Source organism: Bombus pyrosoma, linkage group LG7 (assembly GCF_014825855.1).
Source record: "Bombus pyrosoma isolate SC7728 linkage group LG7, ASM1482585v1, whole genome shotgun sequence".
NCBI classification, from domain to species: Eukaryota; Metazoa; Arthropoda; class Insecta; order Hymenoptera; family Apidae; genus Bombus; species Bombus pyrosoma.
Window position 1 is genome coordinate 11,255,844 of NC_057776.1, and position 481,517 is coordinate 11,737,360.

The following is a 481,517-nucleotide window of genomic DNA, read 5'->3' on the forward strand; positions in this document are numbered from 1 at the left end:
GCTAGGCGCTATTCTGTCGTTTGCCAGGCACGCGCGGCGCACGCGTTAAATCATCGCAATACGTCGCTGGGTTTCCCTTCTGGAAGGCGCGTGCATATTCATCGGGAGGAAACGAAACGAGGCAAGGCGTATCCGGTCGCGTCGGGGACGGTTAACCGCTGTGGTGCGCACGTTACGAAAGGTTTCCGCGCACCCGCGGAGCCTCGCGACACGTTCAACAGCCGGCTGCGAGATCTCATATTTCTTCGCGGATAATATAAGGGCCATCGCGTCGCGGCCTCTTCTTGTAAACCACGCTGCATCTGCCTTGGCGCGCGAACCGTCCTCTGCATAGACGGCGCCACCGCTCCGCAACGCGGAACGCCCGATCAGACGGATTACGACTTTATAGCCAAGCGGATCCTTTGTCTTAACGAATTGTCACGGCTGTAGAGGTCCCTTTGTTGTCCAATTTACGGTTCTTAGGATTTTAGTACGCGGCTATACAGGCCTACGCATTCTTGCCTCGCGTTGGAGCCGTGAAAGGAAATCATTTTTATTGCGCACTCTGGCAAATCTTCTTTGTTTTCGATCGAAAGACGTTTGAGAAGGTGGGAAGAGCGTGTAGCAGTCGAGCAGGGTAGATGTTTTATAGGGTAGGGCTGGTGTTAATCGTATTTTTCAGAGTACATTCCCTCTATTTTGACTGATCAAAGGCTTCCTCGTTTCAACGAATACCAATATACATTGGTATATTTTGATTTGGAATCAAGTTATCGCAGTAACAGCATGCAAATTGAAAAGTGCTGGAAAATTTGTAAGCTGGGCGAATGCTAATAACGTCGTCCCAATATCAGAAACGAAGCTACACGTGTTTCGTACAAATTTGTCTGTTCGACAACTAGTAGAACAGTCAATCGATAGTCCTGGATCCGCCATTCCTACCTGAATAATCCCATCGTCGAAGGAAGAAGACAGAAGGCGACGCTGGCACGACGTTCCAACGATTTCGTACACGGTGCGGCGTATAAATCTAACTAACAAAGTAGACAATTGCGCGTTTTTGCGGGGTGGAAAGAGTCGTGCTCGTAGCGGAGCTTTCTCCGAACGACGCGCGACAAGCGGCGGGCTGATTTATGCGTCACGAACCGGCGAACCTTGAATCTTCGTGGGAAGTTTTCAAGCATAAATCCGACCTGTAAATAACACCGTGGGCGATCGAAGCGAGCGGGAGAGCGCGAAACGATCGTAAAAATCACACGGAACACCGTGTAAACCGCCCCATCGTCCGTTTCCACCTGACGCGCGATATAAAGCCAAGCGAAATTAGTTTATAATGAATTTGCAAAACCGATAATTGCCGGTCGTTTAACCGCCGGTTGGCCCACCGATACCCATCGATTCTCCTAATTATGCCAGCTTGATGTCCGTGTTAACCGCTAATATCCTTATACGCGTTCTTCTCGTTTTATTGGGCAAATTTGAAAATTAATAAATTACGGAACCGGTGTATGGAAATTGGAAATTTGATATTCGATTCACGCGTGTATGTAGATACGTTGTTAAAGGCAGTTGTCGCTTTAATCGTCGGGTAGATGCTCCTTTTTAAATTGAATATTAAAACGATATGTGTCGCGGTATGTAGGGCGATTACGTATTATGATTGTTCGAAATAAAGTGGAAGTAACGGTATTAATAATGCTTCATCCCTGACGCTCCGACTATTAATGAAGAGATACGTTTGTTTGAAGAAGAGACGATGTAATATATCGTTTCGTGCTGTACACTTGGAACTCCGCCTACTCGAATGTGCCAATTAAATCCACCGTGTAACGTCGGAGTAAACGTTAAATGAATCTTACTAAATCATGCAAAACTGCTCGACCGTTCTAAAATAATCGTCGTCGTAATCTTTCATGATTTCGTCAAATGGATAATAACGTAATTGTATCGCACGTTTGAAATACTCTATAAAACGACGGTATTAGATTGTTGATCAAACCGTTAATTTTTCGCCGATGAAGGGGAGGGAAGATAATTTGGGACGACCAAGGTCAGAAGAAAAAAGAAGAAAGTAACGAAAATAAAAGGTGTAAATGTACAACATAATAGTCTCCTTTTTAATATAATGAATTCATAATGGTAATAGACAATAATAATAATATAATAATATAATAATATGATGTTACCAATAATAATAATAAAATTAATATAATAATAATAATAATAATAATAATAATAATAATAGATATATTCTGTCTATATTCACATTCAGAACTATGTACAGTTTAATTAATTTACAATTGAATTCGTAAGAACAACCAAATAGAACCTATTAATCGTAATATATATATATATATATTTATATATTTATATTTATATATATCTCTATATACTTAATACCTGTATATATATTCACACAGATATTCTTTCATTTTCTCTTTTTCTTCTGTGTCGAAGGATCACTCTGTGATCGTGTACAAGAAACACGTAAAATTCTTTGTCTCATTCTTCCCCTAATCTTACGATTCTTCTTTTATTTTTTATTTTTTGTTTTCTTTTTTCTTTTTTTTATCTTTCGCCTGTATTCACAGATGATACAAGCGATACGCTTGACCCTCGATGTTATCACCTAGCTACACGCTGCGATGATTATTTACAAAACCATGATCAAGTCTCTATTAATTACCCTATTACGATATACGTGTCAACGAATGCACGAGCACCGACCATCTTCGTCGAAGTACACTAGCACCGTAGTGTTCCTCCTTGATCCGTTTCTTCTTCTTTCCTTTAATCAAGTACGTAATATATTTCACTCTTCCTTTCATTCTCCAACCGTTTCTCTCTCGCTTGCAACTCTTTTTTCTCTCTCGTTAATTCTCTTCAACCTCGCCCATTATCACAGATATAAATAAATGTATTCTTTACAAAACAATGTACAATTTCTCCCATCGACCTGCTTCTCAGTTTCTGACACTCTCCAAAATTTCTTTTCCTCTCTCTTCCTTGCACAACACAAAACTTCGACGATAACACGCACGCACACTCGCTCACACATGCCAAAGTACAAAATGATAGTCCATTTCTATAATTAAGTTTCTTTTTGCCTTTACTCCGTTCATTTCGCTGCGTCCATACACACGCACACGCACACGCACACACACACACCTACACATACACACACACATACACATACACACACACACACACACTCTCTCTCTCTTTCTTTCTCTCTCTCTCTCTCTCTCTCTCTCTGTGTACTTCACGCTCATTCACGAATCGGTCCTCTCTGCTCGTTTTCCACCACAGTAGGAGCCTCGAGAAACGTTTGCGAGTCGACGCGTAATGCCTAGATTCCACCACTGTCGATGATCAGACTTTTCGAAAGGAGGATTGATTTATGCGATATACATATAATATAAAAAAATACCAACAATCTCGAGCACCGCGCATCTCGCTCTCCATCCGTTTGTTATAGATCAATTTCGCTTCTCTTGCTCGTCCCGGACCAATGCGACTCGAGCGAAGTCGAGCGAAATCATCGTGGCGATACTTCGTTCGCGCGAGATCACGAAGATCTACGAAATTAAGGGGGCCGAAGAATAAACGGATCGCGATCGATCTTGCTACACATATAAACACACACGCGCCAACTTTCGCATCGAGCGAGAAACTTCCACTTTGGCTAGGCTCGCGAGAACACGATCACGAGACATTTAAGCGATCAACGGGCATACGATCTAAATCAACATATTGCACAGAGAGACGGTTGAAAGTAACGAGGACGAAGTACGATGCTAATTAAAAGTAGACACGTTATCGCATCGTCGAATTCTCGTGGTGAGCGCGCCGCGGCCGCAGGAAACCGGAAGTCCTTCATGGATCACGAGTGCACGGTGCCCGCACGGAAAAAGGACGAATTTTTACTCTTAATTAGTTTACCGCTGCTGTTACCGTTCTTTCCTCTTCAAATCTCACCGTAATATCCATCCTTCGTGGATAGCGTGGCGTCCATCGACGACGGTATCACCCGGAGACTACACATGCGGCCGCGTTCTCCACTTTTAAAGTTACTTTCGCTGTACGTCGATTTTTCAACCGCGCCAACATGTGTACCGATATACGGTGGATTCGACGAATTTTTCAAAGATCCAGATTTAAGCCAAATCTGTGCTCCGCTAGTAGCGTTCTGTCCATTTGAACGGCGCGGCGGCGTATTCGTGTACACGAGAATATCCCATCGGGAGTTTAATCAAAGAGTTACTGGTAGATTAAGGATAGAGTAGCGCCTGTACGATCCGGCTTCATCTTCTCCTTTCGCCTCTTCTCTGCGGACATCCCCAACGAAGGGTGCCATTACGCGAGTCATGTTATGTCGAAGGTACGGAGAACCGACTTTATGCAAGGGTTGCTCGTTTTTCGATCGCTCGTGATTCCAACGATTTCTCATTGATCGAACGTTGAAAAATCTCAACGAGTTCAACTACGAATGGATCGATCTATGCTCGCACCAGGACTTTCCCAAGCGAGTTTTCGCGCGAACTATATGGATTAACCTGAAATGGCTGCTACTTTGCACGTTGCCCGTGTGGTTTGCGGGTTCTTTTGACTCCTGGAATCGACAAGATCCGCCGATGAACAGATGCGGATGGACGAGGAACGAGAAATATCCTGAACTGATCAGCTTGTTCCTCCATCCGCGATTTATATACAAAACAAACGATATTCGACGCGTTACCGGTTTATTTATGTTTTAAACGAATCTTGCGTACGAGTGTACGACGACCTCTTTATTTACAGAATCGGAGACCAGTTAAACACGCGGAACGATCGACGATGAACAATTGGTTGACTAAGGAATCGTCGAACGCGTGAAACGAGGTAACTTGGACGATGTTTCGCGCATCGAACTCTTTTCGACCGCTGCTCGACGAAGGACGAATACCATCCTGTTTCGTCCAAAGAGATGGCGTTTCTCGCCAAACTTCCACCGAATGTCACAGACGTGCGATTCAGTGCGCATCTTCCCTTCGCGACTATCTGTTCTCTCGCGATGACATCTTCTTGCTTTACGTAATAGTGCGTAAGCAGGCACTTTGACGTAATTCTCGTGGTTTCTAAATCTTCTCCAAGCCGAAACGATTGGCTCGTGCACGCGCGCCACAGCCAAGTCCATTCGTTTTTCGCAGTCGCACTTTGCACGCCACAAGCACGATGTATGTATCTCAAGGACGAACCTCTGTGCTCCATTTCTTCCTTTCAAAAGATATCTCTTTTATCGCTCCTTTTTCGTATCCAACGGCTTTCCGCTCCCTCTGCTTCCTCTCGCGTGCTTCTTTGTCTATTTCTTTCTAGTTCCACCATCTTTCCTCTTGGAAATCACGCTGGTAAATCCCAGAACCTCTCAGCGGCGCGTATTTACAGTCCAGTGTCGCGGGCCCTTGCGTTCTTCGTTTAATCCTGCAACAGAGAGACGAGGATGGTCTTAGGTGCAAGTCGCCGTGTTCTTTCGTTTTGGGTGTTCGCTATTGATTAGGATCTTTTCGCAGGATTAGAAATATCGAGAACTGTTGAAATACATTTTATACAACGTATCTATGATCGTACAACGACAAATGACCGATTGAGATTGAGTGACACGTGTAATCATGTACGACGTGTGATGCATTTATTTCCCATCTTTTTGTAGACTTGCCGGCGATAAGAAACAAACGGCGTCCAACGTAAGGAAGAATATTTTTAAATTTTCAATATTCCAAACCCGTTATAATAAAAGCTCTTTCGCACGATGCTTCGTAAACCTATCATTTGTATCAAAAAGCGTGTTCAAAGCTCCAGGTAATTTGTGAAATAGTTATCAGGATTCACGAAAACTCAACGAACACCGCCGCAGCACGGTAAAATTCGCCTTTGCTAAAGGGAACACCGCCAGAGTTGAACGGCGGTTGGTTGTCTATTCGCGATTAGGGTTCAGCCTCTAAAATCATTCTTAGATCTGAACGAGTAGGCGAGCTCGATAACAACGATAATCGCGACTCTCGCAATTAGACGATCGTGTACGACTACACAGGTTAACCAGTCTGTGGTCGCTACCGGTATAAGATTTACGAAAATATCGTTTTGCATGCTCGTAACCGGACTATCACGGCAGAGGTTATACTGCCATCGAGTTGCGTCCACTCTGCGCGGTTATTATTACGCCATAATCCTGCGTCCACGAATCCTATCATGAATTTTCCATTAGTATAGCTGCCGATTGTGTGGCTTCCGCCGTTCGTATCATTCGATAGAAAAATTGGAATTTTAGATAGCAAATCGCCCCCTCTCCTTCCTAATCTCTGTGGAAACATACAACTTGACGCAATATCGATTAAACTCCACGATTAACTGTTGCACATAATTTATGATAATATTAGTAAATCGAACTTTGAGATGCTCGTTGTTACATTTAATTCGATGAATGGACGTAACTTCACCCCTTCACGATCGGTTGGAAGGCGAAGTCCGTAGGTTTTCGCAACCGCGGCCAGATGAGCTGGACGTAAACTGCTTGTAAGATCATAGTTAACTATTAGCGAGCTGCAATACACGTCGGCGTTGCGGTAGATCGGAGCAATGTACGTCGTGGCTGGCTATCGATACGCGATTACCATGCGTCTCACCTGGTAGACAAGCGATGCTCTCGCACACAACGATCGCCAAGACCGATATCGAGCCGCTTCTCTACCTTCTTCCCGTTTCGCGACACGCTGCTGCAAATGGAACGTCGCTAACGTGGCTCGTCACACGGCGTACCGGTTCCGTGTGTGGCGCTTCTGCCTGCTGTTATCGTCGCAGTCTGATTAACGGGATTACCACCGAGAGTATCTGACCTCACGCGTCAGAGGCGTTTCATCACAGCGGCTAAATGGCATCTACGTTCAAAAATATCTGGACATCGAAGGCGGTTTATGCGGGAAAAAGTGGCAGATTTAATGGTAAAGAAATGGTTGTTCGCGAGAGCTAAACATAGATTCCATTTATTGAGTTTAATGGCGATACGGAGAGGGTAAATTCGTTTCTTAATTCATAGATGGCAAGTGTTTTACGCTGAAACTATCTGTCTTCTTTTTGTCGTTACAAGCGTTGCGACCAACGTGTATGTGCTTTTAACAAGATTAACGTTGACTTTTATTAAGATCGAAATTTCATTAGGGATAATTTGATCGGATATCTGTTTTATTTTTATCGTATCAATTTTTAATACAATTATCTATTTACGTCTAAATTCGACATTCGTTGTATCGGCGTTAATAGATGTTCATAATGTTGTTCCGTGTACTTGATAATCGATTTACGAGTGGTAGATTCGAAGATAACTTCCTTCTAAATCTTCGACGATCAAAAGTCGTATAGAAAATTAATTAAACGAAGACGTAGAAAACGCTATATAAAACGTAGTAATTCAAGTCCTATGTCTTCCCTCGTCGTTACGTAAGAATTCCTCGAACGGACGTCTATCCTCTACCCCGTTTCGACGAATTTGCATACGTAACGACAGCTCCCAAGTACATTCCGACCGTGGTTCCACGCTCGAATGCCGAAAATCGCTGGCATTCGATTATCAGGCGAAATCACAGCCGCGCTATTCCAGACGTTTCGGCATCCAAGAATCACCTCGTTCGATCTGTCAACGACCGACTCTCGCAAGATTCGCGAAACCTTCGCAATTATATCGCCTTGACTGTTTGATCTATATCTGTAGTTTGCATCTCTCTGTTGATGCGTTGATACGATACGCGATACAGGATCGCCGCAGGAGTTTCGCAAACGATTCGAAAAAATGTCTCATTTACCTCCGATGGTGTATGGCACAGGTTAACCTGTTAACCGTGTCGTTCTTTAATTAGGGACTTCTATAATTAGAAAATTAACGTTAACGCGGCCTTTTTCTTGCCATTTTTTCCCATCAATTTGTATTATCGCATTCTGTTTTTTAACATCGTGGCTACGACAGAGAATTCCAAGGATTCGCTTGATACATCTTCTCGTCGTTTCTTTCGCTTGTTCTACGAAACTCAGAGAAATTAATTAAACTGGTTGTTATTTAACGGAATAAACGTCTCTTATACGGTCTTTTTGCGATAGACTTTCGATCATTCAACGAAAATGAGAGCAATATACGATAATGGCAACAAACATCGAAGGAATATATGGATGTACCACTGTACCACGTTCTTCGCTAGAAGGATGCGAAAATAAGCATCGCGATGGAAACGAGGGGAACGTGAATGCGGTGGAAAAACGTCTGGAATATATCAGGGCCGTTAACGGAGCGTTACGTATGCCAGCGTCGCTACGAATCGACGTTTTACACAGCATGGGACTATCGATACGCGATTACAGTGTCTCACCTAGCGAACAACTTCGTGTACGTGCGCTGCCGCGATCACCGTGGCCGATAGAGGCCTCCGCCTCCAAGCGTGGAGAATCTCTGCACGCTTCGGATGGAATGCCGTCGCTTCTCGGTTATGGATACTTGAAACGGGGGCGATATACGCTACAGCATTTTTTCCATCGACGTGAAAAACTTTACTACCATTTCTGTGGACTTTCGAATTCCATTAACTTTACGCGAAACTTCAACTAAATTAATTCTTCGCCTTGCAATATCTAGTTACGCTCGTCACGCGAATTACCATTTTCTTTAATAGAATTTCACATTCCACGGACCGCCATAAATTAATATTACTATTATATAACGCTTCAGCGTTTTACATTTGATACGGTACATCGTTAGATAATGAACAGTTGGCGCGCAAGCGCGTACTTAACGAGTAATTAAACGAGCAGTTAAACGAGTAGCCAACGCTTACGATCGATTATACGTAGCTACCGAAATGATCATAAAGCAAGAGGCTAATAATTCGTTTAGTCGCGTCTACCCATCGATGTTAAGTTAAAGGTGACCACAAAATTGCAAAGTAGACAGGTAGCGTGGTAGAAGTATCGCATCTCAACGACCTCGAGCAACCCGAGCAATCCGATCTGATTTGCAACACGATGTACAAAACGAGAAGTACGATCGCACGACGGATCGTCGAAGCGTTTCCTCGATTAAAACAATTAGCGGAACCCGGTGTACGTACGTATGGCGTCGCGGGAATTTTTCACGATCGATTAAACGAGACGCTGTGTAGCCATTTGTTGAACGTTTCCAAGGTGTGACAGTGGCCGATGGCGTCCGACGAATATTTCAAAGCGCCACGGGCTATCTGTCGCGCCGGCCGCGTCTCTCTTTATTCCGTTGCTCGTTCTCCGGTTCATCGCCGAGCGCGTAAACCGAAATGACGCGAAACCGGATGACAAATGCCGCGCGATTACGCGACAAGTCGTTCGAGGAGATCCGACCACGTTTAAACGCGCTTTCTCGCGTGTATCCAACCTCCATGGGACTTTTTACATGGAACTCCCTCGGCCATCCGTCCATCACGGCGACTCGTTGTGTGGTTCTCTTGGAAATTCGCTGGGCAACGCGTGGAAGGCCGCCCAGGAACGACGAAGCAAGTAATTGCGGGGTGATTAGTGCGAGGTCTGTTAGACTACGTATTTGTCTCTTTCTGAGATTATTACTCCGCGCTATCTGTCGGATACGAGTCCGGTATTCGTGTACTCTGAAGCGTGGAAGAGAATTAGTTCAGTTTGATGGCAGGCATAGTTAGGTATATGGAACCAACTATTTATCAACGCGCAGCTTCTCAAATATATTTCTGAAGTAGCATTATCTATTATTCGCAATACGATTAACATTAGCGTAAGTAATATGTCGTAACGTTCCTATCAATGTACGAGCGCTACTCTTGTACAAGGCTACGCCTTTCTTCCATATATTTACTTCTATATATTCGAAACCGAGCTTTTCCCCTCTTGCACTTCTTGTTTCACTTTGTTCGTTCAATAAAGACACGCGCTGCCACGTTGTTCCTTCGCTCAAAGGGACCCAGCGGTGCATGTATTTTTCATCTATATGAAATTCATCGGACACGATGTAGAGTCTGCAAGTTTGGTTCGTTTATTCAAACGACAGAGTGTCCAGGATCGAGTCGGGGAATATTCATGAACACGGTTTGCCGGTGAATCGACGCGACAAGCAGCTTACGTACGCGTGCACCTCGGCGATGCTCGGTGTGGAAGAAGCGCCATGAAAATCCGGCTTTCGCGCGAGCTCGCCTTTCTAAAAGCGGAATCTCACCTGCACGAAATCGATACCCAAGCCTCCAAAACGGAACAGTCATTTCTGCTATCGGCTTCTCGTAATTGCGAACCTTTTAATACGACTCCCCCACTGCCAGTACCTTCCAGCGCAAGAAACCTGTTTATCCGTTCTCCATTATCTTCGACACGAAAAACGACGTTACGAAACGCGGTTCGCGGTTAACCTCTACCCGGCCGAACCTCACAGACGTATTCCCCATTTCTTCGACACCCGAATTTCACACTGTCAACGAGCGAGTTAAAATCGTTTAATCTGTCGGAGATTTTTCTTCGCCGAAGGTAGCCGCGAAGCAAACGTTGCACAATCCATCTACCGAGCAGCTGGATTTAGAGAAAGCCGTGCTAACGAGATGAATCCGCTATCGAGCTGAGAATCTCTCGACATTGAGAACGAAACTCTCGGTTTTATACTATTGCGCTAATTAATGGGATAGATTTTTCGGTTAACACGATGTATACGAGATGTTGCTGGACGTTATGTGTTTTTCTATTTCGTCGAACATGGAAGATGGAAATTACGTCGAAAAATCTAATTTCAAGCAACTACCTTGATGTACAGTGTAAATATGTACATATTTTCTGTTTCTATTACGTTTAATGCTGAGAATTGGATCGATTAAGCAAGTATACCTATACGAATGAAAAACAGGACGGAGCAGCGACTGACCGTATCGATTTATGGAATTGTACACCAACAAATATCCTTCAACATCTACGACGTCCACCGTTTTAATACGAAAAGATTCAGCAAAGAAGAGCGTGACACGCATCGTTTGCGAATTTTGTCCATTTTCACGTTGGGGCATCCTCTTTCATTCCCGATAGCGGAGCAAGATCCCGGGATAAGCCGGATTAAGATCTCACAGAGAGACACGGAGAGAGAACGTTCCTCTCGGGCTGGCGCGGAGGCTCCGTGACGGTAATTTACGCGTAATCGCGACGATGATCTCCAGCCTCCGAGACAACGCTCAACGCGACGTCGTAATTTCACGCGAACGGGGAAGGTCACGGCGAACATCTCGTGAAATCGACACGTGCGCCAACCACGAAGACGAGAAACCGACATGAAAATCAGATGAGAGCGATCCGCTGAGACGATAACGGCTGAACTTCGAACGGACGTCGCGCTTTAACATAATCAACGCTTTGGGAAGGAGGAAAGGAGGGCTGAATTCGATGGAAAAGCAGGATTAATTACAGCGTCACCGCGTTATCTGCCGTACGAGTCGGTGTTGTTTGCATGCCGCGACGGGAACGAGCGTGAAATTACGATGATTATAAAATTGATCCTCGTACGATCGCGCATTAGACCCGTCGAAATTACCGGACGCGACGACGACGTGTTTTCCGCGAGATCGTGCCGACGTATCGTTGATAATACGTTCTGGGTCTAGGATCTGAGCGGACACAACGTTGTTGTTGCTCCTTGTTTAATTGTATAATTACAACACTCGACTGCGCCGAACGACTGTATCAACGACCGGTGGCAGGCCCATTTTCCGGGGAGATCGTACGCGATTAATTGGCGGCGGAGCGAGGTAATTAGAAATTATACCGATAAGCTAGGAGGAAAAACAACGCAGCCAGTTTTCTTCGACGGAATCTCGACCACGCTGTTCCATCACGGGTAACGTGTCCTTTTAGGAGAGCGGAAAACGAACGCTCCATCTTGATACTCGGAGGACGTTCGACGTGAAACGTGCGACGTGAGAGTTCGTTCGATCAAACGCGTTTACTTAGCGATAACTCGTTGCCCGTGGCGAGCACGAATTTGCAAATGTCCAGAACGATTCTGGTGGAAGAGGAACGACCAGGTTGGGGAGGTTTTAGCAGGTTCTCCGGTTACTCAGGTAGCAAGGTGGACCCGAGGCCCGAGGTCGAGACGTAAATCCGGGCTACCGTTTCGACCCTGAGGATCTCACGATCTACGTTGCGGTGTAATAAAGCCGAGAGCCGCGATCGCGCGTCCATCGGCGGATCCAGGGTAAAAATGGGGGTCGAGGACAAAGAAGGACGCGGTCTCGCAGGCGACCAGGCGGTGAAACGCCTGCCGGGAATTCCAGAAACGCGGCGATGGCCTCTCATCGAGACGAAGAGGAAAGAAGAAGGAGGGAAGAAGAAACTGTACGGTGGCGGTTTCTCGCGAGGGTCGTGGACAACACGGACAAGGGGCGGAGGAATCGCGACGACGCGACGTCCCGGTAGGATTTATCGAGGAGACACCTGAATCCTACCGGAATCTCGTAGCTGTTAGAAAGATCGGCTATCCTGCCGCGTTCGCGGAGGCAACGTAGACAACGACGTGGACGGTACGCCTGGTGGTCGCGAATTTTATGCAGATCCGGCGCGATCGTGTAAATATCGCGGTCGGTGTTGCCCGGTTGAGGTCAGGAAGAGGGATCGCCGGACCCAGATCGGGAGTTCACCACCCAGCCTAATGGCAATTAAATATCTCCGGGCTAATTGGCAATTATAGGCCACGGGTGTCGAAGGTGTTTCTCGTCTCCGTTCCACGCGGCGCCATTTAAGCTCCGATCTCTCTTTTCCTCCTTCGTTTTCCGTCGCTGCGCTGGTTCGTCGAGAGGAACAGCAGAACCGAAAAAAAGAAACACAGGTCCGCCAGGTAGGTGCAACAAGGGGCGCTCTCTCGTACGATCTGGAGCTTGTACGTATACCTGGCTGCCTGTAGCCGTAGCTCGCAGGTTGAGCACAGGTTCGAGAAGAGCTGGGAAGGAGGAGAGAGGGTCCAGGAGGGAGAGTTCGGTGTTTTGGACGCGAGAGAGGAGAGTTATAAGCGTCCAGACGCCACGAGGCCCCAAATGTTCCCTGGTCCATACACAGGCCCGGAGGAGAGGAAATGAGGAGAGAGGACCGAGGTGACGACAGCGAAAACTAGTTTATTTGGGACGCGGCTATAAATTAGGATCAGATCGCCACGCGATAAGAGTACCGGCTAACACCCGGTTCCTTTCGAAGGTAGCGTCTCTTTCTCTCTGATTCTCCGTTCCTCCGTGTTCCGTTAACCTTCCTTCTCTTTCTTCCTCCACTTCTTTCGGTTGGTCGACCTACGAAGAGAAGACGAAGAAGAGAAGACGAGATCGTCCTCCTCGTTGCACCTTCGCCTAGCCGTGTCTCAAGTTGATCCTCGTTCGGCGTTTCGTCGTCGTTGTAGCCGTCTCTAGCCCGGTGAATAATGCGGGAAAGTTGCTCGTTTCCAGCCAAACGAACGACGCGACGCTAATTGATATGCCTGCTGTTTGCAAACGACTCTTGATTCTTCACGATGCCAGAATTATTAAAGTGTCGACGAACAACAGGCATTTTCATCGAACGTTATTTGATTGTTTCTTTCGAACCGTGATTCGGATCTCTAATGGCTTGTCTTGTCCTTCCTTGTTTCTTCTTCGTTGCTCTTTGCTTCTTGTTTGAAAAAACTGGTCCCGATGTGTTTACAACATCGACGAATCAGATAACCTTGAAACCAACGATGCCTTCGAAATACGCGACGAAAGAAGCCAGAAAAAAAATCGGAGTAGGAAAGAGACTTGGCGACGAATCTCGTTCTCCTTCTTTTTTTACATTGTCGCGAGTGGTATGAAGCCGCGATATCTCGGAGCCGATTAACTACTTGGTCGACTACTTTTCTATCTCTTCTTTCTATTAACGGGTCGTTGAAAGATACCGATAGCGAAGGTAGATAGAGAGGTATATCTGCCTAATTTCAGCGTTTCTTATTTATCTACGATGCGCGGACGAAGAAAGCGATGGATCACAGCAGAAGACGAGAGATAAGTGACTTGATCGTTCCAGGACTGGTTTCGTTAGAAACCGCTACGTAGTTTCGAATTCATTGAAAGATCAACAAACCTATCTTTTTCGTTGCCACCGAAGACCTAATGGTGTCATTGCGATCCAATATTATTCGATTAAATACGTTTTCGTACCATCTTTCTAAATAAAACGAACTGCCAATCAACGATAAGGACAAACGAATTTGCATATCGACTGGGACTATCCTCCCAAGAATTCATCAAGAAGAGGAAACCGCACCGCTTTCCCAAAGCCATTCCCGAAAGCCAGAGATCCATCAACAGAGTATCATCGTGACCTCGCCACGTTCCACGTTCTCGAAATGCTGCGCGTCTTATTCCAGCGAATTCGAGTGCGGCGCGTTCCACTCTGTGAGAGGATACATAGTACGCGAGAGGACCGTGCGGTCGGTCGTTCAGTCAGCAACGCGACAGGTTGAGGTGTGCCCGGTAGAGAGTGCGGTGTGTTCTACGGCACACAAACGTACACACGCTACTTCACACACAGGCAAACAAGCTCGGAAGAGCGTGGCCATAACGCGGTGGGTTGCGCGCGCGAGAAAGACGCGGCCAGCCAGTGGTGATTCCATTCACTGATTGAAATCTCCGTCCATTTGTCACTGTCAAGGAGGTGGCGATAGCCTCTCTCCTCTCTCCGTTTTCTTTCTCTGCTTCCCGCTCGTACTCTCCCGACCCGTTCACTAACCGAGCCCGGCTCGATACTCGACGCTCATTATTATTTAAACAATCGAAAGGCCAACCCTAACGACCCATTGGCAGCATCCAATATTAATTTCTTATCGATTTTTACGGCCACGTACCGCGAAAAGCTCTCGCGACGAGATACTCCATTCCGTCGATTTGCAAATCTATTACGCGCCCGTGTACCGTGACAGCCATCCTCTCTGCCGTGCATCCACGCGTTTGCCGTTTCACGTTCGCGAAATGAATTATTGCGATCGCGGCTCGTGGTGGTACACGCGGCACGCGATTAGCGTCGTCGATGTGCTTATGATTTGTCATCGAGTCCCCCTCTGTAGACATCGGTGTACGAGGTGTTTTCTCACTCCGACCGTACAGTGATTCTTTCGTGATATTTTGTCGACGCGAAGACACGTATATCAGGAATTCTATCCGACGACGCGACGTTGCCCTAAGGCGATCCAGGCATACGGCGTAGGTTCGAGAGAGATCGGAAGATCTGGTTCGTTAAGTGGCAAAAAATCGAGGCTCTAGCCGGGCGACAAAGAGAGCGGAGAGGTTCCACTCACCTGGAGGATCGCGACGGTGATCCGGAATCGACCCAAGGTGCCTTAGACCGGCGATACGAACCCGCTACCCATGGACTGCGAGCTGTAACAGTTGATTTCAAACGTTAACCCTGTTCCTATTTCTATACCACCGTGGTTTATACACGCGGTTTCTGCGCGGATCGAGCTATCAAGGTTGGAAACGAGGTTGGTCCACCTACCCCTTGTAGAACGGTTTAAACGCAGTGGTGGCCTCCGTGGGCGGTAAGCTGGCAGTGGTCTGATGCTGGTGCAGAATGGAGTTCTGTCCCGCCGCCGAGAAGTCCTTATGAGGCGACGCCTGTAATCTGGAGCTGAAGGAGGAACCGCTGCTGGCCGAACCGGAACTGGTCGACAAATAGCCGCCGGCAGCCGGATGACTCGGCCCGTACGGATTCGGATTACCGTTGGTCGTTGCGTTGCTGTTGCCACCAGTGCAGTAACCGCCCGGTGGTGCCTGGATCACTCCATTCGGTGTAGCCACCTTCATGTTGGGCGGTGTTTGGGGTGGAGTGTCCGTACCAACCTCGGGAAACCCCGCCGCCGCCGAGGAGGACGCGCTCGAGCTCGATCCGGACGAGGAATTGGGGTTGTAATGGAGCTGCCCGCCGGACGAGGACGAGAGAAAACCGCCGTATCTCGTCGCCGCGCTCGAGTACGGCGCGGTCGCGGCTGCGGAGGGACTCATCGACGCCGACGAGGGTAACGCGAACGAGCTCAGGTTTCCACCTCCACCCCCGGCGCCGCCTCCACCGCTACCACCGGAACCACCTAGCCAAGGCTGCTGCGAATGATGGTGATGAGCCTGATTGGACAGGTGGTGCTGCTGCTGTCCGTAGTGTTGTTGGTGATGAAGATGATGATACTGTTGATGGTGAGGATGCGTGAGAGGCGGAGGAGTCTTGCTCGCTGCTGTGTCCGCCAGCGACCAGATTTTCGGCTTGGTCGCCGGTATTGGTACACCGGCAGCGCTGCAGTCCGACTTGATACCCTCGTCCTTGAGATGGTCCTCTCCGGCGTATCCTTGATGATGATGGTGATGGTGCTGCATCGCATGGTGAAAGGGATGCTCTCCTCGTCGGGGGTCCTCCTCGAGATCGAGGTCGTCCTCCTCGTCCAGGTCCTTGTCGTGCTGCAAGTGCTCCGCTTTCACGTGCCTCATCGGCTCTGCAAACAGACCGGCGCGCGTCAATTTAGTAAATTGGCCGTTGAGCTTCGATGGTCGACGCTGGGCCGTGCATCGTCTCGTGATCAAGGAAAAAGTTCCCTACCGGTCATAAACGCGAATACCTCGAGTGGTAAGTATATAACGAATAAAAGCCAACTTAATAGCTCGTAAAATTCCCCCCTCTTCTCCTTCTCCTTCTCTTTGTCCGCGATATAATACACGGGATAGAGAGGAAAGGCAAGGAAATGGAGTAAGATGGAAAACATTTTCCACGGAACTGATAGAAAATTTAGTAGGGTTAACGGTATCGCATTACGAGCTCGCCCCTTCCTCTCGTTATTTGGCCTGCACGCAATGTCAGAATTAATGGTTTATAATCCCTGGTGTGAAAGTGAGATCTACGCGAGTCGGACGGTATATACATATATCGGGTTCCCCGGGTAGCGGAGGGTCGACGACGCCGGGGGAAACGTATCGAAGCCTCCCTTGAACCCCTTATACGGTTAAGCTGTAAGGGATGCTGTGAAAAAAAGGGAGCGAAGCCTTCAACCACTTTGAGGCGCGAGAGATTTTAGTTCCCCCTCGAGGCAGGGAGAACACCGGGAGAGAAAATAGGGAAGCTGTATCCTTTTTCCCTTTCCCTCTGCCTCTCCTTCGTATCTTCCTCTCTTTTACTCTCGCGAGTCTCTCTCAGGGCACTCTAGGATCGTCCCAAGCGTCTGCCAGCTAGCTAGCCAGCCAGCCAGCCATCCAGCCAGCCAGCCATCCAGCCAGCCATCCAGCCAACCATCGAGCCAAGCCAGCCAGTCAGTCAGGGGTGAGAATTTCATTAAGAGGTTCGAATGAGTCGGCAGAGGGTTTACTTGATGGGTCGTCAAGCGATAATTCCCAAGCTGGAAGGGGCCGCAACCCCCGCGCCAGGGAAACAGAAATGGACGGATAGATGGCTGGCACAGCAAGACAGAGAGGAACGGAGATACGGAGAAACAGAGAGTTTAGGTTTAGGGTGCGTACGCGCCCCCTTATAAAGGGAACCTTATGGACCAACTAAATAGATACCACCGTCGAGTCCACAAGTGGCTCTTTAACTTTTGACCCCCTTTTATCAGTCCTTAATCTCGTAATCTTCGCGCTGTCCGACACTGTACCTCGGACAGGACGAACCACGTCATCGATTCTATTTTATAATTTCTACATTCCCGACATCGGAAATCGTAACTGTAACTTCGACAGACGACAGTATCGACATTTACCGACAATGATAGGGATAGCCTGTTGCTGTTGACGTACTTGAAAAAAAAAAAAAAATCGAGTGGACCACTCGTGGAGAGTATCTTACAACAAGGCCAGACTGTGGCAGCCCTCGCGCTCGTGCTCTCGAGTGACCTTTTCCCTTCGACGTTTGGCATGGAAATTCATGAGGGCTCTCTTGAATTTAGCAAACTTCCTGGCAAACCTTGCGGCTGTCTCGTTCGACCCGGTACACGCCATATCCTCCGCCGTATTCAAGGGCCGGCGATACGGAAACCGCATTCGACATTCATAGGCGTGGAACGGGCAAGCTATAACGCACGACCGAATACGTTCCACGTTTCCAACGTTTCATCCGGCGACTCCTTCGCTGTCAATATTCCCGAGAAGCAAAACGGTGGAAAGGTCGGATATATTCATACGCGAACACAAATCACCGTGGACTGGAAGGAGCGAGCTGGTAATAGAAAACAAATCGCTTTCGTACGGACTTCGTTCTTTCTCGGCAGATTTTCGGTGGGCTTGTTTCCTGCGTGGTCCTTTAAAATTACGAGGTATCACGGGACGCGCGTGACGCGGCTCGACAACGCAACGCCTAAATGTCCCGAATCGAATAGAGCTGGGCCGAGAGCCAGTGAGAACTGGAGAGAACGAGCGCGAGAGGGACAAAGTAAAGGGCGGCAGACAGAGGACAAGCGACGAGGCAGAGAGGATGAGGACGCGAGCAACAGAGAGGACCGATATTGGCCAATGTGCGGTGGGGTAATGGTGGCCATAGGAGGGTCCGTACCATTCGTCTCGCCGCGGGCGCCGATACATCACCGTGCCTCAAACCACCACTCTCCGTGTATCTATATACACTCTGTATATACATGGACCCTGTGGCACAGAGTGTATATGGTCCTACGGATGGCTACTCAGCCCGGGCGCACCCTCCGCCTCTCACTCACAGAGCCACGCTTAGGGAGACGAACGTGTGCGCGAGCGCGCGCGCGCGCCAGATCGAGCGCCAACCTGTACGTACCTACACGTACAGGTACGTATTCCGTACATGACGCTGTGCACGGTGAAAGTGTACGTGTATACGTGTGTTTGTATGCTCGTGTATGTCAAGCGTATACGCGCGCGATCGTACCAATACCGACGAACCCGGCCGCCGGTCCACCAGGGGACCAAACCGAAGGCCATTAATCTCTTTGCGCGGCAACCCGCAACCCGTCACTGTGTTTACCCACATGTGAACCATTATGTCCGCCTCCGCGATATAGAGCCCGACACACGGCCGGTTTCGCAGCGAATTTCTAACTCGCCGTTTCCGGCCGTTGGGCAAAATGCCTGAATAAGTAGCCTATCGAGGCGAGCGACGGCCGAACGACGCCAAGGGGCGAATAGAAACGACTGGATCTCGCTCGCTCGTCCGACGATTTCAGCGACGCTGAGAAACTCCAGTTTGGTAATTGAATTTACAGGCTGTCCGGGACAAACGACTCGTGCTACGCGACTTTGAAACTCGACCGACTCGAAACGACCTGCTTCTTGCATCGACGTTACGTGGCTTGAAAGCGTGGTATTGGGATTTGCACGATCCGATAGGGAGATGGTGTAGGAGGAATTTTAAAGAGGGACGTGTAGACTGGAAAACAGGAGAGAAGTCCAAGATTCTAGGCAATGTCTGTCGATATTTTCTAGAAATCTACGGACGGCGTAAAGATAGAAATCATTGACATCCATGTATAGGACGATATTTACGAATACGTGGGTGTAAAAGAAGGCATATCGATAATTAATCGGAAAAATGCTCAGTGTACGTATAATATGTAAAAATATGTAAAGCCTATTTGAACGCGTAATATTCAAGGAAATATAAACACTTCTGGAGATACGTGTAAATATTATAGCGTCAGCGATGCCATAAAATCGCATAGTTTCTGCGCGGCGGGCCTCTCCAAAACAGCGTACAATTTCCAAACAAGAACGAAGAGTACTCGAACAAGAAGGAACTCGTACGCTTCTCGAATCCAATAGAGAGAAGTGGCATTTATCGTAAATCGTAGCGGGACTCGAGAGGATCAGAGAGGCTCCGTTCTCCCTAGAAACGTTCGCCGTCCGCAAGGATCTCGTCGCCGATCTCCGTGAATGGCGCGCGATCCATGCAGGGTGAGGTCGCGTACGGTTATTGTGCGCGGAATGGATGCTTGCGCAATATCAGAAACGGCGACCGATGGCCACTCGATATCGGGGAAACTAGTCACGCGAGCGCTACACGCTACCGACATTCCTCGAAGAGATCGGTACGCTTCGCGGCCTGGTTCACCCTCGACCGCGCAACCGCGCAGCCAACTCCGACCTATTGTGTACACCGTACATCGGAACATCGATAATTGGCCCCTAATGGCGGTGCTTCTTCCGAGATTCGAGACACGGGTTGTTCTTCGAACATTCTTGCGGCAAATGCATGCACGACTGCATGGATTATTGCGTTTCGTGCTGTTACACGCGTGCAAGCTTATCGACTAAACTTGCCGGCACGTAGGTACGGTGAAACGAGGCTTCGACCTCAACTTTTTACGGGCAGTATGTATTTTTATCTTCGGCATGCTGTTTCGAATAATTGGGAATATAACAAGGTAGGGTTGTTCGAGTCACCCGAGCTTCGATATTTTAAAATTCAATCGTGAACCGTTCGCATGGAACGATCAAACTCGTTGCATATTATTAGACGCTGCTGCTAGTTTCTAACGTAGAAACGAAAGAATTATCCGAATAAACGTCTGTTGCTCGGATCTACATCGTTCGCTCGTTGTTTCGTCGTTGTGTGCGAGAGAAAGCTGGAAAAAAGTCACTCACCGTTTTCCTCGAGGCCTCTCCTTGCCTCCTCTCCGACTCTGTCGCCTTGAGTGTCGCTCGCGAGATCGTCCTTTTCCTTGTTGTCCTCCGAGTCCGTGAGAACCGCGTCATCGTCGTCGTCGGTCTTGTTTTTCGGTTCCCAAGTCATTTTGTTCTCCTTTTTGAGGCGCCGCCGCGCGTTCGCGAACCAAGTGGACACCTGCGTCAGTGTCATCTTCGTGATGATCGCCAGCATGATCTTCTCACCCTTGGTCGGGTAAGGGTTCTTCTTGTGTTCGTTCAGCCAGGCTTTCAGCGTTGCCGTGGACTCCCTCGTCGCGTTCTTCCGCCGTGCCGCCAGGTCGTATCCGGCGCCGTATCTGCAAAGATAGTATCGTACCTTGTAAATCGACGTCGCTATAACGTCAGGGAAAACTTAACTTCTAAGCCTCGGCTAGATTTCCTTGATCTACTCTGTAATCGTTTCTTTTTACATATAAAAGTGCTCTATATCGTGGAATAATTGACCCTTAAATCAACTCGATTTAATTCGACTGCCATAAATCACTGCTACGACCGTAACGCTGCCTCGAATCGCTGTTTAACGCCTCGGGCAAACGCACTAGGGCCAATCATATTTCAATCAAAGACGTTCCACGTGATTCTATCCTAAAACCAACAATTCATCCTCCGCAACGATAGTAAAAACGTAACCATTGTTCAACATTTGTCGAGTCGAGCCACTCCACTCGAAAAGTGGCATCTTGTCGAGGGTGCGAATTCCCCGTAGATTTTGGCAAGACCAAAGTGCTGGGCGGCAGAGGGCGGGGGGAAGAGAGAGAGAGAAAGAGAGGAAGAGAGAGAGAGAGAAACGGCCTTCCTAGATTCATTCCCCTGGCCGCGGGCTGCGCGCCGGAGCATCGAACCCTCCGGGATAGGGGGCGACATCCTACTGGGTCGAGGGTGATACTCCGGCAAATATATACGGAGAATAAACCCCTAGCGGCGGCGTGATTCCATCGAGCAACCCCGGCACTCACTCGCTGTAATGGCGATTCGATCGATCCCCTCTCCCTTTTCCGTCGGTTGCCTCGCTCTAGACCTGCTGTTCTTCGTTCTCCCTCTCGCTCCCACCCCGTGTCCTCCCCACTGGGGAGCACCACGCGAGCCTGTTATAGGTATGTACTATTATATACTGTAGCCTAAAATACCTATCGACGATCCATCGGACGTGGAAGGGTGGCGGCGAGGACGATGGTGGTGGTACCACTGTTCGAGGCAGTGGTTACCAGCGACATTGTAGCCGAAGCGTGACGTAGCTTGACGGGGTACGAGAATCGGATTCGGGGAGGACACGCGAGAACAGTGAATAGTCCGACGATTAATGGAAACCTTTGCACGATTCCTGATATCGCGATAGATCTCGCCGAGAATCGGGAAATAGACGAAGGTGAATGAATTTAGGCTACTATCGCTTTAAGTTGACGATAAATCTTGGAAGGCTGGTTAAGCTCGATATACGCAATAATACGATAAAGCCACGTAGAAGCAAAATTCATCGATCGTTGCATTGAAAAAATAAATTGTCTAACTTGTGCCAACGCAACTCGTACTAACGTGATCAAATTGGTAGAAACGACTATCAGATTCTCTGTTTCTAATACGATTACTAAAGACGTTTTCAAAAAATACAGCTGATCGGTTTGATGCTCGAGTGACTCGATTTAGAGCCTCTGAAAGCTCTACGTACGAAACACGAAAAGTGGAAGCTTACATACGAAAACAGTGTTTTATCGCGACTCGTAAATTGATAAAGCACGAATCGTAATTCGGCGTTTCGCAAGGAAAATAAATAAGCGCGCGTAGGGCGATGTTTTGCGGGGTCGAAAAGTTTACGGCCGGCACTGCTTTTCGAAAGGGAATCTATCGCGTTTTACGTCCTCGCCCGACGAGATCATCAAAAGATCCTTTTTACGCGAACGCCAGAGTTTATTCAAATGGAGACGTTTCCCGAGACTAAATCGCGTTTTACGATCGCGCGCCTATCCGGCCGATTCTGTTCCGATGGAGCGCGACAAATGGCCCGATGAGATCTTCTGTCCAGGCTTACGAGTTTAGACGTGATCTAATCTCGGGTTTCGTCGGCGGAACGACCGACGAGTCTCCTAAAATATTGGTCGCGTTACGTCGATCGAAATTCGTACCGAGACGCGACATTCTCTGTGTAGTTCTACGTTGTATATCGAACATATGCTGACTATTTAAGAATTTTTCAACTATACAGTACACGCGCGTTATATCAAAATGCAAAGGAAATGTCTTTGAAGGTGAATAAACTGGCGAGATTAGAGTCGAGGAAGCAAAATTGTCACCGAGGAAGGAAAATAGAGTCAAACGGAACGAAAAAGCAACCGATTAGGATCGTGTGCTGTCACTCGAGAAGCAGAGCAGAAGATTACGTAATTCCCCTTTCGAAATTCAACCGTTCCTTCCCGTCGTTACTGCAATCCACATCCGAGATTGGCGATGACCGCGTCGATGGGGATGAAGGAGGTAGCGATCCGAAGGAAGCGGACTCGTGCAAGTTCGAGGACGTTTCACCCTCTATTAAACTCCCTCGGACAAGGGAAAGGCGGCCGCCGTAGATCTCGTAGCTCGTCTATAAAATCAGCCGCTTTTTTGTTCGTACCTTTCCCTCTACCTTTCACCTCCCGTTCTCCCATCCACGGTATCTTTTTCCCCTTGCTTTTCGTTCGAAAACGTCCGATCGATCGAGATTGTTCCAGATTATCCGAGTACGACGAAAAGAAAACGGACCACGAGGAAAAGTCGGTCCCTTTCTGGATTTATCTTCCAGGATTGACGTTGAAGATGAACAAGGTAGAATCAGGTACGAGGAATCGACTACCGAATTTTTCTTGGATTTTCCATTAATTGTTCACGAGTCGACTAATTCTCGATGGTAAGAGACACGCTAAAGGTAGGAGCTTGAGGATAGTTTTTATCACAGATCGAAAAAATATCCTTGTGTTTGACATTAACGCGCTTGAACTGCGTCGATACATTTCAGCGCTGCAACAACTTTTAATCGTTATTATCACTCTGGCAACTATTTCGACTATGACCCGTTCCATCCACGGCTATCCATAGATCAACGCCAAAGAGAGTTCTCCTCTCTGACGGAACAAAAGTTTCCATCGAAACTATCCTCGTATCAATACAGCGACGAAATCGCCTACGAAATGGCGAGGCTTCTTTGTCCGCGAGAGCCGCGGCCGGATCGACGAAACAGTTCATATAAAGTTGCGGGAGCACCGGTGGAAACGTAACAACTCGTTCTGCGAATAGCCGGGGCGGGAAGTTAGAAATTGACAGCGGCCGCCGCCTCTAGATTTAATCGACGCCCGAGCCCCCCTCATTGATATGCGCAATTTCGACTGCCTCCCACACGCGCGCGGGGGCCAGCCCGCTGCCGCCGCGCAATTATCCACACGTATTCGAACGCTTGGCCGTGTGTAGGGGCCGCGATTTACATACTAAGTGTGGCGTTGCGTGCCAGCGGAGAATCGCTCGGATGTATCGACGCGATCGTTCTGCGCCCCGATGCAATGCAGATGCGACAACCAGCGAAGCTCGCGTCTTATACGAGGAAGGTTAGATCGAGTCACGGTCTTGCGCGTAAAAGTTTGCGACACGGCCGTGCGAATCTTTAGAGGCAAAGAGGGAAAAAGGACTCGGGCAGAATCGTCAGGAATCTGAACTGCGTGGGCTCCTCCACGATCGATCGCCGAAATCGAGTTCCAGATACGAACGCTTGGAATTTCGTGCCGTATATTGAACGTTGGTAATAGAGTAGAATTCCGAGTCGAAACGACACGCTTTATACCTGAATCCTCCAATTTTAATAATCGTGTAAACAGAGTTTGATGGAGATGAAAATATCGCAAGCTGTATATGCGCAGTAACGATCATCGTACAGTGTCGGCGTGTACGATTATTACGACAGCGTACAACGTCGCTATCAACGATCAGCGAAAATTTAATCGAATTCTCCTCGCACAGGAATCAAACTACCCTTTCGTATTTCATCCACGCTCCTCGTTACATCTCGAGCTTAGATTCCAACGAATCGGTCAGCAAATATTCATCGTCGGACGATCGTGACGCGTTCTCGTCGCATATTATCGCAGTGGGAACGAAAACGTACGCAAATTTAGAAAGACAAAACACGGCTCGAGGTGGATGGAGCGAACGAGGTTGCGCGAGAGAAACGAAGAAGGGTGCAACGCGGAGATACGTGGCGAGTGGTGAACGCGCGAGGGTGGGAAATAGTGGAAAAGAGAGGATATCGTCGAATAGCTCCGGTAGGTAATAACGATGCGAAAGGGGGGCAGAGATGAGCGCGTAATACTAGACACCAGGGCCACTCGAGCGACTCATTAGGGGCTTTGCATATGGTGGCGTCAACCTCGAAAGGTTAACCAATATTGGCAGAACGCGCGTAATTACGTCCTCCGGCCTCGTATAGAGCCGTGTATATAGCCTCGATAGTTACGCCCGGTCCCGGATGTGCAAACGTTTCCTACCTACCTACCTACCAACCAACCTACCAACCAACCAACCAACCAGCCAGCCAACCAACCTACCTACCTACCTACCTTGTGCTTGCACCACGCAACCTACCTACCGCCGCGTCTGCTCCGCGCGCGCTGCATCCAACTGACCCGCCTCCCCTCTCTCTCTCTCTCTCTTTCTCTCTCTGTGAAACTGCAACTGCTGCACTCGGCGACGACAACTTCGCCACCTCTTATCTAATCCGAAGCGTCGCGTCGTCGCTGATCCTTTTCACCCGACTCGTGTTTGAAACGATTTTACTCTTGCGCGAGAACGACGGTTTAATGGTTGTCCGCTGCTACTTGCAACACTCGCGACATCTATTATATCTGGGTAGGTGGATGTCGACTTTGGAAGCATTTTAGATCCTAGAGCAGAAATTGCCGAGCGATGTCGTACGAGTTTCGGAACGCTTTCGACTGCGTTAATTTCGAACAAACGTCGAACAATTGTTAAGAGATTCCAAAGTATATACAATTTGATTGTTAACGATTAACTCGTGGATCGATATTTTTGCAGTCTACACGATGCTACAAGGAGGTATTAGTAGGAAAATCATGAGAATCTTTCAGCTCAACTGCTGGATAGAATCCAACGAATAATTTGTAGAGTAACGTTTTCAAAAGCTTCGTGATCAAAGTAGTAGTCCTGCTACAAAGTCTAGGAAAAGTCTCTCGTGCCGCTGTTATAAGCATGTTAAAACAATCAGGATATTGAGAACATAAACGAGATAAACAAGATATCAAGGTCACTCTGTATAGAGCTCCTACAGAAAGCGGACCACGAATTATAATTTTAATTCCGATAAAACGATTTACACGAGAGTGAAGTTAACGAAGGTTCTTTTTACCGGCGAAACGATAAAAATTCCACACCTCCGGATTAGCATAAAAATTTCACGATCGTTACATGGTAGGGGTCGATTATAGAGTTGGCAAACACGCGAGAAATTTTTCTTGCAAAGTTGGAGATACCGATCGATCTACGCGACGACGAGAGCAAAGAAAAATCGTGCTCGCAACCGGTCGCGGCTCCATCGCGGGAAAAAGCTCTCCCTCGCGCGAGACCGCTTCTCCATAGTAGACGTCTGTATCTAACGATCGAATAAAAAGCGGTATCTCCGCATCGAGCCAGAATTGAGTTAGCTCGAGCAACAGCGTTCGAGAGCACTGCGGCGCGATTTCATAGTTCGGAACGACCGTCGGCGAAGTCGAGGAAAACGGTTCGGTTGCGACCGATTTTCTCCGGTTTTGACGAGTGAAAAGACTGGCGGTCGTCTTCGAGGCAATTAACAGGAGCCAAAGAGAACATTTGGAGAAAAGAGAGCGACGGACCGATGGAACCGTATAATGGTTCTTGAGAGTTTCGTCGGCGAGTTTCTCAAGGAAGACCGACGCCGTTTCACTGTGATTTTTTATTCAACAGTGAAATAGCGGGGTATCGCGAGAGGACTTGGAGAGTTAAAACGGGAAGGAAGAGAGGAACAGAAGGGCGAGGGTGTCGCGGGATCTACGTGAAAAATGGCGCTCGCGAATGGGAAAGCTCCGGAGAAGATCCGTACGTGGCCAGCATCTGCGCCACTTTTACTCGTCCTCGTGAAGATTATTCGAGGGAGTGGATCGAAAAGGAGTGTCGATGTATAAGACGAGAGAAAAACATTGATCGCCCGGTCTTCGTTAGCTGGCGCTATAAACTGTTTCAGGAAATTAATGTTCTCCGACAGAATTAAATGAACTGTATTGATTACCACGTGGGAAACTTGTCGTGGAACGAGCCATTCGGCAAACTGGATAAATACTAGCCGCGATATTTTTCACACTATTATTACACGCCATTAGTAAACAGTCAGTTATTCCGTAATTTCAATATTCTTCCCATGTTCCCCTCATACTCGGCGTTTAAAATATTTAATTCAGCAAAGTAGCGATTAGAGGGAATGGAAATTCTCTAAAAGGAGAAAACAGAAACAGACGGCACGAGGGTTTTGAATTCAGCGTCACGGAAGACAGGCTGCGAGGCACATGGATGTTGGCGACAGTTCCCAAAGGATCCTAACGACGTATTTCTCATTTCCTGTAATCAGAGCGTCCTCATCCGTCCGTCTCAATCGAGTCGCTTCAGCCTGTTAGCGGACAGTTCTCCAATTCAAGCGTTCGAAACGCGGCACCGAGCGGAGAGCCGGCGAGCGCGCCGCTGATGAAACAATAGCGGCCCGTCGCCAACGACGAAAGTGACGACACAGAGAGAGAAAGAGAGAGGAGAGAGAGAGAGAGAGAGAGAGAGAGAGAAAGAAGCAAAAGCGACGAGGAGCACAGCACAGACACAGAGCGGAGGAGACAAATAGAGCGAACGAGGGAGGACAACGAGGAAAGAGGGCGAGTGAGGGCCGTCGTATTATTAAGCAAGTAAATTAATAGAGGCTCGGCGAGCAATGGAGAGCGCCGCCCGAGCGAAGAGGGTGAATATTCCACGATAAACAATGCCTACAGTTCGGAGTTTTGCACGGGGCGAGCGCGCACACACGCTTCGCGGCGACGTATACGCGCGTTCGTTGGAAGCGAGGATTCTCTAGGAGGAGAAAGAGGTAGAAGAGAAGGAGGAAGAGACGGCGAGGGACAGAGAGTACCGGCGGATACAGGAGAGAGAATCAAAACTGCGACGTGTGGTGCGTGAACGAGCGAGCAAGCCGAGCAGAGGAGGTGTACACGCGCGTGAACTGTGCAGAGAGCCTAGCGTGTTTGTGTGTGGACACGAGGGTTGCTAAGCAAAGTAAGTAAAGCACCTGTGGGAGCTGGCTCGCTGCTTTGGAGGGTGGAAGGAGGTAGCTACGTTAGAGGTGGAAGAAGACGAGGTGGGAGAGGAGAAACGTAGCAGAGACCGAGGAACGAGGAGCTTGATAGCGAAAGAGAGTGGCGGCAAGGGGGGAGAGCGAGGAGGGAGGGAAAGGGAGCGCGAGCGAAAGAGAGAATAGAGACTAGAGAGGCTTGGCGAACAGGCGAGCCAACCCCGGGAGGAAGCCAATCAATAAACTCACTCACTCGCTCTCCTACGGAGAGAGACCTACTGCTCTCCCTACACTCGCAATGCGACTATATATGTATACAGGCAACCTGGAAGCCTCCATTACGTACGCCCACTCGGCTGCCTACAGCCATTTTGTAACCGTTCGCCGTGCACGGTTTCTCTCGAATCTCTGTGTCTTCTCATCCCCCTGAGCAAACGAGAGAGACAGAGAGAGAGAGAGGGGGGAGAGAGAAAGAGAGAAAGAAGGAGAGAAAGAAACGAAGGCCGAGGAATCGAAAGACGACCCGACCTGACCACGTCGCGTCCAACGATGACGAGAAAGCGCCGTTCGGCGAGATCAAAGGAATTCAAACGGCTGTCGATCGAGATCTAGCTCGATATCGAGTTCTTCCTCGCGAATCTTATCATCGCCGATGATCTTTTCCCTTCTAATTATCCATCGAAATTTCCTCTCGTGAAACGAGAAACGTGTCCCCATGGAGAAACGTGTTTTGAAATAATGTGGAGAAGAAAAGAAGAGCGAGAAGGAAACGAGAATTTAGATTTACGAGCCACGAGGAAAAATCGAGAGCTGCAGGGGAACCAAGTGTTTCCAATTACGCCTAGCGTCGAAATCTATGTCGATGTCTCGTTTTGTCAACGGCACGCGACACATGGTTTTCGAAAATAACCCTGTTCGTTCCCACGAAAGCTGCTCGGAAGCTACCAAGACCCGTAGCCAGCCAGCGCGCCACCTTCGAGCCGGGTTATTACATGCAGGTTACCAGGGCGGAGCTTCTCTTTCGTCTTTTTTTCTCATAAAACGCTCTCACGAAGAAAGTAACGCGACCTGGTTTATTTTCCTCCGCGTTCCCCGCTCCACGCTCCACCAACAACGAAATTGCCACTCGCCAAAGGTGACCATGTCCCTTTACCTTCTTTTTATTTTTGCACGTCGTGTTTCGAGTAAACGCGCCACCTGCGAATGTTGGTGTCGCCGCGGCAAAAGAGCGACTTTTTCCCCATAATTTTAATTCTGCCCCGATAAATAATCGTTCTACCGTTCTGACAGATTTTGATATATCGCCGATGTATCGCGATACAGCGGCGCGCGTCGAGCGTGCTACGCGAGAGAGCGAAATAAATTTCCGTCGTAAATTCACCCGTCACTTTTTCGTCCGTGCTGCCATTATTAATCAAAACACGGATCCGTAACGAAAATACAGATCCCGTGGGCCGGCCTCTATCCGCCCGCTGAAAATACACACCGCCACCGACGAAATCACTTACTCCGATACAATGTTTGCGGCCACGGATCGACGGTGTCGTCCCCAATGCGCGACAACCACCTCTTTCTCGCCATCGATATTCCGCAGCTTCCCTACAAGATGAAGTACAGGGGTCCTCGTGTTGACAGCACCCTCGTAACTCTTATCCACGAGCGGCAAGAACGAGCATCCGGTTTGCTCGTCACCCTTCTTACGGATTAATTGTCGCTTACCTTCGTTTGGGCGTGTGTTGTTTTGTAAATACAACAGTCTCGAAACTCGATGGGGAGAAATTTGATGGAAACGGCACGTGGAATAAAGGACGGCTCTTGAAACGAGCGAAGATAGAAAGAATTCGACGATTTATCCCGTTGCTTTCAGACGATTTTTTACAATCGTCTCGTAAAGCCTCCTTGGATAAAGTAAAAAGAATCGGAAGTCGCGACATCGAGATTCGAATCGAGTATCTTTAAACGCGAACACGAAGCAGGAAAGGCAGTTGTTGTCCGTTTGGTATAAACATCAACGGGCCGCTTAAAATTGTGTACCACTCCGGTTATATCGGGGCGAAGATATTACGAATTCGCGATAACGATAACCATTGCTGCCGAGGATATGTGTAACGAGTACGAGAGATCGTGACTCCTGTTTTAATGGCGGCACCGAGAGCGGTTCTCGAGCCACGCGAAGGGACGAGAGAGAGTGGAACGCGGCTGGTGGTTTAATCTAATGGAGCCGAGAGACCATGAAACCTGGTGATAAACTTACCCGTAGGCGGCCAGGGTTGGATCGTAGGGATAGTAACCCGTGGCGGCAGGTTGGAGGGCGGCCGTGCCCCATGCAGCACCCATATCCGCCGTCATCCCCATTCCCGTCGTGTCCTTCAATCCGTACGGATTTCCCTGCAATCGAATCGCATAATTAATTACCTTAGTAGAGATTGCGGCAACTCGAACGTGTAGAAATTAGAAATTCAAAGTACCCTTCAAAGTTACGGTTGGAAATTAAAAAAAAAAAGAAAAAAAAAAAAGGAAAAAAGAAAGAGTAAATAAAGATTCTGTTCTCGCATGGAGGAATTTGATTTTAGATGGCGCAAATTAGCATTATTAATTGGCAATTATTTGTAACATCAAAGAGAAGAAACGAAAACGAACAACACGATCCATCTTCCACCTTCTTATCTATCTGCGTATTAAGGTCAGCCGTGCGAGAACGCTTAAGACCGCGATGTTACAACTAGCTTTATTGTAAACATTGGATACCATATGACAACGCTACACCAACTTTTAAAACGATGATCGATTAGGTACAAGCGACGATGGTTACCAAGGATGAATACATTGTCTCGGCAACTTGCACACCTTCCGGCGAAGCTAAAATAAATACACGGTATAAAACTCAACAACGTGTATCATTTATCCGTACGATTACGCGTACCGTTCGAGATATCGCATTCGTATGTTAACAAGAACGGCACAAGCGGCAGAATCGCGACCATGAAGAATGATATACAAAAGCGACGGTTATTTTTACCACCGCCTCGTGACTAATTTCGTCTGCAAGCTCGAATATTCCCTGTCCCGAACGGAGCAGCCCACTCGCGGCAATTTATGCAAACGGTCCATCCGAATTAAAATCGATCGATCCATCATCTTAAGCGGCAATCTCGCCGCGGCGCAGGTTCGTTCCAACGAGGTCACGCGGATCAGTCAATCCATCGACGAGTGACTGACGATCCGTTAATCGAGCTACACCCACGAGAAACGCTCGTATTATCCACCAGCGAATTCGTTCGCCAGTAATAAAACGATTCCAGGGACGATTATCGCCGCGAACAATCGTGTACTTCGCCTGGTTCTTCGAAAGGAAAAACGAAACAAACGTTGGAGAAAGAGAGACACGAACGAGGCTAGGGAGCGAAAATTTCGAGTTTTAAACCGGTCAACGCAGACGTTGCTACTCCGTCTCGGCCGGATATATCTGCTGGCGCATCGACTCGCGGGAATTGGATGTTTCGAAGTGCCGGTACAAAGCGCGTCATAAAGACGCCCCTTGCTTGGAGGCAGAGACAGAGAATCGTGGAGAGATCCGAAGAAAAAAAGGAGAGAATAGGCAGTGACGTTTGGGGGTGGAGAAGCACGAGAAACGGTGGCGGCGCGTTTGCTGGCTAATGGTAGCACAATGGGATATTATTAGAACGAAGTCTTAAAGCCGTTTGGCGCCAGGAAGTTTCGCGTTACACAGATCGGCGGCGACTCGTTCGCCTTGCTTCCCTGACTCTTAATTCTCGCCGGGTTCATCCCTTCGTTTCGAATCCGCTCCGGTAGCCGTGGCTACCTTTGTGGACCACCGTTCTCTCCCTTATACCCTTCTTTTTCCCCTTCTTCCTTCCAATATGTAAAAAAGAAACGGAGAAGAGGAAAGAAAGAAAGGGCACACGTATTTGTCCCCTGTTGCCGGACTTCCATGCCTTCTCTTTCCACGGAGGCAATTTTAATGGAGAACCGCGGGTGGTCCACCGTTGACGCCTCCAACTATTGTTACGAGTGCGGAACGCCGCTCGGTCACCAGCCGATTATACGACCCACCGTGCATTATTAAGGTAGCAATAAACATGCGCCAGTCGAATTTTCTGAACGCATTAGGACAGATTTGACTTGACTAGGCCAGACTTGATCCTTATATCTGGTCTTCGAAACTACAAGCGACCGATATTACGGTTAAAATCATAGTCAATTAATATTTCTGTAGTAACGAACCATTGCACCTTCGAATATGAAACCTACACGTTTCTTTCTCTTCCAATAAACGCTCGTAGAAATTACAGAGACAGTATCTTTCACCGTTTGATCAGCGTGCGTCACGACACAGCCGCGTCTCTGGGCGAAAAACGATGTCGCGGCCGATTATTATCAGAGAGCACGTGCACGAGCGGATATCGGTGGATCGGCTGCGATGAAGCGATTTGCGACTGGCGTGCGTTTGAGTGTACGTGACGAGCCCAGAAATTATTAAACAGCAAGTGGAAGCGTATAAATTCGATTAACGTTAGATTCGAGTTTTCGTTGTTCGTGGTTCCGATACTCGAAAGGTGAACGCAAGGGCGAACGCAAGTTTTTTCTTGCATGTTCCTGTACCAAGGGGGCTACGATTTAAAAAATTTCCAAGTTCTCGTCGATTTGTCCTTGATCGCGTATGGAGAAGGAAAACGAGAGAACGGCATCTACTTTATTCGCTTAGAGTTCTTTTTACGACGATGTTGCATGATACGTACTGTTCGCCGGAACTCCAACCTTTCCTTCGATACAGAAAGCTTGGAACCTGTAACCGTTAAACCGATGCAACTTGGCGAAAAAAAAAAAAAAAGGAGAAGTTCCAACCCTTTTTAATTCCGTGTAACACAAAACAAAGCTAAAACAAACCTTACCACGTTACTCTAAAACTTAATCCAAACGCTTCTTCCACACCCTCGGGAAGCCGTGATTCGCCGCGCCCGCGCGCGCACACACATACACACACATACACTTACATGCATGCACACACGGCCAATTAGCACACGCGGCCGTACTCCCCGAAAGTTTGACGGGCGAGTACAATGCCAAGTTGGACGGCGCCGTTTCGCGGAGTTCGATCCTGAGGTCAGCGACAAAAGACAACCGGCGGAAAAGTTGGCCGAATATAAAGAGGGGACGACGTGACACGAGGCCCTCGAAGTTTAAAGTTGGAGGCTCGGCCAGCAGTTCGGCTCGACGATAATTTAATTAACGGTCGACAGGGTGGGTCGAAGGGATCGGACGGAGTTTAGTATCGATGCGTAACGATAATGAAGCCGTAGTGAGTTTTCGCGTGGGACAGCAGCCTTCAGAACATTCTAAGCTACGAGGCGATCGGTTCGCCAGATTTCGTTGAACGTTCCTTCGTTCGCGAGAGATGAGAGATCGTACATGCTCTCTATTCGGAAGACTATTTATTCTGCGGAGAGCTTGCGTCGAACGAGGACCACCGTGGTCGGTTAAAAGAGGCCGCTTTTTATTAGTTCCTTTATCGCTCTTCGCTCTCGCGCCACCCACTTCATTCAATGCTAATCCGATTCTTATTATATTATAATGCTCGTCGAAACGACGGCGCGCCGGTCGAATCGTCGGAAGCACATGCTTCCTGCTTAACGATCCCCACTTTTTCTGCCTTTCTCTCTTTTTTCCTCCTTCGTCTTTCGAAGAGACAAAGGGTCACGGGTGAGGTGAAACGAGGAAGGAAAGATCGAAGGAACACGAGAAGGAGCAACGGCAACGTAGAGGAACAGGTTGAAACGAGGAAATTCGCGCCGCCATTGGTTTGCGCGACGACAGCATCGTCGTTGCTGCATGTGCCGCCTGTCGATGACCTTATTTGAATCACCTCATTATGTAAGAATTTCGTGTACGCGTTCGAGCTGGCGCGCGCGCGCGCGCTCCGCTTAGGTAACAGAACGCGTGTTCGCGAGTCAAGTACCGAGCTGAAATCAAAGACTTTTATTCGACTTCCTTCTTCTGTAGTCTTACGGGTTTCTTCTTTCCATGTACGCGAACGATCATCACGACGTGGATATTTGCAAAGGTCCGTCGCACCAGAAAGGCGTTATTGCCTAGTAAAGACATTCAGGGAGCCATACCGCAAGAGGAATACCCGATCCGATGCGAGTTAGCCGGCGGAAAATGGGGAAAATAAAGCGAACGGTTTCAGCGTGTTCGCGACTCAAATGGCAGAACATCTGCGAAGATAAAAGTTGCTCGAAACAAAACCGTTGCTTATCAAACTCGACTACATTTTATTTCATTTCGTAGTCAATATATATATCTGAGAATCGATAAGATTACCTACATTATATTCGATATACGTTACTAATAACTTCACCCTTTCAGATAAGATTAGTTGGCGAGCAACAACTATTTTCACACGATAACGCACCTTTATTACCAATTCGGGTACTGGCGGATCGTATTTTCACGCGTGTGCCACCCACCGTTTTATCGTTCGTACGATACATCCAAGTAAGTGTTATTTTCGTAGAAACGTTTATCAGCCTGATTACTAGGCAAAGTACCATGAAAATTCCCTAGATGCTGGCAACCTACGCGTTACACTTTTTAAATCTTTCCACCTTCTGGCGAGATTAAACGACGTTGCACGAACGTCAAAAGGGCATCGATATCGCGAGCGGAGGGTGATCGCGGGCTCGTCAAAATTCTCAAAATTCCCGCTGGTCGTCCATTTATGACATTCCAGGCTCGGTTGTCGCACGACCGCGGGAGGCTGAACGATCTCGTCGCGTGCACGAAATTGCACGACGCCGCTGAAATTCCACGAAGGGCTGACCAGGGCGGGCAGGCCGCGGGCTAGCTGCAATTTATTGCGATAAAGGTGCAAAGCTATGACGTTCGACGCATCGTCTCACGACAAATGGCATTCCTCGAGCGTCGATCGGTCAAGCCCGACTAATAACGCCAACTACCGTCCGGATAGGGGAGCCGCGTTGAATTTTTCGTCTGACGTCTGACACGGGGGACTACGGTAGGTTCGACTTCTCCTCCAGCTACGTATCGCGGAGACTACGCATTGTAGTAAATAAATTCAATTCGTCGCGTCAGGTCGTTCATAAGCGATCTGTTCGGCGTATCGTTTGCTTCTCAATCTAAAGCGGGTTACACAAATTTGCACGTCCATGTATTCTGCATATTAAGCTATGTTCAGATAGCGCGAGGTTGACCCGTGAGGCTTGCTCGCCCGATACCTGCCTCGCTCGTGTTGCCTCGTGCGGTCATGTCGAGTACGCGAAGCAAGCAAACGAGGCAGGATGAGCCACCGTTACGCTTTCCACAAAGTCATTCAATACGCGTCCAAACGAAACGAGTAAGAAGCTGCTGGGCATCTTTGATGTTGCCAAAAAATCGGTACTCGTCGACTCGCCTCGAGACAGCCTCGCGCTGTCTGTGCATATCTTTATCTGCGCTTAATCCTGCTATTGTCTTCTAGTTCATATTTTCAGAGATACAAACGCGGAGAAGAAGCGAGAAAAAACAACACGGTTAAAAACAATGGAGTTAATTAGTAGTCGGGTAGTAGAGTAAACGTTCTAACGTTCTACCGATCAAAGTGACAGAAACGTAATAGCGCAAGAGCAAAGTCGTAAGAAGAGAATACCTGGAATCGACTTTGACCAACGATATTTACCAGCACTTGGCGCTCCGATCTCGCTACGCTTCCCCCTCCATTACACATAGATGTAAGAAACAGTAGCGGGGGGAATTGTGTGTAACGCTGGCGTTGAGAGAAGCAGCCTTCGGCAAATAATTTCGAGCCTCCTGTATCTACCGTGTATAAACGCGATGAACTCTGGTATTCTGAATCGACTCGAACGTTTCCAACTTAGAACGCGTCTACGTTACAGGATGTTACACAAGCGACGTGTGCAACGAGCATTATCAAGTTTCAGCCGGACACCATAACGATGCCGGGGAATAAAGATCGGTGGGCAACGCTTGTGTATTTACCGGCGACGCGTTTACATACATTAGTGGTGCGAGCGTAGCGCGAAACACGCGTTACACCAAGCCAAGAACCGTGTAGGCACATTGTATCGCATGCGAGCCGCGCGTAACTGCCAATTATAAGAGCGTAAACGGTCCGCGATTAAGAGTGCTACGTGTGTTACGCTTATCAATGAGCCGTAAAGTAACGCATTTCGCGATATCGCGGATCGGAATGCTCCAACGGCTCTTTCATTGCGCCGGAGACATGCGACCGCGCGGATTCGAGCGGACGAGCCCGCTCTGCGAAGAGACAGGAAACGTCCGCTATTTCCATTTATTCGAACAATCGCGTGGGATCACGCCAACATGTGTTTCCAGATAAAACGCAAGAAATTTCAATCTTTTTCTAAGTCGTTGCGACGTAAATCTCTCTATCCTTTTGTAGTCGAAAAGTGGAATAATATACGGCCTTGAGCAATTAACCAAACGCGTGAGAACCGTTTTGAATACGACACGAACTAGACCGAGGGGGACAATTATACGAGTGAAACGAACGGTTGGAACGATACCTTGAAATCTACCGAAGCGGTGTCTACAACGGAGGATCGCTAACAAGACCGTTGAACGTAGGTTGAACTTGTTCATCGCAGGATCGTAGCTGCGATTCGATCTCGAAGGACACAAACGACTAAAATTTACGTTGGATCCCTTCAAGTCTGAGTTTCGTATATCGCACGATAGGTACGAAACCTTGTTTCTCTATGTACTTTTAAAGAAAACCAACTTAATTCGCAATTCCATTTAATTAACAGAACGGCGACAACCTCGACGACACCAAACGCAGCTGAACCAGTATCGACTCCATAAGTAGGTTCGTTGCAGCGCTACTTCTGCTTCCCGCCTTTCCTTCGCTTCCTCTTTCCTCGACCCGTTGCGAGGAGCATCGGGAACGAGACACGGCCGCGTTTAAGAATCGCGCGGAACACAATTTTTCACCGAAGCGTCGAAGTTCTACTCGATAACGTTACGCGCCTAATCGAGCGACAATTTATGAATGGCACTGTCGAGAAACGGTGTCGTAATTGGCGTACAACGTGTCGGGAAATGTCCCAGAATCGATTAACATCCGCTTCAAAACGCCACGCACTCGTGAAACGAACTGTGAAATAACAGAAATCACACCCCGTGCGTTTCAATCCGCATTCCTTGCGTTCGCCAGCCACCCGCACCCTATTGCCGATAAAACGCCAATCTAAATTAATTCGTCGACCCGATATCGCGCGTTCGTCGATCGCTGGCACATTCATAATGCTGATTGTCATGGAATCACGTGAACCGTTAAGGTCGACGATTACGAGTTTACAGGGGAAAGGGAATCGAGCGATTGGATATGTTTGAATCGGTACTACCGATTCTATTTAACCCATTAAGAACTGGCAGCGCCACGGCATTGCGTAACATTTTATTCGCAATTTGTTTTCAGTCGATTCGTATCATCGAATTTTACTTTTTAATATCGTGGCTGGAAAAGGGGATTGCGAGAATTTCATAGATTTTTGATATGTTGAAAATAACAGAACGTAAGCTACGACGGTATTTTTGTTTCTCAACCTCTACTGTGTATGCTGTGTACGTACTGTGCCGGGTCTTTAATGGCTTGATTGTGCTGTATAACACAATTTAACGAATATTAATAGCGAAATCTTACAGGTTACAAATTACTTATGCTAATAAATTCTTCTGCGTGACAGTAGCAATTTTGCAATAAAAACAGGTATAATTTAGTTTTACAAATTACAAGTCAGCTAAGTGTATAATTTACAACATGTTACTTGTCAATTCATTAATATTAATTAGTGCATTATTGTGCAAGAGAATTCTATTCTATGAACTGAACTAACTATTACGTTACATGACTGTTATAGATTCAATCCTATGAAACGGGGGAAAACATTGACAGTGTTCGCTGTATAGTACTGTCGTTAGAAAAAGTACTCGCACATACTCTTATTTTCAATGAAAGGCCGTTTCAATTTCCTTATCGGATTCTACGTTTTCATTACGTTCCTGTCTCGTTCCATTCCTCGTACTACTATAATGCTATTAATCGGCGTAATTAGCGTTCGTAATTGGTTACTATCATCGAATATGGTCACGACTGGCGAGAAAGCAACCCTCTTCAAAGAATCGCGCACAAAATCCAAGTCATTCTTACGTTTCAGCTTGACCATTCGAGATAAGCAGACGAGCGATGGTATCTCTCGTTATCAGTTCCGACTGGGACTGATTGCGCGGTGAAGATCAAAAAGCCGCGGTTAGCATTTGCGGTGGTGAAGATAAACGCTTCGAAAGAACCAAACCGTGTAACGACACGCGCGCATTATCGGCCGCTAGATGGAGTGACGACGATAACTTTCCAACTTGAGAATCGGTGTCGTGCGATCGATACGCGGGGCACGGGAAATATTCCGAGGAAATTTGAATGTCATGGAACGATACGCGGCTCGCGACAGTCGAAATCGCTCGTTATCTGCGATTTCGTCCGATTCGTTCCATTTGGCGATGTAAAAAGCGACCGTATAATTTCACCCAATGAAAGATATCCGGTCGTTATCGAATGACACGCGTTGCTGATTGGCTGTGTGCACGGTTCGAGGTAGAAATTCATCATAAACGTGGATATCACGGACATTCGTATCTCGATCGGTTAAATACTCGGTTACACTCTGTCTACCTCGCATCGTCACCTTGTCCTATTTTAAGGCGGCTGTCCCGTTAATTAAATCGCGCTCAGAGAGAAGCTGTTAAGATAAGAAAACCGGCACTTTTGTCACGGAAATATCTATTCCCGAACCAGTGGAATTTTGCTTCCGTGTCGATGTTGAAACAGCGTTAAACGAATTCCAGTTTCAATTTGATTTCGATTACGTCTTTGTACGTGAGATTTAAATGGCTTGTAGCGTTTAAGTGGTAGAATGACGAGTCACTCCGGACGGTGCCATAGAGGGATAAGTCTGTACCTGGAACTCGTTGCCTGCCTTTATCCAATCAGTCTCGACCGGTTGGCAGAGGGGCGCAAGATTGATTGTTCCATGATTTCGTCCAAAACAACCAATTAGTATAATTATGCCGATAAATTCAAATTTAATTGGGCGCGCTTCCTCTCTCCACCCCGGAGAACTTTCTCGCACACCGAAAGCCAAATAACGATAATAACGCGCCAGTTATTATCTTCGAGGCAACGTATTTTGGAACAAAGTTCGGATCTAATTGCACGAACGATCCGTCGTATGAGAAAGGAAAGCAAACGCGTACACGGTGCCCGATGCACGCCACAGGAAACGCGTGTTTCGTACGATAAAAATTCACCGACACGATATTCTAACGTATGATACGGCGTGTCTCGAATTGACCTTTCACTCTGGCAAAGGATTAATGTACTTATCGTTCGCAACGTACTACGAGAGAGAACTGCGGCGGCAAAAAGGAGAACGTCGCGTCGCCGGCAATAAATGCAGAATTTAATTATCAGCTCTCTCTGTCTATCCCTTTCTTGGTTCGAAGCTCGCCGGTCGAAGTCGCTTCAAATGGGCTTGCAACATCTGGCGGACCGAGCGTGTTTTCCACGCCAATCTTTTTATCGTTTCTACCTCCCGGTGGTGAGTATCCACGCTCGAGTGCAGATATAAATTGGCCGAAACCCCGATACGATCGCGCGTCTATTTCTATACGTCTACGTCAACCGCGTTTTATCAGGCTATCGTCGATATGCTCGCGATTAAACGCAAACAGTTTTGTTTCTACACGCGTGATCTCGCTCCAATCACCCGTCTAGAGTTCATTTTTGTCGTGTTCAAAACACTTCATCCGCCTACGTAAAATCGTCCGATGCCTCTCTTCCACACGTCACATTACGTATCTAGTACCAGTTAATAACATCTCTTAATAATTCAACGCCCTATAGAGAATGACCGATGGTCTGCATATTCTCCGCTTTACGCGTATAAAGTCGTCGCAGTCTTCTCAACTAAATGCACGTACATCGAACAGAACTGTGACCGTGTCGCGTCTTGTCGATCCCAGGCTCCTTTCGCTTCGAACAAGTTTTACAACGAACTTGAATGTTTCTCGCTCCGCCTACCTATTTCTTCGTGTCCCGCACGCGATACCGATTCGATGTAATTTCAATGTCCGCGCTGACTTAATTACCCACGCCGACACTTTTCTACGATGGCACGCGAGCCGCGATCTTCGCGATGTCATTTTCGTCTCGGGTAAAAGCGTTTCTCCTAACGCAACCACGACGAGACTTATTCTTAGCCGTGTTTTTTCCGCGCGATGAAAACGGCCGAGAGGAAACGCGTGTGTTTGCACGAGAAACGCGTGTTTCACAAGATTCCCGGGCGGCCTTTGGCGAGCGAGATTCGCCCCTGAAATATAACCGTGAATTCATCACGGAGTCCTCGTTAGACGTAGCTAGACGACGCGAGACGCGTCTTCCGCGAACCGAAACTTAAACGAGATTATCGCTCTGCTCGCGACAGCCGCGCGTGAATAATTCGACACAGCCGGCGACGGAGGCGGCTAGAAAACGCGATCGAGTCGGACGCATGGATTTCTCGGTGATTCTAGCGGGCGCGAGAGACACTCGTCTCCGCGCTTCCATCAACCGGGATTCCAAGCTAATTCGTGACAGGACCAACCGCTAATCCGTCTCGAGTTTGGCCAGTGAGAGTAATAATCGTCCGACACGCCTAGCACGACGGTCCGATCAGTCTGCGACCACGACGGTCTCGCGTATTTCACGCGTGAAACGTTACAAAGCGTATTGCAAAAGCACCGAGCAGGCGGACGTCTGCTTTCCTCTTTCGAAACGCAGCTAATAAACCGTTTAACGATCGCGTTTATAAATACGAGGCGCTCGTAAGTCTTTCGATTAGCGCTACAATACGCCACTCGTGTAATTTATCGTTTCCAAGTAACGAAAGTTATTTCGTCGAGCTGCGTAAAGAGTGACACGAAATTCTTTAGTTAGAAGAGCATACAGGGTGCTTCGAACAAAAATAATTCGTCATATGCAATGGCCATAAGGATATTCTGTAATCTCGAAAGGATATTCGAAAAAAAAAACCGGAATCTTACTATTTAAATCTCGCAACACTCGCTAACCGCTGTACACGATATTCAAATCCCACCCACCCTACAAAACATTCCCGTACGCAACAGCTTCGTTGAATAATCACCTATGAATAATTCATTTGTCGTTGCGTAAATATCGCTAATTAGCTTCTCGCAATTAACCTGCGACCTTCTTTCTTGCAGAGAAAGGAAAAAAAGAAAAGGAAAAGAAACGGAACGAAAGAAAAAAAACGAGAACAGCGTAGAAAGAAACAAGACGAGTGATACTCACCAGAGGAGGATAGAACGCGGAGCTGTCCATACCGATGCTAGGATATGGTCCTTGATCGGTGGTGGAGGGTGTCGGCGTAGGGTAAGACGAGTAGGAGGTTGCGGTGGGTGCTAGCCTTGGGTACGCGCCCAGTGCCAACCTGGCCGCGCTGTCGTATTGACAGCTGCAGACTGTTTGTCCGGTCACGGGGTCCGTCATCATGGGCCTGCCGTTTTCGCAGCAACCAGGTCCCGTAGTGCCGGCCACAGGGGTGCTCGCTCCTCCGGAGGCGGGTGCGGCCGCGGCGCCGGTCGTCGTCGCCGTCGACGAAGGCGAGAGCGCACCAGGGCTGAGTGCGCCACCCGACGACATCGCCGGCGACGTCGCCGTCGTTGGCTGTCCGCCGCTCACCAGCAGCTAAAATGATTTTAACGGGACGTATTAGCAACACGCTCGCTTGCTTCGGCCAGCTGATCATGGGTGTGTATAGGGTGTGGTTCGAAGGTGTTCCTTATGGGTTTGGGCGGGGTTAAGAATTTTGATGTCCGTGAAAGAATTATTTTGTCGCGTTCTACAGGAAAAACGGAAGACAATTTGCGGATTTTAACGTAGGTACGGTATATATGTATGCAAATATACGCGTAAGAATAAACGATTGGAGGTATTTTCAGCGTTTGAATGGAACGGTAGGCGATCTTTCCTGATTTCTCCTGATTTTTGAAACAAACGGAGAATGGAAAATCTTTGGCCGTATGGGTTACGATCTTCGTGAACTTGTGGATAGATATCGTGGAACGGGTCGATGTTCCGATAAAAAACTGATTAACAGCGCTTTTGACGAAAGCGGAGATAAGAGGAGATCTTGTCAATGAAATTTGAAGTGGTGGCAACACCGAATAATAAGATAATCAGCTAGATAGGAAATTTAATTGAATTAACATTAAGAAGGACGAGTTTAGGAACGATATCTGATACATCGAACGAATTACGTTTAGATAATCGCGCTCGAGTATCGAAACAAGGTAGAAAATCTGTACGTAAACAAATTATATGGCAATAACGTGGTACGATATAAAATCCCTGCGCCTTTCCTCGACCCTTTGTCCGTGACTCATGTTACCGCTGATTCATATTACCCGTTTCGTTGTCGTTTCCGTCAACAGCTCTTAGTTAACACCGTGTACCGATGTACGTAGGTGAAAAAAGAAAAAAAAGGGAAGAAAAGAAAAAACGTTCGCAGGTCGAATAAAACAAGTAGATACATGGAAATAAATTGCGGGTTAACCAGGCGATATCGGTTTTAAAAATAATTCTAGAGTAAAGGGTTAATAGCGGTAATGACGGTAATTTCAAAAGCAGGTGATACACGCTTATCGCCGCGGATCCGATTATAAATGCGTGCTCGATAACTCGATAGCAATTCCGTGTTACTTTAATGGACGATAATCGAGGATGGAGTAGCGGTATCTGTCGTTATTAAACAACAGATGACACACGACAATTAACTCCTTAAAAGGATCGTCAACGCGAGAAGGGGATCGAGAGGTGGAACAAATAATAATAAAAAATGCCAACTATAATTCACTTCGGAAATCTTTGATCGAAGTTTCAAACGAAGTACGTGCTATGTTTCCCGTGGCTGGAATTACGTAGTGCGACATCAATGTTCGCTCGCGATCAGGGTCCTCCGATAGCAATAATTGTCACGTAATTTCGTATAATGACAGCCGAGTATATTTACCGTAAATGTCACTCGAAGCTTTCCAGACCGAATAAATTAAATGGAAATTTATCTTGGAGCAAGTCAAATTGTTGGCCAGCCTTCGTACATCAACGATCCTTGTTTACGCTTTTGCAAACGACCAAAATATCGCATGAAAATTACGCTCGTCGCATGTTAATGCGGAAAGAAACGCACCCGACCGCTTTTTTTTTCTTTTTCGTCGAAAGTACTTCAATTTTGTTTGGCTGCTATCGCCGCGTCGAGTACCAGAACCAAACCAACGATAGCAAATATCTTGATGCGTATGTCGTTCTCCACAGCCTAATTGTTGTACGCGTTCGACCAAAAATATTCCACGTTTTATGTAACAAAGGATTATTTTATATTACGCTATAAGGATATCGGCCGAGTGAAAATACAGATGCTACGTGCAAACACGGAACAAATTTCGGAACGGCAAAAATTGCAAGTATGTTTTACACGAGACATACGCGCTTGATATTCAAAAGAACGGACGATACTTCCAAAAAAAATGCAAACGATCGGTTGATGGATGGACCTAGGTCGGAAAGGACGAGCATCGCAAAACTATCGATAATTAATGTGGTTGGCGTAATCGATCAGCTTCGAAATTTGCATTATAGTACTTTGGCTTAAAAAAAAAAAAAAAGAACAAGATTGATATCACGCAAGGAGAACAAGACATTACCACCACGATAACTGCTTAATTAATGTTAATCATTCCTACGATATGCAAGAGCTACACGAAGATAAAAAATCGTTTGTCTCGTTGGTCATAATGCACGTCATACCTGTTGCACGCCTTGTTAAAAAATGAAATATAAACAAACGCAACATCGAAATCGAATCGATTGTAGCGATAATAAACATACCGATAGGTTTTAATCGCGGGGAGTGCTTTACATAATAATCTTGCGTTAATAACTTCTCGTTAAGGCGTCTCTGAATCATGCTTCCCTGCAACTTTTATCGTCAGTGGACACCTCTAGCTACCTTGCGCTTACGTGCACTGGCGCTTCCATTACGTTTGAATAATCGTACGACCGCTCAATGTCTGAACCTATTATTTTTGCTTAGAATACCGAATGTTATTCGTCGACGCAGTATCGACGGATATAATTCACGAAGTCCTGGTTATTTAGATAATCGCGCGTATACTCCTAACATTTACAAATTATCTACACGGACAAACAGAGTTAACGACGAAATGGAAAAGCGAACGAGCCAGACAAATTATTTCTAGATCGACTTTCTTGCACTCGTTTTACCATCGCTAGCGATAAAGTAGCAAACGCATCGCGTGTTGCTAGATAAATATTATTTCTATATGGAAATATATCTGTCACGCATCGAACGACTCCTCCGTTCGAACAGGGCGGAATTTAATCACGCGCGGATTCCAAAAATACTCGTCCCGTGTATATTAATTCCCCCCGTTTGTTGCCTCTGATTCCGCGAACCATGTTCCAGCGTTCTAGGCAGGCAACGGTGGCGCGATCCCGCGATTAATCGCTTCCCAAAGGCAGCGTGCGTCGTCGATCTCTCGCGCGGAGTACTCACGAGGGAAGGTCTGCGTACATATATATCGCGTAGGCTTCTCCGCGCGGTAAATTAGCTCGCGGTAAATGAGGATGAAATGAATCCTGGTAATTAATACGGCAAGGGCGTGGAGTTATTTCGAGAGAACGAGCTCCGCAGAGCTGAAAGGGTGGAAGGGCAGAGAGAGGATCTCCGTGGATCGTCGCGTTGATAAAGAGAGTCTTCGTCTCGCGTATTCCGCTCGCTGTAGAGAAGCAGGGAGGAAAAGGAGACGAAGTCGATGGAGGAGAAGAAGACGAGTCGGAGGAAAACTGTTCGCTCACGTAGCACCTTTCTATTCGTAGAGCGCGTGTCGAAATCGGAGGCCAGGCGACAGGACGCCCACGGGAAACGTGATAAATAGGATCATCGGAAACATTATTTTCACACGCACGATTTTCCCTTCGCCCCTTTGTTTTCTCGTTGCTCTCCTACAGAAAAGAAATCTCGTCGAACAAGAGGCGGAGAAGAAAAAAGAAGCAGGGAAAGAATGGAGAAGAGGGAGGAAGGAGACGTCGCCACCGTTTTTTATAACGCGTCCATATTTTTCGCGGCGTGGACGTGTTTACGAAAAGCGGGATTCCACGTCGCGCTAAATAGTCGTAAGATATTTCGACGCCCCGTGGCTGCCGGCTACAAATTTCGTCCGATAATTTATCGCTAGCGATACTTAAATAGCGTTCCACCGTGAAATTGGACGACGCGCCGATCATCCACGAGATCATCCTGTCGACCTCCGATTCGCCGCAATTCCTATGCGACTTAATTTATTTTCATCAACATTGACGTAACTGTCGTGGTGAACGAGCTGTCGCGACCACTTTCGCTCGCTCCATCTCCACGCACGATTTTGTCTCTATCGAAAATGTGCCTCCTTTCGGTATGCAAACCTGAGAGACGTGCGCAAAGTCCCGCGATATCGCCACAGCGAGATCTTCGATTAAAACGACACGCGTTCGCCATAATCGTTTAGGAGTACCGGCGTTTCTCTATTTCCACGAGCGAAACGGTCTTCTCTGGTCGTTGGAGGCTCGTTCGCGCGCTCGGAAAGAAGCTGGCGCAAAAATAGACGAGAAAAAAGGCAGACACCCGGACAGACCCGGTCTCGGAAGGGAACGAGGTAAACCGAACTTTCGTGAACAAAGAGCCGAGAAGAGGAGGAGGAGGAGGAGGAGTAGGTGGTGGTGGAGGAGGAGCAGGAGGAGGAGGAGGTGGTGGAACACCTCGAGGCCGTGACACATGCGTGCCTGTGTGCACGCGTGTGTCCCCGTGCACGCACAATCCTCTTTCTCTGTATGCGTTCTATACTGGTGTCTCTTTCCTTTTCCCGTGACTCTGCCTCGTTCCTTCCTCGTCTCGCCCCGTCATTCTCGCTCTCGCCAATTCGTCTCTCACGGAACGTTTCGGCTCCTCCAGCGCGTCTGGAGCCATTCACGCCCTGCTGGGTTTCCCATCGGAACCTTTTAAAAGCCCGCTTTCACCCCCGCGGCAGCAACCACCGCCGCGAAAACCCTACGGATCCTGGGCCTGGCAGAAACGATCCTGACACGTTCGTCCGTCCTTTCCTCTACCGTTCTACCTTTCACCACGGTTCTCTTCCGTAGCCCTGACAAACCCACCACCGGTCTCTCTTTTACTCGTCGACGACTCGGTGACAGTTGCGTTCGCGAATCAACCCCTCTCCAAGGGTGAAACGAACTCTGCGACGGGTTCTCCACGCGAGAGGCTTCGTCCGCGCGTCGCCGTATTCGTGCGCCACAGGCGGAAAGAGAAACGCGAGTGATTGAGAAATAAAATTCAAATCCAGCCACGAGAAACGTTCGATCATGATTGCCGGGTAATTATAGCGTATGTTTTAATTGGAAGACGCTCGGAGCGGTTCGGTCTCGAGTGTACGCGCGAGCCAGTCGAGGAGCGAATGGTTCGTGGAAAACGTTAAGTATGGTTTATCGATGATCCGATGCACGAATAAGCGGTGCGTGACGCAGGTGTAAAGAGAATGCAGCCTCTCTGGACGTCGATGATGAGGAATAATTTACCGGTACGAACGTGTAATTTCGACGTAAGTGCGGCAACCCCTTATTCTCGATGCCCGCGAATTTACAATGTATCGATATCGTGTTCGATACCTGCGCTGAATAAACTCGCGCGCGATCGATGAAATCGTCGCCTCTGTCGATGACTGCGCGATCTGGCATGGCTCGATCGCGTCGTCATTTTATTAACGATTGTTTCGCAAGTAAATAACGTTAATTTCGAACATGAAGGAAATGTCGCAACCGTGGATCTCCCGCCGATCGTCCGATCGGTTAGCACAATCACGAGCCGAAGGACCGGAAGTGCGTCCGTCCAACCTATAATTTCGTGCCGCGGACTATCGCGGTAATCGATCGGCCGATAGACATCGTGCTCCAATATCAGCGACGATAAAAGGCCCTCGGGCTAGCTCTTCAATTTTTTCTTGAAAGTCGTCCGTCTGATTAATTTAGACTCGGAAGGTAATCGTTTCCAAGAATTTCGATAGGCATCCGTCGACCACGACACGTCACGTTGACGCGTTGGATCGACACGTTTTGCGAACGCAAAGACCCAAATTCGAAAAGCTGACTTTCCTTTATCGTTCTTTTACCCTCACGAAACACTAATCTATGCATGCACGCGTGTCAGGAACGAAGACACGCGGAAGAAGAGGCCAGAGCGTGAAGACCGAGTAAGTTGTCGGAGAACAGGACTCGCACCGGTAAGTAAAGGGTTCTTCATAAACAGGATTACACGTGTCGAAGTTGAGCTAAGTAGCGGTTTGATCGCGAGTTATCGCCGCTCGTGCAAAGTAATCGGAGAAACTTGACAATGTGCCGCTCTTAGTCACCAGTGGCACACGCGACAACGAAACAACCGACGTGATAATCGTCTAACAACCGATTTCACGGAATCACGCGAGACAATTTCGAACGTAATTCTGCGCGGACAGTCACCGGGGGCTGAACGATTCGATTCGCTCTGAGAGGGCAAAATTCCGTTAAAGCGAAAGAGTCCCCCCGTTGGAGAAGTATAAACGCGGTCAGAGACCGATAGGAACGCAATACGCGCGCGCAATTCGCACGAAAAAGATGGCGGACCCGGGGATACGAATGGACAGAGTCTCTAGACCGATTCTCCCCTTCCGTCCCTGGCCCGTTTCCTTTGCCAAGGCAGCTCCTTCCACCTTCCTCGGCCGCGTGTCTTTTTCTCGTCGCTGAATTCTCGAGTACGTAAGGAGGGCGCAGGAGCCTTCTTCAGACCTCCTTGCGACCCCACCTCCTCCTCTTCGCGCGAGATCTTGTACGACAACGGCATTTACGGCCCCGGACCCCGACACCACTTCTTTCTCGCGACAAATTAACCGTTGCGGTGATCCTTTCTCTCTTTTATTCTCTTTCAGTTGCCGGTGAAACGTAACTCAAATGTAACGCGTCGCGTGATTGCAATTTGTCCGTATCGCTCGTGGATAGAAGTTAATCGGATTTCCAGCTATGTTATCTGTTGTCTCCGCGCCGCGTAGAATATCGTTTCCAACTTAAAGGTCTGGCGCCTCGATAAACTCGTTCGTACTGCGTTAACGAACGAGTCTCGATCCCTTTTTATTTATTTATTTCGGAACGTAATCGTATCTCGCGTCGAACTACGATGCGAGGCATTACGGTTAGTTAGCGGCGGTGTTGTCAACTTCAAAGTAAGAATGGAAAATAAAAATCTACGAAGCATTTGACGACGTATGGCTTCTTTGTTCGTCGTTCGGTGAAAGTTCTCAAAGGAAGCACCGATTTTTCTAAAGTTCCTATTTATAGCGAATGAATCGTTGATCCACGCGCTCGATGGCCACATAAACAGAGCCGTAACAATGGAAACGAGGAGAAGGAGGTAAACGTAAGAAATCGTGATTTTCGGTGCGTGGAGTCGGGAACAACGACAGACGCCAGATGCCAATGAAATATATCGTACAATAATGACGGCAACGATTTAACGTTAATTACCTCCGGGGGCTAAAGGGCGCCACGGAATGCCGAGAGCGGTTTCGTGGAGCGTCGCGGCTTTAAAAACGTCTAGATGGAAAAGGATGCGCGTCAGGGGCCGGCAAGAGATCTATTTGAAGCCCTAAAGACTCCGTTAAAGTGGCTGTAACTCGACGTTAAGAAGGCGTGAACGTTAACCGTACGAGTGACGGGGACCGTTGGTATTTTTACGCGGCTTGCCGAAACACGTTTCTTTACCGACCGACTAAATTTTTACGACGAGTCCCGCGTCGGAGAAAATTTGTGAAAAATCCTCGCTCCAGCCGTTTCATTTTATACCATTCGCCGAAAGACAAACGAGAAGCGATTCTTTCTTCTCCTTTCTGCGCGCGCTCTCTCGTTCGACGCTAAACGTTGATGTTAAAAAGGTCGGAGTACGAAAAAGAGAAAAGAACGAAGGAGAAAAAGAAATAGCACGTCGCCGGGCGTTCGCGTACGCGCTGCAAAATAAAATTCGTCCGAGACAGGACGCTCTCTGTCCCGAGTGAAATTCAATCTACACGATATACATATCGATCGTTTTTCTCAGAAACGACATTCCTGCCGGATCGACCGGGTATATACGGTCTGCTGCGGCCGAAAGAGACCCAGGTCCCCGAGAAATCGTGAAAAGGAGAAGCCCGGCCGAATTCGCAGCGGTGCGAGGCCGTTCCCGTGCGAATGAGACACGTGCACCTTTAAAGAGAAACAACCGGTTTCCGCGACGTGCGTGTAAGGTCGGTGCAGCAGGACGGTGCGGTGCCCGGTAGGTAAGTACGTGCGAGAATCCGTGCCGTAATTGCCGATTCCGTCAATCATCGAGCAGCCTAGCTTCATGCTTCTACCGAATCTCCGCCGATCCCGGATAAACACCACGGGTAATAACAAAGTACAACCGGATAACGATGCTATAATAACGCGATTTAACGAAGTGAACGAACCTCGAAATTCCCTGGTCGGTCATGCGATACACGGCTGTAGGTACGCGACAGACGTATGTATAGAACGCGAAGCTGATATCTCGACGGGCATTATTGTAACCGATCGCACACCGTCGACAAAGTAATAATTTCGCCAAGTTAATCGGCTAACGACCGGCGGATTTCTCTGTGTATCGTTACAAATTGCTACGCGTATCGAAAGGATACGAGGGGAGTGTATCTTTGCTCGGGTCGGTGGTATCTACGATCGACGATACGCGTCAAATAAACCGCAATTAAATTTTTCAGGGTTTAATACGAGGGAATATCGCGGTAACGATTCGCGTCGTCTCGATCGGCTCTTTGTTACGCTTTCTACGCTATCGGTACGGCAGGCTACGAAACGCGTAAATACCAGGTGCAGCATTCGGACGAATGTTGCGAGACGCAACCTGAAATTGCGACGATCAAACGGCATTTAATCTCATTTACCTTGCAATCACCGATTACAGGAAAGGTACAGCCTCGGTAATAAGCATGGCGCGAGGTCGCAATTTTTAGCCGCTCGGGAGAAAAACGCGGCGGCTGTCCGCGGTGGTTGAGAAAATCACAGCGAAACGTAAATCGGAGGGTCCGTTTCGGCCCTTCCGATCGAAAGTTCGCCGACGACACTGTGCTCGTGAACATGGTAAACGAAAAGTGAGTGGATGAAGGACAGGAAAGAAGGGGGAGAAAGAGGGAAAGGGAGACGCGAGAAGAGCGTAGGCCACGATCATGAAAACTGATATTACGCAGATATCGAGCGCTTCCGTGTTCAGGGCCGTAATTATACGACGAACCGATGTATCCATTGCGCCGTGCGCGTTATTGCCATTACGCTCTCGCGGACGTAACTTTGCAAACAGATGCTCGACCGTTGATATCGAAATCGCGCGATGCGCTCCGTTGCAAAAGGCGGGGACGTTACGACAGCGAGGATGGAGGGGCTCTCTCTGCTCGACTCGACTCGACTCGGCTCGCGAGTCCAACGCGATCGTAAATTCAGCGGTGCGCGGAACCGATCGACGTCGCTCATTAGACGCAAGAGACCAGGGTATCCACGTTCTCGTTGTACGAGCATGATTTCTCGGATAGAATTCTTATACCTAGACGATAGATTTCGTTACTCTCGGCCAAGGGTATACTGTATTTCGTTTACTCGATAAGCGCGAAACGAGCGAACGAGCGAATTTTCACTGCTTTCCGTCCCTCGTGGCATGCACGTACACGTACGTGGACACGCGGATGATTGGTCGTTCGGTAAGAAAAACATTTCATGGAAATCGTCGTTTTGTCGAACTTAATCATCGACTTGCAGGTCGATCTATGCGTGTAATATATACTTGTATACGCGCTTGCATATTACGAAAGAAAATACGATTTTCGCTATGGTAGAACGTCGTTCCGTTTTCGTCGAGCGGTTTAATTAATGCATACTCATCGGTGTCTTGTTAACAAGCAGCACTGTAAGAACAGTGGTACTAATAACTTTGTTACTAATTATTCGCCGAACGAAAAAGTAATTACCGTCGTTACGCGGCCGCGCATAATCGGCGAACAGATGTTCCCGCGTAGAAAGTCGACCTGTCCGACATGTTTTACAGCCGCTGACAAATAACGGAAGAATCGCGATCGATGCGTTGTTGGCCAACTTAACGAGCCACGGCCAATTGCCGTTTCTCATTACGCGTTAACAAACGAATTCTTAAACCGTGCCTGCGAACCGTGCGCCCTCAACCTTTCTCCCCACCGCTGTTCCAACCGTTTCTCTCTCTCTCTCTCTCTATCTGCCTCCTTCATTCTCTCGTTCCTACATGATTATTCAATTTTTCCACTAAATACACATTGCGTTGCATTCTTGATTTCTGAACAACTTTCGCAACACCGCATCGACTACCAACGCCGAGTCGTTTCATAACAAGTATCGTTACTTCTTTGACGGTGAATTAATTAATATCATTAGGCTGTTAACCCGTGACCCCAGTCAAAGACGTAACCAACGTAGATGTAACGCTTAAGAGACGCGTACCACAAGTGCACGCCGGTATATCATTAACGTTACATTAGGTGGACTCGTGTTAGCACCTTGCCCTACGCTACGCAACGCAGTCGTACAAGAGATTATGAAAAATGTTTTTTTTTCCCGAATACTCGCTTTAGTTTCTGTTTATCCGTCTTTGTGCAGAACGTAATTCGTTTTTTTTCTCTACTAACAACCGCGACTATTCGTCGAGTTTACTTTCTCGCTGGAAGCGAAATTCTATACCTATAACTGGATAAACACCGACGATAACTGCGAAATTAGAGGATCAACTCGTAAGATAATCGCGGACTACGAAAAAATTAGAAACAGAATGTTTCAAGTGTAAATACTTTTACAAACGTATGCTGTACCAGCGGACCGCGAAGTTTTCGTGCATAAACTTGGACATAACTTTCCCGTTAATTACACGGCCATCCATAAAACGAATCGAACGCATTCCGCGGCGAGAATTTCATTAGCATGTAACGCTGAAAATGCTGGAAAATTGAATGGGGACCGTGTAGCGTGCAGGCTAAATGGCCGCGCGGGAACCGCACCGAGATTAATCACTGCCGTTCAACGCCACGTTCGAATTTTTTACGTTAAACGGCATACGAAAACATACGCGAGCGAATCAGATAGATAGACAGAGACAGAGACAGACAGAGAGAGAGCGTGTGAGAGAGAAAGGGAGATAGGAGATAGACGGGGACTTCATAAAACAGTACATAACGCGCTCGTGGCAATATCCATCTGGTTCGCTTAATTAAAGGTGCCATTATAAGGCGTTCTTTCAATCGACCAACGATAAACGTAACCTTTCTCTCGTTCGTCTCGCTCGACACTCTTCGCCAAAGAAAAATGAAACGCCTTTGTCGTTTAACGCGAAGTAACGTCGATCCGAAGAAAGGAACGACGAGGAGGAAAGCAGGAGGGAAAGGGGAAGATGAGGGCAAAGAGAAAACGGTGGGAACAGGCGATATCACCAGTGGATTCTCTGGTCGTAGTAAATATATTAACTACCTAATCTGTAATCGCAAATTTTACGATTGCGCCTGGCGTAGCCGCGACCAGCCTCTATTATAAATTCACGTAAGTACGCTATAAACTGCAATTATCGTTACTCGCGTTTCCGTGGAAATGATCCGCGTAAAATATTTATTATCCCGGACAACAGGAATCGCCGATGCGATCGTAAAGCATCCGAGGGATCTTGTAATCGTTTATATAAACGCAGCGAGGAGACGTACGCCGTTTCGACTATTCCACCGGTAGCAATTAAACCCGTCGGTTTTTTTCATTTTCGTTACACCGCTGGCTGGGCTCGAAGCTGTGCCTCGTTGCAGCCTGCGCGCATGTAAACGCCCGGTAATTCGTCGATCGCCAATACGTTCAGATAGGGAACACGCGCAGTTACCAGAGAAGATAACCGACCAATTATTATCGTCGTTCCGTATCACGGCACGTATCGGAATTCGAGAGCACCGATGACGCACTTGCGCCACTCTCTCGGATACCAAATTAAAAAGTCCCCCGATCGTTCGATCGTTAAAACGACGAAGGTGTACGTACGGAAGGTGGAAAATTATCTAACGCGAGTTACAATCCAGGAAGAAGAAACTCCAAGTTGCAGCAAGTGGCTGGTTAGCAAGCAGTTATTCGTGAATTTCCCACCTCTCTAAATACAGCAGCGTAATTAGCTGATTTACCGAGGACATGCTTCAAAAATCTACGCTAATTGCAGACTTCCATGGGCCGAACAAATTAATCTTCCCGCACATACAAAATAAAACATACGTATACATGCGTGAACGTACGGGAAATAAACGACGAAGGAAAGCGATGTTTCACCGCCACGAGTACAATTCCAATAATACTGTAACAGTACGACAAACAAGATCGACGGCTGGCTCACGGCGAAATGACGATTTCAATGCGCCTTTAATGGCGTTCGCTTCGGGTAAAGTTGGCGCGCACCGGTTCAACCGTTGGTTCAGCCGAGGAACAAAAGGGGCCGCGTCCCCTTTATCATCGAGTTAATCAAAACGAAGGAAAGCCCGAGCTTTAAAGCGTGGCAACTCGCGGGCCGCGGTTGAAAGGAACAATGCGAGAGTCGATTCTACGCTGTCTGTTCGGCCGATGCAACTCGCACCTTTTTCGCGAGCCCATGCGGGTAACACGGGGCTACCCGTATTATTATCTAGCCTCGACGCTGCACCTGCGCGTAAGCGCGTCGTTTTCGTCCGATGTTATTTCGTTTGAGAGCTGCTGCCTTTTTTCGGCTACAGGAAGATCACCACGCGCCTGCGCGGATCTCAACGCCACCCCGTTCCACGCACCGCCGCGTCGCACCGCCGATCATCGTCCGCCGATCCCGTAAATCAGAATTCAATTTTCCACCCTTGTCTCGATACGTCCATCGAATTGATTAACAGGTTAGGAAATCGGAACAGTAGGAAATTATTAGGCTGAAGGTGTGAATGGTGCGTTTCGTTTATCACGGGTCACCCATAAATTTCAAAACAAACGTACAAAGTAAGACATCGTTTTGCTGGTCGATTGTATCGAAAATTGTTTGCGCACGAGTCTCTTTTATGGCCGTTGAGGCGTTGTTACGGGGCGTATAATTGGATTTGCAGATTCTACAGTTATTTACGGGCTAAATGTGACAACGCGACAAACATAGAGTCGCAAGTTAATTCGCCAGAATATACAATATTTGTACTTCACCAAGGATACTATAATATCGTCGCTAATCGTGTTTCAAAATCCTATGTACCGACGATCAGCTTAGAACAGACGGTATATACCTGCTCACCGACAAGTGCACAGAGATTACAATCGTACCGTGATTTATTTTGACCCTTCTTTTCAGGCCTTTTTCTTTTTCCTTTCTTTTTTCTCTCCTTTTCAAATTACCTTTCCCGAGCATTGTTACTTTACGAATAGATATAAATACTAATAAGATGGAAGATAATCTTCCGTCGACGTGTAAATAGGCAAAAGCGAGGGTTCTATTTGTTCAGAATTTTTTCAGAACAACCGATCCTTGTTATTTATCGATTACGTATATCTAAGGACTACGACGGGACTACGGGGTGCTTCGGCAATCTATCACGTATCTTTCGAGCTAATCTGCGAATACGAAAGCAAAGTTCAGCTATAACGATTTAGAATTTGATAATTCTTTGGACGATATTAGATTCGTATTACGAAACTTCTATAAATCGGTTATTAATTGTGTATCGCTCATACGTATCGAATACCTACACTTACGGAGAGGTCCAACGAGCATCGTAACTCGTGAGCGACGGCCGTCGCGTCGGTACACATTTGTAAGGGACAGGTGTACTTATAGAACACGAAGGACATTGCGTTTCACGGAACTTTACTCTCTGTTTGCTAGTATCGATTGGAAACAATTTTTTTTTTTCTGTTGCGACTACCTGGCGCGCCTTTCGAGCGTTAAAGGTTAAACGCTGTATCCGTTGAATGAAAATCGTTTAGGCGTTAATTAGGTGAAATTCGGCGAGGAAAATATACGAGTTCGCCAGAAAGCGAACGTCGAGTAAATTAATCGTAACACGTGCGTGATGCCGGAAAACAACTTTGTTACACTCGACGCATAACGAGTGTATACGTGGACGGAGAAAAATTAAAATCTCGGCGTAAACGAGATCTGGAAAAGCAGCCTAACAAGGGAGTAACGTTTAATTACCGGCTGTCGGTCTCACAATGCGTTCGCTTTCACGAAAAAAACAAGAACAGAAACGATCGTTCGCCGTGATTAGCAACGATTCTGAAATTGCTACCTGATAAAGGACCATCATTAGACGAATAATTGAGCTACGATTTTGCAGACAATGGAACGAACCCGTTACCCATACTACCGCCTCTGCATCGCCAACGATAATTATCTGCTATTCGCCGTGGATTTTTCTCGAAAACGCGGCCTGCTACGTGCGAAAAGTGCGCGACGATATTCGGTGCGATGTCATCTTGCGTCAAGATCGCGAACGACAACTTTCTATTCTCGGAAACTATTAGCCAACGAGACACCACTGAACACGACGCCTACAGTCGGACCGATACGAGTAAGAAACAGGCAGCAATCGCAGGAAAAATCTGAGAGCATCGAAGCAAAGTGTATTGGATCGTAGTTTACGACTCACCTGGGACGCCGACGGATACGAGTATCCGAACTGCGCGTATACTGACATCTCGATTCGTTTCGACGATCAGTTCTCTCTATACGTGCTCTTCTCTTTTTTCTCTCGATGTCTCTCTGGTCGACTAACGGAGAGAATTAGGTCACAACCGCACCTGCACGCACTACTACACTCTCTCACTAAGTCAGTACTACTTTCGGCGACGCCGTGAACGCCACGAATATAGCAACGAACGGGGCAGCGATGGTGAACGATCGCGATATCTCGCGAACGGTGATTGCCATCAGGGTGTTTTTCGGTCGTGATCGAGGAATCCGACTGGCGACCACATGTCGAAACTGGCGTTCCCCGTGGTTTGGTCAGGAAGACAACGTGCCAGCTCGAACCGCCGACGGACGCTCGAAGATCCAACAGTTCCGAAAGTGTCCACAGGTGAATCCAGCGATAGCAGGTCGCGAGCGAAGAACGAGGTTATCGCGGCACGATTCGACGTGGTGAAATCCGCACTAGCGAACGCGGGGATGCTGACTCTCGGGGAACGTTCGTTCCTCGCGGGTCGAACGCCGCGCGACACGTCACAACTGCACGGGTCACGTTACCGCGAGAAGGAGATAACAGGAGTAGAAGAACGTTGTCGTATCGGCGCGTCGGGCGATGGGACGGACATTCGGACAGACGACGAAGCGTCACGAGCGATTAGTTATAGAGTTCGTTCGTTCGTTCGGTCCGTCCCCTGCTCTCACAGGGCACTCCAGTCTGCGACTGACTCGCGACTACTCACACCACTTCAGCGCCTTCCACTCCGCTCCGTCCCAGTTCCCCCTCTGGCGAGGAAAACCGAAAGCAACGGCTACCCCCACTCCCGTTACGTGGGACGTAGTCCTTACGGAACCGTCCAATCGCGTAGCTTCGTACAACCCTGCGGGCGTGTCACGTGGGATGATACGAGGCTCGCGGTTGGCCGAGCGTTTCGCGCGCGGGCGTCCTTTCGAACCGAACGTGCCCACGAGCGCGACGACGCCTTTTGCCCCACCCGCGAGAAACTACCGTGAAACGATCCCGCCGCCGACGTCGCCGTCGCCTCTGCCACCACCGCCGCCGCCGCCGCCGCCGCCGCCGTTCCCCCGCTAAGGCTCGACGAACGGCCACGGCGGAACAAGGAGAAACGAGTATGTTTACGCGAGTCTACTCTTGTCAACCCGACGGCGAGGGACTTAAATAAATCTGCTGGCCTCTCTCGCACGTTCTCTCTCTCTCTCTCTCTCTCTCTCTCTCTCTCCGACCAACCCTCTCTACTACCCAACTCCGTCATCCAACCTATCCACCCGCTCTGTCTTTCCTTATCCTCCGACTAGCCACCTTCTTCCGGCTTATATCGCGCCATTGTCCGGTTCGTGAAATCGCCGAGTACTACGATGCGTCGTGCAGCCTGTTTCCACGCTTCTCGAGCTCGGAAACTTTGTTACGGCTACGTGACACGAACGGCCAAACGTTCGGGTTACAAGGACACCCTCCGAGAGTTTTGCGCGTCGCATTCGCGACAATCGGCCGCGCGAGTACGTTTCGCCGAGAGTCGGAGCAACGTCCGTGACGAACAGCCCCGACGTGGAGGAACGATTCCAAGAATTCGGTTGGATCGACGCCGTCTCCAAGCACCTATGGTTTATAAATAAAAAGTGGTGGTGGTGGTCGCGTCGAAGGCTCGAAGGCGACGAGTATCGCAGCTGCATGCTTAATGAACTTCGTTAAATTTTTTCGATCGTTCCGTTCCGATCGCAACGACGAGGTGGAAGAAGCGCCGCGAGAAATACGAGACTCGAATGTCTCCAAGATCATCGATCGGAAACATGGTTTGTAGAAACGTAGATAGAACATCTCGGAGAACGCGTATGAATGAAACAATAAAACAATGGAAGGTGTACGGAACCGCATTCATTAGATCCCTATCGTCGCTTTCGACCATACTATTACATTTAGGAAACGAGTTTCTTGATTTCGCGTGGATTATTTACTAAACAGCTAGTTTTTTTTCTTTTTTTCTTTTCTTTTTTCCAATTTACCGTTGAAATCTCGTTCATTAAATCTTTCCAGCAAAGATTAATGGGCTCGCGCGTTATTATGGGTTACTTTCACGGGAGATACCTAGCATCTCCTCCTCGAAATAACCGTAACGTTGGTTATCTCTGTTCAATTTCTAGAAATTATTCCTCCCGAAATGCCAGCTATATAATTTCTAAGTTTCTAATAAATCTCTATTATTACGATCTAGCGCGATTTGAATCGCGTTGCTCGAGTCGTCGAGAGGTTTTCTTTCGTAACACGAGCCACTTAAAGGAATCGGGACGTTTTCTCGAACGACAAAGTTGCCCGATCCCGGCAATTATTTCGGGCAGCGCATAAATCTCTCCGCTCTGAATCGAGCCGAATATTCCGAGCGAAACGCGACGTTCGCTCGGCGGAGAGATTTCACGGACTCGGCCCGTCGTCGAAAGGATTAGCCAGGGGGATCGTTCGGTTACTCTGGCATTTGGAATAATTTCACGGGTTATTAGACAGTAGCTACAGAGGCTGTTACCTGCGAAGAAGTATTTGCTCGGCAAATTACAGTGTCTTAGACTATCCACCAATATCGAGAGACTCGCCTTTAAAATGGCGCGCGATAATAACTTTGGAACGGGTGGTGGTTTCGCGCGGTCGTGCAAATGGTCGCGTTTTCCTCGCTATCATGCTTGGTCGGCCATGTGTCTTATTCGTGTCAATGCAAGCCACGCGGCGGACGATTTTCCGCGACGTTGCCTCGAGCAATTTGCTAGCCGGCGTGCCACGTACACATTCTGCACGGGGACGCGTGAAGCGTTCCGACAGCCTTCTTCTTGCACGCCAGAAATCCTATCGGCGGTTTATCGCGCGAGAAACGCTCCGTGCACTCGGAGGATACGCGGCGATTTACAGGCGAACGAAAAAAAGATGGAAGCGTTCTGTGGAACGTGGAATATTGGAAGAGGAAATACGGAAACGGGAGGGGAAAACGCGATACAGCCGAGCGAAGAGAAGGAAAAATAGCGGTGGCTATTGGGAACGCAAGATTCAATGCCGCTAATAGGATTAACTGACAGGTCGACGAGGTTCTTAGGAGATAAGGATCCTTCCAAGGATCTTCCAGTACCTGAGTACCTGTTGGGACTGTTCAAGAGAAAAAACCACGAGAGGGGGGGCCATGGGCCTCTCGAATGATTTATTGCGCTGCGTAAACCTGGTGACCTGCCGATCACGCCCCCTCGACCAACAGCCGCCAGCACAATGTGCTCTTTTTTGGAAAACCTTGTCCCGGTCTGCGACTCGTCTCGTGCCACGACTTTCCCTTATTGTGACAGAGTCATTGTGGGACCCGTCAAAACCACAATAATAACCCGTTTAATCCTGTTTCACCTTCGTTGGAACGTACGCTTTTGTTTACCGTTTCGCCGGTAAACGAAGCCTCGCCCGGTTCTTGTCTTCTTGTTTGCACGGCAAATATTTTGCCGTCTTCGTCGGGACGCGAGCAAGCTTCGAAGCTTCTACCGACGATCGTCGGAGAATACGAGGCTTTCGTATAACGAAACTTCGTCGAAATGAAGTTGTCGCGATTTCTAAGTAGAAATCGTAGGGAGCGCGTGAAAGACGAACAAAGCGATCCGCGTGAAACACCGATAGTTACTTTACGTAGGAATCGGTACTTAGGTTGAAATAAGCTTCGCTGCTAACCATTAATCTTTGCCGTTTAATTGCACGAAATTTTATCACCGATCGATCGTACCTTATACGCGTAGCAGCGATCGCGATGGTGGCCACCGGAACGAGAAGGCATCGATATTTTATAGCAACTCGAACACCGGCGTTCGCGATCGTACATCGGCGAGTGCTTCTGTTAAGTAACGCTTAAATATCCCGCTGCGTAGTTAACGCCGCTTAAAGACGCATTGTAAATCTCGACGCGGGGAGTATACGGGGGCCAGTTGCAGCGTCGTTTCATGTTTACAGCCGTCAAGTTTTTCAAACGTGATAAGGCTTTTCAGTGGAAGGTAGGCGAGGGTAACGTGGCGAGTCCTATCTCCCTGGCCAGTGTGTCCACTACTTGTTTGCAGGTCGAGTAAAAGTTAAACGGCCGTGTCGGGGCAGGCTGTCTCTAGCGATAAGACCGCTTAATAAGGCAGCAAACCATCCACCTTCTTTACTACTCGTTCATCTCACCCGTCCGTCCCTTCTTCGCCTCTTTCTTTGTTTCACCATCGACCCAGTTAGCTAAGGCCTTCTCCTCTCTCTCTTATCGTTCTTTCTATTGCCAGGTTTCTTGTGATTCGTTACTCTCCCTTGCGAGAACGTTCGTTCGGGCCCCGGCCTTAACGAGGGAAAGATTTCAACTATCTAATTCAAGGTGAAACGCAAGGGAAATCGAGAAACACGGGAACCCGTGTAGCCCGTAAACTGTCCTGCTAACCAAGGAATTATACGCAGCTCTCGCAGCAAGCTCGTGCTTCCTCGTCAAACTCGTTCGAACGGCCAACCAAGATTTCTTCTCGATTCGGTAGAATTTCAAAGCAGCGAACGGTACACCGTCTCGAGCGTCTGTCCGTCTTTGATCGCTACAACCGATTCAAGAACAAGAATTCCCAAAGATTTCAAAGACCGAGGTTTATGAAATGTGTTGGTTCGACCCATGTATCGTCGGCTAGGCTTCTCTAGCCTGGTGCCGCAATCACAAAGGTGGGTCCGATCCGAACGCCGTAAAACGGTGCGATATTCACACCGTAGGATAAAACAAAAGGCTGCTGCGGGTATCCGAAGGTGGACGGTAAAAATCGAAAGAGGGGAGCTAATAAGGGAGGTCCAGACTGCCGTGGCGCCTTTGGTGCACCTTCGAGGGGCACTGCAGTTTTATTGGCCGGTGTGTCCTTGTTCCTCGTCGTCGTCCTCCTCCTCCTCCTTTTCTTCTTCTTCTTCTTCTTCTTCTTCTTCTTCCTCCTCCTCCTCTCTTTCCTCTCTCTGTACTGCTCCTCCGAGGCGACTTCGTCTTCCTCCACGGCACTCGGTATGGCCGACCAGTATGTTGCCGTAAAAAAGCCGGTCTCCCCTTGTCCGTCCTCCTCCTCTCACCTTCCCCGTCCTCCTGTACAGTGGAACGACGAACGAACGAACGACCAACGAAATGTCAACCGTAAACCTCGCGAGGCAACACTAATTAACCCGACCGAAATAAACTGCGCCGTTCAGCGGCGCTCTCTTGCCTTCTCGTTCACCCTGGCCCTTTTCTCTCCTTCTTTCCTTCCTCTGCCCTGGCCGGGCTTTATACCGCGCGCGCCTAGCGCAACCTCAAAAAGAATCCCGAACCGTTCGCCACCGAACGTCGCGTCGCTTAGGATTCGAACGGAAGAATTTTCGCCGACCCTGTTTTTCACCCTGTGCTGGTGCACCGTTGAAAACATTCGAGGGGTAGAATAGCCAGCGATCCTCCCGTACATTCTACAAGACGGACATTAAGGACGTAACGATCGATTCTTTCGAGTTACAAGGCGTGTTACGGTCGAAGGCGACGTAGATTTCGAAGAGCGCGACTAGCGCACGATTCGAACTTCCTCGATGTATTCTCGACGGACGAAGAGAAACGGGGCGAGAGGAGAAGAGAAACGAGCGTTCGGTTCGGAGGAAATAAATCGAGGCTTTTTCTCTCGGCGTACGACCAGGAACTGGCGTTTTCGGCCAAAATGCTTCTCCCTTCTTCTCTTTTTCTCTCCGCTGGCTTCTCTCCGTAGATGTTGGCCGAAACAGTCGAAACCGCGGGGTTTCGCCTATACCGCCCGCTGCCACGCATTTCCATTTTACCCCCCAGACGAGGGGCGTCGTGATACCTCCTTATACTTTATGCGGAGACACCTACATCGACGCCCACATCTCCGAACTTTATTTATAAACAAAGAGGACAGTCGATACCTCCGGAGATTGCGGAGACATCTCCCTCCGGTGTCTTCTCTAGCTGGTAGGAAACGATTTCCTAGAAGCAGCTTCTCGAGCAGCACGGTCGTCGCTCGAAAAATAGTCAACTCAGCCATTCAGCTTCATCTCCTCGGCTTGACGAAGGATCGATCGACCCACCAGCCGGCGACAATTTTTCTTTCTGCTAATTAGTCGTATACGCGACAGTATTTCAGTCGAGTGGAAACGTCTCGAGCGTCACGAATGTTGCGTAGTTTTGGTATATAAGCCGTTCGCAAGTTACACCGATTGTCTCTGTAATAAATTGGAAGAGTGGGCAAGCAACGGTCGTATAAATATTATTTGTCAAAATTTCCCTCGAAATACACGATTATTTATGTAACGCTTCTTCGCGACCAGCGACCTTATGGACGTGAATAATTCGTGTTCCGAGGCTGATCGAATAATTCAATTGAGAGTCCATGGAAAGCGAAATTGATCAGTGTGGTTTCTACGAGACTCAAACGGCCAACAAGGAGAGGCTACGTTTTTCAGGAAACCAGCCAAGAAACCAACCAGTACGGACACAGTTCGATGTCGTACAATCAGAAAAATCACGCCGAATAAGCGTCTCTCACGCTTCGAAGGAACTTTCTTTCGCGTGGATGTTGCACAAACGGCGAAGATATATATTACGATGTTTTTAATACGAAACACGGAATAACAAAAAGTTGGAAATGCTCTATTCGAGTTGTCGATCGATAAACCGACGTGCAAGCAATTAACTGATTTTGCAACGTGCTGGCTTTGCTATCCGTCGTTTCATCGGGGCTGCGCTCCGTTTCAATTCCGTTGGAAGAACAAACGCGTCGATGTTTTCGTAACAAAAGCGGCGCGATTCCGTTGGTTGGTCTGACGCAACGCGAAAATATTGTCCGACTGTGTCGACTAATTGCCAGGTTGCTTTCATAACTGCACGTTTTACAAATATGCGTGCACACACGGCCCTCCTTCCTCCGTTCGCGATCCCGTCTCGTGTTCATTGTGCCACGAGACTCGCGATACGCACGCTACCGTTCTTCGAACACTCGCGTGAAACGACTGCAACGATTCTAGCGTGCGCAGAAAACGCGAGAACGGGAAACAGAGACAGCGAGGAACAGGCGAGGAGGATGATCGTAAAAAATAAAGGTCAACGCTAACGAAGCATATGTTTCAACGATATCGCGATCGCCCTCGTCACTGTCCTATTATAAATTATTTGTAACGATTAGCGACACCGTGACTCCGACGCTGTTGTATTATACGACCATTGGACGATCGATATCGGGGAAAGTGTCGGGAAAAGCCGAAGAGTGTTGTTATTGCGGTCGATGTGTTTGATTATTCTTCGTCGAGGACCGAGAGAACGTATAAGGGTGACGCGACGTTCGTTGTTCATTATCGAAGATCGGATACAACAGATTTTCGATATCCTGCCCTTTATACGAATAAGACGACGGCGCGTCAATGTGATTTTTGTAAGTTATCCTTTTTACGCTTGGACAGGACTCGGTGCGCGGATCCTGTCGCTTGTCGAAGGTGCGCGATTTATCCCTCGGTAACGGAAAAACTATACGTACATGGTATACACGATATACAAGGGTCAGAAACTTCGCACCACAGTTTCAAAGATTTTTCCACTTCGGATAGCTGCGCTTCGTTTCCTCCGAGTCTAGGTCGTTTCGAGATCGCCAGAGCTGAAATTCTACAGGGTACATGCGGAGAACCGCATCCTGGAGTTGGAGTACGGGCAATCGACGACAGGTTACGCGAAGCACGACACGAATAGCAGTTTCTCTGTTGGCCGTCAGCGAACGGTCGTTCTCTATCTACGATCAGGTGCAAAGCGTCGCATGAGCAGCGAGCACCACGATGTTACGTGCCCATAGAAAATGAATAGGTAATTATAACGCATCCATAATGCAGAGAGACAAGGTCGTGCGGTTGGACTGGAGAGACTCGGTTCTCGGAAAGGGCGCTCGCGAGTCGGCAACCTACGCGAGACCGGAGAGTCAAATCGCGGCCCTCGTTGAAATTCATTCGCGGCTCTCGTCTTTTTGCCTGGCAAGCCTCCTTATCTCTGCCTCTTGTTTCACAGCCACTTCGCCCCAGGCTCGTATCTCAACGGAGAAACTCGAAGATCGCACCGGGCTTTTATAATTGGACTTTATTAGCCGTTCCGCTGATTAGAATCGCTGAACGTGTTCTTCAAACCGTCGAACGATAATTCGTTCTTTTTCAAGGTGTCGAATCTACACGAACATCCGTGTAGTTAATTAATCATTCGTTAGCGGATTCGTAATTACTTATTATATCAATAAGGCATTTTTTTTTTTTTTTTTATTCCCGGATAGATGGTTTCTGTCTCGCAGCGAGCGAAAACTCCAAGGAAGAATTCCAACATCTTAATCATCGTTCAACGTTTGTAGGTAGTCCGACTATTATAAAAACCGACAAGCTTTTTCTACTCCGCGGAACGCTACAAGTAAGTATACACGAGCCAGGGTTATCGGAATTCTATCGCCGCTAATGCAACACGAGGAGTGGCGCTAAAGTTTGCCGCACAAACACGAAATCGTTAGGTCGAGCCACGGATTTTTCCTCGCGGTACTTTAATACCGCGCGAGCATATTTTTCATGCAGCCAGCCATCCAACATTCAGCCTCGTGATTCACGTTGATAGGCGAACAGAGCCTAGAATTTTCCCTTTCCTTGATACCGAAGTTCTTTATCGGCTGGATAAGTGGTGCTAATTATAGTTATTACAATTAAGACCGGTGTTCGTGGCCGTAGCGAGGTTCTTATAACGGTGACCCGCGTCTCGCTCGTTGTAAACAGGCTGAGGTACGTGGACAGGGGTGCGGGGTAATGCGTGCAGATAAAACGACCCGATATCCCGCCCTGTGAGAAAATATCTGGCGGCCATCAACAGGTAATTTCGAAATGAACGAATCCCACCGACAATCGTACCGCGTCATGCGATCCACCGACATTTTCGTTCTCTGGTCTGTTTGCGCCACGATTCCCATCGGTCTTTTCGCCAGACAACTCTTATCGAATTACGCCAATTGCGCGTTGCTTTCGTCCATCGTGATATGCTCTCTCGATTTCACCTTTCGAGATGGACGACGCGATTACTTTTACCGTGGACGTCTGTTCGTGTATCGTCGGACCATATTCTGCGTTTTAATAGACAGCGATGCACAGCGACGACAATTATAGCGTACAGCGTGTATGCGAATGGACGATACGATATGAAAATACGCAACGAATGAATCGCAGTTTTACGTTGATTTTCTATCTTTAGGCCGCGAATGCTTCCCTTATTCTGGTAGGTTAGGGTATAACGATTTTCCATGGATCGCACGAAGGGTTCGCGTGGTTCGCAACGAGCATGTGCTACGATGTAGAAGCGAGCGTACAGAAACGCGGCCTGGCCGCGTCGCCGCGAGGATAATGATCGACGGAAGTTTTCGTGCTAAAATATGCAGATCCAGCTGAAATTACCGGACGAGTAGCGCCTACTCGAGCGACCGCTGGCCAATACCGGCAATGTGCATCGTGTGCGTTTCGTTACACGAAACGACACGCGTACCTGTGCGTGTCGACGCGAACTCGAAATGAGAAAGCGACGGCGCGGCGGTACGCTTCGCGATGTTCCTGGTCGACTGTTATCTTCGTGATTATTACTGTGTATCGACGGCCGTGTTAATCCTACTTGCTCTACTGCCTTACAATTACGTGTTAGAAAAATGCGACGAATTGCAAAGAACGAGGAGCGATTACCGGCACCGCTCTACGGTGGAACTGCGCCGAAGCCTCGAACACGGACGTGTATTCGTTTAAACTGAAATCAAAGTGATCCTGTTCAATGTAAATATTACATGGAAACGATCTTAAAGAATTCGAGGAAACAAATGGAAAATTTCGTTCCGACGAAACGAACGCTTCCGTTACCATAACAGAAGGTGCATAATTGAAACGTACGCTACTTATTCGTCTTGTTATTTGTACGTCTGTGAATAGCCGGTATGCCGGTTCGTAAGTGAAAATCGTCGGAGAGGAACAGCATCGAAGTCGAGGTAACGTAACGTTCGGGTCGCAGGAACTAATTAACTTCTTTACAAGGAACGACCATTACGTTCAACTGCGTTGAAACGATCTCGTCGAATGGCGAAGGAAATCGCGGGGATGTCACCGATGTAACAATCTGAATCGTTAAACCGGTACTCAAGAATATCCTCGTCGACCGACGGAAGACCGGAAGTGACGTCATTATGGAAAATTCAACGAATCACGGTAATAGGAGCCGCGAGTCGGCCGCGATCGAATGCGAGGGATTTTTCTCGCGCCGCGTTTCACTTACTTATTCAGGTGCACGCAGCAATATTTCACCGGTCCCCGATCCGCGTAACCTCCGCGGTTATTAATCGTGGCAACATTAATAATCAGCTGCGCGGCGATAACTTAGGTTAAGCAGGGAGTTACGGTCTCCTGCTACCAGCCAGGCCTCCGTTTCCGCGTACATATCCGCCGATCGTTCGCGGACCGATATCATATATAATACGGATAGATGACATTTCTTCCACCGATATATCATGCGTACCGATTTTTCGAAACTCTTCCCCACTTTCCTCTTCCTTCTCGAGGTCGCCGGGGTTAAGACTCGCGTGCAACAACCGGAAACCGTTTCGCGATTCTTTCTCTGCTGTTCGCATCGTGATTAATGGCGTACGTCGGGATGAAAAGGTAAAAATCATTTTTATCGAGGAGTACACTTTGCCACTTTGTGCAGTGTGATTTATGTTTCGGCAACAACGAATCGACGGTAACAGTTCAATTGTTCGAAGTAAGTAGTATCGGTTATGCTCGAGTATTAAGTACTCGTGTGGTAGAAGGAAACACGTGGCGTTCGTATTTTGACACGCGTAATACGAATATCCATCGGTGCGTCAAAATCATGTCCGAAGCTCGACGTTTCGCCGTTACATTCAGGATACATCGTCTAATAACTCTGGTCGCAGAAAGTTAAAGCACAATAATAGACGAAAAAGCTCGTGTCTGGCAACGAGAACGCTAAAAACCACCGAATGAAATCTCGTTTCAAACCAGCCCTCGAAACTAGTTTGGCAGAGAGCGCACTGAAATACATATCTGCTGCATATTCATGGCAGTTGTACTCGTGTCAGGAAGATTTTTCGAGAACAAAAAAATCCAGACCGATCGAACCATTTTTATTTTAATATACAACTATATCTGCCATAGTGGTGATACGCTATTGTTATGTAACAAATGAATTGAAATATTCAACCAAGGAAACAAGGGATGAAAGGTGGGCACGGTCGATGCTCGAGGACGAAAGAAGCGATTGAAAGAGGAGCACGGTGGTGCCGGCCATAACCGAGCACGTTTTATGCGCGTATAAACGTACGTGTAACGACGGAACGAGAGTACACACGCGCCGCCTACTCTAACCTGTTAACAAATATCCAAGGCGGGCGGTTAACATGCGTTTACGATAATTTATCGCGGCGACGTAGCCGGGGCAGGCATTATGTTCGGTACCGGGTACACGCGTACGCGCGTTCATACCGGGTCACCGTGAAGAATCGGAAAGAAGTGCACCGGTTTCGTTTCTCTTGTTCGATCGACCGTGCGGGCCCTTCGGATCGAGAACCTCGCGATTTTACCGTTTACTTTACGAGCGTTATTAATCTCGCCATGCATACTGGCACGTATGCGTAATACGTCTAGTCTTTCTTTGATCGAAGATCTCGAAGATACGTTAAATATCGTGAAATGTTATCGAGTACCTATATGAAATTCTTTCATAAATAATTAACTTCGATATTTAATAGTCGCACGAGGGTAGATTACTTTTTTTTTCAGAAAGATAAGAAGAAATTACTTTCCGTTCTGACTTTAATAAATTCACCTTGAGGGGATTAATCTGCCGTAATAATTTTACAGTGATACAAATTCAATCCAAGTTTACCCTGTTTCCTTTTAAACATTGACCGCGCGCATATATCTACGCGATTAACTCAGGACCCGGATCTCATTTGTCCTCGCATAGTTGTCATTATTCGTTCTTACATTATACGAAGTATAAAACCATCTTTCCTCCTCGATGCATGATCGAACCACTTTCAGCTCGTGTCAACGGAATATATTATCGAACCGTTATCGGTTAACGTAGCGAGGCGAAGCATCGCCGACAGCAGGCATTAAGCAATATTAATTTATCAGCGAGAGCAATAATTACTGCTGGCTGGCGGTGGATTTAGGGGCGATGGCAACTACGGCGACAACGATGGCGACGACAAAGACGAAGACGACGACCACTCGATGGAGGAAAGCGATACAAATTATCCAGCGGCGAGAGAGAACTCGCCGGTCTGGGTACCCTTTCCTTTCCTGTCTTTTTTGGTATGGTCGCGCGATCGAACTTCGCGACGAGCCGAGAATCATGATGGATCGGGCCAGCAGCTTTTATCAATCGTTTAAGCGCGATCGTGCCTCGATTGTCGAGGAGCGCCGCTCGATTTCGCAACGCGGCCGTCGATATTCTTTGTCAATGGGATAGCTTGAAACGTTCCCAGAGTTGGTTCGCGACGATCATCGATCACTAGAAGCGGGCTCGACGTAGTGCGTGATCGAAATCGCTACGACGCGCTTATGCGCGCTCGAGGACGCTAGCCGGCAGCTTTGTCCGATGGATCCTTTTTCCACTTGGATCGTTGACCAAAAAGAAAAGCTACGTCGCCAGAGAGAGGAAAAAAGTGGAAAAAGAGGAACGCGCTATCCAGTGGAAATCACCTCTATTTATAGGAGAATCCACGGTGGACGCTCGTGGCGTCCAGATGCTCGCGTCCAGATAAGCTCCCTTATGCGAACCTTATGAATTCACGCCCTGAGAGATAACGCGTGGGATATAATTAACCTGCGATAAAAGCAAGCAATAACCGCCGGCGTATTTCATTGACACGCGCTTATTTCACGGCGAAATCATCGAGCGCGCTGTGCCGCGTCCCGTCTATATATTCCCGACGAGAAATCGCCTGTACCGCAAAGCGAACGGAGAAACCAGGGAAAGAGCGAGTAAGAGGGTGAGAGGGGAGGCCACGTACTCGAATATCGGAACACCCTGTACACATTAAGCGAGCGAGATACGGGGGCCTTTAGCAGGCGAACGGGAATAATAATTTCAAGTGCTCCTCGCGGAGATAGATACGAGCAGGAGAATCAAGAGGAAGAGAGAGAGAGAGAGAGAGAAAGAGAGAGAGGAGGCAGCGATGCCGTGGCAGAAGCGAAGCGACCAAAGCAGTACGGGGAAACAGCGAGAAGGTTTAAGTGAGAGAGATGGAGAGAGAGAGAGAGAGAGAGAGAGAGAGAGAGAGACAAGTCGAGATATACGTTACAGGTGAGAGCGCGAGTATCGCGTGCTGCAAACGAGCCGGCAGCTGCCCGCTTCTGGCTACATGGTCCCAGCTATTAATATGCGACTGACCGAGTGGGACCGATGCTTTCGTTGTTAGACCGAACCATCCTATTACGTCACGTCAATCGAGCACACAGCTACGCGGACACCCTTTGATTTTCAAGCACCCTTTGTAATCGGCCGTTCTAACGCTCTATGCTAGTTACCGCTGCTGGCGACTTTCCCTCGTCGTGCTACATACCGTGCTACGCTGCTTATCGAACCGGTAGCGTGGCAAAAATCTGCGCATATCGTCCGACCAAGCGTCTCTACTTATCGCCATTACCCGTTCCGTCCAAGAAAGATCGTTCCCCGATTCTAAGCTACCATCTTCACCGAAGAAAACGTCTTTTGAAAGTTCTTATTATCGAGGTGGTCGCGTGATTCCTCGCGCAGGTGCGACCCTCCTGAAGAGATACTCCTTTGATTGACGGATGGACGTGTTCTTGGGGTCAGGACACGTATTTCGCAGTTCATTATACAACTATATTGCTCCGAGACATCGAATCGATATGCATATACGGGAGATCCGAGGAACCTCGGCAAACCGTAAATCCAAAGAAACCCGGAAGGAAAGAATCGATTGACGAGCTGTCCGCTCGTCAATCGTGGCAATTTCGAGAGGGCGAACAAGAGATTCTGCGCGTCCTTACGAGCGTCGCGGCTGATACTTGCGCGTGTAAAAGGCTGGCCCGCCTCCGGGCGAATATGTGTTTGATTTACACCGCGTCGCAAAGCTGCCGATACACTTCGTCGAGGCGAGGGCATTAAGGGGGCCCGGTGTTCGATCTCGTCATTACGGTTTCTTAAGAAAGGGTGCTTTTTCATTGGACAGGCTCGACCGCCGGCAGAGAACAAGGCCCGCTCGTCTCACGACACCGCGATACACCCTCATTCCATGCCAAGAAGGCGTTTTAACACGAGCTTCGTTCGAGTTTTTAATGGAATTGACAGCGGCTCGCGGCGGTCTTGCTTTTTCCCCTCGAAATAATGCCTGGTTTGCAAGGTCGGCCCATTTTGCACGTCGTCCATTGGTACACGCGTGTTCTCCGCAAAGTTCTTTTAGGATACTCAAGATGTACGAAACAGTGGTATACGATTCGAGCACAATTCACTTTCCGAACGATGCCTCGTTGTTCGACGCAGAAGTCGCGGAGCTGGTAATCACAGGCCGTCGATACGTCGATAGTAGTATAAGGCCGTGCAAGACGGACGCGCACGGTCGAGAACTCGACGGAATGGAAGACGCTGTAATTACCAACACCGTTCACAGAAAACGAGAATGGTAATAACGACTCGTTACTGGTTTCGCAATTACCTTCGCCTGAAATTTCCAAAACCGTTCATCATACGAAGAGAGATAACGTTTAACAAAGAAGTACCGTGCTCCGCTCGTTCCAGTTCACGTTCCATCAATGAACCGAGGGGCCCGACGATATGCATAAAAATTACGTTAAGTAGATGCGGCTCGATAAGGGTCGGCATGTAAACGTAAGCGTAAGAAGCTCCTTTATCGGGTGAAAAGGATCCGGACAGGTGGTGGTTCCGTCGAGGGTGCGGGCACCGAGGGAAAAAGAAACGAGTAAGCCGAATTAAAGGAACGACTTGTTGGTTAGTCGACTCTATCCTCTCGGTTTTTCTCTCACGAACAGGCAGGAGGCGGGGAGGCGAGACGAGGCGAAAAGAGGTTGAAAGGAGGGTGGCGGAGGCGACGGTGGCTGAATTCCGGGCAATCTGTTTTCAGCGCGGGATAACTTCGCGTCCCTTCTTCGTTTCAACCCCGTGCCGTCTCTCCTCCGCTTTTGCTCGTTCCCCTTTTCGGTTAGCTAGACTGCAACCGCGGCACGGTAACCACCCACCGACGCTATCGCCGTCGCTGTCGGGCGTAAAAAGCACATCCGAATTGAATCATTGCTGAATAAGCGGGAAAGTGGCTTGCTGGGAGGAAGGAAGGAAACCGAGGAGCGACTAACCCCCACGAACGAGGGTCGTTTTCCATCCGGCTCATTGGTACACCTCCTCTGTCATGTCGATCGTTCTGTCCTGCTCCCTCTACGCCCTTGCTTTTTCTCCGGCCGGATTCTCTGTTCCTCGAAGTCGATAAAGTTAGGGCGCTTCGATCCGGAAGCCTTTAGAAATCATAAAGAGCTTTAGAGATTTGGAATACGGCTTTAAGTTCGAGTCGTATAGAAACGAGTACGCACGAAACGGCCAGCTAGTTCCAGTATTTTCGTTATTTACGAAAAACACTCTACAACGTTGTCTAATTTGACCGAAGAGTTGTCTAGAAACATCGATGGAAAGTGACATCGCGATTTCCCCGATGGTTTAAAGGACTTTTACACGCGGTCGTTAACAGGACGCTGTAATCTCGCGCGAGAGCGATACTACACCCTCGAGTGACGTTTTGTGGAAGATTCAGGGCGCAGGAAAATTGGCTGGCACCGACGTACGTTCGTTCCGTCGAAGGCGAAACCGAAGGGGGCTGGACCGCAAACTGTTGCGTGAAAATAGCAAAGGGCCGCACGTCGCGTCTGTCGCTTAATAAAGCGGCGACGAAGCGAAGCGGTGGCGGCGAGACCGTGTACACCGCCAGGCTGGAATAAAGGCGGAGTTGCTGCTCTCTTGTATCCCGTACGCTATACTCCCACTTTGGATCTAGGCCCGCGTCGACGCGCGTCAAGATAAACTCACCCTCGTGACGGAGCGTGCGGCAGCGGGCTACCGAGGGTCGTTCAATTAGAACGGAAGCCCCTTTTCGCCGAGAGGCGGCTCGCCGTTTACGGCGAGGGTCGAAAACTTTTCAAGGAACGGGACACGACGAGGCAGGAAAAGAGGAAGGGGTGAGAGCGGCGGCGGTGGTGCTCTTCTCTCTGGGAACGCCAGAAGTCAAAGGGAAAGAGCGTAGAGGAGAGAAAAAGAAAAAAGGAAGCGAAGACACGAAGGGGAGAAAGCGCGCTTGTCGGAAAATGGAGAGGCTGCCTCGGGACTCGCTGTGCGTGATACACGACCGGCCGCAACGACACAGAAAAGATTTTTACTGCTCGCCGGAGAGATTGAACGACGCTCGTCGCTGTTGCGTGTCACGGCTCGTAGACGGTATTCTCGCGCCTGCTGCTTTTTGTCTATGACGCTTAAACGAAGCACCACGATCGTCCCCCGATCCTCCGATCGAGCGTTTTACATTGGTCTCTATGAGTACAAAGACACGGCGTTTTCCATCCTGAAGATCCCATTCGCGATGGCTCGCGAAGCGTTCAGCGTTTCCCGGATGCAATCTTTTTTAGCAACAAGTGGTCGATGTACTTCTTTAACCTGTACGTACGAAAGCTCCGATCGACCATTTGCCGCGGTGAAACTCGCTCTTAATGGCACGGAACCGAAGATCGTAGTTCCGACAGGGTCGGTGTTATTGCAGCGACGAGCTGGATGCGCTCGAACGCTACTAGCGAGAACGTCGGCGTAGAAGCGTAACCACGGGGTTCCGGCGATCGTGGAACCGGTGAACGCGTTGCACGTGTCCACTCGATACGGGATGCACGTGTCGCGTGTTTTCACTCGAAGAAAGCCTTCATTCAGCGGCTCGATGGTAGGAAGGCGGATCGTAGTCGAACGAAGAGGGTGAGCCGAGGGCCGGGAAGCAGGAAGGGCGACAAGTGGCAGAACGACAAGTGCGTATCGTGCGTGCGTCGAGAAGCACGCGGAATATCGGGGTATTACAGGGTGCACGCCGTGTGAACCTCGCAACGAGCGTTCGGTTCGGGAAAAGGAGATATCATCGAGCGGAACGCTCGATGGAGCGTCCCGTCTAGCGACATCTTTCCCCTCTTCCGAGCGCCATGGGAGCTCTCTGCGTGGGACGTTTAGATTGTGGGAAGATGGTATCGCGCCTGTACGAAATTTAGTGGCGGTAGAGGGAGAGAGAGGCGATGTATCGTATCGTTTCGTGCATCTCTCGCGATGCCCGATAATTCCAGCCCGATTTGGAGAAGATTGATGCCGAAGGTGTGTACCGTGTAATGTTTTCCCCTTTTTCCTTTTTTCCGTCGAAGAGAAACGCGCTCGAATAAAAGCGGTTGATTAACTGCGCTCATATTTCATCGGCGTCGTTGTAATTATGCGCATTCGTGCGGGCCACTTTCTTCGGAAGAGGGACGGGGTCGCGGCCTCGCGCGGTAGATTTTTCTATCCACGAAAGCGATATAAAGGGATTTATGTCCGTTTTCGCGAAAATACCGAACATCGCTGCGAAACGATTCTTTCCGACCGCCGATTCGCGCGCCTCGGTTTTAACCGCGACAGTAAATTCGGCTGTAAACGGCTAAATCTGGTACGGACGCGTTGTAAAGCAGACCGCAAGCCACAGCAACCACTTACCGCGCGAATATTAAATCTCTAAATCGTAAAGCGCACCATTACGCTGTCGTCCATTCAGCAGTTCGAACAGACAATAGAGCAGGCTGAGACATTACGCTGTAAGGAATCCCCGAAATAGGTCAGTTAGCGAGACAGCTGGTATTAAACGAGACAGGCATATTATCTGTCCGCTTGCAACGACCTTCGAAATTGGCAAATGACGGGCAGGTTCTACCTTTGGAGATTCGCGTGCTTGGTCGTGGCGTTGTAGCTGATACGCCTTTATAGAACACGTACGATCCTCGGGGACTGGTAGCTCGAATATAATCCACGGATGGTAATTAATCGGATTGAAAGTATCACGAAATAATTTACAGCGACGTTAGCGAGGAATAAAGATCGGAATGTCGAGAAAAGCAGTCGTCTCTGCGGAGGTCCTTCGTCGTCGGCTGTTAATCAAGCCTAATTAATACGGACGCGATCGGATCTGGACCCGAAGGAATTAAAAGGCATCGTTGCAGCTGGCGAGGATTAAAGTGGTAAAGGTGTTACGTATCCTATGGACTACGTTGAAACGTCAAGATTATTCGAGGATAACGAACCCGCTTTCTTGGCTGCTATTCGAAAGTAGTGAGAGGATGGGAGCACTGATATCAAAACGGGCAAGGGGTTCCGAGTCGGCCGGAAGTATAAGTCGGGGGCTATAAAGAGACTCTTCGGTGTGATCAGCCCCGAGACAAGTCCGAACGTGGTAAAGCACAGGTGTACCGCGCCATAATTTACAGCTAGCTAATAAATTTCACTCGGGGAATCTTGTTCGTCGGTTTACGCTCGAATCTGGAATCGTATCGTGGAGTGGTTGCGCGCCAAGTTCTAACGCGAGGACATAAAGCGAGCTCGGAGATATTTAGAGGCGGCATTAAGGGAAAAATAATTGTCAGCAGGGAGAGGCCGCCATTGATAAGAACGAAATGCGCGCGATGGTGCCGGCCGTTTCGACGGTAGGATGACCGTCGAACACGATTCGAAACGATCATTGAAATTTATCGTACGTCACCGATAAACGCTTCGAAACGCTCGATTAACGTTTCTCATTTCCTCGACAATGTTCGGTGGACGGATTGGCGCGCGTCGCATTCCGATTCCCCGCCGACAGAATACTTAGCCTCGTCGACGCGTAGCCGATTGGTCTTTACTATGTGAAGCAGTTTGCATTGAGGATCAGAAGTGCGATCTGTCTTGGAAATCGCGTGGAATTCCGTGGACGTGACGCGCGAGTCCCATGCTCGACAGCCTCGTTCCACTTCTCATTTCAGTTTCAAGACGATGCCCGGCCGGTGTCCAAGCGAAAGCAGCAATTCGGAAGCAGCTCGTACACCGTCGTTATCGTACGAATCGGCCGAGTTCTCTCACGAAGCGCGTACGTGCCTCGAGCGGCGAGCCACGTTGTATTTTTCTAACAGAATCCGTGGTTTTCGGTGTGAACGGAACTTAAGAGCTTGAAAGAATGTCGCGTGCAACGAGAACGCGCGCACCCTCTTCGACTTACCCCTCGCGTTACCCCGGGTATACCGTTACCGTGCTGCACCGAATCGCTACGAAAGCACGAGGAGAATACGAGAAACGACGAAACACGGATAGGAATGTACGATGACGTCACGTTTAAAAAAAAAAAAAAAACAGAGAAAAAATCTCTGAAGAAACAGGGGGAACGGAAAAATTGGTAGAGGTAATGAAGAAATTTATGGCGGGGGAAGAAACGAGCGATCCAGGAGGCACGAGGGAGGAAGAAAAAAGCGGGACAAGGCGAAAAAGGAGAGAGGCGAGGAGAAAACGCACACGAGGAAGGAATACGAAAATCGGTGGTCGATCAAGGATCGAACGTGTGTTACCTATGCGCGAGTAATAAGCCTCGATATTCCCACACGGGCCCATCCTGGCCCGCCGTGGGAAACTCATACGTGAGCGGTGCGCGCGAGTTAATCGAGAGAGACGTGTGGCGGCCTTACGAGCCGAACTATTTCGACTCGCAGGTGCGGATTTTTTGATACGGGAACACGTCGCGTCGCGTTGCGTCGTACTCGCAGCGTTTCAACGCGTCCACATATTTTATCGCGCAGCTGGAACGCCACCGTGTTACGTATTTCTTTCACGGTTAAAAATTGAAGAAATACGAGCCGACGCTTTTAATCGATCTCTCTTATTTGTCCAGATAACGATCCCGTCGATCGCCGATCAGAACCTTTACTTTAAAGGAACTGGACTGTGCGGCGTTCCGTTCGCAATTTTCATCGTAATAACGCGGTTGTGCAACGTGTTGACGTCGCCGATCGGTAATTTTTAGACGGGGGTAAATCGCGTCTCCGCTGCTGGGAAGAAGCTTTTAATGTTTTAATCTTGCGAAGCGTATTAAAATCGCTGCGAGGAAGCTTAACTGCGTTCCGGTACGGCCGGTATCGTCGCGGACCACGCTCGATCGGTTGTTTATAATTCTTCGCGTGCACTAAGGAAGCAATTTAATAATAATAACGGCAGCGGCACACGGATTCTACACGGCCGAGTGTACGCAATCATCGTATATCTATATACATACGCGTATATAATCGTTTATCATAATAATGCACACGCGAGTGTGCGTGCCGCTTAATGTACACACCCATACAAATGGACAGCTGATTGCAACTTATGTTGCCGCAGTTATTATCGTCGTCCGTCGAGAGGGAAGAAGAATTAACCGAGCCCGATAGTTCGTGTCCCAGAATTTTGTCCGTGTACACACGCACACGTAGTCGGGGGTCGATCGGGGCCAGGGGAGAGAAAAGATGCCAAGAACGGAATACATAGAAGGTGAATCTGGGCCTTGATCGGGTCTTACATCGCAGCTGCAGGTGCCTTTAGAAATTGGCGGCATAGCAGACTCGAGGTAGGGTTGACGAGAGAAGTTCTCGAAGGGGGACCGAGGGCATCGGGCCGTCGATGCTGCACGCGCCTCTGACACACCGATGCCACCGATATCTTCTTAAACTTTCCTATCCGCTCATTCATGCCCGTCTAAATGCCTATAATTTCCGGGATGATTACAGGGCACCGTAACCAACGCCCTATAGACCCATGCTGTTCCACCGCGAGAGCTCGTTACACGAGACCCCCGAAATTGAAACGGAACGAGCTCCCTCGCCTTCCCTTCTCTCTCTTTCGCCTTTTCTCGTGCTTTTCCTCTAACTTCGACTTACCCGAGCCACCCTAGCGACCATAACGATATCTAAATTTTTCGTTCTGCTCTCATCGACCCATTCATAAACTCGTTCGCAGGATCATTGCAGGTTGCTCCAGTTAAATAAACAGAGAAATTGAATGGCGAAAAGGCAGGGAACAGCTGGCTCCCTTTTTTTCGATTTTGGAGCTTCACTTAGCCAAGTTTTTACACTCGTGTCACGTTCCGCTTCGAAACACGATGCTTTCAGAGTGGCAACGAATTAATAACGAAGCACGAAACGGCCAACACGCCCCGTGTTTTAGCAGAGTCGAGATCCGAAATCGAAAATCACTTGAAAAATTAGCGATGAAAGATACGTTCGGGCCAACTTTCGAATTCGCGTGAACTGTAAGGACGATTTAATCGCGTTACCCGGTACATATATCGAATAGTTAATTCGATAAAACTGATCCGACGTCGTTGGCGGAATCGTTCCGGAGAAAAGTGCATCGTGTCGATGGCATCGTGCCCGCGACAAAGCTAGCCCCCGATGATCGCGTGCACGAGAACATGCTTTTAATTGTAATGCGTCAATTAAGAGGGTAACACAGATTTGATTCCACATCTATAATCGGAATTGGTTAACGGAGTTTAAATTATATCGTCATATAGAACGTATCTATTTTTTGCCAGAATAGAGTCGTTCGAACTCTTTTTACCGATCCTATTCGAGCATACGAAGTATCGATCTCACCGGTATACCCTGCGGAGTATTCGCGGAGGTTAAATTGGCTCACGCTGTCGTTGTTATCAATTTTCACGACAATTTTTTGAAACGTCGTACAATTTTCCATATTCGTTTCATGGAACGCGCTATGGCGAATGTTTCAATGCTCCAGCGGAACTAAACCAGTACACTATGTTATTATGATAACGCGTGACAGTGCAATCCACCTGTGCTCGGTGTAAATTATTTAAAATACAGCTTCACCTAATATACGAGTCTTCTAATTAGTTTAAACGCTATACTGTCGGGGAAAAAGTTACGCAAAAATGCAAATGGTCGCCTATTACACGATAATAACGCGTTAGCACGGAAAAAAAATGTAATAAATCAGTAACGTAAATCATCCGTACCGGTTCCTATCGATCTTAACGCACACGTGATTTCTCTTTCGATTCGAAGCGAAAGGATACCGGTGTTTGCAAAAACTGTAACGGTTCGATCCCGATCTCCCACGCTTTTTTCGTTCGACCGCGGACCGAATCGATCGAATATCCCGATCACGAGAGTATCGTAGCAGCGGGGGAAAAAGAAATCAACTGCTCACCTCCTGTTGCTGAATTAGGAAGTCGGGAGCGGGTGGTGGCGGGGGTGGTTCCGTGGCGGAAACCTCTTGAAGCAGTCCCACGTGCTCCCAGCAATCTTCCGATATGTCCATGATCGTCCCTCCTCTTCCTCCTTCTTCCTGTTCAAATGTCTTCGGGGCGAACGAGACACAAAATCCGCGCGGCGGGACGTCGCGACTCGGATCAATCTGTTTCTCCTGGTCGGTTGTCTGGTTCCCAGATCTCTCTCTCTCTCTCTCCCTCTCTCTCTCTTTCTCTCTCTCTCCCTCTCTCCTTCTCTGATTTTCTCCCTTAACAGCTGGTTTCGTGGAAAAACCGGAAACTATATCTAGACACGCTTGGTCACTCTATCTTTTCTTTTCTTTTCTATTACCAAGTGTCTCCCTTCTTTCTCCCTCTCACGATGGCTGTCTCCGCAGCCGGAACTCTGTCACTCGTGAACCGGGATACGTATAGCAGTTCGAGGTAGTCGTAGACGAACGACGCGCGAAAAAACCGAACGGAGAACGCACGAACACACGGTAACCGTCGACACGGCGTGTCGCGTGACCCGCGTTCTATGACGACGACGACGGCGTCGAGGACGACGACGGCCGTCGGTGGTGGTCAGTCGGCGTGGAATGAAGTTGGCCCGCGGGTTAGGTTGGGTTAGCCGAGCCGGAGTTGCAGCATCAGCGGAGAGGGACGAGAGGGCAGAGCGCGCGAGCGAGCGAGCAAGCCGCCGAAAGAGGGGAGAGAGAGGAGAGAAGAGCAGAGAACAGAACGGAACAGACCGGAGTAAGCGAGCGTTCGAGCGAGCGAGAGGTGTCGAGGGACGAACCAACGAGGTAGAACGAGATACGAATAGTCAGAGAGCTGGAGAAAGGGGAAAAGAGAGAGGGAGAGAGAGAGGCGTAAGGCGTAAGTCTGCCCTAGTCGCTCGCTTAACCGTGCAGGAGGTGGCGCCAATATAACCCGTACTCCACCTCCGTCCGACAAAGAGCTTGCGTATACCTGTATGCGCCTGTTGGTAGGCCATACCGCCTACTGACTACCGTATTGCAGGATTTGCGTCCGTGCCGCCTGTAATTATTCCGATTTCACTTATATTCCGTCATACCCGATGTTTTTACGTCCTTCGTTTAACCGCTGCTCCCCTCGATGTACCTTTTCCCGCGCGTCTACGCCGCTCGGAGAACGTGACTTTGTACTTCTGCTTCCAGCCTCTGTGTGGGTTAAGCGAACAAGCTTCACGATTCCGTCTACGTTTCCGCGATGACATCTTAGGAAATGTAAATGACGACGCCCTCGCGTTACGGAAATCGTCCTCTCCGACGTCAGTCCGATCGGTCAACCGAACACACAGGCTATCGATGCGCGCTGTAAATCTCCTGACCGGCGGTTAACACCTTCCTCCACCGCCGAGACGTTCTTCCCGACTAACGTATGTATATTACGTTACTTATCGCAATTACCGCAATTCTCCATTTCCTCGAATCGATCTGTCGACACAGGGACAGAGAACGATAGCTGGCTGGCGCCGATAAACGATCGTTATCCATGATCGAACTGCCCTTACCTTTCACGTATACCTCCCGGTAATCGGCGACGACGTGGGCGGCGTAGCGGTCTCTCTGAGACAACGCGAACCTCTTGCGTGAACTTGCAAAGGGTGCCCTGTGATCGTGAACGAACGTCCTCTCAAAGAGCCGGATGTTCCCTCTTCCATGTCTCGATCAACCATCGCGAGTGCGTGCCATTTGCATTGACATGTTCTTGTCTTTAACCAGCTCGTTCGTACCTGTAAATTTACATTAAACTTAGATTTATATTTTTCAATTCAAACAGGATGCAGTGAAAAAATCCGCACATCCTATCCGCATTTACGCGAAGCATATATTTTACGCGAGTGCATTGCGCGCATAAACATCAGTCTATGATACTTTGTCTTCGAGAACGTTCTCCGCTTCCTCGTTGCATCGAGGTAAGATTTTTCACGGGAACTCTTCGTGACCGGTTTCCTAATAAGCTCGCAGGTGGGTTGAAAAAAGTTAATTGTGCCTGTCGTTATCGTGCGTCATCCACTGTTTACTATGCATTCATATTGTACAGAAGTCGTGGAACGCGAGAAATACTTTATGAGAGTAGATTAGCGGTTTAGCAGGCGCGTTATTACACGCTGTCACCGGCGCGTTGCCTGCAACTTTTTCCAGCGTTTCTTGCGACGTTCGTTACTATGCACGACAAATTGTAATATAGCCGGGAAGAGTGATTCGCGCGATAGGTGCACACTCGTTTCGGAAACGCGTGCTACACCTCGAGCGTAATGACAGTTCACGTGCGTCAACGGAACCCTATAGTTAGAGTTTCACACTTTTTACCAGCGATACTCGCCGGTCGCATCAGCACGAGCAAGACGTTGGACAGATTTTTCGCGAGCTTACAACTTGACACATATTTAACGCGTTGTCCGGCAGTGTACTCTTTGATAGCCACGAATACTTTTCCGCTGTTCGCGCAAGCTACACGGCAGTGCGCGACTTAACACGAGTGAGCGCGCGAGTAACGAGACGCGTACAAAAGAAAAGAAGAAAGAACGAGCGCGAGTACATCGAGCAGCAGGCTGCAGTCGAACGGAGGGTTGGAATGCGATATGAATGCGTTAATGCGTCGTTACTGACAGCGACACGAATCGTTGATAGTATTTTTGGCCCTTCTTCGTATCCGGTGTACCCACCACTGGTACGTCGACGTTCATACAGTCAGCCATTGCTTCACTTTTTAATTTCTTTTTTGTTTGTTTTGCAAAATCCCTCTCCTCCCCCCCCCCCGCATTGGCGGGACGCGTTTTAATTTGACTGCTACCGTTCGCGTCGACTGGCGTACCTGGCTTAAAATTCTACTAATAGTCGCCACTTGGCAGTCGCTATTATCGCTCGGACACACTCTGAAATAGCACGGGTTGTCACATCGGTGTCAAAGATTGATCGCAACAGACTGTGACATTCTCATGGAACGTCGGGGCATCGATAAACGCAATTGCTGCCACATTGAAAACTCTCCGAATGACTGCTCCAATCGTTAGTCATTTTGAAAAATTCTCGACGATATTTATATTTCGGATAGTTCTATCGGGATGCCGCGTCGTTTAATAAAAAGTAAATAAATAAAATAAACCGTCGACTGTGCTTTTCCTCTGAAATAGGACATGTATTTATACGAGATATTGATCTATGATCGCGTGTTAAATGTTTCGCGTGAAACGTACGGGCAAACAGTCGGTCAATTTCCGTGGTATATGTATTGCCGAATAAAAAATGCGGAGCTATTAGCCGCGCCAAGGTATACTTTGCTCTTTTCATGGACCTCTAACCACCAACGACAACGCGACCCCGTAGAGTGTTGATCGAGCCCTCGACTTTGTATGCACGGAAAGCCGCTTTACGACGTCAACGAAGGGGACACGCGCGCTTCGGTTGGATACCAGCCATGATAATATGTAATGCCTGTATAGAGCCAAGTGCTCGATTGCGAATCTTTGAAGTCCGAACTGGCTTTTCGCCGACAAACCGGAGCCGCTACGATCAAGTACTAAAAATCATCCGGTAAAACTATGAGAAAGCCAAACATACAGCTCTCGGTGGTCATACTCGCGGGCATCGGCTGCTTCACAGTCCTTATATTCGTTCTTTTTTTGGTACGTGGAACGAGCGTATATACGGGCGAGCACCTGTGGCCACTTTAAACGATGCCGTGGTAAACGGTAGTCAGGATAGATTGAACGGTCCGATAGGGTTTTAGCTCTCTTCTTTTGCAGCGAGGATCGGGACTCGCGCTTTAACCCCTCGACTCATTAGAGCCCATAACTCTGTTCAGCGAAACGTTTTACGTTGGCTGCCGTGCGGTATACGTAGCCACCGAAAGGAAGCCCCGATGCATTATACCGTATCTTAGCTTGCGACGCGTATCTCTCATGTTTCGAACGAAATTTATTCCTCGAACGTAGAGTTACGGACTCGTTAGCTGTGTACATTAATCGCGATAACTGTTTCAGAACTGAATGATCGGACCTTAATGTATAATGCAGCGTATAATACCGTAATAATTGTACGGAATCGACCTCGACGGACGTGACGTTCGACCACTGGCTTCACTTTTTTTCACTCGTCTCCTCGAAACACAGTTTTTAGGGGATCGAGACGACGAGTTCGACTAGATACGCGCTGGCTTTGTTGTCTGTTATTGCCGTTTTTCCCGCGGACCTCCCACTGTCCTTCTAACGAGACCACCAAAGGTACGGCGAGTAAAAACCGTGCAAGAAACTTGCCAAAGTACGCTCTTTATACGGGATGTTTTATATCGTAGCCAATTCGAGTGAGTGCAGTCGCTCCAATTATGGACGAATATATAAGTCGCTCCTGTTGGATACGCGCTACCATTGCGACCCTTTATATGGCAAAAACGATAGAGAGCGCGAAGTCCGTCATCGGGTTCAGGTCGAATTTACTGTTACACGTCGGCGTTGCTTGCCATCCGTGGAGAGGACAGCACGATCTAGAAGCTGTTTTTTGCCAGCCACGCGAGCGCATTTGCACCTCCACCGCGCGTTTCTTAGTTCGTGCGTGCATACACGCGAGTAACTCACGACGTCCCTGCGAAACGTTCCTCTGGAATCTTTGACAAAAACCGAGCTGGCGTTAGTTCCCTCGTTCCGCCCCGTTCTCCTCGCCGCGAGATACATACGTTCCGGTAAACCACAACAGGAAAAGGATTTCATTTGAAAAAAAAAAAAGCTAAAAACGGAAAACGTAGACCCTTTATCGCGGTTGTTCTTTCGCGAATAGAGTCGATTATGCGAATAGCTCGATCGAGTAACAACCGTGCTACATCGATGTATCTGCTTCGCGGTTTGGTTTTGTTGCATGAAAACCAATGGTATAGTATACCATATCCAATACTTTCATGTATGGGGTGAGGTTATACGAAATACAACAGTCCGTTTTCAAACTATACTTCTATTCGAAAACGAGTAGCTTTTGTTGCGGAACAGAGCCTACCGAAATTTTGACATTACCTGTTTGCGTTTTACGTAGTCGCTGTTAGAATTTTTAAAATGGAAAAAAAAGATGGGGACGCGAGTTGAAAGTAGAGTTAAACGTGTCTCGTCTGAATAAACTTGTTGTCGAAAACGCTTGACATTAATAAAGGCACACCTTGTATGCGAGCAGGATTCACGGTTACAAAGGAGCAAGTGTGCGTTGAAGTAACGTTTCACGTTGGTCGAAAGTAAAAGAAGTTGGCGGAAACCATACATTACATAATGAATTCTTGTACACGGTCGGATAAACGTGTACAGTAAAAAAGCATTCCCCTGTTGCATTGTCCAAGAATTAATTAAAATGGCGCGAGAACAAACGGGTTGGGAGAATTATAGGGAGGGTGGGGAAGGGGAAAGAAAAGAAGCTTGCGGTTCTCGTCGGAATCCCAGCGGCGACATATCACTGGGCGGTAGATCACACGAACTCTTTTGCAGTTTGCACCAGACGGATAAAGCGCTGCAGCGGCTGCAGGCTCGCGCATCTTTTACGTATGCACGAGCATAAGCATAACGCAAGGGAACATGGGTAGATGATATCGTGGATGCACCTACGGGGCCACGGGGCGTCGACGCGATTCCTTTGTCCTCGTTCTTGGCCGCTCGTTCTTCTTGTTGCAACCGCTTCGCCCCCGGACGACCTCTTGGTGCACACATTTTGTTCACGGAAATACCACGGCCAATCTCGTGCATCAATCCTGCCGGGTTTAGAATTGTATCAAAGAACACGCTGCATGTCGGCTACCGCGGTCAAAAGATTACCATCTGATCTCCACGAGATCCCTGATATTGTTATTTGGCGTGGTAAACCATTTTTCCCTTTTCTCCGCAGAGACACAAATCCGTATCCTCGCGGTTGTAATTATTTTAATCGAGCCGATCTCTGATCGTGATGATCCTTGTAAAGTGGTGTTACAGAATACGCTTAACGCGCGTTCATGGCCGTGTTTAACAGCATTGTCATTTCGGCGAAACGATAGCAACCATTAACGATACTTGAAAAATTACGTATTTAACTCGTGAATCGTTTGACCGTTGCAGAGTCTTACGCGGATCGAGCTCAATCATTAGTCGTCATTTCATTAGAATATCGCCGATAAAAGGGGTTTAATTATAAAGGCACCACGACGCTTCCTGTCCGTGGACACGCATATGCGTGCCGCACGTATACTCCGTCCCTTCTAGTATTCTCCCTTCGTCTTTTGTAGCTTGTATATATTTTTACACACGGTAGGTGATTAGTAAGGCCATTTTCTTCATTACAAAACATTGCTGCGAAGAACTGTTCTCATTATAACTCCGTGATTATCTGGATAATCTTGTTCAAGACTATACGTATTATGCAAATCATAGACTTTCTTCTTTGTCTGTCGTATCCAGGCATCGTGACGATTATATCAACACCATTAAAAGGCTTGACTATCCGATCTTGTTATAAATTAAGTAACTTTCGCGCAAGATTTTATCGTCGCCTATCTTTTTTAATATCTCGTCACAACAAAACGTCAGGGTGCGTGTTCCTTTTAATGTCGAATAATAGATGTGCAATCGAGAACGTATAATTTTAACTTACACGTACGATAACCTTGGGTCCCAAGGTACTGATCTTAATGGCACCCTTGGGTAGTTAATAGTGCCTCTCATTTCAAATATACGTACAGCAGCATTTATTGTATCATCTAGTTAACGTGAATTATGGCACCAGTTTTAATTTTAAGTCATACGTTTCGTGTAGTATGTAATTAAAAAATTAATAGTGGTCCGCTTGATTCGAACTTGTAAATGTATCAGATAACGTAACAAAAGTCAATTACTTCATCGACCATCGTCGATGCGTATAGCAGCACTTAAATCGCAGTGTTTAAAGTTTAAAGCTCTATCTGGCCGTGCACGGTTATTCACATTAGTTTGTGCGACGAGTTCGTCAGCCGGATGTTTGCATCGATGGAATATAACGCGTCGGGCTGCTAAAAGGTTTTACGAATCGTCTATTTGCGCGGGCAGAATCAAATATCTAGTTCCATCGACGGTTAATACGTTCGGCTCCGAAGTGAAAAATCGGTTTTCGCGTGGCCGCTGGTTTTTATGTACGTGTATCGCGACATGGGATGCGAGCTAGCAGCTGGATCGCGCGTTACATATTCCATCGCGTCCTACACGATTATAATACAATTAAATTGACTGCTATTATGTGTTATGCATGAGGAGTAACGATTGCACTCGTTACTAATGATGTTAACAATTTTTTTGCGGTGCAATATGATTACAGTTCGTTAGTACATTATTAAAGGAAGAAATTACACGTTGCGTTCATGTATGCATTTTCACGCATACATAATTTTTATTTGCATTTTTAAGTAGCAATTAGACATCGCTCACTTGCTCCAATGACGTATAATGCGACGGAAGGTTTTCACGATACCACCATCTACAGTATATTAATACGTACTAGACGTATATATTCCAGTTAGTTATATTGGATTTAGAGAAATTACGTATATATCAGTTGCCTTCGATTAACAGAATCGGAGACCAGTTGTAACGCGTTCTGAATTCATTGCGTGTATCGTGCGACACAGAGGTCGTTTTTATCGACAGCACAGCGAGGCAGTGAAGATAGTGGCGCTGCTGTGCCGACCAGTAGTGACAAGATGGCGACGCCCAGTGAACTGTCTATCGAAGAGATTCGCGAATATTTATTGGAAAATGGGGGCACTGCTCGTAATCACGATCTGGTGAAGCACTTCAAGAAGTTCCTAACGGATCCGGAAACACAAGGTATGTTGAAAATCTGATATACGACGTAGTCGGATCACTGTCTCACTTTCGCAAGGTGTGACCCTGATGTTACACGGTGTGCTGTGTGTAAACACGGGCAGGTCTTAATACTCGTCACACCGGGAGTCAAATCTAACGATACTTAGTGAATATTGCGCAAATTTACATTGCAGTCGAGGCACGAAATCGGTTCAAGGAGTATGTAAACACCCTGGCTACTATAAAGAACGAAGAGGTGCGTCATCGAGTAGCAATTTCCTTCCGCCTTGACAGCAGCGACTTGTTGCACGTTTTGCGACGTTGCCAGTTTTTCCAATATGTACTTCGCGCAATTGTTGGAAAATGAGGTTATCTAGGAAGCTTTTTTTGTCCAAGATTTTCTTACTGTTTCTTATCGAGCACTGCGTACTATATATATCGTCGTAAAGCGTACTAGGTATTCTTTTTATTTAGACAAATAGAGGTGTAAGAAAGCTAATGTTGATATATAACATTTAAATATTCGAATGGTAAATTCGCAAAACGTAATACTTACGTTCGTTCATACTGCAAAGTCGAGTCTATCCATGCATCATAAAGAAATTGCTCGTGCAGGGTGAAAGATATTTGGTTCTGAAGAAGAAGTATCGTCTAAATTCTCTGCAACTGGCGCCTCCGGATCAAAACGGATCAGCTATTTCCACTGCCGATATATCTACCCCGGTTTCTCCGTTACGAGTCCCGCCACCCTACCGGTCCCCACCTCCCGCACCCCTCAGTCCGCCGGCGAATAATAATACGAACGCACATCGCGAGGAGTCGTGCTCGAATTTCTCCCGCGAAGAAGTCGCTATCAGTGCGCAGAAAAATGGCGTTGATCATCAAGTCGAGACCGGATTTTCAACATCGTCACCTCCCGTACCGCCACGCCGTAAAAGTCAAGATAAGATCAAGATCGAGAATAAGGAGAACGTGGACAAGAATAAGGGAGGATCGGAGGCTGTTATCAAGGTCAGTATTTGCCTTATACAAGTAAATGCAATAAAAAGAAACGTGAAATTTTATTCGGATTATGTAAGGGAAGGGGAGGTGCGGTATCATTTGGTCAAGTTTAATTAACTAGATAATTAAATGGATATCAATTTTTTCATATTCCGTCTGAGATTCGTTTATAATACCGGCAATCATAACTCGTCAAGGTGTACGAGTGTTTGATAAAAGTTCACGTTTCTCGTACACACGCAAGCCACGTAGTATATGTTCTGCCTATAGTGTCCTGGTTGTGGCCGTATATGTAAATAAGTGTGCAAACGATAAAATGGTTGAACACGTTTTCGCTTTATCGGGTAATTACCGAGGCCAGATAATTTTGGTATTATTGCGCAATAGTGTTGCGTGTACATGGTTTGGTTATGTAGAAAGGTGTTCATGGTTACAGTAAATGTCACTTACGCGGTATGATAGCGTACGCAGCACACTCGACACTGGTGTTCCTCATCCTCTATCGAAAGCTTAACGCCCTTGCATAACGACACTGGTATCCTCGTCATAAATAATCGAAAATCTTATTTTCACAGCTGTCATTGTTCTCGCAGTTATTTAGCATGCTTAGATACCACCGAGTATTGATGTGTCGCTTTAATTAGTATTGTAGCATGATAGTATGACATAGATAAGCACCTCTATCTAGCGTGTACTAGTCTCGTCGACTATTTATATGTCAGCACATGGTTTTTTGTCACCCTTTCTGTGTTACTCTGTCGCTGTTTCGTTGTTGGCTCCGCCTTTTATCAGTAGCTGGACGTAGCGTTACGTGTTACTATTCTCTGAGTCTTGACAATCCGAGATATTAAACATGCAGGAAGATGAGGCCGTCGCGACGAATCCGGGCTCAACCGAGCAATTAAGCTTCCGCGAACGGATGCAACGTTTCAACCGGATGGCTAGCGAAACCGATCTCCAAGGCAGGCCTAACGGCACTATCACACCTACTAAAAAGCGATCTGACAAGGTAACCGATAATCTAATAATTTTTTGCCTTTCTCCCTCTTAAGACGGTCAGCGATGCTCGCCGGAGTATTTTTCTTTCACCGTCATAACACTAGAGTCGAGGCAATTATTTTGCCGTTCTTTCATAAGATCATACCCCGTGGCCATTCGGTTCTATGACTAACAAATTTGCCGCTTCACGATACATTCCGCGCTATAAGGTGCGCCTTGATAACTTCCTAATCGCGATTGGTAATCGAGGATATGAAATAACGGAGCAGAGCGATTGCAAAACTTGAACGAGTCGTACGAGTGTAGAAACTAGCACGTGGCAAGGTGAAAAAATATTCAAAAGGGAAGAACAGAGAGACGAAGCGTAGTAATTCCGGTAATAATGGATATTGATGTCTATTATTAATATCATACGATATATTCGTTTGCACGATGTTAATTATTCGAAAGTGCGTGTATATTCGTGTATACACGAGGTACGTTTTAAAACAGTTATTAAACATACGAACGGCGTAATCATGTGGCTAATTCTCTGACGTATCCCTCGCTTCGTATAAGATATCGACAAATTACTTTGCTCTAACAGAAAGCTTATATTATCTGACTATGATCTTCACGCGGATGTAATTCATGTGAGAACACGTATCAAGCAGCTCCTCAGTTATAAATAAGTATCTTTTATTTCCTCGAGATAAGATCGGTTAATAACACAAGGTGTTCTTAAACGTTTTGCTTTCAAATCATAACTACCCATCTGCTGCCGTTTCACGTTTGACACTGAGTTATCGGAGAAAAAGCGAACGATTCGAGGCGACCATGGTGGACAGCCGGCTCTCGATATATCGAATAATCCACACGCAAGGATATACCTCCTTTTTTTTTTTATTTGGCGAAGAAGGGATGCGGTGCGTACAGGTCTGACCGCTCATCTTGCATACCGAATAGACTACTAAGAATCCTTTTCTCGTATCCTTTACACGCGCGCCTCCCGCCAGTCAGCTCCTTTGCATCTTTCTCTATCTGCTCTCCCGTCGTTCCGCCCTCTCGCTTTCTCTTTCTTTCTGTTTCTCATCTCGTCTGTCGCTGTTCGTGCGCCGTTTATCGCGGCGAGCAATATTCATCGCATTTGAATATCCTGCGGGCGGTATCTCGCGTACCGATCAGGATGTTGCGTCGATGTTGCCGTAAATCATAATTAGCCGCGCCTGAAAATTAAAAGTGGAGGAGGCAGACGCGGCGGGAACGAGAGGATCCTTTCCGCCGCGGCCGCAAAGCTTGCACGATCACCACCGCTCGTCCTTTACGCGCTCGATCCTCCATCATAATTTCGATATGTTTATCGTGCCGAACGATTAAAAGGATCGGCCACGTGGAACCCTTCGCGGCAATCGGAAGAAGTTCGGATCGTGCTCGCGATCCTCCAACGTTGCACAACTCGCCGACGAAAACATACCGTAAGGACCTCGACACATATACATATCCCCAAGAATTTTCATATTCATTGTATGTATGTATATTGTGGAGGATCGTGGAACAATAGAATATTGTCTGGGTCGCCTACAATTCCGGTATTTAGATTGTTTATTCTCCGAAAGAAACGCTAAAAATCTGTCCGTTTTATGAGAGAGATTATCCGATATCTCTAACGTGTAAGCGATGTAAAGTCAACCGGAAATACGAATCGTTTGGAACGCAGTGATCGTTTATGCTTTGCTCGCCGCAAAAGAGCTCGCGGGTGGCGCGTGGGCCCAACGATAATTATTTATTATTCAGCTGTCATCATCTATTTGTGGCGGTCCGTCTTTCATGTACGAATCCAACCGGCCGGTTGTTAATTTTTATTAGTCGTGAGCGTGGATAGGGTTTCGGGACATGCCGAGAGAATCCTCTCGCCTCCGGACATCCTGTAATCTCTTGGGAGCTCTCTCGAGGAGCAAGGCGTCCGCCGGGTCGGAGCTTTCTTTGCTGTAATTATCATGCAGCATGGCCATGGTATTCCGCCCTCCGCATCCTTAATGAGCCCTTCGTCTAGCGTTGTGTCGCGTGCCGCGTCGTTTGCCAGCCGGTCGTCGCATCAACACGTTTCACGTAATTTTCCGTCGTGCTTTCTTCGAAAGCCTCGTTATAGGTCATTGAATGCAGCCGTGGCTACGTGTCGACGAATGATTATAGCACCGTGACGTCGACGATTAGGGTGAGCCATGGGAATCGTGACCGAGAGGGCTCTCACATGTTTGGAAATACATTTGTCTTTAAAGCGACGATAATTTTTATTTGCACGAATATTTTCTTGGTGTGGGTCTTGCTGATTTATTTCTTATATGTATATATTAGAAACGTTTTTGTGCCATTTATTTGTTTGTTTACTTTAGCCTGTGTGGATAGTGGATTTATAGAAACAAGTCAGATTTGAAGCAGAACAATTTACTTTCGAGTTACCGAAGTGTTTCGTAACTCATCGTTCGCGCCAAAGAAAGGAAATATTAAAACGATGCCATCAAGTTAATGCGGTTATTCGTAGTCATCGGGCTTCGGGGCTACAGAGCCCTGGCTCGTTTTTATGTAAATTCGCTGAAAATGTGGGTGGTAAAGAATACTATTAAGAGTTGTATCTCCGTGAGAATTTTCGTAATCGTATGTATATTCCTTGCTCTTTTCACAGAATACAATATCCACTGTAACAGGGTGGTATTCCGACGGCGTTAACGCCACGTTGAAACTTTATGCGTCCACGTCGGTCTGGTCATCCAACGGGAAGAAACGTCGTTTGTTTTTCGATGATGCCGCGCTTTCTTCCGCAACTTACGCTCTTGAATGCTCGCGGGCGGAGTGGCACGCGGAACGAAGCAACAAGAAAGCTGCTTTTACTTCGACACTTGGAGGAGGACGCGTTCTAATTAGGATCACGCGTGTTCGCCTCCTCTACGGCGTAGTCTTGTCGGTAGTTCGTCCTTTACTGGAGTCGGGAGAAAGAGCGAGACCGTGCTAGATACTCATCGTAAAGGTACCTAACACGGGCATGCCGAACTTGGAATTTCTCTCGTATAGTTCCGCATACATTAGGGACCTTCTAGGTGAAACTTGCAGGATAGTTTGCCTCCTGGCAAAAGGAGCGAGCTCTCGTCGAGGGCTGCGAGGCGTTCGGCGTACTGAAGGACGAGCAGCAGCTACGCCGTGGCTGGGTCGAGGGTGTAAACCGCACAAAGTAATCTTACAGAATGTATATGCAAAGAGGTTCACCGACGTAGAACGGGCGAGGCTCGAGGGGTGGGGAGAGCACAGCTTGCATGATCCCATCCGCGACAACATCGACAAGACACCCCCAGAGGCAAACTTACCTCATAGTTCGAAGACTCTTCGACCTTTGCACGCTATCATCGTCTTTTGCGATGCTTTTTATCCCAGTTACGAGACCGTACTTTCCTCCCGGAATTTAATCAATAAGCGCCACGCGAAACGGATACGATATTACCTGGGCGATGATATCGACGTCGAATTAGGGAAAGTATTACGTACACCGGTGAAATATTTTCGTCGTTCTTTGGTTGCTACAAGTTTGGGAGACGTTATTAATGGTTCATTGGTTCTTGACACGCCACAGATAGACTGATATCGTTGAACCTTGGTAAAAGTAAATTGGCTTATGTCCTGTTCTCTTAATTAAACGAATCGAGTCGAACTCCAGTGACAAATGATCGCGTTTCGTAAATAGGAAACTTGCTTCTCTCTATTAGGTCTCTCTTTCTTCTTATAATCAAATTTAACGTGATATTATAGATATTTAATTCGCCAGGAAATATTCTCTGATAGATTGTCGATTCTACGATAGTTAGACATCGATAAAATTTAATAACCGGTCCAGATAATTACAAGTCGCGTCGAAGGATGGTGGGGTGGTTCGACTGGGTAATAATTTATCGGCAAACAAGAATATCGAGATCGGCGGACGCGATGATGCGCGACCCAATTTCCTTGACGCCATCGAGCACAGGACAAATTCACCCGTACCTTCCGAGATACACGGCGCACCAATATAAACAAGCTTGTCTACAGAAGTAGTTAGCACCTACTGTTCCCCGTGTAACAGTGCTAGATACGCCTAACAGGTCTGCCGACATTTATTCCAGCCTATTACGAGTTAATCTTGGAAGCATACATAGCGCGCATTATCATTTAAATTGGTGCCGTTCTACACGCGCATTAAATTTGTTTGCTTAACGGTCGCCTCGTGCCGTACGCCCTCGCGCTTCTGCAGGAATTTTTAATGTCTTCATGCGAAGGTGACTGTATACTGATGGAGAGGTGACGAAAAATAGCTGTAACCCTGTTATTTTTCATTCCGTGTGTATCTCTGAATAAAGATACCCATTAAAGGTGTATCTCATTCGTTTGATTCGCCTTTCCAAACATCGCAATGAAGATTTTATTCGTCTTCTGTTCGATCAGAAAACGTTAATAGTCGTCCATAACGAGGTCCGCTAGGACGATCGAAATTCGATAAGCTATTAAAAAATGCGAAGGACATTTGTAGTAACAGAAACAACTGTACCTAGTCGAATCGCTTGATTTCTTCGTTTCGTACGCGCCATTCACCGGAGACTAAGTACCTTCGTCGGCGGGTGTCCGTCTCCCGTTGTGACAGTCAGAGAATGCGTCGAAAACTGATTGTGACTGTCACGATAGCGAACGAGTCTCCACCCTTCCGGGTCACGTCGTTCTTGGTGGTCCGGTTATGGGACAGGGATTTCTTTTTTACCGCCTAAGCGTAGGTCCGCTGGATGACCTTCCATTGACAAATTGAACGAATCTGTGTTCGGTCGACGTGGAAGCTATCGAACGTATTACGGAAAACGAAGATTCTCACGTAGAAGAGAAGCAGGAGAGGAAAGAGATCACAGCGTTTCGTTTCGTGACTGTGCGTATTGTAATTCATCGTCTTTATAACAATTCGTCCTTTATTTTTACCAAAGACAAGGTAGACATACATTGTAAATTCATTAGAAAGTTTTGAGTCAGGCCGCGTCTCGTGGTCAAGAGTGTCTGAACAAATGGTTGTCAGTAGATCGAAGGAGGCGTAGTTCTTACACGACATTAGCCGCAGATAAAGGCAGATACTGTCTCCAATCCTGAAACGCACGGCAGGAGCGTAGGTATCTTCTTACTGATCGACCGGATGAAACCGGGGAATGACCGATCGAGCGATGGCATTCCTTTCTGCTTGGAAGGCAGAACATGGATGAAGACGCGTAATTTGTTATCGGCACTGTAAAATGCATTCCACAGTCGCAGGAAAGAAGGGTGCGGACCGTTGCGAATTCCGATTACACTTTTCCGTACGTACGTTATATCGAAATATTCAGATTAACTTCTGGAAATTGTCGTATTAACAGACGTTCATTCGGATGAAGAATGTAAGAATTAAGAAACGTTTCTTTCTATCGAATGCGTATTCTAGCCTGAAGATACTTTAGGATTATTTTCCATTGTGCTTCCGTTACGTTCTACAATTTCTCCTAGAAATATAACCCAAACTTAGGTATGTTCTGTCAGCTGAACGACCGTTATTTTATCTTCGAATATATCGACGATCGGGTTCTCGCTTAAACGCCTTGTTCCTTGGAAGAAGCATATCTGTTGGGAGTTAATAATGTCTCTTTCACCGTCCGTGTAGAGAAACCGATACGGTTGGTCCGCCCTCGGTTCGATCTCTCAGCGAGTCTCGCGAGGTCGTCTGCATGACATTCCCGAGTCCTTTCTTTCAACCGATACAAGGACGATATCGTCCGATGCGAATCTTTCTTCGCCGCGAGGATAATCTTCCGTTAAACGGTGGTGCCTCGGTGGCCGCGAGGACCTAAGCTCGTACTTTATGCTAGTCCGTGGTACCGGTAAGCCAGGAGTGTACCTTATCAGGAATCTGAGTCGCGCAGTGAGCGGCTATTTGTATTCATAAGTCCGCGGGAGGCCGGCGCTCGCTTCTTGGGCCCTGAGTCCCGGGGCCCGTCCTAGCTTCCATTGGGTCCACGCCGTTCCCCAGGGATATCCGACCGTAGCCTTGCATCGCTCGGTCGTGCTCGAAGAAAATGGGAGAACGATGGAGAAGCAGAACGGCAGAGGGCCACGTCATTCAACCGAGGCGCCCTTCTCGCGGACATCTTCGAACGGCCAAAGTTCCACAGTGTGCGTGTACGTGTGCACGTTCTTCTTGGTTGCTGTGTATGCCGCGTGTCGGAGAATGTGACCAGTCATCGGGTTATTTAATTTTTCGAGGCACCCCTGTTGCGCATGTTTGCTCAGCCCCGCTGTGAGCACAAATTACCTCGCGACCGAATCACCTCCAGCGAAATATTCGGTCCTCGTCCTCGTCTACTCCTCCCCACGTGGCCGCTGCCAATGGCAAACTGCCATTCATGTCGGTCACACTTCGTGCCAGTATACTCTATTCCCTCCTCCTTTGCATTAGAGACCGTCTTCGTGGAAACAATACGCTCGACCGTATCTCGATCGTTTTTGGCATCTCGTTCTTCGGTACGTACAAACTCTCAAGTTGATTCTTCGAAGGAAAGGATCATGAGAGATTGTCGACGGAGTGTTTCTTTCGACTGGTGGTTTCCCAGCGATGCATCAAGCAGAGACACGGTAAAGGAAATGGTTCATTAGACGCGACGATTGATCTACTGTTCTGATAATTAGTTCTGGACGGGTGTTCGATGTACAAGAGGCGCTCGGGGTTCATCCGCTGCAATTGCGGGGGTGTTGCAGCGTAGCACCAGCTGACCCCCTTACGTACAGAGGACACGAGACCAAAACGGACATGGCTACGTCCTGCGACGTAGTCTAGGCGCGTATATATACGGTCAGCCCACCTCGCTATCTATATGCTAATCCATTGAGATGGTACCCGCAGATTACACCTCGGAATTAGCCCAGAGACTGGGGTATCAGGGCCGCACAGACAGGCCGACCTGTACCTATACGTACCTTTATCCCACCTTATACACGTAACCTGTCCCGTCGAGCGCCTGCTCTCGCCCTGCACTTACAAGCCCGTGTGTATAGACTTCCATACGTACACAGGTAGACACGGGCACACGTACAGGTGTGTACGCGTACCTGGTGGAACCGTGGCTCCGCGTTTGGCGGAGGACCTCGGTGACTCGGCACTTCCAGTTCGTTAGCCCGTGTTAATAACGTTAAAGAGGATGCGATAAACTCGTTAGGAGACGAAACTACGCTCGAGGATGGTTAAGCCTGATCGTCGTGAGCTTACGTCGTTTCTTTCATTAGCGTATTTGCTTATAACCGAAAGGAAATTCATGAATGAACGTAGTGTATTTTTAAACGTTAGGAATAAGATAAGGACGGAGAGAAATAATTTCGAATAATCTTGGAATAATCCGGTGGTCGGGTGACAACCATAATGGCTCGCAGAATCATCTCGTCGGAGTAGAATCGCGTCGATTAGCATTGTAGAAGGTCCTTGAAACAGTGACACTGCCGGCAGGACAATCGACCGACGACATTCGTACGATAGTTGTGCGCTCGAGCACCATGGTAAATTTATTAGTCGACGAGAATATGATCGCGCGACGCGTATTGCGGGACCGAGCTACACCGAGGAACACGATAGGTACCTACGAATATAATCCTGTCAACGGAGGCCGGTCGGAGGATGGGAGGTGCGGAGCAGCGTCGATGCTGCATGTTCTCTATCCGGACCAAATTCGACGTGCCGCTTCGCGAAAATACGAGCTACCGGTTATGAATTACTCCCAATGCCACCATAGCGCCGGCTCAGCTAATAATCGTCTCTATGCCGAATTTCTCTGGCGTCGTGTAATCGTTCGATGCTTGCCTTGTCCAGCGTGTTCGGCGCCCAGTCTCTTCGTACTTCGATATAAAAAATTGCTCTGGTCCAAGGAACAACAATTCCATTGTTGATTCTTTCGAATTTCGTAATTATCCTTGTGATTCGGATTAAACGTTTCGCGTTGCGAAACTTGCGTGTCTTTCGAGTTTCATAGCCCACGTGTTAAAAGAAATATCCTATTTGTGATCCTGTTTATACTTTACAACTAAAGTGGTTGTCCGCACGCTTGGTCGATGCGATAGAAAGCTTCCAATTATTCTGACCAGTGCGTTCGAATTAGATAAAACGCTTACTGTATACTGTAGGTTTTTTGTCTCGAAACCAAACAACAAAGTAGAAAAGGGAAGAATATCCTAGTGCTTTACAAGATACTTAACCTTCGTTGTCTCTATACAAGTATCTTTTCAACTATCCGACGTAAAATTTGTTAATTTCTGATCCAAAGAATTTTTACCACATCCACCATCCGTCCCTTTGCAATCGAATACCGAGAGCAGGCGAAGAGAATCCCGGACGAACAAAGCAGACCTGTATCTCCGATTCAGGGAGACGCGGTGTCGCGCGATTCACCCATTCCGCGTGTCCAATTCAAACAGCGGTCTGCACTTCGGCGCGATTTCGTCCGACTCCGGACTAAACCTTGGATTATGATCCCGGACGATAGCAGCCGATGGAAATGGCGTTAGGTAGGTGGGCACCGGGCTAGGTGTAGGCATTATGGTGGTCGTTGGGAGGCGTCGCCGAACGGAACGCTGAATCACCCAGCGAGAGTTTTCCTGTCAGCGGCAGTACGGTCGCCACCATCCGACGAAGCCCCGTGGAATTGCCTCGTACGGCCACGAAATGAATGCGCGAACGCCCATTAGGGGAATAAATCAGGCCAACGTTATCCGCAGCGTTGCATAATCGATCTCGCGCGCACCACTAATCCGGGCCTAATCGTTCGTCCACTGTCAGCGCGTCAGAAAAGTTCCTCCTAACGATGCTCGTTAGAGAGGACCGAGCTTCTACCTTTCACGGTACAGAACTTTCGGTATCGGGGATGATCTGGGGAACTCTGGTGGAAGTTCTGCAGCTCTGACGTAAATCGAATACAGGAAAAGTGATCGTGAAGATGCAGTAAATAGGCAGATATCGCACTTGGGTAATTGAACACGAGTCGGGGTTTTATTCGGTCAGTTATCGATAGTTTATATCTCTAATTCCTCTTTGATTCAAAGAATTGCTGGCGATGGAGATGCCCGATAAACGAATCAAAATCCTAAACAATTACAGAGACGAAAGATACACGTTTCTCGAGTAATCGATTGGATAATTTAATAAATAGAGAGAGGCTTCCGCGATCGGACAAAACGAGCGGATAAACGTTCCAATATAAATGGGACGAAATAATCCATAAACTCAATAATTACGTAAATCGTGAGTAGTATATAATCTTTTAAGTGGTACCCGCAAACAGGCAGATTATTAATAGTCGGCGGTGGTCGAACGTTAACGGGCACATTAAATAGATATCCAGCTTTAATTCGTGAAATCGATCCTCCTTCCTCCCTGCTGCCCCATCTCTCAGGTCCGGTGGCTTTACGTCCGTCGTGTAGCAGGGATAAATTCGAGGGTGCGGCGAGTCGCGAAAATGTTTGGTTAGCATTCGGCTTATTGGCCGGCGAATGTTCGTGCTCTGTTAGGCATGTATGGATGGCCCCCAGGTTATAATAAAGCTAATTCTGCGGTGCTCTTGAGGCAGCTCGTGCCGCAACATGTTTTGCCTCCGCCATCCCGCACCAGCCCGCCACCGCCACCGCCCTTCCCCTTCTGACTCCTTTTGCCGTTTCACCGATATCCAACCCTCCCGACTCTTCACCTCCTGACTCTGGTACTCTCTGTTTCTCTCCTCTCCACTGCCTTCTTCCACGCGCTCGAACAACCGAATATATTTATACGCCCCCTCGGAGGGGTAGCACACGTCCGTTTATTAAAACGTTTCCACCCCGAAGAACAACCGCACGCGCTCACACCGCCTTCGCTTTTATTTCTCTTCTTCTCTCTCTCTCTCTCTCTCTTTCTCTCTCTCTCTTTCTCTCTTTTTCTCTAGTTTTCTGTTTCACTCGGTCTTTGCGTTCTTTTCATTGTCCCGAAAAGAGAAAAGCACCGGCGAACGTGAGCCAACACGTGCACCGCTGTTCGAGTATCTGCGCGCGCTTCTCTATGGCTACATTCTCGAAATTAACCGGAGAGGCGTATTTAATTTAATTAGAACAGGGAGAGAATGTTTTGGAATCAACGTCGACGCGGCGCACACTTGCGTTAACAGCGAGATGGTCATGGAAATTCCTGCCTTTGTGTTCGTTTCTAGAGCCGTTACGCTCGTTGTTTCTCCCAGCGATCCAGTATTAACGCGGCACTTCGCTATTTCTTTTCCTCCCGTCCGCTTTCGAGGGGGTAAGATAATAGAGTTTGAGCAAATCGTGGAGCCGTGAAGCGAGTCGACAATATTTGACACCGTATCTCGGAAGTTGTCGAAAAAGTTGGCAGCGAGAAAAAGTTTGAAGCGCGTGTCTGGATCCTCCAGAAGTTTGCCACCCCTCGAAACACGTTCGTATATGTACGTATCTCTGATCGAAGAGTCAAATCGTTCCGCGTACTTGCCGTGTACGAAAGCCGTATAGATACGTACCGTATGCTCGCGTATTTAGCGAATTAAAAAGTTCCATGGCGGAATTTAAATTACTCCTGTTATGGGGCTCGCGTAATCGTAACGGTTATATAAATAACGACGAGTAAAAAATTAGTCCCGAGATAATATCTAAGGGGCGTCTACGCGCAGCGTGAAGTCGTGATAGTCGACGAAATTCATGGAACGAGCTGTACAGCTCTGACAGGCGCCGTGTTACGATCGATTAAATGAACAGTCCAGACGGAGGGTATAACGACGCCGTTGCATTAATTAATTCTCGGTGATCTCAATTAAAATATTAATTACGGTGAAACAATGACTCGCTGACGGGTCCAGGCGCCGATGAGGATAGATCTGTCTTTTCTCTTTTCTCTTTTCCCTCCCTTCCTATACCTGCGACTCGTTCCGTTCTCGATCTCGCTGGCAACGATGAATCAGAGAAGCCATCGTAGCGATGTTATTACGATTACCGTCCGTCTATAAGCTTATCTGATAACCACCCCATTATAGTGGCGACTCTCGCGGGATCGGCACCGTTGACTCGTCCGTCTGTCCAATCGTTCGCGTTCGTTGTTGCGCCAACACGGGACAAGACCATTTGCATATTTCTGGACCAAGATATCGGAGGAAACAAGTGTCTCCTCCCGGCCATTCACGTCGAGCGTCCGATCGTTGGAAAATCAACCAAACCCGCCGGTGACAAGAATCTTAACGTCCTGACTTTTTAACCGGTATATCGGCGATGTTCCACTTATCAGAAACCGAGAAAGCGAACAAGTTCCCGGACAAGTTGTCGTTCGTTGTTCGACGTTGTTTGCAATCTATGAAATCTCTCCGATGTTACATCGTTTCTTTTCGCCCCTCGAGTGCCGACTGGCTGTCAGAAGCCAACCGAATTCGTTGTTGACCCGTTGGTTCGCGTGGTTATTGTTAAACAGGCCGGACAATAACAACCGCTTATTGAAAATACGATTGTCGAATCACTGATGGAGGATAACGCTCTGGGCACGTCCATAATAAAGACTATCCCCCGTCCGTGTGTACCGATGCATTTGCACGAGGCACGGACAACTCTGCCGGGAGAGTGGCCGTAGCACATGAAAGCTGGGAACGTAGCTCGCTGCACCACCTGACGCGACGGGGGGTCAGTGGTTCTCACTCGTCCTTTGATTGGTAGGAAAGAGAGGGGCGGGGGATATATCGCGATGACACACGCCACGAGGAGATCATCGGACTCGAACGATCGAGCGAATTTGCATACCACAAGAGGAACGTTAAGCGTTAGGGATTACCCTGCGAAATTAAATTAAGCGCGGAATGCGCGAGCTGTGCGAGGCAGGCTTCTTAAGCTGGCAGCGCTGATCGCCCTCTCGAATCACGATTTCACTTAAAGACACGCGAGGTGGTGTCGATCGATAGAGATATATCGGGCCCGGCTAATGATGACTCGACCGAATTCAACTTCTACCCCTCCCGTTCCTTCGTTGAAAGTAATTTACGAGGAGTCACGATTGATTCGGATACGAGTGTCGATGTGAGCACCTCGAACGGACGATGCAGCCGTGACGAGTGAAAATACAAACAGTTTAACAGGGATGAGTAGTCGTTTAGCGTTCTTGGGATCAGCCGCTCCTCACTGCCTCCTCTTCCTTCTTCTCCGACTTCTTCTTTTTCCTCTTCTTCTTCCTTCTCTTTTTTCGAATGCCTCGTGGACGTACATAGGTGTGGTCGTGTGTTGCGAAAAGTGTCGCAGAAATCGAGAGGGTTGTGTTTTACGTTTGTTGAGTGCACCTTGATTCGAAGAGTTAGTTGCTATTACTTTCACTCATAAATAAATGAAATGTTGTAAATTCTACCAATCACGATATCAATTAATATCGATCGCGAATTCTCGAAACGATTACGAGAATGATATATCCGTCCCTCCTTTAAACGATCGAGTCAAGAAGTAAAAGTGGACAGATCGTTCGATGTAAAAGGTATCGGTTCCAAACTTCTACGAGACCATTAGCAGCGTTCCGCGATCCTGATAGAGACCCACTTTATCCGGCAAACAGCGCCGAGACAAAGTTCGCCGCAGGCTGGTTAAAACGCTTGCCCTCGACCCGGTGGTGGCCGACAGGGGTTGCGTAAGTTGGTCCAACCTCCTGCGGTCTTGCGTCAGAGAATCAATTATTGGATCCGTATATCAATCTGATGACCGAAGCACGTTCATGGTGCGCGGCTCCCCGCTGCTTTTACGCATTTTCTTCTCCCCGAGCTCTCCGTGGCCCTTGTGGCGTCCGTAACCGCGAGGGCACGTTGTTCGCCGTAGGAAAGACGAGGATAGAATTAAAGCGGGAGAAAGAGGGAACGTGGTTCTCCGTATGGCTCCGCAGGACCATATAGAGCGATCGCGCGCCAACGACCGGTTCCCTCATGGTGTTTCACGGCGATTCACCGTTCGCCCCGTCGCGCGTGACGTAGCACGTAATGTTGATTTCTCGAGCGACTGACTGATTTTCTTCTTTTCCCCGCAGGGCGCCGACGAAGATGACAGCGCTTCCGTTGCCTCGGTAAGTTCATCGTGCGGGTCTTCCGTGGATCTTGATTATCGTACGCGAGCCAGCCCGCGAACGCTTAGACCGTGTATGTAAGAAGAGAGACGATAGATTCGGTTCGAACGGATTGCGCGTCTTGGCATGATTAACGCACGCTGCCTCTGCACGGAGATCTTAATTAAAATTTTCCCCTTCTAATCGAACCATGGATCTCTCTTGGACGCGATCCTGTTCGTGTTGGTCGTTATCGTTCGCTGGCTCGATATCGCGAGTAACCCCTGTTAATTGAGGCAATTATCGCTTTGGGAAGTAGCAACTGGACGGGAAGTCACGGGAGTGGTTGGTCAGAGCGGCGCAAGGGGATTATCAGGCATTGGCGAAATTGGCCACGGAAGAACCTCGCCTCACCCGACTCAAGGTATGTCAACTTTTTATGATCGCCATTTAATTCGAGCATGTTTTCTCGTTTGCTTTTTACTTTGTCGAAATGCCAGCAACGTCGAGTAAGATATAGGCGTTTTATATAAGTGTGACGCGTTATCTCGAACGACCCGAATAAAGACGGCAGACGTCTCTCGTAAATTTCTTTCGATTTATCTAAAGCGGTCTCTCTCTCTCTCTCTCTCCCCCTTCCTCCCTTCGTCTCGGTTGCGTGTACGATCGGTTAAAAAATTGTAGATTCGCGAGCGATTTGTCGTCCCGTGTGTTTAACGTGTTCACGTAGAGAAAGGGGCGCGCTGGTCCGCGCAATGGATCTCATTGAATTACGGCCACGCCGCCTCGGGTGATAATGACAAAGGTGGCGGGCCAGAGGTTCGGAAATATAATTACGGTGTGGCTTACCGTAGGCCTGGGATCAGGCCGTTATTACACGCACGGCAGAACTTAACACCTGCGGCGTTGTAAATTCGCCGTTTTCGCGCGCCACCATTGACAGGTCAATAAATCTAAGAGCCCCCGTGGCAATCAGGCAGCCGGTGTATACCAAACCGCCAATATGTGGAGCGGATCACCAGTGTCCGATAGGGAACGAGTTAAGGATTACTCACACTATCGATTTCACTTATAATCCGTACACTGAGAATCAAAGACAAGGAAGAAGATTTACCATGGAGGGTGGTAAATAGCTGTGGCTCGATCGCACCTCGAAAGGAACTTTCTACTTTCCCCTCCTTAGAACTAGAAAATTCACCTTGTGCAATCGAGGATCGAGAAAAATGCCGCGACTACACGTATCGTAGAAACCGTGTCAATCGTATTCTACACGTTGCTTTCTTCGAAACGGTTAATTAAGCTAAAACGACTATCGTGTACAAAGCGTCGTCCGATGATCATAGCGGCACTAGACCCAGCGATAAAAACTATTCACCGCGACGTGGTCGTTCCTGTTAACACGCGTCGTTTTCTGGCCTGAATAGTTTGAACCGGCCTTAACGGCCGTTCACGGTCGGTGTCGATGGAAAAGGCGGAGAGGAAGGAACAAGGGGATGAAACGGCTGGAAAGTGGGGATGTAGCACGAGGTAGTCTGTGGAGGTGGTGGTCTGCGAAAGGGGTGGAGGCGGCTGAACCGCACAGGGGCTGCGTGCTGAATTCATTCCGCTGGACAAGGTAGCCCCACACCCCGGTTCAGGCCACGTCCGCCTCATCCCTTGGGATAAATTGGTCGAACCCGCGTGTTTGCGGATAACATCGCCGCGATATACGCTCGCCTATGGCCGCCGTACGAACGTAACCATACACTGCTCCCTTTTTGCGACGAGTCTCGCGCTCGCGGAAATTGGCAACGAACTCCGGTCTCTCTGTTGTCTTTTTCGCGTCTCTGCTCTCTCCCTGCAGCATCGTACACGCGCCGTCTATCACGCGGCCGTGCTACCGCTTTTGCATGGCTCTCGCATCTACTATCCGAATAAAACGCGGAAAATGTTTTTCCTGTTGGAAATCGTACTTTCATTTCGCTGCCGCGTTTCCTCTTTCTCTTTTACGTCGTAACTTACATTTTCTTGCAAAAGGAAGATAGTTTATACGCATATTTCCGAGTAATTGATTTCTTTCTGTTCGTTCTCGTCAATGCGACATTTGTTTTCCGAAGCGGTCGATCGGTATATATGGTAGTAGTATTCTAATCTTTGATTAATATAAAAATTTATTCTCTACGGAGTACTCGAGTGACCACTACCATCTCGTTCACCGAGGCTTCGACACATGGATATGTATATATATATATATTAATCCATCGATGAATATGCAACGGTCAGGCGAGGAGAGAATGCCAGAGCGATGGGATGTGGGAGACAAAGTGAAGCAAACGACATGGGGGTGTCGTTTGTGGGTGGGAAGGGGAACGTCGGTAGGCATTCCAATTACTCCCCCTTCGGTAATTAAATCAACACGGAAGCTAATCAACGTTGGTACCATGCTCGACGTTTCTCTCCCCTTTGCCGAATTTTTGCTTGGATAAATAAATCCGACGATTAGCCGATAACCAATCGGAAAATCGTGTTTCACGGTTGATCGCGGTACGAAGATGTCGATGAATAATTGAGAGGGATCGAATGGCCCGTTAAAATTAACTCGTATCCTTCGGACGAGACGTTGTACAAATTTCAACAAGATCGATAACGGGTTTCGACTATGGCCGATAAAAAATTCAGCACAAAAGCTCGATCGATCTGTTTTCTTTTCTTCCTTTTTTTTTTTTTTTTTTTTCTCATTGAGTCACCTCGCATCGATTAGCCATCGGGCGTCGATCGGTTGTATCGGTATCCGCGCGCTTTTGTGCGATTGTTCACGAGCCACCGTCAACAGTCACACCGCGTAGCTTTCTTTTCTCGCGGATGGTTTACGAGCCCGTATTAAAGAGTCGTTCGCACACACGTGGCCTACGTGATCGGTGGCCGAACGTCGTAGACGGCCATTGTATTCGCTGGGTCAGGTGTACGTCGTCGTCCGGGTACCGTGTGCCCATTATACTTTATTAACGGACGCGTCTGGCATCGCGATAGATTCGCCCGTTCGATTTCTGCGTCCCCCTACAATGCAGGACGGCTGCATCGGTCTGACACGACGTTTGACTCTGCTCCATTATACTTGATTCAGTGGGATCGTTAGCAATCCGTTTTTGTCGCTTTCGACAGGTGCGATGTGCTAACCCTTTTCATTCGCATCTCCTCAAATACGGCATATCTCGTTTCGGTTTCGAGTTTGACCTTGCACCGTGGCATAGAAAAATCTTGGAAACGTGAAAGAAAGGACAAAGGTATCTAGAGGGTCTGAAACGAGGTTCACGAAGACGCGCAAGAAGGAAGATACCAAGCGAACGAAAGATCAGAACGAAAAGCTGTTAAGAACGATCACAACGTTATATATTGGCGGATGAGCGAAGCGCGGGTTTAGCATCCGTCCGTGTATTTATCAGCTGGTATCGGTTGGTTTAATAACGCCAGGCAATCAGAAGGTGTTCCCTCCTACCTACTTGTGCATTCGCTGCCCCCACGTCTCTGCCGGTCGATAAATAATAACCATTTGTATCGGATTCTAATTACTCGCTCTAAGCAAACAAATAAACGGCAGGTCGGGAAGACGCAGCACCGTGAGAGGCAGGCTTAATGTTATGGTGGCTGCAGGCTGATTTAAGGAGTGTGGGACCGCCCACCTCGAAGATGCATCTACAGCCCGACCATCGGTCCACCTGTTATGAGTGTTTCAACGCCACTGTGCGTTCCTTTTTTTCTCCGGAGCTCGCCCCGATACCTGTTGCCGATACCGAGCCGAGAAAAATATCGGAAATACCGTGGCGTAATTAAATTGCCAGAAACCGTGATCATCGAATACGTTGATTCTCATCAATGGAGAATGAAAAAGCTAAGATAAATAAGAAGAGAGGGGCGGGAAGAATAATCATTGGACAAACGAAACCATTTAGTCCCGTCTTGGTAAAATTGTCCAGCGTCGCGACGTGTTATAAGCGAACGTCCTGCGGCTGAACGGTGACCGATACTCGCGCATGCGCGCGCGAGAACCCACGGTATATCATCGGAAGAGGAGAGAAGCACGCGGGTAAGGAATTCGTTTCCAGAGGCAAGAGCGATCCTTTTTCGCAACGACTCGACCAGGATGATCGATAAGAGGCCGGGCGAGAGGAGAGACGCGTTCGTTTTCGCTTAAAAGGTCGTCGAAAAATGCCGACGGTAGTTCGTTACCGGTGGGCTATTAGCGGGCGTAACGCACGTCCTGGCAGCGTCACAGGACTAAGTAAACCCTGGCTAACAAGGAGGCGTATCCAACGGCCACGAATGATCTACCGATCCAGAGTTGGCATTATTTCGTTCTCCGTTTATCCCTCCTCGATCCGTGGTGTTCTCTTTTCCCCTTGACGTATCTTTCTTACCCTTCACGACCCTTTTCTCGCTACGACGAACGCGTACGAGCGTTCCTATAGACAGAAAGCGTATATACATCTACCTGCACCACCTACCTACGCCCCCGAATATTAACACTTTGATTTATGCGCGTAATTATCTCTAGTTATTTTCTCAGGAAGGCACGGTGCGTTCTTTCGTAGCCTGTCTTCGTAGCTGCCGGTGCTGCTGCCGCTGATACACAACAAATTAACCGTTTCTTCTTCCGCCTCCTCTTATCCCGCTTGCACGTCCGTGCGCGCCTTCTCGCGTCTGCAACGTATCCTCCATCTTTCTGTTTCCAGCCGACCGTTTTCCAACTGGAGAGGAGACTCTATTTATAGGTGTCTCGTTTCGCTTGGTAATTGCATTCTTATTATATTGGTGGACGGTTTGCGAGAAGACGAAGGGAAACGCGCTCGTAGACGGTAGCGCGAACAGGGAGAAAGAGGCCGTCGTCCAGGTCGAATTCAGCTCGCGGTGATCATTTATCCTCCGGCGGAGACTCGCCAAACGACCTGTCGCCCCTTTGTGCGCCCTGCCCTTTGAAGCTTCATGGCAAAATATATTTTCAGCCGCGCTCGATGCGCCCGACGATTATTACGTACGGCCGGTCTGTCAGTAATTAGCACGGAATCGTTTGGCAGCCCTCCGAATTAGTCTTGCCGCGTTATCGTTCGAAACACCTATTAGTCAGATTGAACGTCCTTACCGGTCCTTTAAATCTTCCTCTCTTTTCCGTCTCGTTGCTGAACCGCCGAACGTCGTAGATTAAGTAGGAGAAAGTCGATCGTTGTCCAGGCCATGACAGTCGTCGAGGTCGAACAGGAAGTCGACTGGGACCGATAACGGATCAGCGAGGGAGAGATTTTGTGGAGCAGGCCAGGGTGTCGCAAATCGAGGCGCCGTCGAGGCGTCATCTTTCCGTGGCATCGTCCCATGGACGCATGTTCTTCGTTACTTTTCGGCGCCCCACCTTTCTCCTCTCCTCGCTCTAGTAGACTTCTAGAATTTCACGTTTCGTTTCCCTCTGGCGTTCTCTGGCTGGCGTTCCACGATTCCGCTACTCACGCTCGAATTAGTCAACATTTCTCGTACGAAACTTGCGCGCACGGTCGTCTTAATCGGCTACCCCTTGACGTTTCGAGCAAAGAGAAGGAAAAGAACACCGTGCAACGTCGAAAAGACAATAGCCGACCGTGACGCTGGCCGTGAAACTCGAGAGGAGAATTGGTTTAGCCATTTTGTAAGAGTTCGGTTCGCTTCGAGGACTCGAACCGACGTCGAGCAACGGGCCGTGAACACGAGTTAACCTCGTTGGCGGAATCGTCCTTTGAACGTTACTCCTTTCTGGACGCGAATATTCCTATTTTGTTTCGTCCTCTTCTTTCCCTGTCACGAAAGCGTCTCAATGTTCTCATTGAAATCGTTTATCTCCTCGAATTCCTATTTGATTCCCGTGTTCTGTAAAACTCGTAGTTTCGGTTCTTATATCTGGCGATTTAAGATCTAGGAATGAAAATCGCAGATTCCGTAACGCGCCATTAGTCTTCGAAACGACTAGCCGTCAACCGTTAATCCACTCGAATCAGTTTAGAAAATAATATCAAGAATTACCGCGCTAGCTATGAAACATCAGCACGGAAGCATTTCGTTTCTCGAAGAAATTCTGCGAATTTCTCTCTCATACGCCAATGACAGATCCGCTTCGTTCCTCTTGATTAATGTCACGCGTACAGACGCGCGCCTGGTACACGTGGCAAAGGGACGTGTACACGGGCGGGCCAGCACGCACGTCTCGAAGTCAGTCGATCCTCGTTTATACGTAATTTCACCGCGCCTTGAGCGAGGTTCGCAGAAATTATGCGAGTAATAACGAGGAACGACGAAACGTCGTCCTGGTATCTGGCCGCGAAATCGTTCGTGACGGCCGGTCGTAGATCGTCTCGTGGCCGGTGCGCTCGAGGAGCGTACTCTCCGAGTAGGTACGATGACGATCGAGAGACCGAGTCGAAGAGTAAATGTAGGAAGCACGAGGTGGAAGGAAAAAAAAATTGTAGAAGGGCGTTCACCGTTGTATGGAATACACGCGTTTACGTGTATATCGTGGGCCGATGGAGTCGGTGACTGCTTGTTCGCACTGTGCACCGCTAATTAGGTTCAAGATCGATGGCTATCTGTCCGGCCACATGTCCCTAAAGTGGCGAGCTGAAACATCCGGTACGCCCTTTCCGTTCGGAAACTCGGTCGGTTTCTCGAGGACGGTAATACGAAGGAATCCATAGCCACTTAAGCGTCCAACCCTTGGTCTCGTTTCTACCCCTCTTCGTTACGTTGTATCAGTTAGGCGACGCGATGTCAAACAAACGACCTGCAAATGCGAGAAGCATCGAGGAGAACCTCTGGCCGGGACCCTCTGATCCCTTGTATCGATGCGTGACAACAGCTGTGCACTTTTAAAATTCATAAAATACGTGTGTAACCCGTATTCCGATAATTATGCTTGCATGTAACATCGGATTATCGAGTGTGTTGTCCCTTTCCTGCTCCCCTTTCGCTGCCCCTTTGCTACCCTGGTCACGCATAGCTTTGGACTTTGCGATTGACGCGACTCAAACGCGTTCGCACGGAAACTTTTCAACTCGTTGTTCGTCTGGATATACCTACTTTACGCATTGATCCGTCGTGGCTGCCGGTATTCCACGCTTGATCCGATATTTTCTTCCGCAACGGCTAACGGAAACTCGTGGTAACACGCGAAATTACACGGACGGTGCATGAGAAAATGGGGCGCAATTAACGGGCGGAGCTTATTATGGTGATTCAGTCGCGCAAGTAAATACGTAATACTGGTCCCAGCCTGTGTCTCTCCGTCTCGTTGAATTCGTAAAGAAGCGACACAGTCAGCCAACCCGCATACACAGTGACAGCCACCTAGCAGAGAGAAAAGACTCTTGGCTGTTGGTTCGTTTTATAAACTACGTACGTAAACGTGGGATCCACACAGGCGGGCTGCGTGCACACGAGAACGCTTGGCGAGTGTGTTAGAGTAAGAAACGCCGGTGCGCCCTAAGCGGCGGCCGGATCGCGTGTCGATCTACGCCGAGATATTTGTTACTTTACAGTTGTATCACGTTTTTCGCGTGGAAACAAAGCCATTGTTTGTAGTTCGTACACGCTACGCCCGTCTGAGCCAACCGCGCTCCGCTTCGCTGTTCGACGCGATCGAGGATGCGAAGCGCTCCGTCCAAAACGACCTCTCTTCCTCCTGACCTCTCCTCTCGTCGAATCTGCCATTTTGATGACCATCGTCAAGATGGTTCCTCGCGATTTCATTCCCCTCTCTGCTTTTCTCGGATTTTCGGGACACGACCATCACGCGAATTTCTTTCCTTTCTGGAATTTCTGATCTTGAGAATAACTCGTGATTCTTTCTCGATATTTTTAACATTATCGTCGGCGAAACTATAAGCTTTCTACCGTAATACTTTTCTAGACATAGATTGTTTCTTGTAGAAGTGTACTATTAATGATAGCCACTCGTAACCAATATATGTCACGATCGAGACGATCGAACAAAAGCGGAATTTTCCACGAGTCACGGTCTGTGACCGAGGTAAACGTTCTAAGTGCACGCGTGTTAGCCCCATTCTCGAATTCCGCGGTCGGTTCTCTCGCGTTTCAAGCGACTCGTGCACACGTGGCAGCGTCGCTCGCGAAGCCGAGGGCGGCACACGGCCAGATGAATTCGTGAGCCGCCGTTGATATTTCAGTGTCAGCGCCGGCAGTTTTTGTCATTTGTACCGGCGGCCTTAGGACCGCATCGCCGACGTGTACACCGGTCGCTGGGCTAAATCGAGTTTAGACTCTAATTACGCGCTCGCGCCATTTTCGAACCGCTTGTACATCGTACAGGCTGTACAGAATAATTAAGAACTCCTGGGTTCTACAACTGAACTAAAATTTTTGAACTCGCACGTTCGAAGTACAGTAGAGTTTTGTGCGATTTATTCGAGCTCGTCGAAGGACAAATATACATTTCTATTCACGAGAATTGAAACAATTACTAACTTCGTATGAAATTTGATTGTTATTAACCTAAACTATCAAACAGTCGATTAACCGTTCGTTAAATCTATTCGATCTTTTGATAAAGGCGTAACGTAAAAACATTTGACAGACAGCGCTTTAATGGCTGACTCATGAGCGACGTAAGATTTCGGGGATATTTACGGGGACAAAGATTAAAGTAGGTAAACTTGGAGCGTTACATCGGGTTAAGAGGTGATCATTGCGTGTTCGTTGCTCTTCAACTCGTGATTTTTATCAGCTTCTAAATGGGGCGATTGTTCGGCGTAATGGCTAGTTGACAACAGAGTCTAACAAGAACTTTTCCAAGAACGATCCTCCTTAAAGCGACTACTTAACTCAATTTTATTCTCAGACGGTGTATTATAACGTTGAAATAATGAAGCCATAAGCAGCACTCGTCACGATAGTTCACGGCGTGTTCTCGAAGCGCCAACTTGCGGAAAGGTCGAATTCAGTGGTAATTACAACCACGAATTAACCAAGCCACAAGCGTGTCAAGCGATTAATCATGCAGTTTTTTTTTAGCGGAGCCGTGGTAACGTAATTAACTAGCGTTACGGCGAATAATTACCAGTCGACGTCCGTACCGACGGTAAAACGGTTTTATTCTCACGTTAGATTCGAGGAGGCACGTTGAACGAATCGAAGAAACCGAATTACCCAGTACGACGTATCCTGGTAGCGTCTAATTGTCCCGATGTATGCGCCTCTCTTCGAATGCCAAGACGGATGATCTGCTCACGAAGCGTCTGCCAGAGACGCAGAAAAACAGCCTAGGCTTTGGCTTGCTCGGTGAAGATTAGTCGATCGCTATCGGTCCCGGTTGTCTTACGTTAACGAGCCGCTCTATACTCGAGGGGACCATAACCTGTCCCGAACCGATCTCTTCGGCTCACTCAGAGCTCACTTCCGCTTCGTTCACAGGTTACAGCAAGGGACGATCGCGCAGGTAAAGAAAACCTCGAGCGGTTTCACGGACCGCATAACAGTTAATGCGAGTAACAAACGCGACCATCTTGCTTTTTCGAGATCGTAAGTACTCTGCAGACCCGTAAAGAAGTTCCTAAGGTGTTAGGTAAGCTCTGTTCTCTCATTTACCGATATGTGGCTCCACACGGTCTTCTTTGTAAATGTAAACTTTTGTTCGCCACGTGTTCTTGTTGATTTTTTAACATGCTGCTTAACAAATAGCTAGCGTAGTCGGTAGACGCTCACAATTTGCAAATGGCGCTAATGTACCGAGCTAATCGAGAAGTAAGCATTGTAAATCGAGGATTATCGACGCTTGATTGCATCTAACCACGGACCAACGTCCGCATAATTTATCCCTTAATTGGTCCTTTTAAAGAATGGATTAACAGCAATTAGCCGATATGGCCGGCTCGTTAATATCCTGCACGTTTGTTCACGCGTGATGGAGACGGTGTAATCTACGCACGACCAATCTTGTACCGGTAGAATAGAAATAGGTTAGTATAGAAATAGAAATTTCTACGATCCAAATTTCAAATATCCAATAAATTTCTACGATTACGATGCATTCTTTCGCTATAATAAATTTAACGTAGGCTAATGTAACGCAAGAGCAGAAACATAAACGCTCAGAAAGGAGAACGCGTTTGGCTGCGCGAACTATTCAAACGCGAGACTTGAGTGGAAAGCGAAAAACGACTGTGGAAAATTTACTGCTAATATTTTTTCGTTGCGGACATAGTGGGCTTAAAACAGTCGGAATATATGGCACAATAGACTTTGGAAAATTTATTAGCGTCCTTCTGGCTTCGTGTTACACCAACCACATTGCAGCAAGATACAGAGGCCTGGCGCCACTACGACCGTCGTTAAACGATCGTTCGAAAGAGATCGTATCGGTTTTTGGGTCTTCCTGCCTCCTAACCCAGGGGCTCGATTTCACGAATTTTCCCAACGATTCACGCGAACTACCGAACGAGAAGCTTAGTCCTGCGTCTGCGAAAGCTTACTTGAAAGCGATACCTTCACGGTAATGGTTTAGCTTTGCCTGTGGACAAAGTGTCGCATTCTCTGTCAAAAAAACGTTCCAGTATCTAATCTTTGAATGGTTACGATTTTAGTCGTCGGACCGATATCCGTTAAGAAAGTTTGAAATGCCTCTCGAGAGGTAAATAAATACGGATTAATTAATGGAGTTAGCGGACAAAATCCACGGGTGCCGTGGTCACCAGGGAGAGAAGGGCCATTTCGATGTGGAACGTTGTTGTCGTCCGTAACGAATTGTTCATTTAATTTCGCTGAACATTTTCGGACGTTGCGGTGGGGCTCGGCCTACGGCCCTCGACACCGTGTTCCGATAAATCGAGAACAAAAGGGGGCGAGAGAAGTTGGGCTAACGAAAAAAATGCGGCCGTCTTCCGCGAGGGAAACATTAGTCGAGAGCTGGACACGGAAAAAGAAACGCCGCCAACAGTTTGGATCGGGTTAGCGAGGCAAACATTTCTTTCGAGATATTATCTGGTTTACGAGCTTTTACGACGGTCCTTATTTATTGCGCCGCGTAACCGAAAGAAGAGCAGCGCCTTTATTGCGCCTACTCTTCCTAGATGGTAGAAACTCGTTGAATTCTATGTTGCGTGTTAAACGGTTGAAACTTTTACAATCTTAAGAACTTACGATAGAGGAAGACTTCGATTCTCTTACATATCTAGGAATTATGGAATTATAAATGGGAATTTTGCGGATGGACGATGAATATTATCGCGAAGAAACTTTGACCGATGCGGTGGGTTTGCTTTTGAATCGGCCTGTATCCTGCAGCGTTCCGCAATATTTTCTATCGGAAATATTTTAACGAGAGCAATGTCGAGCCTCGGATTATATCTGTTCGCTGGAGCGTTCCTGTATTGGATTCCGGGGGAATTACGAAAAATATCAATTAAACATAAAAGCCTGGGTCCGTGTCATCCGATAATGGCGAGATCGAACGGCCCGGGGCGTCGAATAATTGGGATGCAGGCAAAAGGGAAAAAGGGACGGCCCGGAGAAAACAATAGTGCAAATAACACAAAGCAAATTACAGGTACAACTTATTGTATACGCTGGCCGAGTATAATTGAACCTCGCGTTCGACCAGCAACGTTACGTGTTTTCGGTATTTCGAACAATGCGCCTATCCTTTCACGCAAATCTTTTCTCCGATCGAGACCGTTGTTACGATCCTTGTCGATATCCTCTAAATCGAGCTACCGATCGTTTCATAGAGCTTTCGATCAAACACGAGAGCGTTTTCTCGAAACGTTTTTCGTGCCTCTCTTCTGAAATAACAACATATTATGACCGCACGCGATCTCATATTCTCGCGTCTGGAAACAATCATTTTCTACGGTCGAGCGCGTACCAACTTTCTCGCGTAAACGTTCGTAATATCCGTTCCATTTGTTGACCTCGAAGACGATGCCGGCGGCGAGCTTCGAAACAGCGAACTTTTCCTCTGGTAAAGCTGTTCGATCATTTCGGTCGAGCGAGTAAAGAGGAGGAAGGATAAAGAGAACGGCAACCATCTCTCCCCATTCATTTGTTTGCTCGTTGATTCGTTTGCCCTCCGGGGTTTCGTGGATTCAAAGACGGACGCGCACACCCGTAGAATGGCGCTCTGGTGGGGTTGTACGGGGACGCTGGAACGCCGAAGCGAACAGAAACGGTTCCCCAGCCCGCGATTCCAGCAGGTTCATTAGCGCTGCTGTCCTTTGATTAATGGCCGCCGGAGGATACCACTCGCCACCGGTTTTCTTACAGATCATTTCACCGTCGCCTATCTAGATGGTCGTTAAGGTGATCCTCCTACGAGCTTTACGGCTGAGACAAGCTGCGAATGAAATCGCGTCGGTTACGACGCTTCCTATTACGATCTTACGCGGGTTATCACCTGCTACGTCGCCACAGGTATCGCGATTCGAGTCTAATCGATCAATCGTCTTCGCGATCAGACGCCTCTTACATTTGTTAAACAAACGGTAGTTTCTGCCTTTACACCGACCGTACGATCGATCTATGCATTCCATTTGTACGATTTATTCAGAGTATATCTCCCGTCCACTTTGGTATATTCGCAAAAGTGAAATACGTATAATATAAACGTTCGAGGAGGAAGTTGCTCACGGGATACGAAAAGTTTGTCAGTCAAAGTGAAGAAAAGAGATTCAGCAATTCAATGGTCGCGCGAGTATTAAAAAGTTTCTTTTGTTTCCTCGCGGAGCGTTGTGGGAAACGTCGGTTCCTGACACAGGCTGACGCGTTTCTTCACAAACTTATCGATTATTCGTTCTGGCCTTTGGAATTATTCATAAGCTTTCTCTCTGCAGCTTTGAAGGATACCGCGTGTTCCTTCCTGAAGAGAAGGGGGAGGAAGTTCGATATGAAAAGTAGACGGTCGGACTCTTTCGTGACAATGCTCGTGCCAAACTGAAACATTCTCTTTTCTCTGTCTCCGTGAATCCATCGTCTGGCCGGATGAATGAGGTTAATTCATTCATCCGCTGAGACAATGGCGGATCGGTTACACGCTGACTCGGCCGTTTATTAATGGCCCCTTGAAAATCTTCCTGCATTTCTAATGGCCCGTTTGAACTTCATCGTTCAGGGCCGGTCCTCGTCATTGAACCTTGCCAAGCAAAAAGTCTTGCGATCGTGTGCTTTTTTAACGTTGTTAATTGAAGAATTTTCGCTGTCGGTGAAAAATTGCAACGTCCGCCGATTTACAAGATACAGAACCAACGGTCCATTAAATATATTGTACCGAGTCAAAAGCGCGATATACGGAAGAAACAATACGAAAAACAAGTTGCAGAACTCGGGAACGTGCGAAAGGCGAGATCTCTTGTTGGCCGTTTCCGGTGTGGTTTATTGCTCGGAAAAGAAAAGGACGCTTCGCGTTGGGCGCCATTTTCGAAATGGCCGGCCCTGGTAGTCCTCGGCGTGGACAGAACCGCTGTGACGTTCACGACTTATGCCGACCCGGAAAGGGATGTAAGAGGAGGGTAAAGAGGTATAAGGAGGAAAGAATGGCGCCCACGCGTTATGCTAACACTAACGCTGCCGACACGGGCTGGGTGGTCCTATTCCGCTCCACCTACTCACCCTTCAGCCCTTTACGTGGTCCACACCTTCGTCGTTCAACGAGGATACAAATACGGCTAATTTTATCGATCGAAGAGTCCGAATGATCTTAATACCTGATAATGGGACATCTTCGAATATAAGGGTTTCGCGAGCGTCACCGAATACGTTGCCATTCGATAGAATGTCACCGCTGTTTGTTTTTATTGCAACGCGTACCATAAACTTCTCGCTTTAAGAATTTCACAAGAAAAGAACCTTCCTGTTGTATTAAGAAGAAGATCCCCTACGGGGTTTCATCGAAATTGTGACATTGAGCATCAACATCGGTGACAAAATTCTTGACGGTGTGTTTCGGTGATGAGAGCACCGAAGAGGAAACGAGAGAGAGGCGGAGGTGTGAATGAGGCCGGCTTGTAGCAGCGACGCCTCCAGCCGCGGTGTTCCCCTTGTGTCAACACCTTTGACGAAACTTCACGCCACCACCCCACGGTTAGCCGTTCGCCGCATCCCCGAGCGCTTCCTCCTGTCTCGCCTTCATCCCACTCCATCCCGCGCTTCTACGCTCCTGAATTCATTCGAACGATAAACATCTTGGCCGCTCCTCGCATAATTCGTCGCGCGAAAGCGCCCATTCACGCGTTCTCTGCGCGTTCTCAATGAGCCGGGGCTGTATGAATGGTGACGGCTAGACGAGACGCAAAGTCGAGTGCGGAATTCTCTTTGCCGATAGATTTATTTGTTTTACTTATCTCTTATTATAAAGATATAACAAGTTGGTAAGATGAAAATTTTTACGTCTGGTATCTTAATTACGATATCGAGAAATAATCCGTTCGATGAAACTTTTTTACACGCAAGTCAAAGATTTTCCTAGACACGTAGCAAAAGATATATCTTTGAAAATCGCGATTTCAACGAAAAATAGTAAAGCTCCAGGTTAAATAACTCTTATCTAACCCTTCTCTTAAATCTGTTCGCGAATCACCAGTCGGTAGGCAAGCGGACGTATTTATCGCGAACAGATAGTCCGGACGCGGGCAGCAATTTTTTTGACCGCCATAAATCGTTGAAAGGCTCGAAGAACGGCGGCGTATAGGCTTATCCAGGGGAGCACGGCAAATGGCCGTCTTGTACCGATTCGGGACCGATGTAACCGTTTAAACAGCTCCGTACATAGGCCAAGGAAAGTTGCAGCATCCCTCCTGGGAGAGAGAGGATGTTGTTTGGTGAACGCGGCACGTTTCAAAAAAATTTCGTTGTTCCGCGGCGAAATATATCTGGGACATCCGAGTCGGTGACGGGTCCTCGGGCGGGTTCCCCAGGAATCGTCGAGGCTCGAATGTCGCGCGGAGGCACTAAGTGGAAATTGTTGTCAAAAACGGCGGGTCCAGGCCGCGTATACCGGTTCGACGGTACCAACGTGGCCGCTGGCTCATATATTTCGGAGACCGCGGTACCAGAAAGCCGACGTGGGCGTGAGGGAGGAAAGACACCCATACACGCGGGCCCGATGCGTACGCGTTTCACCTTCACCCGATAGCTATTAGTCTTTCCAAGACCATCAGTGGGCAACGCGTGATTCACGGATAAAATATCAAGAAGCTCTAGCCACTCGATCCTTTCCGTTTTATCCCGATCGTCGTTGTAGCCGTTGAGCAAAAGCCGCGGGTTTTGACCTAGGTCCCGATTTAGCTTCGTTCATAAAAGTGTCACGAGTTTTTTGACGAACGTCAGCCGCCTGTTCGGGTTCTGTGTGAGTACCGAGGAAGAGCGGGGATCATGGTGGAACCTGCACTCGTTCAGCTGGGCAATAAAGTCGTATTGTTTTTGCGGCGTTGCGTTGCTTTAACGCTCGGCTATATAACTTTAACAACTCTCTGGATGCCTAGCGAAAGGAGAAGGGCGCGAGTGGGAGGAAGAAGACAGCGATGGGTAAAGAGGCCGAGAGATCCCGGGTGACTTTGTGCCCAATACGGCGCCAGAACCTTCGCAGGTCCCGGTTCACCATGGGACCGTCGGACGTTGTACATCGTCGGACGGTCCATAGGTCCGGATGCGGCTGGATATACCTTCTCGTATACACCGAGAGAACGACCCAACCCACCCGTTAGACCCTCGTAAAATTTTTTCTCGATCCTTTTGCTCCGATCCTACGGAGCAAACGGTCCGCTACAGCTTCGACGTCCGAGGATTTAATTTGGCCGACTACGTTCTCGTTCCACGTTCTTCCCTTTCCTTCCTTCCCGACCCGACTCTCTGTCTCTCCCTTTCTCTTTCTGGATCCTCATTCTTCCGCGCCAATCCTCCCTTGTCTCTCGATTCTTATCCGATGGTTTATCATATCCACTCCTCGCCGTCAGCCAGCCGGAGAGCGTGCATCTCTGCGCGTTGAACGTGGGTCTGGTTTTATCGAAACGGTCGAACGGTCGTGCAGGATTAATACAGCGTTATTAATAAAAATCTCCGCGACTTTGCCGAATTGCCAGGTCCGCCATGAATTATCGATCGTGTCACGGAGCTGACCGTTTTTAACTGCGGCAGGTGGTTGGATCGGAATGCGTTCACCGATCTCCTTCCTTCTCTCTTTCTCTTTTTCTTCTCCTTTTTAGTCAGACGTTCGTTCACGAAACACGTTTTTCCCTGCTCGTAATTATCGAGCTTTAAGCGGATAGCTGGTACTACGGAGACATGCCCCGTAAGGGACTGTTACACCCGCGGGACGCGGCCTTATCGTTCTTACCTCTGGTTATCTTCCAGTACAGAAGGTGTTAATTAAAAAAGAACGAGGCTGGTACTTATCGTGTCGCTTAAGCCGTTTATCTCGTCAACGACTGTCTGTCGGGTGTAAACATTATTGACGCGATAATGCGCGTCCCATTGAGCTTTCTGACGCTTTTCTACGAGCACATCCACGGCTTGGCCAAGCACGTGTCTCGGAGATAGACACGGTCGTACGATTTTTTGTGAGTTCCCTGTACATTGTCGCTTCAAAGATACATCGACTTTTACGACCGCTCGTCTGTTTTACGTCAGCTAACGGTCGCAACGGCCCTCGAAACTGCCTGCTCGTCCACCACTAGACGCTTTCTTCCATCCTTCTTCCATAAATTACATAAAAATTTGTGTATACATTTTCCACGCGTTTTCTCACATCTTCGCGGCAATTAGTAAAAGGAGGTTCCTCGATAATAGACAGCAGGTGAATGTGAAACCGGCACAAAGCTTCACGATCGCGAATAATAACGATCTCTACCTAGAAGTTATCGCTCCGTGGGACCGAAGCTCGGCGTAGAGGAAGATAACTGGTATGGGGAGAGAGAAAGGGAGAGAGGAGACTTCACTCGTAAAGCGGATAGAGAGCTTCTCTCTCTTTCTCTTTCGCCTAGCGCTTCTCTGGTTCCTCGTGTATATGCTAATGCGAGACGAATGTCTCCTCCTGTACCACCCTCCTGGTCGTCTCGCCTCCGAAAGACGGTGTCTTCTGCCTCGGTACGGTGTGTCGACGACTTAGGAGGATGCGTTACCTCGTGGGCGTGTTTGCTCCTCTAAACTCTGTCCGCAGCGGGGTGGCTGCAGTTGCAGCATATTCCTCTCTCCTCTCCACCCTTTACCTCGTTGGTCTTCCCTCGTGCAATCGATTGCCTATCGACAACGCGATAGATTAGTCGGAATTATCGCGATACCAGGCCGAGTTCGTGGCCATACATCGACTATGTTCGCTGAGAAAGAGAAACGAGGATACAAGTACACTGTGAAACACAGTGAAAAGTTTCGTTTCGCGAAACGAAGCGCACGCTTTGAAATTACTATGCATCGATGCGGAGCTGCTATATATTAGTTGAAATTATACAGGGTCGAACGAAAGGATGGTAATCGATTACGCGGTGTTCTTTTGAGAAAATGTAATACGAGCGAGGATCCTTTCTCGTTAAAGGCTCTGTCTAAAATTGGACCATTTCAGATGGTCCAATTTCTACCGTATTTATGTTAAATTCTCGTCGCAGTGCTATCGATTATCCCGCGAAATTCCACGACGTTCGTATAACGTAATTAAGCGTCGGTGTGCCGGTTGGTAACGCGGAGGAATGGGAGAAGGAAACTTTTTGACGGTGAAACTCAGAACGATCTATTTAACGTGGTGGAACCGACGGCGTTCGGGTAGCGACGAGCGTGAACGAAAGACGAAACACGAGTGGTACACTGCGGGAAGAAGCGAAGGAGGACGAAACGCGCGGCAGAGGTAAATGTTCTGAGGTTTCCCTGGGAGAGCAACAAATGCAGGGTGGAGTAGACGCGCAGCGCGGTGATTCCTCTACACTGAGAATTCGTAACACGTGTATCCCGGTGGTTTATGGTGATTAGTAGTTTACGGGAGACATTTCCGTTGCCTGCAATCGTTCCTAGTCTTCCTTGCGACCCATTCTTACATTAGTTAGCCCGATTCTCCGCTTCCAACAACGACAAACGCCTCCCTTTCTCAAAATGTCGCAACGACCGTCAGCTTCCCGCGAATCCCTGCCGATCTAGATCGTTTTTATTCATTCGGTAGAAAATTTCATCTTATCCGCAGCGTTTACGTTCGGGAAAATAGCGTTAACGTGCTAATTGGATCTAAAATAAACGATGCAAGTTTAACCCGTACATCCGATCGAATATGCTTTGTGGACTGTTGTAAAACTTTCTCTTTTAATGAATTATTAATAGCAGAAATATATATCTTCTAATATATTTGTGAGAAGCATATACCGCGTTTAAAGTGTTTTCTTCCGGTATAAATTACAGTTATTTAATCGGCAAAGATATTTGATATTTCGGAGTTTAAAAATCTTCAAACTCGTTCTCTCATTCTCACTCGTGTCACGAAAGTATGTAAATACTTGGATCACCTGTCCAATCCACTTTCTACTCGCAAGGGGAATTACATCCAAGTCTCATTATCGTTCAAACAAAAGTTCCACCTGAAACTGGCAACCTGAGTGGCAGGTTATTAACGGCCGGCTCTATCTTGTAATTCTATCATTCTAAACCATCCCTAATTCGTCTTATCGAAGCATCCAAAATTGCAACCGAAGTAGCTCGTAAACGTCAAACGAGGTCTAAATTTCGGGAACTATGACAACGGGGTAGTTTCGGCATCTACGAGGCGGGCATCTCCTAATTATGAACGCGACGTGCAGCTCGGTGTCGGGTGACGGGCGTATCCGGGTCGGACTCTGGAGATTGTTAAACGTTTACCCGACACCGAGGTTAAACGGCAGTGGACTAGCGCCACGTTGTATTCGATTCCAGCAGCATAAAGTGTCGGGTTCGAAAGGTTATGTTTTCGTGTATGTAACAGGACGCTGCAGCTCGTGTGTAAATACTCGGACTAAAAAAATATGTATTCCTGTAACTGCATTAATAGGGTGGGATCTTTTTCCATGTGTTTGTTATTTTCAGTTCGAAACGCGTAACAATTTTCCATCGTTCTTGGAACAAAACCGAACATAGATGCGAGGAGAGTCCAATGTCTAGCAATTCGACGCTATTGTTTCTTTCGTTCGCCATTGTTCTGTCCCTGGTTCCGCGTAAACGCAAAGGATTCGAGAATCGTATGAGAAATACGACCTGGTTGGTAAGCCTCTGGACAATATCAAGTCAGACCTTCATAAAACTATCGGGAAGCGTGTTGCGACACATGCTCAGCGTATGTTTCCGCGAGCTGAAAGCTTCGATCGTCTCGACCGGTCTCTGGTCGCTCGCAGAAGTGCCAACAAAAGACTCGCAGTCGCTGGAAGGACGCTGGCTGTCAAACTAAACATTGACCACACATCGACGAGAAGTACGGTGGTGTACCATGAGCGTGGACGGTGGTGGTGTTATGTTTCGAGCTTCGTTACATCCCCACGGATACGTGAGAACACGCGAAGTCGTAAGGGGGCTACGCGCAGTCGCCGTCCGCTCTCGTCGTCCTGTGTCATTTATCTAGCGTAGAGAAACCGGGAAGGACTAAAGGGGGCTGGATCGACGAGTCCCCGTGATTGATCGGCAGCAACGCCTCGACGACTAGCTGGCGACGTTCTGCTCCACCCTGCGTCTCTCGCCTGCCGCAGGAAATTCGGTACTTCCGTGAGTACGCGCGCTGTGATTCGGCTTATTTAAGACCTAGCAGCGCTAGGTAAATTAATCGACTGAGCTCGAAGTCTCTGGTTTTTTTCGTATCAAAGTAAAAACGTGTTGTCTCTCTAACGGGGCGAGCGTCTTATGAGAGTGATTTATCGTTCGACCAAGTGACACGTTCTTGGTAATTGGCAGAGACCCGATATTTTCTTCTCTTTTTTCATCAAATTCCACAGCCCTAGTTTCTTAAATACGCTCGAGAAGTAAAAAAAAAAAAAAAGAAAAACGTAGAGTTATATTAATAAATCTTGAACCAGTTGGGATTAAATTCAGAGTAAGCCTTCCAGAATCTTGCTACTCGGAATTTATTCCCTTTTGTCGTCTGGATTCCCAGTGTTTCGTCTGTATACGACTATACGTTACCCCGACGCTCGTTCGCAGCGTCGTTCGGAGTACGGTCAATTAGAGCTCGAAACGACGAGTGATTCGTTGAGAAATATTTTGGGGTCGAGAGTGTCGGGATCGGGGACAGAAAAGAGGGGGCGAAAGGAATAAAAAACGACGCTGGAGGAAGAGGGATGGCGAAGAAGAAGGACGAAGGGAACTCTGCCCGGTTGTGCCTTCTTGGCAATCCGAGAACTCCGAGGACGTCGTTGGGACTTATAAATCGCTTCCAGGTTTCGCCGGCCCCTCCACGGGGACGGCTGTCACCCGTTATCCTAACGACGTTTAACTAATCACGCCCAGAGAAAATATATATCCGCGATGGGAAGCTGACGCCTCGAGCCACTCTATCACCGGCTCTGGGACTGGCTGCTTAATTTGTATCAAAACATGTCAGGCCGGGGCGCCACGCGAACGAGTTATACGTTAAACGCAGACACGATAACCGTCGAGCGTACCCGATTGCATCGGACCGTACGTGCCATCTATTCGCACAATGTGCCCCGCATGTGTGCGCGTCCCCCATCGATGGAAGAACCATTCTCGCGTTCCCTTTCGTCGTTCTATGTGCTGGAGTTGCACGGGGTAAATCAATTAAGCAAGCCCGTATGCTGTTAGGACAATAATGTGCTAAGAATTATTCGTTACAGTCGTACTTTGAAATAGTTTCGGGGGATATCGGATAGCTTCCGTTTCAGGAAGTGTTCCTCGTTAAATGCCATTACAAAGGATCGAGTGAATTCTTCGCGTGGAAAATAAGCCAGTGTATAAAAAAGTCTTCTAATTCGTCCGTTTCTTTTTTCGTCGGCTCGTAGTAAAACGTTCGTCTTGTGGCATGGGTGCGGTAGCTGATCGAATTAACTGGGGCGCACTGGAAATGCGTGCATCTTGCAATTAAGACAGTGACTGCGAAACTACGTCGTTAACGGTCTCTTTCCCGGTCGCCACGCCGGCTCGTCGTAGATTGCACTCGCGCAGTGATAACCAACAGCTGCAGTGCTGGAACCCCGTTCGATCGCGACACTGCAATTGCCGTGACACCATTGCCTGTACGTGATATTGCGCATAAAAGGTATTACCGTTACGCCTGTCGGCCTGAACGAAAGGTCGTTTCAGGGCTGCTCGGAAATTGCATCGAATTACCCTCCCATTGAAAACTTTCAATCGTATCCGTGACGGGAGAAAAATGATGTCGTTCTTCGACGAGACACGCGGATCCGACGCACGCGAATAAAAGCAAAAGCTCGAGGAGAAAGGAAATTAAATGGGGTATCGTTTGCGGAGTAGGTTTCTCTTTCGGTTGAATTGCTCGGGACCGCGATAGAAACTGGCAAAAAGTACTGGTAACACGTTGTCCCTAAAAATTAATGGGAGAAGAGGAGGATATCAGTGGAGGACATCGGAGCCCGTGGTACCTTCTGCCGCCAATTACAACATTCCACGTTCTTCTGCATCGGACGGGCGTCGTTCGTGCGGGCAACGGCACGCGATTTCCTGCCAAATTGGGGCCGGATTACGATCGTTTCCATCGACGCCTTGAGCGACCGCAAGAAAAACTCGTGGGGCCCTCGAACCGTTTCAAACGTTCGCGAGTCCAAACAGGGATTTCATTTCTACCCTGTGGCAGAGAGAGGCTGCAAGGCGGTTATTTAGTCGTAGACTCAATTACATCTGGATGCACGATTCCTCGCAGCGAGCACGAAGGATAATTCGAAGGGGTCGCCTTTTTTCTTCCCGATCCTCGGTTATACCTTGCCAATTTGCTACCTTTTACCGTGTGTACGCGTGTTACGTGACTCGTTGCCGATTGATCGCACGGACGCTGCGTCCCGGGGAGAGGCGGACAGCGATAATATTGTAATTAGAAATCATCGGTGAAACGAGCGATGCACGCAGGTATATACGACTTATCACTTTGTAAGAACATCGCTAGCTGGCAGCGACCGTTCTCTGATTGCACCTTTACCGCGAAATCGCGCAGTAGGTGTACATTTCGCGTGTCGGTCGTGTAAATTTCTATCCGTCTAAACGTATCCGCGTGATCACTGGACGCACGGGTGTCATTTGTTCCGATCGAATTTTTCTTTGCCTCGAGTCAACCAGCGACGGTTACCCGATCTGTCGGCTTTGTAACCGGCAGCGAAACGACGACTCTCGCTGACTCTCTCTCTCTCTCTCTCTCTCTTAACCAGAGCCGACGCGATCCGACGCGCAACTCACGCGGTAGTGTACCAGCACTAGCTTAAATCGCGAACAAATACCACTGAGCGTGATTCTTCGCGATCCAGGGAATTCGCATAATTCCAATTTTTCCCACGGTACCGTCGCGAATAGTTGCCGATCTTACGCGACGCAATGCGACGCGAGAACGCTGGCCAGCCGCAGAAGCTCGCTACCCGCCTAGGAGGGAATCTCCGGTCTCGAGTCATCCCCGATGTTTATCGCAGCGTAGCGTGTATTTCGGAATCACGATGAATTTCGCCGCTCTGTAACCAGCACGAAGAAGACGTTTGCATATCGATCAGAGAAGAGAGTGGCGTCTCCTTCCCTGAATCGTCCCTCGATCTTTATCTCGGTCGGGATATCGCGGTGGCTGGATCGTCTCGCGGCTTGTTCATTCGGCTTTTGAAGGGAACCGGCCGTCTCCGGCGAACTCGAAGATCCGTTAACGCGCTCGCGAGGCCGATATCGAGATCGGTAAGGCTCGAATCGAGATTACAAGAGCCTATCCTTTGGCGATTTACAAGAAGCAAAGCTATTATATATCGCGTCGCGGTGGTGTATGTCCCGTTAAAGCCGCATTAAACGTTACGTCGGCATCCCGGTGCGCGCACCTTCCGCGTGCTAGTACGTATACATATCCCTGTGTACCTACCTGGCTGGCCGCGGCCCCGGTTCGTAAATCAGGAACACGAGCCACGGCGGAAAAAGTCACTCGCCGTCTCGTTCGCCGTGCCCGATACGTTTACCTACGACGATGGCGATGCTAACTTATGCCTCTGCCTAGCCGATCCCGCGCGCATGCCGGGCTTCGCGATATTTACGATTTGCTGGAACCGCAGTAAACCACTCGCTCGTACGCCCCTTCGTTCCTGCCCCCCTTCTACCCGTTCTTTCCCTCGTTCTCAGGCTTCGACGGCTCTTTGGGAGAATTCCCGACGGCGAAATGGCTACGATGCTCGACGAGGGACCATACGATACACAGCTCCATTCAACTCGCACCATCGTTCAAAGTGGCTGCTTCATTTGATGCTTCATTAGGTGTTCGAGCATTTCTCCAAACTTGTTTGGAAATGTGACGATACAACTATCTCCCGCGAGTATGTACAAATTTCGTCGGATTTTATTATCCAGTTCTTGAAACTCGCTTCGTACAGTATTGTCAACGTTGAGCTTTCATCGTTGCACGCTTAGTTTGAATATCGTTTTCTTTTTTCGTTGCTCGCTAGAATGTCTGGAACATGTACGAGCCCGAATAAACATCCAGAGTAGTTCCACACTGTATCGTACATCTTTCCAACTGTAACGGTCGAACTGTTTCTCGTTTTGTGAATGAAAACGTTGATAGTTAAGGGCAAGTTCTTAATGGTACCTTCCCGGTATCGTTGTACCGATGAAATCTAAGATTACCATCTTCGCTCTCTAGCCCGTTTTCTTCATACCATTGACCGAGACCGTTTTGAAGCGTTCAAAGGACAGACCGGTTAAGTTATTTCCGTCGAATTTTCCCAGAGCTATCGTCGATCTCTCAGAGAATGCGGTAAAAAATCAAAGGTGCGAGAAATATCGTTCCGTTTCGGATAGGCTAAACGAAGCACACGATACGATGGCCGTGGCTCGCCACGCGGCGGGCATAAATATTCCACGGGTTGCTTAAGAAGTAGCTATGGAGCTGCCGCGAGGCCAATTTAGAGGCAGCTCGGTTAATGAGCCACCGCGGATGCCACACGCATCTTTTTGCGCCCCGGGCTCCTGCATCTGTGTGGCCGACTCGCTGCTTAACAAACGAATGGGCACCTGGTTCTACTCCTTCTCCTCCTTTTGAATTTTCTTCTTCGTAAACTTCGTTTCTAGAATTTCAATAACTATATTTCGCAAGTTCGTATGAATATTTCGACAGATTCATCGGGCAATTAGATGGTTCGTAGCGTCACTTTCCGTCTTTTTCGTCCAATGGATTCGTATACTTTCCTATGTAGTTCCAACAGCTGCAGATTTCCGACATTTAGGCTATGGTTACCAGAGTGCATGCGTGTCGTGGCAAATAAAACGTACGGAGATCGAAATACACACATATTCTCATAAGAACGTATTTATGAGCCGTTCAGATGCCACGTCGATTAACATCATAAATGGGAAAGTAAAGAAAAATGACACCATTTCTTTAAATTTAATCATTTGACCAAAGTAAAATTCGCAGATGTTTGATGGACAGCCTCGATAACTCAATTAACACGCTGCTAGAACATTCTGTACACTCTCGTTTTCCTTGGTAACCGGATCCAAGAGGCAGGAAATGTTCTTACATTTGCGACACGACGATTATAAAATCTCTCCTACCCCCGAGCTAATGACGCGGTTATAAAACGACGTCGGGTTCGGCGGTCTAAGGCGGCGCTTATTTCATACGGCCAGGCGTTATTAAAACGTATAAACGCAAGTGATAAAGAAACGTATACGCGAAAGTTAACGCCTTTGGATTTAACGGGCGTCCAATTAATTTCGTGACGCATCGCGCGCATTCGTCGGAGTGCAGCTGCGGGACACGGAGCACCCCTGCGGCGCGCTTTCTCTCCACTCCGATGCTGTCTTTGGTTCCACTCGCCAACTCCTACGGCCCTTCACCAGGCTCTCTCTTTTTTACCCCCGTGAAACTAAGAAGGCCGCGTTTGTCTCAACTTTTTAATTTTGAAATTCAGGATTGTAGAAGATAGTAGTTCCTTATTAAGTAAAAGAACGTATCTACAGATGACGCTCGCTTCTCGAGCGAGTGCTATCTTATCATGGAGTGACGACAGTAGATGACGTAAATGATAGAAAGCGTGAAGTGTTGAAGAAAGATGATAGTAGATCATCCTCTTGCGAGAGACGATCTAAAGCTCAGATACTGCCCTCTTTCTATCTTTCTATCTGTCTCTTCCATCTTTCTCTTGCGCACTCTACGAGATTCTGGCGGTTCCTACGTGTTTTTGATAATTTGGATATCGTGGCGCATTGTAGAGAAGGTACTGTAAATAGAACACGCCATGGCCTGTAAGCCTCGCGGATCATTCTGAATGTTTCCTCCTTCACCCCACCATGGCGCGCGTCACTCAACGCTGGGGACATTATTTGTAGCCACAGACGCTGCCCTAATAATAACGCCAAGCAACGAGAAACGAGCAACCAGAAAGAGGGAGAGAGCAAGAGAGAGATAGTTGAACGATGAAGAGAGGTTGTTCGTGCGTTTGAAGTGGTTCGAAGGTGACGCCAGAAATCTCGACGGCGTTAAATCGACGCCAATGGCTGACGAGGAAAAAGGAAAAACGGTAGCCAGCTTTCTTCACGATTCTCCTCGACTGGCCAGGGATTGATAATTAATGTTAGAGACTTAAGGCGGCCGGTTTATCTTTGGCCCGGCACTAACATCACGAAGGCAGGTGCAACCCCTTCTAAGTAGCGGCGAACGCTCTGACGGATGACAAACTACCGATCGCGAAAGGGTGGACGGCCATCGTCTTTGGTGTCTCTGCGTTTCGTGGAATCAAATGCGATCAAAAAAGATTCTTTTTACGCTACGTGAAAACCGGTGTCTGCGTGTTTACGAACAGAACGCGAGCAGTGTTTACCGACAATGTGGAAATCTTCGTCGGTAACAAACTTGTCACAGACTTTATGTTCCCCTTCTCAACAATCTGCAGTTGCAGGATCGATACGAAGGTTCTTTTCTTCACGATCGCTATGCAAACAATTCGCGATCATTTCTGATCACAGTGAACGCGACATTACACCTTGCGTGGCCGAGATACGTACGGCCACAGGTTCCCTTTGCGACTTATATATATTCGGATACATTGGCACTTTGAATGCCAAAAGCGTCTTTTGAAATTTAATTTCAAGGAACGTCGAGATTACCAACCGAAGCGATTAAGCTAATACGACACCGATGCACCGTCGTAAACCAGTACGAAACGATCTCTTGGACTGGATTTTCAAGACAGTGATCTGCGAGAAGGAGGCTGGTATAGATATCAGCGACTGTTCACCGTGGCGGAGAAACAAATAAACGCAGTCGGCGCGTCATAACTGTCGGCACGGGGGCCACGCTTAATAAATACTCGGTTGTTGGCGCGACGTACTCGCCGTGTCTTACGAGGGTGGCGCGGCCCTTGGCCGGGTCTCTCGACTCGCTCATATACGCGTGCAAACCGAGCCAAGCCGAGACACGTTACGAGCTTAGCTGAACGAGTGAGATAGTAGCTTGGTGACAGCGGCAACGAGCCGTGCATCGGTTAGTCTCGCCACATCAGGATCCCGACGTACGAGCCGCTCTCATTCGGAGCGGTCGTACGCGTGTACGCGACGCGAGCCACGCGTTCCTTCGCTCCGGTAGCGCGCAGGGAACAGCTCGCGTCCGCTCGATAATTCTAGTCGACGCGTACACGCGACGAGCATCCGTCCAGAGATTTTATCAATGGACAGCCTTTACCCTCGGCTAGAATCGAGGAAACGCACCGCTTCGCGGACGGATCGATAGGTTCGATGGTTAATTACGTCGTTACGTGACTGCATCGAGCTTGCACATGCACCGGGAATATCGCCTTTTGGTGTGCTTTGCTGGCTACGATACGTTTGGAGATAAGAGTTTGCGCTTTAAAGTTTGTCGTGGGTGAAATTTCACACCGTGTGAAATGTTTGCTCGAATATTATCGTACAAGCAGTAGCTTTTTTTTTTATTTTCTATCTAATATCGATTAAGAATAAAGTATGTAATTGATTTCTATAGCACATAAAAACATAGGTATATACGTATAAGGAAACAGCGCGGAGGTGTTGATCCGAGGATTCCATCCTGTTATCGTTGCGGTGGTTAAATAAATTGTCGGACGCCGAGGAGTTTATTATAGTCCCCATCGGTCATGCCACTCCACCGAGGAGGACTCCATCGGGTACGGGAATCGCGAAGCCTGGCATTCAGAGAAAATGGAAACGCGCGTTCTCAGCCGAGCGATTATTCCGTTTCGTAGCGAAGCGCACAATTTATGCGCGTTCACGGTATGATTTATCGCCGTTACGGCAGTCGCTGCACACTTAATAAAAGTAACGACAGTTCTAATTACGGTCGTTAGCGGTTTATGATGCCGAGGTAATTGCTAGCCAGGGGACGATGTAAATCTTTTTTTTCCCGCTTCAGGGACGCGTTAAAAAGCGCGCTTCTGTATCTCCGCTCGTACACTTCACCGTCGAAAATGATACTTTCGTCGACGAAAGTACGGCCACTTCCTTTCTCTTTCAATTTGGTTGTTTACTCAAGTCGGTAAGTTATTATCGTTCAGGAGAATCCAGACCGTGTCCTCTTTTTATACCATCTTATTTTTACGGGATCTCTCGTGATCGTTTTAACGTCGTAACAACAAAAACTGTACGACGATACGAAATATTTTTCGGACATCGAGATACATATTTGCTCGTGTTCGCCGAAGCGAGATTCGGAAACGTTTGTTTTACGAGAACGTCAAGAGGAGCGTTCATTAACGGTACTTTCTTCCACCGGCTCGTTTATTTCCGCGAGCATACATTCGTAGTCTGGTGTTTTCTTCGACGGAATACGTATGGAAATCCTTAGAAGGTCATGTATGCAGCGCACGCGGATGGATACACTCCCAAGGGTTGACTTCATGCTCTTTTCTTCTTGCTTCCTTTTCTCCTCCCTCTATCTTTTTTTTTTTTGTTTTTTTTTCGAGAATCTCCAGAGGGCCGGCAAAACATCAAGGCTTCTCTCGAGAGAGAGAGAGTGGCCACGAGCTGCTCTTCAGGAACGTACCGTATTACAATGGTCCTCCTCGCGGAGAGTATCGGGCGTCCCGTGGAGAGCCACTCGAGGATGTGTTTGAGAACGTGGGGGCTCGGTTTTCTCTCGGAGCTTAAAACAAACAGCTCTCACCTGTACCATCGATGGCATAATAACCACCTGTGCCGCCGCCTCTTCGTCTCCTCTTTCACCGTTTCGCCGGTCGAGCGGTCTCTTTCAGCTTTTTTGCCTCGGCCGATCGAAAAAGTAGTTTTTGCTTTCGTCGTCCGCTTTTGGACTTTACCTTCTCCTGCGTTCAGTAAGTTTATTAGATACTTACAAAACTTCACCGTTCTCAATTAGCGAATACCGTATCATGAAATTCCGTTCTTTTCATTTGTTCTCCTTTTTGATCTTTGTCGACGCAGCTGCAACGATCGAATCGATATCGCGAGGTTTTAAATTTTACACGCTAAAGCTCGGCTGCATCTCTCCCATCGAATCTTTCCCTCCAATTACTTGGTCGCTGGCTCATATTCTCTCGAGTCCACTTTGTCTTCGTTCACGAATACGCCTAGCAGGCGTCCGTTGTGTTTTCTCCATTATATTCCGCGGCATTTATCATTGTATCCTTTTTTTCAACGCAATCAACGTTTTATCGGTCTCGTATCTCTTTCGCCGTGCACGATTCTTTCCCTCTTCTTATTTCTTTCCTCCGTCTCTCTTTTTCCTCTCCCTTTTCCCTCGTTTCTCCCTTTCTTCCGTCCGAAGCCCACTCTACCTTGGGTGTCTTTCTCTGTTTGGCCGACTTGGTACTCCATTCAGGTTCCTTGCTCGGGCCCTTCTTCGCAGAACCGTGAGCAGAGTTACGAGACCGTCGAGCCACTCGTTTATCTTGCTTGACGAGGAAAGGAGGAATTAACGAGGAATTAATAGTGGATCCTAATGATAAATGATTCGTTCAACCAACCACCCCTGCCGCCTGTCCTAATTTGTCTAATTATTTCGCTTAATTCCCTCTCGCGAAACGACAAGATTTCGTGCCTCGCTTAACGAAACGAAACTAATTAATGGGATCATTAACCTACGAACCGGTTGGCATACATTTCTATGGCGAAACGAGACAATTTCCGTGGCGATTCCCTTTTGCTTCTTCCGGCCCCCGTGCTACGGAATTATCTTGTCCCGTTTCAAACGGAAAAAGAATTATGAACTCGGACAGATTGATGAAAGAAGTTTTATCAAGGCGTGAAAGGGGGATGGATAATTGATGGTGATGAATTCGAGCGATTATAACTCGTGGAGGACGTTCACGAATGAAATATGTAGAGACCTGCCAAGGATTGATATCGCGCTGCTATTTATCGTCAACGATATAACACCCGATATCGACGCGGATAAACACGCGCGTCCCCACTTTTACCACCAATCTTTTCACAAAAATACCCTAGGAATCGAAGACACTCACGAATGATACCGACGATGGCCGTCCGTCTGTCGGCCCGTCTGGTTAACAACTTCCTTCGCCTTAACGCCTCTCGAAGGCTATAAACTCTCGCTTCGTTTTATCGTCCTTATATCAACTTTCCAAGTGTTTGCAGAAGAACCAAGAGAAACAAGTAGCCCTCTAATGTCGCTCGTAAAAGTTTGGAGGGGCGGTTTTTTGTCGCCGTCAGCTCTTTCGTCGCGTCACGCTCGTGGACGTCGCGACGAGCTAACAACGCTTCACGTACCCGACACCTACTTCCCTCGGCGTGAACAAAGAAACCACATTTCCGGTCGAGTAATTAATACGCTCAAAGCAAAAAAAGACTGCCGAAAATACCTTCGTGGCAAAAGCCTTTTTCTCCAAATGTTCCACCAACAGAAAGCAGAAGACACATTCGATAGAATCGCTATAATCTTCTAAATAGTCATCCACCAAAATTACAAGTTTGATTATTTTGCAAAGTTCAAGATCGAATTTCAAGATGTCGAAACTTAATCGGTCGAATGACCCAACCTTGATACTCATATGCACCGGGTTCTCTGTCACAGTGAACGCGCGTAATCGCGTGCGTTTCCTCGTCGCTTGATATTATCGTCGTACTCCTCGAATTTTGAAGACAACACGTCGATCGCGCGTCGCTAACGTCCTCCGCTACCTTTCGATGTTTCCGTCCACGAAACGTGTCATTATCCCAGCCACGAGACATTTCAGTCTTCCGTGTAGGGTCCTTCGAGTTGAACAGCTTGAACAGAGTACTGCAACAAGCGTGTCAATCATCTTTTCGACAATCGCGTGCCAACGCAACTCGGTTCTCTTTCACGAACGCGATCCTTTGACAACGATGGTTACCCGATTGTTCTATCGAGATAAGAAAACCGAGATGACGACGAGAATGGCAAGACGCGTGCGCATGCATGTTTACCCAATGGCCACGCTCAGCTGGCGCGTTCCATCAGTCACACGCAAATAACTCACTTCTCGCGGAGAAGCGAGCGACCGAGGTAATTTATGCTCGCCGAAGCCCCTATCGCTTTCGTCCGCTGCGACGTTCTCGCACCTAGCCCAGCGACGTTCTCTCCTCTACGGACGTCGTCTACGGCCGACTTGTTTGTATTATTTAAGCGGCGGGGCATCGCGAACAGCTTTATGGATGAATTAATGTCCGCGAAGAGACCAGCGCGAACAACGACCCGGTCGAGTTGCTTCACTGTCGCCGATTGATCTTTGTGATTTTAAGTTGCAAGCGGATCGTTCCGCTATATTGTCGTTTGATATGTTTTATATGACTTACGGTATAAACTACGTGCGATGTGAAACTCAAGATTATTTCGATTATTTCGATTATTTCGTCGTTCAATAGGGAGACGATGTTTGATATTTAAAATTATTGGAAGACGATAGTATACTAAACTAATTTCACGTTTCTTTGAAAATGGTAAAGCCGCTGAATAGCGAATGGTTCCGTCGATGGTACGCGCGACCGTCTGTCTAACGTCGACAAAAATGCAGGCAGTTTGAAGGAAAACGAGCCGGTTAATTCTGGAGCCGTTTGTCAGGCGAGGACCGGCATCAACATCGGCAACAGTACACAGAATGAACGAAGCGGTTTCCCAACCTCCACGGTTACACCGCACTCGGTATATTTATTGGTGACGTTATTTTAGGTATTTCGTTACGGGCGACGTCGGGCACGAGGCCGCAGCTCATTCGATCCGTTGAGTAATCGTTGCCATTAAGCAGCCTGTCCTCTCGCGTCTATACGCGAGGCTTTTTTGAAAGACAACGCCACGAAAAGGGGTTGCCCGCGCGGTGAGAAATAAGGGAGGCGGAGGTCTAGCGAGACTAAGGAACGAAAGGGAGAGTCGAGTCGAAGAAGAAACTGGCTAGAAGAGGAACATCGACGCCTCTTAGCAGTGATAGAACGACCGGGATTCACGCTATGACCGTTACACCGCCAATTCGCTCGGTGATGAACTACCCCGACTTTCTCTTTCTCTCTCTCCCTCTTTCTCTCTCTCTCCCTCTCTGTTTCTCGCCGCCTCTTTCTTTCCTTCCATACGATGACGCGGATCGTAGCTAAGTTTGCGCCTCATATCCTTTCGTGACGCGCCTCGGTTACCGTACCATCGACCAATTAGAAGATCTCTGATCTCGAAGCTGTTCGAACGATTCCATCGTTGGGTGTTTCCCGTTGAATCAAGGATCAGAGAGGATACAGAAGTTTAATTAGTAAGCGCAGAGAGCGAACGTGTTCGTGTAACCGCGGGTACGGCGCAATAATTCGGCAACAGGCATTCTCCAATTTACCGGTTAGCGTTGGTCGCTTCTCAAAGTGCATAGTGGACGATTAGATCGGGACTGGTCGCGACACGGCCTCGAGACGCTCGTATTCACTTCTGGCGCGGTTCTCGAGTGGTCATCCAATCTGTCGAAGCAGCCACGGCGATACCATCGAACGGGGTCCCGTCTCGTGGATCTGGAACAGCGCGAGTATCGCCAATTTCTCTTTCCACGACGGCTTCGAAGACAAAGTTGCTCGTCCGTTGGCCCTCGACCGGAATTTTGCTCGTAGGCGGAAACCACGAAGAATGGTAGGAAAGCAAGAGACGGGCGAAGAAAGAGAAGAAAGAAGGAGAAAGAGAGAGGGAGAGAGAGAAAAAGAGAAATTCGGGTGGACTGGTCCCCATTGCCGCGAGTCCAAAAAACGGTCCCCACGGAACGAACGTGGCCCATTATGTGCGCGAGGGAGCGAGCTTTTTTGCGGGGGACACTGAGGCTCGCCGAGGGTGGCCGCCGCCGTCACGTTGACGAGAGTCGCGCAGCTGGAAAACCGAGCCACCTCGTTGAGATTTCGAGAAAAAGGGAGGAAGAGACCAGAAGACTCTCGAGAGAGAAGCGGAGGAAGAGAAGAGCTAAGACAGAGACCCGGTGCACGAAACGCTCGCGTGCTTTCGGCTATCTCTATATATTTTGCTTCCAACCTACACGTGTCTCCGCGTGTCTCCGCGCTGTTCCGGGCTCAACATTCTTGCGGTACGCCGAGCGCTCCTCTCCCGTTCGTCCTCTCACGTTCGCCACTCGTTTCTCTTCTTTTCTTCTTGTATATCGTCGCGAGGACGGTCGGCGAACTAACTCGTAATCCTCTCGTCGCCTCCACACATCACCCTCCAACGACGACCGTCTCAAGACCGAAAACACCCCCGCGTCGCTGTTCTTCGCCGTGGATCTCGCTCGAATCTGCTACGGAAAATTACGAGCCTCTGGTTGAGGTGCACGGTCCAGCTTCGGATCCACGGCTCTTCGTGTGTACTTCAAGTGGGTAAACAGATTTCTGGACCTTTTCTGAGGATGCGATTCCATCTCTCCGTTTAGGTATTTTTCAGGGTGATTTAGTAGCCTCGAAACACAAAGGAGCGAGAAACATTCAACTTTTATGTTAAGTACTTTCGAGAACGTGCACAGTGAGTTACGATGTGCTGCCATGAAATCAGATGCAAGTATATTATAGAAGATTCAATCGCAGAGTGAATCTATGAGAAAGTATAAACTTCCTTATTTTCGATGGATATGTGGTTAAATATAATTCCTAAACACGATGCTCCAAATTGCCACTCGTCGTATGACTCAAAGTCCCATAGGACGTAGAGATTTTACGGTATATTTTGTCTTCGGTGCACCACACGGTCGTCTAGCCTGTAACACGGCGCGCCTCCTCCAATTCGTCTCTTCCATAATCGTCGCGCGACTTTGGTGTCTCGATGCAGTGACACTCACATTTGTCTTCGACGATCAGGCATCAGGATAAACTATTCCAGCGTTGCGTTCCCCGGCCAATTAGAAATCGTCGGGAAGTACAGCCGGGTCCGTACGTCAGGGCAAAGTGGAAAGACCGATTAGCGCGACTCGCTGTCAAAACATCCACTCGCAGCCGGGACACGCGGCCTCCCTCGTCTCACCCCCGCGCTGACGCATACGCAAAGAGTGCATCCATGCACTCTCGGAGAATCAGCCACCCATGTGCACTCCCGGCAGTCCATCACTCCCGCCTGGACGGCTGCTGTCGGGGAGAGAAAGGGAGCGAGACACCATACGACTCTGAACAGAGGATAAAGGGAGAATAAGAGAGGTAAAATGAAAGCGAGCGAGAGCAACGGGGGCTTGGAAAGAGCATAGCTGGACCGGCGCATAATATATCGGTTTAAAAGTACCATTTATTTAAATGGCGTTTATACCGGCCCGCCACGGGACGAAAAACACAGACCGCAGACCTGAAAATAATAACGGGGTTAGCAGGGTCCTCCACGAGGAGAGAAATGTCCTGCACGGCCGGCACGCGGATGCAATTGAATCAATCATCCACGAAAATGGGATTTCTGGATGCTCTCTCCGGCTCGTAAACCGCGATGAATTACCGTTCCACGGGAGCAGTCTCGCTATAATAGTTGTCACCAGCCGGAAAAACGTCTCTAGCCTCGGTTTTGCCTGTTTTACGACCGCCTGCCACCAAAAATTTCCCTCCTATCCTTCTTTTTTCTTTCGTTTTACTTTTCTCTGTCTATTGGTTCTTTTTTTTCTTTTTTCTTTTTGGTGTTTCAAGAAGATCGTTCACGTCCCACCAACACCATCGTCGATAAACTTTTCTCTCGCGGACGTAATTTGTACTCGGTGGCTCGATCGTTAATCGCCGGAGAATTCGTGGAGAGCCGAACCGTTTCGACGTCTCCGCGTTTCACAATACGTCGCGAGTCTCGACCGTGAGTTATTAAAATGGCACGAGCGATTTTATCTCGAGGCCACAAATAAGCAGCTTCCTTTGAACGAACGTTTAGGTGTGATCGAGGGGACAGGCCGCCTAACTTTATAGTCCCTAACGGTGCTGAACTCCTCTCTCTTTTTCTCTCGCTCTTTTTCTTTTTCATCTCTTTTCCCTGGATGTATGTTGCTCTTCTCTCCGGCAAAATTACGAAACCACGTTCCTCGATGGATATATACGTGTTTTCTGCTCGAACGTAATCAACGTCAGCCCCGTCCTTCGTACATCACCGCCGCGTACAATTATGTCAGCGATGACGCGGCCGACTGGCGCGGCGGGAACAAGAAAAAGATGGCCGGCCCACGAAACGCGAGAGGCATTAAAGTGTCAGCGGCCGGGGTTCATTTAAATCCTGAGATATCCGCGCTACGTTGCACCATGTGCGCACCGACTACGACAGTTTTAAGTGCAGAGACCGGGCCACGCTATCGGTTCCTCCTCGCGCGTACGTTCTTCTTCCAGTAACGCATTTTTGCGTGTCTTCGCGTTTTATCTTGTGGTCCCATTCTTGGTCGCTTTTGTCTCCGCTTTGCACAGTGCCTCGTTGGGAACCCAAGGAACTTCGAAGCGATCGAAAGGTCACACCACTACCTGTAGCGTACTCGCGTTTCGTCATGGAGAATTCGAGCGGGAAGTCCTCGGTGAAACGACTTTCAGATCTTTAGATAAAAACGGGTTTCGTCGTCGATAACTTATGGGCCGGAGATCACCGTCTAATCCTCGAGCGTGTCGTTTTCAGACGATTACAGGCGATTACGTCGTCGAAGGATCGTTGTCTCGTTAGTCAGAGAGCTATAATTTTTGGAACTGTATAACGCGAAATCATTGAAAAAGGAATCTAAGAGCCTGCCGAATATACAAATCTCCTATGCTATTTACCAACGGTACAATTACTTGCAATCGAAGATGCTTCTCCTCGAACATCGTTAGGCAAAGAAATCTGTCAAAGGTTGACGCAGACATTTTTTAGCTGCCTATCGTGGAGCCAGGGATGCCGCCTAGGGCAATTGGCGAAGGTAAACGATGTCAACGATAATGAAAACGACGAGCTCGTCGAAGTCGTCAGAGGGAACCGGCGCAGAACGAAACGCTTCGGGATAGACGGTACGCGAAGAATCGAGCCGAAAGGCAAAAAGAAGAGATAGGCTCCTCCGACGCGGAGGGTGCACGAGAGAAGGGAAAAGAAGGCGAAGGAGGAAGAGACGCGAACGGTAGCGGATGGGGAGCGCGGATTAACAATGCCGCAAATACTGGTACCGGCCGTGGAATGCCCGCGAGCGCACACGACGCATAATTAATACCACGGTCGAGGGAGCGGCGAGTAGAGGCTCGCGGCGAGTCGAAGCGGTCGAACCAAGGGAGCAAGGGGGACGAGAGCAACGCGCAGCCTCCTCGGCCCGTTGCGGATCGTGGAACGGTGGAAAGAAAGAAGAAGGGAAGTCCCCGTTGGTACCGAAGGGATCGGGTTCGGGATGTCCGCGGGGAGGAGATTTATGTGGCTCCTGATTGAATCGTTCTCACTCGATCGCGCCGCTTGCTTTTTGCCCTCCCGAGATTCTCTCCGCGCTCTGCTCCTTCTTCCCTCCTTCATCCTCGCTGCTCTCCTCTTGCTGGTCACCGCTCTTTCTCTCTTTTTCCAGTCGGCCTCCGGACCGCTACGACCGCGATCGCCCAGAACCGTTTGCGACCGTATGGCTTATGCCCGTCTGGAAGCTTATCTCCAAGACTTGGTCTTTGTGGCTTTTGGTAGTTCTTCTCCGAAGGAGTCATAAAGTCGACCCTTTCTTCCTGTAGGTTGAAAAATTGGTTATCACGTAGATTTTGATTATTTTGGTATTATTTTGTATCATTTGGTATTATTCTGGTATTGGATAGAAATACGTATTGTGCATGAGATGAGAAGATAGCTAGGCAAAGGAATGCAGGTGCGACTGATCGTTTCTGTTACGATCATAAAAATAGGCATGTACGAAACTGTTTAGGAAGATTGTAAAGTTTGTCGACTATTCGGGCGGAAACCTTGATCGCAAAGTTGTAAGGTGTCGTTTTATCGCGAGGTGAAAGGCAAATCGGCCCGTTGATCGGGATATTACACGGGACCGGCGCGAGTTTCTGTCTTTCGAATCGGCCGCGTTGCTATCCGAGATAAGATTGTCGATGGTGCTCGCGCGACGGTCGTGCTCCAGACCGCTGAAAACGTTGATTTCTCACGCCTGTGTTCGTGCCTGTGTGCTTCTCCTGCTCGTTCGTCACGCCTGTACGCCCACGTTTGCGTCCGCGACCGAACAAAAGCTAGACAATTAACGTAGGAAAGTAGCACTTTGTCGAGACGAATATCACCTTCCAGCGTCATCGTGAGACATCTGTTCCGATGCGGATTGAAACGACAACGCTTGCCTTGATAAATAAACGATTATACCTAAGTATAGTTGGAATATGTAGATTGTGAAATACAGTTGCGTCGTACGGATGATCCAATTTTGGCGTTACTCGTTAGATAAAGGAACGAATATTGTGCACCGATGAAACGACAGATGACGTTCCTATTTATATACCTACTCTTTAGATGTGCTCCAAAATGACAAGGGCTGTTCACTCACTTTGTGTCGTACGGCTCCCCGATCCCCGATATTCACCGGAAATGTATTATTCATTAAGCGGACAGACGTTTCTTGGTTCCGTAGAAAATGCAAAGGAATTTTTTGCTCTAATTTTAAACGTCCAATTTTGGAACTTTGAGAAACTTCGAATCCGCGTATTAACACCATGATACGAAGCATCTAGAAACTAAACCGACCGATTCTTTCGAGACCAAACGTTTTATCTCCAAGGGATGAAACATCAGTCGTATACTTCGATGCCAAATGTGGAAGAGAACGAACTTCGTTAGTTTAGCTTTTATTGCAAGTGGCTCCTGTATGACAAGCGTGTTTCTCGATTTTAAAATATCGCGTCTGTTTCGTCTGGAGAGTAGACAGTTGTCGACGCAGGTATTTATCCGTAATTTTCTCGCATCGTCGTCATCTACGTCGTCGCGGCGCACGGTAAATTTCTGGAACAGAATCTCCATTGTAATGCCACGCTCTCGCTCGGGGCGCTCTGTTAGCTAGCTAGGCGGCGAACGGAAGCAAAACAAAAGACGCCGAAATGCGTTCATTATTTCGAGCTAATTGGCGGTGCCTTTACCCTCGAGCCGAGAGGGAGCAGCTCGACTCGCTGCAGCAGCCACCAGCACCAGCCTCCTCGTACTTTCAGAAGCGACGTTCTCTCTTTTACTCGCTCGCCGCAGGCCTCTCCTCCTCCTCCTCCTCCTCCTCCTCGCTCTCTTCTCCGGATCCCCTCCCTAACCTTTGAATTAAATATTCCTTCTTGGTGAACAGGAATTTTCTATACCCCCTAATGTTGTATTCGTGTCCCGCGTGTTCCACGGGGAACCGGCGGTCCTCTGTTTTACGGCCTCGGTCGTCTTGGGAGTAATCCGAACGTTTGAATCCATGGCAAACTGCTCTATTTCTGTTGCAATCTCTTTTACCTAAAAAGAATTTATTCTTACCATTTTTCTCATCGCACGAATGATTTCTCAGAGAGGAATATATCGATCGATCGAAGAAATCCTCGGAATCAAAGGTACATATAGACAGCACAACAGACGACACTGGTTATTTCGCAAAGCAATCCCGAGGACAAGAGTCCTTTCACTTACTACATACCACCGTGACTGCCACCGATCCGTCAGACAAAAGGCCACGCTTGTACTTCTTGAGAAGGCACCCACCCCGGAAGAGGAGAGCCGGTAGAAATCTCGAAATCTCCGGAGATGGAGATTCAGGTGGAAAAAATGGGCTTCGCGTACCAGGAGGCTCATTCAGGTTGCCGGTAGTCGAGACGCATCGGTCGCTCGGCGAACATGGTTGCGCGGTATGCGTACACGACTTACGATAAGTATCGCGACACATGTCGGCGTAAGTGGCGCGATCAATAAGGCGCGCGCGCGCGACGGAGAGGAGATTCGTCTCTTTGGCGCGGCTGGAAGTCAAGGAGCCACGGCATCGAAACAGCCAATTCGTTTTCTTCTCTCGGCCACGGTTGTCTCCCCCGAAAGACGAAGATACAGACAAAATACGAACGTATATCGAGAAGGAAGCGTAAGAGTAAGAAAGATAGGGAGAAAAAACCGCAAGGTAGGTCATCGTGCGACCGTAGCGCACACACGGTAGCTGGATCCTTCTGCGACGTACGACGTTACACGCTCACGCATATGTCGTTTGCCGGAGGAGAGCGCAACGACTATACATAATATTCCTTCGTGGTGTTACGGCGTGGGGCGCTACGTCGCGTCGTTGGTTCCATCGGACAACGCCACGTGATGGTAATGGCCGCGATAATTATTTAGATAGCGGAGGATATATGCTTCCTAGCGCAGCATGGGACCCGGCCGCGTCGTTTCCATGGTGCCCCCGTCGCTGGAACCGGGGACGTGGCCGGTGAAACCCGACGGAACGCGTATACGTATATATATTCCAACCACCGGTTCGCCTCCTCCCTAGGTTTATCCACGGCCTCGTTATTCCGCGCCGTCGCCACGAATCACGCCAGGTAACGCCGCTTTTCCGGCCGCGGGCTCGATCGTTCGTCTTGCGCCCGCATCGCCGCCATCTGCCCCCTTCGAAGCGAATAGATAACCACCGACTGAAATACGAATCACCGGTTGCTTCAACGAGGATATTCGTCACTGTCGCGATTACGTTCTAAATACTAAACGTTTTTCATAGCAAGGCGTTAGAGGCCTGTCTTCTGTATCGTGCATTGTGATATATCGAACGTTGAGCTACTACGGCGTGCAGCGTGGAGGTGTCCAAAGTTTCGAAACACGAGTCGGATAATGCGAGCGGTAATACCGCGGAACTAATTATTACCGCGAGAACAACGTAACTACGGTAGTTTTTACAACAGCGAACGCGGTTAATGGTCGGTGGATGGCGAACTGTTCATCAGCGCGTCGACTGCGATCGCGCGGATCAAGCTAGATTAATCGTATGTATCCTCTATATGCGTTGTAAGTGGTACATAATCGCGTAATGTATCGTATGAGGTGGGCAGATAAGCGTCAAATAATACAATAATATAAACGATAAATCGATAAATTTCACGGAATCCTGTTTACGAATTATGTTAAGCAGAACGGGAGAAGAGGAATTAACGCGGCGGGTTCGATAACTATCCGGCCCCGATCCGTGGCGCAATCGATCTGTCCGCCGATAAACCCGTCGCCTAGACGCGGATTTCGACTCGATCGCGTTTGCATAATTAAAGCAAACGAGCATATTATTCCGACGGTTTCGTGGAATCGCGCGCTTATCGATTTCCCTGATCGCTACCTTGTCGAAATCCGGCATGCCAGACCAAATTGGGTGACGATAGACTCGACGAAGGGGAGCAACAAATCAGCAAGCTAATCGTCCTATTTATGGCCGTCCCCCTACACATCGACATAGAGAAAGAGGATAGAATAGGCGATTTCAAGCATCGTCGTCGTCGCCGTCGTCGTTGTCGTCATTGAGATACTTCCTCTTGCGGTTTCTATCACTCTCTTTCTTCCTTCCTCTTAACGGAGTTTGGGGTGGATTAACCCGATTCAGCCAGAGTGTGTAGCAGGGCATTACTTCCACACAGTGTTCCCCGGGTCCGTGGATCCTGGCTGAGAGAGAGTCCCCCGATTTTCGCATAAATCAGCCGTGTCCCCCGACGTGTTCCCCTCTCTCTGTCTCTGTCGGATGGAACCGTGGCGGCATCCCTTCCTCCTTGGTTCGCCGCTGTTCCACCCACGGACGACGGGACTGGAGAATCGAAGAGGGAAGAAAGGAGACGGCGAAACGAAGAGCAGAGGAGCGCTATTTTATTGCCGGCTTAATAAATGGAGGCTCCTTTATTTGCTCGAGCCAGCATCCGCTCGCAGTTTGCCAACCTGTTTGCTAACAACAAATTAATCGGGTGACGTATCCCGGAGAGCGCGTATATACACGTATATATATTTATACGTATACACGCTGAGGTTCTTACGTCTCTCTTCCTCCATAGGGTCCGAGCAGGTCGTACTTTTACCTCTTTCTCTCTCTTTCTTCTGCTTATCCTCCGCCAGGCTGAGACTCTTTCGAGGACGAAGACGACAGGCCGGAATACGAAGCTCGACAGCGGCCGTTCTTTCACCCCTTCGAGCGACCTGCAACCTGCTGCTGTGCTCACTTCATCGTTTCTCTCCTCTCTTCTCGTTCTCTCTCCGCGTGTCTCTGCTTGGCCCGTAGCCTCGTTGCGAGGCCAGGTATGCGTTACCCGCGGTGCCACGGCCCGATACGTACTTACGCATTTGCCAATCTGTAATTCATAACGCGAACGTTCGCGGTTTTTGCTCGCTCCTCGCGCTGGGAGACCAAAGGAAACAAGAGAAGGAACGAGCGACGTGCAGCATCACGTTTCCGATCCCGTGGGAATAAAACCTGACCTGGTCAACGTCCCGGCTCCTGCAAAACCCGTGTTTCTTCCCTGCGAGATTCTAACCGGTGAATACGACATCAACGGATCGACCGATGACAGATATATGGACACCTACTTCTGCCCCTGATAGACGTAATCGTTTGTACGACTTCGATCCACGTCGTTTTCTTGAGAAGATCCGTTTCTTCTGGGGTTTGTGTCTTCGACAAATGGCTCGATGCTGACGTAAAATTTTTGGACTTTGAATCATATTATGATAATTCTGAAGACATATGTATTATTTATCCATCGATGACTCTGACGATATCCCACAATTTTTCAACGTCGTCAAGACAAATTCTTATGATTTGCGCTTATGAGAGTCGATCAAAGTCGCAGAAACGCGTTTGATTCAACTTGTTCGATCGTTTAAATTGAAATTGAGATCATTCAAAGAAATCAAATCTAAGGAATTTCTAACGTGCCGATAAATCGATCGTTCGATTTTCAAGAAAAAATCGACGGCCATTATGTTCGTTGGCGAAACAGGTTTACAGAATAGATCCTAAGTCATTTAGATCTTGGCTGGGTCGCGGGACGACCTGCAGGGAGTGTCTTTCGGCGCCGACATCCGGGGATTATATCAGCTGCGACGGACAGCTCGCCTAACAAATGATTCCCCTAATTCTCTTTTCGTCGAGCATTCGCATAATGGTCGTTATCGTCCCCGACCCACCGGGTAGCGCTGATACTTCGGGATTACCATATTTACGACGGAGTCGTTCTCGTCTGCAGGACCTCGCGCGTATATACGTTCAGAACGTACGTTACTCACCTACGAACGTTTTGTTCCAACATACAACAGGAACAGTCTTGATCGTGTTCCCCTCTTTTTAAATACTCTTCCATGGAAGTGGATGGTTAAAATCGTAGAAATCGGTGTTGCAACTGCTCCTTTGTAAAAACGCAGGCTTCGAGTTCACGGAAATCAGGGAAGACTCTCCGGATGGATTTTTACACGGTGGTCGAAAGTTTATTGCACCCTTCAGTTGGTGTGTCGGTTTCAGCGTTAAACGGAGAATTCCCCGGGCAGTTTCACAGGCTCGACCGGTCGATTCCGTAGCCGGGAGGCGCGGGAAGAGCTATATCGGACGGCCGGTTGGCAAATAGCGACAGCTTACCGACGTTTCGATACATTTCTATCGGGAGCAATAAAGTGGCGGCGTTTTTGCCCGTTTCGAAACTCGTTACACGCTCGACTCGTCTCGATGGATACGCCGCGCGTATCGATGCGTCGAACCGAGAGTCGGGTAGAGGAGATCTTGGGATCCGATGCAACTTTTTCTCGCGCCCCGCGCCTTTTTTCCGCGCCAGCTCCGTATCCGTTTGTCAGTGGCCGTGGCTAAGGGGGCAAGGAGAAGGCGGATGAGAGGCCGAGTCGAAGAACATCCGAGCATCGGACAGAGAAGAGATACTTTTCTTCTTGGTGCACGAGCCGAGCGCGCAGCTTTACTCTCGCGGCGCAACGGCGCTCGGGGGACTTGGAATTCCAGCGCGAGATGCCGGTGCTGTGTGCTTACGTAAGAAAATCTCGGCAAAAGCCGTGGCAAGAAAAGGGTTCGCGACCGTGCCTTCTTTCTCTCTCTTCTCTTTTGCAATTCTCTGCTTCTCTTTTTCCTTCGTTCGTTCGTTCTCAAGGAACAGCAGCGAGGTGGTAGAGTAGAGCATTCAAGAATTGCTTCTCTCTGCACCTGCTCGAACCTCGGTGAAATCTGCGGAGTGGAGAGAAAGAAAAAGAGAAGGAAGAAACCGCGGCGGCGGCGGCGGCGGCGGCGGCGGCTGCCGGCAGCGTTTGTCGTGCTGCTCGTCGGCGTCGTCAGGAGTCGTCGCCACCGGCGCAGTGTCGTCGTTGTCGTCGACCACTCGCGGCAGCCAGCCGGTAGCTGTGCTCCAGGTCTCCGTACCGGTCATGCGTCGCAACTATAATTTGAAATAATTTATAAATCCTATTCAATTCAAATTAAGGCTCCACTCTGTCGGATGAATAAAAGATGCGCCGTACCGCTCGCTCGCCCGCTCGCTCTCGTGCTCACGCGCGCCGCCGAGAGGCCGCGCAATAATGCGCGCGCGCGCTCTCCTCTGCGCGCAAGGGGCCAAATGGTGGCCCATTATGTCTCTCTCCTTCTCCCTCTTTTTCGCTCCCTTGGATCAGGCGAGTTACGCCAGGGGCGGCTTGTCTCGAATTCCTGCGAAGATTATGATCGGTCCGCGAAATTGGAGGATTAGGCCGCGCGTCGCCTCGCGTACACTTTCTTCTGCGTGTTTTCATTCTTTATCACGTGTCGCTTATACGACGATCGTAATTTCTCGTAGTTGAAACCACGGTGGTCGTGAGATACCTCTTTCGTACCTTTCGCATCTACTTTTGTTTGAGAAGGCTGGAAGAATTCGATTATCGCGTGAATCGTTTCAGTTAGGCGTTACCGTATTGAACTTCATATTTCTATTTCTATAGCGGTCGAAGGATTAAATCGTTGTTAATAATACAAAAAGCAACGACATTCCACAAATGGTAATCACTCGTTCGTACATAAATGCGTAAATGAGCGCTAAATGACAGATCCACGGTTGGAAAACTACTCGGAACGGCGATTCGCCCTCTCTAGAGCCATCCTCATATTTTATTGCGAAAAATCCGACGGATGGTGTGTGCCTGGTGTTCCCCTTTTCGTGTTATCCAGCGGCGTAGAGCCTGGCGACGAGAGAGGAGACGACCAAAGAGGAAGAGAGACAGGGTACCCGAGAGAGGCATATACGGGGCATTATAAAGCATTACAACGAGTGCTGTTAACGTCCGTGTCCAATCCGCGTGCCGCTCGAAAATAAAATACAAAATAGCGCGACAGCGCTTTGTAAAGCTTTCTGTCAAATCCATCGGCCGTCGCGCGTTTTGCCTCTTTTCCTCTCTTTCCACTCGAGCCACGATACCCTATCCCCTCCGTCACCCCTTGCTGGCTCGAAAAATCCATCTCTGTTTCGCCATTGCCTCGTCGTCACCCTCGCGCGATCCGTTCACACTGTCAGTTGTAAAAGGGTCACGATGGAGCGGCGAAAATCACTTCTGTCCCCTGGCCAGCCGATACTTCGTTTTATTTTTTTCGTCGCGTCGTTTCGATCCATCGATACGCCTGATATTCGTCAGATATTATTCCCCGATAAACCAAATAATCAAATAGAAACCGCGATTAGAGGAAAAAAGGATCCAACGACGAGTCTCCGGAGGAAGTTGCAGGAAGCGAAATCAATTTGCACGTATATCCGCGATAGACACTTTCCGGAGATTGCGTTTTCACCCCCCGAGCTAGTGGAACAACGTCGACGACTCTCGATTCGTCTTCCCGCTTGGTTACGTCTATACGTCTCCCTTTTTCACCGCTCGTACTCCTCTTCTTTCCTCCTCTTGCATCAACCGCTCGTGAATCTCGAACACACACGAGCAACTGACGAACACACGCGCGTTTCTTCTCTTCACCGTTACGCGAGTGCGACCGATTCGAATTGCAAATCAAATAGAACGTGCCCTGCGGAACGCTCGCCGGGGATATTCGTTCCCGTCGCTCGATCTTCCTTTCCACGAATTTTCCGCGAGAAAAAAGCTGGGTAACGCGATAGCTATGGGATCGAGTTTGTTCGTAGCGTAGGAATGACACGTTTCAGAAAATTATTTAGAGTTCGGTTTCGTAAATTTATACAGCTTACGTAATTTCATTATAGACGTGATTTATAGTTTGATTCTACAGATGATATGTCAGCTACAAAGTTCATCGGTAAATGTATTGTATAATTTACGATACAAGTAGTTCTCCCGTTTCTATTTTCAAGTACGTTATACGATATGTATTATAATCTCTGACTATTGGATTTAGCGTTCAATAAACTAGTGAAATTCGAGCTAATGTTATTTGGATAGCAAGAGATCTAGGATTCAGAGGTGGATCTATTTTTCAGATTCGAATCATATGATCGGTGGATTCGAAATACTCGCAAACGTAATTAGAAATACAAACGTCCTTCGCACATTCCTAGATTTTTCACCAAGCAGTGGAGGAATTTTCTGAACCATCGCTCCGTTAAATCCACCCCTGTAGCTTCTCTAGGGCAAAATTTCGAAAACCCCTCATTCAACGAACGCAACTTCTCTCACTGTGGCTTTTCTCTCGTTCACCAGGGCGCGGATTCACGGGGGATGAAGCGAAGCGTTGGCGGTGCGGCCGCTCGCAGCCAATCGAGAGTTTATCGGGGTGGCGCGCGCGCCACGGAATATTCGCCGCTCAATTTCGTTTTCCCCCCTGTTTAATCATGGTCCTGGGGGTCCGGTGGTTCGGAGGTGGCTCGGGTACGCTACGCCGCGCAACAGGAACGATAGACAAAGAGCGTCGACGTGGAACGGTGGCGTGTAAGGGGTTCGGGGGCAGGGAGGGGTTGCTGATAGCCGAGGAGGGGTTGCTAGGGCGGCGGCAATAGCCTCGCTCGGGCCGTCATTTGTCAGGGGCTGTCGCGGCACGAGCGTGTTTCTGTTCCAGCGGCGCAGATAGCGGCCCATCCATAGGCCGTTCATCTTTATTCCTTTATATATAGAGTTCGTGTGCGCCACCCCCCCACCTTCTCCTGTTCACCATTCCCCCCGTCCATCGTCTCTTTCGCCTAAAACGCCCTACACGATTCCCTCGAACTCATTTAATTACAACAAACAATTTATTAGGTCCATCCAGGATCCGCCCACGGGCACGCACGCGGAATATAGTGGGAGAGCACAGGCTGGCGTTCGAGGTGAGGTGAGAAGGCGAGGGGAAACCGGGGGATAGAATGGTGCACTCGTTCGTTCGACCGGCGAAACTGAAATTATTCCGCCGGGGGTGGCCGGTCACCCAATTGTATCCGCACAAAGGAACGTGTTTTTGGTTCGTTCGCCGGTGAAACGTGTCGGTTCCGCTCGGATCGGCTCGGCTCGACCCAGCGGCTCGCCGATGCGGCACGGGACCCCCTCGTCGATGAAACGACCGGGAATATCAGCGTGCCCAATTGATCTCCGAAGGTGGACCGGACGCGGGAACGAATCGCTGATTTGCTGGGAATAATTAACTCTTGGCCGTGTAGTAACTTTGTTGCGGGCTACCGCGTGTATGTGGTATTCTCTTTCTCTGATAGCTTCACCGATAGAACAATATATATTTTACATTTGCCATTTCTGCCGCTGATATGATAAACGTATAGGGGTTTCGCGTATGCCGCAAATAAAGTAACCCGGTTAAGAAAGAAGAATCGCATTATTTGAGAAACCGCGAGTACCGATCGGACACGCACGATAGGGCGACGCTATTAAAAACGAAAGCGTGAGAGATCCGACTTGTTCGACTCGGTGTCTCTCCGTCTTTCACTCCCAGCAATCAGTAGATTGATTGCAGCGGAAAGCAAGGAACATTTCGTTTAGAAAGCCGTATGCCGATAGGAATCGCACGCTATTATAACAGCGGTCTCGGCATAATTCAAGACGTAATTACGTGCCAGCCATTTTCTTCTTACCCACGCAAAGTCAAAACGCGCTTCTAATAATGGACATGTAACGCATACGTTAGACTGGATCGCGACGCAATTTTCCATCTCGCGTTCACGAGTTTTTCCGTGTAACCGTTAATTATATCCCATTGCGAGGAACGAACCTGGCTGAAACTATTCTCTCTCTTTCTCTCTTGTGGTCCTCTTTCTCTTGTTTAGCGCCTCCGTGGTGATTCACGCGACTTTCCGTGGACACGCGTGGGCGGTTGCTTGGCTGACCTACGACCTTTGCAAGGCTCGAGCCGACGCGCTATCTCGACGACCGCCGATAAGATTCGCGAATTCGAAGCGATCGTTCATCACGCTCCTTTCGTCGCACATAATCTACGTCGCCTCGTCGACTCTATTTCGCGTTCCTTCTCGCATGGAACTGTCCGCAGGGTAGGACCAGCGCGAGGTATCCGATAACTTTAACCTTTCTTCCACTTCCCGACGATTCGTCAGATTAGTTTTATTAATGGCTGCAAACTGTTATCTTAATAGCGGCCTCTTTCTCCGTCTGTACGACTAACGACCACGTGGAAGCCTATCATACGGCTGGTCAGAGAAATAACGAGCAGACCAACTTCATACTTGGTCGTTACCTTCGCGGTTGTTGTTGGGTGGCGTTAGGTGAACTTCCACGGAAGACTCTGTCTGGTATACATATGTTCTAAAAAGTTCAGCGATTCTTTGAAACTCAGGAACGTAGTAGAATCCGTGTAGAAGTAGAATTCTTTCTCCTGACGCTGTTTCTCTTACCTTGGAATATTATGCGAGTCTACTCTTTGACGTAAACACCGCTGGTGGCAGCAAGCTAGGTTTATACGAGAGAAGCATCTCTTACGCAACACTGTAGCAAGAAACTTTGCCTGGAATAAAGAATAGCGCGAAACTGGTCTCCGTGGCACGGAGTAAAGATCTTTTGACCTTCTTCTCGCCTGTCATAAAGCCTCTCTGCGAACCCTTCGTCTTACGGCTGGATATCTTCCGACGTTATTACCACCTTGATGCCGAGATTCTTTTCAGGAAGAATTTTATTTAAATACGTAATATTAAAAAGAAGAGAAATGTCGCGTCCCGAGAAGAGTAAAAGTTCCCTTAACAAACGCAACGTAAGTTGAAGCGAGCCAATGATGGTGCAGTCCCTAGTTCCGCCGCGATTCGATCAATTAAGCCGACACCATTGTAATTTGTAGCATCTCTATCTGCATTTGTCTGGAACCGGTTAACGAGGGCAGCCAATCTAAGAAGGAACGATTTCTCGTTGCCCCCAGCTAGGCCGATTAATCGACTCTTCGTCGAGCGAAACAGCAGCAGCAGCAGCAGCAGCTCTGCGACTCATTGCACGCGCGTACGTTACCTTGAATATTTTCAGCCGGCCACTGGTTGCAGCTGCTGTTGCCGTCGCAGTCCTCCGTGCAATTTTAGTTCTTCGCTTCCATCACTGAACGGCGAAATAAAGTGATCCCAAACACACGAAGTAATTAATTACCGCGATCTGATTGCGCGCAATTAATCCTGCCGTCTTGCCGGTGGATCATTAATTAAGAGTAAACGAATGTCTCCGGGATGTAGACACTCGACGGATACGCGCTCATTTATTTGGAATAATTTACTTTAAACGGCCGTGCTTAGGACTCGAGGTCCACGAGGAGCACGTCCTCGCGCTAGATCCACGCGATAAATTCTCGCTTATCGGATGCCGGGATATCGATCTGTCTACGTTGCATGCCCGCCAGATGCTTTCTTGTAAATTTCCCAACACCTCAGGTTTGTTCAAGAATTTGTGTAGCAATAGCAATCTACATACGTTTCTTATTAAATCCATATTGCAGAAGATCAACGTTCTTCCTGATTTTAATTTGGAAATCTTATTAACCGTTCGTACAAATTTTTACGGCAAGCGATGGAATGCTTTCATGAACCAGTATAGATTCTACGATTTTAGGAAGAAAGGAAAGCTACTAACTGTTGAAGAAATTGTAGCTACAAATATTCCCCCGGTTTCTAGACCCAGAAACCCGAATAAAGTTTCCATAGAAACGCGTGTAGTCGCCGCGTTAACGTCTGCAGAAAACGCAATTATCATTTGGCGCGAACGATGGAGGAAGTTCTCGGACTGGAATCTCGCGTTCTCGTCCCGTTGACTTTTTATTTCTCCTAGAAAGAAGTTAACAGGGTTCGCTTAGCTCGTTACTGGAGTCCTCCCACGTGAATCGAATTATCCTCCACTTGGTAGCGTGAAAAAGAGGAGGCGTGCCATTTACGACCGCTTCCCTCGATTATTGCCACTTCCGGTTGCAAAGCTTTCCGATTAGCGTATGCACGAGCTTTCCTTTTTCCCCTTCCTTTCGAGAGCCTCTCCCTAATTACGAGTAGCTCACATGGGTATCCTCTCGATTGTCGACGATCGCAAGAAAGGAATATTAATTTGTTTGAACGAGCTGCAGTCGAATTATTACGTCCTGTGAGTAGGATCCTCGGTTTTCGTCAGATTTCTCGATTACTCACAGCCACAACCTTTGTCCATAAGTTCAAGCGGTTTAATAGCACGATCGAAAGAGCGGCAGCGATCGGTGCATTAAGGTCAGCTGGGTCGAGCTATATAAAGATAATAACCAGCCACCGGCCAACCGGCGAATAAGTTCTTTTATGTCCGAGTATGTTACGCGCGTGAGAGGTTTCTTTAAAGGTGCGCGCCGCTCGAACTTTGGGGAACCCCGATCTTTCCGATGCTGACATTTGCATGCAACAAATCGGTGATAGATCCCGTGTAAAATATTGCGTTTAATATAATAACTCGTAAACACTTTAATTCGTGGAAAATTATAAGCAAGTTTTACCACTTGAAACAAAGGAACGTTAGGTAACGTTTAGTTACTACAGTTGCCAAAAGAATGTAAGTATTTTGGAAAAAAATTAATATCAACTTTCATTAGTACTGCTAGCGTTACAGGTCGATAGTCCTAATATTAAGAACTAAAGATCTCAAAATGAAAATAAATACTAATCGGAACCACTGATCTCCCAATTACAAAGCATCGATTTTATCGCGATACAAATATAACTTAAATTCTATTGCACCGCTTTACGATAATAAGGACGTTAAAGAGCGATACGACGCGCATCGCGAGATCGTTGGACGGTCAGTCACGCGTTCCCAAGGAGTAATTCGATAATAATTGGTGCGTGGAGGAAATGCTGTCCACCGGTAAAAGGTTTCGGGGTCCCCTTAATGATGAAGATCGGACGATCTCAGCGGACGAGCGATCGAGCACGGGGGTCAGCGAGGTCAGGCTGCACAAAAATAATAATCAATCGGACGAGCGGAAAGTGAGAGCCGGCCAATTACGCGGTGTCGGCGGTGCCTGTGCTGCGGTTTCCCTTCGTCAAGAGGAACGAGGACAAACGGAGCTTCCTACCGCCTTCAATTCACCTCCACCAATTCCTCCTGGCCGCCTATCATAACCTAACAACACGAGACTCCCTCGCTTTATTATTAAAAGTTAAAATTCCGCTGGGAGCAGGTCCGATCTTGCGGCAAACCGCCTTCCTTCACCTGCCTCTGCCCTACCTCGCACTCTCGCTCGTTTCACGCGGACCCACCACCCTTTATAAAGTCGTGCAAACGCTCTCGTTGTCGGCTATCCTCGGCATCCGGTTCTGGCAGTTCGTGTGAAGCTGCTAGTTCGTCGTTCAGCTTTGACTGACAGGTTGCTGGTGAGTTTTAATCATGTTGAAATGTTGCAAAGGCTCGTGTAATTTGTTCGCGAGTAGAGCTTGTTACGAGAGTTGTAATAAGGAGCACGGAATGATTGGTTCTGTCTAAGACGCTTGTCACTGACGCTAGAAAAATGCACAGTTTGTATAGTATCTAGGATATCTAAATGGATTAACAAGCCTTTCTATATACAATTTATCGAAATAGCTTGGGAAACTATATCGATCGAGCAACTTGACAACCTACCTAATAGCCTATCAAATGGCAGCGGCATTTACGGTCGTCCTTAGTGTTACCTCCAATTTATCTTCTAAATATCGCACATGTATTTCAAAAGTGTGGCGACTCACAATAATTCTCCGTTAGAAGAACGATAAATAAGTTTGTGTAATCTTCCAAATAGTTTTTCGTTGAGAAACTTATTCGAGTCGTGCCACTTTTGAAATATGTATAATACGTGTTAATGCTGAAAGCGCTGATTGAAACGCGGAAATTTTTAAAATCGCGTCGCGTGTCTAGAAAAAGTTTTCTGTAGCAGCTACATCGCTAAAAGAGGAAGTCGGAGAAAAAAATAAAAATGCAACGACAACAACCGCAACGATATAACTCCAGCTGGGACTTTCGAACGGCGCGTGTAGCGGCAGGGTAATAAAATTCACGGCGCCCACTGGAGGATTCCAAAGCGAACGAGGAGGCGATTTTTTTCCTGAAGAGCGGAATTGTCGAAAAGTGGTAAAACTGTCGGGGAAGAGTAAAGGGATTGGAATGGCGAGGCAGGGTCGTTACGAATTACGCGGACGTTTACCGGCGAGCCGATTGAAACGCGCGGAAACAGGGTCCTCGGGTGCTGGTACTGGTTCCACGATGGAATATTTAAACGGAACAGGAGTCGCTCGACGTGGCCGAGTCGGGAAACCGCAACTCGTTTCCTCGTCCACGAAACTCTGTGTCACCGAAAACGCATGGCCGCAGAACATTTTGAGGGTTTATAAACAAACGGATCTCCGGCCGGAATGAGTTCGCTCGCGTGTTCTCGTTTAAGTCCGATCGAAACCGTGTTTTCCACGAATTGTGAGCCTGTTTTGAGCGGTTTCAACGGTCACTATCGCGGTAAGAATCGCGTACATATCCGTTTCCTTTGGAGTAATGTAGGTTTCGCAATGAATCGAACGTTCGATTAAATTTGACGAACATTTTGTATTTCGTACTCTATGAAATTTGTGTTTCGAATGGTTAAAATATCAGAGGACATTTCTTCTTTAAAACATCAGATCAAATAGAGCGTCGAGACCAAATTCGACAGGACACCACCGCAAGGAATTAAAACAATACAATTAGCGAGCAAACAATGCAAATCCCATGCTCGTTAAACTTTATTACTCGCCATTTCTGCTCGATCAATTACTCGAACGATTTACAACAAATTTCGTATAATTATTCCTCGATACCAATGTTTCCGTACAATTCTTGCGTCGGACCTCGTCTGCAACACGATATCTCCTTTGACGAACGATACCTCGACTTTAATAATTTATCAAAGATCGATGGCCGAAGGGATTTTGAGGATGGGAATCGGGGGGAGATCGATCATATTCTTGGCGCGAGCTGGTTTTCGATAAGGTATATAAATTGTTCTGGGAACGCGGTTCAGAACCGATCCCGAACAAGGGTTTTTTCGCCGGCGAGAAGATGCTTGGAGATGGTTAACGACTCGATGGACGCGACGCAGCCGCGCCTCGGACGGAATTGGGAATAATTCGACGAGCGACCGATTCGCGCGATTACGTATTATGCTAAACACGCGAAAATGGCTTTTTAAATGGAACATCTACATTTATGCGTCCCCTCTATTCACCATCTTGCCCTGTAGCTCGACGGTGGCTGGTAGCCTGAGTTTCGAGTGCCGGAATGGATGGAACGCGTAAGCAGCGGCGAATTAAACGCAATTTTCGTCCATGCGAGGTATGCATAACAAATTGTCGATGGGGACTGAACGTCTTTATACTTTGAAACTGGCGCGCGGTCATTATGCACGTAGCACGGGGGCAGAAAAGCGGTGCTTCCGTCCCACCGACGATTACAATCCAATTATTATTCCTGCATAAACGCCCCTCGTCGTCTCCTCCCTATCGATCGATCGTTTCGCCGATCGTGTACTCACTTGGCTGACGAGCCGCCGCCGATCGACCTAATCGGTCGCGTTTCACCGACGATAATAAGGAACGAACGATGGAAAGCGGGTCGAAAGGAATCGAGGGACGGAGGCGGCGAGATCGATCCGCGAAATTGAAAATTAAACGGTTCGCGACCACCACCGTTTGATTTTCGAGTAACAGCACCGCGTGTTTCTTCTTCCTTTCTTCTCTTTTATTTTTCTCTCTTTTTTCATTTCCTTTTTTTAATCGGGGTATCCCATGTATTTTTTCTGTTTCATACGCCGTCCGGGATACATCTCGACCATCCAGGATCCAACGTCCGTAAGTATGGGTTGTTATTACGTATCACGAAATGTTGCAAAGTAGCGGCCGAACGAACGAACGAAGCCGCTGCTCACCGGCAGTTAGCACGAACGAACGGGTTTCTTTCCCGTCGCGACGACCGACCGTGATCGATTCGGCCAGAGACCCTGAAAAAAGTCTCGCGCGTATCGCGTTTCGCTTATTGCGACCCGCACCGCGAACTGTTCGTTCGATCGGTCTGGGTGGCGGGCAAAAAGTAGAACGAACCGGCAGCTTCGAAAATTCGGTGTTTCACGGTTACCGACACGCCGCGCCGACGACTCTCTTTCTTGCCTCCGCTTCCACAGAAAAGAACGATGAATTTCTAATCAACACTTTGTCGTCCGGTAAGAGTTACGCTTGCCTGACGTTGCATTCCTTGACACGAACTTCTACGCTTGCAAGTGCTTTTTCCCAGATTTTTTGATCTAGAGAGACGCTTGATTGAGTTCTCTACTCGGTCCATTCAGTCAGAAGTTTCTTGCAGAAAGACGACGAGATACTGTAACGGCGAATAAGGAAACCAACGCGTTTTCACACTTACTTTTTAACAATATTTTCTAACGTACGTTATCGATGGCGAATTTTTCTTCGAATTATAATCGCAGTACGACTATAATCTAAAATAAGATCCGTACGTAGTTCGAAGCTTAATCCACCAAACGGAATTTCTTTAATTTCTACTTTGTTTCATATCCGTTCTACCGACAATCTCTACTACAACTTCGTGCACGATGGAACTGACTACCACGGGACTGACTTGGAATTCAGGGCGTAAGTAGCATACAAATTCTTACATTGAAAATTGCACGTTATCGATGCGCCTCGACCTCGTTCGAGGTGCGTCATTAAGCGTCGCGCCTTCCTCCCAGGCATGCAAACGCACGTACCGGTTCGCTATCTCGCAAACGAACAGTTTGTTCCAACTCGCAACGGTGAACAAACAAAAACGCGGCAAAAAGAGCATTTACCGGCACGAATCGATGATTTTCGTGCGAACGGTCAAAGACGCCCGCGGATGGCATCGCGTGAACGGCACCAGTTATTGAATTCTATGGTCGCGTAACGAGCGAACCATAAGACATATCAGAAATCGACCCAGAAAGAACGAACAACTAATTATTTAGTAATAATAATCCCTGGGGCGAGGGAGCGGCGAGTAATTTATCGTGAAACTTCTTCCCGCGAGTTTGCCGATTTCTTCGCGAAGAAACGCGAAAGAAGAAGATGAAGCGGACACGCGATCGTTTTCAAGGCGTCTTCTGTTCGCGTGTGCCGCTTCGCTCTACTCGTCGCGTTACTAGCTCGCTATCTGTGGCACAGTCACTATAAATCAGCAGCGCGTTCTCAGCTGAAAATTGCGATCAATCGCGACAATAACATCATACGCGGCGCAAAACACGGGGATCGTTATCGTACGTTTGTTTCCCGCGGCGGATCCGTTCCCGCTGCGAGAGCTCGGCCGAGCACAGCTGTTCTTGTCAGTATCCCGATGCATCACGATAAATCCAGCGAGCTCCTTTTTCGTACGGTCTCTCGATGTCCGCCGCTCCACTCTCCGGCTACGAGTCGAGTCGCCGAGCCTTGTGTCGAGACGCGGTCTCGATCTCGTCTGGGCGAACGGGTAAAACCGAGCGAGGGCACGCGTGTCTTTTCTCATACGGCAACGACGGCATAATCGCGGGATCGAGGCCCGCGGTTAGGTCTCAATTAAGCGGTAGATCTCTATCGACGGAGACTCGGAGTTGCGCCAGATTATCGATCCCGATTGCATAATGAAACACTCGTGATTCTCCAGCCGACGACGATTCCGAAATTCTCCCCACCAACGTCCTTTCCGATAGATCTCTACTCGTTCGTATCCGCTCGTATGTTGTCTTCCAGATTCAGGGAGAAAAATATTTTGCTCGCTGCGTCCATTCACGTTCAACTATTTTTATCTCATTATCGGTTATATTTGAAGTTACTCGAACGTGTTACACATTTTAAGATTCTCGAAAATTGCTAACACGAAGCTCGAACTGTTTCCTAAAGTCGCAAATTTGGCGAAAGATCCTACGATCGGCAACGGTCCCAGTTTCGCGCGAGGACACGAAAAATCGAGGGGACCCGGACCTCGAGGCCACGAATACGAAATGACGGGACGGATGTCTGACGTCTCTATAGCAGTAAAACGGCGGGCATGCGTGCCACGACGGGGGTTCCGAGACGTCGTCGGAGACATCGGGCACCGCGGGCGTCCATTGTCTCAAGGGAGTTCCAAGGGCGAGGCAGGAAGGGCCAACCCCGGCTGACACGCACGAGGGGGTCGCCAGCGCCCCGTCGGGCCCCCGAACGAAATTAATAACCGAATTTCAAGTATTCCTATTTCGGGGCGAGGAATTATCGACCGGGGCCACCTGAGCCTGTCTGCTCTCGCTGACCGGTCCACGCACGATGTCACACCCACGCGATCCCTGGCTCCGAAAACGAATGTTATATCCGCCGGCTGACTTACGACACCGATAAACGATATTTACGGCGTAATCGTTAATTAAAATATATTGTCGCGATCGCGAATCCGCGAGGAACGCGTGTTCACCGGGGATGTTAATGAGCCAGGTCGACGTCTCAGTTAGGTTTCCTTTTATTCGTCGCCGAGAAGCGTCTGGTCAGGTTCCATAGGCGTGATACCGAGGCGTAAAGATCACGGTCGTTGATCGATCACTTCGCTCGGGAAGGATTCTTTGTCAACTTCATCGATCTTTGTAATGGCACAGAAATAAAAGGCGTAGGCGCTGGAACCAGAACAACAAATGTATTGGAGGAAATTTTGGGCTTATCGAAAAATAAGGACGATGTTGGAAGTTGGTTATATTGGCTGGTAAGGAAGGTTGTTGAACGTATCAGGAAATAATTAGAGTTATTACAAGTTGTCGTACAGTGAGAGTAAATATAGGTATACGTATAGATTACAATATTTTAGGAATGACAGATTACACGGACACGCTATTACATTTAACGTGTTCGACTGGTTGGAATCATAAAATTTCGAGGATGTTATATTCGCCGAACGATCGAGTCGCTTTCTCACGTAACGCATAATCGCGTTCCGAGCAATTTGTAAAACAAGAATCACCGGTCTTGCGTATATACGCCTTGGCCTCCGGATCGCGACGTGACCTTGCCTTTTTTCCAACGTCGCACCGCCACGGTGTATCGCGAGCGGCGCTATAAGCGGGCAATTAAAAGCGTGCAGCAGGGACATTTATGTTGGCACTAACTGCCCGTTAAGACGAAGGAACCGCCTAACCGTGGAAGGTGTAATTGGCCGACGTGCTGAACCCGCAGCTCGTAAAACAGCGGGCGTGCCTAGCCAACTGCCGCAGTTTTTCCGCTCGCGCCGCCATCGTGTATCGCGTTACGTTGAATTTGCAATTAATTTACTCCCCACCAATATCTTCCTTCTCTGTCTTTAAACAGAAATCGTTTTTCCTTGCGAGATCTCACGACCTTGGCTGCTCCTCGAGCCCTACTGGCTCATTGTAGATTTAACAAAGAGAAGCTTTAATTAGCGTTGACTAACAAGCAAGGCGAATTAACGTTGAAAAATTCATTACGCAATTAGCGATCGCTTTACCAATAGCTGCAATGTATCAAACTGTATTCATAACGTTGTTGCCGCGTGTTTCGCGCATCTTGTGAAACGGAAGAATCGAGCAAATTCTTTGTACATGACATGTCACGCCTTCCGAATATAGGAAACGCGTGTCTACGTTGGCTTACGAGCTCTTCCGCCTCGCTGTTGAAGGGCGATCGGTTGGAAACGAGTTCCGTTAAAAGATACCAACTAAAACAAATCCGGTCTCGTTATTAACGCAGATCCTTTGATCGATAACGTAATCGCGACGCGTCTCTAATTATGGCGGGTTTCCGCGATGGATGACGCGGTTCGAGGAAAAATCATGGGACTGTGGAGCGATCGGGACGGCACGAAAGGGCGGATGGCCTTTATTTTATAACGCGATCGTTACGCTGCCCCGGCCGCGAGGATACGCGTTTCGCCGGCAATCCATTTCTCCCTCGCAGCTTCGATTAAAATGCCAGACGTCGGCAGCCAGAGCAGGAGAGAGAAAAGGGAGGCGGCAGAAAGAGATTCTCCCGATACGCGATATTGTTACGCGTGTACACGTTGTAACTGTCCGGATCCGTGACGGAGTCACGCGATATGCATTATGCACGCATGTAACGCGGCGGCATCGCCGTCAGACGTTTCCGCAATCACTCCCACGATGTAGCGCCGGGTGACGACTGACACCTTGTGAGAAACGAACCATCGATGTTCTCCAACTTGCTCGTCGTTCGCGGATAGATCTCAAACGCGCAATCGATTTGAATCATCCAGTCGAATCCATGACGGTATTTTATCCTTGACGAATGGTGGATACAAACGTTTGGATCTTTGTTCGTGGGAGATAGGAATTGGCAGTAGACAGGGAAGAGTATTGTGAAAGGTAAAATTGTACTACTTAGTCATTTTGCTTTGTAATAATACATAATACTGGCATTATGCCAGTCTCCCCTACTTGTTAGAAGTGAGAACATTTGATAGGAATTTGATAAGTAGAGAAATGATGTTGTTGGTGTAACTGTAGCCATTTAGAGAGAGAAAAACGTTTCTCTCTTTTTCTTTCTTTTTTCACAATTATCAGTTTGTAGGGATGTTCTAATTAAACTCACAGAATGCGATTCATAAAGAACGTTTCACTGCCGCAGAAATTTAAATAGCAATTAACATGTGCGTGTACTACAAGCAAGTAGTTTTCGCGCAATTTCAAGCGTAAACGCACGAAGGGATATATTTGCCGCGATAAAAGTTCTCCCTTGTTCTACATACATACCTGGAAAAACAGGCTTACGAACTTGTTAATGTTTTTCGACGCACGGAGTCCACGAAAAAAATCGTAACGATCGAACTTCCATAGTAATTACCATCATCTTATCTGGTTATTATTTTCCATCGATTCAACGATCTCGATTTCACTTTCCTTTCTTCCAAAGAAACTCCGTATACTTCTGTAATCGTAACTTATTATTAAAAATGCACGCACAGACATCCGCGCAGCGACATTTCTTGCGGCAATTAACGAGACAGATGTCGTTCATCCACTTCCCTCGTCGTTTAAAATGATTTACTATTAGATAAGACATCGGATGAAGATATGCACGTGTGTGGTAACCGGGGTAATCTGTGGCCGTGCGAATACTTTCTCGGTTGGCCAGCTGTTTGTCGGAAAGCGAAGAAATGTCGCGGTGTCACGCTTCGAACGGTGCGAGGACCTCCGACGCCGATATACACCGTGGTTCATTACAGCAGCTGCATTACTCGTACATACGCGACGCGTCATTATTTTTATTAGCATAATGACAGGCGAACAACTCAATTTGCATGGAAAATCACACAGGTCCGTAACGAAGTTCGCCCGCGGATCCGTGATCGTCCTTCTACCCTGACTGCGCGTGTAATAAAGCCTCGCGCGCACACACTGCTCTATGTGTATCGCGAGGAAGGAGAAGAGCATGCGAAAAACATTGTTAACGGAGTCGGAGGGTGCGAAAGAGAGATCCACGAAGGAGCAACCTCGAGGGAGTCGGTCGACTGGCTTCGTTCTTCGGGCTTCGATGATCCCTTTGCGCTGGATAATTCCGTATCATCATCGAAATTGCAGTCGATCGTCATCCGGTTGGTCGTCGATCAGCGTCCAACGTCCTTCGTTCGCCGTCCAAGTTGATTGAGAGTCGCCAGGGATCGTTTGCCACCGCGGCCGATCGAAACGTCCATTCGATAATTGGCGTCGGTAATGAGGCCACGAATTACTTGGTAATCGGTCCGTGGCCTCCTACCGAAAAACGAGAACTTCGTCGTTAATAATATCGTTCTTTGATTCGCCTACAGACTTCATTCGCCTCGTACCTCCTGACGTGTCAATCGAACGCTTCTCCGACGTGTTCACGATCACATCGATCAATGTTCGTGGAACGCTTTATGCGTATGCTCGTTTCATAGAAATTCGGATCATACCGCGTAGCTTTCGTTTCTCAGTTTGTGGGATGTTGTCATTCGAAAGCTTCTATTCTCAAATTATGTTTCGCAAGTAGTCGTTTCTCAGGAGAATAACATCTTATTTCGTTCAATTCTATTTCGTCTTTTTTGCAATACAATTTGCGAAAGAGAACGGGTAAGATCGAAAGACGACGTTGTACATAAGATCTTTACGGCCTCATTTACAAAAGCACTTACTTCATGAAAAAACATCAGCATGTACGAAACCGTAGCTCGCTACACTCGTACGTTTAAAACACGAGCGAACGAAAGCTCGGGATATTACATGGAAAATATGAAATATGACACCGTCGTATCGTGTTTACACGAAATTACCGAGAGTATTAACACGGAGACGGTGCTAAAGTTGCCGAAAACACGGAGTACGTACCGCGTGAATTGACTTTGACGCTCCTCCGAGCACCTTTGCTGGCTGTCGATTTGCTTTATGAATCGATGCCTATCGCTAATAACAGAGATCCCACTTATCTGTGCATCGCCGGTTGATACCTTTCATGGTCGAGCCATTCCTCGTGGCGCGCAAATAGCTATTTCGGATTCCTAATTTTTGCCGGCCGCCCTCATTAAAGAGCCCAATCTCTGTTCTGATACCGATCTCGCAAAAAATTATGTAGAGTAGGTACGACTAACACAAAAGACTCAAAAAGAAAAAAAAATATTTCTCTCGAGGTAAATAATCGGATAAGGAAATCGGTACGAAAATTTGAAATTCGAATTTGGCGAATTACGAATTACTTGGCTTCGCTCAGATATCCTTTTCGTTCGAGAAATTGAATTTTTTCGAAAGTCGACCGTTCGTAACGCTATTTCATATGTTGAAGTAGACGATGACCATGTCTATGGGTTTTAATTTTAACGCAGGTCTTTGTAAAAAAGCATTACACGAGCACGCTCGCAATCTTTGATACTGATCTTTCGCGAAATATTATGTAAATAAAACGCGCTTCAAACGGGGCACGATCTAGAAAGGCTGGCCGGACCAGGGTACAGCGCACGTATTCCGCGCGACCGGATGCCGGCTGAATAAAAAGCGCATAAAGTAACATTTAGCGCGCGCTTAAACGAAATTGCTGTAATCCTCCGGTGGCGTAGCGCGGTCAAGAGCGATGCGAGAACCGCGGGAGGAAGAGCTGCGTAAAACAGGGGCGGAAGAGGGGCTGCAGGAGGGTGGAGGCAGTGCATTAACATACCGATTTACATAATGCGTATAATTCGAGTAATTATGAAGGGAAATATACACAATTTAATATAATGGTGGATGTTTAGGGGCCGGTGCTATATCTGCCACGGGAGATCTCGGTGCACTGCCGCGAAACTGGACCCCTCTATGCTGCCCCCTTTTCTTTCCTTTGCTTTCTTACGCGTTCATGCATATGCATACGCGTATACATGTAGCTGATCCTCGAAACGTCGATGATACCGATGGACAACACCAGCAGCTGCGTTTTGAGACCGACGTTGTGCGCCTTCTTCTGATATACATATCGCGTTGCGCTCGAGGTTCTAAAGATTCCATCATCTGTGGGAATAGATAAGACAGTTGGAGTGGATGGGGAGGACATAGGGATCGATATTGGTGTAGATCGCGCAGGTTGCGACGGAAGTTTGATGCCGTGGATATGACCTGTCGTTCACGTACTTTCGTGTCGTTTCCTTCTGGGTTATGCGCGAAGATTGGAGATACGATCGAGATACGAGTTTAACTCGAAAGACGAAATTTGAGGTTTATTTCTAACGCGACCAATGAAATCGTAAATCTCCGTGGATCCTGTAATTCGAACTGAAAAGCGCCTTTTCAAGTAGCGTCCGAAATACCCAAAATCGTTTTGCATCTGAAATACAACGAATCACCGAGTCGGTCGTCCAGCGTGGAATCGATAAGAACGTTTAACGAGTAGTCTACAGAGCGAGAAAACGGCTCGAACTGTTCGATGGTAAGATGTTTAGAGGCAGTTTCGTCCGCGGCGAGTAAATTGCCCGTTTCTGGCACAGTGAGTTCTCCGAAAAGTGGCCCATTGCCGCTTAATGACGAGGCATCCTCGCGCCTCCCTTCTCTACCTGCCAGACATTGATGGATACCACTGCCAGTTCTCTAGAGTATTTTAATTTATGTCTTCGCACGATAAATACGGATTTTCTTCCCTCGCTTTATTCGCTCCCTTCGAGAACCTGGCTTCGTCGCGTATCCAATCCGAATTTCCAATTTCTTCCCCTTTCAACATTTCTTCATTTTCTCGCACACGTTCAGCCATTATTTTCATTTTACATTTGTTTACTTTGTTCGTTCGATCGACGAGCAAAAAGTTAAACGTGTAGAACTAAATTAATCAGGCTCGTAATCCGATTCGTTCACTAGTCGCTGTTCACGCAGGGTAGTTGCCCGTAAAACTGGCAGGATTTTCAGTTAAATTAAACGAGGTCCCCGTGTTCGAAAAGTCTCGTCGTGGGATCGTGGCGGCGAAAGTGCACCGGACCCCACGCGAAGTACTAACGAGATAGTCGGTGTTTATCGGTCCCGTAGTCCAGCTCACATATCCTCGGCTCTCACTCCAATTAGCGCTACAGCCGGGGCTAATTGCTCGATATAAATCGCCGCGACTTAAAAAACTGGTCGAATAATTAGACGGAACGTCGCAGGTGCGCTGCCGCTTTATTATGCGCGTCTTCCCGAAGACGTTTGCCGCATTACCAGCTGTATCGTTCTAACGACGCGTCGAGATCCGCGCGCATAATGAGAGAGAAGAGAACCCGCGTTGCTTTTTCCATCGTGAGCATGCGAACGCGAGCCGATTACACCGTTTCATGCTAATAGAGCCTATTAGGGAGCTCCGCTATCCGCATGACAATCCGTACGCTGCATAATCTAAATGTCAATCTCGACAGAGAAACCCACGACTATCATGACTTTTCGATCGATCGTATACAACGCCGGTGAATGGATCCTTTCGATCGCTGCTCGATATCGTCCGGTGACTTTGTCTCGTTTCGCGGCAGTAGTTCAGATAGACATCGACTCCTTTCAGTCGACATTACGTGCTCTTGACTCACGCCTACAATTGTTGCGTAGGCTAGCGATTATTCTTACTCTTTGAATTTTTTAATTTTGGACAATTTGGACAATTTTCGATCTTCGAAATTCGTACACGTTTAAAATAAAAACTTCTTAATCTATCGGAGATTAATTTTTAACTCAAAGACGCTCCACAGGGAATAATATTGCGAATTTCTGATGATTTTAATTCGAGATACCATTTGAAATACCATTCCATTTGAAATATTATCTTTGATTTATTTCTACAAATTCCTTCTTATCCAATCTTTGATATCTTAAGCAATTAGTATGCCGTGCATCAGAGAAAACATATAATTATGTATGCAAAATTTATAGTATTTAATTTAGCTTTCAAAGCCAACGATTGAAGAAACAGGGAGTATCTGAGGACTGGATTTACCGCTAAGAAGTCGGAGGTCCGCTCGACTCGTGGTATCTCTACGTCTATCTGAATAATAACGTGTACGACAACATGTCAAATTATTCAGAACTTGCGACGCACGCAGACGTGTATGCGGGCAGAAATGGACGAGTGTGCACATAGTCGGTGGGTGCACGGGGGCGTTGGTATACGCGCGCGCCCGTTGGTTCGTGCGTGCGTGCATGCGTTTGCTCCCGTGTCAACGTCGAAGAACGTCGACCAGGGGTGGCAGCGGCTCGACATGTGTTCGCGGTGGCGGTGGTTCTCGACAGCAGTTTTATAATTGCCAGACTGGATATCGTGCCGGTTACCCGGCGAGATTCGCGAAACTCGCGTCGTTTCACAACGAGATCGACCGTTCCGAATATCTCCTCGTCCTGTCGGAGACGAATATAGATCCTCTGTGAAATGATTAACTATTTTTTTCGTCTCTTCGCCTAAAAAGAGAAATCATATTTTCATAAATATCCGTCTCTTCCCTTCTCTCGATCTATCTATACACGTTAATGGAGGACATTGTTCGTTTAAACGATAATTTAAGTAACAGGAGATACGTGTTTGAATTATTCATCTCTTCGCAATAGCGCAAATGACTCTACCACCGTTAGACGCTCCACATTCGCAACATCGACAGTATTTCCAACCTCCGCTCTTCTTATCCGAAAAATTTCTAAAAGAAATTAAAAATAATTGCCCCACCGATGCATCATCGTTACACGAAACGGAACAAGGAAACCTCTTTCCATATCGGACCTTAAAAACCACGAAACCCGGTCGAAAATAACTTACCGTGGCCTGGCCCGATCCTGAAGTTTCTCTATGTCGTCGCGGGGTCAGCTGAGTGACAATTAAATCACAGGTGTCGGTTGATCATGACGGATCGAGGCGGAATGGTCTCGTGCACGGCGTCGCACGCTTCTCTGCTTTGCCTTGGAAATTCCCTCGAACGTTTTCCACGCGATTGTTCCTCGGCGATTTCGTGCATGGCAGCTACGCTATCATGCTCGTCGTAAAAAACGACGTTAATAACAGTTATATCGTATTTGCAGGCCGATACGCGATTGCCAGCTCGGCGTAACTTGATTGCTGGCTGTCAACGATCGTCCGACTGTATTCTCGATTATTATTCCACTCTGCGACAGCACCTCTTTCACCCCCTCGCACCCTCGTAACATCGGCTAACGACATAGATCCCCGCCGCGCAACGTTTAATCGCAACTACGCAAGTAGATTACGCGAACGTCTCTTTTAGATAAATAGGGACTCGATGTCTCTTGATGATGATTGCGTATTAATGTCGTTGCGTTTTCTGTTTCACGCTGTTCCACGCCCCGCCGTGCCGCTATGGACGTCTACTCACGTGCTCCGATGGATCACCACAGTATGTAAGTATCTAATTGAACATTATATTACCATCCGTGTGTTGTTTTAGTTTACAGTGTGCAATTGATGCGTTTGAAACGAACGTATACGTCACGAGGATCGAGCGATACGCCTGATACATCTAAATAACTTTTTCCAAGTATTCGATATTTTGTATGACAGTGCAGCGTTGATTAAGATTGCCCGATAAGATTAAATGAAATATCCATTTGCTTCATTTTTTTCGAAGGATCGTTAACATTTATACACGACGGACTTATTACCAGCCCTTAACGTTACCCTCAACGACTTCTAATGTCTCGCACACACATCGAAACTAACGATCGTACAGGATCGTCAACGCGAATTACCAAAATTACCCCACGCGTATAAGTAAAATCTTGGAACGCGAGTTCGCGCAGCTGGATCGTTTCGGCGTTTCCCGATCTCCCTGTAAAATTGTCCAATTACCAGTGATCAAGGGCGAATTTATCGATCGTAAATGATCGTACACACGATCGTGCCGTATACGTGATAGGATCGCGTAAATCCAAGTGGATTTCGCGTGGCGGAATGAACGCGCGTTAAACTTCGGTTCCGATTTCCCGCGGAGCAGTTCCGTTTTTACGGGAATCGGGAGAAGCAAGGGTTAGCTCCGGTAGGTTTCAATTACGCGGCCGTGTCGGCTTGTCTGATGTTGCTGCCGCCCTCATTATGTGGAATATGAGCTCGTGCTAGCTGTTCTCTCCCGCCCTCGGATGTCGGCTGCTACTCGTCGATCGATTGCCCGGTACCTCGACGTTACCAGCCACCTGTACGCCCGTGAATCGCGATCGACCGCGCTCTGCCTCTCAATCATCTTCTAGAACCAACGAAAACTCTTCCAATCCGTGAACCACACTCATCATTACCGATTTCGCCGCGTATCCACCTTAATCCACGCCGAAAGCCATTCCATCGAAATGTATTGCTTCCTAATTACCGGAAGCAGGGGAATCATCTCGCTTCTGATGGCTTTGGGAATTTAGGACGAGGCATGTGGCGTTTGATTTGAAGTTTCGTCGAAAAGTACATGGTATTACGAGGCTGGTAGCTCTAGATTAGATAGGGTTGAAGAACAAAAGAATAAAAAGAATGAAAAATATGCATACGGAAGTTCATCATCGTTCGCATCAGCATTCTGATACTATCGCCCATAGTGTTAACTTCACGCGCTGAGCAAACTATCCAGAAGGCGGGATGGTATTTTTACTTGGACATTATGATACTTTCCTCTGAAATTTTGTACGATTACATTATATTTATAACATGACTTAATTGGACAGCCGGATATTTCCTTTTACATTTTTGTACATTTTTACGATCGATTTGACTGTATCGGTAAAAAATACGTATTAGTTAAACACCAAGGACCTTGTTACGTTGAGATAAATAACATTGCATTAAGCAACGGTCGGGAAGGCAATTTCGAATACCAGGAAGGACGATGTAAAAGAAATTAAATGAAATTAAACGAAGCTGTCGACGACTCCATTTGCCGGGTACCGAACGGAGAAATGATTACACGTTTCGGGATAAAAGTGACGACGCTCAATTTACCAGCATTCCCGGCAGCGTATCTTTCGTTTCGTGTTATACCGGGAGACTGGGTTCGATCAAGTTTCTACGCGCGCGTCCCACCGCTACTAATAACGGAGCAAACGACCGGACTTGTTCCACGGTACTTAACTTCGCGGGACATTTCCTGGTAGCCGGGTACACTGAAGTTCGTGTATCGTCGCGCGTAACCTGTCATTATCAGGGATATTGCTTGTATAGCGACACGCATGCATTTGGAAACGTCTCGTCTGTATGTGATTTATTATTTCGAACGTTCGCTCGCGCCTAGCCGTCGCAGCATGGCTGATCACGTAGTTCGCAACGATCACTCTTCAAAAGCATTCGGTCGTTGTTAACAAGCACTTTGCTCGAGTAACGTTACTCGACCAAATTTCATTTGTCCTGTAGTCGCAGCGAAGAAGATCGAGGATTTGTTTATGGAGTCGCCAGGAATTTACGATTGTTTATGCCAACTTCTTGCGATAAATCGGCTTATGAATACTAATCGTGAACTAAGATTAGTTATTGAGAGAGATTTTCAGGATTTACGTGAAAGTAACTGTAAAATTCTGGGACTTACGATTTCTTCTCGTAACGGAGTAGTATCATTCGTTAGGAGCTTTGTAAATAACAACTCCTGAGGAAGGAATAAATCAGCGAGCAATCTTCGCAAGCCAGCCAATAATTCGCCAAGCGTGGGTGGCCGGAGGGCAGGTGGTTCGTTGGGCATCGGTATATCCAGCAAAAACGATCGAAACCGCAGAATATCGGAGGCAGCCGAATCGCGGTGCCGGTATTGCGCTGGCCGCATTAAATACCGAGCCATTTACCACCGGACCGTTTTCCCGTATCGGCGCTAAACGTTCGTTGCCTAACAACACGAGGAGGAAAGCGCATCGAATGGCCAGCTACAATACAAACGTTCCATGAGAAACAGAGAACGAGAAAATGAACGAGGCAATGGGAGAGAGGGAGAGGCGGTCCTGGTGGAGCGCGAGGAACCGTGAACAATTATGGCCGATATGGTGGTGGCGGCAGTGGTAGCGCGGATAGATGGAAAGAGAAGGCGAACGAGAAATCGAACGAGAAGGAGAACGCATGGAACGCGGAGGACGGGCATGGGGCACCATGGATCCGCGGACTCTGCGGCCTGTGGTGCTGGCCGAGTACGTCGGGGCTTGGGGTTAATACGGTGGCCAGTGATGCACGACCGACGCAGCGCTGCGGCTAGAGCGGCTGACCGCACGCCAGCTGCCCAACGCCGCTCGAGCTGCCCGCAAAAATCTGTAGCTGACCCCTCGCCGCGGCCGTGCTGTTGCACACAAACCCCTAACCCACGCCCTCGATAGCCCCACGCCACGCTTCTTCGCTTCGCGTTCTTCCGCGTGCACCGCCGTCCTCCTATCTTCCTTCTTTTCCCCTACCCCACCGGCTCTTTCACCGGACCTTCGATTACTGGACGCACGTCGATTCTAAACGCTCTCGAGCTTACCGGTAGTCTTGGAAATTACCGCGAGATTAGCGTTTCGACGACCCGCGACTACCGTGCATCTTATGCAAGCCGGAGGATAGCGTTTGATTAATTTAAACGGATGAACGCGAGATGTCTTTTTGCTCGTGGTGGTGAGTGAGGATACTGCCCAAGGCTACGTTGGATGAGGTGTACCGGAATGAATTTGCGTAGGTTGGTAGGCCACGCTTTTTACGCCGTTTTATGAGTCGTAAATATTCGAGCAGACGTTCAGCAGCGTATAAAGAATATCGAAAAATTACATCGATTCGAGGATATACAAATGTCTATATTTGAAAATGGAACGTCGATAGGCGTTCCGTTCTAAGAAACACCTTCTCCTCCTCTATGCTAACACGTATAAGAAGCTCGAGTTTTGACAAGGCTGTCATCCCCATTGAAACCGAGAAGTCCCAAAAACCACAGCCATTTGTGTTCCATGTTCTCAAGTATACAAGCTGTCACAAAATATGTGACTGATATTTTCGCTACAAGATAAATGACACAGGAATCGATTGACATGAAACATATTTCTGGCGTAAAGTAAAATCGTTTGTAACTTGAAAAGTAAGCGTCAAACGATATTTCTGTACGTGAACTTTTTCTTAACTTTGATGTTTAGAATCGATCCCGCAAATATCTCCCACACAGTTTATATAAATTGAACGTCGTCAGAGACCCACTCTTCAAACTTAAACCGCGTCGATTCCTCAAGAATTTCCTTTCAAATCGTTTCACGTTTCTATTTCATCCCGCAAACGCTGAAGAATCTACCTGAGACACGAAAAATCGTGGCTAGAGCGTTTTTCCGCCCGGGTGTTGCGGTCTCGCGGCAAGAAACGTCCGCTCCATAGCGCGGTTCTTCCCTTGGGTGACAAGCGGCGGGCAGACGGGTAAAATTGATATTTCACGCACGTCTGCACGGCAGCAAGGTAATTGCGTTTAAACGGCGCGGTTGCGTATGCGACTGCTGCGCCCACCTGTGTCAGGCCGCGTCTAAATAATAGAATTCACGGCGCGCGCGTCTCTCCTGCGAGCGGAGAAGAAGAGAACGTGGTGTTCGATCGCGCGTCATCAGCCTCGTCATCTTGCTGGCCGACACGGAACCGTATGGCGACCGACTACTAATCAACCGACGTGATTCACGGACCTTCTTCGTTAAAAACGACGCGTCTTCGATTGCCTCCAGGCGAAAGTGTACCCTCGGTGATACAATCGATTTCCTGGCTTTTCGAGTTTTGACTCACGGACCTCCCTTTCGTATGCAGCCACCGGTCGCGCGACTTACTGCCCGCCCGGCTCGCACTTCCGAATCTTGTACGATGACTCGAGAATATTAACGACCCACGACCTCCCCTGAAGTTTATTAACGTAGAATGATCGTGGTTCGTTTGGGAAATTTGAAAGTTTGATGTTTTAGGGGACCGATTTTTATGAAAGCTTCTGGAAAACCAGAGAAGTTTAGCGTCTATAGAAATAAGTTTTTTATACTTTAATTTCATGGTAATAGATTCTTTTAAAGCGAAGGCTATAGAGGAAAAACGGATAAAGTTACATTTCCTATATCTTACAGGGAAACAGTTTTAAGGCTCGGTATTAAAGGTATTGGATCTCTTAGAGACACCATGACTTATGTTGAAATTTTTAAGTCTGCGACCTCCACAGGGTTAAAACAGACAGGTTTACCTTGAATTTTATTTCATGGCTAAAAGCATGTAGCTGCAACTTCTCTGACGTTAAACTTCACGGCTACTTCGTGGATATAATGGGTCCTTTTATAAGAGTCATCTGGCATGTACATATAGGCTGTAATCTGTAAACTTTTCCTGGTGGGGATATTTTCCGCAATTTTTTGATCACAAATTACCTGCGCGTTATTTCGCCGAGCGTGCGCTCGCGCGCGTTACATTACAGCCACCAATTTACTTTTCTCGAGCGAGGGCGCCTATATCTTTTAATACGTTTCTCGTGGGAACGATTCTCACTCGCACGATGCACTTTACCGCGCGTAGGCTCGATCGAACCTCAGGGCCCGGACGCATCGCGGTAATTTAATTGACGCAAAGATTGCCACAAAAAGTTCATCTTTACATAATGGTTCTTTTCCTTTCCCAGCAAGACGAACGATCATCGACGTTTCCCATGGTGAGCGCGGCAACCCGCATTACCATGCACCACGATCACCCTTGGACTCTCCTAAATGTCGAGCCACGTTCTTTCCTTTTGTTCCTCCGTTTGTCCACCTGGAAGGTCGGGAATTTCTCTTGGTCGTCATTCGAAAAAAAAAAAAAAGAAAAAGATATTTCCATTTCCCAACCAGATTAGGTATTATAAAACTTAGACGCGTTTCTCTTTCGTCCATGGACGAATTCACCAACAAGTACACGGTTTACTTACCCGCGGAGGAAAGTTTGATCGATCCAAAAGGAAACTGGTACGAGTCGAGTACGCTCGGTTGGATTAGACCGGTGTCTTGTAATCGTTCTGCTTTCGTTTTTCAGACAATCGGTGAAACGTTTATCTTTCTTTGGTTGCGATCTGCATTTTACCTTTCTTTCGGTGGTCGTCCTTATGGTTCTATGGTTATAGATCGCTGACTGGTCAGGGAAAATGGCTCCGATTGTCGAGAATCGGCCTCATTGTCGTCGGTTGCCTCTTCAGTGACAAGGACACCAGTCTTCGTTCCTGTCGCAAGGGGGATCGTTGCACGACCGTCCGTTTAACTTTCCCTGAAAACTGTGCACACCGATTGTGCTTGATCGTTATCTTTTGGGATCGTTGGACCATCCTTGGACCGAAGGGGTCTGTTTCCGGGCACGCGCGACATTTATCCTCACGGTTCGCTTGAACGACGACAAAGCCCTGTCTCCGTGGTCGAGTAAGGGCCCTCGTCCTCTCTGCCTTCTGCAACCGAAATCCAATTTGCATGAACTGCAGCCAAAATGGACGAGGTAATTGGTACACAGGAGAGATTAGGGCTGCGCCAAGGCGACGGATGTCCGGGCACCGTTGCTGCCCCTAAATTCCGCCGTTTGCGGCGCCGCCGGCTTCTTCTAATTGCCACCGTTGGACGGTTTTCAATTAAAATTTGTGCCACGATGTCTCTTGATCTATGATCGCACCACCAACCGTATAAAACGAATTACTTCGCTCGACTTCGCTGAAATTACTTCTCAGCCATTTTTAGGACTTTGCATTGGAATTCCAATTTTCAGGCTATAATTTTTCATCGCAGTAAGATTCCCTTAATACTTCGTTACTTTCAAGCTCGTACTTGCACATATACTTATCTTCCAATGAAGCGTCTTTTTATCAGTCTGAGAAATCGAGAAGAAGACAAAGCAAATCATTCGAAGCGTTCCTGAAGAGGGACGCGTCCTCGCGGTTATGGCAAGAAGAAACAGCGAAGAAAGATGAAGAAGAAGGACAAGAAGAAGAAGAACTACGGGAAGAGCTACGACAGCGATGGTGGCGGCGGAGGAGGAAAGAAAGAGGATGAGGACGCTCACATAAATACGTACGCAACGCAAACAAAAACCCACAAAGGACCGCGCTCGCGGAAGATACGATCTTGCGGCATGCAGATACGAGCATACTAATCTCTCCGAGAAGCCTCTCCGAGGAAACCATGTCCTTTTGTTGTATCCGTCTATGAAATATATTGGTGGTTGGCCCGACGTCCGACACGGGGGAACGATTCAATATCATTCCGACGCGCTGGATCTCCCGGTGTATTTTTCCGGGATCGCGTCGCCTCTAGATCATCGACCACGCCGCGTACTGGGAAATAGAAATATATACGAGCACCGGGAACGAAACAAAGGCCTGGCTTTTGCACGAGAATCCGTGGACACGCGAAATCATTTTTATCGGCCCGTCAAGTGATGGCCGGAGGAGCTTGCTCACAGGGATGATGCATGGTCAGGATAGTGTAACATATGTCTGAGAGAGCCGGCCGTACTTTACGCGAATGAAGCAGAGGTTTCTAGTTGAATACTTAAATTAATAACTGATCATTCTGCTGATAGAGTGCTAATGTTGCAAACATTGAAAATTTCCATAAGTCCGTTTCACGATGTTAATCGATCGTATTTACACCGAGTCCATAAAAAATGACTTGTTCATCCCAGTTACTACCACGACCTCGATCCAGTTCTTAAACGAAACCCGATCGGTCCCCTGATTTGTTTGCTTGTCACGAATCGCATATTCAATATCCATTTTACGAACATGGCAAATTATCGATTCCACGGAAAACGACGTCGTAGATCATTGGACCCGGGCGAACGCCAGGCATAATTCGGTTCTTCTACGAGGTCTACGCGTCGTTCGATCCTCTGTCCAGGATCCAGCTAATTTCCAGCATTTGCATGCCGATACAAGGATAGGACGCCGGTGGCAGGCGGCAGTTTCAGTTTCGCCACGCCAATCCAATCATGTAAATCGGGGGTAGCATTATTAGTGGCGGCAATCGAACTCACTCTCCTAGGCCAATAGGAGGTGTGGTGTCGCGGAGGTGGAGGCAGGGCCCGATCCGAAACGAAGGGAGCACCGGCCGTCCAACTAATCCTGGGTTTACCTAATCGCTTACTCCCTTCCTCCTTCGTCTGTGCGCGATTCCGCTCGTTCGCAAAGCGGCTTACCCTTGCACCACAACCCCGTGAAACTCTCGTCGAGACACTAGAGAAATTCCGCATCTGCGATCGAACAACGTTCGATTTTCCTCGATCGTTGACCTCCTCTTCGAGTACCGTAGCCAACGGCTTTTTCAAGCTTGGCATTCGTCCGTGAGCAAGTATATTCGCCAAATCTACACGTTTCGAATAAATCGCCATCTTCGTCGCTCCGAGTTTGATTAATAACGTACCACCTTACTTGGCATCGGCTGAGGAATTCGTGAAGGACGATTGATCGTCGCGCGATGCGTCTTCCTTAACGTCGACGATTCCTGTTGGTGACAACACGAGCTAAGATGCTTTAAAGGAAACGTTTCGACGCGAAGGAGAATCGGGCCAAAATTAGACAACTACGATCAATGTTCTCGAGGTTCAAGCTGATTTTTAAATGTTGGCGTTGTTTCATCACTTTATGGACAAACGATCAACGATCGCTATTCTTAAAGGAGTTCTCAAGTACGTTCATAAATATTCTTCAACTGCGCGATAATAATTTCTGTTACATCGACTTATCGTTAATGCATCTTCCGTCATGAATATGGCAATACTATCTCGAAGATACACCTATACCTATACGATGATTTCAACTTCGTTTATCGAAAGCTTGCTAATCGAGAACAATTCTAAAGAGAGACTGGTTCGCTTTCAAGTGCAGCACTCTGTATCGAGGATTTCCACTGCTATCGCGTCGCTTGATATTCGATCTGATCGCGGCCGGTTATCTGTCATCCAGCAGACGCGTGGTCGATGAAAGTACAAAGCGATTCGTTTGAAAAAAACCCAGCTATATTTCCCAGACCTGATAAAAAAACCGATCAAAAATAGATTCACTGAACTTCGACGCGATAACAACGACGTCGTACGTTTACACGGAACACAAAACAGTGGAAGAAAAAGAATTTCTCTGCCGAGGGAATTAACGAGGGAAACGAAGGGAAACGATGGGACTGAAGGGAAATATAATCAGCACGCGGCCGATAATTCCTGACAGCGAAAGAGGTGGAGCGGTGGCCGATCGAACGAAAACGTAAGCCGCGTAATCCCCTGTGAAATACCGCGCTGGATCCGAGAACTTTGCCGTACGCCCGAGGACATCGGGGACATCGATTATTCGCGGCAAACCGCTCGCGTTAATCGTTTAAACTCCGCTCGAAGAGGACGTACGCGGCGATCGTACCTCCGCCAGGTACGCGCCACGTTATCCAGCAAACCACCAGACACCAGGATTCGCTGCGGATATCGATACTCGTCCTAGAAGAATCTCGGCTCGTTGCCAGACTATCGGGCTCTATTTCCTGTGAAACTCGATTGGAGATTAACAACAGGCCCTGGTGTAGTCGATGGTTTTTAATGTCAGTGATAAGGCTAATAGTTAGTTACCTATGTTTTCGTTTAGTGGAATCGTAATGTACGTTTGGATTAAATTTTGTAGCTCTGGTTTAAAGAATAGATAGTAGTAGTTCGAGTAGAGAATATCATGCGAATCGATCTTGTTAAAAAAATTGTGAAAAAAATTTCTGAATTTTAAGCCTGCTATTCTCCTCCTACGTCATATAGGCGGGATGATTCGAAATGGATGTTACATTTCAATAGATCGTTACTTGCATCCTTAATATTTATCAGCTCGATCAGTTATGGATATAATAGATGGTAAAGGCCTAGAAACTGGTTGTTTCTGACACCGCAAATAGGTCAGCCAGTATCCAGAACAGCGAGCATCTTCCTGCGACAAACAGTACCGATTCTCGACTTCCGGTCTCCCACGGTTGCACGTGTAAGACACTCCGCAATTTCCATATTTGCTCTCTAGTCATCCATTTGGCGAAATCGTTGCCGGTCGATGCTCGTCGAAGCGAGTCAACGTTTTCAAGTTAATGGACGCGGCTGATGGCGATACCTTGTCGCGTCGCGGCTCAAAGAAGCCACCTGCGACACACCGAGGACACTGCCAAGCAACGATTTCTACCTGCAATTGTGCTTCTCCTTATACGCTTGCTTAATTGCGTAACGGATGTTGATAGCTTTTTTTGGTCGGTGGTCGAGTCAGTTTCCTCTACCAATTAGTTAAGACTTACTCGACAGCTTTTTCTGATATTTTTCAGAACGATATAACTTTCCCTTCCCGAATTTCCAAATGATGATCGTTTATTCCTTGCAAGGACTGTGAACAGTGCTGAGAAATTACAAAACGAAGTTAGATATTTTGCAATTATTCCTCCGGAACTGTGATATGTGTAACTGGATCAAGAACTTTGCAATTCTTTTCCATTCTTTAAAATGTTGATGCTTCGAGCATAATCGTTAAAGTGAAACGAAATTCGGACTCCAGGGTCGATGGATAAGTCATCCAAACTAGGCTAAGTGCGTTGCTCTTGGGATTGAATATTATAGCGAGAATAATAGCAAGAAGCAGTATCGCGCTATCTTGACCGGCGATCGATGGGGGAATTAAAGAGTCGGGAGCGGGATAAAAATCTCATAGTGCAGTCACAGCTCGTTTGAGCGGATGCCTCAAGTGATTTCGGTTACACCTCGTTTGCACGATCCGGCGTTGTACGGCTCTTATTATTTCCTTGATCTAGGAAGCAGTGTTTCAATCGCGCCGACGGATTGAAATTGCAGGCTCGATGGCGCTGGATAACATTGTGATCGCGATGTAAAAGAGAACGCTGGTATCGGTCCGGAGTGGCCAGCGGGAGCTGTTGAACAATCGAGTGTCCCATTTTCAGCAATCAGTGCGTATCGTTCCTTCGGTCCGAGGTGAACGGTTTGCCAGGAGCTGTTGCGGATGTTGTTGAAAACATTTCAAAATATGTATCTAGTTACGTTCGAATCGTTGCTACAGATTGTTCTAATATCTTTTAATTGGTAACCAAGTCATAAGGAATGATATATGATCATTTTCACGAATATCTACTGATATATATGTAAGAAATTCCTTGATAATTTTTCTATACGATTTCTTTTATTGGTTATACAATAGCTATATCGATCATAATAGATGAACGTTGTTCGATCTTCGTAAAAATGTATGTATCTTAAACTATATTTGTCTACAACGCATTCAGACTGGTTACATTGCCTCCTATTGTTCGTCGTTTGAACCGAAGCCGAGATCGCTGCCATAGCAAATGCTTTTGATAACGTGTATTAGCTTCAAAGTTATTAATCATTTGTATGCATGCAAGATATCGATTGAATCGGACAGCAGCGTAAACACCTAGAGCTAAACGGCGTTAAATATCACCTTAGCTCGTCAGAATATATCCAGATACGAGCGAAACGCGGAGATTTCTCAGATATATGAACGGACAAAAGTGAATTTCCTTTTTTCTGCATCTGCTCCATGAATCTACATAGCTACGGATTGTGGCCTGGGTCGTGTTTACTTGGCGTGCAGCTGGAATTACGAGTGAAAAGAACGGTCTAACAAGAAGGGGTCGAATAAATCATAAAGCACGGCTCTTCCGCGCTATGCTAATGACACCTCCTGCATCCTGTATATCCTTGGCGCGGGCCGCGAAAGTTCCTAGTGGCACGCCACGCGGCGTTTGTTCTTCTTTTTACGGAACTGCCGGCAACACACCTCCTTGACGCAATTGCAGGAAATAAAACACTCTTACCCGGACGTTTCCCCCGCATTCACCGAGCGAACAACAGCCACGAGAGGACCGCGACGCAACAACACCCGTACTCGGCCGTGTAACGAGCACCTCGGTGCGAGGAAGAAATATCGTCCCCCAGTCCGTTTTTCTTCAATCTCGCCAAATATACAGCGCCGATTAATCGTGTCGGTGCTCCTTTCGCTTACGGCTTATACGATCCTGTTGTTTTATGGTCGTGATCCTTAGACTAGTAAAAAAATTAATTACAATACTCCTTATACCGCATTATTTCTTAATTTCTTTCGCTACAGTTAACTAAATTAACTTCACTCTTTGCTACGATACGTCTTAATCGCTTAAAAAATACAACGAATCTCTTGTAACAATTAAATAGTTTTAAACTGACTTGCACCGCTGTCTCAGCCTGTGGTATCGTACAACCCTGTTGTCGAGGTATAGCAATAGTTCTGTGTATTGTCCGCGCTTCTCATCCGCGATCAGTCGATTCAGACAGCTTCGACACTGGCGTCAATGCGGCGAGTTCCGTCGTAGAAAGGGGAATTCGTGACTAATAGATCCGATCGAAGCTCTAGCCGATACACGGCGAGCATAGACGCAACGAGGCTGATCAACAGGCGAGGACACGCGCCATCGAGCACGCGCCGATAGATCTGACATCTCGACGCCCGACGCCGTACACGTGACCGGAGGCTCGTTACCTCTCCTCTCCTTTCCTTCTTTCTTCCTTCCTTATCCGCCGGCGACTCCGTTCCTTCCTCCACCTACCCATCGGAAGACACGCGCCCGACGTCTCCCTCGATTTCCCGGAATCGACTTTCGAGAGATCGAATCGCCGCCAGGATCGGGACGACCCACCGCGAGCGGCCACGAGTTCGAGGAGAGGTTCGGTCGCCGAACCGGCTTCCTGCCCCCGCTCGAATCTCGATGTCGAGATGAACGCCGCAGTTAAGAACCGTCCTCGCTTCGCCGGAATCTGTTTACCCTGCCCGATTCCGGGGAAACAAAGACATCTCTGCGAGCCGATTATTCGCGGCAAAGCCTGTTAAACCGCAGCTCAGATCCCTCTTCTACTTCGTCAATTTGTATCTTGATCGGTCGCGATCTACTATATGCGTTATGTATCCTGATACGTGCCCGATATTTCTCTGAAGAATCTTGGAAGGGAGCCGAAGATGTTCGCAGAAACGGTTGTCCTAAGCGATGTTGCTTCAGATATGCAGATATTTTTGCATTTTGATAATTCTTTTTATGGACGGGATTTATGTCGTCGAACTGTTCTCTCGGTAACTTCGTATGGATCCTCGTGATCTTACGAAGATACACGAAGCGCTATAAAATTATCTACGAACAAATATTATAGACGTATCTTTGATGAATACATTTGAATGGAGATATTTTTTCTTCCAATCCAATTACACAAATGTTCAGAAACCACAAACGAAAACGCCCTCCTTCCTATAATTGCGACATCTTTTGCCTGTTGCGAAGTCTCGCATTCGACTGTCGCGAGCAAAGAATTTGGGCTTCCGAGTATCATCTTGATACGGAAGTCTTCGATCGCAGCGATTGTAGCGGTTTAATCAACGCGCCACGAATTGACGTAGCCGGACTTGGAGAAGATCGCGGGTACGAGGCGCGACGGAGGCAAAAATTTGGGCCGGGATCGGGCGCGGATTTTAAGGGGAGTCCGCATACCAGGCAGCGGCAGAGTCCCACGGGAGCAAAAGGGAGGAAAGGGCCACGCTGAGGAGACGGCCACTAAATATTGTGTTCGCGCAGAGAATACAGCTCTCGGGACACGTGTAAGCGGGGCCGCGGGATTCCGTATGAGCAGATCGGCCCGCCGATTATACGCTAATTCAACGCAAATTCCTTCCCGGAGATATCTGTATCGCTCGCATACATCAGAGCCCGCGGTAGCTGGCTGCCGTTGTTGCTGCTGCTGCTGCTGCTGCACAGGCCTTCTCCGTGCCGCTCGCCGTGCCTTCGAGCGTCCGCAGTCTCCGGTTAGCTTAATCAGTACCCACGAGGAGACAACTATATACCCACGGCTACATAGTTTTCGTGCACATGTGGTGTACACACATCGACCGTGGGTACACCAGGGACCCACGAAAACCGGCGATTCTGTCGTGCCGCTACCGGTGCAACCGGTCAGCCAGCGAAAACCGCCGCGATGTACTAATTAATCCAGACGGAGATTTGATTATGATATCGACAAAGGATGTCCGGAACTATTCGTCGAGACGGTGTTTGGACTCTTGCGAATCGAACGTCCGATCGGAATGCTTTTGCGAAGATCAGAGATGTCAAGATGCTGGCTGGTATCACGTGTCAGATGCACAAGTTCAAATTCACTTGATATTAACTACTGTATACTATGTCCAAAATCGATCCACCACTAATGGCCATCGACGAGCTTCTCCCATCATCGTGATTCAATCTCGAGGCTATTCCCATCTCTAACAACTGACCCTAAACACTCAGTCTACCGAAACGACGTACGAAACGTCCCCTACAATTAACAACGCATTAATCCCGTCATTAATCCGGCAAACAAAGCTACATAAGGCAAAAACGTGGCACGAGCTAGCGGAAGATGATGGAACAAAGGGGAGCGCAAATCGCTTGCCAGACCTAGAAGAGAGGGTCAGGATCGACGGTGAACGTTCTCACGCATGACGAAGGCAGCCGGCCAAGGGATTTCCAAGTCAGGAATCGCCGGTAAAGAGCGCGAAGACGACGGCTACCGTGTATATAGGTATGGCGCGCGGTGGTCAACGAAGGTCCAGGGCAGAGGACCGAAGATATATCACGTTGTCGGCCGACATACCATTCTTTCGCGGCAGCCGACACAGTGTGTGCGCGTAGCATTCACAAATTAAGGAGCGCCAAAGTCCACGAGACGGCGTAGGTATGGCGCTATCGCGCTTCATAAAACTTCGTTAGCAGGCTGCAAGTAGACGGCCGACGCGGTATATACGCGCTCGTAGAGAAACGCGCGCTGATGGCCCCTCTCTCACGGCCGAGAGCAGCGGGGCTACCGTAAAAATTCATTTTGTTTCCCCGGCCGTGTAATTTCTCCCGGATTCTTGCATCTTTCGCGCCGGACCGTATTAGGCGGTACCGTGTTCGCCGCTGGTCCTCGCGTTCTCGCTTCTCCACCGCTGATCACGCTCGTCTGTCGTCTGGTTTGCGATCCTAATCTTGATTAGCACTCCACACGCTCCTTTATACTCCGTGTAAACGAGATTCATTGTGCCGTCTTCCTCGAATCTCTGTCGCTGTAGGCGATGTCGTGCGTTGTTCACAGGGTGGTTGAGTTTGTTACGTTAAAGGGATGCCGGTATTTTGGTTTTCCTGTCGTTACTTGGTTATACGATATTCAATGAAAGAGAACAGAGGGGATAACTATCACGCAGTGTTAATAATTCCTATCTTCGTTTTATTTACACCGGTGACTGTTAACTGATCCTCGAAATTGCATTTGACAATATATCGGTGAAAGCATAATTTTAGAAAACTCTTAGTGCTTTCCTATCACTGCGAGTACAAGGTACAAGGTACCTTATACGTTTCGATAACAAGATTCGATAACTCGTAAAAATAACAACAGCGAATTAACAAAGCAAGTTCGCTTCCCTCCTCCTTGAACTTGAAAACTTCGAGATCATTTAAATTACACAGTGGTATCCTTCCTAAATTAATTCACGATGTAAGGAACCAAAGCAAGGATTGTTCTCCGGTATCCACCATACTGAGCAACCGCGTTTATCACGCTGCTACGATTTCGATTTCGATCAGGGAGTTCTTGGTCCTCGCGGTCGCTGGTTGAGCAACGGTATTGGCGCCACGTGCCTCTAATATCAAGCAGGAGGTCGTATATCCTCTCGGTGCGTTGCTCGTTAATTTGCCGTGGAGTCAGCGCATATAGGGCTAGTGGGCGCACAAGGTGCACCCCACACGTGGCTGCACGGACGACGCGGTCACCCACACGCTTTCACGAACAGACGTAGAGCATAGGGTGACGTTGGTCGTGGCAGCGCAACGGTGGCCACGTAAAGCCACACACACAGCCACATCGGGTAAATAGGCATACACGAAAGAGCGCGCGCGTGGTTCTCGTCATTAGGTACGTAGCCTCGTTAGGATGAGTTTTTCCGCCGCTAATGAGGTGGCCTGCAAGTTGTCTCTGGTACCGGTGCAGACGGTCCAGCCGCGGTAGTGGCTCTCTCCGTGTGGATCAGGTGGACGTCCGGCTTTCTATGACGGTAGCGTGCGAATCTGGAGACCCGGACACTATTTTTAATCTACCCCCGGGACGCGGACTTGACGGAATTAAAATACATGTCCCTGGGAGCACCGCGAACGCTTGCTTATATCCCCGACGCGGATCGTATATTTCTCTCTTAGCGAACCAGCCACCCTACGCTGGACCGCGCGGAATAATCCTGGTTCTTCCTGGTTGTTTTGCCAACGGACATCTTGTTTCATTTTTCTCTTTTTCCTTCATTTTTCCTTTTTGCTTCTTCTCTTCCTCCCTTTATTTCAAATTTATTATATCCCTTACAGAAAAAAAAACTGCTGGAATCTGTTAAAAAATATAATTCCAAAGAAGCGCACAATACCACCGATTGTGAGTATTTCTCCAGTAACTATTTGGATCCACTATTAGTTCCAGCACTAACTAGTCTCGGTAATTCACCAGCTGTAATTCATTACTGACTATTGATCAGTACTAAGCTCTCAGTAGTACAAGCACCGGAATCTAGTAATGCACTACTCAGAATCAGTACTATATCACTGGTCAGTCGGTGATATCTGCGGGAGATGCTTTCAAAGCCTTCGTGTTTTCATTCGTGGTAAATTTTTTTTTAAAGGCGAGTGGCGTCATCGATTATACGAATATTTTTATGTAAAAATCGCTGGAAACACTGCAGTCTAATTATTTGTGAAATAGCTTTGTTATCTTCCGTACACGTTTTACGGGAACGCTAAATGCTTAGTGACCATCGACAGGACCATGCGATCGTCGTGATACCGCGAGGTACCACGCGACAGCAACATTTAAGCGCGGTCGGACGAATGGCGCGCGCGTGTCTGCGCGTTTTTGCGAGACCTGCCCGCGGCCATTAAATTTACGAGCCGTCACGGCTAACTTGCAAAGAATAATAACGTATATGCTCGAAATAATCCGCTGGTCGGAATAACCCGCTATATGGAAATAGCCGGGCATTTGAACGGCTCGATGTCAAAGCAAGCCAGCCCGGATATAACTCAACGCTTAAACGAGACCGCGTTCGCTTCAACCGCTCGTAGACGCGTGCTGTTTTGGATTTAAAAACGCGCTCTTTACATTTTACTCGCGGGTTATTTCTAACTCTCTCGCTTTTTGTCCAGCGTGTCACTCATAGCGTAAACGGACGATTTAAACAAAATTTGCGAAAAACGTTTCCTCGGCTTCTTGTTTCGGCCCTGAATTCCATCCCTGTAAATTCTCTGACCATTCATACGGAATGATCCTCTTTCCAGTTAATTGAAAGACAATGTCGCTGATCGCTTCGCGGTTCATCATCTCTCCGTCTCATTTCACATATGCCACGATTCGTAAATGAGCGAGCCTCTCACAAGTCAAACTGATCGACTCCACTCGTCCACAATATCATAATTTTATTACCTAAGTACACGCTTAATACTCACCTCTCAAGAAATAAACCATAGTTTAGTACCATAAGTTCGTTTTGGTCGCAAGGAAATGACAAATAACAGTAAATTATTGTGCAAGAGCGGTCAGATATAAGAGATCCATCGATTGACTTCCTTTAAATTTTCCACCGAGCCATATCGTCGATCTGAATCGCAGCCAAGAATCCAGCGGTCCGTGCCAGTTCCGGTGGAGAATTTTTTCGCCTCGACATCCACACGGAGTAATTCGAGCCCGGACGACGATTCTAGAGATGTTCGGGTCTTCGTGAGTCGAGTTTCGCCGCACCGTGTCCTTCCCTCTCTCGTGAGCTCGCGCCCGGTGATCGACTGCCCTCGAAGTGCTCCACCTCATTCTACTCTCGAGTGCTGTCCGACGTCGCCATTCATCCAGCTCGTTCCGGTCGACGTGGCCGGGAGCCGTTGCTTAATTCGCGAATATTTCACCGGGGCCCCGCGGGCTGAAAATACGCTACAGCTGGTCGCGTCGTGTCTACAACCGGGCCACCGTCGCGATTTTTCCGAAATATTCGCGACGTGGCCCGTAAATTTCCGTCGTTGGCGTATTTTTACGTTCACCCCATTTTACGTCCATCCTCCTTCTCCGCTGTCTCTCCTTTTCCTAATCGTTTTGTCTCGTTTCTCTGCGAGTATAATCCGTGCGCAGAGTTATTTTATTTCGCAGTATGAGTAGATTGTACGATCTATTATCTCATGTTGTTGATGATGTTGCAGACGGCGTTGCACTGGGCGGCCAAGCACGGCGACGAGAACATCGTGAAGCTGATCGCCGGTACCTACAAGGATTATATCAAGAGCGTCAATGAGACTTCGGTGAGTTCGGTAGCGAAACGTGGCTTGCGATCTTTAATTTTCTAAACGAAGAAAAATTCTATACGGATAAAATTTCTGATGGGTGTCTTAGATTTTACGTTTCTGTTGAAATAAATGACGCGAAGGTTTGATATAAATTTTGTCCCTAATGCGGTTCATCTCTAAGCTTCAGAGTTCATTTGAAATTCGTACAATGCCCTTCTCGCCCGTTTCATCGCGTCAGATGCTTAGATCAGATCATAAAGGCTCCCCGGCAGTATATCTTTTTTTAAGGTATATTATGCAAAGGTGGGCGTATAAGGAGCCTGTATGGATTTTTTAGTACCGTACGGTGTCATCGCGAATAAACTTACGATCTATAGAATACTATTCGATACTTATATACCTACAACTCAGCAAATATTTTAAATCTTATCATCTGCACCTTTGATGATCGCTTCTAATCTTGTTTTCTCCTATTTCCGGATACTCTGCCAATCTACGATCCACAGAACGGGGTAAGTCTTACTATCAACTTTTCGATTTTAATTCGTTGCGAACATTCCACATACCAAAATCTAATCGCTAAAACACGTAACAAGGATCAGTGCACGATGGAAAACGTCAAAGTAAAATTAATAAACTTTCTCCATAACCTTCCGCAATCTAAATTCATCCGCGTCTCTCACCACCTGCCGCGAGAGTCTCGAGCAGCGCGTGGCGCAAATAATAACGACGAACGGGCAGGTAAAAAGAACGAGATCGATAAAGAGAAAAGCGAGGCAAGGCTGGCTGAGAATAAATCGCGAGCAGAGTATCGCTCTGGAATCTACCGTGATCTGTAAGTGGCCGGCGTGCGAAAGGAGCGTAGGACGCGCATTTAAGCGGGTTGCGAGCGCCGCGTGTCTCTTCGTGCCGGCAGAAAGGCGCAGAGTTTGTCCCCGTGGCAGAAAGGAAGGAAAGAGAGGGAAAGGTAGGCGCAGCGCACAGAGAGAAGACTGCAGATAGGATCGGATGTGTGTGGTCCGCCGCTTTGCTCTTTATAAGACTTATATAAGGTGGAGCGCCCTTCGCGGGGCAAAGAAGGAGGGCAGAAAGAGACGAACCCACGGAGAAAACGAGAGAAAGAACGAGAAAGAGGAGAGAAGGTTGCTCGTTAGCGGCTCGCGACAAACACCGCTGAACCACCGCACACGTTCTAGTTAAACAGACCGATGAAGATAGAAATATGTAACAACTATGTACAGCGAAGAAGACGTAATGAAATTCATCGAAACTCAATTTAGAGGTAATAGGAGCTTTTAGATCGACTGGAATATTTTACAGGTTTATCGCAAGGAAACGGTTACGTGCTGCGCAAGGTTCTTCCCGTTCCCTCTCTCCCCTCCCTCTTCGCGAAGAGCCTCAATTAAGCCGATTAGCGGCGTAATGGTTGCAGATCGCATCTAATCGCGATCATATTCGTTCGACAATGAATCTTTCGAAGTTCCGTAGCACGTTCGCGCATCCGCCTGCTCGTTACTTGATACGCTCGTTTATTTTCCCGTCATCGAGTCCCGTGTTTCTCGTTTCGAAATTTTACAAAATTCCTTAGAGCTTGCAAATTAAAGAAATTATTTCACGTTCGCAGATAGTCTCGTATGGATAATTGATAGCACGGATAGAAAAATGCTGGAGACGATATAGACTTTTGTAATAGAATCTGAAAGAAATCAAAGATTTTGTAACCTGTATTAATTTTTCCCGTGGACCTCTCAATAGCGAGATCGGGAGAAACAGGGAGAATCCTTGGAAAGTAGGTTCGATTCTTTTAAAACACCAGACGTGTCCGTCGAAGTACGCCGAAATCTCTGTTTTCAAGGATTAGTGCTCGATTTAATAAATACGCGTGTATTCGTGTAGGTACCAACAACGTCGGCCCAGGCTAATCCACTCCGGAATGGATCCATTCTCTATCCGGCCAGCTCTTTTTTCCTTCCAGCAGCGGCTTTAGCGGCAGACGGTGAATCGTGTCGCACGGCGTAATCTGTCACAGCCACCACTCTCGCCGTAGTTTTCTGCGGCTTATCCCAGCGGCCGCCTCGCCCGCTTAATGCTCTGGCAAATGAAAAAGAGGGAAAACCGTGGGGAACCGACGACGAGTCTCTCCGGCCGCCTCCCTGCACTCTTAAGTCGCGTATCCTCCTCGTCGCGATTTCGCGCTGTGTAATATCCTATCCATCTTCTGCTCTAACTGTTTCGAATCAAAGCAACTGCGCTCCTTCGTCGTTCCAGCGTAACAGGAATTTTCTATTTCCCTTAGAGAGATTGGAGCAGAGTGATTGCTACGAGAAACTTTGGTTGAGATGAAAGTAAATGAAGTTAAATTTTAATAAACTTCGAAGGTGTCTATTCGAAGCGAAGACACCTAAACTTCTCTGTTTGGAGACTTAAACACTTATCGTCTAAACTCTGAAGTAATCCTACATTTCTTAGATTTATGTTCCAATGACTTCGTATTACAATTAATAATTCAAAGATCAAAAGCCTGACATTTGCATATATCAATTCGTTCCAAATCTCTGCAAAGAGTAACTTCTAACCCTCCTGCATCAAAGAACACAGAAACTTCTTAATAGACCAAACTCGTCGTAACGACCAATTCAATTGCTTCCTCAACTGATCGTTTTTTGGCGCAGTATCTTACCTGGTGACGTACATATCGGGCGAAATTCGTGGAGACATTTCTTCTCGCGATTGACCGAACGTCGAACGTTAGACGTTACCGGCGATCTTACGTGGCGCACGGCGGATCGGAGTCACGAGCGTAATCTGTCACCGGTACCGCTTCCAGCGCAGTTTTCTACGGCTTATCGCGGCATCGGCTCGCATTTAATCCCCGCAAAAAACGGTGCCCGTTCCCCACGGGGACCGTAAGCCGCCCGTGTGGCGCCTGCATCCTCGCAGGCGTACGACAGACAACGACAATGGCGATCCCACTGGTAGACCTTCGAGACACCGGCGGAATCTGTCGCGTACACCGGGTGACCCATTTCGAACGCATCCTGTAGAATCCCAAGATCGAAAATCATATAGAGGAGTAGATTACTTTTGTTAATAAGAGCTGACACAGAGAGATCTTAATGACGAATGTCGTCGTGAGTGACTAGGCTTGATCATTCAAATGCACGCGAATTTTTTTTCTATTTTTAGTATACTTGGACACTAGATAAAAATGCATATACTTCTTTGAATATTGTTGATGAACCTCGTGGTCTCGGGGATTATTTAGCAGTAAATCTATACCGAATTTTATTAATATATTTGTTGCACTCCGATATGTGATCACTATAAAGTATGAAAACCGTGCAATTGAAAAAGCATTGTTGCATCAGTTGCCGATTTATCCAATTCTACATCGCAATCATGTTAACTCAGGCACTACCGTCCGAAGTGTAACATTTTCTCTAGAAATTAACTCAGGAAAGCCAAGAAGTGGAGGATTGGAGAATGGGGCTACCTGAGAGACTACCAGCCGGCGAGAGCAGAAAGGCGAAGAAAAAAGGTGGGATCCGCGTTATAGGAACCAATATTCGAGGGTATCGAAATACAAAATGTCGGAATCTCGGCCGTCAAGGGCGGGCCGTTATGATTTAGCTGCTCGTAAAGGCGGCTCGATGTAGGAAAATATTAAAATTGAAAATCCTCAACGGTGATATACGCGTGCGTGATATTGGTGGCCGGCAGCTGTCCCGTTCCCGAAGATTGTCGCTGAAGAAGGACGGCGACACTCTGCCTAGCGCAAGAGGACGCGCAGACACACGAGTCCAGGAACGCGAAAAGAAATCTTTTGGAGTAACCGAGACAAGACGAGAGGGTTGGAAAGCGAAGGTGGAGATCGTGGGGGAGAAAACGGGCCTGGTGACGGCGCGATATTGTCTCGAGGCTCGGTGACTCCGCGTGTCGGGACAATGCTACTTTAAAATATCGTCGAAAGTATAAAGAGGAGAAGGAAGGGTGAGCCACGGTGCGCGTATACGCGAACGAACGAAATAGAAAAGGGTGAGAGAGTGAGCATGCGTGAAGGCAGAGGGTGTCGTGCCACTTGTCGCGAGGACACACGTGTCGCACGCTATTGGAGTCGGGGAAAAAGGGTGACTCCAACGAGTTACCCCATACGTGCCATTTTCTATTCCTGGCGTCGTTGTAACGCGCGGCCTTTCGCCCACCTATACGCGGGGACTTTAAAGTGAAATAAATTAGAGCCGGCGCCCACCGAATAACTCTCTGCCTCTCTCTTTTTCTCCCTCGTCCAGCCGGCTTCGACCCCTTTCGAAAACCTCTGCACCCCCGAGGGTTGCAGCTCTCGCCTTGAAAACGGCGTTCGCCTATGATCGCGGTTTCGACGCATTTGTCACTGCGTTTATTGCGGAATGCGATATTGAGAGAGATTTAGTGTATATACAGGGCGGCTGTTTATGGTGGCGCGTTCGGGAGTCGATTCAATTTTTTAGTCGTCTCGTTCAGCTTGTAACTTGCAAACATCGCTCCTCGCGTTGTCGACGTTGCAACTGGTGTTCGCTTTATCGAATGGTTCGAACGAAGTTTTCGCAGTTTATTTTAACTGCTGACTCTGTATGGGCGCAGAGTGGTTTATACGGGTTTTTCAAATAGTCTGAAATCGTTGTTGGATATTAGTCGCAGCTCTATTTTAGTGGAAAATCTTGGAAATTTAAACGACGCGAAATTGGACGATGACAATATAAATCTTGTTTCGAAGTTATGAGAGAGGCTGTGCGTACGGAGATCCGTTGCATCGTCTACGCAACTCTTACGGATCGTCCGCGTTTTCACTTCCACCGGATAATGACCGGTGCACGCACACAATTACGCGCAATTTGTCGCACTTATCGAAGCGTATATCGTGAACGGCCGGTACGTGCTCGTAGCTCGCTTTCGTGAGTACCGGTTCACCGAGACACCGTCGCGAGTTTGCACTTTGCATACGATATTTCAAGGTCGCGCAATTTTTATCCCCGCCACGACTGACGCGATCGATCTTTCTTCCACCGATGAGAAATTCTTTCAACCTGCACCTCGTCCGCGTGACATGTTTTCCTTTAGCCAAATTGTGATTAAGCCCCTCTTTTATAATAATCGTTGCGTTCCAATAACCATAAGACTATAAAGCTGAAAGTGTCACGGTTATTTTCTGTCCGTGATTCTAGCCGTAATAACGTCGCAGCACCAATCACACTACTTGTACTTATTTTTCTTTCATGACCCGATTTATTCAACTATACATATATATATATCACTCCGTCTCAACGACTCCGTCGCTAGATCTTGCAATATAGCCATCATTAAGATCGTGAGACGATATAAAATCGTCGATTAACTTCAATATCCATAGGGATCTGCTGCGATTCTCGAATTTTTATATTTCATTCATTTGTGCTCACAGTAGCAGATAGCAAATAGATTTGTAATATTTTAAGAGGATGTTCAACGTAACATTAGAATGAACCCGATATATTTTAATATCACAGGAAAAACACAGTTGAGAAAAACGTGATCGAGAAACCCAAAGAAAAGGGAAAACTTTAACTTTCTTTAATTTTCAGGTAGATAGGACACTTTAACTAAAGAAGACGGCATAGAAAGAAGGTTAGCGCACAAGGTTTAAGATGCTGGGCGATTTTGGTGAGACCGAAAGTTGCCTCCAACGTACATCCACCTTCCTATTTTCCTCGCAGGTACTTTCTCGGTTCGGGGCCACGCAGTCCGCCTGCTAAATTATTCAAAAGATTGGAATCTTAAGGGCGAGCTACTGAATTATTAATTTATAGGCGTTATTGGGTGCGTGTGCGGCTATCTCGATACCGGCACGCATTAGTCAAACGGGTTATGGCGATCGGGCCAGTCGGTTACGCGTCGATCTTCGAGCTGGTATTGTTAATATCTTTGTAAAGGCGAAGAAGCGGATCAAAAGTGGCAGCTGTTTCCTGCGCGACCGAGGAAAAGCGGTCCCTCTTTCACCTGCCGCCCTCCGCGCGATACTAATTGCCAGATAACGTCCCTCCGATGTTTCATCCACCGCGACACAATTTCGTGTACCATCGATTCCGCGCTACGCGCCATTTCACGCGCGTACACTGTCGTCCGTAAGTGTTCCGGCGTTTTCAGCCTAGCGGAAATATTTCAGATACGTTTCGAACGAATCCCTTTAATCTGATTTCTTCTTTGATTTTATCCCAGTGACGACCGTGGCTATTAAATAATTTTAAATTTCACACGAGTAAATCGATGTACCTTCTACAGCGTATTCGTTGTTACTGTTATTTTGTGCATATAACATGCAAAATTGCGCCAGGTGTCCGAAAACTTGCGAACTGTAGCGTACGCGTACTCCTTTTATTCCCGTTGCACCTTTCCTTCGCGCGTTATGTCGCGTCGCGACGCACGAGGGTGCGAAAGACGTTTATTCGGTATCGTTTGCATCGTAATTGGCTGTCGCGCGTGTATCGGGATATGGTGATACTGTTGTAGAGCAGGGACATGGAAGAACATGTTATTAGAGCACGATGAGGGATTACATTGTCATGGGACGAGTGGTATAATCCTTGTGACGGACGCGATAGTCGCTTTTGTTCCATCTTTCCTTTCATTCCCTGTTCGATGATAATGAGATGCGTATTGTGGTAGGTTGGGGTTAATCGCTGGTGTTTACCGTTCTTTTATAGCGATCCAAGTTACGAAGTAACATAGCAACCATGATAAGAAACTTGGTAGGTATTCGCTGTGTCTGTAGTAATTTCACCACTCGAGTTTTTTAGTCATCTTCTGAATTGTTGGTTTGAAGGTTGAAAATACATTAATGGTTCAATTATGCATGCTACCCACCAGGTAACTATATTTTTCTGTACTACGTCGGGAAACTGGATCGTTTATATTCAAACTTAACCTTCTACTACCCCTAGGCTTTCAAGAAATTCGAAATAATTCTAGAATACTTGTCAACGTCTGTGCTAAATTATTTAATAATTCATCAAGTCAAATGTACGAAACTTTTTCCAACCAAGATAAAAATTCTTTACGGAGAGATTTAAAGGTGAAACGTCGATCTTCGAAAACAGCCCCGTCGCGAAGGAAATCTCGTACTTTGAGACGTATTCTGCGAACGATTATCGGACGATGTTGCAAGATAACGGTGGATTCGTTGAAACCGCAGAGAGCAGCGGCGAGATCCATGCCGAACAGCCGGATGAAAGTCGGAAAGTTCATGCGTATGCCAATCTGTCTGTCGCACGCAAGGTTCGTTTTCCCGGCATCGCGTTTCAATCTCCTCGTTCGTGCACGCACGCGGCACGGCACGGAGATAATATTGTTGCGTCGCGGAAACGCGAATTCGCACGCTCCGAATGATATTCATAATACGACGCCATTAATTCCTCATTGTCTCCGCGTTCCTTCGCCCCTCCATCTTCACTTTACCTCATTTTTTCTCCATCGTCATCCTCCCATCGCGTTCTCGATGGCGAGAAAATAGCCGCGTCGCGATAACGCATCAATGGAAGAGCCGTTTTCCCGTAGTTCGTTGCGTGCGCTCGAGTTTTTCTCTCGCAAAGAAGTAAAAACTGGATCCTCGTTACGTGATTCTGGTTATGTGGAAAATGTTGCCGGTTAATCGTAGCTTGACTCGTAATTCGACTCTTGCAGGGATACACGCCGTTGCACATCGCGATGCAGTTCGGTCACGAGAATATCTTCAATCTGTTGGTTCAGGTGTACGGTGAGTTCCTATTGTTGAGAATGGCGGATTAACGCTTTCTATTGACACATATGTCGCGTAGTTTTTTTAATTACTTATGTAATTAAGCGTAAGCGACGCTGCTGACGTAACTGAAGTATCTTTGCGCTTGTGTGTGAACGAAACGATCGCTGCACTTGGTACAAAAGTTGACGACAAATGGACAGGAACTAAATGCGTTATGCGTTAGAAAGCTATCGCTACGATAGCAGTCCTAGGAAAACAAATCATTCTATAGTAAATGCAGTGCTCTTGACCGATGCGCATAAGAATCGTACGGTTTTCACGATTATCTCTTCCATTTTGTTTTCACACGATATTTACAGGTGCGAACCAAGAGGTACGCGACTACAGCGGAAAGAAGGCCAGACAATACTTGGTCTCCCAGGAGGCCGCTGTCAGTCAGGACACCTTCCGCAGTAAGTACCGCGCTCCTTTGAAGCAAAGAAATTCAAAGCGATGCAAAGGAAAGAAAAAAAAAGGACAGCAGCAAGATGGAGCAAAAAGAAAAGAATAAATACAATTTATTATCCGCGTAAAAGCGCAATAATTGACTCGTAAATGCGAACACTATCAAGGCGAACGATCGAGTGATGTTATCGGCGGGCACCGTAAATGAGACGCGTCAGAGTTTCATAATATTCGCGCAAGGGAAGCTCGTAACGTTTACGCAAATCACCGAGTAAATTACCTCCCCGTCCGTGTGCTTTTACAGTCGCCTTTTTTTCTTTTTTATTCTCCGTCGTTTTTATTCTTTTCCTTTTATTCACCATTGAAACCCGAGAGAATGATCATCGTCGTCGATCTCTTTCCTTTCCGTTGCGGTTATCACGCTAAAACATCGGTGGTCTATTAATTTCGCGTTAATCGCGAGCCTGAGAAAACGCATCGGACGAGAGGGACGCGGTGCCGCGCCGTTTCAATGCTACGAGCAGATACCATTGTCGCCCGAACGAGAAGCGATTAAAGTTACGCAACATTAAGAGGCAAACACTCGAACCCGATGGGGAAAGTATCCCCTCTAACGCGGATTCCCCTGCTCGTTTCGATTGTATTTTAAACAGCGCCCGCGTTTCTGTCGATTCGATTAAATCCTTCTCGCTATAGAAATCGTTTGAACCGTAGCGTATGTTACGGGCTAAAGGTATCTCGATTATGCGAATATTATTACAATAGAGTCTGGCTCATATTAGATTCGAGAAATTTATCTAATGCGAATTAATCCAGCTACTTGACGAATCGGAATAAATTTTAACGGATAGTTCTGCATTTCTACTTTTGGCCTGTAGCGTTCGTAAAAATTGATACGTAATTTAAGACACGCGAGTATTCTCTTTAAGAGAACGTAAATAATCTAGAATCTAGTTTTACGTATGTTATTACAAACTGTAATTTACAAGAAGGAAATTTTCCTTGGAAGGATGTTCATAATTTAATACCTTTCAATTATTTCCTCAAGCTGTAGCTTGATTCATATAATCCGTGACAATTCGCGATTTTATTTAAGTAAATATCGTACGAGAGAAGAAATACAACGTAATAAAATACGGATGCTCAATCGTCGCGATAGAGCAATTACAGGTTTCCGCACCAGGTACACCGCAGTTTACATTGCTTTCATGCGCTTGGTTCTGGTTCAGCCTTGGTTTTCTAAGCCTTCTATTTTCACTATCAGCTTTCTTTTGATCGCGCGCATGTCCGTCTCGAGGAATTCGCCTGCCGTGTCTCGGCGACGTTTGCTTCCTAGTTTCCATACTCTTTCCAAGGGAGCATGCGAGTAATCTACACGAGGCATTAACTAGTTTGCATCCACCATACACCTTGTTCTTCCTCCTTCTTTATTACAAACAATTAAATTTCTACTTTGTTCTCTGTCTATCCGTGTAAATCTTGCTCGAACGAAGATATTTACACAGACATACACGCACATACGTTTCGTCTATACATGGTAGAATTCTGTCCTTTCCTCCTAACAAACTCATTTCTCTAATCATTTAACGAATTCATTCTTTTCGTAGTAACAGAGTTTATCGAGATAAAGAATATTGCGCAATGACGATTACACATATGTCGTAATATCTAAAGTCCAAACTCATTCCTCTTTGACGAATCAAAATCATTCGAAAACAGGGAATTAATAGAAGTCGTATTCGTCTCTCGCATTTATTAAAGCAAGTCGCTATAAACACGCGCGATAACATCATCTACGCACATCTAAAATAATTTTAGTAAACTCTCGTATATTCGAGAACTTTTTACATATTTTTTTTTTTTTTTTTTTTAGAAGCTCCATCCTATACGTAAACCAACGAAATTTCAATTAATTCATTCGATCGAATCACGCTGTATCACACGATCTACTACTACGATATACTAACCGAATGATGTTCTCCTCTGTTTCTAACCTTCGCCCAACGATAACCACGTATTCCAAAGTTTCATAATCTTTTCCATCGTCCAGCACCGAAATTTTCATCGAAATTAACCCTCCATACCAGTAAGCACGAGTTCACGGCATGCATCTCCGGCTTGCTTCTAAACAGTTAATTCTGCCTCTGTAAAGAAAAAGTAAAAGGTGTACAGGTATCCCGTGTGACGACCACGCGATCGAAATAGACGACAGGAAATGGTTTCGGGTTCTCTCCTCCTCTGTCCTCTGTTCTCGGTGAGTATCGGGGCTCTGGAAGTATTCTTCTGTTGTAGGGATTACTGCTGCCGCTACGCTCAGGCAAGTTCAGAAGCACACCTCTGCTAAAGTAGTAAAGCGCTTGTGTCGCAAGATTAAAGTAGCCGCACCTTAGAGTAACGTATGACTGTCACTTTTGTCGGCGCTGACGTGAGTATTGCGCGGAGAATCCGCGGGTCCACTTCGCGTTTTTAACACGCTGCGCCATCGAGATGCCTCGACGGTCTACGACAGAAAGAAGACTCTCCGATATCTTTTTCTCTATCCTTTTGTTTTATTTATTATATACTTTTTTCTTTCTCTCTTACTTTTTCCTCTATTTCAGTCGGTATACGATAAACAGTGGACCCGTTCATTCCCGAAATTCCAATGGAATCATGTACGTCCAGTACTCGTGACTCTTCGCTTCAGTCTCTTTTTTTTTTTTTTTCAACGAATCGCACACCACTGAATATTTTTATGATGTCTTTACACGTATACTTAACTGTAAACGCGTATAAAGTCGCGAAGTGTGGCTGTTTGCGAACGCGTAAATATTTCGTTTGTCTCGTTTATTTATTGTTTGATGATGTCGTGCTGCTATTAATTGAACGTTGCGCTTGTCATCGAATGCCTCGACGTAATTAAATCACACTTGTGTAACGATCGATGCGTGGTATTCTCGTGTTGCGATACTCTCGAGGCTTGACGCAACGCACGTGGTATCGAGAAGGCTGAAAATAAAACTGGTGAACAAGCATAAATCCTCGCCTCACGTTGTCTCCAAACGATTTGTCTTTGAACGAAAATTACGTTTCAACGATCAATCGAAGTGGCAGTAGTACCTGAAAACACTCCCAGCACCGTAGAAACGATGTGATTTAACCCTGTCAGCCGACGATGCGAACAGTTCCTGAATGCCGCGATTTTATCTCGTTCAATTTACACGTTTATGCTCTCCGGCGATCGCGTAAGACGGCGAGAACGACTCAGGCCTGTTCCACATCGTCGGCTAACGACAATCGTCAGTGTTTTCTTTGTTGTCACTGTTCAACGCGTTTGATGGTAAAGCATGTGTACGCGAGCATGAGAAAATTTGCCGATTTCCTTCATCCACGTCCGTTTTCCGTACGCGTCGCACCTCTAAATCTCGACAATCGAATAATCGTCAGTTTTATTTTAACAGAGATTCGCTTTGTTACACGTCCTATCATTACACGTTAATTGTATGCAGCGCGAGTTCACTCACCCTTTTGATCTTCCGTTCGATGAAACACGCGAGAAGATCGACTACTTCCCGCCGTGGCGCCGGAAGGCGTTCGCACGACTTCGCGGCGAACATCGACTTCACGCGCGAATACGAAGCGACACGAGTTACTTTTTAACCAGATTAACTCTCTCGGTTGTATCTCCGTCCTGTTTCGATCGCTCGTCGAGTATGAAAGACGAGTTTAATCGTTTTACGGGCGAATCCATCTTCGATGCTCGGTTGAGTGGAAGAAGTTTGTTTTTAGATGATCAGTGCTTAGTAGCGTCGTAGCAGGTTGTAACAGAGGCTGACTGCCTACGTATTTCGTATATTTTTCCACGATCAACCACGAAGACAAGAATTTCAAGAGCTCGCTGTTGACTCAAACTGATAATAATCAGCCTATTTTACGAGCTACTTTATCGCGTTAAACGTAATACCACGTTAGGTGGCGTTAATTGGTTAAATTTATCGCGAATCTTACGAATACTAAAGTTTCTTCAATTTAAGTATTTTGATCAACTGCGACATCGCTGGTCGCTGATCATTCCTATGACAGTTGACGTATTAATTCGAGAAGAAATTTCGACAGAGTGTTTTTTAAGAATTTTTATACAATCGTCTAGATACTTTGAACGATTATATTAATCGATCAATGTGGTTGCCAAGCACTGAGCATCTCTGCGGCTCTTCCATTCGTTATTAACCAACGTGGACAGCCAGCAAATACAACAGAAGCTGTCGTTCTAACGTTTTCTAACCACGACGACTAATTCCGTTCGGTCGTTTAGTGGCTTTCTGATAATTTTTAATAATCACTCCGTGTCTACTAATCCTTGATACTCCTCTTCTTCGACGACCGCGCGCGTCGTCGTGCCTCCACGAGACAGTCTCAAATGATTTTCTATTTTATTTCAGAAATAAAAGCAAGGAAAAAGCATGCAGGTAAGAAATAATACGCATGGAACGATCACTAATTAAATGGAGCATATAGTTTAGTGCATGCGTCGGGCCGATCTGTGGAGTAGACAGTGTGTTCGGTAGAGTGGTTTTTCATTTTTCTCTAAACCTGGTACACTACCACTTGTTTCTATTCGCAGAATTATTCTTTAGACGGAAAGTGAAAAGATTATTAGGATCCGTATTGGTAACGTAGAATTTTCACTTTCTACTTCGAAATATCTTTATAGATCTCCGACATAGGATTATTCTATGACCGAAACGAAGAAAATTGGCGTTGCTCGACTATCTTTATACACGTGGCATAACTGGCGAAAAATTATAGCAAAGACTCGATACTTTCCTCCGTCAATTTTCTCCTTTCTTATAGATGAACTCCTAGTCTCGAATTTCTACGATTACACTTTACAACTGACGCATCTATCCCTCGCACAAGTCTGCGTATCTCGAAACGATTGCCCTCTTAGGTATCTCGCAAAAATCTTGCTCCTCGTTAACAATAACCTCATCTTACTCTAACGCCATTCCGTCTACAACGATTACAAGAAGTATTGGCACACACGCCCTTCCCTTTCAATGAAGCGTTTCTTCGTCAGCTTCTACCTTTGGTCTTCGTAACGTGAAATATTTACTTACAGTGTACAATTGCTATAATAAATAGAACGATGCGCCAAATACTTGCTGTAATCACTGTAGATCATCATTGACGATGAACCAATGATGCTATAACGCGAACAATAAATTAACCATACCGAGAGACTTCCTCGTCCAGAAGATAGATTCCACTCTTTGATCGTCCTTGGACTCGATCCTAGCCTCCTTCGCTGGTAGATGCATGCGACACGAGCCAAATTTCAAACACGTAAAACGTTGCAGTGCGTTGCAACGAGTGCAACAGACGCGCACTTGCGTTGCTCCGTTTGCCAGTGGCACGTATAGTTCCCTTAGGAACGGTGATTTAGAAACAGCTAAACGCAACGAGTAACGTATACGCGCGGCAAGCGTTTAGCAACGGCGATGATTACAACGTGGTAACACGATGATTGATTGAACACGCAGAGAAAGATCTTGGTTTCCTGCGTATTGGCTCGCTGAACGTACGCGTGAAACGTACGACGGAAGCGTTCAGCCAGTTCCTGGGTGTGGCAACTAGCAGCAGCGCCAGCAGCAACCACGAGAAGATACACAAGAGCTGGGGATCGGCGGATAATGTGCAGGTAGAAGAGAGAAAGAGGGACGATCGCGTTCTCGAAAATTACCCGATACCCGGCCTCCTTTCCTTAACCCTCTATAATTATTCAACCCTTGGACGAGCTCTCGCCACCATCGTACCCCCTCTCCATCGCTGAATATTATGAATATTACGCGACGAATCGCCAACTCGTTTAATATTAACGCTCGCTTTCCATGCAGAAGGAGGCGAAATTACCGTGTAAGCGCGACCACGGTCCTCTTCTCTCAGACGACACCGGATTCATCTGCAAGTCGTGCGTTTTTTTTTAGATAGGAGATGGTTGATTCTTTCGATAACAATGCCCCATTTACGGTTCCCTCTTGTCTCCCCCTCGCACAAGTATTCGATATAGATAATAAAAATAGTAACGTACGCAAGTGGTGAGATATTGGGTTGGCAATTAAGTGGTATTGGAATTAGATGGTGTTGACAAAATCCGCGATCACTTAGTTCCCAACTCATACATAATAGTAGACATAATAGTAGACAAAATAGTAAACCAATACGTAAATAGTAGAAAAAGGTAATATGCAGAATTCCGGGAAACTATCTTAAACCGCTTACATGGATAAGTAACTTAAGATGATTAAACGAAAATCAATCTTCTCGATTCTGTATCGATACCACCTAATGACAAAGTCCGCAATCACTTAGTTGCCAACCCAATATGGTAGAATATGATGAAACGCTCGTACAATATCGTCCAGGGGTTGTAATCCTGTCATCGGAGAAAGATTATCGACGATTGACAAACAATTTTTCTGATTTGCACGAAGTTGGAGCAGAAGATGATGCCACCGCCCAAGTACGCGCCCATCAAGAAGAGAAGAAGCCGACGAGCGCAGGATTTTGGATCGTCGCGAGATCATCAGGCTGCCAGTCAACCAAGCACTCCGCTCCTTCAGGGCAAGGCTTCTCGGTCGAGTCAATCGATGCATCGTCGACCGATCTCCACGACAGCCGTCAGTTCCGCCGCGCCCAAGACGCAGCAGAACAACGACTCGGACTCGGATACCGCGTGTGGTTTCGACTCCGCGTGGAGAGGATCCGCGCAACTCTAGGAGAAACATTTCGTCGCGAAACATTCCTTCTTTGGTATGGCGAAAGCCCGAGGCTCTACTGAATCACCGTGTACCTTGCCTTCTGGTCTTTTAAAGTAACAATTTTTATCTATCTATGTCTCCCTCTCTCTCTTGTTCTCCGATTAATCGATCGAATTGTAATTACCGAGGCGTACTATGTTCGAAAGAAGACTGAGAACAAATTGCTTGTGAAAAGAATAACGATGGTGGTAATTGACGAGCTTAAATATTGGACGAGCTTGGAGTAACTTTTCGTGGATCGTGGAAGAATATGGCAGGCACGAGTTTGAATGATATTCGGAGCTGCGAAAGTATAAAATCAGGAAAAAGATCACTCGCCCGATCGATTCGCCCTAATTTGATACGACAGGGCTTTTAAAGGAATTAATTTTTAAAGATAACTGCCGTGATGATTTCCCGATGATATTTTCTTCAGTTACAGAAACGATCTACTTTTTAATATAATTATTATCGTAGAGTATGTAAGTGCCTTAATTTAATACCTGGAAGCAATGCTTTAGGTTTATCGATGCATTCTTTGCACAAAAGCCAAATCAGCGTGTATCTGTCGTAATTGTGGTAACGAGATTACGATTCTTTCATACAGGGTGTATTGCGCACAATTTTTTGTGAAATACTTTTATCAATTAAGAATGTGAATACAATCGATGTACGTAAATCGTAGTGAATAGAAATTGCAATATCGTCCGTGTTCTCGTATTGTCGATGAATATATTAAATATTTGATCGTAGATTTTCTAAATGAATTGTATAAATATTTGTTTGGAATAACAATAAATAATAACTTGACTAATTGTAGTTGCACATACATACTTATATGCGTAATTCGTAGTCCCTATTAGATTTACTGCAAATGTCCAATGGAATTTAATAAGCGATATACGCGCCATCTCCTCGTGCGCTCGGATACTAGTTTCACTAACAACTTCCTGAGTTCTCTGCTAGATTTCGCGTAGTTACATTGCCAAAGTCGCTCAACTTACGTATCAGCAGATGTCGCTAAATATTTATTACGACCATATTATCAATGGAGTAGTTTTACGACGAATATGTTTACAAAGGCATTGAACTCTGAATTGTAAATTGTAAGGATCTGTTAGTTAAGGCATATCCTCGATAAATGTTGCTTTGCTTTTTCTAAATACTTAACTAAACACTTAAAGTGTAAATATAAATTGATTTCATCGATTGACTGTTTTCAAATAAAGTGGAATATGTGGGGTTATGTTGTGGTTAGTTAGATATTCCTTTTTTTTATTAAAGAGGATTATTTTTTCTTAACCATGTACGACGTATGCCATCCTAGTGTAAGTGTATTTAAATAATTTTCAAAATCAGTAGTTTTGAAACTAATTCGCTTTAATACCATTAGTATTTTAATATTGGAAAATTGGGTTGTGTCGATCCTGTGAGGATAAGTACAACGTTTTACGTTTATATTGAACTATGTGAAGCAAAGAGGTATTGGGAAGTTGATTACAAATACAATAAAAATTTGGATTTATTGTATTTAGAAGTACGAAAAAAGAAAAATTCACAAACAGAAATATATGTACCGTGGCCAGCATCGTGCAACATTTCTCTTGATACGATAGAAAAGATACAGACAGGCTTAAATGTTGAAGAGTAAGAGTAAAAATTGTTTACACATTCTGGCGATTATATGGTCATGATTTATGAATTGATCTATGTATTTTGTAACAGGATAACGATTGTTTTTAAATTAGAAGATAGTACAAGCATTATTTACAAAGTTAGTAAGGATCTTGTGAAGCCTGTAGATCCAGAAAGAACAAAATTAATGAAAGAGAAGGAGGAAAAAAAATCAAATTTAGAGAAAGAAATCAGGAAAAATACTTCGTATTTGTATGAATTAGCAAAATCGTTAACTACAGAAAATGCTAACAAAGATAAGGATACGGATGTAAGCCATAGCAGTAAAACAACAGCTGAATAAAATGTTATTTTATTTATTTAATTTTCATATTTAAGTGGTATCGATATTCTTCAAAGAGTTAAAAGAAATTAAATATAAAATTGTAATATGTTTCCCTTAAATGTTTATTATATTGAAATTATGTTTGAAATATGTATAGTTAAAAAGTGTATTAAAAATTATGTAACTATTTAAAATGATATGTATTAAGCTGCCACTGCAAATGTGAATATTAAATAAATTATTGCTTAAAGACATTTTAGAAGCAGTTTCTATATCAACACATTATCTATGTGATTTAATAAACACTGCAAGTATGAGGCACATGCTGTTTCATTACTTTCTACTATCCATAAAGATAATGAACATTCTAAGCTAAGGTTAAATCTTTTGATAATTCTATGTTGTTTTGTATGTATAAAAATACGTAACGAAAGTACATTTTAACACGGTTTCTACTCTGAGTGTTGAAAATAGATCTATCTACAAAAAAAATTTACGACACTTGTATTATATACATCTTTGAATTACTATTTTTTGAACGACATGATTTTCATTTTTAACATCGTAGTATATATGAAGAACGTCGCTCTCGTAAAAACTACTTATCTGTTTTATCTTAATGAAATATTCTTTTAATCGTGTTTATGCTATGTATATAGCAGATGTTCCACGATAAGTGCCGTTTGATATAACTAATGAACGACAGGTGACAAAATACAAGGAGACTTTTATCATCAGACATTATGTAAAATGTCATTGTGAATACAAATTTTACCTTTAATTTTTCAAGGTCATACTGTGGCTACTTCATAGATATCTTAAACATTCAATGCTGTAAAATTTATCGCATGAGAGACGAATATAAACAATGCGTACTTTTCGATTTATGTTTACCTTGTTCTTCGTACAACAAGTTTTACAACATTAACGTAAAAATATCTTTTAACCTTATCATTTCTCAATCCAAATACCTTAATACTTTTGTAGACAATTAAAAAAATATGTCGGGTAGTGTATGAAAAAATGTATAGTGCCACTTAAGACAATAAAGATGACCTTAGCATGACCCTGAAAAGTTGAAGATAAACATTTTTTCACAGCAACATTTTGCATAAAAAATGATGATAAAAGTCTTACATTCTTGTCTTATCACCTATTGTTCAATAGTTACATCAAACAGCACTTGTCCCGGGACATCCTGTGTGCATCGTTCATGTATATGTATACATACGTATGACTTAAGTATTATAGAGTATATAATTAATACATTGACAAGAAAATATTAATTAATACAAAACGAGTGATTTTTTATATAATTATGTAGTTTGGCAGTTCGATATGTGGGAGTAATATAATGTACTACGAATAAAATATAAAAATAAATATTTTTAAATTAATACCAAAACAGTATGTCTTGTTATCTTTCTTTCAAATTTTTTGAAAATTCAAGTCAAATCAAGCAATTTATGACCATTTACCTTTATTGAAATAGAAGTACTTATTATGGATTGTGAAGACGAATGTTCTCAAACATTCCAATGTCTGCATATTTTCTTGTCTATTATACAATAAAAAGATATAATATAGTTTTCAATGTCCGCGTATATTTTAACTAAAATTGTATTATCGTTACTGAATTAGATTTTAAGATCTACGTATGAGAATTGTATAAAAACAGGCACATTAGGAATAATGTGTTACATGAGCACCTTTGTATAAATAGATTTTCATTTCTAATATACACAAGGTCTCGGTATAAAATAGTTACCAAACAGTTATTAATTTATTAGTGCATTAAGGCAACTAGAATTCGAGCTGTGCTCGAAACTATCACAAGTGATACGATTAATTTTTTGTTTCACAATTTTAAATACTGTTTTTGAGAGAATGATTAATGATTTTAAGCTTATATGACTAAGTTTATAATATAAGAAAATTTCAAATGAAACCATTTGACATTACTATCACAGTATCCCAATCAATAAATATTATGATCAATCACTTATGTTATTCTTTTGCGAACATACTTCGGATGAAAATTGTTTTATAGAAGTGTAATTTAAGTCTACATAGATAACGGTAAATATTGCATTAGGTTCCATTTAAAAAATTCTTTAACATAAAACTTGTATATCAACTGCTAAATGAACGAACTCGATGGATTGACAATATTGTTACAAGAGAAATTATTACTACAGGTGTGTGGTTCTTAATATTAATTAATGTATTATATGGAAGTAGTAAAGTTACTGTTTTAAATAAGCTCATAAAATGGAACAAAAGAATTCTAGAAGGGCATCAAAATAATCTTAGTATAAAACACTTTCAATAGCTAACACATAATGTATACATTTGTGATGATTGTACAGGATACTCATAATTATCCAAAAAATCAAATACATAGCAAAAAAAAAAGAAGAAAAGAAAAGGAAATATATGAAAACGAACTGAAAGGAAACAAACTACGGTGATGTTCAGATTAAAACGTAAAAATGATTACTAGCAGTGTACTAATATGAACTTGAGACGTTACTCTTGTGTGTTATACATCAAGCTAAACTATTATACTTATAAATCTTATTCATTATTACTTTTCAATGTTTGGTTACATATTTACAAGGTATAGCACTAGAACACCACAAGTATTCTATCACATACTGAAAACATGAAAATGTATAACTAGTTAAAACAATAAAATGGATAAGAGGATTATAGGAATCAGACCTGCAAAAATTTGTTCATTAAAAAAGAAAGGTTAACATAGGGACACTGTCAAGTTAAGTAAATAACTGGTCGTGTTAATAATTAGGTACACGTGACTGATATAATTAATGCGTCCAGTGTTAACTTGTGATTATGTTGATCAACATTGTTATACATAGTGCCATTTCTTCATTTAATTCCCTATCACATGAGCATGAGCAAATACAACTACGTTTTGATTTATTTTCTGCAACTTTATGAATTATAATATGTTTATACAGTGAATATCCTTTATTCTATAAGGACATTATTGTTGAGTACTTGAAAACTATATAAAAATGACTGTGCTAAGTGAAAGTTGTAAAATAATATTTTAAACAGATATCATTTCAAATATTTGGTCAATACTTCAAATTATGATTACGACATCTAGTGAATTTTAATTAAATGTTATAAATCTTTAAAAATTTAAATTCCAAACTGCTGTTTCTTATCAAAATATGAACATGCTACAAAATTACTTATACAAATTTATGTTTCTTTTCTGGTCATACAGTTGATTAAATCTGAATATTATATTCAGATATTTTAAATTATAATTATTCACTACGTTGCGTATTGGAAACAATCGTGATGAGTGTATAACTACGAGTTAAAAGTCTGACATTCATACATATTAATTAAAAACCTGAGATTCGTATGTTGAACATAATTTTTTAAATTCTATATGCCTGATTATATCGTGATACTAAAAGTAAAACATCTGTACAATTTAAACATACTCTGAAAGTTAAACAAATACATATGAAATTAACAGTGTTATTAATTACGATTTGATTGCCCTTAAAATGATGTTGAAAATAGAATGCTAAATGATTTGCATATCAAATTTAACAAAAAGACAATTAACATTGTTTTTATGGCTAGCACCAATCAGCCATATATGTAAAATCTTTAAATAGACTTTGTTCTAAATCACTAAGTGGTCTAGGATCTTTAGGTGGAGTTAATTGTGGCTTTTCTGATGTAAATTCTTCGTCAAAATTACTGACATCTTCCACAGAATGCTGAAATACAAGTATAATTTTCATTTACCGACAAATATACTAATTGGAGTAAAAAAGAGATGAGAAAAGGTTAATACTTACAATTACTGGAACAAATGGTGGTTTTACGCGTCTTAAAAGTAAATCATCCCAAGCTATATGCCTGAAGAATGCTTGTTTTTTGACATCTTCAGCATCTCTTTCACTACTACCCAATCTTCTATCAGGATTTTTTCTTAGTAACTATAATTAAACATAAATAACGTAAATTATTTATGTTCTATTTATTATCTTACTAGAAAAAAATATATTTATATTGTTCTTACCCTTCGCATTATTGCAATTGCTTCTAATGAAAGAAATCGTGGATAACGAACTTCGTCGTTCACAATGGAGTCGAAAACTTCTTCTTCATCATCACCAGGGAATGGTGACTAAATAAGATGTTAATTAGTAGTATAGTGATCATAATGCATAATAAAATAAAATTGGATAAAATGCTTACTTCGCCAACGAGCATTTCAAATATTAATACACCAAGACCCCACCAATCAACAGCCCGTGTATATGAAGTTTCAGTAAGAACCTCAGGAGCTAAGAATTCTGGAGTACCACAAAATGTTCCTGTTCTATCTCCATATCCCATTCCCTCCTTACACAAACCGAAATCCGCAATTTTTACATATCCTTCTGTATCCAATAGTAAATTATCTAATTTTAGGTCTCTGTAAATTTAATAACATCATTAACATCGCATATCACATGTAAAATATCATAAATAATTTTATTTAATTTTTATTTATTTAAATATTTACCTATAAATAATTCGACTTTCATGCAAGTATTGCAACCCTAACACAACACACGCTGAATAAAATACAGCTCGTGGCTCTCCAAACACATCTGCGTGTATATGCATCATAAGATCTCCTCCAGCTGCATATTCCATTACAAAACACACATGTGCCTATAAGGAATAAAACATTAACTTTCCATATTCTGACTAAAACATTTATTGTAAACATAACTAAAATAATATATACCTCAGTTTGAAAACAAGCAAATAAATTTACAAGGAAAGGGTGGCGTGTAGCATTGGCAACTTCAAATATTCTCTTCTCTGAAAGTAATGACTCTACTTCATCCCTTGCTATTATGTCTCCTTTTTTTAATGCTTTGATTGCGAAGTATTCTCCTGTATTTCTGTATTGCGATAGGATTACTTTTCCAAAATGACCACGGCCAAGAACTGATAGTAGTCTAAAGTTTTCTATAGTCATTCCAGTAAGTTGCGAGTGTCTTCTAGACTCGTAGGCACTGTCTCTATATTGAGAAGGCTTGTTCGGCATTTCATATACAACCTATAATCGTTAAAACGTTTAAATCAAAGTACCGGAAGATAATGATTATATTTATATTAATTACTTTCATATTAATTGATAGTATGTATATATATGTTAATCATAATTCCAATTAAAATTTTTTAGTTATAATACAATGCATATGTTATTAGTATATTCTGTAGGTAAGGTAAATTTCACTTATTTAATAGTATTCTTGCTATTTTATCAAGAAAAAGCCTTAAAGCTGTTGAGTAATCAAGTATTTACGACATTAGCAGTAAGACATCTATAGTTGATATAAGACATAATAAACATGTACAAGTACAGTATTAAAAGCCTTGATATATGTAATACGCACATACAGCATGCAAAAAATTTGGGTACATGCTTTTGCTAAGAGAAATATTAATATACCAAAAAATTAATTATATTTTATTAATTTAATAAAATGAATTACAAGAACTTAGAAGAACAATTTTATACTTTACGTGTTAGTACAGAAGCACAAAAATTAAAAATATATAAATAAAGCTGTGTGTATTGGAGGTATATACCTCATCTTCAGGAAACTCGACGACAGGTTGGGGCGAGGGTGTGCGTGGAGAGGGTGGTGCAATCAGCACAGGACGAGGCTCTGTTACAAGAGGCCTCAAATTTGCCCCCTGAGGACCCCCCTTTTCCTCGTTGTGCAGGAAATCAAACTCCCTTAATGCACTCTGTAACTACATTACTATCTGCTTAGCTCTAAAAGCTACTTTAAGTTGCAATATACTTTAAACTGTAACCTAGCAAAGTTTTACATAATTAATAATAAAATTGTAATGAACATTTCGAATCGAATAATTTACATACTGAGAAAACAAATAGATCCAATTATTGAAGGGAGTTTGCTGCAACTTTGTTGAAGGAATACTAAATATATTGCACAATGCATATTGCAGAGTACCTTTTTCATGTGGGTGCTAAATAACATTGTAAAAATTACTATGCATAAAAAGCTAAGAATTAAAAATACGATATAAGCTTAAAGTAAAAAACAAATAAACAATTTGTACACTTTAACAATTTGTTGCCCATTATACATCGCGTTCTAAAATTTGCAAGATACCTATAAAAAAAAAGGTATATTTATAGTATATTCGAAGCAGTATCTTGCACAGTTGAAAGTATATAAAAGTATACTAACATGCCTTGATAAAGTACATTGATATAATACTATATACAAACGTTAGCAAGTATATCGACTCAACTGGATATAATATATTGTATGCATGTGTTTTTTTACCCATAACCATAGTGTACCAAAACCCTAAACCTTTTAAGTAAAAGAAAATACTAGGTAACTTCGAAATACTTCGTAATATGACGGACAACTACAATATCGCTAAAAAAAAGTACAAAATATAGTGTACAACTATCTTCTATATAACACTTTGGTGAGTATAACGTCGTTGCAAAAAAAAGTAAGGAAAAAATTAACGTAAATTTTTCAGGACCTACTTCTTGATCTAGTTTTGGTGGCGGTGGAGGTGCAGGCATTGAAGGTTTCTTCGTAACTGTAGGTGGTGGTGGAGGAGGATGTTCTGGAGGACGTGGAAGTGTAGGACTACTACTTGAAGTTGATAGTCCTAAAGGTCTGGCTCCACCTAAGCCTCCCTTTTCAGGATCAGGCAATTCCCCGGGTGTTTCGGGTTTATCTTCTAACGAAGTATCAAAAACAAGTTGCAAAGGTTGAGGTCCTAAAAAATATAGATTCGTACAGCAATCATGTGCCAAATTGCTGTAAACGTAATGAAAAACATGTACCTACCAGATGGCGGACTTTCGGAGTTTCTTGTATTGTGTAATGAAGGAGCTGATCGTTTCAACAGCCTACCCCAAGTTGCAACGTTAATGTTCATTTGATTAGCTCTTGGGAAATTCTTCACCTGTTGCTTAAAGATCTTGCGTTGACGTTGTAATTTAGGTTTTCTCGAAATCATAGGATTCAGGAATTTAATTTCAGCAAAGAGAAGACCTTGCGGCTCCAATTGTAGAGCCATTCCGTGTCTCACATCATCGATGAACTCTTCTAAACGTAAAAATTTTATAGCACAAAGAGATCTCCAATCTTTCCAATAAATGCCTATTTCAAGTTCTCTCGATTTATCTAGTTCGATGGAAAACCTATGAAAACAATGTATTCATATAAACTAACACTTCCGACTTCTTTTTATCATAAAACGGAGTATAAGAGTTTAGTATAGCTCTAACAGAAATATGTATACAATAAAAGTGTACCTTTGGTCCCAAGCTTGTTGGGAACACGGTCGCCAACTAGTTTGTGCTACTGTTTGATTATCCAGTTTAATAACTGCCATAATATCATCTACGATAAATACAAAAATGAATGAGATTCAGCTTTTCATAAGAATTTGCAATATTTGTAAAACAAACTTACTACTTGTTTCATCTTTAACACTGTACGATTTGCTCGAACTGCGTCCTGTAACACCTTTAACGAAACTACGTAGATCCGGACTTGCTGGGTGCTCTCTTCTTGTGCGACCAGGCACTTCTTCTGCCAGGTCTTGACACCCCATTAATCTTACCTAAAATTATAAATACATATTATTGAAGCAAGGGAATTTATACGAAGCTATCGCTATAAAATATCTTTTACCTCTAATTGTCCAGTAACAGCAGCACATCTTGAAACCGATGCAGGCACTGTAGCTTTACCTTCTAGAGGACCACGAAACGGTTGTAGCGAGGTGTAAGTTACAGGAACCGGGCTAGCGGATTGTACGCTAGCTAATTCTCTCTTCAATTGAGCAGCAGTACCACTATCAGGTGGCAACTCTTGTCTTCTAAGTTCAAGGGATAATCTCAATAGGTCCAATTTTCTACTTGATTCTGCCAGACTTGCTTGAGCCTAAATTAATCCAGGAGAAAATATAAGAAAGAAAAATTCGACCTTGAACAAGTACTCACAGAGGTAGGAATAAATGAGTTACGTAACGAAGTATAATTACTAATATAATCAACGTTTATTAACAGCATTAAATAATTGCGTGTATCTGTTAGTTTACATAAATGCTTTTCATTCAGCAGAATGTTTTAGCAGATGGTGACAATCATAAATAGAAAAAAAAAATGATATTTTATTCAATAAATATAACTTAACACACGCGTTATATGTTACAAAACACAACCTTACAATATTTTCAATACAGTTTCACCAAGAAACAGAAAATACTATTAATAATGATACAATTTTAAAAAACTTTTAAAAACGCGTTAATGAAATATTGAGTCTCAGGATTTGTCATTTTTCGGGATCGGGCGAAATATCCTCTTTTCATTCTGTAAACGATATCCCGTTTGACGTTCGAATTCGCTTACAGAACAAGCTCGTGAATTCAGTTCCTCGAAATATCTTCGACAATGTTCACAGGAACAAGAGGGGTTCTTGGAAGGTCCTATGTGATGACCTGGCTTTCGAAACGCGTTCACTACCGCACCGAATATCGAGGCCTTCAAAATATGGTCGGTTCTTTCGCCCTGGGGCGTCATAAAGGGAGAAGTAACTCGCGAAGGTACTTTCGATGGAAGAGGGGAAGGGCTTTTGGAACCGAACGAACCGATTTGGTTACGAAAAGTGTACGGGTGGGGAATACTGTCGCTACGATTCGTGGAATCAGAATGATCCTGCTGTAAATTTTTTTGCTTCAAAAGCTCTTGTTCCGCTATACTAGCGCTTCTATCTGTACATTCAGTGATAGGTTTACTTGCTCGTCGCATGGTCGGAACTTTTTTAAACATTCTTTGATTATCCTCGCTAGATACAAAACTCCATCCAACTGTACCACTTTCGTCAGATTCCTCACCACTGTCACCCGACGACCATCCTATCTCATGTTTCTTTAAATATTCTTTCATCTTTCGATTCTGCAACAAATATTTGCGCTCAACTTCTGGTGAACGCCATTGTTTCCCTTCACTTTCCGTCTTAGCCCATATTTCTTCCATTCTTTGTATTCTTTCGCGATCCGAACTGCTCGCATACTCGAAGCTATCACAAGGGGTCAAGTCTACTTCGTTATTTATCAAAGACTCTATGTCGGATAGAGTATCTTTAGACGAAGTAGCAATAGTCGAATCATAATCAAATGGAATGCCCGCGTTAGAGGACGCAGCTGACCAGGGCGCTGAATCGAGATCTCTAAGAGCGCTGTAAGAACTGAATTGAGAAGGATAAAGCGAGCTGAGGACGTCATCGCTGTCATAGCCCTTTGAACTAGCTATGGAAGGCATTCTCATTGGTGCGTGTTTAAAGCTATCGCATCGTCGTTCTGTAGCACGTTTCAAAAAGGCCTTGTCATCTTGAAATCCTCTGGGCAGAATGTTACTTGCTACTTGCGTATGGGTGACCTTCACGTCCGGATTCTCGAATACGGTCATAGGAGTATCGCATTCATTCTCAGATGTCGTATCGGTGTTCTCATCATCGTCAGAGCCGGTGCAGTACACATCGATGTGCACGGTTCGTGATTTTCGTTTCGCGCTGTCATCTCTCGTTGAGGAATCGGATCTTTCCGAGTCCGCTGAAGGACCGACGCTCGTGGTCTCGGATACTGTTGGCGATTGACTCTCTTGCTAAAATCAGATATACATGATACGAACCTGTTCATCTTTCAGGACAAGAAGATACGACTTACCTTCTTCTTCTTCTGCTCGTCCAACGGATGGAGACCAGTAGCCGCTTTCTTTTTTACTTTGCTTTTGCTGACGATCGTTGACGAAGATTCGTAGGATTCTATATCCGTCGTTTGCGAAGAAGCGTCTTTACTGACTGTGGTCAATTTGGTCGTAACTTTTTCCTGTACACTACTGCACAAATGCGTATCATGTACGCTGGAAACGGTTCCCTCGGAGCACTCTTCGCAAACTTCCGGTAACGTACTGAACTGCTGACGCGAGAACACATGTTGATGCGTCGAGGGATGGCGCCAAGAATTGTCGTACGAATGCCTGATGGTTTCACTGCTTGCTATTTTGCTGAAACTTTGTTCCTTCGAACTGCCTGCAGCATCCACGGCGGATAGTACGATGCTGCATGTGCTCTTGCATCGACGATTGTATTGTTGAGAAGAACTGTTGGATGGACGACGAGAAGGCAGACTCGAGTATGATTGAGGTGAAAATTGCCCGCTGTTATAGCCTGAGTCCGAGACATTCACACTCCGTCCTCTAGATGACATAGAATCGTCATTCCCGGACGAGCCTGATCTTGGAATCGTGAAGTAGCTTGGCTTTGGAGGCGGCGTCGAAGTAAACACTATGTTTCCTCGTTGGAACCCGAACGAGCTGGAGGATAGGGGTGGACCAGAAGTCGTGACGATTGGAGTTGTCGGTAATGAAGATGATTGACTGGTATTCCATCGATATATCATGCGAACACCACCCGAATCCGTGACAGTTGAAGACATGCTTACTGGTACTTGACTGGATTCCGAAGTGACCGGTGTACCATGGCGAATCGTGACTTCTGCACGCACCAACCACGGTGGTGGTTGCGTGTTATTCGAGTTACCTTGACGCCCGTACATGTTGTAGCCTTTTTTTTCAACCTTCTCCACGCTGTTATCCACCGCAAAACATCATCGCCTCGAGCGTTTAATCGGTTTCGCTGCGAAAACGCATTCGCGCAACCGTTTCTCTCCTCCCTTGCGAAGAGAATCCGACGTTCTTTCGCTAGCGCCGTTCCGTTGCACATCGATTCGAACGATCGATCGCATTTGCGAAAGATGGAAGCACCGCGCTGCTATTTGTTTCCTTTCTCGATGTCGTTTATTTTCCACTAGATTTCAACAAGTTAAATCGTTTAACGACTCGTTCCACGGCAAGAAAATTTGTTATACAGTTTTTTGTAAAAATTGATTAAACATTTTCGAAGTAAATGAAAGTATTTTCAGAGCGTATTTCACAAATCAGTGCATATATTACATAGTTCTTCGTGAAAGACGGTAATTCTGCGATATTGCGTCTCCGTGATCTATTTTCAGAAACAGTGTTACTGTATTCAAGTGATTTCGGAATCTCTTGTATCGTTTCAATATTACGTATCGAAATTGTAAAATAATCTCTTGTTCGAAGAGCGCTCTTGCATCGTAGCAGCACACTTTTCATGAAATAGGAAGCTTTCTTTTCATCATCGTTAAAAAAAGATTTACGCAGCGTTATGGTCGCGTTATCGCGTTAACGCGTTGTTCTACTTGAGTTTACGTTTATCGCTGCTCACAAATGATTTTCAAGTATCGAGTGTAATTGTCATCGTTTGCTCGTTTCTCGTAAGGTGACAAACCATACGTTAGAGCAACGACGCAAGGTATAATTAGCACAATATAAATTTGGAGCAACGTACAGTCGGACCAAATATACCTGGAACCAGATGATACTTTTAATAAGGCACCGTTTGCCGATTAGTCGTTTCTACTGACAGATACGTCATGCATATCGAATATCAATTTTCTTCGAATAAAAAAAAAAAAAAATTACTAATACTATCCAGTTAGCCAGTCTGAATAAATGCACGGTTTCCTTTGTCTTAATCTTATTCGACTCTTCGAACGACGAAATCGACTCGATCGAAGTAGCCCTCTATATGAGCTTTGGGTCGAGTATTCTCGCCTCCACAAATGTATAATTATTCAACGTGCAACATCCTCTATTTCTGTCAGTCGGTTTCCGTCGTGGAATTCAGTATGCTTCACAGAAAATCTCGACGTTCTAAAAACCAACGGAAGGGATATCGTATTGAATGACTAGGAACTCGTTTTTTGAGCTTTTTAAACTTTGATCGCTTCTTGCATCCACAGGTATATCTCTAGACAACGGCGACGATATCTCGCGGAACAGACACGTCTGTCTTCTTGGAGTGTAGCAAATTGGGTGCAGAAGAGTGCGACGTCCAACGGGAGTATAACTTTGGGCGGAATCGAGTCAGTCTTGAGATTCAGGTCATAGTTCGGTACGATGGCGGTGTGAATTACCCACGAGTTATATGCCCAGGAATGTCCAGGCAAAGGACACAGACATTTGTTGAACAGTCAGTTCGCGATTGATTGGCGCACATGTCGTTGGTTTATCGCGTTGCTTACGACTGGGTTGTGCCAGCTCCCCTCGAAAGGTGGTAACTAAGCGCGACCCGAAAAGGCGTCATAGAAGATGACGGGGTAGCGGGGATTAGGCAGTGCTATTTCGAGACCGGTGCGTATACGCTACTGCTGTTCGAACTCGACGTAGTCGTCTACGTCGAACGCTTTCGTGCGACTTGGATACACAGAAAATCGTTAATCTACTTGGCGAGTTTCGTTGTCGGGTCTTTCGTTTCGATTTACGTCGACCACGGGATACAATAGTGCTTACGTTAAAACGACGATATAATTTTCGAGATCAAACCTTTTGGAGTCTCGTCTCTGTGGTCCTCGACTCTGAATGAGATTTTACAGATAGAAAGCGATGCTAATGAACATTCTTCGCGTAAAAGGCGTGCATGTTAGCTGTTCAATGATACGATGACTTATAAAGGACAGCACGTCTGTTAAGTAGAATATAATATCAATAGCTCCCTTTTGACAGCGTATCTCCGGTCTGTCTTACAAAAGCTTTTCATTATCGAATGTCAGTCCCTACGTGACATGTCATATCATTGCATATATTGAACAGGAAATGATACATACCTCCGTTAAGGCCTTCTTATCGGCGACTTTGGCACTTTGTAAAAGACGTATCACGTTCTTAGCCCCTTCTACAACCGCAGCTTCGATCCGTAAACGATGTCGTAGTTCCTCCACCCTTTCCTCCAGCGCGAGCTCCAAGCTGGGCTCGTACCTATCTGTAATTAGAATGTTCGATATTATCGGCCACGCTACCAATATACCTTTCATCGAAATATCTGATCGAACGATAATAATTAAAATTCTTACACGATTCGAATGGCGTTTCGTGTTCATTCGAACATACATTTCCCTAGCGGGGAATAGATATTGAGAGCTTATAGAGGTACGCGAATGGACAGCTTGTTATAACACGACTGTATTGGCTTGATATCTAAAGTAAAATTGCTTTTGCGTCACGCGAGACTGCCTGCTGGTGTCCTCTTCGAATGGTTGATTCTTTTTCACTGCTCGAATTTACTGCATGAATCGAACGAGAAGAACGATAACGATGGATTTTTTTCACATCAAAGAGATAAAGGTTACGTAGCCACATAGTGTGTACATCTTGTAATTTTAATACATATGTATGTATACGTATAATCGAATAAAATATTAAATATAAACGTTCCATTTACAACGATGCTTTGCAGTAACAATGATCGTACATGACCAGAGGCGTACCGAGAAATACAATGATGCACAAGTCCAATATAGTCCATGGGTTTTATGCTGTTCATTATCAAGTTGGTAACTATAAAAGAGGAAGCATTAATGAAAAATTATTAACGCATGAAGTTACAAGATTCAGGAAGGTTTCGAGTTTGGTAAACGAAAATTCCCTTTCAATCGTGAGAGAGCAACCATCTTTATGAACATCCGTTGCTACTTCCACTAAATTACCACTATATTTCATGGGTGGTCCGTGACCTATATTTTAGCAGTTACTATGATCCAACCACGTAATACTTCGACATGAGTCATGATAGCGTATCCCGAATAGCTATATGATATAATGAAAGCTAATTGGCAATAATTACGTCCTTGAAGTGACTAATTTCTTATCTGCTCCGGTTAAGACTCTTAACCTTAAGCAGTTCGAGCACTCGATAGAAGCGACAGCATGCTCAATTTTGTACCTTTATTGCTAGTTGTCTCGCCATTTGGTGGTGGAGCATCGCGTGCATGCTGTTGTTGACGAGCTTGCCGCACTTTCATTATTCGCATGCGTAGGAACTCGATTTTGGCGCGAGAATCGTCAAGCATTTGTTGAGCCTCCTGCAGTAACTTTTTATCTCTGCCACTTGTCAAACTCTGAATCATGTTTTCCGCCCCTTGCTTCACCTGAAATATGAGCAGAAAAACAGGATCACTATGAAGTTCGAAAAATATTTCATTTCTTGATATAATTTACACAATTTATAAGTAATAAAAATAACTATGCCTGATAACATTACATTTATAAAGCGGCAGTGATTCACCTTTTTAAAGAAAAATTTCGGCATTTTTGCTGCTCTCTCGGCGAGATCTGATAAGCGACTACGCGTTTCCTAAACATTGTAAGTATTCACCAGCTCGATATTTAAACCTATTATACTTTGAAATGGATCGCGTCATATGACGTAGGGGTACGATTTCGCTTCTACATATATCGCCGCAGACATTGAAAATTCGTTGACATTTCTAAGCTGGCGAAAAGCCAGGATCAATGACGTACATTTTTTCAGTTTCTCCAAGAAATTATTCACAATATTCTCATCTTTTTTTTTCTTTTTCAACTTACAACTTTAATCCGTAAGTAGAAATTAAACTAGCAGGATCTAACGATTACTTGAAAAGCGATAACAGTGCTCCCGTTCGTTTGTTCTCGAGTTCATTTGATCAGATTGATGTTACGAGTGCTAATAAGATTACAAAGAAAGTTCAAAGCTTGCTAACGTTGATTAATGAAAATCTCCCATATGATGAAACGAGAAGCTATCTTTAGTGAAGAAAAAATGCCGACGATTCACTGCTGACTCACAGAATGAGAACGGGCTAGAAATGTCTCGCCTGCAATCATTCGTAGGCTGATTACGATAGGAACAGTACGACTATCACTATGCACATTATTAAGATACACTAAACAGATATCAACCAGTAGTGCAGCATATACATAAACATTACCATGATGTCATAATTAGGTTAATATGCGTACCTTTTTTAATTGATATCTATAATTTTAAAAAATATCTAGGACTATAAAATTGGTTATACTAATTTATACTAATATTCAATTTTAATCGTTTGAGTTATGGTCTCAGATATTTTTTTCGTAACTCGTAAGATAATGATACTTTTAATATTTTTGTTTTCCTTTTTTTTAACGATGTCTACCTTGAGTTCGATATTGAGCTGCTTCTCCAAGGACAAAAGACGAAGATCCGTGAATAGACCCTCCTGACTCGGCGACGACGGCCCCATTGGTGACAGAGGCGTGTCTGAAACGAAAATAGGCGTTGAAAATAAAAAGCCCCTTCTTTATCCACTCTAAGACGTTTCGATTATAGGGAAAGTAAATTTTGCAATTAATTTTCTTCAGAAAACTCTAATACCCTCCATGATTCACAATCTCAAAAGTTTCCATGGTATTCAAGACAATTAAACATTAAAAATATAATAAATCACTAAGAACGATATCCTATTAAAACACGATTTAGCGTGGGCGTCGGTTCGCACCAGTACATCTCGTTACATCTATGCAAGCGCCTCGAGTGTCCAATAGTGAAATCGCAAGGTACTCGAATCCCACTTCCTGTAACCCACTAGAGATATCTCCGAGGCTAGCTAAGGACTCCCACGTATTTAACGCTGTCTCAAGCACAATGCGAGCGTAGAAAAAGTGTTAATCTTCTTTGTTTCGCGTATACAGACGAGCACACACCGTGGCTTGTCAATTTCCCATCGCCAGTTTTCACTGGCACTGAAACCTGCAACGTCAGTCGACGTTGTAAACGTTTGACGACCATAAAACGAAAATCCTTACGGTAATTGCCTTGGTTCTCATCGAAATCGTAAAATTAATAGCTGCTCGCGATCGGCCATATTACTGCCTCTCCAAGCAAAAGGAAACACGAATACAAAAAACCATGTAATTGACGTATGATTTACGTAGATCGTTGGAATATATAGCAAAAATCTGCATGAAAATTTGCGTAATGCTTTATACGCAAACATAATCTTCGATGGTAAAATTCTAACATCTATACCTACTAGCAAGGTTTAACGCTTATCCTTTATGACGCGATTCAACTAGCATAAATCAAGGCCGTGCGCTATGAAATCACAGACTATCCAATTTGCATAAAAAGCAATTGATATTGTCATTAAAATATAGGTACGTATGTTATTAAGACACGTGACTAAGAAAATTTGTCGTCGATATCGTTATAATTCTGTATCGAGCTTTATACAGGTTTATTATATATTTCATCGGATTCAAAGAAACTCCTACGAGCATTCATTGCACAAGTCGCGATCGTAAAAGTAGATCGCGGCAAGGTAAGGGCGGAAACATTCTGAAAAACGAGTGTCAGAATCATAAGCGGAGTTTCCGTGCAGACCGGAACTTCAAACGATTACAGTAATCAATTCCACTTACGTAATTGTATCACCGGCATTTGCGAAACGTACGAGGGTCTCGTTTTAATATAGGTACCGGACACGCCCTGATACTCACATTTCTTTGCAATTTCTGTTGGAATCATAGTGAGGTGACGCGATATATACAGCCACGGAAACATGGCATACAATATACAGTTTCCTGTGTTCGAAGTATTCGACAACGACACGTCGATACCTCGTTTACATGTCCGTCGAATTCGTGGCCTGCGTGGCCCTGAGTGCTAGTATGTGTGTGCACGATATTCAAAGGATTACCACGGACGCACGAAACTACGTGAAATTTCTTTCGAGCTCGCCGGACCGTGAAGGCCCCACGGGAGAGGATTTACCATCGATATTAAGCGGGAGTACGAGTGCAGATTTAGCCAGCCGCACGGAAAACAACGGTAACGACGTGAAGAAACGTGCTCACCGCCGACAAAGAGACACGTAAACGCACACACGACGCTTATGTATAGGGACAACCGCACTTGCACTCGTCGGTGCACGCGTTTAGCTTGACATGTCCGAATAAGGCGAACAACGGAATGAAACAGAGAGAAAGAGAGGAAAATAAGGAGAATATCGACCATGGGAATGCATACGAGAGTAGTGTCGGTTCGACTCGACCGATTCCATCGTGCGACTCGTTCCCCGGGAAACGAGAAAGGGGATAGCGGAAGGAAGAGGTACTCGCAAAAGGGTTGTCCGACTGGTGGAATATAGACGAGGGTATCGTCGTTGTAATCGATTCGATTCGAGTAAAGATCCTTAGAATAGGAATACAGAAAGGACAAAAAAATGAAGGGAAGAGCGCAGAAACGAAATTCACGTTCCAAACGTGGTAAATTTCGATATCGTATGCATATTGTTGTTAAAATATACGTGGTAGGTTTCCCGAGAAACAACACAAGGAAAAGGGAGCAACAATTAAAAAGGGAGAATAACATAGAGAAAAGAAGGTGAATGACACAAGGGAGGATGTCGAAAATGGGGGGAAAAAAAGAGTAATTCGTAATAGAAGGTGGAAGGCGAAACAGTGGAAGAGAGGTCTTAGGACAATGCCGCATCGGAGAGTACGCGAAACCATGTCATTAGCGCAGTACCAGAACACGTGCCCCATTATACTCCGTTTTCGCAAGCAAGGGGATATGACAAAGACTTTCCTTGTTTCCAGACTACAAAACTCCATACGGTTTGCGCTGTTCCACCCTTTTCGATCTTCCCGTTCGAAACAATGAATGGAATTATTAACGCGCTCGTACCACGCTTAACTTTCAAAAACGAAGCAATCGAGATGAGCTACATTTTTTTCTTATTTTCACCGACCGAGAAGTTGCTATCTTTTTCACCGGTTTGACGAGATAGGGTGCAACGCACGCAACCCTTCGGAACGATAGGAGAAAGACGCCAGTGTATTACCGCGTCTCTTCGTATGTGCATAATTTGCTTGCATGCATCATCTCGTCAGGGACAAAAGCATCGCGTGAAACTTGCTAACTCAACGCCGAGCCATCTCACAAGAATTATATTTTCCTTTCTCGTCCCGAGTCGACACAGTCCTCTCTCGAATTAGGTATCGTAACTACGAGCGTTCTTACGTGGAACATGTTGCATTGCACAAGACGCGTTACTTGCCCATAGGGAGGAATCATATAAAGGCGCATTAAAAAGCAACGAGCAAAGATACGTTGTAATTAGAGAGAAATCGTATGGGATACCGTGAAAAAGGCGCGCTAGATGCGAAATTAAAAATTGTAATCGTTCGACGCTCTAACGATAGACTAGAACATGATTTCCTCTTTGTATGCTCGAGCACTCGAGTGACTCTCCGCGCGTCGCCCATTCATGATTTCGCCTGCAACGTGCGTACCGGTGCTGCTCTTTCCACGTATTCACGCGATTCACACAGACGCGCGTTCATAAAGCGTAACCTGGGGGCCAGACACTTCCTACGGCATATATTAATACACATATACGTAAAGAGTAATTGTGTTCCGCTGTATCGTAAAAGGGGATGGAGTGTGGTCTGCAACATCCTTATTACGGGACTGATTAAAATAATTAGCGTGACTAGAAGTTAAGCGTGAACTTGCCGACCGGTGTAAAGAACACACACGATCAAGAGGTACACGGTGTTGGTATCCTGTCGCGTAACCATCACTTACGTCAACCAGTCAAGTGTCTTGCGATAGAATATGTTATTAATTGGCCTAAACGTTGCTCAACCATTGTGCGCTGGCACAGTCGATGGGAAGAAATTCTTAGACCTGGGAATGAGCGAGTGGTCTAAAGATGGAAAAAGAAAAGGATAAATTTTCGTCCCTTCAAAAGTAAATGACCAGAAGAATAAATTTGTCACAGGATTACGGCCAGAACGAGAAGACAGCACTTTGAAATAAAGACAAGATCTTTCCGTGAACCTACCCAGGATAACAGCCAGCGTTTAACTATAGCGTAGCATTTAACTTATTAGTATAGGGGCTACCGTTTGCGTCGAACGAGAAAATTACGCGCAACCGGTTTCCTGAAAAGTATTCCGTTTAAAAACCTTCCCCGTGACCACGGCTGCGAGCCTACTAAAATCCTATACAAGCCGTCAATTAGCTGATATAAATCGCAACGCTTATTTGCGACTGCGAGTGATCGACGAGTTTACGATCGCAGAAAAGCGGTAGTGCTATACCGTTCGCCTCGATCTTGTAAATTATTACGTGCGTACCGTTCCGGAGAACCGTGGAAAGGGTCGTAAAACGGTTTCAACGAAGGCTTTTGATAAGCATGATGGAACAACGGACCATATCAATCAAATCTATGACACATTTTCTCTCATTCACTGTCCGTAGGCGTCATACGTAGCCTATAAACGCACAGGAACGATTCATTCGTATATATCGGCCGATAGCAGTCAATACATATCGACGTGTTAGGAGACTTTTGTAATTCATGACTCATGAAACCTTATCGATGCTTGATTTTTATTCTACCACGCAGTGACAACACGGACATACCGAGAATGCACGAACATTTAAATCATAGGTATCGCAAGAGAATAGAATGCCAGATAAGAAGATAGTTACGTTAAATAAACTCTTCTTCTGATTATTTTCATGTACAACTCGCATATTTAACGGGCTATTATTTAATAGGTTTTTTAATAGGCTATTGGTTCCTTTATTTTGAAAAAATTACGTAACTTCCTGTAACGGTGATGAGACGCGAGATAAAAATAGGATGATGTGTTACGCCGGTAAACGCAAACGTTGAGGCTCGAACGCACATAAAACCGACTTTGTATGCAATAAAGTTCGCACTGGTTGGGGTTTACAGGCCACCCGGTGAAAGGATAACAGAGCGTGGCTCTATGGTACAAATTTTTCGCGAGCATCTACAAAGTTCCCGACAGAAAAATTTCCTAACCGGATCGATGAATCACAAACGGCCACATCATCGAGATCATCCGGGATTCGGAACATTCGGTGTATACACGGGGCAACGTGATTTGCGTTATAGAACGCGAAGAATTATGTAATGCGTTCCGTTTATTTAGAAGCGGTACGCGTAACCGACCAAATGTCGCGCGAGAACGATAACAGTCTACTTGAGAAAGAGGCGTGCAGTTACAACAATAAAACGACAACCTTTTACACGCCATAACTTTACATACCGATACCAATATATCTCGACTACGATCGGAAACAATGATCCGACGAGTGAAATCTGCAAACTCGACTCAAGAATCGTGCACCAATTACTTCTCACGCTACAAAATGCGCTCCCATACATTTATATCGCGTAAAACAGGCCTTGATCTGCCATTTCGGTCTGTACGACCGTAGCAACCGCTGAAACGATCGATCGAAAAATTGCATTTGTCCTCGAGTACGAAGGCAAGCCGTGCATGATGCAGCGCACAGGAAGAAAGGAAACCGCTGAATTGGCCGTCATTTTGATAAATACACGCTGAACAACAAAATGATCGTAATTTTCGAGGAGGAGGAGATGGAGGATGATCGACGCAGTCGAGTACAATTCATGCGTGTCGCGATATCTCTATTATCCATTACATTGCCCGTTGTTTCTAAGGTTGTTCGATTGCGAAGTGTCGCGTAATTTTGTGTCGACTGCTTGTCGAGAGTCTCAGGAGGAAGCAGGTAGTCCCTAAAAGGGGACAGGGGAGTAGAGAGAGGGCCCGAGGGCCTCCTTGATATACGACAGCGTGGAATGCGAAAGCGTGGGTTCGCCTCGGTTCGGCTGAAACGCGATCTCGATCCACATCGAAGCAGGCGAGGGCCGCGGGCTAAATACACGCGCGAGCGCGCAACGGTACTCCGTGCGAGCGATCGCTCGACCGATCGCTTCTCGTAATACGTTGTTCAATGTATCATGTGTACACGGATGCAGTCGTGTATGTATGGGTATCGTATAAGAGCGTTTTCACTGTCTCCCGCGAGGAGAACGCGCGCGTTACACGCACGCAGCCAGAACTCGAAGAACTGGAAAGTGAACGAGAGAGCCCTGTTGCTCGTTACGTTGCTTCCCTCGCGGCGTCCAATCGCCGGAGGAAAGGAGGGAATATGTACTTTCTCCTCAATCCGTGGCATAGTCTCATCCGCGATATCTTATTCTAAGCTTACATGCTCTCGTTGTTATTGGCAATGGAGACAATACAAGGCGACAATACAAAAAAGACGAGTGAGAATAACGCCTTCGAGAGATACGCGGTTGAAGTATTTCAAGAAATATCATGAATATTGTTTATAACGTAGTTGATGCATCAATGGTTAATGCAGTATGACAGTAATGGTCTGTTTCTAACCATCAATATGACATAATATGAAAAATAAATCTGGGCAATGCGTACGTATATGACATACTTTTTTTGTAATATTGTCATACGACTGTTCGATCTTTATATTTACGAGGTAATTATTGTAAGGAATACCCAATAACATATAAACCTTTAGTCGTCTCGTGTGTATGAACAAAAAATTGACACTGCCAAGTTCCTGCATTATTATCGTATTCTCTTCAAGCTTAGATTTCTTTGAAGTATCGATACGATTATAAGAAGAAAACTTTTTTATATATCATAATTAACGCCAACCTGGGATATCAAACACAGAGTATAAAATACGTATAACGCGATGAAGTAGCCGTATAATTGGCAGCGCGATAAAGGCCGTTTTAAGGGCAATCTTAGGGATCGAAGCCAGTTATTTCTCTAGGTACGATACGATACGAAGCCTAGCGGTGGTTGCAGTTGCATTGTTAGGACCGTTCTGAATGGCATAACCCGTCGCAAAGAGAACTGAATGAGGTGGCCCGAAGGCAGGTTGCTAGTCCCCAGAATGTATGATGACTGACTTAACTGGAGTGGATAGAGCGTCTGGGTCCACGGTATAAATAGATGTTACCACTTACCGTCAATTCAAAGAGAATACAAGACTCGAGCTGCTCGCTAGTCGCGAGCGAGTACGAAGCCTCGGGCGCGTCACGAAACGGCATCGATAGCTAAGTGCCACCCAGTGGCGTAACTAGTCTTTCAAGGTCGGGGAATCGAGAAAAGTACCAATTTCGAGAAGACGGTACCAATACTGTCCTCCCTAAAGTTAATTCTCTACAGGTTAAAGGGTGAAATACCGGTTACGTAACATCCTAGAGTTCACTTATTTTCGATCGGGAGTAAAAATAGAAGTTTCATTTAAATCGGCTTGTTAAATCTCAGAACTATTTAGATATAATTCGGCAAATAGAAGAGCGCCTTCTTTTTTATTATGAAGATATCAAATCAAATGTTTCAATAAAACGGCAAAAAGATTTACATTGCGCTATAATGTATATCTATGTTACGATAAGATTCCTAAGAAATGGATCATGATAATAGATAAAGCGATACAAAACGGTAAGCATGAAATTCAACGCTACGCCCGTGACTATTCAGGATACCATGACCCCTGATTACGAGCATCGGAGTTAATCGTTCTTAATTTATGTCCAGCCACTACACAGCAGTACATCGGAGTATTCTAAACGAGGGAAATGACCAGCCACACTAACTGGAAATGCCAGCAGAGTACCGTTTCCGGAATAACGTATCGTTGCGACTGCAAACGTGTATGCGTCCCGTGTAGCGATCGAACCGTTAAGAGTAATCTCTCAAAAAGTCCCAGACGGTAATCCAAAGTCCACTGCGAATGACTCATAGCGTAAACAAGCAAATCACGCGTGAAGCAAGCAAATTGGATTTTATTCGCGGCATAGATATATGTATTTCTTGCTATTGAAAACCAAGTTTGTCTGGGGAGATTAAAAACGGCCAAGAAGCCATTGAGAAACGGCTGAACCATGGGCAATTTTTCAACAAGAATTTATCGAAGCGTCGATCACTGAATCGTGGATGCAATGATTGCTTAGCAAAATGATTATGGCTCCAGAGAGCTGGATATGGTCGATTTGCTAGGTCCGATGCCGTAATAAAACAGCAACTCACACGCACGGTTGAGCTTTATAAACCGAAGACGTCGTCTCGACGCCTCGTTAGCGGGTGGAGTTATTAAGTGGCTGCTCGTTAACGATACAGAAAGAGCAGTCGTTAGCATGGCAGGAAAGAACATACAGAAACACTTGCCATTAGTCCGATATATCGATAAGTTATCCGTAAGTAAACAGAAACGTTAATTGATATCTTGAAAAGGAGCCGTGGTCGTTCTCGAGTCTATTTTATGAGAGAATATAAAAATAAAAACGAAAGCAAATCGTTAGTGTGCTTTAACTCGACTACTTTAGACAATAGTTGCGCAATTATAATGGGATCGCTTATCAAGACCTCTCTCTTTTTTTACGATTTTCTCGCGAATCATAACCGTACGATAACGCGCCGCGTTGAATCTCAATTTCACACGGTTGCTCCGAAAAATCCTTGAACTCGTTTATGGTATCGATGGGCTAAACGTATTCACGCGCACGAACCGCCAGGCTGAAGCAGTAATTGATCGGCACGAAGTCTAACACGCGGCATTACATAAAACCCGTTTAGGCGCGCATGAGTCTGCCTTATCCTCTCGGTCAATGCCATGCAGCGTTAAGGCGAATACAAAGATGGTATCTGCCGGTTGGCCGTGCGACTTCTCTTTGCCTTACCTTGACCGTTCGAGTGATTTTGCTGGGGCGACTGCGGTTGACCCTGCGTCAATATAATTTGACTCTCCAGTTGCTGAAGCTCGGCCTGAAGTTCATTCAGCTTACTATTCGACTTTTTCACGATCGTCGCCACGTCGGAGAGCGCTTTACGATCGGTCGCCACTTCCCTCAGCTTCTCGGCGCCGGCCTTTATCTTCAGCTCCTGCAACCAAACCAGCGTACGTAAACGTTCCTTGTCGTTTTATGGCGAACCTTTTGTGTTACACGGCTACGTAGGGAATAAACGTATCCGCCGCATGTTCTAGGGTACCCGAACCACACAGGAGACGGAATTTCGCTCGACGGAATTCGTCCTGACACGATTGTTATTATCGATCTATCAATCGTCAGAGCGCGTCCACTCGTTCGAGACCACTCCTCTCCCGAGGCAAATGAGACGTAAAATTATACCCGATCTGCATGCCACGGAGCTATCCTTCCATTCTATTACCTCCTATTATATTCGCTATAACTTTTCCCCGGCAAGCACACCTGACAGAAGCTATATCTTCTAATCACGACTGACCCGTGAACACTATTTGCGAGCGGCATTTAATGAAACTATTACCTGCTCACCAGAACGCGAGTCCGTTCCGCGAAATGTTTTACTTACTTCGTCTAACATGATTTATGACTGCTTGTGTACGCTACAAAGGCACATTCTCTACCTCCGTGGAGAAGACGTTACGTAAATAAACATAATTACAATTGCATCGATATCAACGTGTACTGATATTTTTGTAAAAGTGAAGTTGATTAAAAAGTATTCTCAGATTCAGCTTTCTTTAATTTCCATCTTTATTGTACTCCGAGTCCAAATAAATAAATTTCCTACTAGTGTTGAATTGGCAAGTACGCTTAAATATCCCTGCACTATTCCAGACCACGCGTGATAAACGCAGCGAACAAGCCGATGACACCTTCGATCATGACAAAGTATCGAAACGACTCATTATTTATTTACGATCGGCCAGTCGAAAAGGTAGCAGTGGCTTAGTGCTCGCGGTGCCGTAATTTCTTATCTCATTTCAGGCCCGCGAAAGAGAGGAAGAAAGTTCGTTTTTTTCTCCCTCCTGGAAATAACCATAAATTCTGGCCTGGATCCATTAGTCACGTGGATCGTACCGGTTTTCAACGGGCGTGCCACGGATCGACGATAGCCTGACACATATGGGATTTCTCTGTTCCTCCCTGCGAAGGAACGGAAAAGGAGAGATGCAACGATGCAGAGAGGATGCACGTTATAGAGCGAAGAGAGGAACAACAGAGGAAAGGATATTCTTCTGCCGTGCGAGGGTTCGGTGCTCGTGCGAGTCGCGCTACCGTGTATATTGCGGTGTACGGCGAAAAAGAGAGCTTCGGGGAAGAGACGTAGTGCCGAGAAGGATAAGCGAAACTCGACATACCTTGCGTATTTCTCGGCGTATGTGCTCCCGGAGCTCGTCAAGACGAGCCGGCAAGGGCACCTGGTCACTGCTAGCCACTCCATACTTGCTCGACAGTTCGTACACCGGGTGCCTGATGTAATCGCCCTGAAACAGATTCCAAATTCGATTATTCGAACAGTGTGCTTTTTCTCTTTCTTTGTCTTTCACAATACTATCGCAAGCATTAAAAATAAATATGAGTATTGAAAAACGAAAAAAAACCCCGATAAATTATTATAATTAACCGTTCCCCAAAGCGAATTTATCGATGTATAGCATGTGAAGATATACACCGTCGATAGTAGGTGTGTGATATTTAAAAACGGAACGTTTAATGTCGCTGCTTTTTATGCGGTGCATTAAAGCACGAATTATCGTATAGTTTCACGAGGATAAATTTTCCTTTCGGGTTGATAATGCGCTGTTAGCAAAGTACTCATTTGTGTTCAACATCGTCCTACGTTCGTTTCTATTTCCACGTCGCTTAATCCTGTCAGTGAGATTTACATTTTTCCGGAAACATCGAAGAACGATGGGTGGGCTTGTGAATTTGCAAAAAAAAACAGTGTGGAATATAATACACCTTTACCGCGGCCGGAAATTGTCTGGCGCGTTGCGGCGGATGTGCACACCGGTGTCTAAGTGTCTACTCGTTCGACCACGGTTATAAACTCGTACTGAGCCGCGGGAAATATTGATCTTAAAATAAGTATCGGTTCCCGGTATCAGTATCCTATGCCTGTTAACGAGCGACCGTTAATTAATGGCCGTATCTATATTTAAATTATTCGGCTTGCGATTGACCCTGATAGCGATGCTTGATCAATTTAGTGGCGTCATCGACTATCTCGACTCCGTGTATATCTATATATATCCACGAGTTAATTATTGATACAACTATTGGAAAACCTAGAAGCGATTGTACTTGTATCGTTGTTTTTATTATTAATGATATTAATAATAAGATTATTAATATCAATCTTATTTACACAATGCAGGGACAAAATTTATTTTAAACAAATATTGATATTGCATCATGTTCAATTCATGTACGATGAAATCGACTGATTTATCAATGGGGCACGTGTCAGACATTTAAATATCTGACCTGCGTAAGTGTATCGTACGAAGATGCTACAGACATTAAAAGATGTTACCGTGCATGGTACAACAAAGCTCCAACGTTGCTTGGGTTTACTCGAATTTATTCGCGATAAACGCCGGTACGTTTTCTGCTTCTTTCCCTCGTCACGCAAAGAAATGAACGACATTGTTCAACTTTCCTATCAAACCTTATAAATAACACCACAAAATTTCTCCTCGACTGTTTTTACAAGTAGATATATTTTACGAATAGTTCAGTAGTTCACTGAATACTGTATCCGATTTTCATTAACATTGAACTCACGTCCACAGAGATCATACGCTATTAACTTTCTCCTACTCATCAAGGACTCGATGCGTAGTGCGAGTAAATTGAAATGCATAAATATGCTTTAACGCGACCAATCTCTAACGTGCAACAGTGACGAAACACATTTGGACAAAATCTAGGCTGTACCCTTGGACCACCTGTTGCGACAAACTACGATTCTACGGAGATTATCTTTGAGACAAATTTCACGAATTATCTTTTTACTAGGATATTATCACTTTTTAAACTCCCATAGATCTACAACTAGTAATCTACAACGATTGTCTATATAACAACCAGGTGGTACTTTTACGTGACCGATCGGATCGTTTCTATAGACTGACTGAATACTTTGCCGATACTTTATCTCTTATCATCTGCATTAAGATAACAGCGATTCTAAATGGCGAATGTGTTGCGACTCCATTAAGTTAACGTTTACTTTAGTAGAAATCTAATTACTCATCTAACGATTATGTGTACATGATATTTTAAGTATTTGTTGTGTAAGCTATATGATCAGGTATAATTATAATCATAAAATTAGAGTGACAAATACTCTTGTACTCTTTACTGCAAACAATATGAGTCAGAAATATCCTATTCTTGTAGTCGTTCGTTCGCGAGGCTGACATACCTATAGGTTGCTTAAGTTCGGAACTTTGGCGACAGCGGATTCCAGAAATAGTGTATGCTTGTGCATTCCGCTTGAAAACCATGCATGATTACTAATAAAGATAAACTTGATCATGGTCTTATTTCGCCTAAAATTGATTTGAGCAATTGAGATGATACACGCGTCTTATTTACGCTACTATGAATATCATTTTAAATTCCACCCGATACGATTACTATTTTCTTCGGCAATGCTGGGAATGAAGCAAAAGGCTTGAAACAAAATTATTGTCGATAGAGATAATGTCTGAAAGCTTTTCCATCATGATATAGGAAATTTTGTAACTCCAGAATTAGACATGATCTTGGTTTTCAGAGTGGGTAATAAAATGACGAGTGAAGCGAAATTGAGTCGTACGGTGGGTGGAACGATTTAAAGAAGCAACGAACCCCCAAGCAAACGTGTGCACCTCGACTATATGTATTTGACACACTGACGCATGAGCTATTTTCATGCATTCCGTAATATGTGTGCCATGCATAATAATCCCGAGAGGTCAATAGTCGTCCAAAGCATTAGTATAACAAGGACAGAAAAATCAGTCAGCAATCAAAATATTTACTTCATTGATGTCGACCTGATATAGGATAGATCTAAATACTAAAGTGACGTTTATGTAGCATGTTCGAGGAATGAAAATCGTTTTTAATTGTCTGATTGTACATGAGACTGGACGAGGAGTAAATAATGCCATTAATGAAAAATGTCATCCTTCAAAAATTCTAATCATAGCGATTTTTGCCGTTATGATTAATCGTTATAATCGTTATAAGAAAATAGAACTCAAGATGAGTGTATCTCTGCGCGGTAGCTAACCAATATGTACTATCTTATTTTTGGGTTACGCACAACGCAAAGCATCTGTTAGCAAATTGCGAAAGTATCGTATATCTAGCAAAATTGGACGAATCGACGTATATGATAATCTTGGTTATATTAATGCGATTTGAAACGCTAATTAAATCGAGTGAAATGAATTTTTTTGTATTCCATTATCGTGTGATGGTAACATGTCAAAATTCTTTGCGAAAACATGATAAAACATTACACCTCCCTGAATATTTGATGTGCGATAAAGGGAGACTCGTAATTCAAACAATGTGAATCCTTTGTTGAAGAGAAGTTCGAATTCAAAGCGAAAGTTGAAAAAACGAACCGGTAATCATAGGTGCAGGCATTTGATCGTGACGATGCGTTACGCCGTTAAGCCATCGCTGTTTCCGCTACAATGGAGTTGCCATACGATCACGTTCCTGTCAGAATGATTCTTAGCCGTTAGTCGACTACGCTTTGACAAACGTGTCTCGAACTGTATACCTATGTTGGTAATGTCAGGAAATACCACTTGCCGACAGGAACAGGTGCTTCCAGGAACTGTATGGAAAGTTTTTGGAATTATCCTAAATGAATTAAATCCATATCAGGTGTCTATAAATCGTCACAACTCGTTTAACGTGAACCAGGCTGAAGGCATTTATAGTCATAATCCACGAAGAAATCAGTGATAATCATCGTCTTTGAAAAACATTCCTCGAACATAGAGACAAGTGCGAGCGCGTTGTCGGCGTATGATCGTAAGAAGAAGAAAGAAATATGTAATATGCAAAGTGGCTGAATTACGCCCAAAGCGGTCTTTTATTATGGCGGCTGGAATCATCGGCCGGATAGCGACCAATGCGCACCAGTTCGTAAAGAGAGCGTGGATGGACCTGCAACTCACCTGATAATAGCTTGATTCCGCCATCTTGGACACTATACTCCACTCACTCACTCACTGCTTTCTATCCGTCCTTTGTGCATGGAACGACGAAGTCCATTGTGTTTACACGAGTAATGTACGCTGCACCACCGAGCTGGTTAAAAGTGTCTGCATTTCATATATTATCACGCACGTTCGATTTTATTCACGAGATGTTCTCAATATAAATCTTTGAATAGGAAGCGACAAGAAGTTACTACCACAGAGAAGTATGAATGAAAGACGCGCGGCTCGCGAACAAAATGCAGACACGAGCGCATTCCACCGCACCAAACTGAAGACTGACGGAAAGTGCCGGGCCAATCGTGGCCCAAAGGCGCGCGCACTGTACTGCCACCGCTATCGCTAAAGGTGCGTTCACGATATCACTTATATGTCAGCTCGGTGAAACAGCCTTTATTCATTAATTGATTCCGATAGACAATGAAACGAGTAACTGCTTATACCTTGTGGGAATAATAAAAATAAAATCGAAAAGAATGGAACGTAATATGGGTGTATGTAAAAGTAACCATGTCGAATTAATATATTTTCTTATTGTCTTTCCACCAAACATTTTTTATAGGAATAAAAACATTAAAGCTTTATATAATTTATTAAATTTATTAAAAATTATTATACAATTATGTATTATTTACATATTTAACTTTTTGTATAATTATACTTAGAAAATATCTTCTTAATGAACACCTAAACTGAAATTAATGTCCGTAAAAGATCCTCGGGAGTTCTTGAAAATAAACTGTTTGGATTTTGATACAAATTCTTTGGATTGTGACATGCTTCGTATAATTGTTTATAGATTGCTCCAATTACTTCAAAAGAACGTTTTTGTGTGATTGAACGGTGATTACTACTTTGTAACAAACTTATTTGTGGCAGCAATAATACATCTGGCATCGCTAAAAATGCTTCCAATTTGTTCTATAACACATTAAAAACTTAGAATAAAATTTATCCCTATCCTTCATTCACAGTAGTGAAGTAATAGTTACATACAGTAAATTCTTTTACACTTAGGGGATCCATTCCAGGAATGGAAGACAATGGACCTTGTTCATGACCTTGCAAAATAGTGTAAATTGAACCAAGATTCAAATGTGCCACTAATGAACTGGCTTGTTCTGATGTAAGAGTGTCAATTTGTGCATCAGATTGTGCCTGAAAAATGTCATTTTATCAATATCGATATAAAATATATAAAAAGTTCGTAAATTAGAACACATCAATTGTAGTCTTTACCTGTAATCTTTCTAATCTCTGATCCATATATTCATACAGTGCTAAAGTAGACTGTATTTGATGCATACAATTTAGAAGATATACAGCCATGTCTACTGTAGGTAATCTTGATGCTGTTTCATTAACTTCTTGTAACAGTGGGTCAATAATGCACGATACTATCTACAGATTATGTGGTATGTGAATTTCATTCAAATACCGATTTTATAAAGCTATTAAATGCTGATACAGACCTGTAGCATGTCTTTCTCCCTATCTTCTGCAATACTTGCTACGGAAAGAATTTCGTTAAGAAGTGACAGTAATCTAGAAACAGATGGTGCAGGTACTAAGTCATTTCCTGGTGGTTCTGCACGTTCACCGAGTGCAATACGCGTCTGCTTTTGAAGTCTACTTAGAAAACTTTTTTCACTTAATATTAGTAGATCTTTCAATGTTGAATCTAAGATACTATCTGGTATTACTTGCTGAATTATCATCTGATAAAATCTAAGAAGAGTTGTAACAGAATATAATATTGCTGCTGGTGCATCCATAGATATAACATTTTCTATTCTTGACTTTAAAGGATGACAAAGTCCTTCTGTGATATTACTTAATGATTGTTTAATCTGGTCTGATACATCTAAAATGTGTAATAAAAACTAAGAAAAGTAGAAGTAAAAATTCAATCACTTAGCTCATACCTGTTTTATTACAGCCTTTCATTAAAGTAAGAATATTTTCCTTTTCAACAGGAATAACTTGATGAAGCCAAGCAAGCATATCACCAATATATCTTTTAGGGTCATTTGCATGCATTTCAATAGGATTAGGTGTACTACCATATCCTTCTCCCAATGTTAAAGCATCGATAAAAGAACCTACTAAAGCAGTTCTTCTAGCTGCACAATATTCATCTAAAATATATCTAAAAAAATACATACAAATAAATATAGATTCATTTAACATAAAGTATACTAGGTTTCTTATTAGATTTTAAATGCATACTTAAATAAAACTGGCCTATCTTGCAATTTATTCATTGCTTTAATTAATAATGGTGCTAAGCGTTCATTTTCAATATGTTTACATTGATTCTGTGTCCATCTGTATAGTCTTTCAAGGGCTGCCTCTTGCAACAATGTCATTCTTTGCATAATATCTAGCCCTAACGTTTGATATCCTGATTGCATTAATATTCTACAACTGCTATGAATCTCCTGTAATTTAATGAGTTATTATTGATCCATCTTCAGACGAAAGTTTTCTCTTACGTATCTTACCTGAACACGGTTAACAACAGAAAAAAATTCTTCTGTAATAGGTGATTCCTTACTAGAACCATGTAAAACACTTTGTTCAGATGAAGTCAGTTGGAAATTTTTAATAAATGCATTTGCAACCTCTTGTTGCATAGATAAAGTTTGGCTAAAAATTGTAATATTATATTTTACGTATATTTCTTTTAGATAAAGTTTACTTTAATCCTGATAACTATTCAGTGAATAAATGTACCTCTTATTCTGAAGTTTTGCAGTTTGGTCAATAAGCTGTGATGTCTGTGTTTTTGTAGCTTGTAAGCGACTTGTCATACATTGAACTGCAGTATTCATAGCTAAAACATCTTGATATATGTCGTCTAAAGAAGATTTTACTTCTCTAAAAGCGGATAAAAAATCTTCGTTTATTGCAAGACTTCTTCTTTCTATTTTACTACGTAAATTTCTACGAGAACTTAATGTATTTTCTGTAAAGAATGTGGACAATTCTTTTAAGGCTTCTAATGTATCCTAAAAGGAAAAAACAATATAAATGAAATGTTTATATTTTATTAATACAAGTAGTAACAATTACAACAAAGTATAATATTAATACCTTGTCATGCTCTACTCGTGATTCAAGTAATTTATTCACCCTTCGAACTAACGTAGTATTAGTATTTTTTTCACTCATTTTAAATATATTACTTTTTTACAATCAAATTCATCGAGATATATAGCCTATTTATTTCAGAAATGTCACGTAGCAAAAGTACATGCATAGCTACGTATATAAAACACATAGAACATGTACTCATTACTCTAGTCACGCGTACAATCGTACAACAACGTAAATTCCTTAAGGTGATATAATAATGTTGGTAGCTTTCGAAGATATAAAGGTTCGAACATTTTAATTTTTAAATTACTTATTAAATATAATATTTGTCAAATTATTATATTAGAATCATAAATATTAAGATAATATTAACAAAATAAAATACCCATTAAACTAGAAATCTCATAAAAACTATTTTATTTATTTGTTTATTTAAAGTTATGTACTAATGTTCGTTTTAAATGCTTGTTAGTCGGCGGCAAATTAGAAATTCTGATTGTGTTACCGTTAACATTCTAGTTTACCATCTAAGTTACTCCAATTCCGTGGAGAGGGTATATTTGCAAACTCTCAATATGTCATATCAGTTCCGCGCTTTTCTGTTTATTAAATGAATTTTCATTTATAAAATATGTAATATTTTAGTGAAATGAAAGATTTACGAAATATGATTTTATATTATAAATATAGTTTAGATAGAAAGTTATAGAATAAAACACTATATTGTTTATTCACATTGAGGTTAGTGTTTTAGTTAACACAAAATAGTACATATGATGTTAATGTTAAGATTTCAAATGGGAATTTTCACAATTGGCATGTCATTATAATATTAGATTATTGCTCGCGTTGTTTCTTACACATTTTCTTTTTTGATTTTTTTCTATTTAAGAATTGGCTTATATATTTATATCATTAATTTTCTTTATGTATGTAAGCATGCTATTTTTTATTTTATTGTGTGCATTTATAATAATTTGGCCTTAATTTCTTTTTAAGTATGCATGGTTTCATTTAATTTATTGGTGGCAAAATGTCCACGTCAGAATCTGGTGTGGGATGTATTAGTGAAGTTACACTTGCAATTAGTAAAGCAAGGGGTTCTCAATCAGGCACTGTAAGAGTACTGGATAGTCCAGACTCTGATGGATCTGGGCATTCAAATTCATTTACTGTACAGCGGTTTAATTATCCTGATAATGATAATGCAAATTCCGATATTTTACATCCTCCACTAACTAGTGATGATGTAAGAATACCAATTGTTGGATATGAAGTTATGGAAGAGAGGGCTAGGTTTACGGTTAGTTAAATTAAAAACTTGTTCTGTATTGCATATCTTATATACACAGTCTGCATGTAACATGTACCTTTTAGGTTTATAAATTACGAGTGGAATTAAAAAATGGAGACTGTTGGTTTGTATTTAGAAGATACACAGATTTTGTTCGTTTACTATCACAATTAAGAAGGCAGAAAATTCCAGTTTCTCAATTAAGTTTACCAAGAAAAAAGTGGCTTGGTGATAATTTTGCTCCAAGTTTCCTTGAAGAAAGAATACGGGGTCTTCAAGCATTTGTTAATGGAATATTAAGCAATCCTCTTCTCATAGGAACTGCATGTGTCAGAGAATTCTTCTGTTTGGATGAGCCACCTGCTTTATCTGACACAGCAGAAGAATCTAGAGTAAATATACTCTATATAATTTTTTAATTTCTTCTGTTAAAAGATAGATAAAAGGAAAAGTATTTTGTTTTTCTTTAGGCAATTTTTGAAGCATTAGAAGATACTATATATCATTTAAGACAGCAATTAAGAGAAAGAGATGCTGCACTTGCAGCTGAAACAGCTTTATGCAATGAATTTCGGAAAAAGTTACATCAAATATTGAGGTAAATGCTATAATTAGATACAACCATAGATAAATGATATTTATAATAAACATCAAATATCTGGAGTGTTAAATTGATGTTTCAGTGAAAGACAAACCTGTCAAAAATGTGGTGCATCTCAGCCATAATTTCTTATGAACTAGAAATTTACAAGTTGATATTGATAAAATGTATTACACAGAGACTGGTATAAATAGACAATTTTAGTTTTACTATCTTTGTTTAAATTGCTACAATATAAGTAATCGTTATGTGTTTATGATTTGTTGAAAGTGCATATAGCATATTTCATCCGTTCAGTCATGCATTTTTTGTTCTATTTTTGTTCTATTTTATACAAAATAACTTAATTTTTATATGAAGTGATATGTATAAGATTCCTTAATATAATAAGTACACTGAGCTTGCTTAGCATAAAATTTACATGGTAATCACAAGAAGCCTTATAGAGGTGCCTTACAGTTCTAATAGATAAATAATTCTATATGTCACCATACTCTATAGTCAAAGTTTAAAGTTGATAAGTAAACTAATAGTAAATGTTACTAAACTTGACTATGAATATATGCCAAAGTCTATTAATCTTTGGTGTTTTATAAAATTCTATATATTTTGTAGTACTTTACACGAAATGAGCAATTATTACGTTTGACAAGTTATAAGTGACTTTAATAATATTTATTGTTGTCATAATATTAAAATATCAATGTTACTAAAGAATTTGATATCACAATATTGTGATATATAAAGTATGTAAAGATATAATAAATATTCGACATTTACATTTTAAATATGTTTTACACTATTATATAATTGAATTATTTCATTAAATTCTGCGCTATAGTCGATATTTATTATATCTTCGTAGTTATGTTAAAAATGCTTTACAATACTGCACAAATATAAAAATTTGTTACATATTTAAACTAATTATTAATTTTATAGAAACATGGAATTTTTTTTTATGAAAATGGATAAAAATGAATAAAACTGTTATTTAATATTATATAATATAATGTATCTTTCTCTATGTTTCGACTTATATTTATTGTTCAAAGTCTAAATCTCTTAAATGAGTTACTAAATATATTTCAACCTAAACCATATTAATAACGAAAATGATCTTACGATATGTACAATTAGATATGAAATGAACTGTCATCAGTTTTCTTTATCTGGAGCAACAACTAGACATAATACTTGGATCAAGTATGTGATTCTCACTGAAAAGCAACAAGTAGAAATTTACTAATAATACAGAATAAAATAATTAAAAATGCTTTGAAACATTTTTTTTTGCAATACTCACTTGCCAAAATACTCCTAACTTTCTTGTACACGTACGTATGATAGATACCAATACCACCAAGAATAAATAGCAATGCAAACAGGTATTTGGGTGACGGTTCGTGTACGATCGGTGTTACAGCCAGGAAGATAGAAACAAGCAATACCAGCCATGGTATCAGAATTGGTACTGCGTATGGTCTGGATGCATCTGGCTTCGTTCGTCGCATAATTATTAACGACAACATCGCAAGTCCATAGAATACCCACGTCAAGAAACTTGCGAATTCGATAAGTGCGATAATGTCTCCCAAAAGCATACAAAGTAACGTAAGCAATCCTTGAAACGCTACTGCTGCAGATGGAGTCATTTTCGCAATATGCACATAGCTAAAGACTCTGGGTACGTGGCCTTCACTTCCGGCTACGTAGCAGAGTCTAGATACTCCAAATTGAATACTAAGACTGCATCCGAAAGTAGATAAAGCAACACCCAGAGGTATTACAAAGCTCAACCAAGAGGGCAGAACTTTTTCCGCCCAGAGAACTGCTACAGCTGGTGCGCTTACCATTTCCGGTATCGTTAAGGCAGCCATGTACATTAAATTCATCGAAACGTATAAAACGGTAATCAAGGGAACCGCGATTAGAATACTCCTAAGAATATTAACTTCCGGTTTCTGGATCTCTTCCGTAACGACTGCAGCGGAAGTCCACCCGTCGTAAGCCCATAATCCACTGTAAAAGGCTAACGCCACGTTACCAGGCGAATCGGTAGTACCATCAAATGGCTTCTTCAATAATTCCGTATGACCGGTGCATAACCACCATATTCCACCACTGATTACGAAAATGCACGCAACTACTTTGCATACGGTAAATATATTTTGAACTTTCACGTATAATTTCACGCTGGTTAAATTGATATATGTGATCAATCCGAGAGCTAAAATTGCTATGAGCTTTTTCAATTTAAGCATTGATTCTTCAGGAAGATTGCTTAAATGTCCAGAGAACGGTTGTACGCTATACTCAGCGAATGTCAACATAACTACCGCCACTTCTGCTGGTCGTAGTAGTAATACATAAACCCAAGAACATATAAAAGCTGGTATCTGTCCGGCATACCGATGCAAGGGTGAAAAAGCTTCAATAAAATATGCATATTCAGCTCCAGATCGTGGTACGACTGTACTTAATTCGGCGAATGCGAGAGCCCCTAATAGAGACAGAAAGCCACAAGTAATCCAGACGATTAGACAAAATCCAACGGATCCTGATCTTTCGAGAGCGCTGGTTGGAGACACGAAAATTCCAGAACCTTGAAGGAAAAATAATTCCTTGATTAAAATAAATATCAGACGTAGTTTCATTTGTAACAATAATGTAAAAGTAATATTTACGAAACAAATAAGATCGATCCTTATCAGAGTAACTGTTATCAGTTTATTACTAATTGGTTTCCCTATACGATGTATGTAGTAAGAGACATGACCATATGAAATAATATAATGTACTTTAAAAGAAAAATAAAATACAAGCAACATAACTTCCTTACATTTAAAAAAAACTCTTCCATTTTTATTCTATTTGTGCCGGCATAGAAATATGAATTGCTCGGAAGTTACGACGGAATTCGTGATCTCAGCCATTTTAACGGTATAAAATATTATTTGGTGCATAAATTGTAGATAAAATTTTCATGATAAAAGTAATCTTATATTCATAGATAAATGGTAAGTACGATAGATTTGTCAGCCTGCAAAGAAGATGTCTCGTAATACTCGAGCGCGTGGGTCAGCAATTAACCTTGATTAACCCCCTTGATTCGTAATCGCGTCAAAGCTCTGCCCGTAATTACCAAAACGTTACGTCAGGTTTTATTTCTTATTGTGCATAAATACAACATATAATTATATTTGACTTTCAAGCAGAAGGAATTGAGGGCTAATCTAAAAGATACTACAATATGTACACTATGTGTATATTTGTTCTCAATGTCCACTAATACGATTTTAACTTAGATTGGTTGGATTATACCGGAGTAATGTAGATATTGTTTGAGAAGCTTCATCTGATTGTACTGAAATGTTACAGATAAATATCGAGGCTGAAGTACACTTATTCTATTTGTGAACTAGAAAAATATTTCTGTAAAACTTCTAAAATTCGCGTAACTTGTTGGAAATACTTTTTTAAGCTAATGTTTACTTAAAAAGCTAATGAAGTTAAGTAAGATATATATAGATATACAATGCAACATTAGATAACTATAGTTAACTGTAATGGCTACATCATACATGTTTACAGCATATAATAAAACTATGTAATTACCGAATGAAATCTAATAGCCGATGTAACTAATGAATACTTAAGCGATTAAAAAAATAACTCTTCCCGTCAAAGGAACACTGTGTGAAAGTATCGGGCAACGCTTTGAATGGCTTGAATCAAGGATATACGTTATATCGCTGTAAGTATAGAGCTTAAGCTTATTCAAGCCCACACAATAATGCAATTACAGTCAACTATTCTTAACACGTGTTCGGTTGTAAAAGGGGTTCTGCTGAATTTCTATTGCATCTTTGCCGTTCTTTGAATGTCGTAATTGTTGTTCGTTATTAATTATTACATTAATATCGGCTAAATCGAAAATAAATATTATTTGTAACAAAACGTTAAAGATAAAATGTACATAGTTCATTTCATGATATTATATCGATCGTATCAAGAATGGACAAGATGAGAGGAGCGAAGTATCTTTAGAAACGATCACGAGAGTGTTGTACATTCGTCAATAAATTCAGACGGTAATACCTGTTATCATTTTTAAAATACACTAATACTAACATTTAATTTACTATTATCTGCTCAAATGTGGTGATACCTTTACACATAGTAAAGTTTTATCACGTAATCGTTCTCGCAGTTCATGTTCCAAACAGATTTTGCATTTATATCATTTTTATGTTAAATATTGTATTGTAACATAATAGGATGGTTTAAATATGCCTTCTACATATAAATACTGTTAAACATTATTAAAAAAAATATTAATGCCGAATGACAAGTATCGACGAAATTCTATCTACATGAAAGTTCATTGTTCCAGCATTTTATGCTGGAAGGATTACAATTTCATTATGTAAGCAGAATATAGAAAACATATGCTGATAATGCATACCGTATTTCTGTCCTTCGGAAATTATCTGATGAATAAATCGAATAAAATTGATTAAACTGTTAACTTATGTAAAGAGTGCAGGAAAGAAGAAAATAAAAAGAGTAAAATCAGTAATTTCTGCCGGCTGACTCTGCACAACAAACTTGATGTTGGTACCGGAAGAAAACATTTGTTATTTAATGTCACGCTTTTATACTGGTTTCATACCGATCATAACAGCCACGATGATGCTTACTGCGCTAAAAAGACCTAGCTCTCGTTTCAGCGCAATTCTTTCATTTCCTTTTTCCTCGACTTGTCCCATTTTGCACAAGCTTCAACTAAATTCTTAACGAGTACCGATTACCACGTATTATCCAATTCACCAGCACTGTATCAAAACGTTTTCTTTTTGAATTTAAATATACATCGCGCGAGCTGTACGTCTTACTTTTAGACCGCCTTCGATCGGCTCTACGTTCAATCGGTGTAACGAAGGCATGAATCGGCTTCCTCGTGCCTTAGAGCCGGATCGAAGGCAGTGCGACGTTATCGGAAGATGTCCAGAACGAAACTGAAGTGTTAGCGGGTTAGCTAGTCGCTTATTTTTACAGGCGTGCATTGGTTCCCCTGATAAGAATACTCTGTACTCTGATCATGGTACCGATATCTTTGATGATCGGTAGCTAAACTATCAGATTAAACGAGTTTAAAAGTGGTCGTACAAATATAAAAACGAAGCTTATAAATATCTTAGATAAAAGATTACGTTTCGCGGAGAGTTACCGTGGACAAGATGCGTTTCTTTCGCGACCAACGAATAATTGCCTCATAATTAATAAACGTTAAAAGAACTGTTTGTACAAAATTTACGAACCCTCAGATATCGGTAGGAGCACGCGCGTCATCTTTTGGTAATCAGTAATCAGTCATGTTTTGAAGTGTATTGTTCAATTTTGTTACAAGAAGTTATTCGATAAGATAGTGGAATTCAAATTCCAGTCGAACTTCGTGAAACAATGGTAATGCGATAGGAATTAATATCTCTTCAGCGCACATTTTTTGGTGGCCTCATTCCACCGATAATTACGCTTAGGAATATTCTTTGTGTTATTCCTCATGTAATTTTATTGAAAGTACATTTGTAATAAAATAAATTTAAAAAAAAAAACGCAAGGATGATATATATATTTCGCATGCATATGTCGCATGCATTTGGCGTGCATATGTAGGCCTTTTTTAAGAATTACTCAATATCTATATAATATACAGTATTATATATATAGTATACAATACTTTTATCCATAACGTTGAATAATTTTTATATATTGTTTATGAATTTTTTCAACTTTTTGTTTATAATTAAAATACAATTTATATAAATCTATCGCAATAAAATTAAAATAATATTTGCAAAAAAAAAAATATAAGAATAAAGTACATAATATCACACAATTTTATCTTATATAATATTTATATATAAATTAATGTTTACAACACGTGCTTTTGAGTTCATAACGAGGAGCATGCGTTCTGAAATAAATTAGTGAAAATATTCCAGTACTATTTTGCACTCAATCGTTTATATTCTAAATCAAATTTGCATTGCATTGAAAATGCAATAATAATTAGAATACATAAATCTACATTGATTTTATTTGATGTTCTATTCGTTATTCGTTATTTTGTTTGACAGATGATTAAGGTTAATATGTTACAGTGAACGTGTAGTGAATGCACGTATAACCTATCTAGCACGCTAAGTATTAAGTAGCGATGGAAGACGAAGAAAAAAAATGTCATGACGAAGAGCCTAGTGAATTTTATTTCGAATCTGATCACCTAGCATTAAAAGGAAATAAAGATTATACTACTCTTTTAAAAACAATTGTCATTCTTGAAGCACAAAGAGTTCAAGCTATAGAAGATCTGGACAAACTTTTATCAATTCGTTCTAAAGCATTGAAAGATCCGATATCTTTCGTAGCTCAAATACAAAATGGTGAGCTGCCAGAATTACCAGGGCCACAAAAAATTGCTGAAATCCCTTATATTGATTGGGCACAATATAACATAGCTCCACCTGATATGCGAATGAGACCACAAACAAGGCATGGACATATTTTGCCTCACATACAAACAAAATCAGAACAAGAGAATGGGAAGGTATGTTATGTTAAATATATATATATATATATATATATATATATATATATATATATATATATTTCATAGACATGTATATGTACTGACTTGAATATAATTAGATTTTAGTAAGAGGACGTGCTTTTGATGAGAGTAAACCAGAGACCTTCAATCAATTATGGACAGTGGAAGAACAAAGAAGATTAGAAGAACTTTTAATTGAATACCCACCAGAGGATGTAGAAATGAGAAGATGGACTAAAATAGCTAATGCTTTAGGTATATTATTAAGAATACCATTTTTGTTATGTTTGTACGTTACTATTTATTCTTTTTAATAGGTAATAGAACTCCAAAACAAGTGTCTAGCAGAGTCCAGAAATACTTTATTAAACTCTTAAGGGCTGGATTACCTATACCTGGTCGAGGCCCCAAAATGAAATTAGACGTGAAAAAAGGAATGGGTCATAGACATCAACGTAATAACTACTCATTATTTAGACGTTCTACATTTTTCCCCCATCAAGATATTTCTTTTACAATGCCTGATGAAAGCAAAGAACAGGCAATTACAGAAGAATCTGTATGTGTTGCTACAATGTTATACTCTAGTGAAAATTTAAGTTTCCACCTTTTATTTCATTATTTATATTTATAGGAAGATGATGCTGGAAATAGTATTATTGATGACAATCCTGAATTAAGGCATATAGAATTACTAAAACAAGTGAAAATGGAGAAAGAACAAAATTCATCTCCTGTGTATAAACATGTTGGATATAAGGTATGTACAGGTGTCAGAGCAAATTAGAAGAATTTAAAGTTTAATGGTTTATTTTTACAGTGTTCAGTTTGTGGAGAAGACCCTCTAACAGGTACAAGATGGCATTGCACAGAATGCCAAGATGGAATTGATTTATGCGGTGATTGCGCTGTAGCGCAATTAGAGGCTGAGAAACCATTACATGACACGATACATAGACTACTCCCTATAAAACCGCCTCTGTATACTAGAAGTTACGATTTAGATTATTTTCCACAAAGTTTCAGTAACTCTTCTTATAATTATTTAGATCCCAATTTTTTACCTGAATAATTATTATTTCATCAAATCTATACTAATATTCTTATTAGTATAATATATAATTAGTATAATATTCTTATTATATCATAGTTTTATAAAAGTAGAATGCAAAAATAATTTATCATTAAACATTAATACTTTTTTAAAGCTGTGTTATGAACTAGAAGATCTAGTTCCTTTTATATCTGTAGGTTCATCTGCTTCAGCGACATTGCCTTGCTTAAATTTTAAATTAATTTTCTTTTTGCAATCATCAAGAACGCCACATTTTATGCTTTCTCGAATAATCTTAAAAAATTCGAGATATTGATGTACATTGTGTCTGAAAATATAAATCAATGCGTATATTCATACATAATAATATTAATTAATTATCTGCAATATCAGTATGTAATTAGAACTTACATCATTAAAAGAACAGTGCCAAGCATTTCCTTAACATTACATAGATGATATAGATATGCTTTGGTATGATTTTTACATGTTAGACATTCACAATGAGAACATATTGGAGAAAAGTCATCCGCATATCTGCTGTAAAATATTTGTTATGAAAATGAAAAAATGATTATATATTTAGTTTTACATTACCTTTCTTCTATAAATGATATTGTATGACCTACATTATTACAGTCATCATGATCACATAGGAAAGTTAAAGCTTTTAAATTTTCAGTAATTATATAAGGGTATGAAGTATCAAATATATCTGTACCTAATTCAACAAGATCTAATACTGTAAGGGGATTCCAACATCCCATTGATACCTTAAGCTTTTCAGGAGGTAAAAGATTCTGAAATAAGTATATTTCATGAAGAAACACAATATATAATAATAGGTGATTTCTAACTTACAATTGTGTGTTGTACTATTTCTCTGATTTGTTCTGATGGTATATTCTTTACATCTGGTCCATTATTATGCAATCCATCTATCACATATCCCATTACAGGTTTAGTTTTTAAATAATTTATTGATATTGTTCTAGCATCTTTATCATAACCACCTTCAATTGCACCTAATATTTCAGAGGACTTCAATGCTTCAGATGAAGTATGTTTAGTAAAACATTGATCAAAGAATGTCATGCTATTTCGTACAGAATTTGATACCCTTTTTTTACTACTATTGATATTAGTATCTCCATCACACAAAGCAACATACATGTCTGGTTTAAATGTCTCAATAACATTCATATACATATTGGGTGTTAATGTAAATTTTCCACTTCTTGTCCATACAGGAATAGAATTAGCTTCTCGAAAACCTAAAGGCGTCGTATAGGCTGGGTCATGCATTGTAACAAAATTAATGTACTCCTAAACAAAATATCTTTTTAATATAAAACTTTATAAGTAAAATTTACGTAACTGAAAATGTATAATAACAGTATGTACCTTCATACCCACAAAATTTGCAAAATTAACATTATTATCCTTCATTGATTCCAACATTAAATACGTGGAAGAAAGAGAAACGGATAACATTTGTGGGTCTGGAGTAACCATTTTAAAAACATCTTTAGTTAAATGCGGCACACAACCTCCCTATTAAAAATAAAATGTTAAATAAAATATTTCCGTTAGATTTCGAATTATTAAACTTTACCTTTGTATAAATAAGAGCAAGAGGAGTTTCAAAAGTGGTATTAGGAATTCTTTCAAATTCTGCCAACGTCCCAATACGGGCAGCACAAGATTTTATTGAATTAGTAGAGAATTTCATGTTATTTGTTATTAATATTTACTATAATTCATAAGGAAGTTAATTTAATAAATATTTTAATCATTCAGTACAATCACATAACTAGAGTCTATATCCTGACATAACCTGAATAAATTCACGTGCTACTCAACGAAGTTTGTACACTTCGTACTTATATATTGTGTACGTACAATAATATAACACACGTACGACCATATACAATACGTAACATAGATCTAATATCCAATTCCCTATTGCTAAAATAGTTCGAGGGCTACCGAACTCTCTTATATTTTTTGTAGCATTTTCGCTAATATCGATTCAGCACAGAATAAGATAACAATACATCTAGTGGTAAGAATTAAAATTAAAATCCAAATCAAATTTGATTTCTCGCAAGGTCGGTATTTCAAAACGGTGAAAAATGACTCTCATCATCGACCTCGTTTATAATCCCATATGTGGTATGAACATATACCACCGACTATGTACTTTGTCTGTGAATACACACAAACTCCGGACCATTGAATAAGAATAGGACGGATACGACATTAAATTGAATCAGGTTCTGACATACCGACTGGAGAAAAATTGGAGTGTTTTTTACGCTCTCTACAACTTAATAAGTCGAATACAGGAATTATGTTGATTTTTTATTTGATCTGATGGAAGCTGACGCGTAACACATTAGTTGTAATAGAATAACTGTACTATTATTAGTAATGTAATGTTATTCTTTTTGTTACTAATAATTTAAAAAAGTTCGTAAAACATATTTATTAATTGATAGAAACTGTCTGTAGATATGGAATTTGTCTTTATTCGCTGTACAATTTCTTACATACAAAAAAGTGCAATGCCTTTAAAAATTGGTCACAATAGTCGATTTAATTGCGCACAGAATAAGTTTATTCATGCACACAAGCGCTTCACGATTATATACATGAAAATAAAATAGTTTTCTTTCTTTACAATTTGCAACGTTATGTACAAGTCGCGTCAGCACTTATTCTAAACGAAAACTTAATACTCTGTTGTACTGTAGAATTGTCAAACATTATAATAAAAATTCCTGAAAGTTTATAATAATTTGATATTTTCATATAACAACTTCGATAGGAAATGAAGAAAATATTTCTAATCTTCTCAGAAATTTAAAAATATAAATAATTTAATCGCAAGTATGACAATTCATTTTTAGCACCGTTTCATGTCAATAATAAGATTAACATTAATTACAATACAAGCAACTTATAAATTTTCTTATTTTTACAGTTTCACATGTTCGTTTGGATTTTATACATTACTTTTCGCATTGAACTTTGCTAGATCGCTATATTACATCTTATCCCCTCACTATACTTACAAAAGTTATAGGCAAGAAACATCACATCACATAGAAAATACAAATTCGATAGTCAATCGTGCATTTGTGTCAGGAACGTTGTCGTTGGTGCAATAAAATCTCAATACCAGTTTTTTTAACCAGCATAAATATTATGTCGGTACAAGGCGACCGTAGTTTTTCCGTTCTCCGCGATTTGTACCTTAAAGTGTCGCGATCGAAATCGCGTTTCCAAGATAAACCGCTAGGTCGCTGTCTGTTTCGTAATGATGCATTTGATTTTAATCGATCGGTAATAGTTCTTTACGCAATAAGAGTTTCAACACACCATATTGCACCACTTTACAGAGAATATCACATAAATGATAGAACGGAATTTTTTCATTTCTGCGACACTTTACTTAGTATCCGATTAAACGACTTCTTAGTCAGGTTCTACATAACTACATTGATTCACAGTGCTCTCGTTACGAAACTTTATTCGCAAATTCGTTGGTTCGTTCGTCAAAAAGTTCTTGGCGGTTTTCAGAGAATCGAGTTTCAAGAGGACAGTACGCGATGCGCTGAAGGCAGCCGGCGAACAATTCAGCCGTGCAGGGGGTTTCATTCCACGAACATTTTTCCGGTGTGGGAACGCCACGGGGAACGAGGAACGCTGGGTCTGCCGTGATTTCACCGGTAATTCGAAAAATGCATAGGAATTAGCGGGAACGGCATGCGTGCACGCGGGCATAAGGACGTTTCGGTGGCAGCGGGGACAAAGGTATTCGCCATAGGCACGTAGATGCGTGAGTTTATGCGTGCGCGCTAGCGTAACCTTTGGAAGGGGGACGAGAGTAGAAAACGAGCAAAAAGAGGTGAAAGTAGGAGGCGAGGTGTGCGGGTCGCCAACACATATCTCGATATCTCACGGTTCGATCTTTCTCGGCCCGGACGCCCGTATATTTACATGTATAATTTATATATCCCGTAGCAGGGACGAAGGTGGTGTGTGTTCAGCTAGGGCGGGTCCGAACGTCCTTACGGCCCCGTATTCCTTTCGCTGCATCCTAGACGCGTGCTTCGCCACGCTCTCCGTGTCGTCTTTGTAACGAGTAAACAGACAATCGAGAAATTCGCGGGAATTCAACGAGATAAATTCCCACGATCCTGCTGCGCTGTCGATTTTCTTACTGTCGTCCAAGACGAAAATGCGCTTTTAAGGTTTTAAATCATTTTCCGTATAGATTTTCGTTTAGTTCGAAGAATTTCTAGACTTTTGTAAATATTGTAAGTAAACGAAGCGAATCTTTTTTTCTTCGCCTCATCCTCGAAGATGCTCCTAAGTATCTCTTAAGCAAGGAGACAAAAGTATGCTGGCGCGCAGCTGCAAATCGCTCGCGAGTTTGACCGATACAAGCTCGTCGCTTAAATGCGGAAGATCCTGGCGGAGAAAATCGGGCCTTAATTAAGCGCAGGCACCAACGAATTCCATAATACCGTTCCTGTTCGCGTAACACGACCACGATAAGAGCCTACCCATCCGACAACGCGCCGCGTTCGTGGGATTTTTTTCGGGGAAATAATGCGCCAAGCACCGCCGTCTCTCCCTATCGCCATTGTGGCTGCGAGGGCGCAATTAATTATTGCGTGGCCACGAGGCAGTGCATTGTTGCATCTGTTGTTGCACGCTCCGCGTTCTCTTCGGTGTGTATAGTTAAGTGGCAGAGAGCTGTGAATGATTCCGCACCGCGGAATGGTTTTTCGGCCAACGAAACATCGCGTTTCTTTGTGTACAACGAACCGGAGGGCCACGGTAATTTATGAGCTCACGGTAGTACCGACGTAATTTACGTTGGCTTACCGGGATACACGGACGATTGAGAGAAAAAAAAGTATGTACTTTTCGCATTTCGGCAATTCCAGTGAACGTGGCAACTGTCATGGACGCTTGACTTGCATTACTCTTATCTCTATTTGTTGAGCTTCTTTTTTTGCGCAGGTGGTTTCCTTATTTGAATCATTCAGAAGTCGCACTGATCATTTTCACAAACTAGGCAGTACAAGAAATTGACGTTACAGGCATTATCTCTTTAAATCTACATAACAACTTGCCGTTATTTATACCATTTCTTTGCGATACATGATCTTACGAGTTAAACCATCTGCTTTTTGAAAATTGAACATCAATTATATTATTTATGTAATGAAATTCAGGAATTTACAAGAAGTGACCAGTTTATCTTCCGAGAGGCTTATTTTAATGAAAGAACTATGGACGTTTCTACATTTACAGTGTTCCAAAAGAAAAAGAAGATATCTGAAGAAAGAATGAGAGTACAGCAGGATTAATCGTACTCGTAAAAGTACGAATTTTTACCACAAACGTCTACAATCTGTTAACGACGTTGTACTCAGACTTACAGAATCGACAATCGTGAATCGTCACTTAAGTTTTCATGTTAATTCAAAGTTTGCGAAAAGATTCGCGTGAATGTAAAAAAAGAAAGAATTTCGTTGGTTAAAGGGATGACGCGATAAGTAAACGTGGAAGGTGTGTAGTGTAATCTCGTGGCGACAGGTAGGCGCAGGTGAGATACAAATGAAAGACGTAAACGCGGGCGCGGTGCGGAATCTCGATGCAAAACGTCTCTTCCAGTTCGTGTTCTGTCGAAGAAACAATCGAGCCTGTCCGAGGGAAGGTAATTAAGAGAACACGACGGCGTCGATTAAACGAGTCCTGCCGAATCGGGTGAAACGAATTAATTCTGCGGTCGAACGAGGGTCGAAGATAAACGATTGAGCCTGACGGAGCGCCCGAATCCTGTTTAACGATTCAGTGGCGAACACCGTCGCGCGATGCCGTGAAACAGTCGCCCTCGTTGAAACAAGTTCTCTGATGATGTGATATCTATTTTATTTTTTAAATCCGTGATATGATTTATGTTTTACGTTTATAGGTATCGACACATCCATTGGTCTCATATAAAATTGATCCGGATAATCGAGGAAATCAATACGTAACTATTAGAATCTTATATTAGTAGGAGATAGTTTGTGAAAATGATTTCCTGTTAAAATCTCAGTTTAGATATTGAACGTTAAAAATGGAAAGCAATGTAACGGAAATATTCGCACAATTCAATAGCAAATATTCTTTCTATCGGAGGAGTCGAAGTTATTTGAAGAAGGTACAAGAATTTCGAAACACCGTATACCGGAGAAAAGAAAGGGGAATACCATCGAAGAAGCAGTTCATGCCATTCGCTCGAAATGCAAAAGCAAAGCGGATGTAGTTGAGAGCGCCGACTGAAAGCCCTCGAACGTCAAATTACGAAACACCTGTTCCCCGAAACGACTTCATTCCAATCGGTTTCGTGCATTCGCCACTTCGTGCTCTCGTTGCCTTCTCGAGGAGACCTTTTCGTTTCGCGTGCACGAACGAATTCGATCAATAGATCAAAACTGCCGAAGACCGAGTAACGCTGGCGAATCCATTGTCCCGTTGCCGCGTTACAATAATAAGGCTAATACTCGTAACGTATTAGATCATTAATAAGTCCGCAGACTAATTCTCTCTGTGAACGGTCATTCCCTGAGAGAAGAACAATAACAACATTGTATACGTAATATAAAATTTCGTTACGCAAGTTTGGTTCACATAGCGCGAGAATTACTCTGCTCTTCTGAGTGCAACAGGCAATGTATTCTTGAAGACAGTATCGACCATCGAGAGCCGAGGAATAGTTTGCAAGTATGTGAAATGAGAGTGGAACTGTATGTCAAATAATATTTATGGCACTATCGTTTCACGCAATGCGTTGATGACGCGAATTTCGTTGTCATAAAATTCTTTTTTCTCATCTCATTGATCCAACGTAATACACTCGATCGTCTATTTTCTTCACAATTCCACACAGATATTCTTGAGTCCTGATCGTCATCAGATCAAAGCTTCAGTCTTCGATCTCTTCGATCAAACACTCCGGGATCGCTATTCCAACAAGTGGAAAGAGATATCGAAACACGATTATCCGAAAAAGAACATTTCACTGGTTGTTAATTCACAATGGAGAAATTTCATTCTAAATATAGTCCGAAGGCACGGAGCTCTCGTTTATCGCAGCCAAACGATACTGAGGGGTTTCTAGACCCTGTTGGTTCAGATGCAGATTCGTGCTGCTTCCAGAAGACGCCGCCGTAGGCATCTGTTGATTCGCCGAATTCGAGCTCAGGTCGCTGTAGTAGGCGCTGCTTGGCGCGCTGCTCAAAGTTGGACCATCCGGTTCGGCGTCGCTTCCGGTGTACGCTGTGTTTTGATACGACGGGTGGTCACCGTTTCTGCTACCGATCCGCAGATCTTGATGGTGATGGTGATGATTGTGATGGTGATGATGGTGATGATGATGTTGCATCTGACCTGGCGGGACTGGCGTTGACGGTCCGTTCTCGTACATTTCGTAATCCGGTTCTTGTAACCTGAAAAGATCGTATTACGGCGACTCTTAAACATTGAAAACTTGATCGATTAATTAAACATAGGTATACGCTCGATATTATTGACGTATACCTTAGAAGCGGTTTCATCGGTAATTCTAAACCGACAGTATTGCAGGGAATTGTAAAAAAGAATTTATTCAACACATGCTCGTAATATATGCACGTGTCTGTTAGACGAGTTACTTCGTGTTTATTTTTATAATAAATATGTGGATAATTAACTGAATATATTCGCGATAACGTTGCGAAGGTTCAGCCTTTAATGTTCCGTTTCCTTTCGAATATTTAGATTCGATCGAGCAATGGAGATGCATATTAATAGGATAATTATGCATGTTAACGGTACATTCTAGTCAGGTGCATTTCCCGTAATACATGGAGATTGCATGTCATCGTCGGTGTCCTACGATCAGTCGCACATGCTTGTCCTTCGAGAGTAAAGGAATCGTGTGAAACTGATCGTAGACTTTCTAGGACAGGTTTCGATATCGTTTGGAAACATTGGACTGGAAATAGCCACGAAAAATAAGCATTTAATGATCGCCCATAAAATATAATCGCGATAGTTAAATTGTAAATCTTGCGGTGTCAGATGGTCGTAACTGTTTTACGAAGTTAAATATATAATGGATAATGGAAAAGTCCGAAATACAGCATGTCGAATAGTGTAATATCAATACGCAATTAATTACCGATGGTACCGCTTTAATGCGCAAAAACAATTAAAGGAAAGGAATACTGACTACTGGTTGTAGATTGAAATTATTAAAGTTAAGTGCTTCGAAGATTCATGAGGGCGTATTCCAGCGCGATTATTATTGCCGATAGAAAACGATCACGATGACTATAACAACTCTCGAGAGGAGTAACTTCACGAAAAACATAATTACAAAGATTAATTTACCTTTTACTGTGACGTGTACGAAGCGTGTCCCTTTGCAAAGATTCGTCCCCGTTGCTTCCACCGTAATGACGATGTAACCTCGCGGCGTCTAGCTCGTGGTATTCGTCGTCCTGCCCGCCGGAAGTTGTACCGTACGTCGAGCTTCCTCTCATTTGTAGTTGGAGATCGCTCGCGTAGCTCGCGGCCTGAGAGTCCAGTTCTGCGTAGAGAGCCTCGTCCGTTTGCATGTGGGTGTAGTGATTCTCCACAGGGAGATTCATCGCCCGTCTGTGTTGCGGAAGCGACAGAGGCGTCGTGACGACTCCCGGTGTACCGCCGCCGCGTCGCGAGCCTAACCACGACCACACATTGTGCCCTTGAATCACATCACACCAACCCATACAAGTCGCGTATCTCTCATTTGCTTTACGTCAATTATCGAGTACCCAACGACTGTACGTATGTAGTCAAAGTAGTCCACGGTCTCAGAGAACAGGAAGGTAAAGTTACTCGAGTCGCTTAAGCTTCAACATCTTAAAATTCAATGTTGATCTTTGCATAGAATAATCAAATTTGTATATCACGAGACTCCGTAGTCTTTAGTATAATACCGAAAGAATAACAAAATATTTGACCTCTAGCAAGGAATTTTAAATAATCTGTTGCTATTGAATGTAGATGGTTCAAAGATTGTTCATAAACGAATGTTGCGAACCACGAGACAAATTATTTAGCTTGACTCAAACAGAGTATTCGAAGCTATCCTGTAACGATACGATACGATTTCTGATCGGTTGGGAACGATACGTACCAGGACTAGGAGCGACGTCGTGATAAGGTGGCAGCTTATCGAGCTCGAGAGGCGGCCGGTCAGGTATAACGGCCACTCCACCGCCAGCTCCTCCTCCACCACCTGGGCCGCCGGCTTCCTGAGCGTTCGAATCCTCGACACCGACGGTACAGCAACTCGCTAGGACACAAACAAAAAAGAATATAGGTCCCACGTGAGCGCTCGGTCCTCTGGAAAATCCGTTGGCAAGGATCGTGAACGAAAGTCGCGCTCGAGTTTCAGTGAAGTAGGGCCGAAACCCAGTGGGACTCGAATCGAGACGAAGCTCGTGAAGTGCCAGGTGAGCTCGGACAGAATCCTGTTACGTTACACTGCCGGCCGTGCGTGCACGTATACGTACAGGCACAGGATCACGTGCATAGATATATTACACGTACCTATGTATACATGGACCCCAATCACCGCATTATGACATGAGCTCGCGTAAGGAGAGAGGAGAGGAAAAAAAGCGGTTATTTTCTGTATGGCCTCATTGTGTGCCCGTCATCATGCTGTCATGGCGCTCACAGAAACGCGACAGGGTTTAGGGTGGATGGCAAGAGAGTAGGGGCGGGTGGAGGAACCAAGACGTAGAAGAAGGAAGGCAACGAGGGTAAGGAAGACGGAGATGAAGATGAAAAGGGGAAAGAGAGAAACAGGGAGGGATGGAGAAAAAAAGAATTTCGGAATTTATAGATCAGAGGTGCCGCCTCGCGGTAAGTGGGTATGAGAATGCCACAGAGAAAAAACGAGATTATGGGAATCTCATGGTTGTGTCTCTCTCTTCTCATCGGTCGAGCTCATAATCTACGCACGTACGAGGGTCCTCGTTGTTGTGATCGTCGCACTGGTCATCGTTGTCATCCGGCCGGTGGTTTTCGTCGTTCTGAACTATGGAGTCTCGGAGCAGACTCGCGCGTCACAGCACGCCTTGGCGGCTGTCACTTGCCAGGAGATACAGAGACTGGTTCTCGTTTATCGCGGTGCCCTTACACCAACGGCACGCATAAGTGTGTGCCCGTGCAACGAGTATAATCTTCTTCTTCGTGGCTCGTCTAGACGCTATTTGCTTCTTCTTCCGAGAAGCCACAGGCTCGGGAGGATAATCGCTGATGCGCTTTAACGTTTCAGAATGAAAAGCAAGGTGACGTACCCGAGGTGAAATTTAATTCTTCGTTTTTTGCAATCGGCGTCCGTAGATATTTATAACGAGCCGTTACACCATAATTTACATAATTAGCATTTATGCATCGGCTACGAGATTATCTGGTAATAGGAGCCGCGAATCCCCTCGCGCAAAACTCTTTCGACGCATCGGTTAATGCATTCTAACGAGCGCGTCGTCGCACTATCGGTTCATCGCGAGTTTCAACATTTTCATCGAACTAACGGATATAGCCTGACGAGCCGAGAAAGTTATTTGTCTTCCATTATGTAAAGAAAATTGTTGCTCGCTGATTTGCACGGAGACACGCGAACCTGCTCCATCGGGACCAATTACCAGCCAGCTTTCCAACGTTTCAAAGATTTCAATTGCCTTCCCCTCGACCCTAATCAACCTTCCATTCATTACGAGACACTCTCGGCGCCTGGTGCTCCATCACCCGGGAGGATAGGCGTGCGCGACTTCATTTGCGCGCGACTGCCTAGAAATCCGAGTGCAATCGATTACATCGACGAGTGTCGACGGTAATCGCGTTATTTATCGTGGAACGCGAGTCTCTGGCATTCGGTTGGCGCACGCACAGACCGACGGTAATTCAGAATTCCACGGCAACCGCTGAGCCGTTTATTGCTATCGTAAATAAGACGGTGTCGATTTATCGGTTTGCCACTTGGATAACATCGTCCTCGGAGATCGGTCTTCGTTTATAATTGAACGTCGAACTGTCACAAAGATCTTTTCGTCCTCTTTCTCGCGCCTACGGTTCATGCGGCGTTCGAAGAAGGGAAACCTCAATCGCGCGAAACGTTGTACGATGCGTACACAAGTTCTATCGGGTGATTACGATGTGCTTTCCATCTATTTGACGAGGTGAGGTAACTGGACCCGTTTCTTTTCCAGGCTGTCGCTTCGGGTCGCCCTTCCGTGGACGCGTTAAGCCGCGTGATTTACCGGATTAGATGGTTCGAATATTAATTGGTCGACGGATGCATTAGTCCGGCAACCGGGACGCGTGAAAATCGTGCCGTGTCGTGACAGCGGGGGGCAAATGTTCTCCTCACGACCTACTAGATTCCAACGTCTATAGCCCCGGATTCTATTTCCTAGCAGCCGTGCGTGCTCGTTACGGATCGAGGTACACGGTTCTGTCTGATATGCCTTTGCCGGTCAACGCAGAACGTCGACGGTTTCTTATACCTCCTTATGCGTCATCATGTCAAAGAAATTTCCACTGATGCGAGAAAAGCATACCTTGGGTCTGACCGTTTATGGAATTCCTTGAATGACAGACGGCTCACCTTCGTATTCCGTGCATTTTGTTACCCACTCTAGATATTTTTGGAACGTTCGTAGGAAACTGGATGCGTACAGAAAGTTCCCGCGACGGAGAATGGCGTCTTTTCTTGCGAAATAACGCAAATTAATTTTTTTCGTATATAAAAGATATAAAGAATATCCTTTGAACGAATACACGCGATCGTTGTCGTTGGTCTCTTCGAGGGAACAGCAGCTGATTCGGCGTATCGAGTGGAGGAACGCGCGATAAGCCGATTAACGCATTCGATTCACCTATTCTACCCGGCCCTCGAATCGCCATTGTGTCGCGTCGATCGTACGGGAACCTAACGTGTACAGGCTCTCGTCTTTTTTGTGCGACAGCCCCTTTCAGCCGTCCATTAACGCCTCTCTTGTCCGTTGGCATTTGCGGCGATTCTTACGTACGGTTGTACACTTCAACGATGTTTCATTAATTCGTGCTTTTTTCCCCTTTTCTCCTCCTATGAAATTGCCTGCCGCTGCAACATCACCGCGTGCGCGGTTATTCAACCAACTCAGTCACTTCCGGTCTACCCCTCTCGGTAGAAATTCCAATTACATCCATATTCGATATATACAGCTATAATTTTCCTGCTGACAAGTTTACATAGACCACGGATGAATAAACCCGCGGTGAACAGACTCGCGACGTCGGTCGTTGTGGTTTTAACGTAATTAATAGAAACGGACGAAGAAGAAAACGGAGGAATCAAAGCTCGCGATTTCCCCGGTGTAAGAACACGTCCGCGGATGGTGTACTTGTAATTTACAGCTTCCTTAAGCACAAATTTATGAGATCGTAATGAGAGTCTTAAACGTTTTACGACCTCTATGCTCTTCGGAATTCGGGATTCGTCTTTTTTTTTTCATGTAACTCGCTCTCTTTTACAGAATATGTTTGGCATTCCGTTATTACAGCGATCTCGTTGTTACTTACTTCTTTAAACGGAGCCTCTATTTCTGTTTAATTAGCCGAAGCCAAGCCTTTCGATTAATTACTCGTCTAAATGTTAATCGCACACGACGCATTCGATTTCAGTATCGGGGCGGGAATCATTATCTCGGAAAGGGCTAATCAATTTCTCCACGGTAGACGCCTTTGGCGCCACTGGCAGACAGCGTTACACTGCCCCCGAGTGATCACGACGTGCCGGTGTGAAGGGCACTTAAGAAGCAAATCGTGGATCGGTGAAGAACGACGACGGAGTCCAAGGAGGTTCAGTAAAACGAGTGTCGGATAATTAATTCGGGTGACCCTTGTATCCCTCGGTCGGTAGTAACCTGCCCTTTCTCCTTCTATTTGCCCCGGTTCTCGTCTCCGTTCATCCTTCCCAGCTTCACCGGGTCGGCTCGTAGCCGGTTCGTTCGTTGATCGTATCGTGCCGCGGGTGATTTTAAATCAGAAAGTTAATTAGACGCGTTTCACTGTCCTTTATGTCGTCCATCCGTCGCTGAGCTGAGCTATCCTTTACGTGTGCGCAGTAGCAGCAGCAGCAGCATGAGTGCATCGGTAGCACAAGCTGAATATACCGCCGTGAGCCGACCTTCATTATGCGAACTAATTAAACTGCAATCGGTTCTGACACTCGACGCCACGGCTCTACTATGCTCCTCGTTTGCACCAATCGACGTCATACGTCTCACGCGACTGTGAGGTCTGTGTGTCTTTCCTTCGACGGATCAAACATCCGGATGCAAGTACGTCTGTGAACCTCGAAAGGAGGAAATTCGCGATAGCGATAGATTTAGAGACTGCTCGCGTTTCCCGGAGGAGTCGAACCAATTTGTTCCTTCAGAATTCGGAGATTCTTAAGGATATCCTCTTTATATAATTCTCTTCTTCCTTCTTACTTTCACAGTGGCGTACGAAAATATTTGAACAGTTATCGTACGTCATGACGATCGTACTCGCAAGTGATAATTACAAGTGATAACGATATTTCAAAATGTTACGTATAACACACGTATAATATATTCGTAAAAGGTTCCTCGAATACTTTCGTGAGCAACCATACGTTGAATTTCGTATATAGAGTCAATCTTCACGCAGAATTTTACATACAAAGCCAGTTTTCGATAATTTTCGTTATAACCAACATGTATACCAGTGTGGTTTTTTTCTTGGAGGACCTTCAGTCCTTATTGTCGACCGCGTTACACGTGACAAGGTTTCTTGAATACAGATAGGTAAGGTTTCAAAAAGAGTGTTCGTACAAAGGGATAGAATGGAATTATTAGCAGGATATCATATTTTAACGACGGGGATGGTGGTTGAGAATGGGTGGAAGTTTGAATTGATATCCTGCTCAGCATTGGAATAACTGCGAGTCGGTTTGAATGTGACCCATCAGAGCTGGTCATAATCATAACTATAATTAAGGCCATTTGGTATGTCTATTATACTAATTTTCTATACCTGAAGCGTAAATACTAAACCGCGCTATTGAACGAAGGTAGGTCTGAGTTTAGTTAATACTTTTGCTTTAGAAGTAAAATATTTTACATTGACAACGAACGTATTCCATAACTGTACGTATACGTGATTACGCTGAAACTACGAATATGTCAAACTCGATGAAAGATTTGTACATAATCTTGTTAGAGAGCTTAAATAAGAGTTCAAATTTTATAATAATTTTCGAAAATTTCCTTACCTCTGCCACCAGCGCTTTTCAACCTGTAACAGAGAGGAAAGAATTCTCCTATTAGTGCGAATAATCTACTTAACTTACGACTCGTCAAATTTCATTAATAATAGTGTAAGTCGAAAGAAAGCATAACATTCCCGATTTTCCTTTGAGTTGATTTTGCTTGATAATAATAAAAGTAATCTGTATGATCCAAAGGCTAAAAGTAAACGAAATAACAAACGGTATAAAGGCCGTTAAACGTTACGTTCAGTGGAAAGCAATTAGAGACACGGCGTGATAGAGCTAAGAAAAATTCGCATAGGTTGGAAGTCTTTGTCTCGACTGTTGCAAGAAATGGGTCTCTATAAAGCTGGCTCGACTTCTCGTCATGCTGGAACGAAGGTGCCGACACGCAGTTAGGATTGTCTCTCGGTTTGCAGCACTTCCCTTTTTTTCACCGATTTCCTTCCCGGTTTTCTTTTTTGTCTCGTTGTTGTTCAACTCGGATTCAAATCGACGACCGATCTAGTTAGTAACCGGTTCACCCTCCTTATTACGGCTCGCTTCTCTCGATTTTGATGCATTGCGGGTAGGTGGTAATTTAAGGGGAATCGATCGACCAACTGGATTCGTTCGAAGCCCGAGCTAAACCGCGATCGTTTCGCGAATCTACCTGATCGTCGATCCGTATCGAGAGACTCGTCTCGTTCCTCCTTCTTCTTCTTTGTATGGATTTCGAAAGCAATCTCACGGAAACCGAGCACGCAGGTGTTTACGTTCTCATATTTCAATTCGAAATTCCACGATCGACCGTATAAATTCTGCCTCTATCGTATCCTGATTGAATCCGCCGGAACCGCGGTTGAAAGTTCACGCTCGCGTGCAACCATCTCTTCGCCATCTACCGTCCCGCTTAATGAGAGTATTCCCGCGTATTTTATCGTATATAAGTAGTACTGACCTTCGACAATGAAGAAGAGTCACCATGACCACAGCCCCGATGCCAGCCGATACTAAGGACACTATCACTAGAGTCAGCACCCATCCGAGTTCTCCAGGAGCTTCTGTAAAAAGAGCGAAAACCAACGATTAGACGACCGCCGTTGTAAACACTCGGAACTGATTCTGTCGCGCCGTTCAACCGTAACGATCTGCTATCGCTTCTTTGCGGCGACGCTGAAACGTCAAACGACGGTGTAAAAAGGTATTTTACCGAGACCAACAGTCCCATCGATGACTCTATTCCAGAACAAAAGCCTTAAAACGATATTCGGTTCCGTTCCGCTTCTATCCGACCTTTCTCGTTTTTACCCGCAACTGCGCGAGTGTCACCATTATCCGTGCTTCTTTAAACCCATCTTCCTTTCGTTTATTTCCTTTCTTATCAACGAAATCACAATCCGTGGAAAGTTGCCCGTAATCTTCTTGCCATTAATGGCGAGCCAAGTATTTAACCAGTGCGAGAATTTCGCGTGCCCACGCCACGATGTCTGGTAAACCCGATCGAACGAGCAGTCGAAGAACGTTTTCATAGCCCTTTTGGAGCGGCAAATTCCCCGGGGTGGACGGTTCCAAATAAATTAGCTGGCGGTAGCTCGCGTGTTACGTTCGCGGCCGCGCGAGAAGATCCATAATTGGTTGGCGGTCGCGCTTGCCGCGTCCGATTTCCGCTCAGCGGGACATCCGCAGGGCTTTATTACGCGAGTTTCGCTGTTATTTCTGCAGCACACCTACCAACGTGTAAGTCTTGCTCGCTTTTCAGCCGGCGCTACTGGAAGCTCGATCCTCCCGAGTAACGAGACGCGAAATTATCGCTCGACGTGGACGTAATCTAGGAACTGCAACCGCGTTTAAAGTACACTGAAAGCGGCGGAGATCAAGCAGGTCGTAATCGAGTATGCGTGTCGCGATGAAATAGCTTACCAGTTCTATAGATGTATAGAACGTTACTTTTCGCGACTCGTTTCGAACAGTTTTCCACGAACCACTTCTGAGTCAAAGAAGTCACGGCCATTTAACCAGTTTTCAGAGCGCAATTCTCACAGCTCGCGCAGTTGGGACTGTCTGTTTCAACCAGTCGTCGAATAAGAAGCTACGATGCGACGATTATTTTGTTCGACGCGCTCATTAGCAGTCAACTTGAGCCGATTCTCCGAGATATCTTAATCCTTTAATGAAACGTTTCTGCTTGATTCCCAATTTAGAGGCTTAATCGGCAGCATTTTCCACGGAACGAGTCGCGGCGGCCAGCTTTATTGCCCGCGCGATCGTAAATAGGCGAAAAGATATAATTTAGTTAAGAAGAAGACCCGAGGGATTGGTGACGACGGCGAGAAAAGGAGAAGAAGCGAAATTTACTTTGACTCGTCTCCTTTTACATGGCAAGGAGAATCCTTATTTGCGATAATCGGCGACGTTATCCGACTGGTTATTAAAAACGATCGAGTTTTATTTGTTTACGTACAGGATGTGTTTCAGGACGTCTTCATTTCTTGTGGTAATATTCTATACGTATATGGTCGATTAATAAGCCAGAACGATTTAAGTAGCAGATTTTTTACGCGCGGTAGCTGTATGGCAAGAAAAATCAACTGTCTCGTCTGGTCTTTGGATCTTTTAGCGTACAGCAAATTGCGTTGGCTATTCAGCCTTGGGAAATTCTTTACGAATCTTGAGAGGTTCAAGAATCGTAACTCTCGCGTTATCGAATATGTTGTTAATACATTTATATCAAATAGAATGTGTCAACTTTGTAGAAAATGTTGCAACTTTGAAGAAAATGAAAGATATAATTGGATCGAGCTTTTACGTACGTCTCGTTGCATCAAACGCGTATTGAAAGCCTAAGTAGCAAAACGATATCGTCGTTGAAAGCCTGTTATTGTACCCTGTTTATTGTATTTGTCGCGTCGTGCAGAAACGCACGCGTGTTTGAACTCATCGATGTACCGATTGTTCGCGACAGAGGGAACACGAAAGGGTTCGTTCGAGAGGAAAAGAGGGGCGTTTGTAATCCGCTGCTGATGCTCGACCCTGAGAAATCACCGTTAGAGATCCACTCGTTCGTGACTGTCGACTGACCGAGCAACGTTTAGAATCATGCTTCATTCACGTCGCTGTTTGGGAACTGTTCGCTAACAGTTCCGACCCTTTGTCCGCGTCTCGACCTCGTTTCCTTCGACGTACTCCCTAAGGATGACTTGGAGACGAGTTTGATGAATTGCGCGCATTCTACTCGCCCGAATAGCGATCAATCATAGAAGTCACCGCGACGCGTTGAATCTATTAACTCGAGACACGCTCGAGTTTTTGATTATTTAGAACGTTTAACTTAACTCATAAAGAATCTGCAGCGGACGACATTTTTAATACAAATTAATTTCGGCTGCGTGGCCGTCTGTTCACAAGATAACGGTGTGAAATCAGACAGGGGGATGCCAGAGAAAGAACGTCGAACCGTACGAAAAAAAGAACTGGAGGTTAACACGCGAGCGTGTAAGTTTGAATTAACAGGTCGCATGGAAGCGCATCGAGAGACGAAAAACGAACGAGTCAGCCAGTGTGGAAGACGAAGAGAAGACGAGGGCAGCCCGTCTATCAGTGTCACGTTTTTGACATGAACATAACCACGTGCACGCTATGGCTGATAACGGCTTACAACGGAGTTATCAATCATCTACAACGGAGCTTGGTCACCTAGGATGATTCGGGTTAACTTCGGGCGTGCAAACAGTGTCGCTATGCGTCCGGCTACAATGTTGTTTCGTACGACGAGATAAAATAAATCAAAGGAAAGAAAAAACGAGGGAAACAAGGGAAAAAAATCATTTTCGATTTGGGAACGTTCCTCATCTCGGATTCCCTGTCAAAAACGAATCAAGCGTACAAAAAGGGACACGTTTTCTGTCGGTGTTCGACCCTTTGTACGCCTGTCGATTTCGCGTCAACCGTAAGAACCCACTCGACCATCGAACTTTTGGGTTCCAGCGACCACCTGATCTTGTATATTGTTACCTATTCATCGCCACAGCTACGACGAATCATCGTCTTTCTCGTTGCATATTCGAAAGAGAGTTTGGTCCACTAAAATAGTTTTCTGAGGAAGTTTGATGAGAAAATTCTAATTACGAATAATCATAATTTTATGACCATCTCATTTTTAAAAATCGATTTACAACCGAAAGCATGTTCTTCTCTTTAACTATTATCTTTGACTATTATCGGTATCTGCTTACTGAATCGATTTAAAAATTTTACGATCGAAGTAAAGCCTCAAAATGGCAGACTCATTTCCCCAGTTGTAATAAACAGCAACTTCTGCCGTGATATTTGTCTCGCCGCTCGATCGTCCGATCGTATTTATTTTAACGCGAGATCGTCCCATCGTTCGATCTTCGGCTGCGCCGGCAATTGGCCATTAACTACGGCAAACATTGAAACGACGCAGGATCTCTGCCTCGATATTCCAGGATCGTTTAATCTCGTTAGAGGAGTTACCATTCATCGACCGAATGGAGGTTTAAACCTCGTTCATGCACGATATTCCATCGATCGATCCTCCTTTAATTGCTATACTTTCCTCTACACTTTACTCTTCGTTCACCTGTTTTCATTATCTTCATTTATTTTTATATTGTCAGTAAAATACTTTTTGAGATCGAACAACTTTTTTATCCCCTTTATAAATTGGAAAATTTGTTAAACACGCTTAAACAAATGGTATCCTACGCATTGCTGCTAAAAATGCCGGTCCGTTGCGTATTGCGACATTAACTTCCACCAAGTTGCAATTTATACTCTACACACAAGACAGGGGACTAAAAAAAAGTACTTCGGAAACCGTAAAAATGGCACTATATTCGCAACAATGCGCCGTCTTTTGCATGCAGAACGTTACCGCGGCCACGCGCAGGAGGATCGTATTTATTCAAACGAGCCGATAACAAAACTACCGGATGGACTCGTTCCGCTTGGCCATATTTTCACGATAACCTACTGGAACGGGTTCAGCGTAGACTCGACGAGTTTCTCCGGTTAATAAATTCGATATTCTTCCTATATTATATCTCGACCGAACATTCTGGTCAGTCGTTTCATACGTTTCCACGTTTAAATTTCGCTGATAGTTCATTTCGTATATCTTCGAATACTTTTCTCTGCCTACGCATTCTCCGAGTAATTCGATCAACAATGTAACGTGTACGAGTTGCACGAAGAGCTTTTGAAATGCACATACTCTGCTAATATGTGAAAGATGCGAGGAATGCAGACGGACAACTGGTATGATTTACGCTTGTCGTTGGTAACCTGAAAAATTCCCACTTCACGAGGACATTTTTCTCGTGTGCTCGGCCTCCAGGTCGAATTACGAGGTTCGACAGGTAGTCGGGTTTCGGCCCGTCATTTATCGGGCCCGCGTATAAATGAGTTTTTTCTCGCTTCTCTCTTTCTTGGCCCTCTCTCGGCTGTGCACGGCGTTTCGTGGTCCGGGCAGAATCTAATTTTTGATTTGTAAGCATCCGTGGGGGGTCGACATGCACGAGGACGTGAACGCCGCCGGTACACGCATTCTCCGGTTCGATTTTACACGTGTTGCCTGCCACTGGCGACACTCGAGCCCGACACGCAACGAGTTCGCGCTTATGCGCTGCACGATTTATGCGAATATCGTCCGTTTCACGGGACGAGTCTGAGAACAGGTGTGAAAAAGCTGAAAGAACGAGCCGTGATACACGACCACCACCGAGAACCGAGCCCATCACGTTATTGATAGTCTCGCTATCTCTCCGTTTAACTTGCAGTTACTGCAATAAATTGCTTAAGAGATAAGAAACAAAGATTACAAGATATTTTGATTTTAATATCGCGTTAGAACCAAAAAGTAAGTACTTTAGATATATTGTATTCGTTAAAAGTAAAAACTAAATTCTGTATTTCTTTCGAGTTCAGTCATTCGTCTTCGTATCACTCTCATCTCAATGCATTTTTTGTATCTATAATAGAAATCTTGCGTCAGTGAGTAAACATCTCGTCAGATAAGATGGCTTTTCGACCCTTCTCTCTTGACACGGCTCGCCGTCAAACGTGTCATTACCGTTTCGTAACTTATTCGCTTTGAGATTTTAATTGAAAATTTTCACGAGACGCGAAAAAATTCAATCATCCTCCGTCTCATCGCCACCGCTTAACGAACCTTCCATACGAGCGTTCCACAGTTTGTACAGTCATTATGTAAATCAGTAATTGCGGCGTTGTCCGTAAACACCTGAAGATTACACGAGACCGTTGTGATTCGGTCGCAACACCTTGCCTCTTTACTTTCTGCTTGTAACGCACCATCATCCGGCAAAGCGTTAAATAGAAAACTGGCGAAAGGTGTTTCGAAATCTATTACGCAAACCTATTAATTTCGAGTCGAATCACGCTTGCTCCCGCTTCGTACGCACGTGAGAGATCAGATTCGAACTTTAGCCAAGTATCGTCGAAACATTAATCATCGGTGTCGTCTCGATACGTATCGACTCTTTGACAGCCTATATCCAGGGTGCTTTTTATGGATTATCCAATATGTGCTTTCAAGGTTGGTTCATCGAGTTTCTCTCTTCATTTTTTCATTTTACAGATCGTGGTAGTATATTACAGAGTCCTTCTCATCGGCTTACGTTTAGTATTAATAAACGACCTACCAGAGTGCTTTCTTCGCTCATAAGGAGGAAAGAGCGAGCCGCGGACAGCTGCCGCGCTAATTTCGAATACGAATATTTTCTTCGACCCATTCGTGCAGAATTGCTACGAGATTTAATACGCATAATTATAGCAACTTGTCATTATCTCTCTTCGAGAACATCCTTCGTTTCACAGACGTCTTTCGCGCGGAAAAAATCAAATCCTTGGTCCGCGCGAAAAAGACGATGACATCGGTCCGCGCCATGGTAATTAGAGATTTCTTGGTTGACACGCGTCGAGGTTTTACCTCCCGCTAGAAACCCATGTCGTCAGACCTTTTACGAATGATTATTGTACGAGACCGTCGAGTTTCTTAATTCCCTCTTCTTTTAATATTACTTTGGTCCTTTTTCTAAAAACGGCACTCCTTGCAATAGTAATAATTACACATCATCGAGTGTGGATATAATAGTTTTAACAAGAAATTCCATAGGTCGTAATTGTCTAAATACTAACGACCGATCATAGTAATTACCGCGAAGAACGTAAAATTCGAGGAACAAGTATTGTTTGTAAAATGTACGAAAAATAAAATAACCATTTTAGGGCGTCCCTGGTGCCATTAACGAGAACTCAATCAGCGTGGCCAATCTTCAATGAAATCGCTTCCTTGAACCCTGCGGTCGATAGTATTTACCTTTATTACCTTTATAAATTTGTAACTGTAACTTGTAATCTGTAATAAGGTCGGAAGTAAACCGAGAACGAATCGATTGATCCGATCATGGAATTTATCGATAACAATTTCATTTCATAACTATTCAATACTCGTAACAATTTCGCTAAAACGATGACGGCGATCGTATTCCTCGTGCTGTAAGTTCATTCAATCGGATTACCATTTTGTTTCGTCAATTTTCTCGTAGCGAGGTCGAACCTCGCGGTTGCCGATGATTGCACGCTATTCACTGGCTTCCGCTTTAATACGGGCTCTCTTCTCTTCTCCGTTTACCTGAGACTCGGAGAGGATTTGCTTTCGTCTTCCATATTTCACACGACGTTTAATTACGAGCGTTTATCATGTTGTCAGCGGGCCGTGGCAAGAAAAAAAAGACTCCCATTCATTGCCGTGGCGCATTGTCGCTGATTACGCGGCTGGACGATGTCGCGCGAGTAGACCCTCTAGTAGTCGGGTATTCAGTTAGTGACAAAATAATTAAGCACCGAACGCCGCTCAAAGGCCAGCCTGCTTCCACGAGCCGCGATCGTTGAATTACGACTCCGTCGGCTAATTACCGAGAGGAGTTACGCAACTGTTGCTTGTCCGCGTGTTCGCGTACGCTGCTCATTAATCATCATTAAGGAACGATTCGTGTGTCCTGATAACGTTCCGCGAGAAGGCTCGATCTCTCTCTCCTCGGAGTCGCGCGATGAGATTTCGCGACGTAAAAGGAGAACGTTCGTGAAGATCTCGTCTCTCCGGTGAGAATGTCCCTCTCGCGCATACTATTCAGTCAGGTGATATAAACGCACGATGGATATTTAGAAAACTTCTTGAAGACGCATAAATAGCGTAAGATTATTTTGTCACGGACAGAAATAGAAAGTAAGAGGAGACGAAGTACTTTTTTCCATGCGTTGCTGGTGCTAAAATTGTCCTTCGGACTCTTCAACTCCATCCCCTCGTTAAAAATCACCGCTCCATCGTGATTCCCTTAATCGCGTTTCATCTTACAAACAACGATCATGAAGCGACAATTACCCTCAGCGTGCCTCTCGATCCGCGATTTTCTAGACGCCCTGGGCGCCTCCGGTTCGCTTAATCACCCTCAAAGGACCCAGCAAGAGCGATACGAGCGACAAGTCTACCGGATGAAAAAGAGATACACGAAGAACATAAAGAAAAGGAGCAACGAGATCCAGCGAGAAAACGAGCAAGTAGAACACAGAGAAGTGGTCCACGAGAGAAGCACAGGCGGACGACGGAGAAGAGGGAAGTCGGCAAAGGTCTGAGCTTCCCTCGAATCAGCAAATTATACCGACCGATATGCCGCTGCTTCCCGGTACCTATCCACCGGCGTACCATCAATAAATATGTCATTAACAACAATAATTTATCCGAGGAGTCAGGCGCCGCTGATCGCTCCGGGGCCTTGGCTCTCTCTGGTTTCGTCGTTTTGCAGTCGCGCGCACGTTTAAACGCTCGTGAGCGCCACAGGTCTGGCTGCTTGCTTGGTGATAATTGAGCCGTCGCGTCGCCCGCCACCGCGGCAATTTTAATCGGCTTCGGTTTTTGGCTCCGCGGGCGAAATCAACGATCATCATCCCTGCTGCCGCTGTTGGCCTCCTTTTACCCCGACACACCGCTCTTATCTCTATTCGGTCTGTTCGAGTCTGTACTTCCCTTAGCCTCAGGTATATACCGTTCGCGATCTTCTTCTCGCGATGCTCTCCGCCTTCGGTTCTACTCTCGTTTCTCTTTTCTTTTTCTATTGTCTGCTACTCTTTTCTACTTTCCATTTCTTTTGTCTTTTCTCTGTTCGTTCGCTCTGGTTGTACCCGTGCTATTTGTTACTTTTCCACGCCATTCGGTTTGCTCGTTTTTGCTGTTAATCGCGTGCTTTGTAAATGTCCGGGCCAGCTTGCATACACCGCGGCTGCCGACCGGAGAAAGGGAGAGGCCGACAATTACGCGCTCTTAAGTATATTTCATCGGTTGTTTTTCGGTTCGTAACACGGTCTCTTTTCAGTACGGTCTATGAACCGATCGGAATTCCGGGTCTTTTTGCTTCACGGCCGCGCCGCGGTTTCAGAAAACGTTACCTCTGCTCGAGCGAACCAATCGATTTTCTCGAGTCCTTTCAGCCTGATCGATCTTTTTTGAAAAGGTAACGATCCCTGTCTTGAGATTGCGTGAGCACGATCGACCATCTTCAGCGAATATCTCGTTACTTTCGTTTCGTCTCATGGTAAAATCGACTCTTTGTGGTGTTTTCTTTGCCAGTGTTATCGATGATCACTGGTCTTGGTTAACAGCGTGCACTTTCGAGGAAAGTAGCCAGGATACGCCGTTAACGAGGATGCTTGGTCATCGTTACAACATTGTAGTGAGCGTCGCCTTAAAAGGTGACACTAAAGTTCGCGCGATTATTCAAGAAATTAGTCGGTTGGTCGGTCGTAAATAAAAGGCGCGCGATCGAGGATTTTAAGAGCGTCGTTCGATAGGCCATCTCGACTACCTGATGGCTCAATATACTCGCGGCTTCGTCCAATTCATTATATATTCACGACTTTATCCTCATCCGACTCGCTACCATCTGAAAATAGTCGCGCGGAATAAATCAGGGAAACCGCAAGTATGCCTAAGGAATTAAGCGGACCGCAGAGGATCTTAATGTCTTAATAGCGACGGGGTTACTGTTTTTTCCTCGAACGGGCGATTCATAAAACTGTACCTGTTTCAAGAATTCTTTGGTTGGAGTTATTAATCGATGACGCGTATTTCCTTTTAGCGGTAAAAGGTTTAAATTTCGAGAAACGAGAATTCATTTCTGCTTCGTTGCCATCCTTCTTTCTTTTTCCTTTCCTGGTCGTATCGATTAAACGAATAATGAACGAAGCGCAATTACGTCAGACGATTCGAAGATCCGTAGAAGTTAATTGGTTTCGACGACCGGCAATTTTGCTTTCACACTGCCAGTATAAAATTTAATTCATTCTTTATTTACGATCAAATTTTTCTAGCTGGACACGGACGATTAAAGAGGAACGAGATATACGACGATGGTTTCGAGGGTGAACGTAGCTCGACAGCAAATCACCTTTACTCTCCCCTTTACGAGCTTTCGAGAGCCATGGGCCAGCACAAGAATGTTCAGAGGGTCATCAGGGACTACTCCTTTGCACCCTGCATCGCGCATCCGGCTATTCGGTTGTCAAAAGATATTTAAGCCCTGTGCTCAGTTCCTAAATGGTCGTGTAAACAGATCGTGTACCGAAAATGACTGACGAATGTTCTTTAGAATTTACGACGTTAGTTTCTCGACGATCGACGAAATTGTAGGTCCATCGGTTTATTTTCCGTTGTGTCTCGACAACATCATTTTTAATCTATCTTTCGTTTCGTTCATCTGTTGCTCGTTTTACGATATCTATAAAATAACCTTTCTGCTCAAACGGTATTCTGTCCCGACATTTTTAATACTTACTAATAATATCGTTACGAAGCTCTAAAGGAGAATGTATTATCAGCTTCTTTATCTACGCCTTTAGATTCAATTTGTTTATATTCCTGGTTTGCTTATTTATATTCAATTTACTCTTTTACCCTAACAATATCATCGGTAATATATAACGAACGTGTAAAAAGGACTGCTGGAATTATTTCCCAGAAGAAACGAAAATTAATTACCAACTTAGTCGAAGTTAATCAGCAAAATGAGAATATTCGGCTCCAGGCATGGCCATTAACCTTCGTGTTTATAGCGTCGTTACCACGGTTTTCGATAATATTTTCAACAATGCAGGCGAGCCGGAAGGTATTTCGATGAAATTAGAAGTCAAAGATGCTCACGTTATCTGGATCTCGACGCTATCGAGGCAGGCACACTTCCCCGAGACACGTCGTAATTTACGCATGAGACTTTCACCGTTAATCGTTTCGACTGCCTTTTCTAAAACGATCTGCGGCACCGAGCCACGTTAACGACGCGTAAATCATCTCGTTACTTCGATTGCTACCCAGAGAACGACTAAACGATGTATTTTCAGCCGGACACGAGGTCTTTCTATATAATTTAGTTAACGACTATAACGAGTTAATCGACGCCATGGTACAGGCGCCATGACAGATGACTCGATGAAGAACGAGACCAACGTTTGGCAACGATCCAATCATTGTTTTGTTAGTTACACGATCACGATGCTATTCCTGGATTCTTTTGGATATTTTTAAGGGAAGGAAACCGGATTCTTCATTTATCCGGTGTCTGTCGTATCACCGAGATATAAGGTACATTCAAAGGCTCTTTCTCCTTGATCCTGATCATTTGTTTTACCGTAATCTGCTTGGTTTTTCCTCAATTTTATACCGTCACCTTATTAGGCTAATAGGTCTCCAGGCGTCGCTGGAAAGACTATAACTTCTTGCTCGTAAGATTTATCGTACCGTTGGAGATTTACGAAAGTAAGATAAGAAATGAAAAATTCCACGATCGTGCTTTGTCCTCGAGACACAGGAACTAAGTAACTGGATGTTCCATTACGTCATATTAATCTACAATCAACGTACGTATTAATGGCGCGGCAATCGTGTCATTACTGTATCGTAACGCGGTCATTATCTGTCCGGAGAAGCGACGATGGAATTATACTGCATTCATGCCCGACTCAATTGCCATCTCGGAACTATAATCGAGATAAAGCCGTACAACGCCGGATCGTAGATCGCGATTGAAAATATGTTGTAAGGTGTACGCGATGGTTGCGTTCAAGACAGGACCAGAGACCAGGGGTGGGAATAAAGGAACAGCCGAGAACAGATCCATCATCAGGTGAATGATCGCTCTTCCGATTTATCCGTCATCCCATCTAAAGTTCACCAGGTCCGTCGCTGCTTCCATACGCGCCGCTCCTGTCTATCTGTCCGTAAAGGTGTGGCCAGAAAGACAGCCGAATTGACAGTCAACGCTGGGTGGGTCAGAATCGAGATGGAACGTATCGTTCTGTTCGTTCTTGTTATTCCGCATTTAGAAGAATTACTGTGATTTACGGCGGTACAATTTTGAGTTTAAATCATTCGACTTTGGTTTACAGATGCCAAGTAAATTTCTCAATGATTAAAAATTTCAATCGCTGGGAGAACGATTCTGCTCGTCCAAGTTAATAAATTACCTATGTCATTGTAAAATGTCAGGGTTGCATTTGCGGAAAAATGTCCGTTCATTCTGCCATAGGATTTACGTAGGATCATTAAAGTTACTTTTCAAGCAGTCATCAGAGTAACGAGAAGATTAAAGAGACTCAGCGTCGTCGGAAGAGACGAGTAGAGAACGTAAAATCGCGAAGTGGCGCGTTTATCGTCTGATCTTTCCGATTCAACGCGATGTCAATCGTATCTCGGTTGTCACCTTCGCACGATGGGTTATCGACCACGGCACTACAGATCGCACGGTTCGATTAGATGCGTAAAATCAGCTCTCGGAGTACGCATCAATCTTGATACACCGCTCGCTGTACCAGTCTCTCCAATCAAGGATACTATTTACAAATAAAAATACGAGGCAGTTACACGTCGAGTCGAGCATAATGTTTTCAACAACGTCAATTGCTTAGTGTCTGAACCGTAGGCTCACTCTAACATCCGATTTCAACGGGTCGAAGCGAGTCGAAAATTCTCAAGGAAGCAGCTTTCGCTCGATGCACCCTTCAACGTTTCCTGAGAAATAATCCTGAGGCTACGCGAGGCAACGTCCAGTTAACGGAATCATTCATACTCTACGTCAACCGTACGCGAACCGACGAGGGAACCAGCACTTGGCACACGTCAATGTCAGGTTCTCGTACTTGCGTCGTGTAAAAGTGTAAGAATAGAATCGAGTGGATAGGTTCTCCTCATCCTTCCTCGACTCGACGTAGACAGAGGTACAGTTCTTCCCGTTTGAGAACGCTTGAGCGTAATCGGTAATGGTCGCAGGGAAAGAAGCCAGAAGGAAAACAAAGCGGGCATTATCGTTCTTTGGGAACACGGCCGCTTGTAGTCACTTCAACGACTCGTACGGTAATTATGACTTGATGGCTCTATTGCTGCGGTGTCTATGTCGTTTGAAGCGGTTTTTTTTCTCTGAACGCCAGTCATGTTTCGGTCTTTGAGTCGTTCGACTGATCTTGAAAACGCCAGAGCTTGAGATCGGTTGAGGGAGTAAAAAGAATTCGTTTTGTTTCGCTTGTGAATACACTCTGGTGATTCTTCTTGGAGAAAAGTTGTACAAGTCGTAAAACCAATCGAGTCAGATCGATCTCACATGTAATATCGAAAATTACAGCCATTTAGAGTATTCGATAGGAAGAAAACGATTTTATCAAGAATCGAATCGAAGCTCGATCAACTCGAATAGATCAATTTACCACCTTGCTATTCCATTATTCTGGAACAGAAAGTAAGTAGAAAATTCACGTGTCAATAAAGGTAACGAATAGACAGCCTTCGGTGGATTGTGGTAATCAACAGCGGTGTGGGCCGTTAGGTATAAACGAGAAAGAAATATGTAGAGAAAGAAATTACTACCATTCGGAGGAACCGAGTTGAGTTGGCAAGCCACGGGTTGTTGATTTGCCACGGACGCGGTGGTATTTCTATCGGTTCTAATGTAGCGATATACGCCAGCTGTTAACAACTCTTTCTTCTCCTTGTGAGCGCGCCCGTCGCGTGAAACAAGATAAGCGAAAAAACGAGGGATAAATAACGGAGGCTACTTCTCAGCTATCCTTCCAACGACAAGAATTCCTAAACGAACGACGTATCTGTGTACACACACGCGTGTGCGTGGCTGTGCGCGTGTCACCATGGTGAAAAAAAAGGTTGCGAGAGGAAGAAGGAGAGAGCGTAGAACGCGGATGTTTCCGGAACACGGTGGATGGGCCGTGTTTCCGAGATAAGACGCCTAAGTTCGGCATAGTTCGGTAAGTGGCGAAGATAAGAGGCATCGAGACGACTGTGTTCAGCCGTTGGAAAACACGCGATAGCCTGTCTCCAGGTAATCGACGCGTCTTGTAATCTTAATTACCTGAATACCGCAGGCAGAATCGCGTAGCTCGGTGTATCAATATGACCGTTCTTTACGCTACGAGCAGAAAGAAAGCTTGTTAAGTGCGATCCTCGTGAGAACTTTTAAGTGTGCACCGCGTTCTGTTATCGGTCCAGGGAATGGGCCGAGCCAGTGACAACCAACGATACACCTGCGATTAGGAGGAAAGCATAGAAATAATGTTGTCTTCGAGGAACGATCATTCGACGGATGAAATTAAGCCGAAGGGCAACGACTTTTTGGCTCGTTATTGGCTGAGCGCTACTTATTGCTCGCGTAAATTTTAATGGAATTCGAGAATGATTGCCGAATGCGTCTTGTTTCTAGGAAACTTGAAAGTCCAGCAAAATTTACATACGAGATTCGAACCGCTTTGCAACTATCATTCTGATAGTTGTAAGCTAACAGAAAACTCGTTAAGCGCGACCCACGTGAGAACGTCGGATAGCAAATACAGTGCGCTATTATCGTGAACGAGACGATAGCCTGAGAAGGCACCTGCGACCAGGTTTGAAGGTATTTATAAGGACGACAAGTGTCTGGGAAGACGACCGGATGTCTTAGAATAATCTGTAACTCATTACGTGTCTGTGATAAAGGTAATTCCACTCAGTTTCAAGGTTACAAAATTCATGTAAGTTTTCACGAAGCACGTAGTTCTCAATATCAACGAGATCATTAGCCGCGACTCGTTGCTCGGTCCTTGTTGATTATATCGATTGTCATTGTTAAGGAGTTACGAGTATCTTGACGACAAACGCAACTGTCTTCCTGTGTTTAATGAACGTCACGCTACTCGAATACGGCAATTATAGCGTTACAACTATTGTATACTTTAATTTATAGCAACACCTTTTCGGTTATGATTTACACGCTTCGTTCCAAAGTAAACTTCGCGTAATATATCGTTCCGCGACAATCGCCGACTCGACCGATCGAGGATCAGCCGATAACTAATTCCATTTCAATCGTCCTCAAAGCATAATGTCCGAGAAATTGGTCCTTCGTGGCGATAATGCACGTGCTACATGTGCGCCTTTCGTATATAACGCTAAATTCATCGTTGCACCGACAACTTCTCCGCGGATTAATGATTCGCTCGAACGTATCCGAGTGCCGTTTGTTTGCATATCATTAACGCACGGCGCGGTTAATTAATCGTTCGACGATCAGCGCTGTTGCGCCTGTTATCCGCTTTCAATTTGCCATGCAAATACAATTTCGCAACTTCTTTTTTTCCTTTGCGCCATCTGCTCGAGGCGGCCGCTTAGCATTTTTCATCAGGATCATGGAACGACGAGTTCGCATTGCCGCGTGAATCATGCCATCGCGCCATGTAGCTTCATTTGAGTTATTGGCTGTTCTTGTGAGAAGCTCATTTGTCGAGACCTATCAAGATTATGGACTTGAATGCTGTTAACTAATGGCTTTCATAAAAGGCAATTAAAAATTCTCCCAACTATCAAGGATGTTTACAAAAATGTAACCTCGGAAATTTGAATGTCCGATGGTAGGATTTTTGATGAGCTTCGAGCGTGTAGGTTTGGCACGATAACTGAAAATGATTTAGAAACGTATTTCTTTGACGTATCGCTATGGTACATATACATATAGCATCTGAAACTAATAGAAAATCCCTTTGTGCGAATTTTTCGTCTCATCCTCTTGTTGAAAATCCTATCCTCAATCCTTCAAGGTTCTAAGTCGAGTTGGAATATCAACCAGTACACGAACTTCGTTCATTGTCATCGTACGCTACCAAAGTATCGGCAAGATTCACTCACTCCAGAATCCAAAAGCGTCCTGTATCTGTTTCGTTCTTTTTAAAACGTCAAATTGGTTTATTTCTGCCATACATTGGAGTCGAGCGGAGAACAATTCCTCGGCAGGACGCGCGGATTAACCGTAAGCGGCCGATAAATGCGAGCACGCGTAACGAATCGGGGTGCACGCAATCAAAGGGGAGCACACAAGTGTACGGTAGCCCTGCAGCGCGCAAGAAACCGTTGCCAATAAATCTACGTGGGCGAGATTGCCTCTAAGATTAAATGTACGCGGCTCGGGAGAGAGCATATAAAAGTGCCGGGCACCAGGAGGAGCCGTCGAAAAATTTTCGGTCGCACGAAAGGGACCTGGTTCGCTCTCGTTTGCATCCTTCTGGAGCTCGCACTTTACGGGCGCGAACCAGCCTGTTTCTCCTTTTTTCTGCGAACCGAAACATGCGACATCGTGGCTACGGGGAGAAAACGACACCGATGACCAATGGATTCCTCGATTAGATGCCCAGCTCAATTAAACGGGGTACTCCCAGCTCCTCTTTCCGAACGATTTATCGTTGCCGACCCTTTGCGTAAAAGTGAACTCGTTGTACAGGGATCACCTTATAATTGTGGTCGTTGGAGATAAAGGATTTTTTCTATGTAAAGAAAAAGTCTCTGATATTCCATTTCTTTTGGGATAAACAGGTCGTAGCAGGAAAAAGTTTGATAATTGCGACATATCAACGCGAAACTCTTTAATTTTTTAAGAAACGGATCATGGAAACAAACAAATGGATGATAACTAAAGAGACTGCGATTTTTCATTGCGAAAGTCTTCAAACTTTCCGGGAAGAAACCAAGTGAATTTCACGAAAGCACTTGCAGTTTTCTGTACCCTAACTTCGAGGCACCGAAATCTCGAGGCGTTATCCTGGTTACCAAAGGTGTGACGATGCACCGCTCGCAGAGGAGAAAGAAGCACAACGGACAACGCTACGACAAGAACGCTCCCGGTCAGAGCAGAGGGGCTGTTACTGGACCGTGCAAAGAGAAAAAGAGGCCTCGTTATGTAGCCTGGGTCCAGTATATAAGTACGCAACGAGAGATAACATCGGCCCAATACGAATATACGTAGCCGGGGGCGCGTAACGCGAATTAAAAGGATGACTCAGGCGAGGACGAGCATGCTTTTGCGAAACGCAAGGATATCCTAACAAGCAGCCGATTAAACCAGACCACGGACGATAAATGACATTCGCTGCGAGAGGGATGAAGTTGTCTCACGGTTTTACACGCTCGAAGGAGGTTGTTCGACGTGTGCTATTACAATCAGCGTGCGGCTTCGCGTTCTAATTGACGGTCTGCGATCATTTCGTGCGGCATCGCGTGATTAGCTCACAATCAAGCGAGCCACGATCCATTGCGTTTAAAACGGAGCTTCACGCGGCGATTTCGACTTCCCATTCGAGATGCTGCCACGACGCTTCAACCGTCGCGTTAGCGTGTTTCTTTGCGGTTGTCGGCACTCCGTTGGGTGCACCCTCATTTTACTCGAACGATCCACTGTCGATGGACGATCGGTTAAAATCGAGCGGCGATCGCTGATGGAAACGCGTCGCCTCCGGCTGATCCTTTTTCATCGACCGTTATACACTCGTATCTTGCGATGCGTCTCGATTGCTGCTGTCAACTTTCGACGTGGTAATTTACCCAGTCTTCGGGTAAGCACTATATTATACATATATCTCGCATCTAATTCTAAGAAATATGCGTTTCATACTTCGGGGCTACAAAGAGGAATGCAACGTCTGGTTTAAAAATCGGTACTCGAAAATCTCGAGTGGAGAAATATTCGCGATCAAACAGCACGTTCAAAAAGATGCTTAGCAACGTTGTCGTGCTAAGGAACGAGTGGTCCCGAAGTCACGAGGAATCGCGCGTCCACACGAGAGCCGGTCTCGAAAGAAACTCGAGAGCTCGAATTAAGTTCTCTCTGTCCCTTGCGTTTCGTTCATCTGCCCGTTGCATCCCGTCTTCTCCTTCGCGTCGCTTCATGCCACGACGACCAGTTCGCGCACTCGCACCACCGACTCTCGAGTCGGAGGCGCGATCTCATAATTATTACGTCGCGCAAGATGCGAAGTGACGCGATGATTACCCCATCGCGAGGCTGCCTTAAACATCCCCCCATCTCGGGGTCTCCTCTCTCTTTATCCTCTCCCATTCCCTCCTCCCTATTTATCTTAGCGTTTTTCGCGGGGTAATTGCATCGGTTTCGGACAAGACAACAGCGCCCAGCCGCGGATCGGCCGCAATCTCATCGGTCTACGAAGCGCCTCGATCTTTAGTTGATTTATCTCTTTAATAACGGCATTAAAATCGACCGCACGGCTTATTACGAGTCATCCATCACTTGAACGGGTCGCGCTCGTCTTTCGACTGTGGCGTGCGAGTTTCAATTTCCATGGTGTCGGAGCTTGCGTTTCGCTCGACCGTCCTCGCGCGACCTTTCGTTGGATTTACGAGCGCCCGAGCCGTTCGCCAGTGGTTCGTCAGGCGGCCGCTACGTCGACAGAAGGAGGAATAAATCTTCGCTTTAAAATGAAGCGGGCGACGAAACGCGGCGAGAAAACGAAGCCACCATTCTCCAAGCTAATTGTCGGCTGGCGTAAGCGGTGGAACGACATGCCGGGAGCACAGGCGCCCGAGCGAAACGGGGATGGGGCCGAACGGAGCGCGTCCTCGTTGCACGGTAGGATGCACCGGGCCGCCATTTTCGTGGCGGTACAACAGAGGCGTAATAACTGCTGGAATTCATGGTAATGGCGATAATGCGTGCCTGGAACGATGGGGCCCGCAGGGGCTGAAACAAGGAGGAGGGCGGTTGCGCCGAACAGGCCTCGAACAGAGGTGGGGCACCCTGCCACGATACGAACAGACTTACGTATGTATGTATGTACACTTTGGTTCGCGTACGTGCGAACCAAGGTCCTTCAGGGTAGAGCTGGCTTTCTGATTGGACGAATTCCTCCGACCGAATGTACAGCACGGCCTCCGTCCAAAGAACCTTTTCAATCGAAACCGTTTCTACATCGAGTGTTTAAGCACTGATCGATGCGGTTTTGTTTTTACGTTGTTCAGTTATATGCAATCTTGTATTTTATTATTCAATTCCGCGTAACCAACCTTGAATCCTTATAACCATCCTTGAAATCGTCCATATCGAATTTGACAGATCCAAATGTTCGCATCTCAGAACTTGCCAGTCTGGAATTACTTTTTTCTATTTCTTTTTATTATGTCGTTTCGTATCCTTTTGATGCGAACCTCTACGATTACCAACGTGTCAACTAAGTCGAAGAACGAGGGGAGAAAAATAGATCGTGAATACGATCGCTGAAGGGAGAGACACAGGAGTGGTCGTATCGGGCCTCCGATTGGTCGAAACGTTTCAGCCGGATGTGGAGGTCGGGCTAAAGCGAGGGCGAGCTCTTGAATTATCCGTCTTAATTTGTCCGTCACGAGAATTAGCGCGAGTCGAATGAGGGACATGTGGAGAGGGAGCGTGCGAGAGAGCGGTGCAGTGAAGTTTTACAGGCACGAACGCACGCCGGGCCTCCCATGGTGCACCCAACGGTCGACCTTTCACCCCGTGGACCCCATACGCTGGAAGACGTACACCTTGCGTGCTCGTTCCTTTTTTACGTTTTAACCAATTCTGTCCTATCGATTATGACATCGCGAACGCCTTCGAGGTATACGAGACGTTAATGTTCTACGTAGCGTTACACGTACATTAAAAGACTACTTCTCTTCCTCCTTTTTCTCAAATGTACAAGCAGATCGATCGTTCGTTTCACTGATCCTATCGGAAACAAGCGGTAAATATTTTGTTATTTAATAGTTTGCTTTAAGAGATATACGCATCCTAACGTTCTATTACCTGACATTAAATGCTAATAGGTCGGCTCACCTCGTTTGCCACTAATTTCCTGCGACTATATCGACAGCTGCCTGACCATCGACTTCGAGTATCTTCTCGTTTTCTTACGTAGAAAATGAGCAAGCGAAACCTCAGGATGGAACACCGCGCGTCCGATAATGCCCGTCATTTTCTTAGTCGGTATGCATCGTTACATCTCGTTATAAACACTCGCAAAAATTCATCCAGTCCGATTTTTCTCGAAAATCCTTTAATTACGCGAATGTCGAGAGTCGTACTGGTCACTGGACTCGGAGGATACTTTAGGAGAGACTTTGTTTTTCGATAAAAACTTGGCTTGAAGCATCCTCCATAAAAGCTGTTTACTCGGCAAATACGCCAAAAATACGATGGAGTATGTACAGAAGGAATAACACGTAGCTCTTGATGTTACCACTATAATACTTTCCTAACCCTTTTCAAGAGAGGCCCGGTTGAAGAGCTGACAAGAGGAAGGCATTCCGAAAGGGACTTTGAAAACATCATCTTCCAGAAACGCGTCGTCAAAGCAAAACACTCAGACAAAGGATCTTAATTGGAACCGAAGAAAAATCTATAAATTTGATCGAGTAAACGATTCGTCGGGCGTTTGAATGATTACCCACGAATACCTGGAATATCAGTATCGTTGGAATGGAGGGCGTGAAGGGTGGAAATAAGATTGTGCCGGTGGCACTTACCGAGAGTGCCGTCGAGAGAAAAGGAATGCCTGTTGTTCCTCCACGCCCACGAACACAAATCACAAGTGGTAAGTCCGTCGGTGGTAACACCCTCCTCGGGTAAATAAGGTGGTCTAGGCGGCGGTGGTACGAAGCTCCCGATCACAGCCCAAAGAGAATCGACGTCGTTGCCGACGCCCGTGTAGTACAGCAGTTCCTCCTCGGCCACACCGGCAAACCAGTCCATGTCGTTTACGCTGGGATGAACCGTGTTGGTGCTTGGTGTGCTCGTACTGACGACCGTCACCTGCAACGTGAACATCCCCATTAAACAATGGATTTTGGTTGAAACGTTTAAAAAAGACTATTATTACAGTGCAACGAATCCTTCGACTATACATTGGGTCCTCCTTTAAACGTTCAGAAAATTGTCGAGTAAAGGATGGTGTAGATACCAAAGAACGACTTTCTTTTAACAGGTTGAAATGGACAAGAAGTTCCGGATAAATACGGTTAATGGAAGCAGCGTGGAAACATTACGCTTCCCAGTTGGAAGGATACCTACATCTGTCCAGGAAAGCAGCGAGAAATCGCAGTGAACAGACTGATGACCCTCTTCCGCTCGTGTTTCGTGAACCACCGGCGCAAATAGTGACTAAAAAGTATACCGTTCGGCTGGTCGTTTCGTTTTCTGAACCGACCGGACGAAGAGAGAGAGAGAGAGAGAGAGAGAGAGAGAGAGAGAGCGGCACTTTGTGGAGAACGCTCGGTCGTCCTAACTCCTACGACAAACAGTTGAAACGGTGCGGGCGGTCGCAAACAAATCTTTCTCCCTTCGTCTCATCGCTTCCAAGTTCCGAGTTTTACGCGACGGATAAACCTCGGTAAACAGTGACAAAGCGTTCGTACGTTCATCGTCGACCGAATAACTGGGATTGATGAGTCGCGTCCTTGGGAGTGTTTCTTATAATTGGGGCAGTGCACAAAGGAATGGTGACGATGCACCTTTGGAAATATTCTCATCGTTCCACGGTCTATCGACGGACTTTAATCATCGAGAGATCTAATGCATCTTCCTTTCATCGATTTCTTTGATGATAAGATTCGAATATGTTCCATTAGGCGTGTAAGCAGTTTGTAGTAACTTCCACGGTGTAACAATATGACACGTGATTGCTGAGTATTCTTGAGCTGTTATTTTAAACATACCATATTTTTTTTGTTCTATATTTTTGTTTTTATTAGAATTCCCTTGAATCATTGAAATTTACATTTTTTCCTGAATGAAGAAGTCTTCCAAGTTGAATGTAAATATTGCAGAAACGCGTTGCTAACAGGGCAATTGCCGAGATGACAGATTATTCCTCGCTGTATACATTTTTTATCTCAGTTTTGGTGTAACTTTTGCTAAAAGTACAACATGGCTTGCAACAAATAATACCGTTCCTTCATGCTTCAATTTATGATTTCGTTATACAACGGAGACTGCTATAACTATCAGCATACCTTCGAATTCGTAATGAAAACCGTAACATGATCGAAAAGTTAAAATGCCCTTACGAAGATCACGAATTACGCTGTAATCATTGATAACTGGAAGCCACGAGGATTCTACTCGACAAAATGATCAACTCGCGCATATTACGGGGAAATATCATGCGGATGATTGTAACGCAAACTCCATTCGATTAATAGAATGAACGTTGTCGTGTTGGTATCTGCGACGAGACTAACCTCCCAGCGAGCACGCTTTAGGGAGGAGCGACTTCGAACGATTTTCTGGTATCGATGCTTACACAAGCCGCGATTACCCCGACGAACGACCATGTGCCACGAGACCGTGGCCGCCTCGAGCAACGAATTTCACACACGATTTCCCTCGACTCGAAGAAATACCACCTTCCACGCCGCGTTTCTTTCAACTACGAGAAATTGAAAGGAGCGTATTTATATTCGTCACAGCCCGAACCTGCCTTCCAGCCACGCGCAACATAATTGCTCGTGATTATCGAAAGAACGAGCCACAAAGGACTAGAATTGAGGATAAATCGTAACAGTAATTTCTATCGTCCTATCGTTCGTTCTAACTTCGTGCACCTCTAAACATCGTTAAATTGATTCCAAGAAATCGGAAATTTCATGTTCGACCATGTCGTGTCTTTGTACTTCTCGACAATTTGCCGATAGAGCTTGACGAGAAACATTGTTCATGCACGAACTCGAGGTGAGCCTTCGCGAGAATTACATTGTGCTCGTGTTTCAATTAAACGAATTGTATCATGTGGAAGATCGCGTCAATTTTTGTGCCTCCTTTCACGCGGTTTCTCCACAAAAAGAAGTAACGCACAAGGATCGAAACACCTTGGTGTCCCATGGGCCGGGGCGCTTTTGTGTCGGACGAAGGGGGTCCATGACCGTGATTATGGATGGGCCTTAGCGTCGATGGGGCCCCGCGGTCGCCGCACAATAGCATGCATTGATCGGCTTAATTACCGTGATATCGGCGTAATTAAAGCCCCGTTGTGTCAAGACCCTTCTCTCGAAGGCGTCGACAAAACCCGTGACTGGACTCCTGGCATCAGGATTTCATCTCCCTCTTCATCGCACCTCCCTGTTCGCCTGCTTTTTTATTTTCTCTGTTCCGCTTGGTTCGAGAGACCGCTCTGTCACTTCCTCGCGCGCCTCGCCGATGCTTTGTTAATAAGCTATTATCCGCACACGGTGACGCGCCTTCGACGAATCGCCGCGTATTCCACGCTTCAGGCGTTTTCAATCACGCTACGTACGAAAAACGCGAACATCCAAGCGTACCTAAATAGACGTGCCAGTAAAATTTCAATGATTCTCATTCCAAAACCTTGATCATCCGTTACTGATCTCTGAGAACAGTAGGTATTACGAAGATCGAGGTAAGCGCAATCTGTCAAATTTAATTTTAACTTACACCGTGTATGATGGAGAACGAAACAATAGAATATCGTCGTATACCACTTTTCCAAGATATCAAGTCGCGTTGGTTTAAACAAGTTACAAAATTCATCGTGTTTTTATAATCTCAAGAGCCTACGTCAAGTTTGTGTATTCGAAGAAATTCACACCGTTACGTAACGCCGTTCACGCAATTAATTCGAGTAGGAGTAGTGAGCAAGAACGGTGTAAACGAAACAACTAACCAAATCGTGCAAGATTCAGCAGGAGTTTGACAGGGATCGTGAGCAGCCTGAACTCGGTGAGTGAACACAACAGTTCGCTGTAGTACGTACACACGGTTACGTTAACAAATCGTGATGAAGTCAGCTTAGAGCACGATGCTTGTCGCGCTACGGTCAATTAACTCGTTCGGAGAAAGGTCTCCTCGTGAGAGAAATTGATTGATTTGCGATTCTCCGCTATAAACGTAACGAGCAGACCGAAAGCCTCGGTGTGCCACGAGAGAAGCCCGTGGCTTTTCGATCTCGTCTCAGTTGGCTCGTTACGTTCGAACGGGACGTATCGTTATAATTACGAGGCGTTGGCGTTTACGAGCGAGAGAATGATGCCTCGTATCTGTTAACCTGAACGTTCTCTTCGCCGCGTCATTCGTTCCTGTGCTCCGCGAGCGTCGCCTCGTTAAAAGATTCGTTAACTTCACGCCAACCGATCTTGTTTATCGTATTATTCCACTATGAATTTTAAATCGTGGTCATAAAGAAGCTCTAGAAATGCTCGGGAAATGTCATTGTTAGAGAACCTTGACTAGGACTCGAAGGTTCTCCGCTGGCACAGAGGGTTCATTCTCTGCGTCGTAAAACAAACACGCGCTAGAAAAAGAGACAGTTCCTCTCAGCGGGACAAAGAGACGAATTCTCTCGTAAAATCGGAACGAACCTTTCCCACTGTGGACGGAACGTGTCAGCCCCTTTTCCCGAAACCCCGATTCCCCCACCTGGAACGGAACGGCACGAATTCCTTGCTCTCGGCACGAATCCATCTTAGAGAATTACACGTTGGAATTCGCGCCCTCTTTCCGTCGACTGCGTCGGTCTCTGTGTTTCGTCGGCTGCCGCGCTGTCCATTTGCAATTCTGACACACTTCGCGGCGCGGCTATAGAAGCGATCGTCCCTGTATCGGCCTCTTCGACGAGGCCGCAGAGGAATCTGTCCGCAGTTTGAAGGAGGAAGGTGCCGCGAGTGGCGGTAGCGTTGGAATACCAAACGATTCCCGGAAACCGCTTCCACCTCACCCCCGGTTTCGCAGCCGGTCTTCCTCCTCTTCAATTTCGTCCTTCTCGTGTCGCGCGTTCGTTCGTTCCTTGGCTCGTTCTCGTTGGTCCGCTCGTGTCCTCGTGGTCATTTTCGTTGTCGTCGAAGAAGGCCTCCCCATGCCTCCGAGTTTTCGGGCGCGATACAGAGAGACGCGTGGAGAGGGGGCTGGACTGTTCGTGGCCAGCTTTAAGGGGTCGTTAAGAATGGGTTCGAGGGCCAGGGCCGTATATAACGGATAATTGACAGCCGTTCTCGAGGCCGCCGTTTACTTTGCATGGACATTGAATCCGCGCGGCAACGCCGGACGAATGGACGGGCGGACGGACGAGCGGACGGATGGACGAAACGAGACGAGAAAGCATCGACGTGGGACCACGAAATTCGAACGCGAGGGAGACCGGCCGCAGATACGAGGATGCTGTTAAGGGAACGGGCTAAGGGAGGTGCGGTGTAAAGGCAAATGCCCGGGCTGGCCAACCTCGTAAATTCTTCAATTTCGATGCTCGAAAAGGCACAAACGCGGCCGTGTTATGCTACTCTTCCTCCCGTAACCGCGACCACGAGCACGGATTCGGTTTAATTGCCGGCCGCTGGGAAAACGGATCGATCCCGCTTGTGCCGGCGTTGAAGTCTCCGCCGTTGGAATCTCTTCTGACGCTCCGATTGGAATTGAAATACGAAACGAATATTTTTTATTATTAGCCTACCTTTTTCTGTTGTCTAACATTTATATATAGTTAATAGTTTATGTAACGTAATACCATTGACATTGATTCGAAATTACACGTACGAGGACAGTGACACGTACAGTACTTAGAAACAGGATTTAAGCGGTACAAGAAAGGTCGGTGAACACGCGTGTCATGTGATATTATCCGGGGATCCGTTCCACGCCACATTCCTGAACGACATAATAACAATGTACAGTTACACGAATGACAAGTAGAGCAGTCGCAATGCCCGTGAAAGTGCGCTCTTCTTCGTCGAGTTATGCCGCAAATTACGATCTCCCGCTGGTTTGTCGTGCGCGACCCCACGCGTACCCTGATGTACGTAGTGCCACGCAACTCTCTCGCATTAAGAAAGTTGATAAAGTCTTTCGTGCACGTTTCAAACGACCACTTTTTCCCTGTATCGCGTTTCTCACCGTTACGATCATGGCAATCTGTACGACGAGGGAATTTTTTTTCTCGACTGTCTTGTTCTCGACTCTCGTTCAACGTGGACTATCGAGCGTGAAGCTACTTAAGGGAAAACAAATGTTCGAACAATTCCGTGTGACTTTAATCGCATCGTATCGGATGAATCGGATAGTGACACAATCGGACGGTGATGAACACAGGAGAATTTAGCGTTTAACGCGAAAGAGGGTGAGAGCGAATAAATTTTGATACTCCGCAGGACACCTACGCTCGCCTCGCATTTTAAAACACAGAGACAAATAAAGGGAAAGAAATGGGGAAACAAACGGACAGGAATGGAGGGACACGCAATGTACCGAAATATGCATTTCACTATGGTGTCTGTGGGCTGGACGATATGTTAGCGAGATTGGTATCAGCCGGGAGCGATGGGAGCGATTCCGCGAAAGCAGGTTGCCCGGTCCAAAGTGACTTGTCAAAAGATTCCCGACCGCGCTCCCTCTCTTTCCAAGAGTCAGGTAATCGATCGTGTGGTTTCAGGCAACGATTTTTCTGTTCCTCGACCCTGGTACCTGTGGTTTCTCCTTTTCTATTTGTCGCCCCGACCTTCCTTTCTCCGACGAATCGTGGACTTGTCAACTCGTTTGGCTTACACCGGCTCGATGATCGAGATAAAATCCAGTGGTGGCTTAGCTACCCATAATGATACCGGTGCAGAACTCGTCGATGGACCAGTCCGATGTCATAATATTGATGTACACGCGGGTGCAATAGTCCTACTTGACCCGATTTCGATCTTTGTCGCGATTCCAACAAGATGCTGCTGTTCGATGATTCGATTATCAGTTTAAGAGAGACCGACATCGCTCGGAAAATAACGTACGCAACAAATTTTTACCTCTCGTTATCGCAGCGGATTAATTTTGGCATCGTTCAATACAATAATGAAAATTACTGGAAAGATATCATCGGAATGACTGTAAATGATCTTTAGCTTAAATCGCTTGTTACTAAGAGAACGCACCTCACGCGGAACCGGAATAGAATTTATTAATGCTTTTCGTTCGAGCGGGCTTTATTGCCACGGCGAAAAAACCGGTAGCGTTGCTCGATTTTGCTAAAGTCCAATTACCCCCTGATAACAAAGGCGCGCTTTGCTCGCTGCCAACATAAATTACAAGCCGTTTAATTAACCAACGTATTACGAAGAAGAATCGAGCCCGTTAACAAACTTTTGCGTAATGAGTTCGGTCGCTTTTATTGCGGCGTACGACAGAAAAAGTACGAGGAAGCGGCTAAGAAAGAGATTTTATCGTCGTGGGCGAAAAAATGAAGATCGATCAATTTTTACGGCGGTGTATTACCGTTAATTAGTAAACGCCAGCGTGCGTTTCGCATTACTACGTTAATTACTCTTAAGAAAAAACTCTCGTTTTATTCGAAGAGGCATTTCTCCGTTGCTTGGATAGCGCATCGTCGAAAAGCAACCAAACGCGTTAATAAATTTCGCTGTAACGAGTCAGGTCGCTTTATCAATGTTCGCGAAAAAAAAGACAGGAAACGATCAATTTCTAAGAAAACGCGAACGACCAACCAGGAAGGAAAATTAGCTAACGCGCGATCGACAGGTTATCTTCGTCTTCGTCCTTCTCGTCCTGGTCAAACTTGATGAACGTACCATAACCAGTTCCACAACACGGTCTATGAACGATGGAGCGAAGAGAAACGAGAAGAGAATTGGATGAGGAATAGGGAATAGGAAGATGCGGACAATGAAGGAGACGAAGAAGAATAGGGACGAGGAAAGGATGAGTGCAGAGTATAGTAAGCACCGCGACTACTTTGTCCGTCTGTATACGTTGAATCATCCGGTCGGTTTCCTTTCACGAGCCGATGGCAGCCGTTCCCGCATCAAGGCCTGTGGTCTCCTCCGAGCAAGCATAATGACTCAATCCGCGATCCACCTTGCCCCCACCCTCTCTTCCCAACCACCAGGAAAGAGATCTTCGTTTCTCTCTTCTCCCCGTATCTTCCTTCGACTCCGCGCTGTCCTTTCTCTTTCTTCCTCGCGCTGATATTATACGTTCGTTCTCTGCGAAACCCGGAGAGGCCAGATTCTCCGGTAGAACCTGCGATTTCTCTCGTCACCGTCTCTTTCTGGACACATTCCGTTGTCTTTGTTGCTGCGACCGCTCCTTTCATCGTCCTTAAGCCCTCTTCATTTCCTTCGTTCGACTTCCACCATTATGATCATCAACTACTACCGATTTCGCGTCGTTTCTTCTTTTCCTTCTCCTCTTCTGCTGCCACGATCCCTGGAAGGCAACGTTACCCGACAGTGGTCCCCGGGCTGAACGGTGCTAACTCGACCGGCTCGCGTGACGGGCCGCTGTTTGTAATGCTCGACGACCCCTCTTGTGATTATAGCTCATGATCCTCCCGGGCCGGCACAGCTATGACGAGAGAGAAACCAGGCGACGAGACGCGGACGTTCACAAGCCGCACTGGAACGAACCGAGTGGACGCGTAAGGTCGGTGGCTAATTGCCGGCCGACCGTATCATCTCCGCCATTCGGAGAGAAAATCAGAGATTGCCCGGCTGTTAGCGTCGAGGTCCCACTTTCGACCCTCTCTTTTCGTATCCGATATTACGGCTTCGAATAAAACCGCTCGAGCATATCTCAAAACTTCATGTAAAAGTGAATCTCGTTGGGAGGAGAGCCTCTCTTATAAATTGATAGTTTATCGGCCCCGATAGGGATACTAGAACGTCACGGAAGCGATTAGCCGGTTCATGGGAAATTTCGTCGGAATGCCATTTGAATTTTTCACGGTGGCTCCATAGATTAAAAGATACAAAGTGCGCCGTCCATTGGAAGCTTGTACGTATCACGCGGGGCTTCAGGTACACAATTTATTACTAGGAAACGCAATGATCCAGCGACCCGTGGTGAGGAATCCGAATAGCGATTACCATACGGCACCGTAGAGCCCGCTTATTCTGCGGTCGTACGCCGGATCGCCACTGTGTGTCCTACGAGCGTTGCGTGAAATAAGAATCATTACTTAGCCATCAAAGTAAATGTTCGACTCCGAGGATGTTCAAAGGTTTCTCATAAGACAGGAAACTAATGCGCCCATGAGGTTAAAGACGGGCGTGAATCGAACGATTCGAGAGTCAGTTTGGATTATAGATTGCGTTTCCTACGATTAGAAAAGGCACCAAGTTCAACGTTTTCTGTAAATCTTATTTAATGGCTTCGAGTATTAATCGCGAAGAGACTGGGGTACACAGAAACTCACTTATCACTTTATGTCCTAGCTCTTCCACATTATTATTTTATAAATGGATATTCGTTCAAAGTTCCCTGGTGCGCAACTACGACTTGGTCCCTGAAATAACATTTTTCTAATCACAGGTTCGTTAACTTTTCTTCAATACCGATGCTCGAACAACATTCGATGTTCTACGAAACTCGACGAATCAGGACGTTCAGAGATCACAATGATCGCTTAATTGAGCGCGAGATTTCGTGGTATCGCCGGAGGAGTAGCACCGGCGGTCAAATCTCCCGTCGATAAGAATTCTGTGTTTCAACGTTGACAGTGGAACAGCTCCGAATGATTCGGCACTTCTGTCAAGGGGGAATGTGGTTCCGAACCGGTCCACGCGCCACCTTTTCGAATTGCGTTTGCCACGCGGATGCTTTGTACCGGGTGTTCTACCCGAGTTCATTATCGAAATAAATTTCTATCGACATCGTAGCTCTTAGAAAACCTCCGAATCGCCGATCGACTTGAATCTGTTCACATCTTGTCTAGTCAAACTCATCGAGACGTGTCCGTACCTCTATCTATCTATTAAGAATTCTTGTTCGTCGCTACTGAAATTAATTCTGGTTGAAGTTTTAACGATTGCTCCAGTAACAGATATACAGCAATCTCACAGAGATTAATTTTAAGATTCTCTTTCATCATTAAGAAAGCTATGTAATCTGCCGTAATGTAGCTGAGATTCTAGTCAGACACTGTGATGAAAGAGACAGACGCAAAGCACTTTCATAGACCTCGGTCTCAAAATCAATTTCCATCGTATAGAAAAATGTGAAATTCTCAAATCTATCCCTTTTGCATCCCTGAAAGTTCAAACGTCAAACTTAGCCGGTCCTCAAAGATGACTATTGTTCTCTTACGAAATCCCGTGCAAGGATCTCACGGCGATCGACGCGCAAGGAGCGATAATATAATCGGTCGACAGCGGTCGGAGATGGATCAATTACCACCAGAGTATTCGCTGGAAGCCGACCGCTAAACGACATCTGTATCCCGGTTCGTAGCCGGGTCCGCGTAATAATGGATCGGCGGTATTATTATGATTTCAATGGCGTGGCCCACCGATGCAAATCTAGATCGTGCAGCGGGCCTCGTTATCGGGCACACCGATCAGTACGGTGATTGATTCTTCGGTATTCATGCGGATCGGCGGACTGCGATATCATCGTCGTCATGGTGGAACCGGCGCGTTGCCATAGCGAAAGAGACACGTTGGTGCCGCGATACCAGAGATACACTAGGGCTCCCCCTGAAAACCGTGTCCACTTCCGATCGACGTCACGATCGACCGAAAGCTACCGACCTAACTACCAGTCGGCTTGCGCGTCCACCGTGGATAGCTTTCAGTCTCTTGACATCGTGTTTAGTCGAGTGAAACGTCATTTTTCTGTCTCTATCGTTCGTAGAATGGAGAAAGAGAAGGATCATGGCTGATGTCGTTTGCACGTCGTTCGATCGTCGAACAGGAGAAAATGATCTGTGAAATATGGCTTCTACCATAACTTCTGGGCCGGGAAAATTTTAATCAAGATTTCGGTTCGATGAAATTATCGCTACCGCGAAAGGAAAGGTATCGCAGGAGTTTCGTGACGTTGATGCATGGACCGTTTAGTATCTTGCCGTGCGAACATTATGCCATCACTTGCAACACCCTGCAGTATAGAGGCATAGCGTCGTGCAATAATGTCGAACCGATGACACACCGATAAATACCTCGTCGTTGGTATCGTTGTCTAGGTCTCCGTGCTGATATCTGTCGTTTCGCGGTTGTAATTTGTTGCCCTCCGGCGATTCAGAGCTTTACGTAACGCTTAATAGTATGTAAGAGGTATTAGCTGTGTAACTATGAGATCGAAACGTGACTTGTCGATAAGTTGTTAACGGAAGCTTAATCTCGTTGTATAAGAGCAATAAAGGAACGATAATAGAAGAATTTGCGACAATCGAGAAGGCAAAGAAGGAGGAAGTCTCGAAGATACTAAAACGGGAAGCCTACTTTGTATTCCCAGAGTATGACCTGGAGAGCGCAATTGGAACCTTGCTGTTTACATTTTTTGCCGATTATTTCCACCGTATCTCAACATTATGAACGCCGAGATAAAAGTTGCATTACCATTGTTTGGAATTGCAACAGCTATAGTGTCAAGAACTCGAGCATCTTGGCATCCGCAACGAGCGTCGGTGTATTTTTATAAATTCATCATTACAGGTGATATGGCTGCGTTCAGGTCCGCTGAGAGAGCGTGAACCACGTGTAGCAGTCGAACATTAAGAATCCGATTCGCTGGACGATGATTCGAGCGTGCATCGATGACGACATCGCTGCTGGCTTAATAATGTCTCCGAATACGAAATCGTAACTTTGTACAGCGAACGGTAAAAGAGAGAAGAGCGGCGATCAGCGAAGAATCGTGGAGAACTTCGAAGTGGAGAACTGAAGAAGAAACGAACGAAGAGAAAGAAAGGAAGGAAAAAAGAGGAAGGGGGAGAAGATCGCGTTGAACGAGGGAAAGAGGAACCTGTTATTTCGGCGAGGCTCGAAGCTAAGGCGAGATTACACGCTGTCACACACCGTTCCTCGTCCGAAGCCTTTCGGCTGCTCTCGCGTCTCCACCCAAGCGATACTCGCTTCTCTCTCGTCCGGTGTGCTCGAGAACCGTTTAAGGGGGAGACGAAACGCGGACGGCCGGCCAAAATCCGACGTCTTACTCGCGCGATTATCATCGCTCGTCGATTTGCGTTTCGTGGTCCTCGATCACGTTGCTTGCCACTTAATGCATATCTCGTCTCTAACCGATCGTCCAAGAGTATTGAGTAACTGTTATCCGTAGCCTCGCGTTAATTACATTTTCCATATGAGTCGCGAACATTGCTCCGTTTAGTGTGACGATTAAACACGTTATCGTACGGCTTATGGGGCAGCTCATATTAATATTGAGATTAAAGAAGAATCGACGAGGTAATAGTGAAATCTTTTTTGTCGATTTATAGTGACTATTATCGGCACAAAGATTAACAATTTTCAGTTGCAAATTTCAATTGCAACAGTTGCTGGAATGCTTACTGTTATTCCTAATTTCACGGTACTGTTATATTTACAATTTGTTTCACTGACCGTCACATCAAGAGTTGTTAAGTACCGGCCTTGCGGCCCATTCTTCGTATAATTGAAACATCTGCTTTTTCACGACTACAAAGGTTTCTACCCAATTGCTCATAGTCTTTCCTAGTTCCTTTATACTTTCGCATTTACGTTTTGTTTCACCGACCATTGCACAAGAATAGCCTCGCAGCCTATTCTTCGTGTAATTAAAACTGGCTTTGTGTTGCTCTTACACGATTTCCAAGGTTTCGATTCCTCGATGGTTAATTGCAATTCCTCAAGGCTAAGTTTTTGCCAGCTTCATAAACCAGGCACGTTTATACGAGCTGCGGTCCACATCAAACGAACCATTATTTCATTGTTACGGAGTTTCGTGGTCGCGATCGAACGCAGTCGCGCGTAGTGTCGCGGTGGTTGCATTTTCAACGGTCGCTTAAACGCGAGCGACAGACGCATTAAGTCGCCGACGCGGTAATCAACGTCAGAAAACGCAAGTCGACAAACGATAATAGCCGCTCGAGCGGATCGAATCGTTCGGGACGTCAGCTATTCACGAACATCTTACTTTCCGCGCGATAACAAGAGAAACCAGCCGACAGATTTTAATCCAGAGCTTCGCGTGGGTGTGGCGTGCGCGCTAGAAACCATATGCAAACATTTAGTGCGCTGTAATCTCGTCGTATAGCCTTGAAACCACGCGCGAACAATTAGATCTCTACAACGTAATTGACGATCGCATTTTACGCCGGTGTTGGGTATAGAAGCCTACCCGGCCAGGTAGTCGGTTAACAGAGCTATAATTTTACCGTGATCGTATTTCCAATTGTAGTGTTTCGTGTCAAAACTGGATCGTAATGCTCAAATCTATCAAGGGGTAAATCAAGTTGCAACGTTTACTTAGGAAAGTATAGGCCAGCGATAACGACGAAAAGAAATCACCAGGAGAAATCTTGTGACGTTATTCGTAAACTTTCACTCGTCATAAATACGGCAGTCTGAGGAATTTATGAACATAAGGGGGTATATGGAGAAAATATGTAAATTAAGATCTCCAATTTCCTTTCTCTAAAACGACGACTGGGTCTCAAAGTAATTTATCGTCGATATCAAGTTCCCAAAAACAAATGCTTATTTATGCAATTAAATTATATTTGAATCGTGGAATGTAGCGGAAGTCTCATTGAGTGAATCATTTCATTAATACGAAATTCATCAAATAGTTTTGTCGGTTCGATTTATCATCATCAAACGGACTGTATCTGTCACTTCGATCGAACAGGACGTCGAATATATCTTCCGCGAGCCGCGATCCATCGCCAGAAATCTGACAGCCGGTCGACATCCGGTGAAGCTAAATAGAAGAGACAGCGTACAGGCCGCCGACGTTGGGAATCGTTCGCAGATTAAGCGATTTAGCTCGGCGATCGAGACGTTTCACGAAGCGAAACTCGTCCGCGACCTCTTCATCCGGAAGGGTTCGTTCATAAAGAGATATACGTACGGTCTTCCGACAAGAAAGAAAAGACTCGGTAATAATAGAAACACGCGTATAAATATGCAGATCTGCACGCGTATTTTTCACGCTCCGTTACTTCTCTGTTCGACTTCCGGTGTTCTTCTCAGTCAAAGGATATGCGCGATATTTTGTGCCATTTAGTTTTCTTTTCACGCTTGCAAACAATTCAACTGATCTGAAATATCATAGTTTATTATCCTTTAAAGACACATATGTATTTCTGTCTCAATAGAAATGTTAGTCGTAGATGAAGAACAATGGTAGATAGCTGCGAGAAACTATAAAATACTAAGAATGTACGTAGTATCTTAAAGATCAAATTCTATTGTATGAGAAAGCTGCGCATCTAGTCGTTCGAGTTTCAACTATTTATCCCTTTGCCATAACACCGAGTATAAATTAAAAGATAGTACGAGACTCTTAACGAGAGCAACGACGAGGAATGTTGTTGTTCGTCATATAATGGCGTTCCTAATCTTTACGGCTCGTTGGAACACGTTTCGCCGCCCATTAATACCAGAGTCGCGTGCATTTTACGATGCTTAAATAAGTATCACCTTTAGTCCTACGATTTTATATCCGTCGTCGTTATAAAGTTAATTCCATCTGGTAATCCTTCGAATCCAGTTGATACCGAGGTTGTTGCTACCTGTTTACTAAAGCTTTCGTCCACATTTGATGCACGAGCTCGCCTAAACCGAACAATATTTCATTTTTCGAAACCTTTCACGGACGCGAGCGGAACTTGTTCTGCTTCGATCACGTAACGTCTCTTCTTTCTGTCCGTGGTACTTTCGTGTTCGATCAAGATTAGGACGGACAAGCGAGCCGGAGAAACCGCTTCGACTTAATAACACGCTATCTTTTACGAAAGTACAGCGTCGGCTAAAAAATGACTGCATTAACGGAAACGTATTTCGTTGCTGTTGCGGCTGAGTGCAGTAATCAGTGAAAGTGAACGCGTGCAGAGCGGAAACGACGAAGTTCGCTGTGACCATTTTGTAATAGAATGGTACAGTGACACGCCGATTCGACGTGCTGCAATCGACAACTACCAGATTTTTAGTGGCGATATAGTCGAATACTTTATAGCATTCCACCCTTTGGAATTACGTACTATTGTATTTTTAATGAAGCGTACCCTTGTACTAAATGACACGAAATAAATACAGTTGGATCTAATTAGTTATTACGTAAATACCGTAATAAATACAGCCATGTAACATAATCTCCACAAAGAATTTCCAAAACATTTCCTTAATCCTGTACCCACCAACTAAATTATAGCACACGGCCCTAGAACAAACCATTCTCAGGCCCCTCTAGACCTTGAATAAGACGTGGTGCATGAATTCCAAAAACAAATTCCCTCGCGCCGTTTAAATAATCCAAGCGCCATACCCAAAACATACAGAGTCAATCGAACAGGCTGTACACGAAGATCATAATAATAAAAGAGGTAGAAAGAACAGGTATAGATTCAAGGGAAGAACGTACCTGGCAGGGGGTTGCTAGGCGATGCTGAAGGAAGAGTCGTGGGGAAGGAAAGAGAAAGGTGGGAAGGAGAAGGGGGAAAGGAAGAGGGAGAAAAGAAATGCTACATAAATAGATGAGCTGTCGGAGCGGCGGGATTACGTATGACGGGACACGAGGACGGTGGAGGCGAGATGATATCTGGTTCGGGTAGGCACAGTGATAAATCTGTGGGCCTCTGTCAGGTGGAGGCGCACAGGCTCGGGTGTACGAAACCAACCGGCGATCAGCTTCCTACCGCGCGCGCCTCCTTTGTCTCGTCGCGTCTCGGGATAGCTGGAATCGATCAAATCCCTTACGAATTTCGCCACCGTGGAACGCGCCTTCGACCCGTGTCTTTGCGCCAGTAAAGGATAACGATCGGACGATAAACGATATCGATAAGCGATCGCGTTCGTCGCGCCGTGGAATTCGACGTAGAGGCGGACCAGCTTGCGCCGTTTGATTGATTCTTTCTTGGAGTAGCCGACGCGAGATGTCGATTCTATATATATATATTACGATAATGTATAATATATAAGTACGTGGAGGTTTATTATGGATCGGCTTGTGCTATGGGAATTTTTCTGCGTTTTTATGGCCGGTGATTGCCTCGTGTTTTCGTCACACGTGGGTACTTATACCGCGTGCTTGATGGAAATTCAACGACGCTGGATTCTACAGGATCGAGTTTATTTATAATTATCTGTCTTTTCAATAGATTGATAGCATACCGTTATTCAGGTATCATTTATGTGTTTTGTAAATTATGGGAGAAATAAATGCAACGAACGATCCATTGATAAATTCCTATCATTCGAGAATGTCACGAAGCTTTATTCCATTCAGAATTGAAATTTGTATGTAATCATAAATGATGTTAAATTAATAGTTTTGAAGTCGATTCGGAAATAGTAGTTTTCGTCCATTACACCGTTCTCAAAGATCGTATGCAACATCTGATCCAAAAGTATCGTACGTTTGTTATAAAGATACAAGACGCAGCTTATAACATTGAAACTCTCATAATCCTCGAAAAGAGAAGGCTTAATCCGTAAACAGGCCGTTCGACGCCGACGTTCCTCGTCCTGCATTTCGAGCAACCGTGATCTTTCGTTCCAGCTCACGCACACGCGTTCCAGTGCATGATACAACCCTTGGCATCCACGATCGCATTAGTCGTGCTCGCCTTCAGATCCCCGAAACGGATTCCGGTGACTGGAAAAATTCAGACCCAACAGGTAACTAGGACCAATGAAATTAACCGGAGACGTTCGGACGTACTGGATTCGGATTTAGAGCAAAGCGACTCTACGAAAGACTGAAAATTTGGATCGAGGATTTGTATATAATGTCGAGATAAATTGTTGCAATTTTAAATTGTTGGAAACAAGTTTCATTTTTAAAGAACCGTTCACTCGCTCTTGAAAGTTCCATTCTCGATTAAGAACTCCCGATTTAGGTCGCGACAGATGGTTCTCGTTTGCTGCGATTAATAAACATTTTCACATTCTCAATTACCCGCGCTGATCTTCCATCCCCGTAACTCTAACCCTTCTCGTGGGCTCCGAATCTTACACTAAAAAAAAAAAACTTCCTCTCCGAGCGCAAAAACATGAAATTCTCAAATCACGAAGGTTCGCGTCATAATACCACGTTGAAGGCTCGCCAATCAGCTCCGATCGGCTGGTCGATTCAGACACGAAACGCAACCCCGACAAAAGGTGGTGAGAGTCGAACTGTGGAGAAATCGGCGGCTCATGTGTGCCCGATCATGGCAAAGCAAACACACGTATCGTCTACCAAGATATACCGGCGTGTATCGCAGGAAGAAAGGAAGAAGGTCGGTGGTGCTTGTAGCCTGGCAAGGTATAAAGGTTAATGAGCGCGCAGGCGCAACCTATTATTTCAGTCGGTTGGGTTCCTGCCCCCTCCCTGTTTTCTGCTAGTCATCCCTCCTCTCCCTTTCGCCTGGCGATGCCGCGTCTTATCCTTCTTCAGCCCCTCTCTTCGTTCGGGCACGTTCTTGCTTCTCGTCTCTTTCTGGTGAACGCCGAACCGCCGAGGGCGGCACGAACAGCAAGAGGGAGAAACCGAGAGAAGCCGAAGGGAGCGAGAGGAATGTTCAGAGACAACGAGGAACGAGAAGGACAGACGAAGGTAGTAGGAAGAGTGAGAAGGAGAGGAAGCAGAGGGGAGAGGAATCGTTCCCAAGGAGAAGGGAGAAGTGGCAGACCTTGAGCTGCCACGAAGCTCTGGACGTCTTCATCCTGCCTCAAGCTGTGCTCCAAGAGAGAAGGATACGCTCTGCTCTCTCGTCGGACGTGGTTTCACGAAATCCTTTAAATTCGTACGTACCGTGTACAAACTGGACGTCGTCAAAGGATGCCGACTACGATCAACGGGATTTAACCTAGCTGCCAGCGGCAACCTGGAGGAATCGCGTGATTCCACCGCGTGCTTCCTGCCTTGAAAACCCTTCTCTCTCGTCTTCCTGGTGCGCGTTAAGTTTCCTAACGTTTCTTTCATCTTGATAAACGTAACATGTTACACTTAACAGTTACAAAGATATTTTCGAGTAATCCCTTTCGAACAAGATCAATCGAAAATTTCTAAAATCCTAGGCTCCTTTAAGCCTAATCAATTACGCGACTCGAATATCATCACGAATCTGCAATCACCGGTGCTATTGTGGCCGAACTCGCATCGAGCACCCTCCACGTCAAATTCCACGTACGACACACACGCAACTGCACCTTCTTCCCATTCGTTGTCTGACGTCGACAACCCTCTTTCTTCCCGTTCGTCGTTCGTGGTCCACGGTTCTACTCCATACGAGGCTGTCGCGATCCCAAGGAGGCGTGCACGCTCACGTCAGCCGAGGAAAACGTATCTATTCGAAGTGGACGGACACGCGGGAGAGACGCGCGAGCTGAGACGGGTGTCTGCACGCGAGCAATGCCATTGTGTTCTCTCGGCGATCGAGGGACATCCACGATGTTTGTCGACGTTTCTATGCTGCGACGACGCGTTGATGTTATAAAGGGCTGGGTCAGGATAGGTCAACCGCAAGAACGAATTCTGCTCTTTCTGCGTGCACACGCGTGCCTGCATACTTCTGTGTCGTGTATACGGTGTTTCGAGTGACTTCGAGATTCGTCACTCGATAGATGTTTCAAAGTTTTCAAAGTCATAATAGCTTCAAAGAAATATTATGATTTCTTACGAAATTTATCTTTGAAAATGATTCTGACATATTTTAATATGCTTTAGGCTTTAGACTGCCCGCTCATGTTCGATAAACCATAAAATGCGTCCTATTCGAACGAAGAATCCAGCTGCTTAATTTAGCAACTCTGTTTCGAAATTAGCGCGCAGCGGTCCTTCCCCTAAATTTAGCAACGATGCGTCTAAAAAGTTGATCGCGAACAGAAAGCATTCTAAACCGCGTGATTCTCGTCGGCGACACGTTTCCGTTTCGTCCAACAAAAGCAACCGCGAACCATGAAAATCGTTTCAAAGGGAACACCCCGTGCACTGATGTTTTTTCTCTTTCTGCTGGGTCGCAGATCAGGTCGGTTTCTTTTGTGAGCGCGATACACGTCACACGACGCGTTGCGTACAGGGGCAAGGGTGCCACAAGAGGGTGAGATTTAATGCAGTTCCTCTGCCCCTCTCTGCTTCTCCCTTCTCTCTCGTTTTGCTCTCTTCGCGCGACCTCGGAGTCGTTTTCTACGTATCCTACAGCTTGCTCGATCCGCTTTTGTGGCAACCGTTAAATTGGCTCTACGAGCTACGCATCTGTCGCTAATACTCGAGCCGACGGTGCTCTGTCCAGGTCGTAAAAATACGTCCGTTACTGTTGCGGTTTGCTTCGACTGGTTTCATCAAAAATAGAAGCGAAATACCATAGACACTCGTGTTTTCAGTTTCGTTCTTTTGAAGTCGATGCTCGAGAGTCCCATCTTGATAGGCACGGGGATGAGACGTTTGGGAATTTCGAATAGCGTTTAATCCCTAAAAAGGGCGCTCTAAGTATACTTCGAGAGGGTGTCGAGATTTTAGGAAGGACTTAAGATAGCCATCGACGAGAATCCCCTGTCGAAGAGTAAATTTATGTCACATTTAAGACGTACTCGCACGGTATCACCTGGTATTAGGTGCGATATTACTTCTACGAAATTTCATCCCTCGTCAGGGATTCGTGGCTACGATCAGCCGAACGTGATTCTCGTGTATACCTCCGATTAACAAGATAAATGCAGCTTCGACACAGCGGCGATTCGAGATTGCAGCACGCCGCCTGTAATTAGCCCAAAATTGCAAACTCGTCCGCTCGCCAACCATTCGGATGAACTATCAATTATTATCACGTTCGATGCACCGTTATCCCTAAGTTTCGTACGCGCATATGGATCGTGTATTGAATTCCTACTTACACGAGCTTCCGTGCACACGTGTCTGCTATCGAAGCCATTAAAAGCGATTAAAATAAGAAATGTGAAGATATTCAAGCGTCGTATACTGAAATGGACGGGAGTCATTTATGCCACGTACGAGCTTCGTCCTCGCTATGACCGAAGATTGCCGCAGAAAGGCATTTCTGCTGATGGCCATAGAGAATCGTTCGCTCACGCGCGATTCTTACGATTTAATTAGCCGTTCTAACATCGCGGGCGAGTATCTTGACCGGTCGAGGTCAACGCCGCCTCAGAAGCCGGGTCAGCGGCTCCGCGGCTATGAACCATTCGTTATTACGATTGAGACTTTACCCCTTCGATCGATCTCTGTCTACGATCCGCGGATCTCGCCGCGATCGCTGCGCGTTATCTTGATCTCGTTTCGATCCCCGCCACTTTCGTCTCTATTACGCGCCACGTAATGAGAAGATACTGACGGGGAAAGAGTGAAATTATCGCGCGAATTACATACCAGGCTATTTCCAGCGGGGTCGTGTTTCCGGTTTCGTAGAAGGTTACGGATCCTTTTCTAACTTCGTCCTCTCTCTTTTTCCCGTTCTAATGCTCGGTCGAAGTAACGGAGTTTGCGGGTCAGGCTGGCAGCCATCTTCGTGAAATTACGAGCGATCATCGATCGCGTCCCAGGCTCATTAGGCTTAGTAATTACAATCTTGTCGCAGCTATCAATCCGGCTGTGTTACGTAACGAGAAGGTAGCCGCAGCTGCGCGATCGTGACGATATTTCACAGTTTTAATCAGCTTCATGTCCAGATATCGCTTCGAGATGATCGGATACGTGGAAACCTTCGGCTGCACAGAGATTAGAAACCTCTTCTCTCTTATGCATTTAGCCCCTATACTCGACTAAAGCTTCGGCGACAGGTTCGTGCGGCTACTTGTCCGCCGCCATGTTTCACCGATTCCGCGAAATATCTCGCGTCCTTCTCACGCGCGATACATCTGGGAAAATGATCGCCAGCAGCACAGCGGCATCTCTTGCTTTCCAGAGAGAAGGAGAGAGAGAGTAATGACTCTCGTTAGTGGATGGAAACACGTGCGTAAATTGCGATCTCTATGCGCTTCATTAGGGAAAACCGTTCTAGGCGTCATTAACGGTTCCTCTTCCTCGATAATCGAACGGAATTATGTGGCTCTGATGGAAAGATTGCGATCCTTCCTCTTGCTAACTGTCGACCGTAATCGTTATGGTAAACATTCTTCGTCTAACGATGCTTTATTTGAATACACTAGATAAAAGGATTTGATGGTATGTACTGTAATTTTCTCCGTAGGATGCTTTAATTACGCGGAGAACAATGCAAAGGAGTGAGACGTAGGAAGATAATGTTACATTCTTTTATGCGTTTCTTGCTACTTTATTTTTATGTATATTTCCATTCATTCCTGTAATCAGTCCCCTTTTGAACCGTCTGAATATATCAAGTATATTGTCAAGCGTAACTTTGAAAGCTGATATGAATCATATTACCAGTTTTCGACGTCTAATCCGTACTATACTTGTATGCACAACATTTTAACTAAAGAGAGCAGTAAAAAAAATCTTTATTACTCCCCAAACATTTTCCACCATGTTTGATCAACAGAGTCCCCAAAGACACATTCAATAGGTTTTAAAATACTCCAAGTTTCGATCAAAAACTATCCAGCTGCTAGACACGAAGGACTAAAACGGTTCTCCCCGCCGATCCAGTTCCCGGTTTCGATCAGCGTGGACTAGTCTGCCGCCCCTTTCCACGTAGCTGGTGACGTAGGGTCCGAGGTCGTCTGCGATGCCTCGCGACCCAAGATCGAATGTGCGATCGAGTGTGTAAGTGCGAGAGCAGGCCACCAGCAGAGCTCGGACCACCTCGACCGCCGGTGCAGCCGGCGTATAGCCGGTCCTCTCTCCCTCTTTCTGCCTTTGCCGTCTCCTTTTCTGCCCCTCGATCGTTCTCTCTTTATCTGCTCTGTTCGACTCCCGATGGCTCGTCCTTCGTCGCCGGTCCTCTTTCCCTGAGCGTTCGCGGACGTTCCTCCTTCTTCGCCGGTCGACGCGAAGAGCAGCCGCCGCCTCGACGAGAGACCACGATCAAAAAGAGAAGCTGAGACGAGGCTCCGACCGCCGTGGAAAGAATGCGTGGGCCGGACATAATGATTCGTACTTTGTCGGCCCAGTGGCGCGGTACAATCGGTCTCGTGGAACTAGATTAAAAGGCAAGTATATAAATATTCATGAATCACGGCCACGAATTCGGTGTAACTTCCGAACGTGGAAGGTCTTTTCTTCATTTCCACGACTATTTCGTTTCAACTAAGCCAAGCGTGTCGAGGACGTATGCAACTGACGGATAAGTTTCGTTTTTATCGTGGTTGAGCGTGGTTTAACGTCCAAGAAGAAGATCTTTTAGAATTACCGGTTTCTTTGTGTAATGTAGTACTAGTTAGCATTAGTTATGGTATTATCGCGTGGAATCAACGTGTCGATCCCATTAACGGGAGCGTTGGTAAATAGTTCAGCCATTTCCGCGATTTTATTGCTGGAATACGGAATCTGTTTAGTCGTTTTATCGTTTATGTCGCTCGATTGTCTTAACAACGCGTTTTTCACGAGATTTTATGCAGTTGAAGCGCGCACGTCTACAAATCCTTACTTCTAATAGCCGAGTGAGCGGATAGGGAAATTTTTTATTCAAGCTTGAAATGAACAAGAAAGAGCGTAAATACTCGTATTTAATCTTAGAAGGAGAATTTCTTCGTCGAATTTTTGCAGTCGATAAAATTGAAAATCCATTACACCATTCGTTTTCAACTGTATACTCCTGAAATATCGATGTTTCTTTAAATGCTGAACTTATGATGGTCGTGATCGTGCGTCTCTAGCGATCGGCCGTTCAAAGAGAACCGTCGAAGAAGGCTTTGCGTGCCGGCGCGGCATGTTTTTCTATAACGGGGCCGCGGGGGTATCGTTAATCGGCGACTCTGATTTAAGAATATCACCGGTGCTGTCCATTGTTCCAGCCGACGTTTCCTGACTCCGTGGGCCCTCGAGAATGTCGGTAGATCGCGCGCCACGTGGGCGTCGATCGCCGCGCAAGCTGCCGATCGCGGGATCTTCGAGGAATCTCGACTGGCCATAAATTTCTTTCGCGTACCGTAACTTCTAATCCTTCCTAACAAAATTCTTCGACACTGTATCGAATCATAGAGCATGTTGATAATTGTATGTACGATCCCTGATCAAAATTCAGTACACTTTATTTCTTTGATAAGATTAGATGGTGCGAACGAATTTTAATAATAAAATTATTAATTAATATATAAGGTGTTATACATATATACGTATATCGTAATTTCTGCACTAATTCAATAATCACGGATTATAGTAATCGAGAGGAAGCGCTATATTCTGACTTTTATCAAGATTTCATCGATGAAAGACGACGAATCTCGTTATTTCTTCTTTTTCCTACGTGTAATTACACAATCGGCCGACAGCGTTCGGACGAAAGAGCGAGGATCCCAGAGATTCACGATAGAGAAGATCGTTGTTAATCAAGGCGAGACCACCGTGCCCAATTCGATGGCAGAAGAAGCCGCGAATTAAAGTCTCAACGGAGCAGAGAACACGATTTTACGAGCGGCTGTGGTGGGGTGAACGGCTCGCATTAGCCTAATCGTTCGAGGCCGGTCTGCCAAATAAATTGGCTGATTTGCATGGGAATTAGGAATCCCCCGTGGATCGGCATAGACCTCGTCAGGTAACCCGCGTGCATGAATCTATCGCGCGAGCCATCGACGTTCAGTGTCTCTGAGTCTCACCGAGAGAGACCTCCCTTCTCGCGGCACTTTCCTCCCTCTCTTCTCTGTTTCCTTCTATGTCCTGCTTACGCGGAATGCACCGTTTAAACGCGTAAGTCTTGGGTGGTTGTTACTTCGGGGAAGATACACGCGGAAGTTGCCTAGCTTTCAATGGAATAGTTAGGTTCAGCTACTGCCTTCTGTTTGTTCCTTGCTAATTTATCGAGTCCTATGTTCCATTCGTTACCGACGATTCCAGCGCTTTCTGAATGGTTTCAATGCCTTCGAAGATTCTCAAACATAGTGGCAAATAAGAAAATATTGGGAATTGCAAATTTTCTTGTAACTTTCTCTTTAGCTGAAAAAATTCGTCACGTTATATTTTCTAGTTATTATATTTTCTAGTTTTTATTGATATAGATTCCATGGGTTTACAAATTTTATTCGCAATATTGTAAGAGAAAATAAATAATTATATTTTGGCCTTTTCGATCACGCCAGTGCGTAGAATTGTGATCGACGGACGACCACGTTTACAAGGATGAGTGCGATCGACGCTCAAATCAGATTGTTCTTATTCCGACACGTAATTTGCACGGGTTACGCGAATCCGCAATAAGGATATCTTTATTAAGCGCGATTGGGAGGACGCGCAGGCGAGAAGTCGCCGAGTAAGTTTCCGTTTACGGTTGGAAGAGGTGTCGCGGAGGAGTTTCGTGAAAAAAATTAGAATTTAAAACTCGGACGGTCTTCCACTGGCTTGCTGGAATAATCTCACGATGTATTAATAACGTATCGAATTGTACGAGCAATTTCTCGTACAACTAATCTAACAGCCAACGCTATCGTGAAAACTAGTTGCTACTTGCCGAACATCGATATTACCCATCGATGTTCCACGATTGCCGCTTTTCGACAATCCGCGTTCGAATGATTAATTCGACCAGTTACCGATGTAGCGTATTCAAAACTGTTTAATTATCATAATTCCTTCTCCTCTGTCCCGACTCGATTGGAGGGCCTCGACATGCACGACGGGAGAGGCCATCGGCGAAAATTAGCTCGTACCTTCGATCGAAACGCACGCTGCACCAGCGCCCGTACAGGCAATTAACATAATATTACCCATAACGCAGCGTTTCTAATGGGATATTTATTGCGGGGAACATCACCCCATCTTCCCGGGCGGACTAAGTGCAGAGATCGTGCGAACCGATCTCGCTCGGTTCACTCTTCGCGCCGCCCGAGGATCTTCTCACCTCGATTATCGCCGATTTTTCTCTTCCTCGTTACCCACCAAACTGCTCTCTTTCTCCCTCTCTCTCTTTCTCTCTCGATTTACTCTTCTTTCCTCGTTTTTCCTCTTTCTTCCCCTCGTTTCTGTGGCTCGCGGAAACAACAGGCTTCGAGCTACGTTGTTTTGACCGCGTGTTCAACCGTTACGAACGACGCGGACTGAAAGTTACCAGCTCGCGAACAGGAAACCGCCCTTCTCCAATCGATCTTCTAGCGCTGCATTGCGACTACAATCTCTGTTAGCCGCCGATCGACGCGCCATGCCAGCCATCGTGAAAACGATAATTTCGAGCGTTTACGCGCGTTCGCGGGAAAAGGAGGTGGTCACGAGGGCTACGCTACAGCCGCTTTACGACCCTTTTACGGCAGGAATTATCCGCGTCGGATTCCCGAAACTACGAACAAGCAGCAAGCTCGATGGACGGGCCTTTTGAACGAGATAGAGTTCTCGTTAAACCATGATCGGTAACCGACGAGACGTTCTCTCGAGTGTATCCTCTCGAAGACAGTCTTCTGGTCCGCGTGTGTCTCTGCTCCTGGCAAAAGAGGATCGTCCTTCTTCCTTCTCCAGCATTGATAACGCTAATTAGGTTCGGAGACATAGCTCTCGCCCATAGGATCTGTTTCTTTTTCAGCGGCTTCAAGCGACTTAAGTGGAGTCGCGCGTAGCTTGTTCGCCTCGCGTCCTTTCCTTTTACGGCAGTTTTTAAGCGGTGTTTTCCACGAGAGGAAGCTTGTCGCTGGAATGGTTCGAGCGTGTTCTGCACGGGAATATGGCTCCATTGGAATTTGGTTCTTCTTAAGTTCGTTTAACAGGGCGATGACGATTATTTAATTTTTCGGCCACTTTGTTTGTTATTCGACCAGAGGGAAATAGACCGTCCGTTTCTTTTAGAATGACGGAAAATTGGGAACAAAAGACTCGTGGGACGAAAGAGATGACATTTCTACAACCTTCCCTTTTTCGGTTCTTGAAACGTGTGCGGTAACAGTTTGGTTTCGGAGGTATTAAAAGTACGAAGTTTGGGGTATTAAATTGTAGTGTTTATAAGGGGACAGCTGCTCCCAATATTTTAACCGACGCCCAGCGTCCTTCCACATGGTCTCGGCCACGGGAGACTGACTAAAAAAGGGTTCGAGAGTTCACGTTTGTATAAACACCGAGACGACGAAACGGCCCTCTGTGTACGATTCGAACTTGGTTGCATATTTAAATACATTCTTCGCTGTGTAATTTAAAAGCCATTTAACAGGCTCCATGTAAACAATTAATCTCGATGATTTACGAACAAAATTACCCCTATGTCCAATGGCTTATGAGGTGAAAAACTAGTTCTAGTAACGTGTATATACGGTACAAGACATACAATTAGTCTAGTTTATACCAGGTTAGACCCGAAGAATCAACCTTGATGGATCCCTTTCGATAAATTGTAAGAATCACCTTCCAGCTCCTCTTTCCGATCAATTACGAGGTCGAGCCTGAAGAACAGCCTCTGAATGTTTGCTCACTCCTGTAGTATCGAGGAAGAGAGCAAAAGGGTGATCGAGGAAGGAGCAAGAATGACGGCGAACAGAGGAAAGCGGCATAGAGGCTAAATACAGGTTCGAAAAGGAGAAACGAATTACCTACGAATCGGCTCCGCATCCCCTTTTTATTCTTTCCTCTGTGGACCAGCCAAGAGCGGTTCCTTTCATCCTCTTCTTCCACCTCGCTTGGGAAAACGACTACGGGTCCTTTCGCCCAAAGCGACCACCTCTTATTCTCCCCCACTGTTCGCGTCCGTTCGTCTCCTCTTTCTCTCTCCACCTCGCTACCGACTCTCGTCTGCTCTCTTCTCTTCCTCTCGTTCCTCCGGCCCTCGAACGTCTCCATTAGAAGCCGTCGCGCCTTCGGGCCTCGCGGTCTCCTAATTTGCCTACCGATCCGCACGATTTCGCTGCGGGTAGCACACGAGAGAGCAACCATACCACGAATCCAGGAGAGAGCGCGCTGCCGCGCCGTTGCACCGAGCAATTTATTTTTTGAATCTCTAGCGTGTTCGGTGCGTTTCGTGCTCGGTGAGGCTGCTTTTGTCGGAGCTTGCTGCCTCTTACTGCCGTTCCCTCGAGCGAGCTGCTCCGGACGCCAGAGGCCCACCACCTATTCATCTCTCTCGTTAACCACCGGACATCTTCATCGGGGATCAATGGGTCTCCCTGGATGTCTCAATAATCCGGGCCGCGAATTACACGATCGGCCTATGTCCATTCCGACCACCCGTCATTTAAGGTTACCGAGCGCGCGCCTTCTCGCGTGATTCCGTGATCACCACCAGCACGCCGGACCGTTCTACTGCCCCCCTTTTCTCCCTCCTCCCTCCTTTCCATCGTCGCGATCCACGCGTAAAAACACTCTTTGTCCGACGCGGTCGCTTTTTCGATGTATAATTATTTCAAATATGTGGCGCGTTTTTTGCCTCACGGGGCAATTAAGTTTCGGCCGCCGGAGTTTAGACGCGTCTCTCCCTTGGCTTCCAGCTTCTAACAATAAGGTGAAAGCGTTCCGGAGAAGGGGGACCATCTGCGCGGAGAAGGTGATCGCTTTGATTAAGCCATCGATGAAATTACTCTACTTCGCCAAAACTTATAAAAAGCAAACTTATAAAAAGCGAACTTATAAGAAGTAAATTAATATTATACACGGCAGCTTGCTCCACTAATATTTGAACACTTAATTTCAACCCTCTTCGCCAAACGGTTATTTCTCGCAACCAATCGTTCCCCTTTTAGATTAAAACCAAATCGATACGCGTTCGTAGAAAATTACGGGATTCGTGTCGACCCTATCGCTGTGAGCGCGTGTGTTCCAGCTGACGGTCGCCTATCACCTGGCCGACGATTTCACCGACCCCCGAGGATAAACGCGCGTGAAAATCGGTAATCGACCGGTCGTGGAAAGCTCGCTGCTGTCCCATATCGCTGCTTCTCGACCAAATAATTCGCGTGATTCGTCTCGCAGCCGGCCACTGGTACCATATCTTTTTCTTTCTCTCTCGAAAGACGAGGGCGATACTCGTGCAACTTTCCAGCAAATAACAGCGTTCGGTGGTAGCCTTGACTGCTACGTGTACACGAGCGCGTGATCATCGACGATCGAGGGAATCAAGGTTCCAATGATCGTCGCAAAACGTGGCATAAATCATGATTAAACGAGAGTTTCATGTGTACACGATTCACAGCTGGCGTGTTAGTCGGAATAATTAGATCACGAGGATTGTTGTGCTGGCGAGATGCTGGAGTTTCGGTAATATCGATTTTTCATAGTGTGATAAAACGGCTAACGCTATTAATAATTGACTTACGTATGATGACATTTAAGACGTGAAATCTATAATGCTACACTTGACGATTGCAACATTGTTAAAGAGTTAAATAGGCATAGATCGATGTTATGTTAATTTTAGAATGGTCGATTGAATAATAAATGTTTTGTTCGAAGCAACGCATATGTCGTATTAATTGTGATAGAGTAATATACGATCGTTCTAACGTCCAAGTGATTGATAGTAGTCGCAAAAACGTGAACACGAAGTATAATAATGTACTTAAACGTAACTAATGATGATCGACCGTGGATAAGTATAATATTCGGAGAGCGAATGCGATTCAGTGACTCGTAATAGCGGAACGAAACATCCGTTTGTATTAATACGAATGCGCTACGCTGAATTGAAAAGGTAATTTTTCTACTCGAGGCTTTAATATTCCACGATCGGTGGATCTGAAAATGAGAACATAAAGCGAGCACGTCTAATCGAGTCCGTCGCGTTTCCCGGCTACTCAAAGCGTCGGCCACCATTAACGAAACTCATTAATAGAGTTTATTACCCCCGTACCAAGGCTGTTGCTATTTAACGTCATCATAAACTGCAGTTACAACGCTCGAGCCTCGTCTTACGCGTTCGTACGCGCTTCTAATGTATCGATCTCGTTCGATCGGTCCGTCACAGGCGTCTTCTTCTCCTTGAACTTGACGTAGCCTTGACTCGAGACTAAGCGTGGGCGTCACAGTCGGGGAGCCTTCGTTTTTTATCGTATCTTCTGTCCCTTCCCTCGCATCTTTCCCTTTGTCTCACCTAAACTGCTGCGCGTTAAAGTCACGGTCCGATATTTAAGTCCTCCACATACTATTTGGTCCTCCATCCGCTCTTTACTAAGATTCACGGCAATTGCCGTGGATCCTCGTATAATACGGATTCGTACAAAATTGCGACGATATTCGCAGAACGTGATAAAAGCCGCTGTTCGACGTATTTTTGACAGTCCCATGTGTAGATGCGAGTCAAAGAACGAGGATCCACAGAAATTGCCGATTTCTTCGCTATAAAATAAAAAATTGGAGAACAAAATATAGAACTGGCGATTTACGCTGGAGTTAAATGGTAGCAAGAGGAATACTATTCGCGAATACCACCAAGCAAAAGCGTCGAAGCCGAGATGTATCGCGGGAGGAGCTTGAAAAGGCCGCGATTTTCCCTCGCGCGAGCGATTAGCCACAGCGCAATCTGTCCGCTCGTTGGTTCTTCCTTATGCCAGGTCTGCTGCAGTTAGACGCTTGGCTAGCTCGCACTTAAGTCGAGTTAGGCGTTAGTTAAGTCAGGCCAACGGCTATTCACGAGAGCATAGCATAGCGAAACGGGTATACTCTCGCGTGGAAAGGAATGTCTGGTCCGCTTTTCTCTTTCCTCCTGATTGATGCCGGCAGCGCTACGTTCTTTGCCCCTTTGTCTACGATGTACTTACTAGGGGAAAACGCGGTACCGCGAGCCGGTGCACCGCTTAACACGCGGGATATTTATACATCATCGTACTCGTAAAGCGTTTCGTGAAGTGCTGTGCATCGCCGGTGTCGGCCCTCTTCAACGACATTCTCTCCTTGGAAACGATTCGCGTTCCTGTTGCTGCTCCGGTGTTCCACCGGGGAAGTCCGTTTCTAAATTAACACGTTGGAATCCGAAGGATCTGGTAAACGCGCGATGTTCTTCCGTCAATTTCAAGTGGATAATTTGCGGCTAGAGTGTGCTTAGTTAGAAGAAACGGGTTAGAGGATTTGTTGGAAGAAGCAGACCACCTGAGAGTAATTTTCGGTAGAAAAAGAAAAAGGTCGTAGTTGAGCGGAGTATGTGTTTAACGAGGGAATCTTCGTGATATGAATTTCGTGTAATAATCCATAACGTAACATCTTAAATGATTTTCCTTGTTATTTATAGAATAACGATTGCGTAAAGTTGCTAGCAAACTTGTAATTACTATTTACCATTGGGAATGGTAAAATTGACAGAACGCATGGAGAACATAGAACCGTAGGTGGCTGAGAGAACTTAATGGCTTTTTAACGAACAGCTCCGTTTACTCTATTCGCGAGTCGCGTACCGCTTCTGTTCCGCTCGCTTCGTGGAATATTTATCATCATCATCAGCATTCGTTAGACCGACCGCGATGACGATTTAATTAAATTCGTACAAAAACTACGTCGAGGGGCCGAGCCAAAAAAGTTCTGTCTCGCTGCACGTCCGGTTGCGAAGGCGTGAAAACGTTATTACACCAGAGACCTTTCTCTACAAAATGCAACCTCTAATCTATGTCGGACAGTGATGAAAAAAAAAAAGGAAAAGAAAATTGCATAAAAGGGAGCGATTCAGCGATTCGGATGTTATTCATAATGTTCACATTACGATAATATCAAGAAAATTTGTAGTTTTATATCGTAATAATTAATTTAGACATCTTTTGGAGAACATCTCTCTCTTCATACCGGAGAAAAACCTAGCTAAATTTAGATCAATGTAGTCAGTATTCTTCTAGAAAAAGGTATACAAAGATGAACGAAGTTTGCTACGAGCAAAAGATACACACGCCCACGCGCTTCGTCGAACGATCGTCTGAGAATCCTCGCACGCATACTATTCAGCGGATAGCGTTTAACGTGGGAAGTTATGATATTTAAAGAGAGCGGCAGCTCTCGAATGGTTAACGGAAAACAATGCGTTTCTATTTCACGCAGTCCTGCGTTCACCGGTATGGAATTTCCGCGATGTTTCGATCGATACGTACTCGTACTGGCGCACGGCAGATGATGCATATCAAACGGAGTGAAACCGGGCCTCCTTCGCAGACCGGTAACAATGCGTTAATGTCTCGACGCTGATCTGATTACGGGGATTTACGTTGGACATCGTCATTTCACAAAAGAACTCGTGTCGCAACCGAGCCAAGGGAAGATTTTTATCATTTTTCTCGTAGCACCTGAACCAAACCAGAAACGCACCGCCTCTTACACTGCATCGTGTACTTACGTGTTTCGAGCATTTCGAATTGCAGGATCGTACTTCCACGTACCTAATCACCGGTATCAAAATTCTTGCAACACTGTACACGTTGAATACAGGTTGATTTGCACAAGCCCGTCATTAGAGACTCGCTTTTGACGGGCTGATTATAAGCACTTCCCGTGACCACGATATTACTTCAGGCTTTTTCGTGTTAAGCAACCAAATGGATGCTCGATCTTCGAATTTCCTGTACTCGGCCGTGGGTGTGCAATTAAGGAAACAGTCGGTATTATTACTCCAAAGAACGAGGGTTACTCATATTTCTTGAGCTTTCCTGTAAAAATGCAGCGCGTTACATACTCGATTATAATGAGACTATAAACGAGCCAGCGGGACCATTTGTAAGGCTCGTTCTTAGCGTTATGTAACCGAAACGAAGTGTGTGAAAACTCTGACGAATGATGTAGTCATCTGTTAGGCACGGACATATAGGAGAAAGTTCAATTACTCACGTTATACTAAACTAACAATTCGAATCTTAAATATTCTTACACTAACCACTCCAGATATATTTCACTATTATCTCTTTAAACCTACGTACGACTTTAAACCGACGTCAATTTCCTGTACCATATTTCATCGCACTACTTTGCATTCTTTCACGAACCTCGCTTTCGAGTTCTTCGAACATAAAACATTGGCAACGTCAAGGCAAGAAAACCGCAGCAATTTCGTCGACAACAATGACACGCGTCCTCGACCCCATTGAATACAACGTACGACAATCCCCAAACATACCAATCGCGTTGAATCGCGAACGTACCAACGCCTGGATTCTTGGATTCCATCTCTTGGCCCCGACGATTAACAATTATAATTATTCCGGTGGGATTATACGAGGAACGATTCCACGACTCGCGTCCTCTCGGCGCGAGAGCTGTTCGCGCGAGCGAACGGTTGCAGCCAATTTGCGTACTTCTATAAATGCAGGTACCGGTGGCGTGTACCGGCGTTCGAGCGGTCAGTAAATGTTCCTAGGCGTCCAATACCGGCTGTATTCCGTACGATACATAATGCATGAACCGGTACGCGGTGTGTTTCTTCCTCCTACTCTTCCTTCCTCCGGATCTCGCACGGCCTGGCCGCTCGTCAGTGCGAACATCAGATTCGCTAATTAAGAAGCCGCTGAATTTATCTAGCGACGATTAAATCCTATGAGCGTTCCAACTGGCCATCGAATTGTCCTCGTGTACGTCGTTTGTTGCCAGCAGTTTCTTCTCCTCCTATCGCGTCCGTTTCACCTCGTTTAGCCGCGACGAAAGCAGCGGAAAACACTCGTCACCCATAGCCGGGGTCGTGTTAAGGGTATGATTAACGCGCGAGGTATAATCTTCTCGGTAATAAGGTGTCGAGCCACTGAATCGACGAGTTTTTCGCGAATAATTGAAGTTTAAGTTTAACGATCCTTTCTCCTCGCGTAACGATGCGATCCTAGTGGCATCGTTTTCAGACATTAAAGTTCATTACGTTGCAAGCGGATTATTATTCCCTTCTGTAACTATTTCACATTAAAATACTGCGCGGTCAAGCGATATAAAATCAGAAAACCAAGGAAGGTCTTACGTACGAAAAGTTTTGCAATGTTTTAGAATAGACTGTTTCGTATCAGATACTTTAACGATGGAAAAGAAGGATCGCAAACGAAAGCAAAGACTTTGAAATCCTGTACGCTTAATCTACTCCGTGATATCGAGGAAATTAAAAGAAAAGCAATTAAAGAGTGGTAGTCGGGGAAAAAACGGAACAAGCTCCACGAGCTCGTCGACATACAGGTCGCGAGGCGTTCCAAATGTCTCAACGCCGTTTGACGATGATAAAGTGCAGATAATAACGCGACTAAGTAATCGCATGGTCGCGTCGGCCTGATTCGCCAAAGCCGCGCGACTCTGTCCCCAGCGCGAAGAAGATAAATTTCTCGACACTGCTAATGGCGTTTCTTGCTTGCGAATTCATCTTATAAGGGCGTTCTGCGCCGGCGATGATCTGGGTGTTATAAGCCATCAGCGCCGCGGAAAGAAATGCCCCCTCCGCCGCGCCGCTGCATAAATATGCATGCATCCGCCGATGGATCTTGTAACCCTGCCTCCTCCTGGTTTTTGTTAATACCATCTCAAAAATGTAGTCGTTCCTCGTTTTGCCGTAGCAAAATACCAGCCGTCGTTACCGATATATCACCGGTTATGACGCGACACGCTAATAAATTAGCCAGCCCCACTGTTGTTGTCGAAAACCCGTACTACACATACCGCACGACTTATGGTATTCTGTTGCGCCGAGTTGCAACTCTCTGCATACATAGAGATCTGATAAAGTGGACTGTATCGAAATCTTCTGTCGTAAGGGCCGGAGATTAATTTTTACGGGGAATTTAAAAACCTGGTACCTTAATTAATCGAGATGGTAATCTGTTTTCTGTGCAACGAGCCGACTCAGGAATAAACAGATGCACGTGATGGCCGGATTTACGGCATATTATATCACGAAGCGTAGTATGTAGAGAAATATTATTCGAATAGCTACGTTAAATTTTCTGAATAAAAATGATAAAGACGATACGTACGTTCTATGTATTTCTGGCTTTCGTAAAATTTTTCGTTACAAAAGAAAAAGTTTCAACTAGCCGCACGATGTCGATTTGTCAGCTTTCAATGGCACCCTCCGCGATATGCAAATGGCGGCGCAGTTTCTCTGGTGAAACGTGGTCCGTACGAGGGTGCACCGATACATGTCGCTAGTAACTATACGTTCCTCTTGGTCGGTCGGGGTCAACAGGGCACGCTATCGCGCGAATCCGTGCACATCGGTCCAAGAATTTCCAGAGAAGCTTCGTATGCATATGCATGCGGCCGCTGCGTATACGGTAAACACCGGTAGACGTAGGATAGGAAATAACTGCCAATTAGCGCGAGTCCCTAACGGAGGAAACCTGAGCGCAAGCCGCCTCCGCTTAGCGCTGACTCACTTTTCATTGCGCGGTTCTTGCGTTGATGCGCGCGACCCTAACCGTGCGATTGGGCGTTTCCCAGGATCAAAGAACAGAAAAGTAGATATCTCGATTCTGAAGAATTTTGTTATTATCAGGATTCCATAGTTCTATAGCGGGAATTTGTGGATATGAGGATTGTGGAATGCGGAGAGTGCCTGATTCGCCGATGGAATTTTGGTGATGCCGTGGCTATCTAGCTTTTATTGAGAAACTCGTTTCTAATCGCTACTGGCGGTGGCATTATGCAACTTTTCTATATTTTCAAGAATCCATATAACTAAGAAGAATCCATTATTTCCATTACACGAACAAACACGAATGAACGATTGGATTTCATAATGGATTAAATATCCGTCCGCCAATATTTAAGCCCACCTTCGACAAATATGGTCGATCGGTTATTATCTCACTGAAAAACGTTTACGTCACTCAACCCTCGATGGGAAGTAACGCAGCTGTCTCGAATGGCATCGAAAAAGTGTCCAGGGAAACTTCATCGTCGTGTCACCATCGGCGCATGGACACGCGCGGCTGCCTTGCGGGGAACGCGGCAGATGCGTGGAGAATTCGTCTGATTGAGGGTGATACTATAACGAACCAAGGCCTCCAGGTTCGTGATCCAGGATGATAAAATTGAGCACGGGGAGGGCATATGATGTTTCGCGGTGTTCGCGTGATCCTCTCGCATTTTTCTTCCATCGGTTGCATTATATTGAGCTCTCGTTTATTTTTAATCACTGACGTGTATGTAATTTGTGTCGCGATTAATCGGAAGCCAGTTCGATTTCCTGGGTAATTAAATTCGGATACGATAATTAACCCCGTGCAGAATTGTATAGAATACATTTATGCCTGTACAAGGGCTATATGCTCGGACAAGGGTCAACGTAATTTCGTTCGTGCTCGAAACGAAACGTTGATTTGGAGCAGAACCCACTGTAATTAGTAGAAGCCATCGATACAAACTGAATTTCGTGTTCCTTAACCCGCGTAGATTACGTTTTTCGTCTGCGATTCAGTGAAAGTCACTTTACCACCGTTGATTCCTTTGGAATCATTCAAAGATCCGGTTCTTACTGTAATCCAGGCTAAAGAATGAACGCTAGTAAACACAGAAACGGGTCTGCGTAGCTGCACCGGTTATGCTATGAAACCGGATAAATTATTTATGAATGTCATTCCGGTTCCGAACTTTATGAAACACCCTTCCTAGGTATTTTCGTATTCTACTGTGTTTCTTTTCCCTCCCCTGCCCTGGTTAAACTTCAAAGCTCGCTTTCACCAGGATTGTCGATAAAATACTAACCTCCTCACCCCTACGAGAATTGCATTATGTTCAGTCATCATCATCCACGTGTTTCTTCCCACGCTATAATCTCGCACCCCAACGCAACGCCAATATAAAGCACCGCGTTTCCACTCGAAGAACATATAACCAGCCACGTGTACAGTATGTAGATAATGACGTTTCTGAAGGCACATGGCGACAGAGAGATTTATCCAGTGAGAATATCGGTGACACTGTTTCCTGCGGCTCCACCCCTTTGGCGACAGGGTCTGGTGAATTCTGAATGCGACCGCGACTTGCAATGGTTGTGGACGAGACATTGAGAAAAAAAAGGCAGCAACGTGTAGAGCGTAGAGGAAACAAAATCGACCAGATTCGGATCAGAATTCAGGGAGCATTGAGGGTGTCGCTGCCGCCACCACAGGCCGCGGAAGATTTACGAATTCGCGTTAGATCTCCGGCCGATGCTCGAGCATTCGAGAGTAGATAATCGATGCGGCGTCAGACGGTGCCGTTTTCGTGAACAAAGCTCCGAAATTATGCGGGGCGTGAGGGGAATACGCACGAAAAAGGAATACATCCTGAGATCATTGTTCATGGTACATATTTGGAACGATAAAATTCCCGAAGATCGAAAGTTATGATAAATCCATTTTTGTCAATTTTCTGATTTTTACATTACTTAAAAGCATACGTTTAATCAAACGCAAAGATAGCGTTGAAACGCGATTGGTTGACAATACGCTGAATTTTATGAAAGACTTATAAAAGAAGAAAATATGACTTATTATATTTTTTAAAGTCACTGCCACTTTCTTGGTAATGAACAGTAAACGCTTCTCGCGCTGGGCCAGAACGAAAATTCCCAGGCGAGAAGACGGGATAATGAATAACTCGCGAAACTACGCGCTGTCGCTGCGTTAAGAACGAACGAACGAACGCGTCGGATCTGGTCGATAAATTTCCGTTCGTACGTAAAATAATCGCTGTGATATACGAGCCACGATATTCGTAATTCCGCGACGGTAATTTACGGATAGTTGTATTTTCATAAAAGCTACTCGCGGACAGGCGAAATATTGCGCACGCCTCAGCCCGCCGCGATATAAATGTTCCGGTAGAGATCCGTTTGTATGTTTGATCGAGCCAAGCTGCATAAGCAGGTAGGTCAGTCGGAACCTGGTGAAAATTGCTACGAACGCATCCCCGAGGGTAGTCATCAGCTTCTTCTTGCTAGCTTTGGGACTCGGAAAAACTGTGTTGCCAGTCGTGACGCACGCGCCTGAATCGCGATCATGCGTTTCTCTGAAACTAATGTCTCAATTCATGGAAACATTATACGCGAATTACCTCTGCGGGAATGAGCAGAGATCATTGTGGGCTGTCGCGTCATTATACGTGCCATTTGCAAGTTTATCTTTTAAACGCGCGGTGTGCTTTTTCATCCGATAGTCTATCATCATTACTTTCCCGCGAGGAAAGTTTCTCTGTACGTATCTTACGAGGATGAGAGGTTTTGATCGAGCTTGAGTTGTTAAAACACAGATGAAATTAAGTTGGTAGGATTGTAAAAGGGTAATTACACCGTTGGAAATAAATTGTCAAACGAGCTGACGTTTAATTCTCTTATTCGCACGCTGGTTTGCAAAAGTATTTGAACGTTTATGTTCGTTATATCTAGCGAGTGAAATGTAGATATTACATTGAAGTTATTGAACCGAGTAAGTAGAAAATAATTCTATTATATGCTTCAAAACACGAACCAACGTGTCGATGGATTACAAAGATACTCGATGAACTTTTAAAACGTTAGAAAATCGGAACAAAATTGGAGGCCATTTCTCTTCGTTATTCACGTAGCACGGAAGTTAACGAAGTGTAAAAAATTAGAATTACCGCAGCGATTTCACTACTGAATGGAATTGCCTCTGTCCGTTACCATAGACTATAATTACACGCTACTTCGTCCTAATAAAAGTAATTCGGTTGCGCCGGAGGAGTCGAGCCGAAAGCGAAAAAAAGTCTGGAGCTGGAGGGTGTGTCGCTACCTCCTGTTAAAAGCCGGTGTTTAAAATGGCGAAATTATATAGAAGAGCCGCGTGGTGTGTAAAAGCCGCGAGTGGCCGATTGCTGTCGCGAACAGAGGATTCGTTTCACTTCGATATATCGTGATTAATATCTGTAAAACAGCGTCATTACCAGCGATGGTAGAATAGACGGTGTCATTCGCGGAGTTCGCCTGCTTCGAAGCGGTCAACACGTACGACTGCAATTTCCAGCGGGTGAGCAAAGTCGTCGTTCTTGCAATTTCATGGCGTGTTAGTGGCGATCGTGGCCCACGGCCATCGGATATTTCGCTGTGTATATACACCGTATCGGTACACGAGCGTGTACGAGAGAAAATTCGAAACGATCGCCGGACGAGAAACCGCCATTAAGCGACCGCGGTTTCCGTTAATCGAGTCGTTTCTCCCTTGTAACGTGGGAGGTTCGGTACACGTCGCGCGATTCGCAAAGCCTCAGATCTCGGACAGCCTGTAACGATGTTTGTGCAAGATGATTTACGGAGATCGAGGTGTATTTTCTCCGGTACCGCTCTAAACAATGAGCTTTCAAATCTTATCTGGCCATTGTGCGTGTATTTTATTACGGCGATTCGGCTGAAATCGTCGGGAGGAGGAGCGCCGGGTTAAGTGCAAGCTTGCAACCTTTGCAAGGTGAGTCTTAATTATACGTTATGACTATGTGCAAATGCACGGCGGAAAGGAAGAATGAAATATCATGCGAGACGAGATTTATGGGAAATTTTAAGGTACTATGTGAACCGTATCTCGTGAACAATGATTCGTTGTTCTTCGGTAACGAATGTTCCTCGTACGAGACTTCGTTACCAGTTACCATTTTTAACACCTATCTCTTATTACGCCGAGATTCGCGCAATAGAATTTAAGAAAGTGTAACTTTTTTAGTCTCAATTGTTTCAACATCTGCAAATTACAGTGTTTAAATTTAAAATAAAAACCAATTTATCAGTATCTTCTTGCGCATAATTGAACTAATATTATTAGCGAAAATATTGTGCAAAAGGTCTTAGAAATAAAATTGTACCTATCCTACGCGGAATTACGAATTCACTTTCACAGGTTGTAAATTTTACGATAGAAAAGAAGTTCCTCCCACGGTGAAATTGTATCGCTGAAAAAAAAAACGAGACCATGGAAAACACGATCGCGCGTTATCAAGCAGAAATTCCGAAAGGAAGAGTGTATAAAGAGGGTTCGGCTCGAAGCGGCGTTGTTTCACGGGGGGTAACGATCCTCGAGATCTCATTTACAGTACAAATTAGTCGTAGGCCGGTCCTTGGTCCTTAATGGTTGGCCGGCACGCAAAGAGGCTAGCTTTAATGAAGACCGCGCTTTGTCCGTGACGGAGTGCTGCGCGGTGTGACGCGGCTCGCAGCCGATCCGCTCGCGTCGCACCGAGCCGCGCGGCCGTATTTCGCTCGAACGTCCGCTGAATGCGAGTTAAACGAAGATTTATGCCGTGCCGTGTAAATATAAACAACAATATGCAATCCCCGTCTTATTGTCCCGCGCGAACGAGCCGCGCAAGCCGACCAATGCGAACTATGCTTTCACGCATGCTCGCGCGTCGCGAGCCTTTCTACCGAGCTAATTGACTGAACACCCAGAGACACCGGATAGTGACTGCTTTTGTATCGTGTGTTCTTCGCTTTCGAAATTCGTTCAAATAAGAAATATTAAGTACATAACGTATTTCGACAATGGGAATTACAATTAGAAGCTTGTAGTTAGTTTCTAGCAAATTAATCTCGACGATGTTTGTTTAATATGCAACGATTGTGGGAGGTTAAAAAGGTGAAGTTGAGCGCAGCTTCCGAAATGTCTTTCTATTGTGCGATTTCAGAAGACGTTGAAATAGAACTTTGAAATAGATCATCTACTAGGTGAAAATCTGAAACTCTAAAAGAAGTTGTACTCGCAAAATCCTAACAAAAAAAAGGAACGAAGCAAAGACTATTATTTATCATAATTCAAGGAACGAATCAAGAATTGCTACATCATCGAAACAATTCCTCCGATGTTCGCTGTGGTCATAATGTGTGTCAGTCCTTCATCCTGTTCTTGGTTCATCATACTCGACGCGATCCGTTTCTCCTAACTATCCTCGGCAACGACGAACAAGATAGACCGCGAAGGGAATGAAAAATGGAGACACGCGGTGTATTTCGTCAGCGAGAGAGAGCGCGTTCCGTCTCGCCGGCGAAATTTCAGCGAGCGCGTAATGCGCGCGCCTATTAAATGAACCGGTTTTAATGAATTTGCTTGTCCGCGGCGTACGCGAGCCGGCGCGGTGTGCACGTGTAGTGCGGCGAACGTGGAGTCGCCTCGGAAGACTAATCGACCGGGGCGTAACGAGCCACCGAGAGACGATCCTTCCTCTGTACGGACGAGGACGAAACACTTCTCTTCTCCGCGAGCGGCCGCGTTTTTTGCGAGCGCGCTTCAGAAATTTGTCTGTCGCTGCCTTAATACGCCGGCTGTCACGCCCGTCGACGCTCATCCATCCAGAGTACTTCTGGCAGGTACGTGCCTCCCTCCGTTCCTCTTGTATCGCTTTAATTCGCCGGTTCCCACGTGCGATTTCGCCGACTGCGATTTATTCTGACGCGCTTAACTCGCGAAAGTTGTCTCGGCGAACGATGGATCGCGTTTCGTTTCCTTCTCTTTTCGAAAGTCTAACTCGGATGACGTAGTTTACAGGTTTTTTGTAGTGATTACTCTTAGGAATGAAGATTTAGTCATTTGACATTCAGTTCCTCGGTATAGATGACGTGGTTTTAATATCGAAGAATTTTTCAACGAAATGAGCGAAGGCCAAGATTTAATTCTCCAGTGCCATCGATGAAATCATCAGACACTGAACTAATTTGGAGTTTTTCAATTAACCAAGGTTCTATCAATCTTGATGATGTGCGTTTTGTTCGAGAAATAGGTTTCAGAATGACACGGCCATTAGACTCTCGTCAGTGATCGCTTCGACTGTAATCAGTACTAGCTAACTTACACCAACCGGGCATATCGATTCAATAAATCTCGCGATTCTTTTTTCGTTGTAATAAATATTACGCGAGATGATACGTAAGACATTCATCATCGATGCGAATGAAAGGAGACTCATACATGGAAAGATGCAGACTGCATCCTGGCATTGGTTTCGAATCAACTACCATGCTAATAATTTAGATCAATCATGAATCGATAAATTTCTGTAAACTCTAACCAGAATAAAATTACCCGCTTTAGGTATTATATTTATAGAAGTGTAGAAAATTCGACAGTTCGAAGGACTATAATCTAAAGGTTGGCTTCTTTATGGATCACAGTGTTTCTCCAATGATTTGAATATGTTTGTTTCCCAATAATTGCAGCTCGGCTTTCGAAGTACCCACTGCCACCTCAATTATGTATACATGTCCACGCTTGTCTCCGCGTTTCATCTTGTAATTATTAACAATCGTGTGCGGTTAACGTTCGACGATCGTACGTCATTTGCGCGGGGCTCTGTGATTACAACGCTTACAACGTTTAGAAGGGTGGCAAAGCGACTCGTGGCACGAAAAGAGACCGCAAACGTTCGTTTAACCGGGATCCCCGTTAATAACACGCCAGTCGATCTGTCATCGACGTCGTTTTACTCTTTTCAAGTGAAATTTATTCCTTCCCCGAAAATAATAGCTGCTTGACAGGTGAAATGTACTCACTATGTCCTCCATGCTGTGATTTCCAGCGTGCATTAATCCGGGATTAGTACAGCTTCCCACGGGCGTCGTGTGAAGCGAAGAGGAGCTTACATGTACACGTGCGTTACTATCGCGAAAATTGCACTTCCTGACAATTGCTACTCCCTTCGTCGTTTCCCTGATCAATCACGCCTTCCTTCTTGCACTTGATATCGAACTACCAGCTGTCATGCCTGGGATCATCGTTCGAAAAACGATCACTTTTCGTCGAACTTGTCACCACTTTCAAACTCCAATAAAACTTGTCCCTGCTGCGAAACCGTGCACCGATATCTTCTTGACGATCATAACACTATTTTCACGGAACGTTTATTGGATTACTCGTATCGGTTGTTAGATACAAGGATTTCTTCCTGCTCACATGTAAATGATTACACTTGGCCGCGTATACTTTCGCGAATCGGAGCTGTTTCTCGTAATCCGAGATGGAGTATCGAGTCTATTTATACACGGAAAAGCTCGCGCAGAGACACGTACACGCGGGCCCCGCGATCTCACCGTAAGATCGCCGCGAGGATCGTCGTCACCGGTACACGGTGACGACAACGACGGTCAGGGTGGTCCACGACGCGCGACATCCTCGTACCGGTCGTCGAAGTCTCCGCGTGCTCGCTACACGTTCGCCAGCATTGTCGAATCCTCTCTGTTGCTATTCCAGTCTTCTTTCTCTAGAATCGACACTACGTCGACCACAATGTCCTCCGGGGTACTCGAAAAATCTCCGAACTCCGATCGACGAATCCTGTGATCAACAAACGTCGTGTCACGCTCGATCTTCCCTATTTCGTATCGATCGAAAGGATCGTCCCGTTTTTATCGTGTTCCGGAGAGCAAGAACTTCCAGCGAATCCAGATCCAGGGACCACACACAGTCGTGGAAGAGTTCGTAGAACGGTCGACGATCGCAGTAGAACACGAGACGAACAGACAAACAGACGAACGAATGCAAAGAACGCGCCAAGAGCCAACCGTTCGCCGGCTCGGGCTGAGTCTCACTGACTCGGTTGTTGCGTTGCCCGCCAGCTCTGGCCGCGACGTGTTTCGCTCGATAGAGAGGGAGAGAGAAGCACGCAGAGGAAGAAAGAGCGACAGAGACGAGTAGGAAACTTATGTAGAGGGGGTTGTAAGGCCCTTCCATCGAACCCCTCCATAGTAGAGGCCTACCGGGTGCCCAGGGCTTCGACCATTATCTCTGTTAGGCAGCGCTGCCCCGCGCCACAGACGATCCAGAGGGACGAGGTTCCAAGGGCTTTATTATATTTACGAGGCGTTATCGAGTCAATCCAACAATATTGATTCCGCGCCGCGAAGAGATCGGCCATCTTAAAGAACGCCCAATACATGGACCCCCTTTGGTTACGCGTTCCCTTGCTACCGGAGGGCTCGTGGCACTCTCGCTCTTATTTTTTTCACTCGCAATTTCTTAATAAGGATCTCTCATTCTGCTCAAGTTCTTCCAAATTTGATGTTAATCGACTCGTCCATCGAATCACCCATTGAATTTATCGAATTTCGCGCCACCAGTTCAACGGCGAGTCACGAAGTCGGAGCTTGCAAAATATAGATTGGAAAATAAGTGTGTTACAATTGTTTCTCTTTAGAGGAGTAGACAATTTTTTCTATAGATATAAGTACTATGAAGGAACAATTGATTCGGAATTGGTTCCGATGGTTCTCGACTAGTTGTTCCGATCGTTGAAAATTGTGGACCTCATCGATCGTCTGACTTTACATCCTGGCTATATCCTTTCTACCACGAGTACTTGTATGTTCCTGACGTTAGTTCCGTGCGCTGAAGAATGCGAATGGAATGCATTAGCATGAATAGAGCTGGAGGCATCTAGTTCCGTTCGGCGTTCGGTAAATTCTTCGTTCGATGATCTCGATTTGCTGTCTTCTCTGGACAGAATAGTTTAGAACATGAGGGAGAGCATGCGGGTTTTCGTTTACAGAGATTCTTCTTGATTCGTCATGACACGCGGTTACATAGGGGTGACCTCCTCCGCTTGGAAGCTTTTTTAGATAGCTCTCGGTGGATATCAAGCACGACGCACTGTGAGTGAGACATTTTCGATTCCATGCCGGCGGAAGTTGTGGAACATAGTAATTTATTCTTTGTCCAGTCAATCGTTCCGTTCCTTTTCTTCTTCGTTTCCATCAGTTTTTTCTCCTTCCCGCGCTTCCAGCGGGATGACCTCTTCTCTCGTAGCGGGAATAAAAACGAGTTTCTCGTACGAATTAGATGTCCTTTTGAATTATTGTGTCGGTCCTTACCTGACTCGTTGCCGGGGTCATTGTCTTTATAATCCGAGATCTCGTTTTAGCCCTGCTCGTACTATAGTCTTGATTTAGGTGAATTCTATTACGCCCTACTCTCGGCATACATATTGTCATATTAAAGTCGGGATCTTTTTTAAGTCGGCATGGCTCTTTCGTACGTGATGAAATAAGAATAATCCATTCATATTTGAATGTTTTCTTCCCCGCGTTCCTTCTCAATTAACGGAACCAAGGATTTAGAATTCTTCGTCCGTATAGTGAATTCTTCGTTTCTTTTCGAACGATCCTTGCAGCCTTTCAACATTGTCAAATTGATCAACCTCGCCATTTGTGGATCTGTGAATCGAAACACATCATCATTCTTTCCTACTTTTCTATATCCGGGCAACCTTTACGATCGTTATCCAAGTATTTGTTCAATTTCAAGATTCCCTGCACAAAAAGAAATTACTTCACAATCAATTTACTCTGATTAAATCCATGTCGTCCGGAGCACAGTAGCTCTATATTGTGCCATTAACGGTGACTCGAACGTTCAGAACTAACACCGTCTTCCAGCAATCTTAAGCTTTTTCATTTCACAGTGACGTTCAAACGTAACGCAGGAATAACCCAGGGCGATTTTTTGACGGAAACGAATAGCGCCATCAAAAAGTACACGTTACCATTGAACATCCAGAGAACAGACAGTACATGCTACGTCAAGAACATTATGGGGTAATAATCGCAAACAAAAAGACACTTCCCGATGTCTGCTTACGGTGAACTGGTTACGAACTTGTCCTCACTAGCAGCCGATTCCTCGTAGCCTGGCGTGTGTTCAGGTGCACACGTGGGTGTGTGGGTGGCCGCGTAACAGCTGATCGTCGTCGTTGATCAGAATGGTCGAGCAGGAAGCTGCGGACATCCTCGTGGCCGCGACCATTTGTACGCGGGCTGCTTTGGAATTTCATCCGTATTAGATTTGAGCGCAATGATAACGATACCGTATCCCGGCCTTTCTCCCACTCGCACCACGGCCCTTTTTTTCATTCGGCTCACTGCTCCGGATGTCTTTTCTATCTCCATTTTTGGTTTCTATTCTCTGCCTATTATAATTTGACATTCTCTATGCTTCTTGATCGTTCATGCCACATGAGATTCAATTAATTTTTTCATCAATTTCAAGGATCATTTTGTATGCTCTTTTTCTTTCGCGTTCCTTCGTGTTCATTGGCGTTCGAGGGTTACGCAAGAATTCAAGTAGACAGGACAAAAAGTAAACGTGTCATGTGCCAATAGCAAGACGTTTAATTGACTTCGTGATGTAAAACGCATTGCTTAAGCTTGAACAATCGCGACTATTAAATATAGAATCGCGAATAATTAGTCGAGTACCATTTCGACGCAAGTTACGATCAACCAGCTTTATATCCCATTAAATTATTCATCGTTGACCTAAGTGAATATGCGGTAGAGTTGAAGAAACCTCGGACAAACGGAGAAACATCGTTTATTCATCTGATCTATGCGTGGATTATTTTGTACGACGCATCGCGTATACCTCATAACGATATCGATCAACGTAAAAACAACGGGGGACATTAATGAACGACATAAATGCCAATACCGTTACTCGATTCAAGAATTGTATTTTACGATTAGGCATCGTCCTACACTATCGTATCTACCGTTTCACACACACTCAATGCTTGAAATATATATGTGATGCAAACATCGTTTGTCCGTTTATAACATCTCGTTAAATAGAAACAAGAAATTCGTAAATCTTCTTATACCGGTAGTAGAAACTATCTTAGGCGTAAAAATCTTTGGTATTGGTTCAGATGATGTCGGTAATTGCTTCAGAACTCCCACGTATGAAATATAAAGAGCACACCGGCCTATACTAATAGAAATGAAACGGATAGAGAGAGGAATAGAAAAAGAAGGAGAAGATCCTAGTTTCTCAAATCTCTTTGTTTCCCAAATCCTACCACGATTTTTTAACGTATGTTCACTTGGCTTAAAGAACATCTCGGGGAACGAGAGTTCTTTTCTAATCCTCGTGAAAGCGCGCTCTGGCTGTGTGCTCACGGAAGGTAAGGGAGGAGACTTGATGAACTTGCCTCGTGAATCACCTCGCCTATAAAAATCGGCGCCGATGCGTGAGAGAGATAATAGCGGGGAGGAGCGGTAACAACAGGTTTGCTTATGTACGCACTTACACCGGCCTCGTTGGGGCAGGGATGGGGCCGGGGAGCAGGAAACTCGAAGAGCAGCGACGAAGAAGGCGGCCGCGCGACCGCAACGCGTGCACCTCCAGCGGGAATGCACGCACACGTCTGGCGAGTGCACGCTTGCGCTTGAACCTGATGCAGGTGAGTCAGTGCGCGAAACGCGCTAACGCCACGAGGCGAACGTTCGAGTTCAGAGTTCCGCAGGTTGCGCGAGGGTGGCATTTTACCCGTGTCGCGTTACGTTTATTGGCGTAGCCCATAAGAGGGAGTTACGAAGCAGCTGGTGGTCTCTCGAATTGTTCGAGTTCACTGCTTGTCTTTTGTCGAGTAATAGAAATTACATATAAGGTTTCAACGAGAATTTTAGGGAAAAGTTCCTATGATAAGATATCGGTTTCCAATATAATAATTTCAGATGATTCTTTCGTATTTGGTGAAAAGTTTGTAACATCGTGCAGATGATCATTCGGTTATCTTCTCAAATCGACCAGCACACCAAGAAAACACCCTGCGATTACCATTTCTAACCGTGAAGCAAAAACGAAACATTCGTGCGTGATAATTCTCGAAACGTGCAATCATCACCTTCGGCCCGTTGTCCCTTCGGACGTTCGACGAGCAATTACGGACTCGGCCGCGAGAAATCGGCGAGGCAAAAAACGAATCTCGATGCACTTTAATCCGATAAACTTGGTTACCCTGTAACAGTCGATACGGAAAATCGAACGAGCTACGAGCTAACGAGAGATTCCTAAGGTTTCGTATCCAACTAAATAATCTTCGCAACGCGAACAGATACGCCTGGAATCAATCGCCGCGATCAACGTTAATTATACGCGAATCCCACACACGTGAGGGGCTTTCGTCGATTCACATTCAATTAGCCTTGCCGAATGCCTGGGCGCACCTTCGCGATACAACGATAGCGCGGCACACTGGATGGAGAAGGACCCTAATCGATTACGTGCCAGGACGATTGAGAAATCCAGCCATTGTTCGCAGCTGTCGATACGAGCCCCGGGATACGTTCCATAGGATTCTTCACGTTCGACGGAAACCGTTGATTTCGCAGGTGTTCCATCTCCATTTAATGTATTTTTTTCTGTACGTTACGTGGATTGTAATATCGGTGATTGCGTCATTTATGCGTGGTGTCGAGACACGACAGACGTGTAATTAAACGGTAGGTGTTTTTTGGTTGGGTAATTTAAACGAAGATAATATAACGGTTATGTAAGCCAGCGCTGCGATTTGATAGTATATTTACATACGATGGTAGTTTAATGTGCTACGCGCTCTTTCGTTTGACTTTCTCTTGTGTTCATATTATTCATTTATGCGGGTACACTTGTTCCTTTTCCTTCCATATGTCTCTTTTTAATACTTCCTGTATTTTCTGTCTATCAGTAGGTACTATATCATGGTCAGCGTGTTGACAGTGACGAGGATAACGATTTGTACGGTACAGGCATTTCAATCTATTCCAGCCTCGCTAACAAGTCTGAGCTTCGTAAACGTGAAAACATAGGGAACCGAGACGGATAGAAAAATCGATTTGAAGCGGCGTAAAATCCAGGCGAGGCTTAACCTAGATCTTTACTCGAGTGTCGTAAAACAGCGATAGATTCTAATCTGAAGGAACAACCGGAGGCGAAGTTCGCTATCTTTTCGTTACGCAAGATCGTCTACCGATCGTAAATTTTATCGCCGGCCAGGGATTAATCTGTAAAGGCAATTTGGAATCGTTCACCGGTACCGCGATGGTGACAAAAAGCCGATTCGACGATATCAGCGATGAAAACGGTTTCGATTTGAATTTTGATCGCTTCGGGCGTGATTGTCGAGAAATTCACGTAGGCGTGTTAGAATGCGCCGGTGTGTGTCACGAAACGAAATGCCGATTAATTTACAGTGGTCGGTCCCTTTCTTTCTTTTTATTTTTCTTTATTTTACCGATTCGACGACTAATCCAAGAACAACAAAGCTAGCGCGAATTCGATCGAATCGAGGTTCGAAAACGAGATTTCGTTGATGGCCAATCGGGGAGAAAACGAGGAAGTCGAGAACCAGTTGGCGAAACGTGGGACGCAATAAAATACGTCCTAAGCCGTTTTGAACACCTTATAACGTGTCCACAGGAACGCGTTTGGCAACCGTAGATATTATATCTTTATTGGCATAACGTGACGTTGGGCGGAGCCAGTTTAAACGGAAAATGTTTTTAGAGCACCATTAGGTAATGGCGACGGAGCACTCTATTAGTTTACAAAGACAATTTGTTCTTGTCATTTTTTTTTTTTTTTTTTGCTAAAATGTAACGATAAACCACTTTATCTATCATAATATTAATTACTAATTACGCTTAACTATTTTGTCTCAATAGAAGCTTATAAATGCATATTGGTTTTATTTTCAAAGATGAAACGCTGTTTCTACCTCCTCTCTGTCTCTAAGCTGTTGATAACTTTGATAACCAAGTTTAAAAATATAAGTCGAGTACGCAATAAGTTTCCACTCACAGTTGCTAATATCAAAGAGCATCTTAAAATTTCCAGTACGTAAACTTTCCATTTACCTGTCAATATAAAGAAGTATCATCGATATAACGAACTATCTATAGACATAATTAATACTAGTTAATAACAGATCGATACTTTCACCCTCACTAAATGACATCCTTATTTCATTTTTATTTCATTATTACTCCTATATGTAACACGGTCAAATTTATCCACAGTAGATACATTCCCAACTAGTCAGACTGCTTCGAATTCTAGGCGTATTTATTGCGTTTCGTTACACCATAGCCAATCCCATTAACTCTGTTTCTCGATTCTGCCTTGGTTGAGAGATAGCTTTCAGCCACCTATAAGTCGCTTCTGCGGTGCTGTACACAGAATAGCGATCGCGCGTGGGCGTGGAGGATCGCGGAATCGAGAGGCACGAGCTGCTCGATCGCTGGATAAGTCCTATCGCGGTCGCGTACTTGAACTTCACCTTGCGCGCAGGTGAGCAGGGATGCTGTTCAATAACTGTATTACTTCATCGATAATCCTGTACGTACTAGCAGTAACTTAAGACTAGTCACGTGTTTGCGTTACACATCAAGATATGTGTCTGGCTCACGGTTTGGTTCAGTACTTGAAAATCCACCATAAGGTACCAGTTACCATAGGAAATATTTCTGTGCCTATCGTATGTACGTGTTATATGAAAGATTTTGGAATTTCATTAGCATTATAATGAGACTGGCTTGTCATAATTATATTTGTGACGCACATTATACATTTATAAAAGGTGCGTACAAGTGTCTGAATACTTTCGTGAGTCTGCGTACCTACTTACTTGGAACGTAAAGTTAGAACGTTAAAGTAGTGGAAGCTAAGATTATTATTAGTAACAATTGTGTCGATATTTATAGGAACGATGATGAAATTGACAACGTGACGATTAGGTGAATTGCGAACATGTTTTCTTGGTTGAGTCATTACTCGGTTTTTCCATACCTGGAATATGCGTTTGTTCGTAAAACGGGGTAATTATCGCGGGGAACAACGAGGCGGGATTTCGTTGGTATTTGAAAGAGTATCCCCGGGGCTTCCTTTCTTGGTGAAATCTTCGCGTTTAAAGCGATCGCTCGCGGCTCCTCGCTTAGCGTACGTGGCGCTTAATCTCGCGTAAATTCCAGCGGCATTCACTCCCCTTAGTCGTGGCTAACGACTAGCCGCCTGAAGAAGCTAGCGAACTCGCTTTCTGCGTGTGATGAACTCTGGGAACTGTTCGTAGTAATTACGAATATGGCTTTCACCTAGAGCTACGTAAATTTTCAAGAATATCTTCTTTTGCGATTCGAAACAGTTAATCATTAAGTTCGTATCATTGACCGTATCGATTTTGTCTGTTTGCGAATAGATTTACGGTAATTCTTCCTTCGTCATGTGTAGATACATTTTTTCCACATACTGGTTTTAATCAAACTTTAATCTCACGGAGACACCGAGGATGAAACTCAAGGTATCATTACGATAAGCTCGCGATAAAAGCTCGTGCTCAGGTACCAATTATCGCTGGTAGAATACATTACGATTCAGGCGTTGTATTATTTACGACGCGGTATCGAGCGTTGTTCCAGAGATACCGTTAAATCTCCCTCGTGAGAGAAAGAGGGTGTGCCGAGTGCGAGAACTTTTTGGACAGACGAAATCATCACTCGTCGCGAATTCACGAGCGGTTGCTTGGGTAGAGAGCGAAGAAGTAATACCGGCCCGGGTCTGTTCCGGCCATCTCGTGATTAATCGGCAACGCAACGGTAATTATAACATGTGTACGAATGATTACCAGTACGCGTAACCATACGTTTGCCCCGCGTCCCACAATAAGTCATCGACGCGGCTCGGTAATGCCCGCCATACTTTAACGGCGACGCTTTTCCCCGAGGTGGACGCGTGGCCGTAGGTCCCTCGCGCTACGATCCTCGATAGGAAGGCCATTGGCTTTAATTTAATTGGTGCACCACGATCGCCACGACCGCGCGGATACAATGGATCGAACGACGGATAAGAGAAACGGTCCGATAAGAATCGTGGACCACCAACGCGAAAATCTGCGCGCCTCTCTCGTGTTTCGTGTTTTACGTGGTCCAGCCTAGGCCATAGTCACGGTTCGGTGAGTGGTATAAGCGTACGTTACTAGTCTTTATACATTTTTACACTTCTTTCGAGTAATTTTGTCTGAACTTGTTTGCAGAGATCTGGTTTGCTATTTGTTGTCGAGGTATTGTGTTCACAGGTTACGCTCCGCGTGATTGTGTATATTTTCATGGTGTTCTGTTGCGTTTCTTACTCCTGTACATAAATTAACATTATTCTTTTAGCGGTATTAGTCCCTGACACGTTAATTGATGCGTAATTATCATGTACAGTGTAGTTATTGCGTCGTGAATCATCAACATCCTACGTGGCGATATTAAGCATCTTCTCGGTTATTAAACTTCACGATACGGTGGATGATGGCAACTCACGTGGCAAAAACTGAGCCTGGTACTTGGCCGAAAATCGATTCGCCGTAGAACATCTTATGAATTTGTTCTATCTCTTTAGTTTTCTCTGGTGGATTTTATATCGAGGCACTTGTTACCTTTCAAGAGGCGTGTAACCGCGAGACTATTGCGAGGATAATTCGCGAGGATGCTTGAACGAGGATTGTCGCTGCATCACCGTCGCCCACGGGCGGGTCAAACCTTTTTCTCTCGCGGGCCGCGAGAAGAAACCATGGTACAGCCAGCAGGTAGACCGTGAAGGGGCAACAGAGACGAGAGAATACCAGTTCAGCTTGAGATGTTCTCGGTCGTGTATTGGGTTACTGGGTTACCGTTCGCAAAGCTCTTTTCATCGCCTCGTTATTCTCGTTCGCGCGTATCAGAGTCACCATCGCGTTGAGGTTGTTCTCGAGTTTGTTACAGCTTTCATTTTGTATCTTTAATAGAATACGATCATCGTTTTAATAAAACAAGTGCATACATCTGTTCATTTATTTTAGTCGACACAATTATTTCTAGCGAGTCTAGTTTAAGGCAAGCGAATCGATATGACAGTTTAATATAGAAGTATCGATATGTACTCGTGCAGACACGAGAGCGTTGAATATTTTTCAATCATTTTATTGTTATCAATCATTTATCTTATTTCTTTGGATCGGATACTCTTCCGTTGATATAAAATTCTTTCATAAATATTCGTGATGTTAAATAATTTCTCACGAGTTACGCTATCATTCCCCGAATAGACGAGTGCTTACATCCGATCCTAATTCGAAGTAGATTGTCACACGAATAATATCTGCATACTTTTCCAAACGAAAGACACACTCGTACAATCTGTTTTGTTTGAATCGCTCCATATAATCTAACCAAGATAACCAATGTATTCGCAAACATCTCATTATATAAACATCTTCCATGTTCTCTTAGATAATCTACCGGATGTCGAGCAACGTACGCGAGATTGCGATGCGAGGATTCGTGGGAGCAAAGCACAAGCGTGTTCTGTGCGCGCAATCGATAAGCCGATAAATGGCTCGTTGCACAGGTGTTAATTGCAACGATTAAACAGCCTGCGGACAAATCGGTCAGGTGTGGCCAGAGATCGTTTAATCGCGGTTGAATCCAAACCGGTGTCGCGTTTTATTTCACTTTCCACGCGATCCGCTTCGTCGTTTCACTCGCCCACCAGTGTACACCTAAATAGTCGCCGGCGGAATTCCGTGAAACAGACGGTTGCTGGCTTAAGATGCGTTTACATTGACCAACTCTTGGTTAAACTACGTGATACTTGAATCTAATATAATATGTCTATAAAACATGTCGTAAATATAACGGTGTGCAAATACTTTACGTGATGGAAGAAAAGTTCGCGTTTGTACTGATTTGTCGCACGCTTGATCTTAAAGGAATCTACTGTTTCGATTATCTCCAAACTACTATTTTATACTGCGTACAGACAACCGGAATTGATATCCTGAACTTGTCCTATTAAACGTAGACAAATAGCTTCGAGTTGAACGATCAGAAGCAATTATAATTTGATTAAAATTTAATTTGAAAGGATGATTTTTAGGACAATTTGTCCAATCAAATCCATTGATAAAATGTTATCTAATGTAAACGCGGCTTTACTCGCGCTAGCTCGGCCAGCCAAAGAAACAGATATCGTGTCCGTAAGAAGGAAAGGCTCGCGCGCGATTCCTGCCGATCGTTTGTTCCAGATCTAGGGAACCTACCGCGGCGCGGTGCGACACAGTAGCGTAGCTACGCTTCTTTAACGAGAAAACCAGCCGCAGTGGTGCGCACACGGGCTCTCGCGCGCACACGCGGTTATTTATGCGGTGGATCGAACGTTCCGCGGAGAGAACATTCATTTCGCCTGCCTTAATGTCCCGTTCACGGTGCACGCGTAATGGCGTTTCACCCGTTCGGGGCCCCACCGGCTATCTTTCATCGTGCGCTTTTGTATTCTCCCGTTTCCGAGCTGACAATGCTTTCCCTGGAAAATATATGGTAAACAGGCCTCTGCTTTGAATCCAATAGACGGAACGCGGCTGCGCCAAGCTGCTAACGCAACTTTTGCCAAGGATCACTGACATTTCGATGCCATTCTTTTCTTCCTCAGCTCGATGATCAGTGTTGGTAAGGCAAGTAGTTCGGTCTGCTTTGACGCCACCATAGAATTGTATTGATTTACGAACTCCGGTTAAATGACAGCCAACTGCGCTATTCCATTCTGCATTCATGGAAATTGAAGTGGACTGATTTTTAATGAGAGCCCGATTTAGACTGATCGATACGTTAAAGATTTCCTTTCCACTCGACAAAATTATGTTACGAATAACAATAATTGAGTGATAAAATAAAGAAAAAATATCCTCGACTTTCTTTTCAAGCGGGTAACAATAGGAAAAACTGTTTCGGAATAGGAATACGGCACTGGGCCAGACCTGGTGAGCACTAGAGCACAGTATTGGGAAGTTGAAAGAAAGGGAGAGAGACGAAGATGGCTGGGCGAGCATGAAAGTCACGCGACCGCGATATACCGGAGCTTCTTTTTGCCGATTCGTTCGTGCATCGGCACGAGCACTACGAGGTGGCTCGGCGGATCGAGGACCAAGGAAAGGGCATGAAAGATGCGACTAAGGGGAGAGAAGTAGAGGATCAAAGGGAAGTCGGCCTAGCCAGGGCGAGAGGGCCGCGACGGCACGGCGGAGGTGAAAGCGGAGGACGCCGGTGGAGGTGGAGAAGGTGGAATAAGAGCTGAAACACGGGATTTACACGTGTATTTGCTAGTGGTGCGCTAACGTGCATGCACGACCGAGTCGAGTGTTTATGGTAATCCTCGAGCAGGGTGGCCTCCCTTCCTTTCTTACGTTCTGCTCGGTTATGAGGCTACGCGGTCGCTCGTCCTCTTTTTCTATTTCTTCTCGTGCTTCGCACTTCTTTGCTTATGCGTTTTTTCCATTGACGATAGTACGATGTTACCGTAGTTTTATTTTTCCTTCCGAAGGTATTCAGGTATTGTGAAATGGCTGTGACGATCGAGGACCGTGCGAGTAGTAAAATTAGAATTATCTCGTTGGAGTAAGAAATTAAAATATTCTCAACGTCCATGTTTATGACACGTGTAGAAATTTTAACATATTTGAACCCGTCAGAAGGCAAATACTTGGTACAATAAAATTTCGCTGATTCTTCTCATTACTCGTGATTGCTCACTCAAATAAATGTATGTAATCGGCGGGTGTTCACTTAATCAGATACCAACTCAAACATTCGAACGAACAGAATCCTACTTGTATACAATTATTCCATTCTATCTAACTATTCCATTCAACCGATGAAAGATGGATTCTATTATTGAGATTCGTAGTCTCTAAAAAATTTTTAAAGCCATCATGGATATTTTATTCCTAGGTTAACTATCGTAATAACGTTCATTCTTTATTCAGTCACTGTTCCTTCCAATCGCCATTTGTCGAGGAAAACGTAGTAACCAGTAACTAACCCTCTTGAACTTTACCCAGGATGGTGTCTGCAAACATCGCCAAGAATTATGTCCATGCGTAGTGTTATTTGTCAGATTTGATAGCAGCGCTACCGACGATCCTCTCCCTTCTCTGTACACCATCGTTGAATACCCAGTGACGACCGGTTTTACTCGCGAAAAATCTCGATTCCTAGCATAATTATTATTAGCCAGCCACGATCGTGGTAATGGAAAGAACGAGAAGAACGAAGGAAGAAGAAAGGGGGAAAACAGAAGCGCCGGCAGCGCGTAATGAGGCTTACGTCTTGGCGGTCCAATTCAGTTATCCTCGTTGTGACGTTCCAAAGAACCTGTCTTAAGAAATCCTGCACTTTGTACTTGAGAATTCTCTATTTTCCAGGGAATCTTGTTTCAGATCGATTTCTGGATCGATGTAGAATATTAAAGGGCAAATCGATGAAATTAATTGTACACGTTCACGTATAGAACATTCGAAGAATGCGCGGATTTGTACGTGATCGGCGATATCCGGTGATATTGCTCGTAGTCGGTGTGTATAATCACGCGACTCGTTGTCGGTGCTAGAACTTTGTAAACTCGCGGGTTCGTAAACGATCACGACGATTTTATTGCCATTCGCTCGCTAAACGAGCGATAGGAGTGTTAGTATAATAGTGGCGATTTGTTTAGGAATTTATGTCGATTCGAGTAAATTTTCCAATCATGTTAATTTCAATCATCGCATCTTTTAATTCATTTTAATTTGATCAATTCGTTTTATATATATCATCAATTATGTCTTTTACCGCATATTCATAATTAAATAAAATAGTTAATTTCATTATTATTTTAATATTTCTCTCACAATGAATGCGTATTATTTGCGTATTATTATTACTAAGTTTAATTTCTTTTTCATCTTTTGTCTTCTCGCCTCACTCTCCACGTATTCTAACGATAAAGAGGGAAATTCATAAGCGTACTAATCTTAAAAAAAGAAATAGCAAATTAATTCGTCATGAAAAAGATATTTCACCGTTATTCCTTAATACCCTCGTTTTGCTGAGAATTGCTTTCTTCCCGTAGTCTTGGCTGCGACGATAGTCGGAAGTGTTCCATTCGAGGAACGCTTATGCGCGTGCCTTATCATCATTTTACATGCAACGTCGTTCTTTTACGCCAGGCCTACTGAACTCATTTCCAGCGAATACATCATACCGTAATCACTGTGATTTAGCGTATGGTAGATAGACAATGTCGTACGAGAACGAAACTCGTGCAATTTAACGAAATACTTCCGATTTGCGAGATCTTGTTGCACGTTCTCGCACGTGTGACAATTATGTGGAAGAAGGATCGATCGCTGCGACTGGCTGTGACTAATTGACCTATTTCCAGCAATTCTATATTCATGCGTTTGATATTTTAATAGCTGTAATCTATAGTAATACCATTTGTCTTCGGAACGGTACCTGTTGCTTCAGAAATCGATCAAAATACTATATTTAATTCATATGTATGGGATCATTATCTCCACAATAAATTATCCGTTACTTGTTTGCATCTAAGTATTACAAATTGTTACTCATAGCTGTAATTTACGAAAATTCGAGGGTCGGGACACCAATTGATTATGCGTCTTATATTTATTTATGCACAAAGCTATTTTAATCGTCGTACGTGTTTACCACCGACCGTCCATTGTTCGTTCGATGACTTTGTTCCAAATGTTCGATCGTTCGAAGGTATCAACTTTCGCGAGGAAAACGAAAAGATGGTGTGTTGTTACATTAACGCCGGCAAAGTTGGAGATGGCGCCAACCGGCAGTCACCGTAAGCAGGCACGGGCTCGGGGATGGAAAGGGCAAAGAGCGCCGCGTAATTCCATAGTATCGTATGGTCTGCGTGAAAGCAGTCTTTAGATGGTAATAATAATCCGAAAAAAGAACGACGTCTATCAGCGATATAACATTAAAACACGAGGGAACGTAGCCAATGGAAAATACCAGTGTAATCGTTTGATGTACTCGAGTGTAACTGTTCCTCATCGATTTTTCAGACGTCCATGATCGGTTATGATCTTTGTCTACGCACAAGAAATTCTGATACCGCGAAATTGCGCCACAAGAGGAATATAGAATATTTAATATCCCTACTCGTGTGTGAGAAATAAAGGGCGAAGGATTAGAAGCATTCTTAAAATTATCGAGTTTATGTTCATTAGCTCCGAAAAGCTGAGACGTTTGTTATATCCGAGGATGGTCTCGTCGTCAGCGTCGTAACGTATAGTATCTCAGGCTTAAGGATTCCCTTGAAAGACACACGGCGAAATTCCGTGCACCTGCACGTAAGGCTGACGTTTATTAGTCGAGCACAATGTAGCGTCTTTGGGGTCGGTATGAGGAGCGTTTTCGCTACGAAAACGAGCAGCCCAGCTACGCTCAAATCCCTCCGACGCGTGTACTTTATAGGTGTAATTATGAGCCTTAAAACTTAGCCCGGTCGTATCGTGACAGCGAAATTGCATGACGACGATGATACGATAAAGGTCTTCGGCCCCATAAATCGGCAGGAAGATAAGGGCCAATCCGTTCGGTGCTTTTTTCTCGCCGCTTCCCCGGCCAGAGCCAAACCACAAGAAGCTTTGGGCTTCTTTCTCTTCTTCTCTCTTACGTCTTCGCAAACGATCGAGATTATGTTAACGTTTCGATGATTTACACGGCTCTCGAATTCTCATTTCGCCAACGGGGGATTCTTTCGTTTACCACGATGAAGATGCAGAAGGATTGGCTCGTTGGTGGAACGGCGTCTTTCGACGAATTCGAGAAGTTCGGCTCTGGCACAGGTGTTTACCTGGACGAGTTATGCGGCGCAGGTGGAAAGTTATCCCTCCGACGTAATGACTCTATCTTCCGTGCACGGCCTTTCTCTCGAGGATTGTAGAACCGACGGTGTTACGGTAATAGCCCGTGACTATATGGTTGACCGCGACTATCGTGCACTTGGGAGGGATCAACGGGCCTCCGGCCACGGGTATTTTACACGTACAGGTATACGGAGTGACGCGTTCGCGTGGTCGTTCATGTGCCACGCTTTCTCGCTCGCGTTACCGCTTTTGCGACCCGACCACGTGCTCAGCGTTTGACATAACGAATGTAATAGCGATTTGTTAGCGCCGCTGTGAACGCGCCATTTTATCTGTCCATACGTTCTGTCTGTGTTTCCAATGCGACCTGTGTTACGTGAAAGAAACGCTGCTGGCGTGAGTGTAGGCGGGAACGTACTTGCGTGTTTTCGTTTTACTTCGATTTGAAATCTATTAGCCAATTTTATCTTATTAATTGCCATTTTTGTTCCGTATAATCGTTATTTACCTTCGTAATTTCCTTCACCATATATCGACATTTTAGTTACGATAGAGCCTGTAGAAGTTTGAAAACATACTTAGTGACGTATAACGAAACGGAGCAAATTGAAGTATGTAATACGAGGCGAGTACATCTTCTGGCTATCTAATTAACTCTGCTCGTTGATTGGTATCTTTGAACGAAACGTATAGTCCGTATACAGAAGTCGGCTTCCACGGAGCGTCTACTTACCCCGTGTCAAGGCAATTAGCGGCGGTGATGGGTTAATTGGTCTCGGTCCTCGTTTTCGTCGCGTGACGAGCCTTAGGAGATGGGGAGATTCCTCCGAAGCGGACAGCTCGCGAATGGGAAAAGGGCACCGCGGGCGTTTAAACCCGTTGCTTGCACGTTGAACAGAAGCTCGGACACGCTTAATGTTCGACGCGCCAATACACCGTACACAAAAGACAATTTTATAACTTAAATTACATAAATAATCTAAGAATTACAGACGCTAATATTACTTAGAAACAACTTTAAATAATACCATTTTAAACAGTTACTTAATGAGATTCAAAATACATAATATATGGCTGCTTAATGTCTCTTTTACAATCTTGACAACTCTTACATCGTATAATGTGTGTGTAATTTTTCTACTCGTTACCGCGAACCGGTTCCACCAACTCCCAACGTATTCCCTCAAACACCGCTCGTACAATACCGTTGAACGCTCGAAAAACACGAAGCAACACTCGCGAGAAGTTACTTGTTCCACGATGGGGGAATGTTTCTGTCGGCGTAAAAATGAATTCGTTCGTTTCGGCGGTACAAACCGCGCGGAGAATAAAGACACGTTCCCTCCCGCGCGTTTCCCTCTGTTTCACCATCGAGTTGCTCTCGCCCACGAGATCGGCGATCTTATCTTCGCCCGTATCTCGAGTCATTCGCGCCTCCGCGAGTTACTAGACGCTTTTAATCGTGGCACCCAAGCGAACACCGTCGCCCATGTATCGTCTGTCTTTGGGAATCGCGAATGATCGTCTCGATTCAGTGCTAAACATCACCATCTACCGTGAAATCGACGATCTCTCGAACCGTTCTACTCGAACTAGCTGGTTGAAAACGGAGCAAGCTATTTGGATGGGAAGAAGGGAACCGACTGATCAATCTTATGACCTAGAAGCCCCTTTCATTTGCCAGATGACTGTGCTTCGGGTCGGTTGAATCTTTCTTCCCTGAAACTGGTATTCTAAATGGCTGTGTTTACTGTTATTGGATTAGGTAGAAGGGTCGTAAATTCGATCGGATGTCGGACACGTGTTTTGGAAATTAGGGGAAAGTGAGTTTGAAGAAATATTAAAATATAACAGTTTGTATCTCGTTAATCTTCTTCGCCCCTAAATGTTAAAATTTCCACTTCCAAATTTTCATATGTCAGTAAAATGGGGACTATAGTATCGAGATATTCATAGTTGGCTTCCTGAGAACCGGTGTTACATCCAACACCGTGAAACGGAAGAAAGAGATTAAAACGAGGGAGGGTAAAGTGGGACAGGCGATCTGGTAACCCCACCTTCTATTCACCTTGAAGAAACAGACGGGAAAGATGGAGTAAAATAGCAGTGGAATAATGTCTCTATTCTCGCCTCGACCGCCACATTCTCGAGCTCGTTCTACCCGATAATTACACGTTACCGAAGCACACTGGGCGCCCTTCAATTAAGCCGACGAATCACCTGCTTCCATACCATCCGACGAAAAACTCTACTTCGTCGTTGACCGTCAACCAAGCCTTACGTCCCTAGAGAATCCTCGTCAACGAGAAAGCGAGTTCGAAAGACACCACTTCCTTGAGTCCTTAATGTTCCCATAAGGATACAGTTCAGTTGATAACTCTTTCATACAAAAATAGAATCGTGTATAGTGAAATTTTTGTGAACCTTATTGCTGTAAAAAATTGTTGTTTACTTTAAAATTAGCTGCCATTGTCCTTTTTCCAAGTAAATAATTGAAAGCAATTAGTTTAGCTGCAATTCGTAATGGAAGTCGATTTCCTCGCTTCAGTCTCACGCAATTTGTGTTGAACGATCTCCCAGAATCCACGATATTCTTAATTATCGTCCTTGCGGCTGGTAACCACATCCTCGACGACATTTCTTTCGTCCCCTTGCTTCCAAGGATATTTTTTTCGCATGACATCTCCCTCCGTCGCGTGTCACCGCATGTTTTGGATGATGGTCGAGTTGTTGAAATTGCGTGTGCGACTGCACGACAGGAACCACGTCTCAATTACGAGAGTAATATGCGAGCAATAAGAACGATACTACTCTGTTAAGGGAAGGTAGATTCGCGTGATTCGTATTTGGCGATATCTACCTTCGACTCTTCTTTAGAAGTTCATCATTGTCCTTGCGAGACAAATGGTATTCTCGAGAGTTGCTAAGATTATACTATGAGAAGGAACAGCGTTTTGTAAATTATACATTATTGCAATCATTATATATTTTATAAGTCTGATAAAAATTCATTACTATATCTTTAGAATTAAGTAAAAAGATAAAAGGCGAATGACTGAGAAATGGAACTGAAACGAACCCGTTCCCGCAGGTGTCTGGCAACTGGAACGCTTACGAGATGAACGGGTTCGTGGAGGGTGCCACGTTCGAGAGTATCGTGCATTACGTGTTGAAGAATATGAAGATTACCCAAGCGCGAGCTGGCTACCTAGTAATGGAGGTTCTGAAGGCAGGGGTTTCTCTAGGACGCATCAAGAAAACTCCTCGCGGCACCTATATCCTGGCAACGGACAAACCTGGCTCTATCACGCACAACATTAAAGAACCACATTTCAGCGACGACAGCGATTATGATGACGTTTCGTCCGAAGACAGTTCGTGATCAAGCACACACACATATATATGTATCTTTAATCACGACATCCCGAATGAAAAATCATGTCCAGCATTCCATTCTACTAATAAAATGTTAATCGTCGGGCGCAAACGAATCTAACCAGAAGCGTATAATTATTTATCTGCTAATTGAATAATTGTTTCGACCTGTCGGTTGTTCCGCATACTCAGACTGTTATTACGATACTAATTGCATTGGACCTTGCGATGCTTCTTTTTCCTCCATGACCTCTTCAATGCTGGAACGTACGATTGGAACCAAGCATATTCTATCTATCGTCGGAAAGGGTGAAAGGCATGTTGTAATGTCTTTCAACAACAGCAAAGAAATCGCAATATATATATATAATCGCAAGAATTATTTCGCCAGGGCTGTTTCTTGGGATGGTCAGTTTTCAAGCCGGGAATACGACCATCGTTCCGGTAATTGGTTCTTTTTAACTGCGAGCTTAAAAGTTATGAATTTATGCCTCGCCACGTAAGATATAATTGGGTGTTCAATTAATATTTGGATAAAAAACTTGCTACACCGCAAAATGCGGTTCTACCTCTTCGTCTTCCTTCATTCTCTCCCCTATTCTTATTCTTCCTGTTTAACTTCTTTTGTCTCTTTTCTTCCTTTTCGGAGCAGCTCTGCTCCGGGGCTGATCTCGCAGTTCACCGCGTGCTCCGTCAGCGGGGGTCCCAAGCTACCGAAAATCATTTCGGGAGTAAAGGAAACAAGAAGATCGCGAGATCAGTCCCGACCATTGGCTGTATAATTGATTTTCCGCCGAACGAGCGTCCCACGGAGGCGGCCGTTTCGTCGAACCAGCCGGAGTATTCGAAGGATCGCATGACCGAACGCTGCTAGACTAGCCACCGCTCCTGGGAATCTTCGATCGACCGTTCGAGTTTAGAGGCGCACAGGAGCGAGCAGAGGAGTTGGAAGAGTTAAGTAGAGCATGTGGGCTGAGGTATTGTTACCTTAGACGCGTAGTCTCGTCCTAGACATCCTTCCCCCGTATGGGACTCTACTTCGGTAACAGTGGGTCATTCTATCTACGATGATCTAGAAATATCGTCACGAGATCCTACTCTGGCGAGTATAAGGATTATGTAGTTGACAAGAAGGAGCGTCGTTGTCGGCACTTTGCAACAATGTGGAAGACGTCCACGTTCCACTGTTGTTTGATTTGTGTCCCTTTGTTGAATAAGCATTTTTCCATGCATCGTGCTCCCGCACCGGAACGATGTAGCTCGTCCCTCCCGGTACGTATGTTAAGGACCTTTTAAGACGTCTCTCGAGTTTATCCCGCTGCGCTACCGGTACCAGTTTCCGTTCTCCGTGCCTCGGTACACATAGGCGAACCACGCTATTGCCTCCGCTTCCAGACGAACCCTCCCTCCTCTTCCTTTTTCCTCGCCTAGCTCGTTCCTTCTTTTCCTTCCTTCTCTTTGCCCTATCCCTTTCGTCTTCCATCTCTCTTCCCCCCCCCCCCCGATCTACGCTCTTCTTTTTCGAGGTGCTGCAGGTGTCGTGCATTGTCCGCCGTCGCGGCCTCTAAATCTCGTCCCTGACGTTGTGCGGCGTAGCTGCGTCGTGGCCAGCTCTCCCAAGATACATACGACTGTCGGGAAGTTACACGTTCCACGGACACTCGTTCTCTTATTGCGAAACGGCCCGGCTGATAACCATCTTTTCGAGAATTTCGGCCCCTTTCATAAGTTTCATCGCCGCGCCAGTATACGTCGGACAACGTCGCGGTGAAAACAACCGCTTAGATCGCTGGCGACAAGTTGTGTAGTCGAGGTAGATTGAGAAATGTGGAAGAATTCATGGATTACAGCGATATGGTATGAAGAGAGAGCGGCGAAGAAATAATAATTTTGATGGCAATGAATTGTCTCCGAATATAGCGTAACATCAGTGGAACGTCTGTTTTCCAATTTACGAAGTTAATCGATGCGATACAAATAATACTTAAAATCATAGAAAAACAGAAAATCTGGTGATCCTACTACGTGCACTTTTAATATACCACGTCTAGTATTCTCTATGTGAACAAAAATTCTTGATCCTTATATCGATTTCTACTTCATATTCTACGAAGAAAATAGATAGCACGCGGAAAGTAAGAAGGTCACCGGCAAATGCAGTGTTTACGCGATACAGAGAATTCCATGGGACCAATTACTAGACGCGAGAAGAGTCGTACGGAAGATTTATTCCGGCCATTACAAGGAACGGTCGCCTGCGGTGGAACGGGAAAACACGAAAACTATTCGAGGCTCACGGAGCGGTCGAAACGCGCCCCGCCTCCGTTAACACGCGCTGCCTACACGTATTTATGCGTTGGCTGGCCGCGCAGCGTCGTCGTCGAAACCAAATGCGTGCTTAACAACCTCAGGAAACAGAAACGCGGTTGCGTCCCGTGAAAGCGAGCCGTTTCTGTTGCGGGCCGCCGCCTATCGCGCACGGAAAATGTTCGGCCGCGATCCTATACGGTGTCTTCGCGGCCAGACGGAAGACTTATGCGTCTGCCTTCGCCGCGTACCAAGCTCCGTACGAGGCGGCAGAAACAGGAAGAGCCAGAGGGACACAGAGGATGGTGCACGGGGTGTATCGGCCGCGTACAAATTTATGCCGGTGCCACGCTAATGTCCACCCGACCGCATACGTTCTCCTTTGGCTCGACTGGCGCGCGCGAGTCAACGTGTACGAGCTTCGACGCGTTGCGAAACGAATCGAGTTTTTGGCCAACAGTGAACCAAGTTCTGGATTTTTTAGAAGAGACTGAGAGAGAAAGAGAGAGGGACCGTGTGAAAGTAGAGAAATTCTTTCAGTGGAATTAGGAGGGATATCCCTACTATGTATTTTGTTCTCGTATTTTTGTTTTATCAAGTGAAAGTCCATAATATTTATGCCTGTGTAGGAACTTTTTGGAAAATTTACGTTTATAATATTTCGTTTACGTTATCATAACAACCGAGAGTAAATAAAAAATTCTTGTAGAAACACGTTCACGATCTCGTTAAAGGTGTACGGCACCTGGATTTCAGAAGGCCACAATTTAGAGCGATAATGGACACCATATTCGCGCGCCGCAATCGCGAACTTGCTTCTCTGTAGCGCCCCGTATCTCCATATATTTACATGGACCGGGCTCGATGTGGCGTTTAAAATATTCCGAGCAATAAAAAGACACGCGGGTCGAGCAAAGGCTACTTGCAACATGCATAATTTGCACCCCGGTGCGCCATATACGTAAGTAGGTTGCCAACCGAGTCCATGCACTGAAAGCGCATCGCCGCGCAACAGAGATGTAGATAAATAAAGTGTGAAGCACCGTAAGCGTGCTGCGCGAGCTAAAAGCCTCCACGTTGTCTTTTCCTTTGGTTTGTGGATTCGACTTTTAGAGGCGAGTTTCTTCTTTGGTTCTTCTCCGGGTTCTTCCTTTCGATTCTTCCTCCGGTACCTCCCTCGGTTCTAGAGGCTAATTGGACCGGCCAGCCACCGCCACGGTGAACCAGCTGCCTCTGTCACAAGGCGGCCCGTGTTTCATTCAAATCGATTCCGAGTAAAATCCCGGTCCGATCGATTCAGGATCGTATATTACGCGTGGCGAGGCGCGCGACCTTGATCGACGGAAATTACGGGACTCGCGATTTGTCTTCCCAACACCGGCCTGCGCGCGAATGCCCATCAGCGGAGTTCCCAAAGGAGTTCCAGCTAGCGGGGCTACGTTCCTGTAGGCTACACATATCCTACGCGTATAGCTAGGGGCGAACGATCGGATTCAAGGCGAGAGAGTCACGGGAAGCGGGCGTTGCTTTTGCAATCTCATCCAAATAGAGTGTGGATTTCTATGTATCGAGATAATCGATCTTAATGGACCGGACTGGGCCGCTAATGAACGCTGTAACCGGCCCAGGGAGAGAGGAAGAGAACCAGACAAGCGTGTCGAAAGGTGCAGTCTGTCCTCGCGAGTGTGAAATAATCGCCGCCGTAGATCGTCGAATCGTGTTAAAGAAGGACTAACAGTCCTCTCGCGTAAGAAAGAATGCGAGTCGAGGAAGAAGCTGAGGAACTCGGGTAAGAATGTCATAATGCGTTTCCGCGGGACTCTGTAAACCGGATTCGAATCGGTCGATAGTCGGGTTTCACGAGGATCCTATTAAAACCTCGGCGAAAGGTTTGCAGCGTGCTTCTTCTAGGGCCACCTCGCAATTACATTTTATGTCTTGCAATCAGTAAAACTCTAAGTACGCCGAGGCGCGTAGTTTGCTGGTGTAATTTCACCTTCGATTCCTTGCGTCCGCTGCCCCTACGACCCTCTGCCTCCGTGCTAGCGCAAGGAACACAGCGCGTCGTTGTAATTTCGCGGGAGGCGGGATAGAGAGGGAGAGAGAAAAGCAGACAGAAAGAAGAGCCACGGGCATACAGGAAGGTGTAAGCAGCTCGGTAATCAGCACGTACCTCATCTTCGACGATAACGCGAAATTCCACGCGTATGCGTTCTTCGGAACCTTTTTCCGTCAGTCGCGAGTATCCCTTTAACTCTCCTCACTGTTTGCAGACGCCATCCGAGCTTCTCAGACCGTATAACGGGTGTAAATTAGTACGGGGTACTGGAGAAATAATTTGGTCGATTCGTGCGCCAGGTGGAGCTTGCTTCTTACTTGATGTAGAAGTATCAATGATTTGACGCACTAGGTTTCTATCTGCAAAGAGACAATAAGGTGGGTTCTTAAGTAAACCTTCGTTCTTTTTACCGCATGTGTACTTTATCGTTTACGTGCAAGGTATCTATCGCTCGTAAAATGGAGAATTCTATGCAGAAGATGCAAATGATCGTCACGCCGCGCCGCGTCGACCACGTTTCGCAAACGAAGCTATATATTCCACGTAGCAAAGTAATGCCGTCGATTTCGTGTTTCCCACAGATAATTATAATTAGTGGAACTTGACCGTGAGAAGCCGCGCGATATGAAGCATAACTCGTATAAAAAAATCCGCATATACCCCGTAATAAAAAATATAGACGTACATTTGTTTATTACAAAGTTTCCGCTTTAAATTTCATACAATTTTTGTCCCTTTTGTTTCCGCTTACACTCGCCGATATCCATGTAGATCACCGGTGATAAAGTCGGAACCTTTGACCCTTGGCATGTAGGGGATTATCAGGCGGTTGGTTTCCGACGAACGAATTAATTTCACGTTGATAAAGCCGCGTTTCGCGTTAATCGAGACAGATAAGGGAACTAGCCCAACCACGGTAAGAGGCGGAATTAATTAGGTTTCCTGGTAACGGATTGGCGGACGTTCGAGTCGGAGGGAGACCGGTACCGTTTCGATCGTATCTGCGCTCAACTGTCGCGGCTGCCGGTTCACCGAGAACGAGTTTAAATTACTCGGGGAAAAGGTGCCGTTGCACCGCCCGCCATGAACGTCTTAATTACGCGACCACGTTTCCGGGGTGATTATCGTCGGCTGTTTAAATATTCAGGATTCGTGATGCGCTACGTGCCTCGTTTCATTGGCACAGGAGCAACCGCCTGATCTTTCGCGTGATCTCGGATTATTCCAGTTGCAGTAATTTATAGTTCGTCATCCTCGGTTGCCTGATATTAACCTTTCCTTGGTTTTAGACCATTGCATTTGCGAATATTTTTGCGACGCGGTCGACCAGCAATTTTGGCACACTTTTTTTTGTTTTACAGAGGATTATACGTGTTTATCAATTTATTTGTATAGCAGACTTCTCCTTTATCTCACGTTTTATTAATATTATTTTACTTTTGTAATTCTTTCTCGCACAAAAACGTATCGACTTTCTTACGTCCTGCGAGGAAACCCCCTGTGTGGAAATATCTTGATACGTAGTATAAATCAGAACAACTTACCGGCTGCCCTCGTGCAACATTCTCATACTCGTTTCGTTGCGTAGAAAAGATAGATGGACGCACGATAAGGTATTTATCCCGTGTCCATGCAGATTACCGTTTCATCGTCGATTCTGGAGGGACTAATTTCACGGGGTGTCCGTTGCGTGCACGTAAAAGCGTGCTACGTTGGATTCCTATCAGGGCGGCGTAGACGACGTTGCGTGCGATTGGTATCACCGCGTCCCTCTGTAACACCGAAAGCCGGTCATTACGCGTTCGCCATTTATCCGCGCGAATATTTTACGTTGTGTTATAGAAATCGTTCCACGCGCGAGGCTATGGGAAGTCGACGCTGCTATTACGCGCGTTCGCTGCATCCTGTTGGTCGTTGCGTCTCCGGAACACGAGGAAATCGTTGAAAACTTGGTAACACTTGCACACTTTGGAGGCTCATAACACGGGTAGTTTGTCTGAAAATAGAATACGCTTTATAGGTATGGTTATTATAATAAAACCTTAATGTATTGCTCGAGACTTTAATGATTATATTGCACAGAAATAGAATAGCGAGGAAGATGAAGGATATTCCTAGTTGTTGTTGGCTATTTTCTTAAAAAGTTGATCGAAAGATAAGTGTTTCTTATCGATTATATAAATTAATTCTTCAAAAATAAAAGCTCACGTGCGATCTATTTTAGAATCGATAGCTTCCTTATAAACATCGTTTTCTTAAGAACATATTTCCTTTCATCTAATTATTTTGTTTGCATCATTATTGCACTGAAATCTATATACGGTGTCAACTAATACCTCGTGAAAATACTAACCATAGTAACTTCAGCTAAATTTGATCAGCCGACGTCAATCACATTACTTTAGTTTTGATATGTAAATTCGTGTCACTATTCCCTACAGTATCGTATAATCTCTGTACCATATTTCCAAACGAAAACATAATCTTCATATTTCTCTGGCTACATTCATACTGGAAAAGAAGCTCGGTATCAATCAGTATGAAGTAGGAAGAAAGATTCCTCGACGACCCTTCTATCTTAGCACCAGAAGAATCTTTATCGAGAATCCTCTGGAGAATAAAAGCGAGCATACCGTGTTCGTCGCTGTCGACAGCATTGCGAATGTTTGAAAGACTAGCGAGCGAACGAAACGCAAGAACGCTGCTTTCTATTCAATCGGTTCAGCGGAAGCGATGCGAAGAAGCGCGGAGACGCGCGTTGATTTCCGAAGCGGTTACGAACCTTTGCAATAGCTCGATCAACGTGGATCGTTCGCGATTTCTTGCGTTGCGCTGGTACGCGCGCAATATTGGCTCGCGATGGCTTTCCGTCGAAAGTGCGTGTACACGTGTACGCGCGAGCATCAAGCGCAGCGAGGCGGCATTGTACGCGGGCCCATTTATCTGCGGGAATAAAATGCAGATAGGATCTGCGTCCACGCGAGGTTCTGCCAGTATTTGTCATGGAGATGCGACCCACCGATACCGCCTCGCCCGTCCGTGGAATTACCCGAGCCACGCTCGGATTCTTCAGCGTACGCCGGTAATTTACCGGGCACTCGACGCAGCATCACGCCGCTAGTCCTTCCTCCTTTTCCTTCCTGTGTTTCATATCCCATTTTCTTGTTCGGTGACCCTTTTTCTGGATTATTACATCTTCCGAATTTGATCGCTACTTTGGTTGAGATTGTCTTTGTTATTATGGTTTAATGAACTGTAAAATTTTTATTACTCTGATAATTAGAGTAATAAAAAAACCAGATAGTGTGTTATTTCGACGCGGATTTTAGTTAAAGCCTTCTTCTCATTCAGTTACACATAGTAGCACCTGTAATTCAAAGCTCGCTTCCAATTCTCGGAAAGTCGAGATCGTAGATCGCGATCCTGCTGAATCAGAGTTACGTTGAAACGATACAATTTTTGTACATTGAGAAATTCCCCGAACACCAAAATGAAGAGCAGCTGAAGATGTGCCTGGGACTGTAGTTTTTTGCTGAGAGTAAAATTGGCAGGTGGTTCGAGCTTTACCAGGATCGCTACTTTTGAGATCGACACAAACACTTTGAAACAAAGAGGTTCGTTGTTCGACGCGGATTGCTGTTAATATTAATACCAGTACATATTATCGTACATTCTATGAATGTTATTGAAGGCTGTTGCTGTTATAATGTAGCGTTTCGCGTGGTCGTGTCTATAGCCAGTCGTTGTTCAATTCTATTGTATGCGAGAATATTGAAAGCAATTAATTGTTGAGCAAGTGTACAGCTGATGGATATTGTGTATCGCGTTGCGTAGGCCGTGGTAACCTACATGGCCAACATCAAGTTATCTTGCATGACTAGTGAATACGCGTGCTGAAATGTTGCAAGTTGTTAGCTGACATTAGGCTCTTAATTCTATCCGCTTTGAAGTCGAGAACAGAATCTATTTAAATTATGTTCAACGTTTCTTGACGTGACAAAAAAATTCGATAATTCTACTCGTCCAAGATCCTATTCTTTTCACATTATGCAATGTTCTTCTTATATGTATTATACTGTTCCTCTTGATAATTAAATATCTGAAAAGAAAATTTACGCAACGTGTGGAATTTGCCAACAGTCGAAGGATTATTAAACGAGCCGAAAAAAGACGACGCATCTTCGCATCTGTGTGACCAAGTCCTCTTATGGCATTCGATGAAACACTCGAGCTCGATGAGCGCCTGTGTCGCGTAATCTCCAAAGATAGCCAGGAGGATCTTAATCGCCGAAACAAACAAGGACTGCTTGAAACGCTTTGCATGGAAATGTACAGGTTGGGCATTAGGCGGCTGAACATCTTCAGCCACCGAAAGAGATTCCCGTCGGATTTAAGGAATAGCGCGACGAAGTGACCGTGGAAAGCGGATAAGTGATGATTCATGGAACAATCTTGGACTCGGACCAAAGAGATGCCACCTTAAGATCTTCGTAAATACCAGCCTAACGCGTCCTGACTTCGACGTTTGTGACTTAATTACGCTAAGAGTTACGAAACTATAACTTCGTCTTCGAAGCTAGATTTCTATCTCTAAATTTTTCTTGGATTTTCATTATCGCTATTTCAAAAAGTCAAACAACAACGTTACGGTAAATACGATTTATAGAAGAATCATAACAATTCTAAGAGAAAGAATGTATAAACGTAATATTTACGTTTCAATTATTATACTGCAATTACCCAGGCACGATGCGTTCGATGGAAATCGTGTCTAAAAAGAGAAAGAAGAAAAGTTTTGAAAGCATCGAAACGTTCCGAGGAAGCTATTAACGAAGGAGAAAGCTGAAGAAATCCCGTAACGAAAGGCAAACAGTAGCGAGCGAGTCGGTTGGAGAGTCGAATCCAGTAAAAGTCGGCGTTTTTGTCGCGTGAGTAAATTAGAGAGATAGTGCGAATGAGAGGAACAGAGGACGTACGTGTGAATGGATCGAGTATACCGGAGATACCGCTTTATAATGCTTCTTTGCGTATCGGTAAAGATGGCCACACAAGCTATTTTATCGTATAAATTGAAATGCAAACGGTTCGAGAGGCGTACCATCTAGAACAAAACGAGGAGAGAAACGAACCTTGTAAGAGAAAGAAGCAAGCTTCAGAATAGACCAATGAACGTTATTGTCCGTTGTTTTCCTGAAATGCATACATACTCTGCACGAGGGTGAACAATGGCGTTTGTCCGGAATAACTGCCAGTATCGAATTCGTTGATCGCACACTGGATCGAGCGCGAGAATACCAGCAAAAAACAGAAGAAAAAAATGAAAAGGGAAAAAGAAGAGGAGGAAATTCTAAAACGAGCGTGCGCGAGACTCGGCGCACCCACACCGTGTGTATGGTATTCCGCGAGCGGACAGACTAGCTTCCTTCTCTTTTTCTTATCACATAAAAGTCTCGTGGCGGCTGTGTTTCTTGATCGGCAAGAGAGAGTGAGAGAGAGAGAGAGAGAGAGAGAGAGAGAGAGGGAGAGAGGGAGAGAGCGATCGAATAAAGGGAAAAAGAAACAGAAGAGGAGTAGAAAGGTAAGGGAGGGTACGAGAGGCGAGAAGGTTCTGGACGAAAAAGAAACGAGAGGGCGAAAGACGGGCCCGTCGAAAAACGACTGTGGCGGCTCCCGCTGAGACAAAGCGCGAGAACCTGCACTCAAAACAAACATCACTCCGCCATTCATTCGGCCAGCGGATTCGAACATTCATCCCCCACGGTTCGTGCGTCACGGTGGACAGGGGGTGGAGGTAGTCGAGGGGTGACGAGTCGAGGGGACCACCGTACGACAATGCGGTGAGATCGAGCCGTCTCCTGGACCGTGCTCGCTTTAGGCTGCATTCACACGCGGCCGTGAAAAGGAAGTGGCGTGCGGAAGGTTGTCGCGCGAACCAACGTGTTAAGGAAGAAGAAAGAAAGAAAAAAGGAAGAGATCGAGCGTGCGACGCGCGACGCCAACACCTTCTCGCTAAGGCGTTAAAACGAGAACGAGTGTTCCCTTCCTCTGGCACGGTGGCCTCTTTTGTATGCCCTCTCGTGGTAGTCGAGATTTAGATCGATCACGGGATCCACACCATCTGGAACCCGTAAAGCCGGAGATGACGCATTAAAAACCAAGGATCGGTCGTAGAATTTGGTGGAATTGTGGGGTAAATACTCGAAGATATTACCCGAAAGAGGATCTTCCTTCTTACTTCCTTGGTACTCATTTTTAGGAAATGGCAGATTATATAGATAACATTGTACCACAAAGGCAAACTTTAAAAATCAATTTCTTTATTCTCGAGACCCTCAAAGATTCTCTGGAGTCAATTGCTGTCAGTCACATCTCCGCAGTCTTGCCTAGCATCATTAGAAGCACTTCTACAAATCACCAATTACAAGCAGAACTATCGAATCGTTAACCTCTCCTCTCTTCGGCGTGAGTCGCGGCGGTACGCAAATCAACGAGAGCCATGGTCATCGCTCTTCGACATCTCTTCGATCATCCATCTCTCGCCACTCAGCCAACGAGAACAGAGAGCCAGAGGAGTAGGATGGTCGGTTCGGGGACCGGTAGCAGGATGATTAATATCGTAATCGCTAAATTAGTAACACTTAACTCCAAAAGAATTCTATCGAGGCTGCACGCCGATCGACGTTGGCGTCGACAGTACGCCAGGGAGGTTTTAACCACGAGAATCACGATGGTGAAAGAGAGAAAGTCGGTTCCCTGTTGCGGGTCCCGAGAAACGTTTGTCCGGCCTAGATATCATCAGGGTCCCTGGTGGGTCCAGGTTCGGGAATCATTAGGGCCCGAAGACGACGCATTCCGCAGTGGCCATCGGAACAGAGAGGACCACGACGACGGTACAGTCGTCTCGGATGATCCGGTGGCCCTCGACGTGGCTTGTCCACCGCGTTCGGCTACGGCATTTATTAACTCCCTTATCAGATTTCGATTTGGACGACGTGCAGCAACGACGGATACCGTAATTATTTTTATTAGTACCGCGCTAACCGTCGTCCTTCTACGTGGCGAGAACCGTCGACCGATGGTTCGGACGAGCATACACTGGCGCGAGTTCGATGCTACAAAGGGGCCCGATGAGTTTTCGGCATGCCTGCGCTCGTCGTTATTCTTTTGCCGCCTGTTCTCTGCGTTTTTCTCTTCTTTCTTCCTTTCCTTCTCCGTTGACGATGTGTCGCGAGAATATCGACGAGTTTTTGGTGGAATACGCCGATATACGGACGGAGTTAAAGCCTGATCTGTTAGTGACGAGGACGGCGTTTGACCTTGCGGACCCTATAGTTTGCAGTTGCACAGCAGATGATATTAAGTATGTATGTACATACTTTAATCGTGTATAAACGGAGCTCGAGTTTTAATTAAGCGAATATGAATGTGCAACAAATGTCACTCATATTTCAGTACATTTACTCGACGACTTGGACACTCGTACCGATAACTCTGATAAATAAGAGTAGGAGTGGTCTCCGGTTAAGCAATTTAGACGTTGAAAACGCAAGGGTGAAGGCTGATCGATGCTCGGCTTTGACGGACTCGTCTCTCTCGTTCGTTGCAACGAGAATCTCCGGCCTGCGGCTCGTTGCGTGGGCGTTCCACGCATACAAAAGTTGGATTACAAATTGTAACGATAGACGAACAAATAGGACGGAGTTACGTTGATCAGGTGGAAACTGCTTTTTGCCACTTACACAGCCGGCGTATCATCAATCATCAATCACACCGGCATCAATCTTTGTTACGGTATAATTTCATTGACCTGTTAACGTTCTCTCGTTCCTCGTGCTCTCATCGATACACACAGCCGCGTTATTGACTGCGGTAATCAATCCCGTGTACGTTGCCGCGAGCATCAGTCTTCGCGCGCACGTCATGCAAGCTGATCATCGCACTCGAACACTCGTCATAATAACCTCAACAAGATTGTACAGTTAGAAAGGATCGTTTCCACGAGATCGACCGTTGTTTCCTGGTCATTCGCTGGAAAAACGATCCTGTCACAGGCAGATTACAGGCAGAATTTTCACCATTGTCTAACGTTTGTTGCGAGGTATTATTGATATTCATCGATTCTTTTGTTTCCTTGCTGCATGGGATTAATATGGGACCAACAAAGATTCTACTTTATTATTACATGAGAATGGTACTTATTGAAGTTAATTGTTAGAAAGTATGGAGAGCTGGGAAAATGGATGGTTTCTTTTCTTTCACTATTAGAACAATGAGAATATTCCAGAGAAGGAAGCATGTAATGTTACAAATCTGTGTGGACTGTGCATAAATTGTTAATTGATTACGCAATGAAAGCTATAAGAGGAAGAAGAAGTAACGTTCAGTAACGACACGAAGCGTTCCTAAATTAGCCGCATCGAATCGAAGGTTAATCACACGCGTTAAACGCGCAGCGTTCCGTGCTTTTTGCTTCGTCGCATTTTTCTGTCGACAGTCGACGCAGCTCGTATAAGCCGCGTCTCGTCCGCCTAATTAACGCGTTGTTAATCATCTTGACAGATGAATTCCGCTTCCGGAGCTGTCAGCACGCCAACGTCGATCACGAATTCTTGCTGAGCATTGTATTTTAATTAGTCGTCACTACGGAATTATTCTAATAACGAGCCGGGTATGCGTCCATTCCGCGCCATACGTTAATTATGCGATTGAATCGAATTCCATGGTTAAGAAACTCGTAGCTGCATAGAACATCTCTCAAACGCAACTAGAAGCACTTTCTTTCTCTCAAATCTCTGTAAAATCTATCGTTACTCGGAGAAACTCCATTATCTTCGTCTTTGTCTTTTATCTTCTCGTTTGTTATTTTCTCCGAGCGCATTGCTAATTATATCGTCAAGTTCATTAATCCTTCACCATTCGTTTTACAAATAGAAACCGCAAATTCACAGGCACACGCTCCTCTTTTCGAAACCCCAATGCAACCGAGTTATTCGCTAACAGGTAAATATCCTTAAACGACCGACCCATTTCAAAGACACAATAGTAGCATCTTATCTTTTGACAAGATCGCTTTTAGCCTCGGTGACACCATAAACACCCATCGATGAGGATAATCGACGAGCAGTCGAGTCAAAATCCGGGATTTCTTTGGGCGATTTTTCGTGGTCGACACGGGATTACGATCAGCAGCCTCTCGATCTCTACTTTTCAACGTGGCCGTGGTAGAGCAGGGTACGTGGCACAGATTTATCGCGGTCCGTTCGATTGGACGGAAAAGAGAGGTAGCTGGATCGAAGGGTTGAAACGAGGGAAAGCGGGACAGAAGGAGGCGAGAGGAGTGACTCGGGGAATTTACACCGTGGATTTGGCCGGTGCACGATCCCACGGGACCGTGAGGAGGCTCCGTGTATCCTCTTCATCTCGTCGAGGAAGAGAGGACGCTCCCCGACCGGTTCAAACGAGCGTTCCGACCGCGACGGACATGTTCGAGCAAATTGTACAAGACAAGCCTGCATGCTTTGGCAATGAGCCTCTCTCTTCGCGTACGTACCATTTCGTATATGTGCGTGCGTGTACGTACACGTCGTGGCAGCTATGCCGAAGCCACATACGCTTGTACGTTTCTCTTTCTCTTTCTTTCGCACAGTTGAACCCTTGGCCAGGCTTTTTGAAGTTTGTGTTTTCGGTTACAGCGACGGTTATGGAACGAGTTTTGAGCTGTCTGCTGGCCAGATAGCTCCAAGTACCGTTTCGATTGCGTCGCTCGGTCGTGTAAATTGACTAAAACGGGAAATTGCACGACTAATTTAGGGGACAATTAAGAGACTTCTAGAATCTTCGATTCGGTTCGTTAGGTTATAGGAAATTCTGTTTAGGTTCAGGTTATCTAATCCCATCAGTCCGAGAATAGGCGAAAATAATACAAGAAACAACTTGTACATTCAGTGTCGTTAGTGGAGCATAAAGAATTGATTTTAATTTGCAGTTTACATTACGCGATGTGTACTACCGATCGTCTCTACCATCGTCGTTCCTCGCAATCAAGAAAGTCGCTTCCGCGAATTTGTCCAGCCGCCATATCAATTTGACAATCGATTATTTACGAGTGCAAAACACCTGTCGAACCGGGAACGCGATTGTCCGCGTCGTTCGACTGGGGGACATTTTCTCGAGCGAATCTCACGCGTAGCATGAGAATCGTGTATGCGAGAAAGAGATTCCTCGACCATACACAAGCAGGAGTCGTGTGTGCGTCGGCCATTAACGACTCGTCGCACATAATTTATAGGCCATTAATTAGAGACTGTGATAAAAGTGAGCGCTATAAAATTATAGAACAGTCGGTGAGCATCCGTGCCGCGCAAGCTTCGGCCTCTTCCTCCAGTTGTTCGTCGAGCGTCGCTTGCGCCGAGCATAATACTCGTCGCTTTTAATACCTGACCGTGCCCCCGCGCGTGTTTTACATTAACGCTGTAATCGCGCCGCTCGTACGATCGCGATAAACCCGAACGGCCTCGCGTGTCTTGCTTCTGATGGCTCCAGGACGCGTAGGCAAGGTCAGTGATCATCAGGTAATTAGGGATGCGTTTCTAGGAATGGCGCGATTAGACAAAAAAATAACGGAAGTGATAAATACAGAGGCAGTTCGGGTTAAGGCAACAGAAATTCGTTAGAGATGTAATTTTTCTGCGAGGTTAGAAATTTAAAAAAATGGTTATACGCGACGTAACGCTCCCCTAATGTGCGTAAAAATTTTATCAAAGACTGGAATTTTTCTTCTCAACGTATCGGGCAATATTTCCATTATCAATAGCAAAATCTCATCGGCGGTTATTTCAATTCTCGCGGCGATATCAAGGGAATATCCAGTGGACAGCGAGGAGGGCGAGAGCGAGGGCACGGTCGACGAGTGATTTATAAACGAATCGAGGGGTGGAACGAATGCAAATTTCCAAGCACGTGAACTCGGTGTTCCGCCCAGGGAACGCCGCAAGAACACTGGTCCCTCCCCATTGTCTTACGTCTATTTATCTTCGCGTGTGTTCGCATCTACTCCTTGGTCCCGCAGGAATGCGAGATTGTTGCGCCTCGTGGGTTCTTGCCACTTAACCCCGCGAACGCTCGAAGGCGACAGGTGTGGCAACGGTGCGACCGCGAGCGTTGATCGCTCGCGCCTCGTTAATCATCACCGTCAGCGGAGATTAAGCGCCGGGGTAGCTTCTGCCACCCTATTAAGGCTGGCACGGTAGGAGCCAAGCTCGTTTTGTTAGGCCGCGCACCTTTCACGAGGTTAATCGACACCGTGGTTAATTAAATAAAACCCAGTGAGAAAATTAAATCGTCCAACGTCGGGATCGGTCGCGACTTTTGTCGCTGTTCTTAACTAAACGAGCTACCAGCATATTCGAGTAAATATTCGGCTAATTACGCGAAGCGTCCAGAGGCGCGCTTCGAGGACTCGTTAAGATTCGTTTAGCCGACGATCTTATATTTCTCGATGGTTATCGCGACCTGTTTGCCTGTTTGTAATTCAGCGTGACGTAAAATTGGGACAATTAATATATATGTCTAGCGATAAAGCTGCCGCAGTGGGTATCGCGAGAGAGCGAGATCGCGCGAACAGGAGAGGCTCAAATTTAATCGGCCGGCCGATCTCTCGTATTAAATACATTATATCCTTCACAAGCGTGTCGCCCTTATCAAAATCACTGGCTCGAATCTCTCGGGGGACGTTAGCAGGACTCGCGCTGGTAATGGAGGTCCGAAGCGGAGTCGCGGCCGTGTTTTCGAAGGAATCCGTGAAACGGCCTTCCTTCTCTGCGTCTGCTCTCCCTCTGCCTCTCTGTACCACACGGAAGACGAGATCAGAGAGGGAAAGAAAAAAAGGAAGAAGAAAGGACGATTTCGTCGTCGTCGGCGAGAGATCGCCGATCTCGTAGATGTTGCACGGCGTCGCTGATGTCGCGTACAAAAGGAGAAGCAACCGGGGATGGTGGAATGAGAAGCGGGACGAGGATGAGCCAGGAGAACAGGAAGGAAGGAGGGAGCGGAAAAGAAGAAGAAGAAACGGAGGACAACGGCGAGGACGATCGAGAAGAAAGGAGAGGAAAGAGGATTGTTTCCTGGTGGCTCGAAGCACCGTCTCCTCGTCTCGTTCTCTCTCTCTCTCTCTCTTTCGTCGTTTTGTTTTCACGATGGCAAAGCCGGTTTGCATACGAGGTGAACAGAGAGGTCCAGTGGAAACGGGGGGAATGGGCCGAGAGAGAGTTAGAGTCTAGAGCTGCTTGTGCTCGAAAAACCTACCAAACGAATCAACGAACCATAGTGTGGACCAAAGATCTTCTAACCTCATTGCTGCGTCTTTTGGGGTTACGGTACATACATAAAGTTGGAAATTCGTAACTTATTGGCTTATTCTATCAACACCGGTATCGATTACTCGTTATACCAGTAAACGATCGTGGGAGCCACTTTATTTCTTTGTCATCCCGAGTACATACACGAGCCGTTCGATGTGTCTTCTTAAGCAGTGACTTCTCTTCCACGCCCTGTTTGTTCGCGGGTACGCAGGCAGAAAGATTTCCCGGATCAACGAGCATCGCGGGTATACGCGTGTGTGTACGCAAACGCCAAGCAAGATCTGTAACCCCAGATACGAATCTGCGAAGATATCGCAACGAGTACTGCTCGAGAGTTGGCAGTCAGTCGGGATAACGAGTACCGTCAACCGAGCTTCCCTCTTCCTCTGTTTCGTCCTCCTCTCGAGCTTTCTCGTCGTCGTCGTCGTCGTCGTTTGCCTCATGGCCGGTCGTTTCACCGAGCACTAAGGTGTCTCGAGGGAAGAGCAACGTCTCGGCGTGACATCGCTCCTTCCTGCTTTTCTTGCTCTTCGTTAAGTCCTGTGTGCTATCACACCTCCTGCCAGATCCTCTATTACCGATACGATCGGCGAAGGACTCGTATTAACTACCGGTGTTTCCTAGTAATCCCTGCGGCTTGAGTACGCTCTAACTCGTCACCGAGGTGTGTGTACATGCTGAGCGGTTCGCGCGAGATCTCCACGGCGATCAGTCGAGTTTCCGTGCACGCCGCGGGAATTTGCTTTAAGTACGATTTAAATCGGACGAATCTTTGTCCGTATAGAGAATTGAAGTCACGAATCTCTAAAGGAATCGAATGTCGTTTCATCGAATCGAAAATCTACGTTTATTGAAAGGAGAGAAAAGAATCGTAATTTTTTCAAGCTTCAAAATCGATGGATTTACTTTCGAATGGTGTTCGTTCGACAGGTAACGGAGTAAGCAACGTAGGAAGGTGGGAGCGAAGATAAAAAGAAGTCGAGCGTAACCGTGAGATATTGAGAGGGGAGAAGGATCAGAAGAAGGAGGGCCACGCACGCGTCGAGAGCAAGTGTGGTCAGAGTCGCGGAAAGGGTGAAAGAAAAGAAGAACTGGAGGGAAGAATGTCGATGGTTCACGGCAATAAAACACCCCGGCGCGCGCGGACGCAAGCGTGCGCGCATCAGCCTGAAGCGCATGAACGAATTACTGTTACAGGCAAACAGAAAACCAGAAAAGAAAGAGAAAAATCTGCGTTACACATTGCTGTGCAACAGAGCGAAGGAAACGGACAGACCGAGAGAAATAGGAAGATCAAATAGAAGAAAAGGTGATCAAGAATTATCAAGACGTAGTATATCTCGACATACTATACAAGAATTCTTTTGATCTGCCAGTATCGCGATAATAAAACGAGAATTCGCACGATTCGATCGAGAAGACTGTTACCTGTCGACAGTTGAAGTTTAGCATCTAAACGCGAAAATGCTTGTGATTTTTCGCGGACATGTTCACAAAGATAAGCGGAAATGGGTATTTTACGCGTCGCGTCGTCGGAACCGTACGAGGCGATAGAGAAAAAGCGTAGCAGAGATTTATGCTCATACTTAGACGTGACAAAACGGTGTAGAAAGCGTTCTTGTAACTTGGCGTGTCTCCATAAATTTCGATACTGGAATTTCATTCTTCGGACAAAATTAAGTCTGTGAACCTACGAAGCAATGTAGGAATGTAGATATTAATGGGCTGCTTGATCGGCGCCGCTTTTTCTCGTTGATCTTATCGTTCGTCTATTTGCATAATTATTTGTTCACCTTCGGTCACCTGTACCATTTTTCGAGTCCCCGTCATTTTTAGTCTCCGCGTGATTAGGATCTCGGTTCATTCAGAAGGATTTTACGGATTTGGCAAACGAACGTCGACTATACTCGTGATAACTATCGTGGGACGTTTTCTGGGAATGCTCATCGTTTATCCCTATTTATTGCGAGAGTCGTGACGAGTTAATTACGTGTGAGAATAGGCGTAAATGACAGGAACGCGTGGTATGTACCTTTTATTTAGAAGTTTATCGACGCGACTGCGATCTCAATATGTTTAGTAATATAACGAAGGAAACCATGATGCGTCATCTCGAAATCTCCTCTATCTCGGATCTTTAGATCGAATCGATAAATTGAAAATTAAGCGTTGGTTGTATACGAGCGCGTTGTATTTCGTGTTTAGCGAAGGTTGTTGATTGGAGTGGAACCTGATAACCCGGAAGGATTGGTGAAGGACGGATGAAACGAAGCACCACGTAACTAATGTCACGAAGACTAAGATCTACGTTCCCTATCTTGGGTGTCAACTCCGTTAAATATAGGAATTAGAAATCTCCACCTTCAGCATTCACGCCAACCCAAACAACGTTCGGAATAACATTTAGAAATTCGAAAAAATATTCGATTACAGCCATATATCAAGCGACTCTACCGATTCATCGTTGAAATTCAAGAAAAGTTCATCGAATCATTCGTCGAATCGAGGACAAAGAAGATAGGAAGCTCGCGGTCACGCGAATCGGAAGAGGCAAAAGGAAATGTGGGAACCGCGATCGAGGAGGAATCGTCGAGTCAGCACCGTGTCTCGGCCGATTTTCGTCGAGCCGACGGAAGCGCAAAAAGGTAGATTGACATCGGTAACAGACATCCGATCGCGATTCGATTCGTGGCGGAAGAAGGGAGCCGAGCATCCTGGCGGGAGCGGTTTGAGCGGCGACGAGGCGCAGTGAAACGCGGAGTTGCGCGACGACAAGAACCGCGGCGAAACTCGAGAGAACAGAGAGAGGAGAGAAGCCGATACAGGATTCCTCGCAATCAACATTACTGGCTACGGATGGACGTAGCGAGAGGAATCCCTCTCTGCCTTTCACCCTGTCGGTCTCTCGCCCCTCCGTCGTCCATCTCTCAGACAATTGATTGAACACAATGCCGAATAGCGATACCTATGACGCGTCGCTATTCAAACCGCCTGGCATACTGGATTTTGTAATTCTAATGTCTACACCTTCGCTGCGAGCAAACGTCGAGATAATCGCGTATGAATATGTATGAACAATGAGCAATATTCCACTCAATAATGGAGTCGTTGGAATACGTTTAAAAGATGAGTTTTATCGATCAACGTTCGATGCAGTTGGAACGAAACGTTGCGCGTTCTGTTCGACTCGATGTATCTATTTTCGCAACAATGTTCTTTCTGTTCGTTCGTTCGTTCTTGGTAATGGTTCGTTGCACCGGATTTCCACCGGTTGATTCGCAATGAGCGTTGGAATCATACCGTGTTGCCGGTCCGCGTGATAGTCCAATGACTCTGTTACTCGAATATTCTCTGGTGTCTTTAAAACGTCGTTTAAAATCATTTATAAGGAAGAAGTATCTATTATCGAGCGGGAAAAAAGAAGAGAACGAAAAGAAGGAGATAGAACAAGAATGTAACAGCGAGGTCATTGCGCTGGAATAAGTAATTAGGTGGCAAGGGTGGCGGAACACCAAGCTTACTCTTTTCTTTTGATCCTCATAAGGCACGCTCGCGATGCGGCCAGTCGATGACTAAGGACTCCGACACCGCTCCATGGATCGTACATCGAACGAGTAGAATCCGATCCGCTCCATTCCACGCCACACGGAGAAAGAAGCCGCGCTGATCAACTTGTCGCTACTCCAATTATCCTTCGTCGAAACGCTCGTACACCGACTGATTGATTTACGCGAGCTTCTTCTAACCGCTCCAGTATGCGCCTCAATTGGTAAAACAAGCTAATTATCCTAGACAATTAGCATCTTGTTCGGGCATTGTTTTTATTGTCGCGCGCGATTGCGATATCTGACATGTTTGAAATATGTAGGAATCATTTGGAAACCAGACTGATTAACTCTATTTACTGAAAGTTTCTCATAGTATCACAATACACGATTAGTGTCTAGCTTTCATAAATCAAACGATTAACTTCAATGGACCTGATCGTTTTGGCTTTTGTATTTCATATACCATCACACAATGCCGTTCATGAACATCCGAACATTGATCGATTTGCAGTAAGAAATTAAGGGTGAATGCTTCAATTAGCTCAAAAACTTTCTGTATTTGTTCCCATTATACCGTTCTGTATTTCAAAATACACAGTCTCTCCAATTCTATTCGGCAGAAGCAACCAACAAATCAAAGGTCCGTCACTTAGTAGCAACGTGTACGCTGCGCATCTTTGGCGCACGAGAACAAGATTTCACCGGTTGGTTCACGGTGTACGATGCCAGTTTCACGTGAAATCAATTCGCGTTAATGCAGGTAAAAAGCGCGACGACGTGGCGGCGCAAAAACAATGGCCGGTGTGGCAACTCTCGGCCGGTCCCATTGTCCGCTTGAGCGTGGTTTCGCGTTTGCTCACGCGCGCGCGCTCGCTCCTCTGCTCTTCGTGGTTGCTGGATAAGTCACGAGAGCCGGCTATCCAGTCCCCAATGGAACCGTTCCGCCCGGTTTACCGAGTAAATTTACGAGCAGTGCTCGTCACTTTCGCTGAATCGTCGGGAATTAGTGGCGCAGATGGTATCGTGCGACGGGAACACGCGACATCGCGAAAACCACCTGCGAGTCGATCGCTCGAAAAACTGTCCGCTCGATGTCTCCGACGTTTCCTGTCGCGAACGTGTTCATCCTTCGAGAAGGATTCTGTTCGTACCAACGAACGAACGACGATGAAGACGATATAAAGAGACAAGAGAGAGAGAGAGAGAGAGAGAGACGTAGAGAGAGAGAGAGAGAGAGAGAGGGAGATTTCACGCTGATAATGCGCCGCGTGTGTATGCAAACAGAGCTTCACGAGGTTCGTGTCTAGTGGCTGACAAGGAGTTATTCGACGCGACGATTACGCGAGGAAGACGTTCGGATGAATACCGAACCGATCGAACTATAGGTGATCAGCTAGACACGCGTTCCGGATCTATTCAAGCGTTATTCTGTGTCATTCGTCCCACGCTTTTCTAATCGTGACACATTGTGCGATACGAAACCGCTTTTAACGCAAACCGCCCACGGTTTCGTCGTAAACATCTATTCGATGCATTGTGCATAGACGGGTCGCGCGAGATGGGACTATACTTTGCCAATAATTCGCCGTAATTTGTCGGATAATTGCACGGTCGATTGTGTGTCATCCCTAATTGTTGCTTCACGATGGTCACAGCGACGTAGACGTGCATATACTAAACAGCGATTAATAGAGACGATCGGTAGTGTAGCTATAACGAAAGATGCTCGAAACTCGTCTTGGCTAATATAAAGGGTATTTTTTACCAAAGCTGCATACATAATAAAATCGTTACACGCACATACGCACACGTGAACGCGGTGCCTGGAACGATGATGGCGATCAGGCGTAACAGCGTGGATCTCGCATCTCAGCCAACGGCGACGATCGCACGCAGCACAGAAGGACAGCGATTATTCTCGACGATTATACGAGAAAAATCGAGCAACAGGATGGCGCGTGAAACGCGACGAACCTCGGCCCGATAGCATCGCGGGTGATTCAAGGTTTTCAACTTCGTCATCGCGTTCCTGTTGTCTAGGCGTGACAACGTCCACGCCTTCCGTAACGCGCGCTATCGTGAAATTAACACATTCCGCAAAACGAGTGGGCAAGAAAGGGCGCGCGTAATTAAGCAGCCGAGTAAATTCCGTCACTCGAGTCGCAACCATCAACTCGACCAACCTCGTAGCAAAAACGACCAACTGAACGAACGAACGGAAGAGAAACTTGCCTCGTCTCTTCTCTTCTCCGTGTCCGTTTCAACCTGGAGAACGTTTCACGAGGAAGGATTCCCGGTTGGTAGCGTTCGGTCGTTTTCACCGCGTCATTGTCTTGGTCGCGCGCAAGCGTGACAGTATCCACGCCTTCCGCGGCAGGCTGGCTGCCGCGAGTCAGCATTCCGACCGGGGTGAATCGCCGTTTTAACGAGCCTCTTCACAGATCGATGTAACGTTACATGACTCGTGCCCCTGTCGGCTAGGAGCTCCGCCGTCATTTCGCGAATAAAGCGCCGATCAAATTAATGCCGAATCGATTAAAATTTCTATTCATCGGCCGTCATCCGTGTAACAACGAATCGCGGTAACGATCTGCAACTCCTGGCGATCCTCTCACCGCTTCGTGGATCGTGAGAATCATCGAGGCGTTCGTCGTAAACAATGAAGCGGTTGTGCTTGTGCTCGCGGTCGCGCTCGGTGACTTCCGAGAAGCGAATGAATCGGTTCGATCGTTCGACGTTGCGCGAACTGCGCCACAACCGGAGAAAAGAAGAAAGAAAAAGATTAAAGGATAAAAGAAAGAAACAGAAGGGGTTATCTGGGAAAATAAGGGGAATAGAAGTGAAAGAGAGTAGGGTGCACGACTGGCCTTATTATGCGCGGCAGGTAACACGTGTACCAAGAGTACAAGGTGATGGCGAGTGTTGGGATCACGACTAAAGACGCGCGGAGACTCGCTGTTCAGCCGCGCGGCAAAGAGAGCAGGGAGTCGCGGACGGCTCTGTAATCAGTAGCTCCCCGCCGACACTGTTCGCGTTCCCTCTGCTCGTGGTGTAACGAGAGCCAAGGGGACTGGTTGGTGGACCCTCGAATCGAGATTTCCTGGCGTGGCTGCTATGCAACGGTTGAAATCGAACCAGAGGGCCAATTACTCGAACGTCTTCACTTCTGAGACGCCCCGCTTGGCGTCCCACTGAGATCACGGCATCTGCCACCGATCACGCCACCCTCCTGCTTTTGTCTCTTTTCCATGGTTCACCGTCGGGATATCATCGGAAACCTTCAGGATTGGCCAAATAAATTTGTTCTGACGAGTAAATGAACCATCTTTTCGCCCTTGGAGATTCGCGGTTGTCTCGGTTCTGTATTTCTGTTAATGAATCCCTTGACATCGCGTTATACGTATGATTGTGCTCTCTTTTATATCTTATTACTTATCGGAAGATGAAGTTCTTCTTTCTCCGAATGCCGAACTGAAACCACGCGTACCAAATAGAGCGATTCAAATGTGCTCAAACACAATCTAATTCGTACAGTCTGGGAAAACGGTAGTCAAATGTTAGATAGATGTTGAGTTAACGTGTCCGATTTATGGCGTTCTAAAGAGAACGTTTCGTTCCTTATGATCGTGGAAACGTCGACAGCGTAACAATGGAGGAGGTAATAAAAGTGAGATCAGGCAATAACTTGACACCCAGTTCTAGGAAAGAAGAGCCAGGAAACGATCCCTCTTTAAGGCTCGAGCTGAAAACAGCAGGTACGAGACGATGATAAAAGGGGAAACGCTTCACAAAATTGTACACGTTACTCGTGGTTGTTGTATTGCGATTTTTTCTCCTTGATCCTTTTCCGTGTACTATCGAAGCTCGATGAGCGACACTTAAAAGAATCCGCGCAGGTATTGATCATCGGAGAAAAAGTCATTTCAGTGCCGTTTTAATAATGCAGACTTTTTTTCCTGCACCGACATGCAGGAAGAATATAACACAGACGAGGCAAATTGCAACGAACCAGTGGTACATTCGGAGATCTATTTAATTACTGATAATAACCCGCAGCTTTATGATCGTTTTAATAGCGACATACGCCAAATTGGCCGTTTAATTGCTCCAGCGTTGCATCCGTTGCAACGTCCACAATGAAGGAAGTGGCCTCGAGCGACCAATTCATTTCGGACGTGTACTAACGTTCGTCGAGATTCTTACAGCAGAATTACATCGAGCGACCGCAATCTTTAACTGTACCTGCGCCAAAACCGAATCAATTTGCAAAATTGACGTCCACACGTATATCCCTGGTTGTACAAAAACGTACAGAAGGCTCGAACCGGCATCGAAAACGCGTACCCTATCCCACCGATTTCTCTTCCCGAAAAATGCGACACCGATACAAAGAGGGTGATCACAGGCGCGCAAGGCCATATCCGCGAAGTCGAAAGCGTGGAAAAACCGCGAGGTAGCCGTGTGGTATGCGATCCGCGCGTATTTTCGGCTGCCGCGTAACAGTCGCGACAGTTGGCCAGAGAGTGGAGGCCCGTGTAAAAAGTTCGATTTAATAAAATCAATATTAATTGCCGCGCGGCTCCGTCCGCGGCGGCGGCGGCGGCGCGCCACGATCCGCTCGTTGAATATTCAAGCGCACGCTGATCGCCTAAAAAGCTGTTTATGGGTCCGGTGTTGCGTAGCGCCCGGTTTTTGCCGAACGACTTCGCCGGCGAACCGCAGGTCCGCCCGTTCCCGAGATGATCGGTGGTCCCGAAGGGCCACCGCGTTTAATCGCAGAGATATTGCCTCTCGTCGATTCCCGTGCCCGTCGTCTCTCGGTTTTCGTGCGAGCGGAACAAGGAGGGAGCCGATCAGAGCGCACGAACGACCACGACGTCGCTCGACTTTCGATTAATTAATAACGTCGATGCCATTTTCATCGGCCACGCATGTGGAGGCACGGTAGCCGGACTACGGAGGACGGACACAGAGAGAGGGAGAGAAAGTTTGAAGATCGCGAAGATCGGACAATGGCGATCACCGAACGACCCACGGTACTGTCGCTTCGTGCTTTCTGGTTTTTTGCTCGCGCGAGCCAAGGTTGCGGGATTAATTAACGACGCTACGAGTCGTACATCGGGAATACCCGTAAGAGAAGAAAGTTTCGTCTGCGTACGCAGGGAAGAGAATAGGCTATTGTTACCGATCTTGGCAAGGCTAGGTTGTTGCTCGGACGCGTCCCCTTATGGGAAGATCGACGCTTTAAATTCGATCTGTTCCCCGATGTTGATAAATGCCGCACTTTTCCGCCTGGATGCGAGCTTTTACGGTGTAGCAGTAAACAATCGCAAGGTTCCATCGCGAGTAACAATTCCCTGATAAATGGAACGACTCTCACGAATCGTTGAACAGAGGACACGACGACGGATAGTTGTTCTGACGCTAGGAATTGTAAAGTGAAAAATCCGTTACATTGTAACGATTTATTTTCAATATTCCTTGTTCTGTCTCCTTTGCTTTGCATATTGACTCATCCAACACGGAACTCTCGCTCTATGAATAATCACAAGAGATACGTAACAAATGTGCGATATTTTTCGATGATACTTACACGACGCAAAGATTCAATGATGTGACTGTATAATAGATTCTTATATCGTCATGACTACCGTAGCTCATTCAGAGTGCCCGTGATTCAGCAGTTACGTCGATGTCGATGCTTTTTCTTGCGCATATCTATCGTCCATTCTTCCCGTTCCCGTTTTTCCAGCTACTCTGTTTTCCTCGCCACTGCGCGGTGTTACACATTATTATTCGTCGGTCGTATTCTCTTGTCTTGTTCCACGCGACTGCATTCTCGCTATTGAATTCAGATATATTCAGTCTGCGACTGCCATTACGCCACAGGCAACAGCGACTACCGTGAAAACTTTCACCTGCACGACGACGATTTTCGCGAGTCGATCGAGTGAAACGCTCGATCGTATCACCTGTTTTACTTATGACTCGCTGCGTCGTCAACAGTCGTGTAAAACAACGGCTTCGAGCGGATTTTCGATCGAGAATTCGATGGTTCTTACAGAGGCTATTCTATCAGGTCGATCTATGACTTTCGAAATGCGCTCAGTCTGTTTCTATGAGAAAATCGTCCGAATCAAATGTTAATTGGCAGCCGCTGGGATACAACGATAGAATCTTTCGCTACGAGTCGCTTTTCGAAGCTGAGGTTATCTGATTCTTAAGCAAGCTTGCACAGCGGCTGATTGCTGTCTTTGGAATACGTAGGCGTTTTCCTTATTGCTAACTAAGCCTACGTAATTCTAATGTTTATATATAGATATATACTCTTGAAAGGTAATTATCTTACTCGTGTTTCGTAACATGGACTGTACAGTACGAATATACGGTGGAACCCCTTTTATACGAAGTCCATTTCTTTAAAGGAAATTTTACTGATTGAATAAATACTTATAAACTGATCCAATTTATCCGAGCGTGAACCCCCGAAAAAGAAACACACGAACAGTGTTCTCGATTTTCGAAAGGTGATCTTCATAAATCCCAAGTCGAAATGTTGCGTGCGCTTGTCTGTTCATGGTCCGTTTAAGAGTCGCGGAAGAAGAACGTAAGAAAGGGGCAGAGCTTTTGATCAGTCTCGTTACCTTTGGTGTGTTGTAGACGCGTACCAAGGAGCAGGTCCCAAAGGAAAGACCGACGTAACTCACAATTACCATCGTCATCCCCCCGCGTGGCTCGAGAACGCCCCGTTATTTATAGCGGGGTGTTCCAGCCTGCCTGAAAGGGTTGCAACGACAGGGCCGACGGTCCGAATGCGGACGCCCCGCAGCGTCTTCTCCGCGCGCTGATTAAACACGCTCTTCCACGGTGACGTGTTAATCGCGAGGATTCATCACGTCCTCCTCGTCGTCCTCTGCTCTCTCTCTCTGTCCCCTCTCCCGGCTCCTTGAGCTGAAATCGTGAATCTTTCGCCTCGTAGCCTCGAGAAATCTCGCGTTTCGATCCGTGTCCCTCGGACAAGTCGAGTTTTCTCGGAAATCAAAGCGTGAATCGAGATGATTTCGCGATGAACGTGTCGTGAGAAGTTGAAGCCTGTGATAGTATCGTCGTATGTGTTCACGTATCATACGTTTTTATTTCATTTCGAAACACTATATAGCGAAGACAATGGTGTTAAAAACAACTTCAAAGAGACCGTCTTTTCGTTGCACAATGGGTTACCAAATTCCGTATTTGAAACCGGTGTTTCGATCGCACCTGGTGCTCGTAAATCTATTCACGCCTACGCTCCGTATATGTAATATTCGTCTGAAAATCCATTCCATTCAAAATTCCCCTGCAGCGAACTCAAAACTCTCGAAAGAACAAAGCTTCTGTCCAAATTAAACCATACACCTCTCTATACGGCTTCTTTATATTATTCTTTTAATTATTCATGGAGGAAGCATTAACAGCCGATATTTTGTGTTCCTCGACAGACAGAAACGCGGGACATTCAACGGCGAATGCAACTTCATAAGACGTCGTCGGTTTATGGCGTACGTATACATGTAAATGCAGGGACCAATGACGTCGAGACGGGCGGAGGCATCGGAGAATATGCAGATCGACGATTGTCGTATTTTTCGCGCGCGACGTTTATAGTTCATGCACGCATCGATGTGTCACGCGTTCGCCGCGTGCACTGTCTCGTCGGACGAATTCGTAGCGTGGATCACGAAGAACGTGCCGCCTGGTGCGAGTGAATAATTCCAGACGTTTGTTAGACACAAAATTGCGCGTCACGCGACACCCACGTAGCCTGTGATGCCTGTTTTACGATTCATGGAGCTACCGTCGAATCGTCAAACTTTGTCCCTCGTCAGACGGCTTTGTGGATTTAAAACGTTGATTTTTTCAAAAGTTCGGAAGGCTTCCACCGTTAATGCAAATAGTGATATTTAAATGGCAAATGTATGCACATCACGAGTTTCTCCTTCTCAACATGTTTTCTTTGATTAAGAAATCGTTACTTTCTTCGTACTTCTTAATTGGAAAGGCAAGTTCCGATGTAAATTGAGAAATGAATAATTCGATCGTATAATTGCAATGCACGGACGGTCTTTGTACAACTTCATGTTTGCGCCGAACGACAGTTCTCCGAAGCGAGATCCAAGAGCGGAACAATCGTTATTTTTGCTGGAGTTACCAGTGGGCCATAGCTCCGAAAGGAGCGACTGGTTCCCCGTGCGCCGCTTATGGGGAGCGGAATATCCCGAGTCTATAAATCAAACCGAACGACGGGAAAAGGTGCATGCAAAGAACTCGAACACGCGAAGAATGTGATTTAGTTACGTCGATGTCATAAGTAACCTAATCTAATTTCGGTGAACCACGCTGTAGAAACGAGGGGTCGCAAAAAGCCTACGTGTCCAATATTCCGACCTACGTGTCTCTCCTTCTTGTTTCACCGACTCTCTCGATACTCTCGATCAGGTTGGCGAAACACGAAACTCTAACCAACGGGGAAAAAAAGATGGAAGAATAACACTTTCTTGAAACCCTCTCGACACTTGTCCGACTTTTGATACCCTTGCTCCTCTACATACACGGGCTACCCATTGAAAAACTCACAGGTTACAATTTCTTTTCCTATTGCCTGATTGAACGAAACCAGCATTAGCTTCTATTCAACTTCCACGGTATATCGGAGCTACTGTTACGCGGTCAGGCATGACCAAAAAAAAAGAAAAAAAAAATAAAGAAGGAAAGGGTTACAGAATCCCTCGGGTGCGTGAGTATGCGGGATCAGGAAACGCAGGGAAGGCAGAAAGCGGAGCAGATGTCCGGTAGCATACCGGTAGTAGGAAGTGACTTTGCGTTGGCTCTTTTCTATCGGGCCCTCTTCCGGAACTGCGAGAAAGGGGAAAAACCTCGTTTATCCTAATAATAACAACGAGCCACGTAGGTAAAAGAACAAGGGGAGGTAGCAGATATATGTACGCATCACGGTCGGGAGGTTGCGTGCAAAAAAGGCGTGGATCCCAGCGGGCGTTCTCGACATAGCAGTTCGGATCCCGATCTTATCGGTCCCAGTGTTGGCTGCATTGTGTTGTTGCCGGGTTGCCGTTGCCCGTTGTCCGTTGCCGTTGCCGTTGCCGTTGCCGCACCACCGTCGTCCATACCACGGTGTCCGGTAGTGTGCACGACGAATGTGTTCGTGTACGTAGCCATGCATAAGTTTACGGATGATCGGTGTGTTGGTGGAAAAAAGGAATCAGAGGGGTAGAAGGGTGAAGGAAGCACGGTAGGGTCCACGAATAGGGTCGGTCGATCTATCAGCCGGACCTGATGCGTGTACACGGGTCGGAGTATAGATCATCTTCAATGTCTCGGAGCCTCCCACCTAAGTATTCCCATTAAGATCGTATCGCGGTCCCAAAACTAATAACCAATCACCCGTGCGCGGAGGGTATACGTGCTCGCGGCTTTATCATTATCCAATATATTCGATATTATAGTCAGCGCGCGGTACGTCGCGCCCCGATCGGCCAGAGGTAAAAGCACTCGTCCCCGGGAGGCGTGCCCCGTCCGGTTTCGACTCGATCCGCGAATTTTGCCGTCGCAAGACGCGCGCACTCTCCACCGATTTTCGGTAATATCGTTATACCGGGCTCTGAATCGTCCACAGTGGGCGCCTTGAAATTCACGGATCGATCGTGGGTGTTCGAAAGCAATGGGTCTTTCACGACTTTCTCCTCCGCACGACGATTATCTCCGGGGCAAATCGATTGCTCGTCGTCGAGCCAAGGACGCGTCTGTCAGCGCCGTTTGGTCGCTTATTGGGGTCCGTAGGTCGATCGAGGATATTTCGACGATGGCGATTTTCGATTGTATCGAGGCGATCGTGCACGCAAATATCGATAAGCATCGTTTTCTGTAATTGAAGAGTCGTGCTTCCGTCGAGGACAGAAATTAGGTAAGGAGATACCGTCTCAAGGACTGAATTTTCGCCGCGTGTAGCGTTTAGTCTTACATCGTTTGCAGCGTACACCGAGTGTCATACGCGTGATAAATGCGGGCGCCGAATGCGGCTGGCTCGCCTGGTGTTTGTTGCAACCGGACTGTCTCCACCGGTTCGAAGCGAAACGAGCTACGTCAGTTTCGTAATGCGTTTTTCTTTTCTTCTCGAAGCAAACCGATGAGTGTTTCGGTGTGGTATTTTTAAGGAGGTGTCTCGTTCGGTGATCTCATCGAAGTTAAGATCGAACTTGGTGCGATTAGATGGGATCGGATCTTTCTGCTCACGATACGGTTCGTCGAAAGCCCGACAACGAAGCTACAACGTGCTCGAAACCTTTTTATCTTTGTAATTTTATCATAAAACATGTATCTGGTAGTCGATTATCAAGGATGCAGACCGTGAATTTTCTAATAATTCTCTGAATGGAATCATTTCCATCCAAACACTTTCTTCACCGTTTAATTATACGATAATTAATTGTTAAATCGACGATGACTCGGAAGTTCAACGGCGAATGGAAGCCGTTGGTTTCACGCGGAACAGCTCGAGGGAGGAGCTTTTCTCTCAAGCCAGCTTGTCTTTTTCTCTTCTTTCCTTTTCTCTATAGGGGGCTCGGTGAAGCAAGGTACCTACCTGCCACACCATCGTTCACCATACATGGCCTCTCTGTCTCCTCGCGGCTGGCGCGCACGGGGGCTCCATTGTACTACATCGCAGAGTTATTTTCATCGTGAATTGTTCGTTATGGATACGACCGACACCTCTACACGGTTTACGCTCTGAAATCGAGCAGAACGGCCGGCTGCGCCTCGGGGAAACGAGGGTCGTTATCCGGCTGACCGGCAACCGGCCAGGAACACCGCGTTGCCTCGTGGCATTGTTCGAATTAATTTAGAATTCGCTCGTAACCGCTACGCCGTGAGAACCTGTTACAATATCTGCAACGGGGCGTCATCCGCGACATTATCGCATCTCGCGCAAATAGCGAATTTTTGCTCGTTATCAAGTTGCTAAGAAATAAAGTTCGATGTAGTGAATTTTATCACGCGAGTGTGCAAACAGTTGGACGTAGGAAAATACACGCAAGTGAGTGTTCAAACGAAAGAATTAAAATGAAAATCGTTTCACACGAAATTGGATATATAAGTTCATCTAGGGTAAGTACAGAAGAAATATCACACACTTAGACACAGCATTTGAACTTTGTAATGGAAAATTTTCCCAATAAATAATTGCTAATAGAAAACCTTGTGTCGTCGAACATATACGAAAAAAGTATTCGATCGCATCGAGTCCAACTCAATTTCTTCCGACGTATAGTTGAAATATCGCCTGATGGAATACACACTTTTACGAAGACGCATCACAAGCGCAGAAGCATTCGCGTACAACGGTTACGCAGCGAGATATCGCGGTATCGAAGCGCGAGTATTGCAAAATTCCTGCAAGCGGGTATCATGAATCGCGTTATCCCGCCGATCTCCGTTATTCGGTTTTCCCGTGTATCGGAATGAACGTCGGTTAATTGGCATCCCGGATAAGACGACTTCTGGGCGGTTTGTTTCTTCCAACGTGGACGATGCACGGATATGCACGTGATGAGTAGTCAGAGTGAACGAGCTTAGAGAAATTGTTTCACTTAGGATTAGATCGCGTACGTACTACTTTAAATGCGATTCCGCGTAGCCTGTTATTAAGCCTGGCTAGTTTTTGCCGGTATAGGATGAACTGAACGTACATACTAATTGGTAGATTAATTTGTAGCAGCGCTTGTTGTATCAAGATATCATTCCATAAGTATCTGATTATAATTACTGTCCGCCTTTGAGGAATGATTCTGAGCATTTTAGTTATCCATCTCATGCGAGTTAACGGATAAAAAGAACGAACGAAGAAGGTTTGATTGATATAGAACCTATTATTATACGAATACTTTTAATTGCTTCGCAGTACTCATGACTTTTCTTCTTCTTCGAGAACCTAGAAAAGCCTAAACGGAAAGAAATTATATCGTGGATATATTTTCCAAAGTGTTGATTGCTCATGTATTTCTCACTATCGCATATTTACCGTGTGTTAACAAAATAAGTTTTACACTACGTTCGTTCCACACATATGAACCGCTCGAAAGTGATCGAATCGACCTGATCGATTTTCTGGAAATTCTTTGGCTTCAGCATCAGAGTGCCCGACTAGTGTTCAAATCTTCAGAAACTAAATGACGAACCTCGATAATATTGGTACTACACAAATTTTCGTTAATGTCACAGTGCGAATCGTAAATAATGTTGCAGTACGAGTCAATTCGCAGTCAGATTGCAGACGTACAAATCGAACAAGCGTGTATAAAAACTATAGCGATTCACCTTTAATCCCGCGTATCGTTCCGTTAAGAATGAATGACCATTGTGCCAGCACTATCAGCCGCATAAGTAGTCGCATGTCTGCTAGCCGCGTGATTGATTTTCGAACACGGCCCGGTCAAAGCGGCGAACTTGTTGCCCGGCGAACAGATTCCCTCGGCTTGGTGAACCTTTAAGCCGCGCGTCAATGGGTTACCCGCTGCGCGACTGCATCGCGTACAAATTGGATTACCGCCGTAACGTTATTCGTAGCCACCGCGGAGATAAACGTAGGAAAAGGGTGAAGGGAAGGGCGAGAAGGGAATGGTGCAATTTGTCGTGCGTGGGGTGTCGTGGCCGCCAAAGAAAAGTTCTTTCGCGGATTACACGTATCCGTTACGACGGCGATTCACGGTGGTCCTGGAGCTGGTCGATGAGCGATCGCTACACACCGCGGCAACGCGCGCTGTTCGCGCGGTGACCATGCGTTCTCCGCTTGTTGGCAATCAACTATCCGCGTCTATTCGGTTTCTATGTTTCCCGTGGCGCGTACACGCAAGTTCTAGATGCCTCGTGATCCATTGTGCCGTTCTACGTGGGCGTTCCAGTACGAATTAAATGCTCGTAAGTACCGCAGTCGCAATTATAAACGAACGCGATACCTCAAATCGCAGGAGTCTTTAAGAAGAGGTCTGTTATTTGGCGAGCGATCGCATATGGTATATGTGTAATTGCAGTGCAAGTTGCATAATAGTGACATTGGAACGACCACCTTTTGATGACATTCGAGCGATCTTATATGTCGTTAAAATGACCTCAATGTGCTTGAAACGATCTTAAACACCCTTTGTGTCCTCAATGGCTTCTAAATAACCTTGAATAGTCTTGATGCGATCTCTAAGTAATCTCTAACTCGAAGGTTTCCATTAATTAGATCTGAATGACCTCTAAGTGGTCTTAAATACCACTTGTACGACTTTAATGACATTCAAACGACCCGGAATACCTTTAACATTACATCGATGATAAATTCTCTTATTACTCTTTATGGAATATGCGCTTATAATTTTCTTCTGCATATCGTCCATTTATTAGATGTGTCCATAGCATTCGCCGAAGGATTCTGTACCAAAATTCCTCGCCGCACCTTTCGTCGGATTTCCGAGGCCCACTCAACATTTCATCCACTTCCCACAGTTGGCCGCAATTTGCGATTCTCTGGTCGATAATGAAACGGTATTACGAGAAATCACGTGGTAATACGTCGTTAATTAACGATGTTCCTCGAGCTCATCCGGCCGGCGGGGCTAACGGTCTACAGGTGTAGCTCGTAAAACGCGATTGTATATTGTACAAAGTATTAGCTGCAATTTCAAGACGTCGTTCCGCGTGAGCCGTTAATAGGCGGCCAACGATTATCCGTCGGAGATAATTACTCGCATGTTCGCGGAAACTTCGAGGCTTGAAACTCGCTACACCGGATGAGCGATCGCGTTTACCGCGAATTAAACGATCCTCTGGTTCGCGCGAGCCACCAACAGCTCGTACCAACGAGCTTCGAACGAAATTTCCGCGCCAACTCGTATACACATCGCGATTATGCCTGCGGTCCAATCCTAGCTCCGCGAGCGATTACTCGATGTCCTCAGACTATGAGCGTGAACATACTCATCCAGACGCGCTTCGCTGACTCGCTGATCGACCGTTTGTATGCCGAGCCTGTTGACAAATTGTTACCACTCTGCGAATTATATCCACACCTAAGTGGTTACCGATGTATTTTATAGAGCCATTTGAGTTTGGATTAAGCTGTTATCGCGTTCAACACGCTCTTAATAACATCGCCTTTATCGTCGTTTTAGAGAATAAATAAAAATTCATTAGATCGTGGTATTTGTCCTCGAAATTATCTATAATCGTACGATGGTATATTACTACATTTATTGCAACGATAAAAAGAGACCAGTCTCATTTTCAGCATCGCCATCGTTATTATCGCTACGCAACAAACTCTCTATACAACTCTTGAGCGAAATATCGCGATAGTCCTCGACAAACTGATTCCAAGTTACCGCGTGTGTATCACATATCTCCATCTACCCCTCGGTAATTACCTCGTAAACCTACCTATCGAGCACCAGCCCTCACCCTGTTCCCCAAGTTTGCCCGATAGCACGGAACAAACGAGATAGCTGGATCAGTTTGAGTCGAGCTTCAAACTGGTTTCGAGTTGCGTAAAAATTCGCGCACCAGCGACTTAGACGATTTTATTCTTCAAGAAGGAGCTTTTTCAAGATCATCTCTCTGTCGACAAAGTTGGACAACGCGTCGCCTTTGGCGTCGATACGCGGAGTCACGTTATGCGCGGTAATCGACACCGTCCCCCTCTAGCAACGTGCGTACCAGCGTGAAAATACGCGAGGGTTTCGGTAGCCGGCGACTACGTGGCTTCCGTATCCCGTAAACTCTGTGCCTCGGGAGTTTCGTAATGTAACACCTCCTTCGCTGTCCTATGCCCCGTCGTGCTTCATCGTGCCGGGACATGCGTTATCTCGTTCGGAAGCGATCGTTCGTGAGCGCAGCGTAACCGAATCCACGCGAGATTCAACGATGAACGCGATGGAACGCGCGAACCAGCGCTGCTACTCGCGGTGTACGCTTTACCGCTCGTCTTGGCCGTTACTTTTCGCGATTTGCATCGAAAATCGACTGGTTTATTATCCCGCGTGACTTGTTCGCGATGCCTCGAAAATGGATCAAAGATAATTCCTTGTTGAGTAAAATATTTATAGCGAGTATGGAATATAAGATACAATGGTAAAAAATTAGTACGAGATCGAAGCTATATATAATCAGAAAGCTAATTGAGGAAACTCCGAACATCGTTTCTCGTTTTCTTATCGCCGGGATCATTGGAATTGAACCGATACTTCGTTGCGATCCTGCATCCCCTATAGCTGAACAAAACGCGATAGTAGTTACATCGTAAATCTACCGCGGAGTGCGGTTCAAACGCAATCAAGATTCCGGGATAACGAGTGAAAAATCGCGGCGAGAAAAAGAAAGCGGGCAACGAAATAATTACAATCCGGTGAAAAAAGCGAGCGTGAGCGTGCGAGGGGGGAACGCTATTATCAGGATAAAAAAGGAGGAGAACGGTCTCGGGCGGTTGTGTAGTTGACGGTGGTGGTTGTTTCGCACACGGCTGCGGATCGGAGACGTATGGCCATGGCGGAGTTTCTTGCCGTCGGAAAGGTTTCACCATCGAGGGCGAAAATAATGGGCATCCCGATCGAAGTAAAAGAGACAGCGCCGGTAAGTACGTACTTGGACGCTTGTACGCTCCTAGCGTGGAAGGCCGTTCTACCAGCATCGTGGAAGCCGCTCGACGAGAAAGACGAAGAGAGGAGAAGACGGAGAAGCAGGACGAGGCAAAGAGTGTGCTCTACGGGTGCTCCTAACCCAGATGATATCGCGCCTAGATATACAACGCGGGATTTTATAGCGTATTACAGGACAGTATAAGGTATATAATGGCTTTATGCGTATACAGCAGACGTAACTTACGGCGGGAGGCCCGTTTTACGGCCCCGGCCAGTCTTATTTTATGCGGTCCGACCGACTTAGAGGAAGAGAGAGGGAGCCGGAGGGACGGGAAAAGGCCACGGAAGAAATCCGAGCATCGTCGCCGCGATCCCTCGAATCGTAATGGAATTGCTGCTTCCAGACTATTAACGAATCCCATCATAACGAAAGGGCAACTCTTCAACACCGGAAATATGCTATTGAACCGTATCGAAACTGTTGCGCAGTCATTCGATCACGGGATTCCAGGAATATTTCCATGGTCCAAGGCTCCGTATCGGCGTTCCCTCGGTGTCAACCCACCGATCGTTCGCTGGTAATTCACGCGAAAATGCTGCGCACTACGTCGTTTATTTCGTTGACGACCTCAAACGCAGCCCGCGCTCGATAAATATCTCGATGCGTTTACTGTCGGCTGGGTCGAGATGGAAAATGGCACTGTTCGTACGAACGTTCGATTAAATCTGTTTTAACGGAATTCCTGAGGAACTCGAGTTAGTTCCAGAGCGAAAGCGGGAGCTCGTCTTTTTATTACTTTTACTGATTTTTTATAGTCACGTGTAGTCGATTCAGAATTGATTAAATCGCAAGCAAAGCTGACCGCACGAAAACGTAGCAATCGTCCTTGCGATCTTCCATTCGTAGCCTCCGCTTAACACCTGGCGGACGTTTACACGAAATCAGCGCACTCCACGGACAATCAGGAACGTAGACGCGAGGTCACAAGCACCGTAGTCCTTGGACTCGGCCGTAATCCAGCCCATCGCTGCGATCCGGCCAACTAGGCAAGCTTGATCGATGCTGCTCTCACGTCTTATGAATGAGCGGCAACAGTCGGTGTCAAGTTGCGGGGAGGTGTTCCAGCATACGGACGTGTATTTACTACCCACTCGGTCAGTCGCTTAATTATAAAATAATTGTTATTTATCTTCGGCATTAACCGGATATCAGATGTCTTATCGAGGAAGGTCGGCGTTCAGCAGTCACCGATCGTCAGCCAGGCATATAGGCTTCGGTTTAGGTGGCGAGGCAAAGAGGGTTGAGTGGGTGCAGGCCGTGAGGAACGGAGAAGGTCCCCGAGAGACCGCGGCCACGCTCGACCGCGTCCAACCGGAGAACGTGTCGATTTATCTAAGCACTCGATCGAGACGAATTAACGGCTCGGCAGCCGGTAACTTTAGCCGCTACGTTTGTCGTCCGGACTCCCTTCGGATCCTGGCCTGGTCAAACGCTCCGTTCGCCTGTCCTGCCGCGATGGACGTGTGGAACACCGTGGATCGAGATTATTCGAGAAACGTGTGAGAATCGCCGCCTAGATCGCCGAACCCGCCAACGGAATTCTAGAGATCGGCGAGCAGAAGATTGCGATGTGATTCCGCGTGAAAAGGAGCTCGTGGAGACGTTACTTTGGAATGCGCACGATTCATGATGCGAAGAAGATGAAATTCTGCAGAGAAAACATCGTTGCTCCGATGCTTATTTATAAAATTGTCTTAAGACACATCGACAGACGACTTTATGTGTATTGTATTTTAAGTTTCAAGATATTTCAAACATTATAACGGTAAATTTCCTAAATGACACGACACTGGAATACCTTATAGATTCAGCGCGAGAGCAACGAAGGTGCCTATGATCGGTTACCGGCTACATCGTCTCGATACGCGTTCTTCGCCGCTCGCAAATCACGCGGTCGCGACCGCAAGTAAACTGAATTACGAGCAAGCGCATCGGCCGTTTCTTTGTCATCCGCGCGGAAACGATGCACCGTGGTACCGCGAGTCAAGGAGACAGAAACGGCGAATCTAAACGACGATCAGGCACGCGCGTTCCACCGCGCGGACGTTCCGATATGTCGAGACGAGATCGAGCCAGCTCTCCCGAGTCGTTCTCTCGAAAGAACCGTCGAGCAGGTACGATCGGTGAGGAACAACGAAGAAAGACGGATCTCGAATGGGAGAAGAGAGGTAAAAGAAGAAGACGAAGGAAAGTATCGAGGCACGGGAGTCGTTCGAATGAGATCTCGAAGCATTGGTAGAGCTAATTAATCCCCGAGCCGTCCGGCGCAAATGACAGCCAACGATCAGATCAACCGGTAATATATTATCGCTCGTTTCACCGACTGCTGCCCCGATAGAACGAAATCGTCCTGAGTCGCCGCGAGACAGTGGAGGAGAAAAAGCTTCGACGAGAGAGGGAGGGGGAGAGAGAGAGAGAGAGAGAGAGAGAGAAACGCTTGTCTCATTACCACGTGGGAACCGCGGCTCCGAACAACGGCTAAGCAATGATAATTTATGATCGCGCGCGATCTCCGCTCATCCTATCGATCACGTAATCTCCGGACCGTTTTGCGTCAAAACCATCAACCACCGTACAAACCTGTTCGAGGGTCAGCTTTTGGACAGGCGTTTGGAAGGAAGCTCGTAAAGTCGATTTGTTGGGAGATAAAATTGTGTGGTTGACTTCAATGGACATATTTTAGAGAATACGTATAACGTTTGGTATTAAATGACTCGGAATTAGTCATGGAAGTAAGCTACATTTTGCGATCGATTATCTTTTGTGGCATCTCTTGTGGACACGATCCACATAGTCGATGAACGTCTAAGATTATGATGAACGTTCGGTTACGTTCAATACGTCAAAACAATCAGATATGCAAGTAGATTGTTGCGAGTGTATGCGTTTCATTCGTCGGAATGATAGCTCGACAGAACACGCATCCGCCGAAACCATAGCCCAAGACACACCCAATATAGGCGATCCTGGGAGGTGGGTACGGCAGCTAGAGGCATCGAGCCGCGACTCGGTAGCCGTGAACGAATTCGAAATTCCGCGGCACGCGAGGCACTCGTAAATAAAAGCGGTTTCCGAGCGGCGAAAAGAGGAACAGGTTTACGAGACAAGATGCACTACCGTGGCTGCCTCTCTTCCCCTCTCGGTATCTCCATCGTGGTCCTCTCTGCTCCCGGTCTCCGTCCCTCTCGATCTTCTATCGATCCCAGTATCCCGGTGGCAAAAACGCTGCCCGCTGTACAAGGAGACGCATTACGGTCGCGTCGTTATAATTCGTCACTGTCGCGTAATGATCCGTGAATGCGCGCGCCCACTCTTTTCCTTTTCTCTCCTTTCCTCTCCCTTCCTGGCATCGAGCCTCTTCTGGATCGTACTCTGGAAGGCGATCTCCCCGTGGCTGGCGCGGCGACGAGCGAAGACGAGCCGAACGAACGCTGCCTCGTGGCGGCGTGAAAGGATCGCCGGTTCTCGCGATCAATAGTTCATTACGAGAAACAAAAATACACCGACCGACAATACCTTCATCCGAACAATCGACCTAACTATACGTTCTTCTGCATCTCCCTGTCTTCCTTTCTCATCCGAAGGCAAGAACGACGCGCGTTCGTTGCTCGACGAAACGTACAGGGACATACGTCGACCATCGAGTTGAACGGTAGACCGAGATGGAACCGACGGGTCTGCTCTTGGGTGTTTTCAATGACGAGAAACAGCAACGAGATATGGAGAACGAAGAAGGAAAGGAGGAGACCGAAAGAGTAGTCTTCTCGAGGAGAGAAGAAAAGATTTACAGAGAAATATGTACACATCGAAAGAGGAATGGAGAAGTCAGCGGAGGAAGTGGACGCGTGGAGAGTCGGTTGCGCAAGCAACGAGGCCTATTCACCGTTTGCATTAGGGCTATTATGAGCTCCCGTGGCATTGAGCCTCCACTATGATTGAGTATTATCTATTCCGTGGTATTGTATCTTGTTCGAGACGATCGCGAGCACTCGAGTCGTTCATTTAAACACGGAGCATTGTCACCCCCGACTGCACGGCTACTGCCGATACACAATAAACGCGTGTTCGTGGATCGACTATAAAGATCGAAGTGTTGGTGGAGCATTCCGGGATTCTTCCAGCAAAATCCTCGACCTTCGTGGTCGGCAGGGGAGATCCGAGTGCTGGTTCTGTACGACGGATGATTCTCGACCGCTGAAGTGCATCTGTCGAAGGATGAATGGTGGTTGAAGCCGCGTACATGTTTTACTATGAGCCCCTCGTGCCATTAACCACGAGTCTTACTTAGTACTTTATGAGTAGTTATTCTTAGAAACCTTTAGGATTGACCGTCGGATGATTAAAGTAAGATGGTTTTCGTTAATAAATAAATTTCAGCCACAACGTTCCGCTTCAAACTAACGACGTTCGCGACGTGCTTCGAGTTCTCGTGCCCAGACCATTAAAGGGTAAAACACTGTTTGCGAATCTTAATTAACCAAGTACCGACAAAAACAGCAAGTGCTTCTAATTAAGTGGATCCTGGGCGTTGACGAGACTTAATTGATTCCACGAACGCCTCGGCAAACCTGTCCCATATTCCCTCTCGTCAACTTCCTCGAAAACCCGCTCCGCACTCTAATCAACTACACCATTCTGTCTACTGTATACCAACAAACGTGCTTCTTCCTTGACATTATAGAACAGACTTTTATCTGCCGCCTTAATGACACCGAAACCATTTCCTCTGTTCATTCGCGATGCGGCAATGTCATCGCAGGATGCTCTTATGCGGGACCATGATTGCTTAAAGGTGAGCATGTGGTTATTCGTGGTACGAGTGACAAGATCTTTCCTTCGCTTTAACGGATTTTGATAGAAATTTGATAAAATAGTTTTTCTCTATAGCGATTACAAACTTTTCGTACAGATCTGATACAGGTTTTGAAAATCGTTTCCAATATTTATTTCTTTTTCTGGGGGAAATGCACTCGCACTACATTTTCATCGACGCCTTTACTTAATAAGAAATATACGCAAACGTACAATCATTCCAAACTGCATTTTTCGCGAGCTATACCACCAAACACCTGACTTTCTCTCCTTCTATCGATCGAACGCGTTCGCAGAAGCCATATCGGATATCAGTTAAGAAACGGACACGCCGCCACCTCGCTTAAACGATTCCGGTACGCGACAACTCCTCTGTCGTTTCTTTTCACCGGGGCGAGGTTTCACTCCCACATAGTCGCTCGCCGCGAATTCCAAGCCGCGAGAGACGCATTCTCGATACCGTGATAACACGATTCGAACGTATGCTAAACGGACGTAACCGGAATCGGCGAGATCGAGCGTGTACCGCTCGACCGCGACACCGAGAAATTGAACCATCGGAATACGAGAAGGGCCGTGTTAGATTATCCAGGCCCTTATTTTATCTTATCCCAGGAATTCAGCTGTTTTCTATGGGCACGGTTGCTTGTCCTGCACCGGTGGTCGGTCCTTCCACCGTGAACAATTTATCCAGATCGTGCGTGAGCCTAAACGCGCACCATGTCGTTTCTTTGGTTATTCCGAATTGTGCTCGATCCTGACACGGGACGAGAAGAAATATGAAAATGATTGGGAATGGGGAATGTTCGGTCAAGGACGTGTCTTTTTTTGCCTCGAGCGGCTACTGGAAAGGTGACTCAAGATCGGATCTGGATTGATGATTATCAAGCGACCAAGTCGGTTACCCAAGGGTGGTCGTGGATCGCTGACATGATTGGTGATTTATTCTTTCGCTATCTGGGTCTATACGGTTCTCTTCATTGTCTAAATGAATGGATATATCCTTCATTATTTATATTATATTTTATATTAGTTATTTAAATAATTTGAATTTTTATAATTTCAAGGGATTTTAAATAGGATAGAAAATAATTTCTGTGCCTGAATATGAAATTATGGAAATAACATACGTATAGAATGAAATATAAATCATAGAAAGAGAGAATGTAAAATAACGATCATAAGGATACAGACGGTAATGGAAGTGCTAAGTAATTCAATGATTAGTGTCGTTCGTTTTTCTTCAGGGGTAAGCTCGTCTTTCTAACGAACGGGAAACTCTGTGCCGGGCTTAGACGATTTCTATGCGTCTCGTTAACACCGTCTCGTTTCCGGAAGAGCAATTATATATTACGCTGGCATTGCTCTCACGCTAAGCCGTTTGTCACCGAAGGAATTTCATGGAGGGATCGTAGTAGGTCGCAGGTGCGTACGTATACTGTTTCCCAACGGGATTTCGATACGTATGGGAACTGTCGTGACGCAAGAGTATATATTCGCTTCGTAAAATGTCATGCAATTGAAATTGCACACACCACCTATATCGTTGAACAGTTGTTCAAAATATTCGAAACGTGGAGAAACGTTTCTACGAACGTATCACTACCGATCGTACTTCGAAACACTTCGAATCCTATCGAATACGTGATTTCGAAGACTTTCAAAATTTTTTAAGACTTGCAAGATTTTTGCGATCTATCGAGTTTTCCAAGACTTCTGAGACTCCAAAGCCTTACTGAAATTTTAAAGATTCAAAATCTATCAAGAATTGCTGAGAAACTGAGATTTGAACAACCTGAGATTATATATAGAATCATCCTTATTCCGCAGTTCATTTCATGATCTTTTTATCTCGTCTGCTATTTTACTCTCATTCAAACAGCCAATACTTATACCCAAACTCTCTGCCGTTCCTATACTCGGACCGTCGACGAAAAAAGAAAAATATTGTAGTAATCGATGCAGGATTCTCGACCGGTTAGAACGATTCGCGATTCATTCTTCAAAATTTGTATGTTGGAACCGTGTCGCTAACGAGTCAGGACGATCATAAAACCGCGATGTCGATAAATTTCGATGCGTAATCGTCGTCCATTGGTCCTCTTCCCGCAACCCTTCTACGTATTCCGTATAAATTAAACAACCGGCGTCTTTCACAGGCGCGGGACGTTGTCGTTTATCGACGACAAGGCTCGCTTTGCATCTATCGTACCGAAGAACGTGGCCGGTTGATCGAGGAATTCCAGGGATTCCCATGTTGGGCTGCAGGTGCACGTTCCCCGTGTTGTCCTCCTCTACGTAGAAACGCTCGAGCGCGAGCGCCATCGGCGATCATTGCGTGCTCGAGAAGCCCTACGCGAGAAACTCTCTCTTTCTCTCCTTTTCTCCTTCGCGTTCGAGACTTTGTACTTTCGTCCAACAAAAAAGGACGAGCACGTACATATTTCGAAAATGTCGTTACTCAGTCGCGTAGAGGTCCCTAGGAGGACGTGGCCGGCCAACCGAGCAACGAGCCGGCTCCGCAAAGGGGCTTCGATGAAATAAACGAGCCTGCTTTATGAGTTATCCGCGGACTGAGATTCATTCGTCGCGAGAAACATTGCAAACGAAGACGGACTCGAGGTTCGACCGCACCGTTCCATCTGTCCGCGTAAGTTTTCGGTTGATTTTCTTTAGCTGCAGGTTTCACGACGATAATGACTCTTCTTCGAGCGTACACCTGGTTTTGCGGAGATTAATGGGGATGGTTTTCAAGGGAAATGGTTGATAATTGATAGTGACTTATGAGTCTTATGTCCATTCAACAGGTGCGTCGCTTATCTTATTCTTGGAAATAAACAACAAATATTGCGGCTCTTGAGAGCCGTGATGCGATAAACCTCTGGCTTCCTGGGTTAAAGTCCTGAATGTCACTGATAATTAACTGAGAATTTATCAGTCTTAAATGACGCCGCGGATGAGAGCATAGAATAATTTCATCGATGAATGTCTCATAACTTGTAAATCTTACGTAGACCATATATTATCATCATCCTTAGAATTTATAAATTAGATACTCGCTAAAAACGCATCGTAAACAACGCTTGCTTCTCAATGAATCAATAGATCACAGAATGTGACACAATGATTAACGCGCGTCCGTTCGATCAGTATTTACATCAAATCCTGCTGAAGGAGCAGCAAGGATAGAACCGCCATTATGCATAGTCAGCTACGACACCGCACCGACCACCTTTGGCATCGTAATTGTTATTACCATTGGGCCCTAGCATAAAATCGAATAACGGACACCGCCATAAACGTCCGGTAACTCACGGGCCGCTATCATGGAAACACGGTTACAAGAAGCCATACACGTCGTCGTAATTAAAATCGACTCCGATTATTTTACCCCTCGGAATTCTCTCTGCGTTTCGTATTAATTGCCACGCGTAACTTTTAATTGGTTTCGGGTAACCAGTTAACACTTTCCTCCATTTTAATCGTCGCTTCGATTAAGTTATATGTAACTGAGTAAAAAATCTTGCAACTTGAGTAAAAAATCTTCAATTTTTTTTTTAAAGCAACCTACGCATTTAAATTCACCCTTGACAGACATTTTTCTGATAACGCAACTAAATGGAATTTACGAGAGTTTCTCGAGTTCAAGAATGGAATTCACGAATTAATAGGCCATTTAAAGGTTGAAATTGAAGCGCGAGTATCAGCAAGCGTGGAACAAGGATCTGATCAGTCCTTTCACAGAGGTCAATGTATTCATTGGCTGAAGGGACCCCGTGACGTATTTGCTGGTACTTCGCGCAAGTTTATACGCGTCGCTATGTAGCCGACTCGCGGCTGAAAATAGACGCTAACCGACTGTTGTCGAACAGCATGAAATCGAGTTAGCCAGGTACAAATTAGATATCCAATCTGGGAAGTAAGTAACTACGTATATCCAACCTGGCATCCAAACGATACAGCCTATCTGTATGAATCTGCCATACGAAACAACTTCCCTATTGGTAAAATACATTACGTGTCAATATCATCAATAAGCGCTAAAAGCAGTCGAGATAAGTCATGATGTAAAAAAAATGTAAAATCGTGAAAAAGATACGAACATACCTAAGTAAAATGTATAAACGCGTGAAATTTCGATTATTCATTCGCCATTTGTCCGCGTATTTACACCTGAAAATTGCAACTGAGTATCGCCGAAGGATAATGTCAAAAATAACCGGAATAACGGTGTAGCGATATTTGGAATTTTAATAACCCTGGCACAAAGTAAGCATCCGCGTCGATAATCGTCGGATAAATAAGGTTTAATCGCGCTGGATAAACCATCGAACGTGTCGGTACACGTGTTCGTTGCGGTAGACGTCAGGTGCGCGAGACGTTCGTCGCAGATTGTGCGATGCTTTCGATAGCCGGGACATTAAACGTAGCCGAAAGTTGTGTTTTCTGATGGTCCGGAATATCGTGAGCCCTGGTCACGCCCTTTCGCGTAAGATATTTGCAAATCGCGGCAATGTGGCTCTGTTCACGGCGCTATAAACGTCCCGGTTAACGCAGGCTGTATTTCTCCCAGCGAATGGAGGCTCAGAAAAACGCCTGTATTTAAGTTCTCGTATTGTTTTTTGTCTCGTTTCGCAGCCTGGTGTCAGGAATTCCTCGTCCGGTACGCTAATTTTCTCAATCCCCCTGTGTCATACGGTTCCTGCAATAAATTTCAGTGCCGCGCGCGTTGGATAGATCTTGGTGAGAGTAAGTGGCGATCGTACGACGCACTGGCTTCCTCTTCGACCGATAATAACTTTGATTTCTTACGACGGATGAACGTGCCATTGATATGAACGAAAGGCGATGGAAGTCCATTGGAAATTGATTTTTAGATAACAATTATTAATTTTTTCGTATCCATAGATGGAATATCTTAAACTCTTTTAAAAGAGTCGCCATTGGAATATATCATCTTCCAGAAGATACTTCATAAACCGTGAACTCCATAGAAATATCTACGACATATGTATATGGATAGTGTATCTCACACGAATGTTCTGTGTTATGCAACATTGGGGAAAGTTTGTCAAACCGGGGAACTCAGAAGGTGTCACTTGACACATCTGTTACCCCTTTTTTGAATATACAAGCTTGATGATGTTATCAAGCCTGCCTTCTTATGCCACATTATAAAACCGTTCTTACGACACGCAATAACACTTCATCTTGCAACCGCATCTCATATTCAACTGCCGCAAATATACATATGTATTAAAAATTATTCTTCGTTAAACAACAAGCTTATTATTAACTTTCGATTTTGAGAAAAGATAGATCACAGATGAAAAAATGCATTTATATCAATTATCCATCGGGTCCTTTAATTCTTTTCCTTCCTTTGAAAGAAATTTTCTCGCATAAACGAATCACGTTTCTTCCGCCTCGATGGCGACGAGAAGATGAAAATTGCGAGGCGGAGGACTCGCGGCGAAATCTGCGAAGAATTAGCTGGTGGCAGCCCCGGGTCAAAGCGTTCACGGGCGGTAAAGGCGCTAAAGGGCGCCATTCGGCATTAAATGTCAGTCAGCCGCGTCGTAAAGCAAAACTGCAGCGCGTCCAGTCAACGGTCCCTGTGTCCGGTACCTTACTGTACGCTGTTTCAACATGCGTTATTACCGGCCGCGCGATATCGCGGGGATGAAAGGCGAACGATAATAAAAGAGAGAACAGGCAGCCGAGAAATGAAAGTTCTCTTAGCGTGCGCGACTCGAAGGAGAGAGAATCTTACGGTACGAAACTCTGCACCTGCGCGCTCCAACGAGCGAGAGACGGTGGAATTTATCATCGCGGAGCTGCGTGGCGGCTCTCGATGAGAGGACACTTATGTAATTGCGAACTAATGGGATTGATGATGTATCGCGAATGTTTCTATGTTTCTTGCCTGGCGAACGGCTACGAAAGACCTTCCATTTGGACGTTGGTTGGGAATGCATCGGGAAGAACATATCGCGCATCGTTTGATCAGTACACGGTCAATGTGTGTTGAACCGCGATGATTAGATAAACGATGGCTTCGTTGATTGTGCTATTCGACGCGTAAATAGCGTTGGTGAAGTATAAAAATGAAAAGGATAGCGGCAGTATGCTGCGAGTTCGGTTACCGTGGTTTCCGCATCTTGTATTAGAACGTTCTATAACGTTTAGAGATCAGGTAACGTTACACATTGCGGTTAAACTGTATCTACGGTCTTATCAGGATTTCCCTCTGCAACAAAACCGCGTACACGAGTAACGTAAAAACGGTGCAAGCATACATCTCTATATACCACACACATTATATACTCCGATCCATGATTCGACGTTCTAATCGCGTTCGATTGCTCCGACGAAAGTCCGATCCGCCTATTACACAACGTACACAAGGTGCTACATAGCGAGCATGCAAAACAGACATCATCTCCGAATAGCCTCCGAATAAAGATCATCATCGAAATACCATCGGCACTCCTCCTGCTTTTATCCCATCGATATTTATGCTCGCAACGTTCCATCACGCGACCCACCCCGTTTTCTAAACCACATAACACGCTGCCTCGACCGTTTCCTGTACGATACCTGTGTCACGATAGAGCACCGTTGCTTCGTAAACGCGAGCACCGCCGGCATGGTTGGAACGCATACATCATCGATGATCCGCGGCTACGAATAAGGATGAATATCTTCTCGTAACGACGCGAGGGTGTGTCGGAAATGGGATCGAAGGCAATCGTCAGCACGCAGCCTGTCGAGAATCGCTGGTCATCGTACGAAAGAAGTCGTCAGGGTCCGTTACGAGTACCCTCCAGACACGACGCGAGCAAAAAGGATCATCGTAGACTCTCTAGAGTTCAGACGATACCTCGATAGAGACTCTTCTAACCCTTCGTCACGTCTGCTTCGATCGACTCGACGAGAGAGCAAGCTGGACGAGTTCATGAGTCATCGAAGAGGATATCTTTCTCCACCGGAAGCGAAATTCATTGCGCTAGATGTTGTTGGTTCGTAGGGTATAGTCGTTTCGAGGCTATCGAAGAAAAACGCCGTACTTTAAAGAAGCGATTTAAAGAAGTTCGAAAGAGGGAACGGTCGGTAGAAATTGCAGTACGATCGGTTTCTTTCTCATTTGCGACGAGAGTGACCTAACTTCACCCTTTTAAAGCTCGTTTAACTGCCGAAAATATCGAATCGCGATTCTCCACGCGCCAGTGCCACGAAATCATCCTGTGTACGAGCGTATCGTTGGTTCGATCGACGTCCCGTGCAAAATGCCCATAACATCGAGCATAACGCGAACAGATCTCTCCGAGGCGATCGGTGCGCATGTATTAAACGCGATGACGTTTACCAGGCATCGGGGTCGAGCGCTCGAGGAAGTCACAGAGGAGACGGGTAAGAAAAACAGACGAGAAAAAAAAGCGAAGAAGGCCAGGCGAAAGACAGAGAGGTGGCGAGGCCGGAGAAATTAAACCGTAAGGACCACCGTCGAGCGGGCGTCGGTGAAATTCGCCAGGTCCGAAGGTCCGTAGAGCGCGAACATCTCTTTTCCCTTCTTTTTTCACATTTCATCGGTCGCTTCTCTGTCCGCGCGTCGGTGAATCCTCTCGATCGTGCGCCAGAGCGGGACGGGAACAGGCCATCCGAAACGGAGCTGCTGCGCGAACTTCGGCGAGAGGGAACGATAGCGCGGTCGTGCGTTAAAAATGAAGACATTCAGATGGAGATATGATTCTATATAAATCAACTGGTCGAAGCCGCCGCCGCGTCGTTCTACCTGACCGAACAAACTTCTCTCTCCCACTCGATCGTTCGGTCTCTTTTCGCGAGTAACGTTTCTCCTTTCGTCGAACACACTCCGTCTCGCTTCTCTTCGCGATTCGAGCCACGATTCCGCGTACCTCTACATACATACCTACCTCTTCTTCTCTCTTTCAATCGCCTCCCTCGCTGTGCTTCCTTCTTTGTGTGCTTCTTACCCTCCTTTTTTTCTCCTGAAAGCGAGCTGGCTCGTGACCGGCGTCCGTCCCGGTGGCAAAAGGATTCATTTGTTTTATCTCGCCGATTTCAATTAATATTTATCGTTTATTTGCTCGAACAGACCCCAGGAACTCCCGATGAAACACCGCTACGCGTCTTTGCGTACTTCTTCTATTCATTATCATCACCAGCCAGTTTGTAATGTCCCGCGGCACTCGGCGTTCGCGAGCTCGGCTCCGCTGATTCCTCGAAGATGAATCGCACGAATCGACACCGGCCGCCACGTTGATTTGTATCTTATACATCCGCGCGTATACATCTAGATAAGTCCGCGGGACGTATCGTCTAATTAGAACTAGTAATAGCGAACCGCCATTGTACGAGCTATCGAAGATCGGCGACGAAAGATACGGGCGAAGAGGGGCAAATTAAAAAATTCCTCGGCCCTCGTAGGATACTCGTTTGCATCCCGCCGAAGCGTATTCCCGGCTGTTTCGTTCCGCTCGATCTACTCGTGATGGGGCGAGTCTTTAAAGCGTCGCGAAATTGCAATATCGATTACCAGCGAATTTTCGAATTGGACTTTTTAAACCCCGTCAAATTTCTGATTTATCGTAAAGATTTTTCGTAAACGTAAATAGGATCGTGAATCAGCGATCTCGAATTTTATCGTTCACTTTATAACGCAGGTTACAAGTCAGTGAATTGTAGTTCTCCTCTCTCCGAGAAGGTTACCGAGCGAAGTGTCATACGCGATATTTTAATGTTACGACGAAGAAGTCCGCAGGAATGCTCGCGAGGCGATCGTACACCGAGTCGAGAGTGTGCACCTGCACACGGAGCGGAGCATCGAACATCGTCGAGGATGGTTCGCGGGTAACCTTACAAGTTTCCTCTTCCGCGAATGTCCGACTCGGCCGTGGCGAGGCATGAGAAGCCGCTTTTACACCTGAATGTATATCTGCCGCGATCTGTGTATACCGTTGCGGTACACACAGCTAGAAGTCATAAAGTAAATCAGCTATGATCGACTGGCCACGCTCCACTCGAGCCAGTTCCTCCCTGAGCCGAACGAGAAACGTGAGGACATGCGTCAAGACTTACGGAAACCAGCGGATACGAGTAGGATAGGCTAGGATCGAGCCACGGCCTCTTGATAAATGATAAAATCGGCCAGGAAATCGAGAAACTCGCCGTGTCTGAGAACCTTTTCTCCGGTGCTTTTTTTATCAGAATTTTTGCGAAGATCGAGTACATGAACGTGACGTGCGGAGGTTGTTACGTTAGTGTTAACATCGACATTCTGACAAGGCAGTACCTATACCCGTTTGATAAGCGTCTCGGCCAAATATATTCTACATGGACACGATCGAAGGAGTTCTTTGTAAATTGAGTTTACTCAGGCTTCGTTTGCGAGCGACCTTGACCAGCGACGTTTACCCGAGTGTATCATTCGTGGAAAGGTTCAGAGTTCAGCCTGAGACAATAGCGTTACTGGTCTTCCTTGAACCTTTCCCAAGGACGAGGCACCCTCTTGTCCAATTCAAGCTATTAGCAAATTAGTACGTTTCCAGCGATTCCTGAATCCCCCTGACTCTTCGCGATTCAAGTCACTTATGTGATTTATGCTTAACGAGTTGATTTCAAAAATTTGTCGTAATTTGCATACTTTTGTAATCAAGAATCTTTCTACAGTGATATGATTCCATTGAAGTAAACTGAACCATGGGACCTTTTCAAACTTTCTAAATAAGATCTTTCTAATGAAAAGAGATCGTGACGCAGGAAGGACACTCCTGCATGTACTAGACCGTACGGTATTTTAATCCGAAACGAGGCATGGCCGTCGCCGGGGTTGTTATCGAGAGAGGAAATAAAGAAACGCGAGCTAACGCTCGGTTCGGCTGAAAGAGGGGGATAAAGGGAGAACGCGAACCGCGTTGTCGGGTCATTCGAGGGGCGATTTAATATAAATCGAGAAGACGAATGGGGCGCGCGGCCTCCTTGAACTTGCGCGCGCGCTGTGTGTATCCCTAGGCGTACATGTATTTAAACAGGCGTTTAACATAATTCATCTACTCTCGGTTCTCTCGCGGCCTCCCTTTCTTCTCGGTACGCTTCGATTCTCTTTCACCTTCTTCTCCTCTTTCGATTACTCTGTACTCTTCCTCCTCCGCCTCTTTCATCCCCTTTCCTTGCTTCTTCCTACCCTTCCCGCGAACCAGCTCATCGACTAGGCGAGTAACCGCGGCGGGACTACGAACGTTGCTCGCGAGAGAGAGGATAAGCGTATGCATCGAGCCGCGTTCGTTTCGTGGATGGAACCCGAACCGAATACATACACGCCGCGTTCATATAAATGCAAAGTGGCTTTTAGAATAGGTCGGATGGCTTTGGAAAGGTATTGCCGAACGAATCTTCCAGTTTGTATCCACGTTCACTTCCGTGCGTTTGTTACGCGAGACGTGAAACCAGTAGAAGAAAACAAATAAGGAGAAATCAATTTCGTATGCCCTGTCCGCTTGATTTAAAATTTTTCTAATTTTTATATTTCACTGTAATTTCGTAAGATGGAAATAATTATCGGAGTATCCTGTATAATTTAGCTTAACCGCCACAAATAGCATAAGTCAGGGAATTAATTAAATTCATAAAAACGTTTCTTGTAATAGGTTCCTCTTAATTAAATCTCTTTGGAGGAATATAAGAGGCCGTCGTTGGAGGCCTTCCTTGACAAGTTTTCTAATTTACAGCACATCCGCTTCCATCGAACTTAAACTCTTCCGAGAAATCTCTCTGAATATAATCACTGATTTTACTCTCGTTGGAAAGGATACCATTGACATAATTTCTTGTAGCGGGCAGTCGCGATCCGGTTTCACCTGTTGTGGTAATCGCGCGTAACATCGTAGCGATTGCCGAGTGAACGCGATGCTCGAATCTGCTGAACAAGACCAGGTGACTCGATTCTCGTTCACCGAGAAAATGGGCAACCGTTGATAATCACACGTTGAAACCTTTCGTAGTCGCGCGGCAGTTCGTAATTACGCGTAAAGGCATGTAAAGCACGGTCTTGTGCGGTGCGAGCACGATCATAAAAGCGAATCGAACGAGAGCGCGATACACTTTATATAGCTGGCGCGTAATCGCCGTCTTGTTTGTTGCGTTATTAGTCCCGGCGTTTCCTCGCAAGAAACCTGGTTTCCAGCCTGGTTTCGCATTAAATCACATCCATCGTTGTAAAAGAATCGAGCGTCGAACGAAACCAGACCAACGACCAAGGTTTCAGGACGATAAAATGCCCGAGGACGTATCATCAACTGAATTGTTAGCGGAATGGCGTGGAAAAGGAGGAATGCGAGGTTCTCAAGGTTTTCGGATATTTCCACTTGTCATCGTTCACCGTTCGCCCTTTGTTATTAGGCGCAGAAGCTCGTAAAGCACGTGAGCGTACTCGGTCGGAACGAGGGCGCATAATACGGGGCCCTACATAATTACCGCGTCGCGGGGAAGCTTTATGGCGGCGCGTTCGCCGAGTATTAATTTTCTTTCGCGCCGTGCTCGAAGCTGGCGCGAAGAAACACAACCTGGAAGCGAGAGAGGAGAAACGGCTGGTGCGGAGATGGATCGGAAAGGAAGGACGAATAAAAGCGAGAGAAACGGAGATGCTCGATGTTACAGAACGCGGTGTGTACCGCGACGGCGGCGCCGGCGAATACCGAGAGATACCCGAGTGTTCTCGCTCGCGTGATTTTATCAGCTCTCCTTCGTACATACACCTTCTTCGTTGCGCGCCGATCGTCCGTCTCACCGTCACCTCCTACCGCACTTTTCACCTTCCCTTCCTGCCTTTCCCGTTCCATCCTCCGCCTTCGCCATCGCGCGCCATATTCTCGAATCGCGGTATTAATTATCGCCACGAGAACACCATTGCAGTTCCTAGTCTTTCATCGGCTCGTTCGCCCCTGTCAGATACTTCTATCGCGCCAATTACCCGCGCCGTTCCGATGGAATCTAGATTCGTTCCGCTAACGACCGAGGCTACTCTCCTCTTAGCGACCAACGCTTTACGTCTTTATTCCAAGGAACGATCCCGCTGTGTTTCTACTTTTCGCACGAAACCGTTTGACCTGGGAGGTCTCGACGAGGAAACGGACGCGAGATTACGGTCGTTTTGATATAAAGGAGGGGTGGTTCGAGGATAAGTTGCTAGATGACTATCGAGTCGAAATCAGTCCACTCGGTGATCAGATATAACCCGAGGAACAGCTGCACGTCTAAGCGCTCTGAATCGTACGAGGATCGTTTAGAAACACCTGCCGCTCATTCCCTTGGTCTTCTATCGTCGTTTTTAGCCGGAGCTATATAGAAGTTAAACTAGTGCATAATCAGCGCTCACCGAGTCTATTTACCTGTCCATTATGACGCTTTTATTAGCGCGTTCGGTTCGACGCCTTGTCTGGCCTTTAACGTACAGTTATTCTCGTAAATAATGAGACTTGTTATTGCCACTCTGTTTGCTTTGCCATTGTAACGCCGCGCTTCTAGTCGTTTCGCTACAGCAGCCATGACCGTGCAATTACTTCAGGAAATAAATTCATCCACTTCGGGCAGCGCTGCCGCGGACATAATCGAACCTAGGCGAAACGAGAGTCTCGCGGAGCTCGTTAAGCCTGTCGAACGTGAACGCTGTTACGCAACTCCTTCTGAACGAAAGCTACACGTGCGCATTTCTTGAGATATTGGAATATCGGGTTTCGAGCGATTTAATACCGGTAACCGACCCATAAAATCGCGCCAATGTTATAGATTTATAAAATCACTACGAAAAATTTCAAGTTGATCATTTCGTGCATTCTGACAATTTCAACGTAGAATTGTTCCTTGACCCTATTCCGTTACCGTGCTAAGTCCGAACCAACACTGGCATCCTAGATTTCTCGCGATACCTCGGAAAGAGCCAAATATATTCCATTATATATGCACATCGTCATGATCAGACCCGTTATCCCCAACGTATCCAAACGTACGCAATCGCATTAAGACACCTCGTCTGAAAAGGCTGCTACAAACGAACGAGGACAAAAACGAGGCACAAAGACGCGCGACGCGTGTACCACACGATCTTTGGACGGGGCGAAGAGGTGGGCCCGAGGTGCAAACTTCGTCATTGTCAAGGAACTGACACTCGGGGGTAGGCCGAAGTAGAGCCAGGACCCTCGCCATTAATAATCTTAGCCCGAACGAAGAAACAAAGAGATGGATCGGGCAAGGGGTTGGCGAGAAGGAGGAACACGAGGGCATTTCTGTGCGTGTACCACGCATCACGCCAGCACGTTTCGTTTAGTTGAGAGCGCGTATACGTGGTAGGTATTCGAGAGTGTATCCGATGCGTCCGATAGGGCGGGACACGGGCATAAACAATTGCGCATCGGCCTCGCCCCTTCCCGATACGGTGTAATAAAACGAGAGGTCTCTCTTCGCCGCCCTCCTCCACCCTCGTCGCGCCCCCCCCCACCCGTCGACCCCTACGATCTCTTCGAAGAGTCTCACCGCTCATCGAGGCCCCGGGGCCAGAAATATCGAAACGAACCACGTCGTCCGCGCGATATTTCAGCGAGCCACAGGGGTCGTCGGTGCTAGTCCCGACCTCCTACGACTGTGCTTCAAGGTCCCCGTCGCGGAGGAAGATCGAAAGAACGCGGACCGATTTTTAGTAACGAGGTAAACGTTGCAATTATGGCCGAACAACCGTCTGAATACGCGTCCGAGTTCTAGCCGAGGGATGTTCTTCGAGAAAGTCTCTCTGAGTGGATCTTACGATGTAGTTTTTCCTCCTCTGTCTCTGAGACAGACACGCGTGCACATGCGGCGTCAGGGACGTTATCCGATTGGTCGTAACGGTTGCTTTTACGAAGTTGTTTCACTTTTGCATCGAGCTTCGACTGATGTATCTGATGTTATACAAGCGGTTGGTTGAGGTTTTTATGATGGCGGGTTTTTACGACTCGCGGTTTTTTCATGTTTCGCCGTGTTCTTGTAATTGGTAGTTTCTTCGTGATTCGTGGGCGGGAAAGTTTATGACATGCGAGTTTACGTATTAAAATATTCGTAGCTTTGTTACGAGATTCTTTTTGAATTTACCTATATATCGAGAGTTGGGATGTCCCGCGCTATTGTTTAGTTTCTTCTCAAAAATTCGAAAAGAACTCGGAAAGTGTTCGAAGTAAAACGTTCGTGATTTATCCAAAATGGATCGAGGCAAACCCCGTTTCTACATACTCCATCTTAACGTTCATCTGCCATGCACTCACCCTCGACGACTAAAGAGTAAAAATCGAGCCAATAGAAGAACTAAGTTTGGTCACGATCGCGAGATATTGTACTTAGGTAAGCGACAAGCTTCGAGTTTGGTTGCTTATTTGGGAGATGGTGGCGGGTTTCTCCGGGTGGACCGGGTGCGGCCGTTTAATTCGAAGCCGAACCGGAGGCTGACCTAAAATAGAGGTACGATTTTAATTGGAATAAGTTCCGCGGAGCGTGCAAAAAAGTACAGAGTGCGTTCCTTCTGGCCGCTTCGGGCAAGTGGCCGGTCTCTCGCGCGCTCGCGTGCACGCGGCCCAGACGGACAAGCGGTCCGTGTCGGTTCTTGCGCCGGCGATTAAACCGAATCGCGGACCTGTCGCTTGCTAATTTATTAGGGCGCGTTACCGAGCAGAATACCCCGACCGGGACGGGGTGGTCGGGTGAATTAAATTCGTATTTCGCCGCGCAGGCGGCAGCAGGCGAAATTAGATTCGACGGAGATAAATCCGTGGTGGACCAACGGAGAGAAGTCGGGACGCGTTCACGCCGTAGTCAGTGCCGAGTAAATTGAGACATTCGCAATGGCGGCGTCGAAAGAAGATCGTATCGATGATTAATGTCCGTCGTGGTACCAACGCAACGGTTCGGTAAAAAGCGCGCAATTACACCGCATAACGCTTAATGACTCGATAAGTGGTACCGCGAAACGATACGTATTGTGATGCGGGATTATACATGCAGGCCCTCGTCCGGTCTCCGGCCGGTAATAACTGCAATTTCATCCGGTCTTAATCTTGGTTGGATCGTTTCAAACGGGGGAGGGAGGCATCGAAAAATCGTACCTCACTCGAGGCGCTAGCCATGGCGCGGCCTAGACGCGAGCGGCACTTCGAAACAAAAAGAGTCATCGCGCGGAGGGACCCGAAGAGAACGAAGGAAGAAAGATAGATTGGGCTCTCACCGAAGAGAAGACTTTCCTCGAGTCGGATTAATACCGTGTCGGTGAAAAGCAAACCAAACGAGAGAGAAAGAGGAACGGAGAAAAGGGAAGGGAAGAAACGGTGATCGTTCTTCTCCGGCAGGCCGGACAATAGCAGCGCCGCGAAGTGTAGCGGACAAACAAATAGCCAATTAAAATTCCGGTTGCACGGCGAACATACTTGTATCAGCTGCAGTACTACCAAGCATTGTGCACCAGAGGCATGCGCGAGCCAGTGTCGGGATCGGTTGACTGGACCCGAGTACCAGAAGATCGGTTGCTTACGACCAACCTTCAAGGACTATCTCGAGAAGGCGAATCGTTTGCACCGTTCGCTCAGCTGAATCTTGCTCCGCGCTCTGAAGAGACATCGTTATCGACCGATCGCGGTTTTATCGCGGCCGATTCCAGCTCTCCCGCTGTCACGTTTCGTGGAGATGGTTAATTAAAAAAGCGTTCGCTAGTTCCACGCCAATTAATCATAAGCGCCCGCGGCGATGCGCGGTTATTGTTGCTCACGATTCTTTCCTTTGCTTTCGTCTTCTTTTATTTTTCCGTGTCTTTCTTTAAAGACGAACGCGATAAACGCGGATCGTGATTCTACACGTAGCTGGATCGTCGAGACAGACTGGAAATTAGCCATAGACGGTCGGTCGTTTCATTAATTGGAACAGATAGATCCGCGATAGTAAATCAAGCGGCACAACGAACGCGATAACCGATAAAACACTGACTTTTACGCTATCTTTGTTACTTGACCCAGCGAGATAAAATCGTGCGGATGATTAATTAAAGCGGGGAATTAATTATCTAGGTGCGGGTCGTTCCGTTCCGGCTTGCCACGCTTAACCATAAACATCCAACTTTATATTACATACCCGCTTCGGTATTTCTGGCTGATCGTTTAATCGATGGACATCGATTTTTGCTAGCATCACGAGCCATCCCGTGTATCGTTGACCTCAAAAGAAACATACAGTACGCATTATCCAATAATTCGTGATAACGGATCATAGTTATCCACGACTGGAAAGATAAAACTGTTACAGAATATTCTTATGTAAGAAACTCACTCGAAGTTACCAGATATCGGTACTGTCACATGGTGGACGATAGCGTTTAAAAAATAAAAAAAACATTTACAGAAATCGAACTGCTCCGATATTCGTCGAATCGTCGGCAAGAATGAACGATTACTAAATTACAACGCGCCCTTAGATACGATCGCGGGTCCATAATTGCAGGACTATTCATACATTATTGGCTCGTATATTATTTGACGCGATTCAATAACTCTGAACCGGGACGTTCGATGTTATCTCTCCGTCGTTAAGCCGTATTCGCAATATCGATCGTCCCTGATGAATGGCCGCATTTAAGCCCGTCATTTTTCCCGGTGATTATTAACGTTAAAATTGAATGTGTCCGGAGTGTAGCAGCTACGGCTGCAGAAGCAACAGCAGCAGCGTAGCCTGGCGCTCCCTCGCGAGGACCACGTTCGAAAAAAAGCCACCAGCTCCTTCCTCTTCCAGTTCTTTTTCTTCGATTTCTTCTTCCTCCTCCTCTTTCTTTCTCCACCGAGAGGAAGATCCATCTTCGAATGTGTGTTAAGGTCCCGCGACGCTCCAACTACTGGGAACGCCTCGGCTGCCGCTGCTCCGAGCAAACAGGGGGCGTAATTTATCGAAGGGGTCCAAGGTAAATGAGAAAGCCTCGCGCCAAGAGTTCGGTCACTCTTTGTTCACCGGCGAATCGAGTCCACGCGAATTGCTCGCACGTGTAAACTGTACGCTTACGCGAGAAGTGTCTGATGAACTTCAGGTGTCGTCCGTTCCAAGTTGGAAGCGCGAGAATGTTGGATTAAGGAGGAGATTCTTGGTAGTGGACGATTGATTTATCGATTCATATTGTGTATCGTATCGATGTTTATCGTATTGATAATGAAATGTACAAACCGAGTTGATCAACGTGTCATAATTACTCGAGCCATTTAATTACTGCTGGATAAAATGAATTTCCGTTAATTGAATCTATTTATTTGGACATAAATGCCGATTATATGAACGGAAAATCATACGTTGGAGAATCAATGTACTCCGGATATATAAACTTCAGCTACATGAACTGCTTGTCTCTTGACAAGATCATATAAATTCTAAGCCCTACTGTATACATAGCAATATGTTTTAATATTTATAAACACGTAGATTTCTCTATTAGCTTAACTTTGGCCATAATTTTACAGTACTTACTATTCCCTCAAAGTCGTAATTTTCATTAAGCACAAACATTCGTTAAACCAGTCAGCATTCCAAATGGAATGTACGCTGGTTAAAGATCGATAATAAAAAGCTGATGGCGCAGCTTTTACACCCTGCCAATATACACCTATTCGAAACGTATCGCTGTTCGGTGCCGGTAAATAAAGACGCAGGGGGACCGTGGTTCCGCGATTGATGCACGAAAATAAGGTATTTTACATCGATGCGCGTGGGTATCGGGCAGAAATATATGAACAATCGGGCGCGATGTACCTGCGCTCCTGGGGCGACTACCTGCGGCTAATTTACAGCGAGGAGCGCGGATAACTTCCGTCGTTATTCTCTGGAGTTTCCCGCGCTCTTTCTCCACGAAGAGTTTCTCGTAACGGGGAGCACGATTAGTCTGAAATACCTGAGACCGGGAGGCTCTGCTCGAACGTCGTTATTGCGTAGGTTGATCCGGATCTGCATAAGAACCAAACGACGACCTTTCCCTACCTGCCGTTTTACCCTTCTGACCACGAGAACGTTAAGGAACAGCGACCACCTCGGCGATCTTGCGAATAACGATAACGTGGATGGAGTAGCTGGCAACTGGACTCGTGGAACGACTCTACTTGCACCCAATTAGCTGGTTACCGGTAAATGCAAAGCTTATATTCGACCATCGAATCGCGCCAATGAAACAGGCGAATTAAACGCTTACGATTTCAGGTCTCGCAAAATGGATGACGCGGAAGTTGCCAAGAGCGAAGCTGAAACTGAGAGGGAAGAATGCGAAGATGTAAGTTTGTAAATATGTTCCTTATGGAGTCTTTGATACAATGCGGTTGTTAATTCGGTCGTTGAGAAGCTGCACTCATCGACTTTATAAATAGAAATATAAGAAAATTGCAATTACAAGGATTATTTGTTAAAATTCACCTTGATATCTACAATTATTTACACCGTCTCTTATTACGCTACTTTTACGTTGTTCGGGTTATTCAACTATAGATCTGGTTACAGGAAGAGCTGCCGATCACGACCACCACGAAGAACGCGTTGATAACGACCCAGCTTGGTCCCTGTGACGTTTATCCGCATCGCGTCAAAGTGTCCATCATCGGCGTAGGAAAGATTGGAATTGCCTGCGCTATCGCGATCTTGATGAGAGTTAGTATCAGTGCGGAGCGAGCCGCGCGGATCGCGACGCTCGATCAACCGTCTGATTCCCCGTGACTTTTAGAGAATGGCCAGCGAGGTCTGCCTGATCGATCACGACTCGAACAAGGCTTCCGCCGAGGCCGAGGATATTCAGCACGTTGGAGCTTTCCTGGGGTGTCCTCTAGTAACTGGCACATCAGGTACTTGACAGTCTCATATACGTATTACACATTATATGTATCTTAATCTGATTGATTTTGATGAATATTTTCATGGAAATTGAAATTAAATAACGAGGTACTCGTTCCTTGCTATTTCTTCCGCGATTGTTTTGAACAGTTTACTTCCTTTGGCCATCGGTAAAAAAAAAGTTGTAGGACTTATCGATCGATTTAGTTATTTTATCGTTTAAAAAAATGTAATACTGACACATCAAAATATACGATGTACAGTTTAACACTAAATCAGAGACACGAAGACATCCAACATTTACACGCTTAAAACAGGAACAAGTAATGTTCCACATACATACTTCGATCGTCGCTTGCCCACTTGCTGCCGAAGAACCAGGAGTCGAAAGCTAATCCCTCGGCATGGTAATTCCTTCCGTGTGTCAGTGTACGTACCATTGATAAATCCACCTTGCAACAGGTCGAATTCCAGAAACGCCAGATCGATGCGTCGAGAACTGACGATGCTTGGGGCGAGCATCGATCGCGATCGTTCGGCCCGATCCAGGACTGCCGCTTTTAAAAGACGCTGCCGTCGCATCGACTTGTTCGTCAAGAGACCTTCTGTCAACGTGCAATGGGTCAGAAAGAACGGTCACCGTCCCGAAAGGGGGGAATGAATTTTCGGGACGGCGAGCAGAGTTCCGAGATCCGGATCCTTCTCTCTTCTCCTGGCCCTGTCCCTTAATCTCGTTGCTCATCTACATCGCCGCGTGCTTACACGCGGGATGCTACAGCAAGCGTTTCCCCGAGCTTTTCACCAGCCAGCTCGTAAATTCCGTGCCACTCTTATTTATCTCGGCCGTGATCGACTCCACGATACATATTTTTTTTTTCTCTTTTTTCGGTTTCTCCGGTCCCCTTTCTCCGTTCTTCGCGCAGAGCGTCCTTCTGTCATCCGTGCGCGGCCTCCGGCAGTAAACGTGGCTCGCTCGTGAAAAAAAATATACCACCTTGCTCCGGAATTCGGGAACAAAAGCTTGGCTCTCTCGCGGTCGTCCACGATGGAAACACCGACTCGAGCTGGCAATTTACCGGTCTGACGACGCGACTTCGTGAGCCACGATTTGCAGCTACATGTGTTTCCAGCCGATTTCATTTTGTATTATTTCGCGGTCGTAAATCTTCGCGTTTGAATTTTAAACGGGATGTTTCGATCGAGTGGATCTGGTGTCTCTCAGTTGTCGTTTTTGCACAGTTTACTAGCGACTATACGCTGTAATCGTTGGTAAATTCGAATGCTCACGACGCTGTGATACGATGTTTTTGAAATATTCTACTCGGCAATTTTTGCTTCGCATCCGTACACATAGTTTCCCTTTAATCTCGTCCGCATCCGAGAGTAGCAATTACCTGTACTACAAGTAGAACATACTCGGCTTTTTACCGACTAATTTATCTCAAGCGTCATCTCTACATAGCAACGAGTGTATCTCGGTTGCGATACAAGGTCGTACCAAGTATCGTAAAGGTGTTACCTAAAATCGGTGCTTCTTATTTGTCTTGACCACGTTATGTCGTGTACTGTACGCGGTTATCGGCGCATCTCTACAGACAAAAGAGAGTATCCTCTCGGATAGGAGAGAAAAGGTGCGTTCGATCCCTTCCAGCGTTTTGTATTCCAGCAGCTTTCGATGGCTTTATTACCGAACGGGATATTTCCAGCGAGAGATTTCCAGAAAGGGATGCCCGACTTCTAACGATCCTTTCTTTGGTATTCTTATCTCGGTTAGGGTAGAACGTGTTTCACATAAGCATTCGACGAATGCGCGTTAACCGAATTTAAGACAGTTCTTCTTCGTGGTACAACCACTGTTTTCGACGGAATTCCACGATACCTGATCGGCGGAAAATATGCGAGTGAGAATCTCGGCGGATAACGAGTGATCGAAGAATAAGCGAATATGTGTACTAAAACGAGTGAGGAATTATTTAGAAAATGCACGTGGAAATTTGTCTGCATATGGCAAGGAGGTGCGTTATTACGTCAATAATTATCACGAATTTTTACTGACAGATTTCAGTATGGTGAAGGAATCCGCAGTGGTGATAATTTGCACTCGCGAAACTGCACCTGGTGAAAGCCCAAACGTAAGACACAATTTCAAGGTCTTCAAGAAAATCATACCTGCTATAGCAAGATTCGCATGTAAGTCCGTCATCCTGGTCGTTACTCAGCCGACCGATGTGATGTCCTACATCGCCTGGAAACTATCAGGATTTCCTTCTAATCGCGTCCTTGGCATCGGTACACTGATAGACTGCGCGAGGTTTCAAGACTTCGTGAGCAGAAGATTAAACGTGGCGCGAAGTTCAGTTACCTGTATGGTGGTCGGAGCGCAAGGAGACATGGCTGGTATTTTATACTCAATAATGAACTATTATCGTATATTGGACCGTGTATCTTTTGTAGTTCCTATATGGTCGAGCATCCAAGTGGGTGGAATGAAACTTCGGGATATAAATCCTAGAATAGGGGAACAAGACGACCCTGAGAAGTGGTACGAAATCTCGGAGAACGTAAAGAACGTGTGAGTGACCGTTACGGGCGAGATCGTTAAGGGGAACGAGATCGTTTAAACTCATTTTGCGCGGGCACGTTTCAGTGGCACACAACTGGAGGAGAAGAAAGGATCGTGTTGTTGGGGCGTTGCTATCTCTACGGCGGAAATCGTCGATGCAATTGTTAGGAACACCAAAGTCGTGCTTCCGGCGTCAACGCACATTCTCGTGAGTCGACATCTTCGCTTGCTACAAATTCCAAATTTTACAATGGTTATGAAAAGTATTTACGCATATCGTTACTTCTCAACGAAACTTTTCTCTTGGCAAACTTTCGCAGTACATATTCGTCGATGTATTACCAACTATCGAGTTACATAGTTTTCAAAGAAGGAAAATACTGTCCACAGAGTTGCGCTCACGGTACGGACAAGGACGTGTACATGTCCGTGCCCTGTGTGATCGGTCGAGAGGGTGTGTACTGTACCGTGCGACAGAAGCTAAGCGAACAAGAGAAGTCAGCGGTGCAGACGTGTGCGGACAGTATTCGAGGTATACTGCGGGAATGCGGGATTCTCCAGGAGACAAACCACGAGACGGAGTAGCGAGGAACGAGCGAAGAGAAGAAAAGGGACGTGGTAGAGTAATCGCGAGACGGTGGACTGCGTGCTACCGGAAATTACGCAGCAAGGAGTGCCAGATCGAGGCGAAGGATGTAGCGTTTTAGAAGGCGTCTTCATCAATAACAAACGCGCGCACCTGGCGACCGGTTCTCTGTACGGGTACTCGATCGCCATAATAAATGACAGTACAGGAATTGACTTTCTAGAAAACTATCGTGTCCCTCGCGAAAGACCGGTCGTTGGTGTAGTTTGTGTCCTATTATGAGCTATTCGTGGCGTTTGTCGATGGATCATCCGTGCGTTGATCACGAGATGCGACGTATCTCGATGGAAAGATGGAAAATGTATCTCAAACAGCCACATATATATACACACGCACGCAGTTGGGATTCATTGTAAATTACCATTGTTGTATTATAACTTCGCGTTGTTCGCTGTTTCATTCGAGGGAAGATCGAGGGCAGCTTTGGTATTTACTCAACGAACGTTCGAATATTTCCGGCAATAGAGTGGTGAAAGAGGAAGGAAGGCTGGTTCATGCGGAGCGCAGTGTTCAATTAGCAATTTAATATTCGTGCTGGTGCCCGGTGCCACGAGCAATTGGATCTCAAATGTCCGACGAAAAACTCTTCTCACGTGACCGGCAAAGCGGAAATTGAAATTCGCATACACGTTCGATAACGGCGTATCCCATCTGTGCCGATTCGACAGCTGTCCATCGATTTCGTACGTTCGTCATTACCTTGGGCTATAGAGGAATCGAAAGAGCAGTTTTCCGCAAAGGCTGTATAATCTTTGTTCCTTTCCAATCGATCTCGATCTTGTCGCGAATCAACATTTCGCTTTGTGAATAGACAACTTCAGACTTAAAGAACGATGCAACGTTTGACTGTCACTTTCGTTGTTTAACTTAATGGAGATGAAATTTATAGAGTATTACAGAGATACTCCAGGTTACTGATCTAGTTTCGGTTCAATCAAATCCTCGGGATGTTACACCTGAGTCCTGAGTATCAGGTTCATTGACGATGGCCGTACCCAAGAAGAAGTTACTCGATACCGTCTGGAACACCACGACGTTTTTGCTCACCAAGCAGCCGGAAGATTTCGTGGAGTGTCATCGCGTTAAAATCGTCATCGTCGGCAGCGGTTACACGGGTGTCGCCGTTGGAATCGCGATTCTCTTCAAGGTTCGTCAATATTTTGTATCTCTAACCTATTTCAATTTCCCTCTGACTTAATTTATTCGCGTAGCTTCATATTTTAAAATTACAATGAATCTAAGCGAATAAATTACCTATTACCTCATAAAAATATGAAATTTTTATAAATGAAAATCGTGGTCTTCGAACATTAAACACACGGTAAAAAGAATTAATACAATTCGAGACAAATTGGTGACCAAGCAACGAGTAAAACATAAAACGGATTAAGAAAAGAAGAAATGAAGCGGTTGTTCAAACACTCGAAAAGACCTTGCGACGATAAAAAGCATGACCGTCTATAAACAACATTCAAGCCCTCGCCAGTCCACCAGCGCGCGTGATTCGTGTTTGCCCAAGGAGAATCATCGTTGCGGTAGCAAACCTACTAGATCTATATATTCTAGTGGTCGACAAAGGGCAAGGAGTCGGAGAAATACCTGGATACGCGTGTGCGCTCGTGTACGTGCATTCAAGCGAGGGACGAAGGCTGAATGTGGGCTCGTTAGTGTGCCGGGATCAAATGGGATATTATGCAAATGATCCACGAAAGACCAGAAGAGGGAATTCGGCGACAAGAAAAGGCAGAGAGATTGGAACTTAAAAGCAGCGAGGACGAAGAAAGAAAGAGGGAGGACAAGGAACGTGCTTCCCTTTGCTCGTTATCGGATCGTAACGCGAGCATTTACACGTCGGACGCCCCCGCAGGATCGTCGCGGCGTTGATTTATTCTAGTCGCCAGAAGAAGAAAGCTGAAATCCATACCCGTCTACGAGGACATCCAATCCTTATCGCGTCCGCTGATCCAAGGGCCTCGTTTCTTCGTGCGTGCGCGGGTGGAGACCTTTACCTCCGCTTGTCCACGGAAGCGGTGGTTTAAACGAAATTGGAAAGTCCTCCCTCTTTGTCGATGCAAGGTCGAACGAATGACGCTGTCATTACGAATCGTTTCACTGTTCCCTAGAGTGTAACGTTTCATGTTCTTCTCGTATAGCTAACGAGGGCGAGTCAAGTGGTTAACCCATTAAGAGCCAGCGTTGCGTTAACGCAACCTTTTCATTTACAATTTTATTTTCAGTCGATTCACATTATTGAATTTTGCTTTTATGTGATTATGAAATGGAATTTGTACGACTTTACGTCACCATTCTGCAATTCATATTGCATTATTGTTCGGTCCTCGACTCCTCGACGGATCAATGATTAATCGAACGATTGGCCCGGATTAAACATACATCACTGCGTGTGATGACTGCACGGGCGTCGTTAGGTGAGAGAAAGGCCTGGGCAAAATGGGGTGAATCGTGGAAGGAGTGGCAGTCTGGTAATCGGAACGCTAGCATATTCCGGTAGGAGATAATGAACGTGGGCGACTAATTCCAGGTTTCGGTTTCCGTGGATCGTTACGAGGGCAAACAATGAAGGCCGCGCATGGTGAATGTCAGGGGCGGGTCTGAATGTCGTTATATTCCGCTCGTAGAGTAACAACGTTATACACGTTTACAATGTCCCTAATAGTGACCACGCTGTTCCCGTTTCCTACTATTTCAGTCTGTCATCAAGATCTATAATGATAGTTGCCGGGACGGGCACTCCTTTGGACGCTGCATTATAATTTTCCTTATGAAACCAAGTAATAAACGTTACCCGAAGATATTCTTAAGTGCCATCGAACTCATTAACGTCACCAGAAATGTTTGATATCACGGCAACGATGAACGAGGTGAATGGATCGAAGGGTAATATCGTGTAACAAAGAAAATGATTAAGGAGAAGCAAGGAAAGCAAAGTGAGAAGGAATAAGAAGAAGTGGAGACAGTGAATCGTGCGGTTGTTCCGTCGGTCCTGGCTTGGCAGATCGCATCAACGAGATGATCGCGAGGTACCAGCGTTCCAGTACCATCTCCACGACTTACTGTCCACCTTACGAGCTCGCTACGCCCAACTCGCTCGGTAGTGCTTGCATAAGACGTTCATCTTCTTCTTGTTCTCGTCGCTTCCCGACCCGTTGTTACGTGTCATGTCCGTCGGGTCGCATTAAATCGTACAAACCATCTCACGGGTCGGTACTGATGGTGAAAAGCTTCCTGCTCGTAAAGCTATATTTCATTTCGAGTTACAGTTGTTATGATTTGGAGATTGAGAGAAAGTAAGCGAAATATATACATAGTTCGATTATTCGCATATAATCGTAAGTTTAAATGGCAATGTTTACGAGTGGACTACATCGGCTAGAAAAGAGCGTTGCATAATAAAATTAATTCAGCGGAAGCATAATAAAACCTGACCTGATGACGGATCGAGTGTCACATCTTCGGTACCTTGCGACCTGTGATCAGCTGCGCTCCCCTGAAGCGGAATCGACGAGGGTAGCCAAGAGTGAAGCGCTGACTGGCCTAGGTAACCAGAACCGCATGAGAGACTGCACGTGAAGTAGGAAAGGATCGGCGATCGGTTTTACTCGATCGAATGCAAATTACACGACGCAGGTCGTTTCACCGGAATCGTTAATGCGTTCGTAGCGATCCTCGTCTCGGTTGTCTCGTACGCTCGCTCCCTCTCGCGCTGTTGTCCACGGTCATGCGTCATTAAAAATCTCGTTACAAAACACACACGGCGGAGGAGGGTTTTTGTGAGTTAATTACCGCTCAATATCGTCGCGCGATACGTGTGGGTATTACACGAGGGATAGGAAGAGGAAAAAGAGAAAGGAGAAAAAAAGAGGAGGAAAGAAGGCATAAGGGAGGAACACCGACGAGCCGGCGAGGAAACTTCATCAGCTGCGATATTATGCATGCTGCGGAAGTCATGCTTGATGAAGTATGGTGATTAAGCGGTGTACAATAACAGATTGGAAGCACAAGGGCGTAACGTAATATATTAAGAAGCCGTTTCTGTTGGTAGCCGCGAGTTTGTCTTAACGTGTGAAAGCACCATCTGTCAGAGAAAAATGTGTCCATCTGCTGGCGCGGAAACGAAAGCGGGCGAAGCGTGCACCGCGGTATACGGTTCGGCTATTTGCTACGAAAACGTATGTGCTCGTCCCACACCGATACCCTATTATTCAACCGGACGAATTAGACCGTGATTAAGAGAAATTACCGAGTTAAAAACGCGCAGCGATTGATGCCCGAGGTGTCGCTGAAAAAATTTCTACACGAAATTATAGACGTTAGACGATAGAGGAACATCAATTACCAAGAGGAAACGAGATTTTGACAAATACGTAATCGCCCCGGGGAACGTTCCTGATGCACGATCAATTATTTCAGCCGCGTTCCTTCGACGTTCGAAGCATCTAACAGCTCTTTCTTTGGACGAAGAATCGGTGCAATAGAAGAATTATCACAATACGAGGAGGAAGCTTAACGGGAGCTTTCTTTACTATTCATCCAGCCAGACCGACGAATATCGCTCGATCAAGACGTTCCGAGCAAAAACTAGCGATGCAATCTGCTAAACGCCAAAGATAATTACCAGGACAAGGTGAAAAATCTCAAATTCCATCAAATTCGTGTTACGTAACATCAGCTAAAGGGAAGACTCGTGATCGAGCGAACGCCGACAAAGTGGTCCTCTCCTCTCACGGAATAGTCCGGTCTCGCTCGAACGAAGAGATGATCAGACCCTAACGATCCTTCGCATTAAGGGATCGCTCGAATGGCGCGATCGATCGCGCGCGCGACCACGTACTCTTAATGCGATTCCCGGGGGTCTTGATTGCGTAACGATTTCGAGTGCGTAATAACTCCCGGCCGTCGGCTAGTTCCTGTTAATTACTCTCTATAATCCCCGGTTCTGTTGCTTGTTGCAGCGTCTCGCCTCGGAGGTGGTGTTCATAGACGCGGACGAGGAATTGGCGAAAGCAGAGGCGGAAGACATCAGCCACGCGGCGGCGTTCCTCGGCAACCCGAAGATCGTCGGTACCAAAGGTGAAAATAAATTTCATCTTTCAGCCGTTTTTGTGTCCGAGAGATTGTTAATAAAGAAAATCGCGATGATTTATCAACCGTGGGACCATCGCAGATTATTCCATGGCTAGAGATGCGACGGTCTGCGTGATCACCGTTGGGGATAGAGCTACGAGCGACGATGACGAAGGCAGTTTGATGGATCAGAATTTGAATATTTTTAAAGACGTTATCCCGAAGGTCTGCAAGTATGCACCAAACAGCATACTTTTAATCGTGACGGCGCCAGGTATAAGCTATCAGGCTTCATAGTTGCACTTTACATTTTTTAATATCGATGCGCGTGGTATAGGTATATAACGTGGTGTGGTATAACGACGTTACGTCGTGTTTTAGTGGACATACTGTCGTATGCAGCCATGAAGCTCTCAGGCTTCCCACCGCACCGTGTGATGGGATTGGGCACATTTTTGGACAGCTGTAGGTTTCAGTACTTCATCGCGCAGAAGCTTGGAATTTCGGCAAACTCGGTGCAGGCCTCTATAATTTGTGAAAACGGACCCACGTCTGGTAATAAGCGTACCGTATTCTGTCATTGTTACGTTTAATCGATTCTGAAAGTGCGTTAAACGTTGACACCGAACAGTACCCATCTGGTCCGCCGTGACAGTCATGGGCATTAAACTGAAAGACATCAACAGAGATATCGGTACTAAATCGGATCCTGAATCGTGGGGTGAACTACACACGAAAGTAATCGAATCCGATAAAGATCTTATCACAAGGAAAGGATATCGCTGTTGGGGTACTGGTATTTGTGCGGCGGAAGTCGTAGATGCCATCGTGCGAAATACTTGTATTTGCATGACGGTATCTACCTACCTAAAGGTAACGATTTAATCCTTCTTCTACTTTCTTCTTCCGTTTTAACGCGTGATAGTTAGTTATCAATCGTTTCCAGGGTTGTCGACACGGTCTGGAGAAAGATGTCTACATGTCACTGCCCTGTATAGTCGGCAGAAATGGCATACAAACGCTTCTTCGTCATCCGTACACGCCGGAGGAGCAAGAACTTACGGAGGCCTCGTGCAGAGCCATTTACGAGACTCAAAAGTCAATTCTTCATACTTTGGAGTGAATCTTTACGATCTCACCAAGTTCAAACGTTTTCATCACTTTCGTCGACTCGTGCATTCGTTGGGAAGTCCATAATTCTAAAAGTTCACTCGTGAACAATGTTGTATTGATTAAATTACACAAAAACCAGCAGCGAGGTGAAATTTCGGTGGCAGAATCCATGCTTAAGAAGCACGGCCAGTTTGTTTTACAAACCGAATTTCTTTTCTTTTTCTTCGGCAACCGACGAATAGGCGAGGCGCTATAAATTGCACGCGCACGCCACTCGGCCGATTTCGGCCAATTTGCCGAGATTAATGTAGACCAGGGATAATTAATTGGCGGACGTACGAAGCGGTTAACCGTCCCGCCACCGGCGACCGGTCGTGATAAAACGATCGCTATTACAAACACAAAGAACGCCAGTTTCGAAAACGCGATGGTCAACGATACGGTAATCTGTTATAAAATTCGCTTTCGCCGATACCGGCCTTTTGTCTTTGTCAGCAGCAGCATTAGTCAACAAGTTCTCGCGTCGACGCTCCTCGACGCTACCGTCGAACCCCACAATTCGATAAAGTCGTTTCCGGAGGGATAAATATACCCGTGTTCAATAACGAATCCGACAACGGTTCCTACTTACGCTACGGACTGCCAGAAGAAGAAATTTATTCATGGAATTCATGCGAAGCATCGTTGTCGCCGGTATAAGCTTCGTACGAAATAATCGACGGTGATTCATTACCTCGATTACAGAGTCGAAATTTCGTCGAGCAAGCCGGCCAATTCCGGTGGAAAAAGCGCGTGAAACAGAGAGGCGATCGTGGCAATGCCGATGCCTGCTGCTTTTAATGGCTGTTCGTTCTCTTTCTGGATTCGTATTCTCGAAATAAGCAAGGAACCGTATAGCGAGGAAAGGCTTATAATGTAAACGCGGCTCGTTGTCGTCGCGACGACCAACCACCAGCAAATTCTTCGTCGTTCTGTCGCAACAGGAGCACGGGGACACACCGGTGATTCATTATACATGCTAACGAATGTGCGTTACGAGAGAGAGGAAAAATGAGAGGAAAAGGGAGACTACGAGGGGTTTCCTGCGGCTGGAAGCCACACCAATAACGACGGGGAGTACGGCAACGTCTTCATCTCCGACGCACCGGCTTCTTCTCAGGCGAAGCCGTTTTTCTGTATTATCTCGATGACGAGTCTCGAGCACGTAATTTATATCGCGAACCTAATAACACGATTCTCTTCCTCCATGTTTCCCCCTGTCAACATCAAGTCGCCCATTTCCCTACCTTTCGTCCAGCATCGCTAATCATCGTTATCATTCGGTTTCTTGTTCGAAGTGTATAAAAATAAAACAAATATCGAATATATTCCTCTATGAACTTCCCAATCAGCAACGTTTGGGAAGTAATTTGGCGAGGAAAATTCATAATTCTCTCAGTGTCGGAATACGAGCGAAAAAGAAGGAGGATCCCGAGGACATCGTTCACCAGCGAAACACCGCGGTAGGTACTACTAATTACTGTACTTTTTATTTAGCTCCGACATAATGCCCCGCCGGTTCGAGCAGCGGGTTCGGTTCACCATGAGCGGAGGTGGCCCGGCCGCCGCGTCACAAGGAGAAAAAGGAACACGTGTAGGAGTAAAAAGGAAGAACGAACGGAGAGTGGCCAGAGGCCGATGGAACACCGTCTGGCTCCCCTCTTGTAGTGCAATATCCGATGCGTTCGGATCATTTATGCAGCGATCACGACACGTATGCAAGCACGGCAGATCTTAAAGCATTCGGTCGACGTCGTAAAACCGCAGAGGTACACGACGGAGCGTGGGGGCCAGGTCGTTCCTTGATTGAGTTACGATTTAATTAGTCCGTGCGGCCAATCAGTAATTAAGATATCCGCTAATCAACGGACCCAACAGCACCTCCGTTCTCTTCACCCCTGACGTGCATTAGCAGAGGGAACTTTTCTCTGCTCCCCTCCCGTCCCGATGCGTACTTCCATCTTCGTCCTTCGTTCTTCTTCTGCTTTCTTCCCACACTTTTTACTACCTTATCCTTCCTGGTTCCCGGTCCATTGCCAAACCCGTGAATCAATCGACCGGACAGTTCGGCCGCCCGCAGGATTCTACGCGCGTGACTAATCTCCTCGTAAAAACAAGGGATCTAAATCGATAGCTGGACAAAAAGTTGATAGCTTCGGAAAATTTGGTTCTTGCTGAGAGCTTAAGCCTCTGATGTTTAGTTCGTTTATGCTCTGCATACATTTTCTGGGAACTATGATACCTATGAGTTTCGTTTCTTTCGAGACAACTATGGTTGTATTTTCTCTCTTCGTTGGTGTATTAAAAGCTCTGTAGTAATAAGGCGCGTTGATTCGACTGTGCAAGAAAATCCAATTACGTCACGTGTCTATTACCTGACATTTATGCAAAATAAATAAAGATATATGCGTACTTGTGTATCTAAAAAATATAGCACGTAACATATAACCACTTCCTCTTCGCATCCAATCAAATGTCTCACGGGTCAAGTTTTGCTCGGATTTGTGGATAAGATATGTCACGTCTCGGTGAAAAACACGCAAGATATCTCGTCCAAGCCATCGCGAGGTTTCTCGTTCATAAACGTGAAAGGATTAATGGGTAGGCTAGGCTAACTAACGATACAGAAGCATAGCGTATGCTAATACATATAAGATTAATTTACTGTCAATGGGGAAGAATATAAGATGGTTAGGTTCCAATACCCAGTTAAGGTTTAACGAACGGGGACTCTGTTACTCTGAAATAGATGTCACTTTAAACAAAGTAGGATGCGTCCAGGCAAAGCTCTCAGGTAGAAATCAGGGTGCGATTAATCACCTGTTCGGGTTCTTGCTATAGGTCTCGGTGCACTTGTTACCTCATTAAATCAAATATATGGCATCGGGTCGCACAGAAATCGAACCGTAATTCATAATAACTGCGACATTTATGTACCCTGTGCACGCCCTGTGACAAATATTCGAAGTAATCGTTTAATATCTCGTCCTGTCCTCTCGAAGAGTCTGTTGATCTGAGCAAATCTCGATACGACTATTTATTACTTACTCGTGTCATCAAGATGTAAAACAACAATTTAAATTCAAACTTTATTTGCTCCAAGAATAAATTCCTAGATCAGGATTATTCCAGTAATTTGACATGAAATATTAAGTAATATCAATGGACATAAAATAACATGTTTAATATCGATAGAAATTGATATTTCAAAATCTTGTAAAAAATCTTTCAAAAAAAATCTTCATAACGACGGCATCTGCCGGGTACGACGAGAACCCAGATAAACCCACTGCCTCAGGTGACTTATGGAAACTTTTCTCCGTTCCAGAATCTTTGTTCCCTTTCTCCAGTGGCTTTTTTCAGAGCGTCATTTTGTCGAGTGTAGTCGATCATGAAACGAGCCAATGGTCGATCACCAGTATCTTCGCATAATTTCGAAATTTTTTAATAGCGATTCCATTATCCTAGATTAGAACAGGGAACTTGATATGAATTCGGCCAGCGAAGGTTTCCGGGCGCGAGATTAAACGTCGTATCGGTACCGCGTGCGTAAGATAGCGTTGATTGTAATTAATAGCCGGCCATTGCGTTAGCCCTGCAGCCAGTTAATTGTCGAGAGAAGATTAATGGTACAAAATCACGCCAATACCGGTCGATTGTCCGAAACCGATCCCTGTCTCGAGTCGTGCTCTCGTGTTTCGGCCGTGGCGGACGCGAAACTCGTTTCTCGTTACACTTGTCTGCGCGATAAAGTCGAACGAGCACGCGGGACCACGCGGAAAATTATTCGCGACCGGTTACCCGTGATATTTTTAATCGCATACAGCAGTCGGGTTCTCTATCACGAAATTAATTAAGATTTATTAGAAGGGGCTTCTCGTATCGTATCGAATTGTTAAATAGTTCGCACTTGCCTCGAATTTAAACAAAAAGTGCGACACGATACGACGATACGTCGCGGGTATAAGTCGCTAAAGCTTTATGACGTTTCAATTATATTTTAAGAACTGCGCCGAAAGATAAGCAAATCTGAGATTGTAAAAGCTTGATTACTTTTCAATTACATGTTAAGAACTATGTCGAGAGATAAGAGAACCTAATATTAGGTATGGATATTTCATAGATTACCAATCTGACGACGGCTGAGTTAACCAACGTGGATTTCAGGGATTGTATAATCCCTCGGTAAGCAATTGGACAAAAACAGCCAACTAATCGAATCCCTATAGATACACGTTCGCGAAAGTAATTACCTTCTGCAATAATGCATCGTATGTACGAGATGAACGCGGTTGCATCCCTTAATACGATACGTGACCGTCTAGAGTCGGATCCCGACTTCGAATCTATCAAAATCGTAGAAAAAGACCAAATTCTAGCCGCAAAAGATAACCGATTAATTCATATAACGGAAAAATGTTCCTTTATCCTAACCTTTAACCGATGAAGAAATACAAAAGCACTTAGTTCAACTTAGCCAGGCTACTCTTTCTTCATCGTGTTATTGAACTTTATAACGATGGGCAAGAAGCTATTGCTAAAGTCTGAAGGTTGTGCTTCAGATAGCACAAGGAGATAACGATATACTTAGGACCTTTTGTAATGATCAATCGGAGTTCAATGATAACTGGGTTTTTACAATACAGAAATTACAGAATAATTCGACTAACGATAACGATTCCCCTTCACGAACTGCTCAATCGCTGTTACAATTTTCCATCGAAACAAATGCAATGATTTCATTTTAAATTTCCAAATTGATATGAAATTGACTTGACCGTATCAGTCACGGGAGTACTTATCTCCTATTAGCTAAGTGATAAGACATCCACGCATGTACGCTTCCTCCTTCTCGATCGTGGTTCTTCGCAAACTCATCGACGAACGGTGTTTATAACCAACGTGGATCGCATACTCGTGAAATTGCTGTCTCGAAGAGGTCAACACAGCCAAGATAATAAGACTAGGGGTTGTAATTCCAGCGGAATAATTTCTCTACGCGAGACCGGTATACGGCTGTTAGACGAGGTAGCTGATTTATGGCAGAATCCTTGATTACCGATCGTGAATAGTCAGATCCAGCTTTACCGTCGACGGTAAGCCGGCGGATAAAACGTAATCGAGAATGCACGCGCGGTGGATCGCGCGAGCCACGGAGCCCCGATCCGTGCTAGATTCCAGATTGCACGCCGATTATGCCCCGATTTCAGATTTACGAGCGAGCGAACCCGTTCCTCCGCCATTTATTTATAGTTACGGGGAATCACTTGTTGAGTTCACCGACGATCTACACGCTTCCTCTTTCAGAGATACTAGTTCTCTATTTCTTTTGCACGCGTGAATGCACCTTTTAACACTGCGCTCATCCAACTGCGACCACCCGTGTTTAATGGATAAACGTAACACGGATCAAGGTAACAGGCTATCGGTCTTTTCGGATAATTTCATAGGAAATATTGCGTGTGACTACGTGTAATTACGTTCGTTTTAGTGCGCTGTGTAAAAAACGGAGATAAAATAAATGTTCTATAAGCGAAGAAATGTTTGATGTTGTTTATTTGGCTTGATATTGCGTTAAAAAATAGAAGTGAACGATCAACCTCAAAAGTAATCGTATTATCTATAAAATGAAATTTCCTACTTAAAGGCAGGCTTAAAGCCACGTTCAATTATGTTCAATGCGAAGATTATAAAAAGTGTGATCTTTAGATTATTTTTTGTTGCTTATTTCGATAAAATCAAAGTATTTTACCTTTTAATGGATCAAAGTATTTATCTCTTAAACAAGGAACACTTCAACGAATAGGATGTGAAAACACCTAAGGAATTCGACGTTCTAAAATTATCAGTCACAGGAGGAAAGTTCGGGGCAAATATGTTTAGTATTTTATTGAAATATTTGGCACAAGCAGGGAATAAATTTTCGCCCGAGTAGTAATCCAAACGAAGATTTGTTTCAGTATCCCATAACTTTGGCAAAACGTATAAGAACACGTGCATTCTCAGAGGCAATCTGGTGCGTCGACAAAAACGCAACATTGTAAGATCTCCGCCCAAGTTACTGCGCGAGATTATACGCAGGAGCAATTTGTATTTGCCCTTTTAAGATTGAAACGGCTGCCTCTTTTTCTTCCCTCTTTTCATTCGCTGCTCGTTGCAACGATTACGAGATTAACGGTTGCAAGACATCCGGCGTGAGTGGCGACCATAGTACTGTTCGGGAGAAAGAAATAAAAGGGAAAAGCAGGGAAGGACTTATTTTTACAATTTGTTGGTCGTAGCACACGAGGGATACGCAATTAGTCGGTCGAGATCACGGCGGTTCAACGGATCGATACCGAATTGCGATGCAATTAGCAATATCGAATCACGGCAGATTTACAAAGTCCGGTTTTCGGATGCTAAACCTCGTCGATCGCCTTGTAAAAAAAATACCTTGCATCGCAAATTGAGGCTAATTGGATGATTGACTTTGCGCTTTATGCGATCGATTAATTTATCATGACGCGATTTAACGAAAGACACGAATGAAACTGTGTACATGGCTTTCTACTAATTGGCAGTAAAGTCGGCGAATCTGATTATCTTGGTATCATATCGTAAACACCGTAATAAACTGTAACGTATTAGAATTGATCATATCGAACGGAGCGATTTAGTGTCATGAACTTTGATTATTGTCAAGATTATTATAAAACAAATGTTATATGCAGAAGATATTTCCATGTATTAATTCGACTTAATCTCAGTATCATCAATATCTGAGAGAATTTAAGAAAGAAAATTATTGATGACGAACGTAACAGCCTTTTGATTACGGATTAATATTAAGGCAATGATCGGTAGCCGCGGGGGGAAAACAATTACAGGAAGAAATATTATGGGATTATACGTTCGCGAAGACAACATTATCTTTTTGTGAGATAAACCGGGCTTGAATTATATTATAAATACACCTGCCTGCTTGTCACGTGATTCCTGTTATCTAGAAACATTCAAACACTGTACATATTGCGCAATTCGTGCAAAGCCAATGTATCTCCAGCATATGCAGTGTATGACATAGCAGCTGTGTGATATGAGAATTGAAAAATTTATCATCTATTGTAAAAGTAATGAAAAATTAATAGTAATCTTCGCTTCACTATATTAATTCATGAATAAATTCATAAACTCCTAATTATCAAATCAATCTTCTAATACTACTTATCTATCAAGAAAATAAGAAGACGCAAAGATTCAAAGTTCTCACTGTCGGTAGAGTGAATGACTCGAATATCGCACTTCCCTATAAACATATCTCTAACGATTAGATAGAATATAATATCATATATGTTACAGTACATCCGATAGAATCTTGGCCAATTACAAATTACACGCTATTTTGCGACAAGTTGCCCTATTTCGCGTACGGCTTTTACAGTTACGTGCATAGATTAATTTCGGACGTTGACTCTAACTCCTTCAGCTCGTTCATTATGCGTGACATGCGATGCGAAGATTATGCAACCATACGCAGTTCGATAGTTACGCATTGTTCGATCAACTTAACTTTCAAACCATAAAAGAGTTAGAAGCGCTGCGTGTTCGCGCTAGGCAAATCATCGCTCAGCTTCCCTTCTAAATTTCTTTTCAATTTTCTCGCCAGTTTGAGAGAACGAAACGTGCTAGCCACGGCGATGCAAATGATTATAATTACGGGACGGATGGCGGCTCCGTTACTCGAGGAACGTCAATTTCATCCACGAACATTTTCTTTTTTTTTTACGCCGCGCGGCGGTCAAAGTTAATGCTCGGCGTGTAAAGAGCAATTGCAAAAACGCATTATCTCTGTGAAATGTAGTAACCTTTCATCCCGTCTCCTTCCGATTAGATTACGGTAAAACGCGGAAAAATTGAAGGTCTGCGATTTAAGCTTAATGTAAATAAACTAGGAAACATAAACGATATTTTGTTTTAAAGCGATATTTTATAATCTTCGAGAACGTAGGTAACAGTATGATGGACGTCTTTGTGTGTTTATAAATATTGATCAAGTTCGAAACCTGGTACAAAAATTACAAGATATTTAGTACAAATACATCTATATTTCGCAGAGATCACAGATATATTATTAAACTTCAACACTTATTGTATGCTTAAAAATGGAAATGCCAAGATGTTATTAGACATTGAGAAGCGGAATTCCTATAATCCGTTAGGAAACGAATAAAAAAGTAGTTAACTAATAGGGATAATTTTAATGCGATATTGCATCAAATTCAAAGAAACTGAAAAACGTGACGCCTCTCACGTTTTTCCTTTCGTGACTGGCGCGAGCACTATTTGTGTAGGCTGTAGAATCACGCGAGACGTAGGAAGAACGAAAATAACGGAAGAGAAGGAAGAGCAGATGAAAAGGTGCTCGTGATCACGTAGAACTTATAGTGACGAACATATGAAGATCCGTTGCGTCATTCTCAGCTGCATTCGTCGTGGTATTCCTAAATATGATTCAGCTAAACTGAACACGTGACGATATGTGTATTCTCCAACAAACCAGCAGACTCGTGCAAAATGTACGCGCCGATATTATATCTGCGGCATACTATCGACAAGATTATTCGATAAAAAAAGTTGATGGATGCTCACTCTGATTCGAGATAAGTACTAGACAAGGTTTAATTTTTTGCACACGAGTTTTTAAATAAGTCTATTGTTTCTCGCGGGATTCCTCTTGTAGCAAATGTCGACCAACGGGATTGGTCAATCCTGATCGTTTCGTTCAATTGTCATGTACATTCCATCGCGATGAAACTTAAATTATGATTGCCGAGAATGACATCACTCTTTGCATTATCAGTTTTTGGAGCGACGATAATGAAAATTGGAGAAACAGTTTCAATAAAATTTCTGACGGACGAATCCAGACATGCGAAATTAAGCTAATTAATAAATACAACATACTTACATATGTCGTCTAGAGTTTTAAAATCCCATTACCTCTAAAATGCCACAATAAAAATAATCGAGCGCGTCGATTAGATCCACAACAACTTCCTTTTCAAATTATATAAATCTTTATGAAAACAGTTCGAGTAAATTTAACGCGGTACTAAGTCCAAGCAAAATATCCAGTTAGATGGCATTCCACGGACCCCAATCGTATGTATTTTTAGTCCCCTTAAAACGACACACATCCTGCAAGCTGATTTTTATTAGCCGCGCAGTGGGGATCGAGAAGAAAGCACCACATGGATCGATAGACACTTCGGGGAAAAAGGAACGCACGTTGCGTCATACGACGCGTGCGCAACGTCACCTTGAATTTCCGAAAATCTATGCCGCGATCTATGTACTTCGCCGCATCAGCCAAGTTACCGATGAATTCGAAATAACGTCCACGCGATGCGTGAACGATCGACACGTGACACGGGGTCAATGTGAAAATTTATCGGAAAAACCGAACGCGAATTTATCATTTCGGCGATACTCGGTTGTATTACCGGTTTCATCAGCCCCGAACGCGCCGGCTGAAGCCTATGGGAGGTATAAAAGGCGGGGACAAGGTCACCTTAGCAAACAGAAGTCTCTGAGCTGTCAGACAAGTTGGACGTACGGACCTCCTGGTAAACCGCCCAAATAACCTGCTTGGTGTTAGCTTCATTTCTTTCTCTGCTTTCTGTTTTTCTTTCTTAAAGCAACCATGAGGTTAGTGTATATATGTATTATTCTTTACGTTCGTCACGTTTCGAGTTATTATACGACGAGATTAGTCGATGTGTCAATATTTGAAAGTTAGTGTATAACGACGCGTCGTATAAGGATGAATCCTGTTACGCGATGTGGGACGCTATTCCCACTGAAGAAACTGGGTCACAGCGCAGTTATGTATTCCGTGAATTGTTCACTTGGTGATATTTAATTAACAGAATTAGTTCGCTCGTTTTGCTAGTGTATTCTATCGGTGATGGGTACTGATATCTGTTCTCGATGTTGTTTGTAGTTTTTCAGTTTGATTTATTTGAGTAATTGCTTGCACTTTCCTGTGTAATCTGCATTTCTATAGTAGATGTAACGTTGAACGTTGGTACACGTGCTTGATGTACTACTAGTGACACCTTACGAGCATGCTTGTATTATTATCTACGTTCTACGTTTCATTCATGTAATCGATATAGTAAACGAATAGACAAATATGAACAAGGAAAAAATTCGCTTCATACCTAGCTGCTTAAACGCAAACTGATAAAAATTCATTTCTGATTCGTCTGAGTGTAAATATATAAAGTGCCATGTAATTAAAAATTAAGGATATTCTGTTTGTAGGTATTTCTTTTTCTTGTGACTAACATATTCTATTTTTTCTTCCTCTATTCTTTGCATGAACGAAACGTATCACTTTGAAGATGGAGAGGTCACGAAATTTTGTAATTCTGAAATTTTCGTAACTTCTCCGGCTTTGACAGATTCATAAGCGAAAAAATAAAACGCTAGCAATTCTTGCAATATAAAGAGTAACTATTCTGACACCATAAGCTGATTGAAGCACATTTTTGTAACAATAGAACGTTTCTAAAATTTCCGTAATAGCATGAGCGCACGCTATGACCTTTTTGACCTTCATCGACCTTTCCATGCAGAAAATTCAAAAATAGACAAGAATCAGCTAGCCTATTACACGTTAGACAATATAATAATTTTTTCTAGGAGAATGGCACTGTTGAAAAATAAATTATTAAACACGGTGATAGAGCCGGTTGCCACGGGAAAAAACAAAGTCACCGTGGTCGGCGTTGGCCAAGTCGGTATGGCTTGTGCTTTCAGCATCTTAACAGACGTAAGTTTTACATTCCGAAATCTGAATATTTATAAATTACTAAACAACAATCTACAACCGAAATTTGAATTTTTTTCGTATTGCAGAATGTTTCGAGCGACTTGGTGCTCGTGGATGTAATGGCGGATAAGCTAAAGGGAGAGATGATGGATTTGCAACACGGTAGTGCGTTCTTGAAAAACGCGAAGATCAACGCCAGTACCGATTACTCTGCCACAGCGAATTCTAGTTTGTGCGTTGTGACCGCCGGTGCTCGTCAAAGGGAAGGCGAGACGAGGCTGGATCTTGTTCAAAGAAACACAGATATCTTCAAAGGCATCATTCCGCAGCTGGTCAAATATAGCCCGGACACGATTCTTTTAATCGTCTCGAACCCCGTAGACATTTTGACGTACGTGGCGTGGAAGCTTTCAGGCCTACCAAAGAACCGAGTGATTGGAAGTGGAACTAATTTGGACTCCGCCCGATTCCGCTTCCTTTTGTCGCAGAGATTGAACGTCGCACCTACATCCTGCCACGGCTGGATTATCGGAGAGCATGGCGATACGAGTGGTACGTTGACGCGCAATATTCGATGATTGATTGTTTTTTTTTTTTTTTAGTGCTCACAGCTGATTAACGATTGTTATCTGTGATAAGGACACACGCGGAAACAAAGTGTCGCGTTATCAAATTTAGATCGTAATTTTACCGAATTTTCACGTGAACGACGAGTGAAATGTGTTTTTATAGGCTGACGGTAGTTTGTAATATTTGTTTCATTATTGTTTTCAGTACCCGTATGGTCTGGAGTGAACGTTGCTGGCGTCAGGTTGCGCGACCTCAACGAAAACGTTGGTACGGACAAAGACACCGAAAATTGGGGTGAACTGCACAAACAGGTTGTAGATAGCGCATACGAGGTGATCAAGCTAAAGGGTTACACATCGTGGGCTATTGGTTTGAGCGTTGCGAATCTCGCGTCTGCTATATTGCGAAACTCCAACCAAGTTCACGCCGTATCTACCATGGTTACCGTAAGTCGATAACTCGTGTTTCTTATATAAGTAACGCGCGATTATAGTATTATCGTGGATTGCAAAACGAGTTGCTGAAACGTCTAGACGTTTAAAAAATTGATTTGTTGGTGAACTTATCGTTCAATGAGCAATGATCCGCATATTCGATTATTTTCAGGGATACCACGGAATCAAGAAGGACGTGTTCTTGTCTCTGCCTTGCACCTTGGGTGAAGGTGGTGTCTCGTGCGTTGTTCAACAGAAGTTAACAGAGGGCGAGACTGCTCTTCTGCACCAGTCGGCCGATATGATGCACGACGTGCAAAAGGACTTGAAATTTTAAATAATTCGTTTCGTTTTGCGCATTGAAATAACTCTTTCTCCTAAACAAAGGGAATCAATCATCTTGTAACTCAATGTCGTGTGTGTTTATGCACTCAAAGTATTGATTCTTGACAAGCACCTTTGGTTTCTACTTACAGTTTATTACTTAAGTTCATGTGGCCAATACTTAAGTGCTATTAAAAATATTTAAATTTTATTTATATGTATGAACACGCCAAAAACACGCTCTGATTCGATGAATGATATAAATGATTCAGCAGTTAGAATAATCTTTTGTATAAAGAAAATGTGTTCGCGTGACCACGAAGTATTAATTACTGTTGTATCGATATTTAACATTCACAACAGATTTTATTGCATTCAGTTGGTTTAATACGACATTATATATTATAACGTACTAATTATATTATTATCATGTATAAGTTATATGATACAATAATTCTACGATGTATGTATGTAATTATGATTTGACGCAAGACAAGATACTTAATCGATAAGTCGAAGTACAAATATGTACGATAAACAATTATCAGCCACGATACGACAATCAGACAGAACTTGAAATAGAAATTTAAATTGATTCGTAATTTACGTTTATCTTATATGTCTTATCTTATGTCAGAGATATCAGACGATTCTCAAAATGTTCAATGTCTACCTCACGAAAATCGCATAGACTGATTTCTATTTTCATACGAAACCTAGAATACTATTTCCTAAACTGATCCTGTTATCAAACATACCACGCATTGTCTTGTATATTTATACCAGTGATATAATAAATCAATACAGTTTAGCTAAGCCAATGAAACGATTATTTTTATCTTAAGATTTGTCATACGACTATTTGTTATTATAATATGAATCTATTACAATCATGCGCTGAATTCGAATCCTTGTAACCATGGATTGTTTAACAATTGATAAACCGACGCAATGACGATTCACTAGGCGCGTTATGATCGGCAGCGCCTTCTTTTTTATGAAACGTCAATTAACCTTGTGCGATGTGACATTTTTCGCGATAGAGGGGACACGGGAATTAAAAACAAAATCATCAGGTGTTAGAAGCAATGGTTTTGTCGCGCATGCTGTCGATTTCGTCGCTGCCGGCATGTGTGAAATGTACGATATGTACGATATCGAGGAGAAGCTTTGCCAGCAAACACTTTCGTCGTAGTTTACCGCCAACGATACTAAAGGAGATCTTCGTCGGTGGCAAGACGAAAAAAATCGCGTCCGCTGATTTTGGCAAAGACGCCACCGCTGGAAACGATTTACAGAGAGCGGTCAGTTTCGTGTAAGCGATCTATACCCCTTTATCTACTGACCGCTCTTTCTTTAACACCTATTTAACATTGGAATTCTACGTATGAAATGCATAGCTCAAATTACTTCTTTGTCAAGTTCAAATTAAACAATTTACCAAGTTCTTCCTTAAATATTAAGTCGATATAAAAATACGATCATTAAATATAATGCAAAGAGGAAATAAAGAAAGAATGTTGAAAAGTACATTAAGAATTGGAATTCCGAGAAGTTGATCTTCATTAAAAATACATAGCTTGGAATCGTACCAACAAGACTGTAGCCTCTTTTAAACGCAAAATACCACTCATTTCATATGTCGTAACTCGACAAATGCATCGTGAATATCGAATTGACAGAAGGTGTACCAGTGTTACGATAAAATGATAACTTTTCATTTCAGACCACCATGTCTGAAGGAAGAGCTGCTTTGCAAGTTTGCGGAACCGGTACGAGATTGCTGTCACAAGGTGACGATCGTAGGGTCTGGAATGGTCGGCGTGGCCTGCGCGAACTCGCTTCTCTTTCAGGTACATCGGTACCAACCATTTACATTTTTCGACCCTTGAACGACGAACTTATCGAACGTTCAAGACTATCGAGTTTGTTTTGAACACGAGTGAAAGTTCGATAGACGTCTCACGTGGTAAAACCGCGGCAACTAAGCCCAGGAATATGGCAGAAGTCCTGGAAAATGTCCTCGTGTTACATACACGTGCATTCTCGATGATGGAAAGTCACGTCGAGTCACTTGGGCATTTGTAATTTTTCCGTTGCTTCATCGCAGAACATAACCCCGCACATTGCGATAGTCGATGCATTCCCGAAGAAGCTGGAGGGGGAAGGAATGGATTATAATCACGGCTCGGTATTTTTAGGAGATCCACGCGTAGATTTCGACACAGGTAACGATGTTTACTTTAAAAATAGTTTCATTGAGCATGTGACAACTTTCACGACAAAGGTTTAATTATACAGAGCGTGGTAAATGATTAAACAGATAGAGGAATAAGAAGAATGTTGTTTCAGACTTTTGTATTACAAGCAACTCGAAGGTGATTGTTATAACTGCGGGCGCGAGACAAAAAAAAGGTGAATCGCGGTTAGATTTGGTACAACGCAATTCGGAGATTATGAAGAACATTATACCTACTTTGGTTAGTTATAGTCCAAATGCTGTGTTCGTGATCGTCAGTAACCCAGGTTAAGTATGACTTAAAAAGAGAAATCTTCAGATTTATCTGTACGACGGAAGACAATACATCGAAGTCAATATTAAGCCGCGAGTAGAAACGGAACTTTTACTTTCAGTTGACATTTTGTCGTGGATAACGTGGAAAGTGAGCGGACTACCGGCCGGCCGAATAATCGGAAGTGGGACTAATCTCGATTCAGCAAGGTTTCGTTACTTAATCGCCGATCGTATAGGGATAGCGCCGAGCTCGGTTCACGCGTACATCATCGGCGAGCACGGGGACAGTCAGGGTGAGTTCGAAAATCGGCCACGTTTGCGGCGAATTCGACGCGTACTCTACGTGATCTAATTTTTTACATTTTGCCGGAGGAGAAAGCACACGTTACGTATCGCGTCTGTTTAAGTCCGTTTGACGTTTCCTAGTTCCACTCTGGTCTGGAATAAATGTCGCTGGTGTACAATTTCGCGACATTCTGCCGAATATCGGCCTCGAAACCGACGAAGAAAGATGGTTCGAAATTTCCAAGGAAGTCGTCAGACTGTGAGCTCTAGCCTCCTGTTTCCTATTATATCTCAAATAATGTTATAATGGATTGGTAGAAAGAATCGACAAAATGAATTTTTTCCTTGTTTTCCAGTGGCGCCACGGTTAGGTGTTTGAAGGGATATTCCAACACAGCAATTGGCCTTTCGGTTGCTCACATCGTAACAGCTATTCTGTCTAACTCGCAGACGGTTATACCGGTTTCAACTCTAGTTCAAGTATTGATTAAACTTTGAGCCTAAGCTTTTTACTTAAACCGTGACTCAGATTATACTTTGTGATCGAAGTCCATTACATAAAAATTTCAGATCAGACGTGATTAGGACTAGACAGTTCTACGCAGAAAATTGCTTTGAATCTTCTAATATCGCTAGTCGATTTTGATTGGACAAATTTCGTTTGTAGGGTCATCACGAAGTTTGTCAAGAGATTTTCTTGTCGCTGCCCTGTTCCATAGGTGAGAATGGCGTCACGAATATCGTGCGAATGCGAATTACAGAATTCGAGAAGAAATTGTTTCAAACATCAGCGAACTTTGTATACAACGTGCAAAAGGATATCAAAACGTGATCGTTCGAATCGTCTTTCTAAATAATATCGTATCGTTTAATTGTGATGATTACTTTTCTTGTAAAAAGTGTATTTAAATATATCATGTCCCATGCTGCTCGATAAATGATCGAATATTACATATTCGCGGCTTTCGATCGATTATTTCAACGAGAGAAAAATAACATTCAAACGACTTCTCCGACTTATCTCACCTGCAATCACAGCCTGTCTCGAAGCACGAGTCAAATACGTGCGATGACGAAGTCCGCGTCTACCCGCTTTTTTTTTCCTCATCTGTGAATCATTGATGTCGTTTTCATCCAATCGATGACGTCAATGACCTATCTACAGATGTTCCGAAGAACACTAAAGGATATTTCGCCGATTTGCATACGCATGAGTTCCCTGAACTCGTTCTTAAAACGACATTTTTTCAAATGAAAATTCAAATCCATAGCTCTGTTGTTGCTTCAAGTAGTTGCATTTAAGTATTTCGCTAAAATTCAGCATTAGTACACAATTTTCAGGTTACGCGAATAGGTGCGTTCCCCATGGTACACGTAAAAAAGGCAATAGGTGACCGGTGGATGGTACCAGAAGGTCGCGATTCCGCCGCAGGCTAGGCCACGGCAAGGTGAGAGAACAGTGTGGAGATCGACCACGAGATGTCGCATTGAAATGCTCAGGTAAGGCGACAGCCGCACGAGCCGCGATGTTACAGCATTCGAACGCTAACAGTGCCGTAAGAACAGCGCTATTTTTCGAAGAATTCTCGTTTGAGAGCGTTTGGAGTTCTCCGAACAAAATGTTGCATCATTACAAAATCTGTTCGTAACCACAAAGATCTCGAGATTATGGAGAAGTTTAACGATTCTAATCACCCGAGGAGATTGTCAGTTAAAGACTAATGAAGGGATAAGAAAAGAAGGATTAACGGGATATCTCTGATTTCAAAACGTAAGAAGGAGAAGCAGGAATTGTGAAAATAACTAGTCGTCTTGATATCGAGCGAAGAGGAAAACACCAGGTCAGAAACGCTCTCCTTTTACTTGGTTCGAAAGCAGATCCATTTGAAAGGCGAGGCGTGTCATTGATTTTTAAAAGAATTCTTCGTGAATTGTGTCGTAACACGCGCGCGAATCCTTTTGTCGACCAATAGAAATTCTTTCGATCGTTTCGGACTGGACGCGTGCCTTGGGACCTCGACGTGTCTCCAGGAATCGTAATTAGCAAGGAAAATATTTTACAAACGACAATCTGTTTGCTTGGCAAACCGAGCCTGGAACTTATAATTGATAAGCTTGACGAACCTTTGCTCGAGAGTACAGCACTGATGAATCTAATGAATTTTAATTTTAAAACAAAGCTTTCCAAAATGTTAAACGTTTACTGTATCAATCAGTATTCTTAATACGATAAGCCGTTTTTAATATTATCATTTTAACGACTTTTACCATCCATCGCATCGAATACAGAGTCCACAAAAATTAAGATAAATCGTTATAAGAAAATAAAAGAAAAAAGTAATCTCGGCTCGAGTGTACAAAACGATCGGCAAAGGAGCAAGGTAACAAGACACGTTTACACGGCACTGAGGCCCAGGTGGAGGTGGTAGCCGGGCCCCGTTCTCTGTTGGTCCTGTCGTCTGTCAGTGGAGCTCAGTCAGCAGACAGTCGGTCCGTCCGGTCAGCTGGTTCCGTTTATTCGTGTTAGAAGCTTCCTGATGGTAAGCCGAACGTGAAACACCTGATAGAACCCGGTAATCGAACCTCGATCATCAAGGATCGGCGAAAGACTCAGCGGCCCGCGCGCCGTATGTGCGCGAGTGTACAACTTCTCCACCGGAAACACCAACGGCACGGTGCGAGGTACCAACTAAATCGAACGATAGGAACAAGTGGCGGAGGAAATCGAAACGCAGGAAGAAGATAGAAACGCGATAGGGACGGTGTATACCTGGTCAAGTAGAAAATGACTATATCGTACGCGAGCGAAGTGCCAAACGGCTCCAGCTTCGGCTGCTTCTGGAGGATCCTGGTCAAGTGAGTTTACGATATCGATTTCTTTCCCCGAACGATCGTTCGTTTCTTTACGCGAAATCAGACGAATTTTACGATTCGTGCACGCTATCGAGATTGGCCAGAAATTTGGTGACAGTGTGACAGGTTGAACAAATCTGATGCGCACTACGAGGCCTTAGCAACAAGTTTGTCAAGCTACGTTGTCTATAGTTGTTTTCATTCTCCTCTGTTCTCTATCCTGGATCGTTAGAACACCACTGCTCGCGCTATCTGCACTTTGTCCCTTCATCGACTCCACCACGTTCTTTGGTCGCGAGTCGCGACATTATCGTCTCGCAGCTCGGAACAGTAGGAAACAACGCGACACGGTAGGTTACGGACGGTTCTCGACACACACGGAACATCGAAAAGGTGGTGCTCTCACTTTCCTTGCGGTGTATTAATTTCACGCTGACTACGAAAGAGGACGACGCGACGGTCTGTTTGGCCGGTCTCTCTGGCTAAAATTCGTACACGCTCGCGTTTCTTTACGTAAAGTAAACGGAGACGTTCCGTAACGAGAATGGACTTGCAAAATTGCCACGATTCGTGATTCGTATTTTGAGCAGAAACGTATGAAAATAGCAAAGCGAGCAAAACTTTCGACGCGCGTGCGTCTGAGCCAAGCGTTCCAAGATACTGGAGCACGCTTCTAGACAGTTTACATAGTCGGCATGCCATGTAAGACGAAGATATTGCGATATTGTGACCAGTGGATCGTTGTGCAACGTGTAACTTTCGACTCGATGTACTGTGTTCTCGATTTAGAGCCCGGCTGCATAGGAGGAGAAGAAGGAGAGGCCAGCCGAGTCCTTGGACAAGGATTCTGTAAACGCACGTGTAGAAAATAAGGAAAACCAATAACGTATAGACTTTTCTGATCGTTGTTCTATTTTCCTCGTTTTTTTATATTTGTCGTTCAATCGATTTGCTATCTTTACGAGCGATACGTTAGATGGTCGTGGAACAGGCTGGTACGCGTCGAAACAGAAATTGTCCTGATTTTTTTCCCTCAGAACGTACGGTTATATGAATCACAGTAGCGGAGCACGTAAAACCCGCTAGCACAGAAATGGTGCTCGGTCAACGCTTGCCTGTACGTTTTAAGGAAATAAGGTCGTCGATACATTGATTTTAGCCGTAACGACTCGAACGTTACGTGGAATATCGGTACGCTGTTTCTGTACTCTTCTGCCACGGGATTTTCGTTCCAGTTGTCGCTTACGACCAAATGAAACGGTAGTATTTGAATACCCCTATGTCGTGCCACGTTTATTGTGTACCGTTCAATTGTATTATATTATCTAGATACTGATTCATCTAACCGTACTAGATATGAATATCGACTTGTTCAAAGCTTCCTTCTTTTTATTCTTTAACTTATTTATGTAAATTTTTCGTGTCAACGCGATGTTGTTACAATCTTTTAAATATTATCTATCGTCGATGGTCGACTTAATTTCCGTTTAGGAAAACCATCCATTCATTACACAACTTTGCTCAGAACTCGGTGACATCAATGCTCGCGTAGATCCAATGGCGCTAAATTATATGTTATACAATGAATCTTATGTAAATGTTCGATGATCATCTGTACAGTTAAAGACGGGTTTGTCTACCTGTCGAAGTCTAAACATCGTGCTAGCCAGGGTTCTCAGAACGGGACAACAGACGTACAGAATCACTTGATTAAATAGTATCCGTTCAACGGTATCGACATAGCTACATTTGTGAACGCGCGAAACGCAAACCTAAGACTGTCAATAGACTGACGGAAGAAGCACGTGATGCACGTGTAGAATCACGAGTAAAATCGGTTTCTCCGTTTAGTATCTTGTCCGGATATTACATCAGTTACGCGGAAATATCTTTCTACGCGATACCAATGCGACTCGATTTAATTAATCGACAGGTGAAAAAAATCTATAATTTTTTACAATTTTCTGCCGTTGAAATAAACGACCCGGCATTAATCAAAGACATTAATAAAAATTTCCTGACGCAAGGTAAATTCTGTCGACGCAAAATCGCATCGCGAATTCCTCGCTCGTGATTGTTCGTGAAAACGCATAATCGTAGTCGGAATATCGTTGCATACGATTTGCAACGTCCTTGCCGAAGCTCGTTTATTGACATTTCCACGACCTTTAGAACCGCGGCGTTGGTGGATCCTCGGTTGATCTCGGTTTCTCTCCGGACTGTGGGCGCCAGCTTGAAAACGGCCTTAACGGCTTTCACGTAAGATCTCGCTTTCCTAGGCTCGTTACACGCCGCGCGACACACTCCTTGCACGCAGAGTAATAGCGACGACCGACGACTATCTATAAATAACCAGCAACTTCCAGAAATAGAAAACACTTTCGTGATAGCGCACGCAAAACGATACCATAGTGTCACCGCTGGTATCTGTACGAATGCAATCTGTAGGTATTTCATGCTCGATTCAGAGAAGATATTGCCGTGTAGTAGTTAGCTGTAATTTACCAGCGAGCTCGGCGAGCTCAGAACGTTCACGAATAAGTACAATTTCCAAAAGCTGATTGTTTCGATATCGCTGTGTAATTTCAATATTCGTATTCGATTTTTCTCTTCTAAATAAGTATTGTATTTTCAACCAAGGTACTTGACGTACCATGTATCGTTGCATGCTGATTTACATACTGGCAGCTAAATCATTTTCGCAATAGATTATACCGTTGGCTTGCGAGGCGAACGTGTTGAACGAACCCAAAGAACAGGAGGACTTCTGCCGTGTACCTCAAGGTTGTGCCATTTTACCTTTTATTTCATCGTGTGTATACTGCAAATGTTCTTCGATCGTACGTACTCATCTACCAATACGCCTTGACTATAAAAATATCACGTAATAGAGAGGCAAAAAGACGAGGAATGGTCGTAAAGAGGCAGGCATACAGAAAATCTTGCAGTTTCAATATACGGTTCCTGATACCGTAGAGTTTCACGCTAGTCGAGATGGAACCGGCATGCGAGAAGCTTCTTTTTCTCGTGTAAGTCTTCCGGAACAGTCCATACCAGCTTTCCTATCCGCCTACCGGACTGGGCAACCAAAGAGAATGACGCGATCGAAGATCTATAAATACCCTGGAGAGTCCAGAACGATCTATAAATACAAATCCACTATCCAGGAATAGAAAATCGCGGCTGATTCTCCGCTGGGATGGTAATCATTAACCGTATGAATTCTCGAGGCTTGCCGATCTGTTATGAGGTTAGAAGCGTGGTCATTAAGTCGATTTCTGATTGATGGTTAGAAATAGTGCGTTCGCGTGTAGATTATGAGCTAGAAGAAGTTAAACCGACCACTACGATAGACACGATAGGCAACGGTAGAAGTTCGCGGGTGTTTATTTTTCTGATGTTTTGCCAGGTTTAGAATCCGAGCATCGATATAGAACCACCAGCATGTATACCTGTATACACATGGACGCGTAACAGTTGCGCCGATCACGCGCGCTAAATAGGCCTAGCGCGTGAACGGAAGAACTATGGCAGCGAATCGCACGCGTGAAAGCAAGAACGGTTTTCACGGTGCACGGAAGACTGACCAAGATAAAGCGGCAGGATGATGATATTCGTCTGCAAGCTCGCGAAAAAGTGAAATCCAGGAATTCTTGCCTGATTTCAAATGACTCGTCATATTTCTCGTTCGCCGCGGTTCTTCTCGATCCCTCATCGCCGGCGCCAACTCGGAAATAGAATTTCTAACGGAGTGAAATCAATTTAGCATACCGAACGAAACACCGCGCGCACTTACTTTACGAAAGCATTACCACGTAGAATTATCTGTAAAAAGACGCACAGCGAGAAACTCTGTCTGATTTCACGTGGAAAATATTTCCCATCCGATGCTGATAACTCGAATCGCGCGAATGGCGATAAAACACGAAAAGAGAGAATTCCTACCGATAATCCATCGCTCATATACATTTGCAAACGTTACAAATTATGCTAAAATTCTTTGCAAATATGAAATTACTTGGAGTCTAAATACCGAGACGACGACGACGACGACGATCGGCGACGATCGAACAGTCGAACGCGACAACTTTCTTCGATCGGCGACCGTGAGGAATCGTGCAATGGCGCGAGCTCGGGGAACTAGGCCATTGTCTCTCAAATTGGACGATCAGGAGCGTCTCATAAGAATGCAAAAAGCCGGGATCGGTTAGTCCGTATTGCAGCGGCGCGCATCGGTGGTCGGCGGCGCGTCGAAACGACGCTACCGATTGGTCACGTTCGTGCTCGTGTGTCGCGACGACACACCGTCCTGTCGTGTCCTGTCGTGTTGAGTTGTGTCGAGTGGTGCGCGCCTCTCTCGCGAATTTAACGCTGCCTCGCGCCGTCTTCGTTTCTTTCACGAGGCTGCATCGAACCGGGTGCACGAACGTTGTTGCATTCGCACTACGCCGAATGACAATGAGACACAGACCGCGCACCGCACACACGCTCCTAGCGTATGACACACATTTCGTTCACCTCTCTTGTCTTCCGCGGACTGCAGCGGGTACTAAGCGCGGACGCGCGCGCGTTTCTCGCACGCCAGAGTACAGGTGTGTATACGTGCACCGGATTGCTTGCGAGTATGTTTGTACTTATGCGAACGCGCTCTCGAACCTCCTAGAAACATCGGGTGGACCAGGATTCTCTTCATTCTTTCCAGGATCATCCTGGAACTATTTCCTTAATAATTTGTGCGTTCCGACACTTGCAAAATAAATTAATTCTGGTAATACTTGCGAAGCAGAAGTTAAATTTTTGTTTGCCCTTCGGCAAGTGGAAACGCGAAGAATGAGCGAGAATAAGTGTAAGAATCTTACACGTATAAGAACTGTATAATTGTTTCCATGCACTTCTACTCGCGACCATTTGTCTTCCCTCATCAGCAAGGATTGTATGTTCACCTGCTAGATCATTTCCTGGAAAAAACTGAACACGTCTAAGAAGAAACAATTTAGTTCAACGATTTACAGTGTCAGATGCTGGCTGAAAAATTGATTACAAACATTTCAGTTCTTTTGTGTTGCAAAATACCTATTACCAACTTCTATAACTGACGTCAATTAACTGCAACAACCCATTTTTCTATTCGCTTCTTTTGTTTTACCGCGAGATACTCGATGCCTACATTAATTTACAAACTTTGATAAATCAGAAAACTATTGTATCAAGAAGTAGCGTATTTTCGCAATTTCAGAGACTATTAACAGCGACAGAAATATTTCTCTCATAAGAGATATCTCATAAGAGTCATTCCATTAAAATTTACTTTCGTATGTTGCACTTTGACTTAAGAAAGTCCTGCGATTTATCTGATCTGCATCTCAATGCTTGCAAGAGGAGATAGACGTTTTTCGGGCGGGCACAGGCGCGGGACAAGAACAGGGAACTCGTTTTCTCTTCCGCGAAGGCACTCTTGAAAAGTTTCCATTGGTCCTTGATCGGGCCGCAAAAGAGTACGCGTACGCGGGTTAAACGACACGACACAGGGACGAGCGAAGCTCCTTTGCGAGGAGCAATGGCGAAATAAACGTTTTACTGCCAGACGTGTGACGGGCACTCAGCTTTGGTCGTTTACTAATTAAAATGTGAAACCATCCCCGAGATCACAGCGTGACCGAGGCTTACCGGTCGTATCTTCTGCTGCTCAGCGGTGAATTTCACCAGCACCCGCTTACCTTCGGATCCGTATTGCCTTTTGGATGCAATTGGATGGCTCGTGGATTCTGATTTACTTAGTCGGGTCTTTCATATTTCAAATGTTCAAGGATTCCGCGTTTTCTCAAGGATATGGAGTTCCTGGTATTATCGATGATAGCTGTTTCAGGTTAATATTATTGAACAGTTTATTCTATGAACAGAATATTATATTTTTTACTCAAGGGAGAGATTTTTATCGTCTTCTGAGAATTTTCCTAACATAGAAGGATCAAGATTGCTTAGTAAATCTGATCTTATGTGAGAAACCGTTGCTATGTTTATAAAATTGCTATGTTCCATTATATAAATTTTACTTTTATCTATATCCACGACTGTTCTATTGTATAGCTCAATATCGTATCAATTATGCATAAACTTAGTACTAGATTCATTTCTTCTTCAAGTCGGACGTTGCTATAGAAATGTATGTTTTCGAAATACGGCACATAGAATAGAGGAACGAGAATCTCTATCGTTTGGACAGAGGGCCAATTTCACGTGCACGGAAGCATCGATATCAAGGAAGCGACCGAGAAGTTTACCAAAGTGAGGACGAACGAGGAGCACCACTCCGTGGAGCGTGACCGGCGTTAGTTATGCAACGTTTTGTAGCCTCGCGTCCTTGTTGCCCGCATTGGTATTATCTTGCTTAGAGCGAGGAATCAATTACAATTTGTTGCCTTGATGATGATTTTCTTTCCGAAAGGTGAAGGAGACTACCGACCGATCAATATGCCGATGAGGATTTTCAGAACGAGTCAAATGATTTTCATTTGATCGACAGATGCAAAACGAGGTCGTTGGAAAAGTCGCGAGACCGAGGAGAAACTTCTGTCTTTCTCTGCCCTCATAAAGAAAAAGAGGCGCCACTTGTTTTATCTAAAACACTTGCAAAGTAACTGTTGCGAAATATGTACGAGCTAAGATATAATCTCGCATATCTGATAGAGACGTCTTCCACGCTATTTACGTTTCGTTGTCCTCAACAAGGAATGTTTTAACTAACAACCTACTTTGTATCAGTATTGAGACCCCGTATAAAAATGAACGTGTAGAAATAAAAATAACGATTAAGAAAATATTCAGTCTCCGTCGAACCTCCTGAGAATCAGTAAGTCAAATGGAGCGACGAATTCGTGAGTCATCCCATGAATATCGACGAACCACCTGATCGTTCCCAGAATTGACCTTGCGTCTGGCATTTATTCGACTCCACGTTTCCTTAAAATAAAATAAACAGGAAGATCCTCGAAAACGATAGATAGCGAGTACGTATCGAGCTCATCAATAAACAAAATAAACTCGTATTTTCTCTATGATTAAGAAATTCGTTGATCGTTCGAAACTTCTGCCGTATTCGAACAGAAGAATTGATAAATGATCATCAGAAGCGAAAAATTGATCAGTGTAATATTTTTCTTCTGTTCGAACGACGATAAAAGACATGATAGGAACGTTGGATGTTTGGCACGAATAGCGTGCGCTGAAGCAGCCAAAGGCAGGTGACACACACGCAACACCCGCGAGTACCTTCCACGCATAATCGACGCACTTCTCGCACCTCGGTTCGAGATACAAGGTTGCTCGTAACTGTGTCACTGTCAATCAAACTCATCGGTATGTATAACGCTCATCTAAACACTAGTCAATATGCGATTTAATTATTCTCATGGTCTGAAGAACGGGAAGAGAATGTGTCGTTCCATTCTATAATAGGGAAAAAGAATTTAGTACGAGTATCTGGCAAGAAATACATTCCTCTTGACATTGTCGGCACAATAAACCGTCAATGTTTGAGTACTCTATTACTAGACATTTTTCGAAGGTGTTTTGTAATGCCGAATAAGTGTTTGACCAGCGGTCAACAACCACTTAGGAACCACTTATGATAATCAGGCGATCAATTCATTCCAGAAATTCTCCGAATTCTTTGGAACTGATGACACTTACCCATTAACAGGAAGACAGCAAGTCTTTATTCTTTGATCACATCATCGACACTCGAGATCGTAATCTACAGGATCGTTTCCTTCTACGACTAGCCGGTTTGATTTACCTTTCTGGAATTAATCGAGAAACGTTCATCAAATGGCATAAACTCGTTAGTAATGCAAACAGTAGGATGGTTCGCGTTTCTCGCGTGATTCTCTAGCAACTGCACATGTCTTGTAGCCCAGCGGAGCGTAATTTTCAACAGTCGAATCAACGTTCTTCCTCACAATGCGATTAATTAGCAACCAAATGGTCGATGCTAATCGTCCACCGCGCTTATGTAAACTGGCCATGCCGCGTACTTCCGCAATTGCTTTCATGGGATTATAGCCAGCGTCTTCTGACGAAGGAAATTACGTCGAAACCGTGTTTTTTTTTTTCTTTCGGAATTCTGTTCTCGAATCTGGTTGTATCTTTAGAGATGATGATTTCGAGATATCGCGTATTATGCGTCTGTTCTTGACGCAGCCACACAATGGGAAAGACCCAATCCATCTGAATCGAAAATAGGATAACCTTATTTCTCGAGAGTTGCTTTGCATTTGCTGGGAAAGATCGATTCTCCTCTTTTCATATTTACAGAGTGCAAGCAAGTTCCTACATAATTATGAAATCAATGCATTTGAAAATCTAATAACTCAGTTGTCAAATTAGAAAACACGTTTAAAAGCTATTGCCAATACCTGCATGCACGCGTTGACGTTTGCATGCAACGATGTTTTTGTTATTGTCGAAGACAATCGTGTGTGATTACAGACGCAAATCGGTATCTGTCACTGGTGATATAGTGATGCTGAGTTAACAGCGAGAAGATCGAAATACATCTATATTATTCGCTAATCCACAGCTTCGTGTCAGTATCGGTTCTTCGACCACCTGTTCCGAGTTGGCTTTCGTAACAATACTTATCGAGATTCGTTCTCGTTACGAGACCGACCGCAACGTTCGTAGGCGGATGAGTTCTCTTCCTGGTACAAGATCGCAACGTTGAATCACTCGCTACACTTGAAGTCACTTTTCAGATTCTGATCTCGTACAGCGATAAAAATACACGAATCTGTCTATTCTAACTTATTACCAAAATGCTAATCCGTTATTTACTAACAAGAATAGACTAATGATACGTTGACAAGCAATCGCAAAAGTTCTTGCATCTTTCGAATTCCTTTCCGCTTGAACTTTCAATGAATAGCTCCGCATATTTCAAAGCGGTCACGTCTGGCTCGTTCAAAGGTTCGAGTAAATCGGCTCCGAACACAATTCATATTTCTCTCAAACGGCCATCACGATGAGAACTCTATAAATCATGCATTGAGCTGCGATTTCAACGATCCATAAATCATTGGAAACGCCTCGAAGAAGGTGGTGCTTCTGCCCAGCCAAGGATCGTTCAGCGTGCCACTGTTCATCGTCGAGGATCCACCTTCCTCGGTTATTGTCTTCCAACAAATGGAAAAAAAGATCTTCGAGCGGATAAATAAAAAAGATAGAGTCGACGAGTCGCGAGGAGTTCGACTAGTTATCGCATTCCACCTCACGGAACCGTAGTTGGCTCGTCTACTATATCCCGAGAGGCTCGTTTCCTCTACGTTCCTTTCTTGCTCGACCAGAAGCTTCGAGCTTCTTACAAACGAAGCGTTTATAGAAGCGCTTAAGCGTACTTTAGCCTCTAGAACAAGAGAATCCGTTTGCAATGCTCGTTTTAGCAGACGTTAGCATAATTCAATGGAGACCTATCCTTCAATGTCGGGTAAGCGGATCGGAGCAAGGAACTGTCGTAAAATACATTTCGATCGGATCTAACAACGGGTGAACCTTGCACTCATCGACACACCGTCGTAAAGATTGCAGGAAATACATTTTTAATCTCATGATTCAGCCGTCTGAAAGCTAATTATGCAACACTGTTTCCAGCAGATTTTTCTGTGTACTCTGTAAAGCGTTCTGCTAGAATATCCTTCTAATAAAATGAAGCTGGGTAATTTCTTTCTGAGAAGTATTTATGCAGTTTCAAACGTAAAAAATGCGATTAAGATGTTTATCGAAGCATTTGGAGGGCGCAGAGAAGGTACGTGTAGGCTTCAATGACCGTGACCATGAAAAACGCAAGAGGAAACGGATATCTCTTCATCGATGGCTTGATGTATTGCGGTGTGATCATGACGAATTCTAAATACGTAGTTGAAATCACCAACTTTAGAAAAATAAATAGCGTACCAGATTATAATGTCTATATATGAGAATGCAATTCTGATGTTACGTCTCGTGTTTCCCACTGCACCGCTCCGTAGCGCGACATTTTCAAAAACACATTTTACCACATCCCTTCGGTCTAACTATCCAATTGGTCTGAAATGTCAAAGAAATCTTTTTTCAACATCCAGCAAGAAGAATCTAAATGGATGGATTATGTCATTGAAGTATACCCTAGTACCCATCAGCTTCTTTGAATAAGAAAACAAACAATAAGACAAGTTCCCGCGGCCATTCATAAATAATTCACTAACGCTTGTAAAGCACGTACAACCTAGAAAAGATGGAACAGGCGATTCGACTATGTTTCAGCATCCATGTCGTGATTATTATTTCACTTCCGCTTTCGTATCGCACGAACGAGCCGTTTTGGTAAATCAGAGTGATGTAACTCTTGCTCGAGAGCGCTGCAAAAACGTACGCTCGTGTGGATTCAGCGAAGTGCACTAAGAATCCGGAAAGATGGAGAGAAACGAGAACCTAAGAAACAAAATCGTAGAGAGAAGTATAATGTAGTCTGGTCGACAAGAACGATAAAAGGCCTTGGCGAGCCTTGACCGGTGGACCGTTACTTTACGCCATCCAGGAGCGTGGATCAAGCTCCTTATTTCCCTCTTACCGGAGCAACTTCGTTGTATAGTGTTGTTGTTTTATCGTCTTACCCTTCCTCGTTCATCTAAAGTGCCTTCCGCGCGCTAGAACACGCGACATCGCTCGTGTACGGTGTCCAGCGTCTTCGTATCGTTAATAAACAGATTGCGGATTTTTACCCATTTATAGAAGATTTGACGGTATCTATATTCATAAAAATACGCATTTGCAAAAATATTCACAGTCTGGTAATAAAACTCGCATACCACGTCGATTCTCGATAAACGTTTCTCGTGTGGTAAAGCAATTGAGAAACGAATCGATCCACCGTTCTAAAATTGCCAGGGAAATTATTTGAGAGCGAACGAACGTTTTTCTGGTTACGTTTCTAAGATGATGTTCCACGTGTAATTATTTCGTAACCTGACGGAATTGCCGCGTTTACGCTACGCTACGAAAGCGCAGCTGTTTCGCCGTTAACGTGTCAAACGACGCACGAAGTCTCGCAGCGAGATATACATTATAATACGGATCGCGTAAATTAACCAAAGTTTATTACCGTCCTGTTACGCTGTGAAAAAATGGCGACCGCCTGGCGGCATTACAGAGATCGCGATCTAGATCGTTTCGCGAACGCTGTCGCACAGTTCGTGCCCATGGTGGCGCAGCTACGATAGATAATCGACTTAGCGAAGGTAGAGAGTATTGTTGGCTATTTAACGAAGCAAATGCAACGGTGACTCACGTTTCAGCAATATTTAGCATTCCGCGGTGCTATGAAAGCAGTTTAAGCGCACCAGTCACTTCCTACGCATTTTTGGCCGTCTCCGACCGGTATTTGTATTAACCGTCCTCGAAAATCTCCGGCTAATTATAGAAAAAGTTCGCATACGAAACTATCGATAAATTGCTTTCCGCCTCTTAACTGTTTTGTTTTCGAAGGGACAAAAACGACTACCGCAAACGTTCAGTGCAATAACAACACTCGGCATAGAAACATCGCTCCAAATTTCTCTCGCGGTGTTAAACAGTTGTTACGTAAACACTGGAAATGTGAAGAAACTTCGCGCATCGATAGAAACCGGAGTGAATGATTAAGATCATAGCGCGAACGCGTCTTGTCCGTGGCATTTGCAGCACGGCAATCAGAGGTAAGCAACGGCGGTTTAAACTCTATTCGGAGTTACAGAAACACGCGAGGTTTAACCGCGCTACGGCTGATTTCGTGTTCTGAAACCGCGACAACCATGAGCCAGCGGAGAAAGGACGAAAAAGGAAATACTTTTGCGCCAGGCTAAATCACCGCTACGGCATTATGTTATAACGATCGTGCATAAATGCTCGACATCTGGTCTGTTATAAGACAGCCCTTGCCCATTCACTCGGGGATGAATATACGCTTTAGCACGACCACGCGCGTACATCGTTAACTTCTCGCTTCGAACGTCGATCTTTACGACCTGCATCAACGTCTTCTTCGCTTCTATCCCCATTCTGGTGGAATCTTTTGACACCGATAAAAAATGTCTGTCACCTGGCAGGGGATCTGAATTTATTACACAGGAAATTTACTAGGCGCGTACTACTCTCTACATCCGCGTATTGACGGATATGTATAAGCGGAATAATTCCAACTATTTTTATGTTTTAATGCAAAATTACGGCTCGTGAGCGGTATAGAAGAAGAAAAGAGTGAACAGGTTTTTGGAAAGGTCGAGTTTGAAATTATTAGCAAAGCGTATCTTTCATACGATGAGTATCAAGGTTTGTTGTACTCCATATACGTGCGATTTAAAGAGCATTCGTTTCGATGAAAATCATCAGTATTCGAAGTCCTATGTGAAATTTGTAGAGCAATAAGAATATTTGTAATGTTATTAGATAGCTAAACGTGACGTAAAGTTACGTGAACCGCGCTGTTTTTATAGTGATAGACGGCAGTTGTCGATCACGTGCAACCACTATGTATCTAATTCGTAGAAAATTATGCGAGTCGCGCGAATGGGAAAACATCTTCAGCGGCGGTTCGCGATGTTTGTACCCTGCTCCGTAAAGTATCGCTGGACGAAGATGCGATCCAACGTACAAATTTATGTAAATCGCAGCCGGTCGATGACGCAATGTACATTATCTTTCACGATGCGGTTAGATATGCAGCGCCATCGGGTCGACCACTTAATTACATTCATCCTTGTACATCATTACGTATTATTTCATAAATTGTTCGCTGGAAGATCTTCCTGGATCGTGTGGATGTTGATCTACACGATGCAACGGATATATCGGAAACGATCTACGTATCGATCTTACGATCGACGAATGATTTGCAAAAAACTAATTTACTCAGTTATTTCATGAGTCGGCACAATTTATCCGAGTGGGGCAAATCAGAGACAAGAGACGAGTTCGTTAAATCACAGTAATGAAAAAAAGGTTCTCCTAGCGAAACGATTAATTGGAGAAAAAACAACTTAACTGCTGTATTGTTGTTCCTTTGTCAAATGAATCGATCATTGTGCTCGTTAATGAACGTGTTTACTGCCTTCGCAGGTCGTTAACGGTGCGTCTAACTATTCTCACATAAAACAGTGGTATTCCACATTCCTGATAAATCTCGTAAATATCATAGAAGATCGACCCGTAGTCAATAAGCCGATGATGACGCTCAATCGTTTTGGCTCGCGTGTCGGCGTAATGGCTCGCGAACGTACGTAGAAACGTCGCGTAACGCGTGCAACGCCACGCACTTACACACGTGGGGGTTTCACGGGCGTGCGGTCGCGTATCGTATGAATGGTGTGGAACAATGCTTCTCTACCATGACCTACTGACATACAAATAAAGAAATAACTCGATATTCATAGACACCGCGATTTTGCTCATCTAGCAACAAAGTTTCCGCGCGAGGCGTTACGCAACGATTTCGTTGTCTGCTGCGGCCACGTCGCGGTTTCGTCGCGATTCTCCGCGAAAATTATTGAGAAACAGGGAAGAAGAGTCCTATGCGAGTGTACGGAGTAGCGTGTTAATATTATTTATAATGTTTCGAAATGTGTTTAAGAAACGTTGGAATTTGACGTATTCGTACGTGGTAGGATATGAAATGTACCGCTATACTTTCACTCGTTTCCAACGTACCATTTCTTTTTTCTTTCCTGTGGGATTTCCGAAAATATAAATTTAATGCTTTTTGCGGGAAGATCTTATCATTGAGAAAGCATGTTCCAGAAACTAAATCCATAACGCTTACAGGTAAATTTCGTACGTTGTTTGTACAATCTCTTACAACGATCGATGACTGGACGTGGACAAGAAATAAAATGTTCCAGCAAGATCTCGAAAGAAAAACAATTGCTGAGAATCTTCTTGTGTGCCAGTCGACGATTAGAAAACCACGATCGAACGCTACCGCTTGTTACGGTCTTGTGAATACACTAGGATAAAGTACTTTCAATGCACCGGATATCCGAGATGGTTTTACATAGCTTTCTTTCTCCATAGCCATTTCAATGCCAATAAACTGTGTTCCCCTTTGTGAATTGTATTTATGCATAAATACAATTCTTTTTCATATTAGAATTTCCTACCACAATTTTATGATACAAGTGGTTTTTGACGATCGATAAATAAACGTGGTCGACGTGTTTACTTACAGCCAACAGCCAAACAATGTATTATAGATACAACAACAGAAACGGCCATCGATAATCCACAGCTTTTCACTTTGGCCTCGTTTGCACTACGTTTCATCGTGCTATCTACAGTTGCGGGATTTGAATTTAAAGTCATTGTCGCTTCGCGATTGGTATTGACGAAACCTTCGATATAACCGTCCTTCGATGATTTCAACGTGCCTGCCGCAATTATATCTCTCAACGACGTTCCCAACAATAATGACGCCATAAAATACACGAATAACAATGAATCCAGAAGCGTGCACTTGCAATGTAAAGCATTGGGACCACATGCGTGAAGTGTTTCGACACGAAAATATTGCGAATTCAATGTACTCTCGAAGCTCGTAAAATCGGTCTAACCCTGACACACATTTCACTGGGATTTAACAGTTCCCGAATGGCGTGTGTCCAACGTCGATCGACCCCTATCGTTATCGTCGAAACGATCGCGCGACAACATTCCATTCTTTACAATCTAATTTCTAAACGAGCAAAATGGCAGCCATCGAAAGCGCCGTTCGCCTCATACCTATTTCATCATTATCGTTGAACATCGAAAAGGAGACTCATTTCGTTTTGTTTTTGTACGCTACTGCTGCATTTCTATCGAAACCAGTCACATTCTACACGAGCTCCTTTTCTAAAGTGCTGCATCATCGAGATTATTAAACGAGATACGACCTATCGACACAAATCTTTGAACTTTGGGCACGAGCCAAGGAGCATGAGTTTTTGCATTGCGTTTTACGAAGCGAAATAAGTAAAATGAGAATAGTGCTCGTAAAAGAGAAACGCACTTATCTAAATCCATGTGCATAAATTTGTCGAGCGATGAGAATACGACGTCAATACTTAATACGATTATTACATGAAAGTGACGATTATGTAAGTAGCTACATAATAAGCTTCGTTTCATCAGAGCTCTTTTTCTTTTTCTTCTTCACAGATGGCGGGGGTCCGTTTACAAGCTAATCTGGCGGGAATTGTTGGCCTACCTGTTCGTCTACTACCTCATCAATTTTACATATCGATATGGGCTGAACGAGCAGCAGCGGGTGTGAGTACATGAATACGTTCATTTGAATATCTTCTCGCGGTGAAGTTTCCTCCACGAGCCACGAAGGTTGACGCCTTAACCGGTCGAGAATAGCGCCTCGCGATAACGCAGCCTATCTCCTTGAAATTAAGACGCACCGATAAAAACAAAGAAACGAAATCTTTCTCTCTGTTCCTTTCGCAAAACCTTCCAGAAAGTTTCACAAATGGCAATGACATGGATCCTTTGAATTGAAAAAAAAAAAAGGGATAATAATTCGAAGACAAAGACTCTTTCATCGCGGTTCTATCTGGAGAAGAACGGAGTGGATGAAACAGAGTGGTGTATCGGCTACCATAACCGCCGAGTTTACGCCGCGAAACCCACGCGACATCGACCTTGGTCGAGCAACAAAGCCTTCCACGCGTCAATCGACATTATATTTCGCCGGTTAACATCGACGGTACCGTTTTATGGATATTAACACTGCTGGCTCCTTTGTTCAGAACGCGGTTAGTTAACCCTTCTCATCTTTCGTTTTCTTTTTATCGTCGCGTTTAGCATTCGTCGGTTCTCTCTTGCAGGACACTTTACGATGACCACGATAAACGCGTGAAAATCGTTGGTAAAAAGAAACGGCCGTCAATCGCGGGAATGAAAGCCAATATTTCAATTAATTTAAATAGAGATGGTGTGTCTCCAGGGTTACCATCCTATAGAAATCACGATTCTCGGGAAAATCCACCGACCGTGGGTATAAACGTCATAATGTTACAACGATCGACGAGAACCGTGTCCATAAGAGAGAACATTTTAACGTTTCTGTTCCAGACATACGTATATCGCGTGTAGTTAAATTGCATGTATCGTAAATAAAATTGTTCCTCCCTTACGAGGCGCGCGTTTTGTATAATACGGCATGGAATGTGTCGACTCGTCCGGGCTCCGTATTAAAAAACGCATAAAAACGTAACCTGTTATTTACGTCGGGATAAAAAAAGAAGCGAAGAAGCACGATGCACGAGGCTGGCGGATGTTAAAAAGGACCCTTCTTTGAGCCGCTTCGATTCGCATGGTCTAAATTTAGAACTGTAGGGCCGGTTCGTGGATGGCTTAGGGTCCAGCAGACCCAACGATCATAGGAAGGATCCGCCAAATCGAAATAAAGGCTTGCCTCATCGTATATATCAAGGATCTTCGGCGATAAATTATAGCTTTTTAGTGGAATTTTTAGCGTTACTACTAAAATATAAAACTTTCCTCCGTTAACCGCGTGTTATCGACAGTTTTTAATCTATTTGAGACTAAAATTTATATAAAATCGTTGAAATCCTTTTATATATCGTTCAGTAACATTTAATATGCGTTTTTGCAATTTTTACGGATTTTTTACAAAAAAATTGATAATTTCTTTTAGGATTTTTCTTACCTTCTTACCTTCTTAATGGAATTATTAGATCCTTCTAAATTGCCTGATAATTCGTTTAGAATTTATTGAATTTCTTCGCTTATCTATCTATCGGCGAGTAAATAGAATTTAGAATTAAGTGATAACCAAAGCAATGAATGAAATCTAGAAGTGCATTAACCTTACAATGCTCTAATTGCAAGCTAAACTCTTTGACTTTCGTATATATAACTCTTATGCGAAAGCAGAACATGATAAACTCGCAAACTTAAAATGTACATATGTAGCATCGAACGTTAAAAAGTTCCAATGTACATCGAATCTTATCATCGGTTACGTCGAATGCTTAAGATAGATAGGACCAGCCGCTAACAGATTTTCGCGAGCAGCTGTGAAATCTCGATGGAAATTCCCATTTAACAGGAATTACCTGTACGTAAGACCGGTAGTGGTATCTCGTTCGATGACGGTATCACCTCAACCTTGCTCCACTTGTAAGCGAGGCGATATAAGAATTCCACCACGCGTATTACTAAACAAATATTTAACCGTACACACACATAATTTGTGAACATTCGATTCGTCTGGCGAAATATGTTTCGTTAATTGCTCGAATGGGTAGTACAGTTCTTTCGAAACTATTCGTTCAGGGGGAAAGGACACACGTGGAAGATAACACAGGTGATAATTTACATTCAATAAGGATTCGTGACAATTATCTGTTGCAGAATCTTCGAAAAGATCAGGTACTACTTTGGAAACTCCAGCGAATCGATACCGATGTCATTCGTGCTGGGATTTTACGTGAGTCTGGTCGTGAAACGATGGTGGGAGCAATATAAACTATTGCCCTGGCCGGACAACTTAGCACTCTTTATCAGCGCAGCTATTCCTGGTAACGTAAGTATAAGGATGAAAGAAACATTTCGACGAATTCGTATTCGTGTTGAATCGTGGAACAGCGGGTATACTGGAAGATGAAATTCCCAGTAAACGAAGCGGCTCAAAAGAACGATAAACACGCAGCCTTGCACGGATAGTAGTTGTCGCTGCGTTTGTCTCATTACGCTAATGAATTGCCGTGACACGTTTCGGTGTCGTTAACCTAAGTAGGTGCCAGCTCTCGGAGTCACGCCACGCCCAGAAGTGAAAAAAATGCGAAGAGCGATCATCCCATAATTGGCAAGCGAGCAAATCTTCTTGTAACTCTTGTACATCCGCTTAACAGATAGCCAGGAACGATAGACGCGGTTCCTCGAGACGCGATTCGCGTGACCCTTGGCATGCGGCTCTAACTTCTGGCACACGTGTTCGCGCGCGACACGCTGCACACCTTACGAGAAATTCCCGCTTGTTATCGTTACTTTCTCTGATCGTCTCGCCTAAACCGAAAACGAAAGTTCGTTTCTATGAACCAGCGGTTCCTGTGTATCTTCGATCATTCCAAAATGCTTAGTTTCTGAACTTTAAGTCAACGACTAAGGTTTCCATGCTTGGTTGCCGCGATTACCGAGAATCACAAATATTTTTAAACGAACATGGTAGCGACCAGTTCGACGAAGTCGAAGACGAGCTTCGTGGCTCGAGTTTCGTGGCTCGTACTTCGAATTCGTCGAGGAAGGGTCTTCCAGCTGTGTGGTCAATGACACAATGTCGAAGTGAAAGTGCAACGTATACATCGTAGCAAGAAAGAAGGACGAACCTACGCGTTGTGCTACCTCGCGCACAAGAGAGTTACTCGAGAGAGTCCGTCCTCGTTGCTCTCTGCTAACTGCACAGCCATCAACGCTCTACAAAGACCGTGCTCGCACTATGTACCACCCGGTTAGAAACTGGTGAACGCATACCACACTGCGAAACTGGCTATAAGTTTCCGTGGCTAACGATGTCGTATTAATAGAACGGGCCGATCGAGTACCAAAGGGTTTAATCGCTTCCTCGTGCAACGACGTTCTTTTCGCGCAGTGTTCTCCTATCGTGTCCGTATCGAGGTCCACACCTCGTACGGTATATACGGTATGTACGACGACGGTGAAACAATTACACGTGCCGATTTGATCGATGTAACGCGTATCGTAGATTCCGATTATCACGTCACACACACGAGAAAGTTACACGCGAAGAGTTCGAGACCGAACAATGGCAGCTGCCTAGAACTGCAGCTGAATTTCTACACGTTGTCAACGGACAAGGTCTCGAGGCGCGGAACGGGACTGTAGTTTTCTACGTATGTAGAAGAGAGCCGCGGTCATGTAGTCACGTAACGCAAAGTATCGGATTTGTGAATGAGCAGCGCCGAGTGGGCAGCACGAGCTTCTGGGCTGTGCCTTTCATTGAAATCTAATTGGAATTCAGGCCCCGAGGCGAGAAGGATGCCTCGACTCCCACCTTCTCCCCCGTAAGGAGGATCCTTTTCAAGCTGCCAAGCCGTGCATTTTTGCACGCGCGACGTTAAGTCGCTGTATTCCGAGGAAGAAGGGACGTCTGTCTTTTGAAAGTACAAAACCGAGGGGGAAAAAAAAGGGACACGAGCGTTCGTTACAGAAACACGAACCGCCTCGAAGCACCTCGAAACCCTTGACGAAATCTACGAGCTTCTACATCTTCGAGCGACGCGTCTTTATTCTCCGTTATTCGTGTGGATTTACAAAGAAGATTGCGATTAATTAGCCACATTAAAAAAAGCGGAGAACTCGTTTGAAGCTCAGCAAGCGAATTAACCTTTGTAGCGAATCGTTGCGCGAGTTTCAAATGCCTAGAGAGACTGATAGCGTAGCATTGCTTCGGGCAAAGAATGCCAAGAACCTGTACGAAGGTGAAACCAATTAATCTATAACTATGACTCATTCAAAAAAAAAAGAAAAGAAAAGAAAAAGAAAAAATGGAGTGTCTTTATAGAACGCAGCGAAACCCCATTTTTTCACATTTTTGAATATTCCTCGAGAATAGAAGTCTTTGAAAACGCGGATAATGTAAAAAGTAAATTCTTTAATTACAAGACTGTGTATGCAGCCGTATACATTTACTTGTAATCGGCATGCCTCTAACTAACGTGCCAGTCATTCATATTTCGTAATTAACGTAAAGCTCAAGAAAGCGTAATTCGATCGTCGAGGAGTGCAAATGAACGGACGATGTTGAAACATTTGCGGAACACGCCACGTACGAGTTTAATTAATCAGGAATAAATTGCGTTTCCTCGGACTTTCAGTGGATCGCACGGCTCAGTTCGCAGCGAGCAACTTTCTTCGTTCAGATCGCGATACGCGATCGTTCTAAATCAGCACGTGGCCTCCGCTGTAGCGTTCACCGTCCACGTGTTATTAGCTAAACGAAAATTTTAGTTTCGACAAACTTTCTTCAGTCGTTGCATGCATTATATCGAGCGAACGAGACGTGCCTCGATCCACAAAATGCTTCATCTGAATCTCGTCGTGTTCTACATACGTAACGATTCGACCGATCGACCAGTTGTCCAATTAACGATTACCAACACGATTACCTGCTACACGATTGCCAATGGTGATTGCGGTTAGCGGCGGGTACGACAATCGTTTCACAGAGGCGTTCCATTTCGTGTAAACGCATTTACAGAGAGACAGTTTTTATCGCGCGTGGAAAATTTCGATCCAGGAACCGTTGGCTGCGATTTCCGACAAAATTGACATTCCAGCAAGCGTGCGCGATCGTTTACCGCGATGGTCGTTGATTACAAAACGCGCGGCCGATTACAAAATGCGCACGCGTCGTTGGCCAGAAACGAAAGGAAAAATACGCGGTAGGCGCCACCGTGGATTTTTCTCCGATTATTATTGGAATCGGCTCGAAATCGGTGACGATTCGCGATCACGGGCCAAAAGAACAAGGGGAAAGTGTGTACAAGACATGGGAAACGTGTCCGGCATTCATGCAGCCTCGGAAACGAATTTTGAAGCAGACACGTCCCGATGATACCGATTTCCTTCGATTCTGCCCTGCTCATTTGTTTAATCTGTGCTTATAAATATTCCATCGTAATAGACGTGTGATAGAATACCGTTCGATGGCCTTGAGAGACATAGTCAGACAAGAAACGAAAGAAATGTTTGCTCTGTTACTTAGTCGAAGCTTTAGTGGAGTCGTACTTAATAGAAACGGTATCTCGCGTTTTTGAGTTCTTTTTCTACAGAAAGTACTTTGTTTGATGCGTGAAATCATTTTAACTTCGAATAATTAAAGGCATTAAAATTATTTGTGAGAATCACGTGTTATGTTATTTTTCTATGACCATTAACAAAGAAATTATTGTTGACGCATGGTCACGAATAGACACAGTTTGACGTATACTACGCGTCGTAAAAGTAGTCATCTAAAGAGAGTGCCCGAGGTAATAATTTTGAAACATTTTCACATTACAGGACGAGAGAGGCAGACTGATGAGGAGAAACATCGTAAGATACGCGGTGCTCGCGTACGTCATTACGCTTCAGAGGATTTCCTTGCGCGTGAAGAGACGGTTCCCGACGCTTCAGCACATCGTAGACGTTGGTCAGTGAGTTACTCGTTCATATATATTACCTAAATCGTTTTACTTTCTTTTATTCGACGAGAGCAAGGAACGTGTGTCGCTTTTAGAGACTCTCATTTTGAGTACGAGCTATTTACGGAACTAAACGTAAAATGCGAATGTATGTATTAAAAGGCAGCGAGCAGGAATAAATATTTTTGTTGTAACGCGGTGAAAAAGGGAGAAAAGTAATAACTAAATGGAACAACCGATAATATTATAAGCTTCTGTTCAGGACAGACATTACAAAATATTTATTCCGCTGTTATCTACATTCGTAGACTGATATGTTACGTAAGAATCGTTTCTGACGAGGAGTATTAAATCGTTACTTCACTTTCTATGCGAATGATCTTATCTGTTATTCACCGCTAAGCGTTTTGTCTACATTTGCATTTATACGTTGACTAGCAAACAGATTCGAGCACGAAATCTTGACGCAGACTGAAGAATTGTAATTTTTATTACCAAACGGATTAACTAATAATATCGTTAAAGGTTTAAGAGTTCAATGCAAAATATAATTTGGGAGCGGACTCGGTTGCTACTTGAAGGACGCGTAGTCGATTAACACACGTGCCAATTCCTATACAATTAAGCGACTCTTATGGTAACAAGGACAGTTCAACGACAAATGTACGCGGATTCTTTCCAAAATGAAAGAGACGTCAAGATTTTTGGCATTCCCAGAAGAATTACAATCAGTCCTTAATAAGTAATTCGTATGGATCAATTGTATGATAAGCGACGTTGTATTTGCGTGATGGAACCGTTATTTAATCGAAATTGAACCATGTGTCATGCATAACCTTCGAACGATTGCCCAGCGATCTGTAACTGTATGTCTCTGATGGAAACGTTATTTATACACATGTTTCAAATCATTAACGCTCTTGTTACTTCGTGTTTCGACACTTTCTTTTCATATTTGAAAACCTTGGAGCAATTTATGAGTTTACGATCTGTCCTTACTACCGACAAAGAGAGAGAGGAAGATACGCCAGCTTCGAACACTGGTAAATAGTCTTCAAAATTCCGATAATCATGCAATCTATTCACAAATTACACGACTCACCATTATCGTTGTTTGTGGCCGCTATTTTCTTCAAAATTTCCTTTCTTCTACATTAGGATTAGAATTGTCAATCACTTCTGCAGACACGTAGTTATGTTGAGACAATTTTCTCTGTATTATACGTATTTGTTTGTTTTATTATGAACAAGCAGACATTCGTGATTTAAAATAGGGTACATGTCAAACTCACTAAAACAAAACTCCTTCCCATTAAAGAATCCTTTGGAATATTTGCTAAAATAATACTTGACACAATTTGCAAGTATTATCAATTATCATTAAAGTAACTATTACTCGCAATATTATCGTTTTGAGAGAGAGCTATGAGTATTATATTAAGAAAATTTCACAAATATATTAAGAGGCATGTCACGAGTTAGAAGACACACACGGTCCCTTTACTTGTCCACGTGCATTCTGATTCCAGTTACATAGACTAATAAACCAAGATTTATCACACATTCTTTGAATACGTACGTGGAAAGAACAAGTCAGAGTAGATATGCATTCCTTTCGTTCTATGAACACAAAACAGTCGTGACAAATTTCACATTCAGAACAATTCACACACGACGCTGGTACCACTCAATTCGCCATACTTGTTTAACATCGGCAAAGAAGCGCGCGCAGCTAAAACATAAAATACTATGGCTCTATTTTCGAAGTCATACTCCATACTCTCAAACGTGATTTTCATTTAAAATTCGAATAAAATGCTTCGAAAGGAGTTTAAAATCTGAATGTAATATGTAAAACTAGATAATAACGTTCCAATTTAAATCTTAATTAAGAAGTGTAAAGTAAGAGATTTGAACTTGCAAATTTAGATTTACGGATTTAGATTTGAAGATTTAAAGTTAAAGATATCCGTCCGCAAATTTAAATTTCTAATTTGAATTTCTAATTTTAGTGTAACCAGATTCTTGTAACTGTTCTTATCTAAAACGTTGTTAGAGGATCTAGTGCGATTGACAGAAATTGCGCCTAACGATTTTCACAATTACGCTTACGGTATCTTTAAACAGGGAGAAAGAAGCGATTTCTCGGGATGCAAAAGAACGACTCGAATCACCGTGGTTTTTGTCAATCGGCGGCGGCGGCGGCGAGGATGTGCATGTCGACTAGAAATAGCACGCATTTTTCAGGCGCCGGTTCCGCGAATCTTCCATGAACATGAGCATGCTCCCCGTGGCCGGAGAAATAAGTGACGAGAGCGATAACAAGAAACGATCCTTCCGTGGAATTATCTCCGCGGACACGTGAACACGTTAGCATCACGCACACTAGTCGCAAAAGAAACGTGCCGTCGGTTCGCCGGTGCCACGGTAAAAGAACTCCGCAAAGACGATCCAAATCCGTTCTGCGGCGACTCTGGAAACGAGCTTGTCTCGCCAACAAAACGTTGCAGATCGTCGCGTGAGATCTCCATCAATAATTCATGCAGCGAGAATGCAACGTATTCCCCAAGCTTGAGGAAAAAAGACGAAACAGTATTTCAAGCGACTGCAAACACTACTCTAAATGCGAGACGTTGAACGCCGACCAGTAACATCCAGACGTAATTGTGATTTTGCGGTGTTACGTCCTTCCGAAGGATTATGCCGATATTTATGGTCGCGTAAATAAAACATAGTACATACCTAGCCATGATCTTGAGACAGAAGGAAGTTAGAGGACAAACGAGACATTCGATCGTTCACTAGCTACGTCTCAGACTACACTGGTCCTGGTTTCTAGTTTGTCTTTCCTGAGATATGTCAATGCCAATGCTGTTGTGACATCGACGAACGTATTTCGTGCTGTTTTTAAATCTGCCAAGTAAATAGCACGTTTTGAAACAATTTCTGTTCGTGGATAAATGCAACGTTGTTTGAAAGCAAATGATGTTTAACAGGGACATGGAATACTAAGAAGGTCACTGGTAGTTTTAGAACAGCGACCTATGCATAAAATAGTAAACATTGCGTTCTATTTATAACGTACGATCGTGTTCTTTACCGAAACAAATCGAAAAAATGTCAACTACATCCGATTGCGATTCTCCACAATTGCAATGAGTATTCCGGGCGTAACAGTACGAAAACGTGCGTACAGCAGATTTTAGAGCGCTTAAATTGCAAACGATTCTATTTACTAGTCGCATCGCAACGCAACCGTTATGGTCGTTGACTTTTACTGTAGTTTGCGAAAGACGCAGATGCAAATCACTACTGACACGGAATAGGTACTGGTATCAACAAGTGAAAAAGAATTACTCAGCCTTATTACAGCCTCTTGTGTTCCGACGATTCGATAAAACGTGGTGCAATCGTTTCCCACAAATATGAAACGTCTGTTTACAGGTTTATGTTAAGAATATTACGCTGCTAACGATCGTCGATAAACGAAAGCGTCGAAGTAGGCGTAAGTAACTATTAAAACAACAGGAACGAATTCCATGAATATCGCTGCCGATCGGTTAGCATCGAGAGATCCGCGATATTATTAGCAGGGCGTACCAATTTCGCGAGGATCGCGGTCTGAAAATTCCCATCGGTTCGAAAGAATCTCGAGAGCTGGGTCGCCGGTGTAAATCGAACGGCACGACTCACGCCGCCAGGCAATTTTCACGTGCGTCCGGGTAATTTTCAAGAAGCGAGCCGAGGCCTTAGAAACGCGGAGCGCCGGCGCCAGTTCCTCATCCTTTTCCTTTTCCTTCTTGGCGAGATATTCGTTTTGCTCGCGGTACGCGCCGACCGGACCAGCGCCATGTAGTTTACAGTCTATTCCCGGAGCCCAACCGAGTCGACGTTACAACAGGCTCCTTTTTATTACCTGCTATGTCGTCGTCTTTTTTTCTTTTCTCCACGCGATCTCTCTCTCCTTCCTCTTCGGGTATGCATAAAAATAACCATCTGGTAATTATAGTCCATCTGAAATACCGATACTATGTCATTTGATAAGATAATCACCATCACCGACTGTCTTTGGTTTCCTCGAAGGGTCTATCGACCGCGTGTCTCACGATTCTCGGTCGCTCTCTTGCCGATTTCTTGATCGGACGCCGCGACCTCCCATCGCTGCCATTGATTTTCACCGTTACCATGGCGCCTTTCGAGTTCTCCAACGCGTTCCCCGACGCGTTCTCGAACCTTCTCCGATTTATCGCACGTCATTAGTCGTATACACTAGTTCCATAGATATACCGTATATACTCCATTAATTTCATCTCTTAACGACCTTGCTTTTCCTACGACTATCGTGCTAGTTCTGATTGCCGTTTTATCGAAATCGGCCAGTTTATGTCCTCGTAGCACGCTATCAACGGAAAATTGTACGTCCATAATGCGTCGACCAGTTATATATATATATATATATATATATATATATATCGAAAGTCTTACAATTCCACGTACAGCCCCAAGATCTACATACGCTCATACGCGACTACTGGTTTCAACCAGGCGATAGGATATGTATGCAGACGACGTTAAATATAGCAAGACATAATGAGAGCCTTAATCTATCTTCGGCTACAGGTGGTAATTGGCTAGACTAGTATATCGAGCTCGCGATAGATGTGGCTTCGGCTCGCGAGAGTTGCGGTGGTGGCGCGTGAGCGAACCATCATCATCATTATCTTGAAGATCGACGTCGTCATCATCGTGGCCATCCACATAGGCCTGGGCAAGAAACTCGAAAACCCGTTTCCTCTTCTTCTTGACCGCTTCTTCGTCGCTCCACTGTCTCCATACCCATCCATGGTCCCGGTCGCATGCATCGTCTTCTCGGTCGACCGTAATACGCCGCACGCGCTACCTATATTTAGCACAAATTATTGTTCCGACGAGAGTTTCTCTCCGCTATTATGTCGACCGATCGGCGCCTGTTCGATACGCAAGAAAATAATTACTCGCCTGGAGAGCGTGCGTGCGATGGATCTGCGAGCTAGATTACGATCGCGGGATTTTAAGAGGTGTCGACGGGCGTGGAAAATCAAAGAGCACAATGCTGCGAATCCTTTCAATGGGAACGGAAGATCGCGAAATTGCGAGGTGGTAACGAGAAAATTCAACGTTCTCACTGATTTAGCACGTATTTAGCAGTTGATTAAATGGTGGATCGAGAGAAAAAGTGTCGACCATGGAAACGATAAAGGCGCTGTTCTAAAATTAACGGAACACTCTAGCTTCTGCTTCTGTTTCCTTGACCTTTCCACGAACAGTTAGAATGTACATGTTCTTGAGCGTAAGATGGCCTGATTTCCACTTCTGGTGTTTCTGAAATGCCGGAAAATGCGGCGACTGTGAGGCGTCCTTGTAGAGGGTCAGTCTTGTGAAAGGTCGTATCTTTCGATCCGATTCGGATCCGCGCGAACAAAGAAAACGGAGCAATAAAAAACAACTAGCCATCTCTCTGTTTGAATAAACGTTTATTGGTTGTTTGATTTTCGTAGAATTTTGTCAATTTTTTCTATTTTATCTTCTGACACTGACACTTGTGTTAGAACCCTGATTTGAATTCGATCACGTGAACGAAGCGTTATTAATTCGTCGATGACGAACTACTCAAAACACCTCGCATCTGTGTAAATCGATTGTATTTTCATACTCGTTTATTATTCATCGTTTTATCACTCTTGTGCCGCGAGCGTCAGAAGGAAACAAAGTGGCGGGTTTGTAGAACATTTCTCATGTTCGTATATTCGGAAACAATATATCTGAAGTGTCAACGCGCTTCTTGCAGTTCTAAATATAACGATAAAATTGAAAGCTATACACAAACGTTAACTTCGAATCTTAAGACCAACGTGCTCAAGATATACATGGGTAGAGAAAGTAGACTAAGGTGTACAAATATCAAATGCCTATCTCAGACCTACAAGGAATCTAAAAATCAATCTTTATAGGATACGAGGTTCTTCCAACGAGATTTCAAACCGACTATTTTAGCCGATATTTATTATCGCCGAGTACAGTTCGAAGTTTCCTATACGCCATGGAACTGTGAAAGGTTCTAACAAATTTCACCAGTCAGACTTTGGTCATTCGTTGATAGTGAAATCGTTAATGACGCGCGGTATCGTGACGGTATCGTATAGTTCCACGTGTCTGCGAATAGTCGCCCGTACACGCCTTCACGGGCGTGGACTAGTCGATTTTCTCTTTGGCAGCCAGCTCTATTGTCACCCAGGGCGCATCCATGATCGCGTGTGCGCGCAATGATTTAAACTTGCCCGCTTCTAATTACGCGGTGATATTTCCTAATCAGTCCAGTTTCACCGGCGCCAAGCGTCGATACCCTGCTTGGCTGAGTGTCCGGTCGTGCGCGCCAAAAACGCGCGTATCGCGATGTCGCGCGTCCAGAAAGCTTATGAAGTTCAATGTCGATGGATGACTCTGCGGTTTCGTTGTTCCGCTGCGGATCGAAACGCAGTTTCACCCTTGCAATTACGACCGCGATGACGAAACCATTGCTGGACTACACGTTGTGGATCGGGCTTAAAGAAGTACGAACTGGACTGGGGGACTGGTTTTCTTCGAAGGATGCTTTTCAGCGTCGGTTCGACGCGGTGGAGCGGGCAGCCACAGATGAGAAGGAGGAGAGACGAGGAGCATGGTTGATTTTTTACCTTCGTGGCGACCTTGCCAGCCGAGCAAGGATCCCCGCGTTTATTGACCCCTATAACCATTCTCCTCTTTAAGCCCGTTGTGCATCCGAGTTGTGCTCGGACCGCTCCCTCTCTTGCTTATCTCCGTCTTCAGCTGATGCTTTCGAGAGGTAAACATCCTTCAGAAACGAGTATGACTTCTTCTTATTCGTCGAAGCGGTTTCAATCGGTGAACTTGTTCGTTGCGCGACCACGTAATTTTCTTAGATTCCGCCTTGTTCGCCGCGTAATCGTTTCTGAAAATCGAACTGTTTTGCTCTTTGCTCGAGACTACTGTTATCCGTTACGTACAGGCTCGCCTAGCTCGATTAAACTGATAATGGAACGCCACGTTTGCCGACGTTCAGAAATTTTACCGTCTTTATTGCACGATTAACGTGTCATTAATAACGATCGTACACAGCCTGTTGCGCCATTTATGTTCGATTCGCGATGACTACACAAGATCCATGTTATTGACTTACATACTCGAGGTGTAAATAACTCGCGCCACGATCCGATTCGCTTCCACGCGAATCCTTTCGCAATTAACGTCGATTTTGTCTCGTTAGCGGTTATTAACTGCGTGAAATAACCGACGAGATTCTCTTTCGAAATTCGTCGCGTTACAATGTCATCGACATTTTCATCGAATCGTGAGGTCATTGTCGTCATTGCCAACGATTCCACTTTGCTTATAAATCGATGCCACGAGCTAAGCATAAAGCCCGTGAAAGCGAGCACAAGTTACTTCCGAACGACGATATTCGCGCGCTTTCGAAAAATTTCGTTTCGAGCGGATGGCGTCGCGTATTTTTCCGCGTGAAAATCGCCAAGTGTAACGTGCGAAAGCGGCTGAGTTTCGTCAAGCCCGAACGATCGTCAAATATTTTTTTTTTAATCAGGGCAAAGCTAATCTCTTTAACGTCAATTTCCAGGAATAAACCGCATAGAATAATAAATAGTTTCTTTTCAATCAATTTTATCGCTCATTTATTAACATAAATTACAGCTGTATAATCGATTTGCTATCAGTCAATTATTCTTTACGAAAGGAGCGCTATGACATTGTTTCTTGCGCCGAAGTCATTCCTGATTACAAAAATCAAGCATCTGCATCTTCTAATTGTCGAGCTAATTGACAAAATGTCGGGCATTATGTTAATCGTCTCAGCGTACTTTAGGTGCGTTCGCAATGCCGTATTCGTGACTTTTGCGTGACTCATACGATGAGTTATCGCTCACGACTCTCTCAGTTGCAAATTCTCGAACTCATTGTATAGAAGCCATGTGACCATGCGATTGCATCAAGGTCGTACACACCGAATAAAGAACCGATTGCATATCGATTCAGCCGGTAGCGCGGCGTACCGTTTCGATCCTATAGAATGCTCGTGTGACGTCTACAGTCGATTTCGTTCCATCGGCGATCGATAACTCTCGACGCAAAGACGCCATCGATAACTTTCATCTAACAGTAAAATATCTGTACAATTCATCCTTGAGATAGATTTTAACCAGCTATAAACGGCTGATATGAATTTCTTGTATGTGAGTCTCGTAACGAACGAATAAATAGGAAATTCATCGCCCGAAACAGCGACGAGAAATGATCCACGCACGTCGAAAAACGGGCACATACGCGAGCCATATTGGTACCAACGGCATTTTGCGCGTTGGTTTTTCCGATTAAGGTCATTACCTGAACCTGCTCGGTAACATATGTGCCACCATTAATAACTAGACGTCAACACTTGCGTTTCTTTGATCGGGCAGACTGTTTCTTTCGGATGGCTACTTGTCGGGGAACGACGCCACGAGTTATTTCGATAACTGCTCGAACGATGGCGTCGCTTTTTTCGGCCGTTTGCTTCTAGCTTCGTTATAGATACCGTCCGTACAGAACGCACCCGTTTCTGCTCTAACAATAAAAAGATTCCCCTCGAGAGAAATTATCAGGATCCCGTTAACCGATCGAATACCAATCGAGCGTAGTTACTACGATGCTCACTGCGGTCGCCCGTGACTTTTAAGATGGTTTTTTCGTCTGAGGACGATCGTTAAAGAGTCCAGCAGGACAGAGTCTGGAACGTTTCTGTTGCACCCATAAAACACAAAGCGTCGCATAATGTCTCCAATTGTTCAACTATCGACGACGATTCGTTCACGTGATCGGTCGCACAAGAACGTCGTCACTTGTTTATACGAGGTGTTTCGATGCGATAGGATACAAACTCGAGACGAGTAACACGCTTAATTAGCTGGTAGAGCACACACACACGGCGGGGACAACAAAACAATCATAATAAAGATAGACCGAAGATGAAGCGTGTGGCTTTAATTTCGCAGACATCTACGGACGCGTAACGTATTCCTACAAGAAAGCAACAGCTTGTGAAATCGACTGTTATTTATGATAGGTGTTTTCTCACAATGCTTTTTCACTCATTATTTGTTACACACCGCTAAGAAGGCATATCGATTTCGAGGTCATTTACTAATTGCCGACATGTTCAACTAGCGTCCAAGCGTTAGGTGTTGCACGGTACCATATGTTGTTCTAACTTCGAGAAAAACTGTATCAATTGTAATACCTATATGTTTTTTTTTTATGTCATAATCTGTGCAATTTCAAAAACGTTTATATATAAATGCTTAAATATAGCTTCATGGTTAATAAGATCGTTATATTGTAATACTGTTTGACGAAAAAGATGAGATAGCTATACTACGTGAGAACGAAGTTCATCAAGAAATTTCACTATCTTATCGAGCCGCGTTCCTTCTGTAAAAATTGTACAATAATATTTCATTTAGACGCGAAAAAGTTTCTACAACATTGCTAATTGTAACCACAGCGCTATCACGTTTCAGGGAGATATCGGTTAAAAGTTATATAATAAATACGTAATGCGAATTGTGGGCGGAAATCGGCAACTTAGCATTCTTCCAGCGAGTGTCTAGTTTTCTTTCGGAAATCGACGGCCTTACATTTAGCGGCGTTATAGCTAACTATTCGACGTGTTCTTCTAAACGGGAAGACCATCGCCTGACTAATAGCGTATTCTCGATTGCGCTCTTGGCTACGTGCAATGTGCATCATTCTCCACGTGTTTCATGTTTACGAACCGGTCACGTGAGCAGCCACAAGCCATTACATAATCGTCGTATTGCCTGCTGATAAACAATCGCCCTTTCTTCCTATAACGCTAATGGATATCATTTAACGATCTCTAAGTGTTCGAATTTATCACGCACGTGGATTGTCATATAATCTTTGTAAAATACGCCGACGGAAGATCTTATGGACAATGTAGAAGGATTGAAACGTTACAAGCATCGAACGGTGTTAATAGTAAAATATCTAGCATGTTCCGAGAAACCACGGATATATAATTAAACAATGATGCGCGAATACACGTGGCAACTACAGGGTCGACGAGTTTAAAAAGTTTCGTATACATTTGCATTCGTATAACGAGTTGCATGCGCGAAAGTCGCGTTGTGAGGTACAGATCGCTCGATAACGCGACACATATGCAAACGCGTTCGTCGATTAACGAATCGCAGGTGAATTTATCCGATGGAGACAGCTTTGACTTATTGCCACTCGATAATTATTCCTCTTCACGTTCCAGCCGGGTTATCGGTTTGCCAGCGACAATTCGGTAACCGTCGGTTCGGTGAAAGTTCGCGGGAGATCTCTATGCCACGTTTCTACTTCGATATAGTTTCGTCTTCACGCTCGAAAGTTTTAATAGAGTGAAAATGACCTAGCGATCCCGCTGTTTCTTTCCAGGTCTGATGATGGAGTCGGAGAAGAAAATCTTCGAGATGATGAACAAGAAGGCGGCCATGTCGAAGTACTGGATGCCTCTGGTTTGGGCGACGAACATCATCAACAGGGCCAGGAGGGAAGCCTTAATAACTAGCGACCAAGTAGTGCAAACCCTCCTTGTCGAGCTAAGCGACATCCGGAAGAGGCTTGGCGCGCTCATTGGTTACGACACTGTTTGCGTTCCTCTCGTTTACACTCAGGTGAGTATCGAAATATTCTAGAAAACCGTGTCACCGTTCGAATTTTATAATTCTTTGAATATTCTGTTCGATAAAACGTCGAATGATTGAAAACGTGAAGGTGAACTAGACATGTGAAATTGTTTGGAAGGCAGACAACATTCACCGGAATGAAATGAATTTTCGAATCTGCCGGTAGATCATCCAAGTTTAAAGTTTCTCCTCGTTGACAAGCGTTACAAAAAGCGAAGATTTAATCAAGGAATGGCACAACGTATTATTCTGTTTCCAATCTCATTCAGAAATCGTGGAGAAGCCGGGTAATTGCGATGGCGTTTACCGTCATTGAGAAATGCCAAGTGTTTTAAACGAACGTCTTCATCCCGAGCTGATTCTCATCGTAACCACCTCGTCGCTTTGATACTGTTGACAGTGTGCAGCGCACGCTTGCGTAAGTCTCAATTCCGTTGTTAGCTTCACAATGCAACGTTTTCTCTCGCCATTTCCTCTAATCAAGTTTTTCCAATAGAATCTCTCTAACATCTTTCTAACGCTTGTAAGCTTGTTTCATGCTCATCTCTTAGCGAGAGTTTCAACAAACGCGAGTCGACACGTCCGGCGTTAAGGGAACGGCCGTTCCTTCGAACGGTGCATTTCAATTTGCCCGGCCGAGTGTAGTTTCCATAGCAAGAAGTTAACGAGCTTCGAGGCAGTAGCGATCATTAGAAAGTACGTCACCTCGTTGCAACACGATATCATCGATAAAAGACTCGATGCGTAATTGCGGAGGCCGCCGACGCTCGAAGATCATTCATTTAATATACGGCAGACATTAAAAAGTTACCGACTATCCAAGATCGATGTTAACAATGTGTTCGTGGCTCTCTTTATCCAGTTCGAAGGACTCGATTTGTTGCGGCGTAGTAACAAAACGGATCCATTCTTGGAAAGATGTTTCGTATTCGCAATTAGCAGGCACGTATTCATTGTGCAACGTTAATTGCTCATCAGCTAACGTCCCTAATTGTCGGCTACGAACGCCATTATTTTCGCGGTATTAAAGAGTTGTTCGCGTCATGATCTTGTATATACGTGGCCAATGCCTGGGAAACGATCTTCGTCCAGGCTTGATAAATTCAACTTTAAAGGCATTCTCTAAAACTGGTTAATAAGCACAGATCTGAAAAGCGTGATGTGCAACTGAATCAATCACAGTCGACATTACATGAACGATGAGAAAATTCTTCATTCATTGTGCAAAATTGCGTCATCGACTGCCAAGGATAATAATAAATACGAAATTGAAACACATCGAACGAGGAAAAGTATGATAAAAAAAAAAAAAAAACCGATCGCCTTTTTCCTTCGGGGATATGTCGATACGTTAAACGTCGGGGATTTCAATACCGATTACATTTATTTCGACCACAGACGATGGGGTAAGCCACTCGGTTAGTCAGCTGCATAGAACAGAGCTCATTTTTATTCCCGTAACTCGTACTCCTCACATAAATTATACCGGTAATGGAACTGATCGATGATTCGCGTTCCGCATTAGTTTATCAGTCGGTGGGAGAATGCTTGGGATTCTTGGTTGGAAAATAGAGCATGCTCACGCGAGGAAAACGTGCTATTAATCCGTACCACGAGAGTCAGGATGGTAATTCACAAACCAGAGACGTTTCATTACGAAGATTTCGAGAGATAAACGCACGGTCGGATTGCTTTGAATTAGCGAAAATAAGGAGAAGTGTGCGCGGAGAATGTTCAGGAAGAGCAACTCAGCTGTAATTATTTTCCTTGTCGTGTTTTCGTGTCGAAACAGAACCGTGACGTGCGTTCGTCTTTCACCAATCGCACTTTGTCTCCGTGGTAAAAGCAGGATAAAATCGCATGGTTAGGCGTAAACCAGTACGGTTCTGCGCGCCGTGTAATAATACGTTTACCGAATACTGTTCGACCTGCGGTAGTTTACTCGTATCCATCGGCTAGCATGCACGTTTGTATAGCATGTATCCGCTTGCAGAAGTTTTATAAATTTCCGAAGGAAGAGCGAGATAGAGACAGAAGGACGGAACAATTTACCTGGGATGCGACAATGCGCTTTAATTAACAGCGAATACATTACGCTGGTTATTCTTTGTCCTCCAACACAATTTTCTCTCAAATGACGTTATTATTAAAATGAAGCATCTTGCTTCAAAAGTTGAAATTCAAATGATTTAAGCGTCTTTCTGTATCTTTTCCAAACAATGTTTTTGCACGGAAATAAGTACATTGTCGATATCGTATGAGCGAAGAAGGCATGGTCAAGGATGACAAATGAGTCGAGCGGCAATCTCGTCGCGGCCTGTCGATACGGCGGAAATAAATTTCACAGTCAGTTCAACGTGCGATCGATCCTCTTCGTGTGCGCGACGATCAAAGTCTAAAGATAATCCATCGATCGTACTTTTTCTTTTATTCACAACGAGTCTTTGCATAAACCATCGTTTCCTGGTGGCCTTCGATGAGAAAGGCAGCACTCTTGATGACCTTGATATGATTTCATTCAAACCTGTTCGTCCACGCGTATACAACGCGAAAAAAGGACGAAACCCATAGGAACGTAACTCTTTGCCAAGCTTGACATTACTTGCTCTTTGGCAAAGAAACCTTTCACCTTAGAAATGGCCAACGTCTATCGTTTCATCATGATTCTAACTTTTTTACGAACTTCAGGATATCCAGTATTACTTTCTCCGAGCCCATCATTAGCTACAGCGTAGTTTGTCCATGAACAACGTACGTGTTCATCGAGGCACTGGCGTTCCTGTATTAAGTTTCATAAAGGTATTCTTGAAAACGAACGAAGAAAGTAATTCTGAGAGAAACGGTATTTATAGCGATGCAGGCAACGTGGACCAACGATGGATACTTGTTTCTTACCTTCGACCGCGTTTATTCGTTCTTCCTCGATACGCAGAAAGTATACGACACTGGTTCTAGGAATCAAACAATATGATGTAACACGGCAATATCTATCTATAAATTTCTGTCGTTTAATTTACCCATTTGTCCTCTCGGTAATCTCGCGCTGGGAACATTTGATTAGCAAATTATAATGAAGCCATTTGTTTTTTTCCTTCTTCTATCGCGCGTCGCAGAATTAACGATGACTCAATTTTATTTCGCCAATTACCAGTAGTCGACGTAACGCCGTTTTTAGGACCGTGATATTCGCGGTTCTAATCGAACGAGTTTGAACACCGTTTATTTACGTTTTCCAGGTAGTCACGCTATCGTTGTACGCGTATTTCTTTTCCGCCTTACTCGGCAGACAATTTATCGAACGCACCGACGTAGGAAGCGGAAAATACGAGGAACCGGACATGTATTTTCCATTTTTCACGGCTCTGCAGGTAAGAACATCGATCGTAAAGATGCTTGTAAAAAAAGGCGATCCCGTCTTCGATGAATAACTATCGATCAATCCGATTCGTTCGTTCCAGTTCTGCTTTTACGTGGGATGGCTGAAAGTTGCCGAGGTATTGATCAATCCTTTCGGTGAAGACGACGATGATATCGAGTTAAATTGGCTTATAGATCGTCACATTAAGGTACGAGACCAACTTTCTCCGGTTCCATCGAAATTTAAGTTAATCGTATAGAAATTGAAATTCAACTGTTGTGTCACAAGATCCATATTTATTAGCGGTGACGCGTTTCTTTGATAGGCTGGATACATGATCGTGGACGAAATGCACGAGGAACACCCAGAATTGTTGAAAGATCAATATTGGGACGAGGTCGTGCCGAAAGATTTACCGTATACGGTGGCTAGCGAGCAGTACCGACGTGAAGAGCCAAAGGGTTCAGCCGAGCATTATAAGGTCAAAGACAGCGACGCTCTGTATGCAAACGTTATATTGGGCCCACAGATCCACAATCACGTTCAGCATCGCAAGACCCACCAGGATGACATGTACGCCGATTACGTAAGTACACGTCACCAGATGAACTTGAAACTCTCGATGTGCAACCGGCTACCTGTATTTGGTGTCACGATCGGATCGTGCAGCAAACATGTTAGAAAAATATTTATTCCAGAGAAGTATTTATACTTGACATATTTATATTCGCTTACATGTATTATAGGAAAGCGTCGATACTCCGTTGGTCGAGCGAAGGAAAAATTGGCTACAACGACAAATTACTAGAATGGGCTCTGTACGTAGTTCTTCGACCACTTACAGCAGCGGCGGTGGTTTCTTCTCCAGAAATCGTCACAATAGCGTTTATAGCAGCCCTGAAACTGGAGGTTTACCGCAAACGAACAATCCGAATCTTAAGATGTCCCTTTACGATAGGCTAGTTGGACGGAAAAGCATTCGAAGTCAAAGAATGGGTCGACAAGGCAAGTGATTTACGCAAATTACTTCCGACGTGTCTTCGTACTCGACAAAATAGAAACAAGTAGAAGGAAATTAAAACGTAAGGAATTGCTACGCAACGTGATAATATAATTTTGAAGCGTGTCAAAAGAATGGTGCACAGTCTGGAATAGCGTTCTTCGTAATGACGTTCATTTAACTATTTAAATGATAATGATACGATCTTACGTAACGCCTGCGCATTCACGTTAACAGTATCTCTCGTTTCCGTAAATTAAAGTCAATAATCAGTGCCTCTAACCGAGCCGCGTTGTTCTCTGTGAAATGATGAAAAACAATTCTTTGATGTCATTACAAAAAATTGATTTCCAGAAGAAAAAAAAAAGGGGGGCAAACAATTTCAGTTCCGTTAAGATAATCGTATGTATTTCCGTTTTTCTTCGCCGGCATTTTCAAAGCTGCAATCTTTTTTGCACGTTCCAATCTGGCACGAGAAAAACATCTTTCAATGAAAGTGTCGCGAATGTTCGAAGTTTTCCCCACCTGGCTACATGCATGCAAGGAATTATGCAATGAGTAACCTTGTGTAATCTGAACAATTTCCGCAATCGCGAATCATTCTTCTCGAAAAAACTTTTCTTAAGACCTTGTGCTTCTTTCTCCAATCGTTCCTCTCACTTATGACAGAAAAAAAGGAAAGCCACGCCAGTGGCGGAAAAATACCTAAGCAATTATACCTAATCGCATTTTATCCATCCATTCTATTCTCAACCCGATTCGAGGCGGCCGAACGAAGATTAAGATTCGTTTCCTTGCTCCATAGCGGACCGTTTTCTAGCGGTAAAATAAATGCAGCCGCAAAAATTGGCATGATCATCGTTAGCCTCGTTATCATTGCTGCCGGCGCTAAGAATAGTTTAATCGTAGGCTTAGGATCGAGACGAGGACTCGATCATTCCGTAACAAGCTTGTCTAATTCATGTTCGTTTCCCGGCAGGTACCATGACGAAGTTGAATCCGGTGCCGGTTTCTCTGAAGAACCGACCTCGCATACCGACGCCGGACGTGACGAAAGAAGTAGTCGACCGTGAACAGAGATTAGCTCTATCAGCGACGAACGCGGCGAACATCGGAGCAGGCGTCGTAGGAGTGATACCGGCGAACGGCCACTATCCGGATCTATCGGTCGTGCAGGTCGTGCTCTCGCCCATTCAAGAAACGGAGGGAACGCCTGTAACTGGGAAATCTGGAGCGGCAGCGTTGGCGCAGGCTGTTCTCTCCCCTACTTTGACCAGTGCCGGTCTCGTTGCTCCTGTCACTTTAACACCTGTCACGATGTCGCAGTTAACGCAACTAGGACTGATGACGACAACTTCCGCGTCCATGATCAAACCAACGAATCAAAGCAACGGCGTTCCTAACCAAGCCACCTTAACCGAGGTGAACAGCAGCGAGGAAGAGGGGTCAGGCAGTGGAAGCAGTAGGAGTGGCAGCATTACAGGACAGGAAGAACGTTCCACGCCGTTAATAAGCCAAGACAGAAGCACTCCTCTGATAGGAGAGAGGTCCAGTCCTGTGGGTAGCGACGGTAATCCGTCTACCTTCGACAACTATAACGATCGCTCTCCCATTTTGATAAATCCCGAGAAACTCGGTTACGTGGTTACCACGATGTCGACTACTCAGGATGGTAAGATAGATCCACGTGGCAGGCGATCAGCTTCGTTGCCGGGTCCGCCAGTTGTGCAATTGCGAGAGGACAGGAGTATGTCTCTGCCACAGTCGCCGGGTCTTCAACCGAGGGAAAATCGCGCGGCCTCGGTGTCGAATGGCCACGAACCTCCCAATATAGATAGGCTCATAGTGCACGGAAAGGACATTCGACCGAGAACTAACAGCATCGGCCACGATCTCTGTAGACCGAGTCATCGTATCCAAGACACTTCGAGAAAGATCAGCAGCGTATCCTGTACCAACGCGTCGCTCTCCAGCGGTTTAGGTGCAACACCTATCACGGCGACCACCATAATGCCAGCGACTACTCCGGTTGCTGGCAGCAAGAGGGGAGAGGTGTACGTTTGACTCGTGAATCTAGGGACAATGTGGTAAATTATACTTGGTCGTGTACGGCTTTGGTCGTCGTGGACGATTCGAACGTGCGTCGCACTTGCCTAAAATCCGACTCCGTCCATTATAGCGACGATTTGGCGTTTCATACGCGGTGAGAGTAGGAAGCAATTTTCGCGCGACAAGCGTGAACGATAATGGGATTTTTTTTATCGATCGAGCTCCAAGAGCCGAGGAACGCTTCGAACGATCGTGTCACTCCGATGTAAATACGATCTTAACTTATGAGCATTTCGATCGACGAGGTAGCCAGTTATCGATACAGAATTGACACTGGTATCGCGTGTTGATCGTTCGACAATCGTAACTATTACGGAAATAACAGCGATGGAATCGAATTCGTCGATTTCTGTATGTAGCAATCGCGGAAGCGCTTCTCTTCCTTTTGTCGTAAGTATGTGCAATAACGCGGTAGCAAGATGACGGTGCGTAATCGACATTATGAATATGGTGTCGTTCTCAAGTCCTTAGCGTAAAAATTGTAACGTTCACGCGACAAGTGGAAGAAAGGAGTAGATGTTGCGAATACGTCAGTGTCGCAGATACGTGGCCTATACACGATATGCGGATAGGATACTCTTTACTATTTGTGCATGCTTTACTTTGGCTGCGTCGTAACATTGTGATACGAAATATTTTTGCTACGATAAACGCAGGGGCGAATTTAAATGCGTTTCTTCTTCTTCTTCTTTCCGCGAGTACGTACGTCGAGAAATGGAATCTCGATCGCAGATAAAGTCAGGTTACGCTTGTAAATAGCCGATCCTCGCGAGACGCCACATGACTCGTCGTTTTCGGCTTCTAGCATCTAGACGAAAGATTTTCTCTCTCATCTGAGCCGACTGTGTATTTATTCGATGCGCGACGGTAACTCGGGAACTCGACGTTATTAATCTGTTCGTGAATGGAACGACACGCCTCGAGTCAGGCTCTATTGCGAACTGGAAAATGACGAGTGCATATATGCATGTGCATGAACACGCAACGTTTGCCATATTTGCCATACTCGGAGACACTTTGCGTAAAAAAAATTGCGTGCAACTGTAATCGCGAATCTTCGATCGGAGGGACTTAAAATTGAGCTGCAACTTCCACGATGCTCTACGGTATTGCCGGTTCGGCACGCGATCTGCATCATTTATTACTCTATAATAATTTAGGAGTTAGTAAGTTAGTTTTATCGATACGAGAAACATTCGGGAACTCGTGTGCGTGAACAGCAAGTGCAAACTGCGGTAGTCAACGAACAAACTCGGCTCAAAAGAACGAATTACTTTAGAAAAAAAAAAGGATATTCTCGATGGAACCATCGATTTTATTTTTTTTTTACTGCAAATTGCACTTGCTTTTTGTTCGCCGCGTATTCAGTCACGCGCCTCTGGAGAAACGCGTGGCAGCTCAAGCTTTTTCTATATAAATTCGAGATCACGTAAATGTAAGTAACGATTCGATGTATGTACATGGTGAATTAAGCTGGCGATAGAGCCAACGAACATGTACATAGTAGATGAATTAAGTTAAGGTTACTTGGTGTATGAGATTATGAACATGCTCAATGCACGACACGCGATATTTGATCATCGATGTAAACCGAGCGTTGTCTTTGTCTTCTTCGTTGGTCGGTAAGGCCGGTTTCACACGGAGATACGCTTATCGTAATACACGTATTGCAATCTGCGTATTGTGCGAATGTCACCATTTATTGTAACGTTTCGTCTGTCGCCTTCATACGAAAAGTATCTATCGTAACCGAAATACGCGAAATGAGTATGATACGATATTTAGTATCTATCATACGCGCATCTCCGTGTGAAGCCGGTTTATGGATTGTAATTTGCAGTGAAAAATGTGTAAATACGGACGTACTTTTAATCGACTTGTTATTCCACTTTTTTTTCTCCTTCTATCTTTGCGATGTTGTAATTTAGGCAAACTTAAATCCAGATCGAATTCAGTGGATTTAAAGATATAACGTCGAGATAACGTTACATAAATCTCTTAGCCGAGACGATTGTTAAGTAACGACGATTATAATTCTAATTAGTTACTTAACGTACGAGATCACGCGAACCACTTTTTGTTAACTTAAAGGTATTATTATCTCTCGACCGAGATAATATTCTGTTCAGAGTTCCGAAAGAATTGGAACGTGATCTACTTTATAAATAAAGGAAAAGTATTTAGAATGATTTTTCTGATTTGAGCATTCGTCGGTACTCAAGTGTTACTACGATCATGAACTTCGAACAAATAGAAGCGTATCCGAACTTGTAGATATTTGTACACATAGTATTTGTATATAGATTACATCTCGTTTTCGTTATGATATCTCCGATCTGAGACTTCCTTAAGCTATATAGGTAAAGAATTGTTTCGGTGCCTGAGTCGCGTCAGCGTGATGTAAACGAACCACATGTAAGAATAGTAATACATTATTCTTATTATCTATATTCTGCAATAAAAATAAACGTTTCCAAACGCATCAATTTCTTCTGTTTCCTAAGCACAGTAGCAAAGGTTTTGAATTCGCGTGGCTAGATGATTCATCGTGCATACTGGAGATGACAGGAGATTCCATAAATTCCAATAATCTCAGAAATTCTAGAGGTCTTCGAAGCTTCCTGTAATTGCGCAAACGTTAGGGATTCAAGGAGGTATTGGAGATCTTGTCCCTTGGGAGGTTCCACAAATTTGAGAGGTACGTTTGCAATGGCGAAGATCTCTCGAGAATTTCCTGGAACTGCTGATTGGAATCTTCAAAACGTTCTACGATTCCGCTACTTTTTGTTACGCTTTATAGTATTCTTAATTTAGTAATTTTGATACTTCCTGTTACTCTGATTCAGTCCGAACAAATTTAAATGTCTCTGATCGTTTAGATTGTTTCCATCACGAGCTCTTTGGAATTTCTTAATACAAGTTCCTACTAGAGTTGCCAATTATAATCCCTTATGAAACTTCTATTGCTTAGTCACTAACATCATTTGCAATGCAAATATAATATTGCATTATGAATGAAACATTTCTCGGTGCTAGAGCTGCATCTCCGCGGCATGGGGACCCAAGTTTTCACTGGTGACGCGCGGCAGTAGTGGGACACCCCGTGGTGGGGTGCTGTTACCACGGGTCTAGTTGAATGTTCGTCACTTTCGCTCGTTCAGCCGTACCGGCTGGCTGGTTATGTTCTTGCCCCCTTCTCATTTTGGTTTGCTATTTTCATTCTTTATGCTTATGCATACTTATGAATACATCCTCCGTCTCAATTTTAGTCCTTCGTTTTCTACCTTCTATCTTGGCACTCCGCTTCTACTTCGATATTAAGATGGTTATATATTCAGCATGCTGCTAGGTTATATTTAGCAAACTAAATGTTTATTTTAATCGGTATTACATGTACGTACACGCGAATCTTATATCGAATTGATCAGGATTCTTATTCAAATAAATCAATCCACTTGGAATAAACTCTAGAAAGGAGTGGCTTCTCCCGCCCACCCTATCTCCGTGATTAGAAACTCTGCATCGTCTAAAGTTGGTAGGCAGCAATCAACATCTAATCGAGGATCACGCGGAGCAACAGTGTCCTTCTTCCTTGTGCCTTTTCCCCGAAGCGGTACCATTCGCTGGAACTAATCACGCTGGTCTGGATCAAGGAAGCCAGCGGAATTGTATTCGTCACTTCGAAGACGCGCCTACGTTCTTCGTCTACGTTGAACGTATTCGTCGCTGAGCAATTTCTCGGATCGCTCGCAGCGAGAAAACGCTGTCCCAGAGCTAGCGATCATCTCAACTCCGCGTGCCTGATGTCCGTAGCTTGTCCCCTGTTCTAGAACAAATAAGAGCGGCTCACGCGCCGTTATCCATGGTGAACTCTCGAACACGCGCGAAACGCTAAATATTTATTAGATGCAACCGACGTACTGACAACTGTCCATCGTTTCACCAACCTGTGACACGATATCAATTTACGTGATAAGACCGCTCTAGGTTATAATCTTACACGCTACAGAACATTTAATTTTACCATTAAAACGCGTGTAGTATTATGAAAAAGTTGATAGCACTAGCTTTTTGACGACTGTCGACACTTTGTAGTTGTAATACCGTAAATGTAACGTTGTTAAGTAAAGTCTAGTACTGTGAATTAGTCGTGCAGATACTTTTTCCTGCTCTTCTACTTCTTTCTGTTATGCTAAAAATAATCTGTAAATAATTTCATCTCCTTCGGAATTTTACTTTTCATTAGATCAAATTCAAAGCCGTATCGAACGAATGAATTTTTAATTATCGCCGCATAGCGACTCTCTTCGCTGCACCGCGTCGTCAGCGATGCAAGGACCACGTTAGTTTATCTCTTGATATCGTATTGGCAACTGTGATCATCGCGAGGCTAGTTTCAACGCGCGGTTCTTTGACTTGATACAATAATAAATCATTACGCTTGTCACGGATTATCGGATTGGCCGCGGTCGGTCGCGTGATGGGTGGCGAACGGCCGCTTATCACCGACAGCATGTGTTTGCACTCAGCTATGCTGGTGAGAACTTTTCTTTTATAGAACCACCAACCTTGTTACATCTTGGCCACTTTTGTGCGCGCGCCCTGTCCGCTTCTCCTCTCTTTTTCCACCGTGTTTCTTCTGTTTTTCGTTTCTTTCGGGACACCTCGCTACCGAGATGCCGGATTACACGAACGTCAAACAGCGTTTTCGCGTGGGAAACCGTCCACGAGGAGATTTCATTGGTCGAGGGAGATCCGGTTTGTACGCGATATTGTGAACGTCAATGAAGATCGACAGTTCAGATAGCAACAACGGGGATGCGCTATCGTTCGATGCCTAACAACTGGCATCGAGATTCGGCCGACGTTGTCGTTAACAGAGTTGGACAAAAATCTCCGTGACTGAGAGCAACACGGGTTCCAGATAGCGGAAACAAATTGGGGAGATATCATTTATATACATTATAGAAATTTATCGCTTAAGAATACATTTATTGCTCCTTCGTTCGAGATAAAAGCAACTCTTACGACGGTTCGCAACGCTTTACGACGTTTCGCGATATACGTCATTGTCACGCGAAGATACTTTGTTACAAAGATTCTGAAGACCATGATACCTTATTCTCCACTTCGTCGCTGATTATACATACAATGAATAATGACACGAGATGGTAATTATCGTTATCTTCGAACCCTGAACCCCTCTGCGCGCGAAAAATCAAATCTTCTCTAGCTTGTACGCGCAATCGACGAAACCAGTGAAAATCGTTCGTCGATCATGGAGCAGCTGGGAATCCGGAGACGGTACTCGAAACGGTGGTCTGAACGCTGCAACGCCTGTAGCACAAAGGCGCGTGCGTCGCCAGCTCGCCACGTCTTCAAGACGCGTGGGTCGGCGATTGCAAGCCAGCTCGGGCTCGCGACTTAACGATTTCCAGCGACAAGGTACAAACTCGTGGAGAGTGAACGCGGAGCCGCGAAGATTTCACGGATGTCGCGACCCGCGAGTGGGTGGATCGTAGAAAGCGGAATAACGTGACATTAACCACCCTCGGGAGCGTCTCGCGGCAAATTTTCGACGTCCGCGGAATCGCGAACCACTTAACAGCGCAATTCAGCTACCAGACGATAAAGATAACCTTGTTGACTGTATCCGTGACATTTATGCACTGCTTGCACGCGTACATAGATCAATGTATCTATGTACGTTCACATATGTATGTGCGAAGCATCGCGTTTGGTTAAATTCCAAAGAATACCGCGAGCCACGAGAAGATAAGTGCACCCATTTTCCCAAATGTCGATGCAATTTCATCGGAATTTGCATCCTGTGATTGTACAACTCGTCGAAGATCAGACTTTGTACTGAAAACCGTGAGCATCGATTCTTGTATTTGTACACAAGTTATCAGAAGAACCGCGAACCGTGTATCGGGAAATGAGATCTCTTAGATCGTTTAGGTAGATGGCAAGCAAAATCAAAGGGTCCACGTTTGGCAGGATGATTCTCCGACCACGACGACGATGAAATCAACTCGTGGCTGGCTTTTTTAGACGTAATGTCGGTGGTTAGAGTCTGGAGCGGTCTTCTGCGGTCTCGTGGCCGTCGATGGTGGGCGTGGGAATCGTAGAAACTGCGAGGGCACGCTCATTCTCCTCTTTCTTCAGCCTCATCTTCGTCGATTCCATTTGACGAGTCGATTCATCGCGAATCCCGGTCGAACCGTGATCCGGAGGAACGTCGGATGATTGCGCGTGCCACGATCGACGCCCACGACGTCATCGTCGTGCCTTCGACGTCGATACCCGCGAAACTGATCATCTGCTTTTCCGCGCTCATCCGGACCCTTTATACGGTAAGCAGCGCGTCTCGTTATTGCACGTGAAATTGGAGACGCGAGCCATAAAAGCGTATCTTGGAAACGCACGGCAGTGGGATCCCGTCGGAGACTCACCAGCTGATCGTTTCTCATGTTGAACCGTCATTTTTTCGATGTCCTATACTATACTACGGTTTAATCCGGAGATCGGTTAGCCTACGATTGACGCCTACACCGGCTAGCTCCGCTCGGCAACCGACCGGAGATTGTGCGCGGCCATTTGACGGATCGTTCGGCCGAGTTGCCGGTCTGTCTCAACGGGACGAATTAACTCTTTCACCGCGACAATCGCGTCTCGTTGATTCCCCCGTGTACAGAGATTCGATGGAGAAATCGATGAAAATCTATTCGCGTTCCTGTTCCCTTCATGGCTGTATATCGAACACTCGTGCGATCGTTTAAATTTTCTGGACCACTTAAATTGACTTTATTCGATATCATTTTATCTGTTATACGCGTAAAGATTTGGGTCTCTCGAATTAAACTTCGGAGTATAATTAATGCGCGGTAAACTGTCACGCCTCTGGCAGGTAGACAAGCGGAATAAATTCGTTTCGCAACCAAGAACAATAAACGCGTTTGGGCGTTTAATGCGCATTATGGTTGCTCATAAAGTATCCGGGTACCCGCTCGAAAACGTCTCTTGTTCTTCGTCTGTCCGATTTTTTTGGTCCGAGAACACGTGTACACCTAATCCGGCGCACTTTAATTTTCAAGCGTAACAGGGACAGCGAGAGAACCTCGTGGAATGCCAAAGCCGAGGTAACTTAATCGCCTCTTTATTTGATTTTACGTTAAAACTAGCGGCTCGACGCGAGAACAGCTTTATTCGTTCCAGGCGATTCGAACAATAACTTTTCCCCGATAAGACCGCGAGGCTGAGGGGCGCGTGGAACATAAGGGCTTTGCTCGAAAAGAAAATCTTCCCGGTAGATATTTGATCTGTTGAAGCGGCGCTTCGTAAATCTTCCAGCTGTTCTCAGCGGCGTGGAAGAACTGTTGGGCACCGACAATAAATGGACTGGACGAATGTACCGATCTTTTACAGATGTATACCTACTATAAAGCCCAGGCAGAGTACCTACGGGCCCTACGTGTCCTGCGTGCGAGGTCGTATAATCGCGCTGGTCGCGACGTGTTCGCTTGATTCACGACACCCCGGAAGCGTAGTGACTGCGATACGAAATGCCATGACACTAGACAGTCGGCATCTCCGTGCCTCCTATAAGACCCCATAAATCACTGACAACAAAGCGACTGTTCGAGCATTAAAGGCTTCCTCCTTCTCGCGGCTTTTCCACCGCCGTCCCTGAATTGCGCCGCGTTTTAAGGATCCCATCGTTCGTATCCTCGCCGAAACTTTCGTCCCTCGAATCCTTTCCGTTCTTCTCTCGATGGCATCTTTCCACGAAGTTGCCAAACACGGTCGTTCTCCGTCCTGGAAACGGTACGACCGAACGAATCACCGTATTTGGCCACCGACGAAACCTTTCCAACATCACGGAGCTTCTGATTACGGAGCTTCGTGCCACGAACTATGTCAAACAAGCTGAGAGGACGGGCAACCAAGTCGCGGCGCCACGTACGGCCTGCAATTTTGCGCAATTTTCCCGCGCGCGCGATAGAAAAGTGTATAATGTGATAATTCGAAATTGTTACGGGTGAACCGGCGAAGATTGGCGCATAATTTACACCTCTCGGCGTTCCGTGCTCGCGTACCAACGCTGCCAGCTGCGTACTGACAACGACGGATAGGTGCTATCATCCTGTCGTATCTATATACGTACAGCCATTTCCTCGCAAAAATGACGATCGTTTGTGGAATACTTTTTCCGTAGAACAAAGGCAGCACGATTCTCTCTGTATTTAAAATGTACTCCTCTCCATAGTGATCGTGCAATCTATATCACGGAACGGAGAATGCTTCCAATTTATAACCCCTTTCGAATAGCAGATATTCATCGAACGAATCGTCCGATTGCGGGCCAGGTAAAACCGTACTCCGGAAATCGTTCGAGTAGCGCTAAACAACGGAGCGATATCGGCGCAAGGCCGGCTATCTGGCAACGTAATACACGGCTTATCGACTCCATTCACGGAACTACAATAATCATACGCTTGCATCGCGCTAGAATTGGCTCGCATTCGATTCTTTTTCGAATTCGAAAATGGTCGCGACGATACTTGCAGGCAGAGTGTAACGAGAGGAAGGAAAAGAGGATGGAAAAGCGAGGTAAGGAGGAGGAAAGCAGCTGAAACGTATGTCGCGGGTACCTGAACTTCCCTGGTCCCCGTGGCAACATCTGTCAACCGCGTATATATACTTGACAGGCCGATAAACTGGCTGACGGAATCACGGACCCGCCTTGCATTATGCAACCGAGGCGCGCCGAGCTTTTCTTTTCAAGGTGTTCAGGAGAGGCAGCCAACCGACCAGTCAGGAAGGCAAGCGAACGAGGAACGGAGCGAAGTACGCCAGCAGGGCCGGCCCTTTCGTATATACCTTCTACCACCTGCGGCTACGAAAGGGCCACACCGCGAATATTATTATCCGGGTGCAGCCACCGCGACCAAGCGAGATCGCCGATCTCCGCATCATCTTCTCACCTTCTCCCACCGCCGGCTGAATTAATTGTCCTAGCGCGATGCACCGATTATGGGCCTTCTACGTGCTCGACTAGTGCGCCGCGAAACAACCCAGGAACTCCGAGACTTTACTGTTTAAAGCGGCCTTCACACGGTGTGCCTGTCAGGATCTGTTCTTCCTTTCGCTGATGTTAGTACAGTTAGTGGATATTAAGCCAGCGATAGAGGGAAATTTCATTAAAAGAGATTCGAGAGTTCCGAGAACTATAAACGTTCGTAATTTATGTTGGTTTTAATGTTTCTTCTATTCCTGGTTGCGAGTTCTCATTAGGAAATGATATCAAGTTCATTTCGGAGGTATGCGATGGAATCGCTGAGAACGATCGCGAATTCTTTGATCCTGAACATCTCCGAACATCTTCCTACGATCTTCCACGAATTAGATACAATTAGGTATATGATTATGGTAGTATTTCGTTCCGATCGTTAGAAGGATCTCGGAGGAACGACTTTCATAAATAATTGAACAACGATTCCAAACTTACGGATGGCAGCGTTATACAAATTGTTAGGATTATCGCGTTATATCCGCTGTTGCTCACGCGAGGCACGGTCCGCTCCTGATTTATAAATAATCGATCGATCAACATACACCGTGAACCGGGCAATGAATAGGAAATGATTGTGACACAGGCTGGACGTGAAAAGGAACCTTTGAAGAGTTGTCTAGGAACAATGACACTGACAAAAAGAGAATTGTTCTCGATGGCAGAATAATTAATGTCTGAAATGATCGCGCTCGTTACATATAAGGAAGAAAGATATAATACAGTGCACGGCGTTCAAGTGTGCTTGAACTGTTCTTTATGTCGACACTGGATTGTGCTTTTGTATTTTTAGATACTCTCCCTTTTGAGAAAATAGTTCCACGGATGCACGTTCCGGTAGTCTCTGTCCTATTTTCATAACTTTCTTCGTTTCTGCTCTTATCATGTAGCTTTACGAATTCGCTTTCACAAAACTACACGAGCACGAAGATCGCATGAGCGTTCAGGAATGAGAGACCTTAAATATGTACCGGGTGTCGTAACGAAGAAGTATCTTTTGTACAAGACTCCTTTACAAAGTGTCGCAGACGTAACAAATTCGTTAACTTCATTAAAAACTTTCCAACATCTGTCTAAATACCTTTAACTTGATATCTTTTAATTATATCTTGTCATAATTGAGACGTTTAAGTAGCGAACTTATGCTTTCCAGAGAGAAGAAGGATCCAAACTATCTATCTCATTTATTTACATCTTCTTTCCAGTCCTAATCTTTATGTGTCTAACCTACAAACCGGTGTATGTATGCGTGTGTGTATGCATCTGGAATTCTGAATTTTCTTTACAAACATAATACGAAGAATAAGTAGGGATTAAGATGTTCGATTGAGGTTTTATAATGAGAGATTTCGATGAAAATCTTGTTGGTACACCCTGTATATCTCTCTCCCGCCCTTCCGCCCCCGCTGTTTCAGCTCGGAGCAACGTTGGGGGTGGCTGCATCGGCAACGTTGCACTCTGCTGGCGTCGCATTACGTTTATTAACCTAACCTTACCAGCACGGCACATACACGTACGTTCCATGCACACGCGAGGGCGAACCTGCATGGAACCTTTTGCGATTACACGTACCTACAGCTTGCGTCGTAAACGACAGCTTTTGCGTACGCGAACAAAGCAGAGACCTGTTGCGCCAGGAACCTTCGTCCGCATTTTTAATGGTCACCATTTTGCGTCTGACAAATCTTTCGAATAAATTTTTACGATACCTCATCCTCCTCCTATTTATCTTCCTCGTTTGACATCGAAGCCTGTATTCGCTCTCGTCGTCGATGGATCGAATTCGAAAGATATAAGCGAGCATATTTGCTCGATCTGTTACGGTCAACTTCTCTTTCTGAATTCAATACGGTCAGGTTCTAGGAAATTCTCATTGCGATCGAGGCGTTCCGTGCAGAAGACTTCAGCGATCAAACATCCATAGCTTTAAGCGTGAATAACGCGAAAGAAACGCGTTCGATCGGTGGTTGCGAGAAAATCAGCGCGAGAATGCACACAACACGGTATCTCGGCGGTTTGTTACGTGCTTCGATTCGATCCATGATGATTCACGCTGTCCCACCGGAACGACCAACCGTGACAGCGGGTGTGATTAGATTTGCCCGCGAATAATTTAAGCGCGTAAGTTAAACGAACAAACGAACGTAAAACAGATCACGAATATTATTACCGCGGTGACCAGTCAAGCGAGGCCTATGAACGTTGCGAGTCGCCCCGTGATTGCTACCGTGCTATCTCGTTAAGAAATTATTTTCTTTCGCCCTTTTTCCAGGAACTCTGATCGATCGGGTCATCGGACCGATCCCGTTTCAATTTCACGAACCATCCAGCGAAACAATTACGAATCGATTAGACATTTAATTAGCATAATGTAGGACCATATCAGCGTGTCATCCGACAAACGATTAGTACAACTATGGGCCGAAAACGCTGGTATTCCGTCAGTGACAGGTCTTTGTTGAAACTATGGTTTCGAAACGAAGCTCCGTCAGATGTCACTTCCCCGTCATTCTCCAGTTCGTAGACGTACTAACGACCATCTGACAGCGTCACGAGCAGCGAGAATTCTTTTCAAAGCGTAATTATACCGTCCGCTCTATAGTCGTGGAACTCTCTAACTGCCCAGCATTGTCTCGATCCGACGGTTACGACGCGCTAAATTAATCTAACACGAACAGTTTAAGCCCACTCCGACCCTTAACGCGATCAATGAATCTCCTCGTCCGGCTCACGATCCTTCGAGATCGTAAGACCGACTCGACGTGACAAAGTAGCCCCGTCGTCGAATTAATACGAGGGAAATGAAATATTCCTAGGATTACGAGGTTCCATTGAGAGAATCCAGCGGAAGATGCACGGTCAACACGATTCTTTCGAGAATGCCACGCAAGCTGACCTTTAACGACTGGACTTAATGACTGTTTGGTGTCGTAACTCGTGCTCGCGTGCGTGGGTTCCCAAGACACCTTGGCTCGGAAAATAAAACATTAAAATGGTAGCAATATCTTTCTTGCCGCGATATCGGCACACTGCACCGTAATGGTTATCTCGACCTAAATAATCGAAGGTTCCGTAGCCGCGTATCATAGGTCGTCTTCGAACCGAACGCGACTTCACGAAGCTCGGTAGCTTCCATTCCACGTACAGAGACATCGTCGTTAAACGAAGAGAGCCAGATACGATGCTATTCGAATCGTCCAGTCACGATTGCTCCGATTCTCAAGATTATTCGGTACCGAAATAAATCATCGTTCGATTGTTACAAGAGGGAGCTCTCTCTTTCGAATCATTTCGGTCAGAAGAAATTTTACGGTTATCTGCACGCGAGTAACTGTAATTCATTGGATTATGTACTGTCATCTTCATTGGGAAAATACAAGTACAGGTATAGATGTCGACAGTAGACTCGACCCTTAAAAACTAGAAAGGTTCGAATCATTCTTCCAAGACTGTCTCGGAGAACCTTGCGAAGAAATTAAAAAATATTTTGTCTCGCCATCGTATAAGGAAACCTCGTCGTACTTAACGATCCACCACAGTGGCAAAAAAAGAGCTTCTCAAAATTGTAACTAACCATAATTCAGTGTCAACCATAAATCTACTCGGTGGACAGGGAGGAAGAACGAGGGCGGCGAGAACGTAATTAAAAATAAAGCAGCACGGAAACATTGAGACGTCGCTGGTGTAAGCTGTCTCCGTTGCTTACGAACGACGACCACGGCGAAGAAGAAGCTCGTCCGTGGAGGTGGACAACATTCTCGTCCCACGTTCGGCTTGGACGGTACATCGCGTGGTTCGTGAAACCAGCGACGGAAAATCGACCGTCCATCGATCTCGATAACAACGAGACAGAGCGGATCAACCACCCACTCGAGTTCCGGAACACTCGTAGTCCGGTGAAAGTGTATTCGCGACGTCATTGTGATGGAACTAATTAAGATCTCATCGTAATGACTTTCACATAAATTAGCATACGGAGACGATTCGTCGCGGTTGCTATTAATCATTTTTCATGGCCGTGCACGAGAACGTGCTCAACACTAGACAGACGGTGTTCGCGTGCAGCGAGTATTAATTTCCTAAGATCCTGGGTTTCATTTGCGACGTCGCATCGCCTCGTGTAGGGACAAACTTGCGTCTGAACACGCTACGTGTCCGCTGGGATTTACGTGAGAAGATCGTCAGAGATGATGGCCTTCTATTAAAATCGTAGCGTAATCGTAGCAGTTACGGAGACAAGACTCCCCATAGTGTGCGAATAATAGATGAAGAATTCGCCTGACTGCTTCTGAACCTGGTCTTTGCGAACGACACGATATCGTTCTCAATATCAGGTTCCTGGATGACTTTTTCGCGAACCTCGTCGCGGTTCGTACGTTCCCTCTCTCTCTCTCTCTCTCTCTCTCTCTCTTTCTCTACCGGTGGATGCAAATAGAGTAACTGAACGGGTTTGCAAATATGATCTGGCGCGGTGGAGGAGACCTGGTCTCTTAGTGTGTCACAGGAACGCTTAATTCAACGTCACTGGCTCTATTATCGTTAATTTATCGCCAGCCGGCTTAGGTCCGGTACTGTCGCTTCGACTTTTTTCCAACTCGCGACTACAACGCCGAACAAATTGCCGAGATCGCTGGAAATTACGTTACACCCACTAGAGGCAGATTTTAATAGATAGGTACAAATTACTCCTTCGAAGTGTCGTCCAGAGAGAAGACCTCCTAACCTAGATACAACGTCTACTACAAAACCGGACGTCGCGAAGAGTTCCTGAGGAAGCTGTTAGACGCAGCTAGACAGTGTGCGCCAGAGCGTAGCACCAACACTGCTAGTTTCTTCTTATATTCGTGGCTTTCCTTCTCGTTCCGCTTCCATACTTTTTCCACTGTAACAAACACTTTCGCGTCATTTCCCATGGAAGGCGATCTTGTAGGTGGTAGGCGGCTCGAACAACCGGGAAACGTGCACTTATTGCCAAGAGGTTTCCTGTTTGGCACGCACCTTTTCAGAGTAAACTAACGTCAGCATGATTTGTCACGGGCGTCACTGGCACGTGTTACTAAGTGTTCGGAGGTTGTTGTTCTTTCTGAAGAAAGTTGCTTTAGTCATCGTCAGGGAATACTTCAACTCTGAAGTGCTACCGTGGAACCAGGTTAAATATGTACATAGTTTGAATGGGCATCGACCGAGTCACTATTGTTTCGAGTTGAGCAAAGTTTGTAACAGAAGCACGCGGCTGCGTGTGTAAATCACTGCAACGTGTTGTCCCTTCGAGCGTGGACATCTTACGGACAACGCGAGATAAGATTCGCTGGAGACCAGTGTTCTAGCAACCCCTTTGTATCGTATGCTTACTATGGTACCATTCAAAGCTGGATTATACTTTTTACGAAATACACGTTGCACAATCGGAGATAGTCGAATCCAGCAGTCCTGTAAAAGTTTAGAAATCACCTGACCCATAAACGACTACGTACAACGTCCATCCGAAGAACCGTTCTAATCACCGCATTCCTCTCGACTTCGCTCGCTTTTTCTCTTTTACGTGGCCCTATCACGAGCGTAAAATCAACAAGAACAAAATAATAGTTCCTTGTTACCAAAGTGTAAGTGGCATTCTCGATTCCAGCCAGCAAGAACCACTCCGATGCTGTCCAGCTGACGGATGCGTGGACGGAGTCCATTCTATTTTAATCGGCCGGTTAACGAAGCAGCGGCTGGCTCCATTGTCAGCGACGCCTCTCGAACGGATCGATGCTCGGTCTCCTCGACTCCGTATAATTACACCCTGCGATTGAATGGACCGGCGGATCTTGGATACGCGTGCGCGCCTCGCTTTCACACGGACAAGTCGCTTCGTCGCCGGACAAAAGCATCAGGCTCGACCCTTTTTAACCCGCGTTCCTCGGAAAGCGTTCAACGCCGGCTTGCCACTTGTCGTGCCGATGAAAGTAAAGAATATACAGACGGGTACGATGACGGAGAATCACGCGATAATTATCGTTCTCGTCCGCGTAAAACTTGCTGGGTATTCGACCGTGTCGTTAGCTTACAAGCTTTGTGATTCGACTGCATCGTGGAAAAGGAAATGCTTAAAATTGTAGCGACTTTGAAGGTTCAAGATATCTTAGAATCGGCGGTATTTCCATTGCTGGAAATCTCGTTTTGTTTCGTCCGTTCTATGGGGTTTTATTCGCTCTTCATTCTATGGCATTGCTTGTTGATTCTTACGTTCGTGGTATTCTTTTAGCCACGTGACTGGTAAGAAATGGCCACTAATCTTGGTAGCATAGAGTAGCTGCTAACACTGGTTGCTGTCGATATTAGATTAGTATATAATAATGTAGTAGTTATTTGTTCTCTTTATCATACATTTTGTCAAGCAAATTTACACAAATTTAAGAAAATAAGGTTTTGAAACCTTAGTCGTTGATCGAGCAATTTAATTCCTTTCGAAGCCTAAGACAATGTCGACTTGGTTGGCATTTACTTCGCATTATCACGGCATAATTCCACGCGGTAATCGTCTCGAAACTTTCACCAAGGTCGGTGCACGTGCAATCGAGAATAGAATTTTTCACGGTAGTATCCGGCAAGCATCGGACGTAGTGAGAGGAAGGAGACTGAAAATAACGTCGGATAACGATGTTTTCTTTCAATTTATCCGCGTCGATAGGCACGAGCTTGCGGCGTAGCGTAATTGCAAGGGTCGTGCTATGTGTGTATAGACGACGTAGCCGTGTGGCCGACGAGGCTGTATCGCGAAATTCGTGGGCCCATTATCCTCTTTCACGGGCGCTATGCATTAAGCACCGTGCACACAATCGCGGTTACGACCTTGCTCGTGACCGTGACCCTCTGCTCGTACGAGAGAACCATCCATGCTCTCCGTGGTTCGCCACACTCGACGGCCCTGAGATCGACTTCCACAACGTGCTCGCAGACTCGGGGGCTGTCGGCCGTTACTCACCTGTTTTCACCGTCGAACGCGCTTGCTCTCCCCTCGGTTGCTTCTTACTTCTTGCTTTTCCTGCGCTTGCTCGGCTATTAAGCATCGTGCACACTGCCCTGCCACCCGACGACAACTACTAATGGCCGATCGTTCGAAAATATTTTGCATGTCCCACTGGACAATTGCGCGTCGTTAATACGTTTGTAAAATATTTTCGATATATTAATACCGGGTTTTTATTCTCATCTTCTCGCTTTTCCTTTTTTCTTTTGGTTAAACCAGGTACCTATCCCTCGATGTATCTTTCGCCCGTACTCGGTTGGTTATGTTCAAGGTTGAATTTACAACAGCGCGTGGCTGCAGCTCGTCTTCGGCCGCGCTTTTATAGGTAAACTACATTTATCCTTTATTCAGCCTGTTGTTCGCTTTGTTCTTATATTTTCATATGCAATAAAGAAGCGTTATTATTATTATTATCCACGGGTGGATCCAGAAATTGGAAGGAGGCAACGAGTATTTTTCGAAGGGAAATTGCGTGGTTTAACGAGGAGTATCTCCTCTTCTTGTAATGCGATTCTTTTCGCGAATGTAATTCCACCTCCTCTTTTACTATCATTCTCGTTATGGCATTGCGAACCGAGGTCACGGATAAGCGATAATTTATACTAATACTTTTCCAATTTTTTGCCCCTCTCTACTTGTCTACCAACTGCCTATTAACTCATCGTCCAGTAACTTATCATTTGGTCAACCTATCGTTAAACTTTCTTCAGAAACGAGTGGAAGAAAACACGATCAAATTTCACAGCCATCGAGGACAAATTCTCGCGACATCGACATCATCCCGAAAACGTTCGACATTCGCAGGAGCCGTTGCACAGGTGCAACGATCGCCGGCGATAAAAAGAGAAGAAAACGCGGGCGAGCGGCAGTGGAATGAACTGTAGCAGCTTATCCACCCGGCGAATTATTGTTTCCGCTTTCTCAGTTGATATTATCGTGACGCAACTCGATTATAATGCAGCCGTGCCTCCTCCGTTTCTTCGTTCCTTAACCGTAGTATCAAGTAATGTCTGCTTATAGCGGCGGAATAATAATGGCACGTTGCTTGCCACACTGGTCGCCACCAGTTACCCATAAATTCGCTGTAACCGTGCCAAAAATGGTGCGGATCGTTTGCCACGTTTTCTCACGATCGATTTCCTGCCTGGTATCTGCCTAATCGATGACTGGTATCCGACTCTCCTTTCATAACTTAATCGTTCGCGGTAGTTTCGATCGGAAAACAGCCAGAATTTCGAAACGACGACCGACCAGGTGAGCAATTAAGCTCCAGCCTTATTGGCGAGCGCATCGCAGGCGATCCACGCTCGTTACCGTCGTCGCTGTTGTTGTCGATGCAACTTGGCCATGGCGTACACACACACAAATACACAAACACAAACACGCACACAGATACACAGAACGATACACATATACAGGTACGTATACAGTGACCGAACCAAGTATTCGACGAGCTCGGCGACGGGCAGAAGGATCGGAGCGCAAGAAAGCCAACGCGAAGGAACTCGAACTCGAGCGCAGGGTTAGGAGAGAAAAGGGAACGCCGGACAGTTGCTGTTGGTACACCGCACGGCCGCTACGTGCTTTTATTGCGAGGATGTTGCTCGATCACGTCGATTGACGCATGTAGTTTTATTCCCTGTAATAATCGTTAAGATCCTCTCGCGTCTATAATAGAGACGCGACCAAGTCGACAGACTGGCTTTTTGCCTTCGTTAATTGGCAAGTGTATCGAAAAACGCGGCTATCCAACGGATCAACGAATAAGTATATTAAAAAGGGGCCTGTGCTCGTGATTGATAATTATCGTTGCTTCATCCTGTGTATCTTCACCGTGGGTGTCTCCGTAATTGGAAATATCGTTACAAAGTATTCGTCCCGACAAGGAACACGAGTCGACGAAACATCGTCGAAGATTAAACATTCGAACAAGCATAAAATTCGTAAAGAGAGATATCGGTGGCAATTTCGCGGGCGATCGCATCTCCTTTCGCTGACGCTGCAGCGATGCCGCTTAACGATCTAGAAGCAGCGGCGAGGGTGTTCACGGTTCCGTCGTTATCGAGATAAACAAGAGGAAGGAGGCGGCGGAAGGGAGACGAGCGGCCGAACAGCGGCGTGGAAGAAGGCACGAGAAGAAGAGGAAGAGGGTAGCGTCTCCTCACAGGTGTCGCTTCAGAGCGCTACCACTCGAGGCCACATTTGCTGCTGGTACCGTGAACGCGAACGGTGAACCGATGCACCGACGCCGGTATTCCACATCGAGCGTGCGTTCAACGTCACTACGGAACATCCTATCAGTGCGGTAACGAGCGGCCAGACGCTCGTCTCGCGCGCGTACGCGCGACTTTCCACGAAGCCGGAACTACCGCTGTTGCGTAGCGTTCCGATTTGGGAAAACGGCGCACGATCGGCGCGAAACTTTCCAACGTACGAACCGTATCGGTTTCGGTATCGAGATCCAGAATGCGTGTGTCGCGATCTTTCAACCGGGTCGTCCGAAAATCATCTCGCAGCTCGAGATCGTGAGACGACGTATCGAGCGGAACCGTACGAAAATCAGCGGTATTCGGCATCGTGATGGAGTCCGTTCGTGACCGTCCGCGCGAAAACTTCCGGGTCGGCCCACGAAATACGAGATCGCGAGTCGCCGGCTACGAGGTTCGATATCTCGGTGGATCGTGTTTCTCGGCGTATTCGTCGAGGTTACGGCAATAGTTTCGCTAGCAAGAGTAGAGACTGTGCTCGTGGCACGTTTGGCGAATATCGTTCGGGGCGTGCATGCGGTGTTTCGTCGAGCCGGATGTTCGTCGAAGAAGGGGAGCACCGAAGAAAACACCGTTAACCACCGAAAATTCGAATTCGTGGAAGACCATCGTACCTGGTTCTGTCGAGCGTTGAAAAGTAGAGGGACATCGACACGGACACGAAGCGAGCGTGGCATAGTGTGCGAAGGTAAGGTGCGCAGGGTGGCATCGGCCGATCGTTTGGTCAAAGTCGACTGGTAGGACGAGAAGACCGGTCGCGCGAGCCGCGGGACCGAGCACACTGTCACGAGCAGGCTCGTGCGTGCACACGCGCGTCGCTGCGTGCGTACGAGGATGGCCGTTATGTAATCCGCTTCGGCCTACGCCACGCGCATGAGTAATCTGAAAATCGCGATCAAGAGCAATTTAACGGCTACTCGGAGATATTTCCACGAGCGTCCGCGTAATTTCATCGGTGAATGATACCGGAAACGACGGGCACGGGTCAGTCTCTCGATGGAAAATAATCGTTTCGAGAAGAGAGATACTGTACGAGCAAATCGTTCTACTCGACGAAGCAACGTGAGCACGGTGAAACGAAAGGAATACTATCGATCAGACGGTAAAGATTCTGACTATTACTTTCCGCAGTCTGATGCTCGTTTAATCAAGAGAG

The 481,517-nt window shown here is 45.3% G+C and overlaps 18 protein-coding genes and 2 long non-coding RNA genes across 43 annotated transcripts; 10 read left to right on the forward strand and 10 right to left on the reverse strand.

Moving 5' to 3' along the window:
* Window positions 1-2,215: 2,215 nt before the first annotated feature.
* On the reverse strand, window positions 2,216-78,345 carry LOC122569408 (homeobox protein caupolican-like). Of its 2 annotated transcripts, none has more exons than XM_043730405.1 (7): window positions 78,221-78,345; window positions 41,384-41,779; window positions 30,233-30,366; window positions 20,601-20,959; window positions 15,517-16,501; window positions 15,317-15,398; window positions 2,216-5,442 (listed from the first exon to the last, which is right to left on the reverse strand). In XM_043730405.1, exons 1-6 carry the CDS (start codon window positions 78,329-78,331, stop codon window positions 15,359-15,361), a joined length of 2,025 nt encoding a protein of 674 aa, XP_043586340.1. In that variant the 5' UTR covers window positions 78,332-78,345; the 3' UTR covers window positions 2,216-5,442; window positions 15,317-15,358. The 2 variants fall into 2 exon arrangements, with proteins under 2 accessions (XP_043586340.1, XP_043586341.1); XM_043730406.1 differs by lacking the exon at window positions 78,221-78,345 and adding an exon at window positions 55,870-56,642.
* An 817-nt stretch (window positions 78,346-79,162) lies between these two features.
* On the reverse strand, window positions 79,163-80,988 carry LOC122569830. Its single transcript, XM_043731457.1, has 3 exons — window positions 80,896-80,988; window positions 79,798-79,916; window positions 79,163-79,301 (listed from the first exon to the last, which is right to left on the reverse strand). Exons 1-3 carry the CDS (start codon window positions 80,986-80,988, stop codon window positions 79,163-79,165), a joined length of 351 nt encoding a protein of 116 aa, XP_043587392.1.
* Window positions 80,989-85,932: 4,944 nt separating this feature from the next.
* Window positions 85,933-198,521, forward strand: LOC122569410 (ankyrin repeat domain-containing protein SOWAHB). 7 transcript variants are annotated; one of them, XR_006317442.1, is made up of 16 exons: window positions 85,933-86,091; window positions 86,265-86,326; window positions 86,686-87,081; window positions 87,932-88,081; window positions 101,135-101,170; window positions 101,469-101,573; window positions 153,830-153,841; window positions 164,821-164,823; window positions 182,650-182,748; window positions 183,240-183,245; window positions 190,426-190,498; window positions 190,843-190,935; window positions 193,220-193,244; window positions 195,349-195,375; window positions 196,450-196,607; window positions 197,401-197,537. XR_006317442.1 is itself a non-coding variant. In XM_043730409.1 (15 exons), the coding sequence occupies exons 1-15, from the start codon at window positions 85,965-85,967 to the stop codon at window positions 197,683-197,685; spliced, it is 1,632 nt and encodes a 543-aa protein (XP_043586344.1). In that variant the 5' UTR covers window positions 85,933-85,964; the 3' UTR covers window positions 197,686-198,521. The 7 variants fall into 7 exon arrangements, 5 of the variants coding, with proteins under 5 accessions (XP_043586344.1, XP_043586345.1, XP_043586346.1 ...); XR_006317443.1 differs by lacking the exon at window positions 195,349-195,375; XM_043730409.1 differs by lacking the exons at window positions 164,821-164,823; window positions 193,220-193,244 and adding an exon at window positions 154,634-154,636 and having other exon boundaries at window positions 197,401-198,521.
* On the reverse strand, window positions 192,526-193,427 carry LOC122569418. Of its 2 annotated transcripts, XR_006317448.1 has the most exons (3): window positions 193,313-193,427; window positions 192,895-193,071; window positions 192,526-192,810 (listed from the first exon to the last, which is right to left on the reverse strand). It is a non-coding gene; the product is annotated as an uncharacterized LOC122569418 (long non-coding RNA). The 2 variants fall into 2 exon arrangements; XR_006317447.1 differs by having other exon boundaries at window positions 192,526-193,071.
* A 137-nt stretch (window positions 198,522-198,658) lies between the features above and the next one.
* LOC122569417 lies at window positions 198,659-199,987 on the forward strand. Its single transcript, XM_043730419.1, has 3 exons — window positions 198,659-199,034; window positions 199,100-199,353; window positions 199,432-199,987. Exons 1-3 carry the CDS (start codon window positions 199,011-199,013, stop codon window positions 199,682-199,684), a joined length of 531 nt encoding a protein of 176 aa, XP_043586354.1. The 5' UTR covers window positions 198,659-199,010; the 3' UTR covers window positions 199,685-199,987.
* A 2,605-nt stretch (window positions 199,988-202,592) lies between these two features.
* LOC122569406 (serine/threonine-protein kinase N) lies at window positions 202,593-228,920 on the reverse strand. Of its 4 annotated transcripts, none has more exons than XM_043730401.1 (18): window positions 228,520-228,920; window positions 224,689-224,814; window positions 223,244-223,445; window positions 214,835-214,938; window positions 213,598-213,802; window positions 212,483-212,637; window positions 207,421-207,672; window positions 207,199-207,349; window positions 207,039-207,126; window positions 206,569-206,924; window positions 206,259-206,497; window positions 205,313-205,480; window positions 204,459-204,776; window positions 204,231-204,382; window positions 203,921-204,140; window positions 203,742-203,849; window positions 203,518-203,658; window positions 202,593-203,436 (listed from the first exon to the last, which is right to left on the reverse strand). In XM_043730401.1, the coding sequence occupies exons 1-18, from the start codon at window positions 228,541-228,543 to the stop codon at window positions 203,293-203,295; spliced, it is 3,153 nt and encodes a 1,050-aa protein (XP_043586336.1). In that variant the 5' UTR covers window positions 228,544-228,920; the 3' UTR covers window positions 202,593-203,292. The 4 variants fall into 4 exon arrangements, with proteins under 4 accessions (XP_043586336.1, XP_043586335.1, XP_043586334.1 ...); XM_043730400.1 differs by lacking the exon at window positions 228,520-228,920 and adding an exon at window positions 225,867-226,347 and having other exon boundaries at window positions 205,313-205,474; XM_043730399.1 differs by lacking the exon at window positions 228,520-228,920 and adding an exon at window positions 225,867-226,341.
* On the reverse strand, window positions 207,756-212,460 carry LOC122569407. Its single transcript, XM_043730404.1, has 2 exons — window positions 209,459-212,460; window positions 207,756-209,396 (listed from the first exon to the last, which is right to left on the reverse strand). The coding sequence occupies exons 1-2, from the start codon at window positions 210,347-210,349 to the stop codon at window positions 208,056-208,058; spliced, it is 2,232 nt and encodes a 743-aa protein (XP_043586339.1). The 5' UTR covers window positions 210,350-212,460; the 3' UTR covers window positions 207,756-208,055.
* Window positions 228,921-229,145: 225 nt separating the features above from the next.
* On the reverse strand, window positions 229,146-231,877 carry LOC122569409 (conserved oligomeric Golgi complex subunit 6). Of its 2 annotated transcripts, XM_043730407.1 has the most exons (9): window positions 231,658-231,877; window positions 231,298-231,572; window positions 231,066-231,210; window positions 230,791-231,002; window positions 230,487-230,710; window positions 230,034-230,425; window positions 229,801-229,962; window positions 229,558-229,719; window positions 229,146-229,482 (listed from the first exon to the last, which is right to left on the reverse strand). In XM_043730407.1, the coding sequence occupies exons 1-9, from the start codon at window positions 231,733-231,735 to the stop codon at window positions 229,249-229,251; spliced, it is 1,884 nt and encodes a 627-aa protein (XP_043586342.1). In that variant the 5' UTR covers window positions 231,736-231,877; the 3' UTR covers window positions 229,146-229,248. The 2 variants fall into 2 exon arrangements, with proteins under 2 accessions (XP_043586342.1, XP_043586343.1); XM_043730408.1 differs by lacking the exons at window positions 229,146-229,482; window positions 229,558-229,719; window positions 229,801-229,962 and having other exon boundaries at window positions 230,266-230,444.
* Window positions 231,878-232,019: 142 nt separating this feature from the next.
* On the forward strand, window positions 232,020-233,764 carry LOC122569416 (sorting nexin-16). Its single transcript, XM_043730418.1, has 5 exons — window positions 232,020-232,401; window positions 232,660-232,963; window positions 233,038-233,346; window positions 233,425-233,552; window positions 233,638-233,764. The coding sequence occupies exons 2-5, from the start codon at window positions 232,694-232,696 to the stop codon at window positions 233,678-233,680; spliced, it is 750 nt and encodes a 249-aa protein (XP_043586353.1). The 5' UTR covers window positions 232,020-232,401; window positions 232,660-232,693; the 3' UTR covers window positions 233,681-233,764.
* Window positions 233,765-234,079: 315 nt separating this feature from the next.
* Window positions 234,080-238,367, reverse strand: LOC122569412 (b(0,+)-type amino acid transporter 1-like). Its single transcript, XM_043730414.1, has 3 exons — window positions 238,231-238,367; window positions 234,862-236,160; window positions 234,080-234,775 (listed from the first exon to the last, which is right to left on the reverse strand). Exons 1-3 carry the CDS (start codon window positions 238,325-238,327, stop codon window positions 234,714-234,716), a joined length of 1,458 nt encoding a protein of 485 aa, XP_043586349.1. The 5' UTR covers window positions 238,328-238,367; the 3' UTR covers window positions 234,080-234,713.
* A 113-nt stretch (window positions 238,368-238,480) lies between these two features.
* Window positions 238,481-241,330, forward strand: LOC122569414 (ZZ-type zinc finger-containing protein 3). Of its 2 annotated transcripts, none has more exons than XM_043730417.1 (6): window positions 238,481-238,591; window positions 239,723-240,168; window positions 240,270-240,426; window positions 240,489-240,730; window positions 240,806-240,931; window positions 240,992-241,330. In XM_043730417.1, exons 2-6 carry the CDS (start codon window positions 239,779-239,781, stop codon window positions 241,241-241,243), a joined length of 1,167 nt encoding a protein of 388 aa, XP_043586352.1. In that variant the 5' UTR covers window positions 238,481-238,591; window positions 239,723-239,778; the 3' UTR covers window positions 241,244-241,330. The 2 variants fall into 2 exon arrangements, with proteins under 2 accessions (XP_043586352.1, XP_043586351.1); XM_043730416.1 differs by lacking the exon at window positions 238,481-238,591 and adding an exon at window positions 238,887-239,024.
* On the reverse strand, window positions 240,964-243,366 carry LOC122569413 (queuine tRNA-ribosyltransferase accessory subunit 2). Of its 3 annotated transcripts, none has more exons than XR_006317445.1 (7): window positions 242,841-243,365; window positions 242,630-242,779; window positions 242,087-242,551; window positions 241,823-242,025; window positions 241,637-241,765; window positions 241,236-241,553; window positions 240,964-241,157 (listed from the first exon to the last, which is right to left on the reverse strand). XR_006317445.1 is itself a non-coding variant. In XM_043730415.1 (7 exons), the coding sequence occupies exons 1-6, from the start codon at window positions 242,955-242,957 to the stop codon at window positions 241,385-241,387; spliced, it is 1,233 nt and encodes a 410-aa protein (XP_043586350.1). In that variant the 5' UTR covers window positions 242,958-243,366; the 3' UTR covers window positions 241,098-241,235; window positions 241,370-241,384. The 3 variants fall into 3 exon arrangements, 1 of the variants encoding a protein (XP_043586350.1); XR_006317446.1 differs by having other exon boundaries at window positions 241,637-241,762; window positions 242,841-243,362; XM_043730415.1 differs by having other exon boundaries at window positions 241,098-241,235; window positions 241,370-241,553; window positions 242,841-243,366.
* A 300-nt stretch (window positions 243,367-243,666) lies between these two features.
* On the reverse strand, window positions 243,667-318,300 carry LOC122569158 (TSC22 domain family protein 1). Of its 2 annotated transcripts, none has more exons than XM_043729731.1 (7): window positions 317,295-318,300; window positions 276,478-276,763; window positions 256,546-256,648; window positions 255,609-255,631; window positions 250,455-250,613; window positions 249,665-249,995; window positions 243,667-248,739 (listed from the first exon to the last, which is right to left on the reverse strand). In XM_043729731.1, the coding sequence occupies exons 1-7, from the start codon at window positions 317,325-317,327 to the stop codon at window positions 248,346-248,348; spliced, it is 1,329 nt and encodes a 442-aa protein (XP_043585666.1). In that variant the 5' UTR covers window positions 317,328-318,300; the 3' UTR covers window positions 243,667-248,345. The 2 variants fall into 2 exon arrangements, with proteins under 2 accessions (XP_043585666.1, XP_043585665.1); XM_043729730.1 differs by having other exon boundaries at window positions 249,665-250,019.
* Window positions 318,301-336,350: 18,050 nt separating this feature from the next.
* LOC122569159 lies at window positions 336,351-336,614 on the forward strand. Its single transcript, XM_043729732.1, has one exon. The coding sequence runs from the start codon at window positions 336,351-336,353 to the stop codon at window positions 336,612-336,614; it is 264 nt and encodes an 87-aa protein (XP_043585667.1).
* A 6,001-nt stretch (window positions 336,615-342,615) lies between these two features.
* Window positions 342,616-415,064, reverse strand: LOC122569040. The gene is made up of 3 exons (XR_006317305.1): window positions 414,697-415,064; window positions 342,804-342,969; window positions 342,616-342,745 (listed from the first exon to the last, which is right to left on the reverse strand). It is a non-coding gene; the product is annotated as an uncharacterized LOC122569040 (long non-coding RNA).
* On the forward strand, window positions 395,487-399,448 carry LOC122569036 (L-lactate dehydrogenase-like). Its single transcript, XM_043729490.1, has 8 exons — window positions 395,487-395,606; window positions 395,680-395,749; window positions 395,974-396,120; window positions 396,194-396,311; window positions 398,359-398,697; window positions 398,755-398,872; window positions 398,948-399,071; window positions 399,254-399,448. Exons 2-8 carry the CDS (start codon window positions 395,690-395,692, stop codon window positions 399,446-399,448), a joined length of 1,101 nt encoding a protein of 366 aa, XP_043585425.1. The 5' UTR covers window positions 395,487-395,606; window positions 395,680-395,689.
* Window positions 400,495-405,864, forward strand: LOC122569038 (L-lactate dehydrogenase A-like 6A). The gene is made up of 6 exons (XM_043729491.1): window positions 400,495-400,656; window positions 404,483-404,600; window positions 404,695-404,868; window positions 404,976-405,149; window positions 405,226-405,467; window positions 405,541-405,864. The coding sequence occupies exons 1-6, from the start codon at window positions 400,495-400,497 to the stop codon at window positions 405,715-405,717; spliced, it is 1,047 nt and encodes a 348-aa protein (XP_043585426.1). The 3' UTR covers window positions 405,718-405,864.
* A 154-nt stretch (window positions 415,065-415,218) lies between the features above and the next one.
* Window positions 415,219-418,495, forward strand: LOC122569039 (L-lactate dehydrogenase-like). Of its 3 annotated transcripts, none has more exons than XM_043729493.1 (5): window positions 415,219-415,354; window positions 416,436-416,565; window positions 416,652-417,117; window positions 417,340-417,581; window positions 417,742-418,495. In XM_043729493.1, exons 2-5 carry the CDS (start codon window positions 416,440-416,442, stop codon window positions 417,904-417,906), a joined length of 999 nt encoding a protein of 332 aa, XP_043585428.1. In that variant the 5' UTR covers window positions 415,219-415,354; window positions 416,436-416,439; the 3' UTR covers window positions 417,907-418,495. The 3 variants fall into 3 exon arrangements, with proteins under 3 accessions (XP_043585428.1, XP_043585427.1, XP_043585430.1); XM_043729492.1 differs by having other exon boundaries at window positions 415,298-415,436; XM_043729495.1 differs by lacking the exon at window positions 415,219-415,354 and adding an exon at window positions 415,463-416,050.
* A 350-nt stretch (window positions 418,496-418,845) lies between these two features.
* LOC122569035 (L-lactate dehydrogenase-like) lies at window positions 418,846-421,525 on the forward strand. The gene is made up of 8 exons (XM_043729489.1): window positions 418,846-419,208; window positions 419,620-419,746; window positions 420,004-420,121; window positions 420,246-420,419; window positions 420,528-420,701; window positions 420,835-420,952; window positions 421,050-421,173; window positions 421,361-421,525. The coding sequence occupies exons 1-8, from the start codon at window positions 418,982-418,984 to the stop codon at window positions 421,523-421,525; spliced, it is 1,227 nt and encodes a 408-aa protein (XP_043585424.1). The 5' UTR covers window positions 418,846-418,981.
* Window positions 421,526-423,139: 1,614 nt separating this feature from the next.
* On the forward strand, window positions 423,140-464,491 carry LOC122568851. 6 transcript variants are annotated; one of them, XM_043729062.1, is made up of 10 exons: window positions 423,140-423,549; window positions 438,745-438,855; window positions 440,971-441,142; window positions 444,640-444,769; window positions 455,292-455,530; window positions 458,779-458,910; window positions 459,001-459,108; window positions 459,226-459,486; window positions 459,647-459,905; window positions 460,880-464,491. In XM_043729062.1, exons 1-10 carry the CDS (start codon window positions 423,479-423,481, stop codon window positions 461,962-461,964), a joined length of 2,568 nt encoding a protein of 855 aa, XP_043584997.1. In that variant the 5' UTR covers window positions 423,140-423,478; the 3' UTR covers window positions 461,965-464,491. The 6 variants fall into 6 exon arrangements, with proteins under 6 accessions (XP_043584997.1, XP_043584998.1, XP_043585000.1 ...); XM_043729063.1 differs by lacking the exon at window positions 423,140-423,549 and adding an exon at window positions 434,924-435,272; XM_043729065.1 differs by lacking the exons at window positions 423,140-423,549; window positions 438,745-438,855; window positions 440,971-441,142; window positions 444,640-444,769 and adding an exon at window positions 454,192-454,628.
* Window positions 464,492-481,517: the final 17,026 nt, after the last annotated feature.

What these genes read in the sequence shown, in the direction of transcription:
- LOC122569410 (XM_043730409.1), top strand. Translation starts at nt 85,965, where the DNA reads ATGGCGACGCCCAGTGAACTGTCTATCGAAGAGATTCGCGAATATTTA. An exon ending in AACGGATCCGGAAACACAAG is followed by an intron (nt 86,092 to 86,264) that starts GTATGTTGAAAA and finishes TTTACATTGCAG; the next exon opens with TCGAGGCACGAAATCGGTTC. An exon ending in CAGTCAGGACACCTTCCGCA is followed by an intron (nt 190,936 to 195,348) that starts GTAAGTACCGCG and finishes ATTTTATTTCAG; the next exon opens with AAATAAAAGCAAGGAAAAAG.
- LOC122569409 (XM_043730407.1), bottom strand. Translation starts at nt 231,735, where the DNA reads ATGAGTGAAAAAAATACTAATACTACGTTAGTTCGAAGGGTGAATAAA. An exon ending in GCAAAACTTCAGAATAAGAG is followed by an intron (nt 231,211 to 231,297) that starts GTACATTTATTC and finishes TACAATTTTTAG; the next exon opens with CCAAACTTTATCTATGCAAC. An exon ending in GATAGGCCAGTTTTATTTAA is followed by an intron (nt 230,711 to 230,790) that starts GTATGCATTTAA and finishes GTATTTTTTTAG; the next exon opens with ATATATTTTAGATGAATATT.
- LOC122569039 (XM_043729492.1), top strand. An exon ending in CTTTCAGCATCTTAACAGAC is followed by an intron (nt 416,566 to 416,651) that starts GTAAGTTTTACA and finishes TTCGTATTGCAG; the next exon opens with AATGTTTCGAGCGACTTGGT. An exon ending in AGAGCATGGCGATACGAGTG is followed by an intron (nt 417,118 to 417,339) that starts GTACGTTGACGC and finishes TATTGTTTTCAG; the next exon opens with TACCCGTATGGTCTGGAGTG.
- LOC122569412 (XM_043730414.1), bottom strand. Translation starts at nt 238,327, where the DNA reads ATGGGACAAGTCGAGGAAAAAGGAAATGAAAGAATTGCGCTGAAACGA. An exon ending in CATCGTGGCTGTTATGATCG is followed by an intron (nt 236,161 to 238,230) that starts GTATGAAACCAG and finishes TTTTCCTTCAAG; the next exon opens with GTTCTGGAATTTTCGTGTCT. An exon ending in AGTTAGGAGTATTTTGGCAA is followed by an intron (nt 234,776 to 234,861) that starts GTGAGTATTGCA and finishes GTTGCTTTTCAG; the next exon opens with TGAGAATCACATACTTGATC.
- LOC122569406 (XM_043730399.1), bottom strand. Translation starts at nt 225,980, where the DNA reads ATGTCGTTCATTTCTTTGCGTGACGAGGGAAAGAAGCAGAAAACGTAC. An exon ending in AGCTCAATATCGAACTCAAG is followed by an intron (nt 213,803 to 214,834) that starts GTAGACATCGTT and finishes CTCATATTTCAG; the next exon opens with GTGAAGCAAGGGGCGGAAAA. An exon ending in CACCATTTGTTCCAGTAATT is followed by an intron (nt 203,437 to 203,517) that starts GTAAGTATTAAC and finishes CTTGTATTTCAG; the next exon opens with CATTCTGTGGAAGATGTCAG.
- LOC122569038 (XM_043729491.1), top strand. Translation starts at nt 400,495, where the DNA reads ATGGCCGTACCCAAGAAGAAGTTACTCGATACCGTCTGGAACACCACG. An exon ending in GAATCGCGATTCTCTTCAAG is followed by an intron (nt 400,657 to 404,482) that starts GTTCGTCAATAT and finishes TGCTTGTTGCAG; the next exon opens with CGTCTCGCCTCGGAGGTGGT. An exon ending in TTTAATCGTGACGGCGCCAG is followed by an intron (nt 404,869 to 404,975) that starts GTATAAGCTATC and finishes GTCGTGTTTTAG; the next exon opens with TGGACATACTGTCGTATGCA.
- LOC122569408 (XM_043730405.1), bottom strand. Translation starts at nt 78,331, where the DNA reads ATGGACATATCGGAAGATTGCTGGGAGCACGTGGGACTGCTTCAAGAG. An exon ending in TCCTAATTCAGCAACAGGAG is followed by an intron (nt 41,780 to 78,220) that starts GTGAGCAGTTGA and finishes AAATCATTTTAG; the next exon opens with CTGCTGGTGAGCGGCGGACA. An exon ending in CCAACCCTGGCCGCCTACGG is followed by an intron (nt 20,960 to 30,232) that starts GTAAGTTTATCA and finishes CTATCTTTGCAG; the next exon opens with ATACGGCGCCGGATACGACC.
- LOC122569158 (XM_043729730.1), bottom strand. Translation starts at nt 317,327, where the DNA reads ATGCACGCTGGAAATCACAGCATGGAGGACATA. An exon ending in TTCTCTCGACGGCACTCTCG is followed by an intron (nt 256,649 to 276,477) that starts GTAAGTGCCACC and finishes CTCTTTTTACAG; the next exon opens with AAGCTCCTGGAGAACTCGGA. An exon ending in ACTCTTCTTCATTGTCGAAG is followed by an intron (nt 255,632 to 256,545) that starts GTCAGTACTACT and finishes TCTCTGTTACAG; the next exon opens with GTTGAAAAGCGCTGGTGGCA.
- LOC122569407 (XM_043730404.1), bottom strand. Translation starts at nt 210,349, where the DNA reads ATGTACGGGCGTCAAGGTAACTCGAATAACACGCAACCACCACCGTGG. An exon ending in ACGAGCAGAAGAAGAAGAAG is followed by an intron (nt 209,397 to 209,458) that starts GTAAGTCGTATC and finishes ATCTGATTTTAG; the next exon opens with CAAGAGAGTCAATCGCCAAC.
- LOC122569830 (XM_043731457.1), bottom strand. Translation starts at nt 80,988, where the DNA reads ATGGCTGACTGTATGAACGTCGACGTACCAGTGGTGGGTACACCGGAT. An exon ending in AACGATTCGTGTCGCTGTCA is followed by an intron (nt 79,917 to 80,895) that starts GTAACGACGCAT and finishes GCTCTTTGAGAG; the next exon opens with GACGTTCGTTCACGATCACA. An exon ending in CCGGGAGGTATACGTGAAAG is followed by an intron (nt 79,302 to 79,797) that starts GTAAGGGCAGTT and finishes GAATAATTACAG; the next exon opens with GCGGCACGGACGCAAATCCT.
- LOC122569417 (XM_043730419.1), top strand. Translation starts at nt 199,011, where the DNA reads ATGTACGACGTATGCCATCCTAGT. An exon ending in ACGACGTATGCCATCCTAGT is followed by an intron (nt 199,035 to 199,099) that starts GTAAGTGTATTT and finishes TAATACCATTAG; the next exon opens with TATTTTAATATTGGAAAATT. An exon ending in ACAGGCTTAAATGTTGAAGA is followed by an intron (nt 199,354 to 199,431) that starts GTAAGAGTAAAA and finishes ATTTTGTAACAG; the next exon opens with GATAACGATTGTTTTTAAAT.
- LOC122569035 (XM_043729489.1), top strand. Translation starts at nt 418,982, where the DNA reads ATGGTTTTGTCGCGCATGCTGTCGATTTCGTCGCTGCCGGCATGTGTG. An exon ending in CAGAGAGCGGTCAGTTTCGT is followed by an intron (nt 419,209 to 419,619) that starts GTAAGCGATCTA and finishes TTTTCATTTCAG; the next exon opens with ACCACCATGTCTGAAGGAAG. An exon ending in CGTGATCGTCAGTAACCCAG is followed by an intron (nt 420,420 to 420,527) that starts GTTAAGTATGAC and finishes TTTTACTTTCAG; the next exon opens with TTGACATTTTGTCGTGGATA.
- LOC122569416 (XM_043730418.1), top strand. Translation starts at nt 232,694, where the DNA reads ATGTCCACGTCAGAATCTGGTGTGGGATGTATTAGTGAAGTTACACTT. An exon ending in AAGAGAGGGCTAGGTTTACG is followed by an intron (nt 232,964 to 233,037) that starts GTTAGTTAAATT and finishes TGTACCTTTTAG; the next exon opens with GTTTATAAATTACGAGTGGA. An exon ending in ACACAGCAGAAGAATCTAGA is followed by an intron (nt 233,347 to 233,424) that starts GTAAATATACTC and finishes GTTTTTCTTTAG; the next exon opens with GCAATTTTTGAAGCATTAGA.
- LOC122569036 (XM_043729490.1), top strand. Translation starts at nt 395,690, where the DNA reads ATGGATGACGCGGAAGTTGCCAAGAGCGAAGCTGAAACTGAGAGGGAA. An exon ending in TCGGAGAACGTAAAGAACGT is followed by an intron (nt 398,873 to 398,947) that starts GTGAGTGACCGT and finishes GGCACGTTTCAG; the next exon opens with TGGCACACAACTGGAGGAGA. An exon ending in CGGCGTCAACGCACATTCTC is followed by an intron (nt 399,072 to 399,253) that starts GTGAGTCGACAT and finishes TACTGTCCACAG; the next exon opens with AGTTGCGCTCACGGTACGGA.
- LOC122569413 (XM_043730415.1), bottom strand. Translation starts at nt 242,957, where the DNA reads ATGAAATTCTCTACTAATTCAATAAAATCTTGTGCTGCCCGTATTGGG. An exon ending in AAATAGTACAACACACAATT is followed by an intron (nt 242,026 to 242,086) that starts GTAAGTTAGAAA and finishes TACTTATTTCAG; the next exon opens with AATCTTTTACCTCCTGAAAA. An exon ending in GGCACTGTTCTTTTAATGAT is followed by an intron (nt 241,554 to 241,636) that starts GTAAGTTCTAAT and finishes TTATATTTTCAG; the next exon opens with ACACAATGTACATCAATATC.
- LOC122569159 (XM_043729732.1), top strand. Translation starts at nt 336,351, where the DNA reads ATGAACGGGTTCGTGGAGGGTGCCACGTTCGAGAGTATCGTGCATTAC.
- LOC122568851 (XM_043729062.1), top strand. Translation starts at nt 423,479, where the DNA reads ATGACTATATCGTACGCGAGCGAAGTGCCAAACGGCTCCAGCTTCGGC. An exon ending in TTCCTCTCGTTTACACTCAG is followed by an intron (nt 455,531 to 458,778) that starts GTGAGTATCGAA and finishes TACGTTTTCCAG; the next exon opens with GTAGTCACGCTATCGTTGTA. An exon ending in CATTTTTCACGGCTCTGCAG is followed by an intron (nt 458,911 to 459,000) that starts GTAAGAACATCG and finishes CGTTCGTTCCAG; the next exon opens with TTCTGCTTTTACGTGGGATG.
- LOC122569414 (XM_043730417.1), top strand. Translation starts at nt 239,779, where the DNA reads ATGGAAGACGAAGAAAAAAAATGTCATGACGAAGAGCCTAGTGAATTT. An exon ending in TAAAATAGCTAATGCTTTAG is followed by an intron (nt 240,427 to 240,488) that starts GTATATTATTAA and finishes TCTTTTTAATAG; the next exon opens with GTAATAGAACTCCAAAACAA. An exon ending in ATAAACATGTTGGATATAAG is followed by an intron (nt 240,932 to 240,991) that starts GTATGTACAGGT and finishes TTATTTTTACAG; the next exon opens with TGTTCAGTTTGTGGAGAAGA.